This window comes from Oreochromis aureus, linkage group 12 (assembly GCF_013358895.1).
Source record: "Oreochromis aureus strain Israel breed Guangdong linkage group 12, ZZ_aureus, whole genome shotgun sequence".
Taxonomy (NCBI): Eukaryota; Metazoa; Chordata; class Actinopteri; order Cichliformes; family Cichlidae; genus Oreochromis; species Oreochromis aureus.
In genome coordinates, this window is record NC_052953.1 from 17,706,650 (window position 1) to 18,283,365 (window position 576,716).

General features: G+C 38.6%; 7 protein-coding genes and 2 long non-coding RNA genes across 21 annotated transcripts in view; 6 read left to right on the forward strand and 3 right to left on the reverse strand.

Moving 5' to 3' along the window:
* LOC116336438 (glial cell line-derived neurotrophic factor-like) overlaps positions 1 to 644 on the reverse strand; it is a 2,042-nt gene extending 1,398 nt beyond the window's left edge. The window contains exon 1 of the mRNA XM_039621116.1: positions 45 to 644. Within this exon, the coding sequence (XP_039477050.1) occupies positions 45 to 273 (229 nt within the window). The 5' untranslated portion in view covers positions 274 to 644. The remainder of the gene's footprint in view (positions 1 to 44) is intronic.
* An 11,294-nt stretch (positions 645 to 11,938) lies between these two features.
* LOC116336440 (pikachurin) lies at positions 11,939 to 40,240 on the forward strand. 4 transcript variants are annotated; one of them, XM_039620397.1, is made up of 26 exons: positions 11,939 to 12,515; positions 17,996 to 18,105; positions 23,763 to 23,849; positions 24,023 to 24,049; positions 24,292 to 24,409; positions 24,517 to 24,652; positions 27,095 to 27,261; positions 29,413 to 29,487; positions 30,571 to 30,683; positions 30,783 to 31,030; positions 31,654 to 31,841; positions 32,020 to 32,120; positions 32,209 to 32,309; positions 32,429 to 32,573; positions 33,470 to 33,659; positions 34,527 to 34,652; positions 35,055 to 35,298; positions 35,397 to 35,508; positions 36,105 to 36,221; positions 36,461 to 36,641; positions 36,839 to 36,946; positions 37,150 to 37,228; positions 37,311 to 37,454; positions 37,862 to 37,945; positions 38,266 to 38,369; positions 38,469 to 40,240. In XM_039620397.1, the coding sequence occupies exons 1-26, from the start codon at positions 12,410 to 12,412 to the stop codon at positions 38,618 to 38,620; spliced, it is 3,363 nt and encodes a 1,120-aa protein (XP_039476331.1). In that variant the 5' UTR covers positions 11,939 to 12,409; the 3' UTR covers positions 38,621 to 40,240. The 4 variants fall into 4 exon arrangements, with proteins under 4 accessions (XP_039476331.1, XP_039476333.1, XP_039476334.1 ...); XM_039620399.1 differs by having other exon boundaries at positions 36,923 to 36,946; XM_039620400.1 differs by lacking the exon at positions 36,839 to 36,946.
* Positions 40,241 to 44,975: 4,735 nt separating this feature from the next.
* Positions 44,976 to 47,315, forward strand: LOC116336441 (putative defense protein Hdd11). The gene is made up of 5 exons (XM_031760320.2): positions 44,976 to 45,224; positions 45,539 to 45,651; positions 46,074 to 46,183; positions 46,443 to 46,507; positions 46,595 to 47,315. The coding sequence occupies exons 1-5, from the start codon at positions 45,032 to 45,034 to the stop codon at positions 46,702 to 46,704; spliced, it is 591 nt and encodes a 196-aa protein (XP_031616180.1). The 5' UTR covers positions 44,976 to 45,031; the 3' UTR covers positions 46,705 to 47,315.
* Positions 47,316 to 50,784: 3,469 nt separating this feature from the next.
* Positions 50,785 to 58,046, forward strand: opn4xb (opsin 4xb). Its single transcript, XM_031760311.1, has 9 exons — positions 50,785 to 50,951; positions 52,908 to 53,041; positions 53,181 to 53,384; positions 53,517 to 53,688; positions 54,475 to 54,636; positions 55,535 to 55,642; positions 55,785 to 55,956; positions 56,181 to 56,327; positions 57,633 to 58,046. The coding sequence occupies exons 1-9, from the start codon at positions 50,785 to 50,787 to the stop codon at positions 58,044 to 58,046; spliced, it is 1,680 nt and encodes a 559-aa protein (XP_031616171.1).
* A 3,623-nt stretch (positions 58,047 to 61,669) lies between these two features.
* On the forward strand, positions 61,670 to 144,257 carry pdlim5a (PDZ and LIM domain 5a). 6 transcript variants are annotated; one of them, XM_039620901.1, is made up of 15 exons: positions 61,670 to 61,797; positions 67,582 to 67,804; positions 81,786 to 81,937; positions 98,760 to 98,799; positions 99,357 to 99,787; positions 103,525 to 103,545; positions 103,650 to 103,667; positions 104,022 to 104,194; positions 104,298 to 104,334; positions 134,435 to 134,517; positions 136,493 to 136,688; positions 138,993 to 139,173; positions 141,531 to 141,651; positions 142,899 to 143,014; positions 143,463 to 144,257. In XM_039620901.1, exons 2-15 carry the CDS (start codon positions 67,706 to 67,708, stop codon positions 143,550 to 143,552), a joined length of 1,758 nt encoding a protein of 585 aa, XP_039476835.1. In that variant the 5' UTR covers positions 61,670 to 61,797; positions 67,582 to 67,705; the 3' UTR covers positions 143,553 to 144,257. The 6 variants fall into 6 exon arrangements, with proteins under 6 accessions (XP_039476835.1, XP_039476838.1, XP_039476836.1 ...); XM_039620904.1 differs by lacking the exons at positions 61,670 to 61,797; positions 99,357 to 99,787 and adding exons at positions 66,644 to 66,734; positions 101,684 to 101,709; XM_039620902.1 differs by lacking the exons at positions 61,670 to 61,797; positions 103,650 to 103,667 and adding an exon at positions 66,644 to 66,734.
* Positions 144,258 to 146,205: 1,948 nt separating this feature from the next.
* On the forward strand, positions 146,206 to 210,819 carry bmpr1ba (bone morphogenetic protein receptor, type IBa). Of its 3 annotated transcripts, XM_039620938.1 has the most exons (14): positions 146,207 to 146,400; positions 167,476 to 167,544; positions 183,358 to 183,451; positions 188,519 to 188,936; positions 203,935 to 204,097; positions 204,179 to 204,278; positions 204,476 to 204,578; positions 205,480 to 205,576; positions 205,679 to 205,817; positions 207,159 to 207,351; positions 207,942 to 208,239; positions 208,361 to 208,536; positions 208,628 to 208,758; positions 208,844 to 210,819. In XM_039620938.1, exons 4-14 carry the CDS (start codon positions 188,831 to 188,833, stop codon positions 208,967 to 208,969), a joined length of 1,632 nt encoding a protein of 543 aa, XP_039476872.1. In that variant the 5' UTR covers positions 146,207 to 146,400; positions 167,476 to 167,544; positions 183,358 to 183,451; positions 188,519 to 188,830; the 3' UTR covers positions 208,970 to 210,819. The 3 variants fall into 3 exon arrangements, with proteins under 3 accessions (XP_039476873.1, XP_039476872.1, XP_031584958.1); XM_031729098.2 differs by lacking the exon at positions 183,358 to 183,451; XM_039620939.1 differs by lacking the exons at positions 183,358 to 183,451; positions 188,519 to 188,936 and having other exon boundaries at positions 146,206 to 146,400.
* A 414-nt stretch (positions 210,820 to 211,233) lies between these two features.
* On the reverse strand, positions 211,234 to 408,121 carry LOC116311870 (netrin receptor UNC5C). 3 transcript variants are annotated; one of them, XM_039620756.1, is made up of 18 exons: positions 407,737 to 408,118; positions 306,050 to 306,286; positions 292,160 to 292,303; positions 276,237 to 276,340; positions 250,743 to 250,923; positions 248,224 to 248,391; positions 247,797 to 247,961; positions 242,463 to 242,519; positions 234,951 to 235,142; positions 230,458 to 230,675; positions 228,800 to 228,935; positions 228,098 to 228,185; positions 224,998 to 225,166; positions 222,362 to 222,595; positions 220,564 to 220,713; positions 220,193 to 220,357; positions 216,892 to 217,070; positions 211,234 to 214,683 (listed from the first exon to the last, which is right to left on the reverse strand). In XM_039620756.1, exons 1-18 carry the CDS (start codon positions 407,852 to 407,854, stop codon positions 214,521 to 214,523), a joined length of 2,868 nt encoding a protein of 955 aa, XP_039476690.1. In that variant the 5' UTR covers positions 407,855 to 408,118; the 3' UTR covers positions 211,234 to 214,520. The 3 variants fall into 3 exon arrangements, with proteins under 3 accessions (XP_039476690.1, XP_039476691.1, XP_031584945.1); XM_039620757.1 differs by lacking the exon at positions 216,892 to 217,070 and having other exon boundaries at positions 407,737 to 408,121; XM_031729085.2 differs by lacking the exon at positions 242,463 to 242,519 and having other exon boundaries at positions 407,737 to 408,119.
* A 179-nt stretch (positions 408,122 to 408,300) lies between these two features.
* On the forward strand, positions 408,301 to 424,660 carry LOC120443063. Its single transcript, XR_005615111.1, has 3 exons — positions 408,301 to 408,627; positions 410,646 to 410,806; positions 422,104 to 424,660. It is a non-coding gene; the product is annotated as an uncharacterized LOC120443063 (long non-coding RNA).
* Positions 424,661 to 525,005: 100,345 nt separating this feature from the next.
* LOC120443131 lies at positions 525,006 to 531,727 on the reverse strand. Its single transcript, XR_005615164.1, has 4 exons — positions 531,476 to 531,727; positions 527,365 to 528,436; positions 527,182 to 527,270; positions 525,006 to 525,500 (listed from the first exon to the last, which is right to left on the reverse strand). It is a non-coding gene; the product is annotated as an uncharacterized LOC120443131 (long non-coding RNA).
* Positions 531,728 to 576,716: the final 44,989 nt, after the last annotated feature.

Below are 576,716 nucleotides of genomic sequence, written 5' to 3' on the forward strand. Positions count from 1 at the left end.
ATTGCAAATCACTTATCGGGTTTGCGCACTTTCGCTACCCTCACATTTGTCTCCTCCAGCCAGCGTTTCGTCCCTGTTTGCGGTATCCGCGTGGCTCATGCTCGTGGAAGAAACAGACAGGCCGATCTGAACGGGCGGGAGCTTGGGGGGACTCTCGGCGACGCGCCCTCTCCTCTTGGTGGACATGGGCTGCTGCGGGCTCTGGAGCAGCGGGCTGGCGTAAACGGCGCTCAGCAGTATCAAACAAGTGGTTAGGCTATCCCATAACTTCATTGTCCACTTCAGTCCGACAGCAGGACATGGCGCGATGCAAAATCAACAGGTATCATCTGGCAAAAGCGCTCCACGAACGTTTAATAGTTAGCCTCATCAGAGCTCCTGTCAGTCCAAATGGTGGTGATCGGCCGTGCGCACTGCAAACTGCACGCAATCACTCACATGCCAGCTGGACAGCGAAACGCAGCGTGGCGCAACATTCGGGGCACAGACGCGCAAACGCAAATCAGCGGCTCCTCTCTGAAGTTGACTCCCAAACAACACTTTAACGATGAAAACCTTTTTTTTTAGTCCTTCACTCCTGTTTTCATTCAACACAGTTCCTGTTGCTGACTTCAGGCCATCTCTCTCACCATCAATCCTGACTGAGCTGCGAGGAAAAGCGAGAGAGCTGGGGAGTGCTGGTGACGTGCGACGGTCCATCCTCTGCTTCTTCCTGTCTCCACCCCATGCATAGGAACTATGCAGAAGGATGGAGGCCACAGACAAGACAGAAGCTGAAGTGTGGAGTTGGTGAGAGTTAAAGAGTTATATCACCAAGGAAATCCAGAAATGTGCCTCAGAAGGGAGGGAGAAGTTCCACTCTTTCCGAACCAGAATCCCCATCCTGCTTTTCGACTTGGGTTGATATTGGACGGAAAACATTTTTCCAATCAGCCAGTCAAAACAGATCGAATAGATTTTGTCGCTCCTGATGAAGACCATGTGCTTGAAATCCCACAGTTCTCCACTTAATGTACTTCAGTGACATTTAACTTCTAGAAGCTGATGTGACAACCCTTAGGCCAAGCATAATTGGCCTAATTTCTTGTGAAAACCTTTTTCTCTCCCACATTGAGTTAAAAAAAATGTCATTTTTAATCACATTATGTCCGAGGAAAACTTTAGATTTCTCTTCCCATTTGTTGGTTTGTTTAAGGCAGATATTAAGAACTAATGGTCCAGTAGTCCAAAAGAACACTTAACATAAATTGTCAAACATGTATGAGGAGTAATTTTGTTTGTAATTAATACAGACATGTGTGGATAAGCTAAGTGAGTGGAGTAAGTGGGTCAGGTTGCCTCCTCCACACTTCAGTGAAAATGTGGATAAGAGAAAGTCTATTTTAATATCTGTTACTTTGTTAGCTTATCCTTTTGAACATTATTATTAAATGCATAAGGAACGGGGAGCTGATGAAAATCTGAATGATGTCCAGTGACTTGATCTGAGGGCTTTATATGCGCCTGCATGTGACGTGAAACACTCAGTGAAGCACTCAGACAGCTGTGATGCTTAAAAGCTCTTTATTAAGGATATATGTATAACATAAACTGCATTTTCTTATATGATTCAAAGTCCAATAAATGGGGTCAATAAATGCTTTAGTTGGATTCAAACAGCAATCCTTTGGCTCAAGTAGTACCTTAGAGGGTGTGTGTTTCATTGTCAGGGCTTACATTTTAAAGCAAATCTGCTTTGTATCTTCACTATTATGCAAGAACATGCTGGTTAGAATATAAACTGCAGCCATATTGTTCAGTTTCTCAGTTGTTTTAAAATAATCATTGCGGATAAATTGTAATCCCCTGGTTTGGTACACGCAAGGCTTTTCCAAAAAAACATCTTTCCATTTCCTCCATCCCAGGTAGGCCTTATACTTTACAGCAGCCCATGAACAAGGCTGATGTGAAATACACTTATCCAAAGGCATTTGTGCAGCATATGCAGATGTGTAAACATGCGTACGGATCCGTGCACCCTTGAACTGTAGTGTTTCATGATGAATCATGTCTGTGTCAGTGTATGCCTGCGACAGCCACATTGTATTGTAATCACTTGACTACAGTGAACATGCAAAAGCGATTTGAGCATCTGAGTATGCAGTAACTGTAAAGTCATGCACAATAACAGTCTTCTTCCACTTGTGTTTTTAGAAGTTAGCCTACTAATTACTCAGAAGAGGCTTCCCTTTCCACTGACTTGCTCACTTAAATACCCTGTCCTCAAGCAATTACGCTCGTACCAAGCAACAAATACATCAAACAGATGTTCATTTCCCTTCTTGAAAGGCATGGGGGCTGCTTGGGAGCTGCTCTGTACTCAAATCTGTCAGCCATTTTGAGAGTTTAATTCGACTCACATGCAATAAGCTAATTGTGCCGTGTTATTCCACCTGTCATTGCTGGCCAAGGTGAAACTGAGGCCCCAAAATGGCTTGTGATAGCAAAACTTGGTTTTAAGTAAGAAGATATTATATTAATGTACTTAGATTTAAAATTTTAATAAAAGACTGGGTAATATACTGGATAAAGGTGTGTGTTGCTGTCTTAATGAGCATTGTTTTCATCTTAGTTTAGTTGTATTAGTTGAACTAGTTCATTTCTCCTATATTAGTTTCTCTTCATTGGTTCCCTGTTGAATCCAGAATTTAATTTAAATCCTTCTCTTCACATACAAATCTCATCATAAAGACCTCATAGTATCATATCGCCCCAAGAGAGCCTGCAGGCTTGCTTGTGGTTCCTTGGATATTTCAAAGTAGAATAGGAGGCAGAGCCTTCAGCTTTCAGGCCCCTCTTCTGTGGAACCAGTTTCCAGTTTGGATTAGGGAGATGGACACCTTCTATTCTTTTAAGATTAGACTTAAAACTTGGATAAAGCATATAGTTAGGGCTGGATCAGATGACTTTCTAACACAATAGGTCTTTTATCCTCTCTCTCTCCCCTCATCCCCAAACAGTTAGACTAGATAGCTGCTTCTGCTGGAGGTTTCTTCCTGTTTCTTCCTGTTAAAAGGGAGTTTTTCTTTCCCACTGTCACCAAGTCCTTGCTCATAGGAGTCATCTGATTGTGGGGCTTTTCTCTTTACTTTACCTAACAATATAAAGCACTCTGAGCTGACAGTTGTTGTGATTTTTTCCTATATAAATTGAATTGAATTGAAAATAATATTGACTTACATCCCATTCAATGAAATACATAGACAGAATAATCATTACATTTAATATCGTTTAGTACAAAGTTGGGCAGCACATATGAAAAAAACTCTTATGATCCCACTTTTGCTGTGACAGACTGATGGAGCTCCATCATGGAAAGAGTAAGTTATGAGTAGTAAATATTCATAGCAGTACTTACTGTACAAACAAATATAGATCAATATATGTAAGCTTGTTTCTGTCTCAAAAGAAGAAAATAGGCCATGCATAAGTCAAAATTTCATGTTGTCTTAAAATTTCGAGTTGTTTTCTTAATTTTGGGTCATTTTCTCAGGAATTGAGTGAGTAAGTTGAAACCGAGATCCCTAACTCTACTTTCTTTTTTAGGCAGTTTACTTTACTAATTTTGGATACATGCTGGTGCAGAATCATTATTTAATTAGAGAATTATTATCTCTAAGATCGACAGGAGGTGGACAGGAAGTTGTCCTTTAATCCGTTTTTATGCATTTACAAGTAGTTTATTCTCCCACTTAAAGAAAAGGTTTTTGCCATAGCAGAGTTCTGTATCTTGTAAAAAATACAAGATACTATTTGGTTATGTGTAAACATAACCAAATAGTTTTTAGTGCCTAGACCTAAACAAGCAGTGCGTAAAAAACAAATTAAAAAATCAAGTAAAACTGAAAAAAAAAATAAAAATAAAAATCTCAAGTGAAAAGCAAGAAAAACACAAACCCCCTAAAACAGCTGACAAACAAACTGTACTAGGACCTCTAAGATCTCCTAACACTGACTTTTTAGATATTTCAAGCAGCTCTGCTGTCACTCTAGGTGCAGCCAGTGGCATCAGAACCAAAGGACACCCTGTGTGTATCATTGTGATACCAACAGCATCTGACAGCACAGCTGTATCTGACACACTGACTGAAAGACTGCAGACTGAAATATTTCATTAGCTATTTAATGAATCCTAATGAAACATACCCATGAGGTCAAGATAATATTGGCTTGTGCTGTTGGTGAGCCCCATACTTCATCTAGCTCACAACAGTTTTGTTCCTGACATCTCCAGCATCAGCATTTTGTGTTTGTACTTAATGTTAGCATGCTAGCACACTAAGATGATGTCTTACATGCTAAATATCAGCATCTTGCTGGGCTTGTGTAAGAATGTTAGCATGCTTACATTATCTCTGGGTTTAACGTGCTATTTAAAGTTAAAGTTTAGACTCACGTAGTTGCTAACACTCATGTTTTATATATGTAAGATAGATATACACTGACGGGCCAGGTTGTGTAATTTCTTATTGCTAAGGTATTCATGAGCTGCCTTTAAACTCAATAAATGAGAGAACGCCACTTCACTTTTCTTTCTCTTTATTTTAGAGATCACCTTTAGACATTTCCATAAATAAATAAATGAATAAATAAATCAATAAAACCATACATCAGACATTTCATTGATCTAGTATTATGCAAATATATTTCAAGTTAAACTACACTTTTGTGCTTCAGAACCAGCTCACCAGTTCTGTTAAAAGTTTAGATCTCTGGTTGGGACAGAGAAGGAAAAGCTAAAAACACTTTAATTTTCACACTGAACACACTTCTGCACACTGATGAACAAACATCAGACACAACAACCAAGTCAAAGTTAATTCAGTCTGCTGAATTAAACCTTTCTTTTTTCACAAAATAGCCCATGAACGAATGTAGCCCATAATTATGTTGCACTTATAGGAAGATTATAGAGGACTTTAATATTTCAAAGGACGTGCTACATTAGAGCTTGTTGCCCCATGCGAAATACAAACACACAAAAAAACTTTCCCTGCTGGTGATGTTACATCTACTTGTACATTTGTGTGGTGTGTAAATCATTGAATAGGTTGTAAGAAGCACCCCCTTGGTGAGCCATTGCAGTGTTTAGAGAGTAATCTACACCATATGTAGTTCGGTGCTGCTGCAGCCTCGGGCTGCGAGCGATCAGACTACGGGAGCTGTGAATGTGGATGCTGTCTGCGGAGCTGAACCGCAGGGAGTTGGCTCAGAAATGTTAAAGTAAGGTCAGTAACAGTTATTATGCTTAAGCAAATAAACCATTTGCTCTGTAATTGTCTCCAGTTTTGTGACTGTGAGTTATTGTGAAATTGTTGTTTGCTGGGTGCCTCTGCAAAACCCAAACGTCTGACTACATTTTGGAAGTTGGAATTTCAAATACAGATATGAACCGGGGGAACAATGAGCCCAGATGTTCTGGTTCTTTACACACTTGCATGCAGGACTCTGATCCTGCCACTAGTGGACAGTGTAAATCACTGCTATCCACATTAAATATGGTAAACAATGTGCAAATTTACAGCATATTTGTAAAACCCACACTTTGAGTAATCTCTTCTTTTATTTGTTTTTTATTACGATTTCCTGAAACATCTCGCAGACTCGTGAACGATCTCCTTTTCTGAAACACAAACAAACAAGCAAAAATCATATTCTGTTGTTGTAAAAATACAAGTAGTATAATATAGTTCACCCCCCCCGCCCCCCCCAAAAAATCAAAAGTATATGCCTGATTAGTTTTTCTACACATTTTTAATAAAACATGGCAATAAAACAATGCTTCAACAAGCGTAACTGATATAAAATATCTGATATAAATATTTGAAGGCGGATGATGACAGCACCCCAGAGGTGTTGGGAAACTTAAAAACTTTGTTTCTATTCAAAACCAAACTGAAATTAATTTGTATTGACATTTTAATGATCTTCATGGTGTGGTGAGAAAGAACCAATTAGTTCCTCTAAAACACGTCACGGTTTTTTGACTTCAGGGCAGCCTACTGTTTTTCTCATTAAGCTCCACAATTTTCTAAACCATCAGTCTGGTTGATTTGCTTCTACAGATTAAAATGAAGAGTACGAAAAATAATTTCTTGGAACAAGGCTAATGTTAAGGCTATCTCGTCTCTTGTCTCTCATAGTCTGAGTGAGCCTGGTGTGAAAGAAAGAAAACTAACCTTGTTGGTTAGTTAATATATTCATTAGGTTATTAACAAAACATTAATTGCTTGATGACAGCATCTTTTGAAACATCTATGGCTTTGTTAGTGGCTGCTGCTGTTTTATTCTCATTTCTGTCTCTGTAACTTGGCGTTTTCCTGTGTATTTGCATTTGTCCAGGAGATGGAACCATTGAGTTCCTCACTGAGCCAAACAAAGTGAAACCTCACTATCCTCCTCAAGCTTGGTGATAAGCGTTTTAGGCTTTAGTGGCGATGTACAATATAACTATCAAGTAGTTTGAAACTTTTAGACTGATGTGATTTATAATGTCACAACTTGAAACCTCCTTTGGATTTTGCCAATAATTTCACTTCTTTCAGGACTGAACTAAATTGTGATGCTTGAGCCTCGTTATGCAGACACTAGACTTTATTGCAGTTCAGCTTATTTTTTGCGGTTTACAAGCTCCAGATATCCCAACTGCCAACCCTGACACTGGTTAGGATTGAAAAGAAGCTTTTGTATCATCTAAATAAAACTATTTTTTTTACTATGTCACAATGGAAATATAGTGTAGAGAATTAAGATTTCATTGATAATATTCCCACACAACCATAGGGTTTACAAAAAAATTGCCCAAAACAGAGAAAATCTGCAGTTCTATGGGCAAAACCTTGATGTCAGAGGTCACAGGGGAAGGGCCAAACTGTTTTAGAAGACACATGTGGACAACTTAAAAGAAAAGGAATTAACACAGCTTAGATTATGCATTATTAGAGTATGTATTATTTGGAGGCCTGTGATTCAAACTCGAAGCATAATCAGTGATAAACTACATATTATGAAGGGAAATATGCACAGAATAAAGACCTGTTAACTCTTCAGAGTGTATATGTTGTTCTGATTGTGTTACAGAGCAACAACTTCACTCATTAGAACTCAGAACTGAAGAAGCTTCTGAGATGAGAGGAAGTCCAGTTGCTCTTCTCTCCAAGCTCCTTAGATTACCATCACCTGGATGACTGAGACCCTACAAACACATTCCTTTAAAAGGACTGCCATTGCTAACTGCAGTCAAGACTTAGTCAGCTGTCCTCTTTGAGTGAGATATCAGAGAGGCGTTGGCTTTGCAGTGGTATATCAGTGCAAAGTTTGCCTCTTCGTCATCATTTCATTTTGTCTGCGTGCATACCTGGTCCAGCGTGAGCTCGCTTTGACGTTGTCATGAATGTAAAATGTAAAAAGGTCATTTCTTCCATCTTTGACAGCCCTCTTTGTTACATAAAGTGTGGGATGGAAGTAAGTAACATACGACGTAAATGTCAAATGATTTAAAACTGTGTCACCTCTCCATAACTGCATTATTTCTAAATTGGCAGAGTGGCGTATTTTCTCTTATGCACTATCAAAACACAAACAAATTAATTAAAAAACCTTCAATCACTGAATTAAAACTGAGCACACCTGTGATATCAGTGGCTGTGGCTCAGGCAGTAGAGTAGGTTGTCAACTTGTTGTTTGGTCCACATGTCTGCATGTTGAAGTGTCCGTGGGAAAGATACCGTGTGAGTTCATGCATGATAGGTAGAAAGGATTTAAGGCAATAAAGAACTGTATGAATGTGTGCGTAAATGGGAGAGGGTGGCTGTTAGTCTAAAAGCACTTTGAGCAGAAAAGCATATGTCTCATATAAGTCACAGCCCATTTATCATTTACAGGTCCCCTTTTGCATGAACACGGTTATAAAATTTCTCAGTTCTAGACCTACAGGCTGTGTCTGCCTGCACGTTTACATCACGGCTCCACACAGAACCATTTTCAGGGCAACTGTTAAATCTGATCGTGAGACCTCACAAAAATGGAAAAAGCTGAGTGAAGATTGGTGACCAGCTGAAAGTCATTAGAAAGACTGTCTCAGCGGTAATCAGGAGGTGTAGAACAAGCCATCAAAGCCATAGCCACAAAATGACACCGCTGACAGTGCTCTAGCTGTAAAAACACAGACGGGCAAGTGATTCACACTTAGCACAAGAGTTTATGTGAGATTTTGGACAACTTCTGAAGATTATCCAAGTTACAGATACACTTGCTTGCAAGAGCAAAAACACACAAATATAAAAAGATATCTTTTGGGAAAATAAGAGCACTTATTCATCTCAAATGGGTTCCAGTGTGTGCGCCACAAATCCATACAGCCATAAGAAATGTAGTCATAGTATAGAGGTGGTAGTGGTGTTGAATAGATAACATTTACAGATGGCACCGCAAATGCACCTTACCAAAATACTAGCTGACCAGATTAGTGTCCAGAAGCTCACCAGAAGAGGAGGATTACAGCATGATAATGACCCAAAGCACTTTGCCAAATATATATCAGCATTTTGAAAGATTTTAAATTTGAAAAAAACCCCTCAAAACTGAAAAAAAGGCCCTTTGGCAATACACTGAACCCCAGATTTCACCCAAAACTGCAAGCTGAGCAAGTATACTACCTGACTTGAATCTAATGGAACATGTTTCTGGCATTTTGAAGATAAATGTAGAGTAGCATATCCCCTACAGAAAGAGGCAGCTGAAAAATATTTGGAAAACATCTTTCCTAAAACCTGCGCAAGGCTGGTATCCTCCTTCCCAAAGAGAACTGAACCTTCATGACAAATAAACATAGTTATATGAAGTATTAGATGAAAACAAAAGATATAAAGGTGCATTTCTATTGCTGCAATAGCATTAAATTCAACCTAGAAGTGCCAAATTACTACAAGGTGGCATAGTTTTTAATTATATGACATTTAATACACAGGGACCTCACTTCTGTTGTACATTGTGTTATAAAACCGGTCAGAAAGTTAACACTTGGGTGCAATGCAGTAATTTTCATTTTTGATGACAAACAGTTAAAATTCCATCTACCAGAGTCTGAACTGAACTCTACCTTGTTGCTGAGAGCATACAATCAATATTCCCATACTGACTGAGTGAATAAGAACTGCTGATTTGTTGTAGGGTCTGCTTGCTCTTTTTGAACTTCTACTAAAACAACTGTGGGCAGCTGTGGCTTGATATTCTCAGATTTTTTCTTTTTGGTTTCTTTTCATGTTAAATTGCCCTTGGGCAATACACCGAACCCCAGATTGCTCCCAACAGTCAGTCAGCAGCCAACCAATGCAGATGAAAAAATCCAGTGTCTGCAGGTTACTAACCCTTAATGAGTCTTGGCTATTACTGTAATAATGCTTCTACAATTCCAGGTGTCTGGGACTCCTTTTAAAATTATGAACTTGTGGAACTTGTGTGTGGAATTATATCAGGTCAGAAATGTACATATGCTCATCATGGTATTAATGTCAGGGTAATTTAGGGCTTTTAATGATTTCTTTGAACTGTTGTTTCTCCAGGGTGGAATGACTGTACGGCATACGTCTTTAATAACTTTAAAAAACAGGAACTAGGTGCACACAACTTTGAATTTATGTTGGATTTTCTCTAATTTACATACGGTATACCTGCAAGCTCAAATATATGCATACGCCTCCACTAATATTTGGTTAAATATATCTTAAGTTGCATCTTGGCCAAATACCTTTGGTACACATCAGCAAGCTTGTAACATAATTCTGGCATTTGATGGCTCTTCTTGGCAGAATTAGTAGAGTTTATGTAAATTGATTGGCTTTTTTGACATGGACCCAGTTTTTAAGCATAGTCCACAAATTTTCAACAGGGTTGAGGTTGGAGCTTTGGGATGAAGCTTAATGTTCGCCTGCTTTATCCTTTCCAAAGCCAGTTTTGATGTGTGTTGGGATTGTTGTACCAATGACCGCAAAACAGCCAAAGATCACGATGCTACCACCGACGTGCTTGACAGCTGGTACAATGTTCTGAGGTTTGAAAGCCTCTCCTTCAATACTCCAAACATCCCTTTTGTCACTGAGGCCAAACAACTCAATCTTTGTCTTGTCTGAACGTATAACCTTTCTCCAGAAGGCACCTGGCTTGTCCATGTGGACAACTGCAAATTTCATTAAACCTTGAAGGTGTCATTTGGCTCAGGGGGTTCTTTCTTGGTCAACACCCTTTCAGTTCATGGTGACTTAAAACTGGCTTCACTGTAGATGGTGATGCTAGTGTGTCAGCAGTTTCCAGTTCATGGGAGGCTTGAGCCTAACTAATTTCCTCTTATTTAAGGGTGAGAGTTTGGGTCTTCTTCCAGACCTTGCCAACATGGTGACATATCCAAAATAATTTGTACTTAATTCTTTGAACTGATGATCTTGGAATTTGCAGTTGTTTAAAAATGGCTCCAGGAGACCTTCCCCACTTGTGCAGATCTACAATTCTTCTCCTTAGATCTTCACTAAAATTCGTTGGACTTTACTATTATTTTGAGTATTGATGAATCCAGTAAAACAAACCTTTGTTATGCTGGCAACGATAAACTACCAGTTGTGGTCAGTCATGATAATGGGAAGTTAACAGGTCTTGGCCTTGTCTAGTTAAAAGGCATTGTAGAACCTTCAGCAACACTTGTATATTTTAACCTGATATTATACTTTGACCCTGTGCGGATCAGAGAAAATCCCAAATAAATTCAAACTTGCACACCAGTTCTTGTTTTTCTAAAGGCATTAAAGATGTTTGTTGTACAATTATTCCACCTTGGTAGAAGAACTGTTCAAAGAAATCATTAAGAGCGAAAAAAAAATTACCATGACAATCATGCCTATGATGATTGTATGTATACTTCTGACCACAACTTAATGTAGTTTACAGGTAAAACTATGTCTCTGCAGGAATTTATTTTATGCCCCCAAATATGCATTTTCTATTTCCCACAGGATTAATTTTGAGTGTGTGTGTCAGGGATAAAATACTAGATCAAAATGAGACAAAATTATTTTCAAATTACCTCGCATGGCTTGAGGGATCATTGAATTTTTCATACCTTTTCTTGAGGTGGAATATGCCTGGCAGAGAAAATTAAGCTGAAGTAGATGAGCAGCAGTGAAAATGAAAATAGCCTAACAAATCAGAGTGGTTCCTAGCTGTGGGTTAGAGTTTTATCTAGCCTAACTAATATAACAAAAATGGACACCAAAATGGAATCAAGTTACAAAATGTGTTCCTCCAGGTGGATAGTTCGGGTTAATAGGCCCTCTGCTACTGCTGTGACACTAATATGTGTAGGACATGTAATGGATGAAACTACATTTTCACCAAGTCTGTAGGTAATACACTTTATCAACACCAAAAAGTGCGTTGTATTATGTGTGCTATACTTATTTCTTTTTTGGCCCTCCTTGCCTGCCTCCACCATGAGGGTTTAACTCTCTCTCTCTCTCTCTCTGTCTCTCTCTTTCTCTCTCTCTCTTTCTCTCACTCTACCTCTCTCTACCTCTCCTTACCGCTCTCTCTCTCTCTTTAAATCATACAGAGACCCTTCCTCTTGATTAGATTTTACTTCTTTCAGGCTGAGACTCCTATGAAGAACGTAATGAATGGTTACGTATTCTCTCGGTAATTTAGTGACACATTAATGATAACTAACCGTGGCACTCACTAACATTATTAATCAATTAATTTATTGTCTTTGGATTTTGTTGTACACACAGCCACCCAGTTACAAACGCACACACACAGTATTCATATGGAGTGTCTGTTGCTTGAGCGGCTCCACTGCTTTTGCGTAAAGACACGCTCTCCATCTGTGTCCAGTGTGCGGATTAGACGCTTATTATCCTCTTAGCTCTAAATGGCCCTACGTTCTTGCACTTCGCTGTCCATCTTATTTGTTGTCTAATACTTGGACTGGAGCGAAAGGAAATGGATCTCCGCGAGTAAAAAGAATCACCGTGGCCACCGTTCAGTTGCGCGCATTACGCGTGAATTGTCGGAACAGCCCTCTCCATCGTCTGTCAGAGCGCCTGTCAGAGCACCGTGGCTGCCCGTCCGTCCGTTAATGTGTCCCTCCCACTGATCTTTTGCAGACTGTAATCTTATCAGTGTCAAACCGTAGATGCCCTCTCCTCTCGGACATACCCTGCACGTCTTTGGATGGCGTTCGTTCCCAAAATTTGGATGAAAAACGTTTGTATTTAAGAAAACTTTTATCAGCGACGGGATTAGCTGCATTTACACGCGCGTTTGAATGTGTGGTAAAATGAACATTGGTCACTGGTTTTGAAAATCTCGACCAAAACAAGACATGGAATCTAAGTGCAAAGAAAGAAGTCTTTTGTATCTACTTTTCTTTGCAATTTGCACAGCCAACGTTTGCTTTTGTGCAAGAAGATCAAATGCTCGAAGGTCTGGTAAGTTCTGCAGCTAAAACCAGCTCCGACAAGGTGTTACGGTTATAACAATAGCCTAATCATTATTGATTTTTTAAGTTGGTCTTTATATTGAAGCCTTGTGGATGTAATCACAGTATTTGTATATGCTCATCATGTTTGCTGCATTACACCAGTAACGTTAAGTCTGCTTTAACCTTACACAATTTTATGCAAAGTTTTTCCATCATACCTAATATCTTAGTATTACTTTAATGTCCCTAAGAGACCTGTCCCTTTCATATTTTTTCCATATTCATAAAAAACCTGGTTTCATTACAAAAGATAAATGTTACTTGAATTTATTATCTGCTATTTCATTTCCAATTGCACATGCTTAAGAACAGTGCCTGAAGAGCAAGAAATGAGTAAATATTTATGGTCTGGACTGTAAAACCAGATAAAATGGAAATTTCTCATCTCAAGGCATACTTTATGATGATAAAAGCTGGCTACAAGTTTTACAGAATATGTCAGCTGGATAGAATGAAAGAAAATGAAATCTTCAGCTTTACTGGGGCAGCCATCATTAAACTTGCCAATGTGTCCTTTGGACAGAAATCCCTGGATGTTGATTTCATGATATGCGCACAGCCTCCACTCCCTCACTCTTTGTCCTTCTTTTCCCTTTCCTCACTTTGGTCCCCTTTCTTTCCTTTTCTTTCTCTTTCCATCACTTCCTTTTTCTCTCACTGTCACTCTGCCTGACTCTTGTATTTCTCCCGCCCTCACTCTTACGGGCCCACAGGCCACTGCAGGCTGACTTTCACATCTGTCTGTCAGCACAATAAACTCACCACAGTTTAGACTGCCAAAAACAGAATGATTTTACTTCTGTCTTCATGACTGCTAGTGACAATTGTACTTGTTTTTGTTCTGAGGTCTTTCAGACCTCATTCTTAGGGAGGGGAGAATGTCAACAGGACTCAGTGTCCACATGTGTCACATCTGTCTTTAATGAAAACACTTAAATTCAAGCTTAAAAATTAAGAAGGGGTCCACAGTGAATGACATCCAGGTGGTCTTTCTTTTTCAGGACTTTGACAGTTTTGCCCCCTTTTAAAATACAGATTAGTAATTGAACAAGTGAAAATGGTTGTTTTTTCATTTTTCCCATTTTTTTTCAAACATATTCCATCTCCTTACATTTAGTGCGTTAGATTTTATTTTTTTTTAGTAATTGTAAAAAGATTTGTGTAATTATCCCTTAGATTTGTTGAAGAGAACCATAAAAGCATGTGTCTTACTAAAAATGATCTCTGAATGGCTCATACCTGAAAAGACCTGCATTTCTTCATAAATGGATGATAGAGAATCAGAGGTAATAGGTGGCTCATTCAGAAAGAAAATATCTGAATATAAGATTTGATAATTGCTGATTGAGTGAGAGCAAATATTATGAAAGCAGCTTTTTGAAAGTGCCCTCGATCTTGTAGCACATGAAAAAAAAGACTTCATATTCACACATTTGAAACTGAGGAAAATCATGTGTTGCTGTGATGATGCATGGTACAGTTTGGACTTAAAATAAACAGTATTAACTTATGCTGGATATGCTGGTTTAACTGTATGTGACAGATGGAAATTTTGACATCGTACACTTACCAGCCAATTTACACTGATTGGAGCTCTTATTGCTTTCGGAGTTGTGTTAATTCTTCACTGGATAGATGCATCATGGTGTTGGAAACATTCCTCAGAGATTTTGGTCCATATTGGCACGTTATCGCAGTTACTGCAGATTTGTCGACTGCATCCATGATGCAAATCTCCTGATCCACCACATCCCAAAGGTGCTCTACTGGGGTGTGTTCTGGTGACTGCGGAGGCAATCGCAGTGAAGTAACTGTTGTGATTGAGAAACCAGTTTGAGATGATCTGAGCTTTGTGACTTGGCGTGCTAACCCACTGGAAGCAGCCATAAGAAAATACATCCCGTTATGTCTGTGGTCATGAAGGGATGCTCCCACCAGATGGATAGTTCACCACTGCTACCAGCCAACCAGGCAGGATGTATCCATGTTTCCATGTTGTTTAGACCAGGGGTAGGCAACTCCAGGCCTCAAGTGCTGGTGTCCTGCAGGTTTTAGATGTGTCCTTGATCCAACACAGCTGATTCAAATTGCTAAATTACCTCCTTAACATATCTTGAAGTTCTCCAGAGGCCTGGTAATGAACTAATCATTTGATTCAGGTGTGTAGACCCAGGGTAACATCTAAAACCTGCAGGACACCGACCCTTGAGGCCTGGAGTTGCCTACCCCTGTTTTACACCAAATTCTGGCCCTACCATCCAAATGTAAAAACAGAAATTGAAACTCATAACACCAAGCAACCAGTTTTCCAAATCTTATATTGACCCATTTTGGTGAGCTCGAGAGAATCATAGCCTGTTCTTATCTAACGGGACTGGGACCTGGTGTGGTCTTCTGCTTCTGTAGACCATCTACTTCAGGCTTGTCCATTGTTCATGTTGTCCGTTCAGAAATGCTCTTCTGCATATCTTGACGAAATGAGTGGTTATTTAAGTTAGTGTTGCCTTCCTATCAGCTCAAAGCAGTCAGGCCATTCTTCTCTGACTTCTGGTATCAACAAGGGATTTCTACCCAGGGAACTGCTGCGCACATGATGCTTTCTCTTTTTTGTATCATTTTCTGTAAACACTAAAGATGGTTCTGCAGAAAAAAAAATCCCCGTATATCAACAGTTTTGCAGAAAATTACTTAAAACACCTTTCTTCCCCATTCTGATGCTCATTTTGAACTTCACCATGTCTTTAGGGTGAAAGCAACAGTTTGGCTTTTCAAATGGAAATTTTACTATTATGCATATTCATTAAAAAAATATGTTAATAAGAAGCAAGTCTGTTACTTTATCAAGAGACAGTGAGAGTGTGCAGCTTGTGGACATTGAGGTCTTTAATGTTTGGCCATACTCGAATGTGATCTCCGATATAGATATGATTGATCAATATTTGTTTTGTTAACATGAGTTTCAGAGAGGACCACACGCCAGACACCCATAAATCCTCTTTCACAAGTGGCACAGTAACGATTCGGCCACTTGAACCTCAGAGTGGTTATTTTGGCTAAATCAACTCTCAAGGTTTGTGTGAGTCGGTGCTGAGTGTTTTTAACACTGCTTCTCTGCGCTGAATCAGCCACCTTGAGTAGCTGTGAATGCGCCCAGAGATGAAGACTTACACATGCTGCAGAGCACTTCTGAATGGCATCTTACAGAAACGTTCTGCAGGTTGTTTCATAACAAGGTTTTAAATATGAACCTTTTTAATAGTGTTTCATTAAAAAAAAAAAGTGCAAACCTCTATATGTTTGAAGGGAAAAAATTTGCACGGAAGACAAATGGTAACTGCTAAACACCATGAGTGTCAGATGGCTATATCAAGCTTTTCTCGACACACAATTAAGTGCAATAACAGTTTCACAGCAGTTCATTCAAAGGTATTAAAAGTCACATCGATCCATCATGTAGTTTGTTGTAAGTTTTCAGACATACAGTTAATGATTCACAGAGACCCCTCTCTCTATCTCTATCTGAAATCTGTGAGTTCAGCGCACCCATGTGTTTGCTTGGAACACACCCCTGGGGAGAGATAAATGATCAGGGAATTCATCTGACATGTTTCATTATCCACTCAGGTGAAAGAGCAGAGACAAGGGTGCGAGAAAGGAAAAGAGATGACGGAAAAAGAGGGTCGAAGCGGGCAGGAGTAAGGTCATCCTGAGAGGGAGAAAAGGGTAGTCACGGGAAAGAAAATACAGGAACAGTGGAAAAGAGGAGTGATGTGTTGCTACATGGAATTTCAATTAACAGCACTCTGCTTTGCTATATTTACGTTTCTTTGATTTCAATACCAGTTCATGGCTGTAAAAGCTAGCACAGACTGTCAGTCAGACAGAAAAATTGTGGCTGATCTTTTTAATATTTGAGATTTTGAACCAAACGCTCGCATTTCATATTTTTTAATGAGGTAAATCTATCTGCAAGCACACTAAAATACATCAAATTGAGGTGCTGTAGAGCAATATTTAGCATTTTTATGGCAAATATTCACTATATACAAATATTTTGACAAAAAAGTGTCCGAATATGAATCTGTAAACGTCGCTGTCTGCTCATGCTTCTCCACATGACACGTCACAGGACATTAGAAGCCAGTAGAAGTCCTAATGATCGACAGCTCCGTAGCTGCTCTTTCTTGCTCTTTTAAGAACTTTTCTAAGTACTGTGTTTTAAAGCTGTTGCTGAACACTGGGAAGGCAATTACATACCTTTGTAGTATCTAGAACCATGAAAAAAATGACATCTGAAGTCAGAGTCAGTTGATATTATAAGCCAGAACATCAAGTTACAGGTTATGCCAACTAAGTGGTCCATTTGTTCACCACACAAATGCACTCAAGTGGAAAAGAGTGTAATTTCTTTCCAGACTGCTACTAACTGTTGGGAAATATGTTGCAACAGACTTTATTTTGTTCAAAACTGGCAGCAAAGCACCAATCCAGAGGTTAGGCAATGGTGCACACTTTGCAAGCAACCTCTTTATTTTTTTTCTTCAAAAAACAAAAACAACAAACGAGTGCTTGAATAGTAACACAGAACAAACATATCTGTACCACTTTATTGTTATTAGTTTATTATAACAATCCATGAAATTCTGCCTTTTCACCAAGGTCTTCAAGCTTACCTTAACGATTTATTGATCAACAATTTTAATAAGCATTGTAATTATGATTCTTAAAAATATGGTGTGCATTGTCAACATGTAGAAAGTACTAAGTAAAGATTTAAAATATCACATTTGAAATCTGCATTACAACATTTTTGTAGACTTAAGACTGGGAAACAGCCTCAGAACACAACACTGATATTTTGTGGTGAGCATGTTAGCTAAACAGCTAATGATTTAGCAGACACAAAGCAGCATTCATGTTCATCTGAGGTGTTGTTACTGGCCACAGTGTAACTGTAACTGAGATAGTTACACTCAATTTTATTGAGTTTTGGTCTATAACAATTCCTGATGAAAATATCGGCCTGATTGGCTGCTAATCCCACCAAGTCACACCTACAGGGAAGGTACTGTACAATAACACACTGATGATGATATTTCTTCATCGGTTTGTTTGTTTATACGTTTAATAGAAAAGTGAATTTTGGAATTATGGTTAATATGAAAATATTTATTCCAGCAGCTTTAGGTTTATGTTGTAAATTTTATTTTATCATTTACTGAACGGTGCTGATAGCAGGACATCAAGATTCTTTGCAATGAAATCCAAACTAATTCCATAATGTATCTGGCATAACATTATTTAAGTCCAAAACTAGGTGGTCACAGCTTTCTAATACAACCAAACTTGTACTTTCCTCCCTTGTATATCTCCTCTTTCCCTCACTGATTATATCTGTCACTAAGTGTGTCGTCTCTGTGTAACCAGATCGCCTGAGTCCTCCATTAGACATCCAGCTGGAGACAATCAACTGCACTGCCTTCAGTGTACGATGGAAGATGCCCCGGAGACATGTTAGCACCATCACTGGATATAAGGTAATTAGAGACACATAATGTAATTTAACAACTGAAGCAATATTTCAGTTGTTATATTACATTATGTCACTAGGTATGTTGGTAAGGGTTTTTTTTTTTTAATATTTGTATCAGCATTCTTCCTGCTTATAGGTCGGATTCTTCTATCAAGTCCCACATTACAAATATACAGTTTATGCAAGTTTAGCATTTGCTTTGTACTTTTACTCTACAGGGAGAGGGGGCAAAAGTTAAACTTCCACCGGTTATACATAATTGTTTTGTAATGCACAACTGCCAGAAAAATACCAGCAATGATGAAATGAACTGGTGGTAATGCCAAACCAATAGAGAGGACAGATTTGGAACTACTGTTCTTAAACTACTGAAAAACCAAGGCCTGAGTCATACCAGTCAAAGATGTGTGTTCTCTGAGCAGCTGAGACGTGGAGGTGTCACTGGTTGAAATCAGTTGTAAAGAACCTCCTTGTGACTAGTTTGCTCCCTAACAGATTGCTGCTGCAGTTGCCAGTAGTTTGCATAGATGATGGCGATTTGCCATTTATTTTCAGAGATGCAGGAAAACTTGAAGAAAATGCGATGCAAATAGGAAATGGGAAAGATTCTCCTTGTCTGTCCCAAAGAGTCACACTAAATTAACAAAACAACAACAACAAAATCCATTCAGATTGTATTCAAGTTCTTTCCTCCAGAAATGAGCCGCCAAATCAAATAAAACTTAAGAAACTGGTCACACATTATGAATTCAAGGCAATTTTAAATGACTTGGTGGCAGTTATTTCAGGCTATGAATCTTTTGCTTTAATATTATTACCTTTATTTCTGGCATTAGAAAATTACTTTTTCTAAGTTATACATTTTTTTTATTGAATCTGAAGTATATAAAATTTGGTTGTTTCTGTATTTTATTTCTATTTTTTGCCTGTGCTTAACCAGTGTGTAGATTTGGATATATACAGTGGCTTGCAAAAGTATTCGGCCCCCTTGAACTTTTCCACATTTTGTCACATTACAGCCACAAACATGAATCAATTTTATTGGAATTCCACGTGAAAGACCAATACAAAGTGGTGTACACGTGAGAAGCGGAACGAAAATCATACATGATTCCAAACATTTTTTACAAATAAATAACTGAAAAGTGGGGTATGCGTAATTATTCAGCCCCCTGAGTCAATACTTTGTAGAACCACCTTTTGCTGCAATTACAGCTGCCAGTCTTTTAGGGTATGTCTCTACCAGCTTTGCACATCTAGAGACTGAAATTCTTGCCCATTCTTCTTTGCAAAACAGCTCCAGCTCAGTCAGATTAGATGGACAGCGTTTATGAACAGCAGTTTTCAGATCTTGCCACAGATTCTGGATTGGATGTAGATCTGGACTTTGACTGGGCCATTCTAACACATGGATATGTTTTGTTTTAAACCATTCCATTGTTGCCCTGGCTTTATGTTTAGGGTCGTTGTCCTGCTGGAAGGTGAACCTCCGCCCCAGTCTCAAGTCTTTGCAGACTCCAAGAGGTTTTCTTCAAGATTGCCCTGTATTTGGCTCCATCCATCTTCCCATTAACTCTGACCAGCTTCCCTGTCCCTGCTGAAGAGAAGCACCCCCAGAGCATGATGCTGCCACCACCATATTTGACAGTGGGGATGGTGTGTTCAGAGTGATGTGCAGTGTTAGTTTTCCACCACACATAGAGTTTTGCATTTTGGCCAAAAAGTTCCATTTTGGTCTCATCTGACCAGAGCACCTTCTTCCACATGTTTGCTGTGTCCCCCACATGGCTTGTGGCAAACTGCAAACGGGACTTCTTATGGTTTTCTGTTAACAATGGCTTTCTTCTTGCCACTCTTCCATAAAGGCCAACTTTGTGCAGTGCACGACTAATAGTTGTCCTATGGACAGATTCCCCCACCTGAGCTGTAGATCTCTGCAGCTCGTCCAGAGTCACCATGGGCCTCTTGGCTGCATTTCTGATCAGCGCTCTCCTTGTTTGGCCTGTGAGTTTAGGTGGACAGCCTTGTCTTGGTAGGTTTACAGTTGTGCCATACTCCTTCCATTTCTGAATGATGGCTTGAACACTGCTCCGTGGGATGTTCAAGGCTTGGGAAATCTTTTTGGAGCCTAAGCCTGCTTTAAATTTCTCAATAACTTTATCTCTGACCTGTCTGGTGTGTTCTTTGGACTTCATGGTGTTGTTGCTCCCAATATTCTCTTAGACAACCTCTGAGGCCATCACAGGGCAGTTGTGGAGCTGTTTTGCAAAGAAGAATGGGCAAGGATTTCAGTCTCTAGATGTGCAAAGCTGGTAGAGACATACCCTAAAAGACTGGCAGCTGTAATTGCAGCAAAAGGTGGTTCTACAAAGTATTGACTCAGGGGGCTGAATAATTACGCACACCCCACTTTGCAGTTATTTATTTGTAAAAAATGTTTGGAATCATGTATGATTTTCGTTCCACTTCTCACGTGTACACCACTTTGTATTGGTCTTTCACGTGGAATTCCAATAAAATTGATTCATGTTTGTGGCTGTAATGTGACAAAATGTGGAAAAGTTCAAGGGGGCCGAATACTTTTGCAAGCCACTGTATATATGTATATGTGCTATTAATTTATGCAACTTATGTTTGACTACTGTCCTTCTTGGCCAGGACATGCTATTAATTTCAAGAGTTTATTTTTCTTGGTTAATTAAAGGTTACATAAAATAACAACAAATAAAAAATAGGGAGTGTAGAAGAAGAAGAAACATTTCTGGTTTGCACTGCACTTTTCACAGTTTAACTACGACTTACCGAGTAGTTTGCAAGTGTTTGTAAAGCAATAGCAAGGAAGTTTTGGAGCAGCACCATACACTTCTTTTGCAACTGATTTTCACAACAACATTTAGGCAACAACAGCAGGTTGTTGTCAGATTTAACAACTGACAACAACCTGCAGCAACTACTTGCCAATCAGTTGCAGAGTACACATTCAGCACCCTAGAAACAAGTGATTCTCCTGGCTTGCATGGCTGCAGCTTTAGACATCAAGTAGATAGAGACAGTCATCATCCTTCAACAGTCACTCACAGCCTTTGGGGAATACTAACTTTTCCCTTGCTACCAGTGGTATCTAGATGGTCACCAACCAGCCTACAGGCCATGTGAATGGAGCTTTCACACCCTTGTATCACTTTGTTGTTTTCTAACATCACATCCAATCAGTAGCTAATCAACATGAAATTGTCTTATTCCTAGGACATACATGTTATTTGTGTAACCTTATTATCTATAAATTGGGCCAAATAACAAACTGTTTCACTTTATATTTTTTCTGCTCATTCTTGTTTAGAGGTCATTTGTGTGAACTGAGCAACTCAAATGCAATCTCGTGTGTTCCTGTCCATTAATGTATTAATGACAGCACACTGTACATTCTAATTTGTTCAGAGTGATATACATATATCACTAGGTTCAACCGTGTTAGATAGGAGTCACAATTTTATTGGAAAAATGACATACATATGGAAAAGTTCATACATAAAGGGGGAAGTTGTCAGATTAAAGGAAAGGCGTACATGTCTGAATGGGGCAGGAGAAGCAGCTGAAAGACTTTGTTACTTTTTTAATCAGATAGACTACATTTGCACATTTTATCTCTCAGCATAGTCTTAGTATTTTATTAAACTCTCGGCTGATGTATGTCTACATTTATCTGAAAAATATCCAGCTCCGTTCCACATCTTTAACCCCTGATATAGGCGATCATAGAAACTTTTCTATTTTGCTCTGTTTGCTGTGCTCCTCTAGAATCCAATAGCAAAGGATTCCCATGTTCTGCTGAACTTTTGGTTTTTAACAATAGAAGGTTGTGAACTTTTTTATGAAATGAGTCATACAACAAACTTGCATCACAAGTTTAGAGTAGCTAGATATTTAATGTTGGTGTAATTAAACATTTTACATATCTTTCATAGTAAAGTCTTAAGCCAGATGTTAGCTACCTTATTCATAAAAATTGAAATCCTGTTATCCTCGGTTTGAATATGGATGTTTCATTGTGGAGGACTTCTTTCTAGTTTGAACCATTTTTATTTTTTGAGTCCAAGTGTCCCAGAAAAAAAATGTTTAAAACCAAGAGAAAAAAAAAGTATTTGGTTTTCCCAGAAGTGGACTTACATAATTCTTTCAAGAGCTCTTTCAAAATGCATAGAAAGGTTTTTCAAACTGGCAAACATAAAGAACAAATTCTCTGATATGTCACAAATCAAATTTTCTCTCTTTTTCCTTTGAAAAAATTTTCCATTTCCTTCTGCACACCACTGGCATGAGTGGCCCCCACTTTCTTTTTTCTGCTTCTAAAGTGCTGTCATCTCACTGTCCACTAAGAGGGCCTTGAGCGCTAGATTGATATTTGAAAGTTCTGGTTTTGGGGTGGAACCCTTTCACGATATGATTTTTTACAGGGACAGTATAGCCATGCAAGATGTGGTCACAAATCTTTATTTATTGTCTGCTCCACTCTATGCAAGCTGCACTTTAAACACTAAAGTCGGCCTGGCTTTTTTCAGTTTCCGTTCACTAATGAACAAAAAAAGTTGCAGGGAAGTTTTAACATAAAATCGACTGACTGCAAATTTGATTTATTATTGAGCGACCAGTACGTGCCTGTATCCATGTCCTGTTATATTGTATATACATATTATATACATGTTATTTTAGCTGATTGTTAGGTAATTTTAGGAAGGAAGCAACATCATTATATATCACAATATTCAGCTTGTGTTGATTTAAATGAGATGTTAAGGTTGTGAAATTAAAACAATACGCTAGTTTTATAAGACACTGCAGGTGCATCAGTACTAAGAGTAGGTCATTTTCAGCCCATTGGTCTGTGCTTGTTAGGGAATACGACATTGTAAGATCTGATTTAGATAAAAAAGTAATATTTAAGTTTTGAGTATGTAAAATGTCATAAAATTACAGTGAAACAATGCTGTTATAAGGTGTGTGTGTATATATATATGTATACACACACACACACACACACACACACACACACACACACACACACACACACACACACACACACACACACACACACACACACACACACACACATATAAGTTATATAAAATCTTTCATTTTAGCCCATTTGTAGATGGTTTCTAGGCAACATGATAACATGGTAACATCTGATGTAGACCTTCAGGGGACTGAGATGTACCTGTTGCTTTTTGGTTGCTCAGCTCCTGATATAAAGTCATCAACAACAACAAAAAAAGAGATTATTTTGTAACACGAGTCATAATTTTAGTTTTTCCTCTCTTTGAATGTGGTATACTCTAAGACAACCCAAACCCTTGCTTCCTTCCTTCTTCCCTTGTTTTTGTTTTGAGTCACCCATTAGCAATTTGTGGATCAGTATGACTGCATGTGCTCTGCTTTTGACCATATGTCTTCACTAAGAGGATTAGTCAACTACAGAGCTACCCCATAAACATGCAGGGTGGCCAGTTGATTTAAGTTTACAAACAGTCTTCTCTGTTTCCTCAGAAATTGTTTCTAGCGAGCCCTCTTTTGACATTGTTGTCGCTATGTCTTTAAAACGGAAAGGCAAAAACCAAAGAAACCAAAAACTCATTGCATTTTATGAATGTTTGTATCGTCCAGGTTTTCTACACAGAGATGAAGAATGGCCGTACAGTAGGGACTGCGTCTATAATGGAGGTCCCGCTCAGCTTGGACATGCTGACTACTGTTAGTATCCAAAGATACATTCACCTGTAATAAGTGTTGCATTTTTAGCAGTCACTTGTAGACAATGGTGTATTTGCTTAGAGGAAACCTGAATGGATGTTGCAGTTTGAACTTGTTATTAAAGTCCTAACACTGTGATTTTATGCAAACATCGGCTTTTTTCTTTTTCAAAGGGACAATTTGATGGACAAGCAAGCTTTGTAAGTACCATGCTAGCCACTGCTTTCCACATTATGCCTTTTCTCTATAAAATTATATGCTTCTCCTGCTTTATTGTCACGACTGACATTTATTTGTGGACCTGATATTATTTCCACTCTGATGCTGAGAAAATCCCTAATTAATAATGTCATCCTTGCTTTCTTTTGTTCTACTTCATCCCTCTCTCTTTCTAACCATCATTGCCCTGCTTCTTTATCGCTTTCCTACATTCACCTTCTAGGATGTGGACATCAGTAATCTGAAGGTGAACACTAAATACAGAGTCAGTGTTGGAGCATATGGCTGGGCAGGGGAGGGAAGACCCAGCATGCCCAGAGACATCAGCACTGCTTCACAGGGTAAGAATATGTGAGTAGACGGAGATCATTTTACAGTCGATGCCAGTAGTTTTACAGTAGTTCGTTTACACCATTCACTGACTACAGTTTCTTTCCCCTGGCATTAGAAATGTGCATGCCCCCTTCACCCCCCTCCCAGCCCACTGTCATGGCCGTATCCGACACAGAGCTGGCGCTATCGTGGCAGCAAGGCGAGAGCGACGGAAGCGCACCTGTTCTTCACTTCCTGGTAGCTTACATCAGGTCAGTCAGAACTGACCGGTTTCATCACTGTCGACTTGATGTTAATACATAGGACACATGCACCAGCACAAACACCAGTCACCTCTTTTACATCAACACAACACCAGTGCTGGTTTGGAGCTAGTTCTGGCTTGCTGGCTTTTGAGAACCAGCCAATTTGTTTTGACAGTTTTGAGAGCTGAACATTACATAAAATAAAAATAGTGGCAAACAGACGGTGCAAACCGCGTCCTCCATAACATCAGTAGTTCCAACTTTAGGAGTAGTAATTTTACTGTATGGTTCTGTACAGCTGTCAACTTCAGCACCAGAAGGTGTTTTTTGAGTCGAAATGGCGTAAAAAAAAAAAAAAAATTTATGCAAGCACTTAAAAAACAGCTCATATATGTACTTAACAAGTTAAGACTGAGTGTTGTTGTCATGGAGGAAAAGAGCAGACCTAAAAGAACAGTTCTGCAAAATCTTATTTTCCATTTTGCTAGGAGTGTTAGGAGATCAACTCGACTTTCATGTCTATAAACCAAATGTGAAATGTGTATTTGATTTTCAGGTACACCAGCAATGACAAACCCTGTTGCGTTGATATCTAACATTTAGCCAGGAGCTTTCCCTGCTACCGAGCTGTATGCTTTTACTTCACATCAACTACATGAATGCATCTTACAACACCTCAGGGTGTCCGAACCCCAGAGTTAAAAACTACTGCTTAAAAGGTTCAAAACATAGATACCACAACCTCTCATTCTTTGGGTGTTTTATCCTTCCATGGGCTGAAACGTAAAAACAGCAACTTCTCATTGCAGATTTACTTAATCAGATACCTTGAGTTGACTTTGAAAGGGTCTGCCACTACAGTGCTGCAAAGCAACCTGAAGTGACTCTCAGTAAAATCAAATTTTGTTGCTTGCACTTGTTTTTTAGGACAGTGGTTTCCCCAGCATTCAGTTTTTATGATTTGCTTCCTGAAGTTGATCAACTCCTCAGTCTTTTGAGGCTCTTGACATGGAACATGCAGACGCTGGACACATGACAACATCTGTTGTGTGTCCAGCAGGACCTTTTCACTGCTAAAGCAATAATAATGTTTTCATTATTAGACGTGATTAACATCTAGGAATAAATCAATAATATACAGTGTTAATCAGTAACAGTTTTGAAAGCTAGCAGAGCGCTAATAATGTACTTAAAAGAAACCATATTTCAAACAAAATTCAGCTGGTCTGCATTAACGGATGTAGAGATCTGCACCTACTCAGATTCAAATAACTAAACAGGGCACACACAGCTCTCTTTCACAGTGACTTTCATGAGGCTTTTCCTGTCTGTTCAGTGTAAGCTTTTGTGTTTTGACATAAGGGTCAGTTGTGACATGTGAAAGAATGAGTTTCATTCTTTGTTTAGTAATGTTCAGCCACACACACACAAACGCACACATAGAAGCACTCAGATAAAGAACCTCCCATGTCTAGACAAGTGTTCTTCCAAAAAAGTTGAGGTCAGAAATAATTTGTCTCGAATTGTCTGATGATTTGCCAGATATTTTTTTTTCTGTGAAATATCAGATGGTATTTAAAAGACATGTTTAAAAGCAAGTCATAAAAGAAAGAAGAGTTTAAAAGCTATAAAAAGAAGCAAGCTTTAAAAAACACAGCAGTGTCGCCCTTCACGGTGCAGAATCAACACCCCGCGAATGAGCAAAGAGAGGAGAGACGGGTGGGCTGAAAAACACTTACTGTGAGCGAGCAGACAAGAATAAGTGTCTGTTTGCATGCGGGGAGATTTTCAACACAGAAGGGCCATCTCAGAGGCAAATCTTTGTCCCCCCTTACATCAAACGAGGCCTCACTGAAGAGAGTGGAAGCTGCTGTTGAAGATGCCTCTTTTCAAGAGAGAGTTATGGCCCCAGGCTGCCTGAATCAGGCAAAGAAAGGAAGCTGGAGATTAAGGAAAAGTTCAAGACTTCACTGTTTTAGTTTTTTCTTGACTTTTACGATAATCAAAAATGTTCTTTAAGGATCTCCAGAGTGGTAGTATGACAACAACAAAAACAACAAAGAAACAAATAATCAGTCAAATAATCTCTCTTTTATTCTTTGAAAACTCTTTTTACAACTTTAATTATTCAGATTCAATCTTGAAACTGTACTCCATGCCACTGCTTATAGATTTTTTTTTTTTCAGTAGGGACAACACAATCAAGTGGAAGATTACACCACAGTTTCGATCCCTCACAAAAACATACCGTCATTCTAAAAACAATTACTTTGGAGAGATTTTGAGTGTAATCACCCTTTTTTTTCATTGATTTCTAAAAGACAAAATAACTGAGGAGTAAAAAAAAAAGATAATTGATGTCTTTGAAACGATCAAACATCAAATGAGTGTCAAATTAATCTTCTTATATTTGTATCTTTATGCCTGTACTGTCTTTTCTTTTCTCAGGCCAGAAATGGACACAGAGTGGACATACATTCGTGAGCCCATTGAGACTAACTCCATGGTTCTGAAAGGGTTACTTCCAGAAACAGAGTACCAGTTTGTTGTCAGGGCGGTCAACAAACACGGAGTTAGCCCACCCAGTCCTATCAACAACCCCGTGCGCACGCTCGGTAAGGCTGAATGTTGATATCTGAGCCAGAGTTTTATGTCGCGGTGGCCATGCGCCCTCATTACTCTTTTTAGAACCACATTTTGAAACAAGCTCTTTTTCAGTATAGTTTAAACAATACACCCACGCTAAACAAAACAGACTATGCATATTATTGCATTACCAAACTAATCCTCATGCTTTACAAAACACCCCGGTGTTCCTGTGGAGTCAGTGAAATTCTCTCTCAGCAGTGTGCAGCAATAGTAAATCATGTAAGAAAGCACCAAAACATTACAGATGACTGTTAAATCACATTATTATTAACATATTCTATCTCCTGACCAACACTGTGTGAGTCTACTGATCTGAATGAAACTGGCCAATATATTATATTCACAAATATTTTTCAGATGTCTTAAAAATTTTGCTTTTTTTTGTTTGTAGTTTTTTTTTTGGAGGCCAAAATCTCCTCAAACCTCATGTGACGTAAAAATGATTTAACTCGGGTAAGGCTTTGGCATGGAAACACTGTGTGCAGTTTGAATGTAGGACAGCACCCGGCAGTGTGTCAGTGGGTTTTTGTGACCAAAGCCTTGGATAATGGAGATACGGCGCAACAAAGTCATTTACATTATTATTTTTGATGTAACCTCCTGCTGTGGGCAAGATAGGGTTGGGGGGATGGAAGGAGCTGATTGATATTAAAACGCACATGTATTCATACAGGTGTGTATGTGCTAGAAACACACGCACAAAAATGTGCAATAATAATGTCAAACGTATCGAGGATGAAGTCACCTAAAGATTAATGGGCATGGTGTTACGCTTGTTTGCGTGAGTGTGAGCTGCAGTGCATGTCGGGCTTCAGCTTTTTACATCTATAACTACTGAAATTAAACAGCCATGTAAACACAATCACATTATCCAGGTTTCTCTTCTGTGACCTGCAGGCGACACCGCTTCCAACGCTGTGTTAGCTGTCTGATTGTTGTAAACTGCTCTGATTGAAACAAGAGCCTTAAGTCCTGCGAGACCGCTCAGAGAGACAGTGCAGGAGCGGCAGACAGGGAGACAGATTCAGTTAAAAAGACATTGTTAAGAATGATGCGAAGGAAAGTTACACGAACACCATACAGTGGGCGAATTACAGAGGCAGACCGACAGAAATTGCGGGTCTAGGGAAGCGTGGTTTCTCAGCAGGGGATAAAAGCGGGTTACGTCCGAGTCTCATCAGACAGGATTAAGGATGGGATGCCAGACCCCTTCTCTGCCCATGCACACGCCTAATGGATGCACACACACATGCACACAATGCACCATTGCTTCAGTGAGCAGCAGGCGTGGGCTTGACTGACTGACATACTTTTTTTGCCGCTCTTTCTGCAGCGGTTCTTGTTTGTGTGTGGTCAGAGTGGTTAGAAACAGGGTGGTATGGTTTGAGGGGGACTGTTACACAACAGCAGATTAGTTTGATGAGAGGTTTTTTTGGGCATCCCCCCTGCCTCTGTGCCAGCACTTGCTATTCAGTGGATTTAATGTCATTAGGCTGTGCTAATCACAGTTTAAATCTTGGCACTGTTTCAAACTTAAAAGTCAAGTTTTCTTTTTGTTTAGTTTTTGTAATGATATATTCAATAAATTATATATATATATACTGTATATTGTTATTTTATTTTTCAATTGTGCATAATCACTCCACAGCAATACACAAAGGTTTATGATTTTATCCCTCAGATTCCAGCATTTAGTACATTTACACAGTTAAGAGGAATGAAGGGGGGAGAAGAGCAAGAAGAAGGGGGGGCAGTGATTATGTAAGCTAAGATGAAGCTTTCTCAGAGTAAGAGGGATGGTGTGTGTGTGTGTGTGTGTGTGTGTGTGTGTGTGTGTGTGTGTGTGTGTGTGTGTGTGTGTGTGTGTGTGTGTGCGCTATGTTGAACATGCTCATATTGTTTTTGTTTGCTTTTCCATTCTAGTGTGTACAAAGGACATCATGAAGCTCTATACAAATATAAAAATGTATATTGTTTATCTAAAAAGCTGATTTATATTCCTCCTCAATTAGTTAACATGCATTTTATTGCTATTGTGAAATAAATTTGCAACAATTCCCAGGTTTTTATTGGAATCCAGGTATTTACTGTCTGGCTTTGTCTTTGCACACTGTGAGCTTCTTATGGCAGACTTCTGAATGGAGGAGACACTTTTCAGTATGTGGTGCAGCAGCCTCGGTACAGACTAACAGGTAGACTTACTGGGCTACCAGCAGCTGGATTACTATTGTCACCATTATCATAATCATAATATGAGAAGTATGATCACATTTGCCACTCCATCAGCCTTTGTCACAGCCATAACCAAACACCAGAGCTTCTTCTGCCGTGAAACCACCGTTATTGTTTGTCATTTTGATCTTATTCACCGTTGCTAAATGTAGCATCACTGTCATACATGGGAAAGAGACTGCAAATATACATATTAATTATTTTATTTTTAGTTGTTATTATTTTTTATGATGAGACAGTAGAGCAAACAGGAGAAGATGGACAGAGAGAAAAATAAAATCCAGGCACCTGAAGTTGCCTTTAAGGCTATTTGTTGCTCAACCCACTGAGCTAAGTGGGTACCCCTGGATCCTGCAAGTATATTATGAAAGAAACCACTGGTGGCCCACTGTGTTCATGCAAAATGACTGACACATTTTATAATGGAGGCTCAGTGATTTTATGTCCACCAACTAACAGTATTCAACAAGAAGCCAATGAAAGGTCAAAATGGAGAACATGTTTATAACAAATAATAAAAAGGGGAACGAAATGAAAAAGATTAGCTTTCATATGCTCCATTTTCATTGCACATAAAGAAAAAGATTTCAAGCATTTCTTTTTGTAATTTTTAAGGATGTGGCTTATAGCTCATGAAAGTCAGAAATCTAATATCTTAAATTATTAGATTATTTCCTAAAACCCTATCATATGTCCTTACCCTCCATACGGAGGGTGTCAATGAGCACAAAATGGAAAGTCAAGCAGTGATTGTGGTTGGCTGCACTGAACTAGGCCAAGAGATGTATTGTATTTATAGTTTGAATGATAATTTTCTTTACTTTACTGTACAAAAAATAAAGATTGAAGTTGAGCTTTACTGTATATTTGCAATCCCTCTTTCATGTCTTCAGCTTTCCCAGCTCATTGATTCTCTGACCTGCATTCACTGCATGGAATTCATGATTTGTGTTTTACCTAATAACCTGTTGTTGTCCTTTTGTACTCATTGCTCTCTTTTCTAATAATTATCAAGTCATGTTCCTCTGTGATATTTGTAACAGGTGCATCAGATGTTGGCAGCGGTGACTATGGGAGTTACATCACAGATCCTGGGGTCAAAGATGAAGATGGCTTTGACATTGATGACTCTGATTATGATATTTTCATTGAAGAGGTGCGTTTTTTACAGTCCAGAGCTAAACTGCAACCTATTGTCTGTTTGATTATCACTCACTTCATTTTTTTCGCTGATTTTCTCTCTTTTCTCTCCTAGTTGAAGCCATTTCCGGGTATAAGTCAGGACAACAGGAAGTCCCAACTGCGTTCACACTCTGGTCCCCCATCTGGTCGAAATGTTGTTTACCGTATGAACACCATGACTCCTCCAAATGTTACAGCTGCACCAGTTTCCACAACCACATCATCCATCTTTTCAGAGTTTACAGATCTGCTTTTCCCAGTCACTTCACAGCCCAGTAGCACTCTTGAGACCAAAACTACTGCCCCACTCACTCCTACCAGGTAAGATTGATGTTAAACATACCTTTTTAAGATGATTATTTAATTTAATATCTGTTTTTCATCAAGGATTTGTTTGTAATTTCTTGTTGTTGATGAGATTTCAAAACTTTTTAAAGGCAAAATTAACCACTTATAGATTTTTCCTCATGAACAAAAAAAAAATCTTTTACTGCTCTTATGCTCACAGCTTTTCTTCTTAGTCTGTGATTGTGATCATTATATTTCCATCTCTGCTGGCTTTCTGCTTTTTTCCCCCCTTAAAAGCTACCTAGAACATGTCTTTTTTGTGCTCTTATACTTAATTATTTGATAAAGATGGCGAATGGAGCAGTGAAATGTCACACTGTCTGGTTGTGATGTACTGTATGTCATTATCTGCAGCAATATAAGGTGGCTTGGCCACTGTTCTGTTGAGTTTGGGTGAGCACTTTGGGCTTCTTGCTGTTTGTTGCTTTCCTTCAAACAAAAAAAGGAACAATTTACAATCAAATGCCACCTTTAGAAGACATACCTGATAAAGGTGTAAATACACAACAAAATATTGCCTCTCAGGTTATTGTAACCCCAACTAGCAACAAATTACTAAAGTTCCTTATCTTTCTTTCTCTTTTTATCCCCCGAAGCATCCCTTTGTCGACCACCACTTCTACTACGACCACGTCCCCCTGGAAAGGCGAGGTACCTCGTGTGTACGACCTGAGCTGTGATGATACTGTGTGTCCGCCCGACAGCTTCTGTCTCACTGATTACGAAAGCGGCGGTTCGCGCTGCCACTGCAACCTTGGACGAAGAGGGGACACATGCTCTGAGGGTAAGAAAGATTTCTGAATTCTTGCCTCTTTTTTAAAAAACATTTTATGTCAGCTGTGCTCTGATAGTGTAGTGGCCATTTTGTCAAGGTTGCAAGAAGTGGCCCTTTCTTCTTCCAACCCATGGGTGCTCTTACTTCTCATTTGTCATGATTTTTCTTTTCATTTGTCCTCCTTCAGCGTTATCAGTGAAGTTTCCCAGATTCCATGGCCACTCTCACATGACCTTTGAACCCTTAAAAAACTCTTATCAAACCTTTCAGATTACTTTGGAGTTTAAGGTAAGATATCAGGTTCCATGTTCTCTCATATCTTTTTTTTTTCTATCAGTGATTAAAATAGATTTCAGACGGTTTCTCTTCGGTGCAGGCAGACTCTGAGGATGGGTTGCTGCTGTACTGTGGAGAGAATGAACATGGCCGTGGAGACTTTACTTCTTTGGCTTTGGTTCGGGGGAAGCTTCATTACAGGTGTCAGAATAACATTAGCTATCATGTACTGTTTATGAAAAGAAATAAATGTGTTCATAAGATTTAGAGATGGGATTTTTCCTTGTCTGTAGATATGATGCAGATTCTTGTCTCTGCAGGTTTAACTGTGGTACAGGAGCAGCTCAGATAGTCAGTGAGAGCCGCATTGTCCTCGGTCAGTGGCACACAGTAACTGTCTTCAGAGATGGCATGAGTGGCTGGCTCCGTATGGACAACGACACACCCATATCCGGACGATCACAGGTTATAATACAAAGAAAATGAAAAATGTCAAATTGGGGTTTTTTTGTTTGTTTTTTTAAAAACATGTTTTAAGTTAAACAGTGATTTAAAGCATACTGATGCAAGGTGTGTCATCACTCAGGTGTAACGCTACAGTCACTCAGTGGCTGGAGACTGCAACTCTACTAAAATTAGTGCAGCTGTGTGCAGTGAACTTCCAGTCTTGTTGTCTTTGCAATGGGTGCTTTGAAGACAGGATCCAGGTCTGCAACCTCTTGCAGTCAGTTGTTGTCTTCAAAGTGATTTTGGTGTATAGAGACAGCGATCAGTCTGCTCAGTCGGCTATCGAATGGGATCAAGTTGGCTATTACATGCAATTTGTTTGTGTTTGCCATCTACATGCACAGAAACTCAAATTAACTGCTTGCATTCTTAGTCTCGTGGATTTGAAACAGAAATTCAAAAACGTCTCCACAAGTAGTGACATAGTTACTGCAGGATGGTAAATTGACACAGGCGCTCTGCAGGTTTGCTTCTATATAGAAATATAACCAAAATACAACCAGTTTGGAGACAGTTGAGTCCACCATTGCAAAGAGACTCATCCCAGATGAGTTGCAGTCATTAGCACAGACTGACTAATTTTGATTGCAACATGTTGGCATTTGGCAATATGTCTGAGGCAAACTGCGATGGTTTGCCTCCTACCAGGCAACCTGTAAAGTCACCCTGCAAATAAAAGTGATTGCCCAGAGGTTGAGGGTGCTACACTTTCATCCTCTGGATGACCAGTTGGTTCCTGTAACTACTTGCACCAAAACTGTTGGTGCATATTGTCAAATATTGTCTTACAAGCGGTCAGACTACCCTTAAAATACAAATAAAGAGGTTTTAATGTCTTCATCTTGTTCTCTTAGGGTCAGTATAGTAAGATCACCTTCCGCTCCCCGTTGTATGTGGGTGGATCCCCAAGCGCTTACTGGCTGGTCAAAGCGACAGGGACAAATCGTGGCTTTGTTGGCTGCATGCAGAGTCTGACCATCAACAATAAGGCTACAGACATCAGGCCCTGGCCCCTGGGCAGAGCTCTGAGTGGAGCTGATATAGGTAAGGAAGCACACAGGATGTGAGAGAATTTGTGTGATGAATGTTATTTTAATGTGGCCGCTGCCAGTGGCACCTGGCTCTTATCCATATTACCCACAGTGCACTAGGTCTCCTGATGTTTTGGTGCTCGGTTGAGTAGCTGAACAGTAATTCTAGAGTTTGCCTGTTTGGTTTTCATGCATACAGTAAATAACTATAATCATTAGTGGGCATAATTTGAATATGGATGACAGTGTTTATTCATTACACCGCCCGGTGTTAGTGTTATTTCACTTTGCTTAAAAGAAAAAATGAAAGCAGACCATGTCGTGGTGTATAATGAGAGCATTAAAATATCTGACATGAACAAAAAAGACAAATCCAGTGATATAAGAAAGGAATTGTTGCCACTTTAGATAATTTTCTGTCACAGCGACAGACAAAAATAGCTTTTTAATAACAGGGTTTTAGCCAATATGTCACTGAAGCAAGAAGCAGATTGTTTTTGGCAAATTATGGAACACAAAGGACTTTTTCACAACATGATTTTATGAACGAGGTAAGAATATTAAATAACTTTTGTAAGAAATTAAAACTCACTGAATAAATACACCCCATTCGAAATACAACACAAACAAAAAAAAACCCCTCATATTTCGATTGTGCATGTTGTGTGTGTGTTGTACAATCATATCATACTATATCAGTATGCAGCTTTTATATAATCCCCTTTTTTGGTGTGTGGAAGATGCTAAACTCCTGCTCACTTTTCTGTAGTTGGAGCAGGACTGTTTATAGGAACAATGCAATCATGGAAACTGTATTTATGTTGTAAGTGTGTACACACATATGCAGAGTACATATGCTGGCTTTGTCCTAATGTACCAGGTGAGTGCAGTGACAATGTGTGCGACCTGGTCAGCTGTGCCAATGGCGGAGTCTGCTTTGCAAATCGTGCTGATGGCTACATCTGCCTGTGCCCACTTGGCTTCAGAGGAGCACTTTGTGAAGAGAGTGAGTCAACCATTTTTCCTTTTTTTCCCCCTCACACCTGCAAAAGTGTGCACACAAGCGTCCGGTTTACAAGCAGAGTTTTGAACAGCTGTGAAAAAAGGAAAAATAAAATCCCTGCCGTTTCTTCTTACCTGCTGACTTCCACGTATTGTCACATAAACCTTTCAAGGTAATTACTCAGCAGTTGAAGAAAATGCCAAGAAAATCGATTCAAATAAGAATTATTTCTCATATGGCAGCAGAAGGATTGATTGCATGTCAGACCAGCTTTCACACAAAATAGCCTTCCACTTTTTCCTCTCCTTGATATATCTCTTCCTACAATCTCATTGTGTCGTTATCAACTATTTTCCTCCTCTTTACATTTACTTATTTTCTTGTGTCTTTTCTGCTTTTCCTCAGGTTTCTCACTGTCCTCGCCGCTCTTCAATGAAACAGTGTTTTCATATGCCGTCATCCCATGGCCTCAGTCCTCACAGAGTTACCTGTCCTTCACTGAGTTTGAGGTGACGTTTCAGCCGTCAACCCCTGATGGAGTGCTGCTGTACAGTGATGACGCAGGGAGCGGGGACTTCCTTGCTATAAACCTGGTGGACAGATATGTAGAGTTCAGATTTGACTGTGGCTCTGGAGGAGCTGTCATAAGGTGCTGGATAGAGCCAAGTTTTGAATCTTCTTTTCACATTGGTTTTACATTATCTAACTAGATGTCCTATACTAAATGTGTGTTACTGTGTGTTCCAGGAGTGAGGAGCAGATCAGTTTGGACTCATGGCATGAGCTAAGAGTATCACGTACAGCAAAGAGTGGTATCCTCCAGGTGGACAGCCAGAGACCTATGGAGGGGATTGCTGAGGTATATTAATGGCCATTACAACCATCTGCAAAAACTGTTATGTTATTATTAGAAAACATACTTCACAAAAAACTCAACTGTATAGTTTAACGGGAGTAAGAAACAAACCACAAGATACTAGAAGCAAGTATACTAGGTCTTTATAGTCAGGGTAGACTTCATACATGAGAGGCAAGTGACAAGTGGCCAAAAATGCACACAGCTGGTGGGAAAATAACCAGATACAATAAGTAAAACTGACTGAAATGCAGGGAAACTGGGGAATTTCAAAATAAAACTGGAATTAATGACATTAGAAACCTCTATGCATGATACGCACACACCTTATTAGTTTCTAAGACATGTTTAAGTGACATTTGTATTAGAACAATCACCAAAACAATCACCTGTCAAAGTCAACTCTTGAATGTGCAACACTTAATCATCTTTTAGCCGTGGTTTGGTCCTTAAACTCCTGAGAAAAATATCAGGCTCTTTTTGACCAAGTGAAACACATCCAGAGTTATAGATTTTTAAAACATGTATTTATTTAAGCGGATGTGCAAACAAATGGTTTGACATGACTTACCTGTTTCTCTGCTGTATTTACATTTCAGGGAGCTTTCACTCAGATCAACTGCAGCTCACCTCTCTATATTGGCGGCGTGCCAGAGTACGATAAAACCAAGAGGACAGCAGGTGTAATAAAGCCCTTCACTGGCATTATTCAGCAGGTGATTGCTTTTTTTAGATACGCCAACATCAGTGAGCTGGGACACAATTATATTTGTAAGATTCAATCATTTCCAATCCATCAAAATTGATACAGCAGCATTACATTATATATGATGTATACTGCATACAGTCTCCAAGCTACTGTGGCAGGTGTCTGATTTTTGGGGGGTTTTTTTACAGTCACGCTCTTTCATTTTGTCCTTTTCCTCTCTGTGCTCTTTTCTTTTCTCCCCCTCAGCTAATACTCAATGATCGCACCATCCCCATAACAACTGGAACTGCTGGTGGAGTTAATGTAGCCAATTCTGCACACCCATGTGTGGAAAGTCCGTGTGCCAATGGAGGAACCTGCAGGCCAAAGTGGGATGGATATGAGTGTGACTGCCCTCTAGGGTACGACGGGAGGCATTGCCAGAAAGGTCTGTTGCATGTGGAATTGTTCTCATCGACAGATGAACTCGGTTGATGAGACTGTGCAATTTGTTGCACGTCACTGAAGTCAGCAGGCTGTTCACACGGTGCTAAGAATAAAATATGCTGATATTTTTTACATGCTAAATAAAATATTTTGTGTTTAGTTTTATTTTTCATAAAACTGTTTATTTTCTGTTTTAAGGCCACCGACATGACAGTTTCTTCTCATGCAAACTTAGTCCCTTAAGTTTATGCTTTCTCTCCTTTCAATGCTTTCATGGAACAGAGTGTGGGAATTACTGTTTGAACAGTAAGTCTTCTTCTCTGATTTCAAAAAGTAGATATTTACAACCGCACATGAGATTTTCTTTTCTTTCATGTAAGATTTCTTTCCCTTCACACATCTTCCACCACAGGATCAGATTTGGTCTTTTCTCTTAGCTGTAGACATATGACACATGCTGATGCTGCCACCTTGTGATGATATGAAAGGAGCTCTTGTTCTCTTCCCAGCTGTTACTGAAGCCATAGAGATTCCACAGTTCATCGGAAGAAGTTACCTGACCTATGACAACAGAGATATCCTTAAAAGGTTGGTGGGGAAATTTCTCTCTTTTTTTTTTTTTTTTTTTTTCCCGCTTTTTCATGAAGTGCATTCTGCTATTTTTCTACAGAGTATCTGGGTCCAGAACCAGCCTTTTCATGCGTTTTAAGAGCACAGCCAAAGACGGGTTGTTGCTCTGGCGAGGAGACAGTCCAATGAGACCCAACAGTGACTTCCTTTCTATGGGTCTTCAAGATGGTGCTCTCATCTTCAGGTATTTATCACTGTAAAACACTATAAAAAGAGTAAAAAAGTTAGGATGGCTTATAATTCTTAATCAAATGTAACTGAACTGTAAAGAAATATTTTTAGTTAAAGTGCAAATTCTGGAGACCATGTGTTTGTTCTTTCTGTGTCCTTGTGCTGGGCAAAAAATGTCAGAAAACACAAATGGAAAAAAAATTTTAGTGCACAAGAAGGACAGTAATAATAGAGAAGGAATGCTGATGCCATCAGGGGGTAGTGAGAGCTACGTGCTCAGCAGAGGTAGAGCTAAAAACAAAAAAAGGTCTGTGTGAGGACCATGATTGCTAAGAGAATCAGGATTTATCAGGCTTGTACCATAAAAATGTAATTCCACTGCAGTCCACTGTACGTGTATGCATTTCCATGTTGTTGTAGTTACAACCTGGGCAGTGGTGTAGCCAACATTGTCGTCAACGGGACCTTTAGTGATGGAAAGTGGCACAGAGTCAAAGCTGTGAGGTAAGCTCATGAAATCCTGTCAAATCTATATCCAGTATGTTGATCACATTCAACTGTGGCTGTTTGCTTTAAATTGCTCTCTTAATCTTTATTATAACATATTGCATTATAGCCTTATAACATTTATAGACCAACAGATCTGGTAGAAGTAGCAGTTGTAGGTCATTCTTTACAGTGTTTTGCTACCACAAATCACCTTTCAATCCCTGTGGAAAATAGAAAATCTAAGGTCAACACTTTATTTTTATATATAACTAAACTGTTATAAACAAATGAGAAGTCCAGTTTCTCAGTTTGACTAACTGATTTACTGTATTCAGGGATGGCCAGTCAGGAAAGCTGACTGTCGATGACTATGGGGCAAAGACAGGCAGGGCGCCCGGCAAAATGAGACAACTTAATATCAATGGACCCTTATATGTTGGTAAGTGAAACCTCGAATCTTTAATTCCATTAAATGATAAAGATTAAAAGATAATTTTCACATCTGTATGTTTGTGCTCTCTCTGTTCTTCGCCTTAAGGTGGCATGAAGGAGATAGCGCTTCACACAAACAGACAGTACATTGGAGGCTTGGTGGGCTGTGTGTCCCACTTCACACTGTCCACGGACTATCACTTAGCGCTGGTGGAGGACGCTGCTGACGGCAAGAACATCAACACCTGTTCCAACTAGTGAATGACTTTGGCAGTTTAAGATTTTCAGCGCTATTTCCAACCGAACCATCTGATTTGTCATCTTAAAGCTCACTTACCAGCAACAAATCAGTAAAAACTTAAATTATAATTTGTGGTTGTGTTTTCTTTTTCGTACCAATTCAGATCTGATGACCCTGAGAGGATTTTTAGAAAGCACAAGTACTTTGTGAAAAGAGAGAGAAAAAGGCAAAGCAATATGTTTGATGAGGATCTTTAAAAAAAATACCTTTTGAAGGACTTTTTCATGGGATGACTCTATTTGTATCTTTATTTCTTTTCTTTTTTTCTACTGTAAATCCTTATTTGATTGCTGGAAGAACCAAGTGATCCAAGGGATCAAAAGTCATCATGAACCTGACCTAGAGCAGCTAGCAGAGATAAACTTCTTTTAGAGGATTTTGGTTTTGGTTCTAGAGGATTTCTGTTGTCTTTGTTGTTGTGGCATTTGTATTCTTGTTCGTGATGTATTATCAGTCTGTAGACAGATATTTTCTAAAATCTGATGGATGTCAGTTTTTAACAACGTTTCTAGTTTTGGAGGGTAAATACGTCAGCTACACAAAATGTTGGTTTTAACCTTCTTTTTTTAGTTCACTTGGTCTTTCATCTTGATCTCTCAGACGTTAGTAACATGAAAGTCTAATGTTGATACGGTGAGGCAGATCAAATCCTCAGTAAATTATGTGTGACAGACTGTTGCTGTCATCTGGCACAAACCACAGTACTGTGGACATCAGCCTTTGAATTGTTGCTTGTAACTCTTGATTATATTATCAAAGTGATTGATCTACTTACTCTTCATGCCTGAATTTTATCCTTTAAAAGGGGCATTCTGCGAATACTCCATTTGCATCTTATGATCTATATGGTATGTTGATGTCCACTCCCACAAAACCAAGACACTGTTGTCCAAATACACTGGTTTGCCCACGAGAGATATCCCCTTGTTTCAAAGAAAGTCTGTGATGCTCATCCTTGCATTATGAAAAGTGTTGCAAAAGAAGCAAAACTAATGAAATCACCATGTGACTGTGAATGTCAGCGGTATCAGCTGACTTCAGCCTCAGAATAATTACAATAGGTTGACTGTACAGAACATGTAGTATGTACCAGCTGACTTTAAAAGCTAAATAACCCTAGATCGTAGAAATATGTTAATGTGTCTATGATCCCGGATGCGGTGTCTAAATGTCCATTTAAAGCTTTAACTTTAAATTGATGCTGCCGTACTGGTCAGATAGTGAGGGCAGGAAATGTAAAATCAGTCTGTAGGCCTGACCTGTGCATAGCCAAAATGGGAGAAGTAAGACGGACATCGCGAATGAATGTGCACACAAAGAAAACGTACTACTCAAGCCTTAATGTCTCTCTAATTATGTACTCCTGAAAATGAAAGCAAACAATTAAGTGCATCAAAGAGGCGTGTCAAGAGGTAATCCTTTGTTATGTGACCAGAGACTGATTGTTGGCGCTGTGGAAATTATGCTTATCCGGGCTTGTAGACTTGTCCTCTTACAAAATGATGAAATACGTAAAGTAAGCCTGTATATGTTTTGGTATATTGTGACACCCTCTAAATAAAGTCCAATCAAACAGATTAAACAACTTTCTAGCCACTAACTTTTTGTCATGGTTGATAATAAGTTGTCGGTGCCCTTGACTTTTTGTTTGGGAAATTGATTTTATAATGGTGCACTTTACAAACCATCTTGTGCTGGCTACTGTGCTTTGTTATTTGATCGCATTGTACATGTACTTCATTAGTTTGCATTTATATGAATGCAAACATGGATGAATGGCTTAAGTCTTTATTATTTATTATTATGTGCGTCATATCCACAGTTATTCCCAGCCTACATAGACTTCCAAGACACCACCGATTAATATAAACATTGTTTAGGGTTCTGAAGTCCAGAAACTGAGAAGCAGTAGCAGAAGTTATTTTACAAAAATAATTTCAGATGATGTAAATATACAGTGAGCTTTCAAATTAACATTGTGCACACAGAAACCTAAAAAAACCTGGCAATTCAAGCCATTTCTTCAGTACAATTCAATATTCATAATTAGATATACTATCTTATATATAATTATGAATATAATTTTCACATTCTTAAACATTCTTGATGAATAACTTATCACATTAACAAAAAATACAAGCTGACCAATGACTGTAGAATTGACTGTTTTCTGCAGTAATTGAAGCTGACCAGCAGTATTTGACCTAATAAACAATAATATGTGTTACAAATAGAGACAGTACTGTACAGGAAGAGCAAAAGACCGGCCACCAGGCAAGGTAGGAAACTGCTTGGAGGATCCTGAGCACCCAGTAAGCTACTGACAAAGGTGAGACTGCAGCAGTGGGTTGCACGGACAGCAGGAGTGACCTGATCTCTATAAGGTGCTCCCATCAAATTCCACTCACTCCCCTTGCAAGTGCTGCAAGATTCTATTTGAACAAACCTGATGAAAATGTGTTATTATTCTGGAAGCGAAAAGAAGAAAATAAAACTAAATGGATTATTTAAAAAAGCGAAACAATATTAAGTGGAGCAGATAATATACAATGCTAAAAAAAACCTAAATGCTCCAAGTCTGGTCTGAAATAGTCAGAGACATTTGAATAATTAAACTTCCATTAGGATCACATTTTTTATTTTATTTTGTTGACTCTGACATTTAACATTAATTAGCTGGCAGAGCATCCTAGTGTGTCCAGCACTGCTGGCCGTGATGTGAAGGGCACTGACAACTGACTTGTTAGTCTTAATTTGTTACCATTAAAGCTTCATAACCAGTCAGCTCGTTCTTGAGGTCTTTTAAGGAAATAAACATGGTTTCTGGCACTTCTAGAATAATGTTTTAACTCTCATTTTACAGGACAATCGTTGTGGTTGGTGGTGCCAAATTATTTATAACATAATGGTGATTAATGCTGGTTGGAGGGACTACTGTTCATTTTTGCCTAGGGCCCCAAGAGACACTCGAATCACCACTGTAAAAAAATCCTTAAAATATTGAGTAGCTAATCCAACCCTTAACCCTTTAAAAACAAAAGGTAACATCCAAACAGGATTGATATGTTGCTTTTTCTTTGTACCACTTAAAAGTCTAATCAGATTGAGATCCAGTTTTAAAGCCAGAGGGAAAAATAGCACTTCTACACTGTGCAATGAAGTAATTCTGTTTCAGTCCAAAATAAAACTTCAGTTAAACATGCTGTGTTTGTTTTCTCAGAGGACAGACTGCCTCACCTGCTATGTTAGGGGAGGATTATTTTAAGATAAACATTTCATTGTCATTTGGGTTCCAGCATCAAGTACATTGAAACAACAATTAGAATACACACACACACACACACACACACACACACACACACACACACACACACACACACACACACACACACACACACACACACATATATATTTAAATATATATATATACGAACTCTTAGGACTGGGATTTACAGAGGCAATCTTGCTTGTTATTTTGGTTGTAACCATACTTCCATGACCAAACTACTCATGGCTAATTTTAGAGGCAATCTATTCATGCGGAAAGCTTGTGAAACCACAACAAAGACTGTGAGAAATGCACACAATGCCTGGTAGAGGAGTGGTGCGCACAAGAAAATACTTTTTTGTATTTTCAAAGATGTGATTATTACCCTTTTCTGGAGGTTCTTTTCAATCACAAGCAACACTGCAGTGTTTGACGTTGCATTTCAGGACACTCAAACCATTATGTGACGTCCGTGTGGCCATGATGTGGTTCTATTGTGCTTTGAAAATACGGCAGTTTGGACCATTTTTCTAAGCTGTAATACAACAAGCTAAACACAACATGTCCTAGCAAGAAAATTTGTCTGTGTTATTTCATATGTTTGTCTGTTTTGATTTGCCTAAAGTTAGAACACCTCATATGGCAAAATTAGATGCATCTACCATAGACTCTGCTGTATCCAGATTTTGTAATGACCGTCTCCTTATCACTGTTTATATCGACTCACTAACTGAGGGGCATTTTCTTGCTTAAATTCTGTGGGATGTAAGCTAACCAACAGCTGACTTTCCTTCATGCAACTTTAGCAACCCTACTATATTGTGGCACCTCTTTGGTGGAAATCAGAAGACACATAAGTACCAAATAATTTTAGGTTAAATTTGACTGCTTTTCTTTTACTGGCGTCCTTCTGGCCTCATTTCATGTCAGCGGTCTGTAACTTCAATCTTTCCAGAGCAATATTATTCTATGAAACTTACATAAAACCCCGTAGTGTATCCAGAAAGGTCTTTAATTTAGATAAAGCCATTAGACACCACATCATATTCAGGTCATCTGCATCTTATCACAATGTGCGGTCAAAGGTGACCAGTGGACGATTAGCTTAAAGCTGCCAAATTCAATTCAGTTCTGAGAACAGGAATGATAAATGATGGGCTGTAATTTGGTTTTATCTGATTACACTGCACATCACTTTTTATTGACGCTGTTATTACAATGGCCACCTTACCCGAATTTATTTCACTGACTTGAATACCATAACAAGTTATATCACACCCTAGAAGCTTTATAAACCCATTCAATTCAATTAAACTCAACTTTATTTTACATTTTATTTCATTTATATAGTTAATAGTTATATAGTTTAGTTAAAAGATGAACTAAACTACTGCAGCAGAACATTGGATTTGACATTAATACCTTATTACACACACATCAGCAATGCATTAGTCAGGTGAAAAATGAAAAAACAAAAAAACCATTATCATTAAACAAGAAGTGAGTCAGCCAAAAAAAAGAGGTTAGACTACAACACTTCTTAAATTAATACATTTTTAAATGTTTAATCTCATTATTAATGTTAAACAAATGCAGCTCATCTTGACCAAGTAAAATGTAAATTTAAGCAGGTGAGAAGGTAAGTGAGCATGTATAGTGGAATAAGACGTTCTCAGAAAGTATGAAACCCAAAGCGCTTTTTTATGTACACATAGACGAATACATTAAACTTTTATTATTACAAATGAAAGACTATCCCTCAAGTATAAAGATCACACTTTAACTTAAGAAATTTACTTTTAAATTCTTTATGTTTGATACTGTTTATGCATGCATCTGTTTCTTTTTTTATCTTTGATGTTAAGAACATTTGAGTAAAATGCTGACAATAAAGACATCTTTGTCAACTTCATAGAAGCTCAGTTCCAACTCATTTTAAGAAAAACTGAAAAAGATCAAAGGAGTTGTATAACACTCTAAGCTGATATAAGTTTTTGCCTAGCAATTATTTGCTAATTATAACAGCAGCACTTTTGTTTAACACAGTGTGTATTTAACATCTTTTTAAACGTCTAAAAGACAAGAGGAAATTGGTTTATCTTATCATTATCTCATTATTCATATTAATAGTATTATTATCATTTATTATTTATTCATTTATTATTCATTTGTCCACCAAGTAAATATTATATACCCAAGTTATGAAAGTATTTTTCTTTAGTTTCATAAAGTTCTTTTGAATTTATTTCTAAGATAAAAATATAAAAGCATACCAGTTTAAAACAAAAAACAAACAAACAAACAAACAAAAAATTGGGGCATGTTTCTGAAGAAGGACGGGGTTTACATACATGCTCTTGGTCGGCTCTTTCACTCTTCTCCTACTGTCATAAGTGTTAAACCTATCCTGTCAAGCATCACAGGATGAGCAGGTGTCCCACTAAAAATGAGACAGACCCATATTCATGTTCATTTCACACCAACAACCTATTTAGAATCGCCAATTTTCTTGGCAGCTATTTCTGTGAACTGTGAAAAGCACCTGAAACACCAAGTGCAAACCACATGCTCCAGCCGGCAGTTCAAACCAGAACTAGCTCACTGTGAGGTGATAGTACTAACCAGTGCAGCAGTGTGCCACTGTTATTTATAAACCACCAAACTTTATTTTTATTTCAATTCTACATATATATATATATATATATATATATATATATATATATATATATATATATATATATATATATATATAAAAAATTATATATATATATGTATATATATAAAAATAAAAATGACAGATTGAAAAAAATGGCCTCAAACATTTGACACAGCTGTTTTTAGTATTTTTATGTATTTGAGAGCACAAAATTTGTTCTGCCTTAAATTGCGGAAATATCGCAACATCTTTTCAAGAAATCATGTGAGCTTTGTGAGAGAGAGCATGATTAAGTAAGTAATAGCTATAGAAAATGTAATTTTTTCGGTTGTGTGACTCAGCAGGAGTATTTCTGACTCCATCCCCTGACTCCTTCCAGGGTGTAATCACACACTGCTTGCTTCATAGTTTTGTTTGCACTGAGATTTCTCCTCATTCAGCCTGATGGAGCTGCTTTGGCCTGGGTTGCTCATGTTCCAGATGTTCTGTTTTATTAACGGCTATCCCAATGGTGCTCCCTCCGGTGCCTGTGAGGATATGTTACCTCGCCACTCTGGAGTGCTGCCTCAGCCTTCACCAGCACCCTACACCATTCTCACCAATGCCAGGGTGTTTCAGCCAGGGAAGCCCATTACAGGTAAGATGCTCTTCACTTCTTCTAGAGATTAACAGATTTTTTTTTTTGTAGAAGTCTGACAAACTTTATAAACTCAACTCTGCTTTGGATTTTACATATTAGGAAATATATACATATACATATATACATGTATATGCATTGATATACATATTTTTTTAGGAAAAGAATATATATATATATATATTCCTAAATTCTAAAAAACTACAATATAAAGAGTTTATCCATTATTGATCGAAAAATGTCATATTTGAAATTATAAACTACTCTTTATTTTATATATATAACCAATGCAGTTTTTGTTGTGCTAACTGCAGTGACCATCATTGGACCAAAATACAGAGGAGTTCTTCTGGAAGCTCGAACAGGTGGAGGCCTCAATGCTCTGGGGACGTGGCAGCGCCCTCCTCCGGACACTAAATTCCTTCAGGTGCATTTTTCAGTTAAGCCCATGTTGAAACCTGAGCTGCAAATAGTCATAATGTTGTTACAGATGCCAAAAGTACAATAAATAAGATTGTTCCCCAAAAAACAAATGCTTAAATAAACTGGAAGAGGGCAGCATAAAGGTTCTAGGTTTGAATCTATTGGCCAAATGGGGCCTTTCTCTGTGGATTTTCTCCCCATGCTTGTGTGGGTCCTCCCATAGTCCAAAAACATTGGACTGTGGGACAACTGGATTGGATGGGATGGGATTGTGAGCATGAATGGTTGTCTGTTTCTCTTTTTCTGCTCGCCCCATGATAGACTGGTGACTGGGTGACATAACACTGGATTTGATAAGTAGAAGAGAATGTATGGATATAAAACAGGAGAGTAGAATTAACAGCAATTTCCGATTATTGTTCACAGTGCGCGCATAATCCTCGAGGTGCTGTCACTCACTCCAACACCAATCTCAAGGGCAACAGCACCGTTTACAGCTGGATACCACCTAACTGTGCAAGTCCTGTCTACTTCATGTAAGACAAATATACTTTATTTGATTTTCTGTGTAGATCCAAATTGAGCTTTGTATATATATATATATATATATATATATATATATATATATATATATATATATATATATATATATATATATATATATATATATATATATATATATATATATATATATATATTATAGGCTGTACAGTAATGGTTTGTCTTTAGCAACTGAAGCTTTTGAAAAGAACCAACTGCAGTGTCTTAGCATGGTTTTTGCATTTGGTTTTGCAGGGCCACCGTAGCTCAGCAACGCACAGTCTTCTGGGTTAATATAAGGTCCACGGATCTGACCAGAGGTAGGTACAGCCTGGTGACAAATCAAAATAAATGCAAAGAGACAAATGTTTGTGATACTCGTTCCTTCTCTGTCTTCTGCTTCTCAGGAAAAACAGGCGACCTTGATCTGGCAGTAGGTGCCAGCGCTGGAATGGCTGAAGGCAAACCTCTGCTTCCCTTAGTGATATGTTTTCTGATTTTAAACATACTGGCATGAATATAAAATATGTTCTGCAGTCTTCTTGTTATATATATAATAGCATGCAGTCCTATGGCTACATATCACATCTCAGTGAATTTTTCTTTAGATATGTAGCTCATATATATTAATGCAGCCCCCACGCTTGATCATATATCAACTGACCTATATCTACAGTGCTTATCCGTCATAGATATAAATGATAGATATACCTTCATTGCAAATGCCTTGTTTGATCTTGTTCCCAGCTTTTATGAGGTGTGTTCTGTCACATTTAATATAAATCTATAAAAGAAAAATCACCCCTCCAAAAATGCATTAAAGGGTTTCAAGACTAAGGTACGAATATGCCAAGATATGGCTGTACTGATGAGTCACTCCCTCTTCTATTAATACTTTATTATTGTATAAGGAATTTTAAAGCAAGTATGATTCACGCCTATTCCCTCATTGTACTCAATGCACACGTCTCAGCTGTAATATATATACTCTAAAAAATATTTGTTGCTCACTCTGTCATTGTTTTTGTTTTCTGTCACTAGACTTTGATTCTCTTCACATATCCTGTGTATCCTAATTGTATGTATGCGTATTTACCGAACCACCCATTTCAGATAATAAAATAGTACATTAAAGTGTGTTGTGTTATTTTTATTGAAAGAAAAAAATGCAAGCAGAGTGATGAAAAGAGGAAAAGACAGTGTTAGAGACAGAGAGAGTGAGAGAGAGTGCGGCATAGAGTTCAGCTGTTGTGGTTTGTTATTGATCGAAATTCATTCCACTTATTGAAGAGCTTGTCATGACCTGCTTTTTTCACATGGTTTGATCTATAACTTAGATTTCCAGTCCTGCAGCAGCTAACACACTAAAGGGGCTTAAGACATGCATTACACATGGCTCGCATTTCAAGCCTTATATAATATCATTGATTCCTATCTGTGTACTTGAACCAGTCCTGTGTTGGGATGAATAAATGTTAAATGTTAAATTATATTTTCTGTTTGAATATAATATCTATGGAAGCACACATCTCACTATCATCATTTACAATTCTAATATCGCTGTTGATTAATCACATGCATATTTAAAAATCAATGTTTATCACTGTGTTTATGTTTAGAACATAATTAGCATTTAAATGAGTTGTCTTTGTAGAGAAAAAATATTCAGATGTAGAAGCCAGCAGCAAAAACATAAATAAATAATAGATAAGAAAAAAAGTATATAATGATGTAATAGGCCAAAGCTCCCAGCTGATTAAGATCATTCTAAGTATCCATGTCTTAAGCAGGAAAACTGGGACAGGGTAATAGACCTGATGGTTACCCTGTTCCTGATGGTTTTTTCTTTTTTACTCTCTACCATAACCTATTTGCCTTTATGTCGTGAAGTATTGAACTCCAGCTGACTCATGTGCCTGAGGTTGGAGCCGTGATCAGAGCGTCAGCACCACTCGATAATAATTAGTCTCTTTCCCCTCTGAGCCAAAAGCCGGCTATATCTTTAACAAGAGATACAAGCTTAGGAATTAAGCACCGGTGCTACCAGCTGGTTCAATAGTCTTCCATTGTTCAGATCACACTCTACATAGTCCACACCGCTGATCTTTATTCAATCACGACAAGGTAATTTGTCCAAATGGTATTTTGAAACAGAGATTCTTCACATACAGCAGCCATTATGAAGATCACCTTCCAAAACTGCCCTGAAATAGTTGTTCTGAAGCGAAATAAAAACCAGTCTATCTATCTATCTATCTATCTATCTATCTATCTATCTATCTATCTATCTATCTATCTATCTATCTATCTATCTATCTATATATATATATATATATAAACATAAAAAACAGATGATGTTATATAACTACCTGCATGTTCTTCTCAATGTGTATTTAAGAGACCACTCCACTAATTAAATGTCTATTTACTCTTTTTATTGTACAGTATCTTGTACAGCATGTCTTTATTTTTTAATAAGTCTTTAGCTTTTCAAAATAGCACGACGTGCAGTTTTATTGCAGGTTTGGTATGCAGGTTTATTCATCTACACAGTTAAAATCCAGTATTTTGTCTCTGTTTGTATTTGTTTACAGATTGCTGGGGGCAGAAATCTCCAAATCCAGTATATACAAAATATATGTAAATCTAAAGTAATAGTAAATTGTCGTAGTAGTAAGAGATATTTTAAACTGCGCGTCCATATAGTGTTGATGTGCAAACAATTATGTTATAGCAGCGGAGTCAAGAAGACAGACAACGGTAAGCCCTGATAATCTCTGCCATGTTTAGGTCATGGCATGCAGTATATGTATTCACAAATACATATACATGCCTATATGGCCAGATATGACTGCAGGCACATGGGCATGCACAACAACAACAGACATACACATATAAGTTCTTATTGTACACAGATCAAACACTGATCCACATGCATGCACAGAGTACAGATTAAGACTATCCCTTGCCGTAAGGGCTTAGTTGACATCTCTGTCTAAGCTCTACATTCTTTGCCTCCCTCTTTGCCCTTCCTCTTCTTTTAGCAGTACGTTCAGCACCATAAAAAGCAATAACCATCTGATGGTCTCTTCTGACCTGTGTACTTCTGGCACTCATAAGAATGCACAGTCCCTATTTGCTCCATCAAACTGATCTGATGAACTGAACACCATGTGAAATTAAGACTTTCTCGCTGACAATTTGCAGTCTTTCTCAGTGATATGCAATAACTGAGCAGTAGCAATGTGCCTTGTTTAATGACTGGAATGAATTGCCAACATTTCTCCAAATTAGTAACCTGTAGAGCTCAACTGGAGGTATAAATATTTGAAGGTCTGTGATTTTGTCTTCAATAGCCTTCATGTTGTGTTCATTGGTCGAGGAAGATGCCTATTAGTTTAATTCTGTGAGTGATCCTACAGAGTCTGTGCATGCCAGACTCTGTAAAATCACACAATGAGGTCACTGCAGAGCATGCATCATTTGGATAAACACACGCACGTCAGTATTGAGCTTGCGTGACTACTCGCATGCATTTAAATACGGATAGACTATTCTGCATAGTAATGGTTTCTAATGACTTGCAGTACTAGCTGGAATCAATGGTTGTGAAACGTTACATGCACTGTGCGCTCATCTAGTTTGCAATGTCCGATGCATTTCCGAGCTCAGACGGCTTTTGGTGCAACTAGTGGATATGTTTGTTATGTAAGAACCTGGTGGTTAAAGGGTTAGCGCTCAGGGCTGGGCCATATTACATTCAGGATGGGTAGGGCATGCGAGAAAGAGGAGAGAGAGAGAGAGTATGACAAGGGAAAGGTTGAGAGAGCAACACAAAGCTCCATGGGACAGTGAGGGAGAGGCACATTTAGAGAGAGATGAGAGGTTAGAAGTCACTAGTTCACAAGATAATGAGAGACAGGCTACTGATTCAGATCTTGGTGGACAGCTGGTGCGATGGCTGAAGAGGCTGCAGGCTAACACTGAAAGCGAAACAAGTGTGGGATTTAACAAGAATATCGGCAGCTTGCTACAACAACAGGAAATACTTGGATACAACAGGTGAAAGGCACAATTTTGAAGCAGACCTGCAGCAAATAACAGAATGGACGCTGCTTCAAAGTACATTTGGAGATAACATCTGAAGGATATGGACACCTTGTGTCTTGCATCATATACCACTGGACAAAGATGTAGAAGAGGAGGTGTTATATTTTCAGTGCTTTACATTTTATTGCAGATATTTTTTTGTAGTTATTTCCAGATTGGTAGTGTAACCATATCATACTGTGCAGCTCTTCCAGCTTTCTCTCCTAAACTAATCATATGCACTTAGTTAGATTCAGCATTTCATAAAGTGGGGATCACCTGGTTCCTCTGATTTAGTGCATCGTATACAATGGGAGGTGTTGAAAACATGCAGCAAAGTTCAAATTAATCAAACCTCTAGATCTAGAAACTGTATACATCTCCAGTGCTTCTTTTTGTGCACATGGTGCAACTATGGATGTTCAGCATGAGCAAAGTCAAGTTAGTTACAAACTAGTAGATGTAGCACAGCCCGCCAGAGTGACAGTTCTGATGAGGTGTTTGAACCATGTGGTCCACTGAGAGCATGGAGCCAGAGAAAGCACACAGCCAGAGAAGCTTCTTCAACAAGGTGGACGTGCCTGATCATGTTCACTACATTGTGGCTTCATTTGTCTTCGTCATTGGGGCACTGGGCATCACTGGAAACTCTCTGGTTATGTTTGCCTTCTACAGGTAGGTATAAAACTGGCTTGTTTATTTAGATTTTTGTTTTTGATAATTGTTCATATCCCTTTTTTTGTAGATAATCTGAGCTCTTACTGTGTGCAAGATGTGATGATCTCTCGTATGAACTCTCTTATACTGGAACTCTTTATCTCTTTATCTGTACTTATGAAGCAAAACAACAATAAAGGTTAAGGGTTTTGACAGTGCATCAAACAAATTAGTGATTACAAGTAAAAGTAATCTTTGCATCACAGTGTCCAGAAGGCAATCTTAGCTAAGCCGCATCAAATTAAAAAATGGTTTTTGAAAAATCAAATGGACCACACACTACACACTTCATATAGCACTATAATTATATGCTGCATGCACAAATACCTGAAATTAGATTAATGGTTGCATAAATATATATGGCATTGAAATAAAAATCCAATGTACCATAGAGTTCAAGTCAACCATGAAATCTACACAGGCCATTTACTGCCATGTAATACAACAAGTCAAAAGTAAATGACACCTGTTAATGTTGCATGCCACTGACGGATCAGTCTCGTAACATCACAACTGTAAACTTTCTTATAGAAGTCAAGGATGGAAGGATGTGTTATGTGTTGTGTTGTGTAATTCAGAGTACCATTTAAGTTAAATGGTACTCAAAAACTGGGTCAGTGTGTGCGTGTGGTGCTGGTGTTCTGGGGATTGTCACAAGCTTTCATACTCCTCTGTCCATCATCACAGACAGATTAGATGGATTTTCCATTGTGTTGCTCTCATAATTTGTGTTTAGTGAATCAGAAATGCACATGATGTTATGGCTTCCAAGAAACACACAACACGCACACACACACACACACACACACACACACACACACACACACACACACACACACACACACCTAGAGCTTGAATGAAATCTCAATCAATATGATGATTTTTTAGGAAATGCTTTATAATATGCACACACACATTCAATACTATTCAATACTACAGTACTGTTTGCAAAGGCATCAACTCAAACAAATTGGGTGGAATACGTTTTATTAAAACTGCAGGAAAAAAAGTTAAATTCAGGATAAACAGGAACAAAAAGCTGTGACGGAAGAAGGCAGCAGGTCAATATCCTGGGTAATGAAGCTTGAATACAGGTACACCAGTTCACACATGGTCGAATAGTTTAACAAAGAGCTTGTCTCTGATCAATGTTGACCATTAAACCGTAAAATTATTTAATTATATTACATTGAGCTTTACATGCAAAGGAAATATAATTACATGTGGAGTAGGCAAATGTTTTCAGTGTTTTGGACCTGCCAAAAATATTAATAAATCCATCCATCCATTCGCTTCCGCTTATCCTTTTCAGGGTTGCGGGGGGCGCTGGAGCCTATCCCAGCTGTGTATGTGAGTGTGAATGGTTGTCTGTCCCTGTGTGTTGGCCCTGCGACAGACTGGCGACCTGTCCAGGGTGTACCCCGCCTCTCGCCCTATGACATATTAATAAATAAACAAAAATAATTCTGCATATTGAATTTCCAATGGTTTGGTGAGATCCTCATCCTGCACCTCTTCTAAGGTGACCTTTGAAAGAGAATTTAACCAGTTAAAATGTGGACTTGCAGTTGCAGAAATTGGATTGAAATACCATTTGAACCATACGAATCTGCATTGATTTAATTTTAAATATGACTCAAACAGTGTTTTTCAAAAATTAGTATATATGTATAATAATTAGACGATGAAATTACAAAATTATTGTCATTTTAGTCATCTGAGGGGGGAAATTTATACTAATCAAAACACATTAAATATAAAATCTCAAAAATTACTGCTGTATTTGAGGACTTTATTTTAGCTTTCTGATCACTGCGAGAATGCCTCAGAATAATTAATGTTGTCATTTTTAATGCCACTGTGCTGTACAATATACGATTTTCCATACATCCTGTATGCTTGTGTGCTTTGCAGCAGCAAGAAACTTCGTAACTTGCCAAACTACCTCATCATGAACTTGGCAGTCAGTGACTTCCTCATGGCTTTTACGCAGTCCCCCATCTTTTTCATCAACTGCCTCTACAAGGAATGGGTATTTGGAGAGATGGGTAATTGTCTCCTTTGTGTTCTGATACAAAGTGAAGTGTGTGTGTGTGTGTGTGTGCGTGTGTGTGTGTGTGTGTGTTAAAGTCATATTTTTCTTTACACATTTTTACATTCAGGTTGTTGATGTGTTGTTTCTTGCAGGATGTAAGATGTATGCATTCTGTGGTGCCCTGTTTGGCATTTCCTCCATGATAAACCTGCTGGCCATCTCGATTGAACGCTATCTAGTTATCACCAAGCCTCTGAAGGCCATCCACTGGAGCTCGAAAAGAAGAACCACTCTTGCCATTCTCGTGGTCTGGCTTTACTCTTTGGCATGGAGTCTAGCTCCTTTAGTTGGCTGGAGTGAGTCTCCTCAAACTGCATGTCTTTTGACTTCTAGTAAACACAAGTCCAGACTAGTGTTTTAGTATTTTATTATGATTACTGAAAACTACTGTTTTCTGTGATTTAGACATATTTTATTTTCACTTCTAGGCTCCTATATCCCAGAGGGCCTCATGACATCTTGTACGTGGGACTATGTTACGTACACGGCAGCCAGTAGGAGCTACACAATGATGCTGTGCTGTTTTGTCTTCTTTATCCCACTGGGAGTCATCCTTTACTGCTATCTTCTAATGTTTCTGTCTATAAGGAAAACTGGGAGGTATTACAGATCTTGTGTGTTTAATATGCTGCGTCCTTGTATATTTATAATATTAGATTCTGATGTTGTGTGTGCTCCTGATACACTTTGTATCTTGTATCTTATTATTATATCTTGTGCTTGTAAATGCACAAGCCTATTCCTAAAGCATATAGTGCACTGCTCCTCCACCTAAGCTGGAAAGATACTCAGAAAAGGATTTATGATAAGATACAACTGTGTTTTCACTAAAATATGGAAATACTTCAAGATAACCTCAGTCTTACACACTGTAGTGTTGGAGGACAGTTAATTTGGATTTAAAACATCTGTTTTACCTCATTATCTACCTCCTTTTAGTTCAAAAGAGGCATCCATTGTGTTTTTAAACATAACAATTGCTTGTGTTATTGACCTGGAATGACCATTTCCAGCAGTGAACTTCATGCTTCAGGGAGAAAGGCAGGTGTATTGAGTGGGCATTTTTTTAAGACACTATCAACAATAAAGCAGAAAATTGGTATTTAATGTTCAGAAATTAATCAGAAAGTTTAAAAAATGCTTATTACTTATAATTTGTAGCACTTTGTCAGATGACTGTAGTAATACTTAAAGAGAGAGTTACATCCCCAAAGAAAACTGAGGTTATTTATGCGATACTGCAGTTTTTTCCTCAGTGCAGATATTCCTAAAAGATCTATCTTCTGCAATAATATTGTGCATGGAGCAGTAGCCATGTAAAGTTAAAAAGAAGAAATACATAGTATAAATATATTTACCACGCTCTCCATCCTGCTCTATTTACAGGGAAGTAGAACGTTTGGGGACTCAGGTGAGAAAATCCACTCTCATCCAGCAGAAATCTATCAGGAGCGAGTGGAAAATGGCAAAAATTGCCTTTGTTGTAATTGTGGTCTACGTCCTCTCCTGGTCTCCATATGCCTGCGTCACACTGATTTCTTGGTCTGGGTAAGATTATTTTATCTGTTAATAATGATGATTGTGTACTTTTAGACTTTGGTAATGTACATAACACATTCATACATCTGTAGATTGTTCATTTAAAAGCATTCCCGTCTGAAAAATCAGAAAAAGTCAGGTTTACAACTGCCTGTTTTTGTTACATATTTATATGGAATGGCCTTCATTATAATGTAAAAAAACATGGTTGGTGAGAAAATGATATTTGGCACATTCACTGCTCTCACTATCAGATGTACTTATCTACAACATGGTGAACAGGAACAACTAACACTTCACTAGAGATGCAGTGGTGGTGTGCTGTATGGGAGCAGTTGCAAGCACAAGATTTTAATAACTCAGCAAATATTATTCTGAATTATTAATCTTCTCCATATATAAAGTTCAGGCATTTCTTCACATAAGCAATCACAAACAAAGCTTCAGTATAATTCAGTGATATTTGCCTCTGTGTTTGGATTTTTATCATTACATAATGTTGTGTCAGTAAGAGGCCAGTATTCCCTGGTTGGGTTACATACAACAGACGGTGAAGTTGCTCATTTGCCCTGTGCTTATCACAACATTCAGTAAACCACATGTCTACCCTGGGACATACATTTGGTTATGTAACTTTGAAATCACATTCTGCTCATTCAAAGGGGAAAGGTAGTCACACTTGTGCACACACACATGCACACGCGCGAGCAAAGATGATCAGATGGACTTAAGCGACCCTCTTTAGCAGCTGGCACATGTTGGTTAATCCCTGACCAAATATGTCCCTTAATTATGTTACAAAACACGAAAGAGAAACTGGAACTTTGCAGCGGTCATTTCTGATTCTGTGATGTCATGCAACAAACGAAACCATCTTTTTAAAACGCTGCTGTTTTGTCTGAACCAGCCATGCCAACATCTTGTCGCCATACTCCAAGACAGTCCCTGCAATAATAGCAAAAGCCTCCACTATCTACAATCCTATCATCTATGCTATCATACACAACAAATACAGGTAAATAATGATTCGGTAATTTCATTTTAAAGTTTCTTGTAAGCCCCTGTGTTGTGCAGCACCAATGCATTATCCTAAAAGAAATGTTACCAACATGTAGCAAGCTGGAGTCTAAACGAGTGCATTGTTCTGCACTGTACAGGATGGCACTGGTGGAGAAATTTCCCTGCCTGTGGTTTCTGTCTCCCACTCCTCGAAAAGAATGCATCTCATCCTCCATCAGCGAGTCCTCTTTCAGAGACTCAATCATCAGCAGACAGTCGACAGCATCAAGGACCCACTTTATTACTGCCTCCTCCAACCTCTCTGACGTGGTAAGTTAGGTTAGAGTAGATTTTATCTGGCTGTTGTTTAAGATGCCCAAAAAAAACAACATTTCTCTTATGTTGAATCTCTCTCTGCTTATCTAAAATAATAAATATGAAGTATTAATAATCTTAGCAAGATGCAGGTGGAAATTGGACTAATATTAGCTTTGAATTATGTTTGGCATCTACTAAACTTCCTCAATTTGATTAATTTTTTTTTTTGCTTGCAGTTGTTGAGGGATGTGGAGATGGAGCCTCTGGGCAGGAGGTCAGGCGATTCCTTCAGAAGCATATCATCACCACACAGTCAGTCCTGTAAGAGGTCCTGTAAAAAACAGTTAGACCGGAAGACAACCAAAACCCACAAAGCAGAGAAGGTGAGAAAACACTGAAGAAAAAGTGTGAAAGTGTGAATCAGAAAACTCACAATGTTATCTTTTATTCATCTGCGACTTGCCTCTACTTGCCCGCATGTAGTCAAACATCACACATCCATGATCTGAAGATTCAATTCAATTCAATTCAATTCAATTCAATTCAATTCAATTCAATTTTATTTATATAGCGCCAAATCACAACAAATGTCGCCTCAAGGCGCTTTATATTGTACAATAGATCGCACAATAATAAATACAGAGAAAAACCCAACAATCATATGACCCCCTATGAGCAAGCACTTTGGCGACAGTGGGAAGGAAAAACTCCCTTTTAACAGGAAGAAACCTCCAGCAGAACCAGGCTCAGGGAGGGGCGGGGCCATCTGCTGCGACCAGTTGGGGTGAAAGAAGGAAAACAGGATAAAGACATGCTGTGGAAGAGAGACAGAGGTTAATAACAGATATGATTCGATGCAGAGAGGTCTATTAACACATAGTGAGTGAGAAAGGTGACTGGAAAGGAAAAACTCAATGCATCATGGGAATCCCCGGCAGCCTACGTCTATTGCAGCATAACTAAGGGAGGATTCAGGGTCACCTGGTCCAGCCCTAACTATATGCTTTAGCAAAAAGGAAAGTTTTAAGCCTAATCTTGAAAGTAGAGATAGTGTCTGTCTCCCGAATCCAAACTGGAAGCTGGTTCCACAGAAGAGGGGCCTGAAAACTGAAGGCTCTGCCTCCCATTCTACTTTTAAATACTCTAGGAACAACAAGTAAGCCTGCAGTGCAAGAGCGAAGTGCTCTAATAGGGTGATATGGTACTACAAGGTCATTAAGATAAGATGGGGCCTGATTATTTAAGACCTTGTATGTGAGGAGCAGGATTTTGAATTCAATTCTGGATTTAACAGGAAGCCAATGAAGGGAAACCAATACAGGAGAAATATGCTCTCTCTTTCTAGTCCCTGTCAGTACTCTTGCTGCAGCATTTTGGATTAGCTGAAGGCTTTTCAGGGAGTTTTTAGGACATCCTGATAATAAAGAATTACAGTAGTCCAGCCTGGAAGTAATAAATGCATGAACTAGTTTTTCAGCGTCACTCTGAGACAGAATATTTCTAATTTTAGAGATGTTAAAAAATGGAAGAAAGCAGTCTTACATATTTGTTTAATATGTGCATTGAAGGACATGTCCTGGTCAAAAATGACTCCAAGGTTCCTCACAGTGTTACTGGAGGCCAAGGTAATGCCATCCAGAGTAAGAAATGAATTTCTCATGCATGTGTTTCCTTTTTGACACTCCCAGCATCCGTCTGTCATGAGTGAACCATCAAGGACCTGCGATCACGAGCTGGTTTCCAGTTCTCTGACCATCGCCGCTCTCCCCCTCCTAGTTCTTACCAGGAGGCGCAGCCACAGTCTGACCAGTGCGATTTCAGATGCCTGTGGCGAGAAAGGAAGAATCTGCGATAGGCTGAACAGCCACAAGAGCGATTCTTTTGATTCCCTGAATTTTGGAAAAATGCCACCCACAGACCCCAGATCACCCCAACCCCAAGGTGTTCCTCGCATCATCGTCATCAGTCCCACCACTGAAAGCAGCCTCATTAACCAAGACAGTGTCTCCTTAGAAGACAGCATTGAGACAATGGAGAACAATGTTTTTGTCACCCTAAACTTTTCATCAGAAGTTTTTGAGGCACTTGAACTACTTTCTTGACCAACTGGACTACTGATTACACTTCCACTGGATGTTTCCGGATTAATACAAATATACATCAAACTCTTTGCTACAGGCCAACATTCATATTGGCTATAAACATATGGAGTTATTCAGCTCTTATGTATGCGTGCCCCTCTACTGCCTAATTGACTGCACTGCAAAAAGGAAAACTTGTATGGCAAATGAAACAATAAGCTGATTCTGGTATGCAGTGTGCAGTGTTCATCAGAGTTTGGCACGGACAAAGGACCCCTAAGGGGCAGCAAGCTTTTATTAGATCTTTCAAAAATGACAAGTGCAACTACATATTTTCAAGAGCTTGGGGCTAAAGCTTGACAGGCTGAATTTAAGTTTATCTGTTCAAGCAAAGGTCCATGCAACTGTGATGTAAACTTTTGAACTGAAACAGAATTCATTCTTTAAGCCAACATCATGGATTCGCTTCTGGGCACTGAAGAGAAGCGTTAGGGATAGTTCCCTCCTCCTCTTTCCTCAGGACTAGGCAATATGTGCAAAAATGTAACCCAACAAGGCAGCAAATCAAGAGCACTGATTATATGTCTGCTTTGGAGAAGGAGCACACATGAACAAAAGAAGTCGTTTTTAGTAGGTTTTCTTGTTGGCTTTCATTACCACAAAGAATTTGACAGCACAACATCTTGTGTTGTAACACTAATCCGTTAGGTCATATGGACCGCTTGAGCTTTTTCACTGGCACAGAGTGAAATGAGGTCATTTCTATTATTCAAATACTGAAACTGGGTCAAATGTGTCTCATAAAACAATGACATTTTATCAGCGCAATATTTCTCTACATGTTTAAATACAGTATCTATGCGTGTGCACACGTCATTTCTCAGAGAGAGTAAATGATTTATGTGGTGCGAGTATATGACGTCTGCTTTATGTATATTTTGCCATTTGATGCTTGTGCATCTTTTGGTTTTGTAAGTATAGAACTGTTTTGAAAAAAAATGAGGACATGCTGGAGAAGCACTTATATTTTAATCAATATAACAAGAGTGGACATTTAAGCTGATGCATCTGGTGATGATGATTATCTGTAACAGCTGGTCTAAGCTTAGTGTTAGTCAAAACACCTGAATTAGTAGGCAGAAAACTACTATTGACGATCATCCAAATCATAAACTACTTTCAATGACAGCCCTTTAAGACACCTTTAAAGGACAAATTTCTTCTTCTTCAGCAGGTGTAATGGCAAATAAACTATCATTGATTGCCAGTGTCTGGCAGGAAGAAAGAAACACAAGAAACAAACACTTGAATCAATGAAACACTTTAATCTCTTTAGTTTGCCTATAAAGTCCACAGAGTTTAACATTTCATTAGAGAAGGAGCGTGTGAAGGTAGGAAAGTAAAAAAAAAAAAATGTTCTGATGTTGAACCTGAATGTACACGGACCTTTGTGCTGCAGCTCTCATCTGGACAAGCAGAAAAATGCAGAAAAACACCTGCACCAATGTCTCACTGAAGGTCACTTGTGTTATTGTGGGTTTTTTTTTACATTACACCATAATAATAAATGCAGAATTTCTTTCTGCTCGTGCTGATATGTACAGTTCTACCTTTAAAATTATTTTAAACAAATGAAAGTGCCAGATGACATGAAGGGAAGCATTGTACATGTCATTAGCTACGCTGTTATTAAGCATCCACTAAGCATTAAGAGTTATATCTGACCCAGACACTGAGGCTGACCATTCCTAACATCTCTGAATTTTCAGAGATTTTTTTCCATTACTTTTTTTCTACATGTCTGTTTGTCACTTCCTATCATTTTAGTTTGACAGCTAACAACACAAAGCGATCCAAGTCCACCGCACTCTTAATGCCCTTGAGCTTTTAAGAAGAAAGTATTTTTTTAGCCTAGTTTGGAACCACAAAAAGTATTGTATGTGTTAAAATACACTTGAATTTTTGTGCCAGTTTTTATGCCAGTGGTGACAAAAATCACACAAAATTAAATGAAATCATCACTGCACCCTCTAATGAGTAGCGTTTGTTTACTTTTTAGCATTACTTCTTTTTTTATTTACCCACAACAACTTTAAATATGTTTCCATGTTTTGAACTACTGATGCTATAATATAATGTGTGTTTCATGGCTCAACTCAGCTATTTTATTTACCACTTTCTATTCATTTTGTGCTACTGTAATAACATCTGCAAAATTTGTATTTATTGTCTGAATTTGTGATCAGTTAAAAAGAGTCTTGGTAGTGAGAGTTGTGGCACTTTTACGGTGTGTAAAGTGTTTGGATTCACCAAATCATGTAGATAAAGTTAATAAACCTGTGTTGAACTTCAATTTAAACTGCTTTTCTGTGACAATAACAGATTAAACAGAGTCTACAGCTTGCACACTGACCTGTGTCAGTGTGCAGTGGAAAACTAAATAAAATATCCTGATTGTTGTGGAGGTTTTAACACAGAGTGTAATAGAATAAATGGATCTGTTACAGTTAGGCATACTTCCGCCTTTTATTCTCATTTCATTTCCTTAAAAATTGATTCTTGACAATGAATGCAAAAGGAGCTAGTAAAATTTTGAAGGCCTTCAGAATGGTTAGAGGACTATTACTTAAGATCACTTAAAAAATATGGAAAAGTTTGGCTCCTTGGAAGCAAAATATAAATAAATGGAAGGTGGATCATAAAGAAATAGAGTGTTCATATTATGCTGAGTGTTCATCAGTGTTGGGGTTGCATATATATTTTGACAATATCAGTCAAAATGCTGAAAACTTTCGGTCAAATACAAAAAAACATTCCTTCTGTTACACGAATTATATGTAATGACAGCACACAACCACTGGAGGGAAGCAGACAAATAATCTATGTTGGCTTTTGGTTCAGCGTCTTCATTTTTCCACATCCTTAGAAAGAAGCGTAAAACAAATACAAGACTTGTTATTAACTCAGTCACAAATAAAATGTGAAACTCAGGGTAGGACGCCTGAGTTTGACTGCCCGAGAGGCTACTGAAACTAGACAGTATATTAGCCTGTTACCATGCTATCCTACATACTAATACTGTTTCCATGAGATTTAATTGTAGGGGAGGTTTTGTGTCATCATACCTGCTGACAGGTGTGTCTCGGTCTGTGGCATGACTGTGTTCATATTTCACAGAAAGACACAGAGATGACATCATCATTCAAGAAAACGTAAGCACGTGCAGTGCGAGTAGGCTGCTCCTGACTGAAAGTGGAGATAGCGACAATATAACTAGTTAACAAACATAAGTGGTCTCTGGTTTGTCATACCTTTAGGAGTGTGGATGCGCACTGTCTTTAGCCTCTACGACAAACCCAAGTCACTGACAGGGTGACGGTGTGGCCTTTTTTTACCCCACATTGTGTGAAAGTTGGTTTACATAATTAAGGTAATAAATTATTAATTTACCACAATAATCAATTTATCTTCATGTGTCTAAGGTTTCTATTAAAACGGAGCTTAACGCAGTCTTGCTAGTAGCTTCTTGAATAAGTGAGCAAGTGTGACCGAGTAAAAGCACGTGTGCGAGTTAGAACGAGCTTTGCAATTAGGAGGCATGAATTTCACGCCGCGTTGAACCAACTGTCCGGCTGACTGCGTCATCATGACGTCGCTCCATTGGGACCTAGCTCACACAATGAGATGTCAAACACACGGAAAACTGGCCTGCAGCAGCACACTGGACGGAGCACAGACTTCCAGCAGGGGCGAAAGACTTTGAAGCCACAGGGTGAGCCGTGAACACCTGTTTAATAAACTGTGAATGCCTTTTTGTGCTGATGGTATTTATTTATTTATTTTTGTATATGAGGCCTATTTAGTTTTATTTAATCCTAAGTTTTGCTGTTCTTATTTGTTGGACATATTTTCAGTAAGCTTGACCGCTTGTGTCACGTTTCAGGACATGAGATGAGGTGGTCACGCACTGTTTTACAGTCTCCATGATGTTGTGGTAATTTGCTTATGTGATGTATTTTTAAAATGGTACACTGCACTATAGCTGTTTAATTTGTGCTGTCCTAAGAATACCAGAAAGTGAATCCCGGGCATGATTGCAAGAAACATAAGGAGGGAGGTGTAGTATGTGCATGCTGGCGAGGGGAGGGGGGATGCAGTATTGATGTTTGGTGGTGCTTAGATGCTTTGATCTTCCCTTGAGACCCTGCTCCTTGCTCCTTCTAAAGCTCTGCCTCTGGTCACAGATATATGGGCAGGGATAGCAAGCCTAAAGCTACACAGACTCACTTTTTAATATTTACTTCTCTTATTGTGAAGGTCTGCTCTAACAGAAAGCACATCCTAACCAAGTCTTAACCTTTGGCAGGAATTACCTAAAGTCACGGCCTGCCAAATATGTCTCAATTTTCCACAAATGTCTTCACTTCCATAGCGTAAAAGTCTTAGTGATCATCGCAAAGTTACACACAACCACATCCTGCATATTAAATAAGGGTTTTGATTCATTTAAACGATCGTGTAGCTTTAAGTTCTTCAGCTTTTGCCATCTCCGTGTAACCTTATCTGCCCTCCTTCACTTCTTTTTCTTTGTATCCTGTGTTTATTTCTTCCCTCTTTCACTGCAGTCAACACAGAACAGCTGCTGTCTACTAGAGAGGAAGGAAGTAAAGCACTGGAAAGTCTACTCAGTGCACCAAATATGCAGTGCATGCGTGTGTGTATGTGTGTGTATGTGCATTTCTGGGTCTGATGTGTGCTTCTGGGGTTATGGATGCATAGCTGCCTAAATGTGGTAGGAAGCGCATCACTCATGCATAATTCATTTTATCCACCAAGGCCTGTGTCATGACATTGAGGTCATGATATCATGAAGGCTGTCCGAAACACTGACGAGCTGTCAAGTCACAAAACTTTTGACATGTGGGATGGAAATATCATGCTCAAGTATTTCTCTATTACAATCCACACATATTAGAGGAGATACTGCAATGGTTCAAGCTGCGCTGACCTTTCGTATTTCTTTCAGCTTATTGTAAATACTGCCATGAAGTGTCTGATATGTATAAATAAGAGCAAATTATTAAAAAAAAATGTCCATCAGCAGACATTAATCATACTTTATTTTAGCTAATTTCAATTACAAATTTGGAAGTAGTGTCACTTAAAAGTTGTATAATTCTTTCATTATTTTCTGAGATGTTCCCATATTTTTATTTCCAGTATAAAGAAGCTTATTTCTGTGAAGGTAATCTGGTTTTATTTAGAACAGTATTTGAACAAAAAGAAAAAAACCCCCACTTGATTTGGTTCAGCTGACAGTCTTACCAGCTGTGAGGGTATCATCAGCTTGAAGGAAAGCTGAAGGTTTATAAATGTCCTCATTGAAGTTCATACGAAACTGGCCATTATGTTTGATTCATGTGCAAAAATGGAAATGTATGCCCGAGCGTGATGCGGCACAAATCGTGGTGTCCATCACTCTACCTCGGAACAGGAGGTGACCAGAGTAATCAAGAGCAGCTGATCCCAAAAATGTTAAGTGGTGCATGGTCTGTTTGAAATTGGTGTATTGGTGTCCCTGAGGCAACATTACACTTGGCTTTTAAATGCCTCTCTTTTATTGACCCAGACATGACCCAGGCATTAAGGAGTTCTGCGTGTACATTTGTGGTCTGAGAGAGTGAGAGAAGGAAAGTGTGTGTGTGGACCTGTGTGTTCCTCTCAGTTTATCTTTCCTAGGATGGACAATCATTTTGGCTGAGCTATCTGAATCCCAGTGCGTTTGTTTGTCTATTTCTGTCTGTCTGGTCAGAAGGGAGGAATATTTTCCACTGTGAATGTAATCAGTTCTAAACAGTGACTCGCTTTAGACCGACGATACGGGCTTTTCACAATAAGCTCATAAGAGTTCAGGCTGCTTTCTGTTTTTTATACAAAATGCAACTCAAATCCTAACTGTGCATGACAGTACAGAAATGGGTTGAGGGGATTAGTTAGGCTTATAGCAGTCTGGAAGGGTCAGACTGATTAAATTGCTGAGAGACAAATACTGTTCATATTAGAAAAAATGTCAATAGTGTCATCATGCACACACCTCTGAGTGGATAATTTGGATATGGAGTAATCAGTGTAACCGTTTCTTCCTGGATTTCAAGCTACAAGTGCCCTCAGAAATATAAAAGTGAGCGAAAAAAACAAATTTTACACTAAACAAAGCTGCCACAAGAGGGTTATTTGTGTATTTATTCAATTCTTACAAGGTAGAAACCCATTTTTATAGAATAGTATTACAGTTCAGTATATAGAGTTTTTATAATGTGTTCACTGTAAATCTGGGCATTGTATATTTGACGAAAAAGAGCTTCAAACTAATTTATTGTTAATGGTATTCAGACCTCTGCTGACCCCAGTTTGGATGAGAATCATTAGGTTTACACACAATAGAGATTTTATGTATGTTGTGTCCTTTGGGGTTGTGTGCATGTGTGTGTGGGTGGGTGGGTGTGGGCAGCAGCTGGCAGACTAGGGGGTGGGTGTCCCTCTTTTATTCACATGGATGATGCATTAAATGTCATTTAGAAGGGCAGATTATGATAGCATTAAAGGGTGGAGCTTGTCTCGGTGTGAGCATGTGTGTTTGACTGCAGGCTGCTAAGCTGTGATCATTAAGCATGTGGAGAGGTGAGCATATGGAGACTGGAATAGACCATTTGACAGAACAAAAGACTGGCAGGGTGTCTGAGGTTTCGTGCTTTAGCCCACTCACTATTGTTAGTGTTTAATATTATTATCCTCTAGCTCACAAATCCCCTTTGTTCTCTCTGTTACAGTTTTTGACAGCATAAGCAATTGATCTTATGTCTTTAAACAGTGAGTTAGACTGATGGGTCTATATTTTAGAAAGTATATCTCCCTGGGGCTCAATAGCATTTGTCCTGTTACATGAGAATGGGACAGTGATACAAAGCCAGTGAAATAAACTGATTTTTTCATTTATTTTTTTTATTTGGTAGTAAAGAGATTAAAATGGCTAACCTAAAACACACAGTACCTTTAGTAATTAGATTTACTGTAAAACTTAGGATAGGTCTAACTCTATCAAGAAGCTTCAGCTCAGCAGTGGAAACAAAGTTAATGACTCTTCCATCTTTGGTCCTCCCAGGAAAAGCTGCTCTTTTGTTACCTAGCTGCACTGTAGAGGTATGCGCTGTCAATGTGGGAATGTTTATTAGCAGGATAATGAAAAGCATCTTGTTTTTATGTGCGATTCTGTTGTATGTGTTTAACGGCATACTATATGTGAAATATTAGCCTGTTTACTCCATTTGGTCTATTCATCTGAGATATCTACACTTTTTTCTTTTTCAGTCTTTTAGACCCTTTACGCCTACACTTTTCCATGCTGATTTTATATCCAACAGACTTGAGACTTTTTCTCACGCTTCAGCTTCCCTCCTCTGCTTTTAATGTTTGATAATTTTTCTTAAGAAGTAATCTTTTGACTGTGGCCTACGGTTGCTGTATCTAGCGCTGCCACAACCAGAATTATGAGTTGGCAAGATGTGCTGACTGCGTGTGTTTGGTCAAGGCCAAGAAAGGAATGGGATGAGTTATTAATTGAGCCACTACTATGTCAGTATAAATATAAAGTCAATATTGATCTGTCTGGGGTAGAATAAGGGGGCATGGACAAAAGCCAGCTCGGAATGAGACAAATTGCCGCTGTCTGGACATAAATAATGGAGGTACTGATAAATAAACAAGTGGGAATGAGTGTGCTGCACTTAGGAGCTATATCGCTTAAGTATATAAGAAAAAAGTTTATAACTATTTTCCAAAATGTGCTGAGATTATAGTATAGATTATGTAATTTAGTGCTCGGTTTGGTAAAGCTTGTTTGCTTAATTATTAGAGCGGCGGAAAGTTAATGCAGGTCACAGAAAACACTGTAGATTTAGAGATTTACAGATTTTTCCAAAAGCCATGGAATAACAGTGTTGCAGTTGTTAAACAACCATCACACACTGAGTTAAGGCGATCTTGACGTTATACAGTCGCCATTATTAAGTGACCCCTGAGCGACCTTTGCATTGATGCCTTTGGAATGAATTCCCTAGTCATGATACGGTTACACTGGTTCCACCTTAAATGAAGCTGCCTGCAGGACTGAGTCCATGTTCCCAAAATATCTGGATGAAAGATAAACTGTCCCCTCTCCTGTGCCTCTTCTCCCTCCCCTGATCATTTTCTCTGTGTGCAGTGCTCCCACTGTCTTTTCCTTAATCCTCCACTTTGCTCCCTTCTTCTCCCCTCTTGTTGCTCCCCCCCGACATCCCCCCGCCACCTGATTTTTTTTTCTGTTGTCCCCCTCCCATACCCCAATCTCACCCTTCATGTTATCTCCACTCGTTCACCCCTCTTCTGTGTTCGTCTCACTCCACCCATGGGTGATTTCCCCTCCTCTTTCTCCGCCCTCTTCCCTCTCATCCTAACCTATACCCGTTCTCCCTCTCGCCTCCCTCTTTCCCCTCCTCCACCTTTCCCCTCCCCTCTGTCATTAACTAGTATATAAGAGCATCACATCCCTCTGTACCTCTCTCACACACACAGTGTGTTTGCTGGGAAGGGGATATTTCAGGGGAAACTAGGAATTGCACAGTCCACCTGCCCGTGAAGGAATTATTTTCCTCTGGAATTTCCATTAAAGAGGTACAGCATTTACCTTCATATAATAACAGCAAGAAATATGCTACTACTAACATTTAGGTGTATAAAGGTCTTCTGGTAGTGTTTCCTGAAGGGAACCGTGCATATTTTAAGCTACTGAACAACTGCAGCATTCTCCAGTGTATGGTGGTTTAAAATAACATTCAGTGAAGCATTTAACTCTTTTTTGATTGTAAAAATCCATGTTTGATATCTTTTTTGTTTATTTTTACTTAAAATGTGTTTATTTTTTTACACCGAATAAGTCTAAAAAGGTAATTTTTGGACATAGTTATGAATTTAGTTGTGAACTGTTTGAAACAATTTTCTGAACAGTTTGTTAAACCGTTTTATGTATTTTCTTTATCTTTATTTATTTAATGTTTGGCAAATGTGTAATGTGCAAATGTTTCTGCACCAATAATAAAACATCATAGCTGTGAGGCATGGTAGAGGGAGCATCATGGATTTGGAGTGATGTGCTGCTCTAAATGGCCTGTAAGCAGAAATTTTACAGTTGCATTTGATGTCTGTGAAGGTTCTCAGTCATCCAGGTCATCGTAGTCTAAGGAGCCTGGAAAGAAAAGCGTCTGGACTTCTTTAAGTTGCTGACGTTTCACCTCTCAACGAGAAGCTTCTTCAGTTCTAGGGTCAAATGGTGGAGAGTCCCAGATTTAAGCCCTGTGGGAGTATCCCCCCACAAGGCACAATGGACCCCCTCATGATTCTCTACCTGCATATGATCTGAACCTTAGGAAATGCTCGAGTATCTATCTATCTATCCAGGTATCTATCTATCATTGCTGCACAATAACAAATCTTTTTGCTTGTCTTTCATATCTTTTCCCAGATCTTGGATCAAAATCTTACCCCTCATCAAAAGCTAGTGATATTTTCATTGTCACTTGATCTGCATAATATATTCTGGCCATCAGCATCACTTGTGAGCCAGATCAACACTGAACAAGGAGACCATGACCAGCAACTACAATGTCACTCTCATAGGTCCTGCCCCCTGGGGCTTCAGGCTGCAGGGAGGAAAAGACTTCAACATGCCCCTCACCATCTCGAGGGTAAGATTAAAGTGCCCATACACACATACATACACTTAAATGTGGATGACCAGGGTGATAAAACAGCATAGATTTATTTTATGACAACACAGGCACATACAGTCATTCATCTCAGAACTCTTGTGTTATTTGTACTATCAGCATGTCTTTACTACCTTTCTTCATTTCTGTACCCCTCTTGACTGAACCGCTCAGCCACACCCAAGACAGCTCAGCTAAATCATATGGCATCTGTCATGTATCGACCACACATGAAACCTTTTCTCGCTTTCTTTACATTCCACTTCACTTTGAGTGTCTGTATTGAAATTGCAGCAATCAAAGTTCTGGCACACAAGTCTTGGCATCAATCCCTCTGCGTGAACAAGTAACTTGATGGTCCCTTGGTTTCCCTGCCTTTCAGTGTCTACTCGTAATATTACCTCTTATTGCCCCCCTCCCGTCTCTTCTGTTCATTCACACATCAGCGTGGCCACATACACATATTCACAGAGTATGCTTTGCTCATTACTGTAACTGGATTGTGATCTTAAAAGATGCGAATCCTTCCTAATGTTGTTCAAGCTTCTGTTCTGATGTGCTACACTGTGCAGTGCCCTCAAACACACACATGTAGTGCATTTACGCACACAAAAGTCACACAAAAGTCACCAAAACTGGCAGGGTACAGACTTATAGCAACATGAGCCTGATGATGAATGGCTTACTAGGTTCTGTGCCAATCCCCTTTGGGGCCATTCTGGGTTGCCATGTTTGTGTTATTACTTTGGATGTGATACTTTTCCCACTAACTGAAGCCATGTGAATTTTTTAACCACGGTTTTGCGTGTGTATGTGTGTGTGTGTGTGTCTGAGAGTGCAGGCATGGACACAAAATGTTGGAAGACACTGTATGTAACTGAAAGGAAAAAACTGAAAGAATCAAGAAATAGAACATACAAATAGAAACAGACATCTTGTAAAATAGCAGCATTTTAAATTGTAAATATAATCTTGTATGAAATTAGTTCTTTTGTGTGGAGTTGGAGTTAAAAAATAATGCATAATGCATTGCAAACGCTGTATTCCAAAGAAACTGAAAGAAAAGATGAAGAAACTGTGATGCTGACATTGATTATTGAAGACTTGAAAATATGCAAGCAATAATTGACAACCCCCTTTGACCTTTACTCCAACATCACAGTGAAAGTTGTGTGATTTAACAATTTAAGATGCCTTGCGAGCTTGTTTTGTTATTTTCCTTCTTTTTAGATTGCTTAGATGTTGAGATTTCCTTAAAAAAGTGTGAAACAACTATTGTCTGAATCCTACAAATACCAATAAATCTTAAAAGATTTGAGAATACTCAAACTGACTCAAGTGGGCTCCTTATTTAGCTTTGTGTCTCTAAAAGCAGATAAATGCAGATTAGCAGAGATGAGATAGAGATGGGGGGTGGGGTATGTGAGGTGGTATTCAGTGCATGTAAATAATGCTACGCACAGTATACACAGGCTGAACTTGAAGAAGTGATGACAGGCAGTCAAACATATGTCACTCAGCAGGTCATCTATCTACATGTGCTTGTCTGACCCTTTGATTTGTATCATACCTCTCTATAACTTCCTGTTTGTTTTTCTCTCTTGTTATTTGAATCTATGCGCTTCCTAATTCACTTTGTTAGATGTTCTTATGTAACACGTATCTGACTCGACGTGGACATACAGTTTGTAGTCATTAGTTTTAGAATCCATGAAACTCTTAATCTAATCAGCTCTGTTAAACTGGGTCTATGACGATAAGGGCAGATGCTTCTGACCGCCTATTACTGACACATAAACATGTATACCAGTGCACACACATACTACTCTCTGCCAGTCTAACCATAGAGTTGGTTCTGAGAGGAGACCACAGAGTATGGGTTATTAGAGAATCCTGCGCAACTGCCAGACCACAGTTACTCTTGCAGCTGCTGTTGCTAAGCTCTATAAGCATGTGAATATACAGTTTGTTTAATTTATGGCACTCTGTAGATGTAAAAAGTACCAGTATTCAATAGTACCACCATTGCATCATGGCATGTATGTCTTGAGGTTTCTGCCCATTAGCTATTGTTTATGCAACTTGTCTTCACATCTTCTTATACCCTTTTTTTTTCTTTTGTAGTGTTTAAAATCTGTTTTATAAGGGACTGAGACTGATGGTGCTGCTCTGCTAAAGACCAGTAAAACACTTTACAATGGCTTCCCTTTTTGACATGTCTGGAGATTGTGAGAAGGAGGTTTAGATACATGCAGAAAGCGTGAAAACATGGGTTGCAGCATATTCCTCAAGTACATTTATGTGTAGCGTGCTGCACCTTTCCAATATTATTTATTTTCTAAATAATTGGCATACACTGTAATGCACAACTGGGCAGTATAAGCCTTATTTACAGTGTTGCTAATATGAATGCTTATCCTGTTATTTGAAATGGATTTCAGTAAGAGTGAAGGGTTGAGCCCACCGAGTATCTGTTTATATGCTTAAAGAGAGTAATGGAAGCTGTATCATTATGGTTACATGCCTGTTTATATAAGAACTGGACTATCTTGCTCTTTTGTATAGCAAACATTTGGATTTAGATATCTAATAGATAACTTGCTGAAAGGATTTTGGAGAAAATAGCTGGTGGAAAATCTCAAGCAAACCCAATTAAACCCATTTACTGGGAAATCCATTTACTTCTTTTATTGATGCGAAGAGACAGAAATACCCACCAACGGTACTATTCCCAGTTAAATTTACAACTCAGTGAATAAATATTTAAACCTTTCTGAGGGTAGTCCATTTACAGAATCCACTGCTAAAATAATTTAAGGGAAAGCAACCCAGGGGAGGAGATGCATTAAGCCTCTAAGAATAGATACATCATCTCACAGGTCTGCCCTCACAAACACACCCACTTAACAGGAAGACTGGTCACAGAGCTGTACCCCTATTTTAGGCTGTACTCACTGATTTTGTGGTGTCACAAAGACACAACAAATACAGAAGCAATGCTAGGATAGATTTTCCCTCCTTTTTTGTGAACACAATTTATACAGCAGTGTATTGTGTGTCGATTATCTCATTTTTATATTGTAGGTTTTTAGCAGAGTCTTCTTCTTTCCTGCACATTAGTGTGAAATGACTGGCAGTGTGGCATCTTTGTGTATATGCACTAGATAAACATAACAATCTGAAGAGTCTATAGTGCTGGCAAAACTCTACAAGGTGTAATATACTTGGTTTATTTATCATCATTTGTGCCAAATATATATATATATGTATATGTATGTTAGAAATATGTAACTGTATATGCCTGGTCTAACAGAGTGCATCCTTCTATCATAATGCTTAAATAGCGGGATTCTAGTTGTACAGTGAGTACATCAAAATAAGTAGACAGCCAATCTATAATAAAACCTTTTCATGGAAGAATGTAGTTCCTGGAATTGAATCAGTGATGGCTGCCTCCTGCTTCCCTAGAGATGCTTTTCAACAGGCGATGATAACAACTGACCACAGGGATGGGTCTATTTCAAAGACGTTTTAGTTCTATACATAGTTTCTGTCTTTCTTCCCTTCCTCCTATTCCTGATTTAATGTCTTCCTCCTACAGAACTTGTTCGTAAACTCACATCATCACCAGGGGCCTGCACTATGGAGAAAGTTCAACATACCCAAGATGTATTTTTGTTACCAAGCCGAACTGTCCTGGCTGATAAAGCAGAGCTGCAAATCTATATATAAGCATATTTATCTATCCATTAACATGAAAGTCAAACTGAATCAAAAATTTCTTACAAAAAAACTATTATTCTAAGCAAATGTGATAAATGGTAACTACAAAAAGATTTAAACAACACAAATATTGGAGTAAAAGCCAAGATGGAAAGTTGGCAAAAAGATGGTGATTGTGTAAACACTTAAGTTATTAAGACATAGCATTATCGAGAAACCTATCAGTTAATCACAATAAAACCAGTATTTTTATGTGATATAAAAGTGTAATGTCACAATATCAATGTTATATGAAGTATACATATGGTGTTGCACACCTCAGTGATGATTTAGTAAAAAGTGAGCTACTTTAACAACTTCCAATAAAGCAGAGAATTTGCAACAAATGGAGGAAAATTGTGCCAAACCACTTGGGGAAGAAAACACACAGTTGAGAACAACCAAGCTATGCAAGGTGGCAGTTTGGGATATGTGACCTAAAGGTAAACAAATGAATCAACTGAGCATCGATGGAGCACTTGCTAGTTAGACTCTAAAATGATAGGAAAAGCAAAACAATGGATGGAAATTACAGATTGCTTTACATGATGGTAAATAAAAGATTTAAGCAGTTGGTGGGGGGAAAAAAACACCCAAGACACAACGTCCCAGGTGGAAAATATTTTTCAGTTTCACTTTTATTATGTGACAATAACATAACAACATAATAATAATAATAATAAGTCTTCATGAGCCTGAAGAGTTATTATTATTATTATTGTTATTATTATTATTAATGATAATAATAATAATAATAAAATATTAAGCAGTTATGTTATACTTTAGCTTCAAATTTCCAGGGGAAGCACCACCTAGGCTACTTTTTTGCTTACATTTGACTTATGCTGGGTCACTATAATGATGCTACTAGCATCTTGTAGCAGTAGAGTCACAATTAGATAATCTGTAGCTCATTGGTAAAGAAGACTGGGAAGGAATCTCCATTTACTTACTTAGAAAGACAGCTATCTGCAAGCTGCAACCATCAATAAATAAGATGTTATTTAGTATTTTTTATGTAGCATTGGAAGTAAAAGACAGTGTGTGACAGTTTTAGCTTCATCCTTGCAGCTCCAACCTTGGCAGTGTTAAAAAATCCCAGGAGCCAGCATAGAACAATGAGGTAAGCTTTGAAAAACCCAAGGTTGAAACTGAAGTTACCTCAGTCTTTCCAAGCCTCACAAGCCTCTTGTCTTAACCCTGTAATGCTGAGATTTCTCATCTTAATCTTTCATACCAAACTTCACGAGCCTGTTGACAGCTCCTCCAAACGACTTAATAATGCTTAAATCTGTCTTAATCAAAACAATTCCCATGCTTCCCTCTGTGTATCTTAGCTAAATAGTCCCAGAGCCAGAATCAACAACTTATCATTTCCCCTCCATAAATCAGTCTGTCAGTATGTATGTGTTTGGGTGTGAGTTGGAAAATGCTATATTTGAAAACTGTTACACATTTGACTTTTCTGTAGTCCCAGCAGTGTGAGAATTAATCTTACTCTCATTAAAATTCATGAAATTTTATGTTTCCTGTCAATATTTGGCATTTGCTTATCGTGGCTTTTTATGATGTCACCAGTTATGATGTCACTTGTACCACATGCTTAAATGCGTTTCATGTCATGTTTAGAAAATATGCTCATCGTTCTTCTATGTTAGGATATTTGAATCTATTGCTGACCTTACAATAACATTTCTGACTTCACCAGTAATGGATTAACTTATTTCTTTGCCATGAAGTGGTAATGTATTACAATTTTTTTTCAAAACACTTTAATATTGCAAACAATAGACTGTTTAATAGACTAAGAGAAGACTTTTATGAGCCCTTAGAACAGCACAGCCAAATCATAACACACTGCAGTGAATCCACACAATGAAGGGACTAGAATAACCCATTGTAAAGTGTGGCTATAATGTGTTTTCCACAGTAGCTGCTAAACCCGTCATGTCTCCTTTGCCTTCCTCTCAGGATACTGACCACCTGACTGGATCATGTTTATTCAGATTAATATTGGTTGACTGTAAAGATTGACAGAAATAAAACTGAAATTGTTCTGGGTAATAAGTTCAAAAGAAGCAAAAGAAAACATCTGGTGTAACAGCAGTAGCTGTCTGTTCTCTTTGGCTTTTGTTAAGCTTTCCTTGGACAATGTACTGGGAACCTAGACCCTTAGTCTTTTCCTACATAGATTTATAGACTTGTTCTGCATGTCTTAGTGTACAAACACAATCTAAAGGTTAATATATTATACACTAAGCTGATCTGATGTTTTTCTGAGAAAAGAGTTATGTCCCAAAGCACCAACTCTGTCTCTCTTTGTGATTCATGTTACTTCCTAGTGCCTGATTCCCTCTTAATGACATGTGCGGCTGTGATTCTTGAAGCTCATGGGCTACCAAACAAGACGTCTCTATTCCCAGAACCCAGTTGATGCACACAACAATAAATGTTTTCCCAGATTTTATCAGATGTTGACTGTAGCAAACATATTAAACAAAATATATCTGTTATCCAAAATCAAGGTTTTTAGATTAATTGCAAAATAGCTAAAGAAGGGCCTCTTAACTATGAAATTTATATGGGACTAAATAAATCCACGCCTGGGTTCATATAGCTCACTTCCTGCCCTGTCAATGTCCTTTCTGCCATGACAGTCTTCCTAATGAGGCTGGTTGTAAAAGCTAGCTTATTCATGATTGGTTTAGCAAAGTGCAGCTTTATATTATATGGTTTTCATGGGTTCATAAATCCTCACTTCATTCCATGTAAATGTCCCCTAATATTTACAATGAAATTGATAAATATGACATATTTAATGCTTTCCAAGGAAGAATATTGTGTCCCACTGCCTGGGTTTTCCTGGTGTATACAGTGTTTTTTTAGCCTTACTCGTCTACTTCTACTAATTTTTTTACCCAGTTTACTTAAAAAGATATATCTTTTGGAGCTGTTGATCTGTCATATGTTGGATTGATCTATTAAACTATGTTGATGCAAGTGAAAACCCAGCTGGTATTTTGTTTATGTGAATAATTGGTACGGTGGGCCTGAGAGGTCAAACACACATTTTTCTATTTGCTTTTCTTCAGTTCCAGTCTCTCTGACCTCTTAGAGCCACTGGGCCATTACAAATTTCGGGGATCTACAGATGGCACTAAAGCACCAGTGTAAAACAAACCAATTTTTGCATTCTTTTAAGTATGAGCAAAGTCATGCTACAGTTGTAATTATGATAAAAACCTATAACAGTTTAATAATTTGGCTTCCACTTTTCTGTACATAACCAAATCAAAAGAACACAGCTGAATTTTAATAATACTCATGAACCCACATCAGTCAGCTTGTGTTAAATAGGGACGCTGCTTAATTGCAAGCACGACAGACCTCATATCCAAAGCTTGATATTTATTTATGTATAATGTGTTTTGTGGGTTTTGCCAGTGTGGCTGCACTACAGTTCGGTGGGAACTCAATCTGATATAACCTTGTCTATTCTACTTCTACTTGCAATTTTATAGTCTAATATTTGTGTGAAATATTTATACTTAATTCATTTTCAAGGGGTTATGTTGATGCTTATAGTAACGTGTATATTTCTATAGTTCAGTGATGTTGTGGCTTTAGATTCTTTTATCCGTCGCAATTTTCAGTGACTCGACTTCTAACCCCAGTGAGTGAGTTTGCCAGCACCAGACTGCAGCCAAATCAAGTCGAACCTAATACTCGTAACAGCTGACAAAGACCAGTGGATTTTGCCAGATGAATACCAGATTCCTTTTTATAAAATTTCAAGATCCTGCTGACAAACCTACATGATTTACTTTATTCAGGGCCATAAACTGCGAATGAAACATTGCCTCACAGTTTACTACGTGTTACTGATTGGGCCATACAAGTAGGCTGACATGATGGCTGACCTTGCACTTTATTAATCTTCCTCTTTCTTTGTGTAAACCTCTCTCTGTTTCTGTTTATGTGAATCTCTCATGGAGATATCTATTGCTATTACTCAGTCTGACTGCTCTTCACTTTTCTTGTGCTTAACAAACTTTTTCATTATTATTTTTCCTGTTTCCTGTGTTGTTAGATTCATATTTTTTGAAGGGTACAGTGTTTCATTCACTGCAGTGTAATGCATACTAAAAAATAAATTAATCAAATAATTTTTATATATTTAATTTTAGGAAAAATTCCAGCAGGAAAAATTATTAGCAATGCAACACATGCAAGTTTATGATTTGACTGGATGCCATAAGCTGAGGATATCCTGTTCCAAGTGAATTAAAACAATTAACTAAAGAAAGAGCAAACAGTAGCTGAATGTTAGCATTTATTGAGAAAATTGGAGAATTGAAAATACCTTGGTAGTAGTGCCTAAGTAGATTTCTGCAAATGTTGGTACAGTGGCATTTAAAGGAACATAACTGGCTGTAGAGTAATAGAAAAACTAGGATTTTAAGTTGTGCTGCTAAGTATTAGCAGAGAGTAGAGTGAATATTAAGCACTGATTCTTTTTGTTTTCATGCAGAAGTCTGATATAAACAGGCAGTGCAAAGGAAAAGATCTTCTTGACGTGGTAACACAACTAATCAAACTCTTGTTGCCCGTATACTTTTGTTGGAGGATATGCCAAACTTGCTGCTAAGTGGACTTTATGCACAAAAATATAAAAAAAAAAAACATACTGTCTCAACATGTGGTAATAAATATTGATAATAAATAAGTGGACATCAATAAAATAAAGAACTTTTAAAAACCCTTCAGTAAAAAATATATAGAGTGAAGGGTAATTTCTTGTCATGACATTAGTAAAAGATAACATAAGTTCCAGTACTGAAGCAGCAAAATTGAACTAAAATAGGTCAGTACTGAAGGCTTCCATATGGAAGCAGCTTTGTGTATGTTCGAGTTACAGAGTATTTGTGTCTCAAGCCCTCAGAGAGTGTGATGCGAACCATCTGCCTGTCATCTTTGTCACTACTTGTGCTGAAAGCAGGCATTGTTCAAAGCACTCAAAATGGTCAGTGTATGCTCAAAGCAGACAATGTTGCGGCACTCCAGTAAGCTTTTATTGCTATGTGTTGAAACCAGATTTTTTTAAGCACTTAAATCAGACAGCATATGTGTTGAAACCTGACATCGCTGGAAGCATAAGAGCAAGTTCGTAGGAGATGGCTTTTAGACACGGCATGTGTGTTTCTCATTGTTTTGGAACAGCGATGACACAAGTACTGACCCCTTTGCTTTTGCATGAATATTTAGTAAGGCAGCTGGATTTCACACACACAGTGCAAAGTCTTGAGCTGCCTCTCATTTCTTTATACTTTGCTAGGAAAATAGCAGCAACTTATTGAATCATGTTCAAAAATACCAATGTTTAACAGAGAAAACCCCAACAATCAGATGAGCCCCACAAGTAAGCACTTTAGCGACAGTGGGAAGAAAAAGCTCCCTTTTAAAAGGAAGAAACCTCTGGCAGAACCAGGCTCAAGGAGGGGCTGCCAACTGCTGTGGCTGGTTGGGGGTGAGGAGAAGAAGACAGGACAAAGATACACCGTGGAAGAGAGCCAGAGATTAATAATAACTAATTAAATGTAAAGTGGTGTTTAAATACATGAGTGAAAAAAGATGAGTGAAGAAGAAACACCCATTATGGGAGCATCCCAGCAATGTAGGCCAATTGCAGCTTAATTAAGGGAGGACTCTGGGTCACCTGATCCAGCCCTAGCTATATGCTTTATCAAAAAGGAAAGTTTTAAGCCTAATCTTGAAAGTAGAGAGTGTGTCTGTGTCCTGAATTGGCAGCTTCTTCCACAGAAGGGGGCCCTGGAAGCTAAAGAGTCTTCTTCCCATTTTACTCATGGTTTTCCAGTCTTATTGAAGGACATTCAAAGATCTATTGGCTGCCTTTTGTTACTTTCTCTATCAAGATGACCCCACACTGCTTCATTATTGTTCAGGTTGGGCTCTGGGGAGGCCAGTTCAATTCAGTTCAATTGTATTTATATAGTGCCAAACCAAAACAGCAGTCGCCTCGATCCATCACTGATAGTGTTCCACTGTGTGTTTCCACTGATGATGGTTTGATGCAGACACATCTCTCAGGTCCTGTCAGGTCATTGCTGGATTTTTTCATATTTTTTTCATGTACAGTATTTTTCTGACTATAAGGCGCACTTAAAATCCTTTAATTTTCTCAAAAATCAACAGCCTTTTAATCTGGTGCGCCTTACAGTCCGAATAATACTGTACTCTTTATCTCCTGTAGATGGCTCTTTTTAGACCTGTCAATTCTTTTGTTCTCCACTTGTCCACGTCCACAGTTTCTCCAGTTTTTTTAAGGACACACTGCACACCATGCCAAGAAACACATGGAAGTTTGAAGTTTTGTGCTAATAGTTTTTTTTATATCTGTCAAACTGTGTTGTCTTGACATTTTTCACAGATTCAAATAAAAAAATTCCAACAAATTATGTGTTTTTTAAACAGGCTGCAAGTAATAAAGTTCCTGAAGATATCATTTAAAAGTGGTTCTTTCCTAAGTTGTCTATTATAAGTAGACACAAGACTGGTTCATTCCTTGAGTAGGTCCCTGAATGCTTGAATGATTCATAGGTCAGTGTTATATTTAACAAAAATAAAGAAAACAATCCTCTGAAAAACAGGAACAAGGTAGCGCTGAAAATGAGTGAAAAAATCAGCCAATGTCCAAAGAAAAACCTTAAGACCTTAAAAAAGTCTGGAGAACTATTGCTCAAGACCAATTTTAAAAAAACTACAAGAAAGTCTGGCTCTTTGGAATCAACAAGTAATGAGGGGTGACTTTTGCACAATAGTGTCTGTTGATTTGAAGAAAAACAAAAAACGCTTAAAGGCAAATTCTTTTTGCCACTTGAACTACGAGGGTTTCCACACCACCCTAAATACGTAGACATGGAGTAAAAAAACAAATATGTTTATAAATAATATAAAACACAGCTAAGTGTTATGGAACTTTTACAGTTCTGTAACAGCCTCTCCCATAGCCACTGACATCAGTGGCTCAATCTTTGGGCCAAACAGAAAAAAAAAAGTCACTGGCACTGCTGTTGCCAGCTGTTTTGCACTTTTTATGGTGGATAAGGCATTTGTACTGGTTTCTTAGAGAAAAGATTATAGAAAGCACATTTCAAGTTTTCAGCATTCCCTGTCAACTGAAGCATTGTTCCTTTTGACATTGGTGTAATGCATGTGTGTGTCATATTTGTGTTAGATCTGAAGTGTTGAAGCTGCTGTTTTCTGTCATGACCAAAGCAACAGAGCCATAAATCAAATAACCTGGCAGTCTCCAAGTACTTGACTTGTTGCATAGATAGATTATTTGGATTTCTGTGTCTGATTTTCTTGGATGCGTTTCACTTTCTTTGATATAAACATTGAGACAACTTTGAGCTTTGAAAGGTTTTTTTCGTATTAATTTCAAACAAATGTTTGCCTTTGGAAAAGGATTTCTTACCAGTACAAATAATTGCTTCAGACATGTGGATTTAAGACATACACGATAAATTCATACACGCGAAATAAATAATCTTCACAAAAAATCTGTACTGTTTATGGAGTAGCTTTAAAATCAATTCAAGGCGATTGTATGGAAACAGGTTACTTTTACTCTGAAAGAAACAGAGCAGTGTTTTGTGTCTGTATGTGGAGAGGGAATTTATGTGGGTAGGGGGGGAGGACCTGAGCACTAATTGGGGAAAACATATAATAGCACATTTTGTGGTGAGCATTTGGGCCATAACAGTGCCAGAGTGGTTAGCTGGAACACACCCCTGGAAATGGGTCAAAACATGCAGCATAATATCTACTCGGTGGCATTTTCTTCTTTTCCTTCTCTTTCTCCCTTCCTTGCCATCCATACCATTTTAATCAATGTTATGTCAATCCCTCATTATGCTCTTCTTCCTGCCCTCTGTGCTAGAGAGCGGTGCTGAGTGATGTTGCGTGTGTTGAGCTAATATGACTATAAAAGGTTGGGGCCGCAGAGCCTTAACGCTAATCCGGGTGCAGAGCCTCTTTTATTAGCCCTGCTTGTGTCTGTCTGTAATTGTGTGTGTGCTTGTGTGTCTGTGAGAGAGCGAGAGACAAAGATAAAGGCAAAGGAAACACAGTTAAACCCATATTACACTGTCCCATCCTTGACAGTCATTCTACACTTGAAGTGAGATATAGTCAGGGAGCAGGAGACACATTTGTTTTTAACAATCTTCTACAAAAGTGTGCTTTTTTGTGTGTGCTGTTAGGGAAGTGGTCTGTGCGGTGTCAAAAGAAACAAATGACCTCACTCCACTTTGGACACACTCAGAGCCTCTATGTGACCAAGAATGGACAGAACTACATCTGCAAGGTGTTGCTAACACTATTCAGTCCCATATAATTAACAACAGAACTTACAAAAAGCTAGTCGCTTAATTTAGTTGCTTAGAAATAAATATTTCATCAATATTTTTATGTAAATTGTGAATTGAACATTTTTTAAGTACCTTCATGCTCAGTTTGTAGAAAATGTTTTGGTCAGAAAAGCAGGAATTTTCAAAAATCATCATATACCGGAAACATATACTGGGGCGATCGTGGCTCAAGAGTTGGGAGTTCGCCTTGTAATTGGAAGTTTGCCAGTTCGAGCCCCGGCTTGGACAGTCTCGGTCGTTGTGTCCTTGGGCAAGACACTTCACCCGTTGCCTGCTGGTGGTGGTCAGAGGGCCCGGTGGCGCCAGTGTCCGGCAGCCTCGCCTCTGTCAGTGCGCCCCAGGGTGGCTGTGGCTACAACGTAGTTTGCCATCACCAGTGTGTGAATGTGTGTGTGAATGGGTGGATGACTGGATGTGTAAAGCGCTTTGGGGTCCTTAGGGACTAGTAAAGCGCTATACAAATACAGACCATTTACCATATACAATGTTTCACTGCTAATAGAAAATATTAGATTGTTCATTTTCCATGAGTGTGTGAAAGTACATTTAAGTTAATCTGTCCCTCCTGTTTCAGTATGTACACTCTCTTACATAACAGCACATAACACATAATTTGAAATGTATCAGAAAGGAACAGGCAGCACTGTGCACAGTCCATGAAGAATCAAGAATGCATAATTGGACACTCAACCAAATGATCTGATTATATTTTCATGTGGTGTTAAGCTCATTTGTGTGCATGCTAAATTCTTAGCTTGCTTACAAAATATGCACCTGTGTATGTTGAAGCCCATTTGAACAGCAGAACCGGTATTCAGTACCAGATCGTTGTTTTTTTGGTTTTCTGCTTGAATCTGTTTCAAATTAACCAACTTCCTCCAGAGCGGAGTGATTAAAGACTGTTTACATATTTAAGGTTTAGCTTGAAGATGAAGGAATACACTGAAACATGGAGACAAGAAACGTGTATGTAAATTTTATGATGCGTGTAAAGTGAGAAATGTCTGGCTAATAATTACTGTTTCCTCAAAGCCCATAAAAATGGTATGCGTCTACACCACGGAGCGTCCCATTATCTGTTTGTCACCTTTTTAACAACATTTTGCATGGGGGATAATTGTGTTTTTGCTTTTTACTGACACTAAATTCACTTTCCTTATCTTTATTGCACAGTAGTGCTTAAGAAAGTGTAAAATGTAGCTCCTTTTTTTGCTCAAAGAGGCAGATATCACAACATCATACCACAAACCTTTATGTTACACTGATTCTGTTTGCATTATCAATTCGTGGCATGTTCCCAACTCACATAGCCACTGTAATGTATAGAGCAGGCATTAAAAAACGATTGAATAAGAACAAATATCTTTAAATGATAAACAGCCACGTTCATTCTTTCTTTTTCTCAGATACACTGTGGTTCAGAACCTTTGAACTCTTTTCTCTAACAAGCTGTAAGGCCATTAAGACAGCACACAATAAAGAACACACAAAAGTAATTTAATCCTGCAGGTTCCTGCTATTAAAAACACATCAGTGAGTCTAAAGTAGACCCTCCATCATGTGGTGCAGAACCTAGGTCTTTCATTATTGTTCTCTAAATACTCATGCAATAGAAGAGATCCATAAATCCTCTGATAAACACAGGCTGAATGTGGACATCCAACATCACCTTGACCCACCGGCCAGCTCAGTAATCCCGATGTTTCCAGCGATTCATGCTGTTTGTGGTTTTTGTGTTTCTGCAGCTGACGGATGGTGGAAAGGCAGCGAAAGGTGGTATTGCTGTTGGAGACATGGTTCTTTCCATTGATGGCATCTCCACGGACGGCATGAACCACCTGGAGGCCCAGAACAAAATCAAGAGCTGCACTGGCAACCTCAGCCTCACTCTGCAGAAGTAAGCAATGACCTCACGCTCTGTGTGTCTGAAGTTGTTAAGCCAAACCCTAGCCACATCACCTTGAAATGATTTAATGTGTGAACCTGAGTGGGTAGACATTTATCACCATGACAACACAGGATCCGTGCACTCCCTTTCAGTTAGTCCCAAACAACCCAGTTCTGCATCAGATTTAAGATCCATGCTTCCCCTTTCAACCCCAGACATCCTGCATCCAGGCAGATGTTCACTGTTGTCGTAGGAGATAATCTTACCTCTAACACACAGCAACGCCATTAGTTCTGCCTGATCGCTTGTTCCCCGAAGGGAAGCGGGAGAGCTAAAATCACACGGAGAGCATCAACATGTGGCCCATCACCTCTTCCCCCAAGGCTTACTCCTCACTGTCTGGTGGAATCCTGTGCATCGGAGCTGAATTATCTCAAGAATTTCTGTTGTAGTGTGTGTGTATCGGTGCGTCTAGATCATAGTGGATCTCATGTGGTTCAAATTGTCTGTTTTTTGGCGGCACTTGTAGGCATATGTGTGTTTTTATTTAAGCCCAGTGAGATATTCAGGGCTTTTACACTTGTACTTTTGGATTAACGGTGAAGAGAGAAATGCTCGTCTTTTTTTGTTTGTTTGTTTGGATGTTTATTTGTGCCTCTGCATCTCTGCCTCTCACTCAATCCAGATTTTACATTCCGTCCTCTCTTGGACATTTTTCTTTTTTTCATCCCTCACTTCATGTGAGCCTAACACAGCATGTCCTCTAATTTGTGTCCAAATGATGACAGACCATAGATGTTTACTTTTGGTTGAGTGGTGGAGAGCACACACACTAATATTATAAGGCTTTCCGCTTCTGAAGGTCAGCGTGCGGGCTCGCGAGTGTGCATGTGTCTCAGTGTGAGCAACAGATATTCATGATCTAGTTCTATTTTATGATGAGGGAAACAGGTCTTAGAATAACACTTGGCTAAGATGGATGGCTTGGGGCATCGCAAAGTTTTGCTGACAACGATATGGAAGCCACCGAAGCTGAAACCAAAATCATTTTGCAGGAAGCGGTAGCAGTCTTTCTATCCTTGCCTTAAATTTTTTTTAGAATATATCCTCCAATCTCTCAGCAAACTGATAAAACACCACGATAGGTTTCTCACTGACTGATTTCCCTGACAGTTACATACAGATTAGTCAGGACACTGTCAGACTGGTTTTGTATAACCAACGTTCATAGCAGCAAGCAATCAAGAAGTTACTGCACCCGAGGTTAAGAGATATTCCAGCATATAACATTTTTATGGGACCACAAGTTGTTGTTGTTAGAGAGCATATTAAAACACACCATTCAGCTATTAACTACCATGCAGCTGGATCATATCGAGCATCATTAATTTTATCAGTGGTAAAAAAACATGTGGCAGTATTTTATTATGAAAGCTGCGCGATTAGGGGACATCTTTGGGGACAGTTCGCTTGAGATTGACAGCAATTTGTGCCCCTTCTCCAAACTCCATTTACAATGAGAAATAAAATCAGAGTGTCTGGGTTTCTGACATTAACTGGCACTTTGATTAACGTAGTCTGAGTTCAAAATGTTTCATCCCTGGGTCAACATGTGGTCCATCTTTAACGGGTTTGCATGAATAATGGAAAGAACCAGTCTAGTCCCTTGTTTCTGTTAGCGTTTATAGGTTATCGCCCATTCGTCGTTCCTTTTTTCCCTGTTTGACCACACATTTTGATTGGCTTTGTCACTGGGTCAAAGAGCAAAAGGAATGAGAGCAGTGCGGTGATACAACAATGCATGTGGTGTCTGTACGTGTGTATTTTGAATGGGAGACTGGTTGTTATTCGTTTTCCAAATAAAGAGGTGGATGTGGAGAAGAGATGGACAGCAGATGTGTGAAGAACAAGAAGAGAAAAGCTGTAAAAGTAAAGTTGTCTCTACAAGGCTGTTAAATTGACATGAAGCTAAATATGTCCAGGCTACAATTTTTTTTTTTAAGGATGGCAAATATAAAGAGCCAAATTATCCTGGCACCGACTGACCTCTTCATCCAGTAAAAAGCTGGAACAGAACTGGGATTTATTAACTGTAAATGCATGAATGCAAATACCATGGTTACCAGAGAAATCATCACACACGAACATTCATTTAGTTGTCTGTGAGACTTTCTTTATTTCTTGGGGGGAAAACATTACAGTGAAGCAAGCAGTGCCAAAATGGCAAGCAGCAGGTGCCAAAACAACATCAGTGGAAATTTCTTGCTGTTCCGTCTATCCCAGCTCAGATCAATCACTTTAAACTGATCAGAGCAAGAAAGAGTTGAGCCAGCTGGAAAAGTTCAAATGAATAACCCTGTGCATAATGTAAAAAAAAAAAAATCCCTAGAATGAGCCACAGGTGAAAGATTATCGGCACATTTTGATCAGTTTTTCTTGCTAAAAAGTTTATAACGTAGTGGCTTTGTACTTTGTAGAAAGACACTGACTACTGCTAAGTTCTTAAGTAAGGGTTTAACTACTAGTACTTTTGTCAATTCTTGACGTACTGAAGTTTGATGTTTTATTGTAAATGTAAATTAAGTCATACTTTGAGGTTTTCATCTCTGCACATGGAGCCGGATTATATTCAGCTGCAGCTGTGCATATCTCCCTCGGTTTGAATTCAGTTACGTTGCTGTAGGTCTGCTACCTTATCACAACGTGGGTGATCGATTCTGCAGACTTTTAAACATCAGTTAAATCTTTAATCCAATCTCTAAGAAGGTTTTTGTTTATCCTTTTATGTTTTCATGACAGACTGAAAAAATAAATTTCCCTGAGTTAGGGAATGCTGACAAAAGTGAGTATAAATCTAAAGTGTGTGTTTGTTTAAAGCTTCAGTCTTTGCCTGATTTGTTTTTCTGGTCTAGGAATGCACTTTGTATTGTTATAGGAATAATAGGTTTCAAAACACACTTTTGGTTCTCGAGCTTTGGGGCCTTGATGGCCTTTTGTTAAACAGAACCAGTGTTTTTGTTGCACTCCTGCTGAGAAAGCTTGGTAGAAACACTGAAAAGAACGAGAAAAGGATGAAAATGAGAAAACACAACACTTAAACAGAGATGGAGACGGATTCTTCATCACTGTTTACCTGAAATCTTTGCTTGCAAGTTATGACATGAATCACCTTGCATAATGTCACCAGGCGAGAATGTTGAAACGTCACTACTCCATGTTTAGATTCATATATCTCCATAAAACTATACTAGGATTTGATACGCACAGCTGTGGAAAAAAAAATGCAGCCAAGTTTCTGGGAGTTTGTTTTTCTTTTCTTTTCCTTTTTTTCAATGAATCGTTTTTTCCGTTCTTATCTTCAGCGTCAAACTGAATCCCGGTTGATGAGACCAATAAAAACACCCAATATCTTGTTTGCTAAATGGGCTGTTTTATTGTGGGGAAGACATGTGGCGCACATGTGTGCATAGCACACTCACACACATACCACGCATGAACGCAAATAGACTTTCAGAGAAATGGTTGGTTAGGTTTTGGTATACTCCTCTCAATTTGCAGAGTTGCAATCTGTAAAATAGTTTCTAGAGTCTATTGGTTATGGACACAACACAACTTCGCCGATTCCTAACTGACATCTTTAAACTCCTTGTTGTGTTTGACCATCAGTCCAAAGCGGAAACATTTACTAATATTTCTAAACATTTAGAATTACAAATGATAGATGGAAGCCATATGTGGTTGTGTAACGTAGCTTTTGCATTCAAAGTGACTGAAGCACTTACAATAGGTATAGCTTATTTTTCTCTCAGCTGACTAATTTGTGGCAGCTTCATTCATGAGTCTTTCTTTAAAAGCAGGGATAGGTGCCAGAGGAAGGCATTAAAGAAGAAAAGATGGCAGAGGGAAGATGTGTGGATAAAGTAGGGTAAGTTGAGGAAGGTTTAAAGAATGAACAGTAGTGCTGAACTAGTGGTTTGAATGCAGGGTGGAAGGAAAAGGTAAGACAATGAAGTTAGACTTTGTTGTTTTAGAAATTACTAAGGCAGAAGGACATTTCCTCCTTGCGTGATGGCTTTGTCCTAAAGGGGTCCCACTGGTGAAGTGTAATAAGTTTCAGCACTTAAATTCACCTCTTTAGCGATATCATTATTTTCTGCAAAGGAACACCAAAGGATTAAACTCTTCATTTCAACCAATTACCCCGTGCCTCAACAAAACCACCTTTGTATTTCACTGGTACGCACTTCGACTGCCAGTGTCTGGCTAAATGGTTTATTCCCCACAGTAAAGTCCTTTCGAAGCCCATTTGACTATTTAATGGACTCACGTTCATGTGTGTGTTTGAGTGTTTTTCTCTAGTAATGGCACAGTGTCAAGGCCCTGATGTGTTTTTTACCGGGGAGAAAATGAAACACAGTTGACCTGATGTACCTACACCAACACAGGAACACACAGCAAATGATTGCATTATTTAGATCATGCAAAAAAGACAGGATTTAAAGCAGCTTTTGTGTTGTGCTAAGTTAATTTTGTTTTCTTCTTTAATCAGCATGGAGATCTCCATCTGTTGAAAGTGCCTCAAACAGGATAATTGCAGTGTTTGACAAGCCTTTTCTTTGTTGCAGAGTTTCTAAATAGTGGTGGGGTCATGACATACTTTTCTAAAAGCTCTTATGCATGAATGTAGAAGGCCACACAAAAAGACCCTAATAAGGGTTAGATAAACAAAATCAGATATGAGATTTCTTGTGTGTCTCACTATATTGCTGATGATGTGCTGTTGATGTTTTACTACAGTGGGACTGACCCCTTCCCCCACAATGCAAAAGCATGCACATAAGTCAGAAGGGGATGTTTAGCTCACCTGAACACCCTATAATAAATTCACACTCATTTTCCATTGACAGAGAACAGCAGTGGTCTGCACACCTAATCGTCTACTCCTTCCATGCGCAGAAACCCTGCAGACAGAGTCGCACACACTCGAGCACACATACATGCACAGAGCTCACATAAAATAAAACTCAAGCAGCTGCCTGATTTATTTTGAGCCTGGAAGTTTGGCCTGTGCTCAGGGAAGGGGTTGTGTGGGGGAAGTTTACGTAGAGCTGGGGTATATGTTTTCATTTTGTTTACGTTGTGTTCTCCGAAAAGCAGAGACACAATCCCTGCGTTGTACTGGATATGCCGATGCTTGTGCACGGCCACGTGTCTGTCCAGAAAACACGAGCAAGCACATGTGCACAGAGAACAGTGATGTGTGAAGAGAAGTTAATTGCAACTCCTAGTAGTGAAATTGATTAGTTTTAATTGCTTTTAAATGAACAGAAATACATTTCCTAACAGACCACTTTTATATCTCAATGTAATCTTAAATCTAAGAAATATGAGAAATGTGAGAGAGCATGAGTTACATAATTGGGGGGAGTATGTGTCAGTTACCTGTTAGTGGGCAACACTGATACCTTAATATAATGATGTATTGCCTGTTTTTAGCTTACACTTGAAACCCAGTATGGATGGCATACTTACTTGGAACGAACCGCCATGTAACAAGAACAGCATGTTTGAATGACTCTGGGTTTGAAGCCCAAAGACAAAATCAGATTCCTTGTTTACAAAAAGAAATGCATGGTTTTAGAAATTCCATCCATCCATTTTTTAACCACTTAACCAGTTCAGTGTCACAGGAGTGCTGGAGCCTATCCCAGCTGTCATTGGGTGGGAGGTACAAAAAATACACCGGTTAACGCAGCAACACTGACATTTGGATTGCGAAGATGTTTTGGAGCCAAAAAGGGGGCACGGATGATGTGTTTGTGTGCGAATGTCAGGAAAATAAGGCATCACCGAAGTTTCATATTGAACAGATTAAAAACATGTGAACATATAAACTCTCAGTTTGAAGTCAGAACACTGAAACAATCAATCCAAGTTCTAGATTTTTAGGTCAGATGGAAATTAAATTGAAATCAAGCACATAGTGAAGACATAACAAGAAAAGTGGGCGAGAGAGTTCAAATAATCATGGAAGGTGGTTGTTGGGTGATGCTAAGCAGCTTCTGGTGATGGTAGACATGAGCACCTAACAGCCTAATTCATGAAGATAGCACTAGGTATTCTATATGTTGCACCAATTTAAACTCAAATGCAAATATAAATAAGAGGGAGGGTTTAGTAAAAATGTATAGGAAAAAATAAAATGGAGGTCTACTGAAAACAGTGAAAATGTGGCACATTACCGTGAGTTAGAACTTATAAGACTTGCACTGTAGCTGCAGAAATTCACAGCTCTTTACAAACCCTGTGTACTAATAGATTCTCTCTGTGCAGCTGCCATTGTCACTTATTCGCCTCTGATTATTTGCCAAAGCTACGAGTGCTAAACTAGGCTCACCTGTCTCTGTCTTTCACCGGTCTGTACTATTTGCCAAAGATCAACTAAAGCTGATGGCCGTCATCCTTGGCTTGTCGTATTCACTGTTCATATCCTAATACCAGCTTCACGCACCTGTCTCTGTATGTCTTTTTTTTTACATCCTCTTATTTTTGCCAAAAAAATCCCCCCAAAAATATTAGGGGTCTGTGAATCTAGCCCCTAGATATTCTCAAGCCAAGAACACTGTGTTATGCTCATCTGTCTCTGCTTTTTTTTTTTTACTCTGTCTCTTTTTTCATTTTTTTTTATACTATTCTTTGCTATTTGCCAAAAATATCTTACTGTAAGCCAAGCGCACTCATCCTTAGGCGAGCCAGCACTCTTGAATAATACCCAGGCAGGCAGCTGGAACAGTGTGAAAAATCATCTGGACTGACAGAAAGAGAAAAATAAGAAGCTACATATTGTATGTGCTGAGTAATTACTATAAGTGCATCTCAGGCTGCAAGACACCATGAGAACATAAACGGTGCAATCCGCAGCTTTGTTCCAAATAAAATAAACTTCTAATTATAGTTACAAATGACTCTATAATAAATTGCAATTAACATGTTTTGTAACATAATACACACTTTTCCCAGACATGATTTGTTATGTTTTCCTTCAGTTCTCACATTAAGCTTTAGGTGCAGGTACTGTTTTCAGTCTAGACTAGGCATTATAAATTCATTTTCAGGCAAAATTCTCGTTATGTATTCTGTATGTTTATGCTCATTTTATTACATAATCAGATAAAGTATTTAGGCACATGTGCTGAAATTGATCAGATTTTATAGTGGAAAGAAGCTGAAGGAGACTCAGGTATTTGTTCAGTGAGAGCCAGGATCATATTAGGATCACTGTCATGGACAGTACTGTGCAATAGTCTTGAACCACCCTTCATTTCTTCATATTTTATATTTTATATTTTTATAACAGACATATATGGAAATACAGTATATAAGGTAAAAGTTCTAATGAGCTTCAAAGTCCATATTTGGTATGACCACATTTATTCTTCAACACAGCATGAGCTCTCTTAGACGAGCTTTCTTGTCATTTCTTTAAATAGTCTTCAGGAATAGTTCTCCAGATTTCTTGAAGGACATTCAAAGCTGCCTTTTGTTCTGTGAACACGATCCTGCAGAGCTTCAATAATGTTGAGTTCCGGGTTCTGTCGAGGCAAATTCTTGATTGATTGTATTGCACTGTGTATTTTCTATCTAGGTATTCATACTGCACTGGTAATGGGTTTGGGATCATTGTCATGCTGAAAAATGAAGCCAATTCGTATAAGACGCTTTCCAGATGTGCATCAAAGTCTGATGATACTTTTCTGTGTTCATAATTCCCTCAATTTTGACCAAATCTCCAAGACCTCTTGCTGAAATGCAGACCTACACCATGACACAGCCTCCTCCGTGTTTTACAGATTGGTGCCAGAAAACGGTTACATCAATGTAACCATTTTCTGGCCTCTTTGACACTGATAAATGACAAATTTGGATTCTTCACTCTATAAGACCTGTTGCCACTGATTTACAGTGCAGTTCTTGTGTTGTTTGGCAGAACTCAGCCTTTTAACCTGTTTCCCTTACTTAAGAATGGCTCCTTGACAGCCACCCTTCCACTGAGACCATTTCTGATTATCCTCAGCAAATAGTAGAGGGATCAACCGAAGGGCCAAATGTATCTTTCAGGTCTTGTGTCAGGTCTTTGCTGGATTTTTTCCTATTTCTTAAAGACGTTGCTGGCATTTTTCCTAGATTCAACTAAAGAAATGGGAACAAATTATGTATTATTGCAACACGTTTCTAGTAACAGGGTAAATCGTTTCTTCATTAAGTTGTCTGTTATGTTGAGTAGTCACGACACTGGCTCATCCTTTGATATAGGTGCCTTTTTGTGTTTAAATGAGTCATAGATAAGTGTTAAGTGGCTTAACAGAAGTCATTCCAATGATAAGTGGAATGGTCAGGTACAAGAGCTGGACTATAAATGAGTGAAAAAATAGCCAATGTTAGGACTATGCAAAAGTGAAAACTTTTGCATAGTCCTATAGCCTTGCACGATTTTGAGGCATTGACCTAACATCACTCCGAGAACAATGGAAGAGTTTGTGTGTGTATTTTAGGTAAAGAGCCAAAGAGAGAAAAAGCGAGAACCAGGCCAGGTAAACAGATACAGAGTATCCAAAACAAGACGAAAACAATTCAAGGAAACTAGAACCAATCTAGTAAATCCTGAATCTCTGTGAATGAATGTTTCAAAGTGATTTTGATGCACATTGATATCCATAACCCTTTCAACAGACCTAAGGCCAGATGTGGAATATGGAAAACACTTCCTGGTCCAGCTGTGGATCATTTTGATGAGCAGACAGTTCTGAATAATGTGCATAGCCCGAGCCCTGTCTCTTTAGCCTGTCTTTCTTTCTTCTATTTGATGTATTATTCCTGATTTTACTGCCTTAAAAATACTTGTGAGCTGCCAAACAGAAGAAAAGAAACTGGGAACTGCAAAGCACTAAAATGAAAAGACAAAAACATCGACTTTTTCCCTGTCTTGCTGACATTAACAGTTTGTTGTTGGCACTTTTGCAGCCTGCCTATCACTGTTGCACTGTTTATTCTTCTGATGAAAGCACTTGGAGTTGATGGACTAGTACATGTTATAAATACATTGAGACTATAGTTCAGTACTGGAAAGGTCTTGCAGGACTACTTTGCTAAAGAATGCAGCATCAGTTCAACCTGTTTGAGATCCCATAGAATCATGTGTCCTCATACAGCGTGAGCCCTGTAACATTGATCATCATCAAATCATGCTTTGACTGGGTGTGATGTATTATGCAAAGACAGTTCAGGGTGCACTTTTACTTTATAAGTAGGTTTGACAGTTTGATTTGAATAAACTCATGTTTCCTTTGGATACTGGTCTAGAGTCTCTCGCTGCTCTTTGCTTTGTGTGGTTCTTATTAAGATTGTCAGCTACATAGACACAATGATAAATGTTAAATAGACCTGTTAGTATTACAGTATTACGTTACCATAATTGCAGCATTTAGAAAAGTATTTCTACCATCATAAATACAGGTGCTCATCTTTCTATTAAACTGATACTATGATGACATTTATAGTTAGAAGAAGATGGAAAAGGGAGGTGCTGAAAAGATGGTGACTGCGAGTTGTGCGAACAATTTTACAGGACTATTTCGGGACTCAGATGATAACTGATCCAGCTACTAGAGGCGAAGCTGTGTGCAGTATTTGCCTCAAGAAAGTTCAGCTGACCGATGTCTCACCAGGTGTTGTCATTGCCTGATTTCAGAAATAACAGTCAACTTATTCTCTGTGAAAGGAGGGTGCTTATTATCGTATATACACACATGCTACAGTTATGGATGTTCCTCCAACTAATGCTCTGGTGAATTAAACAGAAATGTAAATATAGGTTAATGAAAGTAAGCAGACATTTCAAATGTAGATAAAGTTAGCATCAGTAGTCTTCTCTCCTCGCAGGTTAGGATCCACATGACAATATATTAAAAAAAAACAGCAAAACCTTCCCCCACCTTTTGCATAGCTATCAGACTCCAGCAGCACAAGAGTATTAAAGGCTTTAATACGGTCTTGTAAAAAAAGGCTTAATATTTCAAAATTCTATAATCTAACTTTATTTATTTTTTAATTGTTCATTTATTAATTTATTTCTAACATTCAAACAATTGGATACCACTGCCATCTGACATCTGTGTCATGCCTTGTTGGTGGGTCCTGATGAGAGACATGAATAGATCCTGGTGACCCTTAATCTCTGCTGCTGAACAGTTGTCTGTGTAACACAAAGACAGAGGGTCAAAGTTGGCTGGTGTAATGTTCTTGCAACCAAAGATAGCTGTAAGCGCCAACAATTACATGACCCCCTATGAGCAAGCGCTTTGGCGACAGTGGGAAGAAAAAATGATAGATAGATAATTAAGTTATTATGTTGTACAGTCTCTGGTCCCTGTTCTGAACAGTGTTGTACAGTATACTCAGAGGGTTAGTAAAATCTCACAGTGCCTTTAATTCCAAATGTTAACGTTCCTAACCACAAAGACTTCCTTCACCAGCAGCTCAGCTTTTAGGTTTTTACAACTATCTTTATAACTGTATAAAATGTGAAGGTATAAAATATGACCCGAAGTCAAGTCATTAGCAGGAAGAATAGGCATTAGAAACTTAGCATGCTGGGATGTGTAGGAGGAAGGGATAAATGGGTATTTGAGTTTTGCTATTTCTGTGTGACAACTGTTAGTTTTACTTCTCGGTCAGTCTCCTGTGAAAGAAAGCTGTAAAAGTTTAAATTAGATTTAAAAAGACAACTCAGGATTCTAGCTCTGCTATTTACTGCCCTGCTACTCTAGAAACAATGCAAGCATTCAGACTAACTCTGTGCCATTACACAACCACTCAGCAGTTGCATTAAAGTTTCATGTGAAAACAAACCATCTGCCCTCTACCTTTAAAAGATATATATTACAAGACTTTAGTGTTTCATAAAATTGGAAAACATCTAAAAAAAATTAAATACTGTAAATGACTGCATCTGTTTTATTACCCTAAATTATATCATCTGTGCTTCAGCAGTAGTTTATAATAGAGCATGAGATTTTAAATGGTTTCTCATTGATTTACTGTTTAATGTACTTAAGATACTGACTCTATAAACTATGTGTATTGGCAGTAGACTCTAGGTTTTGCGACTCATTTTTTGGATTTTTATTCACAGTCTTTATCACACTGTTTTTTCCCACTTACTGTGGAGAAAATACACATTATATTTATAGAGGTACTGCCTTTTAGTACTGTTGACCAGCAGACTCTAACACTACCTCCTTTCTCCTGCACTGATGGGGTTTAAACTTAATGTGTCTGTTTCCTCCCATGATTTGCTTTAAGACTCCTTAGGGTACCAGTCAACTGCTGTGTTTTTGTTAGAAAGTGAATTACTATAAAAATTATTTGTTGCCATGTTACCAGAGTAAATACAGTTCAGGTTCAGGCTTGTGTTGCCTCTTTATTACTTTCCCACTATTAACCTCAAATTTCTATAAGTAAACTGCAAACAGAAAGATTGCCGATGAAGATCTGCAAGATCTATAAAATGCAATGTGTATTTACCTAAATGTAGCAATTTTAAAATCAACTGTACACTAAGAAATATTAAACTGAATGTAATCTAGCTGCATTAGCAGTAGGTTGTGTCAGCGTGACGTGCAAGCTTTTGTGGCCCATCAGATAAGCAGGCCTAGATTATTGTTGTATCTTAAGAGCTTGCATCCATGAAAACCATGGTCAGTTTTTACCCCGAGTATTTGTGTTGGCATGTGCATTTGTGGAAGAGGACAGAACTGAAAGAATGTAGAAAAGATTTTTAAAAAACACCTCCCATTTGTCGTGAGCTGCATAATGTTGAGCTTTTTTGATACGAGAATAACTGACGAACACCTGAAATGCAGTGCTTGTGATGTAAATAGTACTTGTATGTCATTACAGTTTGCTTCAGACTAAGTTTATTTGACTGAATAAAGATACTGCTGTGGCTTTTTTGGTCTGGTCACTTTCAAAGCTCCTTTTAGGGCCTCATGTGATGTCATATGTATTTGAAAGGCCTGTTGAGGTCAGTGTAGAGATAATGGTGGGATGGAGAGGATAAGAAATGTGGAGGAAAACACACTCATACCAAGATAAATGGACATGAGTAGAGTTCTGTCACACACACACAGACAAACACACACACACACACACGCACACACAGGCTTATAATGCTACATTAGGAGATGTTTCTCGTATGGCCTTGCCTAATGTGAGGGCCGATAATGACAGTCATAGTCGGCTTCCAGATCTATTTAAGGACCATTTCTAGTAAATAGTATTGGTATGGAAATAGTAGCTAATGCAGATGTTGTTGGATTTGATCACATCATAACAACACTGACCAAGTCCTCTCTAATCACTGCACACAGAAATTGATTATCAAACACCCAAATGGTGAACCACATGTGGTAATAATCCTGCCAATCGCTCTATTTTTAGTGGTTCCCTGGCATTTTCTCCTGCAAACGTGTGTCTGTCTGCTCCAGTTTAAGGTAGAACTGGGAAAAGATTGAAACCAAACCATCCTCTTCGTCTCCCTTTTTTTTTCCTAATAAGGTACAGAACAAGAAATAAATACACAAAGGCTAAGAGTATGTGTCCCACCTTCAGGAATGACGACTGCATACATTTTAGATGTCTTTGTTTATTCTCTTAGTCATTATCTCTTTTGTTTAAAAAGGGTGACCTCACTCTAGGGGTCCAGAGGAAAAAAAATCTACATGAAAGGCAGGAAGGCAAGTTAGAAAGAAAAGCAAGATGATTAGAACAGAGACAGATACAAATGGTGAGAGATGAAATAATAAAGAGGAAACTGTGAGAAGAAAAAAACTGGAAAGCACTAAGAGGAAATGGTTTTTTTGTTGTTGCTTTGTGAAGTACTGCCTAAAAAAGGCACAGTTATGTTTGTATGTAAATTAAGGAGCTTCTAAAACCCTTAAATCTTCACAGTAAAAAAGGATGTGTCCTCTCAGACTAGCTGAATAAGTTCCTGTATAGTGTGAAAAATTTATCAGTTTTTCCTAGTATCATTTTGACACTTGACAAAATGTGTATTCTTTCCTCACTCTGCTATTTTTAGCTGTGTTATGGACTAGGAGTTAATTATTCTATTTAATTAATTCAATAGAATGTTGTCATATTTTTATCTTTGGATCTACTTGGTTCAAAGTGTTTTGATTCCAGTTGTGTATTCCCAGATCTTTCTATCCTTGGACTGAATGCAAAAGAGTTGCCCAAAAAAGACAAATTATATGCAAGTCAGTGTTCACGGCTGTTAAAAACCAACTAGTTTTGAGGTAAAACAAAAAATTTGAGTAAAAAAGAAAGAAAGAAAGAAAGGCTAAGGTGTACTAAATCTAAAAATAAACTAGGACAGACGCACTTTGTGCCTCCATGTCTGTGTTTGCATTCATGAACGCTTATTTGAAGAAGCATGTCCCATGGAGTGTATAAACTGGTCCTTGTGGTCTGTGTTATTGCATTTTCCCAGCAACATTTCCTGGACCAACCTGTCCTGTCTGAAATCACTGTCACCCCACCCTCTCTGCGTGTGCATGTGAAGTTTCTGTGAACAACTGGATCTTTGTTGTTTCGCCACCTCTAGCGATTATGTCATCCATATGGCAAAACACTTACTTAAAGAATTTTAAAGTTCTTACATGTGAATGTGCCTATTTGTACATCTCTGTGTATATTGTGCTTGTGTAGTATGATCTACACGTGTTTTGTTTGCTAACAGCTCCTAACTCGCACACACAGACACACATATGGGCAACAATCTCCTACTGATTCAGTAGTGTTAGTTCCTTGCCGGTGAAGTTGATGGCATGTCAGGGCACAGCCCTGGAAACATCACTCAATGATGTCATTTGAGCAAGAATAGACCAAAGAGATTAGAAACAAATGCACAACTGAGAACATGGAACAGCCGCGATTGTATGGGTGATTTGAGAGGAGACGAAAAAGAGATACCTCCTCTTCATGATGCAGTCAATTAATCCATCAAGTCTGCTAAACAAATTAAAAGATACACATTGTAGCTATGTAATTAGTGAAATAACACAAAAGATTGAATTTAATATTAACATGATGCTGTACCAACACTCGCCCAAACCACAGAATCAAATTTTTACATTGCTTCTAAGTTTTCTTCTGCAAACAGTGAAAAATCTGCTGATGCAAATCTCCACAATTTGATACAAACTCAACTACTGATTACCAGCATACAAAGGAAAACATAGTTTATATCAAATATTTCTTTTTATCCTTAGCGATCACACTATTATGTAATAAAATGTCCATGAACATTAAACAGAGCGAAGCAGAAACAGGCATGTAGAGCCTGACAGTGAACACGAAACATGCAGATAACAAATGCATCAGGCAGAGAGCAGAAACCTATTTTATAGCAGCTGCTGTGAACTTAACCCCTAAATGGATCGCTGCATTAAGACAAAGAACACACGGATGCACACACAGTGTTTCCAATTTGGTGTCCAGGATAGATGAACTGCTATGTTTGTCCCTGTCACACTATCAGTGTCTGCAGCAGCATTTCAATTTAGGAGCCTCACACATTTCACTTATGAAGAAACATTCAGATTCTATATTTTCTCTTATAACCTGTCTTATCGCTGTTATGTTGTGGTAATTTATCAAAATTAAAGAAAAACAAAACTGTGTTATTTGTTTATTTAGTGACTGCTGATTGTGTGTGTAACTTTTACCCAGTGCAAGGACGTTTTCACACACACTTTCTCCAGTTCTGAGTTGTTATTAACAGCTACTTAAGTTTCAGGAAGATCAACCTTGATGCTCTCATGAGTTCTGCTAAGGTTGAGCCAAGTCAGAGGATACACATCTTATTAAAACTGTAGGTTTCTTGTTTGAAACCTAAAATTAAATTTGACTGTGAAAATGCCCGGAGGACAGATCTGAACCTCTGTGAGTTAAATTAGACTGCTGTTTATATTCACTTTCTAACAGCCATCTTTTCCCCCTAACATGTGACTGTAATCATTTCCATGTTAGTGTTTTCCAGTTATAGGTGCGGTGTAATCAAGGCAGTGGCTCACAGAGATGACGGTATCAGATTTGAAATACCTTTCTGACTAACCCAGTGTTCCCCGTACTACCCCGATGTGCCACACATATTTCCATGGTATTGGTTGTGCCCATGAGATCATGGCTGTCCCCAGATTAGCCTTGGGGATATGCTGGACTGTTTATGGTTTAGTGTGTCCATGGAAACAAACCCAAACCGTCAGGAGATGAGAGGATGCAGGTGACTTACTGACACACGAAAGGAAAGATGAGCTGAATTGTTGCAAACAGGAATGTAATTGACACTACAATCAACCTATTGTGATAGTTAAGTGCCATAACCACAATCAGGATGTCTATGTTCAAAGAATTTTCTCAGTAAAGGTTCCTGGGGACAAAGTACAGCCTGGGGTGCCGAAAAGCCTGTTACAGATACTTTGCTCAGGCCAGTTTATTTTCTCTTATTTCCTTTTCCTAAAAGTAAAAATCTTGTTTGAGTGTGGGATCTGCATAAATTCCTGTGTTCAAAATCTACGAAAGCTACAGCCACGATAAAATCTGTTGTGTAACTGTTCAACACAATATTTGCCCATAAACTGTTCCTGCTGCAAATATGATTTGTGATTATCTCAGTTCTGGCAAACCAAAACTAGTGTGGAACAAGAGAAAAAGAGAAAAAGCCAAGTGCGTATCTGTGTCTGGAGACTGATGAGATTCTAGCTACTACAAGGGTGTCGGTTCAGATTTACAGAGATGAAGGACATGAACCTCCCTGAGGAAGTTTCGCGAAGGATTGCTCTGAAAGGAATGCAAAGCTGCTGACATTTACATGTCTGCAGTTACGGTGCAGTTTGCTTAACCTTTAATTTATGTTAACTTACATATTTCCCCCCTTTTTTACATCCTCAATCAAGCCGCGTAGCACTGCACAACCGTTTGTCATTTGTTCCATGTGTGTACCTGTTTGTTGGTAGTGTTACAAAAGTTGATCTTGAGTGTTTACTGTTGCTGATTTGATTCACTTATTTGCATAAATTAGGTGCCGTTGCATTGATGTCATTTTAAACCACATAAGTCAGCGAAGAATATTGTCAACAGATGAAAAAGGATCTCAGTAAAATTAATATTGCTATGAAGTGCTAAGCCAGAATTACTTCTGGGCAAAGTTAAGAGTGTAGGGAGTTCCAGACATGCTCCTCAGATGACCTTTAGGGGAGAGCAGAGCTTAAAGAGGCATCAAGAGTATCAAACACCAACTGTATCAGATTAATACAGCCCTTTATGAACTAAAAACAGCTGCCTTTAGAAGTTTAGACAGATTGAAAGAAACCACAATTTTCAGCTCCAGTAACTAGAATTTATTTGTTTCATGCACAGACACACACCAAGCCTCTTTTGGTGCTCTCATAAATGATGACAGAAACATTTCTCTTCTCAGTGTTGGTTTCTATGCTGAAAGCTCAAAGGTTTAGTTGTAATTCACTGTAACCGCTTGTTTGTTTTTTTTAAATAAACCTCAGCAAAACCTAAAAAATGACAGTGTGGTATTAGTACTTTTAATATTTCTATAAATATAAGCAAACAGTGTGGAAGAGCTGGTGTAATTTTACCCGCATGGTGCTGGCTTAAAGTCACAGTGTTTGAAAGGAAATAATAAAATGAAAAAAAAGAGTGGTGTGCCATCATAACTCATAAAGTTTTCCTTTCGCTTTTTCTTTCTTCCTTTCAGGGCCCCCAGTGTTTCTAAACCTCCTCCTGTTGCACCAAAGGTACTGTAAAAATATGAAACTCAGTTCAAAGTGCAAATACTAATCACTCATTAATTAAAGCATGGCATCCCAGGTGAATAATTAGATTTCGGCTCCTTAGAGCAGCTACATATTTGTGTTTGTCTGTGTAGTCATGTGAAAAGTGAAATATGTGTCCTTTTTCCAGAAAAGAGTAAAATAAACAAATGAATTCATTAAAGTAAAACTAAGTAAAAGTAAACTAATTAAAAAGCTTTCACCTGGGGTTCCTTGTTCTCTAGCGAGTGACTTCTTTTTAGTGGTTAGAAGTTGTTTTGTTGCATGACCACCACTTTTGTCTTGATTCATTTGCTATGTTTATGTTTATTAGGAATTACAGCCAGGTATACTGGTGTTTCCCTAGTTTTTGAAAATAAAGAAATTATGTATGAAGTTTATTTTAAACTCTGTTAACTGAACTATTTATAATAGACTAACATATAGACATGAACATGTAACCTGGGAAACATCAGCATAGTGTGTGCTTTGATGTGATTTATCTGTGTTTGTATTTGCATGCTTTTCTCTCATATCGGTAGGGCAACAGATCAGACATCATAAAACCGGTAGCCATTGCCCATCCTCCTCTTCCACCCCATCCTCACGATCATTCATCCAGCCACTCTGCTGTGTCCAACAACAAGGCCCCCAGACCTTACGGGGACTGCAAATCAGAGAGTGAACACCCTCCTTTACAGTCCCCTTTTGCCACTTCCATCCCCTCTCCGTCCTCTGCCTTTACACCTGCATCCTTCCATACTAGTCCTCGTCCTCCTTCTCTTTCTCCACCTCCTGTTTCTTATCCATCCTCTGCCTCCTCCTCCCCCCCTGTCCTCGTCCCGCCTCAGCCTTCGGTGTATAACACACCAATCAACCTGTACTCCACTGAGAATGCGTGTGAGGTGGCCATGGGGCAGAGGCGGGGCCTGTTGGAGAGTCAGGGTGGAGCCTTACCACTGCAGTTTAATGGGTGAGTGGTGGCTTTGTAAACTGGTTCAAACAATTAACCGTTCTCGGCTCTTTCACATTCCTCAGTTTTAGCCACTGAAACCGTCTGTTTGCTCTCCTTATGGGTATTATTGCACATTTTTACTACCGTGCCTGCTGGATGATTCACAGGTTCAGATTCAAACACCAGTTGAAATACCAATTTATGCAGTAACCTGTAGTAACCTGTGGTGTTTCTCTAGGACATGCTTACAAGGTTATAGTTAACTTTAAGTCCAATCCATTACTTCTTACAGCATATAATATCCAAATATATATTTCAGTTATCCTTTGCCAACATTCCTAAAAAGAAGCGCAAGTTTGCAAACATCTGGGAAAACTTTCTAGGTGCCAGACCAAAGAAACATGAAAATCAGTTCCCCCTGATCAGGATCATTTCAATTCTGAAATTCTGTGAATTAAGAAAAGACAAACAGTAAGGCGTGCTTTCTTAAACATAGTAAATAACTCCCAGAGTTTTCTTAAAATAGTAAATAAAGCATGCTGTGAAGCTTGCTGTGGGAGCATATCACCTCATTTTAACTTGTTGAAATGCAGGTGCAGTCTCACTTCTATTTTTGTGTTTGTGAGCACATCGCGCTCATAGGTCTTCATTTTATCACAAATCATTAAGGAGAATCTCTCCACTGTTGACCTTTTTTAACAGGTGGACGGATGAAGAGAAAGATGGAGTCAATAACTACTCTCATCATGTTCATGTTCTCTATCATTTTTCTTTACTCTATTTCTCCTTTAAATCAATCACCATCTTTCACATCATAGCTGCATGGAACTGTCTTCACCAACATATCTGCCATCATATACTCTTCCTCCTTTTCTGTCTCAACTTGTCTTTCAACCTCTCTAGAGCCATAGTGAGTATAACTATGCTCTGATGCTGTTAGTAATCTGTCTAAATATATATCCTCCATGGGTAACTTTAGCAGTTTGGCATTCTCTTTGCTCTTATTTTAAGAAAGAATTAGTCAGTCTGGAATCATATAAATTTATTTTTTTTAAATTCAGTGTCCTTGACTTGTTCATTTTTTTTAATTAAATACTTTTGAAAAGAGGAGGTGCCAAATGGACCGCTCCTTCTCTGACTCATAATTTCTCAGTTCGTTCCAATTACATTCTCTCTCTGAGCACTTTTGAAACTAGTCAGTGGTCTCTCTTTCTGTAAGACTCAGCAGTCACTAGTGATCTGCACAATATAATCTTACACCGTTCAGACGTGCGCACGTACTCACTAGAGACTAGTGATGCATTTTAGTCACGTACGTGGCCTATCTCATGTATCAGAGTTAACATTTAATACCACATCAGGTAATTAAACTACTTTATTAAATCTTGAAATTGATATTTCGTTTGATTTGTAGTTTTTTATCGATAGCTAATCTCATTAAAAAACATATCTCAACATTCTTTTTGACTTTAGTTACTGAAGTTACTCCTTTGCTCCTGTTTTCACTAATAGATTCACACATTACATCATTTTAATCATTCCCAATCCATCTAAAAGATTTACTTTCACAGCTGTATATGAAATGTGTAGAAATATATACACGTTGAAAACATAGTCACCATTATGTCTACATAATTACGCAGACCAAACTACGATTTGATCTAGATTTCCCTGCATGCTTAATAGCAGGTGTATTTATTCTATTTATTTTCTACTGTTGCTGATATGCATACAGCCTGGCACTACATGCATGTATCCAGCTTTGCATCTTGCTTGTTTGCATGTTGCATGTTGCAAATAACTTGTGTGGTTTGTTTCACAGGGGATTTATGAATGATATCTTTCAGAGTAAGATATATATATATATGTGTGTCGATGTCAGTCCCTTTCAATCCTTTTTTCTCTGCTTTCCAGACGGCAGCATCTCATCAAGTGACAAAGTTAGTCTCTGAAGCATGTCACATGATTAACTGGCCACTTTTCTTTGTTCAGACTGTTCAAGTGTTCAGACTTCTCTGTGCATGCATTTACTTACCTGCAATCTAATTTCCCAAAACATTCTGACAATGTGCAAAACCTAATGAAGAAAAGAATGCAATTTATTTATTTATTAATGACAATGCAAAAGTTTAAAATGACAGAAGTCATAGCCTTCACTTTTTTTTTCATAATACACCGAAAGTGTAACAAGATATCAGTATCAACGAGATATCTATGAGATATATGTCTTTTTTTATTGTTTCTTTCTGTATTCAGCGGTTCATCTGCTGATTTTTTAATTATTGCATTCTGTTTTTAATTAACATTTTATTTATTATCTTTATTCATTATTATTATAACAATATCTCATCATTATTAAGAAAGAAAGTGTACTTTATTGATCCCCGTGGGGAAATTCCTCTCTGCATTTAACCCATTCACTCAGTGAAGCAGTGGTCAGCCTTTGGGCGCCCGGGGAGCAGTGTGTAGGGACGGACGGTACCTTGCTCAGGGGTACCTCAGGGTAGCTGTTCAGGGGAATCGAACCCCCGACCTTCCGATCATGGAGCCACCACTCTACCTACTGAGCTATCCCTGCCCTTTTTATAGTATTTTACCAAGATTACTAATAAAAATGGTTTATTGTTCAATTTGGCTAATTTCAGGTTTACATTATTATAACGTTTTATAACATTTTAATAATGCAATGTGAAAATGTTGTAGTAGTTCACTGTTTACATTTTATTTGAGAGCTTACAGTATAAATTGTTTTCCTTATTTATTATTAAAGCCATGTGTAAGTAGTAAGACATTTTTATAGTATTTTACCAAGATTACTAATAAAAATGGTTTATTGTTCAATTTGGCTAATTTCAGGTTTACATTAATCAAGAACTGCAGCACTGCAGTCTACATGCTTTAGCTAATTAAAATCAGACTTACTATGGTACACTTTCCTGGGGCAACACTATATTTTCCCTGAAGTATGAATCTCTAATATTGATTCTGACAGAGTGGCATCCAAAACACATTCTCTCACACACACAGGGGATATATTATGAAATGCTCCCAGTACTGGAAGTGTGTGACCAGGCTAACACATAGCTGTCAACACTGCCACACCCACATAGCTGCTGCTTGAACAAGAGTGTGTTGAGAGACTCATAAATCAGTCTGTATTGAATGTGCTAGGTAAGTTTGTTAGTGGATTTATAGGTGATTTATTGACAGCAGTGCCTGGAAAAAAAGTCTTTGTTTCCATGTGTGTGTGTGTGTGTGTGTGTGTGTGTGTGTGTGTGTGTGTGTGTGTGTGTGTGTGTGTGTGTGTGTGTGTGTGTGTGTAGTAGCCCTAAGAGTTGATTTATTGACAACCAATTAGTAAGAAGTTTGTGGCTGTGCATGCACGTACTGTTCATATAGACACGTAAAGACCAAAAGTAATTTGGTCTTCATGAGTTTTATGTTTCAAATGTGCATGTTCCTCACTATGATTTGAATAAAACCACAACTTTTCAAACTGTTTTAAATGAAGTGTTGCTCTACTGTGTTTTATGCAGTTCAGTGACACCACCATGTGGTTGAAAAGAGACCCAGGGTGTTTTGGTTAATTCCTTATGTTGGCTTTGTGTTGTACGTGCACTGGTAGATGTGGTCTGTGAATCTTTTTTTATTTTATTTTTTTAATTTTCCACTCCAGTCACTAAGATTTCCATAAAAGTTTTCATCACAAGTAAATCAAATTCTGTCTCTGTCTTCTTTCTGTACTTCCACTATAGTGGACCTCAAAGTATTTTAAAGTAAGTCTTTTCACAAATCCATTCATTCTGAGCACAGATATTTTATATTATTGTGCGTTTATTTTGTTTATTTTTATTTCTGTTCTGTCTTGTTTGTTTAAAAGAAAACCCCCGCCACCAAGGTATTTTATTGGTGTCTTTGCCACCAAATACATTTAACAGACTGCGGTGTGATCTCTTCGCCCTTGCCTAATTAGCGCCCATTTACATATTTACAGTGTGGCACACTTTCATTTCACATACCTCTAATTATCTAACAGTTTGATTATTCATTATTTTGTATAATAACCTCAAAATATGTGTTGTATATTAATTTAAAGTCATCTAGTCAAGGTAACCTCTTAAAACATGCTTTTACATCATAACACATTGTGGTGTTCAGCTCACTGTTATTAATCACCATCTCTGTTACTTTAGTTAAATGGGAGGTATATCTACTGATCCCATGCATCCTCTTGTTTCCTATCCTATCTCAGAGTGCCTAGGAAACATGTTGTGGATACAGACATCCATTTTTACCATGTTCCCAGTCACGCTGATGCCAGCAGAAAGCGCATAATGGAGGACACCGAGGACTGGCGCCCACGTACTGGCACCACCCAGTCCAGATCTTTCAGGATTCTGGCTCAGATCACTGGCACTGAGAATGGTATGCTCCTGACTACAGTATAGTACATGTAATATTAGTGCATATAAACTGTTGACCAAACTTAATAATTGTGATGCTTTGTCTAATGTTATTGCCCTTGCAGTTCAAAATGAAGAAGCTGACACAGCCAAGAAGACAAAGTAAGTGCATGGCAATGAAGATGCTCAAATTTTACTTTTTATTGTCACTGATTGTGTGGAGTTACCTGGATGTCACTAACATAAAAGTCACATTTATGGAGCAAACAGAGATTCTCACTCTGAATCTTTGTGGCACAGTTCTGGCAGTCACACTGATCCTGTGTGGGTTCTTCCTGTCTAGACAGCAGAGGAAGGATCACATTTTATTCATTAAGTCAAAAGCCAGACCTCTGAATACTGCACTTCACAATTCTGAATTGCTTTCTGAGCTCCGAAAGCTCAGAAAGCAATTCTCATTACAATCTCCTCTAATGCTACTCAAGGTTGTTTTGGAGCATGTCAGCAGTTAAGAGTCCTTCTCTGTGTATTTACCAGTTAAGGTGTAAATGAGTGTTTTGGTTTGTTTTTTTCTGTTAGTCATTGTCGTTTGTGGATGTGACGGGTTTGCTGTGCTGCATGATGTGCTGCAACCATGACTGCATTGTGGCCTTATTCTCGCCGTTGGTTGTCCATTGCTCTTGGTGGTTTGTGGAGTTGTTGCTGTGTGTCTGACATCCCTCATGCTAACATACAGATAATTCTGAATGTGAATGTAGCTGTGTGGTTTGATTCATTCAATTCATAGTAATGGCCATGATTCAGTGGACATGGTAAAGATCAGTACTTCCCATATCAATTATACAATTGCTTTTACCGCATCTTAATGCGGATTGTAGGGCAACATTCCTATTCTTCCTAAATCATTCTTTTATGTCTCTTCTGGTGTCCTTTTCTTCTTCTTTTTTCTTCTTCTTACTTGTGCTGGATAGCAGAGTGAACAAGACCACTCGGTTGGTGATTGGCCCCAAGTACAACGAGCTGAGAGACTGGCACCACGGAGTGTCTGCTCGAACCCTCAATGTCCAGTAGACTTTGTGTATGTGTCTGTGTGCCTGTGTGTGTGATTGGCTGTCTCACTGTTTAGGTGTACAAAATGTATCGGTAAGGTGCTGAAGGAATATAAGCTTGTGGATCAGTGAGATTAAAATAAGTAAAGGAAATAATGCTGGAGTGAGAGCATGCACGTGAACATTGGGAGTTCTATTGTGTCTGTATGTGTGTCAGTGTGTGCGTTTGAGTGTGTGTGGGCTTGTCCTTTACAGTTTGCAATGTGCTGGACCCTTTTAGACTGTTTATTGCGTGTTGCTTATGTGCTTAGCCCACACCACTGATTCCAACCCTCTAGTTATAGATGGATGAATTACAGTAAGTGCACACCTAGAATCCTGGAGGAGGAGCATATACAGTTTTAGTTGAGCCCATTTGTGGTAATGTGTGGTGTCATCTTCCATTGTTGCAGAGATAAAAGTTGAGAAATCCAGAACTTCGAATTTAAATACTAAAATACTGCACACAGGTGTAAACTAGCAATCTCAACATATTCAGTTAAGTATACAGCTGTCCATCTATACTCTTTTAGCTATGGTAAAGGCAACACAGTGGATCTGTACCCATGGTAATGAGACAAGGAAAGCATCCTGAGTTTGCATGCTGAAAACAGTAATCACAGTCTTTACGAATCTTTTAGTTTACATTCACTTTAAGACATAAAAGACATAAAAAATCACTGAAAAATCATTTGCGATCACTGAAATAGCAAATCTGGATAAGGTCTGGATGAGTATGTGTAGACTGCATTAGGTATGTCACTTTTTCCATAAATGTATGTTACAGAGGACACTTCTTTAAGAGTCAGTAGCTTGTTTACATCTATTGTATCTGCTGAGCAATTTCATAAACAGAAAAAATACATTTCAACTTGTAGTGCATGTCTGTACAGTATGAACCAAAACCTTAGAGTCAGGTCCAGAATTTGCTGGACAAAGGCAGAGGCACGTTTTTGTAGTTTTTGTCACTGCGCATCACCAAAATGCATTTTAAAATCAAACAGTCTGGATGTAATTGAAGTGCAGATGTTAAGTTTTAAATCAGGGGGTTTGACAAAAGGTTGAATTAACTGGAATACACACGTTTTCTTATACATAGTTCTCCATTTTCAGTGACGCTAATGAATTTGAGCAGTTGACTGACTTATGAAACCCGTTTCTGTGTTAGTTCATGACAAAATATTCATTAGATTCAAAGAATTGAATTGGTGGATGCAATGGTATGGTATGGGTAGGTATGGCTGCCAGTTAAACCAGTCCACTTGCTTTTATTGTGAGTGCTGACAGAAGTAGCAGGATGAATTGTTAAGTGTACATGGCTATACTCTGCTCAGATTCAGACAAATGCTGCAAAACTGATCAGATGGTGCTTCACAGTGCAAATGGATAATGACCCAAAGAATACTGCAAAAGCAACCCAAGAATTTCTCAAGGCAGAGAAATTGGTTGGTGGAAACAGGGGACTATGTATTCCTAATAACTAAATGTTTCATTCAAATAATTTTTATAATTTTACATATTTTTTTTACAATAATTTTACAAAATAATTTTGCAAATCCCTCAAATTAAAGCTGAAATCTTGATTGTTTGATTTAAAAATCACAATTGTTGTTTTAGAGAGGCAAAACTAGAAAAACTGTCTTTGTCCAACAAATTAAGACTTAACCGTATGACATGCTGCTGGTATAAAATAAACAGTCCAGTCTGGTTTAAAACATTTGTTTTCTTTAAGGTATGAGCAAGTAAGAAGCAGGCCAGGAATGAGGTTGTACAAAGTGACTTTATAAATACTATTTTAAGACCCTTTGTATGTGACATATTCCTCCAGTGCCTTAACATATATTTCATCCCCATGTTTACTTAGTGCAAGTTGTTCTGAATGTAATCAGTTTTTTTCTGTGTAGAAAAGCACAATTTTGAAGAATGCTGAAGTCTGCTATTTATTTTCTGTGCTTGAAGGTTGTTTAAAAATTCTATATTGTAGCTAATAGGCTAATAAATTTGTTGAGTTTTTTTCTTGTTTCCTGTTTCTCTGTTTCTGGTGTCTTTTTGTTCGTTCTCAACATTCTTAATTCTTAATTCTAGCTGCCTTATTGAATCTGTTTGTGGTGGGGAGGCAGGGGGCTCATGTAAAACTTCCCACTTTTAATAGTGAAACTGTAGTTACTTTCAATGAAGATGGAAAAACATTTTTTTTTTTAAAACTTGCACACACACACACACACACACACACACACACACACATACGTGTTTTCGTGAAATATCAGGACCTATGACAAAAATGTGACAAATGGGAACGTGCCTTTCTGAAGGTCCTAGAGGCATGGGAATCACACAAAGTTTGACCCATGCTTCCAGGAACACGCCCATCTGTTGAGATTTTGGCTAGGGTGAAATTTTGGTCAAACCTGAATTTAATGCTACTTGTGAGGACACTGTCAGGTTTATGTGACTTATGAGTACCATAAGGTCACACACTGATATTTCATGTTTAGGTGAATTGTGAAGCCCATGGAAACACATAATTTTCAAGTATATATGACTTATAAGGACCAGGTAAGGGTAGGTTCTGTATTTTTAAGCTTGGCTCCTTTTGAGATTACAATATAATAGGCATGGATGCACAATAGTAATGCTCACCAGTCGGGTAACTTCTGACAGAAATATCAGACATTTATGTGTTAATAAAACAGTAAATATGAGCTGTGTAGAGACTTAAAAAAAGACATAGGTCAAATGTGGTCAGTCTACTTTTTAAGTCTTAATATTGTAATGCATTAATTCATTTTGTAGTGAATGTTCATGTCAATAAAAACGTGGAACATTATCTGCCTTTCTTATCATTTAATTGGAAAAAGCACCCAGCATAAACCACAGATTTATGAGTAAGAACAATGCAATACAGAAAACTACAATATTGACATAACTGTGGAAGCAACAAAGTATCTCTCTTGGTTGTTTCTTTTTTTCCTTGCATCTTTCTTTTAATGCAATGATCCTGTTGTGGATGTAGTACTTTATGGCAACCCAGTCTCTGCCTTTACGAGCTGCCGGCTCTGCTTGGAAGCAGCAGTCACATTCCTTTTACCTGGTACTTTGCAGCAACCTTTACTTCATCATTTGTCCACTTGCTTCTCACCTTCCCAGCTGTCATAAATGGAAACAAAAGAAAATATCTTAATGTGAATGCAAGAAAAGATAGAAAATATTCTAGTTTATAGTTTATAATGTGAATACAAAATGTTCTTAAACCTTGCTTTCTACTGGAGCACTTTAAAGGAGCAATGTAACACAAACTAGAGTTGTTGGTTCTACCAATTGAGAAAGGCTACAAAAACACATTCATGTCCTTCACAGCTTAAAACAATATGAGGACAATGTAACACAAAAACACAAAAATATCAAATTTAGTAGGAATAAATATCAAGCTGATGCTTTAAAGGGAAAGTTAGAACTAACAAATGGTACGCCAATTTCTTTCTCCTAAGATCTTCACAAAGAAGTAAAGCTAATGTTGATTTTGGGAAACTTTGACTCAAACTGATTGTTTTAATACAATCAAAGTGCATTTAATTTATGCACTAGGCCCAACTGACACATAAACTTGATTACTAAATACAAAAACATGATGTGTAACCTGTTGGAAGAATGAAGTGGGTATGTCACTCACCAATTGGTCTGTATGAGGCTGAGACAGGACCTCAGCACTTGGTGTCTGCAACAAAAGACAACAATATAACGTCAGAAACATTCTCTAGTATAAATCCCGACTAGATGATCAACTACAGATCATATTTGTAGCAGTGAACATTATTCACAGAAGGATCCGACTTCCTTATACAAGATTCTATAGAAACTTAACACTGTACAGTTCTGCTACCAACAATATGAGGACAGTGTAACACACACTAGAGTTGTTGGTCCAACCACATGAGGAAGGCAACTGAAACACACTCATGTCCTTCACAGCTTAAAACAATATGAGGACATTGTAACACACACTACAATCACTGGTCCTACCATATGAGGACTTCTTCTTAAACACACTCATGTCCTTCACAGCTTAAAACAATATGAGGACAGTGTAACACACACACTACAATCACTGGTCCTACCACATGAGGACTTCTACTTAAACACACTCATGTCCTTCACAGCTTAAAACAATATGAGGACATGACGACTGAACACATGTAGAGTTCATGTTCCTGACTTCTAACTTCTCCTGCTGTTGTCAATAAAAGCTCTAAACCCAACACTGATGTAAAGCCATCTATTTCCCCAGAAATTAAATCATGTAAACTGATCAGCGGGAGGTTAAATGGACAAAAACATGTGTAAAAGGACAAAAATATCAAATGTAGTCAGAATAAAGATCAAGCTGATGCTTTAAGGGTAAGTTTGGACTAACAAATGGTATAGACCAGGGTGCCCAATCCCAGTCCTCGAGAGCTACTGCCCTGCAGCTTTTAGATGCGTCCTTGTTCGAGCACACCTGAATCAAATGAATGGCTCGTTATCAGGCCTTTGCCAGACTTGATGGCATGCCGAATTGGTAATCCAACTATTTGATTCAGCTGTGTTGGAGTAGGGATGCATCTAAAAGCTGCAGGACAGTAGCTCTCGAGGACTGGGATTGGGCACCCTGGTATAGACAATTACTTTCTCCTAATGCTAATGTTGATTTTGGTTAACTTTGACTGAAACTGATTGTTTTAATACAATTAAAGTACATTTCATTTATGCACTAGGCCCATCTGACACATATACTTGATACCAAATACAAAAATATGATGTGTAACCTGTTGGAAGAATGAAGTGGGTAAGTCACTCACCGATTGGTCTGTATGAGGCTGAGACAGGACCTCAGCACTTGGTGTCTGCAACAAAAGACAACAATATAACGTCAGAAACATTCTCTAGTATAAATCCCGACTAGATGATCAACTACAGATCATATTTGTAGCAGTGAACATTATTACAGAAGGATCCGACTTCCTTATACCAGATTCTAAAGAAACTTAACACTGTACAGTTCTGCTACCAACAATATGAGGACAGTGTAACACACACTAGAGTTGTTGGTCCAACCACATGAAGAAGGCAACTGAAACACACTCATGTCCTTCACAGCTTAAAACAATATGAGGACAGTGTAACACACACTACAATCACTGGTCCTACCATATGAGGACTTCTACTTAAACACACTCATGTCCTTCACAGCTTAAAACAATATGAGGACATTGTAACACACACTACAATCACTGGTCCTACCATATGAGGACTTCTTCTTAAACACACTCATGTCCTTCACAGCTTAAAACAATATGAGGACATGACGACTGAACACATGTAGAGTTCATGTTCCTGACTTCTAACTTCTCCTGCTGTTGTCAATAAAAGCTCTAAACCCAACACTGATGTAAAGCCATCTATTTCCCCAGAAATTAAATCATGTAAACTGATCGTGGAGGTTAAATGGACAAAAACGTGTAAAAGGACAAAAATATCAAATGTAGTCAGAATAAAGATCAAGCTGATGCTTTAAGGGAAAGTTTGGACTAACAAATGGTATAGACAATTGCTTTCTCCTAATACTAATGTTGATTTTGGGAAACTTTTCCTCAAACTGATTGTATTAAAACAATCAAAGTGCATTTCATTTATGCACTAGGCCCAACTGGCACATATACTTGATACCAAATACAAAAACATGATGTGTAACCTGTTGGAAGAATGAAGTGGGTATGTCACTCACCGATTGGTCTGTATGAGGCTGAGACAGGACCTCAGCACTTGGTGTCTGCAACAAAAGACAACAATATAACGTCAGAAACATTCTCTAGGATAAATCCCGACTAGATAATTAACTACAGATCATATTTGTAGCAGTGAACATTATTACAGAAGGATCTGACTTCCTTATACCAGATTCTAAAGAAACTTAACACTGTACAGTTCTGCTACCAACAATATGAGGACAGTGTAACACACACACTACAATCACTGGTCCTACCATATGAGGACTTCTACTTAAACACACTCATGTCCTTCACAGCTTAAAACAATATGAGGACATGACGACTGAACACATGTAGAGTTCATGTTCCTGACTTCTAACTTCTCCTGCTGTTGTCAATAAAAGCTCTAAACCCAACACTGATGTAAAGCCATCTATTTCCCCAGAAATTAAATCATGTAAACTGATCAGCGGGAGGTTAAATGGACAAAAACGTAAAAGGACAAAAATATCAAATGTAGTCAGAATAAAGATCAAGCTGATGCTTAAAGGAAAGTTTGGACTAACAAATGGTATAGACAATTACTTTCTCCTAATGCTAATGTTGATTTTGGTTAACTTTGACTGAAACTGATTGTTTTAATACAATTAAAGTGCATTTCATTTATGCACTAGGCCCATCTGACACATATACTTGATACCAAATACAAAAATATGATGTGTAACCTGTTGGAAGAATGAAGTGGGTAAGTCACTCACCGATTGGTCTGTATGAGGCTGAGACAGGACCTCAGCACTTGGTGTCTGCAACAAAAGACAACAATATAACGTCAGAAACATTCTCTAGTATAAATCCCAACTAGATGATCAACTACAGATCATATTTGTAGCAGTGAACATTATTACAGAAGGATCCGACTTCCTTATACCAGATTCTAAAGAAACTTAACACTGTACAGTTCTGCTACCAACAATATGAGGACAGTGTAACACACACTAGAGTTGTTGGTCCAACCACATGAAGAAGGCAACTGAAACACACTCATGTCCTTCACAGCTTAAAACAATATGAGGACAGTGTAACACACACTACAATCACTGGTCCTACCATATGAGGACTTCTACTTAAACACACTCATGTCCTTCACAGCTTAAAACAATATGAGGACATGACGACTGAACACATGTAGAGTTCATGTTCCTGACTTCTAACTTCTCCTGCTGTTGTCAATAAAAGCTCTAAACCCAACACTGATGTAAAGCCATCTATTTCCCCAGAAATTAAATCATGTAAACTGATCAGCGGGAGGTTAAATGGACAAAAACATGTGTAAAAGGACAAAAATATCAAATGTAGTCAGAATAAAGATCACGCTGATGCTTTAAGGAAAGTTTGGACTAACAAATGGTATAGACAATTACTTTCTCCTAATGCTAATGTTGATTTTGGTTAACTTTGACTGAAACTGATTGTTTTAATACAATCAAAGTGCATTTCATTTATGCACTAGGCCCAACTGGCACATATACTTGATACCAAATACAAAAACATGATGTGTAACCTGTTGGAAGAATGAAGTGGGTATGTCACTCACCAATTGGTCTGTATGAGGCTGAGACAGGACCTCAGCACTTGGTGTCTGCAACAAAAGACAACAATATAACGTCAGAAACATTCTCTAGGATAAATCCCGACTAGATAATTAACTACAGATCATATTTGTAGCAGTGAACATTATTACAGAAGGATCCGACTTCCTTATACCAGATTCTAAAGAAACTTAACACTGTACAGTTCTGCTACCAACAATATGAGGACAGTGTAACACACACTAGAGTTGTTGGTCCAACCACATGAAGAAGGCAACTGAAACACACTCATGTCCTTCACAGCTTAAAACAATATGAGGACATGACGACTGAACACATGTAGAGTTCATGTTCCTGACTTCTAACTTCTCCTGCTGTTGTCAATAAAAGCTCTAAACCCAACACTGATGTAAAGCCATCTATTTCCCCAGAAATTAAATCATGTAAACTGATCAGCAGGAGGTTAAATGGACAAAAACATGTGTAAAAGGACAAAAATATCAAATGTAGTCAGAATAAAGATCACGCTGATGCTTTAAGGGAAAGTTTGGACTAACAAATGGTATAGACAATTACTTTCTCCTAATGCTAATGTTGATTTTGGTTAACTTTGACTGAAACTGATTGTTTTAATACAATTAAAGTGCATTTCATTTATGCACTAGGCCCATCTGACACATATACTTGATACCAAATACAAAAACATGATGTGTAACCTGTTGGAAGAATGAAGTGGGTAAGTCACTCACCGATTGGTCTGTATGAGGCTGAGACAGGACCTCAGCACTTGGTGTCTGCAACAAAAGACAATATAACGTCAGAAACATTCTCTAGTATAAATCCCGACTAGATGATCAACTACAGATCATATTTGTAGCAGTGAACATTATTCACAGAAGGATCTGACTTCCTTATACCAGATTCTATAGAAACTTAACACTGTACAGTTCTGCTACACACAATATGAGGACAGTGTAACACACACTAGAGTTGTTGGTCCAACCACATGAAGAAGGCAACTGAAACACACTCATGTCCTTCACAGCTTAAAACAATATGAGGACATGACGACTGAACACATGTAGAGTTCATGTTCCTGACTTCTAACTTCTCCTGCTGTTGTCAATAAAAGCTCTAACCCAACACTGATGTAAAGCCATCTATTTCCCCAGAAATTAAATCATGTAAACTGATCAGCGGGAGGTTAAATGGACAAAAACATGTGTAAAAGGACAAAAATATCAAATGTAGTCAGAATAAAGATCACGCTGATGCTTAAAGGAAAGTTTGGACTAACAAATGGTATAGACAATTACTTTCTCTTAATGCTAATGTTGATTTTGGTTAACTTTGACTGAAACTGATTGTTTTAATACAATTAAAGTGCATTTAATTTATGCACTAGGCCCATCTGACACATATACTTGATACCAAATACAAAAACATGATGTGTAACCTGTTGGAAGAATGAAGTGGGTAAGTCACTCACCGATTGGTCTGTATGAGGCTGAGACAGGACCTCAGCACTTGGTGTCTGCAACAAAAGACAACAATATAACGTCAGAAACATTCTCTAGTATAAATCCCGACTAGATGATCAACTACAGATCATATTTGTAGCAGTGAACATTATTACAGAAGGATCCGACTTCCTTATACCAGATTCTAAAGAAACTTAACACTGTACAGTTCTGCTACCAACAATATGAGGACAGTGTAACACACACTAGAGTTGTTGGTCCAACCACATGAGGAAGGCAACTGAAACACACTCATGTCCTTCACAGCTTAAAACAATATGAGGACAGTGTAACACACACTACAATCACTGGTCCTACCATATGAGGACTTCTTCTTAAACACACTCATGTCCTTCACAGCTTAAAACAATATGAGGACATGACGACTGAACACATGTAGAGTTCATGTTCCTTACTTCTAACTTCTTCTGCTGTTGTCAATAAAAGCTCCAAACCCAACACTGATTTAAAGGCATCTATTTCCCCAGAAATTAAATCATGTAAACTGATCAGCGGGAGGTTAAATGGACAAAAACATGTGTAAAAGGACAAAAATATCAAATGTAGTCAGAATAAAGATCACGCTGATGCTTTAAGGGAAAGTTTGGACTAACAAATGGTATAGACCAGGGTGCCCAATCCCAGTCCTCGAGAGCTACTGCCCTGCAGCTTTTAGATGCGTCCTTGTTCGAGCACACCCTGAATCAAATGAATGGCTCGTTATCAGGCCTTTGCCAGACTTGATGGCATGCCGAATTGGTAATCCAACTATTTGATTCAGCTGTGTTGGAGTAGGGATGCATCTAAAAGCTGCAGGACAGTAGCTCTCGAGGACTGGGATTGGGCACCCCTGGTATAGACAATTACTTTCTCCTAATGCTAATGTTGATTTTGGTTAACTTTGACTGAAACTGATTGTTTTAATACAATTAAAGTACATTTCATTTATGCACTAGGCCCATCTGACACATATACTTGATACCAAATACAAAAATATGATGTGTAACCTGTTGGAAGAATGAAGTGGGTAAGTCACTCACCGATTGGTCTGTATGAGGCTGAGACAGGACCTCAGCACTTGGTGTCTGCAACAAAAGACAACAATATAACGTCAGAAACATTCTCTAGTATAAATCCCAACTAGATGATCAACTACAGATCATATTTGTAGCAGTGAACATTATTACAGAAGGATCCGACTTCCTTATACCAGATTCTAAAGAAACTTAACACTGTACAGTTCTGCTACCAACAATATGAGGACAGTGTAACACACACTAGAGTTGTTGGTCCAACCACATGAAGAAGGCAACTGAAACACACTCATGTCCTTCACAGCTTAAAACAATATGAGGACAGTGTAACACACACTACAATCACTGGTCCTACCATATGAGGACTTCTACTTAAACACACTCATGTCCTTCACAGCTTAAAACAATATGAGGACATGACGACTGAACACATGTAGAGTTCATGTTCCTGACTTCTAACTTCTCCTGCTGTTGTCAATAAAAGCTCTAAACCCAACACTGATGTAAAGCCATCTATTTCCCCAGAAATTAAATCATGTAAACTGATCAGCGGGAGGTTAAATGGACAAAAACATGTGTAAAAGACAAAAATATCAAATGTAGTCAGAATAAAGATCACGCTGATGCTTTAAGGGAAAGTTTGGACTAACAAATGGTATAGACAATTACTTTCTCCTAATGCTAATGTTGATTTTGGTTAACTTTGACTGAAACTGATTGTTTTAATACAATCAAAGTGCATTTCATTTATGCACTAGGCCCAACTGGCACATATACTTGATACCAAATACAAAAACATGATGTGTAACCTGTTGGAAGAATGAAGTGGGTATGTCACTCACCAATTGGTCTGTATGAGGCTGAGACAGGACCTCAGCACTTGGTGTCTGCAACAAAAGACAACAATATAACGTCAGAAACATTCTCTAGGATAAATCCCGACTAGATAATTAACTACAGATCATATTTGTAGCAGTGAACATTATTACAGAAGGATCTGACTTCCTTATACCAGATTCTAAAGAAACTTAACACTGTACAGTTCTGCTACCAACAATATGAGGACAGTGTAACACACACACTACAATCACTGGTCCTACCATATGAGGACTTCTACTTAAACACACTCATGTCCTTCACAGCTTAAAACAATATGAGGACATGACGACTGAACACATGTAGAGTTCATGTTCCTGACTTCTAACTTCTCCTGCTGTTGTCAATAAAAGCTCTAAACCCAACACTGATGTAAAGCCATCTATTTCCCCAGAAATTAAATCATGTAAACTGATCAGCGGGAGGTTAAATGGACAAAAACGTGTAAAAGGACAAAAATATCAAATGTAGTCAGAATAAAGATCAAGCTGATGCTTAAAGGAAAGTTTGGACTAACAAATGGTATAGACAATTACTTTCTCCTAATGCTAATGTTGATTTTGGTTAACTTTGACTGAAACTGATTGTTTTAATACAATTAAAGTGCATTTCATTTATGCACTAGGCCCATCTGACACATATACTTGATACCAAATACAAAAATATGATGTGTAACCTGTTGGAAGAATGAAGTGGGTAAGTCACTCACCGATTGGTCTGTATGAGGCTGAGACAGGACCTCAGCACTTGGTGTCTGCAACAAAAGACAACAATATAACGTCAGAAACATTCTCTAGTATAAATCCCAACTAGATGATCAACTACAGATCATATTTGTAGCAGTGAACATTATTACAGAAGGATCCGACTTCCTTATACCAGATTCTAAAGAAACTTAACACTGTACAGTTCTGCTACCAACAATATGAGGACAGTGTAACACACACTAGAGTTGTTGGTCCAACCACATGAAGAAGGCAACTGAAACACACTCATGTCCTTCACAGCTTAAAACAATATGAGGACAGTGTAACACACACTACAATCACTGGTCCTACCATATGAGGACTTCTACTTAAACACACTCATGTCCTTCACAGCTTAAAACAATATGAGGACATGACGACTGAACACATGTAGAGTTCATGTTCCTGACTTCTAACTTCTCCTGCTGTTGTCAATAAAAGCTCTAAACCCAACACTGATGTAAAGCCATCTATTTCCCCAGAAATTAAATCATGTAAACTGATCAGCGGGAGGTTAAATGGACAAAAACATGTGTAAAAGGACAAAAATATCAAATGTAGTCAGAATAAAGATCACGCTGATGCTTTAAGGGAAAGTTTGGACTAACAAATGGTATAGACAATTACTTTCTCCTAATGCTAATGTTGATTTTGGTTAACTTTGACTGAAACTGATTGTTTTAATACAATCAAAGTGCATTTCATTTATGCACTAGGCCCAACTGGCACATATACTTGATACCAAATACAAAAACATGATGTGTAACCTGTTGGAAGAATGAAGTGGGTATGTCACTCACCAATTGGTCTGTATGAGGCTGAGACAGGACCTCAGCACTTGGTGTCTGCAACAAAAGACAACAATATAACGTCAGAAACATTCTCTAGGATAAATCCCGACTAGATAATTAACTACAGATCATATTTGTAGCAGTGAACATTATTACAGAAGGATCCGACTTCCTTATACCAGATTCTAAAGAAACTTAACACTGTACAGTTCTGCTACCAACAATATGAGGACAGTGTAACACACACTAGAGTTGTTGGTCCAACCACATGAAGAAGGCAACTGAAACACACTCATGTCCTTCACAGCTTAAAACAATATGAGGACATGACGACTGAACACATGTAGAGTTCATGTTCCTGACTTCTAACTTCTCCTGCTGTTGTCAATAAAAGCTCTAAACCCAACACTGATGTAAAGCCATCTATTTCCCCAGAAATTAAATCATGTAAACTGATCAGCAGGAGGTTAAATGGACAAAAACATGTGTAAAAGGACAAAAATATCAAATGTAGTCAGAATAAAGATCACGCTGATGCTTAAAGGGAAAGTTTGGACTAACAAATGGTATAGACAATTACTTTCTCCTAATGCTAATGTTGATTTTGGTTAACTTTGACTGAAACTGATTGTTTTAATACAATTAAAGTGCATTTAATTTATGCACTAGGCCCATCTGACACATATACTTGATACCAAATACAAAAACATGATGTGTAACCTGTTGGAAGAATGAAGTGGGTAAGTCACTCACCGATTGGTCTGTATGAGGCTGAGACAGGACCTCAGCACTTGGTGTCTGCAACAAAAGACAACAATAATATAACGTCAGAAACATTCTCTAGTATAAATCCCGACTAGATGATCAACTACAGATCATATTTGTAGCAGTGAACATTATTACAGAAGGATCCGACTTCCTTATACCAGATTCTAAAGAAACTTAACACTGTACAGTTCTGCTACCAACAATATGAGGACAGTGTAACACACACTAGAGTTGTTGGTCCAACCACATGAGGAAGGCAACTGAAACACACTCATGTCCTTCACAGCTTAAAACAATATGAGGACAGTGTAACACACACTACAATCACTGGTCCTACCATATGAGGACTTCTTCTTAAACACACTCATGTCCTTCACAGCTTAAAACAATATGAGGACATGACGACTGAACACATGTAGAGTTCATGTTCCTGACTTCTAACTTCTTCTGCTGTTGTCAATAAAAGCTCCAAACCCAACACTGATTTAAAGGCATCTATTTCCCCAGAAATTAAATCATGTAAACTGATCAGCGGGAGGTTAAATGGACAAAAACATGTGTAAAAGGACAAAAATATCAAATGTAGTCAGAATAAAGATCACGCTGATGCTTTAAGGGAAAGTTTGGACTAACAAATGGTATAGACAATTACTTTCTCCTAATGCTAATGTTGATTTTGGTTAACTTTGACTGAAACTGATTGTTTTAATACAATTAAAGTGCATTTCATTTATGCACTAGGCCCATCTGACACATATACTTGATACCAAATACAAAAATATGATGTGTAACCTGTTGGAAGAATGAAGTGGGTAAGTCACTCACCGATTGGTCTGTATGAGGCTGAGACAGGACCTCAGCACTTGGTGTCTGCAACAAAAGACAACAATATAACGTCAGAAACATTCTCTAGGATAAATCCCGACTAGATAATTAACTACAGATCATATTTGTAGCAGTGAACATTATTACAGAAGGATCCGACTTCCTTATACCAGATTCTAAAGAAACTTAACACTGTACAGTTCTGCTACCAACAATATGAGGACAGTGTAACACACACTAGAGTTGTTGGTCCAACCACATGAAGAAGGCAACTGAAACACACTCATGTCCTTCACAGCTTAAAACAATATGAGGACATGACGACTGAACACATGTAGAGTTCATGTTCCTGACTTCTAACTTCTCCTGCTGTTGTCAATAAAAGCTCTAAACCCAACACTGATGTAAAGCCATCTATTTCCCCAGAAATTAAATCATGTAAACTGATCAGCAGGAGGTTAAATGGACAAAAACATGTGTAAAAGGACAAAAATATCAAATGTAGTCAGAATAAAGATCAAGCTGATGCTTAAAGGAAAGTTTGGACTAACAAATGGTATAGACAATTACTTTCTCCTAATGCTAATGTTGATTTTGGTTAACTTTGACTGAAACTGATTGTTTTAATACAATTAAAGTGCATTTCATTTATGCACTAGGCCCATCTGACACATATACTTGATACCAAATACAAAAACATGATGTGTAACCTGTTGGAAGAATGAAGTGGGTAAGTCACTCACCGATTGGTCTGTATGAGGCTGAGACAGGACCTCAGCACTTGGTGTCTGCAACAAAAGACAATATAACGTCAGAAACATTCTCTAGTATAAATCCCGACTAGATGATCAACTACAGATCATATTTGTAGCAGTGAACATTATTCACAGAAGGATCTGACTTCCTTATACCAGATTCTATAGAAACTTAACACTGTACAGTTCTGCTACACACAATATGAGGACAGTGTAACACACACTAGAGTTGTTGGTCCAACCACATGAAGAAGGCAACTGAAACACACTCATGTCCTTCACAGCTTAAAACAATATGAGGACATGACGACTGAACACATGTAGAGTTCATGTTCCTGACTTCTAACTTCTCCTGCTGTTGTCAATAAAAGCTCTAAACCCAACACTGATGTAAAGCCATCTATTTCCCCAGAAATTAAATCATGTAAACTGATCAGCGGGAGGTTAAATGGACAAAAACATGTGTAAAAGGACAAAAATATCAAATGTAGTCAGAATAAAGATCAAGCTGATGCTTAAAGGAAAGTTTGGACTAACAAATGGTATAGACAATTACTTTCTCCTAATGCTAATGTTGATTTTGGTTAACTTTGACTGAAACTGATTGTTTTAATACAATTAAAGTGCATTTCATTTATGCACTAGGCCCATCTGACACATATACTTGATACCAAATACAAAAACATGATGTGTAACCTGTTGGAAGAATGAAGTGGGTATGTCACTCACCGATTGGTCTGTATGAGGCTGAGACAGGACCTCAGCACTTGGTGTCTGCAACAAAAGACAACAATATAACGTCAGAAACATTCTCTAGTATAAATCCCGACTAGATGATCAACTACAGATCATATTTGTAGCAGTGAACATTATTACAGAAGGATCCGACTTCCTTATACCAGATTCTAAAGAAACTTAACACTGTACAGTTCTGCTACCAACAATATGAGGACAGTGTAACACACACTAGAGTTGTTGGTCCAACCACATGAGGAAGGCAACTGAAACACACTCATGTCCTTCACAGCTTAAAACAATATGAGGACAGTGTAACACACACTACAATCACTGGTCCTACCATATGAGGACTTCTTCTTAAACACACTCATGTCCTTCACAGCTTAAAACAATATGAGGACATGACGACTGAACACATGTAGAGTTCATGTTCCTGACTTCTAACTTCTTCTGCTGTTGTCAATAAAAGCTCCAAACCCAACACTGATTTAAAGGCATCTATTTCCCCAGAAATTAAATCATGTAAACTGATCAGCGGGAGGTTAAATGGACAAAAACATGTGTAAAAGGACAAAAATATCAAATGTAGTCAGAATAAAGATCACGCTGATGCTTTACGGAAAAGTTTGGACTAACAAATGGTATAGACAATTACTTTCTCCTAATGCTAATGTTGATTTTGGTTAACTTTGACTGAAACTGATTGTTTTAATACAATTAAAGTGCATTTCATTTATGCACTAGGCCCATCTGACACATATACTTGATACCAAATACAAAAATATGATGTGTAACCTGTTGGAAGAATGAAGTGGGTAAGTATGAGGCTGAGACAGGACCTCAGCACTTGGTGTCTGCAACAAAAGACAACAATATAACGTCAGAAACATTCTCTAGTATAAATCCCGACTAGATAATTAACTACAGATCATATTTGTATCAGTGAACATTATTACAGAAGGATCCGACTTCCTTATACCAGATTCTAAAGAAACTTAACACTGTACAGTTCTGCTACCCACAATATGAGGACAGTGTAACACACACTAGAGTTGTTGATCCAACCACATGAGGAAGGCAACTGAAACACACTCATGTCCTTCACAGCTTAAAACAATATGAGGACAGTGTAACACACACACTACAATCACTGGTCCTACCATATGAGGACTTCTACTTTCCTGTTGGAGGTTGAGACAGGATGGAAGGAGAGCAGGGAAGTAGCTGGCACAAATGATTCTATTGACACAACAGGTCAGTGAGATTAATGAACTGAACACAACAGACTCTTTCAAAATAAAACAGGAAAAATGGCATGAAAATACAAACGTTGTAATATACAACCCTAACATAAACTCCTTAAAACAATGTTAATAACGTTAAGCCAAACTCAACTAACCCGCCACTAAACATAAGAAACTCAAAAACCTTAGAATAACGTCAGAAACGCTGGGCCAGAGACCCAGACCCTATTGGTTTGTGCTAAATACGAAAACATTATTATTAACATTTAAATCCCCCAAACATATCTTGTGTTGAAAAAAAAAAATGTGTGTTGCAGTTAGCTACACTTAAAAAGAGCTTAGACTGACTGTCTGTGCAGTTGAAGATGCAGAGCACGTGCAAGGCCACAGGTCCCTTTAACTCCAGTGGGAATTTAAAAACAGTTAAATTAAACTTCTAATATCTATTGTTGAAGATAAATCTTAAGTAATTTTTAGCATTTATCATCATTCATCACACAGTTTGTTCAAATCGATTGTGTATTGTTTTAGTTCCGTTTAACTAGCGTTAATTAGCTTGTTAAACATACAACTTTACCTTGCTAAATGTGCGTCGAGTCATGGATATCAAAGGTAAATACATACGTCAAGACAAATCTCTGCTGAGTGCTGAAGGTCCCGGATGTGCAGTTCACTCAGAGCTCCGGCGAGTTTGTATCTTGCCGTGACCAGCAGCTCTTTGGTTGAGGCTTTCGAACAATCAGATGCAGCGTTACTCACTTGTTGTCCAATCACAGACGTCGTTCTATGCTCCACTGACGAAATGCCGCATCCTCTCACCAGCCACGGGCTCTCCTCGTCCATTTAACAACAAAAACACAGCAACACTCGCTGTATTTGAGGTAGGAACACTTGAGAAGTGTCACAGTGTTTTGCAAACTGCTGTTACAGTTAATTTCGTTCCGTTAATTTGTTTGGTTCCTATTCTTAAGTAACACTTAAATACACATGTGGTTAGCTTGCTGGTCTAGTTTAAGTTAGCATGGGCATGCTGTTCACTGATGGAGTAATGCCAAAATTGGCCTGATATTGTCAGTGTGTTATCATAAACATGTCCTAATTTGTCATGAAAAGAAGAGCAGTACCCTAGACCCTCAAGTGAAAATACAGATAATAGATAAGCAATTTAAGAAAATAAGTATAATGTGTATAATAAATGATTTTACTGTCACTTTCCTGGGTTTGTTGACCCAGCATTTTAAGTTTTAGTTTGTTTGGATGTCGATGTTTATTTATAAGTTCTTTAGGTTAGCTAAGTTCATTTGTTTATTAGATTACCCTTGTGATGTCTGTTTTATTGTGAAAGTCCTTGTCCTATATGCAGTGAGTCTAGTTTTGTTTCCCTTGTCTTGTTAGGTCTGATTTGTCCCAGCTGTTCCTCATCCCTCATTGTCTCTCTGTGTACTTACAAGGGCTTGCAAAAGTATTCGTCCCCTTTTTCCACATTTTGTCACATTACTGCCACAAACATGAATCAATTTTAATGGAATCCAATTTCAGCAAAAGGTGGTTCTACAAAGTATTGACTCAGGGGCTGAATAATTACGCACACCCCCTTTTCAGTTATTTATTTGTAAAAATGTTTGGAATCATGTATGATTTTCATTCCACTTCTCACGTGTAGACCACTTTGTATTGGTCTTTCATGTGCGAGTCCAATAAAATTGATTCATGTTTGTGGCAGTAATGTGACAAAATGTGGAAAAGTTCAAGGGGCGAATACTTTTGCAAGCCACTGTAAGTCCTGTCCTCATTTGTTCAGTGTCAGGTCATCTGTTGTCTTTGGTGCCACGTTTCCATGTTCCAGGTATGTTTGTATCCATGTCAGGTTTCATGGTTTGTCCCCAGGTTAGGTTATTGTTTAGCTTCACTTCTGCCTTTTGTTTTGTAATCTTTTAATTCAATTAAATTCAATTTTATTTATATAGCACCAAATCACAACAACAATCGCCTCAAGGCGCTTTATATTGTACAGTAGATCGCACAATAATAGATACAGAGGAAAAACCCAACAATCATACGACCACCTATGAGCAAGAACTTTGGCGACAGTGCGAAGGAAAAACTCCCTTTAACAGGAAGAAACCTCCAGCAGAACCAGGCTCAGGGAGGGCGGGGCCATCTGCTGTGATTGGTTGGGGTGAGAGAAGGAAGACAGGATAAAGACATGCTGTGGATTAATAACAAGTATGATTCAGTGCAGAGAGGTCTATTAACACATAGTGAGTGAGAAAGGTGACTGGAAAGGAAAAACTCAGTGCATCATGGGAATCCCGGCAGCCTCACGCTCACTGCAGCACAACTAAGGGAGGATTCAGGGTCACCTGATCCTGCCCTAACTATATGCTTTAGCAAAAAGAAAGTTTGAAGCCTAATCTTAAAAGTAGAGATAGTGTCTGTCTCCCGAATCCAAACTGGAAGCTGGTTCTGCCTATTTTACCAGCCTTAATAAACAGCTTGCTTTCTGTTAATATTAAAATTTTCTTTCACGTTCCTTTGTGTCTGCATTTTGGGTCCATTCCTCAAATTCATACATGTGTCTAACTGTTTTCCCCACTGCGACGACACACCGTCGGGGTCAAACTCTGGTAATTGGTGATTCTGTTCTCAGACATGTGAAGCTAGAGACACCGGCAACCATAGTTAATTGTCTTCCAGGGGCCAGAGCAGGCGACATTGAAGGAAATTTAAAACTGCTGGCTAAGTGTAGTGAAGTAGATTCTGGGGTAGGATTTTACATGATGTCCACAAACGCACCACTAACATCCACACCTTCCCAGTTGACAATTAGCAGGCTTATAAGAAACAGCTGCGCTTCACTACCAGAAGGAGTCATTTGGTAGTCTTGTCCATCCAAGGTGGCTGCGAGCATTAGGCAGTTAAGCGCTGCAGATCTCTCCAGGAAAGTTACTCAGTTTAGTATTGCCCTTTAGAGAGTGGTAAGTGGGACTCTTGTGTTCATCATAACGTGGCATAGTAGGGTGGACTTTGACAACTGTTTCCCTCTTTTGTTGCAGGCTTGCACTATACTACTGCTGTCTTGTCATATGCTGTTTTGTTTGTTACGCAATGCTTTTATAACAAACAGTAATTTGGGGTGTATTTGTTTTATGTAGATCTTTTACTAATCTGTTTAATGTTTTATGCTTTCTTTTATTGCTTTAGTGGAGGTGTGGCTGCTTGTTGAGGGGCTAGGCACGTGAGGTGGAATCCTCCCGATGCATGCGAGTGTACACACCGGGCATAGGTAGATTGCACCGTTTAGTGTGAGTGAGGTCTGCAGTGAAATCACATGGGTGAGTAATTGGTGGCACCCTTGGGCACTCCTCCTGTAGGTTGCCTCCTCAAGTGGCCGGTCTCCACCATTTTGTTTAGTTGCTCTTTTATCATGTTGTGATTGTTTTAGGGTAGCATCGTGGTAGGGAGTCTGGTCGTTTTAATTAACTATTTTGCCGTCTCAACCCTGCTACCTTAGGTGCCTCTTTGATTTTATAATTCTATGTTTTTAGTAGTTCTTCTTAATAAACCTTGATTTGTAAAATTCACCTGCCTCACCTTTGCCGTTAATAACAAGTCTGTGGGCTTTGGTTGCCAGTGTAACACTTACATTGGCTAGAGATATCTTTCCTGGGGTGTAACTCCTCCCCCAGGTGGCGTTGTCAACATCTTAGTTACCGTCCCCCGTTATTCCTCATTCGCGCCACCACATAAGGGTAAACGTAAATTCAGTAAAATCATAATTCACATCGGCAGTAATGACACCCAGTTACGCCAATCGGAGGTCACTGAAATCAATATCGAATCAGTGTGTAACTTTGCCAAAACAATGTTGACTCTGTAGTTTTCTCTGGTCCCTCCCCAATCAGACCAGGAGTGACCTGTTTAGCTGCATTTCTCCTTAAATTGCTGTCTGTGTTGTCCCAGAAATGATGTCGGCTTCATAGATAATTGGCAAAGCTTCTGGAGGAAACCTGGTCTTGTTAGGAGAGACGGCATCCATCCCACTTTGGATGGAGCAGCTCTCATTTCTAGAAATATGGACAAATTTATTAAAGCCCCAAAATATGACTATCCAGAGTTGGGACCAAGAAGCAGAGTTGCAGTCTTACACGCCTCTCTGCAGCTTCTCTCCTCCTGCTACCCCCCAAAACCCATCTCCACTGAGACCGTGTCAGCTCCCAAACAGACAAAAACAAACTAAAACCAGCAAAAACAATTTAAACATAAAAAAAATCAAAAGAAAGAACAATACAGTATCCACATCTGAACCAAAGAGTAAAACATTGTGGATTATTAAATATTAGGGCGCTCCTCCAAGTCTGTTAGTACATGACTTAATAATTGATCAACAAATCGATTTACTCTGCCTTACAGAAACCTGGTTGCAGTCGGATGATTATGTTAGTTAAAATGAATCAACACCCCGAGTAATTCTAACTACCAGAAATCGCAAAAGCACAGGCGGAGGGGGCGGTGTGGCAGCAATTTTTCACACCAGCCTATTAATTAACGAAAGACCAAGACAGACTTTTAATTCATTTGAAAGCCTGATGCTTAGCCTCGTCCACCCCAGCTGTAAAACTCAGAAACCAGTCTTACTTGTTATCATCTATCGTCCACCTGGGCCTTACAGAGTTTCTGTCTGATTTCTCAGACTTTTATCTGATTTAGTGCTCAGCTCAGATAAAATAATTATTGTGGGTGATTTTAACATCCATGTAGATGCTAAAATGACAGCCTCAACATGGCATTTAATCTGTTATTAGACTCAATTGGCTTCTCTCAAAATGTAAAAGAACCCACCCACCACTTTTATCACACTCTAGATCTTGTTTTAACATATGAAATAGAAACTGAACATTTAACAGTGTTTCCTGAAAACCCTCTGCCGTCTGATCATTTCCTGATAACATGTACATTTACAGTAATTGATTACACAGCAGTAAAGGCCCTGGTGTGGTGCCTATGGGTCTAGCTAGGCCCTGGTGCGGTGCAGATGGCCTCAGAAAACAGCACAGGCCCTGGTTGAGGCTCAGTTGGTTTATGCTAGCAGCACAGGCCCTGGTGTGGTGCAGACAACTTCTGGTAGTAGCAGAGGAGAAAAACCAAAACAAAAAAAAACAACCCAAAATTCAAAGCAGACATTCAACAAGGAGACATGCTGCTGCCCTCTTGGAATTCAGAGTCGAGACTGAGCCTGATGATCATACTGAATCACATGACAGCGGCAGGAATCTCTAAGTTCAACTGCAGATTGCAGATGCAATTATATTAATGCAGATTAATATAAACTCTTCAAGGGTAAAATCTGCACACACATCATTCTGCTTAGTGAAGGTCAGACAATTTGTGCATTGATTTTGAGAAGTAAGACTCATTAAATAACAGTAATATAATTACACAAATGTTGAAACTTTATATTTTGAGACATTTTGTCAACAACAAAAAAACCCCAAGATGTGCAGGCACTAATAACTGAATCTAAAGACCTTCATTTTTGTCAAGATTTGCCTGATTTAACTGTTGTTACCCTTGCTTAAGCCCCAAGAAGGGTATAACCTGGGTCAAATGTGTTATTGTGTCTGACACACCTACAAAATGAGGACTCGCAGAGTGACGTCACTATAACCTGGGTCAAATGTGTTATTGTGTCTGACACACCTACAAAATGAGGACTCACAGAGTGACGTCACTGAAAGTGTGTTAAAAGTGTGTTTTGTTCCAAAACTGGCCAGTAGGCGGCGAAACTGAAAGTGAGCAAAAACGCTAAACACACTTAAACACACTTTTTCATAAAATTGTGATATTTCAGGACATTCGAGATTTTTGGTTTGGGAGCATGTTGGGGCCTCTAGAACACTTTAGAAGGCTCGGAAAATGAGGACCTCAAAATGTCCTCATTTTTCCGAGCGTCCTCATTTTGTGAGTGTGTTATCATAAAATTGTCCTCAGATGTCACGAAAACAAGTACACACACACACACACACACACACACACACACACACACACACACACACACACACACACACACATGCACACTTGTTTCCATGTCTTAGTGAGGACATCTAATTGACATAATGCTTTCCCTAGCTTCCCTGGCATTTTGTCCCCATAAGTGACTGTTGGTCCCAACAAGCATGGTGGCATGTCAGTTTTCTGTCCTCACAAAGATGTCACACACACACATAAACACAATAATACAAAGCCATAACCACATTATGTGATATTTTTTTGCAGTTCTCTTGACTTCATGTAATTTAGAGCATGCCAAAACTCTTGAACCCAAACACATTATTTTCTGCTATCTCTTATCTGCCAGTGCACAAGAGCGCAATAACACCTTTCTTAAAGCTCTGTTTTTGTCCATACTCCTGCTACTTAAGACTCTTTCACCTGCTCACTGCTTTGTTGCACACATTGAGGAATTTTACATTTCTCTCTCTCTCTCTCTGTGTGTGTGTGTGTGTGTGTGTGTGTGTAAAATGCTAAAAATCTACTGTAAGCTCTGGACTTTTTTGGGATCTGGACAAACATTTTTCCTTTGTTGCCACCAGAGGGAAGCACTGACTCAGAAAATGCTGTCCAGTAAGCGCACAGTAATATTCCTGCTACTGTTTAACTCTTCTGCTTCAACTCAGTCTGACCTTGCTTCCCTCCAACACAAGGGCACAACAATGTATTTATATGATGTAAACCTCTCATTTGTTCCTTTGCTCCACTCTTAGTTTTTTGTCTTTTTCTGTTTCCTTTGGTCGTTTGCCTTTCCTGCTTCAACCAGGGCAGAACAATGTATCTTGTGAGAAGGCAGCATCTCAGTACTTTAGTTAATGTCCTGCTCAGCTGTTATGTTAGTTTCACTGCAAAATGCTTCAGGAAGAAAACCTATAGTGTCGGTGAGCTGGACCTGCCATAGAACAAAAGGTAGACATAACAGACTGTAAGCAAAACTTTGAGCGAATGCTCTTACATTTTATTATGCTTGCAACTTTGCAACAATAGCATGTAAATAAATACATATATAAAGCTGTACATCTGTATGGAAGATGTTTTTTGGATGGGTTGCATTTTATTAGTTATTGCATTGCTCATCATAACACCATTTCACCAGTTTAACAAATAGTTTCATTATTTTCAACTCACAGCATAAACAAGGCCTCAGATTCACGGACCATGTGGTTCAATAGCTGCTGTCAACAGTGAACAAGCCATGTTTATTCAAAGCATGCCCGCGCCAAAGGACATGGTCCATATGTCTCTGCAGCGACAGTTCATACCAACTATGACATTCTGTGGTCACTATGAAATAGCTTGGCAGCATCTCACAGAGATCAGTCATTGGTTGGTGGACACAACTGCACACAGTAAAACCGTGAAGCACGAACAGTGCATGTGCATTTGCGCGAGGGAGCTTGAGTGGGTGTCTACGATGGATGGACATCTCTGTCACTGCGTGAGTGTGAATAGAAGCGCATGGTTGAAACAGTGCGTGAAAACCAAATTTGATCCAAAGAATATAACAGCGCTAAATTATAGACCATCTGTTGCGTGGTGGAGAGAGCTCCTGGACAGCAGTCAGCTATGTAAATGGACCATTTGTTCAGTATTTAAATTAAACCAACACATTTACGGGATGCATAATACAAACTCCTGTTGGCACTACAGTACACAAGGGGTTACCTTACATATGTAAACATTAAAATCTTCTCTATTTTTCTTCATTATCTCTTAATAGCATCAAATAAGAAATGCCATTATTAGGTAGAAAATAAACTTCAGATAAGACAACCACAGGAGCAACAGCGGTGATAAAGATTAGGACCACTGACAAGGCATAAATAAATGTATATACGTCAATGTATATAAAGAGTACAATACAAAATAGATCAGATGATAGAATGAAAAGCCCGAGCCTCTTTAATTATCCCTGACAAGTGACAAGGTTCATATGTGGCCAAGTATGTCCAGATGGTCACCAATCTAAGTGGCTACTGCCGAATCAGAAACAAACAGCAGAGCTCTCCATAAAACTAATCACAGTCTTACAAAATACAATAAAGTTACATGTAATTGGACTGATTGGTAGAGAATATTAATGAGCTTCAATGTAACTGGTTCTAATGAATGAAACGCTGGGGAGCATCTTATTTCCTGCTCTATTTGTCACCTGTTGTTAGCAAATTACTGTAGCTAATATGAATGAATGTTGTTAGCTTGCTGGCCAAGATAATTTAAATAGATGGCACTGTGGTCTTTAATCGTAGTTTATTAGCCTAATAGCATGATGAGGAAAAGGTCTTTCCTGAAATTTTTTTTTTCTTGCTTGCTTGATAAGCTGATGCCTGCTGATGCTTTTTGTTTCTGTTGCTATGCAGAGAGAAAGACTGTGAATATTGTTATCATGGCAACACAGGAAAATATGCTTTTTAACTGTACTGCTACCTACTGTAGAAGGAACTACTACAAAAACTGTTCTCGGGACTTTGGTAGTTTAAAAAAAATCTATTTCTGAAAAACAGACAGTGCACAAATGTGCACAAGATGCTCGAAGGAACTTTACACATGTCCTAAATTTCTCTTTTATTAATAAGGTGTTGGCAACTACCTATATGAGGTATGGTATAATTATTCAGTTTATCAGCAAATGATATGTTCCAAGATAGGAGTGGTTTGAGAACTCATTGCTATTGTGGCTGCTGTGACCCGATCACAAAGATGCTTTCTAGTGTACTTGTTCCCCTGCTTTAGTAAAAATGGCAGTACAAATCCAGCTAGTTGGCACTGTCAGCACTTTGTCTGCAATGGATAGTTTCAGGATACTTTCAGTTTTGTCTCTGCCTAAAGATATAAGAAGTTAGTGTGAATAGCCGTGGCTCCTGCTGTCAGACATATGATATACAAAATGGTAAGCTGATAATGAGAATGAAGAAAGATTGTATGTAGCCCTGCAGTCTCTTTCTTACAGAGAATACTTAGATTAGGACTGTGCTGGCTGCAGGCTGATTGGCTGGAATCAATGCTAACACAACAGTCCACTGGATGTATTTATCACAATCCTGATCATTGCATTGGAGACTGTGTGTGTAAATTTTGCCAGTATGTATATATATGTATATATGAATCAGTAACTAAGTAAGGCAAAAGTGACAACGTGCTTTACAATACAAAGTAACAACAATAAAAATGCTACAAATGGATACATCTAAATAAAAGTAATCCTCTACAGGTGTGTGTTAAGCTTCATCCTAACAGTATCAGTTAGGAGCGAGTACCACAAGTTGGGAGCCAGACCTCAAAAGCACTGCACATGCCACAAGCAAGCATTCATCAGTTGATTTCAGACACGCAGTGTTTACATGTGAATTTTCACTAATACAGGGAGCCATCTGACCATGAAGCGCTCTAAAAGTGATCACCAAACGCTTAAGCAAAACCCTAAATTTTATAGGGAGCCAATGTAAATAGGAGAGAATTGGTGTCACGTAGGATGTTTTAGAAGATCTGGTGAGAAGCCTCACAGTTGCCTGTATGATTATTCCCATTTCAGGTTGAGACACAATATATTTAAGATATATTTAAGAAACAAATTTAATACTCACATTTCCATAGTGAACATTTTTACAGTTTTACAACAGCAAATGAAGCATGTTAGTTGTAAACGTAACAGGTCGATTGTCATTTTTGACAGCCATTTCACTTCTGTTTCAGTTATACCATTTTTAAGCTGTAATTATTACTTTTATTTGTTGTATTTTTTTCTCACGGAGTGTCACTGAAGAGGAGGCCCTTCTGGAATACAGCTACTGTATTCCAGAGTTAAAAATTGTTAAGCACTCATTTAGAAAGTTTGAATAGTGCTATGGTAAATCCCCAATCTGTATAAATAATGTAATGCTTTGAATGGCTCTAAATAAGCTACACAAACCTAATACACAAACCTTTCACTAGTTTCTGTCTCTTTGATTCTCACTGCACTTTCCTCTCTTTCATTCTCTAGTTCTTGTTCATACAAAACATACAGGCACAACTTATCGTAACTATGACTGCAGTTGCCATAACATGTGTCTCCCATGAGTCCTCTAACAGCCAGGCACAAGGGGAAGACAGCAGTGATCCAACTGTTGGCATCAACTGCAACTATGCATTATGGTTGTAATATGTCTGGGGAGAGATTGTTGGCCCACCCAGGTTACTCAGTTGGTGCTCAAGAGTATGCGCATACTTAAACACACACACACACACACACACACACACACACACACACTTGATGTTATAGAGAGGTTATTCATTTTGCAGAGGAAAGTTTGAGGCCTTGGGGTTACATTTAATTAAAGGACGGAGATATTTTGTGCTTTTCCACCATGATAATTGGACAAACTTTGGCAAATCTCTGGTACATGCAAACTGGCAAAAATATTTCATAGCTGGCCAAAATCAGGTAAAAAACATTAAAGGTTTTTCAAAGTTGATTTCCTCTCTTGTTTTTATAGTTTATTTGTCATCTGTGTGATTAAAATGACATACGATTTGAACGAATGCTTCAAAGAGTTTACAGACAACTAGAGACAACTATTTAAAAAAGAAAAGAATATTTCCTTGATGGAAATTACCTCAAGGGTGAAGACAGAAGAAGGTGTTGCCTACAGGTTTGTCTTACATCAAAACATTTTAACTCCTGAGAGATTAACTGAAGTTATTACCCTCAGAAAACAGGAGCCTTACATTTTTACTTTTGAAACCTTTGAATACTCAAATCAGTGTCAGATATATTTAGATTCCTTTAAAGATAAAATACGTCACCCTGTGCTACAGTCATCTTCATCAGATATGGAAGAAGAACCATATGAAATCATATAATATGCTCAGGTCAATTTATCCATCTTGTGTGATGAGCTGTAAAGTATCTCAAATCCTGTGACCCATAATTTCATCACATGAATTAGTGGTTGGGCTTCATTCGACGCAATAACCATTAAATCTTAGTACAGAATCTCGTAAAGTTACTTATCCTTTGACCTGCATTTAAAATGTAGTTGTATTTCTTGGGAGACCATGAGAATCGACCGATGCATCCATAGTAATGCAGTTTTAGTTGGCTTAGATTGTTTTTCTATGACTGCAAAGAAGTGTCCAGACCCATTAAGAAACCACTATTGGCCCATTATAGAAGAAAAGCAACAGTGGTAACATGCATCTTTGTGTACATTTGCTACAATAATATAGAAATTAATCAGTGAATATAGTGTCATTTATGTTTTCACATTCTGCACTATATGATTAGAACGTCTTTAATACATGTAGTCTGGCATCAATCCACAGTTGATGTGAAATGAGCTCCTTTTTAAAATACATTATCTTATTGTATTTTTTACTCAGCTGTAGTCTGTTAAGTCCCTTCAATCACTGAAATTCTTCATCTGGCATCACCTTTGAATAGGTGTGCTGTAATATTACTGCTGTTCTGTCCTACTTGTCTCCTATCTGTCATCATTCCTGCAGCCTGGACTGTGTTCTCCTATGAATGTGGCACATGGGTAACTTTTAGTGTGTACTGGATTCACAAGGAGCACGTGTACAGTGAAGGTGCATACTGTACTGTTTTGGCTATAGTTGCATTCTGTGTTTTGGTTGGTACCATACCAGCTCTCCATCTGTCAGCAGGTAGGTAGTCTGGAGTGTATCTGAGTGTATTTTGAGAAGAACCTAAGAAAATTGGTGTTTTTTTCCCTGTTTTCCTTCTTGCCTCCTTAGTGGGATATGATTAAAATGAGTTATGAAAGGTATTTTGCAAAGGATAATAAAATAATAACTAAGATATATACTATACTGCACATATGTAAACAGAATCTGCTACCATTACTGCCGTATGAGCCATCACCCGGAGTGATGAGTGAGATGGATGAAAATAGAAACCAGTAGAAGGCCTGTTGAGCTGGATCTACACCAAAATTTAATGAGTTCATCCTTTGCCCAAGCTCTACTTCTAGCATAAATTTCATGACATTCAGCTTTTTATTTTTTGGGTGAGCTCACTGAAAAACAGACATCTACAGTAGCTGGTAATTTTGGTAATGTGTTTTCTGAACATCTGATATGTAGGGACTAGAGCCTGATCAAGGATTTCTAAGACTGTTAACGATACCGATATTTCTCATTTTAATTAAAAAATCACATATATGAATTTTAATCTTTCATATTTGCAAAAGCTAAACAAACAATTTGTGGATAACTCATTTCCACTCTGCCAGACTCTGCTTGGGTCAACTGGTTGTTTAGTTTGTGGCATTCCAAACATGTTGCCAACAGAGAAGTTAGAGAGTGCTGTCTTGTGGACAAATTTTGCAAGGGTGTTTCTCCTGTCACCTCTTTACTATCAGCTGTTATGAACGGCTGAAATATTGTTTGAGCTCTATCAGGGACAGTGGATTCTAGCATTAAGTCATGCATTTGATTACAAATCCCATTAAGCAATTTTAATGTTGTGTTTCTGTTGTGTTGTCCTGCACAGTGAGGAATATGTGGAACCCGAACTCAACAGCCATGAGTCTGCAGTTGTTAAGACTATGATCAAAGGACCTGCGACAACCTATGGTAAACACTGTGTGTGTACTTGCCTGTATTCATGTGATAGCAGCTAATCCACTCAATCACATTCACAGTCACAATTTCCTAAAATCAGTTTGACATCCTTTAAAAAGAATACAATGTATGCACTCGGGCTAAGACACAGCAGGCTCTTGTTTACTTACTTAAACTATTAACACATACAGTATATACATGATATTGTGTGCGTAAATCTTGCTAAATTTTGCTCATCTTGCCAAGGCTGCAGGAAATCACTGCCAAATTCAAACAAGGATATATTTGTGTGAATGTGTGTGAGTTGTTTCTGTCTAGAGGAATTTTGTAATATTTTCTCACTGAATTAACTAGCTAAGTGTAATGAGACTAAGGAGCGTAAGCTGTTTTCTTAGCATAAGTCACGGTGAATGCATGCATATCCAGAATGTAGACTTCCCTCAACAGACTTCTAAAAATAAATATTGCATTTATGAATTAAGCTAAATCTTCTTTTAAGTGTGCATTTTGATTGATTCATATATCACCCCCACAGTTAAAAAAGGTGTTATTTATCCTCACAAAAAAAATGTTAGGTTCCCAATTCTGGCATAGTGTGAAACTGATTTACGACTGTTGGATAAAATGTTGTTACAGCCAGTTAGCAAGGGTAAAGAGACTTATTTTCCATGGTTAAAGCATGACATATGTTGTGAAATAGGTCATTGCAGGCTTTCTTTTCCTTTTCTGCTGTTATTGCTCTGTGGAACGCCATTAAGAAGGAGAGAAGGCTCGTGCTGCATGTGGTGCCTTGCTTAGTCACATGTGTAGCATTTCTACACTGTCAGAAAGATAATATTTATTGAAGAGACCTGCCGGGAGTGATGAAAAGTTTTAAAAGCGAGGCACTGAGCTGCAGCATAATGCCCATATCCAATCAGCACTCCATTAATACATTCTGAAAGTGAATGTCTGTTTTATATATTATTGGTTATTATCTACATCCACATAGCTTTTTCATATGCTAATCTATTTATTTGTAAACAAACCTTATCAAATCTCCTTTAACACAAAACAGTCTTCAGGCTGCAGCTTCTAATCCGACACAAGTCCTCTCCTCCGCTTCTCAATCTGATGTAACTGCCCCCCAAAAATTGTAAATGCAGTCATTTTCCCAACAACCCAGGATCATGAAAATATACTGCTGGCCATATAGCATTCCCAGCAGCACTCCCAGCAGCATTTGGCCACTGGCCCATTTTGACTTTTGAGCTGCAGTGAAAGAAACCAGGCCTTGTAAAACAATGCTGTCACTGTTAAAATCTGAAAACACATGATGCAGTGGCCTGCATCCTCTGCTTACCTGCCCACCCTCCCCTAAACTGTTTGACCCCTTTTGATCGCTCAGTATTCTACTGAGGAAGCTTTCATATCTAACTTTTAGCTTTGTCGGTTAACACATTTAACTTAAGCCCATTGTTTGTTTGTTTCTATGAACTTACACATACGCCATTATTAAAATTTAATGACAACTTTAAACATGGCATGCAATGGTAAAGCTGATCTCCATATGTAGTCTTTCTTTCACCAGCACACAAAAACACTACCCTTTCCATAGTGTGGAGATCAAAGAATGGGCTATGTGTTTAGTCAGGTGTCTGGGTTTTGTGTGGAGGGTATGTCCTGGTGGTCTTTATGTGTCTGTGTGTGTTTGGTCATATGCATGAATACACATGCAACATAGGAATGTGTTCCAAGCTGAAAAATTCAGTGTGCAGCTGAAGATTGATGTGGTAAATCCCTGGCTATGACAACAGCAGACAGCCAGCTGCATGCATGACCATGACACCTGCTGGGTGTATAGTCATAGAGGGTAAAGGTCAAATGGCTTGTAAATGTGGCAAGAAAACATAGGTACACAAATACAAACACCGTCTGTGAGAATAAGAGTGGTATTTTGAGAGAATGTGAGTGGTACATCCTTTTATTTTTCTTCCACCTTCTGTAGGTCCACAGACTGGTTTGATTACCCCATCTTTTGGTATGAAGGGTAACGGCAGTGCCAGTGTCCCAAGGGGTCCTGCTCCGGCCCGACCTGTTCCTCAGCCCCACCCTAAAGATGAGGACACCCTGGTACAGATGGCAGAACATATTCCTGCTGGCACTCGTACGCCAATGTGTGCCCACTGCAACATGGTCATCAGGTGAGGGGCAAACAACATGGCTAATGTTATATATAAACTATCAGCTTAAAATCAGACTAAAAAATGTATTTTTATAGATCAGTTTTTCTTCCTGTTTTAACCAGGCACCTCAGTGAGCCCCTGAAAGGCTTTATGGCATCCTGTCTGTTTTTAATAGTGTACTAGTGTCAAAATATCAAATCAGCTAAAATCCATTGATTTTATAAGAAAGTGTAGGTCTCTAGTTACACAAGATATGTAAAGTTATGTTTGATATGTATTTGAAAATATTGGCATTCACCTTGTCCAGCCACAGTATAGGAAATGGAACCTGACAGATGTATCTGTTTGAGCTTGGCTGGACTGATATTTAGCAATTTACCAGTATCAGCATTTATGACGTCAACTTGTGGCGTTCCAAACAGCTGATTCGAACAGAGTTTTGCAGGATGTGAAGAAGTAAATAAATAACTACACATAACAAATGTTATATTTATGGTTTGTGTTTTTGAAAGAAAAAAATATCACAGTCAATATTTCAGAATATTAGATTTTTAAATCAGCCAATAATGGCACAAACACACCAACCAGCTGATTGGGCATGGTGTCAACTAGTAAGCCTTGGGTTGCTGTGACACTAAAACAAGATTATTTTTAAACTGTACTGTGATATTATCTTAGTAAGGACTCATAAATAGACACATAACAAATGTTAGGTAAATGTGTTTATGTTTCATGTCTCTGAAAGAAAAAATATCAAAATTTTCAGTGACCAAGTATTGGTATCTATCTTAAAATGCCTATCAGTCGTGCTCTAATATACTACTACTACTACTACTAATATTAGACAAAGTGCTTCACAGTTCAAATAAAAGCCACACATTGACAAACCGAATCACATAATCCTTGTAATATCAACTATCTTAGTCTGTAGTGTCATCAGGTATGGAGGGGGCAGTCATGACCATTTATAATGAAAACTGTGAGAGAAAGGCGTTGAGTTCCATCATGCCGTGCTTGTATACTTCTTGCACAAGGACAATCAAAAGGGAATTGATCTCAGCTTGGCTGCACCCACATCAAATTATACTCAAATTAAAAATGAGAAAGGAAATATGTCCGCTCCTTAATTATTCAGCACCATAGTTAGGCTCTTAAAATAATTAACCTGAAACCATCTCGAGTAAACAATCTGTGTATGAAACTGTAGAACGACATTTGATTGCAGCGTGGATAACGGATAGGAGAATTAAGTTGCACCTGCCACTGATAAAAGAGCAGAATAATGTTATACGCAGACAATCTCATTAAAAACTCATGCTGTTACACCACATCTTGATTTTGCCCTCTGTTGTGTCAATTTTTCAGTTTCAGTTATGTTTAATATTAAGAACTGGGAATGTGAGATGTAATCAAAGACTTCTCATAGAAGTGTGTTTAGGACATGTTTCTGTGCTCAGATATATATTTTGCTTATACTTAGAGATCAGATTTTATTAATGGAGCATAACTAGCATAACTGACAGAATGGCTTTTATGAGGCAATTAAGAAAATGAACTGGATTTTCCAGCTGTACAAAGTACCTGAAAACATGCATTTGAACTATAAAAAGTTATTAAAAGCTGTTAAGGTCCAGACAGAGTGGCACAAAAGAGCACATCACTGTGGGATAATTTCCTGAAATTCTTCTCCTGTCAACCTCCCTTCTTGTCCAGTACCTTACTGCCCTGACTCATGGTATCTCCCAGATTGTGTCACCTAACATATCATTAGGATAAGGTTGCTCTCATGCTAATGACTGCCAGCCAGGGCCACTATCATGATAAGCTCAGATAAGCCCAGCTATTGTGTGGAGTAAATTAGCCTCTGTTGTTTTCCCACTTTAACTAATCAGCAGAGTGGACACAGCCAAGGAGCAAAAGTAGGGAAGCAGGCGACGATAGCTGCAGTCCTCACATTTTTAAATGTGTTTCTCATTTTTGCAGCATTTTTTTTTAATTTGAACAGAATACCAGAAAATCAGTCTGTTGATCAACAGAAATTCAATCGTCAGTTTTAACTATCCATTAATTGTTTAGATGTTTTCAGTTATTTTAGTGTAATTATTGATGAAAAAAGGGAGTCAGATGCAGTAAATGCATTACTATATTGGAATATTCTAATAATTCTTATTGAATAGCACATTCTATCTATTTATCTAAAACTACCAAAGTATAAAAAAGGAAGTAAAATGACGAGTATATCAGAATATTAAGCTGAACTGAGTATTGGTTAACTTTTTGTACATTTTTTCAGAGTTTTTGTGTGTGTGTGTTTTTTTCCAGAGGACCTTTTTTGGTAGCAATGGGGAAATCGTGGCATAAGGAAGAATTTAACTGTGCACACTGCCGAACATCCCTGGCAGATATAGGCTTTGTTGAAGAACGGGGATCCGTCTACTGTGAACACTGCTATGAAGACTTCTTTGCTCCAACATGCAGCCGCTGCCAGTCTAAGATACTAGGGGTGAGTTGATGTTTAAAAAAGAAGGGAGCAGTAATGGTGCAGCAATTTATTAAAACCCGCAAATAAACATAGACATATGGTATAAAAGGTACAAACAGAGTTTGGTTTCTTAAAGGACATACCATGAAATGCTTCCTCAACTGTGACTGAGCCTCCACTATGAATTACACAGCCACTTTTTCTTTTGTCTCCACATTGTCCAGTTTCCTCTGTTTTTTAAGGATAAACTGCACATCATACTGAGATATGAAAAGCCCAAGATTACATTATGTAAGATAAACCAGACATGACAGCAATACAAAACTGATATAAATAACAAAATTTATACTACTGTATCGAGTTATTAGTTCTTTGTAGTTCTATTTTGGAGAGACGTTTTAGGAATCACCTTGTTGATACAAAATTTTTATTTTATGTCTGTTAAACTGTGTTATCGTATTTCATAGAGTCAACTACAAAGCAAATTATGTATTATGTACATAACTGTGGCCAAACTGTGTTTGGTGTTAAGTTGTTCAACAAACAAACAAAAAACACAAATACAGACAAAAACATTGCCCTGAAAATGGTAACATACGAGGACTGGACTGAAAACAAGTGAAAAAGCAGCCAATGTCCAACAGAAACCTTTGAGAGACTTTCAGAAAGCCTGGAGAACTATAATGTGTTTAGATTTGAAATAACTGCAAGTTTTGGGTCCTTTTAAGCTAAAATAAAGACATGATGTGTGGCTTGGGTTTTTTGCACACTATTGTAATCATTAAGATAAAATTAGTAATGAGTCACTTGGTCTTGATGTGTATATTTGGAGTGAACACTCACCTGATCCAATTGATGGAAGCTTGTCACACATTTCATCTCAATTTTGTTCATATATGTTTTTGTGTTACTTTACTATGTAGATATTTTTTTGCTAAGACAAAAGAATTTTTACTGTCTGCAGTAAATAAATTGTTATACAACACTGTGTAAACATGATTAGTAGCTCTAAAACTTGAAATCTATATTCATGCAGATATTTACTGTATATACTGTGTGTAATGTAAACCTCCTGCTCGCTGGGACATGAGGTTCCTTTATTATGAAATCTGTTTATGATCAAATGCACTGGTGTCTATATTTAGCACTTTAGCACATAGAACTTGTCATTCTACAAGTCACATTCGGCTATTCATATGTTTTATTCTATGCACTTATGCTGATACTCAGACAATAGGCATAGTATTTTTCTCAAGGACACTTAGGCATGTGGAATGGAGTAGCCGGAGATCAAACCACTTGACCCTTTGATTAGTAAATGACCTTTTCTACCTCCTGAGTCGCAGCCACTACACTCACTTATTGTCTAGAGTTTAGATTAATACTTCTAACAGAAGTATTCATTTAAAACAGGAATGTAATTATTTCCCTACTAGCAGAAAAGCTTAAAAAGTACAGATGGAACAACATCAAAGACAGTTTTTAAATACATAAAAGACCAGAGCAGGAAGCCTGAATGTGCAGAGGAATTTGGTAATTTGGTAATTTTTTATTTCAACATGTGAACAATATACAGGTACATTTAGAAAAGAAAATAAGAGAGAGAGAAAAAAAATATATATATATACACTATACAAAATACATACAAAAACACCCCCAAAGAACATTCTGATTAATTTACATGTTGAAAGGGAGTGGGAAGAAGTAAACACTTATTTAATCCCACCCCGTTGAATATCTACGGTGACCACCAGTAAAACTCAGGAATGCAGTAGATGTTTGGGTGTTAGGAGAATTAGGCTTAGAGGCCTTGAGGCTGTAGGTGTAGCCTGAACCCAGAGTGTCAGGACGCTGAAATTTCTGCTCTCCTTGCTACTATGACATTCATCCCTCACGTGTTCTAACCCCTGTGGCCTAAATCCCTTTCAACCCTCTATTTCTCACACATCTTCAAACAGCTTATGGCTTCTTATTAACCTGTTTTCTCACTCCCTCACTCATAATCCTTCATTTTAGTTCAGCTCGCCAACTTTCCATCGATTCTTTGTCTTATCTTGCTCTCACAGTTTACGGGTGGGAAAGAAATCGGTGTAGGTCATGGAGACCAAGGAGAGAGAAAAAAAAAAAACGGTGATATTCAAGAAAAAATAAAATGACCTACTCTGGTAAAAGTTGTACAAAGATTTGTGTAAAAATTTGTGACTTTGTGAATAAAATTTCATAAGCAGCAATGTAATATGATAACATCCCTTCATAAGATGCTGCACCTCCATTTCCTGTTAAAGTGGATATAGCTTTCCAGTTTCTATTATATACACTAATGCACCTAAAACTATATTATGCCTCTTACTAGCCACATTGTTTACATTTTCCCTTAGGAGGTGATAAATGCCCTCAAGCAGACTTGGCATGTCTACTGCTTTCTGTGTGCTTACTGTCAGCAACCAATCAGAAACAACACTTTCCACCTGGAGGATGGAGAACCATACTGTGAACCGGGTGAGTTATAATGGGGTTGATAAAATATCCAGATGTACTTCCTGTAATTGCCACTGTACTCATTGTACATGGTATAATCAAGTTCAAAGCATCTGCTGAAATAAATGAAAGAAATCAGAAAACATCTTAACTACATTTTATGAAGCATGTAGGTAGTGTATGGTCAGTGGTAAGCTACATTAATAACACTTCTCTGGTTTTACTGACAACACAAAAATAATATAAAATATATTTTAAAAAAAAGAAAACTGGTTGTACAGTGGTTATCGTTGGTGATGCTCACTCAGCCCAGCAGGCTGTAACTGCTAGTTATTACTAAAGCATGGATGGATTGATTATAATTAATCAACCCCTAAAATTAGTGTCAAGTGTCAATGTTCATTGTCACCAATAACAACAGGATCGGCAACAACAACACCTGCTGATTCACCAGTGGATCACTGGTAAGCAGTGTGTGATGAGTGAGTGTTAAATGTACTGAATATCAGCATTTTCCTGATGTAGGACAGTATAGCGGTAGCGGTATACAATGTTTTTTTGCTAGAATAAAATAAAAAAAAAATCCAGCAGTCTGTGAATAGATCAAAGATAAAAGTGGGCTTCAGTTGGATTGCTGCTCACTCGCAATGTGTTTTATATCCAGTTTCAGCTGTTGTGGGGTGAGAGCCAGAGTACACCCTGGACAGGTTTTCGGTCTATCGCAGGTCAAACACAGAGAGACAACAAACAATTCGTGCAAACATTAACACCTATAGCCAAGTTATAGGTGTTTATGTTTGCATTAACACCTATGGGATGAGAGAACTGCGACCCGTTCTCTCACCCCAACCGGTTGCAGCAGATGGCCGCCCCTCCGTGAGCCTGGTTCTGCCGGAGGTTTCTTCCTGTTAAAAGGGAGTTTTTCCTTCCCACTGTCGCCAAAGTGCTTGCTCATAGGGGGTCGTATGATTGTTATGTTTTTCTCTGTATGTATTATTGTAGGGTCTACCTTACAATATAAAGCGCCTTGAGGCGACTATTGTTGTGATTTGGCGCTGTATAAATAAAACTGAATTGAACTGAATTGAAGTTAGAATCACCAGTTTGCCTAACATGCGTGTATTTGGAGTGTGGGTGAACCTGTTGTACCCCAAAGAGTTACAAGCTCTCTTTGTTGAGTACTAAAGTTTGCTTGGGTCTTGCCATTATGACTTTAAACCCTTTGTTTATACCATAGTGACATGACTTTTCTCTTTGTCACTAAACAGACTTTTACAGCTTGTTTGGGACTGGCTGTCATGGCTGTGAGTTTCCCATCGAGGCTGGAGACAAATTCCTGGAAGCCCTTGGTTACACCTGGCATGATACCTGCTTTGTATGTGCTGTAAGTGAAGGCCTGTGTCACAGTAAACTGAGTCCATCAGCAGACTAACACATATGACCTACTGTCACATTTACTCATAATCCCATTTCCAACTTTGAACCATCAAGAAACTTTTATCTATTTAACTTGGACACAGAAAGAAGTTTGAGGTCATAGTGCTACTCTCTGCTACTGGCCCTATTTAGTTCTTTCTGTCATTCTTTCTTTTTATTGTTAATGTACTACAACAATGTTCATTTTTATCCATCCTTTGTGATGGAGGTTTTTGCAGAATAGCTTACTTGTAGCAATCTCATCAGCTCACCATAAGTCATTTTTTCACAATAATATGACAGCAGTGCTTATTTTAGATGAAACACTGACTTACATCCATCGTGAGCTTTAGTGTAGGCTGGCTAACTTTTGTTATATAACCTCTTATTATTCATGTGTGTTGGGCTTTTTACAGGTGTGCTGTACCACACTGGAAGGCCAGACCTTCTTCTCCAAAAAGGACAAACCTCTTTGCAAGAAGCATGCTCACACACTGAAGATATGAAGCCTAAACTATTCACTTGGCCACATGTTGTCTCACGGAGGGTTGGGGACACCTTTTATGATGACAGTAGTAGTCATTATTGTAGTGGTGCTATCTCTTAGCACAAAAAGCAATAAAGCTTAAGGATCTTAGTTTTGACAACATTTCAACCAAATATAACTGATCTTTGTAAACTAAATGTTATGTTGTCAATCATCCCCAAACAGCAAGGTTTTACTACCAACTGATACATTTTATGTACCATAATGCCATTTTTATTTCCTCACACATAGGACTGTTACTTTATCATTTACTTCATTCTTCTGAATTTTGTCTTGAGTGGTGAGATCATCACACTTTCTGTTTTTATTATTAAGCTTGCAGAGTGCTCATTATCTTTAGACACCACCAGAAATGTTTGATAATTTTAAGTATTCAAGGATGCTGGCAAGTTTTTATTGTTAGTTTTGATATTTGTTAGTGTTTGTGTAGTTGTAATCAATTTTATTAATCTGGCTAAAACCTATAAAGACTTAAAGATAAAACTGTAGAACGTCCTGTTACACTTTGTTTTATTTTGTTTTTTGCATTACAGTTTCACAAGCAACTATAAAAAAATTCCCAGTATATGCATTAAAATACTGCAGGATATGCTTGTGTTATTTGCTTTATACAATTCATCTGTGAATGTCCGAGTTGTAATTAAAGCTGCTGCCTTTGATTTAATCAGTTACTTGAATGTTTTAATTTAAGGAAATTTGATTTCATTTTCTATTTGTTGAGTGAAACTGGCTAGGACATTAAGGCACTTGAGCAAACCTGAACACCAAAAATGATCAAATGTTTTTCATAGATACTTTCACCAGCTTTCATTAGTGTCCTCTTGCTGGTACTGGGTTGGACCCCTTTTGCCTTTAGAACTGCTTTAATTCTTCATTGCATTGATTCAACAAGTTGCTGCAAACATTCCTCTGAGATTTCGGTCCATATTGACATGACAACATCCGACAGTTGCAGATTTGGCGACTGCACATCCATACTGGGCTGTTGCCCATCTGCTTCAAGGTTTGACATGTTGCGAGTTCAGAGATGCTCTCTAGTCACTTAAATCAACTTTCATCCCCATTCTGATCTTCAGCAAGTTACCTTGACTATTTCTAGCATCTTAATGTATGATGAAAGATTTGCATTAACAAGCAGTTAAAAATTAAAGTGAATATTTAAGTGTCTGGTGAATGTATATAGAAGTCCCTGTTTCTTCCTTGCTATGTGGACCAACATATCTTTCTTGACATTTCTCATAGTTTCATGAATCCTATTTTTATTTATTTTCTGCCATGATTTAGAAAGAAAATATATTTGCTTTAATATCTGTTTCATACACTTCTCCTTATGCTTCATTCAGATGTTTAGCTCTGTTTAGAAAGCGCATTTTTTAAAATTTAGTTAGAAGAGGAAAAAATGTTTGAGATGACATTAAGTAGAGAATGTTGTTATTTTAGAAACTGGTGCAGGGAATGGATGGATGGAGGGTAGTTTCTTGTTTTGTGACTGTCTACTCAGGATACAGGTGCAGGATACATCCAGCCTATTTAGTTTTTCCCCCAATGCTATTACAAATGACAACGCACTCTTTCACTGACTTCTTATAATTATAAATCTTGTTTTTTACTGTAAAGGGCTAATAGGCATGATTAAAGTGTTCAGTCTCTAAATTCTCAAGTACAAAAATGTTGTTGGAACTCTTAAAGTTGATCTGGGTTTTTAAATAAATGGTGTGCCTTTATTCCCAAAACAAATTTTTTTTTATGTCTGCTATTTCTTTATAGTGTAATGCTATCTAACCAAATGAAACTATGTTAACACGATTGTAGAGAAGTCATAACCACTGTCAAAAGAGGAATTTTAACACATCTGTGCAGCTGACAAATGTTAAAATAGGCAGACAGAGAAATAAAGATATGGTTGAAAGGATGTGAGCGACACTGAGGTAGTAAACAGTGGTATGTAGGGCACATCACCACACATTATTCCCACGTCCTCTATACAACCAGCCTTTTTAATACAAACCAATCTTTGCACAATCAAACTGATTTTACTGTTATTGTAGAAAACGATGAAAATGAGATAACTGTTTAGGGATTTTTATTGAGTGTATATAAGACACATTAACAAACCAAGCACTGACCCTTACACGCTGTCCCAATTGATGGGGCATGAGTCAGGCAGAAAAATTATCCAGTATAGTTGATGTCACATGGTAACATATTTTAAGGAGTTAGCTCATAGTTTACTTATTTGATTTAGCATTGCTGAGCTAATGTTTACTTGTTACTGTACCATGATGTATAATCCTTAGCATATAGGCCTCTTTGATATTCTTGTCACACAAGACTCATTTTAAACTCCATCAAATTTTAAAAAGTTCATAAGGGAAAATCTAAGAATTTCACATCTCGGAAAGCAAAACAACAAAAACACTGTTTTGTGCGACAAAGCCTGGATGTTGTTTTTCTTTTTAATTAGACTGGAGTTCATTTGTGTTTTAGGTGTTCCTTAAACAACTAGCCTATTGGAGTGGTTTTAAGGAACCCATTCAGTGCGAGTCTTCACTCACCTTTCTCCTGCTAATGCACTCCTTCTCTTGTGGCATTAATCACCCTCCTGCAGCTGAGGGACCTTAGGAGAAACACAGTCTTGTGGTGAGACCAGTGTGTGTGTGTGTCTAAGTGTAAAGAGAGCGAGGGAAACGCGCGAGAGAAAGAAAAGCTACCCTTGGAAACAGAGTGACTCGCGTCTCTACCCTGAGTACCGTGGGCTGCAACTTTTCCTTTCAGTCGAGAAAAAGAAATCCAGAAAGCATCCTAAGGTGAGTAAACTCGAAGCAGACGCGAGTCGGAGATCTTTTTCAGTCGCAATTGTTTGTATTCACCTTGGGAAGTTTTACAGAGCGTTTTTTGTCGTTTCTTTCGGGGTGTTTACAGTCAGATTCACGTCATATCGACTTATTTTTGTTTATTTTGTAAGCGTTTGAGGCTTATCTCACTGCGTAGCTGTTCCTGAGCCACAATGTGATGGAAGAGAGAGAAGTTTAAGCGCTAGGAGGAGCTTTAATAGTTTACCCATGTCTCTGTTAGCGGTGTTTACGTTACACTTTACGTGATTGGGATTTCTGTGGCGTTGCTTGGTCTGTATTTTCCAAAAGTGAAAAGTAAATTGGGCTACATGTTACATAACACTCGGTAGCGGTCAGCCAAGAGCGCAACTTCTTTTTTCTTAACAATCAATAATATGTGCTGTTATCAGAGGAATGCATGATGGATTCTAGATTCATACCTTATTCCTCCCTTTCTTGTTCTGTACTTTAATATTCATCTGTACAGTGTGCAAATAGTAGTTATTTAACGTAACTCCAGTTCTATGAGTTCATGTACAGCCCTGTAACAGGATTTACTGTTGGCTAATTTCACCAGAAAACACTAGGACAAGACCAAAAACTTTTAGCTGTGGCATGTGAAATGAGTAGGTCATTCTCCAGTCCCATCAGTACTCATGGCTTGAAAGAGATGAAGTGTCTTCAGATCCCACCTTGGAATGATACCTCTAGTAAGAGGCTTGGTGCAAGTCCCTTTTGCAATGCATGGAACTTGGGAAGTTGTCTGTCTTTTCCTTTAATGTGTTGTGCCAGCTGTGGCTTGTCCACAAATTTAGAAACTTCTTCTAGAATAGGTGAAGGACCGAGTGTTTTAAGTTCCACCAGAGTCTGGTTGATCTGATTGTGGAGTGCTTCGATAGTGTGATGGACCTGTATAATCCTTTTAATCAGTTTTGTGTGCTCCATAAAATCAGCTCAGCTCAACGTCCCTTGACTGTAGATCCCAGGCGCAAACTCTTGGGGAAAGTAAGAGGCTCACATAGCTATGCATGATCATCGGCTGCAAACAATTTAATTTAACCTCAAACAAAACCTGAAGAAATAGAAGGATGCCCTGCAGTTGGCAGAATGGTGGCTTGATGGCTCTGGTCTCACACCAGTGAGCAAACACATGCTAACATGGTTGAAAAGCCCTGGTGGTACAGTGGTCTGAATCACTGAATTGTTCTGAATAGTGGGGATGACTGTATGGTGGACCCAGCTCAATCAGTCTCTCCCTGTTCACTGCCAAAACACAAGGTGCAGGCTCATGACCAGGTACAGATCTGTGTCACCAACACAGTGAATAACAGCTGCTGCATACAGATCCTGCAAGGCTTTGCTGTTGCCAGTTAAGGCTGCATATTCTATTTTTTTTGGGGGGGAGGACAACATTTTGCTAAAATGCTCTGAGGGCAAAGAGGGATGACCACAAATTAAAAATCTGACAGACTATGGTGGAATAAACAAATATAAGGCTTGCTTTTGTCTTTTTCAAATGTTCTATATCAATGCAGAACCCTATAGATTTTTTCATTAATTAAAAAGAAGTTATTAGTTTCTCAATAAGAGGGAAAATTCAATTGTGTGAAGAAAAGCATATATATTATAATCACAGCTGACGATTGAATATTTTAATAGAATTGGCTTACAACTTGTAGTAGCAGTGACCCAACTTGAATTTTCTAGACTTGCCTGAGTGGGCCCCCTTATTCAAGGGCTCAAAAAGCAGGGGGGAAAAAAATCAAATGAACCTCAACACAGCCTCCAGCACTGCCCCAGTATTCCCCATACACCCCACTTATACACACATAGGCATGCACATAGTATTCAGGTCTCTCTTTGAGACCAGTAACCAGGTCCAGGTGTTTGTCAGTGTAGCTTATGACAAGAGCAGGCTATATCTGTATGTGTGCATGTGTTCACATGAGCAAGCCTGTGTGAATGTCTGTCCAGATGGCATAATCCTGTGACTCCAAATCTTACCTCACCTCATCTGAGGGGTCCGGGACCGGTAACACGGGGAAACCGCGCAGGAAAGCACTCAGCAAGTATAAATGAGAGAAACAGAGGTCCAGATGTGTGTATGTGTGTGGGTGTGTGTCTATGTGTATGTGTGTGCGCCTCTGTGCGTCAGTGTGAAGGTACTGTTTTCCTTGTCTGTCAAAGTAGTAAGTGTTTGCAGTTGTTGAGGCTTCACTTGGAACAGCAATCTTATTTAGGTCAGGAACACATCACATAAATCTGAGAAACAGCCACATTCTCAATTGGCTGTGTAATTGAGTTTTACACAGCAGCTGTAAACAGAACGCTTCCCTAATTTTCTGTCCTTGTGTATGTGTGTGTGTGTGTGTGTGTGTGTGCATCAGAGAGAGAGAAATATCAGACACTTAACAGTTTTAGACACCTCGTGATGTGAGACGTGCTTACTGCTGGAAATTTAGATCACATTGCTTGAGGTTAATCTACATTCTAAGAATACCAAATCTGCCTAAAACAAACCGAATTTGTGCTTGCCTAGAAAAAAAGATAAGTGCAACACTTAGGAAGGAAGAGGTGCTGCAAAATTGCACTGGAAAGTAAAGCTTATTCAAAAGGGTGACATCATGCCCTATTTAACATATCCGTGAGATTGCATAGTATTTGTGTTAGTCGGTAGATGTAAGCCTGTCTCTTTTATTTTGTGCTTGCATGTGTGGTACGTTTAAATGCAGGCAAATTGTCAAAGCTGTTTTTATTTAATGATGTCTTTTTTTCCCGTTGTCAAACAGCTGAATACAAAGTTTTTGCAACTGGGCATATAAAAAAAATACACTGGAGACAGGGACTGTTTTAGGATGTTATATGCAAAATGATTACCGCCATCCATGTCATGCCATGCAGTCAAGTGAAGTAACTTTTGACACCCACTGAACACAGTAGACTCAGCATGCCCCTCAAAAAAATCCCAGATTCCAAACTCAGCGAACATTCGTGTTAAAGATTCTTGATGATGTTATGTCCATAACCGAGCAGGCAAAGTAAAACTAGAAGTACTGCTTTGTAGTTTTTATGCGTAGGCATCAAAAAATGAAGCTAAACCAGATGAAATAGGGGTTATTGAAAGGAATGATAAAACCATGATGCAATAGTGGGAGCTCATAAAATTGATTTGTTCAAGTGTTCAGTGAGAGCAAAGGGGTAAATGGCATGAGGTCAGATTTACAGAAATGTGCCATGTCCTTGATATTTTTGTTCATTCCATTCTGCAGTGGCTGCTTGCCAAACCTCGCTGCTTTTATCTTTCTCCTTTTATTATGCTAACGACAGTCTTGATTTAAAACAATATCAAATCCCTAATTACACGAATCAGATTACCTACGATGCATTAAATAAGAATGCGTATGACAGTAGGGTTAATCAGAGTGTAAACAATCATTTAAGTGAACCATAAGTGTTTAGTTTCTCTAACATTTAATTTCCTCAACTTGATGGAGTTGATAAGACTCAAAAACAGATAAGAGAACTTAGCCTGGAGCCTTTTTTTTCCCCAAAAGACCTTACGCTCTTTAATTACAGTGTCAGTGTGATTTATGGAAACATTTGAGCATTTATCTCTACTCAAATTCTGAAACATTCTAAATTTTGGATTTTCTTTCAGAGTCCTCTTTGCTTCTAGGGTTGAGATAATGAACTGTGCCCAGCCTGCCTTAAATAGCCTCAGATCTGTGGCTCTGTTCTAAAAGGTTGGAGCGGCAAACACTGGAAACATTTACTGCTTAACCTTAATTATGTTAGATTATATTACAGATTTGATTTTCACCATAACAGCTACCCTCCAAAAACTCTTAAAAAAACAAAAAAGGATTTGTCTTTTAAAAAAAATCACCAAGAATAATTACGTGGTTATACAACTCTATTTTGTAAATGTTTTGAAAAATTGCAGGAAATATAACAATAACAACACTAGATTGTCTGTAAATTGCAATTTTTGTTGTTAGTGTGTTTTTTCTCAGCTGTAGAGCATTTTGTTGTTTGTGTGATAGTTTTACTTACAGATGTCTCGTCTCGCCTGGCCAGATGTGGAACAACATGTTTAATCTGCTCAGGGTTTGCTTTACCTGTGGGAATGGTGCATCTAACAGCATTTGCATTCATGAATTTAAAATTAGGATTAGAACCCATTTTACTCTTTATATATGACATAAACAGTAGCGCATAGTAATAGTTACGCTGACAGTGTAGTTAAATATCTTATAAGGTCAGACACTCATTTATGAAAACTGTCAGTCACAGGGGAAAAACAAAACAAATGTAATACAATGAATGTTTAGCCAGCAAAGAAGAAGAAGTCTATTTGTTAGTGTTCAGTGTTTAAGAACAGCTGCTTTTGCCATCTGAATGTGTAAAAGTGTTATAACGAAGACAAAAACAATAAGATCATAGATTAACATACAGATCTGTGTTTTAATAAATGAGCAGGGCAAGCAAGGCCTGACAAAAACCACCAGTGAGGTGGATTTTTGCTTGTTTCTTTAAGTACTCTTCAGGAATAGTTCTCCAGGCTTCTCGAAGGACATTCAAAGCTCTTCTTTGGATGTTAGCTGCCTTTCTTTCTGTTCTATATCAAGATGATCACACACAGCCAATCCATGACTAGTGTCCATTAAGTGTGTTTCTATCCACGTATGCTTTACTGCATTGTATGTTTGTGAGGCTGATAAATAAAGTCGTTACCAATCAAATGCTTTTCTGATGGTATTGCATCGTGGATTAAAATTCAGATGTACTTTTCTGCATCCATAATTTCATCAATTTTGAGAAGATCCAAAACACCATTGTCTGAAATGCAGTCACAAACTATGACAGAGTGCCCACTGAGTTTACACATGGCTGTAAACACTCTGTTGTACCTCTCTCCGGACCTTCTCCTCACGTACTGATAATGAATCATAAATGTCCAAATTGATTAATCACCCCATAAGACCTGTTTGCACAAATTTTCAGTCGAGTTCTTATGTAATCTATTACAACTCAGCCTGTTTCCTTTTCTTAAAATTAGCTTATTAAATGCCAACCTTCCACTGAGACCATTTTTTTTATGAGTATCAAAATCCCTGATGATGCAACTTAAAATTGGTTCTTTGGCAAGTTGTCCATTACAGTATGTGTAGAGACAACACTGGCTCATTCCTTTGAGTTAGGTGCCTTGTTTATGAATGACTGATTCATAGCTCAGTGTTAAGTGGCTTAACAAACAAACAAAAATACATTCCTCCAAAAATAGTTGGATACAGTGAGCAGACTGAAACTAAGAGAAACAGTAGCCAGTCCCCACTAAAAGACCTTCAGAAAGCCTGGAGAACTATTGCCCAAGGCCACTTTAAAAGTTATAAGGCAGCCTGGCTTCTTGGAAGCAAAAATATAAAGAAATGATAAGTGGGTCAAGACATTTGCACAGAACTCTAAAATGCTTTATATGGATATATCTAGCAGCCCAGGGAACATGTTTGTTGCTCTTAAAGGGGTTTACTTCCTCCTTAAGTCAGATATTAAACTTAAACTATTAAACTTAAAATTTGATTTAGAAAGTAAGACTGTGTGTGTGTGTGTGTGTGTGTGTGTGTGTGTGTGTTTGACTTCATACACATGGATTCCATCAGGTTTTTCTCTGTTGTTCCCTGAAGCTGGGATGAGTTAAAACATTTGATGCTTGACTTAAAGATGAGGGCTGTGATCTATTGCCTGTGCTTCTTTGATATATTCGCAGAAGTATGCAGTGACCCCCCACACACACACACACACACACACACACACAACAGGGCATCACAAGCCATACTAACACTGAATGTCAGCAGACCCAGTACACTGTGTATGTATTTAGTTAAATTATTATCTTTTTTAAATTCTGTTATCTAACCAAAAACTGCTTACTTAGACAACCTCATCAGTTTTCCTTTAACATCTGTGTTCCATACTGAGTGTAGGCATAATTTAGCAACACACCAGATGGAGCTTATTGTAAGATGTTTATTGATGTCACAAAACATTTGACAAATTTGAATAATGTTTTAAAAGAGTGTGTTTTTTATTTTCTTTCAAGGATATTAAAATTGCTAAAAAGCTTTCCCACATTAAGAAGTCTTATGCGAGGCGTGCCTTGTAAAATTTGATCATGAGACTGCACACTGTGAGTCCCGTGTAAATAATCTGTATAATTTGTTGGTCTTTACTTGTCAGTTAAATTTACTATTTTACTAAGATAGTGCTTTTGGCAAGGAAAATGCCAAGGTCCTATCCAAACTGTCTGATTTGGTGCAAAAACACAGAAATAATAATAAAACTTGAAAGTTTATTTTTTAAATATATTTTAAAACGCTCTAGGCCGTGCTAAAGGTTTATCTTAGGTCTTGCTGTGCTTCTGGTGACTAAGCACCATATTTTGTTGCTGTAAGTAAAGGCAGGCTGCCACTGTTTCTGACGATTGAAGCTAAACTTTTCTCTGCTTCTGTCTGGAACCTTAAAAGAGTCTAACTCCAGCATTAATGTTGTTTTATTATTAGCCATAGCTGCTACCTTGATGATAACAAGCATTGTGCTGGCCAGTTTAACATTTATGATATGTTTAATACTTAAGTGTTGTTGAAACCGGATCTTTAATGACGTCTTGAAATTCCTCCTAAAGTGTTGTTCAAAGGTGTGAATGTCAACTTCTGTTCATGCATTCAGCTGCTAATGAGGGGAGAGGTTGTGAAACCTTTGTGAAAGTTGTGTGTCATCCGCAGGAGGCAAATAAAGTCATAAAGTAGTGAGTAGCAATAAAGAAAGGTGTGTAGATTTATTTTGTTTCCAAACTGTTTTATTAGTTTGTCATTGCCACAGAATACTTACACTGAAGTGCCACAATCTCAATCTTTCATAAAACAATTGGCAGGACAACTGAGAAGGAAGTTATTATTTTACACGTAAAAAACCCAAAACAAAACACACATCTCTGAAATTGTCGGGCAGCCATTGCAAGCTCAAATTTGTTCTCAGCTGAAGTGACTAGATGTTGCATCTGAATGCCTCCCTCGTCAGTGCTCGTCTTGAACTGCAGATAACCAGATATGATCTGACAGGAAATTTCCCCGCTGAGTTAAATGTAGATGATTGCATTACAGATGAGGTAGACACTGATGGTAGGCATCAAACTCTATTCTCAAGTGTGTGTGTGTGTGTGTGTGTGTGGATGTGTGTGATACAAGTGAGTGAAAGAGAGGTATCAAAAAGAATGCATTGTAAGCACGTGTAAGTTTGGGACAGAGTGGGTCAATGACCTGATAGGTTTGAGCTCCTGTGTCGGGCTCTGAAGACTGAAACGTCTACATGTAAATCATGTGGGCGTGCAGTTGTCATGGACTACCCTGAACAATGAATTTGCATGTTTTTCCAGGTAGAAGAGAATGAGTAGGTGTTAGAAGAATGTGCCTGCGTGAGATAGCGTTAGATTGGGTGTTCGACTACTGTATATAATATAGGGTGAATTTGTGTTAATGTCAGAGATATCGGTTTAACAAAAAGGTCATTCAGCTGCACAGTATCATTATCTTCATTACCACCCTGCTGCCCCTCAGGGTGGACCTTTTAAAAACATAACCTCTCCTGATCTCATGATGGAGTCATTCTGCCCCTGTGCTCTGTAATTCACACAGGACGCAGAATTCAGACACTCCTCCTCCGGTGTTGCCCTTTTTCTTTACCTTGAATAATGTGAAGACCTAGCATAGTCATCTTTTTAAAAGGCATACCTAAAATGCCCCAGCCTTGGGCTTACTAAAGAGATATTTCCATGACCCAAAGGCGAGATCAGCAATTCACTGTGTGATGGACTTTGTGGCTAAAATAAAGCCGGTGGACAATATAACACAGCCACATAGAGTGACGGTATGAAAATGTTTAAATTATGATTTATTAGGCCTGTTTCCCACAGGGAGGATGATAAAACATACTACCAGCCAGCTTCTGATCTCATAATTTGGGTATTTTCTTTCACTGCAGGTCCTACAGCTCAGCGACTCCACTAGTTTCTTTTCTCTGTTTTTTGGCATGTGCAACCTTTATAGACATGACGTTTGGTGACTTCTAGTCTTGTCTGAAAAAGTGCAAGGACCTCTTTTAATTGCTAAGTGAGAATAGTATATTGTTCTTGCAAAAAAGCCCTGATCCCAAACATAAACAGGTTGAGCCCCGAGGATGCTTTAAATCATATAGTTTTTGCTTTGAACTTTCAAGCTGTTCTCTATTTTGTAGACCACAACTGTCTTCTTGTGTTTGGTTTGGCTCTGCTCTAACCAAAGTAATCACCAGACCTGTAGTTCACTCGAAGGGAAAAAAACAAGAGAGAAATGATGGAGTGATGAGTGGGGAACTGGGAGGGGGTAAAGAGGTCTGAGGATAGAATGATAACCATCTGGATTCACTTTGGGACAATTTCATCCCTCCTGCCCCCAAAAACCTAAGACCTCAATTTCCATGGTACCTCCTTTGAGGTGCCATTCCATCTGCAATGGAAGAAATATTTGCCTAAGAGCAAGTATCTGTGTTAAGTTTTAGGAAATGCCTTCATTGAGATTTTCTGAAGCCGTTATTAAGACCCAATCCTGGTCCTGAATATCGATTTCTCTTGGAGTTTGAGTGAAAATGGGTTAATTTATCGACAGTGGCATCAAGCGTCAGTTTGTGGTTGTTGTTGTTTCAGATATTTGCAGTGAGAGAAATTACTTCAAGCTGTGGCTGTGTTGTTAATTTTTTAAGAAATGCCAGAGAGGTTAAAGGTCAGGCCGAGTGATGGAAAAACTTTGACTTCCTATTTTCCAGGCAGGATATCTAAAACACATGAGCAGTTCTGCGTACTGTGTTTATTTCCACATGTTCAGACATAACAAACTGAACAGAATCTGAAGGATTTGAATCTCACGTTACTTTAGTTTCGCAGAGACTGACAGACGGGGAGTTACAGCTGAAAGTGACTGAGGCAGAAGGCCGTATGCAGTTGTCTCTTTGACTCTCTTTGTTTTCTCCATCTGACTCTCCCTGTTTAACCCACTTAGTCTTCACTGTGTTGTCCAGTCCTCCACACAAATGAATTTAGGTCTGGAATGATAAATGGTTTTCTTTGATTCGTGCAGATGTGTCTTTGGCAAAGGAGTGGCAATAATGTGTATAATCAAACTCAGAAGTCACTGGTTGTTATTATTCTCTTTTCGCCATGTCTTCTGTCTTTTCCGCCATCTTTCTCTATTTTTGGCCTCAACAGATAAGTGCAAAATGTGCTGCTGCAGACTGAACTGTTTTTGTGTGGCATCATCGATACCCTCCTGACTGAAATTGCATCCATGTTGCCTGTGCAGACACTGCCTCCCCATGAGACATAAATTCATGATAGGCTCATCAATATGTTTTCCAAAGTCATTATTCTAGAGAAATTAAATCTGATTGATGCCGAATTGAATTAAACCTCTGAGATACTGAATCTGATGCATGTGAAATCAAATCTCATGGGGGTCTGTTTCTTCACTTGCATGTCCGGTGGATTTATTCATATCCACCTCAAAAGGCAATTACAATATGAAGCAGGCCTATGGGAGTCTTTGTGTTGTGTTCTGTGTAACAGCGTAATGCTTATTGAATCAACGCATTGATAACAGCAGCCACTGGGAAATCTGTTGCTCACTGACATCTGCTGGCGAGCTGAATATGAACGAGATATTTACGCTGTTATCTAGTCTTTTGTTTGGTGTCTTTAGAGGCTTACAGGGAGTTTAATGAGAGGTCAGTAGCAGGAAGTGGATGAAAAATATGAGGAAAACGTAAAGATCTTAATATAGCAGATAGCACTGTAGCTGGGTTGCTGTTGTTTGTAGATTTAATAAGGTGATATAAAAAACAGAACTGACCAGATGGCCAACACTGAACCAGCTCTGCCAGATTAAGAGGCAGCAAGCTCCAAAATGCTGAGGAAATTTGGAGTAAGAGAGTCCAAGAGAGACCAGATGTCCGTAACACCCTCTATAGGTCGTCGACCAAACTATCAAGCAGATGACTACACAGCAATAGGATGATTGCATAGCATTACGACCTTGTGCAGGAAGCATCCGTCATCATGTGCCCATGAATTTCTTTTTCAGATATTGTTGCCTTTTTATTTCTGCAAACGGTCATCCTCTGAATACTCTCTTTTTTCTCTCTCTCTCATCATTCTTGGTCTTTCTTAGGATGCTCTTTCTGCTCACATACGGTAGATTCTCCTTCAAACAAAGGCATACATTGACATCTTTAGATGAACCAAACAGGGTGCATGCATGTGCACTAATCTGTTTCACATGCTCACTGATTTTATATTCAAAGTAATACGCTGGGAGCAGTGTTTTTACAAGCCATAACCCCTGAACCATGTCCATTGAGCTTCCTGTAGGGGGGAAAAAACTGCATACCCTGCAGTCCTACCTAGCTGTGATACAATATCTTTTAAGGCACACAGCTCGTAGTTGTTCTCAGCAAGCTTTCTGCTGCTTCTCTATGCTGTTTCTAGTAATGGATGACACAAGACCTGGTACAACGGTACTGACATGACATTCAGTTGAGGCTTAAAATGTCCTGTGCAGAGGCAAGGTGATGGATATCATATATATATATATACAAATAAAAGTGTTTTTACCTTTTTTTTTATTACAATAATAATAAATATTCTACAACAACAACAACAGCAACAAAAATGAGCACTTGTTTCGCCATGAGAGAGCTTTTAAACCACTGTATTAACTGATTATACAAAATTCAACAGTTCTGTAAATGATTAAGTTCCAGCAGTTCTCACATAACTTAATTTTATACAATTTTAAAAGATCCTAGATTTCAGAAAAACAAAGTCACAGTCCACCTGGCTTCTTCTAGATGACTGGTGTCTATCTAGCTTTGGGAATCACTGTATTGCTGCCAACAAGCTTAGTTTAATAAGCAGCAGACAGAAGTGTGACAGAAATCAGGAGGCAGACAGACATAAGCAAGTTTGTGTGGTTCATGTAAGTCCTGTAGAGAAGACTTCTTTACTGCTCTACCGAGCCAAACCAAAATTCTGTGCGATGTTTGAGACTCTGTCTCCAAAATTGTATTAAAAATATATCTATTTATTTTTGAAAGCTTACTGGCTAGGAGGGCATCCAGTTCTCTAAACCTTGCTCCTGCAGATCTCCTGCTTCTGTAAAACCGGCCGCAGCAGACATGCTGCACAGGGCTTCTAGTAATGATAGCAATGCAATGTGTTTTCTTCTGTGTGCATGTGTTCATGTGTGGGTGCGTGTGCGGCAAGTGTGTGTGCATGCTTGTGTGTGCTTGCAAGTTTCGCCTTAGAGGCATCTGTTGCAGGTTTCAGGCACATGTTGTGGGATTAAGGAATTAGCCATAACAAATAACCTCATGCACACACCCTTGCCTGCGTGCCCAAAAGTCACCACATAACACTCCAAAATTACAACCCGAGACCGCTGTACACATCCACACTTGTTCCACCAGGGCTCAAATCTTGGAAGCTCAGCTCTGTTCATCTCTACCTTTCTCCACTAAATCTTGGCCACACTGTGTTAAAGAAAAAGAACTCTTAGTAGGAATGAAAGTTGCCTTAATGTTAGGGTTACATTAGTAAAAGATAAGGTAATAGGACGGGGGAAAGCCAAGTTGTCAGAGGCTGCCTTTGTCTGAAAGAGAAACACAATAAAGCACACTGAGCTTTCCAGTGTTTCCCCCAGGTTCAGGTTCTAGCTAATCAACAGTGCACACAGCCGTGACTGTTCTGTTCCAGGGGACTGGCAATAGAGGGATGGAGGGGGTGGGGGTGGGGACATGGGGTGGGACAGGATGAGGGTCCTGCTTGAAACGGGTTTATAAGGGTGGAAGGAGTCAGAGAGTGCATGCAATTGTACGATTAAGGTGTGTGTGTGTGTATGCGTTTTACCATGTTCATGTGCCCGAGCGTCTTTTTGCAGGGGATAAATCTCCAGGGGCCTGTGGATGTGTCAGTTAATTGTACATGCAGATGAACAAATTATGTCAGTGATACAAAGTCGCTTAATAATGGAGAGTTAAGTGCGTTGTGTTTTTAGGCTGTGCTGTAATCACTATCAGATGTCAGGGTGGAGGAGAGGGACGGAGGAAAGAGACTGTGCGAGTGAGAGAGGAAAAAAGATGGAAATAAAGATGAAGAAAAATGGCAAAGCAAGAAAATTCTTAAGATAATGGACAGTAATGTAATATATGCATACAATATATGTTTTAACTTTATACAGTGCACACACACATTGCTGTAACTTAACTATGTATAACACAAATATCAAAAGTTGGTAAACTAAAATCATTTGGTGTAACTTTCTGCTTTATAACACAGAACTTACTAACCTAATGATAAATAAAAAAAAGACTGTGGCATTGGATTTGCAGTGTCAGAGCCAAACCACGACATTAAATTTTCTAGGCTACTTGTCTAATGGTCATCTGCTCTGTAGCACAGTGCAAGCCCCTGTTCTTGCTCGGAAACGTAACTGAATGCTGTTGCTTGCTCCTGATTTACATGCCCGGCCAGGATGGAGGAACTTTTGGGTGGCATGTTTGGTTTCTTTGCATATGAAAATGTGTTGGAGCAATTGAGTCCACAGGCTCTAGCAGTATTCAGCGAGGCAAAGTCCTAATCATTTTCAGATGGTGGACAGAGTCCATGCGTCTGGAGCCATTTACGAGGTCTGCGTCCACCTGGATGCGAGGTGGCGGTGGGGCAGCAAAATCCACCCGATATGACTGTCCTCTAAGAAGGTCTGATGTGGAACACAGGTAATATGATATGTATGAATTAGTGGGCAATTTCATATGACAAATTAGTGTTGTTGTTTTTTTCTATTGAAGGTTAAATTTTAAATATTTGTGTTGGATTACTATTTGAGTTTAATTTGTTAACAAACAACTGACAAAAAAAAAAAAATCATAACAGTGTTTTCACTCATAGTCAAACTCAGAGTCAGATATTTTTTTCTTCAAAGGCTCCCTGCAGTTATTAAACTGTAATAGGATATGACGGGCAGGAAATCTGAAACTTAAGATCATTTTGAGAGGTTAAAGGATGAGCCTAAGAAACTGGTGTGAGAACTTTTCAGGCAAACGTTCGCCAATCATTCTTCAACCTCAAACATGGCCTGTGATTTAGAAATTTAGCAGTAAGCGGACTCATGACAGCCAGCTAGAATGGTTTCTTACTCAGACATTACAGAGACATTAGACAGTCTCCTTTCTAGCTGTTGCAACACATGAGGGCTCATTTTCTCTTCTGCCAGCATAATTTAAAAAAGAGTATTACTTTGTTAATGTGCTTGTAAAGTGTGGATTTAAAGACCTGCTATTCCTGCTTTGTCTATTTTTCTGTAATGTAAAACAGTGTTAAGGAAGTTGCTTTCACTGTCAGTGCTAGAACTGAAAAAATCTTGAGATGCTAATGATATTTTACATTATTGTGTACAATATGCCATTTATAAAGTAGTTTATTTGAGCGACACCTGTTCATACTTGACTCGTGTAGTGTTTACTTTGTCAGTGATATTTTTGTTCTATAATAAACTCTTTGGTGCCAGGATCTTGACTTAGCTACATATTTTGTTTGACGTCTGAACAAAAATGGTTTAGAAATAAGGAATGCACTCATGTAAAGTAAAACAATCAGTTTGACCAAACTTCTGTTTTAAGGTTTAATAAGCTCAGATTGGCACATACGAATGTGAGAGGTTCCTTCGGTGAATGTAAACTTAACAGAGGCAGGTGATGGATGTCAAATAAAATCTAAATAGAAACTGTAACACACAGCTGGTAAAACAATGAATGCTTTGAATGACTGACTTAAATAATTAAAATGCCTACGTAGTAGCATGTTACTCAGAAATGTCCATAATCTTTGTTGCACTTCCAAGAAGTTTGTAGACTAGATTTAGGATCATTTTCTCTGCTTTGCATCATGCTGGTCTGTATTTTTCTCTCTTAGAAACCTTCCATCACTATAACAATCTATATAAACATGCAAAGTGGTCAATATATATCAGGCTAACACATGACTTTACATATCTTACTTGTACAGTATGAAAAACACCAGCACTGTATTGTTTTTCACAGAGATTTCTGTCGGGCTTTTTCATATCCCTTTTGGCAGGGATGCTGCTGTGCCATGCAGGTCCCAGGAACTCATTCCAAACCTTTCTCTGACCCTGTGCAAATGTATGTAATTAAGCAATGAAAACTTGCCATAGCCAGGCCTTCTGCTGCAGGAAATTAAGGATAATCTGGAGGCTGTGGGTGCTCTTTGTTGCCACAAGGCCTTCTCAAGGTAAAGTGGCTCTCCTGCAAGATTGGTTTTCATCCCTTATGAATTAGTTTTGCGTGTTTCTGCTTACTGCGCCCCTCTCCTTACCTCTCAATGTTGTTTTTCTGTCTTCTTGTGTGTCTGTTTTTTCTTAGTACATCTTCTAACCCTGCTCATATCACATTGTTGTATACTTGTAAACATGTGTAGAAGGTTCAGCAAAAACATCACAGTAATGATAATGTTTAAGTTTAAGTTAAGCATTAGATGCTGCCACCGTGTGTCTGTTCTTTTTCACATTCTAGCACGATGGCTTTATGGGAATGGATCTCATGTTGGATAAAGTACTACATGCCCATGTTACAGTCTTTATAAATATCATTTTATTATAATTGTTGGGTCGACTGTTGTTGTTATTTGGCACTATCTGAAAAAAGCGAAATGAATTAAATAAAATTTTATTCAATTGTAAGGATGTTGGTAGGGAACGTGATGACATCATAATATGAGATGTGGACATGTAAATTAGACATTAATGCTGTGAAATAAAATAAAAAATGATGCAATGTTTTCATGGGGTGTTATAGCTGCAAGTGGGTCACTGTAGCCCATTGGTAGGTGGTTGGTAGGTTAAATCAGCGGTCCCCAACCTTTTTTGCGCCACGGACCGGTTTATGCCCGACAATATTTTCACGGACCGGCAATAAGGTGTCGCGGATAAATACAACAAAATAAAACTAGTGCCGGTACCGAAAAAAATAAGATTTATTCATAACACACGTGAAAAGACCCAGGAAAACCGAGTTAACGATAAAAACGATAACAAAATAACGCTGAAAACCGATTAAAAACCCCGAAAACCACACATTTCACACCTGAGCCTCAACTCTCGCAGCCCGGTACCAAACGACTCACGGACCGGTACCGGTCCGAGGCCCGGGGGTTGGGGACCGCTGGGTTAAATGATGACATTATTATAATAATAGATAAGAACCTCCAGGGGCTGAAGATGCGCCTGTGTGCCAGATTTGGTGGCTCAAAATCTGTCTGGGGACACACATAGATTTTGTATATTACAGTAAGATATGCAAAGAGAGATACTGAGTAGCAAGTTATTTTATATTGTGTGGAAATAACCCAAAACATTGGTAGCAGGAGTAAAGCAGTGGATTTTCTTTAAACTAATCTTTGAAATACTTGGTTCTAGAGCTTAAAATTCTTTTAAAATCAATTGACCCAGTCATCATAGCCTAGAGTCACTATAGGCATTTTGAACTTTATCCACTGAAGTCAGCAGTGAATGTGTTTATTTTGCAGTGGGTGCACCGTGGTGTTGTATATCACTGTGGTTGTTGTTTTTGTTGTGTTTAGAGAGGCGTAGAGAAGACAAAAAGAGAAGTGACGTCTGATAAAATTTACCAGCAGGATGATGCTGTTGCTCAAGTTTTAACAGTTTTGATCTTCCAGTCATTGTTTTGCAAGTAAAAGCCCCACACCACAGCTCTTTTAGCAAGGCACCAGCTTAAAAACAGGGTTTCCATGGAAGAACACATGGAAAATGAGAGAAATGGATAAAAGCTCTGAAAAACATTCTGTGATACTGGAAAATAATTTCTCATCTTTTTCCTTTGTCAGATGACGTTAGAATAGCAGGGTGTGAGTACAAGAGCTAAAAACCTCAGAATGCCCAAAGTTGATTTTAAACAGTGAGTTAACTTTCAAACGCAAACATCTGTAAACATCAAGATTTTTCTGACAATACTGAATATCAGCCTCTGACTTTTTTTCAATTTTAACCTGCTTGCTGTTGTAAATATTTCAAAGTTTTGTGTTTTATTTCTAAAAAAGTGATTTCCATGTAGGCAATCATATATCCAGCCTACAGTAGATCAGAAATGGGATCACAGTATAAATAAATCTTATACACATCAAAAGTTAAGGGTGAGTTTAACCATTCTCAGGCTCTCTAAGCTCTTCTAAGTCATTTTCCTTTTTTTGTAATGGTATTCTGACTTGATGAGGTTGATCAGTGTCATACAGTCTGTTGGTTGCGCTGCTCTTCTTGCAGAAGACAGTTGTTTTCACTCTGGCTCTATGTTCTGCTGCAAAAATCATTTGTGATCACACAGATGTCTCCCTCATGGGATTCGGTATGGATTCGGAATATTGTTCCTAATTGTTTTAAAGACTTCCACAGAGAAACTTGTTAGTCTATGGCGCACAATCCATCTGACATTTAAACCATCTGTCCTGGAAAAAGTCAAGAATGTGGTTATAAAACTAGAAATTTAATTATCCAAATAGACTCAGCTGTTCATGTTATGTACTGAAAAAAATGCACTTAATCATAATAGACAGTGAATTTGATGCATTTTATTTTTAAAGTTGCCTTTGCATATGACACTTTTTTGCCTCACAATGTTGAAATGAAAATTAAAAAAAAAGGTTTTCAGAGCTAACAGGTGGGAAAGATTTGGTAACCTGGCCGGTAAGTAGATTTTTTTTTTCCCTTGCTTCTCTAAGTTGCAGCTAAACACTGAGGGGTCTATAGAGGCAGTAATGAGTCATATCCTTCAAACTGCTGTTCTGTATCTCAGACACCTCCTAAAATTCAATTTGCAGTGACCTTCTCACACATACGCATGCATCTGCAGACACACAGGTCTAACCTGTTCACGGCTCTATACTGTACTTCGCACCTCTGGGGGTGTTTTCTGGGGAAACAAATCACGTCAGTTGCCATAGTGAATGTGTCAGTCAAACTTATACAAACACACTCTACAGTTTCTGGCACGTATTGCAAGCAAGGTGGTCTACACGCACTTTGTAGAGGGGCTCACTTTATTGAAGAATAAAGGTAAATCCTGTCAGTCAATGTCAGACTGTCATCTGCCAGAAGAAGTATAAATATTTTCAGTAAAAACAAATTATAGAGATATGGAAACATTACATTTTAAAATGTGTTTTTGGAGGGGGGATAGTTCAGCTGAGGTCGAGTTGCAAAATATGGCTGCCTGGATTTTATTGGAGTTGGCTTGCCCAAGAGAATTAAAGCTCCATGTTTGGCGCTGATATTGCTATTGTCTCATAAACAGATCTTGGGAATGCTTTTCATCAAAGAATTTAAAAAAAAAAAAGAAGAAACAAAAAATATGAACATCCTTGACATTGTGTTGCACGTCACATAACTCTTTGGATTTAAAGAGTTATGTGCATTGATACAGAGCGATTTTAAAGTGGCATGCAAATCTGTCTGTGTGCAAGATCTGTTTTCTAGCTGGATAAAATAGTCTGTCCTCCAAAGTATCACTTTGATCGCCTACTCACTAAATCTCCGACTTTCTACTGAGTCTCGTTTGAAAATTACTTTTATGTACTCGTTTGAATAAAAAAATGTATGAAAAATTTGTGACTTACAAGTTCTGTCTCGTTCCCAAGTGTCGCCTGTATGGGTAATAAATGAATTGATAGTTTCCATACTAGCTAGGTTACAGAAAATATAGAGCAAAATATAAATGTCTGTATATGAGAGAGAAAGAAACCAGCCAACAGAAGTGCCTCTCAGCAGTGACTTTAGGGTTAAATGGCCAGGCTTGCTGAGTGATTGCCACATTAGCCAAAAGTATGAATAAATCTTCTGTTCAGACATTTGACTATTTATGGACTCACATGAATTTGATCATGTGTTTTCTTTTAATGGTTTTTTAGGTTTTACTAAATTCTCTGTGGCCGCACTGTTAAGCTCTGCAGATGTTGGAGCGTGGGTGGTATGTTTACTGGTTTCAGATTGGAATAGATTTTATGACAATTTTAGAATTGGATACTGACCACAAAACTATGAATGCATTTTTTCCATCATAGAATTAATTTATTTCAGCATCAATGCTATAGTTTACTCAAAAATAAGCAGCAGGTCTGCAGAGAACTGCTGCAAAGAAGTTTACGTCTATATACAGTCCTATGGAAAATAATGTTTTCACAGCACTCTATGTGGTCCTGTGAAAAATGAAGTACACCCTAAGATTTACAATAGCTTGTAGAAACATCCTCAACAACTTGAAATAAACATTTTTTTTTGTAGGACTTTCAGTCTGTCACATCATTTTTACCCACTCCCCTTTACATCATTGTTTCAGTTCACTGAGGTTTTCAGATAGGCAAGGCTCCCTTCACATCCAGTATGAGCATTTAGGTGAAATTGAGGTCTGGACTTTGACTGGATCATCGCAGCACCTTGATTCTTTACTTTTTCAGTCATTCTGTCATAGATTTGCTGCTGTGCTTACGATCAACAATGTTGCTTTTAGACAGACGGCCTCTTTGGTATAGACAATATAGATAATGCTTTGATATTAGAGGAGTTTGTGACCAGCTCGATAACTGCAAGTTGCTGAGGTCCTGTGGCTTCAAAAGAAACCCAAATCTTTACTGTTCCTCCATCGTGCTTGAGAGTTGGTATAAGGTGTTTGTGCTGATACCTAAGCTGGTGTGTTGTTCTTTTTTAGAAAAAGAAGAGGCTTTCTTCTGGTGATCCTGTCAAACAAGCCACACTTGTTCAGTCTTTCTAATTGTAAGACTCATTAATAATTGTACTGTCATGAACCTTAATGCTTAGCATGCTAAGTGAAGTCTGAAGAGTACGTTTGGGGGTTTTTTGTTGTGTTTTTTTTTTTTTTTTTTTGTTAATTTGTCTAAATTTTTCATAATCTCATGTTAGGGTGAATTTGCTGGGACGTCCACTTCTGGGAAGATTGTGGCATTATGATAAGACACAATGTTTCAGTTTTTCACAAGACTGCTTTAGTCTTTTTTAATGAGTAAAGTTCTCTGAAATGCTGATTATTGTGATGATTATTATGGCATGCAAACCTGAGGTATACACGTCAGTTGAATTTGTCTGAACATGAGGCATGTGCCCCACCCTTTTTTATTTATGGCTTTATATCAGTTCCAATATAAATATGCTGCAGTTTATCCGTCATCCGAATGCAGTTAGAGTCACATCTTTTTCTCATGTCTCATGTTTTAAGTGAATGGGAAAAATGCTTTTCAGTAAAACTTTTTCAGAACATTTTAGGAAAAAAGTGAAGTAAACAGCTGAGATGCCATCTGTCTGCATTCATGCGCGTGCTGCCATTCTCAAGTCACCCTACCTGTCAGTGTTTTCATTGCCTATTGTAAAGCAGAGAGTGAAATGACAGTTTGTAGGAACTCAGTGAAAGAAGGGATTTGAGCAGTAATCCGCCTCACTGATCCTTTTTAGAAACAACCGTCTGGCACACAGCCTGGCCCTCGCCATAACACGCCTGCTTTTGATACCTAAAGGCTGAACTGCAAACTGACACCCACAGTGGCATTTTCTGCTTTTCACATACCTCAGATCAGAGACTCTCTGAAGATATTTTCCTCATTTGGTAAAATCGTTGGTTGCTGCAGGTGAGCTCAGGTATTAACCCTGGGGTTAACGCACACTGGATCCTCACATTGTTAATATTAATGCTGACATTTCTGAAGGGGATGGAAAGTGCTCGTGTCATGCTATGAGTTATTTTCCTTCACTGTTCAGGTCATGTCAAGCTGAAACAGATCTAATTATTTTATTTGATAAAATTTGATGTAAACAAAGACGTCCTTGGTCCAACTTGTACAGATATTCTCATTTTATTTGGTTTTGCCCTAAGCTGATATCCAGTCTCAGCTCAGCCTGTTTTAAACAAATGCTGTCTGTCTTTAGAGAGAACAGCTGCCAACATATGAGTCTACCCAATTAATTTTTACTCCATAAATCTCGCTCTCTTGAAGTTGAGCCTGGGCTTGGGTTAAGTAGTCATATTTTATCGATGCAGTGATCATTACTATTCATTATCTCCTGTCTCCTGGCTCTGCAAACAAACACACACTTTATTTGTCACTATTATAATAATTATTATTATTATTATAAGAAATTTGGTGTGGCATCTTTAAAGGTATATTTGAAAATACATTTTATTTTAATCTGGATAAGGCTTACGCCATGACAAGGCTAGAAAGCTTAAAGGTACACTTCATCTTCATTCTTAATATTTTTGCATCTTTGTCATTAACCTTGATTGGAGTAAATTTCAAACTTTTTCTACTGCTTGCTTGAGAAATGCATTTAAGTTTGTAGAAGCTTTGATTTATGAGCAGTCTGGCCTTTTTAACACCTAACGTGAAGTGACCTCTTTGTCAAGTGGTGGTTCTGACTGTGGGGGATACCGTATGTAGAAAAGGCCACAGACGCACAGAGTAAGCTGCATACTGTCTCTCTCTGCACACACACACGCGCACACCTTGTTTCTCTCTGTAACCATAAGGCTGGAGTGGTTTATAGGGGGTAATAAAAATGCACGCCGTGTGAAATGAATCCAGTTTAAGTTACCGTTTTTTGAGGCTGTGTTTTTCTTAGAGATGAAGAAATAGAAACACCCGTGTGTTATGTTTATATAAGGGATTTTTATTTGAGCTTAATTTTCCATCTTTACAGGTGAGATTCTGCACAACCACACCCTTCAGTCGCTAGATGTCTTAAAATGGTGCTGTCCTTGGCATATTTGGCTGTCTGGATTACAGAAAACAAAATGCTAAAATTTAAAGTGCCTTTAAATATGCTTTTGTAAAGTGAAGACTGATTTATTTGTGTTTCGTTTGTGTGCACACAGGGATTGTAGAAGTGTGATCAGCCCTACCTACCAACCTCCCTACCAACAAAAGTTGCCTTACAAGTGCTGGTAAGAGAAAAATCATTCATATCACTAGGATTTTCTGGAAATACAAAGATTTAAAGCTGGAGTAAACTGTTCTGACTAAAATAACCCACAATGTATCTAGTGTACATGCCTAAAAAGGATGCCAGTAAATGGACACAGTTGTATGTTTGTCTGAAATTCAAAGTTTGCCTAGGGCAACGCAAAGATAGTGATAACATGTCCTTCATAAATAGCTCTACATTAGACTTGACCCAAAACATCTCACTCAAGGTTCACAAGCTCCCCTCTTGTTTACATAATCACTTGCTAGTCTGTTAGGAAATGGAATCAAACCAAATATCCAGTGCAGTGGTAACCTCAGCAAGGATGCTATCAAAAAGTTTTCTGTCAGGTGGCCCCAGAGGTTCAGATTTCTGTTTTGGTGAATGTGGAGAGCTACAAACTGCTGCTGGTAAAAATGGAGAGAGATACGAGGGCGTCTATAAGCTATCCTGCCCAGATACAAGGATGAATGATTTAGTCTAGCTGAATTAGTAGATATGTGGGGATGAATATAAACACTAAACAACTGAAGGCAAAATGGTGTTAAGTCAAAACCTTTGTCTTTTTTTTCTTTAGCGTTGTTCTGGCCACACTACAAGATACAAATGCCTTATCTATCACACCAGATGGTGGGAAAGTGTGCAACAAAGGATAAGGAGACCATGTACATAGTTGATTGTTACCAATACTTTGTTATCAACATATACATGACATACATTTATGTATAAAAATACAGATCTAAATTAGAAGCAGCTGGCAATGCAACAAAACACGGTAATCCATGTTACATATATACAGTGAAATAAAATTCTCACCTGAAGTGTCTGATGTTGACCTCTGTTAGCTTCTTCTTTTTAAGAATTTTATTAATCATGGATCCAGAGTGACAAAAATGAACATTCTGTTATAGATGGATTACAAAGTCAAAGGCAGTCTGCCGCAGTCCTGGTAGATCAGCTGATAGCAGCTGATATCATTGTAAACCCACATCAAGCGACCTCTTAGCCTATACCCTTCTGTGCAAATCTTATGTATAAAAGGCAGACTATTTATGTCGCTTAATCCTGCCTACAGTTGCCGCACATGTGCAAGCCTTTTTGCAACCCCATCCCCTCATCACAGCTCGAACCCTTTTCATGCTGTGCCCGGGTTATTAGTGACATATCCGTTGACAGTGATGCTTGTTGTGTTCTGCAGGAGGTATCTTGCTGTTGCCCTCTCTTGCATGTGTTTGGAAGAGCAGAGAGTGACCAGAACAAATCCATGCTGCCAAATATAAACTGTTGTAGATGGAAAAGATGATTTAGTCTAACTGAATTTGTAGACGTGTGAAAATGAATATAAACTGAAGGCTTTTGACTCTAGTGGTCATGACTGATGTCTTATGCTGTAGATGTCATGTTTCCAAATCCATGTCATGCAGTATTTAAATGATAAATAATCTAACCAGAGTGCTCAAACTCATTTGATTAGTAGGTTAGCTCCTTTTTAAGGAAGGTGTCGAGCCTTCAGTGGAGTCAGTTGCAGGGCCTGTATTACACAGCAGCCTGGAACCATTGAGTGGGAGACACAGGTTTTAGCAGAGCCATTACTGCTGTAACATGAGGAGATGTTTTCATGTGCACGCCTACAACCTGACACACTCACAACTGCAGGGACAGAAAAGTGAACCTGCATGCACACACAGGTGTGCTGGCAACAGCATCTTTCACCATAGCAGGGCTCTACCCCGAGGTACACACTACAGAGTGGAGACACCAGCAAGTTTGTGTGTGTGTGTTAAGTACATAAGTGTAAATGAAGAGGGAAATAACCATTGGTGAGGTCATGAACTTGTAAATGAAAAAAAAAAAAAAAGAAGCTTCCTGGTGCTTTTCCATTACATCTCATTCCAAGGGCGTCTGTTGTGCTTTTGTTGTAGATACCAACCAGACTGTGTGCAATAAGCTCTTCAACTGATAAATACTTTTGTTCCAATTATTTCTCTAGAATGGTAACTATAAAAATAGTGAGCTGACATTGGTGACCTTAGCAGATGAAACCGAATGGTAGAAGCAAATTGTGAGTGTTAATAGTGATTTGTAACACTGGGGCCTTTAGATTGCCTGTATTTTCTGAGTATAGCTCCAGGGTTCCCAACATGCAGCCACTGGGAAGAATGTACTAGTGTGTATTTCAAGTCATGATATAGTGGCTTATAACAAGACCCAGGAAGCATTTCTATTCAGCTGAAACTCTTCTGTTTCCCTTGCATTCACCAAAAACAAAGCAAAACCAAGATAACTGAGAAGATAAACCAACACTTGGAAACGATGCTTTCAAGACTAACTAACTAGAACGTATTATTTAAACATCAAATATGTTGTGTATTTGTAACAATTAGTGGAAAGATGATGTTTGTCCCCAAGGGGGCACCATGCTTATGTTCATTTGATAAGCATCCACAGTAAGTGAATTTTTTGCAACACTCCCCCCCACCTCAACTTTTAATATTTTAAAAGGCATGCCAGCTCAAATAGTTCTCCCATGTTAAAGATAGCGAATGTGCATTCTAAAGTTTCAAGTATTCAGTAAATATTTTAAGGTTTCAGAGGCTCAAGCTAAGTTTTATCTGACAGATCTTAAGTGCTTTTCTTGACAGATTTCTGGAAATGTTTTTCTGACTTCCACACTTTTCCCTTCTCATTTTCTTTGCTTCCCTGTCGCTTTATTTTCCACAAACAGGTGTTCATTTGCTCCATCAGCACAGTGTTCAATAGCAGCAGCAGAAAGTACTTAGTGATCTAAAAGAGGGAGCAGTGGATTTTGACATAATCCTGTTTGGGTTAGAACAGACTCCTAAATAAACTACTGCAATGGGACACCACTGTTTACTAGCAGTGAGAGGATTGTATTCAAAGTGTAGCAGTAGCATTGTGGTTTCTGGAGTCATTCATCTGTGATGAGCCAAAACAGAAAGCACACTTACATGTACCCTGTTCTCCAGTGACAAAAGAAGGTGTTTTTTTCTTCAAGCTTTGTAAGCATAAGTCAGTTATATCACTCATTTAAGGTAATAAGCTAGTCTAATACTATAATGAGTTTTTAGTGCAAAAACGTGTGATTATTCAAATTATGGCCTGACCTGACCCTACAAAATAAAAGCAAAATATATAAATAAAATCTATCACTAAATGCTTTAATGTTTTAATTTATTAACATATATAGCGACACAATGGTATTACATGCATGTCACAGAATGTGGAAATACTCAGATTTAATTAAAATTATAGTACAATACATTGCTATTCACTTTATACTTAAAAAAACACTACTTTTAAATTGCCATCAACATTTAATAAATGTAAATAACAGAAACGTGTAAGCAGTAAAGGTAAAAACATAAAAACATGCAGATATTGCTTTTTAAAATTCTTATTCCATCTAAAAACCTAACCTACACTTTGGACGTGCACAATAACTAATACAGCTCAATCACTGACTTTTCAGTAGACAGTTTGGTGTTTTATGCTGGTACTTGCTAGCTTGTTGCTGTCTAGCATTTACTGAATACATAGAAACTCAACATTATTTCCAGCTATAGATTCTTGGCTTCAAAACTGACTGATAATTAATAAAAGCAGTTTGCTGGAGCTATAAAAATGGGGGCACAAGAATAAAAGAAGAGTGAAAGGACACAAATAAATACAACTAAAACTATACTGTAAGTAAACTACATTTTCTCTAAATGTATATAAAAGCGATGTTTCTCTAAAATACCATCTTTAAATTCTTAGCATGTAACTGATCAACAAGTCCAAGTCCACAAGCCTTTGGGTACATGTCCCTCCCCCATCTTCTCAGCATGCACACACCAAAAATTTAGACTGAAGGCACACGCACGTTGACCTTGAGGGTGTTAGCTGTGTTGACATTTGTTTGGACAGTGCTTCAATTCCTCAGACTGCTGCAAGGTCACGTGGCTTGACATCAAAGAAAAGAATTTCTTCCTGGGCGACACTGAGAGCTCCGGTGTTTATTCTAAAACTGACTGCCTCCCTGTCTGTGTTTCTGTCTCTGGCAATCGCTGCTTCATCCCTGCCTGCCTGTCTCATTACCTGTGCACAATATCTGCACAGCTGTTGTCTTAAGACTGTATGTTCCCGTGGAGTTTTTCTTTCTTTTAAATATTATTATTATTATTACTTTTAGCTTTTGGCAGTAGATACCCACACACAACTTTAGTACAGAGAAAGCTTTGACAATGATTTAACATTTGTTTGGTGCCATGCGTATCGTCAGCCTGCTGCCTGGTAATGTGGAGTGACTGGACCTGGCCGGTTCTTCTGTACTTTTCACTTCAGTGCTATTTAGCGCAAAATGGTGATTGCTCTATTTAACTCCATTTTAAGCAAATTTTGTTTTATTTAGGAACATTTCTTTAAACCACAGCCAGCTGAAATGTTGAGAAACACATTGTGGTTTGGAGTGATTTCCACCTGTTGCTTATAACTCACCGTGTTCATCTTCACGCTACAAATCTGGTCAAGATGGAGGGATTTGTGCTTTGGTTACTGGCTACAGATCAAATACACACAGCCACCAGAGATGATTAGAGATTAGAAGTAAACAAAGTAAGAATACTGTAGTTAACCTGTGCAGCATATCATTTTAAAAAAAAGGTTCAAAAGAAAAGATCTGACAGGGAAACTGCTGTTCTGACTAAACATTCTACTTGCGAGATCTACGTTTAATAGACTGATTGTCTTGTCACAGTGTTGGAAGCACCAAGCTGTGCATTCACCAGAGAGCAATTCATGTGCATGTTTAGCTTTGAGGTTTTCCCCCCCAGGGATGTTTTGTTTTGATGTCTTCCACTGCAGCCAGATGAATGGACACATGGAGAGCTGGGGGGGAGGAGGGGACCGTTGGACATGTTAAAGGACACCTGTGGGGCTTTGTGGGCCTCCCATGATGGACGGGGGTTCCGCTTCAGGTGGCAGTAATTTCTCTACACCGTGGGGAGGGGTAGTGGGGTCAGGTTGTGTGTGTGTTTACATGTGTGTGTGTGTGACTGCCTTTGTCACTGGGGGATCAGTCTGTGAGAGGTGATTTCAGTTTGTGTGTGTGCTTTTTCCACCCCGTCTTCTTAACTGTCTTTTAGTGTATTTATATACACTGTGTTTGTGTGTTTGTGTACACAGGCCCATCAAAGAATAATTGCTTCAAATACCACTGGGAACACCACGCAGATCGTGACAGTCTCACCCACAACTAATGATTATGTAAATATGATAGCCATCTGTAGACTTGATTGTGTGTGTGTGTGTGTGTGTGTGTGTGTGTGGGTGTTCTGCCTAATATATTGTCTTATCATGTGGAGATCAGCTGTTAGACAAATGTGGCATTGTTGAAGACCAAAGTAGAACCATTATGTGCATGTGTGGTTGTGTATGTGAAGTCGGGCTTTACTAGTTCAGGGCTTCATCTATTCTCTGCACCTGATACTGAGCTGGATCACTTGGTATTTTAGATGAAAAGACAGCAGCTTGTTATTAAATGTCACAGGCCGATCTTCTAGAATAACCAATAATGTTGCAACAGCTCACCTACTCACACACACACACACTACACATAGATATCTTTTTTAACGTACAAGGGAAAATGATTAAGACAAGAACTAAAACAATGTAATGCTGTAAGAGGTGGTGACTCTAAACCAGTTTAAGTAGATTCTAGTGAGGAATTTGATCTGAGTTGGCTGAACGCTTGACACCTCATTGTCATGGCATGAACACAAAGTGATTAGGTTTGTGAACTGATTGTGCTCCACACCTGATTTAGTGTAACATGCAGACAACGCATTCACCCATATGTTGTTATATGCATGCACATGCCAGAGCATGGTACAACTTACACTCACTACAAACTTTGTTAGGCACACCTGTTCAATTGCTTGTTAATCCAAACATCTAGTCAGCCGGTTCCATGACAACCACTTAATGCAATTAGACCTGTAGACATGGTGACGACAACCTGCTGAAGTTCAAACAGAGCATCATCTTGACTCATGATGGTGATTTCACTTGACTCAAATGGCCTCCACAGTCATCAATACTATAAGCTATACAATACTATACAGTAGTGATTCTGTTATTGAACTCATGTATCCACTTCCACAGACAGGGTCCCGACCTTTAAGTTATACAAAATTATATAAGTGCTTTGCAAAATGGTAAAAAACACAATTAAATGATTTGCAAAGGTCATGAAATCCATATCTTATTCCCAATAGAACACAGAAACACCTCTGCGAATCACTACCTTATCATGGTGGAGGGGTTTGTGTGTTCCAGGCACCCCAAGGGCTATGTTGTCCGCGGGCTTTTGCCCCCTGGCAGGGTCTCCCATGTCAAATTGGTCTTGGGTGAGGGACCAGACAAAGAGTGATTCAGAAGACCCCTATGAGTAGAACATCAAGGGTACAGTTCACCCTGCCCAGAATATGGTTCGCAGGGCCCCACCCAGGAGCCAGGCCTGGGGATGCACATCGATGCTTTTACTGCAAAGCCATGTTGTTGTGAGAGGCGTTACTGCCATCAAATTAAAATAATAAAATATTTTTCATAAAATGCTAAAATTCCTCAATTTAGACATTTGATATATTTTGTGGTTATTAAAATGAAATGTTTGTGAGATCTGAAACTCATTGCACTCTTATTTTATTTACATTTTACACATTGTCCCAACTTGTTTGGATATGGGATTGTAGATTTTCTAATAACATATACTCATGTAGAACTAAATACACTTTAGTCTGACTTCATCATAAACTCAAGTCTAGGTTTCTAAAAGGGCTCCAGCTGTACCCTGTTTAAATGCATGCTTTACTTATCTGTAGCTGAAAAGCTCTGTTATTTATAAGCACATAACAAGAGAAGCTGTCTCTGCCATTTGCTGAACAGATGTGTGATTGATCTTCAGATCAGAGTTTTTTCTGCAGTAATATTTAGGATTCTGTGCTCCCTTTTCATGTCCATTGTCTGTTACCCATGCAGCACTGTCAATCAGTTACAACACTGATTTGAGCAAACTAATAGTAATATTATTAACATTAGATCACCTTTAGTCAAAGCTCTTCACTTCGCTATGGCAACAAATCAAGCTAAGTGTTTTTCATTGTGTCAAAGTGGTGAATTCTCTCTCTAGTATGCGTGACACATGTGGAAACGCATACTCTCACTGCACAGCCACCAAAGGCAAAAACAAATATTTTACAGGCTCTGCGTGCAACAAATAGACCCCCACTCGTGATGAGCATGTTTCTATGTGTTAAAGTCACTAGTTTGGAGTGCAAAGGTCATTCTGGGAGGTCAGAGTGGCAGTGTTGTGTTTCATTCACAGAATAGGTCCACTTTTACACACTATGGGGTAGAAGTCAGCTAAGGCGAGGGAGGAAGAAGAACAGAAACATGAAGAAAAGTAGGTGTGGGTCAAGGTTTGGGGAACAGAGGCTAGCAGACATTAGCATTCATGTTTTCTGATAGCTGGCAGGTAGATGGGGCAGACTGTGTAACACACACTGTTGTCACAATGTTCTTTGTACTTTGTCCACGGCCACTGATTGACCTACATGTTTAAATGTAGTCCATGAGTGTAAATACTTGTGCTGGAACTCTGTGAATGAATTGATGAATGCTTGTTTTGTGTGTTAGGTATTTTTGCTTTTTTTTCCATACATAAAGGGCCCATGGTGGTCATACGAGAAGCTACGCTGAACTTAAGGATCCTTGAATAGTGGAAGCACTATATTTGGGAGCTGGACCGAGGCTTCTGACCCTAACACTGACCCCACACCTGCCTAATATGTGTGTCAGTGGACATGGCTGGAGATGGATAGAGAAAGGGGAGATGCAAATGAATGTGTGTCTCTGTGCTTTGTGTGTCTGCTTCCCTTTTGTGTAGCGCATAATGGATTTTGAACGTAACTAACATTTGGATGCTGGTGCAAAATATTTCACAGATAAAAATAAACTCAGTAAATTTTAAGTTTTGTATGGAAGTAAGTAATTGCTTGTCACACTTATGTTGTAGATCATTGACGTATGTGTGTTTCAAAGACAAACTTATAAATGATTAATGCTTTGGCAGCTGTCAGGGCGTATTAGTTTACTGTGAAACTGGCCACTAGATGTGGATTCTTTAATTTACAAAGTTTCTCAACATATGGTAAAGTGACCATTTTAATAACCCATACTTCTTCACACACTGAAATATCAAAGGCAAACATTTTTTAAAGAAAGTAAAAATAGCTGTTGCTGTTATTATTGTTTGAAGCTATAGTAGTAGTAGTGATAGTGATAGTAGTATTATTAGGAGGGGTAGTGTAAGTTTTTAATACTGATATAATTTGATATTTAACATATAGAGTTTTGGCCATCTATATCTAAAAACTGGAAAAAAAAATGTGTCTTCTAGCTGACATTTATTCATTTGATTATTTTAACTTGCAAATTTGATAAATTTAAAGTGTAGTCATGCAGTATAATGCAGGATAGCCCTATAGCGTTAAAGTCATTTCTGTATCTACATATGATCTAATGATTTAATCATTCACTATTTTATTTAATTATTGATGCTGCATATATCATGAAAGACTATTTCAATGGAATTTTAAATTTGTACATTTTTACAGTTTTCCTGATTTATGTGTGCGTGCATTTCTGTATCAGCCGTCACCGTCAGCAAATGCATGACCGGTCCCTCAGTTCTGTATTTAGGCCTAAAGGTTCAAGGGTCAGAGAGGTCATGAGTTGGTATGAATGACTGCCTGTTATCAGGTGGCGAACAAAGAATGTGTATGTGTGCATGCATTTAAGAGAGAGAAACAGGAAACAAAGAGTGACTGAATGACAGAAGGAATGAGGCGAAAAAGGAAACACAAGTAAGAGATGGAAACATGCAGGCTCGCAGCATCAATGAGCAGAGTTTTTCCAAATGTTTTCATCTTTTTCAGTTCCCTGGATGTTGTCAAGTTACATGCATTTTTTCTACATTATTTTAAAGAATATTATATTGACAGTGCATAGCATAAACCAGACAAATATCTGAAATAATAGACAGCAATATAGAATGGACGACCATGAGTTCAACATGTTAAAAGTCGGTAATCCTGCTTTGTCACCTAAGACTGAAAAAAACAGACATTTTAAAAATGTGGGGTTTTAAAATAAACTATCATGAATGCAAGTAGTTATATGGACACATTGCCTTTTTTCTGTGTTTCTCACTGTGTCCCTTTTCTTTACTTTGCCTGATTCTAGCTGATTCAGCCCCTTCCACCCTTACCCTCTCAACCCCTTTCCCCATCGTCTGTTTGTCTCCCTCATTTCATGACTCCCCCCTTCTTCTTCTTTTTTTTTTTTTTTGCTGCTAATTGCCACCCCGTTGTAGCATCCCGGGAGCCGGGAGCTCATTAATTGGTGAAGAGGAGACAGGTGGCGCCACTATGTTGTGATGCTTCTTGTTATTTGTGTGCGTAGGTTTATTGAGTTGATGCTGTGTTTGTGAGTGCACATTAGTTTGCATGAGCTTGTCCTTGTTTGTGTGTTTATAGTCTTGTGTGTGTGTGTGTGCGTGCATGCGTGTATGATTCCTATGAGGATGTGACTGTGTGTGCATGAGTTTAAACGAGTGTGTGTGGTAGCACTGCTTGTTAGCGGCACCGAGCCCCTTCTCACTGTAATCTCTTTGTTTATGCAGTGCGAAAAGGGCCTTTCAGGGGCATGAACTCCCCACGCTCTTATCCCACTGCGCCACTCACCCCAAGCAGACCCTCATGCCCCACCACCACCCTTCCGACACCAGCTTTGCTCCCACCACCTCCGTCATCTGACTCAGCCCCTGCCCAACACTGTGTCCCGTTGTCCTTGCTTCCTGTCTAACTTCGTTAGCATTCAAATCATAAGCCATACGTTCTGCGAGAGATAAGCCAAAATTCACAGAAAAATACTTCCTGGCACCTTTTTCTTGTAAACTGTAAATCAAACTCTGTTGAGTTTACTTCAGTTGCTCAGACCAGCTCTGTCAAAGAAGTCAGCATCTCATTTTTATACCTTTTGGTATTTAGAAACAGAATATAAGATGGGTAGTCCTGCAGCCTTTGCAGGGAATTATTGACCTTCCAGCAATTTGCTTCACTGAGCTCACGCCCTAACCTCAGCAGGCATAGGACACCGGTATGTGCACCTACCTGTTCATAATATCAGCAAAGCCACTGCATATACCCAGCATATAGCATTTGAAAAAGGGCCATCCTACTTTTAAAGTACATTTGCCAAACTAGCATTTCCCAAACCAGTTTGTCAGTTGAATGTGCAAAAAAACACATCATCACTACCAATTCTATCAATACTAATGTTTTGAATGAGCTCCAAATGCTGGTATTAAATAACAATAATCTCTAACCAAAATAACTCCAGAATACTGAATTTAAAATCACTTAAAAACTAAAGTGTTGCTGGTTGCCCGAGTCACTGCCAGCATTGTTTCTATTAGATTTTTACTAGATTCAAATGAATTGGTCATGCTCGATTTAGATCGCCAAATTCAATCATAATCTGGTTGGTTAATCACACTTAACAGATAAGAGAAAACCACAAAAGTTTAAAGCTGGTTTGATGTTCAAGCTTTGCCACTGAATGCTTTGGCAATAAATTCCCATTCATTCGTAACATCATTAGCTGCTTCCAAGTTCTTTCTTCTTTATCTTTCTTCTTTTATCCTGCTTTCTTTATTCAGTGCCTCTTTTAATCAAATCACATAAGTCTTTTCTCCCTTCATTCTAGCCCTGACCTCTGAACTTGCTCTCATTGCTCTCCTTTGAAGTCTTCAGTAAAAAAACTATTTTGAATCGCTGGCAGCATGTATCTAATTGTTTGGTAAAGTCTGTGAGGAAGAGTGATTACACAGCATTAGTGCTTTGCCTAACAGACGGTATTATCAGGTGGTCAAATGGTGGCCTTTTGGCAGGTCTAGAGGAGCGGGTGTCAGAAGCAGTGATCTGTGAATAAGTGCGTTTGTGTGTGTGTTCATATTTCTATGTCTGGACCGGTGTACGTGCTTTTGTATCAGTATGTGTCCCTGTGTTCGTGCAGGTGTCGGGGTCACAGGCAGTTTGTAGGTCAGCCCCCTGCCCCTGGTGTCACAATGCTCTGTTTGGCCCTAAACAACCACTAATACAGGACTCCTCTTCTCTTCTCTTCTCTTCTCTTCTCTTCTCTTCTCTTCTCTTCTTCTCTTCTCTTCTCTTCTCTTCTCTTCTCTCTTCTCTTCTCTCTTCTCTTCTCTTCTCTTCTCTTCTCTTCTCTTCTCTTCTCATTTTATTTGGCAGGTATAAGTATATGAGTATATGCAAGGCTGGAAGAGAGGGGGAGTAGGAGAAAACAACGGTGAATAGGACCAGCCACAGAGGCTGAAAGGTTTTATTGGGCTATGCTATTCTTGGCTGGAGAAAACAGTTGTCATTAGCCAAAGAACCACGTGTAGCTCTTTTATTAGCCTAAACTCCTACATAATCTGGGCAAAACCAGGTTAGTTCTACAGGGTAATTAGAAACATCAGATCCCTGTGTTTTTAAATGAGTGTTTTTGGAATCATAGAAAGTATTACTATATATATGACAGAAGGAAATAAAATTAAGAAACTTAAATAATTTATATTATTTCATACATACCCGAAGACGCTATCTTCCCTTGTTTGATAGCTATTGCAATTACATTGCAATAGCAACAGGCATATGTGTCCTCTGTAGCTGATTGAGCTGCTGTTGAAAGTTTCCATGCTGTGTCTCTCTCTCTCTCTCATAAAGGCTTTTGAATTTAATGTACTGTGCAAAAGTCTTGGAATAGCATTATTTGTTTCAGTTTATTTGGAAAACTGGAAACAGGTGCAGTGATTTATTGAGCCATGTGCAAACACACATGAAAATACAATATATGAGGCAGCAGCACCAAGTCTTCCAGGTCTTTTCTTTGGATTTTTGATGCCTTTTGTTACATGTTTTGTCAAAATGATCCAACAGCGCTTCAGTGATGTTGAGGTCCGGGGTCTGGGGAAGCCATTTTGCCTTTTTTCTGCATGGCAGTGTGTTTGCGATCATTGTTATGCTGAAAAATAAAGCCATTGCCAAACAGATGCTTTCCAGATCAAAAATCTGATGGTACTTTCCTGCATTCATGATTGAATTTGACAAGATTTTAAAAACAGCTCCAAACCATGATGGAGCCTCCACCATGTTTTACATATGGCTTCTTTTGTTCCCAAATTTTTTTTTCCTCCAAATTTTTTAAAGACACACTGCACACTGTGGTATGGCTAGATATGCCTAGTTCTCAGCTAATAGTGCTTTGGAAAGCATCTTGTTGGCACAAAATTCATGCCTGCCAAACAGTATTCTTTGGCATTTTTTAAAGATTCCTAGTAACAGGTTCCTAGTAACAAAGAAGCTAAACATTTACAAGTTAACAACAACTTTGGCTATTAGGCACAATACTGATTCATCCCTGGGGTTCGGGCCTCTTTAGACATAAACTGAAAGTAAGTGAAAAAGCAGTCAATGTCCAAAAGAAAACTGTGAAAGACCTTCAGCTGGGAGAAGTACCACTGAAGACCAACTGGGAAATCTGCCTCCTTGACAGTATATAAATAAAAATAAAAATGGCACAAGACACGTGCACAGTGCTTTATATAAAATAGGTTAACATGTTTGTACTGCTGACAAGGATTGCTGTTTCACTACAACAATTAAGCTGTAACTAAAATGTGAGGAGAGTGTGGAGTTGTTGCCGGCATGCTTGTTGTTTTGGAAGAAATGCTCTAGCGTGACACACAGTAGCTCGGAGACATTTGCACTTTTAAACCAAAAACCAAAGAGATGCAAACAGAAGCTAAGCTGAGGCTAAAGAGAAAACAGCGCTTTCAAAACAAATGCCTCAACTCAAGTGTAACCAGAGGAAGCAGGTGCTTGACTGCAGCTAAACAGAATCACAGAGGCTTTCCCCGCTGTAAGGTAGTAGTCATCAGAGTTTGACTTTCTGCGGTGTAGCACTGAGAGCTGAGATGCACTCGTTGCATAATTGATGTTAACAATCCAAGTTAGCTGTGCCAACCAGATGAAGAAAATTCTTCAAAGTCTGATCGCATTTCCAGCTAGAGCTGCATCAGATATTTTATGTGACAGATGGATAAACAAGCAGAGGCCAGTCATTGTGGGGAACAAAAAAAGTGTTGGTGGGTGGCTGCAGATTGTGTTTTGCAGTATTTAGCAAGCTGTCTCATTTATGAATCAGAAAAAGTAGGCAGCAAAAACGATCCCACGAAGCAGGTGGGAAATCTCAACTCTCTTTTTTGCTCCCACTCAGGAAGTAGGTCTTGTGTTTTCTGTGTGCATGTCTACCTTAGCAAGACAAATTTAACATTCCACCCTTTTGGCCAGTTAGTTCCTCCTCCCAGCACCCTTCCCTATTCCTCAAGGGATTGTGGGGGTCTGGGGGGTGATGGTATGTGTGCGAGGGAGGTGGAAGGTGGGGGATTGCTTATTCTAGACTCACAGTTTGTGTGTGTGTATGTGTGTGTGCGCGCATGTTTCACCTTCTCTTAAAAATGACATCCTATGATTCCTATTTTGCTTATTTAGCTGTTTCCTATTAATCAAAAGTGTCTTCACTAACATTTAACATCAAAGTAATATCCGAGGCTTTCATTCTCTGCTTTGCCTGCTGTGTGCCTAAGTGCAAAATAACAGGACATTAATCTTTCTGAAATGATCTAGAAAAACATTGTGTTTGCTACATAGCTTGACGGTACACTTGGACATTCATCGTAGATATATGCAAAAGAAATTAAGAAAATAATTGAAATATTTATGATATCATGATTACAGTTGTGGATACCTAATACTCAGTCTCAGTTTTCTTGTACCTCGCCCTAATCACATATCCCTTTCAGTGATTTTATGGCAGTTGTAAAGTGATACAGTGAGTGGTTTCACAATGACAATAACATGCTGTAAAACCCAATTCCCAGTCTATCATTAGGCTTTCATTAAGTTTAAGTGGCCCAACACCTACCTCTCTGTGATGTGTGAGTGTGTGTTTTGTGTTACTTGTGCTGTGAGGGTATAAACTTGTTTACGCAGTCACCTTAGGGGACTTGAATTCCTTTTGGAGAAAAAAAAAGCAAAGGCTCATAATAAGGTTTAGGTTAAGCATAGTTTGGCACAGACACCCTGCTGACCATCCAAAATCCACATGACCAGATTTCTGGCAGACAACACGTCTGAGACACAGACGACAATCTTGAAATGGTGCATTTCAAGATTGCATTTTATGATCTTTTTCTAAAGTTACCCAATTAGTTTAGTTCACTAAACCTAACCGGGCTAGACATGAAATGGAAAATAATATACAATTGCTCGCCATATTATTAGTTAGACCTGTTTAAGTGCTTGATAATGCATATATCTAATCAGCCAATCAAACGGTAGCAATTCCTTTGCACATTCGAGCATGCAGACATTGTCAAAACGACCTCCTGAAGTTTAAACTGATCAGAATGGGGATGAAAGGTGTTTTAAGTGACTTTGAATATGGCTTAGTTGTTGGTGCCAGACAGGCTTATCTGCTGAGATTTTACCACACAACCGGGGTTTATAGAGAAGTGTCTGAAAAATGGACAGAAATCCAGTGAGCAGCAGTTCTCTGGGTGAAAAGGTCTTGTTGATGTCAAAGATCAGAGAAGAATGGCCAGACTGCTTTGAACCCATGGCAACAGCAACTCAAATAACTACTTGTTACTACCAAGGTGCACAGATGAGCATCTCTGAATACACAACATTTTGAACCTTGAAGCAGATGGGCTACAGCAGCAGAAGACCACATTGGGTGCCACTCCTTTCGGCTAAGATCGGGAAATGTAGGCTACAGAAGGTTGGATAAATGTTGCCTGGGTCCGACCCAGCATATCTAATAAATTGGCCAATGAGTGTAAAGGCAAATAAATCTTTATGAAAAAAAAATCCTGTCTGGCAGGAAATCACTAAATGGAAAATTTTCCTACTAGCATCCGACATGCAGTTCAGGGAGGGAATAAATATCTTATTTATGGTTGGACAAATACTGGTTATAGTTATGATTTGATTGAGTAGTAATACATTGAGTTAATTTAACATTCTCTGAAGTGATCTAAACATCACTCTGTAACTGCTTACTAAATAATATAAAATAATATATATTTTATTTTTCCATATTTGTGGGGGAAAAGGGGGTTCTCCAGTGGCGCAGAGGTATTTTCTCATAAAGGTGAAAGGTCAAATAAGAACAAATTAGTGTTGAGGACAGAGGAGGACCTGACAGGCTTTAGTTTCTTTCACTGCTTCATCAACATCTCCCTGAACTCTGTGTTACTCCTCGTGTCCTTATTCCTCTCACCAATTCCTTGGCCCTAGGATGAGTTTTGTTGGCTGTGTTTGCGACAGGAGCAGGAAATCATATTTCACTGGTGAGTTTGTGTCGTTTAAGTGAAAAGACTTAGCATTACCTGTAATTTGCAGCCCTGTTGCTCCATCCTTAATCATCACCTTCCTATCCCATTTTGCACACAACACTTCATACATTGCTTGCAGACCATTTTAATCATGTCTTCCCTGCTTGTCTTGATCAGTTAAATTGTTGCTAACTGCAGTGCTTTGTTTGAACATTTTAAAACTAAAACAACAAATGAACTCAACTAAATCACCATTTCGGTTTCCTTCAGGCGAAGAAGCTGAGGGTACAAATGGACTGAAGGAAGAGGAAGTACTACTGCGACTCTCACACACAGCTCTCCCACATCTACAAAGGATTGCTATGTAAATGCACCAGTGAATAGGAGTGAATGGACAGACTTAAAGCAGATTATGTTAAACCTCTTGTTAGTTTAAAGACATGCTGAAGTGAATGGGTGGGGATTAGCAGATGTGCTGCTGTGCCACGGAGGTGTTTCACTAAAATGGATTTAATCCCCTGTCTTTTAGTCAGTTCACACATCAAATAAAGGGATAAATGCTTCTAAAAGTGAGCCAGGAAAAGGTAAGGTGGTCTTTAAATCCCAAAGAAATCCGAATGCGGAGACAGTGTGTTTGAATAGGTATATGCAGAGCCGCAAGTATGCCAAGTCCGTTTATATATTTGGAATTTGAGCCCAGACAGCAGAGAAATTCCTACAGTAAGTGGCCTATGAAAAGTCTTAACACCAACTTTAAAAAAAGAGTACTCTGGTAATCAGAAATTGACTCTCCTAACACTGCTGCACTGCTACACATTCAACTGTTTTAAAAAACATAGAACAACAATACTGTATAAATAATGTGTCATTTTTATTCCTTTGTCTAGTTAAAATTGCGTATCTACTTTACCCTCTATTCAAGGATATATTTTTTTCTAATGTTAGGACTGCTCTCTATCAGAAGTAGTTCCTGGATGCTCTGTCTATTTATCATCCGCTCTCTTCCGCTTATTTAATTCAGGGTCATGTGGGGCTTTGAGCCTATCCCAGCTAACAAACGGCGAGAGGCAGGGTACACCCTGAACAGGTCGCCGGTCTGTCACAGGGCTAACGCAGAGATACACACCCATTCACACTATGGGTAATTTAGAATCACCAATTAACCTAATGCTACTAAATGCATGTTTTCGGACTGTGGGAGGAAGCCGGAGTACCCAGAGAGAACCCAGAGAGAACCCACACGGAGAACATGCAAACTCCACACAAAAAGGCCTCGGCCAGATGGTGGATTCAAACCCACAACCTTCTTGCTGTGAGGCAACAAAGCTACATACAAAGCTGATAGTTTCTGAACAACTACAAGGAGGTCCATCTCACAGGATGGCTATCAGAGAGGCAGAGGATGTCATATGCCATCTTTATCATCCTCAGCAGTCATTGTGTCATTGTATTTGCCAAAAGGCCAGTGATAGTCATGGTCAATGGCAAGCAATTCCAAGGTTGCCACAATATTTGTAGATCCCTAAAGTACCCCTAGATGGGGGTACTCTTGATCTGATGACAGAAAGGCGAGGAGTGAGAAGAGACTCAGTGCTAGAGACCTTCTATAAGATTAGCAACACACTACAGAAATCTAGTTAACTTCACTCAAATTATAAAGCTGTTGTCTACATATAATGAGATCTCCTGCAGCTCTCCTAGTTAATACAATTGTACATTAGCAATATAATTAATACCAGATTTTTTTTTTTTTCATCCTTAATCCACATCAGTCCACATGGCTGTTTTTTTTCTTCCAAATATATTTATTGTTTTCCAGTTTTACAAGCAAAGGATGGATCCATTCTGAAATCTTTAAACACACTTTAAACAAAAAAGGCAAAAAATTTAAAGCAACAGTACCAAATAAAACAGCACTCTACACTAGCCTTTAATGCTTGGTTCTTTTACACTAATCCACTTGAGCAAGATGTTCTTCACTGCAGTGCAAGTAAGTAATAGAGTACATTCTTCGATTTCTTATTGGAATAGGTCTATCAGAGAGATCTCAAATAAGAAACTTTGGGTCCATCGCCATAATAATATCAGTATCTTTGCAGCTTATGACATGAGCAACTGCAATGAGTTAGGGTAACGATTTCTATCTGGCACATTGCTGGGTTGAAACTGTTTTAAGATTGGGAGATATATGCATTATGTGTTAAATCTTGAACTGTATTGCTTTGGCATGATTACAAACTGAAAGTGATTTAAGCATATCTATATATTCCCATTCACTATCATTGATTTTAATAGAAAGAAGCCTTTCTCATTTATCTCCAATGTGTTATAGAACCACGGGTGACACGGCAGTTAATAGTTTGCAGTTCTCGAGAGGCTATAGTTCAGGATTGCTAATTAAGACTGTGCAGTGCAATATATTGAGTCCACTTGGCGAGGAGGAATCTTCTGAATTGTACCTAACAACTCATTAGATGTATTATTTGCTTCTGATTTCCAAGTTTAGAAATTAAATGTGTTTACTGGCAACTTTCGGTCCACCTCCTTTGAAGTGTTGAGACTGAGAGCTCCTGACAAGTGAAGTTGTTGTGTTATGACAGCTTGTCAAAAATGATGAAAGCGTGGATGCTGAATAAACTACTGACCCCAAGCACTTGCCGAGACTTTCAAATAATCTGAATGTGTAAAGGGGCCTGAACACTATTAGCATACAAGCAGTCAGAATAAACAGCGGTCTCTGCATCAGATTTAAAGACATCTGAGCAACTCATTTGTGACGTAAAGTAGAAGTTTTACTTGTATTTTTATGTCTTCGACCTCCTCTTATCAGTAAAAGCCTTTTTTTGCTCTCAAATTTGAATTCCTCTAAATATCCCTTAAAGGTCAACTTCCTCCTTCTGTTATCTAAATTCTTCAAAAAAGCTTTCCTCTAAAAAGCTTTAGACATCTATTATTCTTCTCTCTTCTCCCCTTTGTTTTTCTTGTCAGAGGCCTTTCTGTGCTTTTTTTCTCTCCCTTTTTTCTTACTGCTCATCCTTCGCTCATGACAGTGTCAGCCATTCATCATAGACCCAGCATGAGGGTGACACCAGTGAAGAATAGTGTGTGTGTGTGTGTGTGTGTGTGTGTGTGTGTGTGTGTGTGTGTGTGTGTGTGTGTGTGTGTGTGTGTGTGTGTGTGTGTGTGTGTGTGTGTGTGTGTGTGTGTGTGTGTGTGTGTGTGTGTGTGTGTGTGTCATGGAGCACTGGTCTACAGTACCTTTAAAGTAACAGCTTTTAAAGGGATCATTCCTCAATCTGCATATGATATTCTGTTCTCAAGGAAATCACCACAGACATTCATTACTGCTAACACACACAGGGCTTCACAGCTATTGGGGATTGGGGGCAAATGCTGTCACAGTTTTTTAAAAGGCTTCCCGTGGTTAGACATGCTTGAAATGACATTCTGGTTCACTGGAGGAGGGGAGTGGGAAAAGGAGTGGAGAAGAGAAACACAGAAGTGGAGGGGGAGGGCAGCTAAGTTTGTTAGTTAAAAAAAAAAAAGCCTTGGAAAGAGTAGAAATGGTAATAAAGAAAGCCGTGTGTCATTTAGGAAGGCGTGAAACCGGAGAAACTTTGCTGTGGCTTTCCTAAATGGAAAATGTTCCCATCTTCAAAACTTTGACTTTACCACAGAATCCAGGACTTCAGAAGTGCAGAAAGGGCAAAAAATGTATGGATTTTATTTAAAAATGAGATCACTGTACTCTTGTAGCAAAAATGCATGTATTTGGTTAATTGTCAAAATACTAATTGAAATATCAAGTTACACAAGTGGCCGCTTCTTATTTGCTAAGCATCCCCAGCTAGGACATCCTGCTTCAAAAACTGAGACTGGATCTTCTCTTTCACATGAGAGGAAAATTGACAAGAACGTTTATTACTGTTTGTATGGGAACGGGGCTTGAGAGGGGCAATGATGAGGGCAGACAGAAAGAAGATAGGGCAGCAGCGGGGCAGGACTGTTTATTTGCGAAGTGATATTTTGCTCTCATCGAGGAGCGAGGGAGCCAGGCAGCCTATTGTTTGCCTTTAATGACCAACATGAACAAGTGTGAGAAAGAAAAGAAGTGCAAAGAACAGCGGCAGCAACAAAGAGGCAGATTAACATGAAAACAAAAACTGTTTGCCCCATCTATTTAACCTCGAAACTTCAATGTTCAGCATTTTGTGTTTGAGGAGGAGTAAAAAAAAAAAAAGCTGCCCATTTTGTGCTGTTTCAGGTCTGTCATATTTTCAGCTAAAAGCAAAGTGTTACCAGCACACACGCACGTGCGCACTCACAAAAACACACACACACACGGTTTTGTCGAAAGCATGCCTTACAGGCAAGAGGATAGCTCTGGAAAGGAAATGGTCTATTAGAGTGTCTCAACCCATTTATTTATTAGTATAAAAGCTCCAGGCTTGGGTGATGTAATCTCTAACAGCTCCTTCAAAGTGTCTAGGCCAGCTACTTGAATAGCACGCCACTGTGTGAAGAGGTGTTTTGAGTAGCTTTTCGTGAATCTGGGATTCTAAAGCAGAATTCTTCGGAATGATAAACCCGACTCCAGCCGTGCAGACTGTGGAGTCGTCGGTGACACAAACCTGAGTGCAGTTTTATTCAAATGTTGTTTTGCATATGTTCGTTCCAGCCTGCTGAAGACCAAAGCTAAAGGTCAATGCCTTAGGCTCAAAACCATATGCATAAAGGGTGTCTAAGTACACTACAGGTTAGCCTGCTTGTGTGTTAACATGAACAATTTAAATCCACTCTATTAAACCACACCTAAAGTAGGGCCTTTTCCATATACAGTCTATTTTTTTCCCTTAGTTATGATTGAAGTACTACACAGATTTATCCAGTACCTCCACTGTTGGCAGTTACTCTGATATTCAGCTATTCTGATATATTTACTGAACATACAATGGTCCAATTTTCCCATTTAGGCCATGCAAACAAACAAAAATTAAGATCCACTGCAATCACATGAAAGGAAGTAAATGTGGATGTTATATGATGATTTTTTTTATCTGAAATGTATCGTTTGCTCAATTGTAGTTCTGCTTTATTGTAAGGTCAACACTTTATGTCAGTCTCACCCTATTAACAGAGTATTTCCAAAACAAAGTGTAAACAGATATCTATAAGCCGTTAAAGGTGCAGAATCCCACAGATAGTGCTGCTTGTTTTCAATGTCCTCCTCACCCTCCTCCTACTTTTTTTTTCTAAACCCCATCTTGCTCCTGTCTGCTCTCTGCCCCTGTTTTCTTTCCACCCATGTCCTCCCTCCCTGTGTGTGTGTGTGTGTGTGTGTGTGGAGAGAGAGAGGGGGCCAGCCCTCCCTACAAGGCAAGTGAAGTAAACTCCCCCTTTTTGTCTCTGTCTCTCTCCCTCTCTCTCTCAGCTGGGCTGCTACTGTCAGACAGGGTTGGGGGACAATCATCTCCAACTGCTGCTGCTGTTGCTGGTGTGTTCTGTGTGGTGTGGACTTTCTCACGTTTCGGTGGACCCACACACACACAAACACACACACGCACTCACAGATTCAGGAGCTCGCATGCCTGATACTACCCCCGCCTCTCTTGCTACCCACTCTCTCTCTCTGGTGCATACATACACACTGAGAAGGAGCGACGGCGTGTGAGCGGATCCCATCGTGTGGAGAGCGCTGAAGTGAGGAGACCAGAGAAGAGAGGAGCGGCGGCACACTCTTACCATGCCAGTGCAGGGAGAAAGGCTGAAGCGCTGTTTGTCTCTCTGCTTCTGGAGCTGGAGTTCTCTACTATTGCTTGGACTGTTCTCTCTGCATGCGCAAGGACACGGTGAGTTACTGCAAACTTTCTCCGCTGACTGCTCCCCTGAACTTTTTGCTGTTTTTAAGTAGCTGCGTGCTGAAGTCGCTCTACAGCAGCTCATTACTTCTCTTACTCCCATTAACACTGTGAAGCATTGCTTTAGAGTTTTTTGTTGTATACCAGTTATCTTTTTTTTTAACTCATAAAGTCTTGCGTCTTAAATCTGTGCTATACTTTGCCCTTTATTTTGTGAAAGCAATCCATGATGAGTCTGTTTTAAACGTTAAATGCAAATGAAGTGGACATGATCCCTAATATCTATAGTATGTTGCTGTTTTTTCTGTGCGTTATAACTGATTTTCATCTCATTATGAAAGGGTTTTTAATAAGCACAGGGCAGTGTTTTGTCTCTTCCTTTGGGCTGTGATTTTGAAATGAGAAATTTGATTCGACACATTTTCAAGCAAGTCTATGATTTTTAGATTTGCATATTTAACACATGCACATGAATGCTGCTGAAGCTAATATTCAACCAGCGGCTTATGATGCAAAAACAAGAAAGATGTTTAATGAGTGCATTTATTTACCAAAAGTATTTCCGTTTCATGAATTATCACACCCCTTTCAAAGCACTCTATGCTGCAATAATAACTGAGTCATATGTCAGTTTGTTTACAATATATTTGTCGTTTTCTTCAAGCACACTGAGAAGTGCATCCTCGCAGACTGACACTGATGTTACACGCGCCGGCCGCTTTGTCTGTGACCATGTTTGGTATCTCAACTGTGATTTGTTATGTGTCGGACAGAGAACGTGTCAGATTCAAAACTCTGTTGTGTTTAGTGCCATCACACTTGTTATTAAAGCTGCAGTAAGTAGAAATAAAGAGTCAGAATCTGACAGGAGACGGTTCATTCGTCTTATTCAACAGTGCCTCATAAGCTAACGCTGAGTTTCATCTTCGAATCGAATTTGAACCCCATTCTCCTAAGTGAAAGTCTTATGCTTAACTGATGCAATTACCACAAATGATTACATTTTCAGTCTTTATATTACCGCATTTATACTTCACTTGACCCTCTACATGCCAGACTGAAAAGAAGTGCAGTTAACTCAAATCTGTGGACGTGAGCCAGATTTTCTAAAGCCTCAAGGAAGGTCAAGAAGTTATGGTTCCTCTAATTCTACTTCAATTATAACATCCTCAAATGTTATATTGAATTTTTTTTCCAGCGACAATAAAAACGTGCTCCCTGGCTCAGCTTTAAGGGTTGACTCGCTGCCTCTGTTATTTCTCTTTCTCTTCTAGGGTTAACTATAACAAGAGCATTTTGTAGATTTTCCTCCCAATCACTAATTTAAAAACAAAGTTTGGATTTCAAGAGTTTAAATGTTAGTCTTTCCACTGTTCAGTTAAACACAGAGTGTAGATTTGGACAGTGTTTCTAATGAATGATGGTGTCTGTGTGTATTTATCTATCTCTTTCTTTATCGTTGATCTATTTAAAGTCATTGTAGGCTATTTCAGCCGGGAGCCCTGAAGTTAAGCCAGCAAACGCTCATACCTCATGCTCAGTATGTTATGTGCCGAGGTCTTCCTGCGACCTCTGGCAGCAAGTCATCTCCTCTGTCTTGTATATCTTTCCTGTCATTGTCACTGGGTGGTTTTCCAGAAGCAGTCTGTGCCAAGCTCCCTCCTTCTGATTTATTCTCTTTGTTTTCAGGTGCTGCTTCATAATTTATAACTGGAGCTTTGGAAGGAATAACAGTTATTTTAAATATTATGTGCTTTTAAGCATGAAAATGTACACCTGAGTGCACAGGGGTGCAAACTAATAAAGTGCCTAGATGTTTTAGATTCATGGTAACGCCGACTGCTCCGTCCAAGATGCCGCAGAACAGCTGCCAGCAAGGAAGATGTGTTAAATCTGACACAATGTTGGACCTCACCCAAGATTTCTTGTTTGTGTTATGCTCCTAGTTAGTCATTCACAGTGTCTTTTTTTTTCTATTTGCAAGGCATTTGCTGAGAAAATCTTCAATCCAGTTTTCATAAATCCTTCGCGGCATTGCCAGTATTTAGAAGCTAAAAGAATGAAAAATGACTATTTATATGTAAACATTAGAACACTGCTCTGTGCTGAATAGCCCTTACATTCTTAGCGTGTGAATTTGTGATGCTAGGATTTAATTCATTGTCTTATTTTATTTGCTGGCATCAGCAAAATTCACAGAATAAACAGAAACACAAAAAGAGACTGTGCTGATCCAAACTGTATTCAGAAAGCGTTTCTCCTGAGGCCTGTTAGTCGCATTTATTGGCTTACGTGTAGACGACTGATTGGACCAGCAACAGGCCTATTCATCGGCTGACATACAGATGATTGATTGGCAATAAATTCAGCCGTGACTCAACAGGCAAACATTTGTCAATTAAAAGAAGTTGTGAGACGGAGCGAGGTGGTTGTTATGTACAAGACTGTCTCTGTCTCCTTTTCTCTTTCTGCATCTTCATTTCCTCGGTGTATTGTCTTCATTCCGTAACAACTCACAAATAACTTGGTAGACTGAATAGATGTCTAGACTTGGGATTCATTGGTCATGCTGCCACAGGTGAACTGGAGTAGTTAATTTTCTAAACAGCCAGTAGAATGCCTACTGTTGTGTCTGCATAAAAGTCAGTTTGCCCTCTGGCATTTATACACCATTGTCTGTGCAGTAAACAAATAGGTAACATTGTATTCATTATTGTCGAGTGGGCATGGGTAGTATAGGGAAATCACACTCTTATGCACACTTTATGAATCTTATACACACAAATCTTTTGTGACCTTCCACCTACACCAGGCTGCAGCCTTCAATGTGAGTTCTGGGAAGTGAGGAGCGAGCGTGATAGCTTACATTTCATTGTCCTTGGTGGAAATAAGCACGGCTGTATCAGTTTTCACAGTCAAAGCTCCGCCAGTTGCTTTGCTTTTGTCACTGCTCTCTAATGAGACTGTTGCTCTCTGTGGAATTTCAGGTGTTATTTTATCTGAATAAAACATTTACCTGGTTTTTGGCCAAGATAAACACATCACACTTGCTGCCTGTGTTCTCGAGCTCCTAAGAATTTGCCATAGTTCTTTGAGTTTATTGTAAAAGTGACATACTTCATACTTACAGATTGCCCTGGCTGTTAGTTTTTGAGAAGATCAAAAGCAGTGAAAGAGATGCTTCCCATCAACTCCAAGTGAATTCATTCAGTTGCATTTAGTGATGCAGAGAGGGTCTCTCAAGATACTCTGCTCTGAGGAAGTTGTTAGGCATTTTGGAATAAAACACAGCTTTGAAAAATAAGAAAAGAAGCACTTGAGATATGACTCAGTGTACCGTGCCGTTAGTTGTGCTTTCCATTCCTCAACCTTAAAGCTTTCTGACAGGATGTGTTGTGTTCACGTGCAGAAAACTGATATCTCATTAGAACTACTGATATCCTGACTGTAATGTTGAACCAGAGGGGGAACATTTTAGTGCTTGTTATTGGTTTTCTATTAGTATTTGTTTTCCCTTTGTCAATTTTTATGTGATTTTTTTCCTTCTTTTTCTTCTTCAGTTTGCACCAAAAACCATGGCCTGACCAGGCTGGTACCCAGAAGACTGTGGTGACATTTGAGAATTTATTGTTCTACTGTAAAAGTAATGACACAGATATGAGTCTCAAATACACCATTTTTGATACTGACACTTAAGGAGCCTGTAAGTGTTGGGCTACTCCTTTTAATCTTTGAATTCAAGTGTTTTCAGTTACATTGTCATAGATGTATAAAACCAAGCCCCTAGCCATGCAGTCTGCCTTTACAAACATTTGTAAAATACTGGGTCATTCTAAAGATGAATTTGAGTGTGGTACTGCAAATAGGATGTCACTACTGCAACAAGTCAGTTTATGAAAGTTCTAGTCTTCTAGATATTCTACAATCAACTCTAATTGGTATTATTGGAGAATGGAAGCATTTAAAAACTCCAGCAACTTGTTACTGAGTGCTGAGGGTCGCTGAGTGCTCAGGTGCATAGTGGCAATGCTCTGCTGACTCAGGAATTTCAAACCAGCAGCATCATCAGCACAGAAATTGTGTGCTGGGAGCTTCATAGCGTGGGTTACCTTGGCTGAGCAGCTCCTGTAGCTGTAGTGTGTCGGTTACCCAGCAGTTCTGTGTATTCGGTTTGTGATGATGTTGTGATTAGAAACCATTTAAATACCAATAAAAATCAGCAACTTCAAAGTAAAAAAGCTAAACTTTTCTCAGGTGAAGCAACTATCAGTGGTGTAATGCATAACATGGGTTGAAACTTGATTGTGGTAAAATGCAGGGTTACCCTCACCACCTGGAGTGGCTGTTATAGTGGGTAACCATCAGCTACAACGCAATGTGCAATAAGCAAATTGCATTATATTTGGATGGGGCTATAGCACTGAGAAAAACGGAGGAAACAGTCATCTTAGAATGACCTCTGAAAGGTGCAGAAAGGGGAAGTGTTGAGAGTTTGGGATAGAGGGGTATTACATCCTGTAATGGATACAGATCCAGTAACTTCTATCCCAGTCAGATTACCGGTCTGGCGCTGACTTCTTAAGACACAGCTGGAGCAGGGGAAGTTGAGTGTGTGTGTGTGTGTGTGTGTGTGTGTGTGTGTGTGTGTGTGTGTGTGTGTGTGTGTGTGTGTGTGTGTGTGTGTGTGTGTGTGTGTGTGTGTGTGTGTGTGTGTGGGTGAGAGAGAAAGAGAGAGAGAGGCAGTGTAGAAAGAAAAGATAATTTTTATACAATAATAAGCACTGATATTATGCGAGCTTCAGCAAACTGATTAGAACAGAAATTTGTATTAATAGTCCAAAGACATATAATCGCTTGTGCTATATATATTTTTCTTATTAATATAAATTTCAATGAGTGGCTGTTGGTAAATTCAGCATGTGGATGACAGCTAGGCATCAAATTACAAAACTTCTATCTTGGTAACCAAATTTGCTGCGATTATCGATAAAAACAGTCTTTACACTGATTGTGTGAGTTGATCACTCTCTGCCCAACATGGTCTAACACAATAAAGTGATAGACAGATAACAGGTGAAGGGGAGTGGAGCAAAGGAAAGCTGGCTGTCACAACCTTAGTGCACTGGGACTATGAGGGCTTAGGGTTTTCCATGCACTCGCACTCCCTCCGTGATATCCTGCCCTCCCAGTCTCACCACCTGGAACTATTTTTTTGGATTGGGGAGGGCGAGCAGGGAGTGGAGAGGGTAATTGATCGTTGTTTGGGGCCCGTTACTTGAGTTCAGGCTTCATAGAGACATTCAGTATAGAGCAAAGATTTGGTATTGTTTAACATGAAGAAGAGGGTAAATAAACGTAAGGACACGCAGAGAGAAAATAGTGATCCATGTCAATGTCAGTCTCAATAGGAAATCAGTGCCCGTCTTATATTTTAAGACATAGCAAGAATTCACAAAGTTAACTGTATACTTCAATCTCTCCTTTTTTTTTGTTTAAAAAATATACATTATGTCTGAAACCTGTATACCAAAAAATTGTTGAGCTATTTCTAACTCAGTCATTCTTTGAATCTTGTGTTCCTATCTGAAGTTTATGATTTATTGCCCTGTAGCCTTATAACCTCATCTACAGGTCTACTTGTTTGAGTCAAGTATCTCGAACCTTTAAGGACGACACCACAAACTGTGCTTTAATTCTAAAACATATTGACCATTAGATATTCTTCAGTTTGAGGCTTTGGTGAAAAAATAAAAGACAGAATGAGACAGAGAAAATGAATAAATTCACTACTTAACTTGAGGTCATGTGTTGACTTGTAACCAAATGGCTTTGCAATAGAGTCATTGTATGCTTTGATAGGTACCTAATCGGTGTCCAGATGGTGTGTGTGTGTGTGTGTGTGTGTGTGTGTCTGAGTCTGTGTGCTTTAAGGGTCTAGACAACAGCTTGTTTGGCCAGTCAGATAGTGCAGAGAAGGCCTGGAGCCACTGATGTGCTGATGGGTGATATGCGACTTAGTTAATGGGAAGCTAATCACGCAGAGGAGACTGTGAGATGCGTGCAACTGTAAACATATGTAGACTTATGCAACTGTACTCACACCCGTGCGTGCACATGGATGTCCACATCCCCCGCATTATTCACATGCAAGTAGGAAATACATTAATATCCTCCCACGAAGCACACATACATACACGCACACTCTGCAGACATACAGGGTGTAGATGGATGGAAAGTAACAGTTTAAGCATGTGGAGATGACGGAGACAGCATAGACCAGAACTCCTGGAAATAAACACATGGCAGCTGTAATGTTAACACCATCAGCCCTCCCTCCACACACACATAAACCTCATGCACACCCTCTGCTCCCAAAGCTGCCAAAAAAGACACTCACCTACACACATATTTGCCTGTTCTCATTCTCACCGCTGAATATCTCTGATTTACATTCCGTTATGTTATCATTTAGTCTAAGCAGACGCTGTCTTTGGCTTTTAGTTCTGCACGACAACTGCTCTGTGTGTGTCAGTATGTTAGGTGTGAGGTTTGGTTTACTGACGTGAGGTGTTTTGATTGCCCCTATTGAATGCTACATTATTCCTGAGAGAGGAATTACACGGTAATTTATGGTCTCTTATTACACCAATAAGTAGGTGTTTGTGTCTGTGTGTGTGCATGTGTGTATTAAATGGAGTTTTACTCCACATTATAGTGATTTACAGAGTGACGGCATTTCCATTATATGAAACAAATCTAAATGGTCTCATCAAGAGTTTAACTTGTTTAGAGAAACTATAACACATATTTGTGTTTGGGACTCTTTCTGCACCTGTTATGCTCCACAAACAACCCACAGACCTGACTCTGTACTCATAAACTAACTGGCGAAGCCGATTCAGAACTTTAAAATGAAAATTCATAGATATTAAGCAAACCTGCAGTTACAGAAATGCATTTTCATATATTTAAATTCCAGCACTTGATGATGGTGTTGGGGAAGGGTGTTGCAATCACTTGGAAGCAATCAGTGGTATTGAAGAATATTATTTAAAATATATTATCATGCATTTATGTGCTTGTATTATGTACATGTATTAATGTTATTATAGTAAGCCTGAAATTAGATCTAACCATAAGCTGATGGGAATCTGAATTTTTAATTTTGTTTTTCTTTCTTTTACCTTCTGATGGAAATAAACATCTCAAGTAGCTTAAATGTGCATACGCATTCAATTTCTTATTTGATTATTTCACATTACAAACCAAAAGAGTAACTTGACACTAATAGGTATGGAAAAAAGTGGCTTCATATGTAGAATCTAATCAGGTCACAGGAGTTCAGCATCGGAGGAAATGAAACTCCAACTTATTAGATAAAGATAGTATCAAGTGATGGTTTGAAAAGCAGCTTATTCTTATAAATTACCCAAGTTGGAAAGACCATCAGACCAGTTCACAAGTTCACGGGCAGTTGGTGTCTCAGAAACAAACCTATGGTGTCATTTTATTTTTTGATAGTTTTTAAATTTTCTAGTTTTTAGTTCCAGTCCCAGTGTGCTGTGGATGGGAGTCAACCTCCAACCCCTCGCAAAGTCAAAGCAGTTCCCTTCTCTTGTCCCGTCTCACATCCAGACATTAATAACAAAGTGACCCCAGTGTTTCTCTCTTTGCTGGGTTACTGTGACTCATGTAAACTACTTAATCAAACTCTTATCTTAATCTGAACATTAACTGTAATCAAGCTATTTGTGTGCATTACAGTTGAATAAAGGTAAACGTTTGGTCTTGATCATTTGGAGCCAGCAGTTTTCCCACTGAGCCATTAAGGTTTTTACAAATGCCAGACTTACATTTGAACTTTGATTTTTCAGTCAGTGTTGCCTCAAGGAATACATGCACAATGAGATTTGTGAGGCCTATATGAGTGCAGTGCTTTGTATTTAAAGTTTGTGTCACTTGGAGTATTTATTTAAAGAACTCATATAACTGATGTGTGTTTAAAGTGGGTCCATTTTTTTCCCTTTCTGTCAGGAGGGGAAAAAAAACATGTATTTCCATCTGAGCAAAGTAAGCAAGCTTCATTAAAATGAAGGTATCAATTTGAAACAGGTTTTAAGATGGTTATCTTGTACAATGCATGTATATTTTTTCTTGAGTTGTAACTTTGTGAGACAGAAAGGGAAACAGTGCAAAGTCACCGCAGTTGGAAGCAATTCTAAAAGGTTTGCTTTTTGTTTGTAACCTTTAGACATTTTGCACACTTAAACACTTCCAGCTGCTCAGTAATTTTATTGCATGTTTAGAACTTGTATCGGATGGATAGATGGATATATTTTGTGTTGCACATGCACAAAATCATGCAATTTTGGTTCACACATAAAGGATCGACAGTGCAAAGTATCCTCACTGTGCAAACGTGGTTCTCCATTTCACAGTATTAGCTTGTGAAATGATTTTGTGTTTTTATTTCTCTGTTATTATCAGACAGTGTGTGTTTCTGGGTGAAATTTTAGGCTTGAGTTGTTACATTTGCTATGGCCAACTATCAGCTTGGCAGGTGTGAGGCCATTGTTTATCAGTTTATAGGCATGGTTTTTGCATACCACCATGATGGAACAATGAGTCACATGATGATATCATGGGAATAGCATATCCAATATGATAAAAATAGCTGCCAAGTTTGAATTTACTGAAAGGGTGTGTATATTGTAACCTAATGCTGCTTATTAATGAGTGTGCATCATAGTCTGAGCATGTAATGTTTTAGTTTTAAGCCTTTTTTTAGAGTGTGAGGTAAATGATAGTATAATCATATGTTTTGAACACACAAGGTGGTCAGACATTTTGCTGTGATTGTTTGTATGTTAGTATACACCTGTATTTTATAGGCTACATGTTTGTGCCTACTTACTTTTAAAAAGCATTTTGGAATATTAAAAACATGTAGGGTGAAGGGACTGATGTCTGAAAAAAGCATCATTCAAGAGCAAGAAAACAAACTAACAGTGGTCAGATGGATATACTGTTAGGCAAAATTATTTTATAAGCAAGCTATTGTGACTTTAAAGTCAGAGTTTTGTCATGAAAGAGGCTTTCTTCTTACCTGGCTAAATCACCATGGTTACCTATTCTGAACGTGGTCGGGAGCAGGTTGTGTTGTCTTTTACACTGGTGGAATTTCAGCTACAGAACACACTCCCAAGAATATCTGTTCAATCAATAAAATTAATTTCACTGTGATCCTCTGACAAACTAAAGCCATTTCTATTCTATATTTTCTTAGTGTTGAGGTTGAATCTTTACAGCTCTAAAATCCCTAGATTTTAAATTTTCTGTAGCATCCGTGAGACTGTTCTGTTTTTGGTGTGCCACCCAAATATTTTCAGTGGCCCTCATATGAAAAACTACTGCTTTAATCACCAATTTATCATCATTATGTAGTGGTTAACATATTTCCTTTGCAAACAAAAGGCCGCCTGTTCAATTCCAGCTGGAGACACAAATCCCCTCAAGGTTCCATCAGGAAGCGCATCCAGCATAAAACCGCTAAATCAAACGTGCGCAGATACCCACTGTGGGTGACCCCTTGTGGCAAGGGAGCAGCCTGCAATATCCATATCTGATAACATCTCTTGAGTAAGCAACACTCACAGGGATCATTTTTAGGAATTGGAATCATATGATCCATCAAACACACGCGCAGAGCTTGAAGCAGAAAACCTGGCTTAATAGAGAAAGTTGATAGCTGCCATTGTGACACCTGTTACCTCCAACTGGGGTTTAGGCTTTTGAATATAAAAATTCATAATGTTTCAGTCACTGTAGATGCTGTATTCCTCAAAAAAAGCATTCTTTTGTATAAAAGAGCAGATGCTTCAGTGCATCTGTAGGAGTTCACCAAAGCTTTTTGTAGCTTAATTTATCTCCTACAGTGGCCATTTCAATAGATAAGTAGGAGTGTTTTATATAATTTCTTCACATGTATTCTTTAAAGTCTCTCAGTTCATCTATAACACTTCAGCTTTAGAGTAAATATGATTGTAATCAAGGTTCTCTTTGTCTTGCATGGAAAAGAAGTCATTCAACACTGAAGACGTTGTTGCAAGTCAAGTTGTTGTATTACCTCGACATTAATCCTTATTGACTCGCTTGTGTATTCCATCTTAATAAAAAATTTGTTTCAGGTGGTAGCATGTAGTTAAATTAGGACACGGTGTTTGAGTCAGATTTGAACCAGTGGCATCAGACTCACCGATCCAGCCAGATGCCTGCTCTCTGTGAACTGATGTGGGCTGTTCTGTGATGAGTAGGAGCCCACAGACGACATGAGAATAAGAAGGAAAGAAGCCTTTGATGAACAGACCAGCTGGTCACCTTTCTGTCACACCTCCTTCAAGGACTGTTTTATCACCTCCCTGCATTCTGACGGGAACGCTGAAGGCCTTCTGGAATTAAGTCAGAGTTCCAGCATCCGTTGGCCCCTGTCAGGAATTCCCATGAAAGAAGACAAACGGAGACACACACAGCATAAAGCTGGCAGCTGCTGACAGCTGTATAAGCAGAGAGTGGCTCAATGCTGCATCAATGTGGCATAATGAAGGATGTCTGAAGGGCTGATGATTATGTTGTTGTGTTGGAGGATAAAAAGCCTGAATGCAACTGCTTCCCTTGCTCTCACTTTTATGGTGCTTTTTTTTGCTGAAGCAAATGTTTTAAAAGCTGATTGTAGTCTGAGCCATACAACAGCGGGCACTCTCAGACCACAGGAAATGTCTCGTGGTTCTACAGCCACTGTTGCTGGAAGTACCCAGTATCTGTGTCTGAGGACCATCATAGTTCTCACAACTCTGTTTTTGGAGCTCCTATTAAACAGCAGAGATAGCTGTAGTGTGATTTGTCCAGACATAAGCGTGGGTTGACCGGTCGAACACATAAAAGCAGGACTGACATTTGAAAAAAATGGTCATGGTGACATTTGCCCCAGTGGGAAAAAAAGCAGAAACATGAACTAACAGTAAATCAAAGTTCTGGTTGGAGAAGTTCTAGGAAATATGCAAAATCTTTTCCATCAAAAATGTGAATCATTCTCTGTCTTTATGCTGTTAATTGCATTATTTCTCCCTCTATTAAAGTAGTATTCCCACTTTTTTACTGACGCTTGAAGTGTTTAGGATTTAGAAGCGGAGATATAGGTGATTAACACTTTATCCCCAGTATATTATTCTAAACTTACCATCGGCTGTCAACATTTTGATCAGAATATTTTGTTCCATAAATATTTATTCATGATGCTAAACTCCAAAGAAATGAATTGCAGACAGATATTTCTCCTCAAGATCTTGAAAAAAACCTGTTAAAAAGCAAATAGCAAGGCCCAAACACTCAAGATTATTTTTATTGTTAAGTGGTATTCCATATGGTGCCTCGTTAACATGGTCAACCACACAGTTAGTGAGAGAGCACTTTGAGACACAGATAAAGGCAAAGCACATTTGAAGTTCAAAGCAAATTTAGCCAAAACAGCAGGACAGACAACCTTCACTTCCAAGCATCCAGCCTTCAGATCGCAAAGTGGGGTTCATTAACGCATTCCTGCACATGTGGGATGGCTCGGCTCATCTCAACACTGACAGGAACAAGAACGTGGAGATAAGACCTGGAACTGAATGTACATAAAGGTGGAGAGAGACAGAGAGACACAATCTTAAGAGTGGGAGTGAGAGCACGAAAGAGGGGGGGCGAAGCTTTTTACCTTGCGCGTTTCTTTTAGCGTACAGACTGAACTGTCAAACACCAAAAAGATGAACTACTACTTTGAGGGGAGAAGGGGAGCCGTGTTGTCAAATGAGTGTGTCATAAGTGGAAAAGGGGAGGGGGTAGTGTTTACATGGACTTTGGTGAAAGAGCTTTTCTGGTAGACCTTGTTTGACATGGCCAGGATAACTAATGAATATGCGCACTCTTTCTCTTTCTGTTCCTCTCTGTCTATCTTAGTCCACATCGCTTCTCTTCATCTTGCTCTCTCATGCACAGTATCACTTCTGTCATTGTTTTTGTCTTCTGTAAATATATTTCATTTTTTAAATTCTTTCACCTTTTTAAAGAAACACGTTGCATAAAATGACATTTGTTGAAAAGATGCATTCAGCTTTTGGGGGGTTTTTTTGTTTGTTTTTTTGAGGACCGAGGGGGGGACCTGGTTGTTAATTGAGTGTTGACAATGGCCTCTATATCCTGCCATCAAGCTAGTAAAAGCCTATATGGGAGGCCTGAAAGCTCATACTGGTTTCTGCCAGCCTCTATCGCTTAACTTGAGTTATGTGAGGTTAGTGGTAGTTGGTAAGATTTTAGCAGTACCATTGGTCACTAATTGAGACCAAACCACAAGCACAATATTTTATTATATGTGCATGCTGAAATATATTTACATTTTCATTAGGGAACAACCACCAAGTTCTCTGATGAGAGACTGGCAAATGAGCTGATTGATAGAAGTTCAGCACATTTTTCTCACCAGCCACAATCAGTTAACATCCAGTTTTACACAAAAAGAAATAAATGACTTGAATGTCTTAAATTCACTCAAGGCTATGTTTTTCTTTTCCATGAAGATAAGATTGTAGAGTGAGAGCTTTGTGCTTTCTCAACCAACTGCATTTTTCACCTTGGTCACTCTTCCTCCTTATAAACAGATGGCACAGGCTTATAGAGAAATGACTCAGTACCCCAGGATCTCTGTAGAGATAAAAGGCATTTATTTGTAAGAGGTGGAAAACTAAGACCCAAAAAGTGTCACAGTGTTACAGTTTGAGTATAATGTAGTTCCTTTCATTTTTATACAGTCACAAAAAGTTCAAGAACATTAAGTTGGCCACCTGGGACCGACTCCAGTTTTGGTGGATGAATGGCATTCTGCATTTTTTTTTCCTTTCTTTTTGCCTCTTTCCTTGTTTGTCTGCCTCCCACTGTCTTTCTCACATGCTCACGCCGACGACAGAGCAGTAGCCAAAGATCCCAGGTGCAGGATGATGTGAAAGGCTTTGTGTTTTGTCAACAGCGCAGCAGCACCTCACATGACAATCCAGTGGGCTCACGCAGGGAAGACGGGGCAAAGAAAGTGGAAGATAAGAAGAGGAAAAGGACGGAGTAGGAAAAGATAGGCAGGTCATGTGGGAGAGAACAAAAGAAAAGAAGAAGAAGAAAGGGTTAGAGAAAAGTACACAAGCAAGTCTGAATGGAGAAACGAAGGAACACATGTTGGAAAGAAGCAGGGAGGCGCTCGAGAAGAGATATGGCATGAAGAAGAAAGGGGGAGTTTGAGGTCTGCAGCAAAATGAAACACAAAGAGAGTGAGCATTATGGAGTGATGGGGTGGGGGGCAGAGTGAGAGAAAGGGTGGAAAAGGCCAGTGGCCTCTGCTCTGTCCCCTCTGTGTGCTGCTAAACTGCCCACCAGTTCCCCGCAGCTCTGTCACTTCTTGTTTGTTAATCCCCCATTCTTCTCCCCCTCCTAGTCTTCCTCGCTCCCTTTCTCTCAAATTGGTCAATTGTTAATGTGACCCCTTTAAACCCCACCATCCCTCTTTTGCAGTATCATCAACATAATTATCTGTGTGTACAAGAGGGGCATTTAGAAAGGGAAGTGCTAGATGACAAATGTCTATAATTGTTTAAAAAAAAATCTATCTCGAAATAAGAAAAGGCTGCTCGTGAAAACACTATCACGTTCTAACCCTGCGCACACTTCCTTCTCAAGAGGCTGAAATAGGAGTAGGAGAGCAGATTCTGTATCTGCTCATAGTTTATTTCAGCGAAGAAAGAGTCATGCTTGTTTTGGACCATCTGTGCTTGCAGCTGTAAGCATCTGGTCTCAATGAGCATGCTCAGATGAATGAATATCTTAAAAGCCATGAAGGAGAGACACTTCCGTGATCCCTTTTTTCCCCTCAAGTGACAAACAGGTGCCCTTTTGAAATAGGATAACGAGGGAATACAACAGCTTCGGGAGCTGAAGCATTTGTAAGAGGACTGTGAGAGAGAGAGAGCGTGTTTCATAGCAGGTGTTTGAGCTCAAAGTTTGGTTTTTTTTTTCCCCGTATCTGGAATGTTGTCAAGTTTTTCTTGCACATTTTATCTTTATTTGCATCTTAGTAGATTTTGTTTCATTAGAGTAGGTACGATTATATTTCATTTGAGTCGGTTCGCTCATGTGAACTGGATTTATGATGTGAATATGGAGTACGCAGGGTTGATATTTGTCATCTTGGCTGGGATCTCATCACTCAGTGCTTCGCTGAGCAGATATTAAGCTTCTCCCGCAGGGGAGATTAAAAAGCTACAGGTGCACTGAAGGTTCATGAAATGCTCCATGAACAGCAGAGTCCGAGTCGTAGAACAAAACCACTTACAGAATGTTACTAACGTAACGAACGTATCAGAGAACTAAATTAATACAACTGAAAAGCAAGAGACATATGAAAGTAAAGGAAGCAGATAATTATTTTCACAGCTTTATCAGACACTGAAAAAACAAGAACAGAGTCAATACAGCAACTCCCATGAAACAGTTTTATTAACATATATTACAAAGCAGCTTTTTCGTGACAGCCTACTGTACATGAACAGATGTAAGGACTTGTGTTGGGACATGAGGTAGTCATAATCCAGACTTAGACAAACCATCCAAATACAAATTTTGTGACTGTTTGGGTATCTGTTGTGGTCCTATTAGTGACTATGTTAAAGCATGTGAATTTTACATATTCCACAATTGCAGTACAACTTGTTTCCCACTTTAGCAGACTATTCAACCTCCAAGTCTGGCTATGCTACTGCAAATACTTGTGTTATTTAATAGCACATGTCCAAATTCTGCAAGCCTACTCTCTAGCAATGTTGTCTTTTTGAAAGTTGAGATGTGCATCTTCATCATTTTGTTTTTCTTCCATTAAATTTTTTGCAATTTTCTTCTTTTCTCTGTTGTATAGGCAACATATTGGACAGTATGCTGCTAAAAGCATCCAGCAAGGAGGCAGCAGAGAGTGGGAAGGAGACTTTTGGCAGCACAGCTCCTGCTTCATCCTCCCAAAGACTCCTGTGGTGTCACTGTTATCACCACTGCCCAGAAGATTCAACCAATAACACGTGCAGGTAAAGAGAAGCAAGTATTTATTTCATAACATGTCATGTTTCTGGTCAACTTACCTACTGTAGCTAAATCTGCCTCTCCAGGACGGATGGCTACTGTTTTACAATGGTGGAGGATGAGGGAGGGGTGCCGGTCCAGACGGCAGGTTGCCTTGGGCTGGTCGGATCTGAATTTCAGTGCAGAGTAAGTTGATGAAAGTAATGTTATAATCCGCATAATTTCTTCCTCTTGTTGCCATTTTCTTTTCATCATCTGGCACAAATCCTTCCAAAATTAATTTAGGTGGTAAGCATTACAAGAGGTTAAGTTAATAAAGGAGGAAATTGTAACCTGACTGTAGATGCTAGCCAAGTACCTCACATGACTTTTCCGTCTTTCAGGACGCGGGGAACTCACGTCAAAGGCGATCACTAGAATGCTGTACAGATGAAGATTACTGTAACAAAAATCTGCATCCTACGCTGCCACCACTCAAACCTCCTCGTGAGTTAATTTATCCAATTTCTGCTTTTTCCCTCGTTGCACATGAAATGCACAAAAACGCCAGTAGTTCTCCAGTTTGTCAGTGGCAGTTACAATGATAGATGCAGGACCCTGAACTGTGGCTGATGGTGTGACAACACACGAGATAAAAGATAGAGACATGACATTTTCATTGAGTCAAAGGAGGCTCAAGTGAAGGAGACAGTGTCAAACCGTCCTGGCGTGTCAAGAGCAAACTGATGTCTCATTGTGTTCAGAATTAGACTGCCTGTGTGTGTGTGTGTGTGTGTGTGTGTGTGTGTGTGTGTGTGTGTGTGTGTGTGTGTGTGTGTGTGTGTGTGTGTGTGTGTGTGTGTGTGTGTGTGTGTGTGTGTGTGTGTGTGTGTGTGTGTGTGTGTGTGTGTGTGTGTGTGTGAGAGTGAGGGAGAGAGAGAGAGTCTTTCCGTGTGTTTGAGAGAAAGTAAGCCTAGATTCCCAGGGAAATCACAGGCCCCAGCAGACACTGAGGGCAGATTCATCAATCTGAAACCCTATCATAGGGGATCAGGAGGGGAATTCATCGACTAGGTCGAGGGCTTCCTCTCGCTGTTGACTGGGGCCTTGAGGGAAGAAAGTGTGTGCCAGAAGAAAATGAAAAATTGATGAGTGAAATATGATTTGTACACGATTTACTGTACTTTAGTCCTTTTTATTTCCTTTACAGGAGGCACTTTGGAAATTTCAAATTCTTTGTTTTTTCTGTGTTTTAATGTGACGTTTCTGGAGTAGAACGAGAGTTCTTGCATTTTCACATGCAAGAATTTTGTGCATTTAACTTAGATGAGGAATTTGATAGATGACTTTTCATGACTTTAAACATTTCTGATGCTTTTTCAATGTCTCTTTCATCCTCCCTCTCTAGTCTACGTAGATGGGAAGATCCACCATGTGGCCTTGTTGATTTCAGTCACTGTATGCACCCTTATATTGGCTGTCATTATTATTTTCTGCTACGTCAGGTAATTACATCTTACAATGAAACAGTAAAACAAATTTTATTAGTGTTTATTGAATCTCTCTTTAGTGAATAATTAAAACTGACATATTGTGATATTTTACAGGTATAAACGACAGGAGTCTCGTCCTCGCTACAGCATTGGTCTAGAACAGGATGAGACATACATTCCCCCTGGAGAATCTCTGAAAGACTTGATAGAGCAATCACAAAGCTCAGGCTCAGGCTCAGGGCTCCCTCTATTGGTGAGACTCAGTCACTACATCTAAGTGCCTGTTAAATCAAAAAGTTGCTTCATGGATGCAAATGTCGTGGTACTTGGTCCAAATTCATTCGATTTTTTTTTTTAACATCAGGGTGTGTAATAGTTGTACATCTGATACTTATATGCCCATCATGATATCAAATTTTGTTATTATTGCAATGTTTTTAGAAAATGCATTTATTGTGTCTTGATGCATTCTCAATCATCCAGGAAAGTAAATCTCCAAAAGTTGAATCTGTTCATCTGGACGTAGCGTTTTGTGGGAGAAACGTTTAAGTCACTCATCAAAGTGACTTCTTCAGTCTCAGCTGACTGCAGGTTTCCCCAAACCTTATAAACAGTACATTTGCATAATGACTGACACCAGCCACTGAAGGAACAATGGGCTGTGAGGTCAGTCCTTAATCATAATTATGCAAATTCCCATGACCATTGATCAACAATCACTGACCAAAACCCACTGATCAAGGAACACTGATCAATGGCCATGAGTACCATTCACAGAGAGTTGGGGAATGGCTGCAATCACAGCGTTGTAAGATGGCGAAAGATGTACCCTTACGTGAAAAGGAAAGACCATCTCTGAATCAAGGAGGGGGCCTAAGGGTACATCTTTCGCCATCTTACAACGCTGTGATTGCAGCCATTCCCCAACTCTGTGAATGGTACTCATGGCCATTGATCAGTGTTCCTTGATCAGTGGGTTTTGGTCAGTGATTGTTGATCAATGGTCATGGAATTTGCATAATTATGATTAAGAACTGACCTCACAGCCCATTGTTCCTTCAGTGGGCTGGTTTCAGTCATTATGCAAATGTTCTGTTTATAAGGTTTGGGGAAACCTGCAGTCAGCTGAGACTGAAGAAGTCACTTGGATGAGTGACGAAACGTTTCTCCCACAAAACGCTACGTCCAGATGAACAGATTCAACTTTTGGAGCATTTATTGTGTGTTTGACCTTTTTGGCAAATGTGTTGACAGTCTGTAACTAAAGTGTGCGTCATTGACACAATATCGGTATTTAATTTCTATGTGTCATAGTTATTATTAATACACTGTTACTCTGATATCTATAGCTACAAGTTACAAGTATTTGTTTTGAGGGACTTCTTTTATTCTTGGGTAAACTTTGAGAAATGTGCCAAGAAACAATAAAACAGTACCATTCCTGATTTTACTTCATAGCTCCCACATCTGACGTTCACTAAACCTTAAACTGGAGTTTTAATTCTGAAGGAATTAGACAGATGTGATGAAACACATGGGTCAGAATTTATCTAAGCATTTCCTCCTTTTCTTTCTTTTTTTTGCTTGTCCTCAGGTCCAGAGAACGATAGCCAAGCAGATTCAGATGGTGAAGCAGATAGGCAAGGGGAGATACGGAGAGGTGTGGATGGGCAGGTGGAGGGGAGAAAAGGTGGCTGTTAAAGTTTTCTTCACCACTGAGGAAGCGAGTTGGTTCAGAGAGACTGAAATCTACCAGACTGTCTTAATGAGACATGAGAACATACTGGGTGAGTCTAGTTGTTTGTCTAGTACTTACTGCTTTGGCTCTGCACTTATCTGAGAGTTTCTTTGTTTCTCAGTGTTTTGTGTTGTTCTTTGTCTTCAGCTAAATCGAAAAAGGTGCAGAGAAAGGAGATGTAAAGGGGCAAATAAAAAAAAAAACCCGTACAAGTAATATAATAGCACCATAATAAACTGTCCTAAGTCAAACTGTCAATTATTGAAAGCATGTCATTGTTGGTGTTCCAGTGTGTTTTTGATGCTACATCACACTGCAGACTGTGCAAGCCTTCTCTGTATTGCAGCATTAACTTTGTCTTTATTAGCATTTGTTACCCTGAAATATGATATCGTAAAATGGCAGATGTTAGTGAAAAACTGCCCAAACTCACTGAAAGATCAGTTTTCTGCACAGCTTCACACATATTGTCAATGCTCAAACGACGGTCAGTGAAGAAGAAAAGAACCAAAAAACCCACAGTATATATGTCAGAAATTGTTCTGTACTCCCATGAAATTCAGCAATGGGGGAAACTGCTGAATGTTAAGGTCCATCTCTCTTTGTGTTCCATACATCCCTTTCTCCCCCCGTTCACAGGTTTTATAGCTGCAGATATTAAAGGAACTGGCTCTTGGACCCAACTCTACTTAATAACTGACTACCATGAAAATGGATCATTGTATGACTACCTCAAATCGACCACTCTAGACAATAAAGCTATGCTGCGACTGGCCTACTCCTCTGTGTCAGGACTCTGTCACCTCCACACAGAGATCTTTGGCACCCAGGGCAAACCTGCCATTGCTCACAGGGATCTGAAGAGTAAGAACATACTTGTGAAAAGAAATGGGACCTGCTGTATAGCTGACCTAGGACTGGCTGTCAAGTTTATCAGGTGAATTTCTCATGAATGTGTTCTATTTAGGATGGATGATGATAAATATTGGAATTCATGTATTTAAAGTAATTTTGTTCTAAATTATTTATCCTTATTACTTTGATGTCTGACTCTTTAGTGACACAAATGAAGTAGATATTCCCCCCAATACAAGAGTCGGTACAAAGCGCTACATGCCTCCAGAGGTTCTGGACGAGACTTTGAACAGAAGTCACTTTCAGTCTTACATCATGGCTGACATGTACAGTTTTGGGCTCATTCTCTGGGAGATTGCACGTCGCTGCATCTCAGGAGGTAAATGGAGTAAATAAATAGTTGGAACACCTTCTAAAAGCCAAACGGCATCAGAGAGGAATATGACTCTTCTGTAACGTATTTATTGTAGGAATCCTTGAAGAGTACCAGTTACCATATCATGAGCTGGTTCCAACAGACCCTTCATATGAAGACATGAGAGAGGTGGTCTGCATCAAGAAGCTACGACCATCCTTTCCTAATCGATGGACCAGCGATGAGGTAAAACATGGAAAAATATTCCACACTATCCTTGCAGAAACGTACAAATCGACAACCTCTGTAACATAAGTTTGTGTCTCCTCAGTGTTTGAGACAGATGGGGAAGCTGATGACAGAATGCTGGGCCCACAATCCAGCCTGCCGCCTCACAGCCCTACGGGTCAAAAAGACACTTGCCAAAATGTCAGAATCACAGGATATCAAGCTGTGAGAAAGCACTGCCTGGTGTGTGTTTACACGCATACAAAAGGCAGGTACTAACACTGGTTCTATTCCAGGCCGTACAAGCTGGGTTTTTTGTTTGTTTGTTTTCTGGGGGGAAAAGGAGGGGAAACATGAAGCAGAAGATCACTTAGAGGATCCCATGATGACATATTTTGAGTTCAAATGCCCAGAATTCTGCAAAGTCCCCTCAAAAACAATCAGAACTAACTGTGCATGGCCCTCTTCTGTCCTTCAAAGAAGATGAGACAATTACATTTCAGACTAGTGTGAAGACTCTAAGGCCAGATATAGGTTCCTGTTCACATGCTCCAAAGGCCTTGGAGAAAGAGACTTGAGTTTGACTTGGCACTGTACATGCTGAGATACACAAACAGGCTACTGACCAGTGAGTGGAAGACTACATGATTGCTTTCTGTGAAAGCTAACTTACCCGTAGATGAAGGTCTGATTAAAAGAACCGAAGGGATGTGCGTCAACGCAATCTGTTATTGCAGCATTACACCTACTTTCTAAACACTTCCTTGGATTGAACACATTTTTTGTCACTTTTAAATAGCTTTAAATTGCTCTTTGTTATGACAAGTGACACTGTGACAGAAATAAAAATATTTTGAAGGTGTACAAGTTTCGATTATGGTGATACCATTTGTAGACACTGAAGAAAAGGTAAATTTGTTTTGTGAGCTAATGAGAATACCAAACGTTTTCCATGTACAACTTTAAGGTAATTTGTAAAAAAAAAAAAAAAGCGTAATAATAAGTAAGTTAATATGTATAAATAAATCTAGATTGGGGCTCTAACGACCTCTGTGTTTCTTTAGGCTTCTTTGGGACATGTATTAAAAATAAAACCTGCCTCTGAAGAGGCGGCGTTTCACCAGTGGAATGGTTAAAGCAGAGCAGTGCCCCCCATAGCCACTGTAGAGCAAGTACAGGAAGGAAGGCCTATCAGACAATCTGAAACTGCTTCACACAAACTGTAAGGTGAAGTTTTGCTTGATTATCTAGTGATCCATTATAAATGTGTGGATTTGTGTTAGTTTAGGGGTGCCAAAAGTTGCCATGTCACGGCTCATTGTTATTATTCACTAATTCCCAATGGCTGTGGCCCCCGTAACGAAAAGATGGAGTGTATTTAAAGCAGTGGGTTTAGCAGTATACCCTTATAGTGAAAGAGTGCACTAAGAAGTTGGCTGGTTCAAGAAAGCACCCAAGCCTCATCCAAAATATTAAACCACAAGATGTTAACTTGTTGACTATATGAAATCTTTAGTTCCTGGTTACAAGCCACCCTTATACATTAATGTTAAACTATTTCAGTGTAATAAACCAGTTCTGTTGAACGCAAATGGCACTTTGGCACTGATCAAGTCAGTTTCTATTAGGCAAGTTCCTCCATTAATTCAAACTCTCACATAGAAACATTCCACGGTTGGGCAACTTCATGATGACATATTTCTCCAGTTACAAAGTTATCACAGTTAGGGGGCTTGTTAGGTCATCCACAGTGGTGTGCTGTCATGACGTCAGTGCCAGAGATTTCTCTGACTGGCTTATTTTATTTTATTTTTTTAGCTTTTATAATTCCTTAGTTTCCATTTCCTTCAGAGGTCACTGAATTTCAATCTTGCTCTTGTCAACAAAACAACAGCGTTTTCTTATGGATGGAGGTTTTGGTGTGGCAGATTTGTTGTGATATACAGTAAATGCCCTTTCTTTCCTCTTGGGTGTTGTGCCTTATTTGATCTGTATCTGCTGTAGTTGTCCGTGAGAGAAATTTGTGTTTTTTTTCAGTAAAAGGTTGAACATTCCCCCCCCAATAAAGTGTTTCACTCATCTAAATGGCTGATGCTCAATTTGTGGTAGCTGAAGGAGGTGAATACTAACAAGTCATTGCCTCTTACTGTTAAGACACGCTCTCCATATTTTCTTTGTTGAAAAAAAAAAAAAAAAAGCAGCATGCCTCATTACAACCCACTGGTGCTGCTGAGCACACAGCATGTTAAATAGTGACACCATAAGGATTTTCCGTTTCAATTTCCTCCCCTTCAGGCTTCTTTATCCCACAAATTATTGAGTCTGGAGCATGTAAATGTGAATTTCACAGAAATCATAAGAAAAATAAGGATCGCAAATGAAAAATATCTTTTTTCATGCGCTACAAATCGGATTTCTGACCAAGTTGGGATATTACACGCAAGTAAAAGTTGTGTTGAAAAAAGCCACCAAATGCACCACAAGTTTTCAGCATTGCTTATAAATATAATTTATTAATTGTCTTAAAAATTCTTTCTTACACTTTGTACAGAGAACAATTAGAGGAGATAGAGAGGCAAGCATTCAGCAAGATTGAGCAAGACTCATGAAGCGTGCCAGAATTAGCTAAAATGGACCAACACTATCCCACACTAATCAAATCAAATCACTCCCGATAGTAAAACCAGGAGTGCACTTACAAGGACAGCTCTAGATAAAGACTTCTATCATGATAACCAATGCCAAGTTTGCATAGTAGACACTGCTTTTACAAAAAAGGAAAAAAAGAAAAACTTAAATTAAAAAAAATCAAACATACAAACTATTAACTGTACTGCTTTTTCATATTCAGAAATTTGCCAAATATAGCTGACAGTACACAACTGTACACACTGGAAATAGAAAATATTTTTTTTTTTTTTACATACTTTGATATCTTAATACTACTTTCTTCATTTTCACATCATGAAGGATCATCTCCTGGAGGCCTACACGTGCTCTCCTCATGAAAACCTCCCTTGTCTCGCTTTTGCTTTTTTAACAGAAAATCCATTCTCCTGGTAAACTGTACACTTGAAATCTGAGGTGGAGCTATGCTATTTTAATTTTTTTAAACAATTCCTAATGTCGTAATTCAAAAAAATAGATGTTGTATGACTGATTTCAGCCTTTAAAGTTGTCAGTGATGTCGATGATCAAATTGTATAAAAGAGGCATTGTCATGACCTTTGGGTTCATGTTTGTTTCAGCTGATGACTAAAATATTTTAGGCTTTTATCCTCATAAGGTTTCCCATCCCTTTTACTTCCTCACATATGACATCACCAATTACATTTGAAAACATACAAAACATCCACTCTGTCAGTTAACCGTACACCTTTCCTGCTGTGAGCTACGCAAAATCAAACCACACGTACTTTTACAGCTGGTTTTACACCGATACAAGAGGTCTGAATCTTAAAGTCGCACATATTTGAACAACTGTACAAAGAAAGGAAAATCTTTGTGGAAAATCAATATCTCAAGGTTTCCTCCTGAGCGGGCAGCTATAAGATAAAATCTGTCATGACCAAGGTAAATACTTGACCTTTTGTACCAGTGTTAAACTTGACCTCTGCCTCCCTTTTTGTCTCCTCTCTATACCTGATGTTCAGTTTCATATGGCGTCTCTCCATAATTCAAAACGGAAATACCGAACTCCAGTTTTTGAAATTTTCCCCTCTCAGGGCCAATTGTAATTATGCAAGTTGTTCTGCAAACACAAATATATTACACTTCATGTTACATATCTCCCTTTATATGATTTTTACCTGTAAATTGCAACTTTGTCATACATACACCATGACTGGAATGTTAGCTGCTAAGTAACTGATGCAGATTCCCCTCATAAGTGTCACACATAAACACAATAAAGCTGGCAAAAAAAAGTTTATGTAAATAATAATGAGCAATGAAGAAAAATATATGGTAATAAAAGGTCTTTAGAATGAACATAATGATAATCATGTATTTACACAAAATAAAATAAAAATGAAAACACTTAAAATGCTCTTATTTATCAAAGGCCACTGGATGGTGCTAGTGACCAGCAAAGTCATGGCGACGATCACAAATGAAATGCCACATGTGGCCTGATGGCAGATAACACAGCTGAAGGAAACTGGAATATAATTGATTAAAATCGGTATATTAGTAGTAGATGAGCTGCATTTAATTCACTGTCATATAATTCCTGCATTCAAATCAAGTTATGTTTTCCATCCCCGCCCCCCCTTTTTTTTGCTTTGTCCGTCTGTCCAGAAAGAAGCCCCAACAGTCTAAAAGAGACACTTCTGGGTTTGAGGTTGTGGTCAACTAAACTGCTGGTTGTTAAGTAATAGAGAAGCAGCATTAGTGCAGATATTATGTTGAGACTCTCAGTGGTTTGAGATGCACTTGTAGTTTTGAGATTGCCGTTCCTGTGGCTTTTTCCTGTCTGGATCGTGTTTTTTTTTTTTTTTTAATGTATTTATTTATTTTTTTAAAAATGTGAAAAAGCAATGATTCTTTCAAAATAAAAGTCTTAGATGCTTTACTGCAATGTACTGTGCATGATGATGAACTTTACCTAATAATCATTACATGATTATCATAAATGAAATCTTGAAATCTTAAAAAAGATTATTTTAAAGGAAAAAAAAGGTTCTTCTTGCATCCTTCAGCAGCATAATTATCTTTGGACTGGCTTTTTGAAAAAAAAAAAAGAAAAAAAAAACCATTAGAGGCATTGGAAGCAAGTTAAATTGCTTTTGTGTTCATTTTTCTCTGACCTGAAAGATTTTGATGGTATTTTTGAAAAAAGCCTTAATCTTAATCAACATCAAATTGGAACCATCATTATGATAATAACCCAAAGGGGACAGTTGTTGTTGTCTCGGGCTTGTTTCTGGTCAGGACCCTTGATTGACAGTCACTTTGTACTCATTCTTGTATCAGGAAATGATCCACACATATGGACAGCAGAATTCATAGAGCGTTCCCTAAGAAACGATATAAAGACGACAAACTGTACTGGCAAACACGTACAGCCGAGGCTCACAAGAGAAGAGTCACTTCTTTATCCCCCTTTCTCATTATCTGTTTTCCGTTCAGATGATCACCTGCCATCGCTTCCATCATTTTATGTTTATGTCCTCCCTCTCTTTTGTAATCAGTTTAGCTTCGCTCTGTGTTTGCGCCCATCTTTCTTAAGAGTCCCTAACTCACTCTCTCCGTTTCCTCACTCTACCTTCTCCCACTCTTCTGTAATCAGTTTACCTTCTCTCCCTTTATGATTCTGTTCCATTCCTACAGAGGTTTCCAAGGTCAGTACCTCTCTGCTGCTTCTTGTTCTTTGCTTCTCCTTGTTCAATATTAAAGTAACAACAAGAGAACAACTGGTGTTACTATGGACAAGCTCTTTTTTTGTTCTTTTTCTTTTTTTTTTGTAGGCGTGTGTATATTTTTCGGTGTTCCTGATAGATAGGTAGGGTTATCTCTCTTTCGGTCACATACGACACTGCAACATCTCGCAAATACACATACAAAGATACATAGATAGTTCCAGCACCAGTTAAGGTGCCTCTCCTATCTGTTACCATGTCGGCATGATTACCATGGTATTTAACCGGTGCTCAGTCACCACGGTGGCAACTTTTCTGTTGCTAATTGGTTTGTTGCCCTCGCTGCAGGATCAACCATCGAGACTTCACGCGTAATCATCTCCAGAGCTCTGCCATTGTCATGGTAACTGCAGTGTTTCGTCAATGTTCCGCTGTCATGGAGGCAAGGCTACTGTCGTGGCGACCCATTTCTTCCAGCACAGTGGCCAGTTCATTTAGGTCTCCATCAGGGAAATGTTGGGCCTCCCAGAGATCCAGGATTACGCCTGTTGGACTGGACTTGGTGGCAAAGTAGTTCAGGTATCTGAAATGAACATTAAGGAGTGAGGGGGTGAGTGACAAAGCATAGAGTAGTCAATATTATGCAACAGACAAAGATGAATTCCAATTCCAAATTATTTTTAAAAGATTAAATTGGAATATTTGAAATTTGCTTTCTGACAAGCATGGGCAGCGAGTGACTCACGAGTGTGAAGTGAATGGCTTCATTGTCTAATCGCTAAGACAGATTTCATCCAAAACTTTAAAAGATGTGTCAGGGACGGGTTTGGAATACACTTGCTGGACACCCAGTACAGACGGTTTAGATGACCCTCCTCAGTGAGAAAGCACACATGAGATGTGGAGAAGTATCTGTTATCTACAGTGATGTTAATGTCATTATGAATTCTGATATTTAGACAGAGGTCAAGTTGCAAAAAAATAAAATATGGAACTGGCCCATTTTTCTTTAGCTGAACCATTTTCCATGATTCACATTGTAAAACAGAAACATTACACTTGACCCAGTCTGCAATGACCAATCAACCCATCAATATTCATGAGACAGTACATGTTGGCCAAAAGCAGGACAGCTTATACAGCATGCATAATATGTAATGATTGATGCTGATTATTTTATCAGCCCATGTGGGATGTGTGATGAAAAAAAAGCTTTTTAATGTGAAATTATAGGGGAATAACATATAATATAAAACATTCTAAAACTTCTATTTAACATACTGCGGAGCAAAGGTGATGAATTATTGCTCTCTTCAAGACTTACTTGAGACTATCACACAATAAAGCAGCACAGACAGAAGAACTTACTATAAAGAAATACACTTTATCGGGTCTTCTATACCATTTGCTATCAGCTGTGGTGTAAGGAAGCATAAATGAAATTTGACAGGTTAATTTCCTTTTTTTTGGACATTTTTATTACCTATGTTCACTTCAAAATATTTTAGACAAATGTGGGGGAAGAAAATGTTATCGCATTAGAACCAAGCCGTGGCGAGTCAAAGTCCACAGTGGCTGCAGAGGAAAAGTCTGAGACATCTGTGACAAAAATCTCAATTTCTTCTTTGAAGTGCAAAAGCCAGAGATTGAGCTTCACGGGGTAAAACCGAAGCTTTTTGTTCTTCTGTAAATCCTGTGATTGTACTGTTGGCACACTCTGGCGAGCTTTGGTGCTGTTTAAATGCAACCACAAACATCCCTTCATCCCCATGCTCCTCATTTTAATCGGTTTCTCTTCTTACAGACTTTCTTAATTTTTCACAGTTCTCTCGTTCAAAACGTCTAATAAATAAATTCCTATTACTTTCTCTCCAACTTTGTTTCCCTTTGTTTCATGTTGTGCGTCAGACTCCATCTGCCTGCGGTATGCGATAAGGAGTATCCTGCTGTTAAATGAACTCGACAGCTGAGATTGGCCTTTTCTTTTATGTGTGTGAGTTTCCAGCATTTGTTTTAAAGCCATTTCACTGCATTGGATCAAAACTTCTAAACTTTCTGAGTGTTTCTGCGTGTGCCAGAGTGGGTACATTTGAGGTCTCATCATTTATATATACATGAAAAGGTTATGTAAGGAATAATGACTGTGACCGCAGAGCATGAGTAACACTAAGAAGTAAAACGGACATGATGTAGCAGCCATTAGAGCAGAGGGGAGAGAAGATGATAGTCCTTTGTTAGACCTTTTGATCGTGGTCCTTTTGAAGAGTACCTTTTTAGTGGAAATGTGGAAGTAAACAACAATTTGGCTAGCTTTTCGCCCACTGATCAGGAATATTTGGTGCCCACATCAACACACTGCTTCATGAGCTGGCTGCCTGCTGGGACAATGATGTGCACTTGTGCCCAATTATCCTCTCAATATCTGGCTATGCTTCGGTAGCTGCTGGTAAACGAACCTCCAGTCTAAATCATTAGGACACACATCTGCACACAGAGTTTCTGCGGATGTTACCTGTGAGTTAAATCCAAAGAGGAAATGTCCTTTTAATTTACTAATCAGGAGTCCAGCAGTGCTGCTTTGCCCAAGAGAGATTCTGAAGAGATGCAGGTTCAAAATACTGAAAGGTGTTCAAGGACTTGATCAGTTAATTTCTACTGGAGTGCAACAAGTGATTCTCTGTGATTTTCTTCTGGTGAAGAGATGAAACAGGCTATTATTAAGCCTGAATGAGGACTCAAATCAAGTAAAACAACTAAGAGAAGCATCCATAAAACAAATGCCAAGTGTCACCTGTCAAGGTTGAGTTTGTGGGCCAGCATCCTCCAGTCATTGCCTCTGGTCTGTGGTGCATCCAGGCTTCCACACAACTTCTGTCTGATGGATAAAGGAATCCGAAAGGCATTGGGCCCCACTAAAGTTGTAATATTACTGGCAGGGTCCATCAGGGATGTGTCTATACAGTGGACCTCCTGAAAAGACAGAAAGAAACTGGTCAGTTGTTATTTTAAAGGCTCCCTCTCTCTCTTTGTTTGTGTAATTCCAGCAAGCTTGAAAGTCAATATTTGGTATGACCACCTTTATTCTTCAACAGATTTTGAAGTCTCTTATGCAAGCTTTCTCGTAATTTCTTTAAGTAGTCTTCAAGAATAGTTTTCCAGGCATTCTGAAGAAGATTCAAAGCTCTTCTTTGGATGTTGGCTGTCTTTTGTTCCAGTCAAGATGTTTTAGCCACGCTGCTTCAATAATGTTGAGGTCCGAGCTCTGAAGAGGCCAGTCCATTGTGTGTTTCTCTATCCAGGTATGCTTTCATTGTATTGGCAGGGCATTTGGGATCACTCTCATGCTGAAAAATGAAGCCAATCAGATGCTTTCCACTTGATACTGCATAGAGGGTCAATCAATGTCTGATGGTACTCTTCTGTGTTCAGTTTTGATAAGATCCCCGCCATCGCTAGTTGTACCACTAGTTGCACATGATGATGATCTGAAGCAAAGATTTAAAATTTGCTTTCACCATTACGTAAAACCCACGGTGAGACTGTTTCAGTGAACAGCAGGTGGATCAACAGGGAAGACAGATGCATCTCTCAGGTCCTGTGTGTCCTATTTGTTTTTGGTTTTTTTGGCCTACCACTTCTTTTGTTCTTTACTTTCCTCAGTTTTGTTAAGGACAAACTGTACATCATCAAGTCATGCCAAATTTTCAGGTAATAGTTTTTTTGCGAATAACCTTATTGATGCATAAATACTATTTTCTGCCTGTTAAACTGTTTGGCATTTTTCGGAGTTTAAACAAATGAAATGAGGGAAATGAGTTTTTGTGACAGGCTGATAGTGACAAAGTGCCTAAAGATACAATTCAAAATTGTTTTTTGCTAATTTGTCTGTTATGTCTAGTCACAACACTGCTTCTTCCCTCGATGCCTGTTTGGGCTTGAATAAAGCCTGGAGATGTTGCTCTGCCTCCTTGGAAGCAAACAGAAAGAAATGGTGGCTCAAGACTTTTGCACAAAAGTGTTTCAGCTTTTAAATGCAGTTATTCATTAAGAGAAATGTTGTCGTATCCCCAGACTCATACAGTACATCTTTTGCAATAGTGACACAGGATGGGGATGGTTCTATAGACGAAAATGTGCATTCATCTGAGAACCATGAAGAAGATCAATTCATCATATTTTTAGTTCACCCACATCTCTGCCTGGCTTTCTCTATTTGCTGCTTACCTTTAGTGTGACCAATTACATTTGGTGTTTCCTAAGTAATACAAGAGTGTAACAAACACAAAAAATCTGCTCCCGAGCACTCTCTCCTCTCACTGTCGATCCCTGTCTCTTTTCTAAACCTTCATCCCATTAATCTGCCACTCCTGGGTTGAAAGGAGGCAGCAGCCTAATGAATGTTGCTTGGCAGAGGGAAACAACAACAGCCACTGTTGATGTGAATGATTACTATTTACTGCATCTACTTAGCCTCAATTTATGGCAGAAAGCTCTCTGCTGCTGGAGACTGAATGACTGATGCAACGGGACATCTCTGTTGAAATAATGCTTTAAATCTGCTTTGCTTTTCATTGTTTAACATTGTTGAGGATCTACAACATTTTGCTTAATGTGCAGCACACACAAACAGACGTGGAGTTAAAGTACTTACATGTTTAGCTCCAGCTGTCAAATGTGTCCCAGGTTAGATCAAAGCAATTATGTAATGGCTTATTTCAAATGGACTGCAACTTATCATTTAAAATCTGTTGCAATAGCCCACAGTTGCCACAAAATAAAATCCACTGTGCAAATTTACATAAAGTGTGTTATTGTCCAAATACTTGCAGACCTAACTATATGAAAGACATTAGAATCTGTGTTGTCTTGCAAAACTAAAGCACAGAACTGCCAAGCAGAAACTGTGACTTTTAGACTTTTCAAATTAGATCACAAAGTTGATTATAATTATATATTTTTAATGATTTTTTAAAAAGAAACTGTCAAATATTCATTTCAGTATTGCCTTAGAAGTCTACTATCAGCTGGGTATAGTATGGACTGGATGATTTAAAAGTGATGCAAGGGTGGTTGATAGATGTGTGGTTGCTTCTGCGAATCTAGGCAGTATTGCCTTTATAAATGGAGAAATATGACTATTCTTTCATCATTTTGATGTTTAAATATTCTTTACATTATGGTGTCATTTTCATTAACCTCAAAGAAATGTCTTTTTCTGGGTTACACTCATTTATAATGTTGTGCTCATCAAGTACTGCTGAGGAATACAGAACATGTGGAACTCTTCCCGCTACACCAAAAGTACTTTTGTAAATAGTAAAAGAAAAATAAGAGAAACATCCATTCTTCTAAGCCACCTTACCTGGTTATACAAAAAAAGAGAAAAAAACCATTCTAAAGTACAGTGCTATTACCCTGACCACCATGGGAGAATTTGAAGCCGTTACATTTAAAAAGAATGGACTGACCTCCGACCGAAGCCATTCACACACAGACACGCACACATTCAGTGACTTCATGGTAAAAAGGCCTAGCAAAATCAAAGAGGAGTTATTCAACTCGTGTTGTGTGACCTCTAGCCCTAGTATGAATGATTGAACAGAGTCACAGAACCATAGCAGAAACCCTGACTGTCTGACAGACAGTGAAAAAACTTAGTGACTTTAGGACCTTTTGTACAAGAATGTAGAAGTTAGGAAGCAAGGATGTAGAAAGAAATGTCTCTCTCTCTCTGTATTACTCATTCAGCATGTTTCAGCATGTATTAGTTTATTCCATCCCTGGCCAGTGGGAGTTAATGTTGCTGTCTGCAGCTATCTTGCACATGCAAGCAGTATAAACTGTGTTATAGCGCTTTTGATGTATGTAAATGTTAAATTAAATGAAGCGCTGTCTTCAAGTGATGCACACACAGACACACAACAACGTAAACCCATGATACATCAGGGGCAATTTTAGGGTTTAGTATCTTGCCTAGGTAGCCTACCCTGCGGCATGCAGATTGTAGGAAATGGGGATCGAACCAACAACATTCTGATTAGTGGACAGCACGCAGTCGCCCCCAATATATATGTAAATTTCTACAAGCTTACCTCCTCCAATGTGTTGCTGAGCTGAAAGATCTGTCCTTCTCCTTCTACCTGCCGTACACACAGTTTGCAGCTGATGTCTGTGGTGGCTGGGCTTAATCTCTCCAGGGTGAAGGTACAGTGAAGAGTTCTCTGACTGCCACTCCAAACCTGGTAGAATGGGATCTCCTACAGCATGCACAAACGTAGAAAATAAATACACGTTTTTGCAAAATTGTTTTTCCAGGTACACAAAGTAGTACTACTGTTTCCCAGATTTTGATAATAAAAATGCAAATTTGTAAATTCTGTCACCGTTTGAGGTCGTAAATGATTTTGGTGCCTGTATAGAATTGTTAAATGTCAAAGTGCATCTACATGTGTATCCCTCTTACCTGATATTTTGCAATGAGTTTGCTCTTCCAATGTGTGCTTGGCACGTCATGGATGGACAGCCTCAGATTATGTGTGCTGTCCTTAAAGTTCAGCGTCTTTGGCTCATCCAGAAGCTTTCCTCCCATCTGGGTCTCCATCTGAAGAACCTCCTACACAAAACCCCACATAAAGAAATAACAACTTTATATTTACTCTCCAGGTTTCCCTCTGCTTCATCTCACTAACTGGACCATTTTTTATACATTAGAGAATGTATAAGACCTTTGATTTAATTTGCAAAATTACTGCACATAAGGCACCATAAAACATCTAAAATGCATTAAAGATTTAATGAGATATCATCACACGTCTCCATACTTGTATGTCCTGATTATAAGCAAAGCTTTGCTTTGCTAAACGCACTGAACTGAAAAGACACATTAAGAGGCTCAATAAAATCCTTGATTAATAATGCCCCACCAGTCAATGTACTGCTGTTTTGAGATATGAGGAAATGAAGCATATCTTTAATGCAATATGGTAAAATGAAATTACTTCTATTGGTATTAGAAGATGACTTCAATGTATCATATTGCTTACACTCTGGGCTTTAATACACTAAACGAATAAACCTATTACTAATGATTCCATTTTTGTCTTTTATGATGGTTGTTGCATCTAGTTTTAAATTCAGCAATAATGCCTGTCTAGCTTCCAAGGATGAAGGATGAGAAAGGATAACCTCACTCCAGATCTAAAGGTGAAGCAAAGTACTTATTGTGGATTGGTTGTTGCAATGCACTGTGTTTGATTTCAATATAAAAATGACACTCTCCATTCATTGTTTAGCCAATTGTGCAGGGAAGTAAACACTACGAAAGTTATTTTTTATTTTGTGGGGATTTTTACTGACCCTAATAAAAAAGACGTCTGTATGTATTGTTGGGTAAGATCACACCAAGAGAATACTACAGAAGTATATCTGCACCGTAGAAAAACATCAGTGAATAAGTACTTATACTGCATCTGCTTACCAATTGGCTCTTGAAAATACACACAGAAGCACTCAGTTATAATAAGTTATTCGTATGAATTTTGATGCCTCCTACAACCTTTTCAAAATAATCAATTCCTCCTTCCATCAACTTTGAACGTGGCAGCTCTACTGTAGAAATACAGCAGAGAACTCCCCTGTGAAACGCCAGCCTATCAATTATACTAAACAAAGTCCTCATCATTGGAAAAGAAAAGCACACCTCTGAACTCTCAATTAGAGTTACAATTGCTTGTTTGAACTGGTAAAACTAAGTGTTTGTTTATGTTTGTGCAAGAGTGTGCATGGCTGTGTGCCACTGACACTTGACTTAACATTGCATGCATAAATTACCACTGTTAATCTCCCATATCAGATGGTCCCTCCAGTGCTTTGAATTTGTTTGAATTCAGCAGCATTGCTGCTTTGACATTGCTTGACCCTGCGTTGTTTACTCCTTCTTAGCTCATTTCCAGAAGACAAGAGGTGCAGAAGCTTCTGTTTATGACTCTGTGAAGCCCTTTCTGTTCAAACGCTTATATATACATTTCTTTTCAAATGTAAATTATCATGGAAGCATTTTAGTATGGGTAGACCAAGAGAGAGCTAAATCTCTCACAGCACTAATAAACGCAGCAACACTTTCAGCCAATAGTATCAAATGCCTTCGGTGTTATTCAAGGCACTGGGGGTGAATACGTCCTTTATTTATCTAATGTTTCTATTAAAACACAAGTGGAAAAAATACTGCTTGGCTTGGTATTTATTTAGCTTCAATTCTTTACCTTGAGTGCATCTTGAGTATCATCCAGACAATAGACCCTGATGTGATAGTCCAAAGTCGTGCAGGAAACGGGCCCAAAAACAGCCAGCTTGAGCCTCTTGGCAGCTGCTTTGCCAATTGACTGGCCCACCAGGCAGTACGTCCCCAGTGTCTCTGTCAGAATGTGGCATGCCTCTGAGTCCATCTGCACATAGCAGGGGGTGGTGAAGTTTTCCTCTCCCACTACAACCACATCCTTCAGGAACCAGACACAAAAAAAGGGAAAAAGGAAATTTTTTAGACATAGTACCATTTTGTGCCTATGACGGGTGACTGTGAATGCAGTGTTGGAAGTTCTTTAACACAGTACTGTTGAAATACCATGTGAGCCTTTACTCATCTCAATCAAAGAGTTCTTTAATTTAAGTAAGGCCACCTTTTAAATTAAATCCACGATAGTTGCTGTTGTCAAATTAAACTTAACATTTGCTAAATCTGTTTCATATTAAAACTGCTGCAGACATTCATAGGCATAATTCCCTTTCTCATCTGAAAAGCTTTCTATTTTTCTTAGCAAAACGGTGGATTTAATCAGCATAAACCTGAGATAAATGTCACAGTAGGATCACGTTGAACAAAACTGTGCGTGACAACAGTGTTTGGCTTAAAACAATAAACTGTGATCAATATAGAGCAGAGTATTGTTAAAGAGACCATGAAAATGTAGATTATTTGCAAAGTGAATTTACAAAGTGAGCCATGGTCCGGTTAATCTTGTTTTCCCACCTTTTTTTTTTTTAGGGCTGTCCTTCGTTTGGTCATACAGACCACTATTGTTAAAAGCTGGCTGTTATTTGAGTACAGGCTTTATTTGAGAATTTACGGGCATTAAGCCACATTCTGTCTGTTAACATAACCTGACAGCACCTGCATTTGGAAGCTTTTCCACTAATGCAAACAGCCCATAAGTAAGCAAGGTTGCGGTTTATTTCAAATGCATTCCGCTCCTATAAACAGGTTTGTTTGCCTTTTTTGTTTTTATGCAAATTGAGTTAAGAGGTTTTCTTAACTCTAGAGAATTTTTTAAAGTAAAAAAAGCACAGTTATTATTGTTGAGTTTTTACTTGCAAAAAGACAGTATGTGACACGTTGTTTGTAGTTTATCAACAAAAAAAAGAAGGTGTTTCCAACACGTATGATAGAATATAAATCTCTTTTAGCACACTGTAAGTGTATTTGCTGTACATACTTGTAGAAGTACATCAATGTGTACTTCGGGAGAATGATGAGACTTGGTTAAAGAGGTTGTCTGTGAAGTGTGTCCAATCCCACTGTGGGATATGTGCTGGCTGTAGCTCATATCATTTCTACAGTTCCCTGTAGCAGCCTGAGTTATGGTAAATCCATACGTTTCTCTCAGTTAACGGAGGATGCACAGGCTATCTGTGTTCTTATTATGTGACCACTGGATCCGCAATTAGTTGTGCAGATATCCATGTTTGCTTGTGTGACTCCGTTAACGTGTGATACAAATATTGAGTATTGAATCACAGTTCACGCGGGGTTGTGTTCCTACAGATGAGCTGAATCAATACAAAGAGGTCAGGAAGCAGTATGGTAGGAATCTGTTATTACTGGTAATCACAACTGTGGCTGCTCCCCCCTGATATGAGGGGAATTCAATTACCTTTCCTCTCACTGTTTTGGGGAAAACTTTGTGATGGGAAATGGATGTTCTACTGCAATAAAAGAAAAACAAATCGACTTCCTGATGAAATTCCACTTTTCATTTTTCTTGTTTTTTTTTTTAACCACTCTGCACCGAGCCTCTTCTGTGAATCTCTCTCACTCTCACACGCGCACACACACACACACACACACACACACACACACACACACACACACACACACACAGTCTTATGCATGGCTAATTGTGCAAAGACATTGTGTTGAGCTGTGATAAGCAACAGAAGACAGCATACGGGCGCCTTGTAGACACAGTGATGCTGCAAGACAGTCTTATCACCCACACCCACACACAAGGATGCACACATGCGCACACACACAGACACACACAGACACACGCAATAGATTGCTGAGGTAGAGACTTCATGCTGAGAGACACGGGAGGAGGGAGAAAGAGAAGGATAGAAAAAAAGGAGAGATAGAAACATAAGAAGAAAGATGAGAGAAGAGGAGGATGGCAGAAGCATAACAAATTGCTTCTGATAGGAGTCTTCAACCCCCTGCTTGTCTACTAGCCTGTAGGCAATTTCTGTTTACCAAATTTTCTCTCCTTCTCTCCTTCTTTTCCTCTCTCTCGCTCACTGAATAGACAGAGTGTATGTGTAATTCAGGTTATTCCTCTATATGCTGTGTGTGTACCGTGCAAATGACTGCATATCGCTTACTTGGCTATGGCTGTGGGCAAGTTTGCCATTACTTTGTGTAAACAATTATTTGCAGACTTCTTCACATTTAGAAATTTCACTGTACACGTGCATCCCTGTGTATTCACATCCGTCGGAAATTTAAATTTTTCATTAGCTGGCAACACGGCGACAGCTTTTCTCTTCAAAAGCTGTATGTTGCAACTCTCTAAACAGTGGAACATAAATAGTGCACACAAACAAAAAGGACACAATGCTGAACACTCACCTCCCATTCTCCCATGGCCAGCTGATTCTTCAGCTGTATGAGCCAGTCTTCCTGGACATTGTCAGCGCAGTGGTGGATGGTGAGGATCACTGGTCTGGTCAGCAGGGCTCCTGGAGGTCCACAGCTCACCACTGGGCTAAGAACTGTCTGGATGTCCTCTACTGGGGGTCTGTGAAACACAGATAACACTGAGGTGACACGACACAAAAGAGCAACAGGAGGGCTGCGCTGTCGGATACCAGCTAGTGCGAGCTTCAATCCCACAAAGCTAAATTGGTTTCTTTTCTGGTCTGTGTTTCGTTTTTACCTTGTATTAACAAGGACTACTAAAGAATCTTCATATATTCTAAATCTATTCTAATCTTAATATATTGATACCCTTAAATAGTCCATATTCATTGTGGATAAAGTGAAATATTTTAAGCCTTTTTTTGCTCACAAAAGTCAGAAAACTAGTATCTCAAATTTTTGGATTATATAATTTTGAGTAAATTACTATTCAGTCAGTATAAACACTGTGCATCTCTCTGTCTAACTGCGTACACACAACCATAATTCTGGGGAGCCTTGCTGATTTTCCCGAAGATGATTATCGACACTGTCCAAAAGGAGGGTAAGCCACAGAGGGTCACTGCTGAAAAGGCTGTCTGTTTGCAGAGTGCTGCATCGAAGTGTATTAATGGAAAGTTGACTGGAAGGAAAAGGTGCACAAGCAACAGGGATCACCGTAGCCTTGAGAGGATTGTCAAGAAAAGTCAATTCAAGAACTTGGGAGAGCTTCACAAGGAGAGGACTGGGGCATCTACTCGGAGGCTTTAGAGCACTTCATGCTGCCATCTGCTGATAAGCTTAGCTGATTTCCTTTTCCAGCATGACTTGGCACCTGCACACACTACCAACTGACCGTATTATTACGGTGCTTGATTGGCGAGCCAACGCGCCTGACCTGAACTCCATAGGTAATATATGGAGTATTGTCAAAACGATGACAATGCACTTAAAAACACACAGATAAGTCAAAGGTTACTATCAAAGCACCTTCAATGACACTTCAGCAGGGCCACAAACTGGCTGCCTACATGCCACAAAGCAGTAATGCAGTAATTTGTGTTAAAGCAGTGTAGACTAAATTAAAGGACGTGTGTATTGTAAATCCTCTTTTGATTGATCATAGAAAATAATCTAATAATATTAGATACCAGGTTTCTCATTTTCACAATATTCTAATTTTTTGAGATGCACTAGTCCAAAGCTGGACATTTACTTGTGAGGGGAATAGATTACCTTTGCATAGATGAGAAAACTTAGAGAACAGAAGAAAAAGAGAGCAAAAACAAACTCTATTGGAGAATGATTTGTGTAGTCAGCCTCAGTTGGATTCAATAGCTTGCAGCTCACGGGGCAGAAAATAAAAGGCTACTAATCATACACTCTTGTGCTTTTTATACATCTAAATATTGGAACCTCAAGCACTCACTAACTAATGTATGCCTCAGTACTGCAGCAGAAAACTTCAACATCCATAGGATCATGCATAGCAGTCTCATTTGTAAACTGAAAATTGAAACCAGATACTTAAACAACACTCGCAGTAAACACAAAAAATGTACACGAAGTCAAATGCCAGTACAATCCATTATCCCTCATCTTCCCGAAGCCATATATTGACTGTGAATGAGGCCATACAGATAGAGGAGATAGAATTTAAATATTAACAATGTTTTTTTTCTGTTGGTTTTTTTCAGCCCACCTTGTGTCAAGGGAGAGCTAATCCTTAGCAGTGTTATCGATTCAGCTGCTGGGGCTCATTATTGACTCATAAAGGGTTCACATGGGTAGAAAAAACAAAGATAAAAACAGTGGGAGTGAAACTATAGCACCCTTTTAACTACCTAATGCTGAGGTCACCCGTTAATGAATTACAGCTTTATTGATTTATGATGTTATGTATCCTGTATCTTGCAAATACAACAAGAGATGCTTTGACTTTTGTTTGTTGTTAATCTGACACCTAAGGCAAGGGTTGCTGAGGTAAGTAAAAGTAGCTATGTGATGTTCTGCGTAAACACAGAGGGCTGAAAAGATGTTAGCCTCTTAAAAATACTGCAGCACAGGGCCTAATTCTTATTGACTGCTGCTGATTGAAGAGACTGTAAAATGAGTGCATGGAACAATATACATGACTCAAACTGTGTCTTTCCATTGTCCATAGCCATTTGGACCCTCTTGGTTGTATTTATCCAGGTTTTAAGATTCCCATTTTTAAAACCCCTTCAAGTAAATATGAATGGATTTTTCTCCGTATTGATTCCAAGGTGAACATCAATTTTTAACAGAATCAAAAGCAGTGTGCCTTGTCACTTTAACAAAGAGAGAGCGACGTACATCATGTATGTACTTTTTGGGGAGGGGGAGAAAGGATTATAGAACATGTAACAAGATTAAAGCATTCTCAAAAATAACCACTAATCTGTTAGTTATAGTCGTTGCAGTGATCTCTCTGCATATGGTTTCAAAAGCTCTGTTCTTTGGCTTTATAATGTAGCATGAAGTTAAAACCAATCAGTTGGCCGCACAACGGTCTGCTGTACTTTGGCATATTTCAAAGTAATGAATCTTAAGAGCCTTACATTTAAATATAGTCCTGAATCAAAACCTGATTAACAATGTAAATTTAATGGATTAGTGTACAGATTAGGATGTTAAGTCGGTAGCAATTAATGTGTCAAATATTCCATTTTAAGCTGCTTAACTTAACTCTAATTCTGGTATTATAATATGCATTGTGCCACCAACTGACCTCTGCTGAATGAATCACAAAAAAGGTATATGTGAATACACTATGATATATCCCTTTCTTATAAATTCTAAGTCTGTGTCACACTATGAAAGCTTCCTCACACAACCATACAAACAGCTATAAGAAGCCACTGATCCGGGCAGAGGCAGAGAAGTACAGACAAAGGAAACAAACAAACAAACAAAAAAAGGACACAGAGGGAGATGCAGAGATGAAGAGAAAAATAAGGACAGCAGGGAACAATTGAAAGGAAACAGCCACAAAGAAGAAAAAAAATGGGGAAAGAGAGACAAAACTTACCTCAAGCTATCCTTCCTGTGCACAGTCACATACATTTCATACACCCTGCCCTGAGGAACAGCACCCGCTGGAACCAACAAACTGACTCCTGCAGGAGGAAGGACAGAGGAAGCAGAATGAATGGAAGCAGAAATAATGAGTTTCATCACTGGATTGATCAATTTCACCATGCACAACTGAATTATTGAATGTGAAACTCATCATCACTTTATCATTATGATTCATTACTTAATAATCTTTTTAAAGGAAACCCATGTAAAACCTTGTCTTAAATACTCCATTACAATGCAATATTTCACAGCTTTTGAAAGCTGCGTTTCATCAACAGGTCACGTAACTCCACATTTTTACCTGAATACAGCTGCTGCTTTCCTTCATTCTTTTTTTCCTTTAAAATCTTGGTTCATCACTAAATCATATGAATCTGACTGCAACAGTATCAACAAATGTACAAACAAATGTACTTACACACTTAAGTATCTAATGTAGTCAGAGGCCAGTAGAGGAAATATATCTGAATAAATCACCAAAACAGACATTGCCACATATTCTTAACTTTGCTGTGATTCATAATTAGCAATTGGCTGTTACTAATTACTGGTACTAATATGATCAGCAAAAAAACGATACAACTCTCCCTGTTTGCTGTCTTGTCACTGTACAGGAACCATTTTCGCTGTTAAACGCTTGAGGGAAGTTTACCAGAGTTGGGTACAATGAGGTGTCCTCCTTGGCTGTTGAAGGATCCATGAGCAGTACAGGAAGGATCTCGTGTTCGGGCCAAGCTCTGATTGCGAAGGTTCATGGTGTCACTGTTATCCAACAGGGACTGAGTTACCTATGGTGATAAAACAGTAACAGCAATATTAACAAAACATTACAGTATTGTATATGACACATGCTATTCAAATTGGCCTGGCGTTTATGTAGTATCTTCTAGTCTTACCAACCACTCAAAGCACTTTATAGTACCAGCAACATTCACGGCGCTTCATCCTATGCAGTTTAAGTGTTTTGTTGATCTCATACCCAAGAGCTCAAGCTAACATGCGTGTCCTAGGGCTGTAGATGGAAACCAAAGCTCCCAGAGAACCCACAGCAGCACAGGAAGAGGATGCACACTGTACACACTTACAAATCAGCAGAGCTACATTCGCATTTGAAAACATTACTTTTTGAAAGCTCTGTTACACTTCTTTTAAACAAGAAGAACTTGAATGGATGTGTGACTCTTTCTGCAAACAATGTTAGAGTAACCATGTAATAAGGTGCTTTTTTTAATAGACCTTTTATGTGGGCAGGCACTGTCCACCGTTATGCATAAAAGCAATATGCAAAAGCTTAAAGCTATAAGGGTGACTGAGGTTCAAAAATGCATAAGGAGAAAAAAAATGCTATGCGGTTTAAAGGATTGAATTCCTCTGAAAGAACTCGTGTCGGGTCACATTAAATATGTAGCCTAAAGCAAAAACAAAACAAAACAAAGAAAAAGCAAAAATCTCATGAAAGTCCGGAGAAGCTTCACTGTGTCAACCTAAGTTTGATTTTTGCCAGGACAAGAATTACAATGGAACTGTTATCGGTCCCTTTTCGTCTAAAATTTGACTTTAATGATCAATTATGCTTTTTACTTTGTGCATAACTTCTTTTTCTGTCCATTATGATGCCACAGGTAAGACCTCCATCTGCCTGGGGACGGGGGTGACGTATGATCACCTTAGGGTGATTAGTAAAAGATGTGACCTGCTCTGCATTTGTTCACCAAAATGCCGGCTGTGAAATGTAAATGAAGGACTTGATATTCACTGTTTTACTCCAGCATCACACAAAGCTGAGAAGAACTAACGTCACTAAACTCAGGATGAACACATCAGCCTAAAAACAAACAAAATAAATAATAAAAAATGCACAAATTACCTTGGCAAGGTCAGTCATTAGACACAGCATGTGATCAATTATAAAAAAAACAAAAAAAACAAACAGATAAAATCATCAAAAGGTGGCAACTGATCTGTAGAGTTCAAAGATGGAGAGTTCAGCCCGCGTACTGCCTGAGGACAGGTGCTGTGATGAAACTGAGTGGTTTCATCTGTATTTGTGACAACTGACTCTAGTATGCATGCCATGTATTTGACAGAGCAGGGAGGGAAACTGGGGCACTTAGCCGCATGTATACTAATGGTGTGTAGTGTCTTCATGTTACTGGGAAGACATGCGCAGCTGTGCTGTGCTGTAGAATCTCTCACACTGCTCTTGCAGATTAAATACAGACAGGAGGGAATAGCCTACTGTGATCACACAAAATGCTTTAAAGTAGAAAAAAGATAAAAGATCGAGGATTTAGTGTTGGGCAACACTACCTTAGGAGACAGTTTAGACGTGAAGTCTCCTCCGAGGTCATCCTGAGGTGTGACCAGTCCAGAAGAGTTGTACACTTTGATCTTCAAGTTGGGAAGAGGATCCAGGAGAGGAGAGTTGGTCATTGGAATTTTGTCTGACACATCGTGAAGAGCATACACTGGACCCCGATACATGGCAGCTGCATTTGTCAAGTCTGGCGGAGCAGTCAGCAAATCAGCTAGAGGGGAAAAATTGACGCAAGAAGAGAGACAGAAGCACGAGAGAATTTACAACACGATATCAGAGCGGTTCAGCGAAAAGACAGACCAGCTAAAGTAAATCTATGGCGTTGTATAGTGCAATGTGTGTGTGTGTGTGTGTGTGTGTGTGTGTGTGCGTGCAGCTGGGGACAGATGTGTAGAAGTTGTAGCAAGATCAGTGAGAAGGAAAAAGGGGGAGTAAGAAGAGTCAGTCAAGGCTGCTGATAAGCTATCAGTGTCTGGGATAATACATTGCTGTACATAGGGGCATGACCTGGCTGCATGAAGGACTAGTCATGGCTGCTGAACAGAGAGACAGAGAGAGCAAGAGACTTCTACTTCACCTCAGAAAACACTCAAACCTCCAGGAGTTAAACATGTGTATTATCAAAACTATCTCACAACACAACAGTTCAGTTTCAAGCTGTGCTTTAAGCTCTTAAAACTCTGGTCAGAGTCTACTTTCTCCCAAACCTAAATAACATTAGTGCATATTTTTCAAAACATCACCATGTCTCATATATATATAAATAGCAAACAGAGCGACATTCAACTTGTGTTAATACTCATCCATGTATCTATGTTCCACTATTTGGAATAGGTACAATAGATAATATACATTTATGTGATGATACACTATATGAACAATTTTTATGACATTATTAAAATCATCAGACTATGTTACTTTTGAAAATATACTGAATGCTGTCATTTCAATCATAATTCAGGCCAAAGGCACTTTGATCTTTGAATAACATTCAGAGCCTCTCATTTGTTTTTCTTCTCATTAGCCATCACATGCCTCTGACTGACTACATCTTTCATTGTAGATGTAGTAAGTTACAAAGTCTCCCATAAACAAAGTAACTGTTTAACACACTATATTTAATAAATGAGAAGTCTGTCACTTCTAATCAGTACAATTCTAATGAATAAAAAAAAAAAAACTATCCTTTGACTTGTATAGTTTGATCTGAGGCTGCAAAACGTGTTAGAGTCTTTGTATATCCTGATGTTTTTACCCTGCTCTTTCTTAAGCTGGCACAGCTGACGTATGCTAATGGAGGAATCTTGACTCTTTTGATGTATTGCAAGCAAACAAGCAGCCCACTTACACACAGAAGCACTGTCATAAATAAAACACTAGTGCATTGTCACAGGTTGGTACTACAAAAGCACTCGCACATGCAAATGTGCCTTGTGTACCAACAAGATGAACACTATAAAGCACATACTGATACACACACCATAAACATGTGCCACATGCACTATATATGGAAAGGATAGGTAAGGCTCTCCTGTTGATTTCTTGTTGTGCTTATTGTGAAAAGGTTAATGTACACTACATCAATGCTGTAGGGTAATAAAAGTGCATGAATTATAGTGTAGCTATAACCACCATAGCAACAGCAGGTTCACGCATGGCTTCTTTAGGATACATACAGTGCTGACCTATTGTTTTTTAATCACACAATTAACAGTTAAGTAATTACAAATGCTTTGATATCACTCACAGTAACAGCAATGTTTTGTCTGCTAGAATGTTAGCCTCAGTTCTTTTAGATAGTTTTGCTGACGGACATTTACTTAACTTCACCAAAGCCATTCAATTGAATGTGCTTCAAGCAGCCCTGTAACAGTTCTGTAGAACCATCTTGCTATAACCGCGTTAGAAGCACAGAAGCTACCCTAAGGGCAGAAGCACAACAGAGCTTACTTCTACACAAACCCCTCTCAGAAAATTCTGCAAATATTCAAGATTTAATTGGGACTGAGATCACAAGAAGACCAGTTACCTATTAAGGAACAAATCCCGATTATTTTTTTGGGCTCAGACTCTGAAATCCTGTTGTTCTCTCTGAGAGTCCATCCATTCTAATTTTAAATTTCTTTCATTGTCACCCCCCACCACCACCACTAACATATATGCACGCACGCACACACACACACATCTGTTGCCTATCACTCTCTTCCTTTCTCTATCACCAGGCTGTTTACCCTTAAAGCCAGCGGGTATTCCTGCCAAATCATCCCTGCTGAAATTTAATTAACAACTAACAGAAAGCCAGAGAGAGAGAGAGTCAGAGAGAGAGTCAGAGAGAGAGCGAGAGAGTCAGGGAGAGAGAGAGAAACACGCTGGGACATAATTCTTCATTAATTGTAATCGGAAATGGTCCCTCAAGACAGAGTGACATGCATCCTAATGCTTTACTGATAAAATGTCACCCTGTCTCTACACATAGGAACAAGTTTACCCTTCTCCTGTCCACACACACATGCACAGTCATGCGCAACCATTTTATCTCACTGTTAACCAATTAGTACTGCACACCCTCATCCTGCACACTACGGTTTCAATGTTAATGTTCGGCCACCAAGAACACCCTGAAATATTTGTAAGTGTAACCCTTTTTAAAACTGCTTTCTTTTTCTTTTCTACTGATCAAATGGAGACTATAAAGTGCTGCTGACTATCATGAAAAAAGACTGAGCATTTGTTTAGTTTATTTTAAATAATCTGAATTAGAGTGTGTAATTCAAAGTTGTGGAAGTGTATGAATACATGTCCGGCTGTAGGATCTACTCGCTTCACGAAGGCGAACTTTTAGTGCGTTTGTGAAGGTCTGTGTTAAGAGATTTTAAATCAAGGTGTTTATGTCATTTCTTTCTACAAGAATAACCCGACCTTAATGGCATCTGTGGACTGACATCTGATTAATACAAATTCCCTTCCTCTTCCTGGATTTTCCAGTAAGCTTTTAACTGTGTGGACGTGTGCGGAGAGGAAGAAATGACAATACAGACAGCAGACAGTGAAATATAGCTCCATTTTAAAAGGAAGATAAACATGAGGGAGTGTCCGTTGTGGCTGGAGTCACATAGCTAAGGGAAGACAGAGACATGGAGACTGGGATGAAGGGAGGAGGATGCTGATAAACAGGAAATATGATTGAACTGAATGTGCAGATATGAAGGTCGAGGGGGAAAAAGTGAAGAGCAGAATGAGAGTGACAGAGAGAGACTCTTTGATGGAGGAGAGCAGTGTCAGGTGGAAAGAGATTAATCCAAACCATCAGAGGAAGCAGAGAAATGAAACAAAATGATACTAGTGTCAAAGCTCTAAAGTGGATGGGACACACAACAATATTTCAATTGACAAATGGTCATATCTGTTGTTTTCTATCAGTCTCTCTGTGTATTTATCTCTCTATTGTATCAATCATTGGCTATAGTGATACTCTAGGACAACTTGTAGTGCTCTCTTTGAGAGAGCACGAGGTAGGCAGACCCTTGCTGTCAAGTTCCTACTTAACAGCAATTGTCCGACTAGCCTGAGTAGCCTTCAGAATCGGTTTAAAGTGAGCTAAGCAGGGATATTTTGAAGTGAGCTTGTATGTAGTCTGACTGAAACTGGATTTTGGAGCAACCAATATAGATTTTTCCTCTTTATCCTGCCAAACAGACAGCTCTGTCTGGAGAGGAACTAAAGTTCTCTTCAAAGCCACCAGCCTTCTTTGACAAAATCTGTAGCTTTACATAGAAAAACATGGGAGTTACTGGTCTACCATTGCTCTGATCAGTTATTCTTTGACATCTGTGTTTTAACGTGCAAGTTCGACTCCCAAAAACCCTTCAAAACACAAAAGAATACCAAGAAGAATACTAACGCACCAGCTGAGAGAAAGAGAAACAGAGCAGAGATAGATATTTCAGCTTCAGATCCCCACTGGAAGGGACTGTGACAGCATGCATAACAATAAACATACCACATATATGTCAACTGACATGGATCTTTTTTAAGTTGTCTAAAATATATTGTTTTTGAAATTGAGGGCGTGCTGACTGCCGTCTATAAGGGTAATACGCTGAATATAAATAAGTACATCACATAACCCAACTTTAAAGAGTTCCAGCTGACCCTGATTCTGTCTCCAACCATTGTAGTGTTCCTGTTTTGCTATCATTCCAATACTGATGGACCATCGAGGCAGCTGCACAGGCTAAATCATTTCACTGCATTTAAATACCACTTCAAGATGGTTTATGAAGAAAACGACTGAACGTGCTGCACCGTCTTTATTGTAATAAGTTTTTTTTTTATTTAGAAAGTCACCATTGCATCGGAGAAGAAGAACAAAACTGCATTTTCAACTTGTGTTGGATGCATATAAATATATATAGATAGATATACTGTAAACATTCTGTATAGAGTTTCTGCATTTCCCCTCAGAATCAAATGTCAAACTCATTACCTGATCTGGCTGTCTTGATATTAACAGACTGGAAGCCTCCATTTAGTGCCGATGTGTCAATGATGTCAGAGTCAAAGTCGCGGTGCGTCTTGCGATAGACAAAGAGTGCCACGATGACGGAGATGACCAGGCACATAATCACTGCGATCACTACCCCCACATAGAGCGCCACATCATCTGTACTTGGAGCAGCTGGAGGGGAACGAGAGAGAAGAAGACCATGTTAGAGGTATTGATGAACCGAGACCCATTTATACTTTAAATACCTTCTTAGGAGAAACTGTACATCAGAAATGTAAGTGGTTATAAACAACTTAGATAACACTTGTGGGGCAGTAGGGTGCTAACAGAGAATAAAATACTTTTATGAGTCTGTCATTCATAATTTGTGTTTGACAGTTTCACTTTTACCTCATACTCCAATTCAGACTCAAAGGACAAGTACTATGGGTTTCATTTCAACTGAACCTTTCAAATAGCCCTCCAGCTCGTGTACTATAATAATTTGTCTAGACAGACAGACAAAGACACCTTTCATAAAAAAAAAGAAAATTACCAACTCTTAAAACTTAATAAGGCTGTTAATTATTTTACAGGGGGGTCCTAACAGCCATTTTCAGTTGTACTCTGGCTGGAACAATGGTTAAACTGTCATTCATGAGGCACATCTCGAAGCAGAAGACAGAACTAAAATTTTAACCGATGGTTGGTATGTGACACACTTAAGGATGAAGAGAAGAAGAAGTGAGAAAAGGATGAAAGGAAACGAGATCACTGGGGATGAAGATGAGGATGTAATTGGTAGGAAAGGCAATCTGTGGACAGAACACAGATATGGAGAGTGCAAGTGAATAGAAATGAACTGAAAGGAGAGTAAGGGGTTGGCTGATAAAGTCAAAGGAGAGTGAAGAGAGAAGAGAATGAAATGGCGAGGAAAGGAAAGAAGCAGAGGAGAGGAGATAACAGCAAAGCAGGCAAAGGAAGTAGGAATGCACTTGAACTTCAAAGTAGCAAAACAAACAAGCCTACATATTTAATATGAAAGTGCCTGAGAAACTCTTAGCGTACTCTCACTGTTAAAGAACTGCTCATAATCATGTCCTGTGTAGCGGGTGGGAGGGGATTTGTCTGCAGCTATTAAGAAGACAGAAAAGTATAGGAATCCTTCTTTTAATCCACCCTTAAAGTTGAGAGGCAGATAACAGGCTTTTAGCTACAAACAGCCTGAGTCATTTGCTAAAGTATTTGCTGTTGTCGCATCAGAACAAGTTCATAAAGCACGAACTTGATTATGCATGAAAGAATCCTTTGATGGGGCACACAAACATTCACGCTTACACATGCTAACACACGATACACACATTCACAGAGGAGAGGTCATCTGTGACGCTGTTGGTTACTCACTTGCCACTTGGGGGCGCTATGAGCCACTTCTAGTGTCCCTCGAGAACCGAACACGAGGGTCAGGCTTTCCCCCCTTTTTTTAAAGTTAAGTTCGACAGAGATGTGAACAAGGTCTCTCTGGGCACTTTTTTTCATTACAAAAAAATGATTCTGACCTTTTTGGCAAACACCACAATGTTGACCATCCCACAAGAAGCAGTGTGATGCTTTTGATCATTTTAAAACAAAATATTTCACAATAAAACGTAGAGACGTTCAATTTGCCTCACATAACAGTAAACTGCATCGTTGGGTGTGAGCCTATTGCGTGAATATGCCACTTGTAGCTATTTTTCCTTCTCTTGCCATTTATAGAGAAAACAATGAATCAGTTAACAGAGACAAGCTTCTGCAGATCAGTCAATATTGCTGTGGACTAAAGCATCGTCCCTGCCTCCACACGAACGGTCTCGCTGACTGAATGCTGCTGTCTAGATCGACTTTGGAAAGACCGCGCCTCGTGTGTCACACAAGCCACACTGTGGCAGAGGAAAAAAAACATTCATATAATTTGCGTTTACAACCCCCGATCTGTGTTTAACGACAAGATTTACGGCACTGTGGCTGTTTGCTATAGCTGCCAAATATCTGCTCTTCAGATTTAGCACCACCTTTATATCTTCAAAGTCTACCTCAAATAGGCTTTGTGACACGCAGTTACCAGTTTTCCTTCTGATGCTGCCTGTCGAAAATTCCCCAATGCCCCAACTTCATTGCTGTGCAAAGATGCCCTGTTATCAAGGTCCTTGCAATTGCCAAAGGGGAATAGAATTGGATAATCCTCTTAAGTACCAATTCCCTGATCTTAATTATGATCATCATCATCCCCATCTATTAAAAGAAACTTTATCTTGTGTCTACTTTAAGTTGAAGGTCTAGAACTTCACAGCACATGCAAAGTCAGAAAGCCTCAAGAAGGATCACTTCTCAGCTTGCTCTTCCTTATCCCAGTCTCCTGTAGTGGTTTGGGACACTTTAACTAGGCTATAGCCTGCTGTGTTCTCAAAATATAAATGTATGTTTGAGTGCATCTGTGTGTTTATGTGTGTGTATGCACCGACTGTAACTTGTTTTATCTCAGTGGACTTAAAAGCCTTTCTTCACTCTCTATCAGTTTATATCCCATCTCCCTTACATCTTTTGCTCCCTCAGTAACTCACACCTCTCTCTGACTCCCTCTGTTTCCATCTGTTTGATTTGTAGATGAATGAAACAACATGTCCCATTAGAGCTTCCACCTGCCTGAGTAACCTACATACAACTGCTCGATACCAAATGTTTTACTTTTATTCGTTCCCTTTTTTGTCCTAGATATGTCTTTTTATTTCTACTTACACATAACCATCACAATATGACAAACTTGGTGCTTAGTGAGACTCATACAAAGACGACCATTTTTAAAGTAAATGAACAGAACTGATTCCAACGTTGTCACTTATTTCATAGACTATTCAAAACCCCGGTGTGTCTATTTTTATGAAAAAAAGACATTTAAAAGAGTGAAAATACACCTTTCTCAATAAATAGACCTTTTTAAAAATTTGAGCTAAGTAATAAAATACAGATTGTGTCCCACGTTCTCTCCCAGTGACAATGACAATTTTAGAAATATGAAAAAAAAAAGTACTAATGCACAGTAGCTTTTCTTGGGCACTCAAGTTGTCTAAGCTCTCTGTATGCATCTATTTCTTTAGTCTTTCATTTTCATTGTGCTTTCACATAAAACACAAAGTGCTGCTTGGGCTGAAAACTGCCTGTTCTGTAATTCTGATGCTCTTTTGTTGTCTGACTAACTGCATAATAGGCCACACTTTTCTGACATGATTGTGACTGAAAAAGGAAGTGAACATGGGTGCGCCTTTCTGACTAAACGCAGATGACTGAATCACATGTTTGGACGCCTGTGTGTATCTAAGCATCTGTTAGCGCGGAATAACAAAACAAGCAGCGACAGAACGGGAAAAGAGTGCAGTCTGACTAAGGACTGATAGATGCACAGCGATGTTCACTTTTATGGGTCACAGTGAATGCATAGACAGATTTGCACACACGGACACGTCTATCTCCTGCGCCTTTTCATCCTTACCTGATACCCCCTCCCCCTGCACCTGACAAGCAGTTTCATGTTCAACACAATCACCAGCACGGCCAGCTAAATTGGATTTAGATTAAAAATATGTACCTTTCAACAGACAGACCTGAAATGACTTAAATCATGACTAAATCACCCGGGAAGGAAGACAAACATTTAAACACCCCATCTGTGATGTTCCGCCAAGTGCTACCTGACAGCCTCTCTATAGAAGACAGAATCTTCTAAAGGTCAGGAGACACACACATGCACACACTAATAATAATATATAGGTCACACACATGCATACACGCACACACAACAGATATGCATGCAAGTGGTTAAAGATTTGACAGTGGTGTGGTAATGCTCGCTTTATACAAATTTTGGAGGCATTAGTGTGCTCATACAGTTGAATTGTGGAGACATAACTCCCTTTTGGGGTCTAAAAATGTAATTTTGCGAATGTATTTCCAATTGGCAATGCTTTGGTGGACCTTGGTATTTGATTCTGATGTTAGATTTGATTAAAGAATGGCACAAAATGTAAAATATTTTACTATTATGTAGTTGTTTTGCACAATAGTTATACCTTAAATTGTACATGTTTATTTTGTGCTCACAGTATGTGTGTAATGCCAAATGCGTCTTAGCTGCAAAGCCAACGTGATTTTGCCAACGTTGCTTTTTTGTTTTGGGAGCAAGATTTGAGCGACTCATTGCGTGTCAATAATAAAGGGCATCATAGCTGCTGCAGCTGAACTGACTTTATCTCTGAGGATTTAGTGACATGTAGTGTGGAACCAAATGCATCAGCCAGTGATGGCACTGTACACCACACGTGCTTACATGTGAAGAAACCTGAAGACCCAGGAATTTGGAGCAATTATACACAGACTCAGTTTTACATCCAGTCGATAACACACATGGGCTAGCAGAAGGGAAGCCCCGGTTCACCCTCACTCAGCACGGATCACTGTCTATCAATTGGCCCAGCTTTTTGTCATTCTCGGAGTCTGTCCAATCTGCCACAGCGAGGATTTAAAGAAGGGGGAAACAAGGATAACTCAGATTAACTCATCTCTATCTTTTCTGTGATCTGCATCCAAAGCAGAACTGTGGACAATCACTACTTGAAACTCATTCAACTGCCTTTTTGATCTTGCTTGGCACAAACATGCGGACACCAACACCAACTCCTGGCAGATGCATCTGTTCTAAGTAACTGTCAGGGGTGATTGAAAGGGGGAGAGAGAGAGTGAGCAGTCATTTCTAAATGTGTCTGTGTTTTAAGAATGGTTGGGGGAAAAAAAAGTAATGGTTAAAAGTGTCAAGAAATAAAATATGGAATCACTCGGAAGGCAATAAAGCCAGAAGGTGTAATTCTATGACTAGAACAAAGTTTGCAAGGAAAGTCATTAGAGCTCATGCATTCTTTAACCCTGTAACACAGTGTAATTGCTGATATTTAATGAAGTGTAACTGAATGGGACATTATGACCTCTCTCAGTGTATCCTGGCCACAGTTATGAATAATAAAATACTACCAATCTCTCTTTTCACACGATGGCTAAATTACATTTTCACAAAACAAACAAGGTACAATACAAATGCATAATGAAGCCGTTCAAATTATAATAATTTTGCTGACATTTGCTTTTTGAGCTTTTCAGCCTCTATTTATGAACCACCCTGAGATAAGAGCTGATCAGCCATCAGCTGTCCTCCCTGGTGATGCTGCCAACAGTGAATGCAATGCAACCATAAGGAATGACAAGGGATTTCATTGTGAAACCTATCATAGGTGTGACTGACGGATGTTGCTAAGGTAAATCTACTCTGTAAGTTATTAAACCATGGCTTCTTGGTATAGTGGTTTACGCATTCACCTAACAAGGAAAAAAGCCAAGGTTTCACCAAGGAGGAATCTGAAATTCTTTTGGAGTTGCATCAGGACGGGCGACCAGTGTAAAAATCAGCCAAATTAAACAAGTAGAGCCACCTGTTGTGGTGACACCCTGTTAATAAGGGAGCGGAGGAAAGCAGCTTTATTGGGACTGGATTTCTAATCAGAGAAAAATGGCTGAGAAGGATGTTTTGAAAAGAGAGATGTCAGCATCTGTTCATAATTATTTAGTCTCTTATTTGGCTTGGATGCTATGGCAAGTTAAATTAACTATGAAGGGGAAACTAAAATAATAATAACCAAAAAAAAAAAAAGAATAAAAAAGAAAACAAAAAAGAAATTACTCATATACTGCGGGCAATAGGACACATCCGTATCAGCACAACTATACTTATGAAATATAAACTGGATTAAAAAAAACTGTCAAAAATTAAATTAAATGATCAGCCACAACTGTAATCATACTCGGGGAAAGCAGGATCAGTTTGGCGATTAGTGGCTCTCAAAGCCTCCCATAGCTTACGTTCCTGCCTGCATTTTTGAATGAAACACTGTAACAATCTGTTAAATGAGGTATGACTGTTTTTGTCTCATTTTTAGCTCTCTCCATGTCTTGATCCATCTAGGACTAGTCATCTAACAAAGCACCGTAGGATAAAACTGTTGCAGCAGAGTCTGAACGAGAGTCATTAGAACACATAAGAGAAACACGTAGATCGCTTTGAAGATAAAACGAGAGCCCCTGCAATGAGAAGTAAAAAGCAGAGTAATAACAAGTGGCAGAGGTCCTTTTGACTCTTGCACCTCTCAATTTCTGTCTCCTTCATTATCGTGTAGTAAATTCTGTTGTTATATAAGTAATAGTAAGTGAGATGGAAAGAAAAAGGCGGCGGAAAAAAAGCAGCATGGAATCAAAAAGTAGGATAGCAAGTAAGACTGATTAATATATTTATTAAATCCTGTCATTCATTATTCATCCTTTTCATTACTCATTAAGAAGCACCCATACCTCTTGAAATAGCAATACCCTTGCCAGGTAATCTTGTGCCTTCCTGTAAATTTATCACTAAAGGAGAAGGGGTCGATCCAGTAGAACTGATTGAAAATCTGAACTAGTTCGGGGGCCATAGCTGAAGCACACTGAGCTCTATGAGAGCCAATAAGCTTGTAAACACAAAGTAAGTGTTCAGAACGAAGGCAAATTGACTACTTTGGCAATGATTCAAAGCTGGCTGGCTACTCTCCAAATGGCAACCGCTGCAACAAACTCACAAATTGTGAATCAAGTAAACTGATGCTGAATCGATTCACTGCTATAAGACAAAACAAAGGAAAGAATCGAGTTAATGAACGGAAACTGTCACCGTTATGGGGTAGTCTTTCCAAGATGTACCTCCTGCAACCGTGGAAGGCTGGCCGCAGGAGGATGTCCAACACAAGACAAATACAACGTAAAGCTACAGAAAATAAAAGCATGAAACCATGTTTCAACACATAATTCCATAACCTTAAGTCTGTGGGTTAACTTTTTTGTATGATGTTGTATGTATAATCTGTCCACTGTTTCTGGTTCAGTTAAAATGTACTGCAGTGGCATCAAAACTACCCATAGCTAGAACTGCTCATCCTTCGAGGATAGATTTTAATTATACATCAGTACAGTTTTGCAGCATTCGCTTGTAATTTAAAGGATGGAAACACACTGACATGCACACCCAGAAATAAGAGTAGAGGATAAAACTGTAAGTTAAAGCCTGTAAAGTAAAATCTGTATAGGGACCAGTATACAACAAAACAAAGATACCACCACTATTTCCTTTGTCTAAGAGCAGGGTTACATTTCAGAACTGCTAATGCTGCTGTCTGTAGACTTTACTGTGCTTTCAGACTTGCTTGATAAGCACAGCAAGATGATTGTACATCAAGGCAACAGATGTAAGACATCAGCAGAGCTCTTATCCGGTAATATAAAATGACATGAAACAATAAAAGAGAAAGCATGAGCCAAAGGTCAATGCTCAATCAAAGAAACACTGAGATGAGTAAGACAAAAGGAAAATGGATGGTGGTAAAACAGAAAACATTGACTTACATGGAATTCCCAATTCATTCTTTTCTTTGGACTCAGTGGACTTCTGAAACAATGAACCTTGGGATGGGAAAAAGAAAGGGATGGTGGAATGATGGATGAAGAGAAAAGAAAAACAAAACAAAAAGTCAAACAAAATGAGACCAACATCACAGGACACAGACCTTGAGCTAGACTTTTTTTTGTTCTTTCTTTAAAATCCAGGTTGAATGAAAACATACAGACCACATTCAGACTTTCATTGTGCATCAGGATTTTCAGACAAATGTGGAGAGACTGCACCGGTTGTGAAAATCGGTGTACTCTGAGCTATGGTACATGTACGTGGCCTAAAGATGGAACCGCTAGCTGTCGTCAATCAAGAGAAGTTTTTTCCCCTCTGTTGATGTTCCTCTTTGAATTTACTTTGAATTCATACATATTTGTGCTTATGGTGAATGCTATGGATTATAACAGGGTGACCAGCATTGCTTGCTGAATGGCAGTAGCACTCTTGGTCTGACATCTGTTTCAGCTCTGCTGCGGCAAGAACAGATGCTTTGCATATTACATTATATACAGGTTTTGATTTAATGGGCTCTTCACTTTTTTGTATTTTTTACTTTTTTAAGCTCCTTCTGTACAGTGTTTTTTTTTTTTTAACTTTCTGTGGCATTTTTTCATGATAAGGTCTTCATTTTTATTTTTTTAAGAAGCCACACTGTTTCCCTGTGTCTGTCTCCTGCAACACAAGAATTTCCAAACTTTTGGGATTAAAAAAATAAATCTTATCTTTCTTATCTTATCATGAAGAAGTCTGGATGCATTCAGTTACTGCTGTGTCATTCTGAGTGTTCACTTAGTTGTGGCAGACAGAAGGTCTATGACACAGATAAACCACTCATGTACTGATGCATAATTGAAGTGCTGGTGTATAATTGATAAAGCCAACATGGCTACATGGTGTGCTTAAAAGGTTCTTGCCAGACCAGCTGATCGTGGAACACACTGATTCAGCACTAAAAAGCGAGAAACATTGGCCAGGTTAAGTGGGGTGACAAGCACATATAAACAAACAGTAAGACAAATGACAGGCTTAATGTGGTGTTTTGCTTTAGCTGCACAGGTGGGCTGGGCTACATAGCCCAGGAATTTAAGTTTCATACTTGTATTTGCATGGGCGTATAAGACAACAAGCAACTGGCTGCATTTGGTTGACTGCAACAAAATGTCACAATGATTAACATCTGAATCAGTGATTATAGTAGCAGCAGCACGCTGTGATAAAAATGTATCATACTTCAATTATAAAGCAATTGTTCAAACAAATAATAACAATGAAAATATGGTGGGTGTAAAACGAAGCTTAAAATGATTCAGAAAGACCCAACACGAGCACGATGGAGAGAAAAAACAGCACAGTGGATGAGGGCAAAGCTTTTAAGACAAGGAGCAGAAAACAGCTAGCATGCTGGGTTAGAAACAATAAGATGATGTAGCCACAATAAGAAGGAACAAAAAGGGGAAGAACAGGGCTCTCAATGGGGAGATGGGTTGTTTGATGCTGTGTAGTACTTGCTGACACTGCTCATCGTTTTGCGTGATACAGCTCAAACACACCTGAGTGTTTTATCCAAACACCAGATTACATAACTGCCAGAGCCTCCGGGTACTTTTAAGAACAGTAGCATTCGCATTCATACACGTGTGTGTGCTCACAGAGCAGGCAGTGAGTAAAATATTATGCACTCAAGGATGACACAGTGGAGGTCTGAGTGAATCCGTTCCAAGAATCCTGATCAATGTGTCAGAGAAATGTCAAACGGCCAGAACATATAAAACAACACAAACGGCTCCAAAACCCCTGAAAGACTGCAACACTCAGGCATGCATACGTATAACTTAGAGATAAAAAAAAAAAAGATAAAACAAACAAAAACAAAGAGGAGTCACTCCATGCTGTAGAGAAGTAAGGTCAAATGGATTTATACCTCTCAGGGTTGAATAACTTTATAAAAAAAAAAGAAAGCAAGAGAGACGGTAGACGCTGAGAAACAAATGGAAAGGAAAGGTGTTGGTGAAGAGCAGCCGAGAAAGATAAAAAGAGGGAGTGTAGAGTAAAGTATGGTGGAGCACCAAGTCAATTACAGACCACTATCTAAAATACTACACCCCCAGCACAAACACTGAGAATAAATTATCAAGCCTTAAAACCTCCGAGTTACAATTTAAAGTCTTTAAAGGCAGCAAATAAGAACTGCCCTGCCATACTAATGAACTGTTTTGTCTGCTTAAAGGCCACATTTTAAAAGAGCTGTCACTCATAAACCAGCAGGAATCACTACACGCCTTTCAAATATACCATAAATATATGATGTGAAAAATGCTTTGCATGCAGAAACTCCTAATACACGTTCATGGATTACTGTTAATGCATAGAAAACAGTCGAAACATGAGTGCTGGCATAAACCCATCTTTGTGCAGCCATTTTAAAGACAGGAAATCAATTACAGGAAATGAACCTAAGCTTATACTTCCCTTGGTTTTATCCCATATTCTGGGGCCATACCTTATAGGCTGCAGGGAATCTCTTAGATGGGTTGGAGTCGGGTATACAATACACCATGTTGCAGCTACAGTAAGATTTGTCAATACTATGCCTACTGCAAAGCTTTTTAGGGAATTATATCATATTATTCCATTGCTCATGGCATAGCCCATCTATTGAATCATCACTACTATTCACTCCATTCCTGCTGCTGAAAGAAGATGCTCACGCAAGTAACAACTCCAGCTGGAGGCTTTTGTGTTCAGTGATAAAGTACATATATTTTCCCTGAAAAGAATCAGAAATGCTTCACTGAGAGTAAATTTAAGTACATTTAAAATGATCAAAACCTACAATAAAAAGCTCACTTATTTAAAAAGCATTTTGATGATAAAATTCAGCAAGATGATGACATTATGTTAACACGAACATGCATAACATAACCAAGTGATTCAGGGAAAAAACTAATAAAAGTTGAGGTATAATTTCTGTAAATACAGCACATCTGAACTGCTGTTTAGTAATCCAGATATGTGTTATCTCTGAGACTGTAAATGGACTGCTACTTGCTGAATATAGCACATTTCTCCACTAACTGAGCACTCAAGGCAGTTTTTACTACAAGTCACATTCACTGTGTGCTTTATTCCATGCTTTAAAGTGCTTTTCTAACTGCACACAGTCACACTCTGACGGAGACATTAGGGCTCATTTCGGTACCCCACCCAAGGATGCTTTGAAATGTGGACTGAAGAAGCCAGGGATTGAACCATTGACCTTCTGATTGGTGGTCTACTTCCTGAACCGTAGCCAGCTGTAACAGTAGCCTAAGCCAATTACGCAGCAGTAAGCTACAAACAAATATTTTGTATGTTCATAACCCATACAGTCAGATTATAATCTACAGTTTAATTAAACCTTTTTTGCAACTCTTGTCTCGATCACAGTTAGATGTATCCTGGGATACCTATGGTACGCTGGCTGAGACCATGCATTTGAACAAGTGAGGCTCTTTTTTTCCTTAAAAAGAAAACAATTAAGAAAAAAACTTGAAGGAAAAGTTCTGGTGTTCAAATGCACATGTCGCTGAGTGACCCCATGACCTGCTGGTTTGGTCCAATATCATTGTTAATCTACAGTATTTATCATCAGGTTAATTCTTAATCAGGTAGATTTAAAAAAAAGAGTTTCTTACAGTATTTAGTTTTTGTGAATCAACTCAAGACGAGCAGAAAGATTCTCCCTATTTTTATCGATATGCCACAAATAATTTTCACAGCTGAGGAAACTGAGAACTGAAATGTGAAAATGAGTCTGTATGTCTGCCTTTCCAAAACATTTATACACTGTCATGCCCCCGTCTCACTCTCTAGCATGTTACATGCTTGTCTGCCAGTTACTCTGAGCACATGGAGTAAGAAGCGCCATTCTAACAAATCAACAAACAAAATTGCCTCCATCTTGGAAAAAAAGCTGCTGCTGCTTGTGAGATTATGACTCAGCCCACGTTTTTCATGTAACTTTAAGATTTGTGATTTATGATGTCAGAAGTGTGTATGTGTGTGTGTGTGTGTGTGTGTGTGTGTGTGTGTGTGGGCGGGGGGGATTTTGGATGATTGTTCCACATCATTATTTATCATTACTTTCCTTGTGAAGCAAGTGTTTTTGACTGAGGTAATGGACATGAAAGTGGTAAGTGGAAGGTTAATAAAGTCATTCAAAACCCTCTCATAAATCTCCACACAAAGGCAGAAAGTGGAGGGCTGAGAAGGAGCAAATCACTCGCTAGCAGACAAAGGTATAAAACTAGAGGGGCGGAGAGGAAAAGGCTTAAAATGTTGACATAAATGTAAGGAACAGGAGGATGAATGGTGAAATGAAGGAAGCGATGAAAGTAATGAAGAAAAAGGAAGAAGAATACTGATGAAGAGAAGCTGCCCAACTGCACAGGTAAGAAAGAGTTTTTGCACATATGTTTAAACCAAATCAGGAATCAATTTTTTGAGGAGACCGCAGATAAAAAAATAAATAATTTGCCCATTATGTCAGCTTTTTTAATCTCCAAATATTGGTGTTGCTATCTGCCTTAAAAACAGTATGCAGAGCAGGTTTCCTGACTGGTTTAAATTAAGCCATTAATTGTCTTCCTAAGCTTCACTCACCCTGGCTTCTGTTCATGGGCAAAGGTTTTTGACCACATTGTCAACAATAAATGGCCTGCCTTATTAAAGGTCAGCTCTCCGTAAAATCAATTCTTATCAAAAGCAGACACTGCAAGACATTTGCTTGAATCGGCATACTCATTGCTCATTGCAAGATGTGATATGTGACAACAAGCATAGATCTCTCAGTGTTCTTCGAGAATCAATTTCATTAACTTAGCTTTGCACATATAATGTGCTAATATACCTGATAAATTGCAGTTTGTAGTTTCTACAATAAAGAGCCAGTTATGTTGAATATTGCAATTATATTTCTATTCTTAATTTTACCTATAAAATATGGAACCATGATTTTTTTTTTTTTTTTAATGGGTGGATATGATTTTCAAAATGAGCCCAGTAATGGTCCCGTTACACTTCACTCACCATGACTTCTGCCTTAGGCTAAAAATCTGACCATGTGTCAACATTCATTGGTCTGCCTAATTAGGGTCGATTCCTGCACAATCAATTGTTATTTGAACCAGACACTGCTAGACATTTGTTTAGTTTGGCCTATTCATTGTTCATAGCCATATTTAATATATGATACACAATGTATTTAGAAGAGATATGTCAATGCTTCCGAATCTTATTTATCCACTTACTTTGCATACAGAGTCCATCAGTACAGTTTTGAGACTGGAGGACGAGACCCTCGCAGTCCTTTCCACCATTCTTGGGAGCTGGATTGTTGCACTCCCTCCTCCTCCACTGTGTACACTCTGTTCCACAGGCTGACCACTTGCTCCATTCTGTCCAGACACCATCCACTAGAGGGAACGGATGGGGACCACGGGAATGAGAGACGGAAAAAAAGACAAGGGTTTAGAAGGAGGAGACTGAAGATAACGGTTTCAATTATTTCCTAAACATTGTAAAATGTGGCATGGGAGAGAACACATATAAAAAGACAGAAAGTGAATGCAGAAGCTGAGCACAGGACAAAAAATAGCCCAAATGTATACAGATACAATACACAAGGATGGATTATGGAAAAAAGTATTCAAAATGAAACAGTTTTGAATAGAATACCAGTGCACAGTGTGGTGCAGGGCAGTTTGTGTATAGCCTGTCCATCACAAGGCAGTCCTCCATTGAGAGGGGCAGGGTTAGTGCAGCTCCTGGTTCTTTTCTGGAAACCTCTTCCACAACGGCTGTTACACGGAGACCACTCTGTCCATGTCGACCAGCCCCCATTCACTGCGGAAACAGAGATCAGTCCCTTAATGAATACAGTATTTTATCCACTTCTTAACTATGTAACGCCCACCCTCTTGAAGATACCATATTAGCAAGGGTTTCTGGGTATCTGTGTTTCACTTATCCATGTGTCCCAGAGCTTGGCGCTATTATATTGAACATGAGCTGGAAAGATGGGAATCTTAGGCCCTCGTCACACAGGCCTAGAGATCAGCTGGCAACCACTGGTTGCTAAGGTGGTGCAGCAACCTCCAACCAGCTGGGGAATGCACATTTTCCTTAGTGACTGAAGATTTCTATAGCTTAATACTGGTGAAAATGTAGATACAGTCCATAAGAAAAAAGTTGAACTCAATCTTTATGACTACTAAAATCAGTGAATATGTTGTAGATTGTCTGAGATAATAAAAAGATATGAAAAAAAAAACCGATGATGATGCAATCTGTGATTTTAATATGCTGAAATTATGATCTTAGAGAAGGCTGCATGTGTCTGGAAGCTGAGTTGAAATTTAAGCACAACAGCTGGATTTTCCTGAACATCAAAACTACACAGACAATCTGCATCCCTTCAACTAGCCTGCAGCTACTGCAGCATGATTTTCCACCGCTGTGTTTACATTCAGAAATATTCTCACTGAAGGGCACAGACTGACACAAATATGCAAACACATTAAGTTGTATAGCCGACTAAACACATGTTAAATGACCAGTTATCGTGGGGCTCGGAAATTGCTTAACCTGGCGTAGAGAAGACAAGGGAAAAAAGAGCAATAAAGAGCGAGAGAGAGGGAGAGAGAGAGAGAGAGATGAACTGCTGCTGGATGAATCCTGCAGTTTGTTTTCCGAGATTTCTTTGAAACTCTTCACCTCCTTTGTCTCTTTCTTTTTGCCTCATGTCTTTTATTTGTGCTGCTGTAAAATGCATCTGCATCCTCCTGTAATTAGACCTTTCTGTTTCTTTGTTGTTTAGCATTATTGTTTCTGTGTTTCAAGAGAAAATGTGGCAGGACAGTGCAGACAAAGATAAGAGCAGACTAGACAGGCAGCAGGAGAGAAATCAGCTATAAAGTTAGAATGAGAGAGAGTTGGCATCTGGAGGGGTGGAGTGGGTAGAAATTCCACTGCTGCATCTCGACAGCTCTGTCTCAGCCCAGTGGACAGTGCCCACTCCTTGCCTAAGACCTAATTAGAAATGAATCATCAGAAAGTAACCAGTAAATTCACACACAGACACTTTTGTCATGCATTTCCTTCAGCTTTTAGACTTTTTTCTTCCTCACTCAGTTGTTGTCTTCCACTCTTCTCCCCTACCTCACCTTACCTCTCGCCCTTCTTTCTATAGTTGCTTCATTTTTCCCCCCCTCCCGTGTTTTTTCCACTACTGTTTCACCTTGTCAACAGTGTCAGCCAGGCCCTAGTGGAGCCGAGAAGATTGAACCACAGATTGAACAATCTATTTTTGTAAGGATACATCAGTGTCAAACCACTCCATCTCTTGCTGTCTGTATCGAACAGGCACACACGCTCAGTTATTTTGATTGAAACACTCCTGCTGGTGAATGGAGTCAGTGTTATATTTTGAGAGAAACACTGTGTGTGTGTGTGTGTGTGTGTGTGTGTGTGTGTGTGTGTGTGTGTGTGTGTGTGTGTGTGTGTGTGTAAGACATCGAGAGAGGGAGAGAGAGAGAGAGAGAGAGAGAGAGAGAGAGAGAGTGATCTGCTATACATTGTTTCAACTCAAAATGTTTCCTATCCTTGTATGTCAGACTGGCATTTGGTAAAATGGGGGAAAAAAGGAGAAATTAAGGTGTATGAGGCATGGGCCTCCACCAAACAAACTCTTTCTTCTCAGCTTCTAGACAAAGCCACACTAGAAGAGAACCAGAAGTTTAGCGAGCTATTTAAAGCTATTTTTTTGTTGTTGATTTTCACAGCTATTATTATGCCATATGCTGCTTTATCTATGCAGAGCTGGGAATCTTGGCAGAAAGTGGGAACATGTGGAAAGCCCACATGTTCTAATTTAGAACTGAAGGCAGGATTGGAGGGCTTTAATTGGGTGAGGTCAAGGGTGAGGTGAGAATATCAAGACAATCGCAAAGAGGAAGTGTTGGCACGGCAGTAGAGCTAATTTCACATGGCAGATGGGGGCTGGCTTCGCTGATCAGAGACTCGATATAACTGAAGATAGCATTAAAAAAAAGGTGTCATATCATTATATTTCTAACATTAGAAATGAAAAATTTTAGAGCACACAGTAAAAATATGTATAAGCCAAATCCTATTGTTACAGCTTTTGTAGCCACACACACACACACATCCCTACACACACAGAAAGACATACTTACCATAAACAATAACGGTCGCTGTAGTGCTTCGTCTTTTGGCCACTATATTCTTGGCCACACACGTGTAGTTGGCTGTGTCAGAGAGACGCGCCTGCTTGATGATCAGGTTGTGGTCAATAGTGATATAGAAGTTTCTGTCCTCCGCCGGGTCGATTACCTCTTCATTCTTTAACCACTCCACCTAGGGGACATTCAGAGGGTAAATGGAGGTGAGGACACCAATAATACACCAATAATAGGTAAAGAGAAGACATTTTACAGAGGACGAGTTTATTACTGCCATGAAGTCAAATAATTTAAATTTGACAAGATATCTAGTAAGTTATTTGCAACACATACTCCGTGTAGAGGAAATTATAAGATTAAGTTCAAATCTTCTTTTCATAACTGAGCCAGAGGATAAAATAAGAATGCAAATATTAAAGCTTTCTTGGGTTTAATCTTGTTTTTAGAAACTTTTAGGAGTGATGTAGGACTTAAAAAGCGTGCTGCTGTCATCGTTTTTAATGGTTCAATGAAGAAAAGCTTTGAGAACATGCCATATTCAATAGTCAAAGGAAATAAATAAATAAATAGCTGAAGGACAGGACGCCTGTTAGCGACTCCCTAGTCTGTCTTATGATCTCTCATGCTTCATCTTGTACTGTAAGTAACCCAAACTGCTCTCATGAATAAATCCTTGAGATTACAGATTACAAATTTACAAGCAAATTAATGTGCTTTATGAGGCAGGATACAATAATAAGACTGTGATTGTACATAATGAAATACCAGGAAGCTGCTTACGCACCAAGTCACAGGAATTAAACACTTGAAATCTGAATGACCCTCACTCACAGTGGGCCCTTAACAACAAGGAACCCTTGGGTGGCTGTAAAGAAAAGGAAAATGCCCCAAACATATGCTTTCGCAAGGTACTTTGGGTGAAGGGTAGGACAGCGGGAAACTATTCTATTTATGAGCCTAATCAGATTTCCCGAGTGCTGTATTTACTGGACCAAACCCTCATAAATTCAGCCTGTCCAAGCTTTATGGCAGGCACATAAATGTCCAAGCTGTGTTGTTTAATTCATGTTGTTTAATTTCCTCCTCCCTTCGCATTAGGAAATGGATATCTCAGATGCAGAAAAGAGGAAATTCATTGTTATTCTTCAGTTTGCCGTTTGCTCACTCTCCACAGTTATTCTCAGTTTTTCCACCCGGTTCTGATTCAGATTCAGTAGTACTCTTTGGTCATGGGGTGCAATGTAGCTGTGAATTCTCAATCTTAAGTGAGATGCTGTGTGACCTTTCAGCTTCCATTACAACATAAAGGTTATACAGAGAAAAAGACTAAGCCAAACGAACAAAAACATTTATTTACAGTCAGACGATAAGCTTATCCTCATACTGTAAAGGTATAAAACAATGTGTTATTTTCTACACAAAGGAAAAAAACAATAGAAATTACATTTGCTGCACAAAACAGACTATTTAGATCTCTTTTTATTTGTGATATAAGAAGTGCTGTGGTCACAGGAAGCTATGATTTGACTATGACTTATTTTAAAGCATTGCCACAAGAGATACAAATTGTTCAATAGATTTAATGTAATACAAACTAAAATATGAAATAGTTAAGTTAAATAGTTATGATCTACTGTAGAACATGTATATACATATACATACACATACATGTGTGTAATATGCAGAACCATTCCAGTAAAGGGTCCAAACATGAATTCTTTTATATATTTATATTTTCTTTGTATCCTGCACTAGGAAAAATACTGTTGTAATGCCATTATGAATGGAGCGTGCTGTGACAGTGGTAATTTCATCTGAGCCACAGTTTTGAATCAGTGTCAGTTTTGCAGCCTCATTCCTGACAAAGAAATTGCCCGTGCCTTGCCATACCACACTGAAGTAAGACAGCGGTGCCAAAAGTCCCACTGATGTGTTTCTTTAAGTTAAGACAGCAGCGTTTCTTTATAATGACAGATTTATTAAATGTGGGGAAAAATAAATTGTCTGAAAGACATTTATTTTCCCAAGACATGTCAAGCTGTTCATCAATGTTTAATGCACAGTAAAAGAAAGGGAACCATTTGTTTTTGTAGGATATTATGCAGTGATTTTGCTGGTCTGGCCCACTTGAGATCATACTGGGTTGTGTGTGGAAATGAGTTTGAAAACCTGGATCAACAAATTAGCCATCACCAACACATCCCATTAGACAGCGTGGACGCTTAAAATTCATAAAATACGACATTAAGCAAACAAATGTAACACTGTTTTTGGTAAAACTAATTTCTTGTTCACTGTATTACAAAAATAGTCTCTCGTGGTGCTTTGGATGCTCATGTTAATACTAGTAATTTACTGCTGCACTGAAATTTCCCAGATGAACCAATGGAATGTTTTTTTTTTATTTAATTTTTCTTTTTAAGCATTCATGCTAATCAAACATGCACACACTTTATAGAAAAGTGGAAGCATGTGAATGCGTGCGGGTAAACCGAGAGAGCCAGGTGACGCGGGGGCGAGAGTTAAAATAACAAATACATATTCTCCCTTGGGGTTGGTTTGATCCAATCAGCCACCCTTTGCAATTCACACACATGCACACAGTCTTACACCAGCTGTGGCTAATGATGCAGTGGCAGTGGTAGAATAGCCACCACATGTGGTCTCTTTGTCTGAAGCCAACAGAGCACACATCAGTCTAACATGCGTCAGTCTTCAGGCGTCGTCAAAGTCCGCGGTGGGTTTCAGCGCATCGTCACACTAAAGCTCACAACCAGTACAAACAGGCTCTCTCACTATAGCTCATTACATTTTCAGTGCAGCCGGTAAAACAAGAGAAATGCACAACATAAATATAGACAGAAAAAAAGCAGTGGAAAGCTGAATGCTGTTTATGGTGACCTTTTCTTTTACCTTAAGTTATATTTACATAAAATACAAGTACAGGAAATTCATAATGAAATAAAACATTTAAGGCAACAGCACAGTGACAGCTTGAGACCTGCCGAGCTTTTGGGTGATTGTGATTCATTAAACTTTGCACCAAGTAAGCGAGCACTCTGTATCTATGGACAGGGAGATGTATGTAGAGTATGTCAGAGGATAACAAATATAGATGCTTGATAAAAATGCTAACATCTGCTCAGCTTTAAGGCAAACTGTGCAATGCCAGAAAACAAGCACTATTAACAAAAAGGTTTTCTTGTTTATACTCATCATGCACAGAACTTTAGAACTAACAAGTTACAAATAGATGGTCACCCAGGTTAACTGAATGTGGAGCTTAAGTTACTAGAAGAAGAGTGGTAGAACACTTCAAATATATGGATATAGTTCTGAGAAAATTATTTGTTCCTTTCCTGATTTCTTAGTTTTTCCATATTGGTCACATTTAAATGTTTCAGACACGAAGCAAACTTGAATATCAGATGAGGAAAATCCGAGTAAATGCAAAATGCTGTTCAAACTTTCCTAGTCATGTGTGAAAAAGTAATGGCAACAACAACTGCAATGAGGTCTTTTTGATAACTGGCAATGAGTCTTTCACTCCTTCTCTGGAATTGCTGGAGACTGGAGAGTTTTTGAGTCGTTCAGAGGTGGACTTGCTGGTGTGTTTAGGATCACTGTCCTGCTGCATGACCCAAGTGGGCTTCATCCTTAGGGCATGAACTGATGCCAGGCAGAATTCATGTCTAATGTTACATTTTTTTGGATGGTCTGAAAGATCAAGCAATTTCTTTTAATACATGGATGGACCACCTAGACTCGTTTGTGGCATTTAATCATTCTTGTGTTGTTAAGCCAGTATAACACAGGATGTCAAAACTGCCTGCTAATTTCTCTCACATTTTAAATAAATTTCTACCCCTCCTTGCACAGCCACTGTTATTAAGTACCTGACAATGTTTTAAATGTCATGAATATTTTAGCAACAACACCACAAGTAGTTAGGAAAAAATATCGTGTTTTTCCTCGGTCATATTTTTTTTTTTTTTATCATGTTTTATAATTTGACATCTGTTGTTGCACAACATTGTAATCATATTTTAGCAGGGCTGTCTAGTGTTCAACAAAATCTCTTAACGGATGTTCATTATGCTAATGTGCAGAGAAGTAAATGCAGCTCTTTGGTTCCTGACCTCATACTGTGAACACAGCTACATTTGTGCACAAAGTGTTCTATAATGTATGTGACTGCAAGACTGACTTAATATCTCAGTTTTATGAACTGAACTGAATGGTGTACGCCAAAGTGTTTAAATAGATTAGCAAAATCTTAAGGCCTGTGTGAGTAAGTGTTTATGCACGCTTACCTGTGTCAGTGTAATTATTGTGAGTGAATCAAAGGTTCAGAGCATCAAAGTTAACATTAAACAGATTTCTCTTTGTTCTTTTATCTTGCCCAGATGAAACGCTAGAATTGACACCTCATTTTTAAACTTTCTTTTTCCCCAATTTTCACTCAAGCCTTCTGCTCTTATCTCATCCCCCCCGTGCTCCCCCGTGCTCCCCCGCGCACACACCCAATCGAGCCAATCTTTAAAGACCCTCATCTCTCTCCCACACAATTGCATGCATGCACACGCACACAAATTGCTGTTTCTATCACATCAGAGGACATTATATTGACTTACATTGATTATTTCCTGCTCTAACCATGAATGCTACTTACCTAATCGCAACTATTATGGCCAAATTCACTAAATGAGGCAAATTGGTGTGATGGGATCACAAAAAAGCACTGATGGCAGTTCACAGCGCACTGATTTAGAAACAAAGATGCAGATAGTACGTTCTAGTGATGACCAGCATTCTGCTAAGAAGAGTGCAAATTAGCTTACATATACATGTAAGCTAATTTCAAAGAGCAGACAAGGTGAGGGAGCGAGTAATCTACTAACAAAAAAATTACAGTGCAGGTTTTAAGAGCATGGCAATTCAAATAAATGAGAATCAACACATTTATTTTATTTATAGACAAAGTCCTCTGTTAGGAATTCCTCTGGATGGTGTGTCTGTAAGTCTGTGTGATCAATACTGATGTGTACAAGAATACAAAAGCATTATTTAGCTCTAAGCTTGCACGCCCATGTGTTAATGTTACTGCGATGTACAGTGTAAGGCTGGAGACATGCAAGTCAACATTGCAAGATTCATGCACTCATGCAACACTTTAGACACTCAGTCACAGTATTTGCATTTTGACAAACATTTCAGTATGATGTTACTGGTCCAACACTAGAGAAGGAAATTAAAGTGGTCTGTGTGGCCACTGCTGACAAAAGGTGCACACAACACATGAGGCATCTTTCTGTGTAGAAGTGTGACTAAAAGCTAGCAAATCAATCAGCCTACTGTAAAAAGTGACAAAAAATATGCATCCTTGAATGTGTTTTATATTGAGATTCTTCTCTCCCCGATGCTCCAACTGGAGTTCATCTAGGTTTTGCCCCATTTCATCAAAAAAACAACAAAACAAAAAAACAATATTACTGAGCACCAGTAAGACTAACAGGATACAACCAATGTTTTGGCACCTCGTTTACAGCTTTGAGAAAACCAGTCACACCAAGTATGCACTCACACTGATAACTCTCCCCTTCTTACTCCAAATAAATTAACCTACCTAGTGACAGCTATTACAACCATTTCAGGTGCAAAATAAGACTTTTTTTGTCTTTTTTTAAATTCAGTTCAGTAAACAGTTTGCTGCAAAGCTTAGTAAAATCACTTTTCTCTGGTTCATTTAAATGCTTTCGTCCCATTTTTTTATGGTCTGAAAGTGAAACTCCTACAAACACACACAAATAAATCATAATAATATATAATACAGTTGCTCACATGCACAACCACACAAAGACACCATTAAACCGCAGGTTTTTGTTATAGCGTAAGCATGAAATGTGTCATTATACATGCAAGTGTGAAGATATTTCCAGTGTTTTCTGAGTGTGATCACAAACACAACCTGAGTGTGTCAGAAGGCACCGTTTGATACACTTGCAAACACAAGTTGTAACAATGCCCTCCGTTTCAACTGTAACAGGATTAAAAGAAAAAAAAAGTTCAGCAAGAGTCCAATCTTTTTTCTTTAGACAAAGAAATCAAAAGGGCTTCTTTGCTGAAAGGATAAAGGCTTTGTCTGAACAATTACACACTCACTTTGTTCCTGTTTTCTTGCTTTTTGGAGCTAAAGACTGACATTAGTTTGGCTACAGGTATATACTGTGAGCAAGACTACCAGATAAAAGCAGGTTTGCATTTCCCTGGCTCTCACTAACGCACCCACTTGTGTGATAGATATTGCTGTACTGGGGAGTGAGCATATCTAAATATGCAAATACTTTCAACTGTTTTCTAACTTAAAAACAAATCAAAACAGGAGAAAAGGTAAATGCATTGCATTTAATGACAATCTATTAAGATATGCATCTTTCTTTGGCAGTGGAACAAAGGCTTGCCTGCATGCTATGAAAGATAAAAGTAGGTCAAGACAGAGGGAGAGAGATATATATATTGCCTTTTGTTACACTGTAGTGCAGCATGTTTTGAAAAGCAAAGCAGGAACATCATAGTCATATTGTGTCACAAAAAGAAACAGTATAAATCTTGCAAAAGCAAAACAAATGGCAGACCACAGAGCAAGAAGTAAGATAACAAAGCAAAGAATATCTATGGCAAATGCTAAAATATGACATGCTTTGTAGAGCCACTACAAAGAGTCTCATAAGGGAGCTGATAACAGCTTAGTGATACAAGGTCTATGGGTAGAATCTGCCACTGAATCACAACATTAATTTTTCAAAATAGGAGCAGCCAAAAACACATCTATGCACAATAAGCACAATGAGAGTATGACAGAATACACAATTGGCTAGTTAAATTACAACCTGATTCTGCAGTCAAACCACGGAAATCAAGCTGTACGCCATGCATGTGTGAGCCCGGGTGTGTGTGTGTGCATGTGTGAAATGCCGAAGTGTTAATATGTATGTTCATCGCTGAGGATTATCCCCTTGATTACTTATATTATCTGGATCCTTATGTGAGTGGGTTAAAGAGCTCTAATAGTGATTACTCTACCTATGTGTGGGTGGGGACTAAATATGCATTCCATTTCCGTGTTTTAATAATCCAAACCCACACTACACCTGCTCCAGGAGGCTCCGTTTCCACTGGGGTGTTGGGTGTCAGTGGAAAGAGACAGTAAAGAGGCATTCATGACAAACAAGGAAAGGAAGTGAGAGAAGATTGCTCTTCAGAGATTAGCCCTGTCACCTCACCTTTTCTGTGTCAAGCTTACATGTTCTGCCTGCATCTGCAAGAGTTTCCTTCAGTTGTTCCAGTTTCTTCCCACACTGTAACAATATCCCGGGTGGATTCCAGGCAGGATTATTCCCAGTGAGAACATTTGATATCATAGGATGTGCTTTGGTTTTGTCTATTTAAGTGCAGGACACAGAAGTATGTGGTTTTGAAACTGTATACTATGTGTGGACTAAATTACTTTAGTCTAGGAAAGATGATAATTTTAGTTATGGTCAGATGATTTTGATATTAACCAAGTGCCTCCAGTTTGTACTTAATCAAAAACACAAGTAATGATTTATTTACTACTAAAGGTAAGTTATATTTGTAAGTGAAAAAAATGCTGCCAAAAACAGTTGGTGAATGGCCTTTTACAGTGTAAAAGATGGGCATAGTTGCTGTAATGTCACCTATTGGTTTATACATTTCTGTTTCAGAGCTTCAGAAAGAGCATTTTGCTCTTGTCATCTTGGCATTTTGAATCCGTATGAAAGTGAAACCGCACGTTCTTGACAATCTCAAGTCGTTAGCTAAAGAGCATATCACGGATAATACTTTGCACAATATCTCTAAAATTAGAAACATCACGTCTCAGAGTGATGATGAAAAAATAGTTCATGCATCTTTTACTTCTAGGCTGGACTACTGTGATTCATTATTACCAGTTTGTTCTAAAAAAGCCTTAAGTTGATCCAAAAATGCTGCAGTGAGAGTACTGACAGGACTACAAAGAGAGAGCAGATTTCTCCCATACTTGCTTCTCTTGATTGGCTCCCTGTTAAATCCAGAATTGAATTTATAATCTTTTCACTCACATAAAAGGCTTGAAATAATTAGGCTCCATCTAATCTTAAAGACCTCATACTACTACATCACCCCAACAGAGTATTTCACTCTTAGACTGCTGGTTTATTTGTGTATTTAAAAGTCAAATGGGAGGCAGAGCCTTCAGCTTTCAGGCCCATCTTCTGTGGACCCAGCTCCCAGTTTGGTTTCTACTTTCTAGATAGTCTGGATCAGCTGAATCCTCCTTTAGATATTCTACAATAGGCCTAGAGTACTGGGGGGCTTCCCATGATGCAATGAGTGTTTCTTCTTCACTCATTTTTTTTTCCACTCACTATGTGTTTATACATCACGTTGCATTTAATCATTAGATATTATTAAATTTGTCCACAGTGTGTCTTTTGTCACGTCTCCCTCCGCTCCCTCCCAACGGCTCATAGCACATGGTCACCCCTCCATGACCCTGGTTCTGCTGGAGGTTCTTTCCTGTTAAACGGGAGTTTTTCCTTCCTACTGTCGCCAAGCGCTTGCCCATAAGGGCCATCTGATTTCTGGGGTTTCCTCTCCATTATTGTGAAGTCTTTACCTTACAATATAAATTGCCTTGAGGTGACTATTGTTGCGATTTGATGCTTTATAAATAAAACTGAATTGAATCGAACTGAACTGACATTTGGAACGATCAAAATATATGCCCCAACATGCGTGACTGAGACCATAAACTAGGCAACAATGCATTTATAAAGGTAGAGCAAGGGCCGTTTTCCAATTAGCTTGTACAAGACTTCTAAAATATTTTTGCAACCACAGCTATCGCCCCCCCCCGGTGGCCTTTAACAAGAATGCAAGTTTAAGGTACGCATTCGCTACACTTTACAGAGCCAGAAGCTATGCCAAGTTTTGTATTGTATGTGGTATGTGATACGTGTAATTTCAGAATAGGATTTGATGTGACATAAATACTGGTATGACTTCGTGTCCAAGGCTGGAATCTGGAAGTACACTAACATACCCAGTTCTATAGATGCTGAGTACTTGCTGCTTTTGTAAGGAACTTGTATGACCTTTAATCACTCTCTCTCTCTTTCAAATGTCATCAAGGCATGTCTGCGCGATGCCTTGGTGACATTTGAAAGGTATGCCTGTCGCAAAAAATGCTTATTTGTATCTTTGGTGAAGCATATATAACTCCAGCTGTCTGACTGCCCTTTCCCACTCAACCCCCAGCCAGTACACACACTCAGATAGACACACTGACACATTACAACCAGATGTGCCACACTCATTATTACTGGCTCTGTTTGGCATCTATAGAGCCATCTCTGTAATTACCATGCATGTTTCCATTATCAAACACTCACATATGCCCATATGCTCTCACAGACATTTAACAAAGCCACACGCACGCCAACTTAGTCCTCAAGAGCCCAGTCGGTCTAATCAGTGGAAATAAACCGAGAAAGAGATATACAAACAAGAGAGGAAAGGAGGACATCTAAGAACGAAGGAAAGAAAGAAAGAGAGCGCAAATGAAAGAGGGGCAGAGGAAGACAGAGGTGGAGGGAAGGGAAGCAGGAATGAAGAATAAGACAACAGAGTGACAGTAGGAAGGAGAAAAAAAGAGCAGGTGTGACGATACATATTGAGAGGCAAAGACACAGACGAAGTGAGGGATACAGGAGAGAGAGAGACAATGAGAGATGTGTGCTGGCAAAGCAGACCATCTATCTTTCTCTCCTGCTGCCATCAGCTTTCTTGACACAAACCCAGACAATTGGCTATAACTGTCTGTGTGTGTTTATCAGACGATAATACCAGCAGATGCCACACACACCTACACACACGCGCCACCCTGGGTCCTGATGTGTAGCTTAGTAGAATAGTAATCAAGCTATTCATTAGTGCAGTAACAAAGGCCATTACTGGCTAATCAACAATCTTCAAACTCAATCGAGGAAAGCTAATAGAAATTTAATCCAACAGCGCGCTTGAATATGGTGAAGACTGTCTGTGAGTGTGAGTCTAAGTGTGTGTGTGTGTATTTGTGTGTGTTTTAACATTAGACAAAACAATTAACTCATTGTGTTAAGATGAAGAAAAAGACTTTGTTGTTTCAAACAATTACAAAAGTGTAACAGTCGTGGAGTGGAAAGAAGACTAAAATAATTTGTCCTGGAATGTTTTCTTCAGAATCAAATAAAGATGGCACTTCAAGTGAAATCATTGTCTAAATGGATTAAATGAAACTACCATGATGCACCTGGGAGTTTGCGTTCACTCACTGTGCTCATGGGTAGACAATAGCTGAAGCTGCTATCCATGGCCATGATTCAGCATGTCAACATCTGCAAATTGATTTGGAGATCACTGCTTACAGTAACACTAGAAATTGTTTGATATGGTACACCAGGCATTTGTGCAAACATATATATATGTTTGCATATATATATATATATATATATGAAATACTCAGTCTGTGCATTTGCTTTATGTTCTCCATTTGAAAGCTTCCACATTAAACTTTTTTTCCTTCCTGAACATCTAAGTAGCCTTTGCAATCGACCTGTTATATATCTAAGCGTTCTAACTTTACCACTTAAGTGTAAAAGTAGCAGCCATTGATTTGGACAATCAAGGTTAAGCAAATTTGCACAGAGCAGACAGTGGGTGTGTCCGAGTGTGTTCATTCTCCTTCTGTTGTTTAATTTCTTGGCTTTGCTTTATCTGACAATTTGTAGCTTTCTAACAAATACAAATGGCCACATTTTGGTGCCAATAAAAAGTCTGGAAAAACTGACCTCACTCCCATCTCCACTGCAGTTAGGTCCTTAAGTATCTGAACAATGACTGATTTTTGTAATTATGCTGCTAACCAGTTTGATATACATTACCCTACTTTCAGATATCCAAAAGTAATTGGACAAACTAACACAGTTTTAAATATAAGAATCGTTTTTAATACTGGGTTGAAAAGGGCACTCTGCAGGACTCTCTGTCTTCAGTTTTGTCTCCAGTCAATACAATGCAAACCCACAACTAGTCAAAGACAATGTGCTAGATAAAGATGCCAAACACAATACCAGAAATGAATGATTTAAAGAACGTATTTAAAAAGTAATATGTTGTACATGCAGTGACAGTGACTGTCACTGAATTATGTTGATTATATTACAAACTTCTGTCACTTACAGAATATCTGCCCTACTTTATGTTATTGTTATAATTGGCCACGTGTGCTGGTAATTGTGTCTGCATCCCAACTACACTTGGGAGGTGATTAGGAAAATCCTGCTGTCCAGTTCTTCTGTGGGGAATTAACTACAGTCACAAACCAGTGCAATACATGCCAGGAATGGCCAGATTGCGCAGGTTAATATGAGGTCACTATATTGCTATATGGCATGTAAGCAAGTGAAATGTTTGTGTGTGTCTCTCTGTATGTGTGTGTGTGTGTAGGCGTGTACTGTATGCATGCGTGCCAACATGGAATTTCAGAGGCTCTGACAGCTTAATTAAGAAGACGCAGGCAAGTGACACAAAGACCCAATTAACCACACTGACATAAGTGGGTCACCATCACTGATCATCACACACTGATGTTCTGAAAGACACCTTTGATAAAATTCAATTTTAAATTATTTGTGTTTACTTTGTTTTTGTGTATTCTGTTTAATCTGTTAAAAAAATTAAACAGGAACACATTTTTTGGTAATTTTTCTCCCATGGTCTTATGCTTATAAGACACATTAAGTAGAGGTTTACACAGGTTCACCCTTAAGGTTACTGCAAAGACTTGATATGATAGATTTCTACAGTGTTTTGATCAATTGTTTTAATAGTCAATGTGTAGAAAATGTTGTTTTTTTTTCAACATCAGTCCAGCAAAAATATGCAACCTACTGCATTTAAAGACTTCTACCATTACTTTTTTTTTCATACTTTGTTTTTTCTAGTTGAACGGTCGCTGCTGTGACAAAGCGTAACAACCATGGCAGGAGTGCTGGGAGAGGTGTTTGCACAAGGTGATTATGACAAAGGTGGTTGTAGCCAAATTTAAACCTGCTTTTTGTTTTTTATAGTCAAAGTCACACATCAATCGTTTTGTGATCACATCATACATAGTCTGAGAATTCTACAAAGTATTGTACATAAAAAGAAAGACAACTTGGTTTAGATTCTTAAAAGAGCTCTAAGACTAGAAAATACATGGACTTGGGCTTTGAGGAAAAGTACATATAGGAGAGGAAAAAAATAACTCGATGTGCATTAGTGTGAGGAATAGCGGAGTACTCTCCAAGGTGTCCCTCACAGACAGAATTGGGACACAGGCGGACACCCAGTGTGACTGGGACAGGCCTACAGAGGCCACTCTATGAACTAATGCTCTTGTGCAAAATGGTACACACTCAGTAAACGATGCTTGACGTGCAAATCATACATCAGAATTTTGCATGTTACCAGTATTTCTCTAAATATTGTACTTTGAATGAATTCACAATTATTTGTCTATTAGCAATATTTAATTCACGTGCTTTTTACTACTGCGTTATCCCTCAAAACTGAAGTAATGCAACTAATCTGTTCACATTCAGACACGTAACCTTATGAGTGGCAGAAAGAAGAGGACCATAGGGGGAAGCAGGCAGAAGCAGGTGAAATGTAGGAGAGGCAAAAAAGGAAGTTGCTCAGCACTAAAGGAGGTCACAGATGTGCTGAACAAAAAGCCTGCATCGGCTTCTCTAGAGCGCACACATGCACACGCAGACACACACACACCTGCACACACATTATGTGTTACCGCTGAGATTTAACACAGGTGCAGATGCTTCACAGTGATCTATTAGACTCACCCTCTCATGTCAACATTCAAGTGTGGAGAGAGACAGAGGGAGGAAAAGATGGATGGGGAACAATCTCAAGAGAGGGCCAGATAAAGAAAAGGTATTTCCACGGCAACGGTGAGGGAGGAAACGATAGAGAGTTAGGGGAGGCCGTGATTATGGCGGTGGAGGAGGAGGAAACGGGGAAAGCAGGCTAAGAGGAGATACCTATGGGTGATCCATTAAAGCTAAACCGGCACTGTCAACAAATAGGGAGAGGCAGCGAGAGAGGAAGGAAGAAAGGGCGCCCGTGGAGGAGAATAGAATGAAAAGAAAAAACAAAAAGGTGATGAGGAGGAAAGGGAGGCTACGAGAGGGACAGTGTGATTTAGAATTTTATATGGTCTGGCCACAATTAGGGAAAGAAAGATGAGGGGGAGAGGAAAGAGACTGGGGTGGTAAATGAGTAGAAAAGGGAGTGGAGGACCAGTTGGTGAAGATATACAGTGGTAATCCATCAGGCCCAACAATTTGGAAAACATAAGAGAAATAAAAATCATGAGAGGAATGCATGGGAAGAGACGAGGCAAAGAAAAAAAGGGTAAAAGCATAAGAGAAAGGAGAATAATATATTTCTCCTTAAATCAAAAAGTGACAACACAAAAAAAGAAAAACAAAGGTATTTAAATGTGCATGAGTGTATAAAATCCACCAGTAATTCCGCCCAGCGCTAGCTTTCCTATCTCTCTAAGCAAAAGAAGAAACAGACATTACATACAGAGGATGGACTACCACAATGGAGGATTGATGGATGGGTTGCTCTTTTGAAACTCGGTGCAGGTGGTTGGCGAGTAAATGGGAAAAAGATGTGCAAAAAGTGAAGGAAGCAGAAGAGAAGGTCAGTGACTTGAAAGTGCAGTTCAAAAATGAAGGAGAAGCACATAAGAACATATAATTTGTAACATCACAACTATTTTGGAAGACAAAAAAAATATATATATATCCACCAGGAATGTGAGTGTGCAAAGCTTGAACCTTAAATTTTGCAAACACAGGTAGGTCATTAGTGAAAAAAGTACTATATCTAGTAGCAGCAACTGAAATAAACAAAAGAAAAAAGAATTCAAAAATATTACACAGCGGAACAAGGAGAAAACTACTCCAAGACCTCTTAGGACAGTGGTTCCCAAACTTTTTTTGCCAGGCCCCCTTTTTACAAGAAAATGTTCGCGCCCCCCCACCACCTAACACTCCCCCGCACAAACACATCCTCCAAACACACACACCCATATTTTGTTTACAAACTCCATTGGGGTTTATTTCACACCTCAAACATTTAGTAAACAATTAAGCAAATACAAGTAAACGGCAATAAATTACAGGTAGTAATAAAATATACTACTAACTCTTTTACGCTACGTCCACAACTACAGGGGTATTTTTGAAAACTCAGCTGTTTCTATGCGTTTGGGCTTTTCGTCAACACGTAAACGGCGTTGTAATTCACCGAAAACGGAGATTATTTAAAACTCCTTTTTTGCGTTTACGTGTGGACGAGGAATACAGAGTTCGTCACGCAACGTCAAAGGTATGTGCCTCTTTTCACGTCACGCTGTGCGCCACGTTATTGTTTACATGAGATGAATTGCAGAATGGCAGATAGAGACAAAATACTGTTAATCTGACTGTCTTCAGGTTTTACACGCTTACATATACACACGCAGTTACTGTCCCTCCATTTAGAAAGCATCACGGTGTGTAATTATTTTACGTGTAGTTGTTTTTTTTTTCCTGTGTAATAATATTCAACATTGCTATCAATACATTTTTCAAAAAATGCCTCTCTGTACAAAATGGGTTTAAACACATAAACAGCTGTGAGATACTGTTTGTCCGTGATTTGAACAGGGGGAACAAATACGGCAGGATCAGCCTGATATTATTTGTATCCCACTGTAACTTTACTGCATAAAGAGCTAACATCATGTTAGCGCTTGATTTTCTTGTAATAACTAACTACTCCCGAGGAGTAGTTAGTTATTACAAGAAGTGTTTGTGAACTAAAAATCAAGAATGTGGGATACTGTTTGTTCGTGATTTGGAGAGCACAGCGCGTGCTTTGGACATGTTAGTAACATGTCCAAAATGTCAGGAGTAGTTAGTTATTACAAGAAGTGTTTGTGAACTAAAAATCAAGAATGTGAGATACTGTTTGTCCGTGATTTGGAGAGCACAGCGCGTGCTCCCGACGCAGGGAAACTAATTTTGCAGGGGAGACCTACCTTGGCACTTGTGCAGGTGAAGCCAAAGGGAAGATATGCTTCACCATATTTTCCTGTCTTTGGCTTGGAAGGAAGTTGGTTTGGAAACATATTTGGCGATGCTTCATCTCCTGCTTTGCGTTTGTGTGGGAGCCCCATCAAAAACCTGTCCACAGTGTCCAAGCGCTCTTTTTTTTTTTTTTTTTTTTCATACCGCGCCCCCCCTGCAATGGCTCTGCGCCCCCCCTAGGGGGCGGGCCCCACACTTTGGGAACCTCTGTCTTAGGAAAAGAAAATGTATGGGACCTGTGATACCAGTAATAGCAGTTGAAGGCAAGGCGGAAATTCAGAGATGACAGTTTTGGGTGAGAGTGTTAGGGGATGGAAAGCTGAAATGAGACCCTGGGCTCAAATCATTAGAGGAAGAGGCAAGACGAAAAACATCCAAATCCACTCAACAGCTCAGACACCGTCAAGGGAACATTTCCCCAAACAGATGCTGACCTAGTAACAGCTGGAATCAGAATCAACACCTCCAAAAATCAAAAGTTCAAAAGGTAACATTTTAACTTGCCATAGAGGAACTGAAAGTTAGGAAATTAAAAAAGATTAGAGTCGTTCTCTCCTGCGTTTCAATACCAGATGCTGTATTTTTGTTCCTGTCTCATCTGCAAACCCAGAACGCCACGAGGAAATATAATTCTGGAGCGACTCTGCAGCACACACTTTTATAGCAGCTATATGAAATATGGTGACACAGATTCAAGCTGTCATAATATGCAAGAACAAAACTGCCTGACTGCTTGACCGCAGTCACATGGTCGACGCCTTCATTTATTTATTTAAACAGCTGGGTGTTCCTCGCAGATTGATGGATTCTCATTCATATTTGAAACAATTATTTAAATAGAAAAACAGATAATGGGAAAAAATAGCTACATTTTGTTTACCACAACAAACGTTTCACAGAAGAGCAGTTGTATTAGGTGAGATTACAGAGGTTTCCCAAGTCTTTAAAGGCAGTGTAGCATCTAACCGACTATTCTGCTGTGAGTCACTGCTCAACTGATTGACAGGTTGCTAAATTATAGAACAGCCCCGTGCATGGTTATGGGTCAGTGCAGCAAAAGTGTTGAAGCTCTCTGTAGCTGTGTCTCCACTGCTTTATATCTCTGGACAGTGATGTATTTTGCTTCTCCCCCCCTTTACTAAGTACTTCAGCATCACTAATGGGAACAACAGAAGACGAAAGAGTGGGGAATGCAAAGGAAGGTGAAAGGAAGCAGGATGCAGAGAGGGAGAGACATGGAGAAAGAAATATAGATGACATAAATACTCGGGGAAATGTACATTCCAAACTTATTTATGCACTTTAGTGTACACCTGTAGTGTCTGACTCAGACGTTAACTCCTCAATCTCTTTTATACTCAGGCGGATGAGCAGTTCATGGTCTTAGAAGGTGGATGGCTGCATGGTTAAGGTAGTATTTAAAAGCGACAAAGTAAAAGTTGAAAATGTATTTAATTAGGAAAAACAAGGTTTTTAACTCTTAACATTGTATCGTTTGGCTTTTAATAGTTGTACATACCGAAAGCAGGTACCTAACAAAGGGAGTCTGTGTAGATATATAAAAAAGAAATGTGTGTGGATGTGTACACAGGCAGTACATGTTACAAGTGGGAAGCTAACCCTTTTCATACTTTTACAGCACAGTGTTTGTATGCGGATGTCAAAGCTGATTCACTGTACAGTGTAGGAGTACTGATGACACTCTATAATCATTAAAGCATGAAGAGGCTCTGAGCTGATTGGGGGCATGCTAATCCTTTTTAATTGACTCTCCAGCTCTCCAGTGTTATTAAAACCACCAAGTAACAAAATCAGCTTTGTTTTATTAGCCTGGTCAGCTGAGCAATTAGAGGCCTTTCCGTTATTTGTGTTGGATTTTGTTGATGGATGCATGGAGTAGGAAAATGGCGTATTTGCCTGGCTGCCTTTGTCTGGAAAAAATTTGATATTAAATACAATGACCGTTTTTAATTACATACAGATTTCATACATACACAGTTTAATAGAGGTAATGAATGTATTTGACTTCAACGCCAGAGATTTATCATCATTTCTCTCAGTTTGCAGTGACTAATGTTGGCTTTTTAAAAACCTTGACAATATTTTTTCTCTACAAACGGCCACTAGAATGTTACCTTTCAATTGATAATCCAGGAACACATAATTGACTTACCAAAGTGATTACTTATTCCATGCACATTTGCCAAAGTTATAAGAACAAACGGATATAATATTGTTCCTATGAAAACAAATGAGTCCAGCCATTGAAAATAACATTTTAGAAGAATAATGTTTGTCAATGCTCCATCTTTGAAGGTACATTTTTCCAAAAGCTGTCATTCAAAATGAAGCAGTGATTTTAATCTAAAAACAAGGAGCAGATGTTATTATGGGCAACATTTTTGTTCTTTATGGGATCCTGAAGAAGCATAGAAGCACTCTTTCTCTAAGGGCAGTAATCTGGCACCTTCTTCTAACACCAGGAAACCATGGATTATGCCAAAAGCGTCTTGGCATAGTGTTTGATTAGTTAATGTGTGAGAAGTATCATGGTTAATAAAGTTGAGCAAAAATGTATTCATATTTGATTTAACACCATTAAACATACAAATAGTATTAAAGGGTCACTGCAGTAATGTTTTAGACAATCGGACAGTTTCAGATCATGAATCTTTGGAAATGATATTTTCTGCTAATGATTACACAGTCATCATCTAATGATAATTGCTATTTCATGAGAAGATGAATTTATAATACATAAAAAAAGGAAAACATATGAAGTGCACTGACAATGACCCCCTTTAGTAACTCACAAGACTACTTAACTGAATAGTTATGCAAGTAAAAAGCAATTAATTGGTAGCAATTATTTAAAAGCCGTGGCTTATTAAGTGTTTTCCAGCTTAAGTCCCAACTGAGGAATTTACTGTCCCAATTGCTCTTGTAGTTAAGTACATAAAATTATCTGACAACTTTTCCAAGCAGCAGGACTGAGAAGTATTTTTAGGTCCTAAATGATTTCATGTTCATTAAATATTTATGGAAATGACTAGAACCCTTTTGTAGATGTTATGGATTCATGTGAGCAACTTTACAAGTGTAAAAGTTTTCTGTGGTCTTGAAAACTTACAAGGTCTAACAACTTATAAAACCTGACAGAACAGAAGAGAGTTTTGTTATTTGACACCGTTGCACCCCGTGTCAAAACTGTGTGTTCATTCATCCATGACAACACTGTCAAGGATTGCCGAGGGCAGCATGGGTAGCTGTCTGACAATGCAGTACACTCTAGACTGTCATGCCACCATCAATCCACAGCTTTGTCTCGAACTATGTCAAGAAAGACAGGGTGCATGAGGAAGACTGAGAGACTGTGATAGTGACAGAGAGAGACAAAGTGAAAAGACAGCACGAGAACGAGAGTCAACAAAAACTGTTGGAAGCATTAAAGAGACAAAAACAGAAATTCACACAGAATAACAAAAGTGGCAGACACTGACAAAACAGCAAGGCATAATAGCAAAATAACAGAGATGAGAAACCAGAGATGGGAAAATCTTAGAGATTTTCTAAGAAATGGAGTAAATGAATCGAAAATAGTCACGAAAATGCAAAAAAATGCTGACACCAGAGCTTTTTTTTTTTTTTTTAATGAGTTAACTAAAGCGTTTGGCGAGGTAAAGAAATGAGAGAGGTGGTTTTCCTAATCTGAGATGTGTGGAGGGATCTACACAAAAGCCTTCATTATGTCCTCTCCTCAACCTTCGGTACCATACATACAAGTCCCAGATTCAAAAAGACTCAAACCTCAGACCACATGGAGCTAAAGCTACACTGCTGGCCTGCATACTTCCTGTACTCTCTAAGGGGGGGAGAAAAAGATGCAGGTTAAGTTGTCAAAAGCAAAATATAGAGTTGCTGTACCTAATGAGAAGCTTGACTATTTGAATGTTGATTGATAGTTTCCGTAAATGGCCCAGATGACGGACGAATATACTGTAAATGCTTATAGTTACAGTACAGTCACTCTGAGAGCTGAAAAAGCACAAGTCTAAACGTTGTGCGAAAAAAGCCAAGATAAACATTGTGGTTTCGTATTTTTATAAAACAGTTCCAGTCACAATCTGGCGACAGTTCGTGCGCTCCGAAATGAGCTCAAACACAGGAAAAGGAAGAAAAGCTGAAAGAATGTTTTCAAAAAAACAAAACAATTTGTTTGCAGTATATTTTGTGAAGCAAATTCTGTATATTAGCGTCTCAAGGTCTAGTTAGAACCAGCGATTGGAACCAAATGGAAATGAACTGAGAAAACAAGCCAGAGATAAACTAATTTTAAAACTGCATAAAAGCAGAGAGTAGTCAACAGAATAGCACAGAGGGAGTCTGATAAGCAATGCTGAGGTTTAGCAATGGAAAAGTCACATTTTTCCTCAGTTCTGCACAGTCTGCTGGCTTTGGAGTGAGATCTGACTAACGCCTGCATTTACTGACACAGCTTATCGCTGGATGAGCAGCCTCCCAAGGCTCCGAATCACAGCTTACACTGGATGTATATATTCTCTTTTCTGTGAGTGTGGATGTTTATTCTGTTGTGACATTTTTTTTTAATAAAATACAAGGTGGTTATAAAAGACTTGTAGACCTATATATAAAAGACCTATATAGACTTATTGTGCTATACACTCAGTTAAGGAGCATAAGAGATAAAGCACATTATGTATGTGTATTTTCTTCCATTTGTGTCCATCCATTCACGTGTAAGAAACCATACATCATTAGATGATGATCATAATCCCTCTCGGCATTACCAACGTCCAACTACATTACATGGACCGCCAAAACAAGATGAATGGTGCTCTCCCTCATTTGCCCCATTTAGATATTACTGCGCAATGATAGATCATCACAGCAGCATTTTAATAATCTTAACACCATTTCAATAATTCACCTAGGTAGTCAGAATAAAAAAAAGCGATTGCTGACTAATCTGAGGATTACGGTGATGATTTCTGACAGAGGTTGAGGATCAAGGTAAAATGTGATGGGAGATGAGCCATGGGGCTTACTATGCTAGCTCAAAGAGGATTAAGGTAAGGATCTATTGGGGAGGCAGCATTACATAAATTGTTTTTGTGCACAAAAAACACGCACACAGAGGCACGCACACAGTCTCACATGGACACGTGTTTCCCCAGAGAACAGCCACAATGAAAATGACTTTCATTGTTCTGGTATAGTGGTCAGGTCATTTTTTCTTCTTCTTTTTTTTAATCTAAGGAAATATCATGTTCGTTCGATGCTATTAATCAAAAATACACGAGTAAAAAGTGCCAGTCATGTCTGCTTTTTACCCATTTATTTCTCTATTACATATTACAGCATGAATCGCTGTATAAATTCATTTTTATGGACAATCTGATGCAAGACGCAGGGATATTTTACAGATAAATTCATTTTTAGACTTAGTCATAGCTTACAAAGAGTTGATCTTGCACCATTTAGCTAACAGAGGCCCCAGAATGACATCAAGAAAGCAAAAGGAATTTAAGAGATCGTCCACCTCTGGACAGGATAAGAGCATGTCTTATTTCACACTGTCACCTTCACTGTCCATTTAAAAGCACTCCACCAACACCAAAGCTATAACCTCGGGAAAGATTCTGCTAGTAAACGTCATCATGTGACACGTTAACAATGGCCACTGCGGGGCCTGAAATGGACTTGTGTCTGTGTACAGTATGAGTGTGAGAATGAGGTAGCCATAAGCATTTTGGCCACACCACGCCACTGATGCCTTCTGACAGAAAAGTCTGCTGTGATTTGCGTCACAAAGTTACACCCCGTGCACGCATACACACACACACACACACACACACAGACGGGTTATTGCACAAATGCATGTCTAGAGTTATTCCACATTAGTTAACGTAGCAAGTCATTCACAAAAAAAAAAAAAAAAATGACATTGACGGTCATTACAAAAGAAGTTAGGAACCAGATGCCTGTGTGTTTGTGTGCGTTGTGTGTGTGTGTGTGTGTATGCATACATGTGTGTGAAAGCTTTGCCTCCTGGGTTCACACAATCACATCTGTATACCACGAATGTCCCAGCTACCTCTCGGGAAGGAGTAGGTTATGCCTGAAGGTAAAACGTCTCCTTTCTGTTGCTGGCTGTGATAAGCTAAAACAACAACCTGGGCGATGCCAGCTGTCTGTGTATTTTGCTCAAGGACACTTTAGTAGGGAGAATTTTGGCCTGATGTGGACCTTGAATTCAAATGTCATGGAAGAGGGTAAATAATGCCCCATAATGCCATAGTGAACATTAAATAAATAAACAAGGTAATGGAATATGTACTTGATGTAAATGCAGCACAATATTTTTTTTAATATAAATCTCATTGAAAATTTCAGTTGATGACTTTATTCTTAAATTATTTTCTGCAAGGTAAAAAGTTACACCCACAAATGCAGAGGTAGGCCGTAAGCCATTATCCCTGTGAATAGCTCTAACTTATTTAGGGTGCAGATTGAGTGGTTAAGAATGTGATGGGAATTTGACAAGGCTCCAAAAGCATATAGAGTTACTGTCTGACATGTGTGTGTGTGTGTGTGTGTGTGTGTGTGTGTGTGTGTGTGTGTGTGTGTGTTTGTGTGCACGTGTGTGTGTGTTAGGGATGGACACGTGGAGGGCCTGTCACCACACACTGATGTGTTTATTTCACTGCAGCTGGGGTAATCACTCACACTGAGACAGACGCAGACAGGCAAACACACAAATATTCACACACACACTAATTCATATCCCCACCTGCTATGTGCAGTCAACTGGCTTTGCCTGGCCTTTGGGGTCACTCCAACCCTTTCATGTTTCAAGACAACGACCTCTGCGAAAAACCTTTGTATGAACCATACAGTGCCTCAGGTTTTTATTTGAAATAGCTGCTTAATTTCAACAGCAAGAAACTTTGCTGATGACTCCACGCTCTAGTTTTAGATACAGAAAAATATGAAATAAACTGGAAGCGCTTTTCATTGAACCTTGTGCTGCACCTGTTGCGATTTTCCTGAATTTACTGTCTGTGTCCGTAAAGCCTTTCCTGTTGAACTGCTGAACCCTCCTTGCTGATTCCAGTAGCTTTCCATCAGCTTTTAAAGGCTTTCTATCACAGTCTAAAGAGATTTAGATGTGTCTCAAGGAATTCACAATGCTTCAAATGGGAGCTTTAGACTGAAAGAGAGGAGAAAAAAACATGTAGAGGAGACTAACTGTTGACAAGAGCAGTACTGTCAGAGAAATGTGAAAAGGTTGTAATAGCACAGCGGTGTACAGACATTTTCTTTCCACTCTCGGATTAGGTTGACCCTGACCTCTCAAGGCTAGCCGTCAGGCAGCAGTTAAAATGATCGCCGGCTAATCTCTTTCTTAGTATATGTCCCATAATACTTTGTGTGTGTGTGTGCGCATTCCAATGCTGTATCTGCACTCATATTTGTCCTAATGTATAGGTAACTCTCTATATAATCATGTATTGACTTGATGAATATCAATGTAAAATTTGAGTTTGTTTATTTTGAGCGGGGGGAGGTCAAGGAGTCGGGTCCTGCATGTTGACAGCCATGCAATGCCAGCTGGGCTTTAAAATGTGGCTATCACGTAACCCCGTCGCACTGACAACTTTACAGCAGTTGTCAACTGGTCAACACAGCAAGCACTTATATTAAAACATTTTTAGAGAGGTCACAGGACATCAGTAACAAGAACTGTCACTTAAAGGGAAGAAAATGTGGATGTATGTATATAAGAACTGGACAGGCGAAAGGGGACACGGCGAATGTGAATGGCAAAGAGGATACGAACAAAGAGGAATAGAAAGTCAGAACAGATAAAAAAGAGAAAAAAGAAAGTCAGGGCTACAACCTGAGGTCATCAGCAGGTTTTAAACCTAAATCCTTCTAATCAGCTTCAGCAGACAGGGGAGACAGACCAATCCATTTGCTCCAAGATCCCATTATGACAGCAGAAAAAAGAATGGGAAAAGGTAGCAAATTGAACACAGTGGAAAAATTGCTTCAAGAGTCTACGCGTGTGTATTGTGTGTGTGGCCATGAGATTTATGAGTGTATGCCTTTGTACATGAATGTGTTGTGTTACAGCAGATGTCCAAAGATAAAATGTGCTATGAGATGCAGATAAGGTAGGGCTACACGTGTGTCATTAATGATGAGATTGGTAACCAAGAAGAAAGTTGTCAGTGTTAATGTGGTGGTGTTGCTGTCAGCTACAATGAGTGGAAAGGGCATCCATGTTTGAATGTCCTTTGTTGTTCCTACTGTTAAAGTGACAATTCAACACATTTATTTTCTCGATTTCCCTCAAAAGAAGAATTACTCCTTTCTAGGAGCAGAAGAATACGATCACTCTGTTTTTTCCTTTCTTCCATACCACTCATTTCTCTATCATTATCTCTCTTGACACCCGTCCTTCATCTCTGCCTTTCTGCCACACTCTCCCTCACTCTGTATGCTGGTCTGTCTAAGTGCCTCCCTCACTCCCTCTCCTTCAGTTTCTCTCTCAGGGGAGCTGTGTACTTAGCTGCAATTGAAAACGACTATCAAACCCCAAGGATTGAAACCTGATTCAGAGACTCCTTATCCTGTACAACAGCTCTCTCCAAGTGCCGTGCTCCTCTTCCCCAGTGACCAACTAAATGAAATTATGTATTTATCCATTGAGGTGGGAACACAGCCAGATGAAACCAGGGAAGCAAAGAATGATGTGAATTGTAAATGGTGTTCTCCACTGTAGTTACAGCGCTACGGGAGTGGAAGTGACATGTGTGGCTCTTCCAAAGTGGGTGTTTACTGTGTGACACGTTTGATGAGTGAATAAATTACACATGTGCTGACAATATATTCGAGTCTCACAATATTATCTCACATAGTATAGGCAAGTAAGAGTATGTGTGTGTTAGCAATACATGCATTCATAGAATAGCTGGTCTTGAGCACAGCAAGTGTCAAAGATCGTGTATTTTGTTTGTTGTTTACTGAATCTGCATTTAATTTTCTTCCAGTTTTCACTGTTATATACAGTATACAAAACTGTGCAAAAGTCTTGAGTCATCCTCCACTGAACATTGGGAACTTCAGGAATAGTTCTCTGGAATTCATGAAAGACATTCAAAAGCGCTTCATTGGATGTTGGCTGTGTTTTGTTTTGCTCGCTGTCTGATCCTACACTGCTTCAATAATCTCGAGGTCCAGGCTTTGGTAGTGGCATTTCCTCTGAGAATGGGCAGGTACAAAGACTGGACTAAAAAAATGAGTAAAAAAACAGCTAACGTCCAAAGAAAATTCTTTAAAAGACCTTCAGAAAGCCAAGAAAACTGCTGCTAAAAAAAAATGTATTGTATCTGTGCAAATAAAGGAAATCAGGCCATTTTTCAGTCTTTTTTTTTTTGTAGAACTCAAGTACAGTAAAAGAACGTGCAATAAAAATGCAAATGTACAGGAATACAGACTAAACCTCTGTATTTTTCACATCCTCTACTCAAATTGGCTCTCTGGGGACACTTAACTCTAAGCTTAAACTTTAGGTTTTGGGATTATTGTTACCTCAGCGTACCGGAAAATTGTCAGTCAAACTAGGATTTAGGCCGTTCTCCTGATTTCCCCTGTGGCAGTTCAACATGATAATGCAAAACAGTATCTTATAAAAACATGTCGGATGACAAACACCAAATCATTTAATACTAAACACTGCTTATTCACCTCGATGCAATGGAAGACATTTACAAATGAAAGTTATCTTGACCCCTGCTGGGTTTTGGAGATATTAAATCTCATAAATTTAGGCTTAGTAATTGTAAAAAAATATCTATTTAACAAAATGTGCCAAAAAGGCACAAGAAATTTTTATTCAGCACAGCCTTCAACCACCGACTGCAGACGGTGAAGGAGCACACGCACCCATCAAACCACTCAGTTCTGCCGTCTGTCGTTCAAAGTTCCAGGCAATTTCAAAAAGTGTCACATAAGTAATAACTGACTTTTCAGTGGCACTTTAAAGTTATTTCCACTTGATGATTTCTATTTTTATACCTTTTTACATCTATTGTTGTCTTCATTCTGTCATCCCCTCTCTTCAGTCACTTCCTTGTTCTGCTCTAGCAGTCCTCCTAATCTCACGTCTTACTTAACATTCACTTCAGGTGGAAGTTAACGATAACGCTGCACATACCTCAGCAGCTGGGATGCCCTCCGGAGGGCGACACTGTAACAGAACTTCCTGCTCCAGAGATACTTCTTTTCCCAGGGGTTCTTGTTCAAATGACTTCTTCAGGTCTGGGGAGAGAAACAAGACACTTAATGCCTAGGGGCAAATTATAATGTCGACCAGACAGCATGCAAGGCCATTTGGCAAAAAAGCCTCCTTTGATTCAGCAGTTAGGGAAACCATTTTAGCGATAATGCTCTGTTAGTGTAAAGCAGGGACATTACCTAATTTTGACATAACAATGACACAGTAATTATGAAGCCGAGGGTGTTTGAAGACAGCAAACATCAGCTGACTTCTCACACTCTTCAGTCCACAACAAGAAAAAACACTTAGTTACCTTAGTTTGCTCAAGGATGCACATAGACACACTCACACACTTACACACGCATACATATTAACTGCAACAAGTACAGTCACTGCTCCACATACTTTCAAACGCTTTAGCTTCACACATTAAACTCAGTCTGCAATGCACAATGTTTAACCTTGCTTTCCTCCCATACAGATTTCTGAAAGCGGAGGAATCTCCAACAGGCCAAAGACAATAAATGATTCAAGCTAATGGTTCACATGCCATTATAAATGACAGCATTACAAAGCAGCATGGAATGTGCTGCTGGTTCTTTCACTGAATGTTTCAGAAAGGACTCTGCTGTTTTCATTTTGAGGAAGGAAAAAAACCAAAAAGCTCAGAGTAGACGACTTTAGGACAACGAACCAGGACAACAGAACTGTGGCAAAGGGGACGGCAGAGACAATGCATCCTTTGTTGCACATGTTTCTTTCACTGTCACATTTGTGGATTTAGTTTCAAGGAGCACTAAAAGTTTATGTTAGATCTTTTTTTTATGGTCTCTTACTTATTGCAGGGAGTTACACAATTTTATGAACTTTCAGACAATCTCACTGCTTTGGGAACCCTCTAACACATCTGTGCGTGTGTGCGTTTTTTTTAATTGAACATTGCCCTCTGATTCGTTTCAAGTATTCAAGTACACAGTTTGCCTTTCTGCTCCCCTCCCTAGTCTGCTGCCTTATGATAGACTGCAATCGTGTATCCCTTTACCGAAGCTGAGCTCAACACATGTAAAAATAATTAGCCTGCCACAGAAAACAGCTCATAAAGGGAAGCTGTAACACGAGATAGATGGCAGCATTGCAGGACTTAGCAGGTCACTTTATTTATGGTGCTGATCAAATGCAGTGGATTTCTCTATGAATGTATGGGGTTGGTGTGGGAGTATGAGGCAAGAGACCACTATTTTTTCCTATCTACTCTTCTGGATGTACAGTAACTTCTAAAGTATGTAATATAGCAACATTAATGCGATTTTTTTTTTCTTCTGCAAATTATTTTTTAAATAAAGTACTTACATTCACATCTGTTTAGAGCAAATAAAAGCAAGATTTGTAACCGGATGATAGTCTAAATAATTTAAATAATTTCAACAAGTCCGAGAGATGGATTATTTTGTTGCATACCTTAAGAAAATGGAGTGAGAAATGTAATGTAGGTGTTTTAATAATATTTTAAATACTACTAATATGGCTTCATTTAGCTGTGGCAAGCTGGTAAATACCTTTTCTTTAACTTTCAAAAGTTTGAGAGTCACTTTGTTGGTTGGGGGAAAAAAGGCTTGCAGTAAATCTGTCCTCTGCCCTTAGTTTTTTAAAACCATACAGAGAACTTTCATAGGATGGAGCAGTGTGTGTGCGCGCGTGTGTGTCCATGTTGTATGTACGTCTATGTGTGTTAACCTTGAATACTTTTGCTTTCCTGGTTCCCAGGTGTACTCTTAATCACCTTATCCGTCAGCAGTGGTACACCATTTGTGGACACACACAGCCACACACCAGACAGGACATTTTTTAATGCTGAACCAATCGACTCTGAGTCACTCTCTGGGTATTTCATCAGAGCATTCACCTTACAGTGGCTAAAAAGACATGGAAGGTGGCGGAGTGAAAGAGAAGTCAAGGCAAAATGGGAGGGGGGGAAAGGGAAGGTGGAAGTTGGGATGGCAGGTGGGAGCTGAAAGATGAGAGCCAGAAAAGTTGGCAGCAATAGCAAGACCGTCTCTTTTTTTAAACACCAAAACCATCTGCTTGGTCTGAAGTCTTTTTCATGTCCACGTTCCCTTAATTAACTCATCCAATAAAAATGAAACCAACCTGTATCATCTTCATTTGTCTCCTTTATTTCTCACAAAATCAGCAATCCACCAAACCTCCTTATCATCAGTCCAACGTTGACTATGTCTCTGTTCTCATGACTCAAACATGTCTTTAAAAGAAAATGAATAGCAGCAAGCCTTTTTAACTCTTAGATGAGCCTTAAAAATCCTGACTCTTTAACTCTAAGAACGAAAAATGCCAACTTTCCAAAGACTTCTTTAAACATATTATATAGTCATTTTTTTTCACTTTAAATGACTCAGTCTTTTAATACTGCTTCAGCCTGAAATATACATTAATACATCCATCAGCACCAGTGCATAGCATGGTGCATAGGTCCCGGGATCAAACCTCTGGCTGCTGGGACATAACAGTGCGTTGCAGTCTTTGTGGGAGACCAAAATATGGGGATGACCAAAAAAATGGAGAAGGAGAAGTCTGTTCTGTCCATCTCCTCTCCACTCTCACCATCAGATGAGTCAGAGTTCAACTCTGACTGGTCTGTTTCTACCTCTGAGACCTCCTCCATGTCATCCTCAAGAGTCTTTAGAGGAGGATGAGGTGCCATCTTTACACTCATAGTGCATGATCATGTCCAGAGCCTCTTGTGTGCTGTACAGTTTTGCCAAATCCCAAAAATGACTGCCCCTGCAGTACTGCTCATACTTTTAACCATGTGCATAAATCACATGAGCAATAATACCATCAACAATGATGTCAAGATGTGGGATCAAAAATTGCATAACTTGTAATGATTTTCAATGGGGCATTTTTTTGGCCTTAGGATAAAATGTGGCTGTTTTGCATAGCCATTTTAAGCTAATTTAAGGAACAAACAAAACAATTGCAAAATATTTCTATAAATTAATATCCTCTGGCAAATATAATCTATATTCATTCAGCACAGCCAAAGCATGAAAATAAAAAATTAAAAAAACTGAATGGCAACAAATGTCCCCTCTAAGAGTACTTGTTTATCATTTTTGATCTTTTGAATTCATAATCATTAATCCTTCTCGCCTGTATTCATATAAAGCCAAGTGTCTGAGCATGAGACCAGGCTGCTGATTCAAACTGTGTTTAGCCCATTAGTTACGTGAGGAATGAAAGGACAAGTTTCATGTGCTGTTCTCACACTCAAACACACTCTCTCTCTCACAAAGGCACGCACACACACACACACACACACACACCTTTTTTTTCCAATTTTCCAGAGTCCAATGCTCGGTCTCGTTTGTCCCAAAGTTGTAATGTGTGTTCAGAGATATTCTTCGGATCCCTTGGTTAATTTGTGGTTATTTAAGTTAATGTTGCTTATTTCTATCATTTCTTTACATTTTGCTCAGAAATAATCCCTGAGTTTATTGCAACATATGAAAAACTAAATAGAAATACAGTATATAAGGCAAAAAAAAGAGTTTGCATAATTCTAACTTGAACGTCTACATTTGGTATGACCACTTTTATTCTTCAACTGAGCCCGAGGAAAGCTTTCATGTCATTTATTTAAGTACAGTCTTCAGGAATAGTTCTCCAGTTCTTCTCGAAGGACATTAAAAGCTCTTTTTTAGATGTTGGCTGCTTTTTGTTCCATTCTCTGTCAAGATGATCACACACTGCTTCAATAATGCTGAGGTCCGGGCTCTGGGGAGGCCAATTCATGACTGACTCTATTCCATTGTGTGCTTTTCTATCCAGGTATGCTTTCACTGCACTGGCACTGTGTTTTGGGATCATTGTCATGCTGAAAAATGGAGCTGTTGCCAATCAGACACTTTCCAGATGGTACTGCCAGTGGATCAAAATCTAACCAAACTTTTTTTGTGTTCCACCAATTTGGACAAGATCCCCAACACCACTGGCTAAAATGAAGCCTCAAATCATGACAGAACCTCTACGGTGTTTTACAGATAGCACTCACTGTTGTACCTGTTTCTGGAACTCTTCTGTGCATATTGGTGATGCTTTAAACACCTTTTTCACATTTGGATTCATCACTCCAGTCTGTTTGCCAAATATCCTTGGGCAAGACACTAATCCTAAATTGCTCTCCAATGCATCCAGTGGAGTATGAATGTGTGTGAATGTTACATAGAAAGACTTAAGTGTAGTGCTTGTGTGAATGGGTGAATGAGACATGTTGTGTAAAGCGCTTTGAGTGCTCAGAGTAGAAAAGCGGTTTATAAGAACTAATCAATTTACCATTTATTCCATAAGATTTGTTATGACTGATTTTCAGTGCAGTTCTTCAGCCTTTTTTCTTTGTTTCTCTTCTTGAACCCCACCCTTCCATTTCTGATGAACCTCCAGCAAACACTAGATCAACACAACTGAAGGGCCAGATACATCGCCTGTGGCAGGTCAGTCATTCAAATCCAAATATATGAACAAGGCATTAGCGGTGAACATGCTATTACTCCGATGTACACTAATATAGGTAGTAGCCTATAATTATGAGATTTTATGATGTCCCAACCACACAATGAGGTTTACTTTCATGTGATATGAATCAAATCAGATTTCATGCTTACAGTCATATCGGTGAAGAGAGTTATGTGAGGACACAGAGTATTGTTGGGGCTGAATGATAACTTCATAATACAGTCAAGTCCCTGTGGGGGATGACAGCCTGAACAGAGCATGATGGTTCATTATGGGAGTAATCACCCAAAGCTTTAGCCCTAAATCCACCACATGGCTACCCACACAACACAGACACACACGTAGAGGAACAAATGGTGAAAGACAAAGAGAAAGACAGAGGCACAGAGATACTATGGCAAATAATAGACACTGGAGACAAGGACAAACAAGCTGGCACAGCACACATGGAGACAGGACAACAGCACACATGGTATGATGTTCACAGTGGAGCAAATAAATAGACTTTTATACGTGCCTTCAAATGTGCGAAAAAAATAAAACTACTGTAGACACAAGAAGAAAAAAGGGGAAGTGATTGAGGCATGAGACACTTCTTTTATGCCAGGCAATTCCAGGAACAATTTCCTAGTCTTAATTAGTAAGGGAGATGGTGAAATGAGGAGTTGGCTGTGAGTTGATTTCCATAAAGATTGAGAATGAAATTAAAGGAGATTAAAGCAAACTGCTTGGGGGGATGAACAAACATACACACACATTTACACACATCGATAACTTATGGCTGACAAATTGTCACCAGTTTGGTAGCAAGAGCACATGTTTATTTGAAAGGTGGGGTTTTTTTGGTTTGTTTGTGTGTTTTTTTAATTAATTTATTTATTTTTTTGCTTTGTTTTGTTTTTTAAAAAAGTGTCTATGACATTGTGTCTGTGACACTGGGGGCCACAGATGTGTGTTGCTGTGCACACACGTGCCCAAGGAAAATTACTGCGTGCACAAAACAGGAGGTATAGCTGAATCATTTCACTGAACCCAGTTCACTCCCCAACTGCAGATAACACTATCCAGCTTCATAAATATAACAAAACCATGGATACATTCTTGAGAGACCTTTTTAGATTTACAGCAGAGTTGAGAAGCAGAGACCTTGTGCACTGTTCTTCATTGGGAACGCTCTTATATGTACAGTAAAAAAGTGTCAGCATTTATTCAAAAAATGACCTCTTCATGCATAAACTCCTCGTTGCCTTTCTCCTCATCCCCCTCTCCTCGAGTCCATCATCGCCCCCCTCCTTTCCTCTCCCTCTGAAACTTCTTCTTCCATTGCTCAAGTAAAACTGTTATTATGTTTGTGGTTAGTTTGTTGCCTCAGGCACCTCTACATAAGCACATTCAGAGCAATTATCTAGAATGGGTGTCTTTGCCTGTATACTACCACTGCCAAATCATATTGGTTTCCCCTGATGCAGCTGCTCAAGCAATAAAGAGCAATGTGAGATTCTTGGGAAGAAAGGAGGAAAGGAGTCTCCTTCGCTTTCACAGAGGATAATTTGTGCATCCACATCCTTCATAATGGATTGTAATTAAAAAAGAAGAAGAAAAAAAACAAGACCTGTGGCTTAGAAGAAAAGCAAATTGATGCAGGCGATACAAGAACAAGATATCATTTAATAAACATCAGAAAAATGGGATATAAATGGATTTGAAATTAAAACATTAAATGATAACCGTCCACTTAAGCCATGGCTATGGTGGAAAAAATTACATTTGTTCTCTTGTTATTATAACAAAGATGTTTTTTGTGCATTTGTACTTTTTAAAGTGTTATCTACAATTCAGTTGCAGATAACTGCAATGCAAATTATTTCCAGTTTATGATATCCACATCGTGCTTTTTACACATCTTTTGTGATGCAGGCAGCCCAATTTTCATTCTGCCTAGTTAAAATATAATTATAGATATACTCAGTTCAATTATTTTGCATTTGTAATGACTGTAATGTGGGAAGCAGGAGGGACCAGTGGCTTATGGCAAAGTAACTCATCCCTCCATCAGTCAGTTTCCTTAGCTGCTCAGCCAGCTTAGAGTCAAGAGGGCAAAGTGATCCATCCATACATCCACGCATTAACTGCTTATCCACATAACCCATTTTATCAATTTATTTGAACATCTTTGTTACTTTCTAAATATTAATATTAGGGTTAAATGCTACATTGTGTGTAAATCGACTCTGAAATAACGGCTTTGCTGAAAACAGTATTTAACAAACACAAGTCCAAAACACTGTAAATTTCTAATCTAACACTCAGTAGTTCATGTATCGTGTGTAGACAAGAGCAGAGACTTCCAAAAAATACTTAACAGTTGATAACAAAAGCCATCTATCACTGTCTAACAGGGGCTAACTTCAAACAGATCAGCGAACCACAGGACACAAAGACAAGAGCCAAAGAGGAAGAACAAGCCACAGCCTGCAGAGCTTTGAAAGCTATAGCAAGCACTCATTGTAACTCACTATACAGTTACCATGTCATTAGATAATTCTGTCTTGGCATGCAGTCAATTAAAAAATACTTGGCAGGTCATTAAATTAAACCATTGAAAACTATTTTCATACCTACAAAACACACACACACACACACACACACACACACACACACAGCAGCAGCAGCAACATCGTTGGCCAGTAGTTTCTAATAGAATGGTGATTGGTCTTAAATGTACACACACATAGCTTAAAGTTTGTCAGGATTAATTCTTTTGCGATCATGATTTAATTGAGCAGCACTTTTCTGCATTTTCTCCTGTTAATCTCTGTTATTGTTCTGATTGTGAAAAATCTTTCTGCTTTAAAAAAGCAGTGCAGTTAGACAGCGAAACAAATTGATTATAATTTCATTGTGATTGAGTGAACTAAGAACGACCCGAGAGCAGATTAAAAAGGACTATGTGGTGGAAAAATCAACTATTGCTCAGACAGGTGAGCAAAATTAAATTTGCTGATTGAAATACACAAATCACCATCTTGCAATTCAACAATATAAGACTGCACATGTTTGGGGTGATGCCACTGCTGAGTATTGTTTTTAACATTACAGTCTTTGCTAATATTATAAGTACTGATACTAGCTAATTCGTACAACAATGATAAAGATGAATTTATGTTTGTAAGATTTAATCAGATATACGGCCATGCTGAAGTTGACTGAGGTTTGTTGTGTGATATGTTGTTTACAGTGATGCTGCAAAAAGAATACGCAAAGATACGTTGAATAGCTGAACGTGTTTTTCATTGCATAGTTCCACCTTACAATAAAACCATCATCATATAACTTCTTCATTACACCTCACCCTTGAACATGTAGTGGCATTTCCTAATCATATATACTCATTAATGACATTTTTAAAAGAGCAGTTTTCATCATTGGTTCTTCAAGCATTTGATAAAGTCAAGGACTCCTTAAAACTCTGAACTCTTATACAAAAATCCTGATAAACCAATAAAACTCAAAAATATTTTAAAAATGAAAGACATGAAGGTAGAATGTGACCTTGAGTGGCACAGTCATTTTCAGAGTGGTTATATAGGGAGTCATTTTCTCTAAGTGACTTTAGAGAGTCTCTTTCCACTCAGACCAGTTCTTTCACTCAATGCTCCACCCTGTCATTTCGACACTTCACAACCTGTGATCAGCTCCAGACACCAGACAAGGTCTTTCCATCCACAGTCAGGTTTCGAACAAGTAAACAACTCAGCTCACTGACATAGCAACAGCATTTCCTCTGGATCCCATTTTGTATAATGACTCATTAACACAAAAAACAAGATCATAGGTTGAGTGCTACCTCTGGTAACAGACAATATGTTCTGGGGATAAACTGAGTGTAACCGTTCATCTGTTCTGTGGTTAGGATTTTTTAAGTTTTATATTTTTATATTAAGTGAAATATATTGTGAAGATGTTTTTTTAAAAATACATTAAAAAAAATCTGCAACATTCTAAGAATCAGTTCACTTTTCACACACATAAGGGTTTGACTGTTGTTTCATAGCCTAAAATATAAAGCACATGGAAGTGGCAGTTGTTGTGCATTGGCGCTATATAAATTGAACTGAATGGTATTGTAGTGTACTTTGAACCTTAACTAGTCTCTGCTAATAACTTGTTTTTTAAGTTCAGGTTTTATAAGAGTTTATTTTTGCAACACATTTTGTTTTGCTTTAACCTTTGACTTTTGTTGTTTGTGAGACCTCAGTGAAACTTCCTGCCTCCCTTTAAATTGTCCCCTTTTTTCCCTTCTAAAAAGAAATGTTGTTGGTGAATATGACAGAACGAAACAGTAACTATATAGCATTACGTTGCGTGAAACATATGTAATTTTCCCCATAAATGGAACTTTAAAAGGTGACTTGAGTGAAAGAGTGAGTTCTGTTGCAAGTAAATCAACACCACGGCTTACCATTATAACACATAAGCGCACCCTGGAGCAGTATTTGACATCTGGGAAAAAGCTCTGTGGCTTAGAGCGGTGGCGAAACACCATAACCACACTCCTACACACACATACACACCCTGTGGATTCCTAGTACAAAAATGTTTATTCAGTGTTTGCAAACATCATGAAGTCACTTTCAGAGCCAGCAACCAATATCCTCCCGATGATATCACCAAGAGAGCACCGAGGAACAGAGCACTGAGGGTTTTCCACTGGAAAGTTATTTCAGGGTGACTGTGGATGGATGTATAGCAGAAATATATGTATAACACAGTGTGTTTTTGCTATATGCATTACTCAAACTGCTACTGTAAGCATGCCATTTTACACTCAAAAAGGTCAAATGTGAAACTGCAATTGTGGCTGCTGCTGCTGAGCGCATACATCCAAACCACTGCAGTGATTTCCCTTTGCTGAGGTGGGGAATGATTGTGTCTAATGCTATAAGCTACAGTAGAGACAGGTTTAAGCTTATGTGAGTGTAAAAACTATGTAAAAATGCTTGCACACAAAAAGAAGGACCAAAAAAAATCACTGTTAAGACTTGTTTTTTCTTAGTCCAATTTAACCATGATTGAAGGAAAACCTAAATACATGCAGCTGAGACATTTGCATCATAAACAAAACAGACGAAATTCACTAACAGGCATTTTCCAGTTGACACAAGTAGCTGCCTGTGCTCCTGTGCCCCTGAGTGTCTGGACTCCTGATTGCTATGCAAACACTTGTCTCCGTGGAAGGTGGCAGAACAAATTGCCATCATCTGAAATTTGTGTGTGCATGCAGCTGTGTGCAGGGCTGTGTGTACGTGTCGCATGTGTGTGACCTTGACATATTGCTAATATATTGAAGGAGAAAGGCTTGACCTGATAGCCACAGGACCAGAGATCATGACTGACATTGCATGCACATTTATGCGCATGTACGTGTCTACATTCCCCTTACCCCCGTGTACCTGGCTGCGATGCTGTGAATGACTCATTTACCATGTGAATACATCTGTATTTGTCTCTATGTGCTTTATAAACCACAAAATAAGCTAAAGTGGTCTGCTACAAAAGTCCAATAAAACTGTCAGATATTAAATATCACTGTGTGTGTGTGACAGATTTAGAGTCACAACACTTATTGCCATTATCCTGCTACAAACTGCATATTTTGTTAGTGCCTCAGAGTGTTACATCTGTACTTATTAAAAAGCTTGGAGATGCTGGAGAATGACACAGTTTAAAGCAAGAGAAGGAGAGAGAGAGAGAGAGAGAGAGAGCACTGATGACAGAATTAAACAATAAGCTCATGAAAGGCGCACTCTCAATAAGCAATAAGAAATAACAGGGGAGAAAACAATGGGGAAGAAAATGAGTAGGAAGGTGAAAGTAGGAGAGAAATGCTGAATTGCTTTTGCATGGTGCAGTGGAAAAAAAGACACTTTGCTCAGCAAGCTCTAGCTGCCAGGAAGCATTTTAATCACAACAGTAGATCCAAATAGGAGCCGAAAAGCAGGGTAGGTCAGGAGGTTGGGTCGATTTGAAGTAAAAGGTTATCACAAAAGGGGGCTCAGTGTAATCAGATCTGGTTAAGGGAAAAGTCACTGTTATAACTGAGAGAGAGAAAGTGAAGGACGGTGGGACAGATAAAGTCAGAAGGAAAATATGCCAGTGCGTGGAGAAAATAAATGCATAAAAAAGAGATTTGAAGAGAAATTAATAAAATGAAAGACTGCCAGGATTTAGTTTTAATTTTTTTTTTCTTCTTTGATATTTGTTGACCCTTCAAAGCGTTTTAAAGGCATCATCCATCACCATCCCTCCACCTAACCTCCAGCAAGTCTCACAGTCGAGCAGTTATAAAGTTTAACCTACTTATGGAGAAGTTGGCTGACAAAATGTGGAAAGAAAAGATCTGGAAAGAGCTAGTTTGCTTTTGCTAAATTAGTGTGAAGATTTATGATTTAGTGCAGACCGCTGACAGCCATGAAAGGACTGGTTAGACAATGGACAATATAAAACATTGTATGTTAAATATAGCAAATATTGATAACTTTTCTGTTGTTTTATTTATTTATTTTGACTTTGATGTGATGTAATGCAATTCCATAAACTACTTTTTTGGAGTCTTGTACCACTTTTTTACAGCATTAATAATTAATTAATGAATCTGACCCCAAAACAAGTTGGATGAAAAACTCAAATCAAGAGATGTGATAATGTCACGGTGCATGCTAAATGATGCTACTGCATGATAAACAATACTGTAAATGGGTTGTGATGTATTCTCACGCTTGCGTACATACGCACATTTATGCATGTAAAATCGATGCCAAGTACCTTGTTGATAAGCTAAGTCATTCAGCAATACAGCAGCGTCTGCAGTTATGTGTTTTCCTCTGCGAGTCTCAGAAGCCTGTAAACATAAACTTAAATTCATCCATCTCTTAGTATGTATCAGCCCAAACATAAGCCAAAAACAGCACATTACCCAGATTTCACTGCACCCCAAGGAGGGCCCACTCCATTCGAGAATGTTATTAGCAGAGCTTAGAAGGATATTTCTGACTGTGTCACTAACTCGCTGTTGAGAGAAAAACATCCTCATCTGATGAAACATTGCAGAGAGTAGTGATGCTGTTATGAATTAAAACAGTCTTTACAACTGACAAGCCAAATTAACGAAGGAACGTACTGCTGCCACAATACTGTGTGATCATACACTGTTGAACTGCAGAGTATTTGCTCTTGTGTAAAATTCAAAACCACAACCTTACGAGTTCCAGTACAAAAAAAATGCAAGTACACCATTAAAGTATTTACTTAAAAACTAGCATCCTTCTCAGCGTGGACTGCATGCCCCTTTTGCACAGATTTCTGGAGAGGTGTTCTGACATTGTAAATGTTCTTTTTAAGCTTCTCTTTGCTGGAGGGGTTATGTTGGTCCACCTTTATCTTTAAAATACCCCAAAGGTGTTACATTAGATTCAGGACCTTGCCAGGTCATAGTTTTCATTCTTTATTCCTTTTCAGAAGCTCTTTTTGGTAGTGTGTCAGCCCTCTACAACCTCGAATAAGTGGTTAAGAAAATGAATGGGCTTTTGGATTATTATCACACTGGGATATTCCAGTTCACCTGAGCTTTTGGACAGTGGGAGTTGTCTTGTCAGCTAGTATTATAAATTTTAGTTAGAGTATGCGTTCACTGAGTTATACCTGGCCAGATTCATACCCGACATGCTGGACCCCTTCTGACCTGAACAATTTATCTTAGTCTTATCCCAAAGGATGTGCTCCCACTAATCACCAGCCTTTTTTTTTCTATGTTCTCATGCAAATGTTAGTTTTATATATGATTTTTTCCCCTTGGACTTTCTTCAAGACAGAATTTTCTCATTAATTCCAAGCTGTGTATAGATGCTGACGTTTATATGAGAGCATGCCCTTCATTCTCTTTGAGCTCTTACAGAAATTCTCATTTCCACTGATAATCTACTGTCTGAAGCACTCACCTGGCTGTTTTTCGCTGCTACGCTGTTGAAGCACGGGTTCTGAAAGTCATTTTTAATGCAATTAAGCTAATTGTAAATCACAGGTGTACTCAATTTTATTCAAATGATCACCGATTGCAACTCGAGTGTCAGTAATCACAGGTGTATCTACCTTTGCTGAACTGAGTTTCAGGTTTGGGTCAATTAGTTTACTTTGAAATATATTTTTCAGTCATTTATCTTGCATGGTTCATAAAAGAAAATCCTTAAATCATCGTCTATTTGAAAGGTGATAGAATTTTAAATGGTTTGACATTTAAATGATGCTGCAGATGTTTGTACTCACTCCATTCATACAGTATACTGGTCAGTGTTTCCGTACAGAAAATAGTTCTACAAATTCTGTTTACCATATTGAATAATTGAATATAAGGTTGGATTTAAATGTGATAAAGTGATCTACACAACAAAATGGATTTATGTTGATGTATTATTCGGTTGTTAATAGAATTAGGTCCATAGGTTTTCGGAAAATTACAGGATTTATACTTTGGTCTCTGTACACCACTGAACTGGATTTTAAATCAAACAATTAAGATGTGACTGAAGTGCAGACTTTCAGCTTTTTAGAAGCTCAAACCTATTTGGGCAAAAGTAACAATTTTAAATATAAGGACAGTTTTCAATACTGGGACTCGAATGCTTTGCAGTCAATGAGTGCCTGAAGTCTAGAACACATGGACATCACACACTGTGCTTTCTCCCTTGAGACACTCTGCCAGGCCTTTACTGCAGCCACCTTCAGCTGTAGCTCCAGCTGTGGCGTGGATCTCTCAGTCTTCACTTCCATCTTCAGTAACTGAAAAGCAATTCTCTTTTGGGTTGAGATCAAGTGACTGACTTGGCCATTGAAGAGTGTATTCCATTTTTCTCCCCTTGAGAAACTCTTGGGTTGCTTTTGCAGTTTGATTTGGGTCATTATCCATTTGCACAGTTGAAGCGCTGTCTGATCAGTTTTGCAGCATTTGGCTGAATCTGAGCAGAGAGTATAGCTGTGTACCCTTCAGAATTCATCCTGCTGCTTCTATCAGCAGTCACATCATCAATAAACACGTGTGACCCAGTTCTGTTGCCAGCCATACATGGCCATGCCCTAACATTTCCTCTATTATGTTTGACAGATGATGTGGTATGCTACAGACCATGAGCCGTTTCTTTCCTTTTCCATACTTTTCTCATCCCATCATTCTGGTACAAGTTAATTTTGGTTTCATCTGTCCAAATAATCTGTTTAATAATTCCTATGATCATCAGATGTAGTTGCGTTCCTTGGTTTTCCAGATTTCTGCTGTTGCTGAGCCGGCCAGTACATTCCTTCTTTCTTTTGCATCAACATCTCACTGGACCTCACATTGACAGTTCCAGTAAACAGCTACCAAATTCAAATTCCACACTTAGATTTAACTCAAGATCTTTTATCTGTGTCACAGAAAAATGTGAGAACAGGCCTAACATACTTTTGAGCTTCTAGAAATTGGTAACACAGCATAATAATGGCCGTTATTAAGTTAAAAGTTAATGCTATGATATGCTTTTTTTTGGTTAGAGGTGGTGTAGAGGCAAAATTACCACTGTGAAAAAAACTCATGGACCTTTGTTGCCAAATTAATATACTGAATACTTCCAAGACTGGAGAGTGAATACATAAACACAGGTATCAAGTTCTGCAAAAGTGAAAATGTGATACATAGTTAAGGCCAAATAAAAGTGGCAATAAAACCCAAGGGTCTGCATGATGGATTTCCTTCTGCAGAAAGAATAAGACCAACCTGGGAGAATAAGACTTTCAGGGTGCATGTCTGCTAGAGTGATACTGTCTGTTAAAGTCCTACATATGGGGATGTGCGCAGTTTATCCAGTGTGCATGCTGAATGGACTCTGTCAAATTCCCCAGCTGTCCCTTTGAGAGAGCACTGAAGCAGAGCCAAACTGTCAGTATAAGCCTGGTAAACTGGAGAGGTGGGGTCGATTTTGTTATTGGTATTTCTTTTCTGCTTGACCTTTCTATAACCTGAGCACTCAGACAAGTCCCAGTTGTCTTATATGGCTGAATTGACCAGAGCAATGACGCTTGGAAAACTACTGTTGTGGCTTCAAATCTCAGTGAAAGAAGCTCTCAAGGAACAATCCATTGTTTTATATGAGGCTTATGTTGAAAGACCAAACGACTTCTTTTAGATTATTTTTTTTATCAAACATCTCAATTCCCTTGCTCCTCAGATGTTGTACAGCTGTCAAGTGACCATCAGGATTTAGCTTTTTTCCTTTCCCTGAGCTGTTGCTGGGGGACTCCTGAAATGATTTCCCCATGTGTTAACTGTGTATGCAGTATTACATAGTAGTACTGTCTGTTAGAATGATATGAAGTCTGGCCGGGTCTAATCTGTGCTGTGTTCTTTTGGTGACCTTATAGTCAGACTCCCAGTTGTCTTATTAAATTCTTCACCAGACCATAACAGGAAGCTACTGATGGTGGACCAAAGTTATAGAGCTAACTCTCTGCTTAGAAAAGTTACACTGCATTATATAGGTTGGGTATATTTTTCAAAAAATTTTTTTTTTAGTAAATTCAGTGTAAAAACAAAACAACAAAAAAAAAAAAACTCAGACTCCACTTTTTCCTGCTTAAAATGTAACCAACTGTAATGTGCTTTTAGTGAAATCGCATGCATGAAACAAGACTATTCTTTTCATCCGTTACAAATATTGCATAAAGTAATGCAGCAGACTGCACACCTAAACTTCAAAGCAAGGTAACAAACTCACTTTATCATGTCCTGCTGTTCTGTGGAAAACTACAGCAGGTATGTGCAGCATAAAATCAGATCACTGGTGCAAATGATGGGATGATAAAGAAAAAATCTAAACTACTTGGATGATTTTTTGTGTTCTTATTTGTAAAAGAAAAATAGGCAGTATAACATCCCTGCGCCTGTGTTCATATTACTACAGAGTAATAATAAACTACACGCACCATGGGGTTAAGCCAGTTGTGATGCCTCTATTTGCATTGAATAAGGTAATCAGTTTTCCCTGTTTGCTTTCACTTTTAGGCTACTGTGTTTTACAAAAGGCTTTCATGAGACTGAATCAACCCATGATAACTGTTTAATGTATCTGTGTGCACAAGACTGCAAACATACATATTTTCACTGAGGAGAGAGAAAATGTTTTGTTTTGTTTTGTGTTTCAAATAGAAAACTTTAAATATATAATGTGGACAATCCACTCATGTAAACAGTATTTTCCAACTTTTATATGTTGTATGGATGCTTAGAGTAGCTAACTCACATGCAATCCGGACATGTGCCTTGCGGCTTTTGGTGGTTCCAGCGGAGCTCCAGGCCACGCACTGACACCAGTAATCTTCAGGCCCAAACAGCTCCTCCACTTGCTGCCGTGTTATTTCTATGCTGGCTTCTCTCACCACCAGACCTGCAGCAAAAGGGAAAAACACCATTGTATTGTTTACAACTTCAACTGGGAATAAGAATCGAGCAAAAATGCAAGTGCTAACAAATGGTAAGTCATAAAGTTTTTTATTTCCTTGTCTTACTCACGTGCTGATTCTCCAGAAAATGCGAAACTTAAATAAGCTTCTATTTGCCTGATACGGCTTACATGTTAGCTTAAAAAGAAAAAGTAAGAGCAATCCATAATAAATATCTCAGCAAGTAAATTAAAGTTGAGGATAATCATTCAGTAGCTGCTGGTGTTTACAAAGCCAGGTCACTTTACAGAGTAGATCCACTCTGGATTTAATATAACATTTGTGAGATTGTTCCTTTGCGCTTTTACCCTTTATCTCAGTCCACCCCCAATTCCCTCTTTTCTCTGGAGTTTTGAAAGCAGCTCCTATGTAAAGAATAAGTGTAAGATTTGAGTAGCTGCACCCTACTGATAGCACTACAAGGGAGCACAGATAGAGGGGGACTGAAAGAGAAAAAAGAAAATGAAGTCTAAGGGATAAACTCACGATGAGACGCAGAAAATCTACATTTAAAAAAATCTACATACAGGATACAGAAAATTGAGAAACTCTGTGACCAAGGAAAGGAATATTAGAGAGAAAATGAATAGAACTATCAAGAAGCGATTGATTAAAGTAAAAACTTTAGCTTACAGACTGGAAAGGAAGGGGAGAGGGCAATGAGAAAAATGGTAGACGGGTAGATGTAATGAAGAGCAACATGACAGAGTTGCAGGGAGAGGAGGATGTCAGGTTAAGAGGTGGAAGAGGTCGATAAAACGTGAAAAGGAAAGAGGGAGGAAACAGAGATAAAAATGTATTCAAGTAGGAGTACGTGGGGATTGGGGAGTAGATGGGCAAAATGCCATGAGAAGAGATCTTGGCAGTTTATTTCAGGTTCAGCTGAGTTACAGAGACCCCAGAAACCATCTCTACGGGGCTCCACAAATCTGACTTGGGCCTATTACTTATGAAGACTCTCGGCAAGTTCTTGCCACAAGAGAGACGGTTATAGCAGCAAAGCCAGGACTGAGGCAAGGGGGACTAAGAGGAAACAAAGTGAAATACAGTGAACGAGACTGAGGCAGACTTAAGGCCATTAACGGCTGGTGGGAGAATTAATAAGTAACCCATGAGGGCAAAGTGTAAGAAAGGCAACATACGCTTTCCAGTAAGCTAGCTGGAAGATCGGTATGGCTTTTCAGTTAGAAATAAATAAATAAACCTCAATAAGATGGAGCGTGTGGAAGGTAAACAGGGACCTTAGATAATACAGAAATTCAAAGTGACTGATGGTACAGGGGAGAAAAGTGTAGAGTAAGTCCAAAAATAAAAAGCTAGTAGGAGGCACAAAAGGGGATAAAAACCAGTGATGCGAAGAGCACTGTAAGGAGCAAAACTTGTAAAACTGTTGTGCATACTGATGCTTGAGAAAACATGCAAACAAGAGAGATTGATATGGCTTCACAGCATGAAATGAGAGAGCAAAGGAGCACAGCAACAGAGGCTAAAAAAACGGCAGCTAAAGAGGCAATTATAACAAGCAAGGAAACCAGGACTAAAGCTGAGACAACTAATGGGCAAGCAATAGCAATGAGACCAAAAAAAAGAGTACAAGAAGGGCAAGAACGATAGGAAGAAGGTGGAGACCAGTGAGAATGCTACTGCCAAAGTAATGAGCAATTAAAGTGAATTGTTCAAAAGAGTCAGACAGCTAGATGTGAAAAAGGGGACTCAGCATATGCAAAGAAAGCATATGGGATGGTACATGAAAGACACCACGGGCTCTGGTGACTCAATGAGAGGGTGGAAGCAGGCTTCTGATGAAGACAAATAAATGGGAAACATACATATTTAAAGCTTTTGCAACACTGTGTACATGACTTATTAGGTTGAATATCAAAAATCATTAGAAGAAAAATATTATTCAATTAGTGGAACGTTTCAAGCAAAGCCAGTAGCTGCACTGGGATACACTGAGACACGTGTGCAGGAACACTAAGAGTTTGTAAAAGAAAATAGGGAATAATTTAACACTTGCGCACAATGCGCACTTTTCACCATAGAATAAGGTAATAGCAAACTGGGGGGGCAAGAAAGAAAAAAAGAGAGAGCACACTCACAACTGTTTCTGTAAACTACAAATATTAGCCTCTCTCCTGCCTTTACTGCTTGGAGAATAAAACTAAAGCGTGTGGGACGCTGGCGCACCTCAGATATTCTGACTGAGAAGCTGCAGCTGACTTACACTGGATAATAAGATGTTTTCTCCAAGCAGAAGGCTGAAACCTCAAGGTTTTAAACCTCAAAGTCAAGTTTTTTGAACTTGTAGCTTGCAGCTAATAAAAAAGCAACCCAACAGAAAAAAAGAATTTTAAAGTTTCCAGCGATTTATTATTAGACTTTTAAATGGTTGTGCAGTGGCTAGCAAATTAACCATCTCTATACTCTGAAGCACGAGTGCAGAACTCTGTTATAAACTTCAATTAATTATGGTTCAGTGCAAAGTTACTAGAACACCTGAACTGCTACATAAGAGGCAGGGATCAGCAGTGAAGGATAACAATGTGTTTTACAAGGTAGGAAACAACAAAGAAAACAGACAAAGAAACAAAACAAACTAGGAACAGCTCATATACAGTGAAAAACCACACTGTGAAGAGCTGAGATCTTCACAGCAGATTAAAAACATGGCTGTTCTGATGAAAATATGTTGAAGAAAATACACCACTTAATCCTCGTTAATGTGGTAGAGACTAAAGGTCAAAACTGAAGAGATAAAGTCTTCATCATGCTAATGCTAACTAACTCTCACTTTCAAAATCAATAATCTTACAGGTGAGATAAGGTTTGCTCTGAAAGTCATGCAGAGAAATCACATGAAATCTATCTAAAGCAGAAAACAAAGCCTGCGGGCTAGTTCAGACAGGCAACTCAAGTTGCACTGCATTATATTCCTCGTACCTTCTACCAAACATTTCTGGTTCGATTTTGTTAAATATTTAAGCTGCAAAATATCCAGTTCATCTGCCTGATGTTTGAACCCATCTACCACCTCAATATCTACCTCTAGCCCCCGAGGGATGTTTGCTCATTCTGCCAGTTTGGATATGTAATACATTTGCTCAAAGTTATGAGTTCTTAGCCTAGATGCAAATTTTATCAACGGCTTTACACATTTCAAAAATCAACCCTCTGATTGAAATATATTAGAAAATTATGGTTTCAAAGCCGAAAAGAGAAAAGTTATTGATTTGAATGAATTTATCTCTTAAATAATGGCTTTAGGCTATGCAGGAAGAACAGCTGTGGCCTAAGTATACAATGTTTTTGACATGACAAATTTGCAGCTGATCACAAGTTTTCTCCTGTGACATTCTGCATGAAAATTTTCAAGGTTTATAGTACATCACATAGATATATAAGATAAAGACAGACGTCACTGGGCCCGGAGTTGTGCTGTTGAGGCAGCCCTGGTTGTTTCCAGTGTTTGACAATGCAAAACTCACAAAGCAAGAGTTGGTGGGCAAAATCTGACGGAACTACCTGAGGCTTAAAAAGTCCCAGATCACTCAGTGCCTTACTTTGTTTCAATACTGTGCTCAAAGAATTCACATCAATCTGTTATGAGGAGACAAGCATGGAATTCTGGGTCTCTGTAGCATGACAGAACATCACATCAACAAAACCACTGCTGTCAGCTGAGGGAGGTGAAGGGAAAGAAGAAGATGAAAAATGGAAGAAAAGCATCAAGACAAGTGGATACTGTCACAAACATTTCTATCAATCACAAAACTGCACAAACCCCAAAATATTTCTGTTAGTCGTATAGCGTCGATTCATATAACTAAGTTTACTTGTCACCCGGGGAATGGAAGTACAATACTGCATGAATGTGCTTTGTCACTCCAGAACTTCCTGTTTTTTCTTAATGGAGACATGACATGTGCAAATAATTTCATTTCTGCTTGCTGCGCTGACGATGTAATGCTTAAGTATAGCTTAGACATATTCTTTGTATTAGTTTAGCAAAAACTCATACCCCCGTCCCACCCAAAAAAGTCCATAATAAAGAAGATCTGGAAGACAACATAAAACACTCATCATCACCGAGGTCATAACTCTTCTTTCTGTCTCTGTGATTAGGCTTTTCCTTAAGCTTGTGATATGCAAAAATCCACTGCTAAAAGTGTAAAATGAGTATCCATCTATGCATTATCTGAATCACGTATCCAATTCAGAGTGGCAGTGAGGTGCTGGAGACTACCCCAGCTGTCATTAGATGAGAGACGGGCCAAAGCCTGGACAGGTCACCAGTTTGTTGCCGGGCTAACGCAGAGGAACAGACAATCATTCATTTACACCTAAAGCCAATTGAGAACCACCAGTTAATCTAACGTAATTATCACTGAACTGGGAAAAAGCCAGAGAACCCATAGAGCAGAGGTGTCCAACTACAGGCCTCAAGGGCTGGTGTCCTGCAGGTTCCTTGATCCAACCCAGCTTATTTAAATGGCTAAATTACCTCCTCAACATGTCTTGAAGTTCTCCAGAGGCCTGGGAATGAAATAATCATTTGATTCAGGTGTGTTGACCCAGGGTAAGATCTAAAACCTGCAGGACACCGGCCCTTGAGGCCTGGAGTTGGACACCTCTGCCATGGAGTATGGAAAATGAAGAGAAAGGTACCAGCTAGCTGGTGGATTCAAACCCAGGACCCTCTTGCTTTAACTTTGCGTCATAGTGCCAAACTTATGACGAATACCCTCATTCTCTTTTTCTGTGCAATAACACTAAGTGCAATTCTCTTTTTCTGACAACATTCTATTTTATTCTGTTGTATATAGTATTTTATTCTATTCTATTGTGTACAGTATCTTATTCTTATTCTCTTATCATATTCCAGCATTTTCTTCTTGATTTTTGCTACTGTAACTTTGCACTGTCCACTTTCTGCTGTAACAAAACAAATTTCCCACGTGTGGGACTAATAAAGGTTATCTTATCTTATTATAGAACTAAAACAATAAATAAATAAATACATGTTTACATAGTACAACGGAAACATAAAACTGGCTGATTTTACTGTTATTTGAAAAATGTATAATCACAACATCCACACTTGTTTTTAAAGTTTGGCCAGGGGAACGTTTGCCATGTCATCTTGCAATATGCTTTGCTTGCCCTTGCAGTAGGATTTAGATGATTTCAGATCCATAGGAACACATTGGCTCTGTTCTGTTTCCAGCTAGTCAGCCCAATATTAAAGTCTGCAGTATTTCTATGATAAATGTACTACCAACATAGAAAGGTCAGCTTCATAATCACTACTGCACACACACACACACACACACACACACACACACACACACACACACACACACACACACACACACACACACACACACACACACACACACACAAGCACACATACTTGATGGCTGCATGTGGTCACTGTTACACCCAATAAAATATATCACAGCTCTAATCATAACAAAATAACAGGAATGGCTAAAACCACAATAAGTAAAAGGGCTGATGAACCACCTCCTCTGGTTTCTTTTACTAAATTTAAGCCGAGGGTAAACTCACTTTTACTGCACTCAGTATTGGTCCAATACAATACATGACAGCGTATCATAATTCAGCTCCCTTAAAGCCTTTCTCCATGTGTCAGATGAAATGCAAACAATATATGGAGGTAATGTAAAACACTGACGTAGTCCTCAAAAATATTCTTGCTATGCTCTTGGCATTATGGCAATTAATTTCCCTTAAAGTTTTTAGAAATTGTGTTTTTAAAATTGTAAAAATACCCATACAATCATACAAATGTTTAATTTTAAAAACTGACTTTGATATTGTATTGGAAATAAACTGCCTCATTTGTCTTTTAGGTGCCAAAAATGTATATACCTGTTAAACACATTTCTTTCTATATCCTATATCCAGTTTCACTTTGTTCCATTACCCTGCGTCTCAGTGTCCCACTGTGTTTCAACAGGAAGTTGAAGAGAATGCAGAAGAAAACTGTACCGATTAGGATTAAATGTAAAGTCTTAATTTCTTTGACTCAAATGAACAAAAGCTCAAAAAAGTCTAGACGGATATAAAAATCTGGAATAAAGATGGCAAATAAGGGGCAAACATAAAACAAAGATGGGGTATTTTGAGGTCAAAAAGTATACAACATGAAAGAGATGGTAGAAAGAGGGGCAAAGCACCCAAATTGTGGTGTGATCAGTGACAGGTCAACCAGATGGTTCTTTCGGGAAAAGGGGGGGGAAAAGCTGCAGAAAAAGTCAACACTCACTATTATTATTTCATCAGTGCCACATAGAGAGACATCTGAACAGAAGTCAACAGAAGTCAGAGTCCCTGATTTTGCAAACATTTGCCCCGTTTTGTGAGAGCAGCTCACTGAGTGGTGCGCATAGATCAAGGTGAGTTGTCAGGAAAGTGACCCAACACTGATCGACACTGTGCAGCCGCGGCAAGTGAAACAAAAATTCCCCAAAGGGACTGAGATATTGCGGCTTCAACAAAAACACTTTGTGTTTGCTGCTGCCGAACCATAGTCTCTACTTTCAAAACCTGCTGTTTGACCAATGTTGGAAAGAAGAATATTTGATGCTAAAGCTAATTATGGTTAAATTCAAGTTAAAAGTCTATTTCATCTACAGATGATTGAGGAACATGGAATAATTTATCATATTATAGCATCTAAGTAGAACAAACATTGCATGTTTGAGTCTAAATCTTTAGTGTCATCGCACAGTTGGGGTTACTCAAACCTGATTTAGACATCTGTGGTAAATCTTTGTAGGGCCTACGATGAAACTTACACGAGTGACCGACCCGACATCATACCTTGTCATCACATACTGGTGTTTTTTTATGTGGTGACATTGAAGGCAGAAATAAATAAAACGCTAGGACTTTTTTACCTTGCTGTTTCCACTTCTTTGTACATTTCCTCAGATCTATTCCAATGTCCCTCAATGTCCCTCCTTATATTGATGTTATGATTATTATCCCTAATATGAAGATGGTGATTGTTATTCTCTCACTGACAAATCAAAAACTGTAGCAAAAGAGTAGCCAGAAACGCACAGGAAGTTTCAGCAATGCCCGAATGTCCCAATGACAATGCTGAAATGTCAGTTTTGTGATTGATGTCTCCGACATTAGTTCAACTTTCATTTCGAACTACAATAACTGCTAACCAGAACTAGATCTCATCAAAAAAAAAAAACTCCAGCAGATATAAATGTTTGTGTGGCCAGCATTTGTCGCAAATTAGCTCTTTTCAAGAAGGTTGTTCTACATAAGACATTATGCAAAATAGATTATGCCTGCACTTACACAGATCATATATTATGCTAATAATTTAATGTATTAGATCATTATTATTTATGTATTAAAAACCAAAATTGCACAGTTTAAAGGCCGAGGGCTAGGTTAAATGTTACATTTTTAAATAAGTATTACAATGAAGGGGTTTAAAAGATGAAGACTGAAGAGCCAAAGGGGGTATTTAAAGTGAGATCACAACAGGCTGTGAAGCATTGTGAGAAAGGAAGAGAACAAGGCCTGACAGAGTTCTTTGGAGGGAAAAATCATGGAGGACACTGACAGAACAGAATCAGCGGTCTGTAACCAACTGAACACTCAAAATGTGTAGACCGCGTGCATGTACGCATACATGCAAGTGCATGGGTATACTCGCTCAGAGGTTTCCACTGTGATAGTGACTGATTACAATGTATGTGTCTGTGCATGCTTGTATGCATGTAAATGTTGCTGAGTGTGCACATTTAAGTCCTTTAGCAGTTCCCGAGTTCCACAGAGGCAATGAACCAAGAGAAAACCTAAAGGGAACTATACCAAAAACACTTAGATAAGCATTATCAATCACATGTTTTCTCTCTCTCTTGTGAAAGATAGACAGATGCACAGATAGACACAGGTATGTACCTTTTCTGTATTCAAGAAGGAGAGATATTGTAAATTTGCAGACATCGTAGCAATTTAAAAAAAAAAAAAGAACTAAACAAATGGCCACAGAGAAAAATGGGAGTGAAGCCAGAAAGAGGGCAAAGAAGACAGAGGAAAGGAGAAACATTAGGAGAAACAGAAAGAGGGAGAGACAAAGACGAGAAAAAAATCAATACAAGTGAGATGGCAGCAATGGAGGGAAAGAGGTCACAAATCACCCGAGCCAATACTTTGTGTGCCAATAATGTATGTGTGCGTGTTTGTGCATGTGTAGATGAGGAGTCACGGGTCATTGCTACCAGACTAATAACCATTCACACTTTGGCTAATGGAGACAAAGTAAGTAACCTGGTACACAACATGTCATTAGCACACTTCACGGCTAATGGAGATATACTGTGGTTGTACGCATATGGCTTAAGCAAACACCGGAGAAATGCCCTTCGCAATAACATATGCGATCTGCACAAATTATCCTGATCTGCACCTTACATAACATTAATTAAAACGGAGATATGGTAAGCATGTTTTAGCAAATGTCACTGCTAATAATGAGATTGTATTAACACCTGTCTGGAGGAGGGCTTTTTTTTTTTTGGCAAGTTTTTGTTTCTTTTATGTGTGGCTTTGGCTGAAAGCCCAAAAGTATCAAGTTAGCTAGCTTTGTATAATTAATTTTCTGGATAATTTGCAATTATTCAGAAAGCAAAGTTTACAACACCTTCTTAGGTCTTTTACTTTTTATTGAAATTTTAAAAATATACAGATTTCACCTTGGGAAATGTATGCAAGCACATGCAACAGACAGTGCCTCTATAGGAGACACAAATCCCTTTGGGGTTGCATCAGGAAGGGCATCCAACATCAAAACTCTGCCAAGTCGAACGCGCGAGGCTACCCACTGTGGCAACCCCTGGTGAATAAGGCGGCCGCCGACAGTAGCTTCTACACTGACAGAAGACACTGTGGAAGCAATCAGTCAAACTTGGTTATATTAAAAAAAAAGCTTGATTTCTATTATTAAGCTTTATGTAATCACAAAAAATACAATAAACACACTTTCCACATTGCTCCATTATTCAGTCCTCAATATTTAATCTTTCAAGACAGTAAATCATCACTGATTACCCTTCTGTTTTGTTTTTTCTCTGATTTTCCACACTTAATGTCTGCATTTCTGTTGCTCTACTTATAAAAGCAGTAAAGTGAAACAGGGCACACAGAGCTTTTTAACACAACCTTTGGTTGTTTTACATATGCTGTGTTTGTTTATGCATTTCATTCTATCCCCGGAATCAAATTTCACTGTGTTTCAACACTTAAGCTGACTTTACATTTTCTGTTAAAATATGAGAAGACAGGCAGAGAGAGGGGGACAGGAGGCACAACAGGATTCATATCGTCTTTCTCCTCAGTGTGACTCCCTGATAGCTGTTGGCCTTTTCAGTCCTCTTAAAGGTACCCTCCATCAACATCTCTCCTTCAACCCCTACTTCTCTCCCCTGCTTCCTCAAGCTCAGGTTTTTATCTGACTTTGCTCACTCCCGTTTCAGGCGGTGGAAATTAGAGTAGAGCACAAAACAGCATGAGGCAGAGAGAAAGGAAAAGAAAAGAAAGGAGAACAGCAAGTAAGGGGATGGGACAGAGGGGAAGAGAGGGAGAAAGAAAACAGATAATAAAAGCAGTATGGGGGTCAAAGCTTCTAGCTGTGCTGGTGAAACAGCAGGAAACAAAGAGAAGTAAACAGCTTACAGAGTATAGGTTTTACCAAAGACAAACAGATAAACAGTTCACACACAGTAAATTCAAAGACCCTACAGTAGATTTCTAAGCAATTCACTAAAACTATGTACTATAATACTGCATCTATCTATACAGATATATACATATATCTAGCATTTGTAATTAGTTTTTAATTTCATTGCCTATATTTTCAAAGTGAACTAAAAGCTTTGTCTGACACCAATAAAAGCGTTCTCTCATCATTATGACGAGATTGTTTGCACTTTTTATCTGTTTATTAAGAGCAGAGAAATTCCCATTATTGTAATCAAATTGCTGTTATCAAACAACAACAGCAACAACAATAATGACTTAAAGCAATCTTCGACATCATCAGCTCTATTTAATTATTCACTTGCCATATTTTGTATGTGTATACTGATTATTGCGTGCTTGAGATGAAATTTCCTAGAGCAGCAACCAAATTATGCAAACTGAAACATATCTTGAGCAGTTCCAAAATATAAAACTTAATCCATGTTTGACCAAGACCTGAGAATTATTCTTTCCAATTTATATAACACCAAATCATAATAACAGATTCCTCAAGGCACTTGATACTGTAAGGTAAAGGCCCTACAATAATACAAAGAACACCCCAACAACCATATGGACACCTATGAGCAAGCACTTTGGTGACAGTGGGAAGGAAAAACTCTCTTTTAACAGGAAGAAACCTCCGACAGAACCAGGCTGAGGGAGGGGCGGCCATCTGCTCGACAGGTTGGATGTGAGGGGAGGAAGAGAGGACAATTTCAGCAGACAGGATTTAAACAGACAGAAGAACTCAGAAAGATATATATAAACTGTTTTATACAAAATGTAAAAACTACCCTAGAAACATAATAAGAAGAACTTGAAGTATGTGGGGTTTTTCTTTGCGTAGACTGGGTGATAGAAATTATGGAAATAACTAAGTGTCAATTACTACACAGCAGGACAGTTTAAAGCCATGGTTCATTAATTGAACAGAATTTCCTCTCAGTAACATACAACTCAAAAGACAGCAGCTAGAAAACAGCTGATGGAAGACTAATACATGACAAGCAGCTGCACATGAAGTCAGAACTGAACACTGAGAGACAGGAGGAAAGACAGAGGGAAGATCCGAGGGCAAGACTGTGAGCATAAACTCATGAATAAACAAAACCGATGACAGCACGCCAACTTACCATCTTATTAACAGTTTTGTTTTGTGTTTGTGCTCTCTGCAACAAAGTTATTACTCAAATATTAGAAAGCAGTTAGATAGATGAAAAGGGAATACAAATTTAAAAAAAAAAAGTATGTTTAAGAAATCAAATACAAGCAACACAAAGGGGATATGATGCTATATTTGAAGAGAAATACAAACATTTACCTTCTATGAAAATAGTATTTAACACTATATGTACACGTACTTTTGTTTTTGTGTGTGATTTGCAGAGGTGGAAAGTAACGAATTACATTTACTTGCGTTACTGAGTAGTTTTTTTGTGTATTTGTACTTTTTAAAGTCATTTTTCAAGTCTGTAATTTTAGACTTGCAACCTCGCGTTAACTAGCCTGTTACTGTCCAATAAAAAAAAAAAACACGAGGTATACTGGTATAATTTACCAGCGGTAGCTATGTAATGCATTGATGTCTTATTAGGGACGTCAAAAAACTTTCTCTCAAACTTAACACTGGCCTGCCTGCCTCAGCTGCCTTCGAGCGTCTCTTTAGCTGTGCTGGACTACTGTTCACTGCAAAGCGAGCAAGGATGAACTCTACTAACTTTGAAAATCAACTGCTCCTCAAAATTAACAGGAAGTTCAGAGAGTAACACTCTAGGATGGACACAAAGGAACTTTAATCTAGAGGTACAGTAGGGCAGGGCCAAGTTTAAAAAATTAAAAAACATTTTTAAAGCAGCTGCCGTTCAGTTCAGTACTTGTTCTCTTATTTGACAGTTTAGAACACATTCTCATGTGAAAGAATGATATGGTTTTGTATTGAAAACACTGTGTTACCTGACAGTTTGGTTGATTGGTTTGGTGACCATTATCCATTTTCATGTATAGACTTGCAGTTTAACTGCCACTGCACTTTAATTTGTAAAATTTTTCTTTTCATTAAAAAAGAACTACTTTGAGATTTATATCCCACTGTCTTTTTTTGCACTACTCAGAAGAGGCTGTCCTCCTGCTGATAGAAAAGTAACTATGTAACTTTTACTCTGAGTACATTTTAAATGAGCTACTTTTTACTTTTACTTGAGTAAATTTTTAGACAGGTAATTTTACTTGTACTTGAGTAAAATTTCAGCAAAGTAATAGTACCCCCTAAAATATTTTAGTACTCTTTCCACCTCTGGTGATTTGGTTAAGAACTGACGCAGAAACCAACTAGAACATCAAAGACAGAACGTATACATACAGCACAATGTCTGCTTCTGGGATGTTCTTTGCATATATATATATATATATATATATCTATATCTATACATGTATATATATATACATATATATATGTATATATATAGCAATTCTGATTTATGCTGCTGTTTGTTGACCCAATTGTTTTTTTTTCCAAGTATTTTCAACCAAGCATGTGTTTCAGTTTTGCTTGCTCTGGGGACCGACGCTTATTATCAAGCAGGTGGAAACCCATAAGCTGAGCTCATGTCAACCTTAAGTCTAAGAAACCAGGTTGTGTATATCTTTGTATTCCTGCCAAAGCAACAGCATGATTCATCATTACCTAGCCTGCAGAGTAATACCATGTGCTGTCAAGCGACAAGTGTGGAACTTTGGCTGCGATCCAGTACATCGTTGTGGATCCCATTAAACTGTCCTCTGAACGTCGCAGTACAGCACTGGCAGTGGGACAGCTGTGTACACACATCTGACATGTGACCTACCTTTCTGGAAAAATAAAACATCTGAATAATGGATTTAACCTGTGAGCTTCCAGCATACCAGTGAGACAAAAAATTTGGACACATCACAAAGAGCAAAATATCAACAGGGCCAGACACTGACAAATGCCCAGATAAATCAAAAGGGAAAGGGGGACTTAATTGACTACGCATTCAGTATATCTATGCAGTGTAGGTATGTTAAAAACCCATTTAAACTGTCTGATTTTAAATAACATGTAATACAAACAACCTCTATATGATGTATGGCAAGTAACATCTGCTGCAGACTGTCAAATATATGCGTAAGTGGTAAATACACCTCTTGTTCAAAGTTGCATGTTTACAGCTCATTTTTCTGTTTTCACAGTGTTTAAAAATTATTATTATTTTGTTTTTGTATCAGTAAATGAATTCATTTAAATACATTACATTTTTCTCACCCGTCCATATAATAAGGATAGTCATGCCCCCCAAAACTCAATCACTGAATCAAAAGACATGTCATTTGCTCATATTTTGAAGGATACCGTTTATAACTATAATCATAAACTACACTTTCACACAGTTACAATAAAATAAAAAAAAAAAAACACAGAGATCACAATTAATTGAAGATAACTTTTTCCATGAATAGAGTGGCAGAAAAATTTTAACTATGTATTCTATGAAGTCTATGTCGTGATTACAGGACTAAGATGGCCAGATTCTACACTTATAATGCCTTGCCTACCTTAGTCACTACAAACCAGTTAGAAACAGATTTCGCAAAAACGTACACATACACCAGAAAGCTCCTCCACCAGTTCATAATTGTTAGATTTTAATGAGCTAAGTCTAAATATCTGTTGCGCATTTTTGCTATTTTCTAGTTTGTTTGTTTTTTAAAAAGCAATTTATTTTCCAGCCGTTTCCATGTAAAAGTACAGCTGGGTTTTGTTTTTTTCAGCCAAAAAATCTCTCTCAAAAAGTTTGACAGTCGCTTTACACCCACTTTCTGCTAAAGTCCAAGTAAATCTCTGCTTAGATGTGTGTGTGCTAGCTTTTGCTTACCCGAGTTTTCGTCAACCCTTTCCTCCACAGTGTGGTCTTTCTGATGGACCCACTCGCTGTTGCACTTGAAGTAAATCTGTGTGGCAGGTGTTGCTTTGCAGTAGAGATTGACGGGCTTATTCTTGACAATGTAGCCTTCCTCAGGTTCAAACAGGAAGTGAGGTAAGGGTTCTGGTGGGTCAGAAGGGAAGGTTTCTGGGAGCTCACTCAGACTCAGGAAATCCTCGTCATCTCTCACTGCAAAGAGAAGAGAATTTAAGTTTTCAAATGTTTTTTTTCCCTGTTCATTAGTCTGTTTTAAGAGAGAAGCTGGAACTGTGAGTGTTGCATTCATTCAATCACTTTGATTTCATCAGTAATATCTGCTTTATCCAAACTACTATGCTTTTTCCCCCTCATCATTATACAGTACACCTGCTTATGGAGTCCAGTTAGAGCACTCTGTTAGCCATTAGGGAAGCTCCTGAACAAGCATACAACAAAACCTTAGGAGCTAGTCACTGAAGCTATCCTTTATGAGGTTACTCACAGCAGTAAGCCAAGCAGACAAAGTACACTGATTTAGCCTGAATTTAGCAACAAATTGGTTGCCAGTTGACAAGACTAATCAGAGGCTTTTGTTCATTTTCAGGGGGAGCACAGACAAGTTCTGGATTTGGAGAAATACCCATGAAGATTTGCAGTGTGAGTTGTTGTCAGACTGATAAAAAAAAAACTGCAGTATTTGTCCATATTAAATCACAAACTAATCAAAATATACATTTACTTCCCTGTAACTTACAGCACTACCTCCCTCATGCAGAGCCAAATCTGTACAGGTAGGGTCAACACCAGGGTTTAAAATGCAGTGGAATAATCTGGAGCAGCACACTGGCATCTCCAATTTAGAGTAACCAAATCATATTCGGGTGAAGATTTTATCATATAAAGTCAGTTTATATTTTGTTTGCAGAAGTCTGGCTACCAGTTAATGCCATGGAGTTGCTCACCTAAAGCAGATGCTCACACTTACACCTCCTTTTTCACTTCTCATCGTTTTCATGTGTTCATATTGTAGACATCAATAAAGTTGTGATCATGGCACTTCAGCATCTGGCCAGTTGTACACAACAGAAGTGAGCAATAAAAAAACAACTTTTTCTTAAAGTGGCATGTCATTTCAGAAGTACAGAAGTGGTTGTGTGCCTGATTCTGTCTGTCAGTCAAAGATACAGAGGCTTTATCGCCCAGAAATGGACAATATGGTAATATGTTATGAATTCATGCTAAAAAGTGAAAGAAACAGATTACAAGAGGCTTACAAAATTAAGTACTGATCATTTGGCATTTCCTAAACTGGAAAAGTAAAGCTTATATATCATGTAATAATTATAGCTAATTACAGCTATTTAAAAAGGGGAATATATTACCAAACTAGGCAATGTGGTAAGGTTTAAGGTAATGGACCTTATTGGACTGGTGTATGGTAGCCTTTGGTGTCACCATTACATTGGGTCAGTCATAAGTTTAAATTTAAGCTAATAATGCTCTTTAGTTTGCCATATCCCACCTTCAGCAGCCATATTTACCCCTGAGTAAATGTAAGCAAAATATGAATCAATGTACACAATAGTGAGCCAAAACCATACGTACATTTTCTAAACAAAAAAAACTAATTATCAAAAACATAATTATACCCTCCATCCATTTTATTCAAATTTTAAATCTACAAATTTTCCTTTATATGTTTTTGTAAATCACGGAGAAGAGCAAATAAAGAAATAGGCAGGGAAAATATATACACACAGGCAGGAAATGACTGAATAAACTGAATGGCTGACCCCGAGGCCATCAGGAACTTTATCCTCCTCTCAGTCCATCCTGCTCCCTCACCTCCAACATCTTTTCACTTCTCGCCCACCCATGACCTCAATCAAAGGGACACCTGGAATGTTTTGTCACCAGGTTGCCAAGGTCGCCAAAACACAGAGGATTACAAGAGCAGGTGGGAGGGAGACGAGGTAGCGTCTCATTCTCTCACCTCACAGACACACACACAGAGAGGGAGACACAATGCACTTATTTTCCGAAAGTTCATACAAACACACACACTCGCTCTCGCACACAAACAAATGTTTTTAACGTATAAGTTGCCTCCACTCCATCACTTTCCAGTTTCATTTGGACCTTGTGGATTGTCTAGACCTCTGTATGTATGTGTGACTGCCTCACCTGGAGATCTGTGACTCATAGGAAAATTTAAATACAGAACGCTTTTGACACAACGTCATGGTTTTTCAGGCCAAATTTTTCAAGTCTCCAGTTGCACATAAACTCTGCTGTGAATACACACAAAAGCAGCATACAAAACACGACAGATGTGTGTGTGTGTGTGCTTATGCACATGCATACACAATCTTCCATTCCTCTACCATAACCGTGTGTGTGTGTGTGTGTGTGTGTGTGTGTGTGTGTGTGTGTGTGTGTGTGTGTGTGTGTGCGCGCGCATGTGTAATTGTGGCCCTTATCTTGGAGAATAGAAATGTGCTGTGGGCTAGAAGCTAAAAGCAGCTTAGGTAAAACATCAAGACACAAATAGGGGGAAAATGAGTAGGCAGCGTCCCCACTTTGATGTCACGAAGCTGACATTTTCTCTCTTAGTTCTGTAATTAGTTCTCTGAGAGTATGGAAATTGGTAGACATTTTCACTGTATAATTTCATTATCTGTGGGAAATTTTCTTCAACACTTGGTTATTTATCCAGTGTCATATTCAGCCATTTCTCTGTTAGTTTCTCACTTGCTGCACCGCCTTCTCTGTATAGCTATTTTTTGCTCCTTTTTTTTTTCTCTCCATGAACCTGCTTTTGCTTTTACGCCCCTACCGCTTTTCACTTTGCCCCAATAATCATTCTCACCCTCATCTGTCATTCAGAGAGCTGAAGGGGTTCATGGCTCTGGAGCGACAGCTATAAATTATTGATTGGCACAAGAAACATGATAGCTAGAAAAGAGTGTTGGTGGAATGGAGAAAATGGGAAGGATGGAGGGGGAAAAAATCTCTATGAATAAAAGCTTTGTTTCCCAAATGCTTACAGTTTCCTCCCACTTCTGCATCTTCCCTGTGCCTTCGTCTCCTCTCACAGCTCATCACTTTTGCCTTTTCCATCCGTTTTCCTCTTCTAAACCTTATCCCTCTTTCTTGTTTCACCACCTCCTTACACACCCAAATACCCCTCTCCCCCCAATCTCCTGACAGGGTGACTTACAGATCCTAACAGCCCAGCTCATAAACGTCTTGCCTGAATGCTGTCATCACTAATGGATGGCTGTAGCAGAACAATGTCCAGGTTCGATTTACAGTATGTTGTAAATATGTGCCATTGGCTAAAACCGCATTTATTCCCTCCTTGAAGTCAGTAGGGAAGCCCACCTTAGAAACAGAACCAATAAATATCTGTAAATCTGCTAAAAACATATGTCATCAGAGGCGACCAATCATATCTGAATATCAGACAATATTATGACCACTGGAATCAGTATAGAAGTTAATAGGTCACTGACAGAGCAGAGCAAAAAAAAGGAAACAATGTCGAAATAATTGAAATAATTTTACATGGTACGCAGCAACCCCCTGTTGACAAGACAAATACTATAATATTTGTACAGTAAAAATAACAGGCTACTCACAGACTTTGCATGACTTAATGGTTTGCATCAGTAACACGTTTTTGGGTTTGAATGGTTTCCATAAAACGAGGTTAATTTTATAATTTTACATGAAAAAGTGCAATATGAGCAGTAATAGATACTTTTTTAAATCTTCCTGTTAGTTACAGGAGTAACAAACAAATATGTAAACAATTTGAAAAGCTGAGGCTGAAGAGTTCAAAAAAATGCATTCAGTCCTCCAACCTAATGCCAAACAAAGCCAAACTTAGTGCCATATAAGGTCAAAATGCCTCATGAGTAGGAGCATGTATGTGTGTCTGGGTCTTGTTTTGTTGGCGCTGCAAGTAGCATGCGATGCCTATCAGTGCAGTAGCCGTGGAAATCATGAAATCATACATCTTAATGTCTTATCGGCTAGTTTCAATCTGTAGCAGCTGCAAAAACATTCACTTTCTGAGAAACGGCCACGCTCTAACTCACACACACACACACACACACACACACACACACACACACACACACACACACACACACACACCGTAAATAGACATAAAAATGGTAGCTACCCACCCCCCACCCCTTTACCCCTAATCCTCTAATCCAACCACTATTGACAGCATACACACAACCACAGACAACCAAACAAACCTAAAACAATCCATATCTTTACAGCCAAATTACACAACTCACACATACAAAAACAAAGGAAAATGCACACACTCGCACAAACGTAAAGGTGCAAAAGTGTTTTTATGCACCAAAGAAAAACAGGAAGCACATGGATTCCCATATTTCTCTGCTCTCTAGCTCTCGCTCTTCCTCTCTGGTTGTGTCTCTCACAAACACTCACATTGTTTTACACACACAAAAAATACTTCCTCATTACTTACCCTCATTTTTTCCTTCACACACACTCTCACACACAGAGACAAAAATACATCCTTTACACTTTATCACATTCAACTTAAAATGACCTATTTGAATCTTGAAAGGTTTAGGGAGGTGATTCAGGGAGTATAGGGAGGTGAAGAGAAAGATGAAAACTGAGAAGACTGAGAGATGATGGCCCAGCAGAGAGCTAATGTATCATTGCCGTGGAATTGGATATATGATGTCAACCATTTTCTCTCTCTTGCTCTCTTTCTCTGTCTCTCTCTGTCTCTCTCTCACACACACACACACACACACACACACACACACACACACACACACACACACACACACACACACACAAACGTGCAAAACAAAAAGACAAACAGCAGGTCTGCAAACATACAACAAAAGCCATCCAAAGCATCTGTTCATGCAAGCTTGTGCGCACACACACACATGCACAGATAGACAGTACTCTAAATAACATAATAATATCAGCCATGTCTATAGAGCAGCAGTTGAACATTTCTGATTTCCTGTTGTCTTCCTTCTCTTTCTCTCATTCAGCTGCTTTCAGGATTTGCTGTCGTTACAGACATATTTTAATATTCTCTTTTGAAATATTTTTTTCAATCTCCCACTGCGTATTCAGTGCTCAAATTTCTTAAGTGTTTACCCATCCCCTGTTAAATTATTCATGCTTTGAAATAGCTATATGTGTGGGTAAGGATCCATTTACCCGCTTTTGCCTGAAGGTATACCTGTAAGCCAGGACAACTCAGCACAACGACAGAGCAATTTCATTAATAAAACCATTATTGAAGATTTGTATATTGTATATTGTTAATATAGTAGGGTATGTTTCTCCACCTAGTTTCATCTTTTGTTAAAAAGTGTCATTAGGACAGATTTTCATTCTGGTTTCCTTTAAAAAACAAAACAAACACAAAGCTTGGGCGTCAAAACCTGTTTTTACTCACAAACCGAAGCACTCCTTACACAGTCTGATGGGTCAAGGCTATTCACGATGCCTTTACCAGTGGACACAACATCGAAAAAGTAGTCATGGTATTCTAGGAATCACACAGTTAAAATCTTGACATATTATCTTTTGAATTTCAAGTATTTTAGATTTTTTTAATCACATTTGTGAGAGTTATTTTCAGATTACAAGTGGTTCTCATGAGAGGCAGAATGACCAAATACCAGAAAAGCTATGGTGGTTCACAAATGTCATGATACAACAACACTACCTGTGTGCAACTGTAACAGTGTGAGCTGTTCTTACAGAAAGATCTGTTATAAAAAGGTGGATCAAGTGATTAAGTTTGTTGAACTACTTGACATGAATGTCCCATTGCTTTTAAAACAGCGTCACATGAGCATTCTATTACCTTTGTTCAATTAAACATAACTATATTTTAATTATAAACTTTAGGAGAAGTGTATGCCAGTGTAAATCCGTGCAAACACACAGGATTATATCATTACTAGTATGAAGCATATCATGGTCATTTTTTCATCTGACTTCATTGAGGATGCTTGATTGCTGGTTTTGAAAGTTTTAGATGGAATCTCAAACAACAAAAAAAAACCTACTGTGTTATTTTACTCGGGCAAAAAGTGCCCCGAGACTGGTTGATGACTCATGTCTACCTGATGGATATAATATACTATGCACAAGACACTTTTTGTTATAGCCCAGAGCCATACCAGGTGATGCATAAAAGCAGGGAATACTTGAATGTTAGACTGTTTAGGAATGGAGCAGACAGTGACAGCTGGCTGGCGTCCTCCAGCTTTTAGTGTATGACATGTAAGGCCCCAGCTAAGCCTGGAACTAGATTTACAGTTCTGCCTGAAGAGGGCTGACTCAAGTCAGGCTTCAGCTTGCCTCATTTGAGAGAGCCAAAGAGAGCCACTATCTGAAGGATTAAAAAGGGAATAAATCTAACGTATCCTCCAGACTTTTGGTTGAAACCTATAACATATACTGTAATAGAGTCTACGTGGTCTGAAGAATTCATTCAAGTTAACAATGGATATACTGAAAGTCGAAGGGAAAACAAAAAAAATTTTAAAACATGAAGGAGCTAAATGTTTTTTGTCAATAACTTGTGCAATATGCTTTTTTAACTTTCTGATGTTCTCCTTTGTTAGAAGTGTCACTCTGTGTTAAAGCACATGCACACCTTCACACAGTCTACAAAATCCACAGCTATATCTATTTTACAGCTCCAGATGCAAACTCACATACTTGACTCCAAATCTCCACAGACACAGATCAGCTTCATTTTATTTAGTCCCATATATTAGTAATCAGTAAGCACATATTGCAGCATGTGCATTTTAAAAATCAGGCTGTGCAATATTATGCAGTCATACATGTGCATGCATTTGTGTTTGCATCTGTATTTATGGATGAGGTGAGTGTTGAGATGAATGTTTTTATACTGTACTTGCACATTTAAAGAAGTATGAATAAAAGCAGACACTAAATGCTCTAAATTGTTCAGTTAGCATTTATTTAGTACAGTTTATTTCAGTCTTCTGCAGATCTAGTACAATAACTGTAGGTTTGGTTAGCTATCACTTTACTTACATATGCCAACAACTACTGCAGGAATTTGACCATGAAAGTCACATTCACACAGGGCCTGCCTGCCAACTTTTCAGACCTGACTTTTTACCAGTTTTTAGAACAAACTCCAATTTAGCATACAAATTACTTGCCAGGATACTTTGCCAAATATTAAAAAAAAAATCAATAAGATCAGTTTCTTCAACACTTTAATAAAATGAAAAGTCAACAGACGCTTTCATCCCAAAGCAAATTTAAACTGCAACGATTGCTGATACGACTGCTATATTGAGGTCAAAAAGTTTAAGATAAAAGCAAAGTGATTAATACAAGAAGGGAGGTAATGAAAGGTAAAACAACATAGAGACACAGAAATCACTTCAGGTGTCGGCTGAGTCGTGTTTGGTAAAAAGTCACATTGAGAAAATGACTTGCGCAGTCACAGTTGGACATACATCACACATATATAAAATTGGGCACAGGCGCATTTTAAACAGGGACACATGCCGCACAGGAGCAGCTGATGTGTGGGTGTTTGCAGGTAGGCAGTGTGAAAAAATTCTGCATCTATTTTTTTTTAATAGCCGTCTTTGCCAAGCATTACATGTACATGAGACACACACAGAAAGATACTTCACAGGACTTGGGTGTTACTTTTCTTATCATGGTGCATCTTTTGTTCTCACATTATTGCCTTTCCTTTACTTTGTGCCTGTCATTGCATTTCTCTACTGATCACGTCTTCAGCTATTTCCTGTAAAGTAACTGGTTCAGCCATGGAGGGGCAAAAAGAAAAAAAGGGAAAGTATAGAGTATTCTGCCACATATGAAGAACCTGAGATCAAGCACGCCTCATTTCTCTTTAAATGTCTCATAAGCCAGGGCTTATCTCCAGTTTCTGCAGTGCACGTCAGCTTAGGTGTACTGATACACCTCAGTGGACAGCACAGGCTGGTCTGTAGAGGGTGCTTACATCCAATTCTCCTCTTTCTAGGTTGGTAACAAGCAACGAGGCTTTGGTTGTAGTTTTTTTTGTGTACATCTTTGTGACTCCTGAAAGCACACTATCAGCTGACACGATCATGCCGAGGAGACCTGTTTGAGTCTTTGGCCATAATTCCCCGTCTTCTTTCTGAACTAAGTTAGTGGTGTGAGAACCAGTAAGGACAGGCCATTTTTGGCAAGTCGCTCTCATCTCGCTACTCCTCCTCTCTAGCTTTCTTCAGTCACGACAGGTGAAATCTTTAGCACACCAGAATCCAGAATGTCATGCAACCAACACATTATTTTCATTTATATTTTCTCACATATATTTATCTGTTTTGCCCAGATTCACAATATGATCCTGTTTTCTGGCAAAGTGTAAAGAACTGGAGCTTACAAATCACCAAAAGAGTAATTTGCAAAACTGTTTAATCACAGGGTCTTTAAGAAATTGAATAATGCAGTAATACTGTAGTAAGAAAGCAAACATTCAAGCAGAAGAAAAACAGAGCAGTGCACAAGGAGAAACAGGGAAGCACATGGACAGTCAGAAGAAGAATAATTATAGTAATTTCACAATCATGGACAGTTATCAGCTCTGTAATGCACAACTTTAATTTGGCATTACGCACAGGCACAACTGTACTCACATCACACACAGCCACATGCAGATGGAATATCTCATTTATATGCATAGTCTTATGTAAGCTTGTGGGGGTACAAACTTGTGTGAGCTGCTGTGTAATGTTATCTTCCAGATGGATTCTGTCTCCCTTATCCCAGGCCTGAGGGAAAAGCGAGGCTTTGCTTTCATTCATGTTCTACTATCACAGCTCAGTATCGCTATTAATACAAGCAGCCAGCACAGGGCAGTGCATTAGAATATCAAAACACTGGCTGGGGAAGGACTTCTATTTTCAGGGAGACAGGGTAATGTTTTTTCTGGGAGGCAGACAACTGATAGAATGGCCAACTGGTGGTGTGCACGTCTGGGCTCTATGATCAACGTCTCACTCTCCAACTGGGTTTCACTCTGTTCATCATGTGCGCTTGCATAATTTTCCACCTGTCAGAGTCTTTCCGTGCAGGCTTATGTGTCTTTATGATTTCTTTTTCCCTCCTCCTATCTGTCCGAGTCTCTCTCTTCCTTTTCATCTTGGTGTGTGATGTCTTCTCTGGTTTCCTTAGACAACCTATGCATATTCACATTTTCTGCATACCTTACCCTTCTTTTCTTCTCATTGCTTGCAGCCTACTTTTGTTCTCCTTTTGCAGTGGAGTAATGACATAGATTTAGCCATCCGTCTTTCTTAGGTCAGTTCCCCAGAGGCACATTTCACACAGTACTCTACCCACCCAGCCACTTTGTGCAAGACCCGATCTCCTGTGCCTTGTGGCTTTTTCATACTCCTTTTTCTCCCACTCTTTCTGTTCTTCAGATGCATTAGTGTTTCCGTGTCTTCCATCCTGTCTCCTTATCCAAATTGCTTCATACTGCTCTACTCATTTGCCTTAAAAAGGAATTAAAACTCAATACTTTTCCCAGTTTTGAAGCTTTATTGAGGACAAAACGGCACAATATGTACACACACACAAACACACAGCAATAATGATAAAAACAGCTTACAGGCTTATTTCATTTGAAGATTTCCCCATATTTTGGTGATCTTATTCAGAGCTGTAGATAAAATTGGATCCGACATTTCACTGCTCATGCCTTTCACCATCTGCAAGCTCACCACTTCTCTCTTCCCTTCTTATCCCTTTTCTCTCTCTCTGCCGCCCTCATCTCTCTCCCAACTTCAACACTTGGTTTCTCTCTCACGCCCAGCCACAATCTCTCGTCCCCCCCCCGTGTCTCTCTCCTCTTCTCAATCTTCCCTCCATCCTTTCCTTTTTCTTTCTGGCATATTTCCGCACTTCCTGCTCTCATCTTCAATCCCCATTTCACGCCTTTATCCATCTACACACACACTTCCCCAACGCTTCATCTCTTTGCTTTGCTCTCTGGCATTTTTCCACACACCACCTCCTTCCATCCTCCTTCGCTCATTCTTCTGTTTCTCCGTTACCACTTCATCTCAAACTCTCCTCGTTTTTCAAACCTCTCTTACTCTCTCTATCCTACCTAACCCCCCGGTCTGGTCACTATAAATAGAGCCTCCAGGGGGCTTCATAATGGACTCCTGTATCTGACCCTATTACAGAGACATTACTGACCATACCTTTTCGCTCTTGCTTTCTTTTGTCAAGCACACTCACACACAGTAAACAACAGTTTCTCTCATCTCTATTTTAGCTCAGTAATGCATACACCTTCTCTGACTTTTAAACTAGGTCACTGGTCTGACTAAAGATGGTAAAGCTATGTCTTTATCAACACTTTTTCCCTATTTGTTATCCTTCTCATTACTACGGCTGAGTTTTTCCTCTCGTGTGGGTTTAATCTTTTTTTAAAGATTTAACAAGGAATTTTGTTCCATTATGGTGAGAGCTAGGTGAGGAAGAAAAGATTAGGAAGTGTCCTGATTACCTTTTATTTCATACAGTACTACTTTCTGGATCAGGGTTTACTTGAGCTTAATGGAAGTAAAGCAATGGTTACAGCGCACAAGCACGAGCATCTAAACAGTAAGCCTCTGTCAGCGTGTTGTGTGAGCGAGATGGAGAAAACTGGAGGAGGAGCAGGAAAGAAACAGGCTTATTCTATTTTCAGCTCTATTTTGGTGAAATCCGAAGACTTTTAAAATTACACAATGGGTTTTTGAATGGGTTTCATCAGCCCCTGGGGCGAAACACATTGCCAGCCCATACAAGCCTGAATCGCAGATAAATTCAAGTGACCAAAAGGAAAAGAAAAATCATAGTGGGCCTGAATGAAACCTATAAAAAGTCGTATACTCTAGACATCTAGTTCTGAGCTTAGAGACCTGAAGTAACTGACATATTTGGGGCAAGGTCAGATCTAGAACATACTGTAAATACTACCAAGATTTGTTGAATGTTACAATGAAATAAGCTATTAATAACCATTTCAGTGTAAATGAACACAATGGCTTCATTGTATTGGTAAAAGCATCATGCTTCCTCTGCTGGATGCTTTCTTCCCACTATGCATCCTGGTGCGGGGGGTTTCAGAGGTAATCTATCGACATGATATAAACACAACTCTGAATCCTGAATCCTCCAAATCCTCACTTGCTTCCTAATATATCCCACCCACTAATAGATGACATGATGATTATATCATGGATGGATGAATAAGATTTACCGTGTACCACATAACATACATGATTCAGCAAAATATCTCTGTTATCTGTTTACTAGCACTAAAAGTACTAAAAATTCAATTTTAACTAACTGTTAGGACTTATAACATTTCAACTGGAACTCCATCATGCCCTCTTTCTGTCATTTGTGTTACAAAGACTACTGGTGAGAATAAACATGGAGCATTTCACCCAACAGTGGCTTGGTGCTTAGATGGTGCTGGCTATAGGAATGCCAGAGTTGCTCTGTTGTGTCATCAGTTCGCTGAGAAGCACTTGATTGCTAACCATTCTGACATGTGGCCCAGATGTAACCCATGCTGGTGAGCACAGAAATAGTGAAGACTGAAGGCATGGGTATACAGTTCAAAGCTGTGCGAAACTTCACAAGCTCAAATGGCAGCAGGCAGTAAACGTACAAAATGTTTTAAAAGGGGCAAGTGGAATAAAAAGTACCTTCTGCCAGTAAAGTCTTCCTACCTTGAAAAGATATCTTTACTTTATACTGAAATATTTCTTTTCCTCCCCCTTTTCTAAGAGCTTAAGGCAGCAGAAGAGTGTCACGAGTCAGCAGATCATCTTTAAGACGAAGAAAAGTTAAAGCTTCATGGCTCTGTGTATTTACTGTCTAAATTCTCAGGAAGATTGTGCATTCTAGCTCAAACACTACTCTTAAGCAGATTATCCTTTGTGATTTCCCGCTAGTATGGCGCAGATCAAAAGATAATATTAATCTGGTAAAAGGTTTATTTCACTTATTGCAGATAAACCAATTAAACGATTGTCAATCAAAATACTATTAAAGTAGGATTTTAAGGAAAGGGTTTTAATAGGGGACTGAACATTAGGAAAATGGCTGTGTGGAAACACGGTTAAAGGTCTGTGGGTTTTATGTCACAGGTGATTCAATTTTAACGTTCATTTCCATTTCAAAACATAATGTAATTCCATTAAACACAGAGTCACTCTGCGGTTAATTATGTATTCACAAATTTGCTGGTTAGAAAACAGATGACAGCGTTACGCATTAAAGTATAAGGTTCAGATTCAGTTCATATGGAGAAGGAATTGACTGTATGCATCATTAACTTTTACTTGACCACTTTAGGGAACTTCCAGTTCAGTCGTGGTGTTAAAGGATGCTCTGCTATGGTAACACACAGCCACATATAAGCAAGAAGATTAAGAGTTCAAATGTGGAAAAAGTAGAATACATTTTATTAAGATATCACAGAGGCCAAGAGCAATGACATATTATTCTGGAACATTTTGTATTAGAGGATATGGTCAGTGCTGTTTTGATACTGCTTCTGCCAACTTCTGCATATGCTGATTTTATTATACATAACACATCTGCATGTAAACTGCAAGACCAAGGTCAAAATGTAAAAATGCTAAGTGTTCTGCTTGTTGCTTCAGCACCTTCTGTTTCTGCTTCACATTAGCATCAAAAGCAGTCGTATAAAGAGCACCTGAAATACTAGTTCTAAGACACTGGTCATGCCTAAGCAAGGCAAGGGTTAGAAGTTCAAATCTTCAAGTGAACAAGTGAGCGAGTCACTCTATTTATATGTGAATCGATCTACTAGAAAGATAGATATGTTGATAGACTGAAAGCTGAAGTTGCCCGGGGGCTATGAGCACTGCATGAGTGGGTCTCTTCAATGAGGCCCCACACAAAGAGGTGAACTGAACAGGGGAAATAACAAGAGGTTAGTTAGTTAACTGGGGTCAAAAGGCCAAAGGGGATGAAGCTTTCAACTGTGTGTACATTTTCTGTGCTTGTGCGTGCACATGCGTGCGCCCACACACACATCGCATGTGTGCATGGGAGAGAAAGCGGGTGAGTGAGTGAGTCATAAAGAAGATGTGTTGTATGATGAAAGAGCCTCTGTGCAGGTGGACGTTGAGGTCAGAAGTTGAAATGTTGTGCGGGGCTAACGGAGAGGATTCAATGCATGACTGAATCTGTTTGCAGCAGTTTGCCCTGTCAGAGAGCTGATGAATGGGTTTTAAGTGTTTCAGCCTTGTAAGCTCAAAGGTAATGGACTACAGCTGAGTGAGCCAATACTAATGTTTTCAGAGAGCTGGCAGGTGAAAACTATATGCTGCTATATGGTGTGCTGTCAAACAAATATTAATCAATCAAATGTGCAGAAATGCTTTGGACTTTTATTATTGCTGTTTTGACAGTGTGCATGTTCAAAGGTGTATAATATAATTAAGTTCCCCTAAAGCTTTGAAACAGTATCTTAGCCTAAAATGTTTTTCTGCATTATCAGGACACAAACGCAAAAAAAGGTTTATTTAAGGGTTTCTTCTTTAAGGCAAGATCAACCTCTCAGATGAGCCATCTACTCCCTGCAGAAGCTTGGTCTCAGTGGATGAGTGGCTGTCAAGAAGCCATTCTTAAGGAATGGAAGTAACAAGAAGAGGCTGAGGTATGCAATATAAACTACACAAGACCTGGACTGAAAATTAGTGGCAGGAGGTCTTGTGAAGTGATGAATCCAAACGTAAATTTGTGGTTCAAATCACCATCGGTATGTAGAGAAGGGGTCAGGAGAGAAGCAGAAGTGTGTCTTCTGCTACCATCTCTAAAACACGGTGGAGGCCCTGTCATGGTTTAAGGCTGCATTTCAACCAGTGGTGTTGGGAATCCTGTCAGAGTTGATGGAATTACGAATATAGAAATGCACTGGCAGATTTTGATCCACTGTGCAATATCATGTGGAAAGCATCTGAATGGCATCTACTAAAGTTTTCAGCATGACAATGATCCCAAATACAGTCTCAGTGCAGCTGTGGCGGGGTTGTGGTTTGTGGCTCAGTTGCAGGGGAGTGGTGGAGCAGTGGGCTCAGGGTGTGGTGTCTGGGGAGGCTGACTCACAACACTGTTCTCCATCACCTGGTCATGCCTTCCTTATTTCAGTAGGATGCCGGGAGCTGACAGGAGAGCTGTGTGGTGTGTAAATCTGAAGGAGGCAGCTGAATAGCTGTGTTTGAACCATTGCCAATAAACATCATTTGGTCTTGCAACACCGTGTGCATCGGGTACTTTGTATGCTACAGTAGTAATTGCATATATGGACAGAAAAACCCCCCCAAAATGGAACATTACCAGTCGTGGATTGGCCTCCCCAGAGCCCGGACATCGATATTATTGAAGCAATGTAGGATTCTTGACAGAGACCATAACAAAAGGCAGCTAACATCCAAAGAAGAGCTTTGAATGTCCTTTAAGAAGCCTAAAGACCTATTCCTGAAGACAGCTTAAAGAAAAAAAATGAAAAGAAAGCCTAAGAGTTCTGACTGTGTTGAAGAATAAACATGATAATACCAAATATTGACTTTCATTACCTTACATTACAGCAAATCGCTATACTCGCTACACTCAGTCTGAATGTGTTCATTTGTATTTTCCTTTTGGTGGTAATTTTGTGTCAGTTTAATTACTTTTAAAAGCAAGACCACAAAGATGCATTCTTGTTATAACAGGGGTCTCACAAGGCCACAGTGCATTGTGTAGAAAGCAGAGATATGGTGACATCTTCTCAGCCACAGTCTGAGGTCAGTTTAACAAGAAGATATTTCATTTTATTCCTCCTTTACCTCTCCTCTCTTCTTTCCTTCTCTCTCTTCTCTCACACACACACACACACACACACACACACACACACACACACACACACACACACACACACGAGAGGAATACACGGAAAATCAATGTGTTTTTTTATGTTTCCTTTGAAACACCAGGCATATTTCACGACATGCAACATCATGTCTACATGTCATCAGTTTGTATGCAGTGTGCCTTTGTGATGTGTGGGGGTGCAAGCTAACAGAGCTAAAGAGCAAAGGAGGAAAGTTGGTTGGAGTAGGAGGATGAAAATAAGAAATGAAAGGTGGCAGAGCCATCCAATGTTAGAGAACCAAAAGAGAGAAAAAAAGTGACCGGTTGTGATCTTGTGTCCTTGAAGATGCTCTTTTCGTTTTGTTTCCCCTTTGGTTATTGATCTCTGTGTACACTTGCTGTATTCCTGCTTTACTTTCCCCATTCTTTATACAAATGAGTACACTGGAGACTAAACAAGAAAAGAAAATAATGAGCACTGCTATTATGTTGTTTGTATGATGAACAATATCCTCAACACGATGTAATGAATGTGGAAAATGCTGAGTTTTCAATAAATAGTAACAGTTAATCCAATACTTTTGTTCAACTTCTTGAAGTAAAGCTGAATGTATGCACTTCAGTTTTTCTTGACTGTGTCATTGAAAAGACACAATAGACTACTGTAAAAAAAAAAAAAAAAATACTTACGGATCTAAGTGCAGACAGATAAATACACATATCATTTTTGAATTTGGAAGTTTTATTGTGTGTCTCCGAGTCCTTGGGGCTTTAAAAGGTGTTTTATGTAACACTCTTCATCCTACATAAAAACTGTGTATGCTTGTGTTATGCTTGAAAGGTTGCTCTGACTAACAAGTTACATGACCTGCTACTAAAACTAAGAAACTAAGAAAGTGCATCTAGATTTAATCAGTAACACTTTGTATTACTGTATTTGCATGTATGTGAGATTTGGGGTTTAACTGGTTTATTCCATGTTGATATCTGATTTTGGTCTTGGGTGATAACGAAGGGTTAGCCAGAGTTAGCAGTGTGGTATGATTTTCAAGAAATTTTACTTTGACGCTTTGAGGAAATCTCTATTTTCACCTGCCTCTGTAGACAAGTCTGGGATGAGCTTTCCTAGGGTGACAGAGTGGGACTCTGGCTTTTGCTCAAGGACAGATCAAGGATACTTGGGCTCGATGGGTTACATCGTAGGGTTTCAGATGGGTTTGTTGTAACAAAGTACCTATACCATAGATTTAACACAGAAGTATAAATCCTCTGTAAATTACCAACAAAACAATGAGAGAGCAATGGAAAATAAAACAGGAGGAGCAGGGCGGAGGTCTGTCTGGTGCACATTATTAAAACGCCTTCATTACTTCTCTATTTTTCACCCCCCTTGTAGTTTTTGGGCTCTTTCCCTGTCTCATCATATATCATACCTCCGTCAGTATAGACACAGAAACACACACTATCAAATGAGGCATGCACAAACTCATATACACACTGGAAGTCTGCTCTGGATTCAGCATGTGATTTGGACTGGTGTGATTAATGGCATTCTGTGCACCAGTGAGGAGATGAACCAGAAAATAGTACAAACATTATCATAACCTGAAAGACCTAATTACCGCAGTGCACATCTGACAGACGTGTGCGTGCAGGCCGCTCTGTGTATGTGTGTGTTGGGAAAGGGGATGAGTGGTGGGGGGCAATAAGGACAGGAGATTTATGACCCTGCTATGGAATGTTGTTTTGTGTCCCTGACGTCCCTTTTGTTGTCTTTCACCATTTTGGTGCAAATTAGGAATATGATAATGACCATATTATATATGATAATTAGTGTGCAGAATGTGTGCACACATGGGTATCTGTATATGCGCACTGTGTATCAGTCTTCTCTGACCAGCTGAGAACACAAAAAGGTCTCTTGAAACATGGTTACAAGAAGAACAATAAAATGCCACACATCATATCATTAAAAACATAGACATGGTCCTTATCCTATATCATGATCGGGATTTGAGAACCAAGTGGTGGCCAAATTTTTGGGACATGTCTCACTTCAAAATCCAGAAAAAGTTCACGATGAATGCGCCACCATATAAATAACAATGAAAAAAGCACCCTGTCTAAATTTCACTTTTATAGGGTATCAGCTGAGCTGTTATGTGGACTGAGTTTGTAATGTGGCCTGGCATAGAATTATATGCCAAGATTGCAACTGTGCTCGATTTTTTTGACAAGTCATAAATGCGTAAATTCATCAGCAAGACAATATTTTCCTAAACTTAAACAAAATACTCCACTGGGTTGATGAAATAGAATAGAATAGCCATTTATTGTCATTGTACATGTACAATGAAATTGTGGAATTGACTCTTTACTTATGGTAAGACTGAAGAATAATGACGCTGGGGTCCTGCAACCAGAGTCCTGTGGGATGCTGAGAATATATCCATTGCAAGCCAGCTTATTATTCTGGTCTCTCATGGTGCAGAATAATGGATGACACTGGATCAGATTCTGTACTGGATCAGCGTCAGAAGCTTGACAAGACACTAAGTTATGGCTATCTGTTGATCTCTTCCTCTTGCCTTTCTCCTCTTCATGCTCTCTGTCATCCTCACACTATTTCTAACTAAATCCGCCCTTGGGGCCCTGGACACCAGAGCAGAACGTAGGGGAGGAGAAAGGGAGGCACAGATGAGAGAGGAACAGACAGCAGGGACCATAACAGAGGAAAAGGAAAAAAAAGAAAAAGAAAGATTGCTGAATGAGGAACAAGGGAAATAGACTAAGATTTAGAGTTCTGAGTTATTGGAGAGGAACTGAGAGGTAAAAGAATGAAACAACTGCAAATAAAAAAACAAAGAAACATAAGAAGAGTAAACAGCTATGGTACACATTCCCTTCTCACATTCTATTTACAAATATGAGCCTTTTAAAGTACTGTGGAAATGAATCAGGGAAAAGGGAACGTTTTCCCTTTTCCCTGTGCTTCATAATATGTGAGGACTGGTATTTCCCACAAACATGTCTATTGCGATTTACTCATAATGCTGAAATGATAACAGAGCTGAGAGAAAAGACCACATCTGTGTTGAATAGTTACACTGTAAAATGTAATTCTAGATGTTTGTTATTTCAACATATTATTCTATATCAGTTTGACGATAGATGACTGAAGTTGTTGTTATAACATAGAATTACAAGTTAAAACGTCCCAATTACACCAAAAAAGCTAACTTGAAAACTCATGTCCAGCTAAATCAGCAACTTATGTGAACTTGACAATGTGGGTAAGTTGAGCACAGCAGGATTCAAAACTGCCTCACGTGACTGCTACCGAGGTGCATCATGGGGAATTGGCGGTTAACGACATGCTCACTTTACTTGGACGTTTTCTAATCGTCTTCTTTGGAATATGCTTTCAAGGTGAGTAACATTGGTTATAACTATAAGGAAAGAGAGCTACAAAAGTTGGAACATGTTTTGAATCTATGGCATGATGTGTGTTTTTCTCTTTTACCGAAATGTTTGCTTTAGCTAATGTAACTTTAGCCGACAAGGTCCAGCTTGTATGTCATGACCAAACTTGACCTAATAAACTGACATATGGCCTTTTTATGGGTTTAATGTGGCACTGACCAAATCACAAGTATTGTGCCGCTAGCTTTAAGGTTGTGCACTCAACCACTGTTGCGATATTAGCAAGCTAACTCAGCTAATTAATAAAGCTTATTTCATATTGTCTCTGTACTTGTAAATTTCTTTCAAGTTCACAGGCTGTTGTTGTATTTGGTGGAAGTTCATTTTGGCAATATTTCCAATAACTGACTGGGTTCAAAAGAACTTTTGGCAGGACTCCGATGCTTGTTGTCATCTGTTTACCCCTATGTAATCACTTAAGTTGTTATTAACTGCTGCATGCTAAGCTGCAAGAGTGCACTGAGGACTGAGACAAAATATGGTCTACAAACCAGCATTATATTAGTTTTATCAGATAGTTCTCCAGTGTGTTTATTTTTTGCTTTAATTCTATTGTGCAGTTATTTGTTACCCTGAAATGCTTTATGCTTAACAACAGTTCACTATTTTGACTTATTTTTGAACTCTTGTGATCAGTATGACTAGATTGTGTGAGTTTCCATACTAAAAGAGCTGTAGTGATAAAATAATTGGCATCAGAGACACTGATTTTTGGCATGGTATACTGCAGAAGTTTTTTTTTTTTTTTTAATAATTTACCTTTTAATTAAACTGCATTCTCTGTATTGTAACAAAACTAACATTGTTTATATGTCAGAAAATTAGCAAACATGAATAAATGGCGAAAACAATATAATTATAACATATATTTTTATTTTACTTATTTTAGGTCTGTGAAGCCAAACTTGATGCTGGGGATTTATTTTTGTCAGTGGAGTCAAATGGTAAGTTACAATTTGTGCATTTTGTCATACTGGAAACACCACAGATTATATTGTAACTTAATAGCTCTGTAGAACAAATGATATAAAGATTGTAGTGTCAGGGTACTTCTTAAGAAGTAATATGGCACTATTGATGATCACATGCAGGTGGCATAAACTAAATATTCAGACGTGTTACCAACAAATGATTCATTAACAAAAGCAATGGAGCAGACTGTTTAGGTTCTTGTGGTTGTAATAACATCCATAACTGCAAGTTTGTCATTAATTTATTTTCACAGGTCTAGATGATCACATCTGACTTTGTCATTTAAATGAGGTGGACTTGCAAACTTTGCTCTTTTGGGTAAATTGCTGTCCACTACATATACACAGAATCTGCACAGTATTTCAGATCTAAAAGGGAGTATGTAATGGACTTGCTGGCTTTAATGTAAAAAGCCTGTTGTGTAACTTTAATGAGGCAGTTGGACTAAAACAGTATTGCTCATCAAGGTAAACATCTGAGGAATAAGGAAACTGTTACTTGTCCTTTTAGTGTTCTTTTAATCGCATGTTTATTAAAGTTTTACATCACATAAGTCATTTTCACAATCATTCTACTTTAAAAGATTTCAAGACAGAGCTTATTGTTCTCTGAACTTCCTTGTTTGCTGAACGGCAGGTAAAGTGCATCTTTTGTTTGTTTGCTTTTGTGTGTTTGTGTTTTCTCTAATGGGCCTCAGATGACTGTTTGCTTAAATTTGGGTCTCAAAGAATCTTTTTTTTATTCTGTCTGTACTCTCCACCCCTCTTCTTCTATTGCTCAGGTTGAAGCAGAATTTGCCCGTCTTACATCTGTTGACCTGAAAGGGTTCCTTTTGCTGTGCTTGACCATTGTGGAGAGGTTCGTGGAGCTGTACAAAATCAAGAGCGGCATAGGAGGGCTAACTAGGCTCATAAGATGCTTCAATGATGATGTAAGTGTTCAACTGCGAAATCTAATCCTTTGTTTAAGTTTTAGGTTATCCAGTTCAACTGATGAACTCATTGAAAGAAAGCTGATAAGTAAAGTCTGTCATCATATTTCACAACTGGACATTTAGTGTGGTAACTTTTACAGAATCTATGTATATTGGTGGTAGGTTGGATATCATATTCTACTTGAACATCCTGATAAGCCTGATTCAAAATCTCCAATGATAATCATATATTGATGGAATTATGTATCAAAAAGCTGTGAATTTGGAGCTGTCTACATGCTTCATAAACACTGTTTAAAAAGTGTTTTTGTTTTCTTTTTGACTTCTTTGACCAGAGCCCTACACAAAGGAAGAGGACAGAGGACCTCATTTTCTAAAGGAAGATCCCTCACACACTTTCAAGACTGTGAAGGTTAGCATTGTTTCTTTTAGTAAATTTAATAATGACAGCACCACAGTGGATTTTAAATTAAAAAGTACATGTGTACTTTTTCCTCACCAAATGTATTATTACAAGATCTTTGACACTGGATTTGGCCTGGGTTTCAGAGAAACTAACTGGCAAGCTAGCATTGATATTATTAGTGTCTTGTGTTTATTCATGTCTTCACCAGGGTCTTTGACATTTCGCTGCTGTACTGTTCACTTCAGCTTTACGCTTGATTTCTCACATTGTATATTGTAATGGCAGAGATATTAGGATATTTAAGGGGCTGCAGTGGCTGCTACAGCTTTGGGGGCAATACTTTGGTGAAATGTCCTGGACCCTGGAAAAGAGACTGTGTAGACTGGGTAAGCAATTAAAGGTTACTGGCCGAGAGTCATTGGGCAGCTGGGTAAAGGTGGATGTTGATATTCAGTGCCAATTATGCAACCTGTTCAGCCATGTCTATATGCTCTTTTTCATGCTGTTAATATAGGGGAAAAATAAACTTTAATCAATAAACTGATTAAAGAAGCATTGTCTATGGAGCCACAATCTGATCCTGTAGTGTAGCTGCAGTTTGCACATTTCATGTATTCTCAGCCAGATTTGGTTTAGAGCACAGCCAATATTTAGCATAAGTAGATTTAAATTCACACACTGGTGATGGCAAGCTACATTGTAGCCACAGCCGCCCTGGGGCGCACTGACAGAGGCGAGGCTGCCGGACACTGGCACCACCGGGCCCTCTGACCACCACCAGTAGGCAACAGGTGAAGTGTCTTGCCCAAGGACACAATGACTGAAACTGTCAGAGCCGGGCTCGAACCGGCAACCTTCCAATTATAAGACGAACTGTCAACTCTTCAGCCACGATTCAGTCATCCACCCATGTGTGTGAATGACTGAATGTGTAAAGCGCTTTGGAGTCCTTAGGGACTAGTAAAGCGCTATACAAATACAGGCCATTTACCATTTAAATTGAAAATTTTGTTTGAATTCTGCAATTGAAGACATGCTCAGTTATTTATGAACATGGTCTTTGTTTAAAGCAAGAAATGGATTTGTAACATGGGGTGCATATCTCATTCTGAAAAAACTTTAACAACTAATAAGTGTTACCCAAAGCCAATCACCATCATCCAAAGCATCAGTATGGCTCTTCTTTGGAAAGAAATGAATTGTTAAGCACAAGGGATATTGTGTAATTGTAATTGTGTAATTTTTATTTTTTTTGTCTTTGAACCCTTTTATAGCCGACAGGTATTGAAGACACGTTTTCTAAGAGGACGAAAGTTGGCATTGCGATGGTGAAAGAAGAAGACATCATCGATGTGTTGGTTGTCCTTGAGGCGGCAGTAATCCTGTCTAATCTGAGGGATGTCTCAAGTGCCATTTCCATGCTGATGGGCCTTCTTTTGCCCTCAACATAGACTATCCAAAGGAACTTAAGGACATCTTTGAAGTCATTCAGAACATCCTAATGAACATTGGTGGAAGGCAGTGCATCTCACTAGTGCATGGTCTAAGAAACAGACTCTTGCAGAAAGCCATGCAGAACTGTAATTGTATGCTCCTTAGTGTTAAGGACAGTTTTTATTTTACTGTTTGTTTTTTTTATTCTTGCAAGTTCTCATTCTCACTTTTGTATGTCACTAAATGACTACACTTTACATTCCAGATTAGACAATTGCTCATTTGTTCATGGTTTAAGAAACTTATGTGAACAACAATATGCTGGACTTTGCAGATGCTTATCTCATGCAAGTCAGTAGTTTTTCCTTTGTTTTGCAATTGAGCAGACTCAAACTGATGTTTCTGAAATATCCATATTATCAAATGTTTCAGAAGCATGCACTCATTTTCAGAGATATTGGTTCTGTGGAATTTGTTGCAGTTGTAAACGAAGACAAATACAAGAGTTTGATGTCTTAGTTGTTATAAACTGATCTTTACTGTCACTTATCAAAGGTTTTGTACTATTTTAATATTTCAAGTTTTATGCTAACAGGTGTGACTGAGCACAATGAAGTTTAAAAATTTTGTAAATGTAAAGAATAACTTTTCTAAAATAGCAAGTGTTCCGTTGATACATTACATTAATGCAGACTTTATGTTGTTACTTCACAAGAATCACTACTGCTCCTAGAGTATTGGTCAGAATTTAATCTTCACCCAAACTGGGCTCAAGACCAAGTTCAAATTTATTGTTTCACAGGGAGCAGCCTTTGAGTTTTGATGGATTGTGAGCCTGATGAGCTACGTCACTGATTTTTCTGTTTCTCAGATGACTAAGATGGCACAATAAATGGTGAATGTTGGGTGCTCATGAGTAATTGTCTTGTCATGTTCTTAAAACAAACTTTCTGTATGAAATGATCAGATAGACTTTAATGGAATCTGTGGGGTTTTATTTTTTTTCTGTAAACAACAGAAAATTAATTTAAAGGAATGTAGATATTTAAACCTGAGATCTAAGATAAACCTAACAGGTAGTTTTGCTGAAATGGATGTTAGAAAGCTAAAAACAAAACAAAAAACTAAGATGTTTAATACACATTTTTCTTTACATCCAGTCAATCAACTCTGATAATTAAAATGAAACTGATTTACAAGTTCACTCAGCTACCTTAAGGAGCTCAGTTAATTAATAAACTTAAATCAACTTAGCTAACAGATTATGTTAGTTAAGCTAAAATAGATTCCTAAGTTAAAAGAACTACTAAAGCATTTGAATTAACTAAAAAACCCAAGTCAACTGAACTAGGACAAGAGTTTAAACAATAGATTATTTTAATTTAGCTGAAAGGGTTTTCCCAAGTAAAAATGACAATTAAAGGAGTTGAACTGACTAACAAATCTCAGTCAACTAAACTAAGACGAAAGTTTAGACAACGTGATTTTTCATTAAGATAACAATTGGTTGTGTTATAAGAACAAACTCTATTTCTTGACTTAACTTAAAATTTTAAGGCAGCCCTTTACCTCATATTTTTAAGTTGAAACAAGTTATATTTTACAGTGTAGCCATATGGCGAAATATATCAAAACAATCATTATGTAATGATTCAGAGCGGTGTCATATCAGCTATTTTGGCCAGCAGGTATGTTATGGAGTTAAATCGTTGTCTCTGCCCATATATAGATGTCGATACCTAAAATGGCCATTTCAGGTGGATGCTTATATATTACAAATTACAGTTTGAGTTCCAAATAAATAATTTCAAAGTACTTTGGAAAGATATAGAAGGGCTCTGCTGCTTGCCCTGATTTATGTTGCATCTTTGAAATTCTATTATCCTTTAAGGGGACGCTTTGCCAACAGATGGGAAATATTTCAAGTGAATGTGCACATTCAGAAATACAAAAACAAATGAAGACATTTAAAGGATAAATAAATATCTGCATGTTGTGAATTCAGACCGTCGGCATAAATCAGCTGTGACAAAGTCACTGCTGCAATTTTATGAATATTTAAGCAAAGCACTGATGTACTGAGAAGACGGCAAAGCAATACAGTATTTGGCCAAAAAAAAAAGAAAAAAAAAAGGAAAGACAGCAAAACATCCCCTCGGTTTATTCTTGAAAAAAGGAAGCATTTGTTTAGAAACTCAAAATACAATTAAGAAAGCAAAAGCAAAATAAGTACCTTAATTTTCAGCGTTTTGATTTTGACTTCTTTTTACAGAAGCCTTAAAAAAAGATGCTGCACTTGTGCTGTGCCATTAAAGCATACATCAGTTTTAGCTGACATCTACTTAACTGACTAAAGGAGAAGAGTTGAATAGACAGAAAATTAAAAAAATTAAACAAGTTCACAAACTTGCAATTAAAAAGTAATTAAATTAATTAAAGAAATAATGTTATTTTCTAATAACCATTTGAATGAAAAAGTATTCTTTTTATTGGATTCAAAATACATGCCAAACAGTGCGCATAAAAGCAGCGAGATTCTGTGCTTCAGTCTACAATAAAGCACACAGCAGCCTGAAACCAGAAGATCTCTGATCTTTGGTCCATTCAGTTCCGCAGCAGTAAAACACACTGTTTATGGTAAATCAAAGAGCTCTTACGTCTGTCGTTCTTTGATTGTAGATAGTAATGAGAAGTTAAGAGAACAAAGCGTAATGGAGAGGGAAAAGCAAGCTCAAGGGTGCGAGTTCAGCGAAACGCACGAGCTGTATTCATTTTCACACAACAAATCTCATAAAAATGTAGAACGTTATAATGCTGCCTTAGTGAACTTAAGCACACAGACATCAAAGGGGTGTTTATCCAGACCCCTCCCTTGGCTTTATACCTTGTTAAGGTTTTTAGCATGCAAAGAACCCAAGGGTTTCCACAGACGTTTGATGTCTGCGATGAGATGGAAAAAGAGACGCTTTTTAACAAATAGCCTGGAATAAGCAAGTGTTTATTGAACAAAAAAGTACATTAAACACATTAAGTGAGACGCAATTGTGGGAGACGGTACAGAGATGCAGGTCCTGTGCCTAAAGAAAAATATTTTTCAGGCATAGGGTGATAGAAGCTGCTACGGGAGCAGTCCTCAGTGGCTGAAAACCAAAAAGTTATATTTTCTTGGCATGCAGATTGATGTTATATGATATGTAAAACAAAACATTTTTAAAACAAAACATTTTTTAGGCTGAAATGGTTCTCCGTTACAGTGTCCTGGGTTTTAGAAAACAATTTACTTAGGTCAAATACCTCCACAGCAAATCACATTATGATTTTGAATAATAAGGCCAGCATGGCGGTGCAGTGGTCGGCACTGTTGCCTTACAACAAGAAACTCGTGGGTTTAAATCCATGCTGGAGGCTTTCTGTGTCGAGTTTCCGTGTTCTCCCCATGTTCGTCTTGGTTATCTGAAGGTATTCCAGCTTTCCCAATGAAATGCAGGGATCGGCTTAATTGTTAATTAACGGTTGTCCGTCATTCTATAATAGGCTGGTGACCTATTGAAGCAGGAAGTTGCTTCTAAGGTTTCTGATGTCAGCTAAGATAGGATGACTCGTGGGTCATCCTGAAAGGTCTTTCTTTCGGTGACATCACTGGTTATGAACATGGCTTCTTGCTGCATGTGGACATGTGGTGACGGCATAAGGAAAGTTTTAGTTGCGTGAGGTTTAAGTTCTGTGCATGAGACTTGGCAGCCCCGTAAAAGGCACGGTACATGCGAAATGTTCCATCTTCACATTTACTGGGTGAGCTGTCAAAGCTTACGATAGCTCTGACTCACAAATCAGCACAGCATTTTGGCAACAGTGTAGCCAGAGTCAAGTGTGTCAAACTTGACAAGTGTTTGTGTGTGTGTGTGTGTGTGCGCGCATTTTTGTTTTGCTTTTATCAGTTACTGAAAGCAGTGAAATGCTCATTGAAGCAGGCTGTTGAAATATGATCACGTGACTGCATAGACGATACAATGAAACATTTGAATACAAAAATTGGGTCAGCAAGTCCATATTTGCTCCCTCTAATAAAATAATAGGGATCCATTTCCTCTACTCGCTCCACTACTTGGCAGTCTTCATATGCCGGTTTCATTTTTACCTTGTTTCAGTTAGCTCTCATCTCATTGCATTTTTAATCTGCTTGTTATAAATCTATAAAAACAGTTCTTTATTGCAAACCTCAACGCATTGTGGACAGTAGCAATTTAAGAATGACCGAGGCGAGGCAAGGCTGACAGTAACCTAAATGTTACTGTGATTCAGACACAGCAACAAAATCAATTCAAATTGAAGAAGAGAGGTGTGTTCAGGCAGTGAGCCAAGTAGTTAGGAAGGAAGGAAACAGGATCTGAAGACTGCAGATGGATGTGTTTGTGAGTGTCGCACATGGTGTGAACACTGGAGACGGGAGAGGTAGGGAGAAATAAAAAAAAGAGAGAAAGAAAAAGAGAGATGGTTCAGCATAATTACAAGGGTCATTGTATCAGTACAGAGTCAGATGTGCACTGTGTGTGTACTCCAGTGTGTATGTGTGGGTTACATTTGATGAGCTCAAGGTGATCAGGTTTTCCCTGTAGTTCAGTGGAGCGGCTGCAAAGCTGAAAGGCTGACTGCTCTGTTTGGCTGGCTATCATGCTGCTAGCTCACCGTTTGGCTGGTTTATTCACAGACTTAGATAAGAGAGCACATAAATATCCCAGTGAAATTGTGCCATAATACTGTCAACAATTGCTTAGCGAAATGCCAACATTATCTGCCAAGCAACCAGGAGAAGAAGGAAGAGAGAGATGCATAAAGAAGAGGGAATGAGGAGGTGTGCAGAGAGTTGAGATGTGGGGGAAAAAAATAGAGGTTTGGGGAATTGACTCAAAAGGTGACAGTCACAAAAAAAAGAAAATAGTAAAGAAAATGGACTATGTGAGGTGAAAAAAGTGACAGAGTGAACAGGACCGGGCTAAAAAAAAAAAAGAGGACAAGTAGGTGATGAAAGAAAAAAATAACGAAAGAAAAAAGGTGAGAGACAGAAGCGCGAGGAAGCTGGAGAGACCAGAGAGCTGGCACATGAGAAGCAGCTGTAATTTACATATGCTAATTAAACTTCAGTTTAGGTCACATGATCTTCATGTCAGGGGTCCCTCAACACCTTCTGTCTGACCACAAAACCGCTTTCTGCATCTATCCATCCTTCCACGGTTCAGCCTTTTATCCTCTAAGCTCACACGCTGTTGTCGGAGTAGGAAATGTGTCCTATAATTCTTTTTTTGTTTGAAGTAACCCTCACATGCTTCTCTCGGTCTCTCCTTTCCTATAATCATCGTCCCCCTACTGTGCGTCTGATTCTAATGCTGCCATTCTTTATTATCCGCCTTAACTTCCTCATCTATCCCCCAATTTCATCTTTTATCTACGATTACCATTTTGTTCCTCACTTTCTTCTCTCCTTTTTCCATGTTCCATTCTGTAATACTCTCACGTCTACGCAACTTTCATCTTATATCCACATCCATCTGCTTTTTATTCATTTTCTACAAGCATCACCATGCTATGTTTGCTTCTTGGTTCATGTTCATTTCTCTCCTCACTCTTTTTAATTTGTTTTCTCTTGATTATGTAACCATTCACCTCTTTGTTTGGCTGTCATATTGACAGCCTGTGTTTTTCCTGTCCTCGTGTGCTTTTTCTTTATCATCACCTCAATGAATTCCACCCATTTTCTTCCAATTCTCTGCCTTCAGCTTACATTGCCTACATCCCTTCCAACTTTTCATTTAATTTCTCTCCTCTGCTTTTTCTTTTAATTATCCATTTTTTTTCAGCTACAGTATCCCCAGAGTCTCTTTTCATTCTTTCCTTTATCCCCCGTTTCATCATCCTCTCCATTTTCCTCATCTTTGCCAGACTTCATAGTCCAAAACTGAAAGTTTAGCCAAGGACCGATCTGCCAAAATACCTACTGCACTGGCCTAAATACAAACAAATCTACATACACATAAATGCACACACCCCTAACATGCGTGGGCACACACATACATACACAAGCAGGTTCACAGATTTTCATGCATATGAGCAAACAGACACAAACACACACACACCCCAAGCTTCCTCGACCCGTTGCTGGTTTGTGAGCCATCTGTTCATTTATTTCAGAGAACAAACACACCTGACAGTACTGAGGAGCTGCTAAGTCCATTTCACTGTTCACTGAACAGCACAATTGAGTCGACTAGATGGAGGGATAAGCTGGAACAAAAACTTAACGCACCCTGAGGGGAATTGGAGATCGAGAACCACTGTTCCTGTCCGAAGCCATTTCTCTGAGAATCAGAAAACTGTATCTCTCAGTTGCTGTCATCTAACAAGATTCAGTACTGTGCTACTATATCACCCAGAGTTAATAGGACTTTGGATTTCCTGAGGCTTGAGACATGAAGGACAAAGTTCAGCAAAATCACATAGTGGCCTATACCGTGCATGGTACACTGTAAACTTTTTCTTTAAAAGAAATCCTATGGTGTTCAATAAAAATGGAAATATTATACAGTAAAGATGTGCACAGTCAGGTGTTTCCAGTGTTTGCTACGTGCATTTCATCAACTCGGTATGCATGAATATCTTTCACTAAAGTAATAAGACCCTCTTCCTCACAATGTATCCTAAATTAATTTTCAAAGATCTATTTTGCACGATCAAATAACCAGAATATGTAATTCCATACAAGTGTTAATTGTTCAGTGGCTTGCAAAACACCGGTGATTAAATCACCTTCATAACATTCACTGCTATAGATTCTGTTTCACTTTTATTTTCTTATAGTAGATGGAAAAAAAAGTCATGGGTGGACAACCAAAATAACTTTTGTGTTCAGGTCATGTAGTCTCATAAATTATGCTATATATACACATACACTACACAATATGATAATTATGAAGAAAAACAATTCTGACTTCAGTTAACCTTGCGAAGCACTTTAGCAATTTGAGCCGATGTGGAATCAGCCACACTGCTGATTCTGCATACAGAGCCATGTGCTTTGGATGAGGAGCTATACCTGAAGAACTATACCTCGACACCTATAAATAGTATAACGATGAAATATTGCTGGACTCATATTTAAGCATTAAAGTCCTGCAGCTCTGTAGAGGCTCCCCAGAATAAGTCTGTGCTTTAACAGTGCTGCTAGATTTCTAAATAAAATTCATCTCAATTTTGGGATCTATAAAGCAGCACCTGTGCAGTGTCTTTTGCAAAGTGGGAAATTCAAAAATGAGACTACAGTGACTTGACAACAGACAACAGAAAATTCTCTCACCTGAGGATGATTTCAGGAGCCGAGGAAGAAACACGAGGCAAATCCGGAACCAGCGAGTGCAGGAGAAGAACAGAGAGAGAGAGACAAGATGGCATTTTGTTAGATTACAAGTATCAAATACTGCATTCCATACAGGTTCATTTTATTTCCTTATTCGTTATATATTTTATTTCTCAGGACATTACAGTTTCTGGATTTGCAAAACACTGCAGTATAACAAGAATATGTACTGTATAGACGAAATTGGAAATTCAAAGATAGCTACATTTATAGGCATGAGCTGGAAGCAAAGGCTAAATGTGCTCACTGTTTTATGTTCACCATGATGGGGAATGACCCTATGAGGCAATTTCTTGTTTGAACCAATCAGGGGTGATGAGACACAGGAGCACTAGAATAGACCATAATTGCTCGGTCTGGCTTGTGTCAGACTGAAACATGTTTGTGTGTGCATTTGTTTCTGCTTGTCTGCATGTGAGATAAGAGTGCTGTATGGAAGGAAATGATAAAGGAGTGAGAGATAAATGCATTAAAAAACATAATGTTAAAAAGCAAAGTGACAAAGAGAAATGTGGAGGACTGAAGTGACAAAGAAACACACACAAAGAGAATTTTTTTAGTGTCTGAAGTGAGACAAATGGGTTATATATCCAAACCAGAAACTCACAGTGGACTGAGAAATGTACTTGCCTCCCCTAATCCTGAATATTTACTTTTTCCATCTCTTCAAAATATTTCACACTTAATGTCATTGTGCCCTCTCCCACTCTTCATACCTCTCTTGGCATTCACTTTCAGTCCCGCTTTTGTTTCAGCTTATTCTCCGTCTCTCAGTTTACTACAACGCTCACTTCTCTCTGTGACTCACTGTCTGTGTCTTTCAGGTACTCATTCAAATAGTAATCTACATTCCTAAAAACTTGTGGTAGCTCCAAGTGCAGCATGGAATTATTTACATTTCCCCCAGGATACCACCGCTTATCGATTCTGGCCCTGCTTGAGTTTGTTCAGAAAGTCTTGCGAAGCCTTATCATTACAGTCTTTTATGTGTACTTGTGCATGTGAGAAAGTGAGTGTGTGTGTGGGGGGGATGGAGAGTTGTGCATGTGCAAGATGCCTTATCATTCGGCCAAGCTTGTGTGTGTATGTGTTGTGGATGCCTTATCACTACCATCTCTCATGGGTCTCTGCAGTCCAGAAATTTTAACAACCCTGTGCTTGTTTGAGCCGATCAGGGCAGTGAAAAATAGTGTATTTAATGGCATCTAAGTACTTACTATGTTCTTTATGAACACAGTTCTAAGATGCTGAGAATTATACAGTTGTTTTTCTTAGCATTGAAAATCAGCTTCTATATTTTAGTTTTTGCCTGTCTTTATGATTTCTTGTGCATGTCAGTATTGCTGTGTATGTGCTTACTGTTGTCATTGTCTGGGTTAAACATACTACTGAAAACACTTGATCAACACTGGTGTCCAAACTTAGCTGAGAAATAGAAAAACTGGCTGTAATCAGAGAGTCACTAAGGCTCCAGTCTCACAGGCCTAGAGACCTATTAGCAATTGCCTGGGAACCACTGGTCGCTAGGCGAAAAATAAGTATTTCTCAATCGGTAGCGAGTCGCTGCTGGAAGTTACTGGCAGTAGCTGTGAAATTGATTTCCAAAGCCCCATTCATGGAGGCCTAGAGTGGTGAATGATACCCTGGTAACCACCGGTTACTAGGAAAAAATATGTATTCCACAGCTGGTTTCGCGAATGGCTAATTGAGGTTGCGTATTGTTGCTAGGTGAAACTGGTCACAAGAGAGGTATTTGGTGCTGTGCAAAAAACTTCTTTGCTTTGATTATTACCCAATTACTGGAAGTTGCCGACAGTTTGCATGGAATGTGCCGACTTGTCTGAAAATACTCACTAAGCAGGAGTGAAACTGTGCGATGCAAAACGCAAACCAAGACTGTTTAGCTTCAAAGCAAACCCTTTTGAAATGTGTTGGTTTCAGCAGTAAGGCACAACTTTTACTCTGAAGGGAAACATCTTCCATTTACTGTTTGTGTCAGTTCAGTTTGATTACTGGTTGGTGGTCAAACCTGTCTGCAAACACTGTGTTTGCAGCATTTTGCAACATATGTTTGGAAGTGTGAAAAGGAATTAGGGGCTCACCTTCTCATTTGTTAGAAGGACAGGTTTGGGAAGAAAATCTAAAATGCCATAAAACCTCAGCTCACCAAAATATCTAGATTTTTTTTTTCTTTCTAACCCGCCATTTTAAAATTCCATTCATGTAAGGCTCCATTGCAGCCCGAATACCAAGAACGAGTGCAGATGTACAAACTGAGTGTGTACAGGTGTAAGCTGGCTCAAAAAGAAAAAAATGGGGCTAAAGTAAACTGATCCAGATCTGTTTCTGGCTTCCAAAAGAGGTTTTCAAAGAACTAAACACAAATATTACCAAGTGTCTTTTTGTCGTTCCAATGTAATGCTATTTTGATTTTTGTTGTTCAAAGCTCCAGATTCAAACACACATATAAAGTTAAAAACAGTCACATCGCTAATTAAAATGTTTCTTTTGTCCACAGTGTTCTCATTCTTTGCACAACTGCAGAAAACAAGGTAAAAATCACTAACACAGCAAAACACACACACACACACACACAAAAAACCATAATTACACTTGGCATCATGTTGATAATCAGAAACTGATTGCTTCCTGGCTTTGGAAACCTTTTCAGCTGCTGTTGACCTATCAGAAAAGATTTTTGCCTTTAACGACTTCCTGTGGGAGTTAATGAGCAATGCAGTAAATGACAGCTAAACAAGAAACCCAAAAGCTCTTTTGTTGTTCCTATGGTAATTACGCCCAATCACAAAGTGCACTGGTATGCCCCCTTGTGTGTTCCTCCATCAGTGTGCGCGCCTGTGTGCGTGTGGTGAATTTAACTCTGAGAGAAACCACCATGCTCTGCACAGTCCGGTAGGATGAATGCATGCCTTTGACACACACACACACACACACACACACACACACACACACACACACACACACACACACACACACACACACACACACACACACACACACACACACACACAGGCAAAGATAGGTAACTGATCTGTAAGGAATCTTGGGTTTGCTGTCACTGTGTGAAAGCATGTGTTTTCTGTGTGCAGCAGGCAGTGGGTCAGGATCTGTGTCAACATCACCTGCTGTTCACGGCCATCTAAGGTATACCTTTACACAGGGATCTGTATGCCTCCCGTTTTTACTCACTTAGCTCTCTGTCTAGACCTGTCTGCCTCTACTGCCTGAGCATATTACATATTTATGAAGCCTCTCTCACCAACATTTTTTATACAGTAGCATGGTTATACGTGTGTGTGTCTGTGTGTGTGTATTCCTCAATGACTGTTTCTGCTAAGACTTTACTAGAAAGCTAAAAGGCAAACACTGATCAGATTTGTGTGTGTGTGTGTGTGTGTGTGTGTGTGTGTGTGTGTGTGTGTGTGTGTGTGTGTGTGTGTGTGTAATATGATGTTAGAAAAGCTAACTTATTACAGTAACCCATTGTCACCCCAAAAAAACAAAAAAAAAACCCCAAAAGAGTTAAAATGCCTGTAATTTCATAAATGTCTGGATTTAATATCCTGGCACTGTGTGTATGTGCTTCCTCTTTTAGAGTGTTTTTGTGTGTTTCTTTGTGTGTATGTGTGTGCTTGTAAGTGGTCAACAATGCCTTAAAGTGAATGGGAAAGTGCTTCCATTAAGGTGTCTGATGGCTCCAACTGCACTCTACAGGGCATGATGGGTTGAGAGAGACAGACGCTGTGACTGCCTGTGAGAGTGTGTGACAGTGCGATTGTGTGTAATGGAAGCCAGGTGTGGGGCTTTGTAAAAGTGAGGAAGGCCCCCTGTTGCCAGAACTTTGTTCTGTCTCTAACAGGTCAGGACATACATAGAAGCACGCACGAACACACAAGGTGGCCCATTTTTTTCATTTTCAGTGTAATTCGGCTAACCTTCACAAAAACCATTTGAAGACCTTGGACAACAAGACCACACAACCTTTCAAACAACACATAATCTTTATATAAACCTTTATATCAAATGAAACATGGAAATAAAGTTCATATACCAAAAAAGGAAGTAATTAATTCCATTTTTCAACAGAAAAATGAACATGAAACTGTAGCCTGAACAAGCAGGATTATACATCATGTAGCTACCACAACTCAGTATAGAAATCCTATGGTAATAGAAGCCAGCAAAAATACATCACAGATCCTTCAGTTAAGCCATTTCCCAAACAGATGTCTGCCAGAGCATTTTTTCACTGAGACTTGATTTAAACACTGGAATACAGACAAAGACGAAAAAAAATATGTGTGCCTGGAAGCGCGAGTCAAAAGAGTGATAGCTGTCATTATCTGCTGTGGGAGATGACGCATCAATCAAGATTTTCATCATTTAGTATTGTTCATGTTTGTTCCTCCTACATCTCTTTTCATCAAGCTCCTTTTGTCTCTGATAAAGCTTTTTCTTATTTTTATTTTTTTTTTCTTTGTTCACATTTATGTTTATACCACAATTTTTATCTGTCTCTTCTAAGGATGGCATTGTAATCAGACATGGAGCCACTGCTTACTGCAACAGAAAGTGAGGCGCAGCAATCTCTCACTTTCCCTGCATTATGCATTCTTTTTCGACTTCTTTTGTTCATTTTTGGTCAGGCATGGTTAAACAGTCTGGGTGGCTTTAGAATGACTGTCTGATTGTTGAAATAAACAACTTACATTTTCCTCCAAATAACTGAGTAGGCAGGTTTGAATATGTGTAGTATCCTGCCATGAGCAACGGTGCACAGATTGTTGCTGTGCTTTACTTGCAGCTAAAACTTCAAAAGGAAGCGCTGCTTGCACTCAGGTCGGCTGCTTTCCTCTGGCAGTGCGGAGAGTGTTTGAGAGTCTTATTAGCCATTAGAGTGCTGGACTTCATCTGAGCGGGAAGCTAACCAAGATGATTAACAGTTTAAACTCTCATTTAACACACAGAGATAGCCCTGGTCATGGCACTCTCTTCACTTTGCTCTCACTCTCCTCCTTCCACTCCCTCTGAGGAAGAGTAATATTAAGTTCATAGCCCAGTGCCTTAATAGATGTATTAATATAACCAATGGGCTTCTGAGAGCATGAAATTATCTTGAGCGATGAATTGAGGCCTTATTGATTGTCTGTGAGGTATTCACTACACAGCAGACAATTTGGAGCATGGTTTGCTGACTGACTTATTGTACTGAGGAATGACTGAATAAATGAATAAATCCCTAGCTGGGTGGAATGATGAACAAAAAAAAAAATTACCAATTCAACACAAAAAGCAGCAGGTTTTTGTTGTACTTTTACAACATTTTTGGTGTATAAATCGTTTGACATGAACGCCAACTAATTCATGAACGTAAGCCGCAGGTTACCACAAATTATAATTCAATCACAGAGGGAAGATTTGTTTCCTTTTTCCTCCCACTGTGGCAAAGATGAAGTTTTCTTTATACCCACAAGAGCAAACAAAATATCTGTCTTCTAAATTCTAACTGCACAGAAAACATGTTTATCTGCTTCACAAATATTTGACAGAAACTGGGTCCTGTAAGAGGTTTTTCAGCATTTTGCATTAAAGACTTTGTGCAAGTGTTTTCAAATTGCCAGAGAAGGTTTATGATAGAGCCCAATGGATATAGAGCCCAAAAAAATCCAACATATGATTTCCCCCCAGACACACAAAATGTAAACAGATATCCCTAACATTTGTTATGGAGTTATTTATGAGTCTTTGCTAAGATAAGCTATAATTTAGTTTAAAAATAGTCTTGTTTTAGTGGCATAAGACATGGATTACTCATTTACGCTCAGCCTGACTCTGCTCTGATCAGCTGGTCGTTGTGTTTGTGAAACTTCATACATGTGTTGCCAATAGGGAAGTCGCCGAGTGCCCTCTGGCAGAAAAACTACACAACATCAACACTAATACTGTGGTTATTGCGGCAAATAGCTAACATCTATTGATCATATCGACCCTGCTGATACAACAGTTGGGCTATACTCTATAAAATTATAAATACTGCTGTTTTTTTCCAATGCAGAAACAATCATGTGCAGCTGCTTCAGAGCACTCTGTCGCTGTAATGTCCTCTTCCGGCAAAGAACAAAGTTAATCTTTAAATGGTAATTCATTGTTGTGCCCAGTGCATTGCTTTCTAATACAATGCAATATATAAAAGTGCTATGGAAATGTTTCATATGCCAACAAAGGAATACAAATGTGCGCACTGTATGCTGAGTGACAAGTGGTTTGAAAAAGAACAAAAACATGCCATTCCCCCCTCCCCACACTCACACGCCATCTCCATCTATGAAGCCTTTCAAATGTTGCTTTCCATTCCAATCAATTTTCAGGCTGTCACAGCTATAACAAATCATCCACAGAAATGCAACTGTTAAGAGACGGAGGCCAAAAAGGGGGAAACAAAGGAAATGGAAAGATGTAAAAGAAGCAATGTAAATAGTGATTACATAGTTCTTTTGTTCCACAGCAAAAATAAAGTTTAAAGAAATAAAGACAAAACGGCAGAAATGAGCTGCAGGGACCATTTCATCCTTTTAAATGCCACTTACATTTGCAATCCAAATTGAACTGCAATGAGGTCGGATAAAAATGTGTTACAAGTTACTGACTTATACAGGATCTGCTCCCACCTACAGATTTTCTTTTATCTACTTTATATTTCCTCATTAGAGGTTAGAAATATGACTTTATTCCCCAAACCCTATTTACATGGAAAATAAACACATTTAAGCAATTTTGCTCCCTTATGTCTGTGATAAGGTTGTGATTATTAATTGAATGCCAAAACCTTTAAGAGATAAAAAAAAAAAAAAATAGGAAAGGCAAAAAAAAATAAATACTTTTTTTTAACAATAAATAAACAAAACCGAGAGAACCGGCACTGCAGTAGAATTGTTTAAATTGTTTTTATTCTGAATTTTACCAGCACAGCACTGAAATTATTTCCCTGATAGCCTGTCTTTCCATCCTTATTTAATTTGGAAGAAAAAAAAGCATGGAGTCCCAAGTGTAAAAAGGTATCCTTGAACTACAATCTGTGTGCGCATTGTTCTCTTAACAATGATTGGCTAAATATAGATCTCAGCTTTCCCTTCCCTTTCATCCTTCTGATAAGAGAGACTCCCTTGCTCATTTTCTCTCATTCATCAAATTAACTTTTCCATTTTTTATTAGAATAATCACCTGAGGAGATGGTGCTTGGGCTGGAGGTAGGAAGATGACTACGCACACACTCACAAATATAGATCTGGTTTCTTACAGACAAACATGCATATTCAAAGTCAAACTTCCATGATTATTTAACATATCAGACACTTCAATTCCTATACATGAGTGCAGATATATAGACATCATCACCACATTCCACATATGCACAAAAAAGAAATTCATTCAGGCAAAATCCGTTCTCACATGCACACATGTGGGTGCAAGTACACACTGTAATTACCCAAGTCTACTGTACCTTTTCTCCTACAAGCTCCATCACTGCTATTGTTCCCATAGAAACAATATAAAGTTTGATTATTTCCAATACGCCCCTGTTCATCTTTCATTATTGTTCATCCATTCCTCCCACAACTCCTATTTGCGCCTCTGTGTCTCTGAGATACATGTCTTACTTATTTTACTCTCTATATTCCTCCAAAGAAAGAAGAGTGTTTAACTAGCGCTATTTGATTGTAAATCTCCTCCACAAACACACATTCTTATCATGTTTACTCCCCTGCTTCTCTGCTTCCTTGACTGTCTGGATGTTTGACTGTTGCCTGCCTGTCTGTCTGCTGGCCTCACAGTCCACCTGTCCCCCTCCCAACTGCTATTTACAATGTCTCTGAGTCAGACGCTGTCTTGCTACTGCTGGCTTTAGTTAAGCTTTTGTTTAACATTAGCACAGGAAGACAATCAAAAACCACTTTCTCTTTGTCATGAAACCAACATAAACACACATAAAGTCACACAAGAACATGCATACCAGGATGTGTGTTGACGCACACTTGCAGCCATACCAGCCAGCAGTAGATGGACACAGTAACAAAGCCAGAGTTCATAAACAAAGAGCCCGTTTGTTTGGACTGGCCAGGGCAAAAAGATGGAGAGTCAATAAAATGACTTGGCTCCAGAGGAGGTGGGGTGAAAGGTCAAGTGTTTCAGTGGTTTTTCAGAGAGTGAGTGTCTGATGTGTATATGCGAGTGTCCGTCAGCTGTGGTGGTGGTCTTTAAGTAGTCATTCACTCTACATAATACCTTTCAGCAGGCCTCATTCATTTTCATTTGTGGAATAAACACACATGCAGAATATAACAGCTGTGAAACGATGAGAAAATGAGGCTTTATTCCACCGATTCACTGCTTTCTTTTCTTTACTCGCTACCGCCATCTCCCAAGTGCTCTCTCGGGCTGCTCTCAAGACCAAGGCCGCATGTCTTAAAAAAAGCAAGGAGCTATAAAATTTAAAGTAAACAAAAATATTTTTAAGAGCTATTGCAGAAATTAGCCATGCAATAAATAAGACGGATTGGCTCAAATGCTCCACGGAAGCTACTCGACCCATAAGAAATGTTCTGCACAGTAAAGCTCATCCATTCACACACAGAGAAGTTACACACTAATCAAATGAATGCCATCTATAAAGCCTGGAGCGATTATTATGAAGCAAAGCAAATAGACTGAAATTAAAAAAGTGAATTCTTGAATATATTATTGTTCAAATGGGATGCACAGTTATATAACCTATAGAAGCTCTCTGTCCAGATACAACTAGGTTTCACCGCCCTGCACCCTTATATCTATACTATTTATAAGCAAGAATGTGAAGGGATAGTTTGCGTCTTTGAAGTGAGGTTGTGGGGGATTCTTTTTCAGAGTCCGTGTATTACCTGCTATAGTTGTTGTTATGCCCACAGTTTGGAGAGAGACTGCAGTACCAGCATGAAAGCAAAGGAATGTGCTGCTGGGGAGGGAGTCAAAAATAAAGAACCCACCTAATAAACCATGTGAGCTGCTCAGCTGGTCTTTGGCATTCTACCCATCAAACTATCCAATTTAAACACCTTTCTTGTGGTGGCAACTGACGTCAGTGGTACCAACTTCAGGCCCTTTGTGGATCCCAGCTTTCAGGCACTGGCAGCAATTTTGGCAAATTTAAAGTTGTGAAAATATTCTAAATAACCCACACAATTAAACCATTAAGAATATATTGAGTTGGGCCTATTTCTAGGCCGTTAATACAAATGTTACTCTTTCACGGCAGTAAATTGTTCAACTTTCACGCTTTGGGGTGTGCAGTGGAGTCTAATGTTGGTAATACACCACCAATGGAACCTCTCACAATCCCACAATAAAGCATCCAAACTATCCCTTTAAGCTAATACAGTAAGCGGGAAATTGTTTTTCTAATCTTTTAGGAAAGAAAACAACTGAAGAGTAAAATTACCTTTCAGCCACACAGCTGATTAAAAAACATTGCACAGATATGAGTAGGCCGAATGAACAGCCATCTAGTGAAAATTGCAGGCAGTTGTATGTAATACAAAGTGCAAAAAACAAAACCAAACCAGGTCACAAGTATAAAATAGAACATAAAAATAACTTTAACTGTTATTAAAATGACTTTTAATAGCGGTTTTCTTTTAATTGACAAATTCAGTTGCACATGTAATAATCACACTTTCTAAAGTTACAAAAGCAATGTGTTTTTAGTTTATAATTTCTTCTCTCCCATCAATATTTCTGTTTCTGTTTAATGATAAATGGTAAAATTCAATGAGTGGCTGGAGCCTGTCCCATAGGGCAAGAGGCAGCTGACCTGTCCTGGTCACCCTGTATGTCGAAGGTTAACAAAGAGAGACAGACAACCATTCACACTCACACCTAAGGTCAATTTAAAATCACCAGGTAACCTAACCTCATGCATGTATTTGGACTGTAGGAGGAAGCTGGAATAGCCACATGGATACAGGGAGAACATGCCAGTTCCAAACAGAAAGGCCCCAGATTGGATTCAAACATTGGACCTTCTTGCTGTGATGTGACAGCGCTAATCATCACACCACCGTTCCACTCACCCATAAAAAGTGAATACAAATACTTCCTTCATTTTAAAACAGCACATTGCACTGTATTTTTATGATTTTTTTTCAGCATGATACAGTTATGCAGTTTAGTTTTCTTCTTTGTTTTTAAACACTAACCCACTTTCCTGGTGTTCAAAGATATAGTTTTTAGATTTCTAGTTATTTTCTCTTCCCTGTCAGACTTTAGGAAAACGGGAGTTGACAAGTTCAAGTGTAAGAAGACTTGAAACACAACCGAAACGAGAATACGAGAGTGGAAGAGGTTGAAGGGTATTAAACATCAGGGAGGATATCCAGACAAAAGAAAAAAATATAAGTCGAATAACAGACACCCATAAGCTGGGTTTGTCTTGGCAGTATTCCCAATAGTATTTTAAATTTCAAATAAGTTCAAATGCTGCAAAAGAGAGAAAAAAAAAACAGTTTCAATTCAATCCAGACGAAAAACTGGGTAGCACAAATAAAATGACAAGGTGTCTTGCATCATCACCGTTCTTTTCTGTTTTTCATTGCTTTCAGTTCAGAGCGTGAGCACGGCGAGGGATACAGGAGAAGTTAAAATGAAGGCTGTAGGGAGGAAGAACTGCAAGACAGGGAGGGGAGAAGGGTGAGGGCAAAGTAAAGACACAAGGTGATGGGGGAGGGGGGGCATAAGCGTGATCTTTGAAGAAGAGCAGTGTCCCTTGGTGACTCTTGCTCCCGTTCTCCTTCGCCTTTACTGCCAGATTAAACGAGGCTGGCATAGAGCAATGGGAGGATGGAACGGGAGCAGAGGGAGAGGGAAGCAGGAGGTTGTAAGAAGGCCCGGCACCCTGCTGTGACCCCATCAATCAACACATACATAGAAACGCACACAGGGGTATATCCCTCCCACCGCTAATGAGCTATTTACACAGAGGGTTGTTTGTGCACAGCAATTGAACTCTGCCAAAATGCACACCAGCAAATTCTTATGCAGATGCACCCAAAGGAGCCTGCACAGCAAGGTGTGCTCAAAAATCAAAAGATATAATAAAATAACATCAATAACTAAAATACAAATAAGTTGACATCTAGACTTCGAGTTTTTATGTGAGATCTGCATGTGGGCTGCAAATATAATCAAATGATATGTATCTAGGCTGCAAATATCTTTGAAAGTACAAATGAATGCATAATGCACAAACACACACATGGATACTGCACTTTCTGGGTGGTGCTGTCTGTTTACTGTGTACTGCATAGAGCGTATACTGAATATACCCTTTGTATGTTTGTGTAAGGCATACATGCTCGATTAAAATCCTCCTCCATCCTCCACCTGTTCAGAGCTCCATTTGTATAATTGGTGAGCAGCTGGCTGACAGCTATACTATGTGGACACACTGTGTCCTTATATTGCTCACTACTGACAGTAAAATGATAGCAGAGGAGCCGTTATGGCAGCAGTATGCTCATCTGCTTTTCTGTCTCCATATAGTATGTGTATTGCCCTTCATTCAATTCATTAAAAAAAAAAACTAATTTGCTTGATGAGTCTTCATGCAAATCTCTGCACTGTTCTCGCTAATGAAGCACTAACAATGATTAAAAGAGACTTAATACTGCCCCACAGAATAACATGATTATCTATAGAGGTAATAGAATACATTTATTTCCTTACATCTGCATTTTACTCTCTCTACATAGTTGTTTTCACTCTCACCTTCATCCTCAGTAAACACGGCTGTTGCTCTTTTTTTTTTTTTTAAACAGAAATACTCACAGCTATGCTAGACTCTTTGGCTCTCAGTTCATAAAGTTAAAGATATACTAAGATTATGTTAATTCTGTGGTTTCGCACACCCACACATAGACACACATAAGTGAATACATTCATATATGCAAAAAAATTGAACACCTCAGAAAAAGGAAAAAAAATAAATTGCTCTTCTCTACACACTCAGCTATGTTTTACAGTGGCATTTAAATCATCTCCACAAAGACAAAAAGAGCTCAGGTCTTATGCACCTTTAATGATGCATGGCCAGCTAAGAGAAAACTTTACTGAGTGTTATAGTAGCATTTTATGATGAGGTCAGTTCATTGACCTAAAGCTGTACCTCTGCCATGTTAAACAGCAACAGTTCCACCTCTGATTATGCAAATGTATTCTTATGCTAATGAAAACATAGTTGTTGTAATCTTGTTGGTTAACATATAAAATCCTCACACAAGTATAATAGAGAGCTGCCTGGGAAAACAACATGAAGAGACATTTGAAAGGCAGACACACACAAACAAACACTAAAATATTCAGCAAAAAAAAAAAAAAAATACACAACTTCCCAACACATAAAGACAGTGACTTTGACAAATGGCAAAACCAGGACAGCAGCTTGAGCCAGAACACACAGACAAACCCACTGTTATTGTGAATGTGTGTTTCAGAGAAAAAGGGCTTTGGCCTGGATAAAAACTGAAGTACCCAGTCAGCAACATGACAAACCAATCTACTGGTGCTGCTTTGAAAAGCTGACAGGACCACACACACACACATACACACAAACTTTTGACTTTCCATTGTTCCTGATCTGTTTGTGGTTATGAATGCATACCCATGCTGTCCCTACACAAAGCATGGCTTTAAAAGAACTCTTTCAAGAAGAACTTTTTATTCACACTCTTCTGCCACTGATGCACGATGGCATACAGTGATCAATAATACAACTAACTCCCAGGGTCAAGAATTATTATAGTCACTGTGTCTTTTTTAAATCTATCAGACCTAAAGGATGACTGATGGCATGTCTAAGAAAAAAAAAAACCTACCCAAAAGCACAAAAAAGCAGAAATAAAAACAAAGCCAACATTCAATCACTCAAAGTGGACATACAAAAGACAGTAATATTACCCTTTCAGTTTGAAACTTATCGCTGGCAGCCTCGTGTACATATTTGCTGATGTGTTTTTATGTAGGGATGCTGTTATCCAGTCAAGGGTGAAAAGAATGTAAACCCAGAAAAGCTTTGAAAGCACTGTGCATCGGAGAAGTTGAAAGCCTTAATGGACACTCAGAATCTCAAGGTGACCAAGAGAGACAAGGAGTCGGAGCAACAGAGAAATATAGCAAAGATGGAGAAGTCAACAACCAGGCAGACATAAACAGAGATGGACAAATGCTTGAAGAAAGCCAGTGAGAGAGAGACTGAGAGAGAAAAAGAGAAAGAAAGATTAACTGAGCACCCTAAATAATGCACACAACTCAAACATCTAACTGGCAAAGTGCATTTCCATCCTATAATTATCATGTCAGCTTCCACTGTTGCTGTGACTCACTGTGGCGTTTAAGTACTTATAGAAAAGTTCAATAAAGTAGGACCATGTTGCTACCGCATTCCCACTCAGTTTCATTTAGAGGTATTTCCACATGAATTAATCTGTATACCAAGAATCAATTGAGAATCAACAGTCCACATTTATTCATTTAAATCTACAGTCCGTATTTGGCTCTGACTAACAAAGTGAGTTTTTGACAGTCCTGATGCAGGACCATTACATGTGTCTAAATAACAGACGTGTTTTGAAAAAATTGTATACTGCTGAGCAATCGCAGAAGATTTAATGTGGAGGAAAAAGGTTAAGACAGAGGCCAAGACCATGTGCAAATATAAACTGAAATACAGTATATAAAGCAATATATAAATATACAATATATAAAGCAATTTTGCAATTCCAAAAGGCTTGAAAGTCATACTTTACTCTTCAACAAAGACTGAACACTGTTAGGTAAGATTTCTGGTCATTTTGAAGTAGTCTTCAGGAATAGTTCTCCAGGCTTCTTAAAGAGCATTCAAAGCTCTTCTTTGGATGTCGACTGCCTTTTGTTTATCACTAGAGCCTTTATTATCTTCTTAACTAGGAGCATGCCTACTTGCTTTCAAGTCCTTGAATAAATTATGGTAATGTTATGGTATTTTATCTTTTAAAGAAACAAAGATGCTAAGATAAATACATTTTCTGAAATTATACCGAGGTCAAGAGTAGGGCTGCCACGATTAGTCGACTAGTCACGATTACGTCGACTATTAAAATCGTCGACGACTAATTTAATAGTCGACGCGTCGTTTGAAGCTTTGTAAGATCCCAAAAGACGCAGGAATAAGTAGTAGTATTTAAGAGTGTAATAACGGACTGAAACAGAAGATGGCAGCACTGCATGTACAAGGATGCCAGCTGCCGTTAAACCCGAAGAAGAAGAAACTGTGTCCCAGAATTCATAGCGCCCCCAGCGCAGTTGTCAACAATGGCGGCAGCTAGTTAGTTTTAATATTACTCTTATTATTCTTTCTGGGTCACAAAATAAACGTTTAACATATTTTCAGGTGAGAATGTAGCTGTGTAAACCTCAAATATCTGCTCAGTCTATCAAGACACCACATATTTTCAAAAGCGCTCCGACGTTTTCCGAGACGTCTGTTACCCACCAGCTCGATAGCGAGCCGGGGTTCTAGGCTCATTAGAGTCGGTGAGAACACCGGACTCCCGGCAAATCGTTTTCAAACTCACCGCCGTCTTTCGCTACTCAGGTTAAACATGTAATATAAGTCACTTAGATAACTTAAAAATGTTATTGTTTGGCTTTTTTTTAGTAGTTTATTTGTTCCTGGGTAAATCGGTTTGGCTGAGAAATAAAGTTATAGTTTTTGCACAGATGAATAAACATCAAGCAGATAACTGATTATCAGAAGTGTGAGATGCTCGAGAATATACTCCGGTGTCCTGTTATATTTTAGATAGCAAGGAGCAGACGGCTGAGTTTATTAAACTTCACTGAAACAATCTGCAAATTTCATTAAAAGTGTAATAAACTATCATCTTGTCTTTATTTTTAGTTAGCACATACCTTAAACACTTCAAGCTGTAAGCTAATGATAGTTATATAAGAGCAGACGCATGCTGGTGCAATAAGCTGTACATTTTACGTCCAATGGATGCATGATCTGATTAGTCGACTAATCGCAAAAATAATCGGTGACTAGTCGACTATCAAAATAATCGTTTGTGGCAGCCCTAGTCAAGAGGTCATTTTAAGTTTTCAAATAACATTTTTTTAATAACTTTATAATCAGTGATGTGATCATTAGTTCAAGGCCCTCAATACGTTATATATATAACAATATCATATCATAATGTTTTCCTGTCAAGTTGCACTTATTTGCATGGAGGCACATCCCTACCCGAAAAGTCCAATTTGTCTGGCAAGTGTGATCGGTGCATGTTGTGTCCTGGCATGGTTATGCAAACCATGCCCTGGCCTGCTTGAATAGGGGTTGCTTGTGTATGGTTCAGTCGGACTCATCCCCTTCATGCATGATCGCTATCCATGCCCTACAACAGTTCTCCAGTGCAGTTACAGCTGCCTCCATTAAACCCACTACGATAAGTACACAACAAATCTGTAAGTTAGGTGAGAGGTACAGTCAATGAGTCACTGCTTCCAAGAACTGTCCCACTTTAGCTACAAAATGCTTTAAATCATGAACCTCGTTTTCTACAAGAGCCCATTTGAAAGCACAAGCACAAATTTTGACTTTCTGTCTCTATGTTATGGAACTGTCACTGGATTTTCAGTAGGTTTATTGAAATAACCTATTTTTGAAAACTGCAAAAGTGACCTGAGTCGGGACATGACAGTCTTCACTGAAATTAGTCCGAACCCATTTCGTCATGATGTGATTTGCAGCTTACTTTTTCCCCCCCCAAATGATTCAGGTCACTCCAAACAGCACTTTGAGTACACATTTGACATCACTTTACATCCTCTAACCTACTTTCCAGACTTTCACCTTGTTTATCCAAAGAAGCTGCAAAAGAAATGTCTAAAAATGGCTGTCTATTTCAAAACATCATCTTCGTAATTGCAGTCCGACTTGACAGATCGTGTGCAATTTTCCATGTCAAGGAAGGGCACATTGTTACCACCGCATTCACAAAATACGTATTACTAAGAGGTAAGGGGGTGAAAGAAATACAGAAAGGGTTTTCTTCTGGAGACACTCACAACACATGTCATTTGTGTTTGTATGCCTCAAGGGACAAATCAGTCACTTCTTTGCTGCTGAAAATGAATGTGCATAGTAAAGGTCCATTTGTACATTCAGCTTACAGACTGCTCAAAAGGATATTTTTCCTAAAGAATTTTAACTGCGTTCAGAAGTGTTTAAATTGCACTATGCACTTGCCAGACTACCCAGGCAGTAATGTAAGATCATTTTGACAAAGACAATACAACAACATGCTTATGATGCAATATGTCACATGAACAGCTGCAAATACAAGACAGGGATTTGATAGAGAAGAAGTCTCAAAAGCTGTCCTCTATCTCACGACAACCAACGCTAGAGGCAAAACAGGACACCTTCCCTCAGCTCATCCATTTAACATGAGATGTAAATAATTGCTGAAAGATTTTACAGGGGGCCAGATTGTGTGCACGGTTGTGAGAGCAAGTGCATTTTAGGGGTGGAAGTGTGAAGGAGATCATTTTAGAGAGAGAATATGTATGAGTGTGTCTATGAATGAAATCATGAAAAGCAATGAGAAAGACATCAGGACAAGGTTAGCGTGATTCATATGTGAGGGACTGCAGAGGGAGACAATAGTGAAATGAAAACAAGGAGCTTAACTTTTTTACCTGAAAAAAACCCCCAAAACCTAACATGAAGAGTCGCTTTGTAGAATGAAAAAGACCAAATCAGCAAGGACAAGGCCAACAAACGGTTGGAGATGTAGGTCAAAATATGCAATAAAGTCTGTTAAAATTAATTGTGCTGACAGCAAAGGAATACAGAGACTTTGAAAGAGAAATGAGAAAGATTGAAAGAGGGTAACGAAAAGGGGAAAAAGGGGAAAGAGACAGTAGTTCTTTCCAGGGGCAGCCAGCACGCGTTCTGTGCCTCAAGGTAGATGAAGGGCCAAGACCTTTATGAAAGGGCCTGTTGTCACGCTCATGCACACACATGCACACACACACAGACACACACTGACTTTCTAGACATTAGAGGAAGGTGCTGAAAGGTCCCAAGGGCCAGGGGCTTGAAAGTTCATGTAATCTGTCTTGGTATATTTGTGTGTGCCTCTGCGTGTGTGCGTGTATTTCTAATACTCCAGTTCAACTGCCATATCAATAATTCAAAGTGTCTTGCACTAGACTGCAAACCCATCTTTACACGAGTCACACAAAAAGCACAGTTTTATGCGAATTAGCGTGATTGTAAAGTCATTCAGAACAATTTTAAGAGTTTCAGTTTAAAATCATCTCTCATGGATCTGAGACAGTTTCGTAGCTGTTGGCAAAGTGTGCATGTGTTTAAAACTTCAATTTATAAAGAAGCAAAAAGCGCATAAAGACAATTCCTTGATTCATTCAGCAGCATTCACAGCAGTAACTCTTACTTTACATAACCGTCTTGCACTAGATGTTTTTCTCATAAAATATTAGTCAGAAGTAAGCCTCTTTAAAAGGCTGACTTCTTCCAACAAACAACAGATCTTACACTGAACAACACAGTGAGGTGAAAATACTGTTAGTAGTTCAGACAGACTGAATCAAAGTTTTAAAATGGCAAAATGTGAACAAACTACAAAAATAGCACTGAAAATACATGTCCATATATACACAGAATTGACTAAACATGGCAGGATTTGTTAAAACTGTGCTCTGGAGAGGTACACAGAACCCACTCACAAACAAGTTTTGATGTGTTAAATTGAGCATTTTGCAGCTCTTAAGTGGAAGCTGAAGGTGATCAGGTACCACTGAAGCACACAGGCATTTCTGAACAGGTGGATGTGCTGCTGTACAGCTAAACTTACACTAGCTAAGGGGCTGGATATATGTAGAAAACAGTCAGTAACCTATGCTTTGGTTTTGTAAGATGTCACTTCACTTGTGTGCAGCCATTTTGCACCAAGGGAGTTGGCAGTGTTTGACTGCTATTCAGAGAGGTCTAAAAGCTAGTAGAGGTGACACCACTGCCCCTTGTACCTCTAAATATTACATCAGCCTCATGCCTGTGGGAAACATCTTTGAGAGTGCTTTAGCAGTGCTATTTATGTCTTACTTTCTTCCCTCTTGCTGCTTTCTCTCGAGCATATTCTATTTATCCCTCTGCATTAACTCATCACTCTCCCGACTATCTTTGCAATGTATTTTTTAATCATCAAAACCTCCCACATGACCGTTCCCACAGGTAACTAGAAACATTGCATCCACTTAGTTAAAGTTTTTTTAAACAAAAAAAGGAAGAAGTGTTGAATAAATTGAAAGTACCTGAATATTAAATCAGTTTTACCATCATCCTCTTTGAATTACTGGAAACGGTCGGTAACTATGTTGCCAATATGTCATCTTGCTGTTGCAAGCAGATCAAAGCAGTGACTGTACGCTAAATGCTTTCAAGTATCCTGAAAGCGCTCTCAGGAATGCTGCCTCACTTTGGAGCATTTTCATCCACAACAAACTTAACCAGATAAAATCTGAGTAGTTAAGGCATGAAGCAAAGTTAACATTTAACCTATAACTATCAGTATTCAGAGACTATGTTCACATTTGCAGAAACACAAAGATCTTCAGTTCAGCTGAAAGCAGCTGTTGTGCAATCTCACACACGGTGAAGGCTGCATTAATATAAGTAAAAAGTGTGTTCTTTCATGGCATTTCAAAACAGAGACCTGGCTTTGGCCACTTTTTTTTAATTAATAGTGTTTCGGTAAAAAAAACACAGACTGACTTCAAACCTTGATTTGGACTGCTACATGTGGCAGAAAGTCTAAGAGAGACTCCGTCAGTTTCAAGTTCAAAAATACTCTGTTCAGCTACAACTCTTTCCAGTGCAAACTGAACAGAATCTCAATTGAGCCACCCGGCCCCAAGTCTGAAAACCCACTGGCGTCCCTTCAGCTCAGTGAGAATGGATGGTAATGACGCCTCCTGTATGAACACACAAGATAATGAGCACATTTATATACAACTACTGTGAACGCTGAAAGAACAGTGCTCTAATTGGGCTTTCAGTGGGTGACTGCAACACAAGTCAGTGTGCAAAGAAAGCACTAAAATTTGTAGTTCAAGTTAAAAAGAAGTCAGAGGCTTTAAAAAAAATAAAATTGAAGTAAAAGGTCTCTATACAACAGGCGCTTGATGTTATCATTTAAAGACCACACTGGCTTTGACCACACAGAATAATGGCACCTCATGTGCCACCATCGAATAATAAAGTCACCGGGTTTGCAAACGTACGTAATTGGCCTCAAAGCAATCAACCCCAATTACCTAGCACCATAATTGGCTTCAGAGCAATCAACAACACAGCTATCATTACATTTAAGCAGGCACCAGCATGCCCATGACAGTGCTTATCTCTGCAGTTAATCTGCCAGTTTGGTTACAGCTTTGACTCTGATGAACGGATAAGAAAAGCTGTCATTAATGGCACAATACACCCAATGCATTGCTTTGTATTGTATGGGTGTAACCGTCTAATCCATGGTGATAAAACGTACATTTGTCAAACAATGTATCGTTAAATAAAATGAAATTGTTAAGTTACAGTTTGTGGAGCTATCTCATGGATTATAGTAAATGGGTTTACGGTCACTCTAAATCTGCCAGCCTTTTATACTGTCAGTGTGTCTGGACCTTTACAAATCGTCCTTCTCTCTTCACAATTGTCTTTCCCAATTTTCCTCTTGTCTGCATTTCATAGTTCTTCGCTGGTACCAGGATGTCCAACATTTCCATCTGCCATAAAAGACTGATTTGCAACAGACTGGCATGGACACAGGGTTTACATGCCAAATGCACCAAAAAATAACAAGAATCGTCATAGAATTGAATACATATCTATGTGCAGCTACACCAACCACTCTATCTAGGAAAGTTTAACTTACTGAAAAACTAACTTCAAGCAGTTGATCAACTATAATATGGATGTGAGACCTCCATTAAAAATAAATATATACATGTATTGTATTTTTGATGCTAAAAAATAGTAAAGAAGTTTCTAAAAGTAGTATTCATGGCATAACTTTAATAGACAAGTATTCCATAATAAAGTAGTAGGAAAATGCATTCTTAGTCTGCGATCACAATGACAGCTGCTAAGTTGGTTAGCCAGAACTATGATGGAATTCATCAGAGAGGTTTGTGTTGAAGACTTTATCTAATTTCAACAAACAATTATTTCAACACTTTATTTTGTAAAATCACAGCACTATTCTTGCTATCTATTAGATGGCTTTTTGTGTGTGTCCATTTTAGATGCTGCCATTTAGACTTTCCTTCCCAACAGATGACATCTCTAGGGAATTTCAACCTCTCAGAGTGTTCAGAAACTAGAAAAATCACATAGAAAACGTACACATTATCGAATGAAAACAGACCAGTGATTCAATCATTCCCAAATGCTGTCCAAATTAAATACTCAGGTAATAAGTAGTAACACATAATTAACTTCTTCAAAAGAAAAATGCCACAATTTTCTGAAAAGCTCTGTTTTTCTGTCGGAATTTTTATGGAACACACTACTGTCTTCAAAGTGGAATCATGGATCTTTGTTTTAAGCTTCTTTTCTCTTTTCTAATTGTAAAGTGGTTTGGAATATCTTTGATGTTTGTCTCTGGGAGAATACAGGGAAACCCCAAACCACTAGACAAAAAAAATTAAAATAAAATACAAAGTAATTTACTGAGAATTATTTCTTGACTCCCAAGAGTGTGGAGTGGGAAGGAGTGCGAAAGAGAGGGAAGAAAATTGGGGGAGACGAAGATGAAAAAAGAAAAAATTATAAATAACACAGGGAAATATTTGATTTTTGACGAACGTCCAGCAGTGAATTCTGCTTTTTCTTGCTTGTTTTGAGCAAAACAAAAAGAAGACTGAAAAATAAAAAATCTTTAAATACAATAGTTTATGAATAATTTCATAACACCTGAAGGTAATCCATTAAGTAATCTGTAACCATTGCAATTGTTAAAATTACAGGTGGCTTTTATCTCATTATGAAAATGTTATTCACCAAGAAATTAAGAGAATTTAAACAAAACAAAAACAGCATTTGAAACTGCTAATTAATCCGTATGAATCAACATTTAGGCAGCCTCTGTCTCTCCATCACCGAACATCTTATGGGTGATGTAAATCTCAGCAAGAGAAGAAAGGGAGAGTTACTCCATTGTTGGAAACGAGCCAAAGAAAAAAAGTACTTGATTTGCTGTTGGAAAAGAAAAAAAGATCTGTTGCATTTTCCGAAGGCATGGTAGGTTTTGTTTTTTTTAAACAAACTCGAAAGAGCACTCCTTTCTTTTTTGCTTGTCCTCTTGTTCTATTATTCACTCGCTCGTTAGTTTGTTCTGCTGTACTCTGTCTCCGGCTGTATTGCTCAGGCTGTCTGTATTCCCACGACACTCCTGAAATACAGTAGTAGTAGTTTCTGTTTTTCCTTCATTCCTATTGTTTCCCAAGTGTCTCAGCCATGTAATACCAAACGCTAATACTGTAGCATAAACTCAGTGAGTGAAAAAAGTGGAATAGTTGTCTGAGATACTTTATGCTGGTATTCTATCTGTTGTGGGGGAATACTATTACAGTTCTTGGTCAGCACTTTACGTACTTACTACATTACAACAACGTTTTAAAGCACTTCTGCAATAATGCAATAAAACTATGTGTTAGAAAAACATTCAGTTTTAACTTCAAGCTTGTTTTAGTAACAATTTAAAATTTTTCAAGCATAAGAAAGCTTCATCTTTTTCTCTTTTTTAAAACAATCACATCAGTGACATCAAAGTGATCAATAGTGAGTAATAGAAGTTGTCTGACATAATTCAAAAAAGGTTGTAGGGCTGTTCGATATAACGATATATGATATATGTCGGATGACGATATAAAAACGTCTATCGTTTCATTTTACGTTATCGTTTGTTTCGTGGTGTCACAAAATAAACTGTTAACGGCAATATTTTTTCACAGTTTTGATGGTCACTGTAGTGGCTATATTAATTTCTTAAGTTCTCTCTTTCTCTTTTTTAATTTTTTTTTGACTCAAACTTTATTAGATTTTAATATAAAAAAAACAAACTAACTAACAAAAAAAAAACACAATAAAAACAAAAACAAAAGAAAAGGCAAAGAAGCAGAAGATAACAGGATGGACATTCCCATTAACAACAATACAACAAATTGATAATCAATGCATATTCCCATTTAAAAAAACAAAAAAAACCAAAACCTAAATACACAATGATGCCAATATTTCACATAGACCCAATTACAGCTATCCTATTTAGTCCGACCTTAACTACTTTAGCCGAATACGTCACTGACCTGTATGTAAAAAATAGTTAGCCCACTTATCATTATAATCGTCTAGTCTATTCAGCATTCTATATGATAATGTTTCGTAAGCTGCCACTTGTCCCAAAGAGATATACCACTGAGAGAAGGTAGGAGTCGATGAGGCCTTCCACTCTTTCACCAGCAGCTTCCTCCCCAGCATAATAGCCGTTTGTACCCAATGAGCCAGAGGAGTGGGTAAGTGACTCAGAGCTGAAGGGTCTCCTAATACATAAAGGCTGTTCATAAATGGGACGTTTTGACCTACCAGCTTCTCTACTACAGTGTGAATATGAGTCCAGTAATCTTGGATTTTGGAGCACCCCCAAAGCAGATGTAAGAGTGTGCCACTTCCCTGCTGGCACTTCCAGCATGCATCGTCAGTCGTTAGACCCACTCTGTGCAGCCGTGAGGGTGTCCAGTATACTCTATTTAAAATCTTAAATTGGACCAATCTTGAACGCAATTCGGGTGACATTTTTTTCAAATTCCTGAGAATGCCAGTCCATTCCTCCACTGTAAAGCTGAGACTTAAGTCCATTTCCCACATTCTTTTGAGGGACAGTGTGTTAGGATCAGAAGCTAATAAAAGCATTTTGTAATAAGCTGATGCCTCTTGTCCACGCCCAAAGGTTTTTTTTATTTCTTCCATAAAGTCGCAGCTTAAAGGGAACTTTGCGAATGAACTAAATGTATTGGCCATCAAGTGTCTTAGTTGCAGGTATTTCCAAAATTCCTGCCTAGGTAAAGCAAATTCTTCTCCAAGTTTTCCAAATGATTTAAATGTACTGTTTTCGTAGAGATCCCCCCAAACTGTTATACCTCTCTGAAACCAGAGCTTCCAAAAGAAGGGTAATTTAGCAATAGAAAGTTTGGGATTATACCAAATGCCAGCAGATTGGTTCAGATATGGATCAAATTTGAATAATTTGGACATTCTTTTCCATACTTTTTTCAAATGAGAAAATACCGGATGTGATTGGATGTGGGGGGACAGATTAGTTAATAAGCTGTATAATGGTGTAAATGGCGAGCAAGCAGTACTTTCAATGGAAAACCAAGGAGGCGCTTTCTCAGGGGGTAAGAACCAATGTGCCAAATGCTGAAGAGAAAAAGCATAATGATATAAAAGTAGATTAGGCATCCCTAACCCACCTCTGTCCACTGGTTTCTGCAATTTTCTCAGATTCAATCTAGGTTTTTTATTATTCCATACAAATGCTTTACAAAGCTGGTCAAATTGTTTGGTGTATTTCAAAGGAACATGAATTGGTAGAGCCTGCAACAAATAATTGAACTTAGGTGTACATACCATTTTGATTACGTTGACCTTTCCCCACATTGAAAGATATATCTGAGACCAACGATCAATATTAATTTTCATATCGCTGAGTAAAGGTTCAAAATTTATCTTTATCAGGTCTGACAGACGAGGCGGGAAGGTGATGTCTAAATACTTAATGCCCTTCTGAGGCCAGGAAAACATACCGGTTTGAAAAAGTGACCTGGGACAATAACTAGTTAACGGGAGGGCTTCTGATTTGGTCCAGTTCACCTTATAACCAGAAATAGCTGAAAACGTATTTATTATTGCCTGCAAGGAGTTTAAAGACTTTTCTGGGTCTGACATAAAAAGCAAAATGTCATCGGCATACAACAACAGTTTATGACAGTCTCTCCCTATACTGACACCTGGAAAATTGGGCTCCCTACGAATAGCCACTGCCAGCGGCTCAAGGGCCAGAGCAAAAAGAAGTGGGGAGAGGGGATCCCCCTGCCTGGTTCCTCTACCTAGTTCAAAAGAAGGCCCTATTATTCCATTTGTAAGTACTGATGCCTTGGGGTGTACATATATAAGCTGAATCCAATTAATAAGGCTTTTGGTAAAACCGAAACACTCCAAAGTGGCGAATAGATATCTCCACTCGACTCTGTCGAATGGCTTTTCGGCATCCAGCGAAATCACAGCTATGGGAGAATGACTGTCCTGAACCGCCCACATAATGTCAATTAACCTCCTAATATTATCAACTGAAGAGCGTGAGCTTATGAAACCAACTTGATCTACATGTACAAGAGAGGTTATTACCCGGTTTAATCGATTAGCCAGAATTTTAGATAAAATCTTACTATCATAGGAGGTCAGGCTTATCGGTCTGTAGCTTTTACAATCAGTGGGGTCCTTATCCTTCTTTAGGATAAGTGTAATGATGGCTTCAGACAGTGAAGGTGGGAGTCTACGCTCTTGAAAAGATTCGTTGTAAGTGTTTAAAAGCAGTGGCGCTAGATCTTCTGGAAAGGATTTATAAAATTCAGCCGTATAACCATCCAGGCCTGGTGCTTTATCAGAGGGCAGGTGTTTAATAACTCCCACTATCTCTTCAACGGTAATGGGAGCGTCCAAATATTTAAGTTGATCCACTGTCAGCCTAGGAAGATTTAAAGATAACAGAAATTTCTTTATATCACTCTCTGAAATGTTTGATTCCGAGCTATAAAGATCTTTATAAAAGTTGCTAAATATTATATTAATTTCTTTAGGTTTAAAGAAAAGACGTCCATTATTATCTTTAACAGCTGAGATCATAGCCATAGCCTCTCTCTGTTTAATATATCTCGCTAAGAGGCTTCTGGCCTTATCCCCTTCCTCGAAGTGTTTTTGTCTGGCACAAAATAGAGAAAATTCAGCTTTTTGTGACAGTATTGCATTAAATTCATATTTTAACTTGGTCAATTCATTCAGATTTAATGAAGAACAATCATTTTTAAATTTTAAGTCAGCAAGTTTAATCTGACGTTCTAGATTTTGAAGTTTAGTTATATTTTCCCTCTTTTTAAAAGAGGCGTACTGTATTATATAACCTCTCAGGAAAGCTTTTAGTGCTTCCCATGCTACTCCTGCTGAAGGGGCGGTGGGGACATTCGTCTCTATATACAGGTTGATTTGTGATCGAAGAGACTCTTTGAATGTTGCATCTAATAGAAGAGTGGAATTAAGTCTCCATCTAGGCGTCCTAGCTGTAGCATTAGATAGTAACATGAGGAGATAGACAGGGCTATGATCCGAGAGGATTATGGTTCCAATATTACTCGATATCACAGCAGGCATTAGTGATTGGGATACCAAAAAAAAATCTATCCTTGAAAATGAGTGGTGAGGGGGGGAGAAAAAAGTATAGTCCCTTCCGGCGGGGTTTTGTAACCTCCACACATCTGTGAGGCCACACGCCTCAGTCAGCCCTTTTAGGGCCCTGTGAGCCCTAGAAGCATAGATTGATCTGGAACTCCGATCCAGTACCGGGTCCATAACCTCATTAAAATCCCCCCCCATAATGATAGGATAGTCCCCCATGTCAGATATTCTTTTCTCTAATTGTCCAAAAAAGGATGGATCGTCTACATTAGGAGCATATACGTTAGCTAAAATGACCGTCTTCCCTTGAATTTCACACAACATTAACATCATTCTCCCAGCATCATCCTTACTCTTTTGGATACATTTAAACTGTAAGTGTTTACCAATCAAAGTGGCCACTCCTCTACTTTTACTAGTACCACTAGCTGCCCCTACATATCCCACCCAACCCACGCATAGCTTCTGAGAATCCTGAGGCAACAGGTGGGTCTCTTGAACAAATGCAATGTCACACTTCTTAGATTTTATAAAGGACAATATTTTGTTTTTCTTAATAGAATTATTGAGGCCCTTGACGTTCCAGCTCATAATACTCAAATTATTACTACTAATAGATCATTTTTAAGGTACATATAAAGCAAGATGTACAGAAACCTGTAATAATGATTAGCAAATTTGGCATCAAGAATTAATAAAAAAAAAAACCCCACATAGAACAAAACTATTAAAACAATACCTCAACCATGCCGGGGATCCCCAGGCAATGGTTCCCCCCTTACCAAAGTCCGTGATCATACACTTAACTACCACTGCCTTGAGCCCCGCTCTCCCATACCCCGATAGTCCAGGCCAAACCCATAATTTAGTCTAAGGAGGAGAGAAAGAAAAAACAAAAAAAACAAAACACAATCGAATATACTGGATCTACAGTCTTATCTATAAAAAATACCTTCCAAACCAATCTTTGTTCTAGTTTAATGCTTATAATACAACTTAACAAACAGAACACAGAGTGAACACAATACAATAGATCCCCTTAGGGTATAAACTCACCGCTCCACCTTGTGTCCATTTCAGTTTAGAGAAGAGGTCCGAGTTAACCTCCAGAATAGTCCTTAATACGAAAATGAAACGAGCACGTAATATTCATCATTTGTATCTCTCTCTAAACATAATCAAAACTCTATTAATGAAACCAGGAGCCACGAGCTGTTCCAGTACTTTAGGGTCCAGGGGATAAGGAAAAAAAAAAAAAGGAAAGAAAAAAAACCCCGGAGAATATTACTACCCAGAAAATAAGTAGAAACGACAGGTAAAAGGAAAATCAACAACAACAAAAAAAACAACAAAAATAAACAAGCAAACAAACCGGTTTTACACCATGGAGCGAATGAAAGTCATTGCTTTTTTATGGTCCTCGAAGCGACGGGATCCCTGAGGAGCTTTCACAACAAGCACTGCTGGGTAGATTAAGGAGAAACCAATACGTTTGTTGTGCAGAAGCTTCTTGCACTCGTTGAACTTATTCCGCTTCTCACTCAGCAACCTTGAGTAGTCTGGGAAGATCATTATGCGATGACCTTCCCATACGACATCCCCCAGGCGACGGGCAGCCTCGGCGACCCGATTGCGATCTTGGAATCTCAGGAATCTGGCTATAAGTGGTCTAGCTCGCGGAGGTTGATCACCTTCGTACCTCTTTGGTGGAGCCCCAACTCTATGTGCTCTTTCTATTTCCAGGCCCCGTGAAAGGACCAGATTCAAAATCTTCGGTAAGATTCCCTCGAGAAACTTCCCCGCGTCCATCTCCTCGCAACCTTCGGGGAACCCCACAAAACGCAGATTATTCCTCTGTTCCCTATTTTCCATATCATCTAACTTCTGCTGAAGTACTGCAACTTCGTCCACCGTAGCCGCGGGGTTAGCTTTTTGTCTCTCATGTTCGTCTTCTAAGAAACAAAGCCGATTTTCCACCTCACCGATCCTGTTGACTATGTCTGCCAGCTTACTCTCTGTGGCGCTTGTGCCGATTCGTATTTCTTCCAGTTTCTTATCATGGACATCGGATTTTTCCACTATAAGGGCTGAAAGTCGGGCCAGTTCCTTCGCCACCTCCCCAGGGATACCCCACGCTGGCTCCGACTCTTCTGTGTCTTCGTATGTGGGTGAAGCCTTCTGGCTAGCACAGCTAGCGGTAACTAAAAAAGAGCCGTCAGGTGCTAAAAATAAACCTTAGATTCAAATGTTAGAACAGGCTTTTCCCCGCAGCACGCCGTGAAATAAATACTCACAAAGAAAATGGCGGTCGTTACAACTTATGTCTAAAAATGTATAGTTTCATGCATCGGTTGAAACACTCGACTCCAGGTACACGATGCCCAGCTGAAAACACGCAGAATTTACAGAAAAGGTTAAATTTTTGTGATTTATATCGTTGTCGGGACGATAGATGTTTTATATCGGGATATTAGATTTTGGTCATATCGCACAGCCCTATATATATGCTTCCGGTGATTTGGGTCCATATTTTTGTTGCTAATCAAATAGACTTGACAAGGTAGGCTGTCACTGTTTCTAACTCGTTGGTAGTGCACGTTTCCTCAATTCAAAAATTAAAAAAATTCTCTGAGTCACAGTTGCCTTTCTAGTTAAATTAACACAGTGCTAACATCAAAGACAGGCAGGAATGACAACACTTGCTGCCTAGCTCCAATGTTAATTTTAGTGATTTTTTTGTTAGCCATAACCGCTAGCTGCTACTTTAATGATAACAGATGGCTAATGTAGCTATTGGGCACTTGCTAATAGTTAAATATATACAGTTAACTTATGAAGCTTTACTGACCTCTCAAAATTCCTCAAAGTTTTTTTAGAGTTATAAATGTCAGCTATTTCAGCTGCTAGTGAGGTCGGGGCTGTGTGCCTGCCTGTCTGCAGCTGTGCTGCGTGAAGTTGAGTGTCAAGGAAAAGACAGCACTGTTGGTATTGATTCTGTTATAAACGAGTATCTACTGATAGTAATTTTTAGTATGGATTAATATCTGAGTATTAATATAATAAAACCTACATACCCCTGACTTATTCAGATAAAATTCCCAGAGTTGCTGTGAAGTCTGTCTTGTTTTTTCTGAGCTCTCGGTTGTATCAAACAGTGACCAGAAACAGACTGAGTTTATTCAGTTGCCATGGAAATGCATTTATGTTTTCATCCATCAAACATTTTGACCAAAACCTAACACTTATACATTTATTTAAAGCACAATGACACGCTATTAAGTGTACCATTAACTTGGATCATTTATGTCAGGTCCAGTCTACATGGCATGATGTTCATTTCATTGGATTAGGCAATTAGGAGTTTTAAAATATTGCTTTTTGACACTATATACAGATTCACTTGCAAACTTAATATATGTGTCATTGGGAAAGAGGCATCAGCACATCAGCACAGAATTGAACATGCAGCAGTAACTAAAGTGGCTTGTATGCTGCTGGCTGTTTTGGACCTTGGATTTTATTCATTACGAAACATTATAAATGACAAAATAACTGACTCTCTAGTTCATCTGAATCCAGCTATAAACGAATATTTTCACACCCAACCCAAAGTAGGTGTAAAAATACAGTTTAAAAATATATGGTGTTACTGAGAATATAAGAACTCACAATCATTACCAAATATGGTCAGGATGAGTTTATACCATTAGAGGTGCTAAAAGCTGTAACATGTAAAAATGAATGTTCCGTTAAATCATGATGAAAATAAAAATTCTGTTCAAATATTAATTTAAACAGCAAGGACTGGATAATGTGCAGATTTTCCACACTGTGGAGGTCTACTCTGAACTCTATTAAGAATCCAACACATTTCCCAGTGTGAGTGAAGAGAGGCACGAAAACCTAATTCTGTGTTACAAGAGAAATTTCATTCCATTTTTAACCATTGCAAAGGATTTAGCAGCGTGGAAGTCACAGGTCACAGAGGGCACAGCTCAATTCAATTCACTCTACATGCAACTTTAACTTTTACTCAGGAAAAAGAAAAAGTTTCGGTAGCAAAATAAAGGGTAACTCCCAACTATTTCAAATGCAAATTATTTTGAACAAAAATAACGCATGAATTCTCCAACTCTTTCAGATGATTCAGCAGCCAAGTTGCCTGAGGTTGTCTGATATGATGCACGATCCACTAAGCAGAACTCAAAGCAGCCAATGAAGGGGATGGTAGGCATATAGCAAGGATTATACGGCCTATTAGACTTTAATCTAATCAATGGTGGAGTCACAGAAAAAACATTCAAGTTCAGTAGTTTCTACCAAGAACACTCCAACGAGCAGGATCCTCCAAAATCGAACAAGGCACTTAAATTGAGGTCAAGACCAGTCAAAATCCTCATTAGACCAAAATTAGCCTCCCTGTCTTCTATCTGGAGTGATTTTGAAACCCACACAGCTACACTGTCAAAGCAATAAGGTGTAGTTACAGACAAAGCACCGTTAACAAAGCCATTTGTAATGAGCCATGTAATGGAGAATAAAGGACACAAATAGAGATTAAAATCATGACAAGATAACAAGAAACAAACATGAAGATATGGCATCAAAGCCTGTGTGTGTCTGCATGTGTATTTCTTACTTTTATGTGCAGAAAGAATAGCTAGAGGGAAAAGTTTTTTTTTATGATGAGAGCTCTATCAAGCTGTAGTCTCTTATTTCCTCTTTTATCCCTTCTATAATTTTCTCGATTATTTACTTTTACAGAAATTTAACATTCTATCCAAAATTCCTCCAGCATAATTTCCGTCAGTGTTGAGCCGTTAACCTGTTTCTGTCTTAATCCTTTCCTCTATAAAGTCAGTGCATATGTGTGAGTGTGTGTAACTCAGTCTGATGAATTGCCTTATCAATTTGGCCAGCTGCTTTAGCGGCCCTCAGTCCTGAGGCAGGCCTAAGTATATGTATGTGCGTGTCTGTGTTAAGATATATAGAGAGTAAATGTGAAGCTCTAGAAGCGGAACTGTGAATATAAGCACTGAGTTAATGCTGCACCAAAATATATAATTCTGACATACCTGCCCCAATGTCTGATACTTCCAAAATAATACAATGACCTAAAATGTTATCCAAAGTAACAACTGCAAAACATTTGCAGTTGGTCACTGCTGTGCCTCAAATGCTGTACTCGAGTTTGCATTGGAAGCATCTGGAAAACATAAATGTGGTAAGATACACAAAAAGCAAGAAACAAGAAAAGTCTGCAGGGGATCTCATAAGTGTGTGTGATGTGCAGCTGCTAGGACTCCAGCAAATCCAAGTATAATATAGGATACTACAAACAATGGCCCTGCCATTATGAAAAACCAAATAGCAAACTTGACCATTTGTAAACCCAATCCAGGCAGACAATGTTCTCATCAATGCAATACCTCTCAAGGAAAGGGAGATCCAAGAATAGACCAAGCAATAGTTGATACATTCTCCATGCACTCACTGACTGTACAAGTGGAACCAGCTGACAGAAACAGCCCATAGATCAAGAACAACTCCAGCTCTTATCCTCCAACTGTCATACTACTGAAACCCGAAGATCAATAAGTGATTATGCACAACGAACATCAACGTCTGAAACTCAGCTCTGCATTAATGAGGGCTTCTCTGACACCATACATGGAAACAGTGTGGAGCTCAGAGCAGTTAAGATGCAGGCATACGCAAAAAGGGGAAGTATGCAATGATAGGATTTAAGTTTTGGCCATATTACAAAAAACATCTACCAGCAGGTGGTCTTCTGCTTCAAGAGCCATCTATCTGCCCACCTATCTGGTGTCACAATGGTAAGCACTGTCAGCTGGAGTCTTTCTGTGTGAAATTTGCATGCTCTCCCTGTGCTCACCGGTTTTCTCCAGGTACTCCAGCTGAGTTAGCTCTGTTATCGATGTGCATGAAAAAATAAAACTCAAGTCCTCCATCCACTGCACTCCACTCTGCCATGAAACGTTTGTACAGCAGAGTCTTCGTGAAGTTAAATATGATAAGATCATGTCGAAAGAACACAACCTTCATTTCTCATTACACAAAACCGTATATTAAATTTCCCCCAGTAATTTCTGCAAAAGTAAATAGTAATAAGAAGGACTGAAATGGGCTTACTGGAAAGGTTAAAAATATTCACAAGAAATAAAAATCAACTCAACAAGAAAGATTCTGCTGTTATCTCGATTCTGCACTAGGAAAACAAACAATTTCTGAACCAAGCGACTGAAAAATCATAATTTAAAATCAATCATAGTTATAATTGATATGTCTTCCATTAAAGTCACAAGACGAAAAAAAAAAAAAAAAAGACAAAGCTTTTCACAGAGGATAGTGCTGTGAGCAGAATGGAATTTAGGTCACAATACAGCTTCCTGTTTGGTTTAGTTATGTATTCGACTGTACAAATTAAATATTGGCAGGTATATTTGGGAGAGTCAAGGATGTAATGCAGATGTACTTGGATGTGCTTTGATTTCAAATAAAAAGCTAGCTAGTAAACAGACCTGAAAGTGGAAATATTAAAATGTCCAAACTGTTTAAAGTGATGTTGACTCACTTTAAAGCAGTGAAGCAGAAAACTGTTAAGAGTTAGAGCTAGAGCTCAATGCAAGCAGCAAAGATGACAGATAATTATTTGGTTCTTGTGTGTATGCCCGTTTCGGTGTCGTACCTATGCTTAATGTGGGTTCATTCATAAGTTGATAATCTAAGGAGCTTGGAAAAAAGCGTCTGGATTTCTTTGAGTTGCTTGAAGACGTTTCACCTCTCATCCGAGAAGCTTCTTCAGTTCTAAGGGTCAATGGTGGAGAGTCCCAGATTTAAACCCAGTGGGAGTTTCCCCCCAAAGAGGGACAAAGGACCCCCTGATGATCCTCTACCTAATCACATGAGCCAAGGTGTGAAAGTGGGTGTGGGTCCCAATCAGCTAGGGTTTCGGGTGAGCTCATTGTGAAACCTGGCCCCACCCTATCATGTGATTTCCTGAGGTCAGATGGCCCAGGATGTGAGTGGGCGTTAAGGCGTCTGGGAAGGGATCTCAAAACTGGATTATAGATGGCAGACAGTTGGTGTCATAAGCCACCGCCTCTGTTCAAAGATGGTCGCTCACAGTGGACGTAAATGGCTTCTTTCACTCCTCTTTCAAACCATCTGTCCTCTATCCAAAATGTGAACGTTGGCATCCTCGAAAGAGTGACCTTTGTCCTTTAGATGCAGATGAACTGCTGAGTCTTGTTCCGTGGAGGTGGCTCTTCTATGTTGCGCCATGCGCTTGTGAAGTGGCTGTTTGGTCTCTCCGATGTAGAGGTCTGGGCATTCCTCCATTGACCCTTAGAACTGAAGAAGCTTCTCGGATGAGAGGTGAAACGTCTTCAAGCAACTCAAAGAAGTCCAGACGCTTTTTTCCAAGCTCCTTAGACTACGATGACCTGGATGACTCAGAACCTTCACAGACATAAGTTGATAATCTGCATTTCTGATCATTCAGACATCATTTTCCACCAGAGCTTGAAACAATGTCCACAAACCAGCTCAATCCAATTAAATTATACTCAGGACCCTTTACACGCATGCAAAGCAAACATCCGCCCAGCCAAGACAAAGAACCAATGTGGGAATTCTATCAGATACAAGATACATTAACCGAAAGCCTCAGAGATAAAGGACAAAAAAATGTTTTAGGCAATTACAGCAGCCAGATTTCGCAGTCCAGCGCCAGAATGGTTGAATGCATCACTGCACACAGCTAGATGGCATTTGCAATTTGACAAGAGGTTTTTATAAGAAAAGCACAAGAGTTTAACACTGAGGTAAAAGCCCATAGCAGCTGTGACAATAATGAGCAAAATGTTTCATCAGATTTCTTCTTCTCAGTGCTTTTTATTATTCTGTGGTGCTGTGAATAAACAGTTATATTTAACAAACTTGCAAAATGGAATTCTTATGCAAACAAACAAACAAAATTCTTTGAAAACAAAGTGTTAATAAGGAAAAGGAAAGTAGATATGATCTATACAACTTAATATATAGTAATATATAGCTACAGTACGTTGGGAGTTCGCCTTGTAATCGGAAGGTTGCCGGTTCGAGCCCCGGCTTGGACAGTCTCGGTCGTTGTGTCCTTGGGCAAGACACTTCACCCGTTGCCTACTGGTGGTGGTCAGAGGGCCCGGTGGCGCCAGTGTCCGGCAGCCTCGCCTCTGTCAGTGCGCCCCAGGGTGGCTGTGGCTACAATGTAGCTTGCCATCACCAGTGAGTGAATGTGTGAGTGAATGGGTGGATGACTGGATATGTAAAGCGCTTTGGGGTCCTTAGGGACTATTAAAGCGCTATATAAATACAGGCCATTTACCATTTACAGTAGGAATGGAAAACATGAATTCAATTCACAATCATATTATTACCGTAAGACATGAGGGTCTTGACCAAGTTTATGAAAACACACTTTTGTCGAAGAAATTTTTATCCAGTTGTACAGACAGACTGTGCTTGTAAAACCAATGATAGTCCTGTGCTCACTCACCATTATCACCAAGTACAGTCTCACAAATCAGTTTAACAATAACTTTAATTCATTTTCAAAAGCAAGACAACCAGGGATCTTATTTATAGAGAAAAAAAATATTCTCAGATTTATACTTGAAATGTTATGATCAGTCATAACTGTGCCTTAAGCAGTTTATACGATTCGTCAATCTAACTTACAAACTTGTGAGCTAACTCTAAAAAATACACAATGCCTGCAGAAACGAGATGAAACAGTGGACTTAGTAACAAACCCAACACAGTTTGGGAGTGTGTCGGGTTTACAAGACCTAACTGCAAAGTTTACTGCAACGTGTAATTACTTCACTGTGTCATCAGATTTTTCATCAGATTGTCAGGTTTTTAAAACTATTTCTAGTTTTATTTATATTTATATAGTATTTGTTACAGTGTACACTTCAATGCATCCTTTTATTACATTTTATTTATTTGTTCACATTGCTAACATGTGAGACACGTGTGTGTTTGGTCGGCACCCTGGTGACACGGGTCAAATTTTGTTGTGCTTTCAAATGCAATGACAATAAAGGCTTTAAATCTGAAATCAGTAATGTGAACACTGATACATCAATTTCTGGTTAAGTCATATTTAAAATCGGAAGCCAGTTCTTGCTTGTGCATATGAGCATGACACATAATATGATTCAAATGAACTTGAAGTGACTGTAGAGCTTTTGTTATGTTGCACAGACAGTGATGCCTTTAGTCTTCAACATTAAAGTAACTTACTGTGCATACCAAGAGCACATTTAAAAAGGAAAATGTGAGGACTCTGCTAAACTGTTGCCTCAAACCGCAATGTCAAACTGAAATTAAGATGCATACCTCAGTGCTCTAAACATGCTGGAAGTAAGAAGACAATAAACTCATTCTTCTCTCTCTCCCTCTTAGTTAACTGCATATTACCTTTTTACTTTCCTGCATTCCAAGTAGGTGTGTAAAACACTAAATTGCTTAGCTCATAAAGAGAAATGAACAGTCTTAATTCAAATACCCAGTGAGGTTTTAACTCAAGACTGAAAAATATCTAAATAAGCTAAACAACCCCATAAAACGTAATACCACAAATATGTCATCTGGTTAACTCATACCCACATTTGTTCTGTATGTTTGTCAGCTTACTGTTTAGCCAGAAGAATGGCTGAGAAATGACAAACATTGGGTTTTTTTCCCCTCACAAAACGGCATCTGTATTTGGTGATTTCTCTGTGAAGACGTTTTAAAGCACTCCCCCATGTTCAGATTTTATGGAAAGGCAGTAACGGTGGGTGAGAATGTGCTTTGAAGGGGCTACCACGGCCGAGCGTTTTATGGGTTTGTGTCTCTGTCCACGATATTTTGGCATCACTTGGAGCCAGTGGTAGGAGGTTTACTGAGGTCAAAATGCGTTTCTTGGTCACTAAATATAAGAATCCATTACCCTGTCAATTCTGATGTGTGTCCAAGGCTATGACTGGGTGTGTAAATGCGTGCTTGTGTGTGAGTGAGGGACTCTGTGAGTGTGTGTGTTTTCCTCTTCAGTGCGGTACATATTAAATCCTCACTACACTTTTATAGCCTTGTACGCATTCTCACCATAGTTTGGTCTACTGAACTGGTTATCATTTCAACCTGTAATGGGGTCTGTGCAATAAATGTATATATCATATTTAAGGCAAGCAGTCATTGTCAATAAAACAGTTTGGAGATGGAGCACTGGAGTTATGTCTACACCGACGCAATTTAGATACTTACAGGAAGCACAGTGAGAAATACATACATACTGCACTCAACATATCATTTTGTGGCCCGTAGATATCACATAGCTGCAAACTACCACTCTCTTTTATTGCAAGCAACAAACTACCTTACTTCAAGCAGATCAGTTTTACATGACCGTGCCTCTGAATTTGCTTTTAAAACTAAATAACCAAATAAAAATGCACAAGTATGAATAATGATTTGAAATTCTGACAAATGAAGATACTCAGGAATGTAATGTTTCTGTTAACCCCTTAAGTTCTATCAGCATTTATTTGCATAATTATAAATGATACAGTACGAGCGTAATGATTGCATTTAATGACGATATATATATTAATTATGAAAATGTGAACCTGTCAGCACGGTTCAAAGAATAATGGCCTACTGAAAGAAAAACAGAATGTGAAAAACTTGCCCCTGTTAGAGATGCAGCTTAAAATCATTAAGAACTTCTGGACTCCATGAAATAATAATGTGCGCTTACATGCAACAACTTCGGCACGTAAGTGGAAACAGAAAAACATGCAACCAAAAATAAATAAATAAAAATAAAATCATACTTTATCTAATTTTGTTTTTTAATTTAGGATGATCTCACTTACCTAAGGGCTATAAAAAGAATGCTACCAGTCTGCTGTGCAACACTATACACAACACTGTTAATTCATTTTATGAATTAACACTAAGGTGATTTAGTAAAAAAAACAAGCTGTCAACATCTCTTTTTCTGTCCTTTTCAGCTCACGTGTAGACTGTTGCACTGATGGCACCACGGGCAGCAGAGTAGCATGTATACTCAGGCACACAAACCTGCAAAATGAAACTGGTGTTGTCTGCGTGTGCGTGTGTGTGTGTGTGTGTGTGTGTGTGTGTAGACGTGCAGGCACACTAACTTGAAATGACAAGTTAACCGGAGGGTAACTAATAGGGTTAAGTGTGTAGGAAGAGAAAAAGAGATAAATGGGATAAGGCGATAGAAGGATTTTTTGCTTACACACAATAAGTAGTTGGTGTCATCTGCCTAAAGGAAGAGGGCAGACAGCGTGAGAGCAACAGAGAGAAGACTTTTGAAGAGACAAAAGACAGTGAAAGCATAGCAATAAAGAGCAAAAAATACCTTTGTAAAACTAGAGGAGGGGAAAATGTGGTATAGGGAGAACTGGCTGACTGGTGGGGAGATTTCATGCTAAAACCAAGCAAGATATTTTAAATTTCTGGATATGTAGCTGTTTAAAGACTGACATGACAATTAATGTGGACATATGGAAAGAGAAGCTTCCAGAAAGCCCATCTGCCTTGCATGTGTTTCTCTATCTTCTTCTTCGGTGAAATAAAGAAAACAAATAGCAGAAATCTCCCTTTCCCGTTTATGTATGCACAGGGCTTGAAAAGGCCGATTATGTGCACTTAAAGCCATAAAGATGCCACATTAACCTCTCCCAATCCCATCTACCAGTTCTCCATGTTGTGTTTTTCTTAATTTCCTTTAGAGTGTAAGGCCATAATATTTGGAGTGGGTCACAGTGTGAAGTAAGTAAGGGGGGGAAATTGAGGGGAAAATGGCTTTAAGACGAGCTCATTTACTGGCATATGTCTGTGTGCTTAGCCAGCGGTGTCCGCCATTGCCGGTCTGTTATCAGTAATGCAGAAAAAAAAATGTTTACAAAAGTCTTTAAGTCATTAAGCCAAATGAAATGCAATGTGGTAAATAAGTAAGCATTTGTTTTTTAATAACAGACTAAATTAAGAGTAGATCAAGAAGGAAAATATTTGACAAGTCAAGAAGCAATGAAAGCATAGCTGACCACTGCAAACCAAGCTATAGGTAGCTCTAAAGAAGGAACCACTCTTCCCTTATCCTGTTTACACTTCCCTTCCTCCCTCCTTTGCTCCTCCATCCCTCACACCATTTCTTTCCACCTATTTTCTCCTGTTGAAATCCCTTTTAAGTGCTTTGAAGGAGAGCAAATGTCCTAAACCACTTTCCAAAATCCCCATGTGTGTCCTCATTTTTAAGTGCCTGTGTGGATATGTGACAGAGAGAGAAAGAAGAGCGGGAGAGAGAGGAAGTAGCCAATATGTGGGAAAATGTCAAAAGCCTTCAAAATCTCGGTTGTTCCGTGAGACCCTGAAGTCCTGCAGAAAGCCAGAATGGGGACGGAAAAAAATTTGAAGCAACAATATTTAGCAACCTATCACTCTGATTGGTTGAGAATTGTTAGTGCTGATCAGTAGACAGATTATTATTGGTCTCCTGAGTGGCTTTCCTGCGAGAACTAGGAAGAACCGCAGACCCGCATAAAAATTCTGTTTGTGAATGTTTGTTAGGGAGAGAAAAAGAGAGAGCGCGAGACAGAAAGAGAGAGAGGGAGAGAGTGGTGAAAGCTGAGCTCCAGAAGGGAAATCAAAAGGGAAGGCATCCATTTGCTTCTCTGTCTGAGCCTTGTTTAATTTATGTGGGAGAGAATTTATAATTTCCCCAAACACACACATGCACACTTGCACACACACAAAGAAGGAGTGTTCTCTATGGCTCCACAGTCAAGGGCCCGGAGAGCAAACAGTTTATGAGGCCTCCTATGTACCTCACATGGACTGAAAAGTAATTTCAGTCATTAATAGTTTACTGTACAAACATGTGTGTTTGTGTGTTGTAATAAATTGCCCATCAGGATTAAAAACCCTATTGAAGAAGGGATTTTAAGTGAGCGCGCCTTTTTATTGCACTCTTCCGGTCCTCTGTTTTTCATGTATTCTCGTACAATCATACCAAATTTCTCTCCTTTTCCCCCACCACTCTTTTTTTTTTCTTTTAACTGCCATTTCTTTTGACACTCTTTCTCCCTTCTGTGTTCTTTTCTTGACCTCTTTTTCCTGCATTCTTCGTGTCTTTTTCCCCCCATTCGGTAAGTGTCCACTGGAGAGACATTTACAGCGTCAGAGCACATAATGAGTGCTTAGGGCACTCGTACACTAAGGCATGAATAAAATCAGACATTTGCAATGTTGTAGCAAACCCCTTTTCCCTCCACCCCACCGCTGACACACTAAAAACAGCTGTGGCAATGTGAGAGGACAGCAAAAGCAACCAAGCTGCCACTGGCACTGAAAACCAATCAACTGGCAAAAAGATGCATGCACACAGGAAAGTATTAACTCATACATGTGGACATCAACACATGCTTAGGCATTTACAATGACTGTGACACAATTCCAGAAGTGCTTGAGAAAAAATACCTGTGTAATAAACTGCTTTCAGCTTACGAAAGCAATAAGTCTGCTTGTGTATTTGTGATGATTCTGTACTTGCAACTAAAACTTCTGTGTTAATGATTAAACCAGTCAATGAACAACATGAAATACACATGTTTGCATATTCGATTACATACAGTACATTTGCAGTGTGCATATGCTGTTTTTTTGTTTCATCATTTTAAAATAATATGCATAATTTTAAAATAGCATTAAGGAAAACAGAAGGCTGAGGAATGACAGTAAGCACAGGACAGGCAATCACACCTGCCACACTGTCATTGCCATGAGTGATGCACAAGAATGCAGGAGATGTAGCAATGACAGAAACTAATAAAATACAGATAAGCCACCCACTTATTGCTTTTATCTCCCATGGTGCATTGGAAAGTCGCAGTTTAGACTACAGCAAAGTCAAAATGACACAATGCCCTGGAAATATAGCTAAAAGACAGACTGAGAGATGCAAGCCCAGCAGGAGCAGGAAGGGGAGTAAACGGGGATGAGACAAGAAGTCAAGCCAATGAAAAAAATAATAAATGCACTCAAAAAGAAGGAGAGTGCAAAACAGAGTGGGGGACATTCTTCCTTTACTGTAAGAGGGGAATATAAGAAGTCTAATGAGAACGTACCACATTATTGCCAATAGACTGAAGTCACAAATGATTTCTCTGTTGCTTTACTGATCTGACACACACAAAAAAAACCTATCAATCTGCACTGGTGACCAACAGCAAGTTGTCACAAAAGTGATGACCTCTGAGGAAGCCATGATATTTAACGTCCACAGCAGAAGATGCTATCATTGTCCATTGTTCAGCCGTGTTTTACAGTCCAGATTTATTTAACCTTACAAACTGTTGATCAAAAGAGAAATAGTCTCCGTCATGTGATGTCGTTACATGTTGACAACATTTTTAGTACACCATTCCTGTTTGAGTTAAAATACTGTATTTCTCTGGCTTCGCTGCATCATATTTGGTGGAGGAGAACAGGTTCAATAGCATGTTGTTTACTGACTTCCTATTATATGTCTTACTATGACTCCGGTGTTTCTGAATCAGTCTATCCTCCCAATAACCCCAATCATGTTCTATAGTTGCTGAGCTGTTACTGACTAAATCTGATGTCTGATTAAAAACAAAAAAGAAACTATATTAGCAACTTTCTATTAAAAGACTACTTTCGAGAAATGTCTTTGCCCTGCATCTTGTGCACAAGCACACATACACATGCATATCGGTTCAATCAGTGCTTTTCCACATAAAAAAATAAAAGCCCTTGAGGCTTCTGTTGCCCCAAATTAAGCAGGCTTGCGTCCTAGCACATACGTAGGAGTATCTGTTCAAGCCTGCCTATGCCTGAGTCTTTGTCCTCTGTAAAGGTTGACCATGAATTATATGGGTCTCAGACAGCAGGATTTGTCCTTTTTAAAAGCACCTCGAGGGCAAAAACTTTACATAAAATTGTTAAAGTCCATTCTGTGTGGGCACTCCACTCTGGATCTGCCTGTAGGGTGGAGTTACACTTTCAAATGGGCAACCATCGACTAAGTGCTGCCATCTGAGCACTGGTGTGTGTCCTGAGTTCCATCTTTCATAGGGAAGCTGAGAAGGTCGTGGGAGAGAGAAAGAGAGAGAGAGTTTGCCATCCTTTGGTCACCGTGTGGTTTGTGGCTCAGGGCTCCCAGGCTGACTTACATTCCTACATCACATTATTTCTTCTTGCTTCAAATGCCCCAACAGCGGTTAGACTTTCCCAGATTGATCGTGTCGTCAGAGCTCAATTATTAGCCAAAACAGCTTGTTCAAAATTGATCCTAACACAGCCTGTTGCAGGTAGCCAAATTTGTGACAACAACACATAGATTAAACTTTTTTTCAGTTTTGGTCATGTACCCGTCTGACTGCTATAACACTGTGGCTGACTGTTTTAAGTTTTTGTGTGTGTGTGGGGGGGGGGGTTCCTTTTTGTAATTTTGAAAACAAAAATGTTAGAATCATGAAAAAAAATAAGAATCCTTGAGGAGCTTTGTGAGGAGAATTACTGTGACACACTGTAAAAACGATAACTAGTAATTGTTGATTTGAGTAAAGTTTTCAAATTAAACTGACTTAGAAATAAAACTTTTCATTTACAACCTAAAATAGCTTGTCTGCCCAACAAATTTCTTCCATTGTTGTCCTAACTAAGATTTTCTAGCGAGCATAACAAAGATTATCAACTTTTGAGTAGATTTTTGAGTCGAGTTGGGAACCGTGGGAAACCCGTGGGTGACTGGCACACGTCGTGGTCTGAATAAGTTTGAACTAGACCAAACGAGTCTGAGCAGACTGTGTGATAGTGGTTTGTCGATGTGTTCTGAACTGAAAACCTGCTAAGAAACTTTGAACAAACGTGGCCAAAGTTGGATGAAAATTACAATTTTTCGACCATTACGGATTTTACCTGGTCTGAAGTTGGAGTGTATTATTTGACCATTTTTTGGACAGGTGCGGGAGCTGCCGGCCATTTGCCCTAGCAGGTAAGCTAACGACATCTGTTATTAGGATTTTCTACAAGCGCTAGGCTGCATCCTCCTGAGGACCCAGGAGGGTGGAACGAGTAAAGCACTGAAAAAAAAGCCAAACAATAACATATTTAAGTCATCTAAGGGACTTATATATCATGTTTAAGCTAGCGAAGGACCGCTGCTGGGGTTGAAAATGATATGCCGGGAGTTCGCTGTTCTCGCTGCTCTAGCGAGCCTTGAATCCCAGCTAGCTATCGAAGCTGGTGGTAACAGACGTCTCCAAAACGTAGAAGCATTTTTGCAAAAATGTGTTGTCTTAATAAACTGAGCAGATATTTGAAATTTACACAGCTACATTCTCGCCTGAAAATACCTTAAAAGTTTACTTTGTGACCCAGAAAGAGTAATAAGAGTAATATTAAAACTAAGTGGCTGCCGCCATTGTTTGAAACTAGAATCGGCTGGGCATATGAATTCTGGCATAGGGTGGGCCACGAAGGATACACCCTGACCCATCCTTCAAAGCTGTGGAAAGTATTGTATTGTTTTGAGAGCCTTTTTGTTGGTGGAGTATTGATTTTATGTACAATTCCACGGGTAGACGCGATCTGTACGGTCAGACTTTGCACATGCGCAGTAAGGATCGGGGAGTCCGATCCGTAACTTTTTTTTCTCTTTTTTTTTTCTACATTATATTGAAATGCTTCATTATTGCAAACATTTTCTCTCAGGCGGAGAGAGGTCGTGGAGTGTCAGCCTATGGTATCTGAGGTCCAGGAGAGATGACCTGCGCTGTTTTCCTCTGAGGAGGTAAGACTGTCCTAATTTATTTATAATTTAATTATTATTCAAATTGGGCATGATTTATACTTATATTGAAGCAGTACGGTATTTGCTGGGGTAATGCATTGGCCAACTTTATTATCTTGTGCTACCACTCCAGTCAAGGCCCTTGCCAGTGTTATATTGAAATCCTTACCCTGAACATTTCTGCCAGTACAAGAAAAGAGTCCCCATGCTAAATCGAAATTGTGAAACAGAAAGGCAATCTCATAATTTTGACTTAGCATGTATTTTTTTTTTTTTGTGCTAGAAATAGGACTTCTATAGTCTGAGATTGTTAGGGAAAGAATACTAAGGCAGGTCACAGAATCTGATTGGTCACAGATTTTGGTGCAACTTAGAACATAATATGTATTTTCATATTGATACTGGGTTTTGTGGGGGTGTTTCTATTCCTGTGCAAAAGATGTATTCATGAGAGATTTTTGAAGTAGGTAGGTTTTGCTGTTGATGACACAGTCAGGCATATAACATGGTGCAGACTGTCCAAGACAGCTACCCAGGAATTTTCTGTGCTGAATAAATGACAATATTTTGGTGAATGTATTGTTTAGATATCTGAAAATTTCATCGGATCACAAGCAAAGACCTCCTGGGGACCTTCAATGCATCCCTTGACAAAGTTGTGCCTGGCCTGCTGAAACTGTACTGGTCTAAGAAGGGAGCTCTTGGTGAGGAGATGGAAGACCTCCTGGATAAACTTGATGAACAGGTGAGTGAAGTGCTCCTTTATCTGACATTTTTAGAAGAGAGTATACTTTTCTCTTAACAGAAACTGAAAAAGATGTTGGCTTCAAACAAAACACATCAGTGGACATGTCAGTAAAATGAATGTCATGAGTCATTGCTTTGTTCTTATTTGGCAGTATTTTATTTAATTTGTAAAATGAAAGTAAAATTGTTAACATGGTGTTGTTGTTGTTTTTTGGGGGGGTTGTACGTTTTGCGTGTTGCTGGGTCTGACCTGTGCTTTACTTTCATTACTATGAGAGTTCTGATTTTGCATTGTGTATAGTACACCATGTTACTTCACTAATTGAAATTCTTGTTTTCCACTGAATACTCTTTAGACATCCAACACTGTGTCCAACGGGCACTGAGAGGCCTGCCCATTTTCCTCAAGAGAAGATGCAACAGAGGTTTTCCTGAAGTGCTTAGTAAGTACAAAAAAAAGTAATCCAAGTAAAACTAATTGCTATGAGATGTTTTTAAAGGATGAGTTTATCCAAAATGGAAATGTACACTTTCTCAGTGCAGTCCAGATAATTTTATAGTGGGGATTGCAGTTGTCATAACTCTCACTCCTTTTTTCTGCTGAGCAGCAGCTGGGCATTGTTAGTGGTTGTTCCATAGCAGAAAATATTTTTGTACAAAACTCACAAGGTGGCATTAATTAAAAGAAAATAAGCTTTTTCTTCTTAAAACCTCCATGGGTCAAACGACCAGCATGGTATAGAGGTTAAAGTTAAAATCTTTAGAAATTTGTTTTGTCTTTAGTTTTTCTTAGCTTTCAATAATTCATATTTTACTTTTCTTCAGGACACTGACATTTTGGAACCAGTGTTGAACAGTGCATCAGTTGCCATCCTCACCATCCTACAAGATGACGATGCTGATACGTCTGTGCGAGAACATGCAGTTGTGTTGGAAGGGGACATTGTGCTACATAACATTCCAGATCTCTCTACTGCCCTGGCACACCTCTTTGGCCTTCTGTATGCCCTCAACATTGATTATCCAAAGCAGATGAGTTTTACCTTTGAAGCAATTCAGGCCATCTTATTTTGGCCTGGTCGGACAATATGAAGGTGAAGTGGATAAATCATTATTCGAAATGTAAATTTTAGTCAGATGAATCTGTATTGTTGAGAATATATGGTGAAAATTTGTCTTGTAGTATTTTAAAAGATTTGTTATAGTGTTAGTTTCCTCTTCATTGATGGTAACATTTCTAAGAACTTTTAACTTCCATAGTTCATCATAGTAAGCCTGTGTAAAATGTCAATGTCTGGGTGCATAGGCAATCGTTTGTAGCACTACCCTATTTAATGTGCAATAGTTATGTTCAGCTTTTACAAGACGGTCAGGGTGTGTGTGTGTGAATTATTAAGTTGCTGGACACTTTTCTTTTTGGTTCTGGACTCTAGAATTTTAACGTCTCTGCTGGGGTGCTCAAAGCACCCAAAAGAAACTGGCAAGAGGTTTTTGTTTGTTTGTTATTTCTTTTCTTTCTTTCTTTTTGTTTTTTTAACAGAAATTCACCCTACTACCCATGACATTCTGAAATGTACTGAAAAGACTGTTGAACAAAATAAATAAGCTTTTAGATAACATTGAATTGTGCTTTGTTTTATTCTATATCATTTATTAAGTGTTTTTTCAAGTATAATAACAACATACATTTTCCTTCGTTTATATAGGTAAATTTTCAACTCACTGGAGTAAGAATTGTATGATTACTCAACAAGAATATCTGTGTTTGGTGAAGGCAGAAATACATGGCATTGAAACCAGAATTTCTTCGTTAGACTTCCAGGATTATCCTAATTAGGTGAACAAGAAGATCCAAGTTGGCAGAACTTGTAAATCTTAGTTGAGTCAACAACAGTTGGCAAAAGTTGAGAAAACTCAAAAATCTCTTGCATCATGTTGCCTTGAAATTTTACGTTTTCTCAACATTTTCTTTTTTACAGTGCATTCTGACATTGATTTTTACCATGTGTCAATCTGTGGCATCTCCTAAAACACACACAAACACACACCATTACCTGACACTTTCCTTCAATACTGTCACCCAGCCAACAACATGCAACAACAAACAACTGAGAAACAGAATCCAAATCAAACCATAAGCCAGTTTTATGTTTTATTCATGAGCCAACAGGGGCATCCCACAGCTATATGTTTCGTTCATTTCCACGACTTTTATAATTGGCTGTCTCGCATGTCAGTCAAACATGTGGTGCTAGCTGGATGTCAGAGACGTATTAGCATTTGATGAGGAGGGTATACAATAAATAACACAGTAAGTGTCTGTGAGCGGGTATTGTTGTGTTTAGATGCAAATTCAAGGTGCTGACTTTGAACAAACACCTACAATTTAGAAATCAAATGCATGTACATACAAGACATGAATTCATTAATATGACAAAAGGAAATGTTTAACCGACTGCAAAAACAAAACTAATACAGTGTCTCTTTGCACAGTTTGACCTACCTCCTACTGCTAAACCAGACATTCATTTGGCAATGTCACGTGCACACAGAAACACCTGTAAGCAACCCCTTATACATTCTCTCCTAGAAGATTTTTTTTCTCTCCATGGCTTTATAATAGACAAAAAAAGGACAGAATTCAGACAGATGGCCAGAAAGAAAAGGTGAACCTTGACATACGGAAAACATTCAATTCCACTCAAATAGAAAAGCGAAAAAAAAAAAATCAATACATGAAGTTCATGAATTAGGATGTACAAAATATAGAGGAACTCGTCTCAACAAGTGCTGTCATTTGGTCAACTATGGACTCTGAAGGGCTTCTGTTCCTCAGAAGTACCATTTGAGTTCCCTTTGCTATGAATCACTTTATGAGAGTAGGCGTATTTTTTTTTTTTTTTTTCCAAATGGTGGCCATCTCATTTTGTCAGCATAAAGGAAAAGACGAAGAAGGTCTCTTCCCGTCACAGTGTGGGGGCGAGAGAACGCATGAGAGAGAGACATAGAAGGGCCAAGAGACAAAATGAAGAGCAACAAATAAAGGCGAGACATGGCGATGTAAGGAAATAGAAGCCGTAATTGCTTCCGTGCTGTGGAAACAGTCAAATTCTAGCCACTCTTTGCTTCCATCTTACAAACAATTATCAAAGTATACACTCAGATTCTCAATTAAAATAAAAGACACTCCAAGAGATTTACAAAGATTTAACTATAGCAAATGGTAGGAATATTAATGCTAAAGATTAAAAAAAAAGAAGACAGAGTGACAAGTGGGCGAGAAAGCACAATCTAACTGCTTGTTAAAGCACAGTCAAACACGCACTTAAAACAACTTTTTGTGGCAAAAATGGGTAATTCCAACAGAATCACAGCACATCAAGTCAATCTGTGTAGCCCTTTCATTTCGAGTTCAGCTTTGGTAAAAAAAAACAAAAAACAGCAAGATGTTGAAATCTGATGTTTTGCTGATGCATATGATCTCAAACAAGCTGGTTAATTTGTGTACACTGAAATATCCAACAATTTAAAATAATTTAAATCAAATCAACCATGAACTTCCACTATGTGCTGTAAAAACCAACATATAGTGTATATTAATGCAGCAAATGCATTACTCCAAAAACATGACATAAAACTGTAAAACACTGACAGAACATTATTTCTGCATAACAACTATTTTTAATTCTGACCCAAAGTAAATTTGGCAACTTATTGATACTTATCCAAGTATTCAGTGCTGCCTACCTCCCATATTAACATGTATTGTTATTAGCCACAACCACTAGCCAGTGGCCACTATCTTCATGATAACTTAACAGCAGCTAATGTGTGTAATTAGTTACATGGCTAATGTTAAATAGTGCACTGGCCCGGTAAACGTTAATGATGACTGTCATGGCATCAATGTTGGTGAAATGGTAGCTTTTCTAACCTCAAGAAATTCTTCATAAAAGCTGTAATGTCAGTCGTTAAGATGCTTTGCAACATTTGCTACTGTTCATGCATTCAGCTGCTAGTGGGGCGGGGAGGCTGTATGCCTTTGTAAAGTTGCATGTCATCTGGTGAAGATGGCACTTTTGCAAGTTAATATGTAATCCCCTAGTAATTTTTGGGATGCATTAGCACCAGACTATATTTTTTGACAACCCTATTCCAATAAGGATTCAAATACATAAATAAATACATATTTTTTTAAACTTTGCACTTTCAGAATTTTGGCATTAAAACTATTGGTTCTGGTGATAGCTCTACTTCCTCCAACTCTTCATGGGTAGCTTGCTAGCTCTGCCACCACCTGCCTAATAACAAGTCAACTAAGCCAACAACTTTTGACTCGCAGATATATTTGCAGTGTCACTTTGTATTGCCAGTTCAGGTTTTGCGCCATATTAAAAACGTTTTCCGTCTTGTTACATTTTGTCTGTGTTTTTCTAAGAATCAGTGACATCTAGTCAGGTAGCTGCTTCATAACTACTAGAGAAAAAAAACAGAATGGAAAAAGTTGGCTTGTAAACATACAATATGGCCTTAATTAGTGTTGACTCAGTAGCAAGTTACCACCCTGCCTTAGTGTTTGTGTGTGGGTGTATACCACCCTCTCAGCTTCCACAGTAGCCAACAGAGAAACAAAGAAAACATGTGTTTCAAATAGCCAACTCCAGCACTCAAGCACTGGAAATGCACATGTAATCACTACCGCATGTCAGCAGCTACACAAACACACACAGTGCATGAAAAGACACTACATGTAAAATACACAAGCAGGAACACACACAAGTAATCAAATCAAATTGTGGAGTACAAACTTGCAAATACTTGCAAAATGCAGCAAAGAGTTTGGCAGTTGTGGAATGAATCCTTGATTACTGCTGCTCCTATTTACTGCACTGACGTGTGCGTGCATGTATTCATGTTTATAATTGTGTGTTTAAGTGCGAGGATGTTTCACATAAGAACTTTCTTCCACATGGTACTTGTAAGACTTACTGACTGACTAGATGACTAAAGAAATGGCTTCATGTGCAGAATTTTTAACAGCAGCTGTGAGATAGAAATCAATCCATTTTCTTCCCCTGACCTCCTCTATGCTTCCCGGGGCGGACATTATATCAGGCCAATGGTTCCCTATCTCCAATGTGCGTCAAGATAATGGGAATAGCACCTGTGATTTTCCCTTTAATTTCTGCATCCATCACCCTATCGTACTCCTTGTACCATCTCTCAATAAGTGAGTTTCTTTCAGTAAAACATATTCTTTAACAGAAAGAACTGAACTTCCCCTTTAAAACTGAAAATAACTGTTACAAGTAGGCTTTGGGGGCTCTACAGCACTGCAGTTCATGTGAGACTTACTTATCCAAGGGATATCTTATTACGTCCATTCATTCTGGAGCAAGAGCAGTGTAACCTTTTGACTAGGGAGCTAAATCATGACCATTATCCACCGGCAGTGCTCGTTATTCTGCACTCCCTCTGCGGGACGGAGCGGTCCGATTGACTAACTGTTCCCTAAACTGTTTCCTTTACATGGAGGGAAGCAGGGAGGGGAAACGGTGGAGGGAGCGGGATAGAGGGGGGGGAAAAGATGAAGAAAAGGCTGCAGATTGACTTGTTTTACCAAACTGTTTTACTTTTCGGGAAGCAGATGAGGCGTAAGGGCCGGACAAAGTAAGCTATAGAGGGTGAGCCGTCAGATTGATTAATACTGCCAAAATTACTACCCTCTCAGATGAGGTGTCATTTTCCCAAAGAATCCCTTACAGACACACAAATGAATAGGACCTTTTGTTCTACGTGGAAAATGAATTACATGTTAAGACTGTACTTAAAACTAAATACTCGGTATATGGGAACACAGAGGGAATCCATTTCTAAAGCCAGTAATTCTAACCAGAGGATTGACAGTAAAACTGTGCGTGTGTGTGTCTGTGTATATACGTGTGTGTACATGAGTTTAAGCATCTGTGACCATGTCTCCTGTAAAATGATACCTCTTCCCCCATTGCTGAATGCATGACTTATGCCCAGGAAACAAATTGAGCTTTTTTTTTTTTTTGGTATAGCACAACATGAATCTCATTTCTGTTTGTGTGTTCATATTTTAGTGAGTGTGTATATTTTAATACACATAAATTGCTTCCTCTTGTAATAACAAGATGAAGGTAATCTACATCTGGTAGAATGGATCAGTTTAATTCCTGCTTAACTGTTTAAGCTAAGCTAAAATAAGAATTTGCTGAATGTATCCAAGACAGGCCCGAGTTCATATAAGTGCAGAAAACAGAGACAAATAAAATTTGTAGAATGTGCACCGTTTTTTGTTTTTGGGTGATATATTTTGGAGGATTGTACCTCAGTCAGCTGAAAGTTACATTTCTTTCAACCATCCAGACCATTTGCCTGCTAACTGCTCGGTTGTTATTCTGCTGCTGACTGACACCAACCTAATGGTTCCTAATGGTTTCTAGTTTTATTGCTTTCCTCTTTAAGTGAAAATGTAGGATGCAGTGAGCAGGTTCTTAGTACATTTTTCAATCTGTCTTTCTGTATGATGAGCTCTGACTGACTTCTTTGCTCTATGCCTCTGTCGGCCTTTCATTTGTCGTGTCTCATAAGCAAGACGTGCAAGACTAATTAAAAGTAGTTTGTAAACCCAAATCTAGTGTGTAGATGAAGCAGATCATGGAGAAATATGATTAACTTGAAGCAAACTCATAATACTGTATGCCTATGCATACTCATGTGCACAATATGCATGTATTAAGAAATAAAACATATGCTTCCATTTTATAAATATGAACAGAGACACAAATACAGCCAGAGACCACATGTGAAAAGCCTGTGGATTATACCGAGTGATGTGATCTCATAACATTACATTTAGGAAATCAATAAGGAAAAAAAAAAAATCACATTTGATCGAGAGTGAAATAAATTCTTAGGACCTGTCCCACGAAGGCAGGAACTAATAATAACATCATTATTCAAGCAGAATGCAACAAGTGCAGAATATATAGTGAGATTTTTAGATCTGAACCAATACAGCAGCCAAAACATTAGAAAATAATTTTACAATAATAGTTGGAACATTACACATAAGGGATGTCAGGAATACCCGTAGAATTACACAGTTCTCAGTACCGAATTTGATACCTCGTATCATATGTGCTTGAAACATAAACTCCTTTATTAAAAAGTTATTTTAAAACACTGACACAGTGGTGAGATAGTTTACTTAAAATGTAAACATGAGTGAAATGTTAGGATGGTTGCAGAGTATCCAGCTAATGTTTATACAACGTTACTACGTTTCTTACTGTTAGCTGTGTCATGCTAATTTAAGCATTTATAGAACATTGCCGTTGTAAAATCATGGCTAATGCTAGCTGTCTCAATATTTTAAAGAAGAAAAGAAAAAACAAAAACATGCATTTCAGGATAAAAATATGTTAATTTAAAAAAGAACTGCAGGATGTACACTGCTTACAGTAGTAGAAAAATGGTTAAAAAAAACAATAACTAAAAAGGTGCATTTACATTTTCAGAAGTTTGGTAAAAAGTATCATAAGTGTTAGTTCTGACGCCATACCTATTTTACAACCCTGAAAAAAAATTATGGCCATAAATGTAAAAATAGGTGAATAATTGAATAGTAGAAGAGGAAGCAACCTGTCTGTTGATGTTCATGCTCAGGACTGAATGGTTAGTTGAAGAGGAGGATGGTAGAAATGGGATGTGTGTGAATCTATGTCTGCATGTATGCTAGCTAGGGTCCTGGGATCTAATTTCTGATTTGTAGCTTCTCTCCCACTGCGAGCCAGGAAACGGCGTACAACTATCTACAAACTCCCTGTCATCTCTACCAGCAATTGTTTTAAAGCTTTGCAGTTTTAAATGTGTCACTCTTTTTCCCTGTTTGTCCGTATCTATTTGAATCCAACTACCTATTGTAAGCTAATTTAGCAGAACTGAAGGACTTTGCTTCTTTACTGCCTGACTTTTTTGTGTCGAGACAAGACAGAAAACAGCTGGTAAAGGGAATAAATTAGGGAAATGGTTTGAGATTTAAGGCAGTACACAGTCATGCTGCGCTGGTCTCCTCTGTGAAGTGCATCCTTCTTCACCCTTCACTGCCCTTTTACTCTTTTTTTTCCCAGAGCTACTCTTCCCCGTTGCCCTTTACTCCCTGCTTTTCTTAAAACACAAGCACACATTCACAAGCACACACTGGGTAACTTGTATTAATTTTGTGCCTTTTGATTTAACCTTTACTCTTGCTGCCAAACTTTTTGGACTTTTTGTACACACTAGTTAAGACCTCCGGCATTTCAAATTTAACGCAGTCACACATTTCACCCACTTACGCCCGTTAGCATACAAGCGTTATCGCACATGAACACACATTGAAAGTCACCCCTGGCATTCCAGTGTCTCCTCTCTTCCACAGTAGCTCTACGCTCCTGCTTGAAGCCTGATGATTCCTGGTCCTGTCACTGTGGGCAAGGGAATGTTCCGTCACCGGAGGTAATGGACTGCCTTGTCACCCACATCAACAGAATGAAGACATAAACCTCCCAGACAGTCCGGACATGGAGGTATGATGCATCTTCAGGACATGAGGTACATATGGAGAGCGAGGTATAAAGAAAGTGACAGAAAGAGATTGTGGACGGGTAAGAGGGGGGTGGGGTAGCATGTTGCTAGGGTAGATCAGAGAAGGAGTACCAGTTGACTAATGGCTCAGAAGTAATGTGACCTACTGACTCTCATAAGGTCAGAAAAGCTCAACCTAAATTCATGTTTCTCTTTTAATTACTGTCACATTACTGTAACACAATTAGCTATGCAAGTCAAAGTACTATAAGAGAAGTATGCTCTTTTTCTGGGGCATGTGTCTAAACAAAATGCATATACAGCATAACATATATAGGGGTGTAGGAACGTAATACTGCTACTCATTCTCTCACAATCTTTCTCTCTTATCACAGACCAGCATTGTGCTTACATTAGCCTGAAAAACTCCAAAGCCAAAGTAAACATAAGCAGAAATGTTGAGGGACACAGTGATCCAGGATGTAAGCACAGCTTCCAATAGCTGATTGGGCACTTCTAATATCCAAACATATTCATGGAGGTATACAGCACGGCCTTTAAAACATTTTTTTCCCTGTATCTCTCTCCATAACCCCTAATCTGCTGTTAACCCAAAACATGTTATGTATAGGTATATCTAATAGGGATGGATTAGATTTACAAAACAAACGTTGTTGCTCAGACTCTGCATTACAGTTCTTAAAAAACTGCCAAGTGTTAATGCAACAATGTAGTTTACTACTGAACATTCAGGTCAACGGCACAATAAACGTGTACTTGTACTTAACAGATATAAGTAGCATTGTCTTATGATGACTGATAAAGCTATGAATCTACAAAGGCAAAAGGAGAGGCACTATTACAGCCATGGTTACAGCTGGTAACCACAGCAGGTCCCTGCTCACTTTCTTCTTCCTTTGTAGTCCATCCCACTCCCAAGACCTTGGTCACCGGGGGGAAAAAATAATTTTAAAAAAATCCTTGTTTAGCTTCTAATTAGTCTTTTCAGACATTCAGGGTTCTCTTGCAAAAAAAGTTTAACCCTCTTCAACTTTTTCCAGAAATACTCCTTTGACTAATTGAAAAAATTCAAACAAATGCACATTCGTCCTTCATGATGAAGATAATGAGAGGAGAAAAATATATCAAACATTTCTCAAAAAGAGACACAGAACTTTGGGGTTTTCTCTCCTAGGATAATCCTTCCTTCATTTAGAATCTGTATAGCAATTAAATGACCAGAATTAAGTAAGATTTTAGTTATATAACATAATAACAATTAATAAACTGTTACTTAGAATGCTTTGTTTAGTAATTACATAGGATTTAATCTGAATCGGCCACAAAAAAGTCAGTGTCTTACCAACCTGTAAGGTACCTGCTAACAATCTGATAAAACTGATCCGGTCCACCATGTCTCATGGAATCAAAAAGCAAACTTTCAGTGTCATGGGTAATGATCACGACTGGCCTTGCTGGGTTGTATTTTATCCAAGGAATTTATGTGAACACCTATGTCAGTGCACCTCCTATTATTTTTGGTGTGAATACAAGCAAAGGTACATTTCAACATAGTCAGCAGTTCACTGTGCTGACTCTAACCTCATTGTGGGAGTTTACAAACTCAGTAATGTATTAAAGTAATTCAACATTCTCTTTATACAATGGGACTATAGTTGTACACCGATTGTAATCTCTTATTATAGGTTCTCTGCACCAAGAGAATGAGAAACCCGGGAAAAACCAGGGAGCGAGCAGCCGTGCAGGGAGTCAGACAGGTAAAAAGACTTAAAAATGGTCTGAAATGGGAAGAGCTACAAAAAAATGACAGACTCAGCAGAGATCACAGCAAGGTACTCTAATTGAAAAAGGCGAAAGGAGAAAATCATTAAACAAGTCCCACTGGTGTCTCCCTTATTAGATTCCCCTGCTGGTGTCATGCCGATTAAATTCCCCCTTGTTTCCCCTAACAAACTCTAAACTCTCTGACAGTTTTCTAAAGAGAAGGATTATATAGAACTGCAAGAGCACCGTGCTCTTGCGTGGATTTGTCAGTGGGTATAATTGTAGGAAAACCTCCCATATTTTATCAAAAATGTTCAGAACACTAAAAAGGCATTGTTATAGCCATGATCCTTTAAAAATCCCAAGGAGAGAATTCATTACTTTTGAAACTACAAATAAAAGGGCTTTTTTCAATGACTTTAGAGATTATCCCTGAAAGTTATGCAAAATATTGACTCCTTTAAAAGTCTCTTAATCGAACACTCTGTCTTTTTATGCATTTTCTTGTACTCTGTGTCACTTATGCCTCTGTCTCATCATCAGCACCATAATATTTTCCAGCTGCTTTGTGAGATGAAAACATAAACTGAGCCCGAACCACCAGGAACAGCTGCAGGCATCCATATATCACAGTGCGCCTAACCCTTTATGTCGAGCCTATCACCGAGTACACTAGACCTCATTACTCTCATTAGCTTTTACAGCACTTGGCTGGTAGAGCATTTGCATTTGCAGGGAGACAAGTGGATGGACTGCTGGTACAGTTTTAGCAATACAGTCAACATGCTTTTTGAAATGCACAGCAAAATAAGGTTTGTTTATGTGGTTTGCACAGGCTAATGATGCGTATCTCACAATATCAAAGCAAATTATGCTGCTGTGGTGGAGCACAATATCGCTGAAATCACCTATTACTGTTTGGCTTGTTTCAAATCAAATCACGGATTTTGTCATATTTTCATTGCCTTAAAGTGACCGAGATAGAAACATTAGCATTAACTTCAAAGTACTGTACCAGCCAATTTGCTTACTAGTGCAAGCTTAATTTAGATAGTTTAACTATATGTAATGAGCTGAATAAAATCATAAAATCACCAAATGCCTGAAATTACTGGAATAATTTCACTTTATTTCATGGGAACATCTCATGTTTTTTAGGACTTATGGACACCATTTGGACACTACTCGGAACAGAAGTGTTATTAAGATATTACAGACCAACTGTCTCCCAAAAAATTACAAACCAGGAGGAAGGCAGCAGCTTAAAGATATCTCTAGATAGCCTTAATATGTCAGAAACCAGCTTACAGTTCAGTGTTCCCACTGTATATTTACAACAACACAAACCAAGCCATGCAGTAATTTCTCTACGCTGCCCTCTATGTATCCTGACAAGATGATAGCTACAGCTGTGACACATTTCACAAAGTAACGTGTCTAACCAGCACTATAGCATAAAGCACTGTCACTTTGATTCTGCATAGAGCTTTTGTCTCCCCAAAGATCTCTGAAATACATTTATGGGAGGGGTAATAAGCAGTTTTAAGTGCCACAGAGGTCCGTCTTTGCTACAGTAACGGGCAGAGCTTCAGCTACAGCGTATATGCACATGTGGGTCTTCCCTACATAAATAAGCAGTGCCCACACCACCCTCTGCTAGTGTATGTGGGTTTGAGTGTGTGTATGCATGCATGCACGCACTGCAGGCCAAAGTCCCAGAACAGCTCGACAAGCTTAATACCATTATCAAGATTTACAGCGATGCTCATGTGGGACTTATATCAAAATGGCTGGTGCAAAGCACAGACAGGGCCGATGTCCCAATTAGTGAGCCTGAGGAATGGCAGTACACGCACAAACACACAAGCACAGACAAGAGGGTCCACAATCCCTTTCTCATCTCTACGTCTCACTATCTTTCTCTCTCAGACACTTCTGCATATTCACTATCTCTTGAACGCTGTCTCACACACACATGCACAAACATACTCCGCTCCCCCTCGGGACACTGCCTCTGGCCTTTACGGCAAGAGGAGGAAAAAAAATATGCTGAAATTGTGGAAATAAAGAAAGTGAGAACGAGACGGAGAATGAGCAAGCGAGAGAGAAAAGGACTGGAGCAGCATCCCAAACAGTTCAAAATTAACCAGTTACAGCTTCAAGCCACAAAGTTAACTTTGGCTGCTGTGAGCTGCATCTGATTTTAAGATTTAAAATCTGAAACATTAAGGTGTTCCCAGATTATGTACTAGTGTGATGCTCATGTTTCATACAGCGACTTATTTTCAATCCTTTGCATTTCGGATTTCATTTTAAAAGATAACAATTGACTTATCGGTGATTTAATACATATGTACGTAATCTTCAACAGATAAAGTGTGTGCAAACACGCAGCATACATTGTTGGATTAGTCTCCTGAATGTGTATGTGCATGTATGTGACTGCGTATGTGTGTTTTCAGAAAACCAGGAAGAGCTTTAATGATAGACCAGAAAATGCAGACCAAGCATCTCCTTTTGTGAGTCTCAGAGAGACCAATTCAGCTACTGAGCCCGAGATGTGGAAAGCGCTGAAATGTCTGAGGTGCTTCGGAGCCTCAGTTCATTATAATAAACACACCAAATACTAGATGCTCTCAGTGTCAAATCAAAACATCTTGATGATTCATTATTGAGTGCCAAAGAATTCTGTAATTCGCCTTTCAAAAGAGCTTTGGCATGGAAACAAATGACCAATTTCAATATTGAACTGTCATGAATTATTCATGGATGATTGTGGGCCTTTAGGCATTGAAATTTGAGAGCATTACCTTGTGTAATATCAAAACCGCTCGTGATAAACAGAAATGCACAGACCTCAATTAATTCTTCCAAAGCCTAAAGGATAGCACTTAAAATTAATGAACATGACAAGATTTAAGCTTCATTCAGGTACTTTTCATCAGCACTACATGTTGTTCTGCCGTAAGCCACAACACGATACAACAGCAGTATAAACAGCGATCCATCCATCCTCCTGCTTTCACTTATTCAATTCAGAGTTGTGGTTGGTCCCAGGTGTCATAGGGTGAGAGGCGGGGTACACGCTGGACAGATCGGCAAGCTATCGCAGGCTAACACAGACAGGCAGACACACCTTTGTCCAGTTTGGAAACACCAGTTAACCTAACATGCGTGTCTCTGGATTTTGGAAGGAAGAGAACAAGAGTTTTTGTTGCGTTTCTCTTACCCTCGTGAGTCTTTTTAGTCCTAAATACAGTCGGTGCCTTCAGTAACTATTTACATTTTACTAATTGTTTTACCCACTGCATTCTCGCATCATTTTGATCTCAGCACGGATCAAAATAATGAGAGAATTATTGTCGATATTAGTGACAAAAGTATTTTATTGGACTAACATTCAATTTACATTCTTTTAAATAAAAAAAAAAAATACCAACACTTAACACAAAATTAAAATCAGCAGGACACTTTGCATTGTGCTACATTGCTGTTAATTAAAACAGGAATATGTTTATTCACCTAATCTAAGTGCTTCTAGAGGCAAAATACTAAGAAGGGGGAGATACTCCTCTACTTCCCCTGCGACATTTTACATACAGTGCAGGTATTCCCACTTTGGGGAAGAAAATCTGTGACAGGATAAAATATCTTTTGTCCAGTTTTTGTCCTGAAGCATTCATTACTTCATTATTCTTTGGCTAACTGGAATGTGACTGGTGATTTCAGCGCCTCTTGGCGAACTGGATGGATACACTGACGTGCTGTCGGACAACTCACAAGAGCAACTGCATTGTATTTCTTGGCCTTCGTGCACTCATTATACTGCAGTTTGTGGTGCATTTTCAGGCTGTTGAATACGTTACTTGTGTTTCTTTGTGGTGGAGACAATTCCACAGAAACTCTTTGCATATGCTCTTAGATAATACCTAGTTATTACTAAATATGAAGTGTTTCCACAGTATTTCCAACCAGCGGATGATGATCCGCTTTCAGAGACAAGCTCTTCGCCCTCTGCTGTGCCCGGCATTTTATTTTTGCTGTAATGGTCTGTTATCTGTTGCATATTTATCGTTCAACATATTAGTACTCATCCAGGTTATGTGCAGCAAACTTCAAGCTGCACAGTGCAGGGAAAAGCTGTGATTAGCACACACAGGTGATGATTTGCTTTGTATTCTATTGGCAGAGCACGTAATTCCAATATCAGTCAATCATGTTCAGTTAATTCTGTAAAGCCAAAATGATTCATTGTGCTGTTCTGCTCCAAAGTTTTGAACTCCTTACCGAGCCTCCTCTTTCCTTTCACCTAGTGAGAAAAGAGAAAAGTAGCAAAGGAAACTTAAACATTAAGTCTTCAGAAAGATTAAGTTCCTCCTTCCCTTTGTCTAGGCCAACTACAAATACACACCTTAACATCCACAGCTACACTTGTCACAAAGTCACAATCACATATGCAAACACACAGAGACACAAATGCATTCCTAAAGTAGAAAACAACAATCAATGTCAGCGAGTCATGGTTCAATAAGCAGACTAAACAGTGTTGCTCAATTATTACTGTCTTGTTTAACCAACAGCACAAGAACAACACTGAGAATCAATACCCTACCACGCAACAGAGTGTGTGTTTTATAACACCAAGGAACGATGTGTGCGTGTGTGTTTGATCCACTCAATGGATCAGCGACAGGAAAAGGTCTTTGATGATTAAACGTCCATTTAAGCAGTCTTCGCAGATGTGGGGATGTGTGCTTGTGCGTGTGTGTGCGTTAACGTATTCTAAAAGATTCGACAAAGGGGAGATGGTAAATCTGCCTGGATTGATTATCTTTAGGCAAACTGGTTACAAGATTTGGTCTACAAAGGCTGAATATAACCTGTTTATTTCCACAGATTAGAGAGTCTAAGGTTTAGAGTGCTGACCTCAGCCAGACATTGTTAAAGTTGGGAGTTTTTTTAAAACAATTAATGTGGGCTCGTTAGTGCTTCTACTGCTATTGCTATATCTTAATTAAGTGGGAACTATCTGCATGACAGCATACAGCATGGGAAACTTAACATCATTTCATATAACACGCTCTAATAAGGCCTAATTTATGGCATCAGGTTATTCTAACTCTAGTTCTCTGATGCTCAGGTCACTGCATAGTCTGCATAACCCTGACGGCACCAGCCTGTCTGAAACTCGGCAGCATTTTGTGATCTTAACTCTGTGCTCATTAAATAATTCATCGGACACACACCCCCTCTTGAAGACAAAAAGCGTTAGAAGTAAAACCTTAAAAGGGCTAAACAGTAGCAGAGCATCATGAGAAAGAAACTATTTTTGGGAAGGCGGGTACATGTCATTCCCTTTAATCCTGGAACAGAAATGTCTTTCAGTTGGGAATTGAATGGTAAATATCACAGCACAAAAACTTAAACCTCAAAGATCCGTGCCCTCAGTCGTTAGAGTGTGCTCGCTTAAAGAAAATTAAATTTAAGTGAGCATCATTTTATTCATAATCACCTTCATGAAAGGATCACATACATAACTTCTGTACGGCGTTCTGTGAAGTGCAGGTGAACGACTTTCTGCCTGTTGAGCTGGATCATGTACTGCTTCCTGTTCAACCTAGTGAGCCAATTCTGTAAAATACTGCAGGTAGAAGCACAAAGTCAGAAAAAAAATGTCAACTCAGATTTGGCAAGTTTGTCATTAGCTGCAAGTTTCAGTTCATTTCCAAACTAAAATTAAACTTTTGCGAGTTGCAAGTTGACCTGAGGCCAAAATGGCAGCCCTGCCCTCATTTTCTGACAAGACCTCAGCACTGAGCGGAGATAAACCAAAACCCTGGAGGGACCCAGAGGAGGAAGCAACACAAATAACTACAGTTACAATACAAGGATTTGGATGAGCTAGAGGGAGCCGTGGGCATTGTCTGGCTTTAGTCAGCTACTTTCTGCTTCTTTTGAAACTGTTCCTTGGGTGTGGATGACATTTCTCAGAACAGAGAAGGGGGAAAAACACTTCAAATGTTTCCACAAAGTTTTCCTTCTTCTGCCTTTTGTTCAAAGTTTAAATCTCCTCTTCCCCTAGGAAGGAAGGAAGGAAGGAAGGAGGGAAGGAGGGAAGGAAGGAAGGAGAGGAGAGGAGAGGAGGGAAAAGGCTCAGACCAAAGAGGAGAAAGATGAGAGAGGGTGAGGAAGTGACAGATGCAAGACAACGTAAAAGAAGAACACGCACGGACACACAAGAGCGCTGAGGAAAAAGGAGGTTCTTTTCATGTGGTGAAATAACCCTGCTGTGACACTATGACATAAGCCTCACATTCATTCATGCACTCAGATAAAGTAACCCCATATGCACGCATTTGGCACAAATGCAACATATATAGATTACAGAACATACCATAATGTACAGTATATTTCAACAGCAGGCAATGATGCTGTAACTGTGTGGAGCTGCAAGCCTTTGATTTCAGGCATATGTTCAGACATGATGTGGTGCACTTCTGTGGAGCTGATGGCAATAAAACAGCAAAACATGAAAAAAGATGCACATAGAAACAACATTAATCGGGTTTGGTGAAAATGTGTGCCCCCGTGTTTTCGTTTTTACTGTGCGATTAATGCAATAACTCAGGAAAAGAGCGCTTTTAAAATGCATAGCCATATTCCGATAACAAAAATGCAAAACATTAAATCGTTTTCCAAATACATACCCAGCCAACTCATTGAGTTACAACAAATTTGGTACAAAGATGATTAGGCTGAGAGATGAGCATTTTGTGAGGATAATGGGGATATAATGAATTGTTACAACTGTACAGGTGGCTTTTCCCGCCTTCCTCAAACTCCAACTGCCAAAATATCAGACATGGTCCAAGACAGTGACGGGAAGTAAAAAAACTGCCAGAAGCACAACTGCTACTGCATATGGAGACACAGTTTCTATCCACGCTCCTACTTTAACTGCCAAATTAACCGTTCAGAGCCTGTGAGTGTGTGTGTGTTGGCTGCCCTGCATTCACACCCCCTTGTATGCTAGTGTTGAACAGGATAGAGACACTTGTCCCTTAGTGTACTGTGTGTCTGTGTCTTTCTCCTATTATTGGCGCTCTGATTTAGCCACATGTCATTGGACACTGAGCCAGTTTCTGTTCGAAAAAACCGTTACTGCACGACTACACCAGCTGTGCCTCGGGGAGGAGATGATGATGGCAACCGAAAAATAAAAAGAGCAGAGAAAAAAGAAAAAGCAGAAATATGCCTGAGGTGACTGGATGGGACTATCTCAAATCAAATTTGTTGGATTGCAGTCTTTGATTTGAAACACCTGTCTCACATTGTGGCCTTTTAATAGTCTTCATAAAATCGTGGCTTCTGCTCATACGAGTCAGTTCTCCAAAGAGTCCATTCTACTATCACTGTGAAAAGAGAGCTAATCTGCGCCTTTGTTGCAAGCTCAGAATGAAACAAAGACCGTGTGGGCCCCCCCAAACTTCATGAAGACTCTAAAGCCACAGTAACAATCTGCCACGCACGAAAAATAAACAGCTCCTTGACCCAAAATGTCCAAATATAAAAGCAAAGAACTGAAGCTGGTAAGTGGTTAAAAAGGAAAAAAGATAGCAATTATAAAATCAAGAGCCTACTGAAAAGATGTGCAGCTCAAAACAATACTTTTAATTTTAATGGAAACCTTTATCATGGCTGTTGGATCCTTTTATGATTAATCAGTAGTCATTCATTAAATCCACAAACTTTTTTTCATTAAATTTTTACATAGGTTTGTGGTTTAAAGTAGTTCTGTGGAACTAGAGTTCAGACTGAGTTATTTACTATAGAAAGGCAGCAATCTACATGCTTTGAGAAAACACTCCAATCAGAACAAGGTTAAAGTTGTCCTGTAACACCCCCACCCTCCCTTCAGTGTTATTTAATACTGAAATAATTGACTGATGTTCAATTTGTTTTTGACTTTTTTCCATGCAGAACTATTTTAGCTTTTCTCAACTAAAGCATGCGTAGGTGGCTGCGACCGTGTACAATTACATCTAGATTACATCAGCTGTCAGATGACGGCAGAGAGCCCCAGTGTTCATCCTACTTGACGCAGATCAGATAATGATGCGACACTGCACTGTTTCATGACCAAATGTTTCCCACCTTTAATTAAAACATATGTTATCATTAACATATCATTTTTAAGCATCTAAAGTGACAATTAAAAAAAACAAAACATTGAATCTTTGACTAAAACAATAAAACACTGACAATTTAAATGTTGTCTAGTTTCAGAAATATACAGTGCAGTATCTCCAAAAAAAACCTGTCAAAATGAGTTAAATATTAATATTTTAATTGTGTTATATCATCACTTTGAGTTGCCAGTTTTGTCTCCTCATCTTAGAACTGAAATTTCAAGACAGTAAGTGACAGCACAATGTGTTTCTTATAGGTATTTTTCAGAAATTGTATCATATAACTACAGAAATACTTGAGGATAAAATTATGGAATGCCACCAAGTAAAGTGCATACGATATTAAGCACAGGGTGTGCGCATAAAATTCAGAGAATGAGACATTTTAAGGTCAACCCGAGGAGAGGATTGTTGTGTTGTTAATAAAAATCACTAAATCTTGTAATGGACCCCAGCAAGCCTGAGAGTTTAAAAAAAAAAAGCCGACAAGCATCACGTTATGACACATACACACATGCATGAACACATACACTCAAAGCCTGTGTGGGAAGAAATCAATGAAAACAAAGCATTGCTGAAATGTGCTATAAACAACAGCAAAAAGCAAGTCAGTAGGTCTTTACTTTTATAGCTGCACTGCTGAGTCACAATGTGAAGCACCCACAATAAAAACCAACTGAGGTTGCTGAGACACTGTACGAGAGACCATCTTTAATCTCTCAGTCATTCAAAACAACTAAAGCCGTCACCCATTGACCTCATCAGCACCCCACTTAATTTTAAGCCTCTTTGGAAAGAGCCTTTCCTAAAAAGTAATATCTGATTATCTCAGCCAGCTGCTGACTCAATGGCTGGCAGCGAACGGCTGACCCTTGAATCTTTTTTTTAAGCTTTTTAAGCATAAAGGCTATTGGTGCGATAAGGAAAAGTGAAAAAATAAACAGAAATAACTTTGATAAAGTCAACATTTTTAAAGGCCTACCCTTCATTCGGAAAGGTGAGTTTGCTAAGCTAGAGTCGTGATTTCTCAGAAGTATTTTTGAGTAGTGTTGTGTTTGAATGCCTTCCTTCACAGCCCCACCTGTTTCTTAAAGTAGCTTTTTTTTGTTGGGTTTTAATTTATGATATCTTTTTCATCTATTCTCATCCAAGTAAAAAAAAACAAAACTTTTTGAATAGCACACCTGTACCTGTGTGTCCTTTGCTGGTTCCATTGCAGACTGGTTAACAAAAAACTATACTTACTGTTGCAGGGTGACTGAATTTTATTTGATTGATAGCTGTTCAGTTTTAACATTGAGGAATAAAAGGCACACACAGATGGAATATTTTGGACCAGCACTGTAAACCACCCACTTATGTCCTTTGAAGTGTTGCCTTACTTTAGCATAACTTCCAGTTACATTTTTCCTCATTATCTGAGGAGGTGCTTGATATTTGCTCTAGTTTTCTTGTTCTAGATTTTCTTTAGACTACCTGAGTAGGTTACATCTTAATTTCTGATATCTTTAGCCTGCACATAAAGCTAATGAATCACTCACTGGTCTAAACTGCAGCTAATTTTGATACAGATCAGTGCTGCCTTTTCTGTTTGGAGCCAGGAACAAGTAAGGGTTGTTGCTTTTCAGACTCCCATCTTCCTCAGACCAAATCAAACATTAGCTCACTAGAAACAATAGGGTACTTTAACTACATGGTAACTGGTAGTCTTGTATAATCAAGTGAAAACATTAACTCTTTAAACACTGCACGAATACATGCCTCCAATTCAGAAGCTCCAAATCCAAGATGTGGTTAGTCTAGGAGCCATGAGGAGATGCCACTGACAGCTGTCAATCAACAGTCACATGAAAGACATCAAAGCTTTTATCCTTTATTAAATAATTTTCACAACTCCACAAATTTACCTATAAAAAAACAAACAAAAAAGTCAACTGAATTCATCTTTGATTAAATACAAATGACCTAAGACACCATAGATCAAATGAGGCTATTTTTCTTAATCTTTAACGGCCTCGGCTGTGTTTTAGGCTTTCCAAACTATTCATATGAGACATAAGGTCTTTCTTTGTGTTACTTTAAAACAGCTAAAGTGCAGCGCGCCGTTCTAACCTTCTAGGATATCTGTTGTCAGACTTGAATGTTTCATTCGAGTATATTTTGGCACTGGACTTTATTTCCACATTGGCTACAGCCCCAAGTGGCAGCTGCCGCTCCAGTCATAACCTCAAAACAAGCCAAGTAACGCAAACTTCATAGCACCATTGCAATAGAGTCACCTTCAACTTTTAGTGTTTTGTTTAATCAAATTACGTCTCTGTCCGAGAACTGTCAGAAAGGTGATCCCTTCTATCATCTTTATCCCTAGCCCGTCTCACTCTTCTATGATCACTCTTTTCCCTGAAGAACAAAAGATTTCACAAAGCAAGACTTTCTTTTTTTCCCCACAGTGTAAAGTCATTATTCTCTCTCCTTTGTCTCCACTCTCCACCTACAAGTACCTTCCTACCTGTGTTCCTCTGGGGGAGGTGTTGGTGGGGAAAAAAAACCGCTGTGTGCATGGATAATTCTGGAATATAACAATGTGATATTTCATCTGCACGCGCACACAAACACACTCGCTGGACACAGAAAACGTGCCTTGTCAGCGAAGTACTGCCCATATTCATTAGCCACTTAGAATGCTGTGTTCAAATGAATCAAAGTAAACTGCTTACACGTAATCTTGTCACCCGCAGAGTAAAATATACCAGGTCTGTTATTACATTGGTGTGGAGCCAAAATGAGTCAATGGCCTTGCAGTACCATATGGGTGTCTATTGTACAGAGTATATTTGTGCGTGTACAAGTTTCTACCTACCGCAATAAATGCTACCAGAATAAGCTGCTGTTGTTTCTGCACATTATTATCTGCGCATGTGTGTTATGTATTTGTTTTTCATAAGCCTACAAAGGGAACAGCACAGTGAATTACATCATGTCTACAGCGAGCAATAGCCGACCAAAAGTGGTGTTTTTTGGGGTTTTTACAACACACACCAAATCCCCCTTTTTCTTTTTTTTTAACTGCATCCTACAGACTTACAATGTACTCTTTCAAGAAAGACACAATTGTTTGTGTACACAGACATGTGCAAAATGCAAACGTAAGCCTAGGAGGTAAAAATTTGCAGTGGCGATTATAGTAATTATGGTTTCAGGTTTTTTGGATATTCCTTTAGATGGACCACTAGATTACCAGGCAGTTTTGGCAAAGAAAGAGGGAGAGTGGGGAAAAGAAAAGAGTTACTGTTGGGGAGGGGGGGTTGGTGGACTGAGGAAGCAAGGGAGAGAGGAAAACTTTCAGAAGACAGGGCGAAGGAGAGCAACAAAAGGGGAGAAGAGAGAATGTAGTGGCGAAAGATACGAAGACGAGAGAGACTAATCCTTCAGGCAGCTTCCAAACGCTACTCTGCCTGCTCGCTCGCTCCCTCCTCCTCCCTGTTCTCCTCCCCCCATCTCGCTCTCCGCTCTCGACCAAGAGTTGAATGGGCTTTTACAGTGTAGCTTTGTTTCCCGTCAAAAAGGAGCATGAATGTCAAATTCTCAAAAAAAGAGAAATAAAGAGAACACCTTCTTATGCTGTTCCTTCACTTCCCTTCTCTAATCCAACACACTCTCTTTCATCGTGTCTCCATTTCCCTGTGTTTTCCTATGTTTCTCCTTTCTTCTCTCCTCCCTCACTCTCACGCTCTCAGTATAGGACAAAGCTCATAACAAGCTTTCAGCGGAGACAAAAAGGACCCGGGACCCAGCCTCGTGGACCCCCTGTCGCGGCACGTCGTCTTTTCTCAATGGCAGCTTAATTACATATTCATGGCAACACAAATAAGACACTCTTGCTCCAACACACAAACACGCCACTCGGCCAAAACACCCAACACCCATCTGCTGGTCGTGTGTCTGCCCTCGAGAAACTGTTCTTCCAAAAGAGAGCAACACATATGTGGAAGTGTCTCGCCTCATATTCGCGTGTTTGAAGGAGTGACACTTGTGTAATGCAGCCACACAAAAGTTTAAGCACTGCAAACATCTGTGATATTGTTAAAAATAATAATAAGATACACACATTTTAAATTTGCAGCCTGTCTTTAACATGTGCACCAAGAGCAAAAAAATAAAATAAAATCTGGAGACGGAGCAGACTGCAGCTTTGGCATGAATCCAAACAAAGTGTCAAAGACAGACACGGGAGGGGGCGAGGGATTAAGCCGAAGTAGCAGAAGTTGTTGGGTCCAGCCCCCCCACAGGAAGATGAAACAAAGGTGTCTCCTATAATCGCTTGTCTCCAATAACTGAAGCTTGCTGCGTGTTGTTTCTGAAGCAAATAAACCAACCCGCGCTATTTACTGGAGGTTTTACAGTATCAAATAAAAAGAATATATAGACCATGAAAAGCCTCGGCTGCTGGCTACAGACACAGGCAAGGCCTTAAAACAAAGAGATTCAGGGTGAGATTTCAATGAAGAGCAGCTGGCATAGTGTGGAGCTCCATTTCTCTACCTGTCTCTTTCCTTCCTTTCAATTCTATTTATCTGTACTGGACCCGTAGGAGCAGGCGTTTGTGTGTCTGTGTGTGTGTCAATGTGTAGGCAAACTCTCTCCCTCTCTCTGGCAGACTGATGAGTTTCTGTGACCACACACACACACAAAAAATACAAAATGTCCTGCTGCTTGTGGGCCCCGTTCGGAAGCACAACAATATGTCCACTGTTTTGGCTACACTCTAATTAAACGGCGTAAATCTAAGTAGAGAAAGACGCTGAGTGGTGAGAGACAGCAGCAGCAGGGGAAGAAAATAATAAAAAATGACAAAGATTTACAAGGCAAACAGCATGTCAGAGGTAGCAGATGGGAAAGAAGAAAAACAGGACAGAGAATAGGAGAAATGGGGACATATGACAAGAGGGAAGAGCCGAGACATGGACAACAGCACAAAAATCTGTGGCCCGGCACTGAGTGGCACGGATTCACCAAGTCCGACTGTTTACTACTGGGATCAGAAATGCAGAGTTTCATAAGCAGCAACTTAATCACAAATGACCTTTTTTTAGCCTTAAAAAACAAATTCTGTAGGATGTTTCTCTACCAAAGGTCATTCACTTTTTTTTGTTGTTTTTTACAACTCAACCCAATCTGCCCATTTGCAGCTAATTTTCATACCGTTCCTAAATGCATTTTTTCCCCTTGCTGGTGGAGCATAATTAACAAATTTTAAAGATAAAAAAACAGTCAAACAGTGTTATCATTTTCCAGAGTCCAGGATTCCATGGGACCAACGGGAACTATATAGTAGGCCATTGATTGAGAACAAACGGCGTTTTCTCAGTGCAACCACCCTACACACAGAGACACGCACACGGGCAGAGACGCAGCTAACAAAAACAAAAAGCCTGGAAATGAGAGCACCAAATGAGGCCTTAGGTTTCTCAGACCATGAAAAATTCATAATTCCAGATCCTTACATGAAACTCTAGAAGGAATTAGGCCTAACAGCGGGAGACGCTGGGAATCGGTTTCAGAATATTTCACTTTCTCTTTTTCGTCTTTTCTCTAGCTCATGCTCTCTCTCTCTCTCTCTCTCTCGCTAGTAAACACGCACACACACACACAGACACAAATGCACACACACAGGGATGCATTCTTATGTTCCATCCTGGGTTTTCCCCTGCGGAGAGTAAGATACTAAATGGTGCAAGTGGTGTCTGGCGTGACGCAGTTTGTCGACACAGCCTTTTGAAAACCGCACTTCTTCAGAAAGGCGGATTTCTTGTCTTCTTTCCTCAAAGAAAAACACGCCTGCAAAGTTCTCCGCTGCTACACAAACAACTCGAGTTCGGGCTCTTGATTCTTGAAATAGGTTGAGCTGTAATTGCTATGTGTTGATGTACTGAAGGTGGACGGCATTTTCACAGTCCAACATAAAATGTACTCAGTGAATAGATGAGCAGCCAAGGCCACAGGCAAGCAGGAAAAAAAAGGTCAGTAAAACCCATTCAGCAACTAACAGAAGACACTGACTGAAAGGATAGAGATAGAGAAAAAGTGGGTGGTAAAAAAATAAAATAAAAAAAAATGTCTCATCACTGGTCACACTTAAAGAGAGAGTCTATGAAACACACGGATGAGTAAGCAAGGATAAGATTTTTTTTTTCTTTTTAAGAGAAAGGCAGAGAGGGCAAGGGAAATCTGCCATCACTAGGCTACTGCTAGCAGCAGGAGGGTCTTCGATACAAAACAACCCCAGACACAGTCAAAGACTTCCTTTCACACACTCCCGTGAACGCCTGTCCGTGCACACAAACCATGCACATAGAGTATGCTCACACACACACAACGCACACAGAAAGCAAACAGAATGGAGCACTGTCTGACTGAAAAAATATCTTTCTGTATGTGTGTGTGTGTGTGTGTGTGTGTGTGTGCATATGGCAGTATGTGTGACAGTCAGTCAGCTTGTCAAGTCCTAGTGGAGTGATCAAAGCTAGTACAAACCACCCAGAGAGATCTCCCTTCCTCATCCATTCATCCTTTCGCTTTCTCACTTTATCTCCCTCCATCTCTCTCTCACCCTCTGATGCAGAAACACCATCATATTTACCACACAGAATCTGCTCAACCAATTGCACAGCGCTGGCTTGAGCAGAACAGCCAATCAAAGCGGCCTATTTAGTTCCAATAATTCCCAGCTGTCCCCCTACAAGCACCGAACCCTGGATGGCGGCACTACACCATAGGACAGGGACATAGCATAATGGTTGACAGCATGGGAGCCCTGGCAATATTATAATGCCGAATGTGCACACACACATGCAATGAAACGCCACATGAGCTCGGAACTCTATGACAGTGCCAAGTTCACACAAACGCGCAAACACACACACTCCACAGGAGTTCTCTGAGACCGTCCCCAACCTGCCAAGTTTATGAATGCACACAGCTCACAGGAGTCGTGTAAGCCCAACTTTACAGTTCTATACCAACGCATTCACATACATATGCAACTACACGCCAACAGCGCTCTGTAGCTATAGAGCACAGCTTTAAACAAAGTGAGAAAGCATCCTGAAATAGATCTGAATGTTCAGTTTAAAGAAACGTGTAAGCTGTAGCACAACAAGCTGCCACAAAAATGTGAACATCTACAACCAGCACCTAGCAACCAAACTCTGCAATATGACATGAGTGAGACTGCAAAGTCACATAAAGCAGAAATGTTTTACGCCAGCACCAAAAGTTGAATTGTAGAACCTAGCTACATGGCACCTAAGTCATCATGATTTTTAAAAAAGGTGGACTTCTGAGACTTTGTGCAGCAATCTTGACATCCATTCATTCCAGATCAAATGTAAGGAGGCTTAGCTAATGGCTTTAAAAGGCACAACTACTTGCACTCAAGCTGGCATGAGAGGATTTCAACTAACACTCTCCTCTGATTGTACTGTATGTGCACATGTCAGTGTGTGCACAAGCGCCTTTGTGTATGAGAGACTTCTCCACAGCCCAATACACTTTCTACAGCGCTGCAAAGCTAGGAGAGACACGTCTGCAGGCCAGATTAAATGACTGAGAGCTAAAAAATGAATGAATAAATAAATGAAAGGTTCATAATTAAAAGCTTGGGGGAGAACTAAATGTGAAGTAAAACGACTTGGCTTGAACCCTTTGTGTGAAATAAGTGTACTCAAAATGGATTTAAAAAAAAGAAAACACAACTTCCCTCTATTTGAGAAACCTTGTGATTCATTACGATCAGATTTGAATCCAAAGCAGCGCCAGCATCATTCCCACAAACACCATCATCCTGAACATCATTAGTCATGACCTCAAAAACAAACTCTGCTATTGAACTTGCCAAAAACCACATATTCCACTGTGGAGTAAAAACTAAAGGCCAACAGCTGGCCCTAAGACAATCAATGATGCATGAGCAGCAATGAACGGCAGAATAATCTGGTTAGAACAACTCGATGTATTTTGCTGTTCCATGCACACCGGAACGGTGTTTGGGATTTGAAGGAGGTTCTCTCCCACTCCCACTGATCCACAGAGAGGATCAACTAGGTACACAAAGACCCCCCCTCCCTTCAGTTAGGTTGTGTTTGTGTGTTTTTACCCCATTCAGTAGAACAGCTAATGGACTGACTCCTCTCACACAAGGAAACAACTTCAGAGACACGAGCCAAGTTGTTTGTGAACAGTGAAAGAAAAAAACACACACATAACAGCTAAGCCAAATTGATGCGGAAGAGGAGAAGCAGATAATTCTAAAGCATTTTTTTAAATGAGAGCAGAACGCGCGAAAAGCGACACTTTTCAGGACTGTGAAAATATACGAGCTCCCTTAAAACGCATCAAGTTTCCAATTATCAGATTTTACTATGAAAGTTAAATTGAGCCGCGTATTGGTACCGATGTGCAATTTATCAAAGGTTGGTGAAACCCTGCTCAAATCGTGTCCCCTAAATTGCAATGTATCGATTTAACAGTAAACCAATGGAGAACGGTTATAATGAATGTTAGCGGCAGTTACTGAAATGCTGTTCCCCAGGGCAATGAGAGAAAGGTGGCAGCAACATCATGTCCAATTACTACCCAGATTCGGCACAAAAACCTGAGGCTAATCTGTAATGTCAATACTAATTTATGCACTACATCCTTGTGTAGCATATGACAGTTACTCTAGGGGATCTTTTAAGAGTTTTTCAAGTGGAATTATTAGTTTTATGGCAGAGAGTGAAGCTTCGCGTCAAGTCTTTATAAGAAACTACAGGATCAGCTAAATAGAAGACAAACATCAAGCAAGAGTGGCTTTAAGAAGGTCAGCTTTTAAAAAGGTGGTGGTGAATAAAGCAGTGTCGTAAAACAGCAGCGGGGCTAGGCATTAATTCTTTTGGAGGAACATTAAAAGGGCACAAGTTCTCCCTGGGAAGGTCAGTAAGAGTGTGAAAGCTGGAAAGATGCGTCTGGTTTCAGTATTTTCACGAATCCCACATGGCTCAAGATATATATATATATATATATATATATATATATATATATATATATATATATATATATATATATATATATATATATATATACACACACACATATATACAGGAGAACATCCGGTTAAAAGTTGGGCTGATTGCAGTCTATGCCCCGCGACATTCCCCACAAACACCGGCCATAGTGGGTGGCTGCTTGTCACTCTTCAGAAATATCACTTTAATATCCGTGTTATGCTTCACTTGGGGCGTATAGTAAGTAACGCCTCTAATACTCAGCACCGAAACATCTTTACATCATTTGTTTGCGCTATCTTTGGATTCTGGTTAATCCTGCTGGGCTGACGATCTGCTGGCATTACAGTCCTCACTTTCAGCCCATTCCTTCATGCCAGCTTCCGATTGCGTTATGAGATCCGTAAGAGTGTAATTGCCTTGCCTTTAACCTTCTGGCGGCGCAGTGTTCGTGACTTCTGATCGGTCTTTCAATCGGAGCAACGGACCTTCGTTAATGTTAACGAAGTACTGCGCAATTAATGCACTAGTCGCCCAATCAGAGATTCTCCAGCCCTGCCTGCCCTTCACGGTGCTTTCGCATTAATATAACTGCATCTGCGCAGAGTTCATTTGCCCGCTCAGAAGTGAAACAGAGCTGGCAGAAAATCCCCGCAATACTCTGTTCCGATTGCCCGCGAGGTCCCACGATGCTCCTCCTGAGTTTTGCAATTATATTCCTATTTATCTGGTTTTCAATAGTGGGTCAAGTGCACGTTTCTCTGTGTATTAAGTCTCATTTTTAATTCATTTTTCTAAACAGCAGGCTATCGTTTTCGGTCTTCCCAGATTAATTAGCCTATTAGTCGTATTTCCCTGGGAAGAAAAAAAGTGGGCTGTGAGTTTAGCTGTTTTTCAGCACACTTCAGGCGGCCAAGAAAATGCGCATACACAGTTTACACATTAAGATGCTGACCATATACTAACCTAGTCTTCTGCTCCAAGTCAATTTAAATGGAAATATGGCAACAAAAAAGTATATCTCCTTGGTGAGGGGATACTTCTCTGGGTGTACTAATTGGCATGCCGCCCATACCACTTAAACGCACCTCGGCAGTGAAGGAGAAGGCCCATCACTTTCAAACGTGCAAGGTGTAATTAAAGCGCTTGACAGAAGACGCGCTCTCACGCCTTACCTTGAGCGACTCCTGCGTGTATTAGCACCAGGACAATCAGGATCCTCGGCGTGGCGCTCATTCTCACCAGGCTGGAGCCCCCGAGTACTATTCCACTTCTCTGTCCACTTTTACCCATTACAGGCAACGCGTAATACACATAAACACACAAAACTCCTCCGTCCACGGTGGATGAAACGAGAACCCCCCCAACACGTCCTCCACAACAGGATCTGCTGGCTAATCAAACGTGTCCAAGACCAAAGCGGTTGGTGTGTAACTTCTAGTCCCGATGTCTAAGTCCGTCTCAAAAGGCGCAGGGCGAGCTGTGATAGAAGAGGTGGAAACAGCCACGGGCTCCCTTCACTCGTGTCAGCGGCACTGCTGCCTTGCCACTAAGCTCTCTCCGTGCGTTCTCTCCTTCTCCACCGTCTCTGTTTACGCAGAGAGAAATGCCACCGCCCTCTGGCTACCATGCGAGACTCTGTTTCTCCCTCTCTTCTCTACTTTGCTTCCCTTTCCCTGTCTTTCGTGAACGCACACACGAAAATACGAATGAAGATAAAATCTCACCTCACGCGTTTCACTTTTAATGACACGTCTGAACAGCGTTGTGCTCGTGGCAGGTGCGTACTTTCACTCTAAAGACGATGAACAGACTTTAAAGAACCTTGTATTTCATCCTAGATGCTAAAATTTAGGAGAAAGTGAGTAGTTTAACTTTTTTCTTTACTTTCTTTGATTTTTTTTATTGACCATCTATTGATTCCGCGTGTACGAGCTTGTGCGCCTCCAAAATCTCTGTGTGGAGCAAAGCAAGGATAGGGTTTCTCGAGAGCTTAGTTTACCGACTAATGCCTGCCCCCTGACGGCCACGTCCGTTGGACCTGCATGAAGACATATCCGTGAGAGGTATAATTCAACAACAGCTTCTTTTATTGCTATTGGGTTAAACCGAATAGATGGATTATTTGATATTTGCAAAGAATAACTGATTATGCCTGTGACTGTGCGCTTTCTGTAATGTTGTGACCCTCGGATTCAGTTGAACTACTGAACATCCACTTCTTCGTGGTGTGCATCATCTTAAAGCAGACTACAAGAAATAAGTGATAACTGCCATAGACACGAATACAGGAATTTATGTAGGATTTTATTAAACGCAAAATGAGAGACCGTTCACCTTAAAAGGAGAACTGCTTCAGTGCCATTTCCCATAGATCTGCTAGAGAATAATGAACTTTCAAAGAAAATTATGCAGTAGCAATAACCACTTGAATTTTGCCCTGCAATCTTTTAATAGTTCTACATTTGCAGACTTTAGTGTCAAAACTTTTTTACAAGGCTACATCTAGATTCTTATTCCATTTTGTCAAAAGTATAACCAGGTATCATGTGCATCTTTAACCACTATATGTAACCAGTGTCACCTTAAAGTAGCTGAATAATAAGGAGGAAAAATGCTTAAGTCACTAACAGACGCAAAATAAACTCTATACACATATCAGTATGTGTGTTTCCAGCACCCACAGACACACACTTACAGCTACCATAACTCTCGACAGTGTTGCTGTGCAGTCATTTGAGCAGCACAGCCTGGATCATGCATTGTAAATGGCAATAGTAAAATATGCGCTTGGTGCCATTTGTCACCACAGCAGCCCTGCAGCTCAGTGACTACCAGTGGAAGTAGCTGCTACCCACAGGGACCTGTAAAAGCCTTTTTATTCTGCCACTTTATTGGGAATGGGAAAGCAATAAGTTACCCAAGAAACATATGGCACACTTAGATATGGATCAGCACTTACCCCAGCAACAGTCAATGGGAAAGGGATTCTCACAGTTCCATGTGGCCGTACAACAAATTTATATTTTGTATACTCATAGTCTGCCAGTGGCTTAAATGTAATATGTAAGCAGGGTATTACAGCAGTTTTGGCAGCACCTCAGTAAATCTGGTAACCTTTGCCTCTTCCTCAAGATTTCCTTTGGAACTACGTTGTCTCAGATTTGTTCATGAAAATGTGGAGGCCACCAGCAATATATGTTTTGATTTCCCTTATTATTTGACCACATTTCTGCCCCACTAGTGCCACCACTGCGTGAAGATGAAGGTGCATGTACCATAAATCCAGGTGTTTGTTTTTTGTTTTTGTTTTTGTTTTTAAAAGAGGTATCATTGGATTCCTTCAAGTCAAGTTGAAAGCATTGTGATGTCAGCCTTGCTCATACTGGATATTTAATCATTTTGGCTTTAACGACAAAGTTTAAGAATTAATACAGCCCTCTTTTTTTTTTTACCATACTTTACCAAAAAATACCAAACATAATCCTGATGAGATGAGGTTTTCTAAAATTCATATGGATTTCTGATTTTAAGTTTTAGTCTGTCACAGACAAGATAAATTGACTCAGGACCCCATTTTCAGGAAGCACAAACAAATAATAATTATACTTTGCAGTTAGTATTCGGCCAATAGGGGGCGCAGCAACAACCATGTTTGATTTAAACAAGGCTCAATCATGTCAGCTTGTCTTACAGGCTGTGAATATTTGCACCATACTGAAGGTTTCAAATTTTTTTAATGAAAAACCTGATTTAATTTGTTGCAGCCACTTTTACTTTTCACTTAATTAGATGCAACTGATATAACAAATGTCCCAGATTGCTGCTTGTACTAAATTTTGTGACTGTTATTTCACTTTATGAATAACCCCTCCACTTAAGATGTAAGAATTAAGACTGTGTGTGTGCGAGCGTGTGTGTGCGAGCGTGTGTGTGCGTGCGCGCCCTGTCAGCCTCAGGGCCTAAATCTGTAGCTCCTACAGGACTTTGTCGCATTGTCCCTGTCTCCTTTTTTTGTTTTTTGAATGAGAGGATCATCAAAGACAATCCAACATCACTATATTCATGTTTTTCATCATTACAGAACTAACGACACTGTGTCTAGAAAGTTGAAGACATTTCCCATTGGTTGCCTGCGCCTGTAACCCACAGCATCAAAGCGGCTGCGATAATGAGAGCGGGAGACAGCGCTGAGGAAGACTGGAGATGATATCTTGATAATCCAGAGAAGAGGCTCAAAGAAAGGTGCTTTACCACGTAGAGCCTTAAAAAAACAATCTGTTTTTAACATCAGTCCTGCTTTTAGTGTTGTATACTGATATGTGCAACTTTCTAATTAGTACCAGGCATTTTCAGTCTATATTTCTTCATGGTTCTTAAAGAAGAAAGGTTCCCCTTTTAGTGGCTACTTAATTGCTTTTGCCGCTGAGAGTTAGATGAACAGATTGATAAGACTCATATCTGGCCAAATGCAGTAACTCCTTGGTGTCTTGTTGTCCCTATAAAGGTTGCCTGGCAACTAAAGAAGACTACAAAATGGTCCCTGTAAAACAACAACTTGAGATCTTTATATTTGTGCACAGAGAAAACAATCAACAAATGCTACTGGTGTTTAGTCTCTGTTACTTTTTCATAGTAGGTGGTTTCTCGTGTCCATTGCTTAGATAAGGTAGCGAGCTACTGGCTGCAGTTTCATGTAGAGTGAAAATGATTGGTCGTCTTGTGGCGTAACATTCAAAATCCCTCCCCCAAAACTTTCCAGACATTTGAATTGGGGTAGAGGTGATGAGATTGTTTATCTCTGTCTCTGTCATTTGAAAATTTATGAAATTGACAAATCTTTGAGCTCACTTCATGCTTCATGCTATTAATGAGCATGAAGTAGCATGCAAAAGTTTTTACTCCATATACATGCAGAATAAGAGCCCGATCTTTGATCCTCTGTGCCAGTTTACATATCGTGTGCGTGAGAGTGTTTGCATGAAGGTTTATGGTAAATTTATGGTAAATGTGTAAACGGAACGTGATGGATGGGATTATGGAGACATGAACAAATAACATGTGAGGTAAAACTGCTTATTTCATTCTGGTTTTAGAAAAATAAAATTCGAGGTTCTTCTCTTACCACCAGGTGCAAACGTTTCGTGATGAGCAGCCAGCATGCAGCTTGTGAACATGTCAGTTTGAGTGGTAATATTGACTGTGGACTTTCATCTTTCAACCAGTCTAGTTTTTCCTGGGCAGAGCATGGTGTTCACTTGTTTTCTGTCATAATATAATAGGCTACAGAAAATAAGGGATGAGAATCCTTTTCCAAAAACCAACCCATGCCAACGGGTTGACAGTTTCTAGCTCATTAATTGAAGACACTGGAGGAGAAACTCAATTCCTTGAAAAAACTTAAAATTGCAATAAGCTCCGTGCGACTCTTGCACTTCATCTCTCTACCTATAGAGGTATAGCTAACATGCTGTCATGAGTGCCATAGCCTGTGCTGTTTCAATTGTATGTTACAATTGAGAGCAAGCCCTCATGAGGGTGACTCAGTATAATCTCTTTAAGCAGTTACATAATGGCCCCCAGTTCATGTTTTAATCAGCGAATAGATGGCTGCGCCCAGGGATGAATAATCACATCTATAACTTTCTAATCTAATATCCAGCTACATTCAAGTGGATTAGAGAGGAGCGGCAAGGGAAAGGAGGAGTGCAGGTGGCACACCTAGATGTGAGTGTTTGCAGGAGGATTTATTTTTTGTGTTATTTGGATACAGAGAAAATTAGATTGAGAAATTGCTTATGTGTATTCTCCAACTGTCACTAGCAAAACACAGTGACCGTAATATCAGACCTTTCGGATCGCTTTTGATTTCAGTTGTTTTTTGGCAGGTTGCTTGGTGATGCGTACTGACAGTCTCATTGCCTAGATGGCTCTGTGTGCCCCAAACACTGGGTGCAACATCACTGTAGGAATTTACAAAAGTGAATGAAGAAGTCCTTCCAGACAGACAGATGGTTAGATATACAGACAGTGCATCAGTCATCAAATTGAATTGTTTCCTGTCTCACACAAACACACCAAAGCACTGAGTCCCAAAATACCAGATACTGTGGCTACAATAAATGAAATTGAAAATCCCATTCGGCATGTGACCTCATAGGCAGTAAACGGTGTATAACACATTTATCATGTAAATGCTGCTGTTTGTAGTTATGTTTGTTTACATGGCCGCAATCTCAAAGAAGAGTCATTACCGAACAAAGCACGGCGAGAAAGCCAATGCGATGTTCATTTCCTGATTGGAAGTCATGTTCTTTTCATCTTCATCATGCTGTGACATGAGCCCAATGCATCTTATTTCTTTTGTCATAATTAAACACGATGGCCAATACAAGTCTTCCAGCTCAGCGAGAGCAAGTCAAAGGGTCGATCCACTTTGAAAGCAGGCTTGTATATGAAAGAAAGAGAGCGCTAAGGAGGAAAAAATGTTTTATTAAAAGGGAAAGAAAGTAATGCTAGAAAAGACAGGAACGAAAGAAAAGGCAAAGTTAGTGTTATTATCAGACCAAGTAATCCTCTGTAGTAATGTTAATGCATGTCTTTTGTTTAGACTTTTTTAGACTTTATAGTCTACGCATCTGGTTATGGTCCACTTATTCGTTTTGCTTTTTCGTGGCATTTTTCAAATGCTGAAGCTCAAACCGAGCATCAGAATAGGGAATAGAAGTGATGAAGTGACTTTGAACGTGGCATGATTCAAAGTACACAGTTTGGTCTGAGTGTTTCAGACACTGCTGATCTGCTGGGGTTTCCCTACACAACCATGTCTAGGGTTTATAGATAATGGTTTAGAAAAGTAAATATCCAGTGAGCAGCAGTTCTCTGGGTGATAATGCCTTGTTGATGCCAAATGTCAGAGTAGGATGGCAAGGCTGCTGAATTTGGCACAAACAACATGGCAGCATAGATGCATTCTGCCTGCCAGTTCAGGCTGATAGTGGTGTTGTAATGATGTAGGGGATATTTTCTTAGAACACTGTGTGCCCCTAACCAAGCATCATTTAAACACCACAGTCTACCTGAATATTGTTGGTGTCCATGCTCATGCCTTTATAAACACAGTGTACCCATCTTCTGATGGCTGCTTCCAGCAGGATAGTGTCCCATGTCACAAAACTCAGACCATCTCAAACTGTTCTTTTTGAACATGACAATAAGCTCACTATACTTAAACAGTCCCTACAGTCACTGGATCTTTATCCAATAGAGCACCTTTGGGATGTGGAAGAACACAAGAGTCGCATCATGGATGTGCAGCCAACAAATCTGCAGAAACTGTGTGATGCTATCAATACGTCAATACGGACCAAAATCTCTGAGGAACGTTTGCAGCACATTGTTGAATCTATGCCATGAAGCCTACTCTAATCCTCCTTTTCCCCTTGCCTTTACCAGACAGTGCTTACATCACCTGTGTTCTCGTGGTGTGCTTCTTGTGCCTGTTTTTGATTCCTTTGTTTGGCGGTTATGTGGACTTTTGTAATTCTTTTTAAAAAAGGATCTCTGTGGCCTACACTTGGGTTTTACTGGATCATGACATAGCTACACGTTGATTAAGAAGAAGGATTTAGATGGATATTATTGAGTTTTTATGTCCCAATTGATTGTTTACTGCTTTATCCAAGTTTTTGACCAACAGTAATACTAGAAATAATTGACCATATATGTATAGCATTAACACACAGGAATGCACACGCATGTGACAGTGTAAATTCTTTCTGCTGGTTTCATTAATGTACAAATGAACATGCATAAACATCACTGCAGTGTGTAATCTAACTGAACATTCATTGGTTTGTGAATTTTATTTCATGCTCATGTGTACACACAGTATTCATGGAGTTTCTTAAAGTAACAAATTGTGAAAGCAAAAATAAAGAAATAAGAATAAGAATAAATAAAAATAGGAAAATCCTTCTTCACAGCTGAATAGAATGGGGAAGCTTCCAAGGACAAGGACAAGATCACAGATTTCCTCTATGAACAATGTGCCAGCTACTACACAAAAATATTTTGTGCTTAGGAATTTGGTTTCCAGTATCTTTAGCTGTATATAATTCAGACTTAAATTAAATTGTCCATACTGCAATTACTAATTGAACAATGGGAGATGCCAGTTTTGTTTGCGAGAAGCTACAATGTTGGTAGTCCCTGCTGGATTTGATTACTACTTTACTTAAAAGTTTGTGTATAGATAGTGACTGTTGTTTAGGCTTAAACGAGGGCTGATACACTGATTAACTCCACAAACACATTTTAAATCTCTAAGTCATTTACAGTGGTTGTTTCAAAGCTGAGAACAAAGACTTTAAACGCCCCACAAAACAAGTGGCGCAGAAAGCATCAATTTCCCAGTGGATATGGGGATATGAGCTTGCATGTTTATATATGTGTATATTTTCCTCATGTATTTTGATATCATCATTACATATCTGGGTGGTTGTGCAGGCAGAGCATGTTTTCTACTAAGTGGAAGCTGAATGTGTGTGAATGGATGAATGAGGCTTGTGGTAAAAAGTGCTTTGAGTGCTCAGTTGTAGTGGAAAAATGCTACATACTAACTAAAGTGCATTTACCAAGCTGCAAAATCGTTGAGAAAATAAAAAAAAAAAAACATTTCAGCTTTAGGAATATTTCAAGGATCAGCCAAATTGGTAGTGTTGATATACAAATCAACTCCTTGGTAACATCAGTACCACCAAAGGCTTGATCTTGTTCCTTTGGTTTCCTTTATCAAAAGAAACAAGAAGACGAAGCACAAAAGAGATTCTGTTTGTGCTTGGAAGTTTTTGAAATCTCATTAGAGGACACAATGGAATCATAGCCAAACAATGTTTTCCATCACACCTCAACCATTTGACAGATCCAGCTCTTTCATGCAAGATGATGCCAGTTTGTCACCATCTGCATCTACTCTCAGATCTGAATGTACTCCCCTATCATGGATCAGTAGGTGGTCCAGCTTGATTGCAGAATCCACACTGTGAGGAATTTTATAACTGAACCACAAAGCTTTGACACAGCCTGTTAAGAAGTGCTGATAAAAAAAAAGTTCCATGATTCTCAGATTTTTATTTCGTTAAAAAGTATTAAAGACGGCTTAATCTAACCAGTCAAAAGCTGCAAATGTCATTTTTATTCTTTCCACAATTTTTTGTTTTGCCTCACAACTGATGACGTGGTTTGCCTTTGAATAGAGGCCTTCATGCATTGTTTCTTTCCTCACAGCATTTTGCCAGAAAACAAATCGGTGGCACTCACCAGCTCAGAGAGTAAATGGCATTGATCCTGATTACAGCACATTGGAAAACACCAAGCTCAGGATTCAAGATTCAAATGATATCCCAATATCATAGCAAAACAGCGTCAACAGCAATATAGCCTTACTCTAGAATACTGGTGCATCTACAGGAAAACGGTGGTCATGCATTTTCTGCATCTGTACGAGCACATGCTTGTATTAGTTTGTGGTCCACACCATTAAAACAAGCCAAACGCTTTCAACCTTTAAGTAGTTTTTAAATGAAAAAAAGAAAACATGTTAAGGATTTAAATGTTGACACCCTGGCAGTGCTGCTTTAATTAAAGCAAAGTTAAAGACTTTGACTGTGTAAAACTTATTGGGCTCTTAAATGTGGGCAAGTCGTTGCTGTAGTTAATCTAATCAAAGAGAACAAAACAACTTCTGCACTATAAATTAAATCCAAACAGATCAAGGGTTGCAGCAATCACAGAGAGTATAGACTTATTGTTACACTGCACAATGCTATTATTTGTATCTGTCAACCTTATATGAATATGAATAATCATATCCATATCGGTATTGTAAAGACAGTGTCCCATAAATCAGCCGACACTTCGAAAACCTTCCAGAAGTGGAAAGTGTGGAAGTACTTTTACTGGGTTGAGCATTGTAGTAAAGAGCCAAGTACACAATTAAGAATAATTGAAAAGCTATTGTCAGTCAGCGCTGGTTATAAATATACAAAATATGACTTTTTTGATAGATGTGAAAGATATACTTAAAGTGTGTTGTTGGACTGCTGTTAGCTGTAATATGCTGAAGTATTTACAGTGGCATTTTGTTTTTAACTTTCTGGAGCTGTAAATTTTGTTCAAACTTTATTGTCAAGTATCCATAGGCAACATCACTGCTTCCAAAACAAATTGTTTTTAATTGTTTTAAAAGAGTTTAAAAGACCAGGAGTTACGGCCAAGACCAGGAAGCCTTTGTTTGACTTCTCGTCTTTTTTGATGACAAAGTGTTGCTAACTGGGATCAACCGACTTCAGATCAAAACAAATCTCTTTGAGAGGCCAGAGGATTTCCTTACTTCTAACTCCCTTATATGTAAGTTGTTATTTAGTTTAACACTTCCTCATCTGCTGGTGTTGGAGTCTAGACTGTGTTTATTTTTTAATAAGCCATAGTTGTTATGGCTTTTATTATTGTACAATATTTCATTCAAAAAGGCTTTTTATGCTTTTTTTTTGTTGTTGTTGTTTTTTTACAAACTTCCTGAGACCAGACACTTAAAGCTTAGCATCATCTGTGAATTACTTCCAGTCCTACTCTGATCCCTTGATGCAGATCTATGATCCAGCCAGCAGACTACTTGTTATGAAATATACTCTGAGCTGGCTGCTGGCATACGCAGCTTATGTGAAATGGAGCACAACAGCATGAGTAAATATAAGGGAATATATTACCAAAATAACAGTGTCTCAAGAACAAAACACAAAGTGCACTGTGAGTAAGACTGTGCTTTCTGTTCAGATGCAGTAGTGAGCAGTAAAAGTAATTTCTACCTGTGTTATGGCTGCACACTCACATTGATCTTAACCTGTTTGAAAGAGGTGGCATATTAATAGGAAGCATGTTTTCAGACATTCTTCAACAGGTTGCTTGTAGCGACAAAATGACATTTTGCGAGAGATGTCACGCTATCACTTTCTTTCTTTAAATTTCCCCAGAGAAATATTCTTGTACCTTTACAAATGACACTTCAATTTATGGATAGGTGTGTGTCAGCGTGTGTGTCCAACTAAGATTTTCAGCCAGACAACTCCCATCTTGCTGCTTGTTGTTGATAAACAGTGGATTTAAAACACTTCAGCACTACACAGGGAAACACTTAACACATTAACTTTCAAAACAAAATTAGCTAATTGTGGGAGTTCAAGTAAAAACAATAAACCACTGGAGGCCCTGACAGAAGCAGACATGCTCCGTGAGCCAGAAACAGACAACAGTTAATTCCTTTCCTCTTTCTAGGTGCTAATGTCCTGGCAATCAGCCCAAGTGCTTTTTGATTAGCTCATTATTAATTGATGCACACTCTGGAACCTGAAATCACACTTAGTTACAACTGCATTTCCAGCAGTGACCAATATTGATGTAATTAAATAATTAAGAGTTTGCCGTTGCAGCATCCTCTTTATGATTCTAAAAAACGGAGAGCAAATTATGTTCTTACTGAAAGGGAGGAAACAGAGAAAAGTAGTACTTTTGTAAATGTGTGCAGTGCTTTAGTGTCTTTGTAAATGAAAAGGGTATATGAAGTACTGTGCAAAAGTTTTGAGCCTCATTTCTATATATTTTGTTTCCAAGCTGTCAGGATTTTTTGGGCTTATTCAAAGTCTTTCAAAAGTTTTCTTTGGACATTGGCTGCTTTTTCAGCTCAGTTCTTGTACGCAACCATTTTCACAGAAATCTTTTTTTCTAATTTGTTTGTTTGTTAAGCCGCCTAACACTGACCTATGGCTGATACAAGCATACAAAAGGCACCTAAATGAACTGATGAAGCAGTGTTGTGTCTACACATAACATTCAGAACCACTTTGTCACTAACAGCCTGTGGCAAAAAACCCCCATCAGCTGAATATATGAAAAATGCCAACAATAATAGTTTGACAGCCATGAAATAGGATTTTTGCACCAAAAAAGGTGATTTCCTAAGAGCTAATAGCTGAAAATTTAGCATATCTTCGCACACACTTGACCCTGTGTCAAGATAAAGTCAAGTCAAAGTCCAGCAAAGATCTGACACAGGACTCGAGAGATGCAGTTGACCCAGCTACCAGTTTTGCCAAAGCTTTATGAGCAATGGTCAGTGGCAACAGCTTTTTTATGGAGTAATGAATGCAAATTTGAAAGTTTGGTTCAGGATCAGCTGAGACGTATGAGAGATGTATGATAATAAGTATCTACAGACACAACATACCTGAATAAAACACACTATCAGTCATGGACTGGTCTGCCCCGAGCCTGGACCTCCACGTTTTTGAAGCAGTGTGGGCTCATCTTTACAGAGAATGGAACAAAAGGCAGCCAACATCTAAAGACGAGCTTTGAATGTCCTTCAAGAAGCCTGGTGCTTGCCCAAGAGAGCTCAGGCTGTGCTGAAGAATAAAGAAGAATAAAGGTATACAATACACACTGTGTTTCCATGGATGTGTACATGTTTCAATAAATAGCTGCACCTACTGAAGTGATAGGGGTTCAACACTTTTTCACAGTACTTTTATGTTAAATAATATTACAAAAGTACTCATTTATAATCAGAATAGTCTCTGCACAACATTAATTACATTACTTATTCCAGCTCCTTCAAACCTGCAGTCTAGCAATTCCTAGTCCTTCTCAATGCTACATTAGAGCTTCATGTTAAGATTTGTAGAAACTGAAAACAAACATTGTGGTTTTAAACTAGTCTAGCTTATAGTTCAGAGGAGTTAGCTACCTTCAACACAGAGCTTAACATTAGCTTTGCACTGGGAAGTACACATAATTCTCCAGGAGCCTCCCTCTGATGCATGGTAATGCTACATTTTTTAATCTGTGGGCTTAAAATTGATTTCTACCTAAACTTAAGCCTCACAGTTTATGATAATTAAATTCCCATTTTAATATTTTTCGCTATTCATGTTTGATATGTTGGACATAGTTATTCATGTATATTCAGGGGTCTGCTGAACCAACAAATCAGGTTTATCCTGTGTCTTTGCCTCAAGACTTGTTTTTAATTTCACACTTTCCTTGATTTCAAAGTTCATATTTTGTAACACCTGACCATGAATAAAAATTCAGCGCCCAAGGAAAAATAGCCAGAAATAAATAAACAAATAAATGGATGCTGCTGTTCATCTGAAAACAAGGGTGTTCCCGAAAACCTGGCTTTTTGGAGATAAGAGCTGCTATGTGATTGCAGTCTGCTTGCCTGATGATTTCCATCCCTGTCCTCCTATCTCCTCATCTATTCCCGTGAAGATGAAAGAAAACAGTTTGCAGCTACTTACTGGGACCCTGCAAAACATTAGTGACTGCTGCCACAGCCTTCAAAGCCTGCCTGTGTGCGTGGCGGCGTGTGAGAGAGACAAAGTGAGACAGGGAGACACAGAGCTTTGACTTGTGCATTTAAGTATTACTGGGCCCAGCATATCAGTGTGTTAACGTGTGCACATGTGCGAGCCTGCTGACATTCTAAAGAGGTGTAAGGTCGAGGTTCATGTCAGCCCGACTCAGCTGTCACCCCCTGAGCTCTTCATAAAATCCCTCACAGCTTTTCAGCTGCTGTTTGAACATCATCAGTCTGGCATAGACTGTGAACCTCAAGGCTGTGGATGTTTTAACACCGCTCCGTATATACATTTGGCAAAAATGTCTTTCAATTTGACAAATAGCAAAAACAGAAATAAAAAAAACTGACACAAAACAAATCTCAATCTATTTGCCCACATGGTCCATATTTTAAGAGAATTGTTCGCCTGTAGACAGATTTGTTTGTAAAGTTACGTTGAGAGTTACAAGTCAATGATTGCTTCAGTTACGTAACAAGTAAGGACTCTAATAATGAAGCAAAAACAAACATGAGAGGTTACACAATGATGACAAAGCCCAAAGCAGTGAATTTAGTCGCATCTCGTCGAAGACTGTCTGGAACATATTGAGTGTATAGACAGCCAGAGCAGGAGTGAGAACTTTAATTTGTTAAACTGGGTCACTGAAAGAAACAGCTGTCTACAACAAGCTGACTACCTTCTGTGAAGAAGTAAGCAGTAAATTGAAATGATGAACTGAAATCCCTATGATCAGGGTTAGGCTAACTTTTGGTATCGCCAGTTTAAAAAAAAAAAAGGTTGTCCTTGTTGAGAAAACAGTGTTGATAAAAACACTTTATTTAAAACTTAATTATAAGAAAGTTGCCTTTAAACGAATTGTTAACCTCACAGCTTTACAAGGTGTTTTTAGTACTTTAGCTGTGCTGTGCACAAAGTCGGAAATTTTATTAGAAGAAGTGAAAAATACCAGAGGAATGATCTAGTCTATTAGTGTGCCAGTGGAACCGCAAAGACATGGCTGTTGATTAAAGTCTGCCAGAGAGGTACACAAACTTCTTTACCGCGTACAAATAGGAAACAGAAGAAGAGAATAATCTTATTGACTATTTTTCAAGACAGATAATTTAAAACTTGAGACAAAATCAGAGGCAGTGAGTCACAGGAAACAAAATTAAAAGAAAACCTCCCAAGAATGGTTGAAGGAAAAGAAACGATAGTGTGCAAGAATTTCCCCAAAGTTACCTTTTACAAATCAAATAGAACCCTTTACTAAATAATTTATTTAATTTAGGGCGTATGACTCTATAATTAATCCATAATCAGTATGAAATCATTACACATTTCCTGTGAAAGACAAAGAAAAGGAGAATTTATTTATATGTATTCTATTCTTTTTTTTTTTTTTTTGCCTTTTAACATCCACGAGCAACACATTTAATGTTGTTCATGGCATCTTTATATAAATATGACTTTTGAGGGTAGAATGAAGAGGTGGGCAGCTAATATACACAATAGTGTGTTAACTTATTGTGTGAACCAGTAGGGTAAAAGCTATATGATTTTTTCACTGGATTTCGCCTTCCAGTAACAGAGAACAGGACCCTGGTGTTCTGGTGTTTGTAATTTTATAGGAAACATTGATTTGATGTAATCAATAATAACATATTTACTACATTTTGAAAGTTCATCCAGTGACCTTGTCTGAGGTCGCTGGATTTAAGAACTTTCTCTTGTTTCATTGTCAACGCTTTCGTAGCGGCAGTCATGGCTCTTCGTGAAGTGATTAATTATAACCCTGAAGACTAATGCTCTGAAATGATGAAAAAACAACCTCAATGCAACAGTACACTTGGAACGGGGACAACCAATAAGTCAGGTTTTGACTCTGAAAATATATTTTTTACAGAGTTTTTGTTTAACTAATAACCCCAAACCTTTTCAGCTATTGATGGACACCAACCTATTTTCATCCTAATTTAGTGAATGAGGGACACTCTAAGATGGGAGGAACGAACAAGGGCATAAAACGGCTTGTTGACACTGACATGTAGAAGCCCAAGAGGCAAAATCACAAGTGCAAAACAAGCCGTGTTGCAGCGGTTGCACTGAAATGCTGTGCTTCTGTTTTGTCTCTCTCTGCAGCCGCAGCTGGAGACAGCATGGAGCCCTGCCTGAGGTGGCTTTCCTGACAGCGTGTGGTCTGCAAAATGATCCTTTTCATCAAGGGGCGGCTATGACCTGACCAGTGTTAAAGCATGCTGCTGGCTAGATCTGTCCAGGAGCAAGGAGTAACACACTGTGAAGGGAATTCCCATATGAATGATGTCATCTCCCCAAAAAAGGGCGCATTTCTCATGTGTCGATCAGACTGCAAGTCTAGAATACACAAAAGAAAAAAATCATCTGTTTAGTTTAATCGTAAATGTACTGGTAATTGGCATTGCTACATTCAAGAATCGTGTTGCAGTCATTACTAGAATAAGCTTTTAAAGGACATTTTTAAAAAAGCGTTCCAAATCAGTTGGACACCCCTACATTTCTATCTTAGCGCTATGGCACCTTCACAACAAGTCTCAACACTAATTGTTTGTTATCTTAAAGAGCTAAATGTGCAGCTGGAGTTTGAATTGTGGAGGGTATCAGACAAATCATCAGCACAAACGTGAAACGTTCAAGAAACCTCTGCTGATCCCAACAAACCCAGATAACCTCCACGAAGAATAGCTGTGTGTGACCCCCCCACCCTCCTCGTACACTGCCCTGAACGTGTTGGACGTTTACATTCTTAGCACACAGTGTGAGGCCAGTTTGGACCCTGCAGAGAGCTTAACTATTATCTATACTGTACTATACCCAGCACTACGAAAAAAAGGGATACAAAATAAATTTGTTCAGGCAGCACACGTCTGAATATATTACACTTTGGCTTCTAGATTCAAAGATCATCAATCCCTGCAAATGTGTTACACATAAAAACCGGGGAGTGATGAGTAAATATCCCCCTCAGAGCTTATAGCTGGATGTTTGGGGATGAAGGGCCAGGGCAGCAGTGGCATTTGTATTACAGGTATTGCAGCTTTGTATTTAAATAAAAAATCCTCTGCATGATCTTGAACTCTGTGTTGACTAAATGTACACGACAAGTCATTTATCAAAAAGTACTCATTATGGCCTGAATCTTAATTATGTCTAATGGAAGACTTACCCCCCCTTTTTTTTTAGTGACCTAGACCCATCTCTGAGAACTTGTTACTCACACAAAAACGGTGGTGTGCACCCTCTTAATGAAAACAGAAAACAACCCTTTCAACAGAAACTGAAAGTGTTGCACAATCTTGCAGATCAATTCTAGTATTGCTGAAGCCGTGACTACCTCCAGACACTTTTCTTTCTCAAGAGGAATAAAACTCAATGTGACATCCACCAAGGAGATTTTCCTTTGTGTGGAAACATACACACAGCAGGAAAACGAGTGACCTTTGGCACTTATCACAAAGACACTTAATACTTTTGATGGACAGGTCTGCAAAGTGCAAGGCAACGTGATGAAATCATTGCGCAACAGTTACATAAGGTTTAATAGTAACGCTCTTAGGTTAGGGATCAAATTTAGACATGACAGATGACTGATGTCAGGCGCAGAGGTCTAGCTCACTTGATCTGCAGAGCTTTCTACACATAAACACGTTTGTGCAGGTGATTTGTCGTATATCCATCTAGGATTTAAAATCCAGCAGCTCACAGACGATAACAGACAGCTTTGGTGTTGTCTCATTGTAAAAGTGACATAACAGCAAAGTGCAGATGCCATAGCTTGTTTCCAGTTCATGTAGCCGGTGTGCATGAATATTGAATACAATTAAGCAATTGGTGCTATTATTATGTATACATATGTATATGTGTGTGTGTGTGTGTTAATGCATCTTTGGTCAAACTTCCAAAGATGCATTAAAGCAACACACACACACAAAGTAACATAAATCATAAGATAAGTTACTCTAATTATGCAAGGCTCACTGTTATTATATAAGACTTCATCCACATTACATTAGTGGATTTCTTCTCAGTTTCTCACTGAGCTCTTTAAAATCTTAAAATAGTGAACACGGCGAGTCGTGATATCGCGTCACTTGTTGGATGAGTTTTAGCTTCCTGTTAAATTGTGTTGCCACAGCACAAGAATAGTACAGTGACTATACTTCTATAAATATGTTAATGTTCCAGATTGGCCTGATATCTACAGTAAAAACCAATGAAGCATTTAATGCAGTCGCAGTTACTTCTTATGTTGATTCTTTTTTTACTACTGCATTTTAAAGAAGCTCTCGAGCACATTCGGGTTTCTGTATCTGGAGGTTGCAGGGCTCAGTCTGCAGAAGGAAACATAGTGCTTGCATTTGCTGTGGTACCCATGGTACTCTAGAGGTACACATCTAGAGAGACTAAAGTATCCAGGCTCCTCACAAAGAAGTAAATTATGTTTATTACAGCATGTATTACAGCAAGCTGCCCTGTACCATTAATGATGAGTTTTGACACTGATGTGTTGAAACTTATCTTTATAACAATAAAGACATGGCTTGATGACCATTAGAACAATTCCAGGTTTTTCCAAGTGTAGCTGCAGAGGCAGAGGCCACCCTCACAAACCTTTGATTAACACCCAGTCATTTTGTTTTATAAGCAAGCCTGAAATATGCATTTCACCATCCATTCACCAAAGGAATAAAAAAATAAAAATGTTTTTAATATATTTGGTTGTTTTTAAATGAAAAATTACAAATATTTTGATATTTCATTTCTAGTTTTGGTTCATTACTTATCCAACAGTGTAAATACTGTATATCTCTCAGTCTATTTCTGAACAACCATGGGGAGAACTGCTGACTTGACAGCTGTCCAGATGATGATCATTGATACCCTCTACGAGCAGGGTAAGCTACAGAAAGTTATTGCTGAAAAGACTGGCTGTTTTCAGAGTGCTGCATCGAAGTGTATTAATGTAAAATGTTTACTGGAAGGGAAAAGTGTTGTAGGCGATAGGGACGATTACAGCCTTGTGAAGATTGCCATGAAAGGTTGATTCAAGAACTTGAGAACAAAGAGTGGACTGAGGCTGGTATCAGTGCATCAAGATCCACCATATAGAGATGTCTTTAGGAAAGGGGGAACGACTGCTGCATTCCTAATATCAAGCCACTCCTAAACCAAGGAGAGCGTCAGAAGCACCTAAGCAGGGCTAAAGAGAAAAAAAACTGGACTGTTGCAAAGTCCTCTTTTCAGATGAAAGAAAATTTAGCATTTTGCTTGGAAATCATGGGCCTAGAGCCTGGAGAAGAGGTCATAGCTGCATGGAGATACAGCTTGTTTGAAGATCACTTAGCTCCTCCCCACAGTACCAACACTACTACTGAATTGTGTGCTGACCTTTATATTACAGTGCTTGACTGGCCAGTGAACTGCATTGACTTGAACTCCACAGAGAATACACTGGGTATTGTCAACAGGAAGATGAGGAAAACCAGGCCCAAAACTACAGATGAGCTGAAGGTTGCTATCAAAGCCAACTGGGCTTTAATGGCATCCCAGCAGCTATACCTCACAAACTGACCACCTCCATGAAACGATGCACTGATCCAGTCTTATGGTAAAGGAGTCCCAACAAAGTACTGAGTGTTGAAACTTCTTTTCAGAAGTTTCTGTATTGTAAATCATTTTTTGTCTGATATTATGAATTATTCAAAGAATTAGAGAAACATAAAACCCCAAACTGAGATTAAGTGAGTAAATGTCTACGAGTGTGTAAGGAAATGTAATGAGAGATAAGTGATTCATTTGGAGGGAAGAAAAGGTAAGTTGCAAAAGAAACCTGAGTGAAAAGCATAAAAAAGTCAAGAATCAAGGTAAAGGGCAATGAAGCAATAGATTGGGAAAGATAACGTAACATAACCTGAGATGAAAGAAGGAAAAATGAGATTAGAAAAAAAAACAGTGATGGAGAGTTAATAACAGAGCAAAGACAAACGGGTGCCAGAAACCCTCCCCTTTTTCTGCTCCATTAAAAAGGCCTGGTGCACTCTGGCCCTCATCCTGGTCCCTTTTTCCTCACTGTCTAATGTAGGCCTTAAAAGTAATTTACAGCAACATATGTGGCAAGGCATCAAAAGTGGATTCAGCAGATAAAGATGCCACCGCTGACAGAAATGTGGTGCCTGGAGCAATGGCTACAGCTCTTTCTTCTCCTCTCTCTCATATTCTCTCACAGTTTTTCTCTCCACCACCCCCACTCTCTCCCTTTCATGTGCCTTTCGTCTTCTCTTCTTCATGTCTTTTCTTAGTATTTTTTTCTCTTCTTCAGCAGATTCACTCACTCCTTCACCAAGCTTTCTCCTTTCTGTTCTTACTTCCGCCTACACGCCTCCATCCCTGTTTCCTCCTCTCCACCTGCTATTCATCTGCATCCTTCCCCTGTCATCCTGATTTTCTGGCATTTTAAGGGAGACCATTCAACATGGGTTCCTGCACAGTGTTTTCCAAAACATGTATGCCTTGTTGGGTTACAAACTGAGCGCTTACTTCCTGTTCCTATGACGGAACTCTGATGACAAAGTAGCTCTCTGGCTGTCTTCTGATATATTTTGGCAAACAATGAGCCCCAGTTTTTAAGAGTCTGAAATGAGGGGATAAAATCTCAGACCTCCCAGAGCCAGTCCCTCTAGCCCTACACAAAAATTTAAAACATTTTTATGTCAACATCAGCCTCTCTGTCTCAACCTCCCTGGCAATGTCCCACAAATCCCAGTGCACTCTCATTTATTTATTCCTCTCTTTCTCTCATACTTATACTCCCCGCTACCCTATTTCATCCATATCTCTATCTAATTCCCCTAAATCTCAATTATAAACATTTTTTCCTCTTCTTTTCAGAGTTTTGCCTTTGGCTTCTTTCCCATAAATCATTTCCATCACCCTTCTTTTCCTCTCTTGCCTTGCCTTCAAGACAGTATAATATGGTTGATGTGCTTTTGAGTTAATGGATTTGTTTTTGTTTGTTTTATTTTTTATTTTTGTCATTTTGTCATTTTTGTCTGACAGAAGAAAACAGGAGGACCCTTGACTGACGTTGTTACTGAAAAGCATAATCAGGATGTTGTGTGAAAAGAAAATAATCCACCTTTAGCATCAATCCAAAGTTCTTTAAGTAGATTCTCAATAAATTGTGCAAAACAAATGCATTTAAAGGGATATTAAGGCTAAACTTATTTCCTCATTAGCCAACCAAAACTGGAAATATGGTTTCTTCAGAAACAATATAGCAGAGAGACGTAACCCTCAAGTACTTAATATGAATAGAAATCTATAGAAGGATTCAGTCTGAAAGAGAAGAAGCTCTGCTGCCTCAGAAGTGTGGAGTGCAGCGGGTGTGATGGGTTGTCCATGATAGAAAGCAGTTTGTTCAGTTATCTCCTGTCCCTCACTGACTCAAACACCTCCAAATTCTGACCAATGATGCTTCCAGCCTTGTGGATTAGTTTGCTGATCCTGCTGGTACCTCTGGCACTGATGCCCCCCCATCGAGCAGACAACAGCATAGATGGCACTCGCTACCACAGACTGGTAGAAGATCACCACCATCTTCCTGCACACATTAAAGGAACTGAGCCTCTTTAGAAAGTACAGTCTGCTCATTGCATTCTTGTACACAGCATCACTGTTGGTCCTCCAGTCCAGTCTGTCATTCAGGTGAATCCCCAAGTACCTGTAGCTGTCCACTGTTTCTGCCTCTTTACCCATTGTGTTGTTGGGCCACCATCTCTTTTGTCTTGCAGAGATTCGGATCGAGGTGATTTATTCCAGACCACTCCACTATCATACTAAAGCCACAGAAAGCGTACTTCTGTGGGGTTTTTCTTTTGGCTCACTGTATCTGTAGGATGAATAAGCATGGCATTTGTTCAGTGTTCTAGCGAGCTGAGTAGAAACACTGATCAAGTTGGTTCTCTTAATTAAAGCAGAGCAATAACATGCAGGGAAACAAAAACGTCTCAAGCATTATTTTGAATGGAAAAATTGCTTCCTGACAGATTTGAAAGCTGATTCTATGCATTCAGTTATTATGCCCTGGTTGCTTTAAAAAAAAAAAAATCTTTTCTAGATAAAGTCAAGTCTTTCCTGGGATTTATTTAGATAGTGACTACGACTTGGTAGCTGAAATATCTGCCCAGAGGCATTGCCAGGATTTCTGTCGAGTGCAATAACTTGCTTCTTGAAGGCTTTGCTTTAATGTGGACCTATGCAAAGGCTAAAGGAATTAACACATTGTATCTTGGTTGCTTGTTTTACACAAAAATTGAGATTTGTGATTTATGAGGGATTACCCATCTGACGAGAGAAGGCATCCAAATGAGACAGGAAGTACGTAGATCTGTTCAAAATACTCCTAAATAGCAACTTGTGTTATTTTCACTTTGTTTTTTAGATTCTGACAGGGCCTAGAAGTTAGATTTTACCAATTTTAAATCACAGTTGGGCTAACTGCTGTTATTGTTTTTCATGCTATAAACAACTGACCAGACGTAAGCTTAAGCTTGAAACCAAAGTGAAAAAACAACACCCAATTTCCCCACGGAGTAAAACTGTTTCATTGTAGCATTTTCCTTTTAATAATTAAGTAAAGGCATGTCCGCAGCATTTAAAGTATATTATGCTGCAAATGCATTATGATATATTTTCCTCAGTTTGTGTAGTTGTTCAATCCATCCACCATCCCACATCTATTTCCACCTTGAACACATTCTGCTGTTGCTCAGTGTGTTTCTGAGGCACCCTGCTGGCGGGGAAAGGATCTAGAGAAAGGCAAACAAATCGATCCAAAAAGAATCAAAAGGGGAGAAGGCAGGACAAGGCTTGCAGTAGTTTATAAACCTTTTTGACAATAACCTCTAAGGTAAAAACATGAGACATCTCAAAATTCAAACAAAAAGTAAAGTGCATTTGGAATAATACATGTACTCCATCTCACAATATGCTTTTTATTTACACAAAATGCCAGATAGCATCCGTTTTGCAGGAGACCTTACTTTAAAATTAGGAGAAAATGGGAACTTGAATAGACTGATGACATGCGCTACTGGAATATTCTTAAACTGAAAGATAAGTGAGAGAAAAGGATGAAGGTGTTTCAGAGGGATGAAAGGAAAAAACGAGACAGGTGTCTTTTTGTTGGCGTCAACATCATTTGGAAACGTGATAGAAATCAACCGTGCCTCACCTACTTATCTCCTCAGTTCGAGATGCTGTTTCTACTTTTGACAGCAGTCAAAGTGTCTCTGCTTCCCAGGGCCTGTGTGTTTATGTGCTAGATTTACATACACATTTATGTGCCCCAAAAGAATGTGGTGCTTGTGTGTATTTTCATGTGCGCAAACAGATAAGGCTTTGAGCATTTTAGATATTTCAGAAATCTAATGCAGGCTTGATGCCCTTGCAGTATGATCAAAGAATACGGAGCTTCTTTCATTACCTTTGACGGAGGAACACATTTTGGATGTTTGCCTGCTTCTCTCTCTCTCGCCCTCACTCTGCCTGAAGGGAGAGGAGAGTGCTGGTTATCACAGAAACACTAAGCATCGGAGAACCCTTTTAACAAGGTGGAAAAGCAGCACCGCTTTGGAATTCAGGAATCATGAAGAGAGGGCAGCTGCACTGCTGATTCATACTAAATGAAATCACCTTATACATTGTTTCTTAGGAGACCAGGTTACTCAGTGGTATTTCTTGGATTATAACACATAAGAATCATTCTTTGCATAACAGAATTACATTCATCTTTAGGACATCTAGGTTGCAAAATGATTAGAAGGTCTCATCTGTAAAAACCTTACATCCACTGACTTATGGTGGTGTTCTGCATCTTTACTTGCAGCGATGGTGCTCTGATCTGGCCTCTCTGTAACAGAGTAAAATGTTTTTGTTGCACTGATAGATGAATTGTTAGCTGAAACTTGCTTATAACATAATTTTGTTGCATTAAATCGTGTGGAGAAGAAGCTTTACTCTGTCCATTTCTAATATCACACTGAGGCTTATCTCTAAAGAGAAATATGCATGCCATTATTATAGCTATTAATTCATCGTATGTGATGTTTGAAGCCTCTATTTGATGTGTTTAATGTAATATTTTATCATAAAACTATATTTTTTACAAAACTGTGTAAGAAACTGTCATTTACAACGATTCTTCCACACGCTAATCAATGCCTCATGTTTTATTCTGCTGTTTATGGTGCGTCTAAGCTATGAGAATGTTTGAGAAGGTACAATCTCCTATATAACCTAAATAAGTACTCTTTAATTGGAAAATAGTTTTCTTGTTTTCTAGAGACTCTTTTTGTAAAGACATGCATAAAAACCAGAGAAAACACATAATGACATCTCGAGTTAAGAAGGTGGCTGTGAAGTTTTCAGTTCATAAATCATTTAGATTAATATATTTATTAGAACCCCAATATTTCTCAAATCTAACTGCAGAGAGAGAAAAAAAGAAGAAGAGTTGAGTGAGAATGAGGCTAAAGAAGGTAAGATTTTAGAGGACTGGAGAAAAGGGAAAGAAAAATAACCTAAAAGGAGTGTGATAAAGGTGAACTTAATTAAGTCTTGTGTCGATGGGTGGTGGAAAAGTGGGGTTGGCTGCCAAAGTCAAGAATAATGGTGGCTATTTTCAATTGGATTACACAAGAAAGGCCAGCAAAGGCAGCCACACAAGCAAAAAAAAAACAAAAACAAAAAAACCCCAAAACATCAAATGTCAGTCCATTTTCACCTTATATGTATCTTTGCCAAATGCTGCCTGTATAGTTCTGAACCCTTCTTCCATGTAGTTAATGTGTGAACTCAAAAGAATGGCTAAGGTGACTCTGGGAAAAAAGCTGAATTCAAGTGCATATTTTGAAAGTATGTGACACTTTTCACTGACACAAAACACAAGCTGATGAAAACCATATCCCGTTTTCAACTGCTTGAAGTTAATTTTTCCAACAATAACAGCATGTATTTTCGTCATGAGTGCAGCCTGACATACTAACAAAGGCTTCAAATGAGAAACAGCACAAGTACACGATAGAATTTGCATGGACACCAAGAACTTGCTTTGTTATTAATGCAACACATTGGCAATAACCCCTCTGGCTGTACTGCCTTGGAGCACTAAAGCAGTGATGCAACTGACAAGTATTTTGGGCAATGTGACGGCGTAGGTTTCCTGGGAAAAGACACTGAATTGGGAACTTTTGAAAACAATAGGTTTTTCATGTAGTCAATGTAGTCGCACCTTAGGCAACAATGCTCTCAAATACCACATCATAAGTGTTTATTTGTTTTGCTTTTCTTTTTCGAAGTTCAGATATGTGCACTGATATTTTAATAATAACAGTTTTAAAAAAAACCCCTCTATGAGTGAGGCATGTAATCAACCCAAAAATACCCAGAAAGATGACGTGAAGATTGTCTACCTCCCAAATACAGTGTGGTTAAGTAAGAGTACTCATAAATATTTAATACATAAATGATCTAATAACTAATGGCACTGTGGGGATGTGGCTTAAGCTCACTTTGGCAATGCTAATTTAATGTTTATACCATGTCTACCAACACATATATGGTTAGGTTTGCACATTTTTGGTATTGCTTAACCATTGACATGAGACCAATGTATTCACCTGAATCTAGAGTATTTACTGATGTGTAGTCACCAACATACTTACTTGGGGGTTTAATCAGTGGGAAATTATGAAAAAATCAAAAAACATGCTGGTACATATGTTTCCCATTGTTCTTATTACTTCGTAATGCTTAAAATAAAGTTTTAAGTCAGTGTTGGTCCAACCCAAAGCAGTTATTGGCTAATTGTTTGTTCTTGCATGGTACTCATTGTGGACCGATTGCTTTTAAATTTGATGCCCATTAAATCAACTCAGTGATGTGGATAGATTCCAAGGTCTGGACCCAAGCAAAGAAAAAAAGTCATTTGAAAGCCAGCATGATTGGAAATCTTCATGTGGGAACATTTTGTGCCAATTTTCCACATAGAATAAGTGAAAAATCTCACCCACTGGTGCCACTAATTAAAAGCAAGTGAATTGTAATTGCAGTGAATTTGTCATCATGATTACATGTTTTTGTAATTATTCCTCTGCATGACCCGGATGCCCAGATGTAGACAAGTATGTGTAAGATAAATGTTAAGACAAAATAAGTTTACATAGCCTGGTTTGGCGTGTGTGTACAACATTATATAAGTTGGATTCCAGGGATGTAGAAAAATTGCGGTAGAAGAAGAGCCCATCTTGACAGCTTTCTCAATTCTAAACCTTTTGGGTCTATCTGTTTCATGTTATATGGCTTATGGGATTTCTTGTTGCCATTTAGTCATATGTGGCTTATGAGCAGAGAGTTGAATTTATATGGAACTAGTGTAAGTGAGAAAGTGAGTGCCAAGCAGGATATAATGCATCAAGATAAGTCAGTCAGAATTGTTTGTATTTTTTGCTTCCACCTTTTCCACCTTCACCAGTTTTATACCTCAATTTGTCTACATGTCACAGTATTTTTCTGTTCTTTCTTCTTGCTCCTCCTCCTGCTCATCTCTCTTTCTCTTTCTGTCTCTCACAGTACAATCTCTGATCCTGTGTGACAGAAGACAGTGCAAAGATTTGAGATTTTTGCTGCTTGTGTTTTATGGAGGAATCACAAACGCGCACCACATGCACATACTCACACAAAAAAGCAGCATAGTAGACTAATGAATGTGTCCAATTCCCTGAGCACATGTACAAACAGTTAAAAGTATGTCTGTTTTTCTTTTTCTTACTTTTAACACTGCATTCTTTGCTTGAGTTAAACAACTCCTGCACACGTGAAGAGCACAAAAATACACAAATAAGGTCCTGTGAACACGCACGCTTGTTTCCTGCTCCAAAGACCCGGGAGCAAACGTTGTTATCAGCACTCCACAGGACCAGACCAGTGACTCAGCCTATCAGACTCTGTTTGTGTGTATGTGTGTGCACACATGTGTGTGAAACAACTAAGTGGCCTAAAGCGTCAAATTTCAGTCAGATGTCTCCAGGTTTCTCTGTTCTCAGAGCTGGAAGAATATACTCACACAACTACTCTACTCACTAGGTATTTCTCACTTTTCTCACAGTACACTGAAGTTACAGCACACACCTGTCACAAGCTGAGTTTTTCTTTTTTATTAGAATACCAGTTCATTTGAGCACTTTTACAGAATACACTACTATTGCTACTTTATAATTTTTCTGATAGTTTTGCATATTGAACAGCAGGAGTGTTTTGCAGTTGGCAAAACAATGGCTTATTTGAAGAGTTTCGGTGAGGTTTCAGAACTCATCACAGTACAGAAACAGCTTTAGTGAAGGTTACAAATGACCTTTTTATGGCCTCTGACTGACTCGATACGGTTGACCATAATATTTTATTACAGTGATTAGAGCATGCTGTAGGTATATGCTGCACTGCAGTGGTTTGATTCATATCTTTCTAACAGACTACAATTTGTTCATGTAAATGGAGAGTCCTCTGCACAGCAAGGTTAATTATGGTGTTCCACAGGGTTCCGCTCTAGGACCAGTTCTGTTTACATTATACATGCTTCCTTTATGCAATATCATCAGAAGGCATAGCATACATTTTCACTGCTATGCAGATGACAACCAACTTTATCTATCCATGAAGCCAGATGACACACACCAATTAGTTAAACTGCATAAATGTTTTAAAATTAGAAAAATGTGGGTGTCCTCTAATTTTCAGCTTCTAAATTCAGATAAAGCTGAGGTTATTGTACTTGGCCCTAAAAATCTTTAAAATATGGTATTTAACCAGATACTACGTCTGGATGACATTAACCTTGGCCTTCAGTAACACTGTGAGGAATCTTGAATAAATTTTTCTCAAAATCAAATTGAATTGAATTGAATTAGTTGTGGTTCCTTTAAAAGTACAATGGGAGGGCCCATCTTCTGTGGAACCAGCTTCCAGTTTGGATTCGGGAGATAGACACCATCTCTACTTTTAAGATTAGGCTTAAAACTTTCCTTTTTGCTAAAGTACATTACTTAAAGCTGGATCAGGCTACCCTGAAACCTCCCTTAATTACGCTGCCATAGGTCTAGGCTGCTGGGGGATTCCCATGATGCACTGAGTATTTCTTCTTCAGTAATCTTTTCAACTCACTGTGTTTACACAACTCTCTGCTTTGATTAATTTGTTATTATTCATCTCTGACTCTCTTCCACCGGATGTTTTTTGTCCTGAATTCCTCCCCTCACCTCAACCAGTCACAGCACATGGCCACCTCTCCCTGAGCCTGGTTCTGCCGGAGGTTTCTTCCTGTTAAAATTGAGTTTTTCCTTCCCACTGTTGCCAAAGCTCTTGCTCATAGGGGGTCTTATGATTGTTGTGGTTTTCTCTGTTGTATTATTGTAGGGTCTAACTTACAATATGAAGCACCTTGAGGTGACTGTTGTTGTGATTTGGTGCTGTATAAATCAAATTGAATTTAATTAATGGTAAATAAGAGTGATAGCTAGATTTATTGTGTAGCATTTGGGGAGAGTGTGCCTTTGTGTCTTTGACTGCCTAAAAAAATCACCTGAAACTTGTGTCTGTTAGTCCAAATCCTATCCTTTTTCTTCTGTCTGTACATTAATTAAGGAGAGTCTAACAGCTTAGGATAAGAAAAATCTCATCCAGCTTGCACTGACACCTCATTGCCTAAGGTAGCAGCATTTGGAATGAGCAATCCCTGAGTGACAGCTGCCTGTTATCACCATCTGAGCATTTACCACTTGGCCATGGAATTACAAGAGGGTTTTTGGTCAAGTTAAGGTGTAGTCCTAATTGTCAAAATGTTCCAGGAAATGTTAAAGATGAAAACATCACTGAGTGTCTGGGGGTTCATTCAAATTTATTTAATAATTCAAACTTTCCTGATTTCAATCTGAGGCAAGGCGAGAGCAGGAGCCATTCTCTGCAGCTGGTAAAAAGTGCAAAAATAGTGTAGCTATATTAACACTGTGAAGAAGAGACCAGGAATTTATAAAAGTACCTCTCAAACAAACAGGAGCTTTTACATCCAAAATAATAGTGATTCCTAAAGGTATACTATGAGAAACAGTCTTTATTAATTATTGATTAGTCTGTGGAAGCTGTGGTTTCAGTCTTCAGTCTCTGTATATGCTGGAAATATAACTGGGTACACTACTCTGCACGATCTTCATTCAAGAAAAAATTAATCAATTACAGAATATGCAAAAATATTAGCTGCTATTATTGTCTTAGTCACTCATGCCCCTTTGTTTTTATATTGTAACCAGCTGCCATTGAACTGAAAATGGTTTCATAACATATTAGTATATATTAGTATGCTGTTATATATAGTCATTTTGGAGAAACCCAAACAAATATGAATATGTGTCAGGACACAGTAGGTTGCCAGAATAAAGACAGAAAACATAAACAAACCACCAATCAAGGTGTGAAGTGTGGGAGGAAGAAAAAAAATGCACGAAATCAATTTCAACCAATTTAGCTGCAATTTGCATTAAATTGCTATCAGATATCAGGGTCTTAGCATCAGATCCTGGGTCGTTTGAATTGCAGGGTGGGGCCTTTTTGGATCGGATTTGACAGCAGCTATTGAATATATCTTGAATTTTTGATTCCATAAGCGCTACTGCACTACTCTTTTTTGCCACCATTCATGTTTCGGCATTCATGAAACTTTCTTTAAAGTGGAAAACTTTTTGGATTTGAACAAAGGATTTGTACCTTTGGATTTGTACCACCATAGTGGCATTGTCATCTAGTTTATTTGTATCATTTATCATATAGTTGTGGTGCAAAAACAAACAAACAAAAAAGCCTTTAAAGCAGGATGAAAATTGAAGGGTTTATAACTCTTAAAACTAATGGTGGCGTGGTGGGGGAAAAGTCAGTGATCACCAAAGTCTGGTTACGGATGAGTGATGAAACATTTCTCCCACTGAAAACGCTACGTCCAGATAAACAGAATCAAACTTTTTTTAGGAGCTCTGATCTTGTCATGGGGGTGTGGCAAATGTACCCAAATCCAGGCCTCACAGCTATGTCCACGAGCTAAAGTTGTAAAATCCATAGTGGCACATAAATGGCATACTCTCATACAAACATGAGAGCACAAATGCAGGAATAAGAAACAGACACTCTATCAAAGGATATATACAAGGCTAATTGATGGGGGGTTGGAAACACCTGGGAAACAAAAACAACTGAAACTAATCAAGAACATGAGACAAAGGAAGTAAAATTAAATGCAAGGCACAAGAGACAACTGAGTATCTAAATAAAACTAACAAATGGGGAACAGAAACAAAGACAACAAGAAATAAAATGACTCTAGAGAGGCTATACTAAACTGAAACAGAAAGAAGTAAATACAATACTCAAAATGTAAACAGAACCCATACTACAAAGGTAATCAGAACTAAAGACTAAAAAAGCTATGACAGACCTGCTGGTGGTGGCTGAGCAAAAATAAGAAATTTGACTGACCAGCACCTTAAAGTTATGCTGCTAGCATGGCTAAACTCTTTTGCTAACAGTTTATGAAAAGTGGATAGCCTGAAAATATTTTATTTATTTATGTATTTAATTTCTATGTATTTTATGTTTTATGTTTGGTATTATGGCTCTTAGGGTTAACAAACATGCCATTATTACTTTACAATCCAGCAATGGCTCAAAAGTCACTTAATCATAGGAAGAAGTAGGTAAGTGGCAAAGATACAATTGTAGATGAGATGGCTGAAAGACTTGTTCTGCTTTAGAGTGTGTACCTCATATAACAACCCATTGCTTTTTATTACTCTGTTTTGTCCATGGTAATTTGATCTGGGAGACTGAATGGGTGATATAGTCAGGTCTGTTGTGGTCTGTGTTAGCCTTGGGGGACTTAGGGGAGAGGATGTTGGTGTGAGAAGAACAACAAGAGATGGAGTGAGAAAGTGAGAGTGGAAGAGTGAGCAGCAAAGAAAAAGGGGGGGATGCAGAAAATTAAATCAACTGCTGAAGGAACTCATGTAAAATTAAAAGAAGGGACGCAGCAAAGCAGATTATAGAAATCAGAGAAAGAGACAAGGCTGGTGGGTGTTGATGAGAAACAGAGTAGTGACCTCCCTCTTTGACTCCTGACCTCTTCTGTCATTCTGACAGGAAGTGTGCCCTTCTCATGACAGGAAATAGACTTATAACCTCTGGATTTATGGGAGTCAGTAGTATCTCTGTCTAATTACAATGTCTGGATTTATAGGAGCCTGTGTTAATTCTTCTTGAGAGAGAAAAAAACCCCTCAGGACACCATTGACATTCTAGCTCTGATGAGTCTATTGAATGACTTTGTTGTAACTGTGATAGTTACTCGACATTACAGTTAAATATAGACCCCATTCAAATATCAGCTGCTGATATAATAAGCATTTTAAAGCCATGGTGTTTTTGTGTTTTCATCAATATGTCTTGTTGACTTTACAAACTTCAGCAGATTTGAGTCAGATATTGTTGGTTAGGAAGAAACTTGGCTTCTTAAAAACTGACCTTTATTTGGATTTGCAAAGAAAGCTGAAAGAGTGATAAAGAAAAGTGATTTTTGTTTGCTTACTTTTTGAATGACAACTATTGACATACTCCACTTTGTAATTACTGCCTAAAAGTTCTCTAGCAACAAAAAAGTTAACTTTTGTTTCCATTTTACAGATGTTTGGTGGGCTTTTTTGTCCACCAGAATGTTCTGAATGAGGCTTGGAACACATTTACTGGCGACTTTGTAGTTTTACAAAGAAAAACGTCAACTTCCAACTCAAAGTCCAAGAATAAAGGACAAGAGGGGCAGAAAAAGAAAAGCAGAGATGACACATACACATGCGCATAGTCAGCTCTGCAGAACAATAAACAGTGGGCTGCCTCATGGAGACACAACACAATGCTGTTCAATTAGATTTCAGCAGCATTTACCTCAGATCCAATACCAAGGCAAAAGGCCCTTGCTGATTGCAATCAGTCAGAGTGGCAGGTAAATTGAATTACTATTATACATAAAAACTATTGAATGTTTTTCCTTCATTCCCTTCCCTTTCCTCTCATTTCTCATTCTTTCCCCCAATATTTGATCATTCTCTTGGCTTTTAAAATGTGATTATAGACACACGGTATAGAAATGGCATGGTAATGATATTTTGTGACTGGCTTGACTCCCAGAGAGGGAAGTGTTTGTTTCAGAGCCGAGATTTATTATGCTAAAGTGCATGTCATTCATTTGAAGTAGACTTTGTTATTTCATGAATGCAGCTAAAACTAAGTTAGTGAGTTTGTAGGTTAAATGCAGAGATCCAACAATCCTTTAAAGAGGCTAGTTATTTCTTTTTCCTACAAACATTTCAAAGACTGCAAAGGAAAACGATTGTCACCTCTGATGAGATGGGTCAAAATGGAGTTCAAATCTTCCTCGTTACTATGGATACCATAAAGGCTGTAACTCGTATGATGTCACATAATTGCATATTCAGGTTATTCCTGTTTGATGCAGAAGGCGTCTCTGAGGCATTTCTTTATATTTTCTGTAAATGGAGAGATGGAAACTGAACTCACACTGTGTCTATAACCTCGAATTATCTAATGTTTGCCAGTTCAATGACTTCATAAATGTTCAGTGGCTCGTGTATCTAACTAAAACCAGCTATGATTTAATTTTACATGAAACGCAAAAGGATTTTTTGAATGGCAACACTCAATCTAGCTTTTTATGATTTCTGTCATACAAATTGGAAGAAAAAAAATATTTCCAGACAGTATAAAATTTTATGCCAAGAGGAGTGAACCACACAGCAAGCTATCTCGAAGAAGCTGAATTTACAACTGAAATCATTAAAATTCTTCCTTTTTTTCCCCATGATTGTGCACTCAACATGAGAGAGGAAGGAGAAAGAGAAGAGAGAAAAAAGGATGGAAAAGGAAACTATCATGTTGACATATCTGAAGTGTTGTCTTTGCTGTGACAGTGAAGTGCCTTGTGTTTCTCTTGATCATCTGTGAGACGTTTCTTCACATTGATAGGAATCCTCAGATGGGAAATTCAATTGATTGGATGTGATTTGGAAAGGTACAAACCTGTCTATATAAGGTTTCACAGCTTGCAATGCATATCAGAGTAAAAACAACAAGTCATGAGGTAGAAAAACTCAGAACCAGGACTGTTCAAATACACTGAATTGGGGAAGTATACAGAAATGTCCTCTTGCAATTTAGGCTTTAAAATGTTAAGTTTCCAGGGGGACAACAAGCTACAGAGGCAACTAAGACAACGCTGCAGTGGCTTAAGGACAAATCTATATTTCCTGAGTGTCCCAGCCAGATCCCTGATTGAACCAAATCAAACATCTCTAAAGAGATTGCTTTGCCTAAAAAATGGCAAAGCAATGGTAAAGCATGTTTGATTATATCAAAGAAGCATAAAGACTGAAATTGTCCCCAAAGATCTTCAACAAATACAAACAACTGTGGACAACTGAATATAATATTCAGTGTTTTTTGTTTTAAAAAACAGCTTTTCTTGTCACTGCTGAATATTAATTTGGTGTATATATAAGAGGAAAAAAATAAAAGTAAATGTTTTATTTATGACCTGATAGCTGCTGCGGTTTAAATTCATATCTTTGCCTCAAAACTTCCGTGATCATATAAAAAGGTGCATTGCACTACAATACTAATGGCTTGCTCTTATAACTGACAGAGTTGGACAGGTATGATGTATGAAATACATATGAGAAAAAAACTACCTCTGTGCCTGCAGACTGCAAGAACTCAGTGTAAAGCAAGTTTAAGAATAGGTCAAGTTGGAGAGAAGTGATTTAATCATGTCAGCCTTAAATAATGGCAGGATGTGGTGGCATTAATGCGCCTACATAATGGAGCTAGTATCCATCTCCAGAATTTAATTAAGGGAAGAAAAGTTATGGTCATATCATTTCTTACAATCAGGTGATCACTTTGAGTGGCCTATATCAATAATGGCTTCACTAATATCAGCAACTGACAAAAATTAACCAATTTTCACGCACTTAATGTGAGACTTATGCAATGAGCACTTTTCATATGATCCCACACCACACTTGAATTTTCCAGAGGGAGAAAAACAAAAATCATAACTGTGAAAATGGAGACTAAGAGGACACTGAGAGAAGACAGATTATGGAGCAGCACCATGCAGTTGCTGGTTGTTTACAAGAACTGTGCTAAAGGGAGGAGCAGTGGGCGGTGGTCTGGTCAGAGTCTGGGTTTGGCAGTTGCCAGGAGAACCGTACTGACGGCTTTGTGCCAAGTATAAAGTTTGGTGGAGGTGGAGGTGGGTTTATGGTGATTCCTGGTTGGTTTTCAGGAATTGGGCTCGGTCTCTTAATTCCAGTTAATGCTGCAATGCTTCAGCAGACCAAGACATTTTGAACAATTTCATGCTCCCATCTTTGTGGGAACAGTTTGGGGATGGGGTCTTCCAGTTCCAACATGATTGGGCACCAGTGCACAAAGCAACGTTCCATAAAGACATGGATGAGCGAGTTTGGTGTGGAAGAACTTGGCTAGCCTGCACAGAGATCTGACCTCAACCTGACAGAACACCTTTGGGATGAGTTAGAGAGGAGACTGCAAGCCAGGTCTACTCATCCAACATCAGACCTCACAAATGTGCTTCTGGATAAATGGTCAAAAATTCCAATAAATATAAAGACTTGTGGAAAGCCTTCCCAGAAGATAGCTGCAAAGGGTGGCCTGCAATTATATTAAACTCCATGAAGTGAGAATGGGATGTCAATCAAGTTCATAAACATCTAAAGGCAGATGAGCAAATACCTTTGTCAATAAAGTGCATATACAGGTAAGGATGGGTGTCAAGCAACTGATTTTCAGTAAATTATTTGTGCCTCTTCTCAGTAGCAGAGCACTTTATTTTCAGGCTGAGTACAATGTTTCTTGGATGGATCCCCACACCCCCTTATGCTATTTGTGTCATAAAAAACTGTATTTTCATTAGGCCCACTGTAGTATTGTTAAACTGGAACTATCCACTTCCAAACCCATGTAATAATAATAATAACAACAACGGATTGCATTTATATAGCGCTTTTCGAGACCCTCAAAGAGCTTTACAATTCCACTATTCATTCACTCTTACATTCACACACTGGTGGAGGCAAGCTACAGTTGTAGCCACAGCTGCCCAGGGGCAGACTGACAGAAGCGAGGCTGCCATATCGCGCCATCGGCCCCTCTGGCCATCACCAGTAGGCAGTATTTGAAGTGTCTTGCCCAAGGACACAATGACCAAGACAGACAGAGCTGGGGATTGAACCGGCAACCTTCCGGTTACAAGATGAGCTTCCCAACCCCCCTGAACCACGGTCGCCCCAATGTAATTGGACACTATAATATGTGAATGTAAGGCCATTTTAAGATAATGTGTTTGCACATGTCAAATTTGAAAGTCACTAAGAAATCAGAATATTATGCATAAATAAATTCCTCTTATACTTCTGTATGTTTGAAACGTTTCGTCAATAAATCTCTGTCCATCAAAACCAACACTACTGTACCAGAACAGGTCATGACTTGATGACTGCATAACTGCTCGATTTTTAGCTTCCATAAGGGTTCTGCTTGTGTAACTTTTGAACACTTCATTCAAATTCTGTTTGACTTGAAGGTGTGATTAATGCAGCTGTGTTACAATAACTAGTGATTGGCCACTTGCTGTGATAAACGCACCTACACTATAAGGCTGTCTGGACCAGAATAATAACTTAATACCATGTAAAATTAATAGCACTGAATTCCCTTTTTTAATGTAGAAACGTTTTTTTGTCTGCATTTGTTAGTGTAAATATTTGAAGAATGTGGGAAGTATTTATATGTAAGGGGGGGGGAGGAAAAAAGTAGAGACAATAAGGTCAAACAACCACAAAGCAGTGAAGGGAGGCGAAATAAAGCTATATGAGAATATAGCGAAGAGGTGGACAGCATGATGGGTAGAAAAAAAACGATGGGCAGAGAAAGGCTGGAAGTCCCCACTGAGACGGACATGTCACACACCAGTGAGCCTGACACACAGAGAGGGAATATCACAGCTCTCACACGTTCTCTCTTTTTATAATGTTCATTTCTCCTTTTCTATCTTAGTCATCTTTTTCATTCTCTTTTTCAGCCAAAAGCATGGTATGGTAACTGGCACTCAAAGAAATCTTTTTGGGGCCTTTCAAGTAGTGTTCCTCCACCTTTCAAATGCTGCTGTTCAATAATGCATGACTTTATGCATAAGTTACCTCTTGACTTCCCCACGCGCATTTCAACTCTATTTCTCCGTGCGCACTTACAGTATTGTTTATTGTAGTGTTTTCTGCTGAATTTGCCCCCTGCATTCTCCCACACGTATGTGCTCATACTTGTGCACAGATGCACACAAACACATATGCAGATAGGCACAAGGAGCAAATGGCTCGTGCTGGGAATTACCTGTTTACCTAATTAACAGCACTTGGCTGGAGGCTAAAGATATGCAAACCAGGAAGGGGAAAAATACACAACACAAAAAGAAAATATTTCTCTCGTCTGGAGGAAAAGCATTTCCCTGTGACTGCAAAGGCAAAGGAGAAGGGAGGAGAAGAGGTTTTAAGCATTTTGTTTAAAACACTGATCGCATTACAAATGCCTTTATTCTGAGGAAAAATCTCGACATTGTATAAAATTAAAAAAAAAAAAAATAAATAACACCAAAGCTGAACCTCAGCTTTGATATTTGTTTCTCTTTTTGTTGCTGTGAAGCTGAATCTTCTGACAAACTCTATTTTTCTTCCTCAATACCTGAGGAACCAGACCTCTTATTGTTCTTTCCTTTGTTTGTTTTGCTTTGCTTTTTTTTTTTTTGCTTCATGTTTCAGTTTGCCCATGATGAAGTTTGTGAGGGGAGTTTCTTTCTAAAAGACATGAGGAGGCTATGTTCTTTATGAAATGGAGTCAGTCGGTCTAATATTAGGAAGGAACTTTGCCAGACTTTGCGTGCGTGCACCAAAACTATATACCTCCCTATATCTGTCTCACTTTCCTGTGAAACAAATACCACCCTTGAGATTGATAACTTTCCTGTTTATCCAGCTCTAATCAATATGTGTGCATGCGTTGGTGTGTGTGTGTGCGCGCGCAACAGACAAAGAGAGAGAAAGATTGCAGGGCCGTTGAGTCAGCATATGCCTGTTTTTGATTAAACGCTGCTGATATTAGCCAGACCTGGGAAAACCCCAAATTGTACACACAAATGAGTAGACTATCTCCAACATAGACGGAGGTCCCCAAACACAAACCCCCCACACTAGAAGTTCCACACAAAAGCACACTCAAGTGAAACCTCTCGCATTTATCCACACTGCTACAGATACCCCAAGTGAAAAACATTGATGAAAAGACCATGAAACTGGCTTAACAAGACTAATTCACGCATACAAAACTCCTTTACACAAACATAAAGGGCTCTTTCAGTCTCTAATACAAGGCACAAGAATTGAACATGACCATATGCGCTTTGAAAACAAAAGAGGCCAGCTGAGGTTTTTCTTTCAGCCCTTTTCTTGTTACAGATGCCACTGCCATGGCAGCCCATTACACACGGATACAGGGCCATGTGCACAGATATGTGACTGCAGACTTCTGCACATTTGTGGAGACACCATTATGGACACACAACCACACCCAGATACTGAATGTCACGCTGAAAAATTAGTGCAAGGTCATCGGTCAGACACATATGTTTGTTTGGTCATTTAACTAAACAACGGAAATTAATGGAGGTTGACTCTTGTCGGCATGAATGATGGTTTCTTATTTAAACAAAAGAATGCACTTGTGATGTAAGCATTAAGTGTCATTCAATCTGATTTATATGCCAAAATATTAGGGAAGGAAAAAAAAGAAAGAAAAAAAAAACAGAAAAATTTGTGTCCATTTTGAGATTAAAGTCAAAATTTTGAGATTAAACTTGGCATAGGTTGTCGTTTCAAGCTAAACAACTGCCATGGCTCCTGTGCCCACTAGAAAATGCCTTGTGTAGATGAGTTAGTGAAACAATCAGCTGTCTTGTCGTGTTCTTTGATACAACATGCGTCCTATATTTTGCACGAGGATGTAGCCACCGATGTCCTTGCATCTGTCCTCCGGCCAAGGATACCATTTTTTAAAAATATATTTGAGGGGTTTTTTGCCTTTATTGCAATAGGACAGTTGGGAACAGACAAGAAAGCTGGGTGAAAGACCAGAATTAGACATGCAATAAATGGCCTTGGGGCAGATTCAAACCGAGGCATCTGCATTAGACACATGGCATATGGGTTTCCGGCTCCACCTAATGAGCTAAAATTGATGCCCTTGTATTCATATCTTTTTAAAAGTTGAAGGACGCAAAGAAAAAAGATTCTAATTAGGGCATAGGAATTTTTTGTAAGTTGTCAAAAAATCTAAATAAACTCAGAAACTCTAAAACAAATTAAAGTTAAAATATGAAAATCACACTTCAATTTTGTACATATCTATACAAAATTGCAGTAGCCAGGTTACAGGAAAGCTTGAAAATACTTTACATGATTTCAAGAGTAATCGGCTTTTCCCGAGTAATTGTTGCTGAGTCAGGCTTTGCACTAACAAAACATTCTGGAAGTTTATCTCACATTTTCTGTCAAAAACTAATAAAAGGCAGACATCCAAAATGAATAATAGTGACCCTCTGCTCTTCTTATAACAAGAGTGGGTCCTCACACATACTGCTGCTCAGTGGAAAGCCACTGACTTGGCCAATGGCAAAAGCTTCACGCTGTGGTGTGGAGGTTGAAGGGGACTCGAGTCCTTTGCAGAGTTCTCCTTAATGGCATGGAAGAGCACCTGCATGACAATAGCTGGTGACAGGCTTCGCACTAACCTTACCTTGTCAGTGCACATTTGTGCTGCCACCATGCTTGTCATACTTGCACAGAAAGTAAAGATCAGCTTGTGTCATACTGATCCAACCTTCAGGCCAACAATCATCACTGGCAAACAAGGGTTGGGTCTTCAGCTATACATAGCTTCAGTGAGCTCCAGAGGAGTCTTCAGATTCGACTTGGGTTCAGGCCCTGCATTAGATGATGTATAAAATACAACTCTCATATCTGAAAATCCAGTGTGGGGATGCTTTAAACTAACAGTCATTCTGATGGCCAGTAGGGGGCAACTCCAGTGACTGAAAAAAGAAATAGGGTGAAAAAGCCTTCGACTCCCTCAATCTATGACCATTTTTTGGAAGAGTTTGTGTTCCACAGCTGCTGGTAAACAAAATAACACTTTAGGGTGTACATATACGTACATATATTTTCAACATTAAAGATTCTACACTTGTTCTTGGATCAGTGAAATTAACATTTACATTATCTTATCATAGAATTGTCACATTAGAACCTGTAGCTAGTGTAGGAAGTTTAATTGATTGCATAAAATGGGGTGTCATCCAACTGGAATGAGAAGCTGCTGAAGCTAAACTGATTCCTTCCTTAGAAAGCCTAGAAAGTCTGATGACCTTCAGTAATGATTATTTCACTTTTAAATGTGGAAGGCTGAGTGTGTTCCTTTTCAAAAGCAACTGAAATGTGGAATGTGTCTGCAGCTTGTTATAAACTTTAAACTCAAATACTACTTTTTCCTCTTGCCACCTACAGGTTATTTCCAAGCTGAAATTAAAATGATGACAGGGGTGTTGAGGCCTGCACTCTGATGGACAGCAGCACCTGCCAAAATACACCCAATTTAATACACTGATAACAGGAAATCAACTTTCTGTAGAGAAATATTTCTGTCTTTTTAACTCGATCTCGTTGTTGTCATTTTAGCTGGATAGTGTTAGCAATCCCACAAATCTCTATTTACATTTTCTCTGAGATAGGTAAGATAAGAAACAGATAAGAGAAGAATCAGATCATTTACATTGTACATTCTAGATGCAAAACTTTATTTGGCTCACATGAAACAGAAACCATTTCTGATTTCAGCTGAAACAGTATCCTCTTCAAACTTGTGCAGTGCTACACTGCTCTCAGCTCTCCTGCAAAGCTTCCTGAAAGTCTTGTTCAGCCCACTTGTCAGTGCACACTTGTGCAGTTTCCAATTTACATTCAGTGTAAAAGTTCGAAATGTCCAAGTTTAAAGGCAATGTAGAAGCTCGACCAGGTTTTTACCATTGATGGGGAGCAATATGAATTCATCCCCTAGGTTAAGACCATCACAGAGCGAATGAGTGGAATTGCAGTCGCTGAAAGAGAAACAGTACAAATATGTATCATTCTAACTTTTAAGGGCACAGTGACCAGGTCTAAATCCAGCAAGGTTTCAGGTAAAAAATGGATAAACAAATGCATAAATGAAAGAAACAATTATGACCAAAAAAAGCAAACAAACAAAAAATAAAAAATAAAGCATACAACCCGAGGCATTCAAGGCAGGTTTGAAAAAGTAATAAGAGGTCATTATTTTTCAGGGCTAAAGACATTAAAAATACACCCAAGCATATTGGCTAGAACCTTCTTCAGGGCATAGAGGTACAAAGATGCAAACAAAGCAAATATAGCTTCACTCACCACAGGTGTGCAGCACTAATTATGTGCAGTATTATGTGAGTATTTTTTGCTCACCTTCATGGGCAACACTCAGGAAGTACATAGGCCTTCTGACAGGCACTTAAAAACACTTTTCTAACCACAAATAAACTAAATTAAAAAGAAATTAAGATCTGCAATAAAGCCAACACATGTTGGTGTATTTTTAATGTCTTTAGCCCTGTAAAATTAATAAAATACATGAAGACCTCCTGTTATGTCCTTTTACCATTAAGGTTTTTTTTGTTTGTTTGTCTGTTTGGTTTTTTGTTTATGGGTTGAATTAAAAACCTTTTTATTGCATCTTCTTCATGGGTACTCCTGGCAAACAAACAAACAAAAACAATGCATTTTGCATACATTATACACAGAGAAAAAGATCTAAAAGTTTAAAAACCCTCAGACACAGTGACATACAACTATGTAAACTGAAAATGTAATGACATAAGATATACAGAACACAAAGCTTGTCATTGCTGTGCTTTTATATACGTGCGAAAATACCGATTAGCCAGCATGTTATCGTCTTTTACTGTGTAACTGAAAAACAAAAGTAATCCTTTTCCCTTTCTTATTCTAAAATCCTGCAGGCTGAAGGCAATTAAAATCACGTTTGTCTGCTTTTAGCTAAGGTGAATATCAAATTTAAAAACAAATAACTGAATAAAAATCAGTGCGCCCGCAGAGTCGAAACCACCTTAAATCCATTAGTCTTTGTGTGTGAAAGTGTGTGTCAGATATTTTCACTTGAAGTCAAGGCTGTTCCACTTAATCATAGTTCGCAACTAACAGTCAGGGCAGAGAGGAGATGGTGCAAAAAGCATTTATTTTTGTAAAGTATAAAAGTTCCCAGAGGCTCCTTAGCCAGCATGTACACACCACATCATAAGATCCAAGTGTACACACAGACACGCACACACAGGCACTTACATAAAGTACACTGCCAAGGTCGTCACTTCACATGATTTAGACATTCCGCTTCTCTGTTGTTTGTTATTCTTTCTCCATTTTGTTCTCATGTGTAGTCCAATATCTTCTGGAAGCATTAAAATTGATTTTCCAAATGCAATACCTGTCCCAGTCATTCCCAAACCTCCACGAAAGGGTACCCGATTCCTGGTATTTTATTCTTTCGAGCCTTTGTGTGAGTGGTAAACACACAAACTCTTTGCCTAACGTGGGCTTCATTGTTGCACACTCACCACATTAGGATGCGGGTGTTTTGCCAAATAGAGCCTCGAGGTTATTCAGATTTCAGCTCCCATGAAATCAGAGCTATCAGACTGAAAATTCTTTCAGATTGAAAAAGACTGCCTCTGCTTCACGAGCATAAGTTTAGAATTGAAGATTTGATTGCAACATGTCTTTGTTGAATGTTCTTCAATCTTTAGTTATCATAGCATTGTTTTAGTCCTTGGTTTTCCCCCCTTCTCCTAATGTGCTGCTGGAGATTAATTAAAGAAGGGATATGAGCTTTCCTGTTGAATTCTTAGCATGCTTACTTATTTATTCATGGTAAACATACAATATACATAGCATTATCTATGACCTCCACAGGCAAAATTTCTCAAGCTTAATTTTATAGGAAGGACTAGAAAGCACCTTGAATCTCCATATCACTACAGAATCCAACAGTCCCCGTATCCAGGCAACAGTGACAATGTAATTTCCATGCAACTGAACTGCTTCATCTTGGACATATAATGTACAGTACACGTACGAGCAGTGTATTTTTTTTTGTTATTGTATTTTAAGTTACTTTCTTATTGACTACTTTTAATTTCAAGCCATTAAATTTCTAAAAGTTCTTTGATCACAGAATGATAACTTGTATCTTTCAAAATACCTCATCACCATACAAAAATACAAAAAGACAAGGAAAAAGAAAGAGTACAGGTTTTGCTGAACAAACTGTTCTGTGTTAAAGACTGATCAACTTTTTTTTTTTTGAAAATGGTGACTTTTCTTTCAAATCTAGTAAACATGGAAAACATAAAAATTAATGGGGGATCTCAGGCCCCTCAAAAAATGTTATTTTCACTTGTCACTCTCATCCAGCTCTGTTTTTGGTCTACAGAAGCACCAGAGGGTAGATCTGCTTTTTAAGCTGTTAAATATGTAAGTGTGTCCCTTAGCTACTTGCTACAGCATGTCTGTTTGGTGTTTGGTTGCCGCATCGCACAACGGGAAGATTGATTAGTGGGGGTTTTTTTTTTTTCAGGGATACCGCTGCCTGCAATGACTGAAAAAGGTCAAAAAGAATGGTGAGACTGAAACAAGACACTTTTAGCTATGAAATGAAAACAAAAAAGTAAAGAGGAATAAAATGAGCAATTGATTTACTGTTAAAAGAAAAGGTAATGCGAAGTGAGTTAAAAGTAAGTTCCCTCCTAAGTGCTATGTATGTATGACACATGGGTGATGAAGGGTTAACTAAGTAATGCAGGATAAAGTATATCTATCTAAGCAACTGTATGCATTATTTATTTGTGACTACATACTATGTTTAGCATGTTACAGCATGTGTGCTGTGTTGTGTTTGCATGAGCACATGGAGTTGTCAGGTCTTATTATTTTGACATCTAAACTGCAGGAAGGTCAGGCAGGCCTACGAGACATGAGACAGATAAGGTTGGACGCAGGGCATGACCTGGCTATGCTACACAGCTGTGACTGTTAGCCATTTATCTGTGATTTTTAGTCAGGGCTATAGGATGGGAAAAACAGTCAAAAGCATGATGAAGAAAATGAAACATAAGAGACATGAAGTAGCACTGAAGTCAGCCTGTTTTCACCATCTCTTTTATTTCATGCAGTGTTGCTATTTTGTGTGTGATGACAGTAGATGCGTTATAACCTATCAACAATGTAATTACATTCTTCTTTTAATCATTTGATACTGCCGAGACTTTTACTACTAAAGTCAAACAGCAAAAAACAATTTAACTTCCCTGAGCTTAGGGAAAAGCAATTTGCAACCAGCTCATACCAATCAGGAAGAGGAGTTTAGACAAGGTGCTAAGGAAAGGTGTGCTAAAAACAAACAAATAATAACTTGGAAGCAGGAGGAACAAGAAATTAACCACACCACAGAAATGCAGGAGAGAGAAGGAAGGATGTGCACTAAAAACTAAAGTAGATAACACAGAGACCAAATGTCAAAAGTCGTGACACCGAGTCGTGACCAGATATCGACAGCCCCGACTGACTGAAGTGTTAATCATTGACTCTTCAAGGACGCTTGCCATTTCAGGGCAAGGCACAAAAGTCGATGGCTCACATTCTAATAGAGCATTGTTTCAACACTACATTTTAACAGATTTATTTCCATGCATTATATTTTTATTCCACTAATATGGAATGATTGCCTAGACACAGAGAAACAAAATTTTGGATATATTTTAAGAAAAAACAAATCATGAAGCAAACCAAACAATGTGTTTAAACTATTGTTCTGACAGGCCATGATAAGCATGTCAGCACACTGGTGGACTCATTTTAAGCAGATCGGATGTTGTACACAAAGTCTCCTGTGCAAAGAGTTGCTGGAGAGATTGTGTATGGAGCAGGGTATCAAACATAAGGCCTGGGGGCCAGAATCAGTCCGCCAAAAACTCCAATCTGGCCCTCTGGACGGCTTTGAAAAATATGAAGCAGGCCATAATTTCTTTTGTCTTTTAACAGCTTTCCCTGCTAATAAAGACCTCCACAGCAAAGTGGTTAAGTAATAGATAAACAAATAAATTACAATTTATTTACATTTCATTTACAAGTTATTTACAAATTACAACAAAATTACAAAAAAATCCTATTTTTGTTTTTAAAAAAACAGAAAATTGTTATCTATCAACAAAAACTATGTTTTATAAATATGGGGCAGTCTGGGCCGTGAGCTACCACAACTTTTTCTGTAATTTTACACATTTATCATGTACAAACACTGAAATGTGCTGTTGAAATTGCACTTCTTTAACATATCTCTAAGATTAAATGTGCAGTTAAACATCTTTACACTACCAGAAAGGGAGTTTCACTTGTCTGGACTGTTTAAGATCAAAGTGTGTTGTATTTGGCCCTCACTGCTAGCTGTAAAATGAGCTTGACTTCCCTAGCATAGAGACACAGTATTCAAAGAATCCTGTTAAAACCTGTAGAAAAAAAACTGTTGTAACCTATCAGGGTAGAACAGCTTGGGAAAACCTTATTTGGGGGGAAAAGTCAACACAATTTTAATTTGACAGTTTGACTGTGAATTCAAATGCTTGCAGTAACAAATTATAGAAAATCAATAGATTAATAACAGAGTACTATGCAAAAGTCATAAGACACCCCTCATATCTTTATATTTTTGTCATGAAAATGGTGAGATAAGTGGAACAATTTCCACTTTGTGTTTTTCAATCCAGGTGTGTTTTTTCTGCATCCTGAAAATTAAGCTGTTGCCAATCAAGTGCTTTCTGGGAATGAATGAAGATGTGACAGCACTTTTCTTCATTCATAATTCCATTAATTATGAACAGAATCTCCAAAACCTGGTTGAAATGTAGCCCCAAACTCCACGGTACCTCCACTGTGTTTCACAGATGACTGGAGACACACTGATTGCTGATTCTTGCTGATTCTTGTGTAATTTTGCCTCATTAAAAATTTATGACAGCCAAACTTCCGCTAAGATCATTTCTGATGAGCCTCTAACAGTAGGTCAAGTCTTTGCTGGATTTTTTGCTGGATGCCATATAAATAATGACTTTCAGAATTTTCTGAATCTTCTTTAATCTTTTACTTGTCAAGTTTCCTCATTTTTATAGAACATATTGCACACCATACCAAGCTATGGTAACTTTGGAATAACTTGTCATTGCAAAAAAAACCCTATTTGGCATTGATTCATAGATTCAACTAAAGAAAAAAGTATTTCCAAGAAAAAATTGCTTTTTTTGAGTGACGACCCCAACACTGGTTAAGTGTAAATACAACACAGTGGTCTGGCTTTGAAGCTAAATGAAAGAAATGAGAGTGGCTCAAGATTTTTGCCCAGTACTGAATTTTAAGAACTTGTACTCAAAGTTAAGAGTAGATAATAGTAAAGATATAAAATATTCACAAGGCATCTTTACCCTTAAGAGAGTTCCTAAGGTGAGAAACTGAGGTGAGGAGTAGGGAGAAATATTTTTAAGAGGCCTCAAGATATTTAAGTTTTAAATAGATGACAAAATGATGTAAAGTGTAGTGATTCCAGAGTGCATGGACGAACACACACACACACACTTTTTGAGGTATTAAAATATTGGCCGTTTGCATAATCCAGTTAATTCATATACTCGTTTAATTTCTTTTCTGTAAAGGGCCATTCATCACTAAAGTGTTTGTGTTGCAGTAGAGCCAGTGGTCAAATCATCATATTTAGGGTGCATTAATTGATTCAACGGATCAATCAGCCACGTGAGTTGGATGGTTTAAATAAGCACTCAGCTCCAGTTGATATACAAGCTAAATAATAAAAGAAAGGAAATTTTAAAAAAACAGACATAAGCTACAGTAGCTACGTAAAATCTTTCAGTATCTCTGTCACATAATAATGATCTGTGCTCTGCACATCAAGGTGTCTTTTTCAGTTGGAAAAAAAAACTCACCCTGGATAAAGTATCTTTTGACTGCTCGCAACACATAAGCAGAGAAGAGAGATATTTCTTCCCCATAATACCAAACCAAAATTTATAAGGCAGTGGTAGACATTTTTTTATTTCGTTAGTTTCTAAGCACATTCAAATGCAAAATGTTAAACCGTATTACAACATTCATCACTAAGAAGTTGCTTGGAGTCAAATAGGATGCTTCATATGGAAGAACAAGAGACACACTGGGTGTCTCAGCCAGCCCCTGTACCACAGTTCTCTGATGCTTGCCAAAAAACGCCTCTTTCCCTGGAGCAGATCATTTAGAAGCCATGTCTTATGTTTTCCTCACACATTAGGCATTGCATAACAACCTCCACCCATACTATGGCATTGACACTGAAAAGAGAAGAGTTTTCAACCTCCAAATCTCACTTGCCTGGAGCATGGTAGAGCACTTTGGCATCCAATGGGAGCCCCTGTGCTTAATTACGATAAGCACTATACTGTGTATTCCCTTGTACAATGTCGTGCACCAAAAACATTAAGGGAGACCAACATGCTTGTTCCTCTCTGCTTTACAAGTCACAGTAAGAGCTGGCTATTTCCATGCCACCGTTTTGTGCCAGCATTGTCATGAACATAGCCTTACTGTTTAGGTTATTTGAAAGAACTTGTTAAGGTAAATGTCTCATATTTGACTGAATTGATTTATGTATTTAATCTGTTAAATGCTGAATTTGTCCACTGAGACAATGTCAACTTTTCATTTCTACTTTTAACAGTTTATTCAGATGCACCATCACCATCCATTCCACCAAAGCCCATCAGACAAAAATCATGAAGGGAATACTGATATGGCAAGAGAGAGCCTTGAGGGTTCAGACATCAAAGTAAAGGAGAGAAAGGGAATGTTGTGGGAGATGGAGTGAAGGAGGGGAAGAGAAAGGGCAAGCAAGAGTGTGCACGAGATACAGTATCTGAGACCCAAACAAACTATAAGTTCACTTAATAAACTGGGAGAAAGTGTTAAAATAAAAATGGAACATAACCATTTTATTGTGACTGCATTTCTTGAACTGTGTATTGACAGAGTCTGTAATTGGTGCTGTTCAATGGCTCAAAGCAGTGTGTCCAGTCCCAAAGCTTTTGCTCTGTCTTGGAGTTCTTTACTGAGTCATCACCTGCATGTTTACAGCCAAGTCCCACATATTTCAGATACATACTGTAATAACAGAAATCAGGAGAATCAAAGTTGAATGAGCTGAACTTGGTTAGCAGACTGCTCGCTCACGCAAATCCTTAGTGAAATTAACTGGTTGTTTTGTTGTTGGTTATATGTGAATAAATCAGCATTTTGTCAACAGATCCTCTGGTGGACACCAGAACTGTCCGCTCCCATCACTGTATTTTTATTACTCTAACCTCACGATAATTTGCTCTGTTTGGTGAATCTGAACGTGTTGTAGTGCAGAAGCACTGCCTGTCGTCCACCTTCTTATACGTCTGTAATATATATAATGTGTATGTCTTTCTTTACATTTATCTACAGTTTTTGTCATATCTGTGTTGACAGTGAACCAAATGCAGACTCCCGGTGTTGGGGTGCTGTTAGGCAAAGCAGAACTCAGTTGCAGGACTCTTCTATAGAAATGTAGTGTTTTTATTTACAAGGTGGGATGCAAACAACAATCCAAACGCAATATCCACATTTGTGATGAGCCAAGTGCCAGTGTCTCTCCCAGATCATCTTCTCCATAGAAACGCTCTCTCTCTCTGTCTCTCCAGAACTGAGATTGAGCACCGCCTCACATGAAGATTTCTCCACAGGTATCTGCACACAAGACGACAAAGGTAAGTTCTCTTCGCAGGACAAACATAAGCAAGACGACTGGCACGAGAGCCGGCATTAGGCTGACTGTAGTAGTTCAGTGATCAAGCAAAGACTTAAGCTCAGCCACTCGTGGCTCCAACGAGGTCATCAGGGACAGGTGTGTGATAAATTGCAGGTGTGTGGACGTCAAAAGGCGGGAACCCGGGATGAGTCCTGCCACTGCACAAACATCTGTACTGAACAAAAGGACGACTGAGGAAACTAAATGCAAATAGCAGGCTACAGATACAGTTACTGAAACGCAAACAGAACACCAACTACAAGGCTCAAATTACAAACATATAAAAGGTTATAAAAGGTTACAAACATATAAAAGGCAAATAAGCCAAAACAAATTTAGAAAAATCTAAGAGTCACAATAAAATAACTAATAATAATGAAATAAGAATACACATGATACATTAGGACAGAGGGGAATTTAAAGTAGTAAATACTAAACATCAATGACCTCAGAATTTACCTTCTTATCTTAAAACCCAGGAATGAAAGACTAAAAAATAAAACATAGGAGGAGTTCACTATGAAATATAATGAGATCAATATCATAGGAACATACAGACAAAATCTAAACAAACATCAAAAGAAAACAAAACCCAGAGGTCATTACAATTATCTGTAAAACTTTTTTGCAGTTCAGATTTCTTTTTTCATTTTTCAGCTACAATTAAAACCATTAGTTAAAAAGAAAGCCCTCATCACTCTCAGCACTGAAGATGTACAAATCAAGGTTCAATTGAATTAAATTCTGTGTTTTTTGTGTAGGAGGCTGCTTCTCGTACACGTTCTTCAGAAATATGTATAAGTGGTACATGTCCAAATAAATGTAAGTACCCAAGATTTCCCAGTACAGCACTAGGAAAAGCATTGCAGTACATCTTTTGACATATCCTCCTGCCATTTCTTTCCCAAGGTAAAAGGTCTATATGCACCTGGCAGCCCACTGATATAAAAGAAACACCTTTCTACAGATGAGGCCACCTTCTTCCCTTGATTGCTTCATGGTCAAAGGGTCAGCATCTGTTGCTAAGCAGCTCAGTGGGCAGCAGGTTGTGATGCACTGTGTGTATGTGTATGTCCTTTCTCCTTCTTAACACAGCCAAGATTAAGTTTTTTAGTAATTTGTGTAATAGTTACTCTTCTCCTATTCTTCTGGACCACATGGTGTAGCATCTACCCTACATGTGCACCATTCAAGGAATGATCAGTGAATAAGTATTTCTTCATTGTAATGTATTTAAGACCTAAACATACTTCCAGCAGAAACTGTTAAGACCTTGACACACTGGACGCATGAAATCTGTGTGAATATTTTCTGTGTTTAAAATATTTTTTATGAAGCCGTTCACACTGACTGGAAAATTTCACTGGATGAATGAACAAATCTTTCCAGTTTTTTGGATCTACTACTACATTTGGCAACAAGTGTGCGGTATCTCAAAACGCACATCGACACTAATTATACACATAGTAGAATAATACTATTTTATCTCAGACACTGCTGAGAAGCTGCTCTGGGTCAATGGGCTCTCTGAAATTAATTCTCTGTCTCCTCAGATGTCGTCCCAACTTTGCCAACAAGAGTTCAAACTGCCCTACTGACATCTTGAAGTATGTATGAAACCAGCTTCAACTCCTGGATCAAACCATGAAACTCTCTGTGCTGCTGCCTTTAAAAATGCAAGCCTCTCTGTGTATATATGCATTACACTACAAGATCGCCTGTGAAAAATCTGTAATTTTGCATGTTTTTCTGCAACGGATTCGGTGTGTAATGGCCTTTAGACAGAGTTGACCACTGAACTCTTCACCAAAAGTGACTGTGAAACTATTAGACCCTACAATAAATTCACTTATGATCATTACAGTTGCCTATAAGTTCCATTATATGATATAGATAAACATTTATTGTAATAATAAGTCCATTGATTCATCAAGAACAATTTCTGTGAAAGTTTCCTCTGTCTCCTTTAAATGTTTTTGATATTTAGACTTCATGTGCATGAAAGCAATCTGCTGAAGGCACAGGAGACAAAATAACTTCTCATAGACATATATGTGTTAGCACCAGTCGACAAGCCTTTAGCATTACTTGTAATTTTCAGACTGGGTAAAAAAAAAGAATTTCCACAAGCATGAGATTATTTTATTCTTCCCATTGAGCACCTGGAGAACTCAAAAGCCTTTTGTAAAATATTGACCTATTTCGTAACAAAAACCACAGTGTCCATGAAACCAGCTCAATACTGTGAATCTGACCACTGCAATCAAAACATATATTAGTGATAAAATGATCTCTTTCTTATTGCTGCTTAGAATAATAAATTGATGTGCCAATTGATACTGGGTCAAGATATTACTGGGATAATACTGGTCATAAATGGAGTTGTTACTGTGTTGTTACTATACCAGTATAGTGCCTCATAGGCTGCGCTGACATTAAATTAATAAATCATTGGCCCCCTTGAGGCAATTGTTGCTGTGATTTGGCCCTGTATAAATAAAACTGAAATAAACTGAATTTGTTATAAATTGCATGTAAAAATAGCACACCACCTCTAAATACCAAATTGTAAACTTAGGACTAACTTGTACCTTCACTGGTTTTTCTTATGCAAACATTGAAATAGCAGCCAATAGAAAACTTTAATAAAACTTTTAACCCAGGATTGAAAAGACATTAATATACTGTAAAAGTTGCATCTTGTTTGATTTCTGAATGTGTTGACTTGAATTAGATTGGCTTTGACAGGGATAGCCAATGCTCTCTGGCCTCTGCATATAACTAAAGTCACTGATGCATATCTGTCAACCATGTATTTCCCTAGAAAGCGCTCAATGGAAATGCCTGTGGTGAATAACCAAGAAAAACTGTCAACTGGTCCCAGAGCAAGAGATCCAAGCATGTCCTCTTCACACTCCATCTTGCTGTAAAAAAAAAAAAGCACTTGGAAAAATATTCTTATTTTTAATCAAACAGTGGGTGTAAATGACATTTGGGTGGCACCAGGGAAAGTTTATTACTGACTGTTCAATAAGCGATGAGCATGAGGTCAGAAACAGCAGCAGGGTATATGCAAACAAACTCACTTAGGAGCAAACAAAACTAACACAGTGCTCACTCTCTCCCTGCATGTATGTCGTGACACCAGGTTGGTTTATTAAATTTAATTTTAATACCTTTTTATTAACAATGTAAGATAACAAGTGCTCTTTATAGCAGTAAAATCAGTGGAGTGCAAGTCAAACACAATAAATGCAAAAAAATTAGATTGCCACAAATCGTTCTTTAATTTTTAAAAATCAAAATTAATTTTTATATTTCCTTCTTTATTGATTATGAACCATTTTATTGCCTCAATATCACCTGTGATCAACTGTTTTAGGTTCATTCTATGGTTCCAAGATATTATGTTATGATTGCATATTATCATCAGTAAATTGTTGCTTATGAATTGTTTATGAGAGAGTGGTACTGACTACACAAAATGAAAACACATCACAGCCCTTAAAAGCCTCCCATGGAAATGATAAAAGGCCTCTTTAAGTTGAGACTGTGACGCTCTCATTTCTTGTTCTGCCAGATCTAAAGCTGCGTCAACACAGGGAGAGGTTTTGCTTACTATGTTCTTATTTGTCAATTACAAGTATCCTACGCTCTCACTACTAATTGCTTCAACCAGAGAAAAGTTTTTCTCTTAACTCATTCCTTATATACAAACCAGCTGCTCTAATCCCCTCTCCTAGGAACTCCTTAGAACACAAACAGTCCTCTCACAAACCCCATCTTCCATGCATCACTTACCTGCCTGCCACTCCTCTCAAACTGACCATTTTGGACATTGAGAGTCACCTGCTGCTTTCTCCCTCTTTCTCTGTCACATATATTGACTACACCAGCTATCACTGGGACACACCTGAACCAGCTGAACTCATAGCTCTCAACACTTCAACTTAATTGATTGCATTTTATCTTTTGTACTTACCGCCAACTAAAAATCCAGCCCAAGTGGCTGAGTGGGATATCTACACAGTTGTGAATTTACTCCAAAATGGTGACATCCACATTTTTTGGTACACTGCATTAGGTATTTTTGTATGCAGGTAAATATGTATCCTGTGTACAATCTCAGCAAAAACAATATGATATCAGTATGAAAAAGAACAACTGAGAAAATTCGTGATACACTGACTTTTGCAGTCCCCTTAAGTTTTTTTAAGCAAGAAAAAATGTGTTTGTATACAACTACAATCCAGGAAATGCAAAATACAAACAGAAATAGTTAAGGATGCAGATGCTAACCCCAGTGTAGAATAAATTTAGCAAAAGGGACACTTTTCACATAAAACGTGTTTTTATTGAGTGCAGAGATGTTCAAAAAGAACATTTTCAGATTGAATGTTCAGAGTATTATTAACAACTCTGCCAGATCAGAATGAAACAATTTACATTTTCTCTATACTCTATAAGTTTTGGGGCTGAAATGTCAAGCTGTCTGTACCAACAAATCAAAGCTGATGGTGTTTGTACGATACATAAAGATGATTAAAGTTTGAAATGAAACCATTTGCTATAACTGAGAGACTGGATAAAAAAAGAATCTGTTTTTATTATCACTAATTCTTATTGATCCTTGGTTTGTGGATCCACTTTAATTTTCTTTCGTTTTCCTCATCTCCATCTCGCACCAGCTCCTCGTTCTCCATGCCTTTATTTTTAATCTCTCCTCCCGCCCGTCTTCCCTGTGGAGCCATTCTCATGATTGTAGTGTTTGCCAGAAAGATTTGATAAACACCATACGCCGACATGTCTGCTCTTTCGTATTAATGAGATCAATCACAAGCATCGCCATTATGCTCTCTTTCCTGTGTGTCCGCAGGCTCCAGAAATGTGGTAAGAGATAGTCAGAAAGATACATGGAGATACAAACAGTGGGCCTGTGTAGGTGTAAGTCTATTGTAAGTGTTGCTTATCAAGCCTTGGCAGGATGTTTGAATTATATATAAATATATTTCTGTTTCCGTTTGGTTGGTGTATGCGCTACAGATCGAGTATAGGTGAGTAGGTATTGTGTCTCATTTGTGAGTTTGTGTGTCAGTAAATGAGCGTGCGTGTGCCTTTGTGTGATTGTATGTGATGCAGCAGATTGCAGAGGGCGGGGGAGAGTGGGTTTTGCCTGCACACTAACAGATGGCAGGAGAGAGGGGGTTTTAAATTTCTTTTCTCGCTTCCTAAAGAGCAAGCAACCAGTTAGGAACATACTTGTGTGTATGTGTGTGTGAGAGTGTGTGTGTGGTGGTGGTGGTGGTGGGGGGGGGGTTGTCCTGTTGACTTTCTTTTTTTTTTGTAAAAGAGAAAAGCAAGTCTCTGTTTCATTCTCCAGAGTGTTCACTTAACTAAATTTATACAGTGTAAGCAAGCTCTTTCCTGAGCTGAAGTGCACACAGACTGGCCAAAGATGCCAACATATGAGCGCAAAAAGCACAAGAAGCACAAAAATGACACACGGGCAGGTGTTGCTACCACTTTACCTTTTTTTTTTCTTATTCCGAAAGACGAGAAAAGTAAACAGCTAGGAAGTAACACTTCTTATTCTGGAAAGCTTTTCAGCACTTTGAGTTGGGAAAAGGAGGAGGAGTGGGAGACAAGTGTGGTTGGATAGGTGAGAGGACAACCTAAAGTGGGGGATGGAAATGAAATCTCAAAGGATTAAAGAAAGAAAGGAAATGAAGTGCTGAGAGTGCAGGAGTGCAAGAACACCACACGTTACATGAAACAGATTGAAAAGAGGTCCTGACAAAAACTGGCAAGGTGAAATATATCAATGGATACACCGTAGTCATGCTTGATAATCACAAGATACAGATATACTTGTGCAGTGCCACAGTGTATCAAGGACTTGGGGAACATTCCAAGTATTAACAAAACAGACTTTTTAAAAATGTGTTAAAAACCCCCAAAACAAAATAACAAAGAAACACACAGTTGGTTGTAGGTTTGTGATACAGTTCATTAAACAAGTGCTGTAAACATGTGGTGCTGCGTATCATGTGGGATCTGTGACTTGGCATTCTTTTGTATGCAATCCAATATATGGCAGCTGTTAAAAAACGTAAACTAAACTAAACAAAAAATCTGTGCAGCCAACCTAAAGCAAAGTGGAAGTGCTCTGTGGTTCATGCCATTATCTGCTAACACGTTGCACTTTTTTTTGTTTTTCTGATTAGTTTACGCAATTGGTCAGAATTTAGTCAAATGTGCACAAATATGGACATTTAATAAAGGAAAAGAAATAAAGGCAAAAATAAATATACAGCACAGAAAACACCATCCACAGTTTCTTCATAAGCAGAAAAGCACTCACATACAAATGCATGCAGACTGCATTTTCTGTCCCTGGTGTTTATGCAGTGTGGTTGTATATATTATTTTTTAAACTTATGTAAAGGCTTAAATGTAATGGCCTGTTGCCAGTACTCTGTTCTCAGCCATGGTAAATCTAAATGCATATGTGCAAATGTCCATCTCTTTTCAAATGATGTTGAAAATTGATGATGAAATGCTAAAATTATTATTTCAGCATTACTAAAACAGCTACAGGATTCCGCAGCCATACAAATAAAGTAAATCTTCTTAATTTTGTGTCATCAAAGAATTATGAAGTTGTAAGCTGTCATTTGTGTGGCTAACGTAACGTAAGGGGATAAAGGTCGGAAGAGAACAATAAATGTAGAATCACTCGTTTTGGGGGGATTTTATTTTTCATGTTTTGTTTACCAACCCTAGTTTTTTTTTTTTTTAATCCTTCCATGACCCTTGACATTTTTACACCTGACCTCACATGGATCCGGCGATGTTTTATAAATGTGGAAAGGATATATAATTGATGAACCACACATATTGGCACAGAGCCACCATCCAAGTGCTGCTTTTAAGACAGTGATCAGAACTTTCTTCTAGCACATTTCTAATTATTGCACGATTACCTCAACTTCAGAAGTTACATGGTTGATTTGGTTTGACTGTCGCAGAATTACTGAAAAAGCTAAGAATGGATTTATATGAAAATTTTACTAAATGTGGGGCTTTGCTCAGATTAGAAGTGATTCAGTCTTGGAGTCGATTTAGATTTAGAGCTGGGATTGAGCTTGAGATTTGTGTCATAAATATTTGCCATTACAACATTTTACATCATTATGTAGTTCACTCTTCACATTAAACTGGTCTGAAAGCTCAACAGTGGAGATGAAAGACATATAAACTGTCTTCTTCCCAAAATATACCCTGCTACCTTTCATAAGCACCCCTACTGGTAAACCCTAAGCATACCTTTAAAATGGTTGAAGCTCAGGTGGTTCTACCAACCAGAAGGTCACAGTGGTTTCACCATCTGATGGTAATAACCCACACCTTTGCTCATGTGATGAGGCACATAAGTGTGTGTGTGAATGTTAGAGAAAGTTTTTAGGTATAGAAAAGAAATTGCATGTGTAAATGTGTGTGTGATTGGGTGAATGAGGCCTGTAGTAAAAGTGCTCAGTAAAAGTAAAAAAGTGCTACCAGTCCATGTACCATTCAAAATCACATTGGTTAAAAGCTTATATCTAAAAGTAACAGTTTTGTGTTGCTGGAAAGCTTTTAAGCTGCAAGTATACAAAGAAAAAAAGTCCAATTTCTTAGTCCCAGAGCAAGAGGTCAAAAACCTTTGAATAAGAAGCTGCCTGAGGTGCACACAGTCTGCATTTTTACATCATTAACAAGAGAGACTATTCTGTGTCACTTTAAAGAAACCTTTGAGTCAAACACAATAAAACTAGGAGGGTGTTACTTTTACTGCAGGTTATATGCTTATTTAATGCTTGCAGAAGCTTACAGCAATTTTCAATAAAAATGTATTCAAAAGTTATAAGTGCAATAACACCAAAATTAATCAACCATTAATTTCATCTCACCTTGAAATATCTTATCCACTCCACACAGAACCACCTGGGATTTTGTGGAGCAAGGCTGATTTAAAAATGTGTCCAAGGTCTCAAAAGCAGTTGTCATCAGTTTTTGCAGATGCCTCAGGAAGGAAAAAGGGTTTGCTGCAGAGAAGAAAATAAAAACCTTTCCACATCCTTGTGGCAGTTAGCAACTGCCCACTGGGCTGCTTTCTTTGAAAAGCATCAACAGACAGTAATCAATCAGCTCTCACTCTCTTTAGACTGAATTTGCTAAATAAACTCACCAGGAAAATATTCACTGAGGTGATAGACTGAGGGAGCTGAAGGGAGACTTCTATTGAAGTTTAGTGTGACCACTAACCATGTGATATTATCTGGTCCACTCATGAGGCTGGTCAGTATTCCCTGACCAGTTGTGAGTTGTTGCTGAAGGCTGATGGCAGTCACTGGGAAACTGACTGTTAAATCATTGAGTGTGAGCTACTGCTACAGCTAACCCCTAGATTAGCTTGTATGTCATCTTACTTAATGTTTTAACAATAAGTTTTTATCCCGAACTGACTGAATAAAAAAGGGCAATTTTTTTTACAAGTTGGACATCCCCAATCTTTCCATTTTACTCTAACATGCCTGTTTCATTCATCTTGGTGGCACTGTATTTAGCTAGCTGACTTTTGGCAAGACTACTAGCCTCAGTAAGGCAGAAAGGAAGAGGTGAAAGACTACTCTATTCTACCAATATAATTCATTTATGATAAAAAATACATCTGTTTTTGATAATATATGTTTTCAAGATATAAAGTCTACATGAGGCGTGGAGGCCCGAATCAGCCTGCCAAAGACTCCTCTCCAGTCCGCGCTGGACAAATATAGAAATATGAAGCAGGCTATAAATTTTACAGCTTTACCCGCTAATAAAGAGCTTCCTCCACAGCCATTCATACATTAAATTACACAAATGTTTCTATTTTGTTTTTGTTTTTTAAAGAAAATTTTGATCTATCAAAAAATCTTTATATTTTATAAATATGAGACAGTCTGGATTCTGAGCTGCCAGAACTTTTTTTGGTCATTTTATACAGTTATCATGTACAAACACTGAAATGTGCTATTTAAATTGCACTTCTTTATCTTATATGAACTTATCTCAAGGTTTAAATGTGCAGTTAAACGCCTTTACACTGCCAGAAAGGAAAGTTCATCTGATCTGGCCCACGTAAGATCAAAATGGGCTGTGTGTGCCCCTCAGCGTAAAACGAGTTTGACATCCCTGGTCTAAGACAATACAATTCTGGTAAAAAAATGTTTTCATTATCCTTTTGGATGGGCCAACTGTATGCTCCTGACCACCTGCCCAGAATGCCCATTGGGTAATGCGGCCCAGCCAGCTATTCTCCAGACTGTAGTGAAATGGTGAGAAAGTGTGGCACAAATTGGAAATGGAGACCTATTTCAAGTTTTACTGCAACCCAGCAAGTAGTTAGCAAGTATTTGCACACAAACATGAAACACTACAGGGAACCACGACAACTCACTAGAAGGATTTTGCAGCTGATTTCACCCAGTGAGCACCAGCAAGCTTCAGGAACCACTGCCAACCAGTGAGGGAATACGTATGATTCCATAGCAATCAGTGGTTGTATCATGTCCAGTGTTTTGGAAAAATCTTGATCACTGTGCGCATGGCATCAATACAACATGAAGTTTTTTTGCAACCACAAAGTTGCTCCATGTTTGCTCAGACAGAACTTTTATGGTGAGTACGGATACATGCTCCTCTAAGATCCATAAAATGACATGTGGTGTGCCTCAAGGGTCGGTTTTAGGCCCTGTACTTTTTAATTTGTATATGCTCCCTCTTGGCGATGTCATCAGGAAGCATGGAGTGAACTTCCACAGTTACGCTGATGATACTCAGCTGTACATCTCCGTGTCTTCGGATGACACCAGACCAACGGATGCCCTTTTTAACTGTATTCTAGATATTAAATCTTGGATGGCAGAAAACTTTTTACAGCTTAACCAGGACAAAACTGAAGTTTTAATCATCGGTTCTGAGGCTCAGAGAGAGAAACTCGTCTAAATTACAGGCATTTTCACTATGTCCTTCGCTACAAGTGAAAAACCTGGGTGTTATTTTTGACTCTGAGCTTGGTTTTATCCCACATATTAAACATGTAACCAAAATAGGATTTTATCATCTAAAAAAATATAGCCTGAGTCCGCCCTATTCTCTCTCGGGCCAACACAGAGATGCTGATGCATGCTTTATTACCAGTCGCATTGATTACTGTAATGCCCTGCTCTCTGGTCTCCCCAAAAAGAATATTTCACCTTTACAACTTTTACAAAACTCTGCAGCTCGTGTGCTGACGAAGACCAGAGGGCGGGCCCACATTACACCGGTTTTAGAATCGCTGCATTGGCTCCCCGTGTGTTTCAGGATCGATTTTAAAGTTCTTTTATTGGTTTTTAAATGTCTTAATGGTCTTGGGCCTTCTTATCTCTCAGATCTGCTTTTATCATATGAACCCTCGCGGACCCTGAGGTCCTCTGGTACTGGCCTTTTGATTGTCCCTATAGTCAGGACACATACTCACGGAGAGGCAGCTTTTCAGTGGTATGGTCCTCGACTGTGGAACAGCCTGCGGAGCTCAGGGGAACGCAGAGAACGTACATGTTATTAAGAACAGGCTCAAGACCCACCTTTTTAATTTAGCTTTTACCTAACGTTTATTTATTTTATGCTTATTTATTCTATCCTGTTATTCTATTTATATTATTAATTTAGGTTTTACCTAATATTTATTGATTTTATTCTTATTCATTTTTTATCTTCTTACTCTATTTATATTTATACTGTATCCCATTATTTATTTTATCTTTTTATCCTGTATATATTCTTATTAGGTCATATCTCCAGTGTTTCCTCGGAGGGGGCTCTCTGCACTGGGGCTGTGATCGACCGTGGCTGCTGGGGCTCTGTGGGTCTTCTCAGCCTGGCTGGGGGGCTTCTTTGCCTCCCTCCTGCTGTGTGCCCAGCCTGGAGGCTGCGGTCTGTGACGGCTCCCTGTGATAGTGTTTCCTCACCTGGCTCATGTGTGCCCAGCCCAATTTTACTTGTTAAGTGTGTGTGTGTGTGAGTGAGTTGAGTGGGGAGTGAGTTGGAGGGCGGGGTGGGGTGGGCTGCTTTTAACCATGTAAAGCACTTTGTGCTACATTGCTGTATGAAAAGTGCTTTATAAATAAAGACTGATTGATTGATTGATTGCTAGAGATAGTGCAAGTTTAAGGGACTTCTGCATTGGATCCATATTTCAGACTGGAAAGTTCCATTCATTTTTTATTTACAGTATGTCAGTGTGGTGTAAGATGGAGCTGAACAGGGGTGCGAAGCTTCTTACTGGCTGATCTGTTCCTGTACTCACCTATGGCCACAAGCAGTGATTACTGAGAAAAAGATCACAAATAGAAGAGGGGGATGGAAAGTTATTTGTTTATTTTTACTGTAACATTTAGAGGCTCTTTATGTTTATCTTTGTAATAAATACCTGCATATACAAATGAGTTGTATTTATACATGGAGAGAATAAAGTAAAATATACTGAAAATGAAGTACTTACACCGACTAGATTCATAGATGTAAGAAGGGTTAGTTGTTGGAGTGTGTTGCAAGTGAAAGAATGCTGGTCTCTGCATATGTGTCCTCAGGGAGAACTCACAACTGTCAGTCTGTGACCAGCTTAGCCTTGTGCTGTTCCACTGTGTCACTGCTAAAATGCATGAGCACACACATGACTTTTCTCTCACATGCATACCTACCAGAGCACCAGCAAGCATGACACTTAAATAAGGGAAAAGAGACACTGGCATGTTCACTGATGTACACAGGCACACAGACACACACAACGCACACAAGCACATACACAAACACTACAGGGCCAGAAGAGTGCTGAGGTTGGTGACAGTCCCTGTCCCTGTGTCAGTGTCAGTCTCTCTAGACGAATTAAGCAGAGTGACACAGAGTGGCCAGTGGTGACACAGCCTGTCATCAAAAAGTGACATAAATGACCCACTTTCCTTTATAGCAAGGCCTTCTTCATCAGGGTGGGTTCTAAGTTGGTATATCTGGCTTCACTTCCCTCAGTTTTTGACTTGTTCTCCATTTTATTATCTTTCTCCAAGCAATCTTCTGAAATGCAATAACAAACAAAATCCTAAATAGAATAACAGAAGACAACATTGGCAATGAAAACCGGGAGATATTTGCACTGACCTGTAAACTGATTCTAAGGTAAAGTATTTGGCCGCGTTATGAAAAAAAAAAAATCAAGTAGCTATAGTAGCAGAGGCTTATATAGCCTTCTATATATTGCTGATGAATTGAACAAAGTTATTCATATTATCTATAAAGTTATTGGAGTAATTTTATTATGGTGTAAGAAGAGAGAAACAAAAAAAAGTTAAGTTTGTGTGTGAGTGTGTATCTGCTGGTTTTCACAGATATATTAAAGCCATGTTTCCTTTGCATGCACTGAAGATATACATTCTTGCCACATTTTCATGCATGCCTTTATTAATTTGTGCATGCAGGTTCTCTTTTACCCTGACTGTAACTCATCTGCATTATAATTGTTATGTAACTCTGCTGCTTGGCAACCTCATAATACACCTTCTGCAGGTCTGTCATTTTGCATCCTTCACAGAAGCAAAGAGTCTAGTCTGTAGTGAGGTTAGTTGTCCTGCAAAGGCTTGAGTGGGATTCAGGTGGCTGATACATTTTTGACAATTAGCACTCTTTGGGTTTTGGGTGGGGTATTTATGTACAGCTGGTATATGTGGAACAGCTTCATCCATCCAGAAAGTGAAGGAAATACAGCAATGCCCAACAACCTCACAACAAAGTCACTTCACACATTACTTAAAGCTTGTTGTCTACGTTGCTACACAGCAGGTGCAGTGCTCATTATTTGCTGGGGAAAAGAGCTGCTCTGATGTGCTGACTCTCTGAATCGACCAACAAGTAAGAATACTAAAATATAAACACAAAATCAATTAAGCAACTGAGGAAATGAATTGCCGTTTGTGTATAAATGCTGCATATTGAGTAATATAAATGCAGCGATAGCTCATACATGAGTATGCACAGAAAAAGAAACTTGATGCACAGTCTTAGAGACACAACCAGATGTTTAGACAGGTGAATAAATAAAGAGACAGTCATTGGCAGTTAGGCAGGTTTTGCTACATCTTAGTAGCACTCTTGTCATTTCTGTCCCCTGCCTGTCTTACGCAAATTACTTGGATCTCTCAGGAGTAAAAACAGCACAGCTGAATGACTTCAACAAGAAAAGGAGGGCAATTCACCAAAGAACTCCACTCTGACTTGTAGCATGAAAAAAAGATGAATGTGTTTTATATGTCAGATAGAATACTCACAAATAATAAGCAATGTTATATTTCTTTCTAATGATATAACAATATTTGTGCAGTCTTTGGCATGCTGGCAGTGTTTTTTTTTTATATTTCTGACCTTTACATTTCTAAGTTAACCCTAAGATACATGAGTGACTGGAAGTGTGAAAAAGTTGTAGGCTTTCAGGGTGGCAATGTGAAGCTGTACCACAGCACTATAGGCCAACTCTATGTTTTACACTTGCAGGTGTAGGTGCCAGCCATCTGGTCTTTGGTCTTGTTGTATAATGTGATCAGTTGGGTTTTTTTTCCTTTTCTGGAATTTTTTCTGCCATTTTGTTGTGATACATCATGCTCAGGAGTACAACAGCCATTGCTTTTTTTTTCCTGACATAGCCCATCATGGTAAGGCCACCACTGAATCCAAACTCTGTGTTGTAAAACTGAACAATGGTTTCTCTCAGATTCTTCTGAACTTCTTCCCCTGTTTGTTTCCCTGTTTAAACCATTCTAAAGATTCGATCGGGGATGTGTGTGTCACGATCCCAGAAAATCTTTAAGTCATACTTGACAGGCTTGTTTGGCATGTGAGGTCAACAAAATATATATTCCTGATGGTTACAGCTGATAAGAATCAAAGGTTTCCATGAAAATCCATAGGAAATGAGTTTGCAGTTTATTTTTGACTGGTAGTTATACAAAAATGACAATTTTGTAAAATGTATAAAATGTAAGTTAAAAATTTGAATGGCATGGTATCAAAAGCATGCTTTTTTGGAAATGGAACATGAAATGATAAAAACTTTTCATTAATTAGATATTTCAAGAAAACAGCCTCACCATCTGAGGGTTAATAGAACTCGATCATCCATCCACGCATCTTCTTTAAAATCTTGGCCAGTTCAGAGTTGGGGGGGACCTAAAGGATTTAGAGAGTTTCCATAAAAAGGAGTGTGTAAAAATTCCTTATAAAATCTGTGCAAGCCTGGTGACCAACTACAAGAAATGTCTTACTGTTGTGCTTGCCAACAAGTTTTTCTCTACCAAGTACTAAATCATCTTTTGTTTGAGGATCAAATATACATTTCAATACATTCAACATGCAAACTTACAAATTTAGGAGGGGATGGAACACATTGATGTCCCCCTGGAAGAGCTGGCTGGGGTGGCTGGGGAGTGGGATGTGTGATTCAATTCAATTTAATTTTATTTATATAGCACCAAATCACAACAACAGTTCCCTCAAGGCACTTTATATTTTAAGGTAAAGATCCTACAATAATACAAAGAAAACAGAAAACCCCAACAATCATATGACCCCTTATGAGCAAGCACTTTGGCAACAGGGGGAAGGAAAAACTCCCTTTTAACAGGAAGAAACCTCCAGCAGAACCAAGGTCAGGGAGGAGCGCCATGTGCTGTGAAGACAGGAAAAGGTCATGCTGTGGGAGAGAGCCAGAGATGAATGAAAACAAATAATTAAATGCTGAGAAGTGTATAAACACACAGTGACAAGGATTTCTGAAAAGTACTGCTTTATTATAGAAAATGAAAATAGATATTGTCTGCAACACAGAGCTGTATGTACATCTAATTCTTGGTATAGTAAATACTCAGTAGCATACTCAGGCATCCTCTATAATGACTATAGAAATGATGGCGTAAGCAAACTTTCTCTATCATCATGTTGAAAATGCCAAGACATGCTTCTCAGCAGGTGCAGGCAGAAATACTACTCAAAATAAGGAAAAAGCACAGCTCTAACATTAAGTGACTCCAAAAGCAAATCCATAAAAGTGGCATAAATTTTATGCTTGGAACCATCTGCAACTTTAACTGCAGATGTCTTGTATTAATTTTTTCTACAGTTACTCATGTGACTACAAGAAAATTATTTGATGGCCCATGAACCAATTACTTCTTTTTTTACAAGCTTAGAAAAACAGGATGAAATGCAAAGCAAGAACAGTGTACTGTATTTATATATTATATGAAATGTGTTCTATGTCAGGACCTTAATGGAATATATGCATTCATGTGTTTATATATTTTGTGAATCGGGCCCTAAAATATGTTAACATGCAGCTTTTAGCTGTCCTTGGACAACCATTTCAAGCATTAATGTGTAAGGATTTGGCTTGCTTTGCACATATTCTTCCTAACCAGTGCTAACAAGTTGGGTTCTGCTTAAGTCACAGATTCTGTAATGCATGAGCCTTGGTTCTTTTGATTTTCCTCATATGTCATATTCTCCATGTGCAAGCATGCACACAAAAACCCTCACCCACAGACACACAGGATGAGCAATTTTTAGCATGACATTGAAAATTCCCTTTGATCTTCATGTTAGAGGAAGTCTGAGCTGTTTACTAATCAGTGAGTGAGAACTGAAAAAAATTATGCATGCACAGTATCTCAGTTGTACACATACAGATTAGTGAGGGGGTACAAAGAAGTGTTAGGAGGGTACATGAAAATCACTGTGACACTATTCACTGTCATACTGAATCCGCTCTGATAACCCATGCAACATCAAATGACTACAGTCATTAACAGGACTTAAATGCTTAACTTGTGGATTTCAGTTTTCCAGAATTAAGCAGTGTTGTAAGTGCAGTGGAGATTGCAGGCATGACAGACTTAGACACTGCCAAAGGAAAGGAAAATGGAAAAAGTGAACATTAAAAACGAAAGAGGCAAAGAATGACAGAGAGTAAAAAGTGAAACTTAGCCAGTTTTTTTCCCAGATTCAAATAAATATTTTTATTATACCAAGCAGAGGTCAGTGTTTAAGTCACTATGGAAAGCACCCATTGGTGTGACCAGTCAAGAAAGCTCCACTACCACCTTGTCTGCCCAAAGGTAGGCCAGTCACCTGAATGAGTTCACCTCAGTTCAATTTGTACAGTGCCCTCCTGGTAGGGTGGTGCACTTCACAAACTCCATATGTAAAACTGTTTACTCAGTCCACTAAAGGACAATGCACAGCACAATGTGGTCACCCCCCTCTAAACCTGCCAGGCTGGGCTGTTAAAGGGAAACAGCCTCAACGTCTGGCCACTTGAGAGGAAAAAATTGTCATGACACTTCTCACCCTTAAAGGGCTGATGAATCATTGGCCTAGTTGTAGAAAGCAAGAGATGTGTTTTGTTTAGTCTCTCCAGCCTGACAGAACAAGATTTTTTTTCTAAGTTAATGGATGGCTGTCTGAGTTATCTTAGGTTATTTGGGGAGGTTGCACACCAAGTTGCAGCATTTTACAAAATAAGGAACGAGCACTTTGGACCTTTTCACCTCTGCCTTGTCTACCAAGTCATGCCTTGTCAGCCACGTGTAATGACAGGGAAAGCATAGGCGTCAAACACAACTTGGTTCTACCTAAGAGGCACAGGTCTGGGCCATTACATTACACTATAATGGGACAGACCTACAGGCTCTTGAACATATCCCAATACAGGTGTAGCTTGTTTCTGTGAGAGATACCCATGCAGCTATAGTATGCTACTTGTGTAACTGCCCTTTGTGTTTTTGGTGACTTGCCTTGGTCAAGCAGGCTTTTTTCACAGTATGCAGTCCAGGAGTGAGCTCTATACTGAGGTACTTGGTGAGGTTTGACTGAGAAAGTTTCCAGAGTAACCCCAGTTCCAATGAAAACTGAACAAGGCATCACACTACACTGCCCTCCTTGCGTGGGCATATGGAAGAAATATGCCTAGAGGCTGTTCTAAAAAGGGTCAGGGGAGCCAGTGTCATTTTCTTTTGGTAGTTGTGGGCATGCAAGTGGACATTGGTGCTAGTGAGACATCACAGTCAGTTTTCAGCTAACCTGGGTTACCCTTGTAACCAAATATTTTCTTATTTCAAGAGCCAAGACATTTGACTTGCTGTCTTGCTTTGTGAGTCTGCTTTGCTATTTGTCCATCTGTGGCTATTAAAGCCTGATGCTTATAGGCTATTTAAGCATTGTAGAAACCAATCAAGCACTAGTTTTGAGATTTAGATGATGGATGAGAATGAATAAAACAGATAGCAACTCTGTCTCCTCAGTATCTGTTATCTACCAACTCTTTCACATTTCTTCCCAGATGGATTTCCTATGTTGCCGAGGAGACCATTCATCACTGTGACAACCATGAACACCACCTGTAGTTTTTACTGGAGTCTATTATTATAAGTGGAAATGCTTCTTGATATATTAAACCCTGCAATAACCATATAGCTGTATGATGTATGCTTGTATACATGTGAGGACTATAGAGAGAGTACTATATATACATACACTAAATATATTTATATATCTTTTATCTAAATAAAGCTAAATCTGGGCATCAATATCAGCAGAGAAAATTAGTCGCACAAGAACACTTAGGTATTGAAAGATAATTACATAAGAAAGACATAAATGCTGAAGTAGATATATTCACACACACACATACACACACACACACTATGCAGTTTTCTAGCTCATTAAAAGTGGTTTCCATGGCATTCACTGTGGTGATTTGAGTCGTGTTAATGAAAAATCAGAAAATTAGACCGACAAGTTGTTGCAGACTATCTCCAAATGACTCTGCGGAAAACAAACACCTCAAATGAAAAACTTTAAAATAGTTTCTATAATATGTTTGAATGTTTCTATTCATAAAATATATTCTTGTATTCCTGCAAGTAAATTTACTTATGAAACTTTAATGATCACCAAGGGGAATTTTGTATCACTGTGTAGTGTAGTTACAGAAGTATATGGGATACATTATTGCTTCAAACTAGCAAGATATATGATGAAAAAAAAACATTAAAACCGAGAAATTTTCACAGTACAGCATTTTACCAGTAGGAGTATGATCTACAGTTAATTGGCCCAGTGAACCACTGATGTACTGCAGTGAAAATCATGTGTTTTAATTCCTTGGTGACACAGCAGTAGTTCTTAAATGGAAATCATTGCCATTAAAGGCAACTACAATGACTTGACCATTTACAGCAAGTGGCCACATAACTGCATATGGTGCTATTACTTATCTACCTTGTAATATATTCACAAACATCATTAGTGTCTCACTGAAGAAAGAGATATGCCCTTCATTATATCACATTGCGACAGAGAACGAGAGATCATTAGAGCTGAACAGTATCCCACTGGGATTAAAATATTAAAATATCTGACACAGACAGTGACAACTCCTAATTAAGTTTCACTGCCAAAAAAAAAAGAAAAAGAAAAAAGAAAAGTCTGTGTATGAAAAGGAAAAAAATGCTCACAAAAAGCAAGATAAAGGTTCATATACAAGCTTCAGAAACAACCAAAGTACACTAGTTATCATCAGTCGCGTAATTTGAAGCGGAGATTTGGACTGTAACTGTGAATCATGATCTTAAATTTGACTCACAACTTTTATGAGAACAAAGAAAAGTGTCAGTAGCCTCTCAGCATGGAAACTCATTAGTATCAGGCTACGAAGATTTTGCCCTGTCTTAAATTATTTTGAACAGGAAGGAAGGCGGGATGATCAGGTGATCAATAATTTCTGTTTTCCATTTTTTATGGATTAAAAACCATTGGAAAAATGTGGTAGCACTGAGTATGTAAAGGAAGCATTCACATCAAAGTTGTCAAACGCCAGCCTCCAAATAAGGTATACACTCCTCAAAATCTATTCACATATTTTTAGGACATGCTAACATGAGGTGTAACTAGTTCTACGTTGTACATACAATACCGTGATAGAAGACCATGAAGCAAATGCTTGTTTCTGCATATTACAGTGTTGCAATGTTGAAATTGGAGCTCAGCTTGGAAATAGAGATCTAGGGACAAATAAACTGAAGCATGGATCAAATATAGCCATTAAGCATTTTCCTCTTTTTTCAGGCAGATTTCAAATAGGAAGTAAAAACTTCCAAGAACTTAATTTGATAATATGTAGCCTTAGTATAAGGACATGAGTCCCATTTGCAGACCAAATGCAGGTGCTAACACTGAAAAATTGCTTACTTGAGCAACCTTTGATTCAAGACACCGACAGTTTTATTTCAGAATATTCACTTTGGGGAAAAAAATGTTTATGAAATACAAGTGCCCAGTTTCAGTTTCCATTTAAAGGTTTAGGAGGTGTTTAGAGGGAATATGATTCTTTTAACCTTTTAAAAGACAGTGAAAAGATTTCAAAAAGAACTCATACAGATTCAAATGAAGTCAGAGAAAATAAAAATGTTCTAATGTTTTTTTAATGATTACTGTCTGAGGCCTTCAACCTATGAACATATACTAGTGAATAGTTTTGAATTTTCTGTTTCATAGCCATTATCGACCTTCACAGTGATGGTCCATAATTTTTATGTCTGTGCTTTGAGTTTTTGTATTAATAGTTAAATTTTGAAATGGATTTCACTTTACTTGTAGTTTGAGTTAAATTCAATGCAACTGACAACAACAGTTGCTTCAAGGGGCTTTATATTTTAAGATTTTGATGCTACAATTATATAAAAATTCACGACAATAGGACCCTCTATGAGCAAGCACTTGGCAACAGTGGGAAGAAAAAACTCAATTTTAACAGGAATAACCAACATAAGAACCAGGCTCAGGAGGGGCAGCTATCTGCTGCCACGGTTGGGGTTGACGGGAAGAACAAAGGACAAAAGGCACACTGTGGAAGAGAGCCAGAGATGAATAAAAACTAATGATTAAATGCTGAGAGGTGTATAAACACATAGTGACTGAAGAAGAAATACTCAATGAATCATGGGAAACCCCCAGCAGCTTTGACCTATTACAGTGTAACTAAGGGGGGGAATCAGGGTCTCTGAAGGTTCCTAGGTCTAAATACCCTAGGAACCACAATTGAGCCCAGAGTCTAAGAGCAAACTGCTGTATTAAGGTGATATAGCACTATGAGGTCTCTAGGATAAGACTGAGCCTGATTAGATCTTGTACGCAAGCAGAAGGATTTTACATTTGATTCTGGATTTTTAAGGACTTAAATTGTGGGCCAATGTTTTCATATACACACAATGTAACACCACAGCGACCCATTTAAAACTGTAAATATTTTAAAGTTTTACCAAAAAACTAAACCTTAAACAACTGTTCCATATCTTTTGAATTAAATGAGTTACAGCTTGGATTAAGTTACAGTTAAAACTTCTATGGCACTCACACCAACATAGATGAGAGTAACCAAAAACATATTGAAGAGCAGACTTTTTATGGATAAAAGGTAAAAGGAAGAAAACTGTACATGCACAAATGCATATAGTGTATAAACTATATTTTTTTCAGTTGTTGGAGGATGATTTCTATTCCTATAGTGTCAGAAAAGCAGAATTTTAGCTTTAACTCTCTCTACCTCTACCTGGTAATTGAAAATGCATTTTTTCCTCTTGCACCCACACATTGCTCTTTAAGGTGCCCCAGATGCTTAACTAACCACTCTAAGTGGAGAAAGAATATAAATGCAGCTAACATCTGTTTTGCTAAATACACCCCAACAACCATCTAGTAAAAAATGTAAAACAACATGTGATATAATCTAAAGAGGAGACAGCAGTGGAACTAAAGAAGCTGTAAATATAAGAAGAAGCTGTAAAAAACTTAATTTAAAAGAGAATGATGCAAGTGGAATATTTTGCAAATGATTTCAACATTGCATGTAATTTAACACCACAGGTTCTTATCTATATAAGCTCTTATGTCATGTTGCCAAGCAACTGACTGAAAGCATCTGGGTTTTTTTTTTTTAAGCATTTAGGCACCTATAACACCTAATGAAAGCAGCTTTATCATTTTTATTTCACAACAAAACTGACATAATAGGATACAACCACCTAGCAATAGACTAAAATTACATACATAGTGTAGAGCTGGATCTGAACATTGCAAGGAACCTATAAAATTTAGCTAAATGTTATGCAGTCACTCCTGTACTTTTGCTCCAATTCATTTCTGAGCTACTGTTCGCTGTGTTCTTTTTCCCATCCCATACAAGGCAGTACGAATCTATGATATCATTTTGTTTACACTACATTGCAGTGCTATCATCCGAATATTGCAACATTATTGAAGGTAATTGTCATTAACTTACATAATGACCCCTATGAGCCTTTTAATTTGGCACCATATGAGCAGAAAAATGTCAGTGACTTCCAGAGGCAGAGCTGCTGCTTCTTCTTTCTGAAAGCCAATAGAAGAAGAAAAACAACAACAACAACAAGCTTCTCTTTTTTGATGAGCACACTAGTTTTTTTTTTTTTTTTAGTTTTTAGTTTGTTTTTTTTATTACTGTCACCAAAATTAAATAGAAAACAATACTTTCCATTGCTCTTTTGTTTCTGCTGGGTCACGTTAAGTTTTCATTAAGTCACCTTCTAAGTCTCATCTGCGGGAGGCAGACAAGAACTTTTTCACATTTTGATTAACTTGCAAGACTTGTCACTATGTGTTTCAGGAGTATAATCACTGCTCCTTTTCACCTCACTTAATTAACAGAGGTAGAAAAAGAGCAAAATTGAGAGAGAACCAGAACAAAGGCATCAAACAGCAAGAGAAGAAAATGAGAAGTACAGCAGATCACATGACAACCACAGGCTGTGCTCTTCAGATTAGAAAGATTATTTCTCTCTCAAGTGGATCGCCATGGAAATGTAAAATTAATGACCAAGCTTGTGAAGGTGCATTGAATTACACTCACAAAAACACAAACTAGTGCTCACTTAAAGCAGTAATATTTAGTTTCATGTAAGCATGAAGGAGAAATGCAACCGGTCATTAATTCTGCAGCATGATCTCAGACATACAGCTGGTCATATCCAGCAGTAAGACATGAGGGCACAACAACAGGTGCTCAGGTCTGTTTTTCTGTTGCATGTTGAGAAGTTAATTAGAAATCAAATATGACATCCGTGACATTAATTGTGAAATCATCCTCACTTTATTTTTAACATCTAAAAGTTGTAAAGAAGACCCAGTGATCAAAAAATGTGTTACATTCATGAAATAAGAGCATAGCCATTGAAATAATAACTGGATGCCCTGTGACAGACTGGCGACCTGTCTTGGGTGTACCCAGCCTCTCGCCCTGACAGCTGGGATAGGCTCAAGCTCTTTAAACTGTAAATGCCCCCAATTAAACTTATGAACTGGAACATTGCTCAACCTCTTATTTAAGTGGCGGGAAATGTGACACATGTCAAAAACATTCTTTTATGTTGGTCTCTCGCAAGTAGCTTTTCCAAGCATGATTAGAAAAAGAGGCTTGAGAGAAAGATGAAACACAAATTCAGAGTTGTAAAAAAAAAAAGAAAAGAGATGAATCTGAAGTGAGAAAGAGGAAAGCCTGTTTGTTTTTTGACAGCCCCTTGCTAGCTGACTCATCTACTTCTGACAACATCTGTTTACCCGTTTTTCAGTATTTCGGCTCTCAGGGATGTGTGTATATACTATAGCTATTCTATACCTCTTCTCAGCAAGGTCCCGGTGCATTTGTGATTTAACTTCCATTATTTTCTAAGCGTGTAAAGAGAAAATCAAACTATTTTCTCCAGCATATTTGCTCAGTTTGCTATTAAATAGGAACGATTTAGCATTCCCGTATTACTCCCATGCATTTAATCTGAAATTGTTGTATCTACATTGTCTTTACAGGCATCTTCTCCAGTGTTATATATGCGGTGTATTGTGAAGGTCTGCATCTACTTACACATAAAACCAGGTTCATTAGAAAAACACCATGCAAGCCTATTAAACCAGACAAGCTACTGCTGACTAAATTAGTATTTTAAATTAAGTGGCATCATCATCACCATTTTGCCATCAGAAGTGATGTGTTAACTCCCGTGATGATGCTGGAGCACAGGACCATATTTTATGCTACTTTTATGATTGAAGTCAACAAATATAGAAATGTCCCACTATGAACAGTTGGGAGTATGTTTAGATAACTATCTGTAAGGAACTTTAGAACAGTTTTTATTTATATTGTTGTCCCCCCAGTAACTTCAAAACCTAAACAACCGATAGAGGACACAAGTTTTCATGACTTCTGTAAAACTAAGAAAAAAAACAGTGGAAGGCAGTTGTTTCAGCCATGGATGGCAAACTGCCTGTCAGCTGTTGGTAGGATTATATAGTCTGTCTATGCACTCAGTGACAGGAAATGCAAATATAGTATAACACCAAACCAAGCTAGAGACCACACTGGAGAAACATGCACACAATGAGTAAGCGAGGCTGACAGGAAAAATAGGGGAGTATAGTGAAAAGTTAAAAGTGAAGAAAAAAAGCAAGAAAAGTGATGTCAAAAGGTTGTAGAAGGACATTAAAAGGGAGAAAGGAAAATGAGAAATACAAATTTGCATTCTAACAAGTAACATGTACCATTATGTAACATTATGTAACGCTGTGATATCAACAGAGTTAACATACAGAGCTACAAAAATAAGTCATGAGAAATTCTACTTAGGGCTGGAAATCCAGTAGTAAAATTCCTTGTAATTGTTAGTCTGCTTGCCTATCGATTCCTCTTATCGGTTCCAATTGCACTTGTGCTAAAGTCATCTGATTTCAGTTAGTGTGCAGGAGTAGAAAAATAGTGGCGCAGTCTACAGTGTGGACATAGAAATTACTTGTATATTTATTGCACAAAAGGGCAATGGTAAAGTGCAAACTGCATCCAGGTGAGAAACAACTGCATTATGCTGCTAACACAACTTCAACTCTTTGCAAGCACCTGCACAGAAAACATGCTAATGCTAAGGCTAAGCTAGCAAAGAACTCATAGAGATGTGACCCCCAGCCTAGCAGCCAGACCCTGAACTTCAACAGGTAAAAAAGGCAGTAATGAGCAGTCAGCAAGCAGCCACCGTTTCTCCCTGTTCATGTTTCTACATTAGAATGACTGTGGTGATCACTTTAAAGTCTCTTTGTGCTGGTTTTCATCTTTGCTTTGTCCTGTTGGCTTTGTGTTCATAACCAAATACTAAGAGAAAGATCATACGTGTGGACGTTAGGACAGAGATTTGTGTTGGTGTGCAGGACTGTGGCCTATGGGTTTATATTATTAAATGGTAACTATGAAACAATGTGTTTCAGGTAATTTTATGGAAAAATGCGAGGGTAATATAACAAGTAGTGTAAGAAAATACTTACTGGGAGTAATTAAGTAACGTACTGCATTACTTTAATAAAGGTTCTCTGTGTAATATGTCTAATGTATTACTTTTTGAGTAACATTTGATCATAGAAATCAGCATGCAATTAATTTTGACATAATGTCTTTGATGTGCTGCTTTGATATGCTGCTTAGCGATGCTTGTGATGTCACAGGACCGAACGGACTCAAGCGCAGATCAAGATAGTTTCAAAATGAAAGTCAACAATTTATTTATAGAAACACCAAGTGCAATATCCATGGGGAGGAAGGGAAAAGGTCCACACACACACACTCTTTAGTCATTCACGCTCTCGCTCCACTCGCCACTCAGCCGCTCTCAGATAATCCAGGGACAGGAAACAGGAACAGGTCCAGGGGAATCTATATAGGAGAAGCTAGCGATTCGCACAGGATCAACAGGTTTTGCCGGGGCTGCACTAACACAGGTTACTCAACAATCCAGCAACAAGAAGCACTGAACCACCATCTTAAATAGCGGCCAGGTAATCAGGCCAGGCCGATGGGCCAAAGGCGCTGCCCAAGTAGACAGAGGACAGAGGAGAGAGAGAGAAAGAGCACAACAATAACAAAAATGTCTGGCTAGCCGGGGAGGCACGGAGACCATGACAGGTGAATCTGAAAGCTGAGCTAATAGGAGCCCAATGAGAATCCATAAGAATCAAATGGATAGGTGATATCGATAATGGAATCAGAATTTTTTATCGGTCCTTCTGAAATTGTACAAAAATTTTTATGGTATGCACAAAACACATTAACAAATGTGACACTATTGATTTTTATTTTTCTAAAGTGATATAAGTCAGTAACAGGTCCAAACAGGATTTTTCCTTCCTATTCCATGGGTAGAGGCTTTCACAAGAACTTTTGTCTACTGTGGTTAGGCACAATGAATGAGAAGCATGTACATATCAAAGTCTGGTAGTCTTGCAACTTACAATTATTTGAATATTAAATTGTAATGGCGTGGGTAACTCCTTCAACTCCTTGTGAGATTGCACACAATAGCACGTGTTCCATCCTGACGTCAGCAAATGGTTCTGCGTGGAAAACATTATCAAACAACTGGTGAACTAATTTGACTTCAGAGAATACTCTGGCTGTATCAATCAGATTTGGATAAAAATATGTTTCACATCATTCCTCAGCAGAAAAAAAATACCATATTACATTCAGAGGGATGACAAAAACATGTGGTGAGAAAATAGGGAAAGAATGAACGGGGTGCATCAATGAAGATTGATAACTGAGAGGGAAAATTAATTAAAACCTACAATATACAGCTGACTGAATGCAATTCTGATTCTCTTAGCTCTTTCTTTTTCAAAATGTCTTTGTTCCATTTATCATAGTTAATGTACACACAGACACACACACACAAAATTCCACACTTGTCCTGGCTGTCTTTTTTTGTCCTTCAAGCTCAAGTCCCTCCCTCGGGCCTTGGACCTTGAGAGTCCTGCACAGTATCTGCGCTGTTCCTATGACTGCGCTCTTCTGGACAGATATCTCAGTGGTTGCTCCTGGGATCTGCTGGTGTCACTCGCCCAGTGTCGGGGTCGCTGTCCTGAGTGCTCCGGTTACCACAAGGACCACAGTTACCCTTACCCTCTAAATCTTCTCAAGCACCTCTCTCAGCCCTTGATATTTCTCAAGCTCCTCATTCTTCCTGATATTGCTATCACTTGGTGTAGCTACAGCTATCACTACAGGCTTCTTCCTCTGCTTTTCCACCACTACTATGTACGGTTGGTTAGCCACCACCAATTTGTCCATCTACAACTGGAGGTCTCACAGGATTTTAGCTTGGCCATTTAAATATTGGTAATAGCAATGACAATTTTACTTATATAGCACATTTCATTATATGTAAACCTAATGTGCTTAACAAAGAAGAAAAAAATAATAAGGCTGATAATCTTTCTAAAAAACTTAAAGCAAATGATATTCAGGAGGTGTAAAGAATGCCAAGAAAATGTCTGCCACATTATTCCACCAACAATTTTTTGAATTTTCCTAAGTTGTAATTCCATTTTTCTATTCTTAACTGAAAGGAGTGACATCTGGTGTGGTATTCTGCTTCTGTACTGCATCTGCTTCAAGGTTTGATGTGATGTTGGTTAAGAGATGGCCTTCTGCATAACTTGGTTGCAATGAGTGGAAATATGACTTGCTTTTGCCTGACTGTCAGCTCGAAGTAGTCTGGCCATTCTGCCTTGACCTCTGGCATTCGCCAGGCATTCTTACCCCAAGAGCCTCCACTCACTGGATATTTTCACTTTTTGGGACCAACCTCTGTAAACCCCAGAGATAGTTGTGCATTAAAATCCCAGTAGATCAGCAGTTTCCAAATTGCACTGACCACCCTGTCTGGTACCAACAACCATACCACATTCAGTCCTGCTCAATTTGAACTAAAGGGGGTCATCTTGACTGGGGCTACATGTCTAAGGCTACGTTCACACTACAGGTCTTAATGCTCAATTCCGATTTTTTTTATCAAATCCGATTTTTTTGTCTGCTTGTTCACACTACAAATAAAATGCGACAGCAAACGCGCTCTAGTGTGAACGCTCAAAGCGGCCCGCATGCGCAAAAGAAGACGTCACACACAACGCGCTCTGTTTAGACCCAGAGCAAACAATATTGTTTGACTGATGGCCCTTAATATAAAGACTTCGGACTTTACGTTTCCCAATTTTTGCTTTAAATTATTTTGTTATTTACATAATAATGTAAATAACCTAATAATTATCCTTATTGCTGTTTTAGAGAGGAGCGGTGCTTCAAAGGATAGTTGCAGATTTCTGTCAGAATCTGCAGATTATACAGTACAAATAAAATGTTCACGTTGTCTTCCCAACAGTTTCACTGACATCTACACTGGATGGCCAGGAAGCGTTCGCGATGTCTTCTCGGACGCTTCTCCGGCGCTGATAATTGGTGTCTGTCTTGTGTCAGTGATGTAAAAGACGGATTTAATGCGACATGACCGTTCAAACAGCAGTCGCTTTCTAAAACATCGGATATGTATCGGATTCAGTACCACATATGAAAGTGACCCAGATCGGATTTGAAAATATCGGATTTGTGCCGTTCACACTGTCATACCATGATCGGACATGGGTCGCATAGGGTCAGAAAAATAGGATTTGATGCGCTTTCGCCTGCAGTGTGAACGTAGCTTAAATGTTGGATTTAGTGCTGTCAACGTTAATCTCATTAAAATGACGCCAAAACCGCATTAACACGGCAAATCTCCGTTAGCGAGTGAGCAAGGATCGCCCCGTGCATGGGGCTGCACGGCGTCAACGCATTAGAATGGTTAGCTCGTTAACGTCATTTTAACGAGATTAACGCTGACAGCACTAGTTGGATTAGATATTTGTATTACTGAGCAGTTGAACTGGTGTACTTAATATAATGGCCAGTAAGTGTAAGTTTTAGTGAAGGTTAAATCATGCCATAGATACTTACTCAAACTCTTGTTGCTATCTTGGAAAATCATAGTCAAAATATTTACATTATGGACACAACTGTAATTAAATCATATTCAAATTATAATCCTGATTGTCTGAAAGATAACACCTACAAACACATCTCTCTAAACACAGTAACAACGATCTTTTAACATCATTAACAGGCTCCTTTGAAATACAGGCCCATTAGTTAATAATATCCAGTCTTCTGTCAACAGTAATTGTTGCCCTTGTTAACAGCTACATTAGACACAGGTGTAAATTAAGATACAGATGAATACACACACAATACTACATCCACACGTTCATATTTAAATCAGGTTCCAGTGTCATTCTCATTAAAACTTTGTAATTAAGAGATGCTAATAAATGCAGAAGGACCTGCAGGTGCACAAACAACTTATAATTCTGCTATGTCATGGAAGCAGGAGCAAAAGTTAAATGCACACACAAATAGCAAACATACTTCTGTTCAGTAGTCTTTGTGCACATTCATGACTTTGTGAGTAAAATGCTAAAACTGTAAGTGTATGTCTGAATACGACAAACCACAAATTCTGCATTTTTATTCTGAACATCAAGCATGCAAGTGTGTGCCCGTTGTTGTTGTTTTTTTGTTTGTTTGTTTTTTTTTTTTGGGGGGGTAATTTACTGCACTGAATCACAACCGCAGTGGTGTCCTCGAGCCGAGAGAACAGAGAAAGGGAAGAAGCAGGAAGGCAGTTTGAGCCTCGTGGGCACCTCTCCGCAGGCGGTCCGCATGTCTGCACTCTGCCTGATAAGAGAAAGGAGAGATGCAGGGGTCAAAGACAGAGAGAAGGAGAAACATGCATGAACGCTATGAGGTTCTACCAAACAATGTGCCATTTAGCTCTTCTCACACTATACCCTTTTACTTTCCCTTTAAGAGACAACTGTTTCTGTTATTGTTTTTGTTCCTCTTCACTCACTTTTCTCAAATTTTTACCAGTTCAAATTGATTCTCACTTTTTTTCTCGCACCAGTTTAGTATTTTAAAGGCATTGTTATGTTTTTTGCGCTTTAAAAAAATATATATATATCACTGTCTAGTTCTAGCTGAATTATTCATTTTTCTTTAGGTTTCCCTTGGTAATTGGTATAAGTTTCAGTTTATTTTCATTATTATAGCTTACTTTTATATCTTTCTTTAAACTGTGATCATGTAGACATTTGTGTAAAATAGGAATTTTTAGACCTTTTGGATTATAATGGTAATAATCAAAATATGCAAATAGGAAGATGCCATTTTTAAAGACACAAGTTGACATCTGCTGGTTTGATTCCACAGAATTGGTGAGGACTGAAAAGGCAGGAAAAGTGACTGCTGCTGGCTTTGAACTCATTTCAAAATTAGGAATCAAAACAATTCAGGGATCTTCAAATAATTTTTAGATTTGTTTCTTATTTATTTAAGGGTTGCTCTTTGTCAGCACTATTAAGAACATTTTGAGAAGAAACTGCCTTTTCAAGTTTCATTATTAAAGCAAGATAATTCTCAGTGTTAAACTTCTTCCTCCTCATTCTTATAGTCATTCTTTTTTTAATATGTTTTTATACTTTGTTTTTTGATCCGGCAAAGACAGGGACCTTGGCTGTCCAATCCCTGGCTGCCCAGACAGGCATTAAGGATGTGGACTGTAACCTCTCTGGGTGGTAAAGAGGCTGACCTTGTGCATGAGGTTGAGAAATACCGACTAGATATAGTTGGGCCTACCACAACCCACGGTATGAGCTCTGAAGGTGGGCTGGACACTAGAGTTGGGTGAGATGTAGGAGTTTCCCCCATGGGACAGGAGGTTTCCTCCTTGAGCTTTTGAGCTGGGAAATGACTTTGACTATTTTTTGGGTCTGTGGAGTAAACATCGCTTCAGAATACACAGCCTTCCTGCTGTACTTGGATGGGGTGCTGAAAGGTGAACCATCTGGCGACTCCATTATCCTACTGGGAGACTTCAGTGCACATTTAGGGACAAATCTGATGGGATTTGCAGAAGGAATGGACTACCCAATCTTCTTGTCACAGCTTGTCTATAATGAGTCTTATGTTGTGTCAATTTTGTAATCATTTCATCTTATCTGGAGCCTTCAAGCTGAAAAATGAGTCCTGTTGAGCTTTGGTAGCTTGTGGGACTGTTGGGCCAGGTGACAGTTCTGACAGTACTGGTCTTGTACTTATTTAGTATTAGAGCTATATCAAAACTGTAGTATTGCATACCACTGCCAGGAACTCAAGTGTAGCAGTTTCCTTCCCACAGTATTTAAACTGCTGCATGATTATGTCCTGCTGCAGTATCTGGAATTATCTACTGAGTGGCTGTTTTTCTTTAAGACATTTTACATCTGTCTATTTGTGTTTGTGTGTCTGTGTGTGTGTCAGTGCATCTACTTCATATTAGTCAGGTCAACAGGAAGCCATTACATATTCATGAAATTACCAAATTATGAAAATGGAACATGAGTCAATGCTGGGATGAAAGAAAGCCAGCCTTCCATGGCTTCAAAGCTCCCATCTGAAACTAGTTATAATCTGAATGCATGTGGTGTGTGTGTGTGTGTGTGTGTGTGTGTGTGTGTGTGTGTGTGTGTGTGTGTGTGTGTGTGTGTGTGTTTGAGCGTCTGTATGTTCACACTAGATGTGAGAATAGAGAGCAGACAGAAAGAGAGAGATAAGGGCTGACCTTCAGTGAATCACTTGCCTCACTGGACAGACTTTTCTGTCAGAAGCATCATGTTTGGCAACTGTTCTTACAGAGTGAAAAGACAAAGAAGACAGAAAAAGGAGCAGCACAGAGCCAGAGAATTGGAGTCAGAGTTAGAGAAATGCAAGAAAAAAGATGTACAAAGTTAAAGAAAGATAAAAGTAAAATGAGACATAGATGTATTATATAAGAGTAGGAACGAGATAACATTGGGGAGTGGAAAAGGCTTTCCAGGGCTATCTGAGAACATCCCCAGAATTGACAATAATTCCAAGACTGGCTTGGCACAAATCCTAGTGAGGGAACTCAAAAGTTGTTTTTACAAAGTGTGTTTCAGCATGATAGATAATCAAAGAAGCATCATATTAGCACTCTGACTCCAAAAGCAAATGCAAGATTTAATTTTAATATAACTAATAAAAGCTAACTCCCTATGCCTGTCCTTTCTGATGGAAAGTTCTATGGTTTTACTTTTCCCCAACTTCTATTAGTATTGAAAACATCTTTACATGATGTTTTTCATGCTAACTAACAGATTGTTTTGGAACATCTTACACCCAACACACAATTTTTTCCCCACACTGCACTTCTACCCTGATCTCAGGGTTCTTCCACATGCCAAATAACACTTTAAACCTGAAGTGTATGTGTACTGTACCCAAAGAGAACATTACAGGTCATTACAGGGCTGATAAATTATTCTGTTGGGTCAATTTACTGTCATGGTTTCAATCTTGTTGTTTGGGGCTTCTTTCCCTAAAGAGAATGGTGTTTGCAACCAGTGCAGCGTTTCTGCACTTTTATCCTATGAGGAAACATTTTCATCCTGGTGAAAGTGCACTTTTTCAACATGAAAATACCACTCCAATGATTTAATGAGTGTGAAAATTACGGGACTCATCATCTATAGCCGTTGCAGTCACCAGATCACACATATGGGAGATTTTGGATTGTAGGAGTTCTCTGCAATATTCACAAAACACCAAATGACGGCATATCTTTTTGAATAAGGATGTTCCCTCTAGTACAATTCCAGAGTCTTGGAAAAAGTACTTCAAGTCGTTTTTTTCCTATAAGATGACACTTATGTACACTACTAGTCAAAAGTTTAGACACACTTTCTTATTCAATGGTTTTTCTTTATTTTTACTACTTTCTACATTGTAGAAATCAACATCAAATATGTGCCCACAAGGGCAGTCGCAAAAACCATCAAGTGCTATGACAAAACTGGCTCACATGAGGACCGCCCCACGAGAGGAAGCCCAAGAGTCACCTCTGCTGCTAAGGATAAATTCATCCAAGTCACCAGCCTCAGAAATCGCAAGCTAACAGCACCTCAGATTAGAACCCAGATAAATCCCACACAGAGTTCCAGTAGCAGACACATCTCTACATCAACTGTTCAGAGAAGACTGTGTGAATCAGGCCTTTATGGTCAAATAGCTGCTAAGAAACCACTACTAAGGAAAAGCAGAAAGCAGAAGAGATTTGTTTGGGCCAAGAAACACAAGGAATGGACATTAGACCAGTGGAAATTTGTGCTTTGGTCTGATGAGTCCAAATTTGACATCTTTGGTTCCACGCGCTGTGTCTTTGTGAGATGCAGACAAGGTACCAGATGGCCTGGCCTCCACAGTCACCTGATCGAGATGGTTTGGGATGATAGTGATCGCAAAGGGAAGACAAAAGGGCCAACAAGTTCTCAGCATATCTAAGAACTCCTTCAAGACTACTGGAAAACCATTTCAGGTGACGACCTCATGAAGCTCATCAAGAGAATGCCAAAAGTGTGCAAAGCAGCAATCAAAGCGAAGGGTGGCTAATTTGAAGAGTCTAAAATATAAAACACGTTCTGAGTTATTTCACACTTTTTTATTTACTGCATAATTCTATATGTGTTCATTCATAGTTGTGATGCCTTCAGTGAGAATCTACAATGTAAATAGTCAAACTTTTGACTGGTAGCGCATGTGGAACGGTGGGCTTACTATATCTCAGATTGTATAAAAACTATGGTGCCGATATTAACATCCTGCCATAAAATAACAGCAGGATGTTTCACAAAACATTTGTACGATTATGCTCTTGCTGTGAAGGTGCAGTTTCTTATTACTGTTACTTTTTGTTAAAAATGGTCACACCATATTTTCACCTATTACTTCATTATGCAGCGATAATCTCTCCATATGTACACTCATATTAAATTTCTCTGCAGTTTCATCTTCTGTGTTTTTACCCAGCTCGGAACGGTGGCATTTCTGACATCAGGAAGTGAATACCACCCTTACACAGTCACCTTGCTGCGCCTCTCTGGTTATAAATCAAACATGACGCTCTTTAAATAGGGAAATTAATTATTTACACTTCAAGTCAAAATACCTTGAAGAGGGAGAAAAAAATACTGACACATAATAAGTCATTTCCAGAACTGAGAGTCTGGCCACTCTATTACCATAGTCTAAATTTATAATGCTCTCATAAGAATCGAGCCACCAGTGGATGTACTTTGGTCAGGCAGCACTGTGCAACCTGTTCCATTACCTCTTCTCTAAAATGAAAAAAGTTCCTGTATGATCCAGTGATTTAGTGAATTTGCCCCCAATTTATGCTGTGGGCGCCATGCTGTTACTTCTTCTGTTGAATAGGAAGTGTTGCAAATATGTAACAATTTCTTCTCAACATCATCCTGCTGAGATGTTGAACAACATTTCAGCTGGTGAGAAACTACACGTTACCTAGCAACGGCAAAGGAGCATTGCAGTGACTGAACTCTTTCTAAAAGTGGTGCAGATAACAGTGTTTCATACAAGTACTGAGCCCCTCCAGAGATAGAAGGCCAGTGGTATGTCCACATAAATGCTGAGGCCTTACAATAACATTCATTGGTTAAGCAGTTCAATTTCAAAAAGTGATATCATTACTTGTAACGGTGGGAGGGGAGCTCTTTGTGAGTAGCAACAGTGCTGACTTTGACTTTTCTTAGATTTGCTTTTTCAGTACCAGAAGCAGTAATAATGGTTGTGAGAAGAGAAGAACTGAGATTAATATAAAAATCCAACAGTAAAGGAGAAAAAAAGTTGCCAAGCAATATTCTTACTAGATTTAGATTTGACCTTTAGGGACTTTAAAAACATCTAGCAACAATTCAAGTGACTGTGTGGGCAGGTTTTAACTCCTTCACTAAAGCTGCAAATATTTCCCTGTGAAGGTGCTCTCATATACTTGTGGCTCTCCTGACTCGACTGTGTTCAGCGCAGGGAGGAAGGTAGTTGTACATTTAAGTGACCAATTTGCTGAAGATGCTTGCACGACAAATCTTTAAGCTTCATTATTTATCTAGCAAATCACTACACTTGGGAGGGCGATGCAGTGGTTAGCACTGCTGCATCACAGCAAGAGGGTCCTGGGTTTGAATCCACCAGCTGTCTAGTGCCTTTCTGTGTCGAGTTCTTCCTGCACTTGCATGGTTTCACTCCGGCACTATGACAGCTGGGATAACACATTCGTAAGTAAAGAAACTGTAGTAAATTGTTTCTCTGCTGTAAAAATTCTCTATGGCATTCCTTCCTGACTTCTTGCCCTCATCATCTGTTCTGTGCAGCTTGACATGACTTCTGTGAAAAATAGAGCCGGTATTATTTTAAGCGTAGTGTGGAAAGCAGCTTCTGCGATGCTTTTGAAACATGAGCCCATCTGGTGAAACTGGAAGAATTGTCTTGAGTAGGTGCAAACAACTCCAGGGGCCACATCAAACCATATCTAATGTATTCCTGGGCTAACTCTCTATCCCTACATACAACTAAAGAACTAGTTTACTTTTTGGTGTCTAAGCCTAACCAAACAGACTGGAAAGGGCAAAACAAATAGTGAAACTAAACCAAACAGTGAGTGAATCAGAATCCGTCTAAAGGTTTTCACGTGTCACCTTGAAAGGCCTGCTTTTCATTTCACCTTGTTAACAGCCTCCAAGTGATGTTTATAAATGCTCTTTTTAAACCTTTTTTAACCAAGATTTACAATCTCCATTATAACTTCAAAACAACCATTTAAATGGTTTTCTGCAAACCAATCATTAACCGTTTAGAATCCATTATTAAAGAGACATTAGATAGCACTCCTGCTTTAAATTTTATTAAGAAATATCTTGTGTTATTTGTAATAGACATAAAAGTGACAGCATCACAATTCAGATTGCTTAGCTAGAAACATTTCTTTCATAGCTCTGGCTAAGATTTGATTTATGTCAAAGAGGAAGTATCCCAGCAATAGCGCAAAACTGGAAGCACTAGGGTAGTATTAGGCTGCTATGGAGAGAGCTTTGGGGTTTACTGGGCTCCAAAACAGACAGCCAGACTTCATTCCTACTCCATCAGTAAACAAAAACTGTCTGCCTGTTATCCAGCTTTACAAGTATACTAACTTTATAGCTTTAGCACACATAAAGCTATTTTCAAAACTTTTAGGTTTCAGACAGTCATTTTTTTAAGTATAGTTTATGTTTACTTAAACATTCTGTAAACTGGTTTGATCTATTTACAGTCCCATTACGCACAGAAAAGTTTAGTATGATGCTTATTTCTTTGAGCTGATTTGGCTACAGTTGTTGATTAACCTAAAAGTACCACCGAGGCATCATTATAAAATGTGGTGGACAAATCAGTTGGACACATTTTCATGTTCTAAATATGGCATTAACAAAATCAACCACTTCAAGTTTTTAAAGCTTTTGTCTTTACATGTCCTACATATGAAAATAATAATAATAAAACAAAAATCCAAATGAATAGCTAAACCACTGTAGTTTTAGGGAACAGCGTCATATTTATCAGGTTTAAAAAACAAAAAAAGATATGTTAAACTTCTGCCAAGGCTGCTCTGTATTTTCCACTTTCCAAAGGTCAAGAGCTCCACACTTAAATCTGAACTATTTTTTTCTTTGGTAAAAAAGAAAAAAGAAAAAAAAAAGAAAGCAAAATTACTGTCAATACAATTTTAAGACATCTACATTCCTACATGTGTGGAGGACTCATTGTTGCAATAGAAATCTGGAAAGGCTCAATTTATTAATCTCTCACCTTATTTGACACTTCCGCATGCTCGGGCAAGTTTAGAAATGGTCCCATTGTAAAATTCTGATAACATCCAATTTGCACAATGTCCTACACTTCCGGCATTATTTTAATTAATTTATTTAAACCACAATTAATTTATCTAAACCATAAATAACTGCTTTTGGCCTTTTACCCAGTGAAGTAAGTTGTAAACTTTAACATACTTTATCATTAATATTTAGGTTCATACAGCAAATTTGCTGTAAACTGTTGCTTCATATGTCAGGTATAAACCCTTACAAAGGCAAGTCTTGATTTATTTTCATATGTCAGGTTAACTTCTAATTCGAGATGCCTTTCAAAAACAGCCCATTAATCTCAGTGATTAGAGATCTAGCATGTTTCTAGCATGCAGTGAATGAACTTTATTCCGTAGTACTAATTAACAACAATATCATTGACTTTGGAAATTATTGTTCACGACAAATGATGCATCATCAAAACCATCAGGCATCTGCGTGAGAAGCGTACCATGAAACACCATAAGAACGATTCCCTATTAGTAATGTCAGATGGCCTGGACACGAATAAGCTCTAGATTCAACAACAATCCAGACCACACCAGGTGAATTTAGGAAAATATGCTTTGCAGGATTTCTGCACTCACTCTAAGCTGATCATTAGTAGTTGGATGGATTTAGATTCAGTGCAGATTTCTGTACTGAAAATGCAGTATGAATGATAAAAAACTTAAGACTGTGGCTTACTTTGCTGTAAAAATTTCAGACATAATTGATTTTAGTGAAAAAGATGAGAACTGGAATGGATTGCTTAGCAGTGATGAGAAAAACTGTGCATGCTTAAACATGACCTTCTTTTGGTAGAATTTAAATGACAACAATGGTTCAAATAACAGATTTGACCATTCTGTTCATTCATGCCCATTATAAAACAAAAGCTGTGCATTAAAAAGTATATTTATATAAAAAGTTAAATAATATCTCAGATGCCCTCAAAGTTTTTATATGTGAAACTACAATCTGAGAAAATGAAGTATCTTATTGTAACCAGTAGGTAGTGTCATAGTATTGTATGTCTGAGGGGGGTGCTTATTTGTATCTTTGAATTTTATGGAGTACAGCTTTGAACATACTTCTGTTTATGTTTTACCTATCGGAAAATTAGCAACCACTGTTGCAAATCAAGGAGGGAAAATGATGCACTTTGAGAAAATCCACCAGGGCAGGAAGGACAAAGGCCTTTATAGGATTTTAAACTTAAAATGTTCTTTTTGTAAACCAACAGACCAAACAACCAACTCTCAGAAAGATGTCAAATATATTAAGTGGTTTTCATTTGTATTAAAAAAAGGAACTCATAATCCCAAAATATAATTTGTATATATATATTTTTTTTGATTTAAGTTTTTTTTATAGCTTATTTTTGCTGTTCTTGCTGTTTGTAACTAAACACGGTGTGTTCCTGTTTCTGTTCCTGTTTCTATTTGTTATTGCACTGAGCATGTAAAAGAATTTCCCTGGAATAATAAACTTCTTATCTTATCTTAATTAGCAATAGGGTGTACATTCTTGCAGGACCTCTGGGGAATAAGCATTCACACAGTGGTTGGAGTTTACTGAATAACACCACAAAAAAACAAATCACATCTATATCTCCCACAAATTTGAGGACATAAAATAAAAAAGATGATCAGATGCCTGGTTTAACCAAAGCTAGTGTATGCCAACATCAGAATAAAGCTTTAATGTTAATATTCAGTAAACAAGTGACCTCGTAGTGAGTGTGAGCACCAATTGCTAAAAACAGCACAGAATCTCAAGATCTTGCTCAGGTTCAGACTACAATTCTTTTAAGACTTTGAAGTTTAACAAATGTGAGTTTTACACCTATTATGATGAAACTAATCATTAAAGTACATGAAAGGTACAACAAGGACAAGGCAGGAAAGACAAATGTCCATAAAAATATCAGAGAGAAGAGACTTCTACAAAAATCTGTATCATAAGCAGAGCATGAAGGACATTTAATAAAACACAGATAATGCCCAAAAGCTCCTAAAGCCAAGCCAGAACTATAAGTGACATTCTTATGAGGCAACTTCCTCACTGTGTTTGAAATATCTTCCTAAAACATTTTTAAGTCTTTTATTGATGTTTAATAAGTGGCAACGTTAGTTATATTTTTCTTTACTTTTTTATTATTATTTGTTTTTTTTCTGTTTTTTTTATTTTAATTTGTAATTGTTAGCATGTTAAGAAAAAAGTTATTTAAATAAAGATTATTATCATTATTATTATTATGAGTAATAGCAGTAGTAGTTGTTGTCATAGTAATTGTAGTAGCATTGTCTTTTTGGAAAGAACAGATTAACACAAAAACATGATAGGATTCCTGCGAGGTCCACCTGCCTGATGTCGGAAGGTTTACCGTCACCACCAGGGTAAAACAAAACTGTTTGATGGTACATTTGTTCCTGGTGGATACTATATCATGAAAGAAACAACAGCAGGAAAGTGCTATGTGATATAGTGGACCTTGTGACAGAAACTAAATTAACTTCACTTTACAGATGACCTTCTATGCACCAACAAGCAAATGCAAGAGGAGTCAGTACTATCCCAGAGTTCAGGTCAAAATGTCAAGAAAATAAGTCTAAAGATAAACTGCATCAATAACAAAAGTGAGTGAAATTTTCTTTTGTGTGTCATGTGTATCATGCAAATATGGATAGATTTAATGTAGAGGGTCGTCTAAAAAAGGTTTGAAACAAAGGGGTAAAATCCAGAAGACTGCACAAAAACTGCAGATGTACATCAACTGTTGCCTTAATTGATCATGAACCTTGATCAAGGCAGCAAAGAAGTTAATGAAAGACTTGCAAGGCTGACAATAAAAACTGTTAAAACGCAATTAGATTGATACAAAACTGATTATTAATATAACTGGGTATAAAATAGTTTGCAGGGAGACTTTTCAGCTGGAATGATAGTATGGGGTTTGTCACTCTCTAAAGTCTGCGAATCATATCGTTAAAAGGGGGAATAAGGAGAAATATGTGTAGGTAAGGGAAAACGCCCTAAACTGATCCTGTCCATGATCTTCTGTGTCAGGAGGCACTGCATAAAAACAGACCGGATACTGTAATGGAAAGCATTGCATTGGCTCAGGAACGCTTTTGAAAACTGTGGTCAGTGAACAAATTTCATCTGTGAATCCACAAATGGAAGTTAAAATTTTACCATTAAAAGAGTGTTATTACAAAAAGATATGTAACATGGTTGTAACATGTAAGGTCCCAAGTTTTTTGAAAAAGTGTAATTAAAAATTAGCATATATTAAAAAAAATTTTTTTAAAAAGGTGCTTTCTATGGGTACTTGGTACTCCGCTGCATATACAGTTTAAATGATTTTCCACCTTCTTTGAATACTGAGTTGCAGTTTTCTGGTGTTTAAAGTTTCAAGTGTAGAATGCAAGATTCCCTGAAAATATGATCAGCAGTGTGTATACGTGATTGTAGACAACAGATGTGACCTGGATGTGGCAAAAACACATCCAAACACAAACAAATAATGTCTTTATTTAACTCTGTAGGTGAATCACAAACAGACAAATTTCAATTACAATACTGCTTAATTTAAATGTTTCTTCATTGTAGGTAGTGTCTTATAAAAAGATCAGTTGTCAGGAGGAAATTATAAAGATTCACATTATACACTTTACTCTGTAAAATACAGTGCAATGCGTATTGGCCATATGCTTCTTGGATCCTCCGTCTGTTGTTAAAATATCTTGAACATTTTGATGATCTGTGCTTAGAGAGTGTGTTATGATAGAACAGGAAATATTTCCAGAGGAAAATATTGCAGAAAAATCTTAACATCATAAGTTTACATAAGTGTGTCCAACATGGGATGTCCTCCTAAACTGCTGCAGGAGAAATGGATCAATAATTCTGGACTACAACATCTTTTCAAGATAATTAGAAAATTCTGTTATCTTTGAGAAGATTTATTCCATATACTCTTCTTATCAGTGCCTGTGTCACTGGCTAAAGCCAATGAGGAAGTGGATTACGTAATTCTAGTGAGAAAGGGTTACTTCCTACATAAGCAGTGTTTGCTGTAATAGATTACTGTATTCCCATTACCTTTATTTGGTACTTCAGTAATGTAATGCATTACAGTACTAAATTTGTATGTCCATATTGTACTTACGTTAGAAAGGGTAGCTAAAGAGACAAAAAACATCAAATATGACTTTTTCTACACTCGCACTACAATTTTTTTTCAGTTTGTGTGCAGGGAGGAAAATGGGTGAGCTGTCTCTAAGTTTTGATGATTACTTTTATTTTAATACAAGACTGTGATAAAGTAAAGTGGAGACTGAATCCAAGAAAGAAACAGTTGCATTATGCTACTAACACAACATCAGCTCTCTGCAAACATCTGCACAGATATGCAGACAGGTTTACAAAGGCAAAACTAACAAAGAACCAAGAGTGATGTTAAAGCTGAGTGTACAGCGCAGCAGCCACAGTCTGATCTTCAACAGGTAAACATTGGCAGCGATGAGCAGTCAGGCTTGTAGCATTGTAACTTCCATTTCTGCTTGTATATGTTTCTGCAGTAGTATCAAAGTGGTGATTCTTCTGAAGTGTCTTTGGGCTGATTTTCAGCTTTTATTTGTGTTGATGGTTTGATGTTCAAACACCAGAATAAAGATCATATGTATGTTCTAAGTAGCATAGGGGTTGGTGTCAGTGCATATCAGGCCATGTTATTGAGTAACAGTAATGTAACGGCTAATGCAACTAATTATTTTCTCCAGGGAGTAATTAAGTAATGCATTACTTAAAAAAAACACATATGGTTCATATGTAAGCTGTATAATTACTATGTTTTACTATGTTTAAGTTATTTACTATGTTTATTTGGTATCAAGGAGAACTAACACATTTTTAAAGGTTTTATTCGGAGGCTGTCTTCCCACCAGGAGCATTTTGTAATTCAGACCAATATTCTATTAATCCTTTCATCCAAAGTTACTTTCCTACATTTTGCATACAGCTCAGATTTCTGATATTCACACATGGCAGAAAATGCCAGAGAAAGACTTAAAAATCACCAAGATAGGCAGGCAACAAAGAAAGATTTTGAGGCCACCATCCACTCATCATTCTTGAGTCCCTAGGCTTGACCCGTTGGGACTTTTCCAATAGAAAAGGACAGACCTTATCTAAAAATTCCCATCAAGTGCATTCCTCTTGGGAGCTGCCTAGAGCTAAAATGGGTGTTGATGCTGTGCTGTGTTTGGCCATAATGCAGGGCTGTGAAAAGAAGCTGGGCATTTCTGCCTAATCTTGACTCCTGTCATTTCATATGGTTTTCTTTATTCAGGTGTATCATCCCAATCTTATAATTTGCATTATGACATTTTTTTATGGGATACTCTATAAATTTCGTTTCAAAACTAGCAGCGCAGATTTATCTCTAAAGAATCAAAATCTAAACAATAACGGTCACTGTTTTGAGGATGCAGGTGTTCACATTTTAGACAAAGAAAACAGATGGTTTGAAAGAGGAGTGAAAGAAGCCATCTATGTCCACTGTGAACGACCATCTTTGAACAGAGGGGGTGGCTTACATCATCTACTGTCTGCCACCTATAATCCAGTTTTGAGATCCCTACCCAGACACCTTAATTCCCACTCACATCTTGTATCAGTTGATCTCAATAAGTCACATGATAGGATGAGGCAGGGTCTCACAATGGTTTCACTCAAAACCTCCGCTGATAATGACCCATACCCTTTTTCACACCTTGGTTCATGTGATGAGGCGCATGATCAATAGTGGGTCCACGACCCTCTTAAGGGACAAGTCCCACCAGGGCTTTAAATTTAGTACTCTCCACCATTTGCTCTTAGAACTGAAGAAGCTTCTCGGATGAGAGGTGAAACGTTTTCAAGAAACTTAAAGAAGTCCAGTCGCTTTTCTTTCCAAGCTCCTTAGATTACAGTGGCCCAGAGGACTGACAATCTACACAGACATATTCCCTAAAATGTTAGTTTACAAGGCCACATTAACAATTGTGTCAATGTGTTTCTTATTCAGACAATACTGAATGCTCAACAAAATCAGCCTTTTACATAACACAGAAAACAAGCAATGTGTGCCTTTGCCCACTGGATGTTTCGCTGCCTTTAAACACAGTGACATTCTGACAAAAAATATGAAAGCAGGCATTTGTATATTTTAGCTCTCACTCGTATATTCACTCAACCACTGCAAAACACGCGTATTCAAAACCACATAACTATATTACACTAAACATCTCAGCATCCAGCATGATTTTTTTTAAACCTACTGGCAAACATGGGGTCAATTTAGCATTTCAAGCCGTAGAAATGGGGTTAGGTATTTTCAAGTTATTTGTGGATGGATAGACTTAAAAAAAAAAAGATTAGACAGGTGAGTCACTAGCTCAAAAAGATCAAAACATTTGCTGACAGCAGGAAGCGACAGCTCGAAGAAGATGAGTCCCTTTCCCGAAATTACATTTTTTGACAGGTGTTTGCATCAGGTTAGACTTTTCCTGCATCTTTCAGTGTACATCCCCATTGTTCATTTAACAGGCTGTTGGTAAATATCAACCATTTCCAGCAATTAGGTTGGCTCTACAACATCACAGCAATGCAAATTCATGCACCAATCAAAAAAGAGCTTAGACATGAACATTCTTAAACAATATTCCTTCCAGCAGTGCCAGATGTAGCAATGCTTGGTCAGCTTAAGTGAACTCCTCTGATTTCACTTTTAATGAAGGAACTTTCTGGAGAAGCAACTCATGAACACGCTTTTGTGATCACAATCTTGTTGTGCTGTTAGCGTACTGTATTTTTTCTTTCTTTCTGTGTATTGGTTTCCTTCAGCTTTAAATTAATGTAAAACTTTTTTTTGTGCGTAATTATAATTCAACATGGAAATGTACAGCTGAAGAGTCAGTCAAAATTATAAACACAGCACTGTTTTTGCAAAAGCCTTTTCAGTCCATTTAAATCCACAAACACATCATGTTGCAATTTATTTTTACATTTGATTTCACATGTAATGGCTCTGGGAAACATTTATCTCTGTTTCCCAGGGAAATATTTGCTTAGTTTTACTCTGTCTCGAAAGCCTTTGTCAAAATACTATGTCATCCCAAACTTGCCTTTTCATATTGATGGAAATTCATTCTTTTTCTTCATTTTATTGAAAAAAAAAAGACAACAGTAGAAATAGCTTTTTTCATGCAAAACAAAAACACAGCTAAATGTACCGTTGTTCACTCGGAAGTTGTCAAAACAATCAATGCACTTCAAAAAAATCATTTTCCAATAATGTTGCTCTTTGTTTTTTGCATTTTTACATACATTCATATGTACACATTTGTCAGGAAACGCTGTGCGTGGCAGGCAGAGTTGCTGACCCAAAGTGCAGACACACGAGCAGGACTGAGATCAGAAACATGTTTATTGCTGGTTTTGCAGAACATAACAAAATTAGGATGCTAACTGGCATAAAGTAATAGTCAGGTTAGAACAGAGAATTTCCAAGGAGCCACGACACACAGCAAGAGGAAGATCTTGCTGTGCAAGAGGAAGATCGCAACATTAGATGGAGGGAGACACAGACAATACATACATGAGAGGGATTTAGGGCAGAGAGGAAACACCTGGGGAACACAACTGAACACAATCAACTGATGAGACAAGGGAGGCACATCTGAACGTAGTACACACAGGACAAGAGACTGTCAAACTAAAACAGGAAGTACAAGACACATGCATGGCGATGCAGACAGATAAATGCAGGAAACAGAGGGAGGAGAGAGCAAGGGGTGAGAGAAACCAGACAGACACACAGAGACACGATTAGGAAAACAGGCAGATAGAAAACATGAAGAGAAGACTGACCTCACTGGGGAGGACACACAGAGGCAAGACCAAGACAAGCAGGACATGAAAGGGAACACACTAAATGACCAGGAAGCTAAAACTATACGAAACCAAGACTAAGAAACAGATCATCATAACAATAAACAAAGTCCAAAAGTCCATAAACCCAAACACTGGGTCAGTGACCCAGGAACCGTAACAATATTCATTGCAGGCAAATAAGTAAAATGTTAAGTCTGCAGTTCACATATTAGTTTCACTGTATTTCATCTTTTAATGAAGGCATGTACAGTAAGATTTTTTAAATTGCTGATTCTTATTAATTTTATTACATTTCGATATGTACATTTTTGCAAGCATATTACTGGCCTTTAGAGACTAATTTAAAGTGTTGATATTTCACAAGCTTTGCATTAACTAACACTACAAATTGGAATCAAAATTTGTACAGGAACAAAAGTACTTAATAATTTAACCATCATATATTATGGGTAATTTAAATAGTTATTATGTGTTAGCTGTTATATGCGATCTTTTGTTAATTAACTATTCCACTACATTTTATTTAGATAATGTTGACCTTATCAACATTAAAAATGAACAGCAATTTTACTATGAGAGCAAAGTATGATTAAAGAAAAAGAAGCATGGAGCAGCAAATGGAAAGATTTGTACAATAAGTTCTGTTCTACAGAGAAGCACAAGTTTATTTATATCACAGCAGTGATATAACACTCTCAGTCCAGAAAGCTGTTAGGTGCAATATGTGAAAAATCAAACAGAAGGAGCTGCTAAAATTGGAAGACAGCTGACTGAACTGCTGACATGCAAAAAATCCATACAGGTGAATTGTTCATTGTTCCGGCAGTTAATCAGGAATATAATAGAGCTCAAACTGAACATTAGTAAAATTATAGGTTAAGCTATTTTGGTTTAAAATTGAGTCTTATCTATTTATTGTCTGTAACAATAGCTGTTAAACATTGGTGGGAAATCATACCCTCTATGTACATAGATCAAAAATTCTGAACAAAATTCCTGTTTGGTTGAAGCCATACAAATCAGTTTCTTTAGTAAAATCAATTCAGTTTCTTCACAGAGAGAAAGAAAAAACACAAAATCATATTACATGCACTTGTCAGCATAGCAGGTCTGAGAAATTGGTAATCAACAAATCCTCTTTCCAAAATAGTATTAAAGTAGTTCAAAAAGAAATTCAAACATAAAAGATCATCTTACATTGGAGGCATTTTGAAGTTAGTTCACTCTTGGATTAGTTGGAAACATTGCTGTTATGATGACTAATGTGCATTGAACCAAATAAATCAAAACCTAAATACAAATACAAAATGTTAATTGAAATGTTCATCATCATAATTTGTCTTAATTAGTTCGTCAGTCAATATAAGCTGACAGTATAGCTGCGGATCTATGTACATCACTGTTCACATTTACACTTTGGTTTTTGGCCTTTGAGGCTCTAGCAAAAGAGGATTTGAATTGACAACACATGTAATTTGATAATGTACAAAATTCATCATACTGCTAAGAGCTTTTATTCGTTCTCCTTGGATAGACTCATCTATTATGTAGAGATCCATAAGTCTGACGAGGAGGGGGCGGGGATGTGGTGGGGGTTGGGGGAGTTGGAAGCCATGGGAAGGGAGAGGACAAGAAATTGAATGAGATAGATCAGAAGATATTCTGTGAAATTTGTGGTAATTAGATGGATTAATGAATCAGAGACAATCCCCAAAATGGAGATTAATTCCAGTGACGTTGCTATCATGTTATGAATTTATCAATGTCAAGCAAGTATTTTATTAATAAGCAATGGATCTGGCCCTGTCCCTCTGGCTAATAAAGGGATAATACATCTAACTCATAAAGTAAGAGATAATCTGAAGAAGTGATGAGACTTAAAAGAGAAGCCAAGGTAGCGAATATGAGACACAGAAAGAGATTGTTAGCAAGCAGTCACTGGTGTCTGACAGGATTTTGACCAATATAGAATTTTTGAGAATAATATCATGACACTATATATATATATATATATATATTAGGGGTGCAACAATACTCGTATCGATATTGAACCGTTCGATACAGTGTTTCCGGTTCGATACGCATATGTATCGAACAATACAAAATTTTATATTTATTTTATCAACTTTTCTTCTGACGATGCTGTCTGTGTTGAGTGCTCAGTGGATCTGCGTTCGACTACCCCGCCTAGGCTGCACTGTCGAGTGCAGATCCACTGAGCGCAGCGCAAGCTAGCAAGACAGAAGCTAAGCTCGTTGCAACATGGCAACTGCCACAACGCTACCTGAAACTGAACCTCCCCCACCCTCATTCAGATCTGGTGTTTGGAACTATTTTGGTTTTCATGTGAAGCATGACCCTGATGGTAAGCGCGTCATGGACAAAAGTAAAACAGTATGTCGGATGTGCCACGCAATGCTCAGTTGGTGGGAACTAGTGCGTTAGCGCAGTTAGCTTGTTAACGTGTTGACGCCGTCCAGCCCCACGCACGGGGCGATCCGCGGTAACTCTTTAATGGAGATTTGCCACGTTATGGTGTTAATGTCATTTTAACGAGATTAACGCTGACAGCACTAGTGGGAACACAACGAATATAACTGCACATTTACGCCGACATCATCGTAGTGCAAAGACAAGTGGAAGCGGACAAAAACAACAAGCACGCATGCTACAAGCTTTACCCGAGTCATTTAGACAGCCGTTAGCACATGATTCTCCTTATGGGGACCTGATATGTTTAATATGCTGCTGAGAATATACCCCAGAAGAAGCATATAGTATAGCTTTTATTTTGGAAAGAGCCATTTCTCTGTAATAAACTCTTTTCTTTTATTATTTTGTTGTTTCAGCAACATTAAATTTAAAAACTGTACTTTTGAGTTAAAATATATATTTATAATTTTAATAAATGACAAATTAAAAAGGCATGAACATTTTTTTTTGTATCGAAAAAATATCGAACCGTGACACCAAAGTGTCGAACCGAACCGAACCGTGAATTTTGTGTATCGTTGCACCCCTAGTATATACATATATATGTATATATGTATAGCTTGAGAAGTACCGAGCTCAGAGAGGAGCTCGAGAAGATGTGAAGGGTGAAGGTAACAGTGGTCCCAGTAGTAATCGGAGCACTAGGTGCGCTCCAGCAGATCCCAGGAGCAACATCAGGGATCTCTGTCCAGCAGAGCGCAGTCCTAGGAACAGCTAAGATACTGCAAAGGACCCTCAAGCTCCCAGGCCTCTAGTAGAGAACCCGAGCTTGAAGGATAGACCGCCCGCAGGGGCGAGAGGGGAATGGAGTCACGCATTTAAATTTGGTTAAGAAGTTATATAATTATATTTTAATTATATTATAATTATAATAAGAATAAAAATAATAAAAAATAAGGTCGTTATAAAGTAAATTATAAAATTATAAATTTGAACTGTCCTTCTGTAAGTCACGCGCCTTTAAATGTAACATTTTTATACAATAAATAAATAATAAAAATTAAAAGTTTTGTACATCTTATGCCACACGAACCATTCAATGCCATACAAAGCCATGTGATGTTTGTATCAGGATGAAGGCTTAAAGTTATCACAATGACTTATTATTTTGAGTCTGTTGTTCTTTTTTCTTTTTTATATATAAGATTTTATAACTGAAAAGTTTTGCAGCTGAGCAAATGAAGAATGTGTGCTGTATATACATTGCTGCTTCTGACACAATGACTGTAGTTTGCTGTTAAAACCATAAAATGCAGCATTAAATATTGTGTTCTTAATGTGAATGTGAATAGTAGGCAGTTGTTTTCATTCATTAAAACTGTTCTTGCTTTCCAAATATGTTTCAACCCAAACTAAAACTTAAGACTAAAACTTAAAGTAAATGTTTGAGACATTTGTAAGCATCTAAACTAATTCACTGTAAGTTGGAGTTTTAGGTTTCAATCTAAATTGAGTATAATTTGGTACAGAGCACACGTTTGAGTCATTTCTGTTACAACACATGTTGACATACTGCACAATGTGACTTACCACCTGTGATTAATGACAGTTATTGTGGTTTTCATTCCCCAGGGGTTCACTACATTTTCGTGATTCCTGAGTCCTGAAAATCTCAACAGTTAACCCTTGTCTTTAGGGAATGCTTGTGACAAATAGGAAAGGGCACCACATACCCACATGTATACAGCACTTGCACATAGCACACAGATGTATCACTTGCTTATCTTCTCTAACCACAAAATGCATTAGGATAAATGTTTAAAATTCCCAGCACTCCAAGCATTCCCAGAAACCCATTACTATTTTTCAAGAAAAAAGGAAAACAAACAACAACAAAAAAGAAAAATTCAAAATGTCACTTTATGTCCTTGAAACCACTCACTGTTTTGCTCATCTCTGCTGTCTGCCCTTCCATCAGTGCTAATTACTGTAAATGAGTTTTAATGGGGGCTGGTGAAGCCTGCCTGATGTTGGAGATCTAGACTCAATAGGCATGTAATAGCACCCTGTCTTTGTCTATCATTAATCAAGGTTATGTATGGTGTTGCAGCCTAGAAGATCATAACAACATGTGTCAATTACTTCTAAACAAGGATACAGGGTGTTTGGAGAGGTTTAGAAACAACATTAATCTTTGCTTAATTTCATAAAAAGCATTATCGGTGGAGCAGGAATAGAGATAGAAAAGAAAGCAATCATTTTTGGATTCAGAAAGAAAGAAAGAAAAGCAGTTTATTCAGCAAATGTTGAGCCTTTTCTGTCTTAACATTTTTTACCTTAAGGCACACAAAGTATGTGGGATTTCTCTGATTAAGTGATAAGACCATGACAAGATACTAAGAGCATTACCATTATAATTGTTTAGCCTTCTTTGAAGTTTTATATGATATTGTTTATGAATAAGGTCAGTTTGAACTATAGGGTAAAAAAGCATCTTACATTTTTATCAGATATAAAGACTTAACTAAACTCTGATATTCTACTTATATGAAACTGTCTACATTCCAGAAAGTTCTGACAACAGCATTTTTAACTGAACCTTATAAAACATCTAACAATTTTCCAATTCCAGTTATTTGTGAAATTGTGTGTAATACTACACTTTTTTTTAAATTATGCATGTAATAAAATATTTATAAAACAATTAATTAAAAAACAGTCATGTTTGCATGTTTCTGGGTGATCGTGGCTCAAGAGTTGGGAGTTCGCCTTGTAATCGGAAGGTTGCCGGTTCGAGCCCCGGCTTGGACAGTCTCGGTCGTTGTGTCCTTGGGCAAGACGCTTCACCCGTTGCCTACTGGTGGTGGTCAGAGGGCCCGGTGGCGCCAGTGTCCGGCAGCCTCGCCTCTGTCAGTGCGCCCCAGGGTGGCTGTGGCTACAATGTAGCTTGCCATCACCAGTGTGTGAATGTGTGTGTGAATGGGTAGATGACTGGATGTGTAAAGTGCTTTGGGGTCCTTAGGGACTAGTAAAGCGCTATACAAATACAGGCCATTTACCATTTAAATTTGATTAAATGTAGCTCCTACTTTAATATCATATTTCTGACGTATGGGTGCACAAACACTGCAACTATAAGCCACAGTCTGGTTGAAGCAGACTGTGTGGAGCGTGAGTAGTGGACCCAAATGCAGAAGAAACAAAGCGTGGACGTAAACAGTACAAAAACAAAAGGCAAAGGCAAAACTAATAATAACCTAAACTGAGTGAGCTAAATATAAAAAAACCTAGAACAAGAACATGGATCTAGAAACCTAACATGAGAAACCTGAAGACCTGACATGAATTCATAAACCTGGAAGCACAGCATGGCATGGAAACAAAGCAGATGATTGGACAAGGAATGAGTGGAAACACACAGAATAAATACACACAGGAGGTGATGAGGGGAAGTGAAAACACATGGGAAACAGCTGATTAGAATCAACATAATGACGCCACAGGGGAAGTGGAACTAAACACAATGAACATGGGACACCAGACCTCTTCAAAATAAAACAGGAAACATAATGAGACACAGACATGACTTAAACACAGGGGGTGAAGACACAAGGGGAATCTAATAAACATTGAACTATAACGGCATCCTAGGCATAATAGATATGAATTTAGATAACCTAATGAACTTAAACATAAACCATAAACAGCAAAATATATAATAACTCAAAACACTGGGTCAAATGACCCAGGATCATGACACTATAGACATTGTACTCCACTCATAACTTATAAACTTCCTCACCATTTCAACAAAAAAGTCACAGATGCCTCAAATTATGTCCACAACAGATATACTCCAAATTTTGCTAAGGTAACATGGTACCAGGGAAAAATGACTTTGGAATAGCTCTAACATAGACTAACATGAACTGCACTTCCAGCTCAGAAAAATGAAGCCAGTGTGGACATGCCTTAAACCTGCATTCTGAAGGCCACCAGATGGTGATAGTTGCAGTTTGCAAAAAGATTTCCATTGCTGCAGATGTGTCTGGGACTTTCTGCCTTGACACAAAAACTTTGCTGCTTTGACATTCACTGTGCCACTAACAAGAAGATGAAAACTGGGTAAAATTGAGCAGAGACTGGCAGTAATTTATCCTGGGTTTTGAATGGGACCCAGTGGATCATAGCAACAGATCAACCGAATTTGCACAGTGTCCACAAGGCTAGTGAGATGAACAATGAATAAACCTCACAACAATGCTGCCTGTAACCCAATCAGAGCCACCAATGATTCAATACTGATTCTACAGTGAAATTTCTAGGACCAAATATATAAGAGATCAAACTGTGACAACCTGTGTTGGTGTCGTTGCACAAGACAAGCATTGCATTACACATTACTCTCATCATTCTTCCTAAAAGTAATATAGTACATTACATAATTAAAGATAAAGAGTCCTTTGTTTCTTTATCTTTGTGTATGTAGAAATGTGTATGTGTAACATGTTACACGCAACACTGGTGACAATTGATAGCTAACGTTTGTTGAATAACACCACAGGTGCCGTGTCAATGACCTAAAGGATCAGAGCTACTTTTGCAACATGAGTAATATGAAGGTAGTTTTGATCTTGTTGTGTGTTGTCTGTTTGTAATGTTTGTATTACTTGAGAGTCACCAGTCACTGGAACCAAATTCTTTGTGTGTTATTTGGCCATTAAAGCCAACATTGACTCTGATTTATTCACTATTGCTGAAGGGGAGAGAACAGTGACACCTTGGTGAGTTGGCAGATGATTCACAATCCTCTGTGTGCAGAATATCAAAAAAACAAGTGGGAGGTAAACTAGCATATATCTAGTGAGTCAAAAAGGGCTGTTATACGTATAAACATATTGTTTCTGCCAGAAATAAATGCACAAGGTTTCAGAGAAAGTAATTTGTTTGAAGGGTGTTTTACTTTCGTTTTGTTTTGATTGTTTGGCTTCTTAGTTTTTGTAACATTGAGAAAGTGTTTAGAATTAGCTCATAAGATTATCTTCGGGATTTAATTTGTTTGATAAGGACTTGTTTTCATTGTCAGCAATGAAATGTTGTTGCATTGGCATGGAAACACTGATGAGAAAGGTGCATAATCGTGTGCATTGTTCTAACTGGAGAGGAAATATTGCCCTGTCATAGAGTTATATTTTAATCTCCTTATGGTCTGGCCTTCTAATTTTCATTGTCTATTACTATGCCACTAATGACTTTGACCTTCTCCACTGTTAAACACCAAACCAGCAGAGGAGAAGGCATGATGTGAAGCTCTTGAAAAAGGGAGCAAAAAGAGAGAAGTACAGGATGACAGAGACAAGAAGGAGAACAGATTTTTTAGGGCGTCTGGCATTCACTAAATCCATAAATCTGGGGTTTATGGTGAAATGATGGCAGATAATGTAAGTAAAGGTCAGTGCAGCATGTCAGCCAACAATAGATCAACGGGACGGATGATTGTGGTCACACAGTGCTTTCCTGAATCCTGAGCACTTGTATTATGCACATCTTATTCCACTCAGCATGCCTTTTCTTCTTTTTTCTGTCTTATCTTATTTTGGGATTTCAGATCTCACATATTGTAACACAGTACCAGCATGTATTATTGTTATTGATAGCAGCTCAGCAGAATGTGTCAACATTGTGTTTCACGGTATCATTTCCACGACTGTGGTAACTCAGCCATGAAAATCCTGTATATATTTTTTCAATTGGTTGTTTATTCCTGTAAATAAAAGTAATGATTGGATAATAATTCAGCAATTACAGATCTTCACTTGGCATGTTTGCATTACATCTGCTATGCCAGACAATGGAAATTGTCATTCCTGCTGCGTACCTGAACTCTAAATTGATTTTCACACTTTTCTGTGTCTTTTAAAATTCAATACCAACACTTTTAAATCCTTCATATTTCACACATAATCCTTGTATGCCCAAAGTGTCCCCGAAATCTTTTATTAGTTTTTGTCTTTTATATATCATTTATATATTACTGAATAATATTTTATATTTAAAAGTATATATTATATGACTGACATTCAGCTACTGTGGCTCTTGAGGATTTTTTTTAATAAACTGGGCACATCAGTTTCTTATTGATTTTCTGGGTTTGAGGGTCATACCACTGCATTGCTATCAAGGCCATCACATAGACAAATGCAGTCATTCTCACATTTATATTGTCAGATCTTAACTGTAATTCAAGTCACAGGATGCAGTGTTAGCACAGTGATTAACTTTGAAATACAATTACAAGCCAACTCAGGCTTTGTTTTATATAGTTATTGCACATGCAGCCATAACTGACAATTAGCAAATGTCACAAAGAGAATAAAAAGCAGATTTTGAATGCATGGTGAAAAAGTTCACTTACAATAATGCAAAGCCCTTAGCTATCTCAAGATGCTCTATTTTTTGCCTAAATTATGACAATTGTCGAACAAATAACTGTAACTGACAGTAATTCATCTTCAGTCTGCTCGTGCTCATTCACTCACCTCCTGATGCAACTGCTTTGTGTTAGACTCGGTGCACCAGAAATAATTGTACCTGTTGAATTGCAAGTGACAATTTCTTCCTTTATTGCTCACTCCACATATTTTATGAAGCCACAAATTAGCAGGTGGCATTAACTGTCATTGAGAGCAGGTGAAAATGATTGTTATAGTGGGAAAAAAATAAAATAGGAGAGAGGCCAGACCTCTAAAAAGACTTTAATGGTTGTTCTGGTGCTAAGACATTTTAAAAGTTTGAATTTTACCCTCCTCTAGGAGCCAGTATGATTTCATATTGATCTACTGTTACATCGATCCACCTACCCACCTATATCTTGAGCATGTGTATTAGCTGAGGTCCAAATGCAGACAAAATTGTTGTGAAGATGAACTTCAATTATACTATTTGGCTTTACATTCATTACCTTTACATTTCAACATAGGAATAAATCAGGATTAACAGATTCACAAGATATATTTTTTGTCTTTTTTTTTGGCTTCTATACACACAAACCAACCAATTCAATATTAGCTGAGCAAATTGCAAGAGTATAAAACTTGTCTCATTACCCATTCACAGGCTTGTCTTATCATGTATAGCCAGACAAGCTGCTTGTTGACTCAACCTTGGCTTCCTCAGAGGCAACATTTTGAAGGGAAAATTATCATTTTGATGGGAATAATGTCTCGGTATGCTCCTGAAGTCACTCTGTCGTCTCCAGCAGATTAAAAAAACTTTAGTCAGACGCCATCTCTCCTGAGATTGAAAAGGTATGCAGTGATAAAAACATGAGAGGCCTTCTTTGTGTATCTTAAATAATTAATTTATTTACTGAAAAAAAAAAAAAGGCTTGGTAGAAACTCCTCTGTCAAGGCCAATATCCTACTTCACAATCTTAAAACTACAAGCCTCACCAAATTGTTATGAAATGTAGGTCATCTGAGATAATGATGATTCTCAGTTTCGATTCTTAGTGGTTTAAAATCTCATGGAAAAAATGCTATAAACAAAGAATGCTTTCAGAAATATAAATGATTGTTTATTGGCCCCAAATGTATTCTGCAGGGATACATTTGGGCAGCGTAAAGAACAACAAGAAGTACTGGAAGTGATGGTATGGCTCCACAGAGCCCTGATCTCAACATTATCGAGTGTTTCTGGGATTACATGAAGAGACAGAAGGATGTGAGGAAGCATACAGCCACAGAAGATCTGTAGTTAGTTATCCAAGATGTTTGGAACAACCTACCAGCCGAGTTTCTTTAAAAAGTGCGTGCAAGTGTACCTAAAAGAATAGATGCTGTTTTGAAGGCAAAGGGTGGTCACACCAAATATTGATTTGATTTAGATTTCTCTTTTGCTCATTCACTGCATTTTGTTGATTGATGAAAATAAATGATTAACACTTCCATTTTTGAAAGCAGTCTTTGTTTGCAGCATTTTTTCCTCATCTGCCTAAAACTTTTGCACAGTACTGTACTTCTGTGTACTAATACATCTCTTGCTTTGTCTTATTAGCATTAATATTGAAAGGTGTTTTTGTAATTTGTTTATTTTTTTTCCTTTTAATTTTTAATCAGAGTTGGGTTTGCCTTAAAACAACTGAAGTCATGGTTTTCATTTTAGAAGTTAGTAAGCAGAAGTTTCCAAAACTGCAATAACTATTAGGTATATCTTAATATGTCAAATGTCTAACGGCCCCATTTGGGATTGTGCTGACATTTTTAAAAGTTGTAGAAAACTAATTGACGATCATTTCCTCTAATAATGGCACACAGAATGCTATTGATTAGACTCAAAAGAGAGACAGTATATTGATTTTGTTATCTGCTGAAGGTAAGTGCCTACATTGCTGTTTTCTTATGTTGCCACCAGCAGGAACACTTGAGACTATCCATTACTTGTTTTTCTCCTTCTTCTGTGGTTTTATTTCTTTCATTTCTTTTCATTCTCATCTTACCATTTTTTCCCTTATGAATTTCTCCTCTGTTGCTGAGTTGGTGGACTGAGATGGAACAAGCTCATATCTCACTAAGTCTCTCTCATACCCTCTGGGTTTATGCCCACCTGTCTTATTGTGCTGCTCTGGTTACTTCTGCTCCATATGAAGTTTGTGTCTTTGTGTGCACGTACAATATGAGCATATTTGGAGTTTGGCTGAATATGTGTGTGTGAAATCTTTGTGTTTGCTCCCGCATGGACACCTGTACTAATTTTTTATTGTACGTACAAACATGTGATACTGAGTGTGCATTTACATATGTCTACTGAGTGTGCCTTGATTACTTTGAGCATGGATGCATACAAGCTTCCATGCGTGCAGCAGTAGGTGCGTGTGTGCGTGCATGTGTCTGCATTATCTTGTATCAGCTTCTGTGTTGGAATCTCCCAGAGACTATCTTCCCCCAGGTGTCACGGTATCATGATAAATGAGCTCGGCACCACTGAGACAACCACAATACCCCACAGCAATATATTTCCATAACTTCTCACTGCTTAAAGTAATATATGCAATTTCTTGATAATACAGGGGCACCATTATAAGACATTATGGGATAGACCTTTGGCTTCAAACCTTATAAAGATGGCTAGCTAAGTTTGGAACTAAATTCTGAGATATCAAAAAGCTGCTGATATGAAAAAAGAGCTACCAAAAAAATATTACGGCATAGCACAATAACTGTTCAAATAGCTACTGTGAGCCTAAACACAAAAGGAGAGGGGCCAACTTGGGTTTGCTTTAAAATAATATTCATTACAGCAAAACAAAAACAAAAGAGGATGTTCACTGTGATACTTTGTTAAGTTTAATGTCTCTTCTAGCTTTTTATACTGATATAATTTGAAATGTTATTAATGGTTTTATGATTCAAACCTCAGTGGTAACCTTCGAAAACCAAAACAATCCTATTGTCAGATCCCATAAGGTTGCTTGTGTCAGCTTTTTCATGACATCTATCATTTCCACACTTTTCCTTTGAATGTATTTTGAATGTAATTTATGTAGTCTAAAGCACTGATCATTTAAAAAGCCAGCACTTAGCACACAGGCCCCTTTGTTTTAACTGTAAGCAGAATCCTTAAAGTAAGTCGCTTGCAAGTGCTGATGACATCACATTTCTTAATCTTGGCTGTATTTGTAAAGCGGGAGCAGCTGTAATCAATTGGCAGGTTGATAAAAACGTATAATGAGGACACAGAGAAAGATGCTTCTAGTGCAACCTCATTATCTCCAAGTTTATGTTTATCTGCCAAGGTGGACTTGCCAAGTTTGCTGGATTTTTTCCAAGCCTTTCTCTTGGGAAAGACAAAGTCACAATCCAGTACATTTGTAAATAAAATTAGTAAGTTATGCAACATTCACAGCTGGGAGCTAAGTATAGGAGTGGGCAGTATGCCAAACTGATTTTAACTTGCACATGAAACAAAACCACTTTCCACATCAGCCGATGAGCCATTTGCTCCCACAGGTTATTTACAGCAACTTTTTTGGTAGCCTGTCCTTAATAGTAAAAATGGACTCATAATTTCGGGTTCAATGAGAGACAAAATATCAGATAGAAAGGTGCTTATTCTTTCATTCAGGATGAGTGGAGTAACTGAACCAACTGCAAAGCAACTGGAGAAAAATCTCTGCATCACCTTTGGTAGCTTAAAATGAAAGTGGGATACTGTATAGACCTCAGAGATTTTACTTAACAAAAAGTAGTAATGCCAATATTTAAAGGCTACACAAATTTCCCTTTTTGGCCTTTTATTTACAGACATATCCCAAATAATGGGACACTTTGATTTTTAAAGTCTAAAATAAAAGAGGAAGAGGAAGAAGAAGAAGAAGAATTCTTTTATAGTTGCTGTTTGCAGTTCTTTGATGCAATATCGAAAGCTTAAAAGCCAAAAATTAGAATCTGTCCAGTCATATTGTATACACTGTGAAGATTTTTAAGCAATTTAATAGGTGGGCAACCATGACAAGTGTCACAGATTAAAAATCAATCAAGTGTGAAAAATTGTCACAATCTCTCTTCTGTCTTGTGAGTAATGGATTTTAATAATGGTCAAAAAAGTGTTTTGCTGAACATTTCAATGAGACATTGACGTTGATATTTGACCTTTTGAGAGCTTAACTCATCAAATGCTTTAGATATTAGATATTTTTGTGAAATTCTGACATAATTAGTACATACTACATTCTTGAGTTATGGCCAAAAGTATATTTTATGAGCTCACACTGAGCTTGACCTTTGACCGCTAAAATCCAGCCACTTTCTCCTTGAGTCCACGTGAATCTCTAAGCAGGTCTGAACAAATTCTCCCAGAACATGCATCATAAGAGATGCTGTGTTCAAGAAAGATGGATGCACAACCTGAAAATGTCTGCACAAGCATTAGAAATACTACTTTGGTAGACTTTTTAGGTCATTTCATCCACCCCTAAGCCATACTGCATGCTCTTTAACATTAAATTCCCTATTTTCCAGTCAAGAAAGAAAACCACTATAGTTTCAGCTGAAATAACTATTTTTTTTTGCTTCCCTTCCATGTTGAAAAAAAGGACATATTACATAACTGCAATGATATTTTAATATCAAATATGATGATCTGCTTCAAATCCACCTTAAAATTCTCCATTTGATAAGTGAAAGTTGAGAAGTGCAAGCACGATAAAATGATTTGATGATGTCTTGGGTTTCAGTGTAATAGTGAGCCATCATGGATGAACTTTCTTGAACTTTCATACACAAAAACACAACACAACACTTGTTTTTAGGCTAAAGCAACAACTACTGAAACATATTGCCTGAAGTCCTGTAAATGTTGCATCACATATAATGTCTCGAAGGAGTCCACAGGTGCATATCAAAATTAGTTACAGACCCACTCAAATGTGTCCAGAAAGATAAGGACAATTGCCCCAGAAATCAGAGCACATGGGGATGGTGGGAAACACAGAAGAAGAAGAGATGCCTCACCTCAAAGAGAATCAAGGGTTGGCAACAGAATCTGTGTATAACAAAAACCAATACTAATTTCTTACAGAAGTGAGAAAATATAAGGAAAGTAATGTGTTTTTCATTGTTTCTTCTATACTCAGGTGATTTGAATTTGAAATGAAAAGTTGTCTATGAGCAAACAGTGCTGACTTTCAACTGGAAATATGTTTGCAGCTAATCACATCTGTACTAGATACACAACGCAGCACTCATATCAATTTTTGTATAGTCCCTTCAAATTTGGGAGAGTGCATCACATGCTATAAAAACAAGAGCACTCAAAAACTCTGTGTTGGTAAAGCTTTGAAATTTCGTGAAATTACCTTAATGAATATTTACAGAAAAACTGTGTCTAATTGTGTTTGAGCTGTGAAGAGTTCTCAACTATTGTCACCCAAATATATATAACACTTTTTCTGTCTCTTGGATTGTCTCATGAATTTGACAACTCTTCAGTCATTTTAAGGTATGATGATCAAACAGTGTCTTAAAGAAGTTTAACAGTTAAGGTTAACCAAGATTGGGCTGCTCAGTAAAGAACAGGATGTTTTTCCCGACTGGCTGGTGTGTGGTTCCTGGAGGTTGCTGGTAGTATACTCCCGGAGTGAAAACCTCCCTGTGATTGCTTTGGACACTAGTAGACTGCAGTGGCTGCCTGTAGTTTGCATGGAAGAGACAAGCTTGTTTGCAAATACTACTCACCAAACTTTAATGAACCTAAGACAAATGTGACACAAACTGGAAAGTCTTTTGCTGTGACACTAGTAACCAAAGCAATCACAAAGAGGTATGTGGTTCCAGTACCCTCTGGCACAAGTTTCATCTGGCAACAGCCAGCAACCAGTGGCAAACCTGTTGAGGAATACACATTTTTCTGTAGTGACCAGACCACCAACCCATTTCTAGGCCTGTGTGACTGAGGTTTAAGACAGTTCATTTGACTAATCTGACCATCTTAAATCAGGAAATAGAATTATCAGTGTAACCACAACCTATTCCTCTACACTTAATTGTAATCTTGGACAGATTAAAGTGGGAGGTAATCACAAGTTTGTGAATAACAACTACTCAAGGTTGAAAGTGAGCAGGAGCATCTTTATGCTTCCAAACAGACTTTTAAAGTGTTTTCCATCACTGCTGACATAAGCTGGAATAAGAACAGCCCTGTCTAATTTTTTCTCACTTGGAGAGCAGGTGCTCTAATGACATCTTAGTCTTATAACCATGAATACCTGGACTGTAAAATTGAAGAAAGCAAAGTCACATTTATTTCCCACAGTTTCTTATACAGGCTTCAAGCGTCTGTGTCCCACTGTAGTTAATTGCGGCTCTAAGCCGACGCCATGCCCTCCCTGTCTATTACGTCGCGCCTGGCTATGTCTGAATTGTCTGTGTTGATGTGAGTCACTCTAGGAGAGAAATTCAATTACCTCCCCTCTCTACCCAGTCATGGCCCTGCCCAGCCAAGCTGAAGTATGACTGATATCTGAAGGAGAGGAAATAGAGAAAAAGGGAGGAACAAAAAGAAAGAAGTGTTGAACTGAATGTGTGTGTATTTGAGAGGAAAAAGAGGAAATAAAAATAGGCAAATCAGAAAGAAACGGGTTAACGAAAATGGCATGATAGAGTTAAAGTTTGAGTGAGAGGAGATAAATGAAGCAAAACAGGAGACTCAGAATATAAAGATGCACTTTCATGAAAACATAATCTGACATTCACCGTTCAAGCCATTTGTCCTTGATGGAGGTCTGAAATATATTGGCATCACATCCCGGAAACATGATTATTGGAAGCTGTTTGGTTTTATGAGACATCAAATAAAATTCCAAACAAATAGATCTCCTCATCCTAGTCAGGGCTCAGGCCTCCTAAAGACTTATTTCTCACCATGTAAATCTTTATATTTATTGCATTTTACACAACATTTCTAAAACACATTTTAATAGTTGTTTCAATATCAATGACTGACAAACAGCATATAACACTGTGCGATATTAAAGAACTGTATAATGTTAAAGTGTATTTGACGCTGTGTGTGTGTGTGTGTGTGTGTGTGTGTGTGTGTGTGTGTGTGTGTTGTAATAATGGCCACTATCTACTGTCTGCTATAAAACTGTGTAGTGATAACAATGACACAAAGGTCTGGAGTATATGAACTAGCAGAGGAAGATGAGATACCTGAAGATAACAGTGGTGTCAAATACAACCCAGACCACACTGAGTCATTCTGAGATCATGCAGATGCATTTGGGGTGAAAAGAGGACACTTTAGTTCAGAAATGAAAAGATGATCTGGTCCCTTCACAGTATGGCAGTCAGGGCTGCATGACAGCTTATAGTAAGATCAAGATGACCCGAGGGCCTGCAAGATTGGCGTTTTCCAATAGTCAAGACATTGTTTTGTTTTTTGTTTTTCTCTTTTCAGCCCACCACCTTGGAAAGTACGTAAAAGTTATGCCAACAGAATGCTGATACACTTGCACACAATCAGTGTTTAGTACAGACATCCCATGATGGACTGAGAGCAGCACCCTTCACCCAACCAGATACTCTATCCTACAATCTGTTAAACAAACCAATGATCCCCATCATGTCCTAGAGACTAGAGGAGTCCAACTTTCTTTGATCTTCCAACTGTGAGCAGCTAGCAGCCTAAAACAACTCAATTCACCTAATTTCCCCCTGCTGTGGGATGTTTCTCTGACATTTTATACAGTGTTGCACAATAACAAGCTGATATGTTGGACTGTAAAAGACCAATTGAGTCTGCCAAACAGTAAATATGCTATTTTTTTCCTCATCACCCCATGCCCCAGTATGTGCACAGTTTCAGAAAAATACCTAGAAACATCCTCTTACTCAGCAGAGACGGGGCAAATGACCCAGGAGAGACAAAATGCAGCCGCATATGACAAGAGGAACTGCGAAATCAGCCATTCGTCTTTACTGTTGCAGCTAACAACAGAGGCAAGGAACATCATGTTTTACAGTGCCATACATTTTCATATATACAAACATAATACAATTCATGTTACAAACAATTCACAATTCATTATTGCTAAAGCATCAGTAAAGAGCAAAGCAAGGACTCCTTTAGTCTAAAGCCTCTATTGCTGAAACACATTGCCTGGAGTACTGTAAGTGAATCATTGCATCGCATATGCCTCAACAAAGTTAACAGGCCCTTGTCAATAGTTGTTCAAGTTCCAGTCAGACAAAAGACAAAAATGTGAGTTCACTAAAATGGCAAGAAACTGGAGGAAAGTTAGATAGACCCCACTTCAGAGATCCAAACCAAGGGTTGGCAGTGGGATCTATGTAGAGGAAAGGCCAAGACTAATTTCTTAAAGAAGTCAGAAAATATAAGGAAAGTAATGTCTTTCATTGTTTAGTCTATATCCAGGTGCTCTGGATTTGAAATGAAAAAATGTCTATGAGCTGAAAGTGCTAACTTTCAATTCTAAATATGTTTGAGACTAATTGCATCTATAGTGGGGGAACAATGTAACACTTACATAAATTCAGGACAGTGCAGCATATGCATATTACCAGCAGAGTAGTTTGAAGCCTTCTATTTTTCTGATTTCAAAAATGCAGAACAAAGACCGGTGACACCTTTGTGAGTCATGATTTTCTATATATGAAGTGTTTATGTTGATGAGTCAGTGTTTAAAGCCAAAAATAGCATTGGCGGTACTTGATGGCATCTAAAACAATCAAACACTTGTTAAATATTTACAACAAGTGAAGGTTGTGGGCTGTTTTAGAGGCGGTGCAGAGAAAAGCAGCAAGCAACATTGCACTGCTTTTTGCAGTCTGATAAAGTGTTAATCTATTTATCTAGAGCTCAAAAATCACAACTTGACACTCACTTCCGTGATAAGGTTTAGATAAGGTCATATTGACAAGAGTGAGAGAAGTCATTACTGGACAAATACACAACAGTTACATCTCCTGTGGCTGCCAAAGGGATGTCGCTTGATAGTTTTCATCATATTTCAGAGCTCTTTAGTGGTGAATTTAGATAATCAAAATGGCAGACTGCCAGCTTGTCAAAAGCTTGTCTTGGAGCAGCTTGTCTTTTGCTTTGGCATTTTTATTCATAAGCATTCCCACTAAGTGCTTTTTGTTGTATGACAAAGCTAAGCTGAGGCCTATTTTCACCCTGCTGAGAGAGCAGTTACTGGAATCAAAGCTAGATCACAGTTGTCACAATGCCATTTCATTGTGTATTACCATAGCATACCACCAGCTCCAACAACCACTGCTATGTCAATGAAAAGGCAGAAGGCACACAATCAACACAAGTGAAGTGATCCATTCGTGTAAGTGGAAGTGTGGAAAATCGCCAGGTATGTTTGTATTTTTCTAAAATTTGAGAACGTCCTCTCTTACATAAAAGGGGTTCATAAATTCTGATCGGGTGTGATAATTACACTTTTTATCCCATTCAAATCAGTAGGTTTATACTATCAGGTGTGTTACAGCTGAAGCCTTTGACTTATTAGACTAAGAGCCTCAGTACTCCCTCTAACACATTTCATTAGCATGGAAAATCCACTAGGGATATGAGATTACATTATTAAATGGAAGCTGTGCAAGTGATTGCTGTTGCCATTATTACTATGCAAAGAATCCAATCATTTTTGATATGTCCAGAGTTTGCTGTACAGTAATAGAAAGGGCACAGAGCAGAGAATACAACCTTACAGTCTGGATGTGGTAACCTCCAGTTGTAAGTAATTGCTGGCTATATCACAGGCTACATGTAGATTAAGCTACCACCCCTCTATGGTCATCATTATGAAAATAATATTAAGAGCTTGTCTGTTATGTAACTCTGTGTGAGTTCAGCAATAAGCCCCCGAGAATATGGCCTGCTGGATTATTAAAGTCTGGTTCTGTCTATATTGATTGGTCCTGATGCCCTTGAGGGAGGCAGGCTGTTTAGTGGTGTGACGGGCACAGTGAGTCATAAACACAGCGACAGGATGTCAATGAGCCATAAACACTTCTATAAAAACTATCTCTCCCTGGTGCTGCTGAAATTTGTTTCACATCACATAAACATAGAGGTGAATTGACAAGGCGTTTCAGTGCGTGTATTTTTCCATCATCCCATTTGGCTGTAATAACCCTACTGTATATAGGAAGAGAACAGAAGAACAGAGGAACAAAGGAGGATGTTTTTAATGTAACAACATAAATGAGTTGTGAAGTAAAAAATAAAATAATAACTACACCATTTTATTTATACTACCCAGCCTTCACAGCAATCAAACATGCTCTGTTACAGTGAAGGACTTCAAGAAAACAAATGTTAAAAAAGATCTAAAGATTTGCAAATCATGCTTTACCCAGGAGGCCCACTTAGCCCAACCAGCTTTTATTCATACAGGTTATCTCATTGCATTTCAGTAATGTAAAAGTGCTATCCATAACATTACAAATCATTTTACATTATATGGTATAGATGTACATTTCTGAAACTCACAAGTAAAAGGCACAAGCAACATATCCCTGTGCACTGTGCCTAACACGAGGTGCACCATTAATATGTTTAAAATGATAGCTCTTTCTGCTGTTGGTCTGAAGTAATGAAGCATTTTTTAAGTTTCACACACAGCACTGGCATATTATAATAAGTAAAGACATAATAGTATTTGACATTTGAATGTAAAAAGTGTCAAAAACCTGTGAAAATACAGCAGCATCTCCAAAACTGATGATCTTATACCATTTGACACATGCTGCTGGGAAAACATTAGCTACATTTTAGTCTTAGTTTCTATGGCACATTTAGAGCTTTGAAGTGTATTACATACTTTAATAACATTTTCAGATACTATTTCAAGTTAAAACGTCAGCATAAACATTATACAAACATTGTTTATACAAGGGCATATGCTCCACTTTTGTGGAGCTGACAAAGCCTATGCTACTATATATATAGCAAGTAGAACTATACCCAGCAACAGAAGCATGTAGACAAACCAATGGAAGTCACTATGGCAATGCCTACCCATCCATAAATATGATTAGTTGTGTTCTTTGGAACCTGTAACCTGCAGTAGCAGTAAATTAAACATATATTATGTACAGTATCTCATAAATAAATGTCTACAGATTGCAATCAGCACTGTACATCCACTTTAAGTAAAACAATAGGCATTATATTTTTGTCATTTTGTAGTTAGGTTCCTGTGAGTTGTGTTGGTTATTAACCACTAAAATACCATTCTTTAATGTTTTACCTCCTATTGTACATGTTTAAGAAAGTAAATGATTATATTTTCACTTTTGATATTGGGTGTTTTATGTCAAAGTAAGGCTTAAAAATACTTGTCCACATGCATCAGTTAAAGTAGAGTGTACACACACACAAGCAAAAATGTGAACAAGGACAGCACTTTGAAAGAGAAACTACACAAACGTGCCTTACATCTGAACAAACTGTGTCTTCATTTGTAATCAGTGTGCATGCAAAAGTGGTGCCAAGCATCATGCTGAGGGAGCTCCCATAAGGAGAAGGTCTTGGCAGACACAATATACTGGCAGAAGGTGTCCCAGACCTCTGTCTTCTGTAACCCCCAAGCCCCCCAAGCCTGCTCTACCCCCTAACCAACCAATCTCTTTCTGACTCAGAGACTAACAGACAAGAGACAAAAGACAACGTCTGTCATTGCTAACGGCTAGGATTGTGTCATGAATGAATATCATGTGGGTGACGAGGGATTTTGGTTCAAACTCTATGGCTAAGACTATAAAAATCTCTGAATACATAATCTATTACTGCTCAACAATAGTGGCAATCATGAGTCACAAAACATCACAAGTGCTGACTGGGACATTCATTAAAGGATCATCAGACAGTACAGTAATTAGTACAGACCCAGTTCTCACAAATATCAATTTTTGCACTCATATCTTTTTGACAGAAATCCTGCTGTTTCTAGATTAAGTACAAAAGAGTTATGAAGCAGTCTCTGTAAACAATTATCTGCATAGAAATATAAACTCTGTACACAAGAGGCAAGCAGAGACTGTATCCATCAGATAGATAGATAGTCATTCCTTAGTACTACTCTTCTAAGTTAGTTGCTTTGCTGTCTTATGACTCTTATGTCTTATGATGGAGGAATTTCTCAATCTTTGTTTCAAATCTATGTGCTTTTAGCTAGATTGAATATAAGTAGTTGAAGTAGTGAACTTCTGTGTATGTAGAAAGCATATGTTAACCAAGTGATAAGCTGAACCTTGGTAGTTTACTACTGCTGGGTGATATAATTGTTACCATGTAAACCATGAAATTATTGTGAAATATTTTGAAAAAGATAAAAGTACATATCCTCACTGAGCTGATCTGAGAAAGTTAAAAAACAATAGGCATTTCTAAGATAGAAGTGAAAAACAAAGGCCAGGTCAGAAAATCAAGCTGCCCTGTCCCACAGTGATGGCTGCATATGAAAGGTACTCTGACAGCATTACAATGGACACTGACAAAGACACAAGCATAGAACAAAGCAGGAGAGACATAATGAGGCAAAAAGGTGGGACACTAGCCAGAGCACCTGTGTCATCTGCTGGCTGTGATCACTGCATGAAACATTGAAAAAAGAGAGGACAAAAAGAGGCAATCTGTAATAACAGGAATGCCATAATACTGAAAACCCAAACAAGCTGGCTCTTGCTGTCTAAACCATTCAGATACTAAGCTTTTTATTATATATATAAGACATTCCTTCTTAATTCCTTAAAGAAAAACGCTGGAAGAATAATAACTTTGTAGGATAATCATATGTCTGCAAAATTTAACAGAAATTTAAAGAAATGTAAAAAACAATTATTAACAATTTCCTGCCTGTAGAAAGTGGCTAGTAGAATGCAATGATGGAACTATATATTATGTATGCACTCTGTTTGTGTGTGTGTTGTCTATGATACAGCACGGTTTGCATTATAATAAGAGTATTTAAAGTGGGAGCATATATGACTTGCATGATAATTTTCTATTTAGATGATAGAACCATCGTGTTATTTGTCTTCTAATGAGCTCAATGGACTTCTAAGAATTTTGATTGGTAGCAAGATTGACAAAATGCACCTAGCTAGCTGCTTCAGCATTGCTATGAAGTTACTTGTAAGTTAGGTTAAGCCAGAGGTTCCCAAGGTATGAAAAGAAAAAGAAAAAAAAGAGCGCTTGGACACTGTGGGCAGGTTTTTGACGGGGCTCCCACACAAACGCAAAGCAGGAGATGAAGCATCGCCAAATATGTTTCCAAACCAACTTCCTTCCAAGCCAAAGACAGGAAAATATGGTGAAGCATATCTTCACTTTGGCTTCACCTGCACAAGTGCCAAGGTAGGTCTCCCCTGCAAATAGTTTTCCCTGCGTCGGGAGCAGCGCTGGGCTCTCCAAATCACGGACAAACAGTATCCCACATTCTTGATTTTTAGTTCACAAACACTTCTTGTAATAACTAACTACACCTGACATTTGTTGTCAGCAAATGTTAGCTCTTTATGCAGTAAAGTTACAGTGGGATACAAATAACATCAGGCTGATCCTGCCGTAATTTGTTCCCCCGGTTCAAATCACGGACAATCAGTATCCCACAGCTGTTTATGTGTTTAAACCCATTTTGCACATAGAGGCATTTTTTGAAAAATGTATTGACAGCAATGTTGAAAATTATTACACAGGAAAAAAAACAACTACACGTAAAATAATTACACCGTGACGCCTCTGCCTTTCTAAATGGAGGGACAGTAACTGCGTGTGTCTATGTAAGCCTGTAAAACCTGCAGATAGTCAGATTAACAGTAACAGTATTTTGTCTCTATCTGCCATTCTGCAATTCATCTCATGTAAACAATAACGTGGCGCACAGCGTGACGTGAAAAGAGGCACATACCTTTGACGTTGCGTGACGAACTCTGTAATCCTCGTCCACACGTAAACGCAAAAAAGGAGTTTTAAATAATCTCCGTTTTCGGTGAATCGCAACGCCGTTTACGTGTTGACGAAAAGCCCAAACGCATAGAAACAGCTGAGTTTTCAAAAATACCCGTGTAGGTGTGGACGTAGCGTAAAAGACTTAGTAGTATATTTTATTACTACCTGTAATTTATTGCCGTTTACTTGTATTTGCTTAATTATTTACTAAATGTTTGAGGTGTGAAATAAACCGCAATGGAGTTTGTAAACAAAATATGGGTGTGTGTGTTTGGAGGATGTGTTTGTGCGGGGGGGTTAGGTGGGGGGGCGCGAACATTTTTCTTGTAAAAAAGGGGGCCTGGCAAAAAAAGTTTGGGAACCACTGCGTTACAGTGGGGCATGTATTCTGTAATCTGTAACGGAATACATTTTAAAAGTAACCTTCCCAACACTGGGTTAAGTAATAAAAGACTGAAATGACTTGTACAAATGAGTAGATATGGCCCTTATGTATACACACCTGTCATGCTGAAATTGTATAAGTACTTATACAGGCAAATAAGTTTATCGTGATTTTTACTGCTTTTATCTGAAAACACCATTCTGTCATGGAGCTTCTCATCTGTTTGTATCATTTTTTAAATGACTCCCATTTTGTGGAATGAGTTGGTTATTGTCTCTGGAAGCAGGCTTAACTTTTCTTGACCGCTCTTCAGTTAGAATGTATGGCACATGTTGTTTCGATGGGCATGTCAGTGGCACGTTAACAATGGCTGGAGCTGGACAAGATGAGAAGTCAACAGTTTTCTCTGCTTGTTTGCACATGCACAGTATCCAGGAGCTATAGTATCCAGAGTCATACGCAGTGAAGCTAAAGTATGTAAAAAGTATTTAAACTAAGCTCAACCTTATACATCAGTAGAGTTATTATATATATATAAAATACTTTCCCACAGAATAATTACTTTTACTTTTAATATTTTAAGTACAATTTGCCATAATACAATTTTATATGTAGTGAAGTGTTCTAAAAATTCCAGTGCACATTGATAGTTAAGACAAATATTCTGATACCTTTACAAATGATACATTTTATGTTTCTTCAATCAGGAAGGAGTGCAGAAATGGGAAGGTGTCCAGGAGGAGTGCAACAAGATACGCAAGGCTTATATATTTAAAAAAACAACAACAAAAAAAACAAGCTGCACTAAATCATTAAATATTTCTATAGTTTCTTCTTATCGTTCAGCAAAATCACTGCAGAGATTCTGCATGTGTGTGTTTTGTGAATGACAGTAATACATTCATACAGAAAGTTGTATTCGTGCATAAGCGTTGCACTTGCCCTCAGTGGGGGAAAAATGCTCCTTAATGGATCCCTGTAATGTTCCAGCCACAGTCATTAGGGACTCAGACAGGCAACATATATTCAGAGGAAATCTTTGAGTAATTAAAGGAACCGCTTGCTATTGTGAGAAGGGGGCTGGCTTTAATAGGAAGTTCTATTAGTCTGTCATGGTGAAGCCTAATGGCTGACCACAATACTATCATTAGAAACTCTATCTGTTTGTGTGTGTGTTGGCTAATCGCATAATTAAATGGACTATGATTCATCACAGACAAGTAATGGGAATACAAACCTTTCTCCTCATTATCTGTCTCTGTCCTTTTGTGTTTCTATTTCATCTGAGCTTAGTTTCAATTTGATTAACGTACTGAGTATCTTTCTTTAAAGCTTTTTGTTACTTAACGCAGAACTGTAATTCCTAATTTCTTTGTTTCTATTTTAGTTTTAAGCCATGTTTCCCTCACCCCTCTTTTATTCAGTGTCATTTTTGCTCCTCTTCTTTACTGTCTTGTCCTTTTCTATAACCTCCCATCATCATTATCCTAATGCTTTCATCTTTCCTTCTCTGTTTGGATTCATTCAATTTGTCTTTCCTGTCTCTGTCAGCGTTTTCTCTTTTCCCATCACTCCGACTCCAATTTCCCTTTCTCCTTTTTCAGGCGCTCTCTTTTCATTATTATGTTACAGTAAAGCTATAGTATTTGCCAAGAGTGCTGCTTTCTGTTAGCATATGGTGAAGTATCTTGTCTCCGCAGAAGTCATCAGTATTTGCACTGCCCCGTCAATCCTGTAAAATCTAAGCAGATGGTTTCTTACTATTAACTGCTGATGAACGTGTTCTTGCCCAAACGAAGGATCATAATGCGTTAGATAGATTTAACTCTTTTCTTTCTGGAAACAACAAAACAGAACACCTTATTTTTAGCTTTGAGGGGGTTTTGTCAGGTGCCGCATTTTCACAACTGTGTCTCCTACACAACACTCCCACAATATTTTTCTGGTTTGTTTTGCAAACTACATATATTCCAGGATGTGTGACCTACCTGTGCTGCTCACAAGCTGTGGATGAGTGTGAAGCAAAAAGGAAAATGTTTTCAGTTAAATAGATTTGTGTATGTGTTTCTTTACTTGGCTAAGCACTGCTATAAATTTATCAAATGTATCATATTTGAGCTGTTATGCAAGAATGAAATGCGTTGGGAAAAAATGACCTGATGCCATCAAGTTTGCCCAATATACAGCTTAAAAATCTGCAGTGCTTTTATTTTATTTCATTTTAATTTATAACTTTACACATCATGTTTTGTTTTATAGAGCCATTTTCACACAAAAGTAAAAGTTAGGCAGCATTAAGCCAAAATTTTGAGATCCATGATTTAATAGGATCCTGTCAGCGTCCCTTGAGAGTGTTCAGTATCATCCCACAGCCATCTTGTAAGATCTATCTGAGCAGATGGTCGCTCCTCATGAAACTCTGATGACAGCACAGTAATCTGACTCAACAGAGAAAAAGGCTGTTGGATTAACAACTAACTCCAGTCAAGTGGAATACCTACACAGGTGCTCAGTGCTGAGCTGGAATGTCCTACTCATGACAGTTACTGGGTAAAACAACGGCTGTCTAGAACTACATTTCTCAGTGATTTTCGAAATTAGAAACCCCTTTTTTACATCTAATTTATTTTTATGTATTTGGTTTGCCAGTGAAGACACTGAAGTTGCCAGTGTAAAGGTCTGAAACTTTGTTAGTGACCAAGAACATGCAATCAGCCTATGCAAACATGTTCATCTGGCTAAAATGACTGGCTGATTGGTCTGCTGACTAATCGGTTGCCATGGATGTTATGAGATCCCTGGGCAGAGGTGATTGGGTCACAGTTTCTGTAGTGACTGTGGTCGAGAGTTACACTGAGGGGCCAGATGGGGCAGCAGCAGGGTGTGAGAGCTGCTATCCTCAGTACTTCATCACCTCAAAACTAGAACAGAGAAGTAATGTGATGATGTGAAATGATGAGCTCAGTAAAACCATTTTTACAGGGTGTGGACATAACAAAAAATTCTAAATATCACATTTACTTACTTGTATTTGTCGTTTTGTGTTGTGTAACCAACTAACTGACAGTTGTGTGCTATTTTACTCTTGCCATTTTGATGTAAGAAGTATAGGGAAAATGCCAATCCTTGGATAGAAGTGCAAACATTTTAAAGATCAGACGTTGAAATGGTATCATGTTAATCTAAAATCTGTGGCATTTACATATTTGTTTGTCAACAGTGGAGCAAGATCTATGGTAAAAACTGACAATTAATAATAACTAATTTTATTATTTCCTCGAGCATTTACTTATCTTTAGAATTTTGCCAAAATTTCATACAATTTGAAATTCCTTCTGCACTGCAAACCTCACTGTTACAGAGGGCTGCAGAGAGCCATGTGTTACTTCAACAAATGGCACATTGTGTCGGCATCCGCTTTTTCCCACCAGACAGCCTGTTCAACCACTCACCCCACGGATGACTCAACCTACCAGTTGGGTTAATTTAGAAATAGCAAAGCTTCCCCTTCTATGAGTATCGCATCTTATGTCACAGGAGTTCTAAAACAACAATATGCAATAAAAGCTCAAATTCAAAAATTTACATGAAAAAAGTAGAAATATAAATGAGGCCCCTGACACAAATTAACCAATAGTCTGTTGTTTTAACTGTTTTAATAGTGAGTTGTTGCCTCTTTGTCACTACAATACCAAAATAACTCCATTTACACAACAGCTAAAGACTCTTGTATAAATTGAGTGTACAATTGAGAATAGTTTGACAAAAGTCAGTTGTACACAACGAAGCCTAAAAGAAGTATTGTGAACTTTTTCCTAATGATAAAGTGATTTTGCAGTCTCTTTTTAAATCACAGCTTACACTTTAGCAGAGATTTTAATCAAAACAGTTTATCATTCTTAAAATAAAACTAAAAAATAAATGGATATATACAGTTTTTTTTAAGTCAAGAGAAATCACTCTTTACAGGTGATGCTTAAGAGGCATGTAAAAAGTGTATGTGTGTCTGTGTGTGTGTCTGTGTGTGTGCGTGCATGCATGCATGTGTGAGTATATATGTGTGTGTGTGTGTGTGCACGTGTATTTCTGCATGTGAGACTGTCCCAGTGTGTCCTCAGCAGGCCTGTCAGTCCAAGTCATCTTTACCTGAATGATGCCACCATGACTCCATCTGTCACCAGAAGCCCAGGCCAGAAGATAAAAAAAAGAAAAAGATACTCAGAGTGAACACAGAGAACAAAAACAATGGTGTGATGAGATCGAAGGTGAAGGCAAAATACCTGGGATTCTAGATAAAATTAATAAAACTAAAAGGATGTAGAAAGAAATCCAGATTGTGAACAAACAAACACAAAAATGACTTTCACAAAGGAAAAGGATTTACAAACAAGCAGACATATTAAAAGAAAGGTGTGAGAGACAAAAGAAGAAATGTACACAGACAAAACCATTGTCTACTCATACAAAGAGAATTATTCAATTTTGCTGCAATATTATCCATAGGTATGAGTTGTTTATTGACATATATCTATAAAGCGTCTTTGAACTCTATCTATTCTAAGGTAGAGAGACCGATTTCAAAGGATCTCATTCCAGATATTGAAGCAGCAATGAACAGATCTCTGAATATACCTGTGGAAAAATACTTGTGAAATTTTCTTGTCATACTATCTGCTTTTGACGTTTTTAACTTTATACCAGTGAATAAAAACATGTTTTGTGAAGCAGAACAGCCTGTGAAGGACAATAAAAATATTATTTTATTATTTATTTTTCTGCATCAAACTGAGGAGTAAAGAGTGTAGCATGAAAAAGAAGCTAACCACTGCAATTATGCATGGGTCTGTAATGATGAAATGTGGCCACTTGTCCAGTTTGGGGTTCAGAGTGATTACCACAGGGACCACTGATGCCTTCACCCTCCACATCTTCTCGAGTTCTTCTCTCAATCCTTGGTACTTCTCCAGCTTCTCATGTTCTTTCTTCGTGATGTTGCCGTCATTCAGTATAGCTACATCTATTACTACGGAAATCTTTCTCTGCTTATCTACCACTACTATGTCCATTGGTTAGCCATCACCAGCCTGTCCTTTTGTACCTGGAAGTCCCACGGGACCTAAGCTTGGTCATTTTCAAACCATCCTAGGGGGCGTATTCGATTTTTACCATGGGACTTCTAAGCAATACTCGGCACAGATATTCCTGTATACCATGCCAGCCACTTGATTATAGCGTGCCAGCTATGGCCTGCCTGCTAGCATCTTGCACCCTGTAGTTATGTGCTAGATTGTCTCAGGGGCATCTTTGTACAGCATGCACCTTGCCTAGTGTGGTAGACCCCAGTCTCTATCAATCTTATGCTTAGAGTTTGGTATCTTTCAGTCCAGCTTTGTCCAGCCACTGGTAAAATTTCTCAGAATCGGCCACTCCTATCTGCCAGTGGCACATGTCATGCAGGGACCTGTCCTCCCATGAGGCTTCCTCTTCTTTAACTGGTTTCTGCTACCTAAAGTATTCACTAAGCACATGATCACTTGTGGCCATCTTCCTGATGTACTCATGGATCCCAACCAGTCACGGCAGATGGCCACCTCTCCCTGAGCCTGGTTCTGCCGGAGGTTTCTTCCTGTTAAAAGGAAGTTTTTCCTTCCCACTGTCGCCAAAGTGCTTTATAAGGGGTCATATCATTGTTGGGGTTTTCTCTGTATGTATTATTGTAGAGTCTACCTTACAATATAAAACACCTTGAGGCGACTCTTGCTGTGGTTTGGCGCTGTATAAAGAAAACTGAATTGGATTGAATTGAATTGAATCTTTGTTGTTTTATCATGGATAGTGCTTCTGACACTCACTAGTCATTGGCCTCCTTCCTTGCACTTAGCATAAGGGCTCAGGGTGCTGGTGTCAGAGATGTGAAAGCAGGACCCAAATGCAGGACGCCCTATGTAGAATACAGTGGGTTTTATTTACAGTGAAACAATGACAACAAGTGCAAACAATCCTCTGTGTGTGTGTGTTTTTCTTCATGTGCTCACTCCCCGCTCCCGTGCTGTGACTTCTCCAGTGTCCGTGGTGATTATCCTTATCCTTTTGGTGCCTATGTAAAAAACACACGCTCCACTCCCTCCACTCGTTTCCCCAACACTCTGGAAACAACGTCAGGCTGCAGTTAGTGCACACAGTTGACTCAAACCAAGACATTGTCACACGCAAGCTGGAAATGGACTGATTTCTCACAACAATCCAGCGCTGACTGAAACTCAGCTCCTCTGTTAAGTAGGTCTTCTGATGTGGCTGATCAGCAACAGGTGAGTGTGATTAACCTTCAGGTGTGGCTGGCTTAACGGTGGGAAACTCTCTGGGCCTGACGTCTCCGGAAACCCCGGACACTGCCACACAGGCGGAAACAAGGTACGGAAAGAAAACACAACAAACATGCATGGCAGGTCGCCCGGCAGGGACTGTCATTGTTGGACTTGGGCTAAGGAACTTCCTTGTCTTGATTTCAGTGTAGGTGTTGATTTCCCAGATCTTCTGACTCCTCAGGACTTGCCTAACTCTCTGCAGGTATTTGGAACTTTCTGCTTTCCTAGCGGCCTCTTCATAGTTCCCATTTGCTTGTTAGGTTCCTAGGTACTTGTAGCTGACCTATTTATATGTAATGTTGCCTTTTTGTAGTGCAATTTCAATTCTGACTGCCTATCCTGTCCTTGTTACTATCTGACAACACTACTTGGGAGATTTGGACATACACTTTAGAATATAAAGTGCCTTGAGGCGATTGTTGTTGTGATTTGGCGCTGTATAAATAAAATTGAATTGAATTCTGAAATCGCTGATGTAGATCTTAGTGATATAGATCAGTGAATCAATGTCTCATTCACGCATGACATACAACATGATGTCATCTATGTAGTGGAGGTGGCTAATGATCGCTCCATTCCATAGTCAGTATCCGTAGCCAGTCTTGTTAATGATCTGGCTGAGGGGATTCAGGTGTATGCAGAACAGTGGCGGGCACAGAACATCTCCTTGGTAAATCCCACACTTGATGGCAACTTGTGCTATTGGCTTGGAGTGTGTTGTCCACGGCATTCAATCAAATTCCTGGGTGACAAGAGACAGGTGAAAACAATCAGGGATAACACGACAGGGGAAGTTAACTCTAAAAAATATACAGAAGAAACAGAGCTGCCAAAACAAAACAGTAAAGCACTCACTACACACAAAGACAAGACCCTAATAAGCTTGACACAGAAGGACATAAGATGGAAGGCTACGAAAATAACAAGCAACTATAAAAAATAAACCTTACATCAACAGGAACTGAAGCAAAGAACTAAAGTCTTAAGAGACAAAGGAATGTGAAAATCAAATGTAAACAAACAAACCATCAAATAAGAACTAAAAGTCCTAAAACTCTGAGTTTAGGGGCCAGGACCACAAAAGCAATTGCTCCTCTAAGATCATTGCTGATGCTTTTCCTCCTTAGGAATGTTTTAACACACATCTGAGTGCACCAGACCAACAGATTTGTAAGACCTGATGACATAATTTAAAAACCTGCGGACCAGATGATTTTTTTAATACATCCTGGCATGTAAAACTTTAAAACCGGGTGTACCTTCCTTCTAATATGACTGTATCTCCACAAAAGTTCACATGATAATGTGACCTCACTAGTGATCCTGAGTGAGTCCCTTAGTTCTTAGAAGCTTTGCACACACAGACCCAGATTTTCTGTGCTGCCTAAATCCTGCCTAGGCTCTCAGTCTGTAGGTCTTAGCATTTCAAGGATCTGGCTGTGAAGCTCAAAAGCTGAGCTTACTGATGTGAATCAGCACCATCTGGATAATGTGGGTCACAGCATTTTCAGGAGACACAATGTTTCTCTAGTCGGTAATGTAGTCAGGTCAAATCTGACTGTGTCAAGTGTCAGTGTCTATGTAAATAAAACATTTACTTATGCATTTATGCTGCATGTGCAAAAATTCCCTGAGCTACTTCCCCATAATGTAGAGCAGAACATTTCCAAAAAAAATCACTTTCCACATTCACACTCTCCATCAAACACACACATACATTACTTAGGTTGCAATTCGCCCATACTGCTACTACCATTTTCAAGATAGTCATGGTTTTTATTCACAAGCTTTTTCAGGAGAGCGCAAAAATGATATAGCTGGGTTATTGACAGAAAGAGCTGAGAGGTCATTTAACCCCAGCGGATTTTCCCTCATTCTCAGCAACAATGACAGTTAGCAATGAGAGAAGGAAAAAAATGTCACCACTACAACTAGAACCTGAAAAAAAGGAAAAGAGGTAAAAACATAGGGGTATATGCATAGCAGCAGAAAAATGAGCATTTGCATCATTGTTTGTGTCCTTTCTGCATTTGTCAACCTCCAGTCTTGAAGTCAGCTTAGTTTTGTTCAAAGAATAAAGACTCAAACTGTCAATCACTGGCCCATAGACTGAATAATATTACAGGTTCATAAAAGATGCAATAACTATTAGAAACACAGAATAATTAGAGGAGCAATTGTGTCAATCATTCAGCAAAGTCTGCTTTGCGCCATCTCAAAGCTGTAAATGGCACCATTTTCTTGATAATACCACTTAAAATGAAAGGGAACAGAAAGGTCAGCGTCATTTTCTGTCTTCTTTTCTCTTCTTGCAGCCTCATAAACAGAAAACGAGTCTAACACTTAAGTCTGAGATAAAAGAGGAGCTGAATAGAATACCAGAAAGTTTCTAAATACCACAAAGACAGTGTTTTTCTAAAGGGACAGTTTGCTCCAATATCAAATTCTTTTTTTATTCTCCAGGTTTGTAGTTCTATTTATCAATTCATGGTGACATGACACGTCTGACTTATTTGGACTCAAAGGAATCAAAGTAACTAAAAACTACTGAGAAACAATTAGTGTCTTTTTCTACAAACTATGGCATGTGGTTACTCAAAAAAAAAAAAAAAATCAGAAATACTGAATATTGGAAGCACATAATTTTTACCCCAAATAAGGTAAAGTTGTTTCTGTTGACAAAGAGATTTACAGCATCTCTCACTATTGTCTGTACTTGAGGTACAGTTGATTACTTTTGCAATGGTCTGCTTGATTTTCTAAAGAATAATTTTCTGATTTGTTTTGAAATCTCAACCACATCATATTCCCTTTGTTTTATTGAGACTTCTATTCGGAGGTCTGCTTCCTTACAAAAGCCACTTTCAGAAGAAATAGTGGGTAAACACAGGTTGTATGGATCACCATAATTAAGGCTCCCCATATAAATTCGAGCAGAAGCTTCACATGTCACAATATGCATTTGAATCAGCTTTTGTTCAAGTTACATGTTTTAGAATTAAGTAATGGTAAGTGCGGTTATGAGAACAGAAAGTGTTTAAGTTTATAGACTTTGTAAACTGATTTGAGAAAAACCTGCACATAGGCATCATTTTCTTTTCTTCAGATCACTTCCTGACTGCAAAAATATGTCCCCTGACATCAGTTCAGTGGTGTTTTCCAAAAGAAAAATTTAGTAAATGTTCTGTTTACACTGCTAACAAAATACTAAACAGTAACCTGATAACTGTTGTTGTATTAAGAAATTAAAATTTTCACACATTTCACTTTATTTCAAAACATTGTTAAATAAGCATTCCTGAAAATGCCATTTTTAGATTTTTAACACAGACTATTGTGTTTAAAAAGCTATTATTCTATGTTATATTTATATTACATATCATGTCAAAGTATAACTGGGTTTAGACTTATTACAGGTTATGCAAGCAGTGTGAGTGTGTGTGTTTTGTCCTCCAGAAAACTGTGATGTCAATGCGGCGTCTCTTTTTAAACATTTGACACTGATGCTGAAATATATTAATGAATCATTTTAAATATACTCAATATATTAACTGATAATGAGATCATTATAGGCGTAGTTACCACCAAAGTAGTTAAACTACTCCTCCACAATTTCATTCATGTACTCTCAGTGTGCCAGTCCCCACTTTTAGGCCCAAAAGGGTTTCTCTCTTACACTTTTTTCCCTCTCTCATAGCTACTGTATAGATCACAATAATGTTAGTGGTGACACTCCCTTCCATGGTCATTCATCTGAAACAGAATTACATAAGCCATTTACCACCCGGTCTCCATGATGGATGGCAGGGCCTCCAGCCAAAGCACCCAGGCCTGATCGCTCCGCTTTTCTCAGTGACAAATGTCACCAGAAAGACATATGACACCTCTCGATTTCCTGCAGTTTTAAATGAGAATATGTTTGTGATAGGAAGAAGGAGATAAAAAAACAAACTAACTAAATGCATGAGGTTTTGTCATACAAAGAATTGCAAGAAGCAATATAGCAGTATCTTTTGTTTTTTAGTTCCTATCTTATTCTTGGTCTGTGTTGAAGTAATTTTGCCAGTCCTCCAGAGATCTGTGCAATTATCACATTTTGATTGATTTATCATAGAGAGAGAGAGGCAGCGAGAGAGAGAATAAAGGCGAGTGCACAAATTGCATGAATCAAATGCTTCTCGTATTTCAGCTTTTACATTCAATGCACACCCAGAAAAAAGTCAGCATGATGGCAATACAGTTGGTTTGTACAATACAGCTGCAAAGAGGACAAGCAGTTCAGCAGGTTCTCAGTCATCATGGCAGCTTAACCTGGTCTTTTTAAAGGCAAGTCTGTAAGCATGCAAAGTCTCTCCGTGGTCAAATGATTGTTTCTGTTTTTGCTTGCTTGTTTTTTATAACCTCAGTGTCTATACACCAAGTTGATAAGATTTTTTTAATATATGTCACAGTTTATGTATATGTGGAAATCTTAAACATCCAGAGAAATATCATGTTGTATCAATTATTTTGTCATGAAACATTTTCTGACATCCTCTCCCACAGTACTACCCAACCCGATATCACGACCAAGTGTGTCCTGTATATATTGTACTTACTATTGTTTGTTTTAATGTACCTTTTATATTTTACATTTATATTTATTATTGTATTTTTGCACCAAGGGAGTGGCACTCCAATTTCGTTGTACCCTGTACAATGACAATAAAGGCTATTCTATTCTATTCTATTCTATTCTCAGGGTTTTAATAGTTTTGCAATTTTCATTAGTTTTTATTTTTATTTCGTTTTGACTTCAGATTTTCAATTTTATATTAGTTTTAATTAGTTTTTACCAATTGTTTGCTAGTTTAGTTTAGTTTTTATTTTTTTGAAAATCATTAGTTTCAGTTTAGTTTTGATTAGTTTCAGTTATAGTTTTAGTTGTGTTTGCAATAATTAAGTGTAACAAAATCCCAGTTTCATCATATCAGTCATTCTCTTCTGCTTATCCTTGGGTATGTTGCTATTCCAGCTACCATACCCTGCACCCTGGACAGGTCGCCTGTCTGTCGCAGGGCTAACACGCAGAGACAGACAACTCACATTCCCACCTATGGGTTCTTTAAATAAATAAATAAATAAATTAGGGCAGATGAACAACCATTGATACCAGGCAACTATAAAATGTATATCTTGGCCCCAATGAGACTATTAACTCTTGCAGCACCGGGTGTTAAGGCAATTGACTCACACAGTTATGTAGATATCCCAGTCCTGTTGTCTCGGGATGCATCACGCTGCCTTGCCTGGTGTTAGCTTCTGTTTCTGGGGATGAGGGTTGAGTGTGCTCCCTTACCTTCTCAAGGTAAGCTAGGTTAGCCTTCTTGTGTGAGCTTTTCAAGTGCACTTTAAGGTTTGTGGGATTTTTTTTCCTTTAGAAATGTCCTCATAATTTGTCTCTTTCCACTACAAGACACTTGCTTTATCCAAAACACAGTCATATTCAAAGTAATCCCAAACTGGACTCTGGCGCTTTCTCCAGACTTTTCCTGACATGATTCTGCGCGTGGACGGAGCAGCAACACAGACGACTCGACTAACGTACTGCCACCTGCTGGCATAATGAGACACAGCAAGAAAAAAACCTGAAACTAAACTTCTTTTCACCCTTGACTATTGTATGACACGCACACATCAACGAAAACTAAACGCATTTTTGCTATAAATTCAGTTAATTTTAGTTAGTTTTGTGAACACTCATTACAGTTTTAGTTAGTTTTCCTTTTTTTGTTTTTATTTTTATTTCCGTTAACGAAAATGTTTTTTCACTTCTAGTTTTCGTTATTTCGTTAGTTTTCGTTAACGTTAATAACCTTGTCTATTCTATTCTAATAGACACGCTGGTCCACTGTGACCACTGGAAATGGACACACATGCAGAAATCGTATTATCAGAAAGGGTACATAATATATTTAAAGCCAAGAATCAGTAGTTAGCAAAAAAGGTATGAATTACATCGCCAGAAACAATTAAGTTAATATGCACATGTAATTGTGGTAAAAATTTCTGTTTAAACATTTTCCCATGATTACTTTCACATTGGATTGAATTAAAATATCTTCCTCTGCTTTTACTGCAGCTTACTGCAACTCCTGCATGCATGTCCATTTCACGCTCTGGAGAGGCAAAGCGTGAAATGGACACTGTGGATGGGCGTGTCTATTACACGTTTTACCGTGATAGTGGGTTGCATTACCATATACACTGTAGGGTTGTAGCTACTGGAGGATTCAGTGACAGGAAAACATGAAGACCGCAGAAAAAAATGTAGCTTGTAAAATAAAATGGTTTGTTTTGATCAATATGACAAGGATGCAGAGACAAAAGGTACTTTTTATTCTTATAAGAGCACCCCCTACAGGTCATAGCACAACACTATAAAAATACACTCACAAATTTTGACTATGATCAGCAAGAAATCAAGCTCATAGGGTGCTTTAATTCAGTGTCATGTCAGGAATCCATTGACAACTTGTCATAAAAAAAAGTTTACGTGGTGCAGCACATGTTCCAAAAGCTGCTTGCCTAAAAATATGTTGGCATTACATGAAAACCGATGAGAAGAATATTAGACTGTCTCCAATCAAAGCACCCAGTTTAGGTCTATAGGAAAATAAAAAGTAAAAAAAGAAACTGTGTGTAAAGCTGTGGCTGTACACACAGTTTTTGTGCTGGCCACCCAATTATCAGTGTGCCATCCACTGATGCTGGGCACTACTGATTTACTATTTACCGCAATGTTCTCTATTATGCACATCACAACAACCCTCACCCCTCATAAAATCATAGAGCAATGTAATAATTAAAATTCTCCTCCAAGACAAAGGAATGAGTATATGTAATGTGAGGAAGTAATGATGACTGCTGATATTCTGTGAAAAAATAATCCACACAATAGGCTATTGCTCATCTACAGATACTGATCACTGACAGACACCTCAAATCTTTATTTTCACTTTTGTTCTTTTCTTACCAGATCCCTATTTTTGGCAAAATTACTATGATATTTGACAAACAGCAAAGACTATGTGCTATGTGTCACTTTTTTGTGCAGTCACAAGTCAGCCTCTATCACAATTAAAATGTTATGCTTGGGGTGTTAAACAGATGATTGGTCAGAAGTGGTCCGGAGGGGTTTCAAGAGGAGAGAGAAGTTTTAATTATGTTCTGACATTTCATCAAACTCAGTGAAATATTTGTCCAAAGTGTCCTCAGGACAATCCAGGAGTTTTCAACATCCATGATGATTTTTAACTCCATACAGTTGAAGACTGTGTAGAATACCAAGTTTCATCCCAGTAGTCTGTGCATAACATCCTAAACATTTATTTTGGTTGCTTTTATAACATCCTGTGAAAGATTTAATGTCTACATCAATGTAACTGATGTTTGGGCTTTAATGAGTTAAAAAGAAGGGCCTCTGTGCCTCTACTGTTGGTGCTTAGAGTAAAAATACAATCTTCACTTCAGTCATTAAGTCTGTTGGTTTCTTGTCAGCTAGATGTGTCTACTAGCTGAAGAATATGTACTTTTTAAACCCCAAACTGTTGTCGAGTCTTATTTTTTGGTGCTACATGAAAGTAACAACAAAAAGAAGAATGAATATATTGCTGCTACCCAGTACAATGGAAATCAAAAAATACAGCAGTGTATGCTTCCAATGCCTCCAAGCACAACATAAGAAAACGGTTAAGTCAAGTCATAAAAGGGAAATGAATGTGTGGCATGTTTTTGACCTGGTCAGGACAAGACCCCATCATATAAAAATCTGTGAATCTTGTTATACCCCCTACTGTGCCAAATGCTTAACAGCCACTATTCTGCAGCTTTGTGCCTGCTTGAAAATGGAGCCCACAGTTTATGTGTTTATGAGAGGGAATTTGTCAGGTTAGTAGTTGCAGTATTGTAGGCAGATCCATCCATATATATATAAATATATAAATATATATATATGCGAGTGTGTGCGTGTGGCTTTGGGGACAAATTTGAGTGCATGTATGGATGACAGATAGAATTTAGACCAGTCTGACACATGATTTATAGGAGCAATTTTACCCAGCTGTCATTGCACTTTATTCAGTTTGACATGATGTTTGTGCAGTGTGTGTGTGCATGTGTGTGTGTGTGTTTGTGTGCACAAGCATGCGACCGTGCGAGAGTGCATGCGTGGACGCGTGTGTGTGTGTTTCCGTGCATGCATGTCACCTAAGCGAGCTAGCAGAAAACTGATATGAGCAGAAGAACATTTACTAAACTGATCACTGCTTTATTTTAATGGACAGAAACGACTTGTGTCACGTAGAGCAGATCTGTATTAAATCATACATCACACTTTATCCATTTTTCTTCCACACTGTGTAACCATTCTTGTCATGAAAATCTCATTCACCTCACTTAATGTGGTGCTGTTACGTACAATTTCAATTCTCATCACCCGTTTTTGCTTTCTCGCTAACTGTTAATGACCGTGAATAGACAGAGCCTGGAGACAGCAAAGTAAATTAGTAGGATAAATTAAATAAGGTCATTTATTAAATCATAAGTCCTTGCTGGTTACACGTTTCCATATAAATATACAGTTGCAACTGTTTTGTAAATATATTTGGAGAAATAAAAATGTAGTAATCCTAATGTAGAAATGTAAGTGCAACAAAGCTTCTGAAAAAGAGATGTCAAAGTAAGGGAAAATGTGTGTGACTGCATAGTCCTGAAAATGCAGCACAGAAAAGACAAATAAAAGACACATTTCCTTATTGTAAAAGACAAAGAGATTAATGAGGTGCTGCCTCACTTTCACCATTTTTAACATGAGAACCTTTTAGTGAAGGTGAAGCATTACTGCATGTTGTAATTCACCAACCAACATCTCATCTTTTATACCACAATGATCTCCTTCTTTACTGAACTGATCATGTCTTAAGCTTACTCTCAAACAAGAACCAGATACTAATGCTTTTGCTGAATATATAAATACCTTCGAATTATTGAATCATATATCGCTGTTGGCATATACTCTACTGTTTCTCATCTTTGAGACATTCTCTGATGATGAAGGAAATCATCTTATTTTGTATTCACGTTACATATATAGGCGGTATTTAACTATAATAGACCAACTCTAGGTCTGTCTGTTTGTTTCTTTGTCTGCAAACTCTTCCTGCACAATCAAGAGTTGTGCAACCAAATGGCACAGGCAGACATCTTATCCGGTTGTTAAGTGATGGCGTATGAACCCTGCTTCCAGGTCCAAACTACTCTGCGTTTATTAAGGCTGCTGTGGTTTTTAACATGTTTTAATGCTTTGTATCTTGTTCTATTTAATCTGAACAAGCCCCTAAAAACAGTCAGTGATCACTGTCGGCCTCTATCGGTTTTTATTACCGCTATTCATCAGCAGCACGTTTTAAAGCTCAGTTTTAAAACCTTACGATGCAACTACAGCCCAGCCCATGCAGCAATAAATTAATGACTAACCTCATATTTTGGATGGATTATCTCAGTTGTTCTCCTGACTGAAGTTTGGTCCGTTTACAGCATCCAGCATTTGTCCCCAACCATCAGGAACCCTCATGTTACCTTTTATTGAGTGGAAAAAAGTTAGCATTCCTCCTCCAGCTTCACTGTGCTAATGTGTTTATATTGTGCTAACCATAGCTGTGTAGCTAGCCACCATGTAGCACATCGTTATATAACAACTAGTCCAACTTCAGTAACCCTACAAACATCACTACTGATTAGTTTTCTGTCTTCATTTATGTAGGAAGTGATGGCAGAGCTGTATGTTTTAATTTTTCAGAAATCCCTCAGTCAGAACATGGTACATCTTTAGATGGAAACTAGCGAGATAACTCCCTGCTAACTTCAAACTCTGTTAAACTTCACAAATTCTGTTTTAGTGGATGCCTGAATGTTAAGCTTAATTGTTACACCTGGTAGAGCAGTCACACTGATCATTTTTTTAAAGATTAAAGAATTTAGACAGTTTGTAACTCTCAGTAATGCCACAGTGTTCATTTGACTTTGGGACCTGAAGCGCAGTTTGGACCTGGACTTAAATGACGTCAGACTTAAGGACCGGATACCACCTAAAGGTTTATATCTATATTAGTCGCCATCACTTACGTAAAAAGCAAACATTTATTTGTGCAAAATGTGTTGTTTCACAGAATAACTGAGTTGTTCCACCTCACCATTTTCAACTGTGACCTAAAATTTACAGTTTATAACAAACTAAATTAATCCAGTTAATAAAGTACTGATTAAGTAGATTATCTAAATAATAAGAATAAACTTTTTTTCCTGTTAAGACTTTTGTACACTGCATTTTGACCTGCACTTTCTGGTTTGTACACAGATGCTCTTACATCCACTCTGCACAATATTCACAGTTTTTCTGAAGTTACTCCTTCGTTTTCTTGGTAGTTTGCTTTGAACGTTGTCATGGTGAAATATAAACCTTCACCTCAGATACTCCACAGGGAAGTATTCACTACAATAGGAGTATTCACTTCTATTGTACTTCTAGGTGCTGACTAATAATAGCCTTGTTCACTTCTTTAAGACAATGACTGTATGAGATGGCAGCAGTGCTCGATCATCGAGTTGTGTAAGATTGTATTTTGCACTGTCTAAATCTTTAAAGACAGAGTGATGAAGAGTAATCTACAGTTCTTTTCCTGGACAGAAAAGAGAAATAAAACAATAAACAACATAAAATAATAAATAAAAAACATTAGCATCAGCTATCAGCCAGACTCTTCTATTACACAGTAGTGGCTCAGAATATCCAGACTGTTCATCTCTATGCTTTATATTTAACACTGAAAATTCAACCCTATAGGTGCAACCTTTATCCAATAAAACCGTGTCACCGCTGCAACAAAAGTCTGAACCCAAACAAGTAAAAACTAGACACCATAAAGATCAAAGGGTACAAGAGTCTTAGTGGGCTTTTGAACATAAGCTGCAACATTTGGAGCAGTGTTGAGGATGCTCCAATGAGATACAATGCTAACAATTCAAATAAATAAATGGAACTAGAGATGTGGAGCTTGTTCATTTTGTATGTAAGAATGGGCAAATAAATGTCATCTTATTTTCTTTCTCCCACTGGAGATTGTCATGGTTGCCTAGTTTGAATATTCCTTTGTACTAATCCCCATGGCCTTGTCATAACAGTCTTTAGAATTTACAGAGAAAACCAAAAACATCCAGTGAGCAGCAGTTCTTTAGACTGAATATCTTATTGGTGGGGAAGGTCAGGTGAGAAGGTTCAGGCTGGTTTAGAATGACTTCGATAGCTATTCTTTATAACTGTGTCGACCGGAAGAGCATCTCAGACTGAACAAAGTGCTGAATCAAAATTTTAGCTGAGGCATTCAGACGGCAGGCTCATTTGGTGTCGGGAGCATAAATAATAATAAGTCCAGGCTGGTGGTAATGCAAGTCACTAATGCAAGTCACTAAGAATGTTTTCTTAGTGAACTCTGGCCCATTTATCAGTAACAATCTGAACACTACAGCCTAGATGACACCTTTCTTCTATCTTCAATTGGCTACGTCAAGCATAAGGAAACACAATGTCTCAAAGCAAAAGTTATTCAATACAGTTTACACTTCACAAGCAGAACTGCTGTATATTTGTCACATGTATATTATGTTTCGAGTCACTGTGGCTGCACATAAAATCAGAATTGTGGCAGATTTTCACAAGTTATTTTTGTTCTGTGTCTACAGTACCGGATGGTCAGTCTTTATCCTAAAGTACAGTGAAGCTTTGACAAAGCTTTGGCAAGAGCAAGGGCAACAATCCTCACAAGAGGTTTGAAAGCCTTGAAAAAAGGTCTTTGTTTACTTGAGTGTTTCTCGGTTTCTGCCTCTTTCTACAGGCAGACAGACCCGACCAACACCCCACACATACAAACACACAAATGTGCACTGCTATAGGACAGTAATCTTTGTGAAGCTCAGCTGTTGAAACCGATGTGGCTGTAGGCAAGGACATAAACACAAGGCTAGCAAATGGTGATGGGCAAGAGGTCCCTTTGTGTGTGTGTGTGTGTGTGTGTGTGTGTGTGTGTGTGTGTGTAATCTACACTTGTAAGTTTGTGTATGTAAATGTAAATGTTTATGGATCTCTCTCACAACATTAGCCTCTATTTAAAGCTAACAGTGTGCCTCATGTTATGATCATGTTACAGATTTTTTTTTTTTACTTGGGGTGTGTATGTCGTGTGGTATACATTGCAGTTCTATTTTTTAATTATTTGTTCAGTTTTATTTTTTAAAAAGAAAATAGATTTTTTTCTCTCTCTCTCAGCACAGGAAGATTCATCCTGAAGACTCACTGCACTGACCTGGAGATTTATCCAGTTTTTCAAGATGTGCCCACTGTCACGGGGTGCCGAGGCAGGCCGTGTGTGAATATTAATGGACCCAAAATGCAGACTGCTTCAGTTGTGAGCGAGCTTTATTAACAAAAGGGAAAACCAACGAGAACGAGGAGGAGGAAAACCAAACCCTAAGAATAAACTAAACTGGGAAAAGCTACACAAAAACTAACCTAAAACCTTGAGGTGAGAAACGTAGATGCAGGGAGAATACACCAGGACATGACGGGGAGCAACACAGACGAACCAGCAATCACTAAGACAAAAGACACGACTAAAATACACTCAGAGAACACAGGGAGATACACACAGGTGGGGGACACAGCTGGGAGAGATTAACCTGACGAGACAAGGGAGGCAAACTGAAAACACTCACATCAGACGCAGACCTTCACAATAAAACGGGAAACACATACACACAAAGACACAGACTAGGAAACGCGGACTTAACACAGGAGTAGACGGCAGAACAGAACAACACTAAACAGTAGGAAGAACAGAACCAAAATGACACTAATAGAAAACACAAAACGCTGGGTCAAAAGGACCCAGGATCATGACACCCACTTTCTTTATTTAATGATCAAAACATTTTTTTCCATTGGTCTGGTCTTTTTTGTAAGAAGAAAAATTTGGTGCAAATTTTGGTGCAAATTTGGTGCATTTATTTGAGTCATTTGCGTATTTATTGTTGTTTTTTAATCCATAGCTAAGATTTTTTTTCTAAAGCTCTCTGTACATGTACACTCCTTTTCTCTGGGTGATTGGAGCACCCCCATGCAGCACAGCACACAACAGCAGAGCCTGTGTACAAGAATAATACTGAGGAAAGGACACAAAAACTGTGTGACATGTTATTGATTTTTCCTAGTTTATTACAGATTAACATCATGAATTTATTGTGGTAATGAAATGCAAGGTTGCAAGGTAAAAGATAAAGCATAAATAAGAAATGTGTTTATATGTCTTTAACTGTGAAAAAACATAAATATGTTAAACATGTAAATAATACCACTAACAAGCGTCTTATAAAGCCTATTGAAAACATGCCTTGTGACACATGATACACAGTAAGATGTGCTTTACTGCAACCTGCTAATGTGTTCTAAAGCCAGGTTTCTCTAAATGCATGTAACACAGAAAGTGGACAATGGCAACATATTTATGTTTTGAGCAATACATTTCCTAAGCAGGACACTCAACTCGTGCTAATATGCTGTTAGCTGACAGCTTCACTATATTGTTAGTAACCCCACAGTCTCCTTCTGTCCTATCTGAAAGACTTCAAAGTAATTTATCATTAAGATTAGTGTCAGCTATCTTGGATTACTGAAATCACAATGAAAAAAAAACACAAGCTGAAATTAAATATTTATTCTATTTCTTCAAAATATACAAAGCAATTATTAAATTAGCATACAATTTAAAAAAACAAATTAGCTGCAGCAGCATGCTCTGACTTTCTAATATAAGGTTACAATGGGTCACGAAAGCAGGTAAGGCTTGCTAACATTTGCGGTTAACACAAATCCTTGAATGTTTGACTTATGAATATATATACAAAGATTAAACTACATACACTTCATTGTGGTTTTAATGCTTTTGTACATCAATGTAAATATTGAATATTAATTAGCAAAAACAAAAACAGAGCTCTGTCTGTCTATAGACACAATTACCCACTAAACACTTCTGGGAACAAGCTGAAGCATACATGAGCCAGGTGATGATGTCATATCCTGGACCGGTCGAGGGCTCTGGCCACTGCGTACCTGTGTTACATTTGAGCGGGATGGGGTTATTTTGTTTGTTTGTTTTGTTTTTTTTCTAAACATGCACAGTCTTTTCTGTCTTGACGTGTCATTTCACAACGGTGCGCTTTGCCTGAATCAGCAGTAAACCATTCATGCGCATTTCAGAGCACAGCAATACCATTGTTGCATTCACTGTGAAGGGCCCTTCTGGTAGAATTCAAACAGTGTCTTGAGTGCAGTCAATCAACTCCAGCAGTCGGGTTGGAGTCACAAAACGATGTAGACGTACTGTATCTATTTAAGCCCTTAGAATTTCACTCTATTCTACTCCAGGTATCTGAACATATTGCTGTCTAGAATAAGATATTAAATGTTTACATTCCAGCATGCCTTGTCTAGAGCAGTACAATGTACTTTATCGTAGCTGAAAACAGAATATTTGAGTTTAATGTCAGCTGCATGGGGAACTTCAACTTTACCTTTACTTGATTAACTCGGAAAACTATTACACCTACAAAGAAGAGTCGTGGCGATGATGCATAAGTTATTTATTTGAATGATACTTAAAGTTCACTAGCAGCTGCTGTTTTCTGTAAGAATGTTTTGGTGAAATGCCTCAAGCCCTTAAATAATTCTCCGTTTTCAGACAGCTTCAAAGAAACAAATTAGTTAACAGAATGAGTCTTTCGATTTGGGGTCTTGCAGGCAAAATTAGGGAGCCGAACCAATATGTCTTTACTTCTGCCTGTATGTGTGTGTCTGTGTGTGTGCATGCACATGTCTGAGAATGGATGTGCCCTTTGAGCTCAGCTCTGCTGGTTGAGTGGACATTGTCCAGGATGATGAATTGAAAGTTCAGAAAAATATCTGTTAGAATTTAAAAGCCATCAAAGTAGAAAATTGGCAATATTGTCTACGGCAGAATCCTCCACGCCCTCCATTTATCATTTAGAGATAAAAGGTTAGCTCGGTAGCTATGGCCTATTTGTGTGTGCATGTGTGAGGCGGGTTACATCGGACGTGGACAGACATTTGCTCATATCAGGTTATTCTAGGGTAATTTTTATGCCTTGGCGGTGTGCGTGCATATACAGCCTACAGTGTGTTTGTGTGCTTCTAAATCAAAATGAAATGCACTGATGTGTCAGTCGGCACCAAAAACAGAAACACTGTGTTAATACCGATCACAGCGGGGACACTGAAAAGCGTTTGTTCTCCCGTTAGCCTTAGTTTATTTTTGGGGAAATTTGTGTTCAGCCTACTCTGCATGCATGTCAGGCTGTTTATGCAGGCTGGGGTTTTCTATAGTGCGGAGGTCTTAAAATTCTCGCTGAGTATGAGTGTAATTTGTAGGGAGTGGGATTTGTGTGTGAGTGGGGAGACTGTTTGTGCGTGTACAATATGAGTACACAGCATTTCTGGCCCACTTCATTCAGCGACATAGTCTCACAGCAGGTGGTTCATTACACGGCCTGTAATTAGGTGGACTTGACTTTCTTCTGCTCCTGATTACAGATACATATTGGTTCCAGTGGAGCATGGAAACACGACTTTTTAATTATTTTTATTTCAGTAAATTATTTGTTGCTTTAGTCTACTGGGGTGCGTTTGTGAGTTGAGTCTGCAGTGTTGTGTTGTGTTTTGTATTAGTCTGCTGTGGTTATTGTTCACTGAGCCAGAGATGTGTCAAAATATTATTTTAAAGTTTTTCTGAAATTTGTATGCTAATGCAGATATATGCAGAGTGCGCCTTTCTGTTCTGCTCCTTTTGTATTAAAGACAAAAGTATATGCTTCCGAATGCCCCCTTTTTTTATTATGTGGTTTATGATTAGATCATTTAGAAACTGATTTAAGACAAAAGCATCCCTGCTTCTCACTGCTGAACTGTAAAGTGTTCTCCTGTGTGTGTGTGTGGTGTGTGTGTGTGTGTGTGTGTGTGTGTGTGTTAGCTTTCCACAAACAACAAAACATTAATTCTGTGTCAACTGTTATTAGCTTTAACAAGCTGTATATACTGTATTATTAAAGGCTCTGAAGAGTTTCTAAGTCTTATGTGGTTTAACATTAGCCAGGAAATGTTGAAATGATAAATGTGTCTTGCAACAGCCAAAGTAAAGAAAAAAGAGGGGTTTCCTTTCAGTTCGTCCATGATTCTGATTTTTATTTGCCATTTGCGCATAGGACCAGCAGTCCATGCACATTGGAATTTCAGGTCAAGTTACATTTTTGAGAGGTAGAAAGACAAAGAAAAATAAAGCAGAGAATGGAGCAATCTACTAATAATATTTACTATATGAAAACACTGTCCAGAGAGAGTTATATTACACTCTGGCAAGAATCTAAATGACATTCCAGGTATTGCACACATAGTATTGCACATTTCGACATTTAGAATATTGTACCTAATGTCTGCATCACAAATCTGTTTCAGTAAGCATATTGGACATTAAATAGCCGGTGATCCACATATATGCTTTTCCATGTTTCTCAATGAAAAGCCAACAAGAGTGAATTTAAATCATAACAGTTGATATAAAATTACTAAAATATTATGCATGCAGTAATGAACTAGTACATTGAAATGTGGCTTCTAACTGAAAATCCATCTGGCTCCTGACTTTTCCAAATAAGTTAATATTTCTCTTGAGCATGACTTTCTCCCATCAGCTCTGATTTTTCCATGTGATGGGTTGAGGGGAATGAGGATGGTGATCAGGTAACCTTTCTCCTCTGGCAATCACAGTCACGAGGTGACTCACTAAGTGCCGCCTGACCTAGATACAGTTATAGGCAAGAGCAGCTGGAGATAGAACAGTGAAGCGGATTAAGGGTATTTTGTGGAGAAGCTACACAAACTAATTTAGTAATGTGTGTGTTTTACTAGTAGAAAACAGTATTGGATATACTCGTACAAATTTGAAAAATACAAATAAAAATACAATGTGACCAGATCTAGTTGAACCCACGCTTTTGATTTGTGGCTGGAATTCATTTAAATCAATCAGCAGTGAAACTGGAAGCGTTCAGCACCTTGGACAGCGACATCACCCACCAACACCCACACGCTCAGACTGTTTCTCTCTAAGGACAGATAGAGTCCCTGAGACAATTGTACTCTCTGCCATTATCCTAGACAAGATCACTCGCCGAATATATGATTACACAACAGTTCTCTTTCACCTTTTACCTTTGTTTGCATTTTTTTAAACCCCATCACACCAAAAACGTTAAATTACCCAAACTTTAGGTCTATTACATGCATGTATCTCAGCTTTTGACTTAAACTGAGTGGTGTTTCAGGATTTAGTTGCTGAGTACAAGATGGAGACACTGAGCTCTGAAGGAATCACACAGGGTTGTGCAAAAGTCTTGAGCCACCCCTCATTTTATTTTCTAGAAAAAGGAGTAATACATGCACTGATTTATTGAAATGTGCAAATATAGTTGAAATACTTTATATAAGCTAAAAACAGTGTACAGTTCTAACAAGCTTTAAAGTCCATATTTAGTATGACCACCTTTAGTCTTCAACACAGTCTGAACTCTCTTAGACAAGCTTTCTTGTCATTTCTTTAAGTAGTCTCCAGGAATAGTTCTCCAGGCTTCTTGAAGGAAATTCATCTTTGGATATTGGCTGCCTTTAGTTCCATTCTCTGTCAAGATGATCCTACACTGATCCAATAATGTTGGGGTCTGGTCTCTGGGGAGGCCAATCTGACTGATAATTCTGTCCAGGTATGCTTTTATTGCATTTGCAGTGTGCTGGGCTGTGTTTGAAGCTGTAGCCAATCAGACACTTTCCAGATGGTATTGCATGGTGGATTACCTTCCTGCATTCATAACTCCATCAATTTTGACAAGACCTGTGTCATGGTTTGAGGCTGTTGAAATAACCGGCACCATGTTTTTGGCTGAAGATACTCACTGTGTCACATGATCATATTTTTGACTTCGATTTGAAGCCAAAATGCTAAATTTAGATCCATCACTCCATAAGACTTGTTGCCACTTTCAGTGCAGTCCTTGTGTAATTTTGCATACTTGAGCCTTCTCTCGCTGTTTGTCTTCCTTAAAATGGCTTGATAGCCATTCTTCCACTGAGACCATTTCTGAGATCTGTGTCGGATCCTTGACAAATCTTTTCCAATTTCTTAAGGACATGTGTTTCAGATACTGTTCATGTGCTGTAAAGTGTTTTTCTAGACTTGCCTCTTCTTTTGTCTTCAGCTTGCAAGTTTCCCCAAATTAAAAACACTATGCTGGTCACTATGTGGAAATGCATACATTTTCAGCTAAAAGCTCTTTATTAGTTCAGTATTACTATTTTAGTCTGTCAAACTGTGTTATCTTTGGTATTTGTTGTAGCTAAAGAAATGGGAACAAATGAAGTGTGTTAATGACATCCTGCTGGTAACAAAGTGTAACAAATTTAAAGTCAGTTCTAAAGATCACCTTATCAGTTTAAAACATTACAACAAAATCTGACTCTTGAAAACAAAATATAAAGAAATGTGAGGAGTTTCAATACTTCTGCACAGTACAGTATCATTTTGATATCTCCAATCAGATAGTCTCCAATCAGTTTTACCAAGCAAAAGCTCAAAGTTTTGGAACAACAGAGACTAAGCTAAGGAGAAACATTGTTAAAATTCCCTTTTAATTAAAAAATAGTTTTGCTTTTTCATGTTTGAACCTTGCTACACAGAGAGATGTATGTGTGAAGTGTTACATTAGAATTGTTTTTGCAGTTGATGAAATGTGGAAAGTTGCTCTGCTCACCCAAAAAACAGAGCTTAAATTTTGTCTGTGGGTAGGATTTATTTACATCCAGCAATAATTTGGAAGCCAGTCCTGATTTTATATATAAACTTTCTAAATGTGGAAACTTTAAGCAATCAAGAATGGTATTTTCAGCAAGAGTCATCTTTTGTTGAGTGGTAGAATTTTCAAAATTAAAGATTTTTGTATATTCAGAGTCTCGATTTTAAAGGTCATTTTAGGAATTTCAACAAGGTTTCAGAAACACATTGTTTCTGACTATTTCATATACATCCTCTAACATACTAGGAGGGAATCTTAAAGTGGAAAGTGAGTTTTTATAACTTTATACAAAGGTATACTTGACACCAAGAATCTTACATGTTATTTCAAAAGAGAGTGGAAGGGTTTAGAAGAAAAATGCCACTGAAATTGTTAAAGCTGAATGACTGAGAAAACAGTGATGAAACAAGGCATAGCAGCATGGCAATATATTATATATATTTTTCATTTTTCTTTAGTGCTGATGTTACCTCTTGCTTGCTTTGGAGATTACTTCATTCAGTTTTGTGTAACTGATCAATTAACTGCTGCAGCTGTAAATATTTACATGACATACAAATATAAATACAAATGCAAATATAAAAATGAAAATCAATATGAATCCAGTTATTTAAAAGTTATTTAATATGGTATTTTGAAAAGTACTGAACAATTTTCACACCGATTTTAAAACATTATAGGTTACGCTTACTACTATATGCACAAAAACAGCACCCTGTTCTCTTGAGGTTGCTGTTTTTCTGTGTGCCCATTTACTCTCACTGCAGTTTCTCCATAGTCTTGACATTTAAGGCATTAGGCACATAAGGCACATAAGGCTGATTATGTACTTGCAGCATTTTGCTTAAACCGTGGCCTTTAATGATTTTGTTTCCTCTTACCGGTCGATGAAGCTCAGAAAAAAGCAGGCATATTGTGGATTAGTGGCTAGACAGACAGATAGAGAGAGAGAGAGAGAGAGAGAGAGAGAGAGAAAGAAAAGGAGACAGTGGGTGAAATTGAGAAAATACAAGAGAGGGAGAGAGAGAGAGAATAAGGCAGACCAAAAAAAGATTGAGTGACAGAGAAAGGAGTGTGAGTCAGAAGCAGTGAATCAGGAATTTAATGATACCAGATAATGCTGGGATGAGATATTCTGGGAACCGTAGCATAGATACCCACGAGAAACATCCACATTATAACAGTGAGAAGGGAGGAAGTCTGATTTGGCCAAAAATATGCTCTGACAGAATGATAAAAACTTGTGATCTTTGTATGCACTGAGTAAACTAGAATTGAGTGAATTTTTTAAAAAAAGAACCTTTTCCTAATCTGTCGATATATATTTTTCCTCATTTACAAGGTGTAAGAACTTTGTTACCATTTCTTAGAAAGACATCTAAACTGCTTTTTCTCCAAGTGTAACAAAAAGACAGCATTTCTGGATATTAGATTATATGCTTAATATACAGTCTGGATAGTATTCACAGTTCTTTTGTACTACATTTTTTTAAATTTACAACCATTGCTCCCTACTTTGTTGAAGACCTTTTGGCAGCAATTACAGTCTCAAGTCTTTTGGAGTATGATGGTTTAAGCTTGGTACACCTATTTTTGGGCAGTTTCTCCCATTGTGTTTTGTATAACTTCTCAAGCCCCATCAAGTTGGACGGGAAGCGTCGGTACACGGTACAGATCTTTGCAGAGGTGTTCAATTGGATTCAAGTCTGCGCACTTGCTGGGCCACTTGAAGACAAAGCGGTCTCAAAGTCAGTCCTTTGTAATTGTGGCTGTGTGTTTAGGGTCATTGTCCTGTTGGAAGATGAACCTCTACCCCAGTCTAAGGTCCAGAGCGCTCTGGAGTAGGTTATCATCAAGGTACATTATGGATTTCATCTTCCCCTCAACCCTGACTACTCTCCCAGGTCCTGCTGCTAAAAAACACCTTCATAGCATGATACTACCACCATCATAGCACCCCCCATTGGGGACAAATGGTTAAGTCCATTTTCATTGAAATCCTAACGAAAGCCTCGTCAGGATTTCTGTTTACAGCCAAACGTATAATTCATGACGCTGGAATTTTAAACTATGAGTTACTCAGTGTGTCTGCTTCTCTTTCGGTCTCTTCTTCAAAAGCCTCCTGTCCCCTGAAAAGACAGCAGCACTTACAAAAGGAAACACCTACGGACATGAATAATGTTCCCCCTGAATGTGAGAAACATAAAACCTGAATTTAAAGAAAAGAGAAGGAGATGAGGCCAGAGGAGGCATGTGAACACAAACACACGCACACATAAACATGCACGCAGGGGGGAGAAAGGAGAGATAGTGTTGCATGATATCACAGAGAATCATCCACTCATATGCGTCTATTCCATCTTCACTCTGACTATGCCACAACTCAAGCTGATTTTCATGGTGGACAGGATTTGATTCTCCCTAACCAATCACTGGAGACCAAAGTGTGTGCCTGAATCTAAATTACTTTTCAGATCAACACTGATGCTTAGCCATGCAAACATGATGGTTTTGCTGGGGATTTAGGAGCAGAGTAAAGTCAAAACAAGCTACAAGTTCGGGGCAATAGTCAGGATACATCCCTACGCATATACTGTAGTCCACATTGTTTTTGCTCTTTTTTGATACCAACACACAGCTTAACAACAGCTTGAAAGTGCTGTTAGTCCCACCCATCCTGCTGATTGGCTAATTATTAGGCCTCCTGTGGAGCTTATTGGACAGATTTCCAACAAAGACAGTGCTAGTTTATGTTTAGACGCCCCACAAATCAGTCACTGGATGGAGGGAATGGATTCAAAGGTCTGGCCCCGTGGCATGAGATGGTGGCTGTAAATGTGTCTTCCAGCATAAAATGCCACCAAATACAATGAGCTCTCTCTAGATGAGCAGTGTCAAAGGTTCCACTCCACCTAAGAAATGTACAATGCATTCAAAGCTTAGAACAGTATTCAACCTTTATCAAGACCCGCAGCACAATATGAAGTCCGTATATCAGCACACCTCGTTAAGCTGTCATAAGCATGAGTTATAGCAGTGCAGCAGACATGACAGAGGTCGTAAAGCTGTCTGCTAGTATAACTAGTATGTCATAAACTGTACTAGCCACTTAAGCTTGGCCGCTTCAATAGTAACATACGTCAGGGTAGCTGTACCACAAAATGTCAAGTGTGGGTAATGACCTCCCTAACAGTATAAAACAGGATTTAGCCTTTAAAATTGGAAGAATCAGTCAGCAGTTTTTTGATTTGTTCTCTGTAGCAGCTAATATTAGATCCAAAATCACAATGCTTCATTTATATTTGTGTATAATTTGAATGATATTTGAATTTAAAAACTGAGGTTCTGTTTGTTTGTATAGCTGCTGCGCCACGATTTGTTGAAAAGATCAGTGTAACAGTCTGCGGATATCACACCAGACTAGCACACAGCAGAAATGTGTTGTTGGTTTTAATTGAATTTGCCTTCATTTTAATGACTCAGCAGATGTTTCACTGCAGGTGAAATAGACTGTGTTATGTTGATTTAGAGACACACTATGACAGGCTAACCTGACAAGTGAATGCAATACGCGGGGAAAAAAAAACATGGCTTTTTCACAAAACATTGAATTTTTTTTTTCATCATTTACATTCCAGTGTCCTTGGAAAAGAATCAGTGTTAGTTTCAACTTTTTTTTTTTTAAAGAGGTATAAAAAGTAATACCACAGATTTCTGGGAGGATTACCTGACGTGCTTTTGTCCTGTTCTTTAATTTTGCTGTTTGAAATTTGAAGTTTCTGACTGAGCTGATGTACTGAAAAACTTCAAAATTCATTCACTTTTTGAACTTCAAAATCTCAGTGTGAGTCCAGGGTACAATTACAGGGATTCAAATATCATTTTAATAATTAGCTTTAGTCAATACCTCTTTGATTGTTCATGCTCAAATGGCTTTTTTCTGGTTAAAGGTTAAGAGTGCGCCAGTTTGACTTTTGTATTGATATGCATGAGCCACTTAATGATAACAGTCCAGTTCAAACATGAGAGCCTACTTCTGCTCATTGAGACACCATAGCAAAGTATGTGTTGTTCCTTGCTGCAGTGTTTTTCTAGTCTGCTTGAACTGCACCCGAATCTAGCTGGAGGTAGGCTAATGCATAATGTTTAAAAATGTCCAATTATTTTTTTGTCTGACTGTCACTGCATCAGCAACACTTCTCTGAGCAGAAAGACCCCCTCTAACAGCCAGCAGGAGGGTGTAAGTGACATACAGCAGTTTAGGGGGTCCAGTATCACTCATGGCCAAGATCACGATTTTTGCATTGAATCACAACATGAACACAACTGTTCAGAATGGCCCGTGTGTGAAGCATCTCATCATGTTCGCCTGCTATTGCTGGACTTGTGTGTAGAGTGACTTTCTACAGAGTAAAAACCTCAAAGTTGAAATTGTGAAAAAGTTGATCTCGGCTGTACGTTGTACGGCTTTGTTGTCTGTAATTGTGTTCCTGTAGTGATGGCTGGAAATATCACTCTTGGGCTTCTATTAAAAAACTGACACCAGCTGGTCATTTGGTAAGAGCTTCTGTTATTTTTACAGACCATGAGATGTCTCAGGACGTCTTCTAACTCTGCTCTAATGTTAGTGCTGTTAAGTTGTTTGTTCAGTTTCCCCCTGCTTGCATTTGCAAACTCCTTGAAATCCCCGGCTGTGCCACTTTTTCAGATGTTTTATCAAACTGCTTGTTTTAACAGAGAGGGTTTTTTTTTTTCTAATCCTCTTCACAACAATTAGCAGAGAAAGTTGATGAAATGGCAATTTCATAGTAACTTAAAATATTTCTAAGCTGCTATCATTGCTTCTCCCTCACATATGTGCTTAATTAATGAGGTCAGTGGTATGTTGGCTTGAGGTGGTATCTGTTGCAGGAGTATTTGAGTTGATTATTTATTTATCTTTGAATATGTCTGGAAAAAAACAGTTCCTGAAGCATAATTATGTGCCGTGATATTTACCATAGCTTATCAGCATTCTGTGTCTAAAAAACACTTTTTTCACAAATTAAGGTCCAGTAAGCTATAAGACAACAGAACTTTATTTCTATTGATTTTCATCAAAAATTCAAGTAGCAGTTCTAACAATTGATACAATTCTGCTTTTGCTGATGGCAGAAACCCTAAGACTATAAGACTAGTTTGGATATGAATCATTACATCATTTTATCATGTCTTACTTCATTAGGTAACAGTCGCATTTCAAAACAATTGGTGTTTATTGGATTCCAGCTGTTGCTAAGACACATCGAATGCAGAATTATGGTCTGTCTCCTCACCATTAACAGAGATTTCCATATGCTTGCTCCAGATGCCCAGTGTCTCTACTTCTCGCTCATTATCTGCTCTCTGTTTACAAGCTGGCAGAGAGGCAATCATATCTCATTCCAAGTGCAGCTGGAAATATTTTGATATTCAGCTGTCCATTTATTTTAAGTGTATGCTTTGCTCATTACAAACACCTCTTATTCTTTCATTATTGGTAATAAGATGTTATCAGATATTATCTGTGCAGAATACCAATGTACTCAATAAATGGATATCTGTTTCTCAGAGTACTTTAAAAATATTTCCACGTCAAACAGCAGCAATAATGAATAGGAAATAGGAAAAATTTACACTTAAATCACACATCAGATCGGCACGAACAAAATATTCAAGCTGTAAATCTGCACAGATATACACTGTGTAATTTATTGAAAGCAAAATGGCACAACAACAGTCACTGGAAATCAAAATCACCAAGCCTTTGAGGGCTGGATTGAAAAACACACCAAAAATCAAAGCTGAAAACAGTGTGGCTCAGTAATGTGTATGGCCTCCACTTGCACTTCCGCCAGCATTTGGGCTTGCTCCTAATGTGATGGTGTCATGGAGGATCTCCTAGGCCCGGGTCAGTGCTAGGAATATTTCAATCTGATATTTGGATCAGCCATCAGTCAGATACTGACTCAAAAAGCTGCATTAAAGATAAATATGACAACAAGCCAGTCCACAGTCTGACACGGTCACTCTGGTTCTGTATACCTCTCGGTTTACTTTGAGCTGCACCAGCATCAAGTGGCAGATGATCACTTGATGCTACCAGCATGAAGCTAACACCAATAATACAGCAGGGTGGGGGCATTTCAAACTGCTATATAAACAGCTTTATTTGTATGTTTTTGTGCAAGTTTTTTACTTAACTGCAACTTGTGGTCAAAGTGAGCCAACCAGAGTGAAAAGAACTGACGACAATGATGCTTTCTCTCACTCACTAGCTTGAATTAGCGCATTACTGCAAACAAGTTTGATGAACAACACCAGTACATGTTTTATATTATAACTGCATTAATTCTTTGCCTGCTTTCATTTATTATTTAACAAATACATATGAAAATTCATTAAATACAATTCGATATATTTATTTGTTACATTTTATTTTGTAAGTTATAAAAGTCATTTTAGGTGGAGTGTTAAGTTTCCTTACACATAAAATTATTTAATTAATAAATATAAAATTATTATTACTTGCGGCAACTAGTAAAAATTGGAATGGGATGTCCCTCGTTGGTGCTTCAGTGAGCTCCTGGACAGTCTGAACAATCAGCAGATGCACAAATCCATAACACAGCCGAGGTTATCAGTTGGACTCAGGTCTGGTGAGGGTGAGTGAGTGCCATCCATATCTTCGTCATCCGGAAATTGCCAACACACTTTGGCAACCCAGAACCCACTGCACCAGCAAGGTGTGACAGTGGGTCTGAAGATTTCATCCCTATACCTAAAAGCAATCATGGTATCACTAGCTAGCACATGGTAATCTGTGTGGCCTTGAAGGATATGCCCCCAAGGCCTTTGCTGACCCACTGCCAAACCGGCCATGTTGGTTGCCACAGTGTCTCCAGAGTCTTTCAGATCTTTAACATGCGTGCCGTCTGAACCTACATTTATCTGTGGAAAGAACATGGGGCCAGTGGCAGACATGCCAGTTCTGTGTTCTTGGACGAACACCCATCAAGCCATTCCTGGTGCTAGGCTGTGAGCACAGATTCCAATAAATGATCGGTTACTCACACCATACTCATGAAATCTGTTTCTGATAGTCTGGTCAGAAACAGATACCATAAGTACTGTTCTTGCCATTCCTTGCACAAAGGAGCAGATACTGTTCATGTTGCAGGGTTCATGCCCTTCTGCTGGCCTGTATGTGTTGGCTAGTCATGTGATGGCAGATAACTGCCTGCCAGTATTGACAAAGATCCCAACAAAAAACAAAACTACAGAAAAATCCTTCACTTAGAGAGCAGTGGTCTGTGGCAACCACATGGAAACCCACTCAGTTTTTGGGGTTTGTCTTGTTGTTGCCGCTACATTGCGCCTGTTATCACTTTTTGCACCAAAGAAGATAAAATGAATTCATTTATTCACTCTTCAATACAAACCATGCCAATGCCAACACAACACAGTGCCAACACAGTACCATTAATCCAGTGGTTCCCAAACTTTTTTTGCTAGCTCCCCCTTTGTTTCACAAGAAAATCTTCACGCCCCCCCGTACAAACACATCCTCCAACCACACATACCAATATTTTGTTTTCAAACTCCAGTGCAGTTTATTTCACACCTCAAACATTTAGTAAACAATTAAACAAATAAAAGTAAACTGCAATAAATTACAGGTAGCAATAAAATAAACTACTACCTCTTTTACGCTACGTCCACACCTACACAGGTATTTTTGATAACGCAGCTTTTTCTATGCGTTTGGACCTTTCATTCACGCGTAAACAGTGTTTCAAATCACCGAAAATTGAGATTTTTTTTAAAAACTCCTGTCAGCTTGAAGATTTTCGAAAACTCAGTTTACCTGTGGACGCAGAATACGGAGTTCGTCACGCAACGTCAAAGGTATGTGCCTTTTTCACGTCACGCTGTGCACCACGTTGTTGTTTACATGAGATGAATTTCTACAATGGCAGATAGAGACAAAATACTGTTGCTGTTAATCTATCTGCAGTTTTTACACACTTACATATACACACGCAGTTACTGTCCCTCCATTTAGGAAGGCAGAGGCGTCATGGTGTAATTATTTTATGTGTAGTTGTTTTTTTCCTGTGTAATAATATTCAATATTGCTATCAATACATTTTTCAAAAAAAGCCTCTCTGTGCAAAATGGGTTTAAACACATAAACAACTGTGGGATACTGTTTGTCCGTGACTTGGACAGGGGGAACAAACTGTGGCAGGATCAGCTTGATATTATTTGTGTCCCACTGTAACTTTACTCTATAAAGAGCTAACATCTCCAAAATGTCAGGAGTAGTTAGTCATTAGTCATTATAAGAAGTGTTTGTGAACTAAAAATCAAGAATGTGGGATACTGTTTGTCCGTGATTTGGAGAGCCCAGCGCGTGCTCCCGACGCAGGGAAACAAATTCTGTCAGGCAGACCTACCTTGGTACTTGTGCAGGTGAAGCCAAAGGGAAGATATGCTTCATCATATTTTCTAGTCTTTGGCTTGGAAGGAAGTTGGTTTGGAAACATATTTGGCGATGCTTCATCTTCTGCTTTGTGTTTGTGTGGGAGCCCCGTCAAAAACCTGTCCATTATGCTAGCAGTGTCCAAGCGTTCTTTTTTTTTTTTTTTTTATTCATACCGCGCCCCCTGCAAAGTGGGGGGCCCCCTAGGGGGGAACCTCTGCATTAATCTGTTAATCCACTCAAACTGTTGGGCATGTCCCACTAGTCGGGCAGTGAAAACACAAAGCACATACTAAAGTGAATGAATATGAGGTCCTTTGTTTTGTTTTTACAAGTAAAAATTAAATGTTATTTTTTTAAGGCCAATAAAATTATGTGGTGTGAAATTTGCTGAAAATTTGTAGTTACAAGAAAAAGCGTAACAAACCTGCGAGAACTGGAGCTGAAGTTTGGTCAAGAGCAGTCAGAATGCCTGCAGGGAGGTGCAGCCATCCCATTTATACATACCAAATGTGATAACAGTGGATTATGATTATTCCAATAACTACTTAGATTTAACTTATTCAAGAGACCTATTTTTCTGTCATGACAAACCTGTTGGTTCAGCCAGCAAAGGTGTTGATTTATTGTGCATAGTGAAAAGAACTTGGTTTACTAAGGAAGGCTAGTGCGCGCACGCACACACACACACACACCCACATGCAAAGACAATTTTATCAATTCATTTGCAAGTTGAGGGGACTCTGACTAAAACATTTTATCAGATAATGATGGAACAACAATTAATATCTGCTGAATGTTTTTATTCTTTTCCCAAATTATTTTTTCCAATTACAGCCTGGAAACAGATTGGCATCTTTATCTACTTTAAAAAGTAACTGCAGAAAGTAAATGTATTAAAAGTTATGTTGTTGCTGAAGTTTAGATTTGTGATGAACAAATACAAAGAAAAATAAAATAAAAAAAAAATCAGTGGGCAATTTTAAAGGCTATCAAATTCTGGAGCTTCTCAGTTTTTACCCTAAATAACCATGGACACAAAGCAACATTCATCAAACTGTTATTTTACAGTGACCTGCAATTTAATACATTTACACCAACAGGACACCAAAGACAAGATACAATCATTGTGTTTTAAAATAAATTCATGACATTTCTACATGAATATTTTAGAAATTTGTCATATTTGAAGCAATTGGACCTGTTTTTCATAATGGCTCCATTCTTCTTCTTTCTTGTAAAAAGCCTGCAAAGCCCATCATCAGTCCACTGCTTTTAAAGAGCATGTGACCAATAACAGGACTGTGCTCAATTAGAGGAGCTCTTTCTCCAAGCAAGGCGGATAAGTTTGACCCTGCTGTGAGAGAAATTAAAGGCCAGGGCTGTTAGTTTCCACTGCCTTCCCTTCTTCCTTGTATCCTTTGTTCTTGCATCCTTTTCTGCAGTAAGGAAAAGGATGCAGTATGCATTGCCTCGTTTCCCTCTATTTTTTATGCCTTCATCATTACTTTTTCTGCTCTTTTGCTTTATTTCATACTCTTCCATCCCTCCATCTCTCCTCCTTTTGCTTTTTTACCACTGCCTTTGTTTTGTTTTGCCTTTGAAATTTGCGCCTTACAGTGTGATAATAAGCTGTCTGTCTAGGGGTGCAATGGCACCCAAGAGTCACTTTCGGTGCTTGTGCGTCTGTATGTGTGAGCTTGGGTATGTGCGACAAAAAAAGAGAGCTGAGTATTTGTACGAAAGTGCCACAGTCCCTTTCTGTGTGTGTGTTTGTGTGAATGCAGACATATAATTGTCTGCAAATGTGTGTTGTGTGTGGACGTGAAGGAAAGTGACAGTGACAATCAGCAAGTGTGAGTGTGTGTGTGTGTTTGCGTGGCATCTGTCAGTTTCCCTCAGACTGTGAAGGCAACCCACAGAGCAGGAAGCAGGGAAAGGCGCCACACCCCCCGCTGGAGAAATAGAGAATGAGCAGGGCAGATAATGCCCTCTTATCTTCCCCACCAACCCCCTCACCTCCCTTTTCTCACTCTAACCCGCCTCCCCTGACTCCCTAATACACACACACACAGACCCACACAAACTCCCCCTTCCTCTCCCAGCACACTCTCAGCAGGGGGGAAAAGCTTTAAGTTGGATTTGGTAGTGGCAGCGGGGAGAGGAGGGGTACTCACGTTGCAAAGATGCCAACCTCATAACTCACACAAACAAGCATTCACTTTTTAGCCAATTTGCACAAAAAATAAACCCGAGTGTACAGAAACATGCACACTATCTCACTTTTTCACTTGTGATAAAAGTGCCTGTAGGAATCTTTGTTTAATTTAAGCAGGCAACTTAATTAAGTGTAAAAACTGTGTTTGTGTGTGCGTTCAGTTTGCATTCACTCAGCGTTCGTTTGTGTCAGTCAGGATTGACAGAATCTGAGGAATGTGCCGAAATTTGTCAGGATGATAGCAGACGTGGTATGAGGATTCATTCACAGAATCTACGCAGGCAGCACAAAAATCTGTAGGGATCTCGGTTGCATCTTCCACTAAATGAGCAACTTGTTACAGATTTGAGAATTTGTTTGTGCTCTTCAGAAAGTTTTTTGTTTTCTGCATCTGAGGTTGTCATGGTAACAGTATGTACATGGTAATAGCGCTAACCATGCCCAAGTGATCACACTTGAGTCTTATGCAACTAAGCAATCACTGACATTGGTGATATCAGATTTAAAGCTTGGGATTGAATTTTTTTGTGTGTTTTAATTTTTAAAAAATTGGTTAGATGATTGCTAGTGTCACAAAAGTTTATTTTCCTTTTTCTTTTTATGTCCATACGTTTCTTCCTTTGACCACAAGGATCCATATGCTTAATGTTAGCTGTCTATCAGCCTTGGCTTTCTGAACACTCATGTTCAGATTAGTCCATCACCCGCACTGGCTGATGCATTCACGCTTGCCTTCTTTTACTTTGGGTTTCTATCTTAGACCTCCACTGGCTTTCAGATACCGAGACCCAGACCAAGTCATGTGGGATTCCACCATCCCCCATCTGCCCAACTACCAAAGCATACCCTGGACTCTTGGCTGTACATCCAACGAAACCCACCCGTGAAGCATACCTTTACTCCCTCTCAGTCCAGGCAGTTATTGTCTTGTCAACTTGCAACCACTTTCAAGTTTGTAGTGAACTCTTACATCTTTTCTCTGAGTTACACTGTAGGCTCTCTGGTTAAAAGCTACTCTGGTGATACATTTCCCCTCTTTAAAAAAAATATTTGCCTTTACCTTCACTTTCAGATGATTTGTGACAGAAGTGTAGCAGCAAGAGTGAAAGGTAAAGGTGATAAGATGGTAGTGAGACCTGCTATGATATATGGTTTGGAGATGGTGGAACTGACAAAAAGACAGGAGGTAGAGCTGGAGGAGATGGAGCTGAAGATGCTAAGACTTTCACTGAGAGTGATGAGGATGGACAAGATTAGAAATGAGTACATTAGAGGGACAGCTCAGGCTGGGCTGTTTGGAGACAAAGTTAGGTTGAGAAGGACAGGGTAAGATGGAGGCATTTGATTTTCTATGGCGACCTCTAAAGGGAGCAGCCAAAAGAAACAGAAGAAGAATTGTTGGGCTGTATACATCTAGTATAATAGTTTCAATTTTCTGAATGATATGAATTATTCAACCATACCTGTGCACAAGCCACGGATTCCTCCTTAACAGGCAGAGAGTGCCACATCGAGACAGCACCCATTATACTTCTGTTACAGCAATAAACTTCTGCACAACAACTGATAAGACACAACCAACTGTGCTTCACAATGCAAACTCCATAGCATGCAAACAGGAATAAATACATTTAGACAGTTATATTGCAAAAGGCCATAGTGGGGACCATTAGTTAGCCAGTTAGCACAACAATCTGTGAGTAGACAGGAAAGGCTCTGCCACTACAGTATAGTTAACAATAGAAATGACGGAGGAGGAAAAAGAGAGGTCAAAGACACATCTAAAGAACCTGTGCAGGTCCTCCACACCCAGACAGGGGAGCACGCCATATTCAAGGATATTAAGTGTTTTCCTGAGGGCTGCATATTTTCTGCAATGGGAACATTTCGAGTTTACGCTGAGTGACAGATAAGATCCCATCGAGAGAATGAGCTACAGAGATGACTTGGTTTAAAAACACTGGCAATTAAAATCATAACAGGCAGGATGTTATACTTTACTCTTATACTCCTGTGCGACTTTTTGCCATTTCAGTCAGAGTCTGGCAAAGTCAACAATTTTCCTCTAAAATTTCTTCAGAAATTTCACTAGTTTATATACTTTGAGTACAGTTTGCTATATTAATAAAGTCAGATAACCCATTTTATTTAATGTTTTGGATATGTGGTTCTGTTTTATCTCTGTTTTGTTTATTTCATTAAGAGGGAATCTGTATTTCAAGTATTCCCATGCACCCAAGTAGAAAAGCCACCAGAATGTTTAAAAATATCACAGTTCAAATTTGTGGTGATACCACCCAGCGCTAATAGATACTGAACACCTTATCTTATTGTGTGCACTCTCTAATCTTTGGTAAATCCTTTATTGTTATAATTTAGCTTGAGAAAGTCACAGATGATATGATTCTGATTCAGTTTGTGTTCCTGGGGCTACTGGCCATGAAACGTACTACAGACTGGTTTATAGTTCATCTAAGGTGATTGTCATCCTTAGTTGCAGACAAAAAGGCAAAGGCTTTTAATAATGTATCAAACTAATATCAGGCTTAATACAATCTCTCAGACATCAGTCACATACAATGGAACTGCACGGTATCAAATCAGGCAATCTGTGGATAAAATTAATAGCTTCAAGTCTGCTGATGATTATAATCTTCTGATTGTATTATCTTCACAAGCCCCCAGTGGGAATCTACGTGTATTATAACAGTCATTATTATGTTTATAACTGTAGTTGGGGGAGAGGTATGTGTATATGTGTGTGTGTGTGTGTGTGTGTGTGTGTGTGTGTGTGTGTGTGTGTCTGCGTTTTTGCGTCTGTATCCCATTATCTCTGTCGTTAAGCACAATAATGGCACTCACTGTGGGCACCTCAGGCTATGTTTTGAAGATCTCTTGTGCACACACACCGAAGCTGTCTTCAGGCCTGCATCTCTGCCTAATTGGAAAGGGAATAGTTGCGGTGTGGGCGATCACGCCAAAGCCCCTAGCTCATTGACACAAGGTTAAAGACCCATTAACTTGACCAGTAGAAAAATTGAGGAGAGGACAAAAGGGAGACCGGGTAGAAGAGAGATAGAAAAAAGGAAAAAGAAACACGCAGAGAATCTCCAAGGCGGGCCACTGCAAGCTCATTAATGTGAGCACCTGCAAGCCCACCCAAAGCTTTGAAAACACCGTCATGCAGCATGGAAGCCAGAGTAATGCTGTTTACAGGCCTGCTCATATTTGAGGTCTTTTCATAAAGGATCATGTTTGAGTTTTTGCCACAACACAACGCAGAACCGGGCCTGTGAAGAGGCAGTCTCCTAGTGTTTGTAATTACTATTAAAGAGGTTAGGTGCTACAGTTGCTAGAGTTTGGACGATTGCATTCATTATGTAACTAATAAGTAGTTTCCTTTAAAGTGACTCTGCACCAGTCAAAAATACATATCACCTGGTTGCCAGAGCACTTTATTCGCAAAAGCAAAGAAGAAGCAGTAACCACATAATAAGTTCACCACACATTATTTATTGAGTAAAATGGGGACTGCAGTGATCTGTTGAGGTTTTCACTTTGTGTGTGTGTGTCTTTGTTTTCATGTGCGTTTGTAAATCAGTGGGCACATAGGTGTGTGTGTGTGTGTGTGTGTCTGTGTGTGTGTTATCATTCAGAGCACCACATCAATCTAAAATCTACTCTACTCAGTCCACACCACACAAACTGGGCACACATTCTGCTCCCTGAGTGTCGAGAATGGAACATCCTCTTTCCTGTTTTTGATTTTCTGAGAAGCACCGTGCTGAAAGTAGTGAAGTCCAGAGGGTGAAGGGCTGGGCAAATCAATTCTTTTTGAGCTGAGCTTTTGTCTGAACTCTAACGCGTGTTTTGCTTCTGAAATCGAATGAGAAGGCTTGTAAAAGGAATATTCATGTAAAGAGAATAATTAAGAAGGAAAAACAGTTTCTGGAATCTTAATATGGCCTTGCCAGCATGGTGCCTTGACTTGATACATGTAGAGGTCGGCTGATGTTGAGTCAGTTTGATTATTATCACAAAATATTTGCACACATTTTTACTGGAATCACATGCCCTGCAACCTAGCATGTGGATAAAAAAATCTAGGGGGCAAGTTAAACTTGCCCACTCAATTTCTGTTTTTCCTTTGTACTTCTCACCTCACAGCTCCTATTTTTCACTTTTGAATCTGCTATCTTTTATTCTTTTTGATAATCCTCCTCCTCGCTTATTTGTTTCCCTACTTTTTTCTTTCACTTTTTTCTTTGAAACTATTTTACTGTGCGCATCTCATTATAGTGTACTTTTTTTTAACCAAAACCTTTTTTCATGTCTTGTGCATGTTGATGGAGCCTCATTACTTTTTCCCAGCCCCACCTACCCTAACCTAAAACAAAGACTTGTCCGGATAATGAAAAAAATAGCAGTAAAACAGCACAGACAACACAGAAACAACACCTGTCCTGATCGTTTAGTCCTTATGTTGTCCTTGTAGAAAGTGGCATGCGTTGGTGTTTTGTCCCTGCACTCAGCACCGAGGTGCTAAACTCCCACTTAGCTCTCAAACACACAAGTCTTCCCTTCAGCTGGTTTACATCATTTGAAGTGACAACATCCCATTGCAGCCATGCATACGGGCCAAAGTCTGTTAACCCAGCACAACCCTAATGTATGCAATCACAGATACACACACAAAACAATGAGTGCCAAGATACAGCAAGTGTATCTGACATGAATGTTCGTAGTCTCTCACCTCTTTCACAGGAAACAACTGTACTGCAACAGAGCGGTGACTCATAATACAGATAGCCTTCGTGTATTGTAAAGACTCAAAAAGACTATGACAGAAACAGAGAAAGAAATCAAGAACCTAAAAAAGGGAGACGAAATGAGAACATGAAAGGAGATGAAGAGATTGACAATGAGTCTATGACTCTCTGCTCTGACACTTACTGCACACAGCATGTTGCACTGCCAAGCATTCTTTTGTATGCAATGTGATTTTTCTTAGCCTGCTCTTCAGAAACAATTAACAATTACCTGAGGTTGAAAAAAACCCACAAAATTATTTCAGCTCAGTTTCATGGAACTGTGATAGTGTATACATACCAGGTGTGAATGTTTGTTTTGTCACAGTCAGAGTGACTTTAAAAGTAACATATTTCAGCCGAACGCTGTTTAATTCCATCCATTCATTCATTAATTTCCAGCTGCTTGCCTGAGTGTGTGTCGGGGGAGGAGCAGTCTAAGCAGAGACACCCAGACCTTCTTGTCATCAGCCTTGTCCTCCAGCACTTACAGGCAGACACTGAAGCATTTCCAAGCCAGTCAAAAGATGCAATCTCTCCAGCCTGTCCTGGGTCTGCCCTGAGGCCTCCTTCCAGTAGACCATGCTTGAAACCCCTCATTTAGGAGGTTCCCAGGAGGCATCCTGGTCAGTTGCCCGAACCACCTTAACTGACACAGAGTTATGGTTCTACTCTGAGACCTTCCCAAATGGCCAAGCACCTTATCTTATCTGTATGGGAGAGTCCAGTCACAGTCAGGCTCATTTCCATCACTTGTATCCACAGTCTCATTCTTTTGGTTCCTATCCAGAGCTTGTGGCCATAGATGAGGGCAGGAATGTAGATTGACCGGTTAATCTCTCTTCACCACAACAGACCTGTACCGTATCCACATTACTGCAGGCGTTGCATCAGTCTGTCTTTTAATCTCACTCTACCCTTAATACTTAAACATGCAACAACAACTTATCCCCAACCTGGAGTTCTTATCACCTTAGACCCTTGTCCCATCAGATTTGGAGGCACTAATTGTCATTCCTCTCGCTTGACACTTTCCTATGAACTGCTCCAGTCCAAGATGGATGCTGTCAACTGATGAAGCAAAAAGAACCACATCATCTGCAAAAAAAAAAAAAAAAAAAAGCAGAAAGGTGATGCTGGAGTCACCAAACCAGAGACACTCTGCCACTTGAGAAATTCTGTCCAGAAAAATCATGAACAGAGTGGGTGACAAATGCTCCACTACATATTTTTTGAGACTATTAGTCAGAACTTGGTATCAAGGAAAACTAGAAGTTTGATCAAATGTGATAAAAGACTGGAACTATGACTTTGTCATAGTAGTAGTCACCTCGCCATGTAGTTTTGTTGCACATACCTAAAAGAAGTGTAAAAATAATATGAAAGAAAATGAAGTAAAAGTGTTATTTCCAATGCTTCATTCAAAATCCAGTCTCCTCTGAAAGTCCACTGACTTATGCTCTGCCACTGCCTCCTTCCTTCTAAAGTGGATTTTGCAGCTTATTCAACCTGGAAGCTGCCAATTCATTCATGAACATGAATTGGAAGAAAGAATTTTTTCCATTTATTACTAAAACTAACTAACTCGTAAAACATCATAGGAGAAAAACTAAAAGAGAGGTAGAGGGTGACTAGCAGAACACAGAGTCTGCGTGTTAATGAAACACTCACAAAACTTCATCTATCGTTCCTGGATGCAAATTTCAGTTTCATTTTCATGAACAATTTTTTAATAGAAGGACTCACATGCATTGATTTTGTTCATGTTTTAAAGGGACGAAAAAGTAAGAATTTGGATGTTGGAGAAGTCATTTCACCTTTTGTATCAGATACCAGATTTTTCTTTTACTGTCATTTTCACTCATTATCCAGTAAAGTTTAGAACCAAAACTACTTGGTAATAGTCAGAAGAAGATGAAACTGAAACGGCTGGGGAGGTGGGGGCATAACAATCCTTTTCTTTATATTCTTTAAAAGATATTTTCTAAGGGTGTTACTAGTCACAAGGGGATGCTCATAATCAAAACGCAGAAGCTAAGGCAAGCAGAAGAGCACAGCGAAAATAAGAGAGATATAATACTGGAAGATGTTAGGCAGAGTAAGAAATGCACTGAGCAGATGGTGGTGTGCTCTCAGGTGTATGAAGACCTGCAGAGAAAGATCTGTTGCACAGAGGGAAGGCGGTAGAGATGCAGAGATAGGTGAATAATGGGAGGTGCTGAACAGGAACGGAAGGTTGTGCGAAAGCTACAGAACATGGAAGTAAACTGAAAAAAATAGCTTAGAGGAACTGGATAACGGAGGCTGGCGTTCAAGATCGGAAGAGAGGATGAAGAGAACAGAAGCTGGGTGCAGTAAAGGCACGGATGGAGGCATGGTGAGCAGGTTAGAAGTTGAGGTGATAGCCAGCAGGATACGAGGTGACCAAAGAGATGAAAGACTGGGTTAGAGGCAGTGAAAGTTAGAACAACTCAGATATGCTTCATAGGTGGAAAGAAGGGTGGATGGAGAGGAAGGAGAGTAATAAAGGATCAAAGAAAGATGTTTTACAGAGCAAATAGATGAAATGGGGCAAAGATGGAGGGATGGAGAGACAGACCGATAAAAGGAAGAACATATGGATGAAAGGGAAATAGGTCACTTACAAAGTATAGAATGGAGGGAAATGAAAAGGAGGGGCAGGCAGATAGACGGAGAGAAAAAAATCTGCAGATATAGACAGATCACTTATGGAAAAGCTGAGGATAGCAAGGAAAAGGTAACAAAAGGCAAAATTTGACTGTAAGGATGGAGAAACAGGATTCAGAAAATGCCAAGATATCAAGCCCTTCCTACTCCATCTTACATATATTGTTTTCTCATGTTCTTAAGCTTAGGAGATGTTTTTCTTTCGACTTCTTCCTCCCTCATCTCTTTAACTCAACGCCCACTTTTCTTTTCTTACTCATGCTTTTCTCATTTCTGTCTCAACATGTTAAGATCAAGGTTGAGCCTTTTAATTAATGAGCTCTTGAGCTGCTGGAGAGGTTACCTTAGGACCGAGTAGGGCTTGATGTTCCCTTCTGCTCCCAGTCATTAAGGTTAAGTTAACTTAACCAGCTCTACTTCACACTTGCAATAAAGATATGTGAGTGGTTTAATTCCTCTCATTTGGCTTTTGGCAGGATAGCAATAAGAGTATGTTAAAGTATCCATCAAGCATGAGCTTTCCTTATCTTTGGCCAAGTGCTTTTCCTTGCCTTAAAGGAATAGCTAATAGTAGAAATATGCTTGCTTGCTTTCTTACCAAGATTGATTTCACATCTTCATGTAAAAGATGAAGCCTAGCTGCCTGTAGCCTTAACAATCTGTCTGGAGGCAACAAAATGCTGCTACCTTTGTTTCTTAGTAAACCAAAGGGATTTTATGAGGTGGCTTTTTTTGTATTCTCAATTTCTCGGTGAAAACAAGACATCAGCGTTGCTCAACCTAACCAAAACTTTCATTTTACATGCACTTGGTAATATATGCAAGAAATCTAGACTAATAATCTCCTCAAATGCCCACAAAAATGCAAACCAAAACGTCTGACACACACTCAAACACACCAGTTGCAGCTTGTACATCACGTCTCCACCTTTTGTTCCCTCTTACTCATCTACTCTCTTTTTCCCCCTCTCTTTTCGTTTTATACACATGATGACCTTATCAATGCAGCTGTCATAAATCCCTTCCACATGCTTGTTTTGTGTGTCATCGAGATGAGGAAGAGTATGAGAGAGAAGGTTAGAGACGGACTGAGAGAGAAATCCCATTCTGTGTTCAGCGTGAGTGCGCCTTTTATCTTGTTCCCTCTCATTTGTGAGGGTTTGATCAAAACATTTACCGACGTGGCGATTGGTACAAAGACTAATCAAATTCGCACATAAACATGTGTCATAAAACTGGACTTCACAGACTGATAAACGCACACTCAAACACCAAGCCTGTCCCGCATGAAGTCTGTCTTTGAGCGTGAGGACATGCTGATTGATTGGTGCCTTGGGGGAGCTGTCCCTTCCCATTAACATCTATGTGACTGTGGGATTGTGTGGACAGATAATTTTCTGCTAGCAGGGTCTGTGTGAGCATTTTTCTTTTTGCTGAGATGTTAGCATTTTAAAGGTTTTCAATTAACAGAAATATAAATCAAAGCAATGTCACCCCCAAGATCCATTTAGTAGCTGTTCTGGAAATTTTAATCAGATAACATGATGGTGAAGTTTGCAGGGAAAATAATAGATCTGTAAACAGATATATAGTGCTATATTTGCCTATCAAATACAATATACATCGTATTAGTACATGTACAGTCATTGTACACCCTCTTTCAGTTTTAAAGTTTTATGTATCAGGAAAAAAAAATCATTCCTAGCTGGTTTTAAAATGAGGTAAATGCAACCTCAGATGAACAATGTTACATGACATAATATATCATCTCATTATATTTTTAACAAAAATTAAGCCAAAACACAGAAGTGGTATGCAGAAAAACTAAGTACAGCTTACTGCTTGCATTGGAATGAAGAGTGTAAGTAGAAGCCAGGTGCTGCTAATCAAATGCACTTGATTAAATGATCATCAGCAAGTGTGAGCACCTCTAATAAGGCGGCAATGTTGGCAGTTTGCTGGTCTGGAGCATTTAGGTGAGGAGAGACATCAGTAATGATCACAGAGAAACAACTGTTGCCGCCCATCAGTCTGGGGAGGGTCATAAGGGCATTTCCAAATAATTTAAAGTCCATCATTCTACAGTAAAAAGGATTATTTACAAGTTGAAAACATTCAACAGTCGTCAATCTTCCCGGGACTAGATGTTCCAACAAATTCACCCCAATGTCAGGCTATGCACTGCTCAGAGAAACTGCAAAAAAACCAAGAGCTACATTTGAGATTCTACAGGCCTCAGCTGGCATGATAAATTTTAAAGTTCGTGACAGTACGTTTAGAAAAAGACTGAACAAGGATGGCTTGTTTGGAAGGTCTAGCACAGTGGTGCAGGGGTGATGATTTAGGCTTTTTTTTGTTTGGACAAACCTTCTACAGAATGGCTAAAAAGAAAAGAATCAAGGTGTTGAACACTTTAACCTGACTGAAATGCTCTGGTGGTAACTCAGCAGAGCTGTGCATAAACATATGTCCACCAACCTCAATGACCGAAAACTATGTTGTGAAAACAACTCTCTCTCTGGTGAAAGTCATCTAGACAGACAGGCAGACAGACCAGGCTCTGTTTAGGCATTAATATTTGACCTTGGAAACAGTACTGTACTTGATGAACAATTTCACTGAAAGGCTTCAGAAAACATCCTCCTACGTCAACTTTTTGGTTAAGTTGTTATGTCAACTTTTGTTTCCGAGGTCAAGAATGAACTGAAATCATAATCGTGTACTGAGCCAGTTAGATAAATCATCCTCCACTAAAGTACACTTTTGGCTTGAGTTCAAATTTGGTGCCTTTCACACATAAACAAACAAAAAAAACTGCCATGCTCTAAAAGTATTTTTAGCAAACTCCTACAATCGTAAATTTATTACACATTTGACATGTGGAATTATTTTGAGCCCCATAGTTAATGATAAATGACTTGTGCTCATATATAAGCAATTTATATATAAGCAATTTGTCCTCAAAGCATTAGCTGCAGTTGCATTTTAGCATAGTGCTGCTTTCTTATTATAAATGGATCCCATAGATATAATAAGATTACCTCATTCATTACTTTTGTTCTTCTCACCTCATCTTTCCTTTTCAGAGTTTGTATGCTAAGCTGAATGCTAATTAAGTCTTCTGTGCTTACCTTTGTTTACAAATGAAATAATTACAGGGTATGGATTACAAATTCATGCAATCAAATTGCTAATTACTTTGTTCTATAAGTAAGAACTAATATTTAGTAACAAACAGCATGTCTTCTACTTCTTCTTCTCTAAACATGCTATGATCAAAAAAACTTTCCCCAGAAATCAAGGCTCCATTACTTTCTAAGTAACATCCACCAAACTATACCAAATGTATATAGCTTGCTTTCACTATATGACAGAAAATACTGCACACAACGCTCTGCCCTGTGTAATGTGCAGAACTGTGGGAAAGAACACCCACACCCCCAGAAGCTAAACAAGCCCTTCCAATCTACTTGTCAAAATTATATTGCTTTGACCTTTTCCCTTAGGTCTACCTATTTCCCAGTAGCTATATGCAGAGATTCACTGAACTGCTGATGTCTGCACCACCTTCCCTCTTTCTACACATTTGGATAAAAAGGTGATCTGGGGGGAGAAAATATCTACACCTGCAATTTCACCTCTTAATTTATACAGACAGGACACACGAATGGCAAACAGAACTCCCTGGAGCATTTTTCTTTACCACTCAACTGTTCCAGTAAACAAATGGAAAAATATATGCGCTTTGAAAATTGACTTGCTGTTTTTGTATGTTTGTGTGCTTACCATGTGGCTTTCCCCACATCAAGTAAATTTGTGTGAAGGACTTCAAAAAGGCCAGCTACAGAGAGCAGATACTTGTTTACCCTCTGTTATTATTTGTGAGGATGATGTTGTTGGTAGCAGGTCAAAGAAAATTACAGTTATCTAACCGTGACCTTAAACAACATTGTACCAACAGTTCAAAGGTACCTTGTAAACAAGGTCAACAGATTTTAAGCTAAGTTGGTCATAACTTGTTTTTCAAAATGCAGTGTAATTGCACCGGTTTTACCATCTACACTTTGCCTTGCTGTTCATGATTGACATAACTCTTTTCACTGAAATGCTGTGATTGGATTTGCAGGACATAGTCAGCTGCTCAGTACCAACACTTTCCACACAGACCAAACCAAAGCAGGGGAATCTGCTTGTAAAAAATCAATAATTACATGTATGCACTCTATAATCTATATGTACCTTTCAAAATTATGCAAGCTGCCAATTCTATTTCTATGCACCCCTATACCATCAGAGTCCAGAAGATGCAGGGTCATTGTTTTTCAAAAATTTCAACTTGTCTGACCACAGATCAGTTTGCCACTTTGCCTCAGTCCATGTTAGCTTAGCTTTGGCCCAGAGAAGGCAGAGAAATTTCTCGATCATGTTCACATATGTCTTCTTATTTGCATGACAGCGCTTTAGCCTGTATTTGAGGATAGCACCACAAACTGTGTTTACAGACAACGATTTCTGGAAGTGTTCCTGAGCTCATGCCATGATTTCCACAATAGATTAATGCCTGTTTTTAGTGCCGTGCTCCCTGAGGCCCTGAAGATGACGGGCATCTAATACTGATTTTTGCATACAGAGATTTCACCAGATCTGATGTTTTGATGATATTATCCACTGTAGATGATTAGATATTCAAAGTCTTTGCAATTATCATTTGAGAATCATTATTCTGACATTGTTATACAATTTATAGACACAGTTGTCTGCTGATTAATTGCTGTGCCCATTGTTACTTCTGAGATGCTCTGCCGCTCTTAGAAACTCTTTTTATTTGCAGATGCATTATTGACCTGCCACCAAATAATCTAATTAGTTTCACAATGTTCCAGCTGTTTCTTTTTAGTACCATGTACTTTCGCAGCCTTTTGTTGCCCTCATTCCAACTTTTTGAGACAGACTGCTGCCATGAAATTTAAAATGAGCAAATAATTTCTTTATGAAATTGAAAAATGTTGCAGGTTTTCTGTGTTCTGTTGTGAAGATAATATGGGTTTATGAGGTTTGCAAATCATTCTATTCTGTTTGGATTTACATTGTATACTTCATGATTGTAGCTCAGGGGTGGGCAACTCCAGGCCTCGAGGGCCGGTGTCCCGCAGGTTTTAGATGTGTCCTTGATCCAACACAGCTGATTCAAATGGTTAAATGACCTCCTCAACGTGTCCTGAAGTTCTCCAGAGGCTTGGTAACGAACTAATCGTGTGATTCAGGTGTGTTGACCCAGGGAACCTGCAGGACAGCGGCCCTCGAGGCCTGGAGTTGCCCACCCCTGTTGTAGTTGTATATTTTGTCCCTCCTGACAATGGGTTGTCACTACTTTACAGAAGCCTTGCCAGTTGTGACCCAAGCAAATTATTTTCACTAGCAAGTTTTTTTTTCAGACTCTGAGCACTGTTAAAAGATCATCAGATACTTCAACTGTGAGCAGTGTAATGTTTGTGTATATGCGGCCTAACATCCGAAGCAGCGTAATACGAAGGTTATCCATTGTGTCACTAATACATTTAAAATGAAGAGGATGGAGAGCAGGGTTGTCCAAGTCAATCTATGTCATAGATGACTGTTTCCCAGTGTCCTTTGATTCACTGTCCTCTTGTCACACCCTAAGGAACAAGTTAGCACTTTTATGCGTATGCATTTGTGTGTGTTTGAGTGTAACCCGAGGCAAGTGCCAGCTTCTACGACCAGATTCCCCCACCTCCAAGCGTGACACATTAGCTAGTGGCAGCTGAGGGCAAGGACATGATGTGAGGGTTAGATGAAGGTCTGAGTGTGTGTGTGTGTGTGTGTGTGTGTGTGTGTGTGTGTGTGTGTGTGTGTGTGTGTGTGTGTGTGTGTGTGTGTGTGTGTGTACTTATTCCCTTGCACTACTGCATATGCACTTTTACCTCTGTGTGCAAACAGTATACATCAGCAGTACATGACATAAAATCATTGACCATGATTTTTAAAACTTCCCTCATGCTGGAGTGATCACTCAGGCTCTTGGACAAACAGTCATAAAGTATGATTGACTTCCACCACTGAAGCTTTTATTTAAATGTGAAAAATTTCATGAAAATGTACAGCACTCCCCAGACTTGTTAGCCTTGATGATATCAAGTTGACATCACATTACGCAGGAATTTAGCACTCACGTTTACTGTAATAATTTGGTGTATTGACAAGAAAGTATTCAAATTTGTTCAAAAGCATGTCTTTCTTCTATTCACAAAAAAGTCTTTCTTCAAATCAGTCCATAAAAAGTCAGCATTATAAAGGTACAATCTTCAGCTGATAGGTATTTATCATATTGGCATGTTTCAGCAAGATAAAGATTCAGATAATATAAATCCATATCTTAGAACAACTTAAACATGGAAGGGAGACATTAACATATTTTTGGAGAAGCATTTTAATAATACATAAAAGCTACACGAGTTTTTTTTACTCCAAGTCTTTCATGATGACACATGTGATTCACTAAACATGAGGAAATTTTTAGCCAAGCTAAATCTGTGCTGAACAGGGATCACTTAAGCTGAAAAGGGGTCATTTGTTTGCCCTCTTTGGAGTACACTAAAGCCCACTCCACTTTACATTAATAATCCTCATTCTACCTGTTAAAAACTGCCGATCTGAATTTAAAGAGAGTGTTGGCTGACATTGACCACTAAGGACAAATACAGCCACTTTACCAGCTTTATTCACCTTCAAATAAAGAGACCTCTCTGCTGCAAACACTTCAAGTTTGCCATTGGGCACAAAACACCAGAATAAAGACCGATCCCAGAGCAACACAATAAACACAGTCGGTTGTAGACAACCACTTCGATTTTAACCAGCCGATAACTCAGCGCATATAAACACACAAGCACTAAGTTAAGGACACACTCAGATGTACACATGTTGGTTGTGTGTGAGTGTGAATCTTCCCTAGTATACTATAACCTTACCCTTCACAACTAAGTGCTGAAAGCTTGCCCGGTTCTAAACTATCGAACAACAAACGTCCTCACTGCGTGGGAAACAATTGATTTTATAAGTCCACATAAACATAGAAAAACAGGCGTGCGTGCACACACACACACACACACACACACACACACACGCACACTCAAAGGTATAACAGTATACGTATTCCTGCCAGGTTTGACTCGTGCTTTATAGAAACTGCAATGGCTGCGAGTGTGAGTAACATAAATGCTTGCTTGAAATGAATAGATCAAAGTAAGTCGGTCTCAGCGATGCCTATTCTGATCTATTGTTATAATGAAACAACTTGCGAATACACGTTGATCCATGGAAAAGCTGCTGGAAAAAGAGGAGTGAGGAGCGGAGAGAACAGGATAAGGAAAGGGATATGCTGGGCAGGTTAAATGTGGTGTGGGGATACGGCGTAATAAAGACATCTTGCCTCGGAAGCTTTAGTGTTCTTGTGAGAGCTGCAGACACAAACAGCAGGAGGATTAAATACAAACCTTAGACCCTTCTTCTCCTCTCTGTTGTTGGTTTTATCACTTTATGGCTCTTTTCTTCACATCCCTTGACACACACTTGATACATGCTGTTTTTAAACGCCTTCTTCAAAATACAACTAAGCTGTTATGTTTTTTTCCTCTAATTTGTGTTCTGGTATTATTATATTTTTTTTTCCATTTTTCTTTCTCCTTTAGTATCCTTATACAGCCATACTCACTCCACTGAAGTTGAAGACATGGCCATAAACATGAATGAGCTACAGTCATTGCAAAGTTTTCATCATTCTAAAAATGAATTTAGCATCACAGACCTTAACAGTCATGTGATTACATACACAAGCATTATGGTGCATTGGTCACTTGGTCCAGACCAAAACAACTACTGGGAGGAGCATTTACATTAGATTTATGATCTCTTACTCCTGAACCGCTCTGATGTTTACAGATAAAGAGTTGATATGAAATTTAAGAAATTGAACTTCCCCTTCTGATGACTTCCAGTAAATGTCATACCATGTCACTCCTAAGACTACAGAAACCACAAAGTCATGAATCTTTGTAGAGCTTACAACATTGTTTTGTTTTTGTTGTTGTTGTTGTCTTTTTCCTGTGAAGGCAAACACATTTATCTCAAGTATTTTACCACTTTTTTTGTACTTTCCCTCACATCCACTCTGAGAGATTTTGCAGTCTCCCTACGGGACTTTGCCAACATGTGTCCTTATATTCTCAGTGATTATTATTCTCTCAAGTGAGTTTATCCTGATTTTATCCAAGCACTTGATGTTGTCAAGTGCTTGCTCGTGGGAGTGGTTTAATTGTTGGAGTTTTCTCTGTATTATTGTAGGGTCTTTGCCTTACAATATAAAGCATGACACAAGGTGACTGTTGTTATGATTTGGCTGTATATAAATAAAACTGAATTGAATTGAACTGATGAATTCAAAACCTTTGATGACAAATTAGCCAGAAATGCACAGAAGGAATCAAGGGTACTCAACAGGCCAATCACAATAGTTGTGGGCTGCATCAATGCAACAAGTATTATATTATGATGCAGGGTTTAGGAGGGGTTCATACTTACAGCATAGATTTAACAGAAGTATTAAGTCTGTGCTCAGTTAGTCTCAGTTATGTTTTGCTTGAGTAAAATTAGCAGTTGTTTCATTGTTTCATCCTAACGATAATATGATGAGAATCATAAAAGGTCCATTATACAACATAAAAAAACAGAAGTACAGAGTATCATTATCAGCTGAAAAATAACATGCACATAAATGTTTTTATTTCTTTGGATTTTTACCAGCTCTAGATTGCTTCTCACCTTTTCAGTGCAGTGTTAGATGTTGCTCTTTTGGTCTATTTATAAACATGGGGAGCTCCGTTTTGTTTCAAAGGTAGGGAAATACACAGTCTGAGTGCACAGTCAATGTGGCTTGAATAGAGAACCTTGGATTACCACACATGCACACACACACAGGGATGTGCAAAGGACAATGTTACAACACAGTATCTTCACATGGCAAACTGATTTTTGCTCTAATCTTCATGATTATAGGAGATTTAAAAAGAAAGTTATGCAACTCTGCACATAAAAAGTCAAGGCCATGGCTGATTTAAATTTGAACACTATCTTCTTTAAAGTAGTCTCCTTGTGCATCTCTGGACTGCTTCCAAAGTTGCTGTTGTGTGTATATCGATGGCATCAGCAAACTTAACTATAAAGGAAACATCAGTTTTGTGTCAAACTGACCCAGCCTTGATGTATAGGATCATCACAAAAGCAAGCTAGCTCCATCCACAAACAGGTTTTCGGTGGAAGAAGAGTAACCAGGAGCTTACTCGACATTATTATTTCATTGTACAGAGTGAATTTGTTCCCCAGGATGAGTCTGACAAAACTGAATTCTACTAGAACATCCTGAGATGTCTGTGGTGCATACCATTTTGTGATCCAATTTTCACTCTACCCCAGCTCTGCTTGTCAGATCTGACTCCCTGCAGCAGCTTTGTCCTCTTCCCCGAAATGAAATCTAGCATGCATGGCAGCTGCAAGTTCAACTGGTCAGAACAGCACTCTGGGGAGCAGTCTGAAAATAATAGAGGGACTGGAAGTGGTACAGTGGCACACAAGGAAATATAGCAAGCCAATTTAAATAAGGTGAGGTTGGCTTTTAATGTGAAGAGTATCAGACCACAACCTGTATATAGGTTGTGATCATCATTTAACTATTATGAGTACCAGAGGCCACTGTCATTTAATATGGTCAGCTTGTTAACAGTCTACAATGCTAAAATTGCAATTTCATTTCATTTTTAGGAAGCACTCATTTAAGAACACATGCTTAGATGTAAAACTAACTGTAAGATATAGAGCATGCCAGCTTAATAATTTAAAATGCCTCATTTTCCACTCATGTTGGTGTGCACTGCAAATCTGTCTCCCTCATTATATGTGGTGACAGCTGATAAAGATGACAGATACACTGTTCATATTACAAAAAGCTTTTGCTTTCTTTGTTAATCTAGTAATTCAATAAAAATTAGTCTTTTCTCCCCCAGTCCCTGCCTAAAAAATGAATGCATGAACCGCAAGAGACATGAATCATAACAAATTAGCAATCAAAATCAGTTCATTATCCCTTACTCCAGGAAAGCACCTTAATTATCCACAGTGTCCCATCATCCTCACATCTCAGCACCTGGATTCTGGAAGAAAAGAGGAAGCACGACTGCACAGCAGACAGGCATTAAGAGGAACTCCCAAAGTTAGCAAAGAAACTTACTTCGCTGTTCAACCAGATGGTTGATCAACAGGCTTACCTGAACCTGGAGTAGGCTTAATTGGTTCTGGTTTGAATTAGACAAGTATAATGTGTGTAATATGAGCAGCTTCATCATGCCCCAAAAAACACCACAAAAATGCTTAAATATTGTCCCCACATGTCAAAAAGTCCAGCTTGATCATCAGACAGCTTCAAAACCATATTACAAAACCTAGTCGGCACCAACACTTGAGCAGTTGTGACAACTCTGCTGGCCGACATGTCACTATACGGCAAATTTACTCAACTTTCACCGATGGAAATGTCTGTCATCAAGAGTTTCCACTCACTTACCAGGAAAAAATCAGGAAAAAATAAACTTTGGACGATAATAAAGTATGTCACTCCTCCCTTATCTCAGATGGAGTACAAATAAGACAGAGAAGCTACAACCTCTGAACCTTAGACTCTAATTTGGCTGGAACATACCAGGAGGGAAGTCACCTTCAGCACAACGCCTGTGGGTGCTTGGCTGAGTTGCTGTCCCAGCATCAGAGTTACTCCAGGAGGGGTTGGTTCATCAGATCAAACTTTATGGCCAGCCAGATCATTACCCGAGGTTACCAATACCCTTAAACAGGGAGTGGAGGACACACCCCACATATCTTCAGTAATACTTTTTATGTGTCAAAACATAATCATCAGCTAAAGCTGCTGTTTCCAGAATGCCTTTAATTTTACGCTCACTCACATAAGCGGCAACCTGATGGTTCCCGCTTCTCTAGGCTTGACGCATAATGGGCATTTGGCCAGTGAGACACAGAAAACGAAGCGATTTGTGTGATAACACTCACATACACACACACACACACACTTTTTTTTTTTTTTTTTTTTTGATCAGAACAGCTTGTCTTAGTGACTAATACACAAGTCTTCACGGACCATTAACTTGCTCCAATTAAAACATGAAGCAATATGTTGTTTTCCAAGCGAGAGTTTTTAGATACTCCTTCATCAGCCCTCGGGGATGACACCTTGAGTCTATTTCTGCGTCTTATCCCTGTGGTCATTCACATATGGCTGTTTGAGGCTTCTGGGTACTTACAATATGGTCAAGGAAAAAGTGGTTACTTTGAAACATTTTTTTTCTAGTGAGATACTTGTACGTACATAATACTAACTTGAGAAAGAACACTTTCTCCAAAATTACTTTGCAGTGTCTAAGGATGAAAAAGGAATTTACCATATCACTAACTGTGACAAAATAAGTCATTGCTATTGGTTCAAATTCCTTTGGAAATCTCTTTTAGACCTTTGGGATGACACCAAATGCCCACCCATGGCCCTATCAGGCCTCTGATCACTTTACAAATGTTTCAATTGAATTTGGCATATTTCTTAAAATATGCTAATAGGTGTAGACACATTCACAATATGGTTTGAAATGTTATTTAAATTGCCATCAAAGAAACCATGTCAGGTTTCTTTGCCAGCCCTTTGATGTAAAACTGTCATCAT

Bases quoted from the DNA above. Each gene is read 5' to 3' on its own strand.
- pdlim5a (XM_039620901.1), top strand. From the start codon at position 67,706: ATGACCAGCAACTACAATGTCACTCTCATAGGTCCTGCCCCCTGGGGC. The intron at 67,805-81,785 runs GTAAGATTAAAG...GTGTTTCTGCAG, and splicing joins TGCCCCTCACCATCTCGAGG to CTGACGGATGGTGGAAAGGC. The intron at 136,689-138,992 runs GTGAGGGGCAAA...GTTTTTTTCCAG, and splicing joins CACTGCAACATGGTCATCAG to AGGACCTTTTTTGGTAGCAA.
- bmpr1ba (XM_039620938.1), top strand. From the start codon at position 188,831: ATGCCAGTGCAGGGAGAAAGGCTGAAGCGCTGTTTGTCTCTCTGCTTC. The intron at 204,098-204,178 runs GTAAAGAGAAGC...CTGCCTCTCCAG, and splicing joins TCAACCAATAACACGTGCAG to GACGGATGGCTACTGTTTTA. The intron at 204,279-204,475 runs GTAAGTTGATGA...TCCGTCTTTCAG, and splicing joins GATCTGAATTTCAGTGCAGA to GACGCGGGGAACTCACGTCA.
- opn4xb (XM_031760311.1), top strand. From the start codon at position 50,785: ATGTGGTCCACTGAGAGCATGGAGCCAGAGAAAGCACACAGCCAGAGA. The intron at 53,385-53,516 runs GTGAGTCTCCTC...TTTCACTTCTAG, and splicing joins AGCTCCTTTAGTTGGCTGGA to GCTCCTATATCCCAGAGGGC. The intron at 54,637-55,534 runs GTAAGATTATTT...TGTCTGAACCAG, and splicing joins ACACTGATTTCTTGGTCTGG to CCATGCCAACATCTTGTCGC.
- LOC116336441 (XM_031760320.2), top strand. From the start codon at position 45,032: ATGGAGCTGCTTTGGCCTGGGTTGCTCATGTTCCAGATGTTCTGTTTT. The intron at 45,225-45,538 runs GTAAGATGCTCT...TGCTAACTGCAG, and splicing joins GCCAGGGAAGCCCATTACAG to TGACCATCATTGGACCAAAA. The intron at 45,652-46,073 runs GTGCATTTTTCA...TATTGTTCACAG, and splicing joins CGGACACTAAATTCCTTCAG to TGCGCGCATAATCCTCGAGG.
- LOC116311870 (XM_039620756.1), bottom strand. From the start codon at position 407,854: ATGGGTAAAAGTGGACAGAGAAGTGGAATAGTACTCGGGGGCTCCAGC. The intron at 235,143-242,462 runs GTAAGTCAATGT...GTTCCCCTCCAG, and splicing joins GAATGAATTGGGAATTCCAT to CTGCTCCAAGTACAGATGAT. The intron at 228,186-228,799 runs GTAAACTTCCCT...TTCCTCCTGCAG, and splicing joins CCTCATTGTACCCAACTCTG to GAGTCAGTTTGTTGGTTCCA.
- LOC116336440 (XM_039620397.1), top strand. From the start codon at position 12,410: ATGGAATCTAAGTGCAAAGAAAGAAGTCTTTTGTATCTACTTTTCTTT. The intron at 29,488-30,570 runs GTAGACTTACTG...TATTTGTAACAG, and splicing joins GCCTCGGTACAGACTAACAG to GTGCATCAGATGTTGGCAGC. The intron at 34,653-35,054 runs GTGAGTCAACCA...GCTTTTCCTCAG, and splicing joins AGGAGCACTTTGTGAAGAGA to GTTTCTCACTGTCCTCGCCG.